General features: G+C 49.1%; 5 protein-coding genes and 1 non-coding gene across 13 annotated transcripts; 4 read left to right on the forward strand and 2 right to left on the reverse strand.

Annotated features, from left to right (window-relative positions):
* Positions 1-7,603: 7,603 nt before the first annotated feature.
* Chst3 (carbohydrate sulfotransferase 3) lies at positions 7,604-44,378 on the reverse strand. The gene is made up of 3 exons (XM_042690343.1): positions 44,324-44,378; positions 10,668-10,909; positions 7,604-8,929 (listed from the first exon to the last, which is right to left on the reverse strand). Exons 2-3 carry the CDS (start codon positions 10,823-10,825, stop codon positions 7,630-7,632), a joined length of 1,458 nt encoding a protein of 485 aa, XP_042546277.1. The 5' UTR covers positions 10,826-10,909; positions 44,324-44,378; the 3' UTR covers positions 7,604-7,629.
* A 49,086-nt stretch (positions 44,379-93,464) lies between these two features.
* On the forward strand, positions 93,465-126,988 carry LOC122116482 (prosaposin). 3 transcript variants are annotated; one of them, XM_042690129.1, is made up of 15 exons: positions 93,465-93,573; positions 110,944-111,077; positions 112,476-112,550; positions 113,608-113,733; positions 115,101-115,301; positions 115,708-115,851; positions 117,764-117,820; positions 119,415-119,423; positions 120,980-121,111; positions 122,500-122,595; positions 122,876-123,119; positions 123,194-123,351; positions 123,648-123,728; positions 123,960-124,067; positions 126,253-126,988. In XM_042690129.1, exons 1-15 carry the CDS (start codon positions 93,534-93,536, stop codon positions 126,286-126,288), a joined length of 1,641 nt encoding a protein of 546 aa, XP_042546063.1. In that variant the 5' UTR covers positions 93,465-93,533; the 3' UTR covers positions 126,289-126,988. The 3 variants fall into 3 exon arrangements, with proteins under 3 accessions (XP_042546063.1, XP_042546064.1, XP_042546065.1); XM_042690130.1 differs by having other exon boundaries at positions 119,418-119,423; XM_042690131.1 differs by lacking the exon at positions 119,415-119,423.
* A 677-nt stretch (positions 126,989-127,665) lies between these two features.
* Cdh23 (cadherin related 23) lies at positions 127,666-450,590 on the reverse strand. Of its 4 annotated transcripts, XM_042690126.1 has the most exons (69): positions 450,489-450,590; positions 446,641-446,718; positions 396,437-396,579; positions 395,648-395,695; positions 395,446-395,538; positions 345,525-345,719; positions 343,801-343,929; positions 335,035-335,113; positions 302,389-302,501; positions 300,286-300,474; positions 282,846-282,851; positions 281,215-281,364; positions 280,371-280,529; positions 254,641-254,705; positions 252,885-253,122; positions 250,827-250,932; positions 250,303-250,430; positions 246,742-246,814; positions 245,037-245,153; positions 240,905-241,017; positions 239,876-239,983; positions 234,261-234,450; positions 233,848-233,993; positions 230,502-230,721; positions 228,650-228,802; positions 227,658-227,771; positions 226,181-226,329; positions 218,103-218,163; positions 217,114-217,262; positions 210,410-210,545; positions 209,272-209,660; positions 207,220-207,321; positions 206,863-206,865; positions 203,552-203,701; positions 202,041-202,169; positions 200,940-201,068; positions 199,448-199,675; positions 166,026-166,247; positions 165,686-165,805; positions 163,567-163,747; positions 159,078-159,211; positions 158,501-158,710; positions 157,425-157,532; positions 155,681-155,783; positions 154,157-154,282; positions 153,317-153,520; positions 149,991-150,449; positions 145,278-145,394; positions 144,276-144,500; positions 143,543-143,712; positions 143,264-143,401; positions 141,896-142,015; positions 139,149-139,326; positions 138,765-138,976; positions 136,542-136,733; positions 136,294-136,407; positions 134,900-135,029; positions 134,545-134,796; positions 134,305-134,466; positions 131,859-132,115; positions 131,413-131,510; positions 130,880-131,000; positions 130,707-130,786; positions 130,530-130,570; positions 130,393-130,453; positions 130,094-130,223; positions 129,827-129,949; positions 129,414-129,518; positions 127,666-128,209 (listed from the first exon to the last, which is right to left on the reverse strand). In XM_042690126.1, the coding sequence occupies exons 1-69, from the start codon at positions 450,553-450,555 to the stop codon at positions 127,883-127,885; spliced, it is 10,065 nt and encodes a 3,354-aa protein (XP_042546060.1). In that variant the 5' UTR covers positions 450,556-450,590; the 3' UTR covers positions 127,666-127,882. The 4 variants fall into 4 exon arrangements, with proteins under 4 accessions (XP_042546060.1, XP_042546061.1, XP_042546058.1 ...); XM_042690127.1 differs by lacking the exon at positions 129,414-129,518 and having other exon boundaries at positions 335,035-335,147; positions 343,814-343,929; XM_042690124.1 differs by lacking the exon at positions 282,846-282,851.
* Positions 170,967-210,375, forward strand: Vsir (V-set immunoregulatory receptor). Of its 3 annotated transcripts, XR_006148984.1 has the most exons (8): positions 170,967-171,130; positions 179,846-180,274; positions 181,251-181,307; positions 185,883-185,990; positions 189,698-189,725; positions 190,692-190,888; positions 191,020-191,729; positions 210,363-210,375. XR_006148984.1 is itself a non-coding variant. In XM_042690132.1 (7 exons), exons 1-7 carry the CDS (start codon positions 171,046-171,048, stop codon positions 191,055-191,057), a joined length of 942 nt encoding a protein of 313 aa, XP_042546066.1. In that variant the 5' UTR covers positions 170,967-171,045; the 3' UTR covers positions 191,058-193,179. The 3 variants fall into 3 exon arrangements, 2 of the variants coding, with proteins under 2 accessions (XP_042546066.1, XP_042546067.1); XM_042690132.1 differs by lacking the exon at positions 210,363-210,375 and having other exon boundaries at positions 191,020-193,179; XM_042690133.1 differs by lacking the exon at positions 210,363-210,375 and having other exon boundaries at positions 190,695-190,888; positions 191,020-193,179.
* Positions 223,030-223,431, forward strand: CUNH10orf105 (chromosome unknown C10orf105 homolog). Its single transcript, XM_042690134.1, has one exon. The coding sequence runs from the start codon at positions 223,030-223,032 to the stop codon at positions 223,429-223,431; it is 402 nt and encodes a 133-aa protein (XP_042546068.1).
* On the forward strand, positions 412,058-412,188 carry LOC122116615. The gene has a single exon (XR_006149000.1). It is a non-coding gene; the product is annotated as a small nucleolar RNA SNORA51 (small nucleolar RNA).
* Positions 450,591-480,626: the final 30,036 nt, after the last annotated feature.

Here is a 480,626-nt window from a genome sequence, read left to right on the forward strand (position 1 = left end):
ATTTCCCATGGTGCACTTGATTTCAGCCAGGGTAGGGTAAGTTGGAGTGTAAGAGAGGAAAGTGGAGTGCTGATGGCTCATGCCTGTAATCTTAGCTACTCAGGGGGCTGAGATCTGAGGATCGCTGTTCAAAGCCAGCCCAGGCAGGAAAGTCCATAAGACTCTTATCTCCAATAAACCGCCAAAAAACCAGAAGTGGCACCGTGGCTCAAGTGGTAGAGTGCTTTGCCTTGAGCTGAAGAGTGCAGGGACAGCACCCAAGCCCAGAGTTCAAGCCCCATGACCGACAAAGGATGGGGGGGGGCGGGGAACCTAACCATGAGTCAGTTCTTAGATCAGGGGAAACAGAGACAGACATTAACTGGGACAGGAGGCTCAGTCTGGATGTTACTGCACAGACTCAAATGTGGAGAGTTTGACTTTCCAAGATGGGGAGTGGTAAGATGGCAGATTCACGATTGAGCTTTGGGAGGGGAAGTCCACCCCTCGCATCATACCTCACTGTGCCATCCTTCCTCTCTTGGGGAACCACTGCATCCAGGGCTCAGCTCTCCTCTGCCTCTCCACAGGAGAGCCTCCAGGAGCCTCCAGACTCACAGGCTCCAGCAGGTGTCTTCCTGTATTTCAATATGCACTCTTCCACTTCACCTCTGGGAAATACTCATTCCCTCCAGGGAGTGCTATATAGTTTGGACCTAGATGGTCTACAAAGGTCCATGTGTTGAAGGCTTATTCCCTCATTTGTAGAACCTTAAAGAGGCGGGGCTTAGCGGGAGGTTTTCAGGTCACTGGGAGAATGCCCTTGAAGGGGGACGGTGGGGCACAGCCCTTTCCTCTACCCTATATCCTAGCCATGAAGTGAATGGTTTGGAGTTACCACATACTCCTAAGAAGATGTGCTGTCCCCTCCACCATACTCCCTACCACTAAAGGACTAAAAGTTCTATCCAATCATGACTGAAATCTCTGAAACTGAGCCAAAAGAAATGCTTTATCGGGACTGGGAATGGAGCTTAGTGGTAGAGTGCTTGCCTAGCATGCATGAAGCCCTGGGTTCGATTCCTCAGTACCACATATACAGAAAAAAGCTAGAAGTGGTGCTGTGGCTCAAGTGGTAGAGTGCTATTCTTGAGCAAAAGAAGTTCAGGGACAGTGCCCAGGACTGGCAAAAAAGAAAGAAAGAAAGAAAGAAAGAAAGAAAGAAAGAAAGAAAGAAAGAAAGAAAGAAAGAAAGAAAGAAAGAGAGAGAGAGAAAGAAAGAAAGAAAGAAAGAAAGAAAGAAAGAAAGAAAGGAAGAAAGAAAAGAAAAGAAATGCTTTATATTTTTGTTTTGTGCTGCCTGAGACGAACTCTAGGGCCTCATACTCTCACTTGGCTTTTCCATGTACAACTGGTGCTCTACCACTTGAGCTGCGCCTCTAGTTCCAGCTTTTTGCTAATTAATTGGAGATAAGAATCTTATGGATTTCCCAGCCCAGGTTGGCTTTGAAGCTCAATTGTCATATCTCAGCCTCTGGAATAGCTAGGATTATTCGCTCCTGGATAAACCCTTTTCAAATTGGTATTTGTTACAACAAAAAGCTAACACAGGACTACAATCTTAATTCACACTAAAGTTATATCTGATAGAACATCATAATTGTTTTCTTAGCTGAAAGGGTGCTAATAGCACCATTGGAGCAATCTTTATAGGTGGTTTTTGAGGGTCTGCTGAAGGCTGAGTGAAATCTTGAGTATTTCAGCATGAGAAGCAGATCAACACACGCGTGCGCGCGCGCACACACACACACACACACACACACACACACACACAGAGGTTGTTTGACAGAGGGATGTTTACTCTTTCAGCGGAGTCTTGAATCTCTAAGAGACCCTTTTGAGATAGTGGTTATCAACTACTTATATGATTCCAAAACAAAGTGAGGCCCAGATAAGAGAAGTGAGCTGGGCACCGGTGGCTCATGCCTATCAGTCTAGCTACCCAGGAGGCTGAGAGCTGAGGATCGCAGTTCAAACAAAGCCAGCTCAGGCAGCTCATGAGTTTTGTTTTGTTTTTTCCCAGTTGTGGGGCTTGAACTTTGGGCCTGGGCGCTATCCCTCAGCTCTTTAGCTCAAGGCAAGCATTCTACCACTTGAGCCATAGGGCCACTTCTGGCCTTTTCTGCTTATGTGGTGCTGAGGGATCGAACCCAGGGCCTCATACATGCAAGGCAAGCACTCTACCACTGAGCCACCTTCCCAGCTCTCCGTGAGACTTATCTCCAATGAACCACCAGAAAACCGGAAGTGGCTCAAGTAGCGTGCTCTCCTTGAGCTGAAGAGCTCAGGGACAGTGTCCAGGCCCAGAGTTCAAGCCCCACAACCGAAAAAAGAAAAAAAGAAAAAAGGAAAGAAAGAAAGAAAGAGAAAGAAAGAAAGAAAGAAAGAGCGAAGTGACTTCTCCAAAGTCACAAGACCAGATAGTGGTAGAGTTGAGACTTGTCCCCAGAACCCAGGATGCCTAGCATTAGGCATCCTGCTCTATGACACCTGGTGTCTGTCTCCCTCACATCTCTTTCTTGTAACTGGCTCCTCCAAGCACAGTCACTACCACCAGCTCTGCCATCCTGGACCATAAAGAACATTTTCTATGTCCCCACATTTACCCATACTCCCCTGTCTGTCTCCCTCTGGAATGGGCAAGGAAGCTTTCCTGCTGCAAGTCACATCTTTCCTACCACTTCCAATGCTTTTTCCTGTTATCTATCTATCTATCTATCTATCTATCTATCTATCTATCTATCTACCATCTTAGTTTTTTTTTTTTTATTCCAGTCCTGGGGCTTAAATTCAGGGCCTGGGCACTGTCCCTGAGTTTCTTTTGTTCAAGGCTAGCATTGCACCTACCACTTGAGCCACAGTACCACTTCTGGCTTTTCCTGTGTATGTGGTACTGAGGAATTGAACCTAGGGCTTCATGCATGCTAGGCAAGCACTCTACCACTGAACTACATTCCCAGCCCTCATCTTAGGTTTTTTTTTTTTATCTTGGTATATAATCTAGGTTGGACTTGAACTCAGGATGCTCCTACCTTCACCCTCAGCCCATTAATTTTTATGACTCAACAACTGCAGAAAACAAATACAAAAGAAACACTGAATTTGCTCATTGCATATTTTCATTTTTATTTAAATAAGTCAAGTAAGGCCACTAGGCATGGGTTTCACATTCTATTCCACAAAGTAGACCCCAAGAGCTTGAGGGGCCACCAGCTCTCTGAAAGGGCGGTCCTGGCATTTCTAGGAGATGGACAGAAGATTGTCTGTGGCCATGGTTAGGGCATCTGGGACAGCAAGGGCAAGGGGCAGGGAGGAATGCAGGGCAGCACCAGAAGCAGTGCAGAGCACCCAACGCACACTGTGATGACAGGTACACATAGTAGGACTGTGGAAGGCATGTCCTGTGCCTGTGACCATAAGGCATGATGTAGGAACCAGGTCTTGGTAAAAAGAACATCTGTAGGAAGCAGGAGGGAGCAAGGCCAAACGGGTCTAGAATATACAGCACAGAGTGTCTAGTTCATATCCACGCTAGAAGGAAGTGGGGAAGCTTCTTCCTGCCAAAGGACATTTGGATACTGATAATGTCACTCAAAGGTCATAGAAGATGATCAGTTTAGGCAGAGAGCTGCCAGCAGCCAATAAGAAGCATCGGAGAAGCATATTTGCCTTTTCTTTCAGGTACCAAATGATTTCTTGGACCTTATATGGCCCACAGATCGAATGTTCCCCACCCTGGGCTGTGAAGATGGTGCCATGCCTGTATTATGGGAAACATGTAAGGTAATGGGTGCTAAAGGACACAAGGTTACAGGACCTGGAGCTCTTGGGACATTGGAAGTTCTGCTTCAAGCTTCTGAGTAACTGCAGGCAGTATAGCTGCATGCAGGAAACCCTGGCTTCTTTCCTCCCATCTAGCTGGACCATGACACCTGATCATCACAAACAAACCTACTGGCTTGGGATCTTGATTTTGAGCCATGTTTCTTCCCCTGGTTTTACTGATCAGCAAGACCCATTTAACTTTCACAGGTACCTCTTCCCCTTGGAGACCTGCTCTCATTGTCAGCCTTTGGGGGTGGGGTGAGGGTGGGAGGGGACTGGTTTTGGGGACACAGGCTCGTAGACTTTCTCCTCCTCCAAAGTCTAAGTCCTCTAAGGGACAGGTCCTATAGCCAACGATAACAAGCTCTTGTATGGGAGAGGACTGAATTGGGATCAAACCTGATGCTTCTCTTCTTGCTACCGCCAGGCCAGGTCCCTCCTCTGGGATGAGCCTAAGACATCCTCTTGGGGCTCCTTCCACTGCTGGACTGACAGTAGAGATGGTAGGAAAGAATGCCATTGCGATGGACTGGTGGGCACTCTTGACTCTTTGGGGTTCAGTCAGCAGCTGCCCTGTTCCAGAAACTGGGACCATCTTTATCCTAGCTCCATGCTGAAAACCCCAAATGCACGATCCTAACCATACCCACAAAGTGGAAATCCAGCCATCACCCCCATACTGTCCCTCCTCAAACCCACAGACTGCTGAGGTACCGCCCAGTGCCAGGCGGATAGGGTTCAAAGTCACTCACTGAATCTGCCCTGTAGCACACACTGGTGACCCAGAGCAAACTTTGTATAGCATCTTCAGGTCAACAAGAGAGAAGCTGGGGACCCTCCTTATACAGAACAACCCTGGGGCTGCTGTGGGCTGGGGCTGCTTGTCCCCTTCTTGCTTCGGGATCAGTCCTCTTCTGGTGTCTGGAACAGAAGGCACATGAATGGTTCCCTTGTATTATTGAATCAAATGTCTTGATTCTAGGTATAATTTTGAATCCCTGCAAACAATACTCTCTATCTCTTCTTCTCACAGAATAAATAAATAAAGTCAATTTGCAGTGTACACGTTGTCCTGAGAAGTCCCAAAGGCCCATGCTTGATATTGTCCTTAGAGAGCTGAGAGATGGAGGCCACTGCCCCAGAGGCAGGGAGGAAGGAAAAAGCGCTGTCTCCCTAGGGGGCACCCCATGGAATGGCATAAAGGTGGTTGTCCCCAACCCACCCCCTCCTCACCCCACACGGGAAAGAGAGCAGTAGGCGAGGTGGGGGTTGAGAGGGGCTAGCACTCCTAGGCCTACCTGAAACATTGTCACCCCAGTTAAGTTTCCAGACATGGAGTCTATTTGGACACCAGCTCCCTGCCCAACCTGTTCTCAGAATGCCAAACTTAGAGCAGAGGCCTGCTGGAGTGGCTGTAGTCCCAGTGCTGGGGACCCAGTAGCTTAAGCAGGCAGATCAGAAGGAAGACTGCTGGTTAGCATCTTCATCTTTCTAAACAGCAGCTTCCTGCCAATACACCACCCTCCCCCACAACCCCATTGCCCTCCCAGGCTGCACTCCCAGGTATGCTTATGGTTGCTTATGGCTGAGATGACAATTCAGCCCTACAGCACCAACAGTGCCTACAGTAGCAGAGGCCAGGAGAACAGAAACAAAGTAGGGCCATCCAGCCATCTGCCACAGCTTCCAGCAAACTCTAAGTCTGGACCAAGTTCTATTGTTGGGCTTGTGGGGTGGGAGTGGGAAAGGGCTTCCACTCTGGGCTCACTTGATGCTTGGTCACAAGGTCCCTAGCTCCCCAGACTATATGTTCTAACCTCTTCTGTGGGACTGGTGTGGACTGCTCAGCAAGAATGCTGGTGGTCTCTGGGAGTCACTGTACATGGATTTCACACTGGACAGAAAGCAAAGCCCAGTGGCATGGCCAACTAGGCCCTAATCCTCTTGAGAAAGGCTCCCTGCTGGCCTCCCTAGCACCCTCACCTTACTCCAGGCCCTCAAGCCCTGGTTTTTCTGAGGTGAGTTCCTGTAGTCATTATACCTAAAACACAGCCACCAAACAAGAACATCACCAGGCCATAAACAATTTCCAAACTCCTAAATAAAACAGCCTGCCCATCCGGGGTTGAGCAGTACCTAAACTCTAGATCCTAGTAACCATAGTTACCACACTTGCTGACCTCTGTCCATCAGGAGGGAGGCGGCAAGGCTGCTAGGAGAGGGGTGTGTCCCTATGTGCTTTTAAATACAGACAAGCTCCCTGGGAGGCAGAGTTGGGCACTGAACTATCAGATTGCAGCTCCCTTTGGGCTGGAGATATGTGAGGGTTGGACACATCACCTCAAAATATCCTGCCTGCCAGCTCTAGGATGAAGCTGGTCAGAGGAGGTAGCCATGAGAATCCCAACTCCGGCCAGGGAAGGCACTGTTTTAGAATATGTCCCTGCTTTTCTGAAGAACCCTGAAAATGTAAATAAAGGCTCTTCTTTTTAGATGTGTGATATGGAAAAGCCTCATGGGCATACAGTCATGGGGAGCTATTCTGTGGAAATGATTGTGGAGTTGTGATTTATGTTTTCAAGGTGCTTTTCTATCTGTGGGGCATGAATTTTTGTTGCTATTGTTGGTTGTTGTATGTTTTGTTTTATGCAGGTCCTGGGGCTTGAACTCAGAGCCTTGGCCCTGTCCCTTAGCTTTTTCACTCAAGGCTAGTGTTCTACCACTTGAGCCACAGCTCCACTTCTGGCTTTTTGGTGGTTAATTGGAGATAAGTCTCTCAGACTTTTCTGCCCAAGGTGCGATCCTCAGATCTCAGCCTCCAGAGTAGCTAGGATTACAGAGAAGAGCCACAGGCACCTGGCACAGATATGGTTTTGTTTGTTTTGTGGTCCTGGGGATAAAAACCCGGGTCTTGAGCATGCTAGGCAAGAGCTCTACTACTAAGCCACATCTGTATATCTTTCTACACACGTGTGCTCTGTTCTACACTGGCAATATTCCTCAGCCACCGGTGCACTGTCAATTTATTAAAACATGAATCATTTTGTGCTGGTTGGAAAACAGCCATTGTCACCTACCCACTGGGTATCAAATGCCACCTCCTCACTCTGAGCTGCCCTATTCTCTCCCCAAGGACCTTCCCAGATTGCAGGGGCCTCTATATTACAGGGAGGAAACGAAAAGGTTAACACTGAATCTGGCAGGAGGTCTGCATGTCTGGTCTGGGCCTCCACCCCTTCGGGCTGTTAAATACTTGGACTCTGGCCCAGTTAGCCTTCAGACCTCCTTCCTGTGTATTTCATGTGTATTCCTGAGAGGGGAGAGAAGAGAGAGGGAGGGGGGGAGAGATAGAGAAAAAGAGAGAGGAAGAGGGAAGGAAGGAGAGAGATAGGGGGAGGAGGGAGGAAGGGAGGAAAGGAGGGAGAGAGAGACAAGAGAGAGAGGGAAAGGGAGAAGGAGACAGAGGGGAGGTGGGGGGAGGGCAGGAGGATTGCCAGTAGGCCTTGGTTTGCTGGGGCCTGCTTAGGAAACTGTAGCTCCTCTAGGGGATTGGGCACTGTCCTGATTTCAGAGGAGCCCCAGGGCCACAGCAGCGCTGGGGAAGCTGGCTGGATGGCTGGGGGCCTATGACTACAGGCATGGCACAGCTTCCCATTGCTCAATGCCGAAGCTGCATCTCACCAGCAGCCTGGGTGTGAGAAAGGCAGGCCCGGCCTTCCATTCGGGGTATGTGTGGGAGGGGGTGTCCATGGTGACCCAGGCCCTCTACGTGACCCAGAAGGTGCCCCGCTCCTCCAGAAGGCTGATGGAGCGGTTGGTGAGGGAGGCGGCATCCTTGGCCAGTTTGTAGCCAAAGAGGCGCATGGCGGGGCTGCAGGCGGCCTGCACCACCTGGGCCAGCTTGAAGGGCATGCTGAAGCGCCACTTCTCAAATTGCTCCGAGGAGTTCTTCTGCGTGGAATAGACGTCGCTGCTGTCGCGGGCCGCCTGGGTGTTCTTCTGGATCCAGTCCTCCACCTGCGGGGTCAGGGGGATGCCTGCGAAGCGGTACATCTCCCGCGCCTTCTGCAGAGGCCGGCGCGCCACGTCCTCGTAGCGCACCAGCATGTAGCGGCCGCGCAGCCAGGCGGGTTGCTGCAGTCCCAGCTCGGCGGACAGCCGGATGCTCTCACAGTTGCCCCGCAGCCGTTGCACCTCGTCTTCTCGCAGCCGATCATCCTGCCCGTCGGTGAGCCACTTCTTCCAGGTCTCATACTTGCCTGCAAAGGCCACTATGCGTGAGGCCAGCACGGCCCGGGGGTCACGCACCAGCTGGATGATGCGCAGGTCCAGCCTGGGGTCCTCGGCCAGAGGCTGCAGGAATTCCAGCTGTCGGATGCGCACAGCCTTGAGGGCCATGTGCTCCTTGCGGCGACACGCCTCGGCGGCCAGCGTGACATTCAGGGGCCCGCAGCGCCGGTTCTTGCAGTGATACTTCTCGAAGACCTTCTTGACGAAGGGTGTGCACACGGGGTCCTCGCACAGGGACCGGCTGGAGCCCCGGCGGAACATAAACTGGGTCAGGTGGTCCTCGGGCAGGGGGCTGATGAAGTGCTCCAGCACGTACAGGTCGCACAGGAACAGCTGTTTGAGCACATCGCGGTACACCAGCGCCGAGCCCGCCGCGCTGGCACCGCCCGGCTCGAAGGACACCGTGCGTTCGATGTGCCACAGCGGCTCGAAGAGGTAGAAAATGTTGCCCTGCTGATTGAAGAACTCGCCCACGAATGAGGAGCCCGTGCGGGTGGAGGCCATGAGGAGCACGTGGCGCCGATTCCCAGCCCTGGCAGACGGGGACCGCTCCTCCTCCTCCTCTTCCTCTTCTTTCTCCCCTGTGGCCTCCTCTTCGCCTGGCTCCACACCCAGCTGCAGGCTGAGGTTGTGCAGGCGGCTCCGCAGCTGGGCGAAGGCGGAATCCAGCTCGCTCAGTGACAGCAGGGATGCGTTCTCAGCCAAGGTCAGGGCTGGGTCGGTGCTGTTGGCATCTGCCAGGGCTTGGGGGATCTGCTTCAGTGTGTTCGCAACCCTGTGGAGGACCAAAAAGAGACCAGTACTGATTGGAGGACCATCAAAGCAAAGTCTTCCGGGCTGATCACTCAGAGGCTGCCCTAGCTGGTTCTCCCTGGAAGCTGACTGCGGCTGGGGTTTGAGTGCAAGCAGTTGATTTGGGACCCTGACAGCAGGAAGGATAGGGTATGAAGGTAGGCAGGGAGGAAAAGTAATCCATAAGGGCAGCTATTAAGGAGCAGGTCACCTCCGTGGTCACAAGAGGCTCAGGCTCACTAGGGAACCCAGAGACACATGCTCCTTGATACTTCTGGCTTGCCAGTGTGCAGGTGTAAGATGAGCCTTTGTAGCACATATGGAATACCAACAGAACTACTCCTCAGCTGGGGCCTTAACCTACCAACCTTGGTTGAGGCTTCCAGGCAGGGTTTGTGCCTGGGAAGACAAATCTAAGAAAACTTTCGTGCCAGGCACTGTTGGCTCATGCCTGTGATCCTAGCTAGTCAGGAGGCTAAGATCTGAGAATCGCAGTTCAAAACCAGCCTAGGCAGGAAAGTCCATAAGACTCTTATCTCCAGTTACTCACCAGAAAACTAAAAGTGGAGCTGTGGCTCAAAGTGGTAGGGCGCGACCCTTGAGTGAAAAAGCTCAGGGACAGCACTTAGGCCCTGAGTTCAAGCCCCATGATTGACAAAAAAAAAAAAAGCCAACCTGGGCAGACAAATCTAAGAGACTCTTATCTTCAGTTAACCAGCAAAAAGTTGGAAGTGGAGATGTGACTCAAGTAATAGAGAATCAGCCTTCAAGGAGTGGGGGGGGGGGGGGACACAGAATGGAAGACCCTGAGAAGAAACAGAAAAGGAGGAAACAAAACAAAACACTTTATCTAGCAGGCTCACTACATGATGTATGTTGCCAACTCAAAAGGTGTGTGGACATTCCTAGAGTAGCCCAAGGGATATTCCCTAAGCTGAGCAATACACAACCTGGGTAGCTGCCCCTGGCCTCACTCACCAGAGACTCTCTTCCATGGCCTTCCCTTCCCTAGGGCTCCCCCTCACTCATGACATCCAGATATGTAATAGGAGCTGCCATAAAGCCAGAAAGTAATGAAATGATTCACAGTCACAGTCAGCAAATACTAGTCATCAACTAAGGACTAGGCTCTGGGTTAAATGTTTTGGTTTTATTTTTATATAATTATTTTCTCATTTAATCATTCCGACAAGGCTGGTCACAGACATCTGTCACATGTTACAGAAGAGGAACCAAAGACTCAGGAAAGTGATGTCTCTTGCCTAAGTTTTCCTAGCAGAGAGGTGCCACTGAGACTGCCTGAGACTGGAGCTAGAGTCTCACTACTGGAGACATGAGAGGTGTAAGGAACACTGGCTTGAGACACAGGAGGGACGTGGTATCCAAGTGTTGAAAGGATGTACTTGCTGGTCGACAGAGATGTCTGCAGTCACTTTTCTTTTTTGGGGGGGTGGGAGATGTCAGTCATGGGACTTGAACTCGGGGCCTGGGTGCTGTCCTTGAGCTCTTTTGCTTAAGACTAGCACTCTACCACTTTGAGTCACACATCACTTCTGATTTTCTGGTAGTTAATTGGAGGTAAGAGTCTCATGGACTTTCCTTCCCAGGCTGGCTTTGAACCACGATCCTTACATCTCAGCCTTCAGAGTAGCGAGGATTACAGGCGTGCATCACCAGCATCCAGCTTGCAGTCTCATCTGTTCCCCCAGAGGGAGACTCACCTCGATATGATTTTATTTTCCTTTTCAATGAAGACAAAAACTATCACCACAAATGCCAAAAACAGAGCATATTTGCTCCTCATCCTCAGACCGTGCAGGAAGTCCCGGCAGTCCTGGGGCAAAGCGAAACTTTTCTCCATGGGGAAAGAGGGAGTCATGGGGCTCTTTGGGCCACGGGCACTCAGCTTAGGGGCATCACTCAGGATCTTGCTTGTGGTCTTCAGGTGGGAGACACCCTTGTCCTGTGGAGAGACAGGCAGTCAGGGCACCCTTGTCTGTGGATGGAGAACACTGAGATGCCCCCTAGACTTCTGAAGATCTAAGCCAACTCTAGTAGTCAGATTCACAGACCCATCTCAAGACAGACTGTGCCTCCAGAAACTTGAAGCCAGTCAGTCAGTCTGTCTATCTGTCTGTCTCTGTCTAGTACTGGGGTTAGAACTCAGAACTTGAAACTATGCAGGTGCTCTACTACTTGAGTAACACTGCCAGTCCTGGAAGTCTCCTTAATATGTCAATACACCTGTTCATCCACTCATTTCCCTTGGTCTCTTCCCTATCTCAGTCATGTACCACACAGGTTATTTAGGTGAGAGATTGACTATAAGTCATGGTGGAATGGCTGCTACATCCCCTAGCACGCACCAGGTCCTGGGTTCAATTCCCAGCACTGCTAAAGGGGAAAAATAAAAGAAGACAAGTGAAGTAACTGATACACATCAATCATCCAGGTTTGTGTAAGTACAAGCTAAATGATGAATTTGCTTTGCAACCACTCAGAATGCATTCTTAATTTAATTCCACATGAGTACATGTGGGAAAGAATGTTCCTTGAAGCACTTATCTATAAATAATGAAAGACTACAACAGCCTCAATAAAAATTGATGGGAGGTTGGGCACTGATGGCTCATGCCTATAATCCTAGCTACTTAGGACTCAGATTCTGAGGAGGTCAGTTTAAAGCCAGCCTCGGCAAGAAAGCCCATGAGACTCTTATCTCCAATTAACTACAAAAAATCTGGAAAGTGGAGCTGTGACTCAAGTTGTAGAGTGTTAGTCTTGAGTGAAAATACTAAGAGACAGCACTCAGGCCCCAAGTTCGAGTCCTGGTACTGGCACACAAAAAAATAAATTAATTAAATAAAATAAATGTTGGGTTCCATTTCTTCCTTGAGTGTCTACCATGCTGTGTCATCCTTATGTAAGTGGGTTACCCTGTCTGGACCTCAGCTTCTTCCCTTGGAATATGAAAAGGTCAGCCCCCTACTGCATGAGGTTGTTGTGAAGGAGCTCATATGGTGCTTAGTAAGTGCTCGTTAGGTAGCAGAGTGGGGACAAGGCAGTAATGGGGTTGGGAGAGTGGCCCAGCTACCTTTTTCCATCTGACTAGCATTTTGCTAAGATCTGAAAGTTCATTGCTTCAGTGACAAGCTCTGGAAACTTCTCTTCCCCTCTCTTGTAGGCCTTTCTATTTTTGAGTTGCTATACAGTCTCCTCACCCTAGAACAACGCAGGTTTCCTACGATCCTTCCCAGTATTGCCCTAAAAGGAAGAGAAGCCAAGCATGAGGCAGGCTAGCTGGCCTGCTGCTTTGCTTGGGGTGCTCAAGGAGCAGGTAGCCACTCAGCAGAGGGAAGTTTGATTCTTCCAGGAGGATGCATGCAAACCCCAGAGCCAGGAGGTGGGAAAGGGACACAGTGCTGAGTTCTTCCACAAGGCCATGAGGGAGGCAGGGCCAGATTGGGGTTACAGGCCTGCAGGAGGCCTTCTGTAGGAAGTGGATGGTCGCATCTGGCACTGAACCTCTGTACCCCTTCCCCAGTGCCCAGCTAGTCCTGCCTCTCTCTCCTGGTTTGAAAAGACCAAGGCCACACCCAGACCCTCATACTTGATGGCTCTCACACCCTAGGGCTCCCAGAAACAACATGACAGTCCCTCTGCCTGAGTGCCTGTGGAGGTCATACTTGCAGGGTGCCTAAGCCAGTGGTAAAGACTGCCAGACTACATGCCTGCTGGTACAATGGGAAGTAAGGCAGCTCCCTTGGCCCAGCTGGGCCAGCAAGGTGCATGATGGGGGAAAACACCAGCGGCAGAAGAGAAGGCAAGTGTTGAGGGCTAAGTTCTTCCACAGCAGCGGCCATCTGGAGTGTGTGTGCTGTGAGCCAGGCCCTGGCAGATGCTGGCAGTCATTCAGGGAGCAGTGCCCAGCTCAGCCCTCTAAGGGCCAGCAAGGCTCTGACATGTTCTCACTCACCACCTAGAACTCTCATGTGTTTCTCCCTTTTCCCTTCTTATGCTGGTGTTGGGGCTTGAACTCAGTGCCAGAGCACTATCCCTTAGCTTTTTCTCTGAAGGCTGGTGTTCTACCACTTCAGCCACAGCTCTACTTCTGCCTTTTTGCTGGTTCATTAGAGATAAGAGGCTCACAGGCTTTCTTCCATTGGCTGGCTTTAAACTGTGATTCTCAGCGGCTGAGGCCTCCTGAGTAGCTAGGATTACAGGTTTGAGCCTCCGGTGCCAGGCTTCTCATATGGTTAAAGGCACTGTCTTCTCTTCATTTTCTAGTGCCTCCTGCCTGGCATGGCTCTCCATCTAGCTTGGCCCTCCCTCTCCTGTGTAATGTCATCACTTGGGGCCATATTACCCACTTGCTCCCTTCCATTTGGGATCTTGTGTAAGTCCCTCTTCTGTCAGTCTGTTCCCTAGGCAAGTGGCAGCCCTTACCCCACCCCTCCCCATGCCATCTCACACAGCTTTCCTTGCCCTGTGTCGGTCCAGCTTCATCCTTCCATTCAATCTCCACCTACCTTCCTCTCTCCACTCTTCCTACCTCAACACACATCACCTACAAGCACCTGATCACAACTTACTGGCAGCCAGCTCCTCAGCCATATGGAAGCTTCTGGAATGCATAGCCTGTATCTATAGTGCAGCTCTTACTGATGAGACCCCCTAGAGCATGTCTCAGAGCAGAACCCAAACCCTGCAAGGCCCTCAGGATTGGAGCCTGTTACCTCTCCCTCTTTGTCGTCACTCCAGCCCCTTGCTCACCCTTAGCCCTGTTCACTTATTATATCTTGGGCCGACCAGTTACTCTCCACCTGGGGGTTCTACGCAGCCAGTCCCTCAACAGGAATCTCTAAAACTTCTATGACTGGCTTCTAACATGCAGGACTCAGCTTGTATCCCTTCCTCCAGATTCTTCCCTGACCACGGGTCTAATATTGACCCCATCCATCAGGTTCCCTCTCTCTCCCTTCTGCTCTATTTCTGGATGGAAACTTTCATACTGGCCTCTTCATTCAATGAAATGAACTTTCTGTACCAACAGCATGACTGCCTGCTCTTCCTAGTGACCTGAATGCTTCCCACACACAGAATAGGTATCCATAAGTTCTTATTTAATGAATGAGGGAATGTGAGTGAATGAAGGAATGGGTGAGCAAATGAATGAGTGAATGAATGGATGGATGAGTAAATGAATGAGTGAATGAATAAACATGGTGAATAAATGGATAAGTGATGCTTTTCCTGTAGTACTTGTACAGCCCAGTACTAGACATCCAATCACTCTAGGTTGATAAAACAGTCATTCCCATAGGCGAATGAATTGTGTGTACACTTGGTGAGCCTACATGCTGGTGTATGCTGTAGGCATATATTAAGAGCATTGCTGCCAGTGCCAGTGGCTCACACTTGTAATCCTAGCTACTCAGGAGTCTGAGATCTGAGGATCATAGTTAGAAGCCAGGCTGGGCAGAAAGGTTCATGGGACTCTTATCTCCAATCAACTACTCAGAAAAAGCTGGAGGTGGCTCTGTGGCTCCAGTGGTAGAGCGCTAGACTAGAACATAGGCTCAGGGAAAGTGCCCAGGCCCTGAGTTCAAGCCTCAGGACTAGCAAAGAAAAAAAAAAAAAGTGGGCTGGGAAGATGGCTCAGTGGTAGAGTGCTTGCCTTGCATGTATCAGGCCCTGGGTTCGATTCCTCAGCACCACATAAGCAGAAAAAGCTGGAAGTGGTGCTGTGACTCAAGTGATAGAGCACTAGCCTTGAGCTGAGTGCCCAGGCCCAGAGTTCAGGCCCCACAACCCACAAAAATAAAATAAAACAAAAGAGCATTGCTGTGGATGCATACAGTGAGTGAATACTAAGGGCAAAATTCACATACTTCAGTCTCTGGAATTCACACGTTCATCTGGTGACTGCAGTTCAAGCTTCACAGCTACACACCAAGAGAGGATGGAAAACTGCCCGAGGCAGAGGCAGTAGGAAGGAGGTACACTGGGAGTTCTACCGAGCAGGGCTCAGCTTCCCTTCCTCCCTGCTCCCTCTCCCTGAGGGGGTCTTTCTGCTCAGGCCTCCCTCCATGACTTGGCAAGGGACCACAGTTGAGAAGGTTTTCTTCTTGGATGGGGTCCAGCCAGGCCCTTCCAATGAGGCCCCAAATAGACTGCAGCCAGGCCCTGCCTCCCCCTTGGGAAAGTGGGGTCCCAGCAAGGCAGCTGGGAAGGACCTCTGATAAGAGACTGCGCCTTGCCAAACATTGCATCAGGCAACAAAACTCCACTCCTCTCTACACGGGCTGAGTGCTCAGAGGGGCCAGGGCGCAGCTGTTGCAGGTTGGTGCACACAGACTTTCCCAAGCGGGGGAGGGAAGGCTGCACAGAAAGAGGGACGGAGGGCAAGAGAAGGGGGAGAGAAGGATCTGTGGGCAGAAGTGGCAACATCATACCCACCCCAGAAAGTTCTGAGCCCATCCATGGAGGCTGGAGACCCACGGCCCCAGCACTTGGGAGGGTTTTTTTTGGTTTGTGTTTTTGTTTTTTGGTGTGAATCCCTCGATTGTGGCCCAGGAAAGAAATCGAGTGAAGAAAGCCCCCAGACCACCAGCTGATCAGATAGTGAGTGGCCTGTTTCAAATGAGAAGGGCCTGTCCATCCAGTGGCCTGCTCAGGGTAGGCCCAAGGGTGCGGAGAGATGCGGGGGAAGGACATGCCCCTGCCCCTCCCCCTTACTTCTGATAGGATTGAGAAGTAGAGGTAACCTGGCCAAGGCTGGCTCACTGGGAGCACCATGGTAAGCTAGTTCTGCCCCACCAGACTGTATCTCAGTCCCATCATCCATTTGTTGCTCTGGACTTCACCCCTCATGGGTCTATGGACATCCACTGACACTCAGGTGACACACACCTTTGCTTTTGCTTCTGCTGCCTCTGTCTTGGCTGAGGTGAGAGAGTGGCCCATTGAGTAACAGGAAGAAGAGAAGGAACAAAGGAACAGGAAGTTAAGGGAGGCCTGGCTGATGCTGCTCCAACATCCCAGCATCCCAGCATCCTGGGGTTCTAGCTTTCTCTCCCAAGAATGAACAGATCTCTAACTTATTCAACCTCAGCTAAAACAGACACAGTAGAAGCAGCTAACGTCACCGCCTAAGTGAAGTAGATACCCGTACACCCATGAGGAAAGAGGACCAGAGCCACGGGTGGATGGTAGGGCTGACAGCCAGCAGGAAGGGAACAGAGTAACTGCCACAGGATGTGCCTTGGCTATCCCTCAGGCCACAGAGAACAGAGAGCACTTCCTATACCTCTCACACTCCACCTGAGGCCCGGCTTCCTGTCCTTGCCCAGCCAGGGGCTGCCTGGAGGTAATGTGCAGGATTCATATTCATAGACAGGGGGCTTAGTGAGGAATCTGCTGTCAATAAGAATTGATGTTGAGGGCTGGAAGGTGGCTCAGTGCTAGAATGCTTGCCTTGCATGCTTGAGGCCCTGGGCTCCATTCCTCAGCACCACATAAGCAGAAAAAAAAAAGCCAGAAGTGGCGCTTGACTCAAGTGGTAGAGCGCTAGCCTTGAGCTGAAGAGCTGAGGGACAGTGCCCAGGCCCAGAGTTCAGACCCCACAACCGGACCCCCCCCCAAAAAAAAAAGAATTGATGTTGAGGGCTGAGAAGGTGGCTCAGTGGTAGAGTGCTTGCCTTGCATGCATGAGGCCCTGGGTTCCATTCCTCAGCACCACATAAACAGAAAAAAAAAAAAAAGCCAGAAGTGGCACTGTGGCTCAAGTGGTAGAGCGCTAGCCTTGAGCTGAAGAGCTGAGGGACAGCGCCCAGGCCCAGAGCTCAGGCCCCACGACCCGACCCCCCCCCCCCCCAAAAAAAGAATTGATGTTGATTGTGAAGATTAACAGGTATTTGTGACTTTAGCTAAGATAACTATGCCACAGTATTGTGAAATTTATGTAGTCACTTAATCTCAATAAAGATATATTTGGAAAACATTGATGTTGACACAGTCATGATTCAGGACTCAACTCTGGAAAGCCAATCTATGAAAAGCAACGTTGTCTCACAAGAGGTAATGGGATACCACAAAGGGGTTCAAAAAGCTTTTTATTTTATACCCTTTTGTGTTGTTTGAATTTTTGATAACTATGCACTTAAACCAGTTTTAAACTGGTTTCAAACTTTATTTGACTCATCTCCAATTAACCACTAGAAAACTGGATATGGCGCTGTAGCTCAAAGTGGTAGAGCACTAGCCTTGAGCAAAAAAGCTCAGGGACAGTGCCCAGGCCCCGAGTTTCAGCCCCAAGACCAACCCAGCAGCCCCAAACAGACAAAAAAAAAGATGATATAACTGAGAGCAGTGGTGCATGCCTGTACTCTCAGCTACTCAGGTGGCTGAGTTTCAGTTTGGTTAGATGAAAGATGAAAGGCTGAGTTTCAGTTCTGTGAGATGAAAAATGAAAGTTCTGGAAGGTGGTAATGGCTGCACAACAACATGAATGTATTTAATACCACTGAACTAAGCCTACTTAAAATGCTTTTTTAAAGTGGTAGACTGCTAGCCTTGAGTACAAAGAGGTTCAGGGACAGCCGAGGCCCTGAGTTCAAGTTCCAGGACCAGAAAAAAGGATTTTTTTTTTTACAGTATTAGGGCCTTGGTAACTCAGGGCCTATGCTTACTGCACAAGCACTCCACCACTGAGCCATGCCTCCAACCCTTTTTTTTTTTTGTAGGTCGTGGGGCTTGAACTCTGAGCCTGGGTGCTGTCTCTGCACTCTTGAGTTCAAGGCAAGCACTCTATCTCTTGAGCCACAGCATCACTTCCGGTTTTGTAATGGTTTATTGGAGATCAGAGTCTCACGGACTTTTCTGCCCAGGCTGGCTCTGAACCGTGCTCCTCAGATCTCAGTCTCCTGAGTAACTAGGATGACAGGTGTGAGCCACGAGCACCTGGCTTCTAATTCTTTTTTTGCAATGGTTATTTTGAAATAGGATCTTCCCTCCTGCCTACATGCATGCCTTAATCACACAACCTGTCTATTTGAGGCTTCTCACCATAACTAGGATATCAGGTGTGTCCCATTTTGTCAAGCTCTTGGTGAAGTAGGAGGTTTCAAAATTTTTTTCTATCCAGGCTGGTTTTGAACCCCGATTCTCACAGTCTCAGCTTCCCAAGTAGCTAGGATTATAGGCATGAACCACTAATGCTCCACTTAAAATGGAAGGGTCTCTGATTCTTGCCTCAAATGGTGGTCTTATTCTCTGCCCCCACAGTCCTTCGCATAGGGGTAACACATGGTAGGGTTCAATAAGTAGCTGAATGAGTAGACTTATGTGCTGTCCTGAAGGGTCAGTGGCTGCTTTTGTAGGTTGGTTGATGCTAGCACAGGATTGAGCACAGATAAGATGCTGACAGGAGAATGTCAGTGTAATGTCACTACCCCCCAAAATGCTCATGTTAAGATGCTACATGACAACAGGCAAACAGGACATAACAGTAGCTATAATGCAGTCCGTGAATGAGGGAAGTGGCCCCCAGTAGGAGTTCCTGGTCCTGCTTTCTCGTGTGTGTGTGTGTATGTGTGTGTGTGTGTGTGTGTGTGTATGTGTGTGTATTGGTGCCAGAGCCTAACACTCTTGCTTAGCTTTTTTCACTCAAGGCTGGCACTCTATTACTTGAGCCACACCTCTACTTCTGGCCTTTTGCTGGTTCATGGGAAATAAGAATCATTAGCCTGGCTTTGAACTAGGATGCTCAGATCTCAGCTTCCTCATTACAGATGTGAGCCACCAGTGCCCTGCATAGACCTGCTTTTACAGAAGCAGTGGACAGTGATTTGCACAGTGATGGTGAGTGTTGGATGGGGGTGGGGATGTTAATTCCCCTTAAAACACCAAAAAAGTGCAAATGATAGAAACTGGCCTGACCTTCAGCTGCAAATATCCCTCACACAGAGCCCCCACCTGGTCATCTACTGGATGGCACTGGGCTATGGACATCTTATCCTGCCCCTCGTCTTTTTTTTTCTTTTTTTTGGTTGTGGGGCCTGAACTCTGGGCCTGGGCAATGTCCCTCAACTCTTCAGCTCAAGGCTATCGCCCTACCACTTGAGCCACAGCACTACTTCCGGTTTTTTTCTGTTTATGTGGTGCTGAGGAATAGAACCCAGGGCCTTATGCATGTGAGGCAAGCACTCTACCACTGAGCCAACTTCCCAACCCCTGCCCCTCATCTTGACACTGCACTGCAATGGCCCTGAACTGTTCTGAACAGCAGCCTGTGGGTCCTAGGTAGGAGGTCCTGATTCAGTCAGAGTCTGAGCTGTCAAGCTGAGAACAAACTAAATGCCAGTGGTTTGGTCCCTACTACACAATCATGGTGTTAATGGTGACTCAGACCTCACCCAACACAGCTCAGCTGTCCCAGGCTTCCTTGTGCCAGGGCTAGTGGTGCTTAGCTGAACGCTTGAGACCAGAGGTGTTTTGGAATATTTGTCTATATACATAGTGAGAGATCTTAGAGATAGGACCCACATCTAAAAACAAAGTTAGGAAGTGCTCCCTCAATTATACTCCCAGTCCAATATGCAATATTCTTTTTAACAACTCTGTGTGTGGAACGAATTTTCATGGTGTTGAATTTTTTACTTGTGCCAGAGTGGTATTCCAAAAGCTTCAGATTTTTGGAGCATTTCAGATTTCAGGTTTGGGGATCAGGGATGATTCATTTGTATCTTCCTTCAATATACAAGTCTGAAGAGAGGAATGCTTCTTTCTAGAGGATTCAAGAAAAACCTGTCTTATACACCATCCCATCCATCATGAGAAAACAGGCTGTTAGCCTAAGGCTGCAGAATGTCAGGACTGGGAAGGGCTTGGAATTTCTACCTGTCTACTTTCCTTCATTTTCATTTCTACAAACTCAGGCTCAGAGAGGGGAAGTTCTTGCTCCAAGTTTAGACTGGATGGTAACAAAACCTGAACTACAACCTAACTCTCTTACCCCCTTAGTGATATCCCTGACCAATTTATCACCCTGACTCTTATGCTTCAGCCGGAAAGAGATGAAAAATCCAAAGTACACATTCAACCACTGAGCATTCCTGTGCCTGGAACAGACATCACTAATCAATCTCCATCCTCCTTTCAGCTGAGACTGGATCAGACCACACAAGCCTTCTCCAATAGAATAGGCATGGGAAACAAAACCCATTTACCCTCCCTGCCATAAAGGATCTCCTCTGTAGATAACAAAACACCTCATCATCTTTTTTTTTTTTCTTCAGAATTCCACCATGTGACATCATGCCACAATGCCAGCCCCAATTCCAACTTCTCTTATTTCCTTCCATAAACTGCCCACCAATCACACATACCTTGAAGGTACAAGGCATCTTGCCTTCAAGTCCTCAGCCAATAAGTCCTTTTATAAAAGCAAACACCACGGTCACATTAACGTTAAAGATAGTTAAGGCTTTTCGGTTTGCAAACATTTTGCTTTTAGAAAAGAACAGCAGGAAGTGGTGCTGTGGCTCAAGTGGTAGAGTGCTAGCCTTGAGCTGAAGAGCTGAGGGACAGCGCCCAGGCCCAGAGTTCAAGTCTCATGACCGACAAAAAAAAAAAAAAAAAAAGGAAGGAAGGAAGGAAGGGAAAAAAAAGAATAACAATGGATACCAGGCTCTCTTCATCCCTTCTCCACCTTGGTCTCTTGCTTGCCTTGTGCTTTTCTGAGCAGGAGAGGAGGTGGAGACCAGTCAGCCTAGGAACTGGCAGAGAAAACTGCTACCGATCCATTCCATACCACAGTTGGCAAAGATCTTGACATAGCTAATTTTATATTATTACTCATGTGCCTTTATATGTTATCATAAATAACAGCCAACGTTTTTGTAAAATTTGTGGGCTTTCCTACAAAAGGTTTTGGGACTTGGGGGGAAATTTGGGTCAGGTCACTGGGGTGTGCCTTGAGTGTGAACATAACCTGCTATGGGTATTACAGCAGAGAACAGTGTGCAGCCATTACTGAGGACAGCACAGGCATGCAGATGGGAGCCGGATGTGAGGCCATTTACCTATGGATTCAACTGGCAAACAGCAAGCTATTCTAGAATGATACAGTGCTGGTGAAGTTCTGGGGGACCAAGTGGGAGAGCTCATCAGATGCCCTTGTGTTCCTCTAACATGGCCCTGTCTCTTTTGTGGTTGAGTTGAGGCCATGTGACTAGCTCTGGTCAGTGGGATGTGGGTGAAAGTGATGGGTGTAAGTCACTTCAAAGCCTAGTCCTTAAAATGATTCCAGACATTCTTCTGGGGCTTTCTTCCTTGCTGAGCACATGTTCCAACTGCTGAGTTCAATATGGGAGGAGCTGAATACAGGATGCTGCTGGGAGAGTCACCCAATCGACACCAGATGTGATGCAAGAGAAATGTTAGGCTTGGCTATGTTAAGCCATTGAGATTTGAGGTCTAATTGTTTCCGCAGCAAAGCCTGTCATGTTCTGACTGGTACATAAGATTCTCCTATAAGCTGATGGAGGGTTTCCTTTTTTGAAGGACAATTTTGCATCACGATTTTCCTACTACAATGACTATTATTGCTACTTTACTTTTTGAGTCAAGGTCTCACTATATAACTCAGGCTTGTCTCAAACTCCATAATTTTAAACATGCATACTTTACTATAGTCTGAAGTTTGTGTCCCTTCAAAATTTTAAGTCCTTAATGTGTTGGTACTAAGAGGCAGGGCCCTAACTGTGGTCACTGCTATTTGGCAGGCAGAAGAAAAGGATCACAAATTCAAGGTCAGCCTGAACAAAGCTAGTGAGGCCTTAGCTTCAAAACAGAAGGGTTGGAGGCATGGCTCAAGTGACAGAGCACTTCCATAACAAGTATGAGACCCTGGGTTTAATGCCTAGCACTGAAGAAAAAGAAAAGAAAAGTCCTGGAGAAGTGACTAGAGCGTGAGGGTGAAGCCCTCGTGAAAGATTATTTGTAGAGGAGGCCTGGGGCAGCTCGTTCAGACCTTCCATCTTGTGAAGATGTGGCATGAAGGCATCCTTCGCAGAGAATGGCCTTCCCACCACTGAATCTGCTGGCACCTTGATTTGAGACTCTACAGCTTCCAGAACAGTACACAATAAGTGCCTATCATTTCTAAATCTCCCAGTCTATAGTAGTGTGTGCCAACAGCCCCAACAAACTAAGATACCCTTTATTTAGCAATGCCACATCTAGGTATTAATCTTGTAGATGTACTTGCACAGATAATGAACAAGACATACAACAGGAAACAGTATATAACTGCAAGATTGATCATAATCTTGACACATGTAAATAGGCTCACCAAAAAAAAATTAGATCAATGGTAGATTCTTTTATCATTACAATACTTTGTAATGATTAAAAAGAAAGAGGCTGTATGGGTAGATAGGAGATGCCCTTCAAGATACCAATGGTGAAACTGGCGAGGGTCAGAGCCTTGGTGGCTCACCACCAACTGTATGAAAAATGAGTGACCCACAGATATTGGCTCAAACTTAAGGTATCACAAGTTGACAAAAACCGTTGGGTGAACTGAGTGGGGGGAGAGGGGGGCTGAGAACTGGAACCCATTCTAATTTAGCATCTTCTATTGTTTCAGCGTATTAGTGTGTTTACTTATTACCTCTTTCAACATAAAAGGAAGTGGCTATAAAGCAAAAAAAAATTAATAATGCAGGGAGTTGTTTCCCAGTCCATTGTGTTGCACACCCCCCTGAGGTGCCCTTGTATTTCTGTCTGGGTCATGCTCATTATTGCAAAATTTTGTACTCCTTTGTGAATTTTGGAGCTCTTGTTAAGTTTATTGATTAACAACCATTTAATCAGAAAGGAGTGCACGTATGTATAAATGTAGGGGTGCCTAATGGAAGCCCTGAAAACTGGAGCAGAAGATGGCTGGCTTTCAAAAAGGGTACACGTACAGTTTTTTTTTTCTTTTTTCCCCCTCTTTTGTGATCTTGCTTGCAAAACAAACAAACAAACAAAAACCCTCCATTATAGGATTTCTGAGGAAACTAGGTAGGAAAGAAAATTCCCAACACTAAAGCCTAGTATTCCTGCTTACGCTAATTACTGATCTTCCTATGGAGATTTGAGGCCTTCCTGCTCCTAGAGGATGGCCAAGTTAGCTGCAGGATAGAGAGGAGAATTTCCTGTGCTCCCTGTTTTCTTCCAATTTTGCTTTGAAGTATTTTCTGTCTTTAATGGTGAGGACACACTGTACCTTTTGGAAGGGCCTACATCCCAAAGCTTCCCCTGAAGCTCCAGGTAAGAGTCCAGCTGATGGCCAGATAGGATATAACTGCTGTTATACAAAGAGGAATCCTATCCCAGCCTCTTTTTCTTCTTACTCAAGTTCTACCCACCATCCCATCCCCCACCCAGGATCTGTGGGGGAATAAGAGGGAGGAGCTTCAGAGGTCTACTGCTGTCAGTCATTGGGCCTGATCAACAGCCACACAGTGATCCATCTATACCCAGTTAGTGATATGGTGTCTGAGGGTGGAGATGGCAGTCCTGGTGGTCACATGTCTAACTGCTCTCAGCACTGGACAGAGGACGTTGGACTTGGAATCAGACTTCAACTGGGTCCCCCAGACCTTCCCCTTATTCTCTGGTGACACTGAACAAGGCATGGAGCGTCACTGAGCCTTGTTTGGCCCCACAGGGTTACCAAGATCATGGCTAAAGTATTTGAGGCTCTGAGAAAAGAGAAGACTGCAAACCAGTGAGTCATTATTGCTGGTGTAAACAGATGCCAACTAAGGCCTATTCATGCCATGGGCACCATTAGGCATCTCTCCCAGCTGGCCAGCAAGCTGTTTCAGGGAAAGGATACTAGCTGACTCTTGGTTTTCTACAGAACCAGACTGATCAACCCTCGACTGCCCTGGCACTGCTTCTGGTCAAAGACTACTATTCTAGCCCTAGAACACATCACCCAACATGCAAGGTCTTAAGCCCATACACAACTAGACACATGCACACCCCTAGCCAAGCAACTTAAAGCTTCTATTGTAAGGGAGCAAGTCAATTTCAACTCCCAGCCAAGGTTGATCGATTGGAAGGCCTAAAGTGCTATATTTGGTGGATCCCACTGGGAAAAGGGTGCTCAGATTACTTAGTAATACCTGCCACAGGTGGGAAGGAAAGTAGCACTGTAGTTGTGTAGTTTCAGGGTCTGCTCTGAATCTGCAGTTTTCAATCTTGATAGCATGTAAGCATTAACCAGCGAACCTTAAACATCCCTGAGGCCTGGATCCTCCCTCCAAAGATGATGACTGTATTGGTCTGGGCATAGTTGGGGCATCAGAATGGGGAAGGTGGCTTAGTGCCTAGCATGCATGAAGCCCTGGGTTCCATTCCTCAGTACCACATAAACAGAAAAAGACAGAAGGGGCTCTGTGGCTCAAGTGGTAGTATAATCTTGAGCAGAAGTTCAGGCACAGTGACAGGCCCTGAGTTCAAGCCCAAGCTCACCTAGATAGCATAGATTGAGAGCTGCTATTTGAAGCACTCAACCTCATTACCCCAGGGCATCTCAGCATTTGGCACATCAACACATCAGCAAGGCCAAGCTGACAGAGGGTGCGAGATCTCCTGTTGTCCAGGCATGGATGCCAGGAAAATGGGGTCCTTGCTTGAATCAGGATACAAGTGTTCAAAGAGCTTGAGATCAATCCACTTAAAACCAGCTCCCTAGCTGGGTATAGTGGTGCATAGTTCCAACTATTCAGAAAGCTGGGGAAGACAGATCATCCAATCCCAGGAGTTGGATGCCAGCATGGGCAACCTAGTGGGACCCTGCCTCAAAACAAATATAAATAAATAACAATAAATGAAATAAGCTATCCTGTACCATGAACTACTCAGCAATATAGAAGAGACATTAAGGTTGGTAGTCCTGGTGGGTCATCCTTGTAATCTCAGCTACCTAGAAAACTAACTAAAATTGCCTTCACCTCTATCTTACAAATAGACACTTGTGATTCTACTTAGGATTGCCCAGACAATCAGGAATAGTCTCTCATCTCTAAATCCTAAATTGCATCTTCAAAGTCCCCTCTGCCATGTAAGGTGAGGTGTCCCTGAGATAAATGGGCATAAACATATGGACATCTTTAGGGGCTACATCTCAGCCTCCCACAAGCTCTTGCTTCATTACTTGGTGGGTATAAATGAAAATTTAGCACAGTGTCTGTTAGGAGGTCAGGGGTATGTATTTAATCCCAGCTAGTGCTAAGATTCACTTTGTGTCCTAAAGATTCATTCTACAGAGAGGCCCACACACGGGAACTTTTCCGTGCCATGGTGGGGTGTGTGGGATGTTGTGTAAAAAAAAAGAAAAAAAAAGCACTGTGGGGCTGGGAAGGTGGCTCAGTGGTAGAGTGCTTGCCTCGCATGCATGAGGCCCTGGATTCCATTCCTCAGCGCCACATACACAAAAATAGCCGGAAGTGGGTGCTGTAGCTCAAGTGGTAGAGTGCTAGCCTTGAGCTGAAGAGCTGAGGGACAGTGCCCAGGCTGAGAGTTCAAGCTCCATGACCCGGGGGTGGGGGGGGGGGTGGGGGGGGGAAGCACTGAATTCATATTAGCAGTTACTCTCATTATTTCCCATAGCTATTTAGCTGCAAACCTCATGCCCAAGCGTTTGCTCAATGTGCACTTGTTGAGTTGGGCTGAACTGGCCCCTGGGATGGGTGGAAGGGCTGAAAGGAGTGGGGGCTGCAGTATCAGCACCTCAAGAATGAGGAAGAAAAAGGTTCTGTGGGCTGACAAAGGCTGAGGCCTCCAAGTTAACCTCACACCCAGAAACCAGAAACGGCTGCAGGGGGCTGAAGTCTTTTCTCCTCCTCACAGTCCAATGGAGGGGCCTAGAATCTACTCATCAAGGGGCCATTGTTACTGGAACAGAGGGGCTCTGTGCCCATCAACGCCCTCCTCCCTGCTCCCAGCTGAGCAGGCTTCTGGAGAGCTGCAGGCTAGTGAGGGGCCAAGGAGGATTAGAGGTGGGGGCTGAGAGCCCCCAGGATGGGGAAGCAGAGGCAGTTGATACAGGCCAGTCTCTGAGATCCACAGGCAGCAATGCAGGAAAGGGGGCATCTGGGAGCCAGCGACAGCCAGTGAACCCCACCAGACCCCAGCCAGAGCCAGAAAGACTGTCTTCCCCATGGGGCAGGCATGCCTGACCTCCATTCTCCCCCTTAGAAAAACAGCAAGGTGAAATAGCTTGGTAAATGGCGCCTTTCATTGCCGTTAGAACAGTGTTTGCAGCGGCTTGGGAGGGTTTTATGTTCTGTGGGTTTGGGATTTGAGAGGCAGGTAATTCAACCAGGACTAAGCATAAATGTCCTTTTGCTTAGCAGGCCTTTTCTGCATGCAGCACTTCGCATGAATACTGTGAGCCAGATTTTAGGAGAGTGGTGTTAAAAGTCTCAGAACAGTACTTGGCCAGCAGTCTCAAAATTCTCTGAGCTCTCCCATTCTTGTGCTAGCTGTCGCCCATTCTCATCTGTTTGGCAAAGCAAATGCCTTGATGGACTTTGGAAGGAGGGCATGCTTCCTTAAAAATGAATCTAAGCTGGGCTTAGACTGGTAGCTCACACCTGCAATCCTAGCTACTTGGGAGACTGAGATCTGAGAGTTGTGGTTCAAAGTCAGGTCAGGTAGGAAAGTCTGAGAGACTTTTATCTCCAATTAACTAGCAAAAAAAGCCAGACAGAGATGTGGCTCAAATGGTAGAGTGCCAGCCTTAAGTGAAAAAGCCAAGTTGAGTATGCCAGGCCCTGAGTTCAAGCTCCAGTACCAGCATAAAACCAAACAACCACAATCCCTAAGTGGGGTCCCCAGGCAAGCAACACCAGCTTCACCTGGGAACTTGGTAAACATATAAATCCTCAGGCCACCCCAGATCCAACACACAAATTCTCATGCCACCTGTGGGCAGGGACCCAACAAGCTGCTTTGGTGAGCTCTATGGTCTAATGAGCACTAAAGATTGAAAACCACTGTGATCAAGAGACTTCCTCCTGCACCCTTTCCCTCCCCCCCTGAAATGTTTTGCAACCAATTCGATAGGTCAGGCAATAGAACAGCATTGTGTAGACTAGAAAATATTACAGTGCCTCATGTGTAATAAGGATAAATGTGGGGTTCATAAAACTTGTTTCAGTTGTATGTGTATCTATGGTTCTGGTCAAAACCAGTGTTTTTGAGCTCAATGTACTCATTGAGATTGGGCCTCTGAATGGTTCTGCACAGCCCACTGGCACCATGTATCCTCATAGTATATACTAGAGAAGGCTGGCTTTCAGGATAGAGAGCTCTTTACCAGACTGGCCTAAAGTTAAATTGTGTGTGTTCAGCCGAGTGCAGTAGCACAGGCCTGTAATAGCAGCACTTGGGAAACTGAGGCAGCAGGATGGTGATTTTGAGACCAGCCTGAACTATATAGCAAGTTCCAGGACAGTTTCAGCTCCACAGCAAGACTCTGAATACATAATAAATAAAACAAACACAAAACCCTGTACTTTCCCCACATGCACAAACCTTTCGTGTCTGTAATCCTAGCTACTTAAAGCCAGCTCAGGTGGAAAAGTTGGTGAAACTCTTATTGCCAATTAACCAACACAAAGCTGGAAATGGATGTGTGGTTCAAGTGGTAGAGTACCAGCCTGACGTGAAAAAGCTAAGGGTGATTATGAGGCAACTTTCTGTCTATTCCACCACACACCCTGTGTATATGTGTCTAGTCAGGTGTTCACAAATAGGCAAACAAAATAAAAATCCAGTTCCATCTACAGGGGAGATTCGGGGAATCTGTTGTCTCTAACCATTGTATTTGAATTTTGTAGCTATCATTACTTTGAAACAATAAATCACTGCTTTAACAACATTCAAAGTTGAGGGTCCATGTGGGCATAGAGTTGCAAACCAGGGAAGAGTGTTCCCCAAAAAAGGGCAGGCAGCCATTAGCCCAGGGTGAGTGCTACCCAATTTCCACCCAGCCCTTAAGGCTGAGCCCAAAGCCCACATGTCCAACCTTGATCCCACCCCATGGCCACATTCCACCCCCAGAGGACTAAAGCTAATCCCTCTCCCCCACAGCTGTCACCTGGTGAGACACACCGTTCCATATCAGCATTTAAGCTGGCCAGGTCCTTCTCACAGCTCTCCCCTGAATTATGTGGATGACAAACAGATTCAGAGGGGCTGGAAATGTGGTTTAGTGGTAGAGTGCTTGTTTAGCCTACATGAAGCCTTGTTGATTCCACATACACAGAAAAAGCCAGAAGTGGCATTGTGGCTTAAGTGATAAGTGCTAGCCTTGAGCAAAATAAGCCCAGGCCCTGAGTTCAAGCCCCAGGACTTGCAAAAAAGAAAGAAAGAAAGAAAGAAAGGAAGGGAGGAAGGAAAGAAAGTAAGAAAAGAAAAAATAAACAGGTTCAGATAAGCTAAGTGCCTGCACAAGGTCACCCAGCTGGAGATTCAAGGCCAAACCACAAAGGACAGAGCCTCCTGATGGTGCTATGCCTTTCTTGACTTGGGTCACCACTCTAGTGACACCATTCTTACCACTTTTACCTCATCTTAGATGTAACTCGAACTCATTACTGAGTAAGAAAGGGTGAAAAGAAGGAAGGAAGGACGTATAGAGGCCAGGAGGCAAAGGGCGGAAGTGAATATGTGCTTTGACACTAAGCCCCAAGGTCAGACATGGAGAGGCAGCTTGCAGCCTGCGGAAGGGTCCATACATTACTCTATGCCTTGAATTCTCTTGATTTTGGTCCAAGCTGTGCTAGGCAGAGGGCTCTCAGAGGACACAGAAATGAAGAACAGCTGTCCACTGATATTGGAAAAGCCCTACGGACTGCTCCTGGGCATCCATATCCTATGCTTGAAATCCTAGCTACTCAGAAGGCTGAGATCTGGAGGTTCAAGGTTCAAAGTCAGCTTGGGAGGAGGGGTGACTTATGAAACTCCAGTTCCAATTAACTAGCACAAAGCCAAGTTGAAGGTTGGAGACATGGCTTCAGTGGCAGAGTGCCAGTCAAGCAAGCAAAGCCAAGTGAGACTGCAAGACCCTGAGTTCAAACCTAGTGTGTGAGGTCAAGGAAGGTATTAGGCAAGCCTTGCACACAGGACTAGAAGGCTGTGTGTGAGCTCAGGGATAAAAGGTGTGGCTGTTCTGTTTGTTTGTTTATTTGTTTTGGGTCTGGTCGTGGGGCCTGAACTCTGGGCCTGGATGCTGTCCCTCAGCTCTTCAGCTCAAGGCTAGTGCTCTACCACTGTGGCTGTTCTGTGTACCAGTCTTGTTATTAGAGGAGCTGTGGGCACAGAGTGGTCACTCCAAGGAGGAAGCGAGCTGATGGTTAGGCTGAGCCCCAGGCACCTTGAGGGGAAACTTGGCAGTTTTGGGCTCCCATCTTGTGGTTGAAGCTGAAGTGTGTGGAATTTCCCTCTGGCTGGGGCCACTTTCTAATCTATGGCCAGACACCTGGGTGACTTCCCTGCTTCCTTTCTCCTTCATCAAGTAGGGACAGCTGGCTAGAGGCAGCTTTCATGGCTAGGAGAGAAGGAGTTTGATTTTGAGATGCTGTGTGGACTTCCCTTTTCAATAAGTAGCTTGAGACTAGTCAGGGACTTTTACTTATTTTAATCAACCTTAGGGAACTCAGGGCCCCTGGCCTGCACGTCAGCTCAGAGGCAGCTGGGAGCACAGAGCTGACCAGAAGCCTGGACAGCTACAGCTATGCTTAGCATAGCTCTCCAAGGCACAGCTATGCTTGGAGGTGTGGGTGGAGTCAAAGGTGATTTCTGAGGGCCCTGGGTGGCCCATTTAGCAATGATCATGGGCAATTATCCCAATCTCAGTCCTGGGTAGTGCTAGACTTCGAAGGTCTCTGCCCCCTCTCCCCTGCTATTTCCAGGCCTGCTGTTTTTCAGGTGGTGTCTCAGTTTCCCTAATAGTAGAACAGGAAGTCCAACAGAATAAGATTTTAGTTGCCTTCCGATGGACTGGTCAGGAGGCTTAGTTCAGTGGTAGAGTGCTTGCCTAACATGCGTTAATAAGGTCCTGGATTTGACCCCCCATTCCAACATTGCAAAAAATAAAATAAACATACAATAAAAATATAACTGGACGGGGGTGGAAAGGTGGCTCAGTGGTAGAGCGCTAGCCTTGAGCTGAAGAGCTGAGGGACAGCGCCCAGGCCCAGAGTTCAGGCCCCACGACCGGACCCAAAAAAAAAATTTATATATATATATATATAATATATATATATATATATATATTATATATATATATATAATCGGACAATTTAAGAGCATACAATTTTTAGGCCAATGATACAAATGTTTTATTAACACTATAAACATAAAAGTAGATAATAAACCTATCAAATATACAACTATTAGTAATCAAAGAAATGAAACATAAAGATGGAACTATTTATCTGCAGGATGGAAAAGTTGGAATTTCAGTATTTTGAAGATAACGCCCACCATTACCTATCATAGGCAGATGGTGATGGGAACAGGTGCAATGATCAGTGCTGTTTGCTTGTGTGGAAGGTTCTGAGTGTCTAAGCCAGGCACTGGAAAGAGGCTTCCCTGTGTATTTTTGGGGTACCTTTTCAACTTTGTTCATTGGGCATGTGTTATTTGTTATAAGACTTAATCAGGGCTGGGAAGGTGGCTCAGTGGTAGAGCGCTTGCCTTTCATGCATGAGGCCCTGGGTTCGATTCCTCAGCACCACATAAGCAAAAAGAAAAAAAAAGCCGGAAGTGGCGCTGTGGCTCAAGTGGTAGAGCACTAGCCTTGATCTGAAGAGCTGAGGGACAGCGCCCAGGCCCAGAGTTCAGGCCCCAGAACCGGACCCAAAAACAAAACAAAAAAAAACAAAGACTTAATCAAATGAAGAATAAGACTAAAGCAGGTACCAGTTTCTATCTATTCAGAAGATGGCAAACAAAGTTCGTTTGAGAACTATATTAGGAAAAGTCAATTGAATAGGCCTTGGAATTTAAGTAAAGGGAAAAATCCTCAACTAGACCTGCATACATCTATTCATTAGATGCAAACATCTGTTCCTTAGATGCAAGGGCAGGTGCTGCATGCTGAGTAATCAACTGCCAGGCTGTTTGCTTCCAGGCCCTACTGCAGAAGTAAGGCATGGCCAAGGTGGTACACCACGGAGGGCAGGAAGTGGGTGGGGGTGTGTTGCCCCCTTGAAGCTTGGAGAGGGCCCCTAAGGTTCCAAAGTGCTCCAGGAAAAATTGGTGACCCATGGCCCAAGAGAAATGAGAACTTTTCTCTTACTCCAGAATGTTATTTGCCTCAAATACAGGCACCCAGTGACTGCAGAATGAATCAGAAATACAAGAGTAGATAAGGTAGAATGGTCTTGGCACCTTACCTTCCCCTAGAAAGAAATGCCCTCCATGCTCAGACTATAACCCGAGCTACTCAGGAGGCTGAGACATGAGGTTTGTAGTTCAAAACCAGCCTGGTCAGGAAAGTCTTTAAGACTCTTATCTCCGGTAGAATCCAGAAATGGAAGTTCAAGAGGAAGAACTCCAGCTTTGAACAGAAAATGCTAAGGCAGGGGCCCTGGTCTTGAGTTCAAGCCCCAGTACTGACAGAAAGGGGAGGGAAGGAGGGAGGGAAGGAGGGACAGAGGGAGAGTTAGAGAAGGAAGGAAGGAAGGGAGGGAGGGAGGAAGGGAGGGAAGGAGGGAGAGGGGGAGAGAGGGAGGGAGGCAGGAAGGACTCTGGCCCTCTCTCTGTAGAAAAAAAACCTTCAGGGCTGGGAAGCTGGCTCAGTGGTAGAGCGCTTGCCTTGCATGCATGAGGCCCTGGGTTCAATTCCTCAGCACCACATAAGCAAAAAGAAAAAAGCCAGACGTGGCGCTGTGGCTCAAGTGGTAGAGCGCTAGCCTTGAGCTGAAGAGCTGAGGGACAGCGCCCAGGCCCAGAGTTCAGGCTCCATGACTGGACCAAAAAAAAAAGAAAAAAAACCTTCAGGTCCCTCCTCCTCTATTCAGCTGAGGTAGTTCAGCCTCCAGTGTCATCTGGAAACTGGGGTGAATTGGACACATTCTGTGAGGCTGTGGAAGGTGTGAAGTTGCCATTCTGCTCAGGGGGCCGCCATGGGCCCCTCCTCCCTGCTGCTAGCTGGGGGTGGCAGGAGCTGAGAGTTGTGAGTGGTGGCAGCAGCTGCAGCAGCCTGGCATCTTGTGCCTGCAGACTGGGCCGAGGAAATTGGCATTTGGCCCCAGCTTGACTCATACTCTTTTTTTAGGTCTGGTCCACCTATTCCAGGGACAAACGTCCCCTCTGAGTCCTCAAGCTCCTTCCAGAAAGGAGGGTCAGCAGGGGTTTAAAAAAACTTGTCAGCCCACACAGCCATATCTGCAGAGTTTATATGGCCAAGAAAGCCAGGCGTTTGGTGCCACCACCTACACAGTCTCCAGGAAGCTCTGGGCAGGGACCCACCCAAGATGGAAACTACAGTGGCACTTCCTGTCTGCAATGCCCCATGTACTGGGCATAGGTCGAAAATATCTCTGGTGGCTTCATTTGGGGCTCGACAGGAAATAATGGGCATCTGACTCTAGAGGGTGATGGGCCTGAATTCTGGCTGTGGGATCATGAACATCATTAACTTCTCTGGGCCTCATTACTGAGATCTGCAAAATAGGATTAATTTATGAGTCTGATTGATGCAAACAGAGCACTTGACCCAGGGATACAGGAGAGGAAGGCCTTTTTCCTAGTTTCTGAATCTCCTCTAGGACATGCAAACTGTTGGGCACAAGTCTCAATCTTACTCCTCCTACCCTCCCTTCTTTTGTCCAGTCCTGGGGCTTGAGGGCTTGAACTCAGGGGCTGAATGCTGCCCCTGAGCTTTTGTGCTTAAGGCTAGTCTTTTACCACTTCAGCCACACCTTCACTTCTGGCTTTTTGGTAGTTACTTGGAGATAAGAATCTCATGAACTTTTCTGTCTGAACCTTGAGCCTTGATCCTCAGCCCTCAGCTTCCTGGAAGCTAGGATTACAGGCATGAGCTCTTTGTCCACCTCCTTTCTTCCCCATGCACACTAGATTCACCTTATCCAGTTCCAACAGGAACACAGGCACTATTCTCAAAGAAAAAGTAACTCCAAAATCTCAACCAGGCCCTGAGCTTCCCCATCTGGGCCCAGAATTCCAATCCGGGGCCTGACATGGAGATCTTTTCTGGCAGCCTGTGTGCCTATTACTGCTTGCAGCTGTTTTGGCTCCAGCAGTAGGAGCAGCACTGAGAGAAGTGCCGGGAAGGTGGGAGACAGCAGCTGGGGAGGGGAACCCAAGGCAGGAAGTGAGCACTGAGGTCACCAGGAGACCAGAGTTCAGACTGGCAGGTGGGTGGCAGACAGAGAGACTCCGTTATTTCATATTTTCCCCAAATGACTCAATGGCTCACCCTGGCTATGAATGGCAAGCTGTGTGCTGCGGCCTCCAGGCCGTCCTGCCCTTCAGGGTAGCCTGGCATCTCTCCTGTGTCATCTCTCATTTTCCTTTCCCAGGAATCCACTGCTATAGCATCCATGCCCTGTTCTTGGCAGTAGCCCCAATTCTAGGCACAGCTCATGTTGCCTCTGCCACCACTCTGATGGCCACTGTGAGGGAGACCCAAGTACAGACATCCATGTGCAGACAGACTTGACAGTGATGTCTGCTCTGAGTGCCCCTGGCAGAGGGGTCTTTGGCAGCCTATTCTGCCTTTTTAGGCTTCAGTTCCAACATACAGTGCTGGGCATTAGTGGGTGGCTCACGCCTGTAATCCTAGCTACTCAGGAGGCTAAGATCTGAGGATCACGGTTTGAAGCCAGCTGGGGCAGGAAAGTTGGTGAGATTCTTATCTCCAATTAACCGCCAAAAAGCTGGAAGTAGAGCGGTGGTTCTCAAGTGGAAGAGTGCTAGCCTTGAGCACAAAAGCTCAGGGACAGCACCCAGTCCCTGAGATCAAGCTCCCAGGAGAAGCGGGCACGTGTGCGTGCATGCGTGCACTCACGGACATACCTGCATACACCCACCACATACAGGGTCTTTATGCATATATACATAATCAAAATGGGTAAAGTACGGTATATGCAGGGAGTGGATTTCTATGCTGTAACTGATTGACAATTCACTGGCCAGTGGTACACATGTATAATCTCAGCTATGTCAGAAGGGGAGGTAAGAGTGATCCAAGGCTGGCCCCAGACAAAAGCCCTTCTTGAAAAATAAAGGAAAAAGGGAGGGAGCCATGTTCAAGTGGTAGAGCACCTGTCTAGAAAGCTCAAAGTCCTGAGTTCAAGCCCCAATACCACCAAATGTATAAATAATTTTATTCCCAGTTCCAAATCATGTACATATGAAAACTTAAAAACAGCATACCCTTCTTTGTTACAGTGTCTAGGCACTGCCCCAAGCACTCACACACAGAAACATTTTATTCTCACATCACCTTCATGATCTTGCATGTTGAGTACCAGTAGGGAGAAAATAGGCACAAAGAGGTGTAACAACTTGGACATGGTAACTCAGCCAGTGAAGGAAAATAGAGTTTCCTATGCAGGCAGAGCAACTCCAGAGACTGCAGGTAAAACTCCATCATGCTTCAACTCTCCCTTTTTCATGAACTCAACAAAGGCTACAATTCTATCTAACTGGTCCCTGTATTTGACCTGAACTTAACCATCTCTGTGCCTTTGGCCAGCGTTCCCCATGTCCACCTCTGTGCATCATCACAGCTGGATTTAAGGCTTGTCACCGGAGCCCATCTCCTTTCTAGCAGAAAAGGACCCCTTGTTATCCCCAGCCCAACTCTGTACCGTGTTGGGCAGGCATATAGTACCTTGTACAGGGAATAAATCTGGCCCATAGGGTCCACACCTCTGAGAAGACAGACTGAGGGCTGCTTCTGGAATTTGAATGACTCTTCCCACCACGGGGTGGCAGCTGCAGGGGAGCTATCTCCTCCCTGCTCAGGGAGACACCACACCTGGGAAGGCCAGCATTGACTAACGGTCAGGACTGGACCTGTGGGTATCCCTGGTCCATTTCTCTTCTTGGCAAAGCCTCAGCAGGACACATACATGCACATGTGTGCCACCTGTGTCATGGCAGGGGTGAGAGCCCAGACCCAATTCTGCTGCTCACTAGCCACAGATGTGGGCAGCTTCACCATTAAATGGTAGTAATGGCTGTGACCATCTCTGGATTTTCCCGGGAAAAGCTAGTGAGGGGCATTCTTGGCAGATGCTAGCAGTTTTAAGGTTTCCATGGCACCCTCCCAGATGCCTGAACCAGGTGCAAAAGGAGGAATAAATGGAAAGATCACGCCTGTAATCTTAGCTACTCAGCAGGCTGAGATCTGAGGATCATGGTTTGAAGCCAGCTTGAAATCTGTGAGATTCTTACCTCCAATTAACCAGCAAAAAGCAAAAAGCAGAGGTATGGCTCAAGTGTCAGAGTGTTGGCCTTGATTGAAAAAAGAACAGCACCCTTGCCCTGAGTTCAAGTCCCAGTATTAGTGTGTGCGTGTGCGTGTGTGCCCACGCGCCGCGCACACACACACACAGAGGAAAGAAAGAGAAAGGAAGGAAGGAAAAAAAGAAAGAGAGAAAGAAAGAAGGAAAAAGAAAGGAAGGAAGGAAAGAGAAAGAAAGAAAGATAAGCTAGACCAGGTGCTGGTGACTCATGCCTGTAATCCTAGCTACTCAGGAGGCTAAGATCTGAGGATCACGGTTCAAAGCCAGCCCAGGGAGGAAACTCTATGAGACTCTTATCTCCAATAAGTCACCAGAAAACAGGAGTGGCGCTGAGGCTCAAGTGGTAGAGTGCTTGCCTTGAGCTGACGAGTTCAGGGATAGCACCCAGGCCCAGAATTCAAGCCCTGTGATCGACAAAAAAAAAAAAAAAAAAAAAAAGATAGATAGATAAGAAAAAAAGAAGAAAGGGGCTGGGAATGTGGCTTAGTTTTAGAGTGCTTGTCTAGCATGTATGAAGCCCTAGGTTTGATTCCTCAGTACCACATGTCTTCAGCAAAAGAAGCTCAGGGACAGTGCCCAGGCCCTGAGTTCCAGCCCCAGGACTGGCAAAAAAAGAAAAAAGAAAGAAAGAAAAGGAAAACGAAAGAAAAGAAAGAAAAAAGAAGAGAAGAAAAAGAAAATAGAAGCAGTATCTCTCAGAATAAAAACAAGCCAGGCTTCCTGACCTTTGTGGCCAGAGGAGTTTCTGTTCTGTCTTTGGAGAAGGAGGAGGAGGAAGACTTCTAACACACAGGTTCTAAGTTCTGATCTGGGCCCCTTCAGACAGTTGCATCTGTCCTTAACGCTGAAGGCCAGGTACTTGGGCTTTTCCCGTTGCTCTGACCAGCCCCTAGCGATCCCCAGAGGATAGCAGGACACCCACAACCCTGCCCGCCCGCACCGGCCACTCTTGTGGTCAGACTTGGGAAATTCGTTGCAGAAACAGTGCAGTGATAGCCAGGGGACAACCCCATTTCTTCAGATAACAATGCTTTGGTTCCAACCTGTTAGCACTTTCCAGAATCCTGCAGATGGTGAGGCAGCTGGAGAAGGGAGAGGACAGGGAGTGGGGAGGAAGACAGGAGGGATCTCAACCCCTCTCAGGTAGAGAGTGGGCTGGCACAGGCACCGTTGGTATGGCATGTGTGAACAGGGATGGGCACACGTGAGACAGAAGCCCATCGACCTGAAGGTGTTCTGGGTAAACATCTACACTCTGGGGTTCTTTTTGTTTTTTTTTTTTTTGGGCCCGGTCGTGGGGTCTGAACTCTGGGCCTGGGTGCTGTCCCTCAGCTCTTTAGCTCAAGGCTAGCGCTCTACCACTTGAGCCACAGCGCCACTTCCAGCTTTTTTCTTTTTGCTTATGTGGTGCTGAGAAATCGAACCCAGGGCCTCAGGCATGCAAGGCAAGCACTCTACCACTGAGCCACCTTCCCAGCCCCACTCTGGGGTTCTTATAAGCCAGACCTCCCCTCAGAAGTCCACAGAGCAGAACAGATACATGGGAAGGGGTCTAAGCCTCCCTGATCTCCTCTGAAGGTTCTCCCAGCTTTGAAAACCCTGTTGCTGGTGGAGTTCTTGTAATTCTTGGGAGGCTACCAAATTGTTTCAAAATAATGAGCTTCCTGAGGAAAGATAAGATTGTCTTCAGAATTATCCAATTAGGGTCCAGCATCAAGAATGCTACACCACGTTACAGGTTCTGGAAAACTGAAGCTCAAAAACTGTAGTGAAGTCAGGCTTATGCCTGTAATCTTAGCTACTCAGAAGGCTGAGCTCTGAAGATTGTGGTTTGAAGTCAGCCCTGGCAGGAAAGTCCATGAGACTCTTGTCTACACTAAATACCAAAAAAAGCCCAAAGTAGGTGTGTGGCTCAGGTGGAAGAGTGGCAGTCTTGAGTGAAAAGCTGGTCATGAATTCAGGCCCTGGAACTGGCATGCAAGCGTATGCACTCTCTCTCATTCACACGCGCGTGCACACACTCTCACACACACACATGCGCTCTCTCTCGCGCACGCTCTCTCTCTCTCTCTCTCACACACACACACACACTCTACTACTATGTGTACTTCTAAACTCCTTTCCTATTTTTACTTACCATAGGTAGCTACTGTCCCCATGGCTCTTACAGGCTGGGAAGAGAAGGCCTAGGGAGCTAAGCACCTCACCAGAGACCACAAGCCCCTAGGTAGGTATTCTGGTTATTGAATCGATGCTTTAACCTCTGCAATTGCCCTTTACATGCATGTGTCCTTGTATTTGTGAATCTGGATGTGTGTGTAAATGCTTGTGTTCATGCCTGTGAATGTATATCTCAGTGTATATCTATGTCTGACTGTTCCATATTTGTGTGGAGAGGACTATATGATTGTGCATGTGTGTGTGTAATGTGTGTGTGCATGCACGTGTGTGTGCGTTTGCCTGTGATGGTAAGCCAAAGATGCAGGATGAGGCTGGGGATGTGGGATGTGGGATGTGCGATGTGAGAGAGTTGCTTAGCCTCTTGCAGCATGGGAAGTGAGGAAAGGTGTGGGGAACTCCCCCACAATTCCTTTCTCCAGCAGCCTGGTAGCAGCAAGACAATGTGGAAAGGACTCAGAGCCCTCCAGCAGCAAGCTCTTGCAAACCCAGCCCAGCAGAGCCACACACAAGATGACCCCTGGGCCACTCGCTGGCTGTGAAGTGGGATTCCTGAGATGCTGAGCCCACTGGGGAGCCGTCTTTCCTTTTTCATCATGAGCTTAACTTTCAGCCACCAAATAAATTGTAGTTGCAAAGTGATAGAATTTGTTTCAAAGACAAGCAGTGTTAGAGTTCATGGTAGACACCATGGGTGTGACCTCACACCTCACCACCCTGGCCTATATGGCTAGGACTCCAGCCCAAAGCAAGAAAGCTTAATGTTTTGTTAGTCTGGGAAGCTAGAAAGAAGATACTTAGGTCCTGAGGGTTTCTTCACGGGGGGGCGGGGGAGGGGGGGTACCCATTTCTGGGACATGACCACATTAACATTGGTCCATGGGCTCCAAAGCAATACTTAAGATGTTATAAACTGGAGAGAAGCCCCACCATGCTCCACCATCCAAGTCAAACTTACCAAACAACTGCCTTCCCAGAGCGAGGACTCACACAGATGGAGCTGAGGAGCCCTGGGGCCCTGTTTCTCCACATTACATGGTCTTCCCAACTCAAGCCACCAGCTAGACCAGTGGAGGATGTGCTCTCGACTTTTGAATCTCCCCAGAGTCAAAAGGGCGGGGCCTGGGAGGGAGGGGGCAGGTATAAAATAGGACAGTCATCACAGACTGGCTGGAAAAGGTGGGTGTTCACCAGTGGCGTTCAGGAGAGGCTGAGTTGGGAACTGGCTTGTTGATTTTCCACATTTCCTTCAAAACCTTTTCATAGAGTCCTCTCTGGCCCCAGTGATAAATTTCCCAGGGCCCAGAGAAACCAATGGTTCCCCAATACACAGGCATCTTTGTTTGGAGATGGGAGAGTGGAAATACATGATGGGGGGCAGGAGCTACACATAAGAAGTTACCTGGCTCTGGGGCTCCAATGACCTGGTCCCTCCTTCCACATTGGCCAGGGATCAGGAGCAAGCAGCCAGATTTGAAGTGATGGAGACAGAAGGGAACAAACTATCTGGGCCTGCCAGGAGCTACCCCACACCCAGCTGTGGAATGTATGTGCTTAGAGCACAACAGGCAGCTCCTATCATCTCTTTAGATGGTTGGAGGAAAGAAGTGATCAGTATCATTTCTGCCTAATGAATGAAGAGTGCACTGCTTTCTTTTCCTGCTGTGTGACTTAATGAAGCCAGAAACCCCTGTCTCTGGATCTCTATCATCCAAGATGACCCTTAGCTTCTCCACAATGTGACTTCTCAGCAAAGGTGCTCACAGCCCCTCCTAGGCTTTGCCCTGCACCTGACAACATTGCCAAGTCCCTCTCAGGTGCCAGGGGGTCCCAAGAGGAACAGCCTCTGGCTCTCGCTCTGGTCGGGCAGCTTCTCCCTGCACCCAATCTCCCGACTTGTATCCAAAAGAGCCCACTGAGACCCTAGGATCTCTGCAGCTTAACATTGAAGAACTCACCCCAGAGGACTTATTCAAGTTCCTCACTTGAGTGTGTGTACACATGTGCATGTGTGTGCATGTGTGTGTGTGTGTGTGTGTGTGTGTGTGTGTGTATGTGTTGGTACAGGGGCTTGAACTCAGGACCAGGTCATTTTTCCTTAGCTTTTTTGCTCAAAACTAGTACTAGTGCTCTACTACTTGAGCTACAGTTCCATTGCCAGCTTTTTTGCTGGTTAATTGGAGATAAGAGTCTCACAGATTTATCTGTCCAGACTGGCTTTGAACTGTGATCCTCAGGTGTCAGCCTGCTGGGTAGCTGTGAGGGCCTGGCATCTTGTTTCCCTTAAAGGGTGCAAGGTTTTCTTGTACTATAGACACATCAGAGGCTCTGCAGCAGATGAGGTGTACTGGAATGGGTCTGGAGGACCTGCCCCAGCAGGTTACAGTTCACAGCCCTTGGATGTTAGATACCAGCAAGACTGAAAGCATGGAGCCTAAAGGGGAAGCTCCCAGCTTTCTGATCTAGGTACCCACCACCACTCTGGAGTCTCCTTTCCTGAGTAGAGCATGACTAATGAATGATAGACCTTCTTAGGTGTGTGTGCAGAAGCACACTGGGAACCTGGTGAGCTGTGGTTCCCTCCCTTGGCCACCCTGGCTCTGCCCAGAGCATATATGGCCAAGGAGTCCAGCTCTGTAGGAGATACGGTGGGGTAGAGAACAGCTGTAATATGTCTCTTATATTCACCAAGGAAGTGACAACAAGAAGTGACAGGTAAGGGCTGATTTCCTAGGTAACAGATTACATGGTAAGTGCCAAAATGCATCCTGATCCACTTAAGGACTGAGTCCATCTTCTTTGTTTTGTGTTTTTTTGTTGTCAGTTGTGGTTGGGGCTTGAACTCTGGGACTAGGCGCTGTCCTTGAGCTCTTCAGCTCAAGGCTAGCACTCTACCACTTGAGCCACAATGCCACTTCCAGTTTTTTTTTTTGTTGTTGTTGTTTATGGATCCAGTCGTGGATCCTGAACTCTGGGCCTGGGCGCTGTCCCTCAGCTCTTTCAGCTCAAGGCTAGCACTCTACCACTTGAGCCACAGCGCCACTTCTGGCTTTTTTTTTCTTTTTGCTTATGTGGCGCTGAGGAATCGAACCCAGGGCCTCAGGCATGCAAGGCAAGTGCTCTACCACTGAGCCACCTTCCCAGCCCCACTTCCAGTTTTCTGAGCGGTTTATTGGAGATAAGAGTCACAGATTTTTCCTGCCCAGGCTGGCTTTGAGCTATAATCCTCAGATCTCAGCCTCCTGAGTAGCTAGGATTACAGGCGTGAGCCACCGGAGCCCGGCAAGTCCATCTTCCCTGCCAAAGTAAGTTATAAGTGGTAGCTTTGTCTCTATTCTTCAGATGATAAATCAACTCTCACTGGAATCCTTGTGACATCTCTCTGCATTCACCCCCAAATTTCAGCTGTTCCCTAATTTCAGGTCCACACAGAATGCTCCAGAAGTCTGGCAGCAACCAGGCCTTTGATTCCCATAGTACAGTATAACCAAGGCTGGGTAGAGTGTGTGAAAAAAGAGAGATGTAGTCAGAGGCCCCTGCACCTGGTTAGAAAATAGCACCAGGTGTTGTTTCCTTGTTCCCATGGAGACCTAGTAGGGAGCTTAACAGACAGCCTGGATGGTGGAGAAAGTAGGATCTGGAGTCAGACTTTCCAGGTACCAATAGTGGCTTTGTCTCTCATAGGCTATGTGATTCTAAAAAGTTACTTCTAATCTGTAAAAGAACATGAGATAAAAGTAAACGTCACAGGGATATAATTGTTCAGTGAGATTGTCTAGAGAGTTCCTGATTCCCAGAAGGTATAATGAAATGGAAAGGTGATGCCAGAAGGGACTGACTGCAAGTGTTCCACCTGAAAATCAGACTGATTGCCAAGCCTAGACCACCCACCCTCTCTGCTGGGGCCACAGTCCTGGCAATGCCCAATTCTCTGCTAATTCCAGTATTTAAAAGTTTGGGTGGGACTGAGCCAGTGGCTCAGACCAGTAATCCTAGCTACTCAGGAGGCTAAGATAGATCTGAGGATCACAGTTGAAAGCCAGTCTGTGAGTTTTGGTGTTTTTTTTTTTTTTTTTTTTTTGCCAGTCCTTGGACTTGAATTCAAGACCTGGGTCCTGTCCCTGAGCTTTTTTGTTGTTGTTGTTGGTTGTGGGGCTTGAACTCTGGACTTGGGTGCTATCCCTGTGCTCAAGGCAAGTGCTCTATCGCTTGAGCCACAGCATCACTTCTGGTTTTCTAGTGGTTAATTGGAGATAAAAGTCTCACAGACTTTTCTGCCCAGGCTGGCTTTGAACCGTGATCCTCAGATCTCAGCCTCCTCAGTAGCTAGGATTACAGGTGTGAGCCACTGGCACTTGGCTCCCTTAGCCTTTTTGCTCAAGGCTAGCACTTCTGGCTTTTTCTGTTTATGTGGTACTGAGGAATTGAACCCAGGGCTTCATGCATGCTAGGCACGCACTCTACCACTAAGCCACATTTCCAGCCTGAGACTCGTATCTCTAACAAACTAAGAGAAAACTGGAAGTGGTACTGTGGCTCAAAGTGGTAGAGCACTAGCCTTGAGCACAAAGAGGCTCAGGGACAGTACCTAGGCCCTCAGTTAAAGACCTAGGACTAGCAAAAAAAAAAAAGTTTGGGAGAGCCCAGTTCCAGTGGCTTACTCCTGTAATTCTACCTACTTATGAATCTGAGATCTGAGGCTCACAGTTCAAAGCCAGCCCAGGCAGGAAAGTCCATAAGACTCTTATCTCCGATTAACCACCAAAAAACCAGAAGTAGAGCTGTGGCTCAAGTGGTAGAGTGCTAGTCTTAAAGCACAAAAGCTTATAGACAGCACTCCTGCCCTGAGTTCAAACCCCAGGGCTGGCACACACACAAACAAAAGTTTGAGTGGATTGCATACTGCTAGTCAGTTGGTCAGGAACAAGAGTGGGGACTGACACATTTTCCCCCCATTACACACCCTGGCTGCCTCCACATCTTTGCACTTGTTCAACTCCCCTATCCCCTCCCCCCAAATGCCAACAATCCCAGTTCCAAGAACACAGAATGTTTCTGCTCCTTTGGAAATCCCACTAGTTGGTTCAGAGAAACTGACACTAATACTTGTAAAGGGACTGCCCCTCCACCTGCTTTCTACCAAGAAAACAAGCCTGTGCTAGAGGACACAGCTCCTAGACCTTCTGTGAGAACCATCATTCTGGCCAGGCCAGTAGGAGCCAGTGGAAAGAACGGATTTCATACACACACAAAAACACACAGAACGCCCATAGTCTCTACCCCAGCACATGTCCAGGAGTCCAGCCAATGGCTTTTTCCTCCCACCCACTCTCCTACAGCCAGGTCAGGGAAGGGCTGATGGGACCCACTCATACTCTCTGCTGCAGATCTGGTTATTCTGAGAGGTCAAATGAATTGGCTACACAGTGCATCATCTTCATCTCCAGCCTAGCTAGCAGAAACAGAACATGCCCTGAAGGGCAAAGAGAAGGTTCAAGGCTCCAATACCAGCCCACACACACAGAAAAACGTGCTTGCTACTTTTTGCTCGGGCCACTTGCTTCCCCAAACACAGGGTGCAGAGCCCCCAGCAGTCCGTCAGCACCAATTCCTCTTCAGGAAGACCAACTCCAAGCCAGCTAGGGCCCAGGGGCCTGTGCTGTCTGTGAGTCCGGGCTACATCGCAATGGTTGGTGCACAGCATCGATCACTAAGCAACACCCACCGGAGTATGCATTATATGGGGACCCAGTGAGGTTCAGGAACATTCTTAGATCATCCTCAAGCCCAGGAAACCACACACCAGAAACCAAACAAAACTTTAGGTGTGAGGAAATGAAGTCCTGACAGCCCTGGCTAGACCCATCTAGACCCATCTGGACACATACACAAGGAGGGTTGGGATCTCTGTCCCCTTTGAAGTCCCACCGAGGAAACATATCCGCTGGGGGGAAGGTCTCTGCTTCCTTCCAAAGCCCAGTCGCCGCCACCACCCAGCTGTCCAGCGCAGCCCCGGCCCCGAGCCTCCCTCGGCATGCCCAGAGACCCAGCAAGTCAGTTTGAGGAGTTTATGAATCACTCCCCGTTTCCAGGCCTCGCCTCAGGAAGATCTGCACACAACCAGACACCGAATTTCCACAGCAAATCCGCTCCTGCCGGACCTGGAGAGCCCGCTGCATGCCTGCTTGCTTTCCCACTCCCGGGGCTCGGGGATCCCTGTCACCCCTTTCCGGAGTCCGGGCAGCTTGTCCCCTGCCCTGGAACTTTGGGGTTTTCCTTTAGAAGACTGCAGACAAAGACGTGGATTTAACTGAGCAGCACAAAAACCAGCCCGGTTTTAAAGCCCAGAGCTGCTGGGAATGCGCGTTGGGCTCCTGGCTTGTCACCCGTGGCACGCAGTGACACCGGGACGCGCGGTGCGTGGCTGGCGCGGCGGTGAGGGGTGTGCATACCCGCACGTGTGTACCGGAGCGCGTGGGGCTCCCCCTCCCGCCCTCGCTCGCCCCCTTCTACTTGCAAAAGTTTGGCGCGCGCCTGGACGTGGAAAGCGGCAGAGGGGGGCGCACTCAGCCCGGCCCGGCCCGGCCCGGGAGGCGGCTCCGGACCCCGGCCGGCGCCCCACTTACCCTGGCCACCGAGGCTCCTCCAGCGCCGGCAGATGCGACTCCTCCCTCCTGGGGTCCCGCCAGGGCAGCATCCGATCGCAACTTCACCCTCCTCCCGGCAAATCTCGGTAGAAGCGGCCGGGCGCTGCCGGGCTCGACGCCCTCCCGCGGGCGGCGCAGAGCGGCGGGAGCGAGGGAGGGGGGCGCGGCCCCACCGTCCGCTTCCCCGGCAGAAAGCGGCGCCAGGCGGGCGCCGTGCGGCGCAGCGGGCGGGCGATGGAGTGGTCCTGGCGGCCCGCTCCCTCTTCGATCCCGCCGAGCCGGCGAGAGAGGCCCGCAGTGGCAGCGGATTCCTGAAACGCAGCCAAGGCGCCCGGGGAGCCCTCGTCTCCTCCTGCTCTTCTCCCCCTCCCCCTCCCTCCTCCTCCCCTCCCCCTCTTTCTTTCCTCTTCCCCCTCCCCCCCACCCAGATCCCACCCTTGCGCGCCCAGCAACTTGGGAACCGTAGGCGAAGTTGCGCGTCTGCTTGGCCTCTGGCGGGGAGGATGGGGACGAGGGGAGGAGCTGCAGAGCGGGAGGAGGGGGCCGCCCCCTGGGAGCCACGCTCTCTGGGACCCCTCTGTGGGCCTTTGTTCCGGGGACTGCACCCCAGTTGCACTTCTCTGGGTTCTCGGATCCCCACCGTACCTCGAAGGATCTCCAGCCCCTGGGTGCATGGTGGAGGGGGTGGGGGAGAGGCGAGGAGGCTGCGTGGAGACCCCTGAGTCCCCACCCCACCCACATGTCGTTCACCATCCCCCGCTCCCCGGGATCTTCGTGGGGTTTCTGTTTGTGGGACATCTCCTCCCACCCCGCCACCGCACCCCCTTACTGGACAAAACCGGCCACCGGCCCCCCTGCCTTTTCTTCAACTGGCAGCCAGTCCAGTGTTCTCCGAATGCCAGGCCTCTTGGCATTATCTCCAGACCCTCCAGGTCAGCGGGTGCCCCTCTCTAGAGGATGCCAGGTGGGACCCCTGTGGCCTCCTGCACATGGCGACAGTGGCTAGATCTTGGGTAGTGCCGGGTCTTGGGCACAAAGGTCAGTTTGATGAGCAGCATGGTATAAAGTTGGATCGCAAAGCGGGACCTCTGCTGCTGGTTGGAATGCTGGTGAATCCCATTTAGGGGGAGACTGTCTCTGATTCTGGTTGGTGGGGCTCTCCCTGGGCTTTCACCATTTGGTCTTCCTGAGCCAATCCAGGACTCACTGAAACTAGTCATGGTATTTCACTGAATGACATCTATAGGGATTAGACATGACTTCTTTCCTTTTAAAGGGGAAGTGAGAAAATCATCAAAGGGGGGAAGTTAGACATCTGTATTTGGGCTTCTCTACTTTTTTGTGTGTGTGTGGTGCCAGTCCTGGGACTTGAACTCATAGCCTGAGCATGTCCTTGAACTTTTTTACTCAAGGCTAGTGCTCTACCACATGAGTCATAGCTCCATTTCTGGCTTTTTTTTTTTCTTTTCCTGTTTTGGTGATTAATTAAATTATCTCAGAGACTTTCCTGCATCAGCTGGCTTCTAAATTCAACCCTCAGACTCCTGAGTAGCTAGGATTACAGGTATGAGCCACTGGCACCCAGCTCCTCTGCCATTTCAACATTTACAAAGAGAAAAGAGTCAACCAAACTGTTCAGGTAGGAGATGTTTGGTAAAGCCAACCAAACCTGGCATTGTTAACAGTTGTGGGGCCTGTTCTAGGGGCCAGGCAGATCACAGATCATCAGCTTGGACAAGCACCCCTTGAGTCTCTGCACCACCACCTCATTCTTCTTCCTGGGAGACCATCTGCAAGCTTTCTAGCAAGTGTGCTGTGAGCACAGCTTGGCACAGTGGTTCCTCTAGCTCCACCATTTCTTCTTCAATGGAAGGTTGCCCTGTCAGCTCACAGATCTGTCAGAAAACACCACTGAACTGCACCTGCTGGCCTCAGCCAGGAGTCTTTCCCAGAAAGGAAACAGGCAGTTTGTGATGTATTGCAGGGGATACAGACAAGCTAGAATGGCCTCAGCAGTAGCTCCTGGGGCTCGGCTGCTATTGGGGGTAGAGAGTCAGAGCTGTGCTGAGAATCCCTTGGTGAGCACATATTGGATCTTATGGCCCAGAGAAGAAGCGAAGCTTTAGCCCTACCTTCAGTTTGGAGAAGATAGATGTCTATCTAGAAAAAATGCTAATGAGACAGCATGAGGTGTAAAGTGAGGCTTTGAAGGGTTTCTCATAGACTGCTCAACTCCAGGGGGTGCCAGACACACAGAATGTGACGTAATTTTCGAACTGCACCATGCTACAGCCCTCTTCTTTGAGCTGAAGACTCTAGCCTGGGCTTGGCAGCTGAGCTGGTGTCTAGAGGTGGATAGGAAGCAGATGTGTGAGAAGACATTCACTCCCAGGCTGTGGACCATCAGGATAGTCTCCTTGGGTCTATGATAAGGGCATTTTGTGTGCCAATGAGAGGTAGATGATAAAAGTTTAAGCTAGGAGGACATTGGAAGTGTTCATCCTAAGAGAGTCTTCAGATTCACCTTTTACTACAATGCTCAGCCAAAAGGAACTGGGCTGATTTAAAAAAAAAATAAAAAGCATCAATTGCTCACACCTGTAACGCTAGCTACTCAGGAAGCTGAGATTTAAGGATCACAGTTCGAAGCCAGCCTAAGCAAGAAAGTTTGTGAGACTATTATCTCCAATTAACCACCAGAAAGCCAGAAGTAGAGCTGTGGCTCAAGTGGTGCTAGCCTTGAGCACAAAAGCCAGGAACAGCACTCAGGCCCTGGGTTCAAGCCTTTAGGACTGGCACAAAGGAATGAAGTTTAAAACGTTTAAAGTATGATGTCTCTTAAGTTTCCTTTCTTTTTCCTCAATCTTTTAAAATCTATTTATTTTTTAGTTCTATTCTTTTTTTTCCTTTGCAATTTGACATTGAAAATTTTACATTTTTTTTGTCTGTAGATTTGTCCACAGTCTGGATTATGTCCTTCTGTGATGTTTTTCTAACAATGTCTCTGATTTCTTCTTCTTCTCTTTCCCTCCTCCTCCTCCTCCTCCTCCTCCTCCTCCTCCTCCTCCTCCTCCTCCTCCTACCCCTCTTCTTCTTTCTTCTCCTCCTCCTCCTCCTCCTTCTCCTCATCTTCTTCCTCCTCTTCCAGTGAGTCACACCTGGACCAGACTCAGCCACCCATCTGTAGATGTCAGTTAAACAGTTAAACAGGCAGTACTGGCAAAGGTGGAGGACTCCTTCCACCTTTCTGGCCTTCAGGAAGGCCAGAAAGTCAGGCGAAGGGAGCCAGTGAGGCTAAGATGTTCTTAGGTTTATATAAGAAAGAAGTTGGAGACAGGGCCAAAGGCCTACATAACTATGTGATAAACGCATGATCCTGTTTATATTGATCACAAAAATTATCCACTGGGACTAGGAATGTGTCTTAGTGGTAGAGTGCTTGCATAGCATCCATGAAGCTCTGGGTTTGATTCCTCAGTACTACATACACAGAAAAGGCTGGAAGTAGCGCTGTAGCTCAAGTGATAGAGTGCTAGCCTTGAGCAAAAAAAGCTCAGGGACAGTGCTCAGGCCCTGAGTTCAAGCCCCAGGACTGGCAAAAAAAGAAATCCATTGATCTGTCTTTCCTGGAATCTCAAGGTGACTGACTGGGGGGGGGGGGGGTGGGAGTAGGGGAAAGGGCTGACTCTGAGTTAAAATAAGTTAAAGCAGCAGGAGGACAAAATGGAGTTAGGCCAGTCACACCTAGATTAGAATGACCCTTAAGACCCCACAAAAGGCTGGCACTAGTAACTTAGGTTTGTAATCTTAGCTACTCAGGAAGCTGAGAGCTGAAGATCACAGTTCAAAGCCCAGGCAGAAAAGTCCATGAGACTCTTATCTCCACCAAAAACTAAAAGTGGAGGTATGGCTCAAGTGGTCAAATACCAGCCTTGAGCCCAAGCCCTGCGATCAGACAGACCAGGCACTATGAGTCCCCTAGGCTGGGACCATATTTTGACTTCCTTGGAGTCAAAAGAGGTCAAATGTTATACTTGATAGCACAGGAGCTAATATTAAAGAATCCGTGGTAGGGGAAAAACAAAGGAGGAGGTAACAATGCCCGATAGGAAATGTACTCAATACTTTATTCATGCAACTGTAACCCCTCTAAACAGTATTTTTACAATTAAAAACATTTTTTTTTAAAGAAGCCCGTGGCCGGGCGATGGTGGCTCATGCCTGTAATCCTAGCTACTCAGGAGGCTGAGATCTGGGGATCGCGGTTCAAAGCCAGCCCCGGCAGGAGAGACCGTGAGACTCCTATCTCCAATAAACCACCAGAAAACCGGAAGTGGCGCTGTAGCTCAAGTGGTAGAGCGCTCGCCTTGAGCACAACCGACCAAAAAAATAAATAAATAAATAAAAAGGAGCCCGTGGAAGGCCTGGTGGGCTGTGTAGAAGTGAATCAGCAGCATCAGGTGAGTCCATGCACAGTGGGACAAAGAGGGCACAGGTTTATGGTCATACCTTAGGCCCAGGAAGACCATACCCTTCGAGCTAGGAAAGAAGTGGAAAGCTCAAGAGATGAGAGGCATTCATTCTGGCCCTGGAGGATAAAAGAGAGGTCTGTGTGAAACGAGGTTTTAGACCCCAGGCCCCATATACAGGCATCCCAACTTAGGTCTGGTATTTGTCCCCATATGCCAAATAAAGAGGCACAGCGAATTGCAGAGAAAGCTTTATTATACAGCAGCCATGGGGAGACAGCATTTCCATACATCTTCAGAAATACACAGGTTAGCCGGGGGCTGGTGGCTCACGCCTGTAATCCTAGCTACTCAGGAGGCTGAGATCTGAGGATCCCGGTTCAAAGCCAGCCCGGGCAGGAAAGACCGTGAGACTCCTATCTCCAATAAACCACCAGAAAACCGGAAGTGGCGCTGTAGCTCAAGTGGTAGAGCGCTCGCCTTGAGCTGAAGAGCTGAGGGACAGCGCCCAGGCCTGGAGTTCAAGCCCCACGGCCGACAAAAAAAAAAAAAGAAATACACAGGTTAAATAGGACGAAGTGGCGGGATGGGGGGTGGAGGGCAGAGGGTGATTAAAGAATGCATAGTTAAAATAATCCCATGTCACAGGTGTGGCCTTGGTTGAGCATTAGCTCGGTCTTTGTCCTATAAGGAATTCTGGAGAGGTTGTTATCACTTTATTCCTGGAACAGAACAAGAACAGGTGGTCTCCTGAATTTGGGGCTGTTTGTTTCAAGATAATAATAAGATATTACTTGTCTGGGGGCAGTTTGCCTTCCACAAAAGATTGCCTATCTGAAGGTCCTTTTTTTTTTTTTTGAGCCCAAGGTGATTGCAAAATTGTCTACTGCAGTGAAGAACTAAGATTAAAGGGCACAGATTTCACAGTTGGGGGATTTTAGTGAATTCACAGGAGCCAAAGCATCTTTTAAGGGGGACACCCAAAGAAACCCCCTTAGGTGCTGGTGGTTCATGCTTGTAATCCTAGCTACTCATGTGGCTGAGATCTGAGAATCATGGTTTGAAGCCAGTCTGGGAAGAAAAAGCTGAGAGACTCGAATCTCCAATTAACTACCAAAAAGCCAGAAGTGGAGCTATGGCTCAAATGGTAGAGCACTAGCCTTGAGTGATTAAAAACTAAGGAATAGGACTGGGAAGGTGGCTCAGTGATAGAGTGCTTGCCTTGCATGCATAAGGTCCTGGGTTCGATTCCTCAGTACCACATAAGCAGAAAAAGCTGGAGTGGCACTGTGGCTCAAGTGGTAGAGTGCTAGCCTTGAGCTGAAGAGCTGAGGGACAGCGCCCAGGCCCAGAGTTCAACCCCCACGACTGACAAAAAACAAAAACAAACAAACAAAAAACACCTAAGGGACAAAGCCCAGGCTCTGAGTTCAAGCAGCAGAACTGGAACAATCAAACCAACCAAGGGTGGGGGGGCTTGCCTTAAAGATGGGGAATATACTGTGGGTGATGTACACTTGACAACTCAGTCTCTTAAAAAGAAAATGCTGAGGTTTCTCTGCACTTAAGCATGGCTGGAGTGCCAACTCAGAGATGGAGCATGGAGGCCATCAGAGAGAAGAGAATCAACCACACCTCTCCCCTCCCCAACAGGTAGGTCAGAGCATAAAGGCTGGTATTCTTCCCTTCCCCCACCAAGAGAACAAAGCCTGGGTCTTGACAGGAATCTGATTAGAGTGGACTGCCCATTCTTCTTGCAGATTTGAAGTAGTTTAAGATTCACAGAGAGACAGAGTTCAAAGGTCAATTTAATATACTAATGTTAAGCTGAGTTCTCTATCAAGGTTGGTTTAAAAATATTTTGCTCTAGGTCTGGGAAGGTGGCTCAGTGGTAGAATGCTTGCCTTGTATGCCTGAGGCCCTGGGTTCGATTCCTCAGCACCACATAAGCAAAAAGAAAAAAGCAGGAAGTAACACTGTGGCTCAAGTGGTAGAGTGCTAGCCTTGAGCTGAAGAGCTGAGGGACAGCGCCCAGGCCCAGAGTTCAGACCCCACGACCGGACCCCCCCCCCAAAAAAAAAAAAATTTGCTCTAACTGGGTGCTGGTGGCTTACACTTGTAATCCTAGCTACTCAGGAGGCTGAGATCTGAGGATTATGGTTCAAAGCCAGCCCAAGCAGGAAAGTCTGTGAGACTCTTATCTCCTATAAACCACCAGAAAATTGGAAGTGGTGATGTGAATCTAGTGGTAGAGAGCTAACATTGAGCTGAAGAGCTGAGAGACAGCACCCAGGCCCAGAGTTCAAGCCCATGATTGACGAAAAAAGAAAAAGAAAAAAAATATTTTGCTCTTTGATGACTTATGTTTGTTTAAAAGTGACTCACTCCTGTAATCCAAGCTCCTCTGGAGGCTGGGATCTAAGGATTGCATTGTGAAGCCAGCCCTGGCAGGAAAACCCAAGAGGCTCTTATTTCCAATTAACCACCCAAAAAAGCTGGAACTGAATCTGTGGTACAATTGGAAGAGTGCAATCCTTGAGCACAAAAGCTCAGGGATGGTGCTCAGGCCCTGAGTTCAAGCCTCAGGACCAGCACAAAAACAAACAAGTAAATATAGAGATTCTGCTTGTCCTTTATGTTGTCTTCATATGTACGTTTGGCCTATTCAGGACATTCTAGATGATACCTAGTTCTTTTCTGGTCCATTTTGCTACTTCAGAAGGCCATGTGGTTGGTTTCTTTTATCCTTATATAGGACTAGCTTGTCAGTTGCTAGACAAAAAGTAGCTCATGATCTGTTTCTAGGGAGATCTTCTCCAAGTTTAAGACAAAAAAAAAAATCTTTTCCCCCAGTGGATTCTTTCTTTGTTTTATTGCTGTAACTTTCTGGACAGACTTTGCTGTTCCCTGCCCTGCCCAGGAACGAAAAGTGTTCAGTTTCATTTTTTGTGCTGCTGATTAAAGCTCAAGCAAATCTGCCTTATCTTGTTCTTCAAAAAACTAGTTTTCCCTAGATTGGGAGAACCCCTTATCTTCAGTGCATCCCGAGGGCCCAAACAAAAGATGGGAAATTCCAGTTTGTCAGTTCTGAGTGTTCTGTGCTGTTCTGCGCTCCCTGCTGCCCCCAATCCCTCCCTCCCCCGCCATGCTTGTCCACAAGTCCCTGACTTCACCAGCACCTCTGACCCTGGCTGCATAAGCTGTGAAGAGATGTCTCTGTTGAAGAGAGGATAAGACCTTTGGACAGGAGGACCCATAGGTGCGAAGACAGAGGTATTTGTTTATTCATTCATCATTTGGGGCTGGCAACATCATTTAGTAAGGCTGTGTGAAAATAATAAGAATATGAGTATGCTTACTCACAAATGATTAAGAGCTTCAAGACAACAGCAGAGTATAAAATCCAAGAGTGGAGCTCTTCTCACCCCAGGGCCTGTACCATTGCACAGGTTGCACACTTACTAAGCTAATAGTGATGGCTTTCTCCCATGTGCCAAGCACAGGACACTAAAGGAGGCTGTTAAAGTGTGAAACCAGGAACAGAGGACAGGAGGTGCCTAGATTGGAGATGGTAGGACTAGGGACAAGGAGGCCCTCAGGGCTCTGTGATGGCTTTCTAGAAAGATGTAGGCTGGAGCCTGGGCAGGGCCAGGCAGATAAAGGAGAGGACACCTGTTACTTAAGTTGACAAATGGCCAGCTACATGTCAGGACTGGAGACCAAAGGGAAGAGTAGCCGCATGGAACTTTGCAGACCTGGCTCTGGTTCGCCCTCTGATCTGTGTGAGCCTTGGGTGATCATTAACCCTCTAGGCCCCAGTTTCTCTTTCTATGGGTCAATAAGTGGGCACCACAGCCCAAACCTGGAGCCAAGCTGACTGCTCCAAGCTCCGGTGCTGCTCCAGCATCCTTCTGACATCTCAAACGTGCGGGTGGCTGCATTTGGAAGAAACCTACATCTGCCCAGTTTCTCCAGGCATTTCTAGAACCTTCCCTCCAACATTCCCCATGGACTGGCTTGTCCAGTAGTTGGAGCCAGACAGGCAGCTGAGACCTCCTCTCACTTTCCTGATTGGGTACCTTGTTTTTGTTTTTTTTTTTTGGGGGGGGGTCCGGTTGTGGGGCCTGAACTCTGGGCCTGGGCGCTGTCCCTCAGCTCTTCAGCTCAAGGCTAGTGCTCTAGCACTTGAGGCACAGCGCCACTTCTGGCTTTTTTCTTTTTGCTTATGTGGTGCTGAGGAATCGAACCCAGGGCCTCATGCATGCAAGGCAAGCACTCTACCACTGAGCCACCTTCCCAGCCTGGATACCTTATTTTTGAAATGCCAAGCAGAGCCCAGTGAGACACAGCCCATTAAAACACAAACCCCCTGGACTTGATGCCTGTGGAATCCATCTCCAGCCTGGCCCTGCCATTTACTAGCTGTGTGGCCTTAAGAAGATCACTTGCCCTCTCTGAGCATCAACTTTTTCTCCCCACAATGAGAGGATGGAAGTGGATAGCGCTGGAGTATATGAGACTATGATGGTTATTCCTCTTCCCCCATTTGGTCCTATGGGAGAAAATCATCACTTGTGGCTTCATAGGTGTACAACATGTGCAATGGTATAGGGTCCTGGGTTGAGAAGGACCCTGTCCAATGTGCTCTAATTTCCAGTCCCAGTACACATGGTACTTTGTCATAGGACTGCTTTGGGTTACTGGATGTTCTCTATCAGGCCCAGCCAGAGCCTGAGGTTCATATCCTCCAAGGCTGTCCCTCAGTATGGGTTGGGTATGAAATCTCCAGCATCCTGGGGTTGGGCCAGCTCTGAGCTGTGACCTGCTGGATCTACAGCTGAGCTCCTCACTCCTAGGGGACTTGAGGTCTTCCCTGCAAAGCCTCCCTCCCCCTGGCTGGGGTGAATAATGCTGATTAAGTCTACATTCACTGGGCAGTGGCTTCCTGTCTGGACCTCAGTCCCCCAATCTGGACAACAAGGACATTAGACCACCCAATGTCCCAAGTCCCCTGTGCCATCCCTGAGCTCAGGGCTGGACAGACTTCTCTCACTGGTCCCAACCTGACATTTGCTTCTTTCCTAGGTCATGACCAGATACCAGGTCAACTTGACCTCCCCAGAGATCCCAGAGTGCTCTGAGCCTGTCTCAAAGGCCAGCTGGGCAGTAGGGGCTTTGGGACAATGGATGGTACAACGTCACCAGAAAAAAGCATGGAAAGCTGGTTTCCATGGTGACTAGAATGTTGCCAGAGCTTGGTGAGAAAGACATGGGTCCATCTTTCCATCCCTTGCCAGGTCCATAGGCCTGCCTTCCTCCAGGCAGGCAGTATCTCCTTCTTTGGCAGTGAAGGGGGGATTCCTCAAGGGTGGCCATGCTAGTGAATCCCCATCTCACTGGAGGTCTTTGATTGCCATGCTCAGAAATACCCCATGTATCCCCCATTCTCTGATGGCTTTGCTTGATCTTCCCAGACAAGAAGTGGGAGACAGGGCTGGGAAGGTGGCTCAGTGGTAGAGTGCTTGCCTTGCATACATGAGGCCCTGGGTTCGATTCCTCAGCACCACATAAGCAAAAAAGAAAAAACCAGAAGTGGCGCTGTGGCTCAAGTGGTAGAGCGCTAGCCTTGAGCTGAAGAGCTGAGGAACAGCGCCCAGGCCCAGAATTCAGGCCCCACGACTGGACCCCCTGAAAAAAAGAAAAAAAGAAGTGGGAGGCAGCCAGGTGGCAGTGACTAATGCCTTAAATCCTGGCCTCTCAGGAGGCTAAGATCTGAAGATCTTGTTTCAAAGCCAGCCCAGGCAGAGGGAGGAGGAGGAGGAGGAGGAGGAGGAGGAGGAGGGGGAGGGGGAGGGGGAGGGGGAGGGGGAGGGGGAGGGGGAGGGGGAGGGGGAGGAGGGGGAGGGGGAGGGGGAGGGGGAGGGGGAGGAGGAGGGGGAGGAGGAGGAGGGGGAGGAGGAGGAGGGGGAGGGGGAGGAGGAGGAGGGGGAGGAGGAGGAGGAGGAGGAGGAGGAGGAGGAGGAGGAGGAGGAGGAGGAGGAGGAGGAGGAGGAGGAGGAGGAGGAGGAGGAGGAGGAGGAGGAGGAGGAGGAGGAGGAGGAGGCGGCGGCCGCCGCGGCGGCAGGAACATGAACAGCCAGTAGGCCCCTCCACAGGTCCTCTACTAGGGATAGCACCAGGACAGCCTCAGAGTGAGATCCTGGGTTCAAATCCTTAGCTCAGCTCCAGTAGGCCCAGGAGCTCCATCATGGACCTCTAGGTGTCTACTAAGGCATTACAGTATGGGGGTGGCTGGGCTTCCAAATTACAGGTCTCTGCCATTCTAACTAGTGATTAAGATGGATAAAAGTAATCTGTGGCTGAAGCCAGGAGTTGAGAGGTGGCATCTCCATTTGAAGAACCAGGGTGGTTATAGACTTCCTGCAGATGCGGCCTTGACAGGACACCAGTGGCAGGCCTACCCTTCCTTCTTCACATACTTTCAGCTACAAAGGCTGCTGCCACACCTACTCCTCAAGTTTGTTATCTGAGAGCTACTTGTGCAGGGACAAGCTGGACAAAAAAGAGATATAAAATAAAATAATTATCAGAGCTGGCTGTCTGTGGTCACTGTCATTCTTCTAGCTACTTAGGAGGCTAAGATCTGAGGATCACAATCCAAGACCAGCTTGGGCAGGAAAGTCTGTGAGTTGCTTATCTCCAATTAACCATAAATAAATAAATAAATTCTGGGTAGTGGAGGTGTGACTCAAATGTGAGAGCTCTGGCCTTGAGTGCTATAGCTAGGTAGCTTTTTCAAGCCCTAGTATTAAAATAAGAGGATGGCAGGCTCAATGTCAGTTTGGACTACCATGGCGAGCAAAAACATTAACTCCTAAATGTTGCCAAACACTGTCTTCTATCCAGTGGCAAACATTTTTACCACCCACAGGGAAAACTCATACTCACCAGACCTAGCCAGCAATGATATATATCTGGCCCTATGGATTTGTTTATTCTGGATACCTTATATAAACACTGTCACATTGTGTGTCACCTTTTGTGTCTGACTTCTTGCCCTAAGCATCATGATCCATCCTCACTGTACTAAATACTAGTACTGCGCCTTTTTTAATGACTGCATAATGCTCCAACCATATTGGCCTCCTTCAGTTCTATAGGATACCAGAGATTTTTCTCTCAGGGATAGGAATGAGGCTTAATAGTAGAATGCTTGCCTAGCATGCATGAAGCCCTGGGTTTGGTTCCTAAGTACCACTTGGACAGAAAAAGTCAGAAATGGCACTGTGGCTCAAGTGGTAGAGTGCTAGCCTCAAGCAAAAGAAGCTCAGGCACAGTCCCAGGCCATGAGTTCAAGCCCCAGGACTGGCAAAAAAAAGCTTTTCCCTCCTCCACACCTTGCACATATTACCTAAAGTTCTCCTTCCAGATGAGCATGGTAGTACATACCTGTAATTCCAGCACTCAGGAGGTGGAGGCAAGAGGACTGTGAATTTCAGGCTCAGCTACATAGCAAGGGCCCCTAGCCTAAGTGAAACTCCCTTATGGGGGCCCTTGAAGCACTAGGTACCTCCTCACAGCCTCTAGTCAGGCCATTCTCCGGATTAGATTAAAAATGTTGGGTGGGCAGGCCTGGCTTCCCCTGCACAATGCACCCTGTGGGACCAGAGCTACACCTGACACTTCCTAGGTACAAGCCTCTTCCTTTCATTTGATTCATGTGTACCAGTGATGAAAAGTGTTGTATTTGTTAAGTGTTCCTGAGCCAAACACGGAGATGACATTCAATAACTTGCTTGGTGGCTGTGTCCTCCTGAGTCTCTGTGGGGTCAGAGGTCAGGGCTTCCTAGAGCTGGATCACCTATAAGCCTGCGAGTAGGGCCACTTTGTGTGGTCTCTCCTGTTCAAAGTAAATCTTCCTTGGCCCCTGTTGCAGTCCTGGGCACGGGGCAGTGGTCCAGGCTGTTTGAGAGCCAACGGTGAGACTAGGACCAGGGTCTGTTCACACAGTTAATGTTAGGTTCTTCTGTCACCTTGTGGTCAGTCTCAGGATAGCAAGTGACCACACCTCCCTGCTGTTATGCTCAAATTGGCCGCCAGGGGGAAATCTCAACATTATTTAATTCCATTCCCCCATGCAACATCAGGGTTTTGTGTTTCTTTTTTTCTTTTTCTTTTCTTTTTTTTTTTCTTTTTTCTTTTTTTTTTTCTTGTCGTCGGTCATGGGGCTTGAACTCTGGGCCTTAGTGCTGTCCCTGGTGGCTTATTGGAGATTTGAGTCTCACAGACTTTCCTACCTGGGCTGGCTTTAAACTGGCATCCTCAGATCTCACTCAGCCTCCTGAGCAGCTAGGATTACAGGTGTGAGCCACTGGCATTCAGCTAGGTTTTCAAGTTTTCTAAAGTAGATTATAAACTAGGAGCCTGTGGTCTATGCCTATAATCCTAACTACTTAGGAGGCTGAGACTTAAGAATAATGATTTAAAGGCAGGTCAGGCAGGGAAGATAGTGATTTTTTTTTTCTCAACACCAAAAAGCTAAAAGTGCAGGTATGGCTCAAGTGGTAGAGTGGTAATCTTGAGCTGAAGAGCTTAAGGACAGCGCCCAGGCCCAGAGTTCAAGCCTCATGACTGACAAAAAAGAAAATGAAAAAGCCAGGTGCCAGTGGCTCATGCCTGTAATACTTGCTACTAAGGAGGCTGAGATCTGAGGATCACAGTTCAAAGCCAGCCTGGGCAGGAAAGTCCGTGAAACGCTTATCTCCATTACACCACTCAAAAAACCAGAAGTGGCATTGTGGCTGAAGTGGTAGAGCACTCACCTTAAGCTGAAGCATGCAGGGACAGCACCCAGGTCCAGAGTTCAAGCCCCATGATGGACAAAAAAAAAAAAAAAAAGCTCTCTCTGCTCTTTTCTAGCTCTTTCTCAACTCTTTCCCAGCTCTCTTCTCTTTCCCAGCTCTCTTCTCTTAACTAGCTCTCTTTCCACCTTTCCCAGACGCTCTCTCTCTGCTCTTTTCTAGCTCTTCTCTTTTCTAGCTATTTTCTCTCTTTTCTAGCTCTTTCTCAGCTCTTTCCTTCTCTTTTTCCCAGCTCTCTTCTCTTTCCTAGCTTGCTCTTTCCCACCTCTTTCCCAGATGCTCTCTTTTCTAGCTCTTGTCTCTCTCTTTCCCAGCTCTTTCTCTTTCCCAGCTCTCCCAGCTCTCTTTCCCAGGCCTTTCCCCACCGCGTGGAGGACCAAGATGGCCTGGTGCCAGCCAGAACGATGAATAAACCTACCCCTTACCTGAATACCACGTGCGTGCTGCTGTTCTTACTCGGCTACCTCTTTTTAAAAACCTAACAACTATTATCTCCAATAAACTGCCAGAAAAACTGGAAGTGGCCCTATGACTATAAAAAATTTTTATAAAAAAAAAAAAAAAAGGAAAAAAAGAAAAGGATAAGGGACAGAGCCTAGGCCTTGAGTTCAAGCTCTACTACACACACACACACACACACACTCACACACACAAAGTAGATTAGCATGAGGACACAGATGCACATAGCTCCCTTTCAGGAGAATGTCCGTCTGAGAAATATACAAATCCCCATACCGCAGTGTTTATGTTGTCCTTTCTTACAGCAAAAGCACGGCTTCTGGGACTGTGGGGACCATGGCCACTTTGGCTCTGATGCTAACCACGGTGTTCATCAGCAACTCTTGACTCCTGACTCATGTGTGACTTGTCACCCAGAACCTCCAAGAATATTCCAGAATATCTGGCTCAGATTCAAAGGAAGTTATTGCTCTTATTGCTTTATCAAGGATATTGGCTCAGATGTTTGGTTTTTAAAAATCATTTTAATTAAAAATTTTGCTACCATACATTAGTTATATAGAAGGGGTTTCATTGTGACATAACTCCCTACCCCCATTTACAATGTATTCTGATCAAGTTCACCTATATATCACTCTTTTTCTTTCCTTCTTCCTAAAACAATTTCAAATGGTTTTGTAGCTATATTTGTGTGTGTATGTGTGTGTACATGCACACACATGTAAGCATGCATACACAGTTAACTAGAGCTTGAACTCAGAGCCTCTCTCTCTTACTTGGCTTTTTGTTCCTCCTCAAGGATAGTGCTCTACCACTTGAGCACAGCTGCATTTCTGGCTTTATTGGTAGTTAACTGGAGAGAAGAGTGTCATGAGTCTCATAGACTCTACTGTCTAGGCTGGCTTCAAACCACGATCTTCAGAGCTCAGCCTCCTGAGTAGCTAGGATTACAGACATGAGCCACTGGGCATGGAGAAGTGATAGTTCTTGATTTGCGTCATGGAGAAGTGATAGTTCTTGATTTGTGTCATGTGGAGTGCATTCCTGTGGCTGGAGGTCTCCCCGGCATCTGGCCCTGAATCTTGATGTACTCCTGAGCCCTCCCCCCCCAACCCCGCCTTCCCTGATTTGACAATGCCTGTGGCCTGTACTTGTTCCTAGGAACCTAGGTTGGGGTGCTACACCCACCAAGGTGGGCCAGGGGAGCTTGTAACACCTTTTGTGAGTGTGTGTGTGTGTGTGTGTGTGTGTGCATGTGCAGGTACTGGGGCTTAAACTCAGGGCCTGTGTGCTATCCCTTGGCTTTTTCACTCAAGGCTGGTACTCTGCTATTGGAGCCACAGTTCTATTTCAATCTTTTTGGTGTTTAATTAGAGATAACAGTCTCCCAAATTTTCTCACCTGGGTTGGCTTCAAAACATAATCCTCTGATCTCAGCCTCCTGAGTAGCTAGGATTACAAATGTGAGTCACCAGTGCCTGGCATAGTGCCATTTCTTCCTATATGTGGTGCAGAGGTTGGAACCTAGGGTTTCACACATCCTGGGCAAGTGCTCTGCCACTTGCCCTGCCCAAAGCTGCTTGCTTAAAATTTTTTAATGTCATCATAAAGGTAATGTACAGAGGGGTTACAGTTACATAAGTCAAGTAAGGAGTACATTTCTTTTCTTGGGGCGGGTCGGGGTCTGGTCCTGGGGCCTGAACTCGGCCTGGGCGCTGTCCCTCAGCTCTTCAGCTCAAGGCTAGCCTCTACCACTTGAGTCACAGCACCACTTCCGGCTTTTTCTTTTTTGCTTATTTGGTGCTGAGGAATCGAACCCAGGGCCTCAAGCATGCAAGGCAAGCACTCTACCACTGAACCACCTTCCCAGCCCCATTGTTTTATTTTTGAAGTAAATTAATACCTTTTCTTGTGTTTGTGCCAGAGCTGGGGCTTACACTCAGGCCCTGCTGCTGCACTCTTACTGACTTTTTTTTCTGTCAAGGCTGGCATTTTACCTCTTGAATCATACCTCCACTCCAGAATATTTTTGCTGTTTTATTAGAGATAAGAATCTCATAGATTTTTTTTTCTTGCCTGGAGTGACTTTGACCCTTAGATACCAGCCTTCTGAGTGGGTGGGATTTCAGTCCTGAGCTACCAACATCCAGCTAAGTAAGATAATATCTTGAAAGAATTTATTGTAGGAAAAATCATCAGTCTTAGTCTGAAAAACTAAGTAATTTGAATAGCGGGTATCAATAGCAGTATTTTTCAGGATTATAAGAGGCAGGAAAAAATTACCTTTTTAGGATGAGAGTTAAAGGTATGATATGATGAAAATGTAGTGAATTCTAGGATAAATGAAGATGGAATTATGCATTATTAAGTTAATCTACATAAAATATATAGAACAGTCCTTGGCACATACTAACATAAAAACATTGTGAAAGAGTTTATGATTTTTAATTTTTGTTTACTTCATACCTAAATACTTTCTGACATTCTCAGGCTGATATCTAGGCTATTTCTGAGGAATCTAGAGGTATTTTCAGTGGTAGCACCATTTATTAGTTGACTTGAGGCCTTTGGTGTATAGGCATACTCACCCTAAATTGGAAATTTGTTTTGTGTAATCTTTTCATTTAAGGCAGGATAGAATGGGGCTCACACCAAATCAGAAATTCTCTATAGAGAATCCCCACAGGCCCCCAAATTTATTGCTTTTTATGTGTGTATGTGTGCCAGTCCTAGGTCTTGAACTCAGAACCAGGGCTCTGTCCTTGTGCTTTTTTTGCTCAAGGATAGCACTCTATCACTTGAGTCAAAACTCTGAGTTTAGGAGGTAACAATGCTTGATAGGAAATGTACTCATTGCCTTGCTCATGTAACTGTAACCCCTCTGTACAGTATTTTTACAATAAAAAACGTACTTAAAAAAAACTCTGATTTTGGCTTTTGGGTGGTTAATTGGAGATAAGATCTCATGGACTTTCCTACCTGGGCTGACTTTGAACTGTGATACTCAGATCTCAGCCTCCTGAATAGCTAGGATTACATGTGTGAGCCAATGGCACCCAACTCCTGCAGAATATTTTATAAGCTTTCTCTTACTGGATTTTTCTTTTTTTTTCTTTTGTCAGTCATGGGGCCTGAATTCTGGGCCTGGGCGCTGTCTCTCAGAGATTCAGCTCAAGGATAGCACTCTACCATTTGAGCCACAGCACCACTTCTAGCTTTTTCTGCTTATGTGGTGCTGAGGAATCGAACCCAGGACCTCATGCATGCAAGGCAAGCTCTGTACCACTGAGCCACCTTCCCAGCCCCTGAATTTTTCTTTTTTTTTTTAATTTAAAAAATTATTATAATAAGCCAGGCGCTGGTGGCTCATGCCTGTAATCTTAGCTACTCAGGAGGCTGAGATCTGAGGATCAAGGTTCAAAGCCAGCCTGGGCAGGAAAGTCCATGAAGCTCTTATCTCCAGTAAACCACCAGACAACCCGATTCTTAACTTAGTTAATTCTAAAGACAATGTTGAGACATACTTTGTCCCCACACTGATGGAAAGCTAAGGGCTCTGTCAATACATCCTCCATTTTCCCACAAGGTCAGCATATTCTGTATACTTGCTGTTGTCAAGTGTTTGTCAGATAAAGGTGAAATACCACTGAATCCACCAATGGAATTAAGAACTTTTTTGAGTAATTTTCATCTTTTTATTGTCCTTTTTGAGGGGGTGTGGGGGATCAAACACAGGGCCTTAGATATGGTAAGCAAGTCTTGTTTCAGTCCTCTGGCATCATTTTTCTTCCTAATGGGAATTGAACTCAGGGCCTTGTGCTTGCAAGCATTCTGCCACTGAGCCATATTCCCAGCATCCTATTTATTTATTTATTGTAATAATACTGTACAGAGGGTTTACAATTACACGGGCAAGGAAATGAGTACATTTCTTTTTTTTTGGGTCCGGTCGTGGGGCCTGAACTCTGGGCCTGGGCGCTGTCCCTCAGCTCTTCAGCTCAAGGCTAGCGCTCTACCACTTGAGTCACAGTGCCCTCCCAGCTTTTTTTCTTTTTTGCTTATGTGGTGCTGAGGAATTGAACCCAGGGCATCATGCATGCAAGGCAAGCGCTCTACCACTGAGTCACCTTCCCAGCCCCAGGAGTACATTTCTTTTTGGACAGTGTCATCCCTTCTCTTATGCTCACTCCTTGCTTTTAACTCTATCTATCTATCTATCTATCTATCTATCTATCTATCTATCTATCTATCTATCTATCTATCTATCTATCTTTTTCTTTTGCTCTACCTGGGGCTTGAACTCAAGGCCTGGGCACTGTGCCTGAGCTTCTTTTTTCTTTCTTTTTTTTTTGTTTTCGTCTGTCATGGGGCTTGAATTCTGGGCTTGGGCACTGTCCCTGCGCTCTTCAGCTCAAGCCTAACGCTCTACCGATTGAGCCACAACGCCACTTCCAGTTTTCTAGTGGTTTATTGGAGATAAGAGTCTCACGGACTTTCCTGCCCAGGCTGGCTTTGAACCTCGATCCTCAGATCTTAGCCTCCTGAGTAGCTAGGATTACAGGCATGAGCCACCAGCACCCAGCATGCCTGAGCTTCTTTTGCTCAAGGCTAGCACTCCACCACTTGAGCCACAGTGCCACTTCCAACCTTTTCTGTTTATATGGTACTGAGGAATGGAACTCAGGGCTTCATACATGCTAGGCAAGCACTGTACCACTAAGCCACATTCCCAGCCCTCATCTATATTATTCATATCCAATTTCTGCATGTCTTGTCCCCTTTACTTTGGGGCTAAGGGAAGGGCAGCCCAGTCCATAGTAGCAAGTACTGCTAGAGGCTGGAGGGGCAGAACCCAGGCTTCTAGACTTCTTGACTCAGGAGCAGGTGACAGTAGAATGCCTGGTGCTGTTCTAAGCTGTCCATTGTAGCCCCAGTTTTCTGCCATGGGGACCAGAGCACGTGGAAGAAGAAAAATCTTGGAAGAGCCAGTAGGAAGCAGCTAGCCTGGACTACAGAAGCAAGTTAGGAGGAGGATACTGGATACACTGAAGCAGGTGGCCCACAAAGTGGTGTGTGTGTGTGTGTGTGTGTGTGTGTGTGTGTGTGTGTGTGTGTGTGTGTTAGGACAGGAGAACAATAGTGTAATCTTACAATCAGTCATCTTGGAAAGCTAAGCCCTCCAGCTGCCTCTTGCTAGTTGCCCCTACCCCCAGTGCTCTTGGGAATCCCTTGGTGGTCTGGGCAGGTGTGGCACACACATGGGGTCCTGCCCTAGCCCTATAGCTGCTGCATAAAGTTCCCCCTCAGTCCCTCCTCCCCCTGCACAGGCTCCTGGACCCCAGTTTCCCATCCTCTTTCATTTCCCTTTCCCCAGAAGTCTGAAACTTGCATAAAAAGCATTTCGAAAGCAGATGAGGCCTATGCAATGTGCCTGGAGCCAGAGAGGCCCAGGAGGGCCTTGTGCAATCCCAGGGGGTGGTTAGGGGGAACAGCCCTAGATGCTTTCCCAAGCCCCCACCACTCACTCTCAGCTGAGTCACAGTTAGAAATGCAATTAGCAGAGTGCCAGTGGCTCGTGCCTGCCTGTAATCCTAGCTACTCAGGAGGCTGAGAGCTGAGGATGATGATTCAGTCAGTCTGAGCAAGCCATGAGACTCTTGTCTCCAATTGCCACCAAAAAGCTGAAAATGGAGGAGTAGCTCAAGTAGTAGAGTGCCAACCCTGAATGAAAAAGCTAAGGGACAGTGCTAGGCACTGAGTTCAAGCCCTAATACCTAATACTAGCACACATGTGCATGCAAATGCATACACACACACACACACACACACACAGCACACACACACGCAGAGTTAAAAAAAATATGAGAGCCAGAGGGATAAAGGAAGAGGAGGAGGGAGAGGAGGAGACAAAAAGAAGCAACAGCAACACATAGAAGAACATAATTTAACTGGCAAGATATGCAGCTGAATAGGTTAAAAATTTTTAAACAAAGGTGAAGATTATTTCTGTATCCTGGAGGGAGCCTGGGATTTGGTGCCCAGTATATGGCACACAGTAGTGCTCAAGGTGTTTGCAGAATGAGTACCAGGTAGAAGGTAGTGGGGGAGTCGCTCTGTCTCTGTCTCTCTTTCATTTGTCCATGAAGTGAAGTGTTCATTGAGATGTGACTATGTGCCTGGAGCCTGGAAGCAGGGATGAAGGGGCTCCAGGCTAGCAGGAAGGTGGCAGGTATAGGCACTGGCCAGACCATGCTGCTGGGAGCCTCTGCAAGGCTGTCCCACAGCCTGGAGGCTATATTCACGCATGGGATACAGAGGTGTGGTGCTGTGGAAAAAGGATGGGGAAGAGTTCTTTACCAGGGCTCTGGAGCCTGCTAGAACAAGCTAGCCCTGCCTTGCTTGGTCCTTAGGGCTATGCAGGCAGAACTGGGTGAGGAAGGGCCAGTGTGCTGACCGGACTCCACTGGTCAGGCAGGGCCAGACTCAGATTCACCCTACATGGTGTCTGCAGGGCTCAAAGTTCTAGGGGTTTAAGAGGCTGAGGATTGAGGACTCAGGACAGAGTTGTCAGCTGGTTGGATCTCAACCTCATGATTAGCTAGGATTATAGGTGTAAGCAATCAGCACCTGGCTTTAGTCTCCAATTCTCTCTTTTTTTCTTTTCTTTTCTTTTTTTTTTTTTTAACTTTTTGTGCCAGTACTTGGGCTTGCCCTGTGAACACTCTCATTCAGTTTGAACTCAGGGCCTTGTGCACGCTCTCACTTAGCTTTTCTTGCTCAAGGCTGGAGCTCTACCATTTGAATTACACCTCTACTAATAGCTTTTTGATAGTTAATTAGTAAGAATCTTGGATTTGTCTGCCCAGGCTAGCTTCAAACCTTGATCCTCAGATCTCAGCCTCCTGAGTAGCTATGATTAGTCACATGACCACTGGTACTTGGCTCAGTCTGCAATCTATTGTATATATGTGTATGTGTGCACACATGCAGACTTGGACACCAATACTGGGGCTGAGTCCCTTAGCTTTTTTGCTTAAGGCTAGCACTCTACCATTTGAGCCACAGCTCTACTTCCTGCTTTTTGGTGGTTAGTCTCACGGATTTCCCTGCCTGGGCTGTCTTTCAACCATTATGATCAGTTCTCAGTCTTCTGTCAGTCTTGAGTTCTTGCAGGACCTGTGAGCTGGAGCCATGTGAGCTGCAGGTGACTTCCCAGGACTGGGACTGGGCACCTTTTCTCATCAGGGATGATGCCCTGAGCACCATGGTCCTTCAGCTTCCTAATTTCCACTCAAAACACAGTCCTTGCAATCCATGATGAAAAAGTATTTCCAGGAGTTTTACAATAAGGAGAATCTCCCACAGTGGAAGTTTAACAAGGAATATTTAGCAAAACAGAGTGGAGTAGGAAGTAGGGAGCAGAGAGACATTTTCTGTTTGGCAATGTATGGGTGGGAACAGAGTAGCTCAGAAAGGTTAGCATGCAGAACTATGGTGGTTCATGCCCATTATCCTAGCTACTCAGGAGGCTGAGATCTGAGGATTGAATTTGAAGCCAGCCCAGGCAGGAAAGTCCACAAGACTCTTTTTTTTAGTCATGGAGCTTTTTCATTCAAGGGTAACATACTACCACTTTGAGCCACAGCATCACTTCTGGCTTTCTGGTTGTTAGCTGGAAGTAAGAGTCTTACAGACTTCCCTGACCAGGCTAGCTTTGAACTGTGATTTTCAGATCTCAGCCTCCTGAGTAGAGCTGGATTATAGTTGGGAGCCAAGGGCACCCAACTCTGTGAGACTCTTATTTCCAAGTAACCACCAAGAAAGCTGGAAGTTGAGCTGTGGCTCAAGTGGTTGCGCGCTGGCCTTGAGCATAAAAGCTCAGGGATAGAACTCTGTCCCTGAGTTCAAGCCCCAGTACAGGCATGTGCGCATGCACACTCACACAATTTTTTTTTTTTGGCCAGTCCTGGGACTTAAACTGTCCGTGAGCTTCTTTTGCTTAAGGCTAGCACTCTACCGCTTGAGCCACAGTGCCACTTCTGGCCTTTACTGTTTATGTGGTACTGAGGAATTGAACTCAGGGCTTCATGAATGCTGGGTAAGCACTCTACCACTAAGCCACATTTCTAGCCTATACACACAAATTATTTTGAGAGAAGTAATACCAGGTCACAGTCCTAAGTCCCCTGCGAAGAGTGTGCTGGGCTCTCACATGACCCTCCAAATGAAACCTTCTCCAGAAACACAAGCTACTGCTTGCCCAGATCCAGGGTGCAAGATTTGAATTTCCAGTCCTGCAGTATCCAGGTATCTAAAATCACCACAAAGGTGGATAACCTTTCCTCCTCTTTCCTGGGGCAAAGTTCCTTAGGCCTCTGAAATTAAGTAGATTATCTCCAGTACAAAGATCAGGGCAGGTGAGAACACTGGGCCAGGAGACCTGAAGCCAGTTTTAGTTCTGACCTTAGACAAGTCTACTGACTCCTCTGAGCCTGGGTTTTCCTTTTGCTGAAAGAAAGACATTGGAGCAGAGGGTGCCAGGGTGGTGGTAGCAGTAACAGTCTGGGTCTATAATCCTATCTGAGGCAGGGGGGTGGAGGATAAGGCTGTTGGTATATGAGATTTGCAGTGAGACCCTGTCTCAGCCCAAACCCACCCCCAGAGACCACCAGCTCTCTACAGGACTGAAACGGCTGCTTTAGTTGTATTCCTACATGCGGGCCAGGATCTGTCACCCCAGTACCCCAGCCAGATGCCCCCCTTTATTTGTTTGTATGTGTTAGCTGGTACTAGGGCTTGTCCTCACAGCCCTGAGCAATTTGGGCTTTTTTTTTTTTTTTTTTTGCCAGTCCCAGGGCTTGAACTCAGGATCTGGGCATTGTCCTGAGCTTCTTTTACTTAAGGCTAGCACTCTACCACTTGAGCCACAGTGCTACTACAGGCTTTTTCTGAGTAGTTTACTGGAGATAAGAGTCTCTCAGACTTTCCTGTCTGGGCTGGGTTCCAATAGTGATCCTCAGATCTCAGCCTCTGAAACAGCTAGGATTTATGGGTATGAGCCACCTTTTTTGTGGGCTGTGGGGCTTGAACTCTGGACCTGGGCACTGTCCCTCAGCTCCTCAGCTCAAGGCTTAGTGCTCAGCCACTTGAGCCACAGCTTCACTTCTGCTTTTCTTGTGGTTAGTTGGAGAAAAGAGTCCCACAGACTTTCTTGCCCTGGCTTGCTTTGAACCTCAGTCCTCAGACCTCGGCCTCCTGAATAGTTAGGATTACAGGTGTGAGCTACTGGCACCCAGCTCTTCTTTCAGCTTTTTTGCTCAAGCCTGGTACTCTATCACTTGAGCCACACTTCTACTTGTGAGTGTTTGCTGAAGATTATGAGTCTCACAGATTTTTCTGCTCTGGCTGGCATTGAACAGTGATCCTGAAATCTCAGCCTTCTGAATAGGTAGGATTATGGGTGAGAGCCACTAGTACCCAGCTCCCTTCCCTATTTTCTTTTTTTTTTTTTTGGGGGGGGGTCCGGTCCTGGGGCCTGAACTCTGGGCCTGGGCACTGTCCCTCAGCTCTTCAGCTCAAGGCTAGCACTCTACCATTTGAGCCACAACACCACTTCCGGCTTTTTTCTTTTTGCTTATGTGGTGCTGAGGAATCGAACCCAGGGCCTTGGGTATGCAAGGCAAGCGTTCTACCACTGAGCCAACTTCCCAGCCCTCCCTTCCCTATTTTCTAAGAGTGGTAACTCACAGATATGGAGGCTCAGCTCGTGATCCTGCTGACTCACTTAGCTTCTCCAGCCTCCACAGGCCAGAAGGTCTGCAGATATCTCTTGCAGGCCTATGACCCAGTCAGCTGCAGACTATGGCTTCCTCAAAGTTGAGTCCCCAGGCTGGGCTCTGGGCTCTGGGCTCTGGGCTCTGGGTGTCAAGGAAAGTCCCCTGGCCTGCTTCAAACCACAATCCTCAGGTGTCAGTCTCCTGAGTAGCTAGGATTACAGGCGTAAGCCTCTGGTGCCTGGCTATTTTATTGTTATAATTCTGATACTGGGGCTTGAACTCAGGGCCTGGGCACTGTCCTTTATTTGCTCAAGGCTGGTGCTCTACCACTTGAGCCACAACTCCACTTCTAGCATTTTGCTGGTTGATTAGAGAGAAAAGCATCAATGGATTTTTCTGTCCCAGCTGGCTTTGAACCTCAATCTTCATATCTCAGCCTCCAGAGTAGCGAGGATTATAGGCATGAGCCACTGGCTCTGATCTTGTCCCTTCGTTATTTCCTGATTCTTTTGTCCTACTTTCTCATTCTTTTATCTCATTGTCAGGCAGGTATGGGTTCATCATCTTATCCAGCCCTCCCTCTACAAGCCACAATGTCCTGACTGATTTTCTGCTAACTTGCATCACTCCAAGTCTCCAAGGCCAAGAGAAAGCCAAGGGTTTGTGAAGCTGAGAGGGGACAGTTGTCACTTTCTCCCTCTTGCTTTTCCATACTTTTTTTTGGTGTGTATATCAGTCCTGGAGCTTGAACTCAGGGCCTGGGCACTGTCCCTGAGTGTCTTTACTCAAGGCTAGCACTCTTCCACTTGAGCCACAGCACCACTGGCTTTTTCTGTTTAATGTGGTACTGAAGAATGGAACCCAGGGCTTCATGCATGCTAGGTGAGCACTCTACCACTAAGCCACATTCCCAGTCCCCCACACTTTCTTGGTTAGAGAAAAAAGAACCAAGTAAACTGGCCATGGTATTCAGTAGAAAACAATCACCTCATTACTCATTGTTAACCCTGTTCCTGAGACCATTGAGTCCCTCATGATGTTCAGGCCAGGAGTTTGAGACAGAGTCCAGTTCTAGCTGAGTCAGATCTTGTCTAGCCCCATCATTTCCTGGCTATGTGTCCTTGGGGCAAGTCCCTTCCTGTCTCTGAGCCCCAGGTCCTTATAACATGGAAAGAATAAGAACAGTTTACCCTGCTGTGCATCTCCTACAGGACAGGTGCTGTTCTAATCACTTTGCAGGTATTAACTCAATCACTCAAACTAACTGCAGAGCCAGGCACCAGTGGCTCACACCTGTAGTCCTAGCTACTAAAGAGGCTGATATCTGAGGATCAAGGTTCAAAGCCAGTCTGGACAAGATTGGTGAGACTCTTTTTTTTTTTTTCTTTTTTGTCAGTCATGGGGCTTGAACTCTGGGCTTGGGCTCTGTCCTTGTGCTCTTCAGCTCAAGGCGAGTGCTCTACCCCTTGAGCCACAGCACCACTTCCGGTTTTCTAGTGGTTTATTGGAGATAAGAGTCTCATGAACTTTCCTGCCTGGGCTGGCTTTGAACTTCGATCCTCAGATCTCAGCCTCCTGAGTAGGTAGGATTACAGGCATGAGCCACCGGCACCCAGCTTGGTGAGATTCTTATCTCCAATTAACCACCAGAAAACCAGAAGTGGTGCTGTGACTCAAGTGGTAGAGCACTAGCCTTGAGCTGAAAAACTCAGGGACAGCACCTAGACACAGAGTTCAAGCCCCATGACTGACAAAAAAAAAAAACCCCAAACAACAACAACACATACACACACACACACACACACACACACACACACACACACACAAACTGCATGGGCCTGGGAAGGTGGCTTGCATACATCAGGCCCTCTATTCAATTCCTCAGCACCACATAAACAGAAAAAGCCAGAAGTGGCTCTGTGGCTCAAGTGGTAGAGCACTAGCCTTGAGCTAAAGAGCCCAGGGAGAGTGCCTAGGCCTAGAGTTTTGACTGACCAAAAAACAAAAAAAAAAAACCCAAAAACCAAAAAAAAAACCCACATACAAAACAAAACAAAAACAACTGCATGAGGCAGGTACTATCACCCAGATGTGAACTGAGTAATGTTGTAAACCTAGCATTCTGGAGGCTAAGGCCAGGAGACTGCCACGTTAAAGCCTGACTGGGCTATATCATAAGTTGTAGGCTGGGCTGGGAAAGTGGCTTAGTGGTAGAGTGCTCATCTAGCTTCTATGAAGCCCTGGGTTCGATCCCACAGTACCATGTAAACGGTGAAGTAGGCCCTGAGAAGAGATGAGCTGGTACAGCTTCTTTCCAGGTTTTGCCTTTGTTTTAGGGATTTTAGAAAAAAAACCTTTAAACAAGGTTAACTAAACCTTGGCTCCAACTAACCCAGTTCCTGGAATGGAAAGAATGCCTCTAAGTCCCCCTCCCCTTAACAACCTAATCCACCTTGATTGTTGAGTTAAAGACTGACCCAAGCCAGGCGCTGGTGGCTCCCGCCTATAATCCTAGCTACTCAGGAGGCTGAGATCTGAGGATCAAGGTTCAAAGCCAGGCTGGGCAGGAAAGTCCAAGAGACTCTAATCTCCAATAAAACCACTAGAAAAGTGGCACTGTGGCTCAAGCAGTAGAGTGCTTGCCTTGAGCTGAAGAGCGCAAGCCCAGAGTTCAAGCCCAAGAACTGACCAAAACAAAAAGCAAAAAACACAAAGACTGACCCATAAAACAGATAGGTTGTAATCTGGCTCCAACCGGCGACACCACATGCTTATGGTAAATCCTGCCTTTCTCACATGCTTACAGTAAACACCTATTGGCCACCTGTGTGTGGTCTGATATGACCATACAATCCTTTTGTGTGGTACCGTCTCATTGGTTACCTGCGCATGACCAGGCTTGACCTCATGGATTTTACCTTTAAAAACTGAAGAATGGGGGCCGCTCAGGGTCACAGTATCAGCTCCCGAGCCTGTGCTGCGGCCCTGGCCGGTCAGTGTAGGAACCTTCTCAATAAAGTTGCTTCTTTATTAACAACTTTGTTGCATGGGCTCTGTCACTCCAGACGACTAGATGGGTTTGCCTGCCTGAGTAGGGGGTCTTTCTACTACAACAGAAAGGGCTGGAAGTGGTGCTGTGGTGCAAGTGGTAGAGTGCTAGCATTGAACAAAAAGAAGCTCAGGGACAGTGTCCAAGCCTTGAGTTTAAGCTCATAGACCAGCAATAAATAAATAAATAACCAAACAAATAAATAAATAAGTTGTAGGCTATCCTGAGGGTTAGGGAGACCTTGCCTGAGAAAGGAGAAAAATTAGAAGGGGGTATGGGAGGAGGTGGTGGCCTGGTTTTCAGATGAGAATATGGGTCTTAGAGAGGAGCCTGACTGTCTGACTTCTGGCCTGGGAAGTGCTGCCTACCTGAGCTCAGGCTCATCAGAGTGTGAAGTTTGGATGCCATGGAGAATGCAGAAGGCCCAGAGCCCAGCCCTCCCCTCCTTCCTGCCCCAGTCAGCACCGCCTGAGTAACTGCAACATCAAAGGTACCCACTGGCTGGTGGCTCATGCCTGTTACTCAAGAGGCTAAGATCTGAGGATCATAGCTGAAAGGAAGCCCAGACGGAAAAGTCTCTAATTAACCACCAAAAAAAGCTGGAAATGGAGCTGTGGCTCTAAGTGGTAGAATACCTATCTTGAGTGAAAAAGCTAAGGGACAGAGCCCAGGCCCAGAGTTCAAGTTCAAGTCCCAGGATTGGCACATGGCACACACACACACATACACATGCACACACACATGCACACACACACATACACGACACCCACTACCCAGGAACATTGGACTCCAGAGCCATCATAGGGGTCGGAGCTGTGTCAGACCTGCCCTGCTCTCTGCTGGTGAGGTGCTGTGCTGAGCCCAGGTTGTTCAGTTTGAACAGGGCCAGGGGTCAGGAGCCCGGTGTGAGTCTTGTCGGAACCTAGCCTGTAGTCCATGGATTCCTAGCTAGGAAGAGCCTTCTTGGGGACATAGAGATGGGCTTTGCCATCTTAGGTGTAGGTGTAGGTCTTGGGCAGGCTGCGGGGTAAAGGGGAGGGGCTGGAAAACCTCCTGGAACACCTGGGACTTGTGCTAGAACAGAGGAAGCAAGAGCCTGGCAGGACTCAGGGCTGGCTCCTTAGCAGCTGGGGTGAGCTGATTGGTGTCTGTGACTGGGGCCTCTCTCCTTCCTTCAGTATTGCAAGGGGATGCTGTGACCACAGGCTGAGCTGGAGGATGGTTATGACTGGGAGCCAGACAGGTGAAGTGATGACTCTACATTGTCTTGTGGGGAAAGGAGAATGTGTCAGCTGTCATCCGAGTTAGGCTCTGGGCAAGTCCTGCTTATTGTCTCTGTTTCCCATCTCCCCTCGTTTGTGTGTGTGTGTGTGTGTGTGTGTGTGTGTGTGTTGTGGTAATAGTATAGTAGCAGTAGCAGTAGTAGTAGTATAAAAGATAACTTAAAAGATGCTTTGGCTAGATCCTGTGAATTAACTAAAAGTTCCCCAACTTCAAATCTGTGCCATTTGGTTTTTGTTTGATTTTGTGCCTGTTTTGGGGCTCGAACTCAGGGCATTTGTACTTAAGGCTGTTACTCTACTATTTGAGCCCCAGGCTCCATTTCTGGCATTTTGGTGGTTCATTGGAGATAAGAGTCTCATGGACTTTGCAGCCTGGGCTGGCTTCAAACCATGATCCTCAGATCTTAGCCTCCTGTGCAGCTAGGGTTACATACAGATGCCGGCCCAACTTTGAAGCTGTATAATTTGTAGTTCTGAGTTATTCTATGCTAAGGTTAACTTTGCAATCACTTTGGGTTTCTACAAAGACAGGATTCACAAATCAGCAATCTTCTGTGGAAGGCAAACAGCCCCTCAAACAAGTAATGCCTTAAAGCAGACAAAAAAAAACCCCAAAAACCCTCAGGAGACCACCAGGTTCTCGTTTCTTTCCAGTAATAAAGTGATAACAACTTCTCCAAAACACTTCCAGAGACAAAGACTTAGCTAAATGCTCAACCAGGCCACACCTGTGACCTGGAACAGTGAATGCCTTAACATCCCCTGTCCCCCCATTCTCCATATTTAACTTGAAGCCAATGTCTATCTCTCACAAGATGGCTGATGATGTACTTTAGAGCTGTCTTCCCATGGTTACTATGTAATAAATCTCCTTTCTCTGCCCTTCACCATGTCTCTTTGGCATATGGGGATGAGTGGCCATATCTAACTTGGGATGCCTGAACTTGGGGCCTGGGGTTTAAAATACAACTTTAAGTTGGAGCTCAAGGCATTGTACTTGCTAGGCAGATGCTTTGCCACTTGAGCCATGCCTTCAGCACTGTTTGCCCTTTTAGTTTGCTTTTCAGATATTGTTTTGCTAACTTTGCCTGGTGGCTTCAAGCCACATTCTTCCTGTCTGTGGTTCTCAGTAGTTGGGATTACAGGTGTTCACCACTATTCTCAGCTCCATATACTTTCTTCATAATTTTTTTTTCCTGGAGGTACTGGGGTTTCCACCTAGAGATTCTCACATACTAGGCAAGATTTAAGCCAAAAGTGCATTTTTCATGCATAAAAGAGAAGCAAAAGCCCCAAGTCCACAGTGGCCTATGACCTCCTTGACCTCCTACGACCTCCTGGTTCCTGTTTACAGAGGGTAGACTTCAGTGTAGCCAGCCCTGAGGCAGGCACAGTCCACTCCCTGTGGTGTCAAGTTAGAAGTTGAAGCAAAAAAGGTGCAATTATTCTGGTTTTTGGAGGACCTAAGGCTAGGTCATGTGCGGGAACCTCACAGTTACAATAGCAAGGGACAGAGCTAGGATTTGAATCCTTACACCTCTTTCTTTAAACATTGTTTAAAGAAAATTGTATCTTTTTATTTTTTGCAGTCCTTGGGGCTTGAACTCTGGGCCTGAGTGCTGTCCCTGAGCATTTTTTACTTAAGGCTAGCACTCTACCACTTGAGCCACAGCACCATTTCTGGCTTTTTCTGTGATTAATTGGAGATAAGAGTCTCATAGACTTTCCTATCCAGGCTGGCTTTGAACCTCAATCTTCAGAGCTCAGCCTCCTGATTAGCTAGGATTATAGGCATGAGCCACCGGTGCCTGGCTCTTTTTTGAACAGCTTTGTTGAGATAGAATTCACATACGATCTATAGAATTTACAAGTTTATCATGTCTGTGTGCACACATGCATGTGCCAGTACTGGAGCTTAAATGCAAGGCCTTGCACTCTTGTTTGGCTTTTTCTCTCTAGGATGGTGGGTACTCTGTCACTTGAATCACAATTCCACTTCCAGATTTTTGCTGGCTAAAACTGGAGATAAGTTGGGTGCTTGTGACTCAATGCCTGAAATCCTAGCTACTTAGGAGGCTGATATCTGAAGACTAAAGTTCAAAGTCAGCCTGGGTAGGAGTGTGTAAGACTCATATTTCCAACTAATCACCAAAAAGCTATAAGTGGAGCTATGGAGCACAAGCCTTCAGTAAACAAACAAACAAATAAAATGCTCAAAGACATTGCCCAGGACATGAGTTCAAGCCCCAGGACCAGCACAAAACAAAACAACAACAGTAATTGGAGAAGAGTCGACTTTCTTGTCTGGGTTTGCTTAGAATCATGATCCTCAGATCCAGTCTTCTGAGTACTTAAGATAACAGGTATGAGCCACCAGCACCTGGCTTAGTAATTCCCTTTCATTGCAGAATGATTCTGACTATGTAGCTATATGATGATACTTAGCCCTTTATCAGTTTGTAAACATCTATGAAGAATGCTGTCATAAAATGCCATGGCCATATTCAGTGTGAACATTACCAGCTCCCATGAGACACCAGCATTTTCTTCCTTTTGCCAGGAGCCATTCTAGTAAATGCCATGTGGCTCTGATTTGCATTGCCCTGAGACTAATGACATTGGGTCATTTTCATGTCCTTCTGGCCATCCCTTTTAAGAAATAGTTGTAATCTGCCTTTCTTTTTTTAGCCAATCAAGGCAGGTTTATTTGAGATAAACATGAGAGGAACCCTCTGTACCAAAGTAAAGAAGAGAGGGCTTCTCTTACTGGCAGAAGGTTGTTTTCTTTTTTCTTTCTTTCTTCCTTTTTTTTTTGTCAGTCATGGGGCTTGAACTCTGGGCTTAGGCACTGTCCATGAGCTCTTCAGCTCAAGGTGAGCACTCTACCACTTGAGCCATAGTGCCACTTCCAGTTTTCTGGTGGTTAATTGGAGATAAAAGTCTCACGGACTTTCATGCCCTGGCTGGCTTTGAACTGCGATCTTCAGATCTCAGCCTCCTGAGGAGCGTGGATTTCAGGTGTAAGCCACCGGTGCCTGGCCTTGGCAGAGGGTTTTTAAAGAAGGAGGCCAAGTGCAAGACTAGGCAGGGGCGAGGGCTGAAATTTATGATTTGGATGCAAGGAGATTAAGGGAGGAGACTTAGCTGAGCAAGATCTTTTTGTTTTGTTTTTTGTTGGTTGTGGGGCCTGAACTCTGGGCCTGGGCGCTGTCCCCCAACTCTTCAGCTGCTCTACCACTTGAGCCTAAGCCCCACTTCCTGCTTTTTCTGCTTATGTGGTGCTGAGGAATCGAACCAAAGGCCTCATGCTTGCAAGGCAAGCACTCTACCACTGAGCCACCTTCCCAGCCCCTGAGCAAGATCTAATAGCCAAATGCCCTTCTCCTCCCAGACCTGCCATTAGACTGATCCTAATTCCATCAAAAAATGACAAGACCTGATAGCTCTCACCTGTAATCCTAGCTACTTAAGAAGCTGAGATTTGAGGATCATGTACAAAGCCAGTTCAGACAGGAAAGTCCCTCAGATTCTTTTTTTTTTTTTGGTCGGTTGTGGGGTTTGAACTCTGGGCTTGGGCGCTGTCCCTGTGCTCTTCAGCTCAAGGTGAGTGCTCTACCACATGAGCCACAGCACCACTTTCGGTTTTCTGGTGGTTTATTGGAGATAAGAGTCTCACGGACTTTCCTGCCCGGGCTGGCTTTGAACCATGATCCTCAGATCTGAGCCTCCTGAGTAGCTAGGATTACAGGCGTGAGCCACCAGCGCCTGGCTAAGTCCCTGAGATTCTTATGCCCAACTAATCACCAAAAAGCTGGAAGTGGAACTGTGGTTCAAGTAGTAGAGTGCCAGCCTTGAGCAAATAAGCTGAGGGACAGTGAGTCCTGAGTTCAATCCCTAGTAATGGCACCCCCCCCAACACACACATGTATAATTTCATACATCTTGGTCACAAGAGCTCCTCTGAGATTGAGGCTGACACAGAACAGAAACATGTCTGAAGACATATAATTTGTTGGTTTTTTTTTTTTAATGGAAAATTTGTAACTCATTAGTACTGCATATTTTTAGCATGCACAAAACTGAGTTTATTCTCTAGTACCCAAAACAAATGCAACAAAACAAAAGCAGGTATAATGCCACCACTGGGGAGGCTGAGGCAGGTGAATGGAGGATTCCAGGCCAACCTAGACTACAAAGACCCTATCGGAAATCCCCAGAAACAACCCCTCACCCTATCCTAAACTCTTCCAGAGATATTAAAATATGATAAAATGCCTATAAATGTCTTACTTTGAACACAAGTGGAGCATAGCAAACAACTCAGATGATTTTTTCTGTTCTTTGATTTATATGTTTACATATTTCAATTTTTCCATAGAACCCTAGGAGCCATGGGATGGCCCAATGTCTCTGCAAGGTCATTAACCTGTAACAATTTCCAGGGCAAATCAAAGTCTCTGGATTCAGAATCGTGGTGGCCTCTGGTCTGGGGACTGTGTCTGCGTGAAGTTTCAGGCTCCATCTCCAGTACAGGGCTCTCAGTATCCCCTTGACCCTGCTTCTCCATCCTTCCTCCTGCTTCCCTGGGGCTATTGTGTTGTCCTCTGGTTTCCTGTACCTGCCCTGCTCCGCTCATGCTCCCCACTCCAGGAAGGGGCAAGAACCCACTCCAAGAGTGGGGATTCTATAAGTCTGACCTTGTTGCGCCCCTACAGAGCCCTGAAGCAGTCAGATACAGTCTGGGAGCTCCTGGGGGAAGGACTTGGGTCTCAAATATAAATATTTTAAGAGTTGGGTACAGTGGCTTCATTCTGGAAATGACATAACTAAACAAAGAACCATTTTGTAACTTCCAGGTATAGTAAGAGATATAGTTAACACAAATATATAATAATAATAATTATTATTATTATTATTTGTCAGTCATGGGGCTTGAACTCTGGGCCTGGGAGCCGTCCCTGAGCTCAAGGAGCTCAAGGAGAGCACGCTACCAGTTGCACCACAGTGCCACTTCCAGTTTTTTAGTGGTTTATTGGAGATAAGAGTCTCACTGACTTTTGTGCATCAGGCTGGCTTTGAACTTCGATCCTCAGATTCCAGCCTCCTGAGTAGCTAGGATTACAGGCATGAGCCACTGGCACTGGGCTAACACAAATATTTAATAACAGCTGAGTCATGTTGCTGGCTTGAATGTGAATGAGGGTCTGGGGGTGGCTTCTAGGTATGGACCAGACATCTAAGGGCTACTTACCAGCAGCTACTTACGAGTTAGCTTGGAAGAAATTTCACCGTCTAACTATTGCCGCAGCTCTACTGACATATACCAGCCAAATACCCCTGATTGAAACTTTTTTTCTTCTTCATGCTACATGGGTTGCAGACATAATGGCAGGAGCTCAAGCACCTCTTCTAGAAGTAGATGTCTTGTTGAGCATGACAAAGCAAGAGGCTTTGTCCCAGCTGTTCTGGAGGCTGAGACAGGAGGATTGGTCAAGCCCAAAGTTGGAGGCCAGCTTGGGCAGCACAGGAGATGCTGTCTCTTTTTTTTTTTTTAATTTATTGTGCACCTCTAGCTCTCTCACTTGGCTTTCTCACTTCCTGCTGCTTCTCTACCACTTGAGCCACACTTTCCAACTTTCTAAAATTTTAAAATTATCTTTAAATGGTTGTACAAAGCTTCTTTCAATTCAAAATGTCAATGAGAGGTATCCATGCATTTTGATAATGTCCTCCCAAACCAAGCTCACATCTTCCTCATTAGTACTTCTTGTTGTTTGTATTATTATTATTATTATTTTGTCATCGGTCATAGGGCTTGAACTCAGGGCCTGGCACTGTCCCTAAGCTTTTTTTTTTTTTTAATTTTATTTTATTTTATTTGTGAACATACTGTACAGAGGGGTTACAATTACATGGGCAGGATAATGCGTACATTTCTTACCAAGCATTGCAGCCTCCTCCTTTGGTTTACCCTTCACATCCCTTCCCAGCCTCCCCCCTCCCCCCCAATCCCAATCCTTCTCCTTCCCCCCCCCCCCGCCCCCCCTTCCCCCCCCGCCCCCCCCCCCACCCCGGACCGACGTTGTAAAGCTCGTTTTGGACATGACAACTTGTACTTCTCATTGTTGCAACAGGTCCACCTGTATCCTTAAACAACTGGTTTTTCCCCTACTGAGGGGAAATTTTCATCTACTGAGGGGCATCTGGGTTGGTTCCATATCTTAGCTATGGTAAATAATGCTGCAATAAACATTGTTGTGCTGGTAGCTTTAGTGTGGTCTTGTTTGTAAACATTTGGGTAAATGCCCAAAAGTGGGATTGCTGGGTCATAGGGGAGTTCTATGTGAAGTCTTTTGAGGAACCTCCATACTGCTTTCCAAAGTGGTTGAACAAGTTTACATTCCCACCAACAATGAAATAAGGTTCCTTTCTGTCCACATCCCCTCCAGCATCTGTTGTTGTTAGAGTTCTTGATTTTTGCCGTTCTAACTGGGGTGAGGTGATATCTCAATGTTGTTTTGATTTGCATTTCTTTTATGGCTAGGGATGTTGAACATTTCTTCATGTGTCTATTGGCCATCCTTCTTTCTTCTTCAGAGAAGTTTCTCTTTAAGTCTTTCGCCCACTTATTTATTGGGCAGTTGTTTCTTTGAGGATTTGTTGTTGGGGGGTTTAATTTTTTGAGTTCCAAGTATATTTTAGATATGAGACCCTTGTCCGCTGTATGGCTAGTAAAGATCTTCTCCCAATCCGTGGGCTTTCTATTGATCTTGCTAGCTATGTCATTTGCCCTGCAGAAGCTCTGCAACTTTATGCAATCCCATTTGTCCAACCTTTCTTTGATTTGTTGTGTTTCCGGGTCTCTATTCAAAAAATTTCGGCCTGAGCCAAGGAGACCTAGGGTTTCTCCTATTCCATCCTGTAATGTTTTCAGAGTGTCTGCTTTGACTTCAAGGTCTTTAATCCATTTGGAGTTGATTCTGGTGCAGGATGATATATAAGGATCTAGCTTTAGTTTTCTACATGTAGTTAACCAATTTTGCCAGCACCATTTACTGAAGAGGCTGTCTGTCTTCCATTCTATTGTTTTAGCTCCCTTATCGAAGATTAGATGGCTATAGGTCTGTAGGTTCATTTCTGGGTTTTCAATTCTACTCCATTGGTCCTGAGGTCTGTTCTTATGCCAATACCAAGCTGTTTTGATTACTATGGCTTTATAATAGAGTTTGAAATTTGGTATTGATATTCCTCCAGCAGTGTTCTTTCCGTTGAGGAGCGTTTTTGCTATTCGGGGTCTTTTATTGTTCCATATGAATTTTTGGATTGCCTCTTCTATTTCCTTGAAGAATGAGGTTGGAATTTTGATAGGTATCGCGTTGAATTTGTAGATGGCCTTGGGAAGTTTTGCCATTTTCACGATGTTAATCTTTCCAATCCAGGAGCATGGGAGGCTTTGCCATTTTTTAAGTTCTGTGTTGATTTCCTTTTTCAAGATTTTAAAGTTTTCATCATAGAGGTCCTTCACTTCTTTAGTTAGGTTAATTCCTAGGTATTTTATTTTTTGTGGAGCTATTACAAATAGAGTTGCTTTCCTAATTTCAGCCACACTTTTCTCATTGTTGGCATACAGAAAAGCCATTGATTTTGGGGGGTTAATTTTATAACCTGCTACTTTGCCAAAGTTTTGAGTCAGCTTGAGTAATTTGGGAGTGGAGTCTATGGGATTCTTTAAATACAAGATCATGTCATCTGCAAAGAGGGAGAGTTTTATTTCTTCTTTCCCTATTTGGATCCCCTTTATGTCTGCATCTTGTCTTATTGCTGTAGCTAGGCATTGTAATACTAGATTGAAGAGAAGTGGAGAGAGTGGGCATCCTTGTCTTGTTCCTGAGTTAAGAGGAAATGGCTTTAGTTTTTCACCATTGAGTATAATGCTGGCTGTAGGTTTGTCATATACAGCCTTTATTGTATTGAGGAATGTTCCATGGATTCCTAATTTTTCTAAAACCTTCATCATGAAGGGGTGTTGGATCTTGTCGAATGCTTTTTCTGCATCTATTGAGATAACCATGTGGTTCTTATTCTTGCTCCTGTTGATGTGGTGAATAATATTAATTGATTTGCGTATATTGAACCAGCTTTGCATCCCTGAAATGAATCCTGTTTGATCGTGGTGTATGATTTTTTCGATGAATTGTTGAAGTCGATTGGCCAAAATTTTGTTGAGAAGTTTTGCATCAATATTCATCAAAGAAATGGGTCTATAGTTCTCTTTCTTTGATGAGTCCCTGCCTGGTTTTGGGATGAAGGTTATGATGGCTTCATAGCAAAAAATAATTACATCTAAGTGTGGTAGCACATGTTTGTAATCCCAGAATTTAGGAAGCTGAGTCAAGAGGATCTAGAATTTGAATCCAGCTTGAGCTAGAGAGAGACCTCTTCCAAAGCAGACCAAAAAAATCCTAATTAAATAAATAAATAAGACAGGATTGGGGAGGAGCAGAAGAGGGAAGAGAATGCATACCTCCAGCCCTCTGAGTTCCCACCCAGATCATGAGTGCTGCACACAGAAAGATCTAAGCCACCCTCTAGACTACCGTGGCCATGAATACCAATTAGCTGGATTAACAGCTGAAAGACTGATTTTGACCTTGGATCATACTCAAGGTCTTCTGTCACCATTTCTTTTATGGGTGAGGTCTCCCCACTTGGCAGAGGGCCATGTCCTCTGTGCTCATTGGAGAAATAAGCAGGAGGTGGAGGGCCCCTAGAAGTTCCATAGCCAGCCAGAGGCAGGCCTAGCAGGAGACTGGGTCATTAACGTCAAAGCTGTCCTGTCTTTCAAAGCCAAGCTTCCTGGTTTGTTTGGAGTCTGGCGACCTTGCTGGGGGATGTCATCTGAACTCAGGAGGTCTCAAATTCCCATTGGAATAAACAAATTCTGGAAACAGGAAAATACATTATGATAGAAATCCCAGCTTTGTAGAGGCCCTTGTTCCCACCTCAGTTGTTTCCAAGAACATTTAAGGCACACACTTCTAGCCCAAGCTGAGCAATGTTTTCTGTCCACTGCCCTGAAGATGGAGATAAGTGACATTACAGGTGGCTGGAGCCCTGTGTTCACTCATCTTCAAAGTCACTACCTTGATAAAATTACTGCCATTCAGCACTGGGCCCACCTAGCAGAATGAGAAGTTTACCATTTCTAGGATCCAGAGTTGATGAGACTCATTCGCAAACTTACAAGAATCTAATAAAGCCAGATGTGGTACCTGTAATCCTGTAATCCCAGCACTCAGGAGGATCAAGAATTGGAGGCTAGGACTGGGAATGTGGCTTAGTGGTAGAGTGCTTGCCTAACATGTATGAAGCCCTGGGTTCGATTCCTCAGTACCACACAAACAGAAAAAGCTGGAAGTGGTCTGTGGCTCAAGTGGTAGAGTGCTAGCCTTGGCAAAAAGAAGCTCAGGAACAGTGCCAGGTCCTGAGTTTGAACCCCATATCTGGCCAAAAAAAAAAAAAAGGAGGTTAGCTTAGATTGCATAGTGAGATCTTGTCCTCCTTTCACCCAAAAGAAATCTTATATCAACAGATTAATAATCCTTTATGAAGAGGAACAGCCCTGCCACCCGAACAGACTTATCTGGCCAAATGAATAGCACATTCTCTCAAAGTAATCAGATAGCATCAGCCAGTCACAGCTTATTCCAGGCTGCTTACTGGCATTAGACCCAGAGAGCCCAGAACACCTGTCTCTGATGTCTACCAGATTTAGGCACTAAAGTTAGTCTCCTGGACAAATCATCTCTGAGCTATTTAGGTTATCAATGGAAAGTAGCATAGCACTCTGCCAGTCCCAAATTTTCTGGGGCTGGAATCCTGGTTGAGCCAGGACCTGGGATAGTCTAGGCACGATAGCTTACAGAGACTTAGTTTCCTTATCTATAATCTCTTCTTCTTCCTTCTTCTTTTTCCTTCTCCTTCTTCTTCTTTCATTGTACGGTGATTTGAATTCAGGGCCTTGAGATTGCTAGGAGGTGCTCTACCACTTGAGTCATGCCTCCACCTCCTTATCTGTAAAATGGTGACAATCAAACCTTGATTGAAAGACTGATGATCCCACACATGAAGTGCCTGGTATATTAAGTTAATGCCAGTAGTTATTGGTATTATGAAATCAAAGGACAAAATTATAATTTTGTTGAAAAGCTTTATGAGCTGGGGAGGGCGGAGGGGGGAGAGATCCTGAGGCTTGAACTCTGGGCCTGGGAGCTGTCTCTGAGCTTCTTTTGCTTAAGGCTAGTGAGTACTCTACCAGTTGAGCCAAAGTGCCATTTCCAGGTTTTTTGTTTGTTTGTTTGTTTGTTTGTTTTTGGGTCCGGTCGTGGGGCCTGAACTCTGGGCCTGGGCACTGTCCCTCAGCTCTTCAGCTCAAGGCTAGCACTCTACCACTTGAGCCACAGCACCAATTCTGGCTTTTTTCTTTTTGCTTATGTGGTGAAGAATCGAACCCAGGGCCTCATGCATGCAAGGCAAGCGCTCTACCACTGAGCCACCTTCCCAGCCCCATTGTTTTGTTTTTTGATTAGTTTAGTTTATTGGAGATAAAAGTCTCACAGAGTTGTGTGTGTGTGTGTGTGTGTGTGTGTGTGTGTGTGTGTTTGTGTGTGTGTGTGTGTGTGTGTGTGTGTGTGTGTGTGTGTGTGTGTGATTAATTGAAGATAGGAGTCTTATAGACTTTCCTGCCTAGGTTGGCTTTGAACCATAATCCTCAGATCTCAATTTCCTGAGTAGCTAGGATTACATGTGTGAGCCACTGGCACCTGGCTTGTTACTGATCTCTTTAGTTCTCAGTGTCTTTGTCTGTAAGTGGAATTAAAAATCATGCTTATTGCCCAAGACATACAGTGGAAGAAACACAGCCTCTTCAACTACTGGTGCTGGGAAAACTGGGTGGCCATATGCAGAAAACTAAAAGTGGACCCCAGCCTGTCACCATACACTAACATCAACTCAAAATGGATTAAAGACCTTAACATTAAACCTGAATCTCTGAAACTACTGCAGGACAGAGTAGGAGAGACATTTGAACTTATAGGCACAGGCAGGCACTTCCTGAACAGAGTCCCAGGGTCACAACAAATTGGAGAGAGACTTGACAAATGGGACTACCTTATAATAAAAAGTTTCTGCACAGCTAAAGCTATAGCAACCAAGCTAAAAAGACAACCAACTAACTGGGAAAAACATTTACCAGCAATATATCAGACAAGGGGTTAATATATACAGGGAACTCAAGAAACGAATCCCTCCCAAACCTAACAAACCAATTACTAAATGGGCAAGGGAACTAAAGAGAGACTTCTCAGAAGAGATAAAAATGGCAAAGAAACACATAAGGAAATGTTTGACATCCCTGGTTGTGAAGGAAATGCAAATAAAGACAACCCTGAGATATCACCTTACCTCAGTCAGAATGGCCCACATCCTAAAGTCAGCCAACGACAAATGCTGGGTTTAGTAGGGAGAGAGTGAGGAAAGTGAGGACCATGTGGGAGGAGAGATGAAGCTTTATGGCACCTATAGGTGAAGGGGAAGGGGAGCCTGGGGCATTTATGTTCTGAGGGAAAAGCAAGTGGTTAGAGGAGTTTGAGGTATAGAGGAGGAAAAACAATGGACAGAGCCTGCATGGAAGGAATACTACCAATGGTTGTGTATTAGGGTGATATGGTGACTACTACCACATAGACAAAGGATAAATTCTGCCCCAGAGGCCCCTGAGCTGTCAGCAAGGCCATAGGCTGGCTGGGGGCTGTAGTCCCCAAGTAGGGAAGAACCCAGAGCCTCACAGAAGAAGAGAGGCATTCCTCAGAAGGGAAGGAGTCATAAGAAAGGAGCTTCAGGAGCTGGGAAGGTGACTCAGTGGTAGAGCGCTTGCCTTGCATGCCTGAGGCCCTGGGTTCGATTCCTCAGCACCACATAAGCAAAAAGAAAAAAGCCGGAAGTGGCGCTGTGGCTCAAGTGGTAGAGTGCTAGCCTTGAGCTGAAATGCTGAGGGACAGCACCCAGGCCCAGAGTTCAGACCCCACGACCGGAATCCCCCCCCACCAAAAAAAAAAAAAAGAAAGGAGCTTCATACATAACTAGCCAGGGCTATCTATATTGTAAAAAGGATCTGGAATAATAACAGAAAACTCAAGTGAACAATTTAGAGCTATTATAATCACCAGAATCTAGGCTGCTCTTTCTCCTATTTATGCTTGCTAAGCCTTCTTTTTTTTTGGGGGGGGGGCACAGAATTGGGGGTTGAACTTGAAAGGCAAACTCTCTACCATTTGAGCCCCAGTTCTTTGGCTTTTAGTCTCTCTTGCTCTGTCAGTGTCTCTCTGTTGGTACTAGGGCTCGAACTTGGTGTTGTGCCTGTTTGGCTCCCCCCACCATTCCCCCAAAGCTCACACTACACCACTTGAGCCATAGCTCCACTTCTGGCTGTTTGGTGATTAATAGGTTTTTCTGCCTCTGGTCAACTTCAAACATCAGTCCTTAGATCTTAGCCTCCTGAGTAGGTAGGAGTAAAGGTGCAAGCCACTAGCCAGGTGTAGGCTACCTGATTTAGTTTGTTTCTCAGATAGGGTCTCATGCTTTTGCTCAGGGCCTGGTTTCAGATGACTGTCCCGAGTATTTGAGATCACAACTGTGTTCTACTATGTCTGGCTTTGGACAGTATCTTGCCCAAGATAACTTCCACCTCTTGGCTTCAGCAGTCTTCCTCCTTCAGCTGGCAGAGTAACCAGAACAGGTTTCTGTTTTCTTGCTGTGTCACACTCAACAAGGCCTTCTACTCTACCTCCTGCTCCAGAAAGGATATGTGATCTCCTGCTATTATGTCTGCAACCTAGTCAATAAGAAAAAGAAATGAGATGGCAGCCAGAGCTGATATTTAGCTGTCCCCATCGGCTAGTAAATAGCTACTGGACCCCTGGTGCCCATTCTCCCCAAGCTGGCCCTAGAAACACTCACCCTTCAAATCAGCAACGTGGTTCAGCTGAGGTGTTCCAGCCATTCTCCCAGCACTTCAGCCTGTATCCTGGCCAGATCAATAGTTAAATATTTGAATATTTGCATTGAGGATATCCTTTTCTATTAAGAACAATAGCTAGAAGTCACAAAATGGAAAAGTTCCTTAATATCATTGCCTGAGTGAAGTTGTGTGGCCTTGAAGGACATTAGAAGAGTGTGACGGTCCTGCTACAGGGAGGCTAGCAATACAAAGGTACAGAGGCTGGTGAGCCTGGCTGCATTGTTGGTGTCCCATCAGCCCAGGGGAGGTGAAGGTAAAGCAGTTCTGTGGGCCTTGGGGAGAAAGGTGGGGGACTGTAGAGGGGGGGATCTGGCAGGTAGGGGTCCAGCACCAAGCTTGGCCCTCAGACCTGAGAAGACACTAACTTTCTGCCTGCTAGAGAAGTCCCTATTTCTGAGGTTAAAAAAAAAAATCTCGGCCGGGCACTGGTGATTCACACCTGTAATCCTAGCTACTCAGGAGGCTGAGATCTGAGGATCACAGTTCAAAGCCAGCCACGGCAGGAAAGTCCGTGAGACTCTTATCTCCAATAAACCACTAGAAAAACCGGAAGTGGCGCTGTGGCTCAAACAGTGGAGTGCTCGCCTTGAGCTGAAGAGCTGAGGGACAGCACCCAGGCCTAGAGGTTAAGCCCCACAACCGACACCCCCCTGCCCCCTCTCCCCCCTGCAAAAAAAAAAAAATCTACTCAGTTCCCTAAACAACTTGCATTCACAGTGGCCCTGGGGGTGAGGGGAGAGGGAATTTTCTTTTCTCCTTTCCATTTCCTTATACACATTAATGTTTTCTTTAACCATCATAATGTAATGTGGGCAATTTTGTGTGTATGTGTACTGGTCTAGGGCTTGAACTCAAAGCTTGAGCACTGTCCCTGAGCATTTTTGCTCAAGGCTAGCACTCTACCACTTGAGCTACTTCTGGCTTTTTTGGTAGTTAATTGAAGGTAAGAATCTCAGGAGCTTACCTGCCTGGGTCAGCTTTGAACCTTGATCCTCAGATTCAGCCTCCTGAGTAGTTAGCCATGAGCACCTGGCTAATAATGTGGATATTTTAATGAGCAAGACATTAAATAGTAAGTTAACAGTCACACACTGGTTGCTTATGTTTGTAATCCTAGCTACTCAGGAGGGTGAGATCTGAAGATCACATTTCAAAGCCAGGAGGGACAGGAAAGTCCCTGAGACTCTTATCTCCAATTAACCACCAGAAACCCAGGAGTGGTGTTGTAGCTCAAAGCTGTAGAGTGCTAGCTTTGAGCAAAAAAGTTCAGGGACAGTGCCCAGGCCTGCAGTTCAAGTGCTATGACCAAAAGAAAAAAAAAAGTTAACACAATGTCAGCTGACTTCCTGCTTCCACTTCTCTTTCCTCCTCAGAGGACAGGGCAGGAGCACAGGGCTCCAGTTCCTGCCATGCTGCAGGACTGAAGGTTGCAATAATCCACATACCGTCTCTCTCCCCCTCCTCTTCCCACTGCCCCAGCTTTGCTGTCCCTTGGGAAGTCTGGGGAGATGGGCCTCTAACACTCCAGGAGGCTGAGACAGAAGGATCAAGACTCCAAGGCCAGCCTGGGCTGCATAGTGTCACTCTGTTAAAATTAAAAAAGGCTTTGGGCCCTGCTTGGTCCACCTCTCTGCCAGGCTGGCCACATATCAGGCTGGTTCTGCCTCCAGTTTCAGAGCAGTCTGACTTCCTTTGCCAGCCTAGCATTGTCAGCTATTTGAGATCCTTCCAGGTTCCATCCATGGTTACAAAGGGCCTTTCTGTGAGAATTTAGGACAAAAATATCCCTCGCTGGGCAGGACCAAAAGGCTTCCAAGCTCTTATTGCCTACACGTGATCCAAGAGGGTATTTTATCAGGATTAAGCATCTACTGAGTTGATTAAAGATTGTGGTAATCCACTTGCTGGTAATTCACTCATATATGAGCTCTAGACCTTGAGTTCAAGCCCCAGTACTGATCTGGGAGCTGTCTCTTAGCCTTAGTTTTTTGTTTGTTTTTTTTTTTGGTTGGTCGTGGGGCTTGAATTCTGGGCCTGGGTGCTGTCCCTCAGCTCTTCAGCTCAAGGCAAGCACTCTACCGTTTGAGCCACAGTGCCACTTCTGCTTTTCTAGTGGTTTATTGGAGATAACAGTGTCATGGACTTTCCTGCCCTGGCTGGCTTTGAACCAATCCTCAGATCTCAGCCTCCAGAGTAGCTAGGATTACAAGCGTGAGCCACCGGTGCTCGGCTTAGCTTTAACTTTTTTGCTCAGGGCTGACAGCACTCTACCACTGAAGCCACAATTCCACTTCTGGCTTTTTGCTGGTTAATTGGAGATAACAATCTTAGGGACTTTCCTGGCATGGATAGCTTCAAACCTCGATCCTCAGATCTCAGCCTCCTCAGTAGTTAGGATTACAGGGGTGAGCCTGTTTTAAATTCTTTATTAAAACATTGACCTCCACCTGATTTGGAAGAAATAGTTGTATTGTCAAAGCTTATAGAACTCACAAACTTTATAGACCATGATAGTGACAATTTGCCTTGTGAATGTTAAAATGTGTTTGTGACTTTAAGTATCCCTAATCCCACGATACTGTGAAATTTGTGAAATTTATGTAATCACTTAATCTCAATAAAATTATTAAAACAAAACAAAACAAAAAACAACACTGGCCTCATTGGTTCAATAGAAAAAAGTTGAAGTGACACTAGAGTGACAGGTGGGAATGAAGGGGCTCAAAAGTTCACCTCAAAGCACTGAGTGTTCCCCTAGCTATGAAGGAAGCACTAGGAAAGAGGCCTGGCTGTTTAGGTCCTTTGACCCCCCCCAACCCTGAGATCTCAAAAACTACCCCCAAGTGAGAGGCTGATCCCGAGATTGCTAAGCTTTTGATTCCCAGTTTTTCAAACTTTACACCAAATGCCTGGACACTAGTTTCTTCAACAGCAGGGAGCCCAGCATTTACCAGCTGCTGACACTCAGTGTTTGGAAACTGTCCCAAAGAAGGGTCAGCCATGTTGTGTCTCTCTGTCCACTCTGGTCCCATCAGGCATCTTGCCCTAACTGTACTGGGACACTTGGTGTGCTCTCACTGCGTTCTTCACTAGGCTCCCCAGGGGAAGTGGGAGCTGTAGTGGGTGTGTGGTGAGGAGTGAAGGGAGGGCTCTGGGGTCAGTATCTGTTCCTCAATTGGACAGCAGATTGTAGGGCTGGGGGGGGCATGCTGGTTTTCCCCTTCTCAGTCAGGAGACTTGGTTCCAGATGACTGTTCCTATCTGCTGCCAAATGAGCTTCCATGAAGGTCATTCTCTCCAGATCTCAGTTCCCCTTTCCCCAGACAATGGAATGAAGCTGAGTGACCTCCTCCCCTGTCCCCACTCACTAAAGACATGTTCCAGTGGGCTGATTTCCCTTCATTCCTTTCCTGGGATGGGTAAATACTTATACCTGGTGTGTGTGTGTGTGTGTGTGTGTGTGTGTGTGTGTGTGTGTGTGTGTGTGTGTGTGTGTGTGTGTGTTGGTATGTGTGTCATTCCTCTGCTCAGGAACCCAGAATTAGCCAGGAGAAAAGACAAAGGTTTTGTTGGATTCTCTCAGGCTTTCTGTTTTCACACTGCAATTGGTTAAGGAGTGAGGGTTGGGCAGGGTAGAGCTGCTTCCTTCTCTAGTTGGGTTCACAAATTCTCTGCCTTCCTATTCTCCAGTGATTGGGTTGCTTCCTGCTTTCCCTCATTCTTTTCTTTTCTTTTTTGGTCAGTTGTGGGGCTTGAACTCTGGGCTTGGGTGCTGTCTCTGCACTCTTCAGCTCAAGGCGAGTGCTCTACCGCTTGAGCCACAGTGCCACTTCGGTTTTCTAGTGGTTTACTGGAGATGAGAGTCTCACAGACTTTTCTACCCGGGCTGGCTTTGAACTGCCATCCTCAGATCTCAGCCTCCTGAGTAGGTAGGATTACAGGCATGAGCCACCAGCGCCAGGCTTCCCTCATTTTTTTCTCCCTTCCCTCTTTCCTTCCTTCCTTCCTTCCTCTTGCCTTTTTTTTTTTTTTTGACACAGGGTCTCATTCTATAGCCCAAGTTGCCTTGGGATTCAAGATCCTCCTGCCTCTGCCTCCCAAATGCTGGGATACAGGCATGAACTACCACAGCAGGTTGTTCATATGTATGTATACACACACACACATACACACATATATGGCTTGAACTTAGGGCCTAGGTCCTGTTCTCTACATTTTGCTCAGGGCTAGCACTCTACCAATTAAGCCACAACTCCATTTCTGGCCTTTTGGTGGTTAATTGGAGATAAAAGTCTCACAGGCTTTCCTTCTAACCACAATCCTCAGATCTCAGAATCATGAGTAGCTAAGGAAGATTACAGGTGGAAACCTGTCTGCTGGATGGGACACAGAGAGACCCACAGTCTCACTATGGTTATTGTGTATAAGAAACATTAGGAGAAAAAGCAGGGCACAGAATAAAGCTCCACATGGACCCCCAAATAGGCAAGTCCTACGCACACCAATCAGGAGATAGTTTTGTTTTTTGAGACAGGCTTTTGCTATGATCTCATTGACTAATACCTTGCTATTTTGCCCCGGAAATGGTCTAGAGTGGGTACAGTGATGAATTTGAATCCTGAGTGAAAAGTTGGGTAAGTTGTTAACTCTGTGTGTGTGTTTATTTATTTATTTATTTTTGGTCCGGTCATGGGGCCTGAACTCTGGGCCTGGGTGCTGTCCCTCAGCTCTTCAGCTCAAGGCTAGCGCTCTACCACTTGAGCCACAGCACCACTTCCGGCTTTTTTCTTTTTGTTTATGTGGTGCTGAGGAATTGAAGCCATGCATGCAAGGCAAGCACTCTACCACTGAGCCACCTTCCCAGCTCCTGTGTGTGTATTTTTTGTAAAAATAAAAAATTTATGATTTAAATCTCCTCTCACTTTTTTTTTTTTTTTTTTTTTGAGAATTTCCTTATTTTGTACAGGCTGGCCTTCAACTCATGATCCTTCTATCTTGGCTTCTCCAGTGCTGGATTCACAGGTGTATGCCACCTGCTTCTCTCTCTCTCTCTCTCTCTCTCTCCCTCTCCCTCTCTTTTCCTCTCCCTCTCCCACCCCCCTCTGTCTTTCTTTTTCTCCCTGCCAGTCCTGGGGCTTGAATTCAGGGCCTGAGCACTGTCCCTGAGCTTCTTTTTGCTCAAGGCTAGCACTCTACCACTTGAGCCACAGTGCCACTTCTGGCTTTTTCTGTTTATGTGGTACTGAGGAATTGAACCCAGGGCTTCATGCATGCTAGACAAGCACTCTATCACTAAGCCACATTCCCAGACCCACCATGCTTGCTTGCTTTCTCTTTCTTTCTTTCTTTTGTTCTCTTTCTTGTTTCTCTCCCTTTCCCTCTCCTCCTCTCTTTCCTCTCTCCCTCCCTCCCCCTCTCTCTTTTGTTTGTGGGGCTTGAACTCTGGGCCTGGGTGCTGTCCCTCAGCTCTTCAGCTCAAGACTAGTGCTCTACCATTTGAGCCACAGCGCCACTTCCAGTTTTCTGGTGGTTAATAGTCTGGAGACAATAGTCTCATAGACTTTCCTGCCTGGGCTGGCTTTGAACCGCGATCCTCAGACTCAGCCTCTTGAGTAGCTAGGATTACAAGCATGAGCCACCCGTGTCCAGCTTCCACCATGATGTTTCTTATGGACAGTTTACTAAACATACACATTCTTGCCTTTATCTTCTGCCACTCATGCACCCCTGTCATACTGCATCTCCATTCAATAGAAGTTCCCTGCAAAGATGGGCTGGGAAGGTGGCTCAGTGGTAAAGTGCTCGCCTTGCATGCATGAGGCCCTGGGTTCGATTCCTCAGCACCACATAAGCAAAAAGAAAAAAGCCAGAAGTGGCGCTGTGGCTCAAGTGGTAGAGCGCTAGCCTTGAGCTGAAGAGCTGAGGGATAGCGCCCAGGCCCAGAGTTCAGGCCCCACGACCGGACCCCCCCCCCCAAAAAAAAAAGAAGTTCCCTGCAAAGAAACTTTATGTTTTTGACTGATTGCACTTTTTTTTCCCTTTCTGGTACTAGAGGGTTTGAAGCTGGCCTCATACTCTTGCCTGGCTTTTTCATACAAGGGTGACTCTATGATTTGAGCCACAGCTCCACTTCTTGTTTCAAGGTAGTTAATTAGAGATAAGAGTGTCTTGGACTTTAATGCTTAGGCTTTGTATCAGTGATCCTCAGATTTCAGCCATTTGAACAGTTAGAATTACAGGTGTGAGCCACCTATACCCTGCTTAGAATTTTTTTTTATTGTAACAGTATTGGGACTTTAACTTAGGGCTTTATGCTCTTGCTTGGCTTTTTGCTCTATCACTGAGCTAATTTCTTTCTTTTTTTTTTTTTGTTTTGTTTTTGGGTCCGGTCATGGGGCCTGAACTCTGGGCCTGGGCGCTGTCGCTCACCTCTTCAGCTCAAGGCTAGCGCTCTACCACTTGAGCCACAGCACCACTTCTGGCTTTTTTCTTTTTTCTTTTTGCTTATGTGGTGCTGGGCAATCGAACCCAGGGCCTCAGGCATGCAAGGCAAGCGCTCTACCACTGAGCCACCTTCCCAGCCCTGACCGAGCTAATTTCTTGATTACAGTTTTAAACTCCCACTTTCCTGCCATTTGATACAGAGATCTGAGACTGCATCTTCCGAATTGAAATTCTCAAAGGCCTTCTTTCTTTGACAGTTTCTGAGTGTGGATGGATGGTCAGTGTGTTTATGGGTAGTGATTTTGAATCCTGACCGTAAAAAGTTGGAAAATGGGGAAGGAGAACATTAGAAGAGGTTTAATCTAAATCATAATATATGCATGTGTGAATTACAATAAAATAAAACAAAACAAACCTGGGGGGGGGAGGGGAGAACTTGGATAAGTCCTTAACCAGTTTGCTATTAATTCTCATCTGTAAAATGAAACTGATAGTAAAGTGACCTCAGATGAAAGAAAATGTGAGCCTGGAATTAACCTCCTGGGTCCAAAATCCATGTTCCCATTGCCAAGCTGAAAACAGCAAAGGCTAAAAAAATTCCCCACTAAAACTAGGTTAAATGTATACTATTGGTTTTTCTGTACATAAATATACTAGGATCGGAGATATAGCTCAGTGGCAGAGCACAATGAATGGTGAGGCCCTGGGTTCAATGTCTGGGCCTCAAAAAAATTCCATTAGTAGGCTGTGAATTCTAGGCCATTTCTGGGGTGGTGAGTTCTAGGCCAGTTCCAGGGCAAAATAAGATGTTGGCCAACAAGATCATAGCAAGATCCTGTCTCAAAAAACCAAAAACTGGGCAGGACGGTGGCTTCCGCCTGTAATCTTAGCTACTCAGGAGGCTGAGATCTGAGTATCTCGGTTCAAAGGCAGCCGGAACAGGAAAGTCCTAGAGACTTATCTCCAATAAACCACCATTCTGGAAGTGTCGCTGTGGCTCAAGCTCACCTTGAGCTGAAGAGCTCAGGGACAGCATCCAGGCTCAGAGTTCAAGCCCCATGATTGACAAAAACAAAACAAAAAACAAAAAAAAAAAATTGGGCTGAGAATGTGGCTTAGTGCTTGGCCTTTCATGGATGGAGCCCTGGGTTCGATTCCTCAGTACCACGTAAACAGAAAAAGCTGGAAGTGGCGCTGTGGCTCAAATGGTAGATTACTAGGCTTGAGCAAAAAGAAACTCAGGGATAGTGCCCAGGCCGAGTGCAAGCCCTAGGACTGGCAAAACAAAGAAAACAACAACAACAATAAAGAAAATGTGAGCCTTAACAGGTAGAATAGGGGCTAGGGATACAGCTGAGTGGCAAAGTATTTGCCTAGTATTTGAGAGGCCCTGGCCAAGATGCCCACCACTGCATAAATTAAATAAATATAGTAAACAAATAAATGAAAATGTTTCATACATCCTTGATTTGGCCATTTTATATGATTTTTCTTTTACAAGTTAACCACCACCTTTTCTTCCCTAGTGCCCCTCCACTCTGTAGAGGCCCCACCCTTAGACTCCTCCCCCACTACTCCCTCGGGTGGATCCCTCCCTTTGGCTCCTCTCTTCCCGCAGGCGCTCTGAGCCGCGCTGAGTCAGGCCGCGCCCGGTTAGGGCGTGGCAGGCGCGTGCGCACTGACGCTAGCGTCGGGGTGGGGGGTAGGTTTATATGTGCCGGGGTCAGCTGACACTCTGCATTGCAGACAGCCGAGTCTAGCGGCGCCATGTATGCTCTCGTTCTCCTGGCTGGCCTCCTGGGCACTGGTGAGACTGGGACCCCAGCTCTGGGGAAGGGGTGCCCCGCAGCGTCCACCTGTTCCTGCCTGGGCCGTGCTGGGTCTCGCGGGCCTCGCCTCGCTTCTCCGGTCGGCTGGTCGGTGGACTCGGTGCGGGGCGCGCACTGCGCAGGCGCCGGCCTGGGCCTGTACCTGCGGCCGCGGCCGGAGAGGCTGTGGGGAGCCGGGCGAGGGCTGCGGGGCCGAGGCGGGTGGGACCAAGGAGTGGCGGCTCAGACGGCTCACTGCAGGTCCCTGCGCTACTGGAGTGGCCGAGCCTTCTGAGGCCTTGCTGAGGCTGCCCTTCCCGCTGTGGGGGTGGGCCCTGCGGGTGACCCCTCCCGCAGTCGTGTTGTGACTGTGCGGGGCGCACGTGATCCCTGTGGCCCGGAACCTTGTCCTAAGGGAACGGGACAGAACTATGGCCTTGGGTCTCCCAGTTTGTACTGGTGTGTCGTCCATTTTGGTGGTTCTCTTTTCGTATATACCCCCGGATCGGGAATTGTGGTCCCCATTGTATTGCAATGAAATCTTGACCTCACCTGGGTTCAGAGCCTTGCATGGCTACTGGACAGCCATTACTTATTGTTTTGGGAGGAGGGGGGGGGATACAGATTTGTGAGGGTTGTGCACACAGTGTCGCACTTGTTTTAAAATAGTCCCGAGGATTGTCAAACTCATCGGAGGTTATGAAGAGACCCCTGGGACCACCTGTGTGGTCTTCTTGATATTAGACTAGGCCTCCTTCCCTCTCCCCCGCAGCCCCAGTGCCTTGTGACCTTTCTTTTCCCCTTGCATCTATTTAAAATGTCATGGTTAAGAGAAAAAGAGTGAGGCTAAGTATAAAAATTATACGTTTGTGGGCTGGGAAGGTGGCTTAGTGGTAGAGTGCTTGCCTAGCATGCATGAAGCCCTGGGTTGGATTCCTCAGTACCACATACAAAGTCAGAAGTGGCGCAGTGGCTCAAGTGGTAGAACGCTAGTCTTGAGCAAAAGAGCTCAGGGACAGTGCTCAGGCCCTGAGTTCAAGCCTCAAGACTGGCCAAAAAAAAAAAAAAATTACGGTTTGATGCAGTTGCTGGATTTTAACCTCTGTGGTGAGGATCCAGGTGTTTTCAGGTTTTTTTTTTAATTTTTATTTTTTTTATTGTGAAAATACTGTACAGAGGGGCAATACTGTACAATACTGTACAATTACATGGGCAAGATAATGAGTACATTTCTTATCAAGCATTGTAGCCGCCTCCTGTTTTCAGGTTTTATCCAAAGGAAACAAACCTTATCTTTGCCTAACTTCTGTGCTCATTTCTTGTTACCTGTGTCATTTTGTTTTGTTGTTTTTAATGTGCTGTTCCAAGGACTTGCCCTGAGCTTTTTTTTTTTTTCTCAAGGCTAATGCTCTGTCACTTGAGCCATAGCTCCACTTCTGGCTTTTTGGTGGTTAACTGGAGATAAAAATCTCAGGGACTTTCCTACCTGGGCTTGGTTTAAATCTCAATTCTCAGATCTCAGCCTCCTGAACAGCTAAGCATGAGTCACAGGCCTTCTGTTTTGCTTTTTGAGACAGGGTTTCACTGTGTAGCCCAGTCTGGCTTGAAGTGACTTTCTTCTGCATTCTCTCTTCTTGTGCAGGATTTTTTTTTTCTTGTTCCTTTTTGTGTTCAAGGTTATGGACCTTGAATTCAGGGTCTGGTTGCTGTCCCTTAGTTTTTTGGCTCAAGGCCAGCACTCTACCTCTTGAGCCACAGCTTCACTTCTTTTCTGCCTGGGCTACTTGTTCCTCAGATCTTAGCCCCTTGAATAGCTAGGGTTACAGGCATGAGCCATGGGTGGGTGCCCAGCTTTGTGGAGGGGGTTGAAGCAGAACATAGGGTCTACTGAGCCACACCCCCAAGTCCTTAATTGTTTCTTTGGAAATGTGAAACCCATTTCTAGTATATGTGTCTATATGTTTAATCAGATTCTGGCTAGTCAAGTGCCCCTCTTCCCTGAGCACTTTGATAAGTGGGGTGTGTTAACATTTATGACCTTGGTTTAATTGTGCTGCCAGGTCCTTAGATTATGCCAAGGTCTCTATATGAATGATAGCTTGTCATGACAAGTCTTCCTCATTGTGGCTGTCTGGAGAAGTTGTTTCTAAAGTTTCTGGAAATAGCTAGGCTGAGTTAGTGAATGAGTGGTCTGACTATGGCTACTGTCCACTCCCTGGTAGACGGTTGCAGCACAGGGTGCCATCCTAATACTGGAGAGGCTCCATATCTTACTTTTCTTCCCTTCTTCTCTTTCCTGTGGCTGGGGATTGAATTCAGGACCTGGGTACTGTCCCTTGGCTTTTTGCTCAAGGCTGGCATTGTATGGCTTGAGCTATACCTCCCCTTGCATTTTGGTGGCTAATTGGAGGTTAGAGTCTCATGGACTTTCCTGTCTGGGCTGGCTTTGAACCTCTATTCTTGGATCTCAGTCTGCTGAGTAGGAGTGCAGATGTGAGCCACTAACACCTGACTTTTTGTATGTGCTCATGTGCATGTATGTTCATGCATATGTGCAAATGCCCACACCAGTCTTGGGACCTGAATTCAGGCCTCATATTTCTGCTTTTTTTTTTTTTTTTCATGCCAGTCCTGAGGCTTGAACTCGGGGCCTGGGCACTGTCCCTGAGCTTCTTTTGCTCGAGGCTAGTACTCTACCACTTGAGCCATGGCGCCACTTCTGGCTTTTTCTGTTTATGTGGTACTGAGGAATTGAACCCAGAACTTCATACATGCTAGGCAAGCATTCTACAACCAAGCCACATTCCCAGCCCTTGCTTAAGTTTTTTGATCAAGGCTAGCACTCTACCACTTAAGCCCATACTTCTGCTTCTGGCTTTTTGCTAGTTTATTGGAGATGAAGTCTTGGAAGCTTTTCCTGCCTACTCTGCCTTTGAACCTCAGTGATCAAATCTCAGCCTCCTGAGTAGCTAGGATTATAGGCATGAGACACAGGCTATAATTGTTGACTGAGATGTAGATGTCTGACATCCAATCGCTGACACTTTATGACCTTGAGCAATTTACTTAACCTCTTGATTTCCTCATGTGTAAAGTGACATTAATTGTTACTGCCAAGCTGGATTGCTCCAAGGCTTTAATAAATTAGTGCATGAGAGGGCTTAGTAAAATAACTTGTTTGTTGTTGTGAACTAATAAATGTGGTGTTAAGTTGCCAGTGCCCTTGTGCTACCAGCCTTGTGATCCTCCTCTGTCCTTGACTTTGTTATGTCCATGGCACCTTTTTTTTTTTTTTTTTTTTTTTGCTGGGTTGTGGGCTTGAACTCTGGGCCTGGGCACTGTCCCTCTTCAGCTCAAGGCTAGCACTCTACCACTTGAGCCACAGCACCACTATGGTTTTGTGAGTGGTTTATTGGAGTCTCATGGACTTTCCTGCCAGGGCTGGCTTTGAACCGTGATCCTCAGATCTCATCCTCCAGAGTAGCTAGGGTAGAGACGTGAGCCACCAACCTCTGATACACCTTTCATTTTAAAAGATGCTGTGAGTTAGCAGCAAATCTAAATGGACTTATTCATAATGTATATGCTACCAGTGGAAAAGAATTTGAAGAAGAAAAAGAAGAGAAGGCAGAAGAGTTAGAGGGAAAAAGGGATAAGAGCCTTTCTTTTTTGCAATAAATGTCAGAAACCACCTGTTTAAAAAAAAAAAAGTGCTAGCCGGGTGCTGTTGACTTATGCCTGTAATCCTAACTACTCAGGAGGTTGAAATCTGAGGATCACAGTTCAGAGCTAGCCAGGGCAGGAATGTCCAGGAGACTTTTTTGTGAGGGTAGGGAGGTGGGGAGGTAGGGGGAGGGTGAGGGTTTGGGGGGGGGGGTCAATTGTGGGGCTTGAACTCTGGGTCTGGGCACTGTCCCTGAGCTCTTCAGCTCAAGGCTAGTGATCTACCAGTTTGAGCCACAGCACCACTTCTGTTTTTTTCTAGTGGTTAATTGGAGACAAGAGTCTCACAGACTTTCCTGCCCAGGGTGGCTTTGAACAGTGGTCCTCAGATCTCAGCCACCTCAGTAGCTAGGATTATAGGTGTGAGCCACCGGCACCAGGCTTCCAGGATACTTTTATCTCTAACCACTAGAAAACCAGAAGTGGCACTGTGACTCAAAGTGGTGGTAGCTAGCCTTGAGCTTAGAGTTAAAACTCCATGACTGACAAAAAAAAGTATGTGCAAAAAAAAAAAAAGTATGTGTTGAGATCTGGCACAAGTGGCCCTCTCACCTGTAACACTAGCTAATATTGGAGGCTGAGTTCTGCAAATTGATTTTCAAAGCCAGCCAAATTCAAAGCTGGAAGTGGAGGTGTGGCTTAAGTGACAGAGTGCCAGTTGGGAGCGAAAAGGCCAAGTAAGAGTTTGAGACCTTGAATGTGGCTCAAGTGGTAGAGCGCTAGCCTTGAGCTGAAGAGCTGAGGGACAGCGCCCAGGCCCAGAATTCAGGCCCCACAACAGATCAAAAAAAAAAAAAAAGAGTTTGAGACCTTGAATTCAAGCCCCAGTTACACACACATACTCTCTCTTTCTCTCTCTTTTTCTCTCTCTTTCTCTCTCTCTCTCTGAAAACAAGCCTATATGTTGGGCATAATTACTGAGTCAGGAAAACACCAGCTAGGAGTGAGTTGAGTGTGCATGCTCCAGGGAGCTGAGCTAAGCTTAGCTACTGGGTCAGCCTAAGGGGATTGCAGCTGATTTCTGGTAAACATCGCTAACTCTTGAGACCTGGTTTAAGCCCCAACTTGATTTCCCCATCCATAAGTGGATTTTTGCACTGGGCTCCCCTGTAGATAATCCCCTTTATGACTTGGGCATTGCTACTCTGCAGGCCTCTGCATTTGAGATCTCCTCAGCCTGCAGGATATTGTTTTGGGTTTTCACCATTTTGCAGATGTTATATATATTCTTAGGTGAGGTTTACCCTGTCACAAGTGTTTGGGTCTACTTTAGTGTCACTTTGGTATTCAACTGTGTTATTATCATCTCCTCTTATCAAGACATTTGCAATGTTTGGAATCTTTTCTTTTTTCTTGTTGGTCATGGGACTTGAACTCTGGGACTGGGCACTGTCCTTCAGTTCTTCACCTCAAGGCTCTACCACTTGATCCAGAGTGTCACTTCTGGCTTTTTCTGTTTATGTGGTGCTGAAGAATTGAACCTGTTGCGAGAGGCAAGCACTCTACCGCTGAGCCACCTTCCCAGCTACTGGAGTCTTTTTTTTTTCTGTTCCAACTTTTTATAAACATCAAGTGCACACACCTTGTGCATGTGGATTATTATAGAATTCTCTTGAGGCTATACATACCTAAGAACAGAATTGCAGAAATTGTAGAATTGCTCTCCAAAGTGAGTTTGGCAACTTGTACTCTGGTGTGTTCAATTTCAGATTATTGCTTGTCTGCTTTCATATTTGTTGATATTAAACAAAATTTTGTCTCTATATATCTACACACACACACACACACACACACACACACACACACACACACACACACACACACACACACACACACACACACACACACACACACACACACACACACACACAGATGTTTTTGTTTTTTTGTAGTCTGGGCCACAGAATCTAAATCTAGGGTTTTGCCCATGCCAGACAAGCAGTCTTCTGCTTAAGCCATGCCCCAGTCTCTCTCTCTCTTTTTTAGTTTATGTTTTTAAATAAAAATTCAAAGTAACTTTCTTTTTTCTTTTTTTGCCAGTCCTGGTGTTTGAACCCAGGACCTGGGCACTGTCCCTTAGCTTTTTTGCTCAAGGTCTAGTGCTCTACCACTTGAGCTACAGCTCTGCTTCTGGCTTTTTGGTGGTTAATTGGAGATAAGAGACTCATGGGCTTCCCTGCCTGGGCTAACTTTGAACTGTGATCCTCAGATTTTAACCTCCTGAGTAGCTAGGATTACAGGCAAGGGTCATCTGTGCCAGATTTCAGCACATACATTCTCATTCTCTCCCTCCCCTGCCTCTCCTTCCCCCCTCTCTCCCTCTCCCCTTTCCCCCCTTCCTCCCTCTTCTTCTCCTCTCCTCTTCTTCCTCTCTTCCTCTCTTCCTCCTTGCCCCCTCTCTCCTCAGTGTGGGGCTTGAACTCTGAGCCTTGTAGCCTGGCTAAAATAACATTCTCTCTCTCTCTTTCTCTCTTTCTCTTTCTCATCCTGTCCTGTCCTGTCCTGTCCTGTCCTGTCCTGTCCTGTGGCTTGAACTCGGGGCCTGGGCACTGTCCCTGAGCTTCTTGTGTTCAAGGCTTGCACTCTACCACTTGAGCCACAGTGCCACTCTGGCTTTTTCTGTTTATGTGGTACTGAGGAATCTGAACCCAGGGCTTCATGTGTGCTAGGCAAGCACTCTGCCACTAAGCCACATCCCCCAGTCCTACTAGTCAAATCTTAAAATTTGCTTTGTTTTGTTTTGTTATTTTTTGGTCAGTTGTGGGGCTTGAACTCTGGGCCTGGGCACTGTCCCTTAGCTCTTCAGCTCAAGGCTAGTGCTCTACCACTTGAGCCGCAATGCCACTTCTGGTTTTCTGGTGGTTTATTGGAGCTAAGAGTGTTATAGACTTTCCTGCCAGGGCTGGCTTTGAACCGTGATCCTCAGATCTCAGCCTCCTGAGTAGCTAAGATTACAGGGGTGAGCCACCTGAGCCTGGCAAACTCAGTTTTTTTTAATTATTAGCACATAATAATAGCACAATGGGAGGGTTCATAGTGGTATTTCTATATTTGCATACAATGTACCAAATAAACCCACCCTTCTATCTCTCCTTTATTCCACCTCCCTGTCTCTTAAAACAATTACAACAGATTTCCTTATTCTATTTTCATACCTGTATATGAAGAGATTAGATAATATCCACCTTTGCTATTGGTTTTCTCCTGTTGGTTTTCTCTGGTACCTGTCTCCCAATATAAGCAATTTCGCTTTCCTTTCATTCTGTTTTCATTTTGTAGTGTTTTTAATGTTTTACCACAGTAATCCATACATACATTATATGTCAGATTAAGCACTTCTATTTTTCCCCCGATATAGAACTATTTAAAAATGTTTTAATTCTGGTAATTCTACATTTACAGAAAAGTTACAAAGTACAGTGTTTTTGTTTTTGTTTTTGTTTTTTCTTCTTCTTCTTTTTCTTTCCCCAGTCCTGGGGCTTGGTCTCTGGTCCTGGGCACTGTTCCTGAGCTGCTTTTGCTCAAGATTAGCATTCTATCACTTGTTGAGCCACAATGCCACTTCCAGCTTTTTCTGTGATTAATTGGAGATAAGAGTCTCATGGACTTTATTGCTGGGATGACTTTGAACTGCCACTCTCACATTTTAGCCTCCTGAGTAATTAGGATTACAGGCATGAGCCACTGGCACTTAGCTTTTTATTTTTTATTATAAGGGTAATGTACAGAGGGGTTACAGTTACATAAACCAGGTAATGAGTACATGTTTTTGTTTTTGTTTGCCAATCAATGTTATTGCTTCCTTCGCTCTCTCCCAGATTTTCCTTCCTCAACTCACAAGTTGTATAATTCATTTTCAATGTACTCTCTAGTGAGTGCCACTGCTACTTTTATTCTTTTGTCCCACCAGTGGATTTTTATATGTCTTAATTCACCCAGCTTCCATTATTTTTTGTTTTTATTTTGCTTTTGAAGTACTAAGGTTTGAATTAAGTTACTTATGCCTCCCAAGTAGCTGGGATTACATGTCAGCATGTCCTGTTTTTTTTTTTTCCACTTTTCTGAAGTTAAAATTAAGAAATTGTTTCTAGGCATTGACAAGTCTGACTTTGGGCTCATATGAAATGTTGACCTATTGTTTGTGCACAGGCTAACTAGATACTGCTCTCTGCAACTAATTGTAGTTTATGTAGGTGGCAGGGCATGGGACCTAGCATCCTGGTGTTCTGATGTAAGTCTGAAAAGGGAACCAGTTATAATTTGAGGAAGTGATTTCCTTTGTGTTTCCAAAAGTGGGATGTTCTCTAAATGCTAAGCGTATTGGTTTTGGTCTCAGGATCCCTATATTCTCCTTAGCAAGGGTTGGCATGTAATGTTTTCTACGTGTGCAGAGACCAGCACAGCCTGTAAGCAGAGATCTGTGGGGAGAGCCAGTGCCCATTTGTGTGGCTGAGTTTCCATTTCTGTGCAGTCCACTGGGTCTACAGCAGGACGTTTTTTGGGGAAGATGTAAGACCATTAGCCGCTGCTGATCCCTGCCTATACCTGCTCATCTGCTCACCTGACGGGAACCTGCAGCTTACTGGCTAGGAGTTGTAGCACAGTCTTATCTAAGGTGATTTAAGTTCAGCTCTGGTCATCATCTCCTGATACATGATGAAGAGCTTTTTGTTTTTAAGAAGACTTCTGCTGGCAAGAGGTTTTTTTTTTGGACTCCAATACTTAGGAGTTTCTGTCCCTGAGGTTGCATCACTCCTGTGTAATCTAGCTTTGTATATGGATCCCCCAGTATCTGTCATTATTGCACAAGGTAATTTACCTGTGGGTCCTTGCTTATTCATGTAGATTTCTTCCTTTTTTCTTCACCATACTGGTGTTTGAATTCAGAGCCTAATGATTTTGCTAGGCACGCTTCTAGCACTTGAGCCACATCCCCTAAACCTGCTTTTGTTAGTTTTATCAACTAGTCTTGCTTTTTGCCCAGGCTGTCCTGGACCACAGTCCTCCAACTTAAATTTCCTTTGTAGTTTGGATGACAGGCATGTATGTACCACTATACTTAACATCTTTCTCTCTCTCTCTCTCTCTCTTTCTCTCTCTCTCTATATATATTATATGTATATAATATTTGTTTATTTGAACTCATGAGCTTCATGCTGTCCCTGAGCACTTTTGCCCAAGACTATGTTTACCATTTGAGCCAAAGCTCCACTTCAGTTTTTTGGTGGTTAATTAGATGAGGGTCTCTGGACTTTTCCTGCCTAGGCTGGCTTTTGAACTGTGATTCTCAGATCTTACCCTCCTGAGTAGCTAAGATTACAGGTGCGAGCCACCAATGTCCAAATCTGTTCCTCTTTTTTGCCACTACTAGTGCTTGAACTCAAAGCCTCAATTTTTCACTTGGCTTTTTTGATCATGGCTGGTGCTCTATCATTTGAGTTCCACTTCTGGCTTTTTGGTGGTTGATTGGAAATAAGAGTTTCAGAGACTTTCCTGTCCCAACTGACTTGAAAATACAACCTGGGGTGCTGGGAATGTGGCTTAGTGGTAGAGTGCTTGCCTACATGCATGAAGCCCTGGGTTTGATTCCTCAGTACCACATAAACAGAAAAAGCCAGAAATGGTGCTCTGGCTCAAGTGGTAGAGTACTATCCTTGAACAAAAGAAGCTCAGGGACTGTGCCCAGGCCCTGAGTTCAAGCCCCAGGACTGGCAAAACAAAAACAAAAAAAGAACAAAACAAAAAAGAAAATACAACCTGGGATCTCAGCCTCTTGAGTAACTAGGATTATAGGCATTAGTACTGGCTTTTTATTGGTTGAGATTGTGTGCTTTTTGCCCAGGCTAGTCTTAGCTGCAGTCCTGATTTCTGCCTCCCAAGTAGCTAGGATTACAAATATGAGCTACCATTCTGGGCTGCTTTTCTTTTCTTTTTTAAATTCTATTCTGAGGACTCAGTCCAGGCTTCAGGTGTATTAGGCAAATGCTCTGTTCATAACTCAATATCCTCAAGCCAAATTCCTAGCGCTGTAAGGTAGAATGAACTGGCTTGTGAGTAAAATCAGAGGCAACGTGGGGAGGGCAGAAGAATAAAGAACCTTTGTCTTAAGTAGCCATTAGTGTGTCTGATCTAGGCCAGAGGGCATGGGACATCAGCCAAACCAACATTCAAGCCTATTTGCTGCTGATTTCTTACTTGACATAAGGAACTAAAGACATTTCGTTCTCAAAATTAAGGTGGGGGGCTGGGAATTTGGCTCAGTGATAGAACGCTTGCCTTGCATGCATGAGCAGAAAAAAGCCGGAAGTGGTGCTGTGGCTCAAGTTGTAGGGCACTAGCTTTGAGCTGAAGAGCTGAGGAACAGCGCCCAGGCCCAGAATTCAGCCCCCATGACCGACCAAAAAAAAAAAAAAAAAAAAACACAGGGGCTGGGAAGTTGGCTCAGTGGTAGAGTGCTTGCCTTGCATGCCTGAGGCCCTGGGTTCGATTCCTCAGCACCACATAAGCAAAAAGAAAAAAAGCCGGAAGTGGCACTGTGGCTCAAGTGGTAGAGCGCTAGCCTTGAGCTGAAGAGCTGAGGGACAGCGCCCAGGCCCAGAGTTCAGGCCCCACGACCGGACCCAAAAAAAAAAACCAAAAAAACCCAAAAAAGATTAAGGTAGGTTATGTCCAAGTGTACATTATTCTAAAAGGTTAAATGGGAAATATTTTTCTTTTTTTTTTGTGAAGAATGCTGTACAAAAGTAGCATCTACAAAGGAGAGGCAAATTAAGTACTAATGCTGAACCTTTGAGACACCAGCTGTCTGGTGTAGTCAGTGTTGAGAGCATTGTATAACTCCAGCTCTTAGAGAATCCAAGTGCATGGATTCTCTAAATGAGAAGGCAGGGGACCTGAGATAGATGCTCTCTCTTCCAGGGATTATTCTCTCTTTGTTTCCCTGCAAGCTGCCTGTTGTCATGGGGATATATCATCTAGGTAGCAGATGAAAGCTGTGGAATGTAGGTTCTGTTTATGGGTGCTGGGAGGCTCTATGTATTTTCTTTTCTCTCTCTCTCTTTTGGTTAGTTGTGGGGCTTGAACTCTGGCCTGGGCGCTGTCCCTCAGCCCTTCAGCTACTTGAGCCACAGTGCCAATTCCCGGTTTCTGTGGCTTTGTATTGGAGTCTCACAGACTTTACTGCCCTGGCTGGCTTTGAACCATGATCCTCAGATCTCAGCCTCCTTAATAGCTAGGATTACAGGTGGGAGCCACTGGCACCCGGCATTCCATATATTTTCTTTATTTGCTAGCTATATTCTTAACAGTATTTAACACAGGTTACCTGTTTAAGAGAAAGAGCGCATGTTGTCTGATAGATGTTTTAATGAGTGGAGCATGTATTCACATTTTAGGAAAGGCTGTCCTCTATGTTGAGTTCATTTATAAGACTTGCTGGTAACTGTATCATGTATGTGGCTCTTCAATCCCCTCCATGGTGGTAAGCCTTTGTAAAATGACCTACTGTTTGGAGACTATTCTGCTCAATCGCAACAACAGACCTAGTAAAGGTTTAAATCTGATCACTTAAGCCCCACAGAGCAATTGGTATCACAGAAAACTGACCCAGACCATCCAGCAGTGGCTATTCCAGAGAGCTCCCAGATAGCTCCCAAACAGCTCCCACACACAGGCTTTTCTAGCTCTGTTCTTCATCCTGGAGTTCTGGCCTGAATCCTTATGCCTTAATCTAAAGGAAAGTATGAGGACCTGCAGACATTCTGTCAGCTAGGTGTAATATCATGGTCAGACCTTGCTGCAGGGGCGACTGGGAAATGTACTCTAATCTTGGCATCCTTGTGTTTACTGAAATCTAGTTTTATTCCTGTGAAGGAAGAGAGAATGAATATAGGGGAGTGGCTTGCAGTCCCTGTCCTAACAGATCATGTTTAATTCTATTCTTAAAGGTAACATGAAAAAAAAATTAGTGCTGAAATAAAAATTAGAATGTCATCTTTTACCCCCTTGCTTTCCTCTTGGGCCAGCCTTTAGCAATTAGCTGTACTATTCACCAAGAAGTTTCTAGGCAGTAGGGACTCCTAAGTGCGTTCTCATTTCTTTTCACATTATTCCTGAGAAAGAAGTTTTCAATTTTTTTTTTTTTGGTAGATGATTGGTATGAGCCAGTTGTTGTATCTTTCTGAGGCTAGTAACATGTTGATATGTGCCTCCCCCCTGCCAGAAAACAAGAGGTACTGGAGTTTGTGCTCAGGGCCTTGTACTTGCTCAGCTTGTTTGCTCCATTGGTGCTCTGCCACTGAGCCATGCCTCCAGCCCCATTCCCTCCTTTTTACTTTGAAACATGTTTTTATTTTCTTTTTGGCAGTACTGGGGCTTGAATGTAGGCACAGCAGGTTCTGTACCACTGGCCCACACTTCAAGCTGAGAAAGAGGTCTTTTTTTTGGGGGTGGGGGTCCGGTCGTGGGGCCTGAACTCTGGGCCTGGGCGCTGTCCCTCAGCTCAAGGCTAGCACTCTACCACTTGAGCCACAGCATCACTTCCAGCTTTTTTCTTTTTGCTTATGTGGTGCTGAGGAATCGAACCCAGGGCCTCATGCATGCATGGCAAGCACTTTACCGCTAAGCTACCTTCCCAGCCCCTGAGACAGAGTTTTTGTTTATTTGTTTTTCTGTATGGGGCAACTAAAACTCAAGACTTTACATTCTTCTTGGCTACCACTCAAGCTACCCCTATTTCCAGCTTTTTTTTTTCCCCCTGATTAATTGGAGATAAGACTCTGAGGGACTTTTCTGCCTCTGCTGTCTTCAACCAGGATTCTCAGGTCTCAGCCTTTTTAGTAGCTAGGATTTTAGGTGTGAGCCACCTGTGTGCATTAGGCTTTGAGATAGTTTTAATACCCTGGTCCAGGCTGTTCTTGATCTTTCTGCCCTGTGCTATGAATCAGAGTACTAACACGATAGTATGCACCACCACATTCAACTTTAATGGGTTCCGGATATACTTTGTACAGTGATAACTTGGATTGGTGTTCCCTGGAGGTAACCATTGGTGTATCACTAATGACCTTTTTCATGAGTCACTGAAGGCATTATAGTATTTGTGCCTTGCCGGGTACCCGTCTCTCACCAATGCCAAACTTCTTGTTTAACGTTTGACGACCCAAGATCACTGTTCTGGCTCTTAGCAATGTGGCTTGGAGTCAGTAGCTAATGCTAATGACCTCTGAGGTTGCTGGGGTGCAACTGTCTAGGTCTTTGAGCTACCACATAATAATTACCCAATAAATGTTGAATGTGCAGAGAGCCAGGCCCTGACCTAGTGGTTGTTGTGAGCTCTCTGTTCTGGGAAGGGATGTGGGTTACCAGGAGGTCCCCTGCTGTTAAAACTGCAAAGAACAGTGGCACTTAGTGTACTGTTTTGGTGCAGCACCATACCATGTGCTTTTCAAACATTAATTTTTTTTTTTTTTGCCAGTCCTAGGACTTGAACTCAAGGCCTGGGCACTGTCTCTGAGTCTCTTTGTGTTCAAGGCTCGCTAGCACTCTACTACTTGAGCCATAGCACCACTTCTAGCTTTTCTGTTTATGTGGTACTAAGGAATGGAACCCAGGGCTTCATGCATGCTAGGCAAGCACTCTACCACTAAGCCACATTTCCAGCCACTCAAACATTCTGTGTCAGGCCTTTGGAGCAAATACTAGTAATAAGCCTTGAAGACTGAGGTTTCCAGGGCACATGACTGGAAGTGGAGGAACTGGCATCTGAATGAGCTCAGGCTTGGTAGGGTAAGGGCAAATTACTATCCCAGAGAGATGGTGGTGAGGGCAGAGGGTGAAGGGTGGGGAGGTATGTGTGTATGTGCCAGTTGAAGTGTTTATGTGTAATTAAATCATCTTCAGTCCACTGATAAAAGTGGTTCCCTCTTCATTTTACAGGGAGTGGCAGAGGCAGGTTGTGTGCTCTGTTCCTGTGTCACATCTAATTTGCCTTTTCACAAGGAAGACATTTCAAATGTGTGCCTTTAAAAAAAAGGCATGTCTCCATCAAGTGCTAGTGGCTTACTCCTGTAATCCTAGCTACTTAGGAGGCTAAGATATGGGGATGGCAATTTGAAGTCAGCCCAGGTAGCCAGATCTGGGAGACTCTTACAGAGCTGAGTTCAAGCCCCAGTACCTATACACAAGTTAAAAAAAAAAAAAAAGTATATCTCAGGCTTGTGTGTGTGCCAGGTCCTTGAACTGAGAAGTGTAGGGCTTGACTTGGGCCCCAGTGCTATTGATGTCTGTACTGACACATCCAATCAGAAATCTCCAGTGGCCAAGGCAAACACTCTTAAGAAATTTCTTAAGAGAGCCACATACCAGTGGCTCAGGCCTGTAATCCTAGCTACTCAGGAGACTGATAGCTGAGGATCACAGTTCAAAGCCAGCCTGAGCAGGAAAGTCTGTGAGACTCTTATTTCCAGTTAACCACCAGAAAACTGGAAGTGGCACTGTGGCTCAAGTGGTATGGTGCTAGCCTTGAGCTGAAGAGCTGAGGAACAGTGCCCAGGCCCAGAGTTCAAGCTCCATGACTGACCCCCCCCCCCCCAAATTCTTAAGAGGTCAGCATAGTGCCTCAGGGAGAGAAGTTGGTATGTGGGGTCAAGGGATGGGTTATGAGGATGAGAATAGAGGTTAAAAAGCTTGACGGGGAACATTTTGAGAACTCAACAGAAAATTTGGGGTAGTTTTTATATTGGGTTTCTATAAATAGGATCATCAGCATCTGCCTTGTTATTGTGAGTGAAGATGTATAGTCCTTGAGAGATCTTTCTGTCCAGCTCTGTACTCACAGGGTTCCTCTTCCAGGAACCCCACAGGTAGAGGCTCTTGTGTTCTTGGTTGTCCTATTGTTGAGCAGTCCTCATCTAGCCTTTGTAGTCCCCTGTGGTGTTAAACACATTGCTTGACCTGACTTGCTGCTCAGGTCTCTTAGGTCTAGAGCTACCCTAAAACACCTCTGTGGTAGGAGCGAGGTGTCCCTTGCTTATTTGAAGGCCAACCATATTAGGACATTTTCCTAGCTAATCATCTCCAATCCCCTTAAGAACTTTTTGGAATGGAGGCCTGCCTTTCTGACCTCTGAAGAGCCTGTACATGTTTGTTCCTTCCTTTGTCCTTTGTTGTCCTGTAGCAAGCAGATTGCTCAGTTGTGCTCTCATCCTATCCTTCAGCTGTGAGGTCTTCCTGTTCTGTATTCTCTTTTAGACGGAATGATTTTAGGTTGAACACTGCTAGTTTCATTTCCCATCTGTCTTGTCCTGTTGACGTCTTTTTTTCTTTCAGCCCTTCCTTGCTGCCACAGGGGTCTTGCTTCAACTTTCTCTTTTTCCTTTTTCTTTCTTCCTTTCCTCCTGTACTTGATTTCTTTTGGCCACAGCTCCACTTCCAGTTTTTTTTTTTTGGGTCCAGTCGTGGGCCTGAACTCTGGGCCTGGGCGCTGTCCCTCAGCTCTTCAGCTCAAGGCTAGCGCTCTTCCACTTGAGCCACAGCGCCACTTCCGGCTTTTTTCTTTTTGCTTATGTGGTGCTGAGGAATTGAACCCAGGGCCTCATGCATGCAAGGCAAGCACTCTACCACTGAGCCAACTTCCCAGCCTACTTCCAGTTTTTTATGGTTAATTTGAGATTAAAGTCTCATAGACCTTCCTGCCCAAGCTATTGCCTAGAACTGTGATCCTCAGATCTCAGCTTTCTGAGTAGCTAGGATTATAGGCAGAGCCACCAGCATCCAGCTAGACTTTTCCTTCCTTCCTTCCTTCCTTCCTTCCTTCCTTCCTTCTTTTTCTCTTTCTCTTTCTTTTCTTTTCTTTCCTTTTTTTTTTTTTTTTTGCCAGTCTGAGGATTGAACTCAGGGGCTGGGCATTGTACCTGAGGTTCTTTTGCTCAAGGCTAGTACTCTACCACTTGAGTCACAATGCCACTTCTGGCCTTTTCTGTTTATGTGGTACTGAGGAATTGAACCCAGCTCTTCATGTATGCTAGGCAAGCATTCTACTATTAAGCCACATTACCAGCCCCTTGCTTAGCTTTTTTGATCAAGGCTAGCACTCTACTATTTAAGCCCACACCTCTACTTCTGGCTTTTTAAAAAAAAAACATTTTTTTTGTTATTATCCTTAAGTAGTTGTACAAAGAAGTTCCCATTCTAAGCCTGGCGCTGGTGGCTCACGCCTGTAATCCTAGCTACTCAGGAGGCTGAGATCTGAGGATCGCGGTTCAAAGCCAGCTCGGGCAGGAAAGACTGTGAGACTCCTATCTCCAATAAACCACCAGAGAACCGGAAGTGGCGCTGTAGCTCAAGTGGTAGAGCGCTCGCCTTGAGCTGAAGAGCTGAGGGACAGCGCCCAGGCCCAGAGTTCAAGCCCCACGACCGACCAAAAAAAAAAGAAGTTCCCATTCTACAAACAGTATATGAATACAAGATGTCTGATAACATTGTCACCCATTGCTCCTAACCCATCCCTTCTCTCACTATTTTTTTAAAAAATTGAGATTAGTTGATTACATAAATTTCCCATATATCACAGTATTGTGGAATAGTGATACCTAGTTAAAGTCACAAATACATTTTAACCTTCACAAGGCAAATTGTCATTATCAGGGTTGGGAAGGTGGCTCAGTGGTAGAGCGCTTGCCTTGCATGCCTGAGGCCCTGGGTTCGATTCCTTAGCACCACATAAGCAAAAAGAAAAAACCGGGAAGTGGCGCTGTGGCTCAAGTGGCAGAGCGCTAGCCTTGAGCTGAAGAGCTGAGGGACAGCGCCCAGGCCCAGAGTTCAGGCCCCACGACTGGACCCAAAAATATATATATATATATATATATATATATATAGACTTTAAACTTAACTGTTTTATTTTCTTACCTTTTACAGCTCCTTGTATAATCATTATTCTTGGATTTTTTCCAATTTGATGTATATCTCTATGTTTGACAGCTGTAATATTATGTTTACTATATTTCACTCAAATTTCTATGTTTCTTAGCGTTCTTGTGGGAGTAGATTTGCTATTTTCCCTCTTGGTGCTGTGTTCATGCTAGGCAAGGCAGGTACTCTAACCCCTTCCTAGTTTGTGCTTTTTTTGTTAAGGTTTTTTTTCTCCCATTAGTATACTCTAATTGTACAAGGGGATTTCATTGTGACATTTCCATACATGAATACAGTTGTATCCCATCAATCTCCATTACTCTTTTAGACTCTCCCCTCTTCTTAAAACAATTTTAACAGGTTTTGTTGTCCTATTTTCATAATGTATATAAAGTACTTCAGCACATTCATCTTTGTGATAATCCCCACCAAAAATAAAAGGTATCTGAGTTACTGTTCACTGGCAGAAAGTTCCATTGTCTGGCTTCAGTCTCTCCTGCTGCAGGAAATTTATACTGTCCTGTGAGCCCCTTTGGAAAAGAAGGTTATCCTTGGGACTAAAAATGTGAAATCAGAAATCAGAACAAAATTACTGATAAAGGGCAAAACTTCTTGGCAGGGGTCAGCTTTAGCATTGTAGTTTACCACAGACTTTGCTGTCCTTGACCCTAGGGAAGTAATGTAGGCCATTTTGTTGGAAAATGGGCCACCTCCTTAGATTGGTTTTCCTTTTATAGCTCTTGCCAGCCCTATCCCAGACCTGACAACATGCTCTGGGGGCTCAGCAGTGCTATGCCAGAACTTGAAGACTGCGGTGGACTGTGGGGCTGTGAAGCACTGCCAGCAGATGGTCTGGAGCAAGCCCACTGTGGTGAGCACCCCTCCTGGGCCCTCCAGGCCCCTCCCTGCCTTCCCTAGACTTGTTCACAGAGCTCGTCTCTTGCTCGCTGCTCTCTGCCCCCCTTGGTGACCTTGTATGACAAGCGAGACCTGTTATTGGATGTGCTCAATTTACCACAAAGTAAATGAAGCCCAGAGAAGAAAAGAACTCATTCCCTTAGGCCATTGGTCTCTTGGTGGCAGTTAGGATGAGGGCCTCCATATTTGTTGCTGTGTATGACCCACACTGCTTCCCCAACCCTGCTCTGGATCCCCTTCCTACCTAGATACAGGCCAAGTGGGTCTGCAGTATGAGCACATGGACATAGCCCAGCCTGAGTCACTCTGCACAAAGTAGTATATGCTAAGCTTTTTTAAAGTCTTGATATTTATTGTTCTTCCTTAGTCTTCTCAACAGGCAAATCCTGAGACTGAGAGAGAGCTTAATAGCTATTTAAAATTTTGTTTCTAGCTAAAACCACTCTGGGAAAGATAACCACTGGTGCAGGTGCTTTTCCTGGTTCTCCCTGTGATGTGCTGGTTGTCAAATGGGACAGGCTGTGTTTGACAGGTTGGAGTTTTATTCTAAGCGTGTCAGTGGCCTCTAGCTCACCTTTAGTAAGAGAAGAAAAGTTGCTTAAATAGTACTACTTTTAGACATAGATTCTGAAATACTGAGAAATCAGTTCACTGACCAAATCAACTTTGAGATTTAGGTTTTAATTTTCTTTCTGTCTCATTTTGAATACTACATGCTCTTTCCAAGTTCAGTGTGTGCTGAGTGAGGACTTAGGGCTTTGCTGATTCGGTGGTCTCAGGCTGCCTGGGTCTCTTATGTTATGGTCCTGTGCATAGGATTACCTTGACTTGGCATAAAGTTTTGAATGACTTTCTCTGAGTTCATCTGTGAACTCAGTTCACAGCTGCCCCTAATTCTCATCTAGACATGTTAGCCCTTATCCATAGATCAAGAAGGGAGCCTAGGCACATCTCCCAAAGAACTTTGAGAACCAACTAGAATTCCTGTGGTTTCTGACCTGGGTGTGTGTCCATTTACATGGTGTGGTTGGGAGCAGAGGGTAGATCAGGTGCCAGTGGGTGTGGGTAGAAGTACGGTGACTGGCGTTGGAGCCCTGCTGCCCTGAGGAATGGCTATTTGCTCACAGCTGCACTTATATGGAATTGATTTCAACCACAGGCACTGAGCACTTACCTATTGCTCATCACCCCTGTCCTTCCTTTGGTGTCCTGCTGATCAGGCACCAGATTGTGACTGTGGTTGACTTCCACTCCATCAGTGCAGGGAAAGGGCTTGGTGTTTGTGGCTACGTGGGGTGTAAATTGGGTCATTCAAATCCAGATCTCTACCCATCATGTTTTTTCCTTCTAGAATTCTCTTCCATGCAACATATGCATTCAGGTTATCACTGCAGCCGACAATATGCTGAAAGAAAATACCACTGAGGTGAGCTGCTGGGGACAGGTCGGGGCAGCCTGAGCTTTGGTTCCACAGAACTGTGGCCCTGGGAGTCCATATAGGACTAGCTTATTCCCAAGGGGTGGCAGATTTCTGAAAAAGGCCAAGTGGGAAGTATTTCAGACCACGCAGTCTACTTACCATCTGCCATAGCCCCAGGCTGGCCTCAAACTCACAATCCCCCTTATTCAGCCTCCTGAGTGTTGATACTATAGGTATGCACCATTGTGTCTGTCCACAGTATTTTTTTTTTTTTTTGGGGTCACTCATGGGGCTTGAACTCGGCCTGGGCACTGTTCCTGAGCTCTTCAGCTCGAGGCAAGCACTCTACCACTTGAGATACAGTGCCACTTCCAGTTTTCTGGTGGTTAATTGGAGATAAGAGTCTCACAGACTTTCCTGCCTGGGCTGGCTTTGAAACATGATCCTCAGATCTCAGCCTCCTGAGAAGCTAGGATTATAGACATGAGCAACGGGTGCCTGGCTACAGTCATTTAAAAAAAAAACACTTTAAAAAATGTAAACACTAGGGCAGGGAAGGTGGCTCAATGGTAGAGTGCTTGCCTTGCATGCATGAGGCCCTGGGTTTGGCTTCTCAGCACTACATAAGCAGAAAAAAATGGAAATGGTGCTGTGGCTCAGGTGGTGGAACACTAGCCTTGAGTTGAAGAGCTGAGGGACAGCGCCCAGGCCCAGAGTTCAGGCCCCAAAACTGACAAAAAAGTAAACACTATTCTCCAGGCTGTATAAGAAAGAGCATGAAGGTCCTATTTTGCTGGCCTCTGGACTAAATATTAAATATAGTTGAGATTTCATCTACATTAGTGTGTGGCTATCAGTTTGGCAATATCAGAGTTCACTGTACCTCAGACTATGGGTGAGAGGAGAGTCTGCTTTTACTTGTTGAGCTGATGGAGCCATAGGGAAGTGCTGGCTCTCTACCATCCTTTTCCCTGAGGGTTGGCTGTTTTCAAGCTTCTCTGTTCTGGAGTTATTAAGGGCTCCTTGCCTTCAGTTCTGACCTTTGCCTTGTTCTTCCTCACAGGAGGAGATCCTTGGTTACCTGGAGAAGATGTGTGACTGGCTTCCTAACCCCAACTTCTCATCTAAATGCAAAGAGACCGTTGATTCTTACCTCCCTGTCATCTTGGATATGATTAAACAGGAAATAGTAAGAGGGGATGGGGCAAACAGGCTCTTCTTCTCAGTGCCTCCAGCCCAAAGCAGGATAATTGAAATGAAAAGTGTGTTCATGGTGGATAACTCATGTCAGGTCTTTAACAGATGCTTTGAGCACGATAGAGTTTGATTTCTACATAGAATTAAGTAACTCACTAAGTATGTACTATACCCAAGCCATGTGCCAGGGTGTTTTGGCAGTGAATGAAGAGCCAACTTTGAAAGGCCCTGAGGAAGGGGAATGTTTGAGAAACTGTCTTGAGACAGGACCAAGGTTTGGTGTGGAAAAGCCCATCATACAAGGCCTCTGGTGCCAGGCTTAAGGGTTGCAAGTGCAGCTGGAGCCCTTGGAATACATGCCCAGTGGTGCTTTTTCTCAAGGGAGCTGTGGTGGGGACATAAGTGGGTTGCCCAGAAGGTTGTGGTGGAGATGGCTGAAGGGTGAATGCACTGACCTTACTTGTGGAGAGTGGGATGTCTTCCAGGTCTCTTACTTGTGCAAGTTGAAATAGAGGGGAGCAGGTTGTTCGGTGGAGTAGCATTAGGAAAAGGTGGAAATGTCTATGAGGTAGTACAGGGGTGAGTCACTATAGGAGGTGACAGCTTGTGTACTGTGTGGAAGGTCCTTGACACCAGTTAACAGCATTAGCTGGTTGGGTGATGTGGCTGTAGCTTAGAGCCCCTGGCCCTTTTTTTTAACCCCTAAATGAGGTTCATCTTCCTTGAAGGAAGAGCTGGTGATGAGCAGAGGGGGCTGCTGTGCTATGTGGCTAGGCACAAAGGTTATCATTTTTTGTACTCTTCCATATACTGAGCGGTATGAATTTAGACAACAAAGTTGTACTTTTTTTTTAATGCCAGTCTTGGGGCTTGAACTCAGGGCCTGGGCACTGTCTCTGAGCTTCTTTTGCTCAAGGCTAGCACTCTACCACTTGAGCCACAGCACCACTTCTGGCCTTTTCTGTTTATTGAAGAATTGAAGCCAATGCTTCACGCACTCTACCACTAAGCCACATTCCTGGTCCCCACATTTTTTTTTGGGGGGGGGGGCAGTCGTGGGGCCTGAACTCTGGGCCTGGGTGCTGTCCCTCAGCTCTTCAGCTCAAGGCTAGCGCTCTACCACTTGAGCCACAGCGCTTCTTCCGGCTTTTTTCTTTTTTGTTTATGTGGTGCTGAGGAATCGAACCCAGGGCCTCATGTGTGCAAGGCAAGCACTCTACCACTGAGCCACCTTCCCAGCCCCCGCACATTACTTTTTAAGGGACTTCAGGACAGGGATTTCTCAGAGGCATCAGGTGGTTTCTTTTGCCCTTTTTCCCTATGGGGAAGGGAGTCTCAGCTGGCTTTTCTCCCCACCAGGACAATCCTGGGACAGTGTGCTCTGCACTCAACTTTTGCCAGTCTCTGCAGAAGCACCTGGCAGAACTGAACCACCAGAAGCAACTCGAGGCCAATAAGATTCCAGAAGTGGACTTGACTGGAATGGTGGCTCCCTTCATGGCCAATATCCCACTCCTTCTGTACCCTCAGGATGGTGCCCACAGCCAGCCCCAGCCAAAGGTGAGTGAGTTAATGACAGGGGTGTGTAAATGAATGACAGAGGAGGAGAGATAGTATGCACTTCTAAACAGAAAAACTGAAACTTGTCCAGTCCCTTGACTTTGCCCCACTCCCACCCCTGCCCAGGTGATTGCACCATGCCATTTCTAAAGAATGTTTAAGATACATAAAGCTCTCTTCCCATCTTTTTTTTGATGCTGGGAATGGAGTCCAGAGCCCTACATAAACCTAAGCTCTACCATAGGGCTATAATCCTTCATCCCTTCTGCCCATATTACCATAATGAATTCTCAGGAGACCAGAAGCCTAGCCTGGAAAGCTGTGGCCCTGTGGGTGAGGTGCCTTCTCAGGAGCCCAAGCCTTGGTCTTTCTTGGCACAGCTGTATCCTAACTGTCTTCTTCGTAGTCTAGCGGAGATGTCTGCCAGGACTGTGTGCACATGGTGACTGACATCCAGACGGCCGTGAGGACCAACTCTACTTTTGTCCAGGGCTTGGTGGAACATGCCAGGGAGCAGTGTGACCGTCTAGGGCCTGGCATGGCTGACATGGTGAGTCTTTTCTCTCCAGGAGTATAGTGGGCTTTGAAGAAGTAGGGATAGGGGAGCCAAGAATGCATGACCTCTTACTCAAATGGTGCTGTGTCAAGCTCTAGCCAGCAGCTCAGAGGAAGAGTTGGTTCAAAGATTCCTTTCTTAAGCTTCTCTAAGTTAGGACTTAGAAGTTCTTTGTCAGTTGAATCTGGATGCCACAAAACTATTGGGACAAAATAGTGGAAGACATCTGTCACCATATGTGCTAGAAGCATACTAGAACCACTTACAAACTATCTCCTTAAAAGTGAGGCTGGCTGGGCACTGGTAGCTCATACTTACTAAAATTGTAGAGATTCAGGAGGCTGAGATCTGAAAATCATGGTTCAAGCCAGCCTGTGCTGATAAGTCTTTTTTCTCCAGTTAACCAGCAAAAAGCTGGAAGTAGAGGTATGTATGGCTCAAGTGGTAGAGCACCAACCATAAGTGGAGAAGATTATAAAAAGCATGAGGCCTGGAGTTCAGTTCCCAGTACCAGTACAAAAAAATCCAAAACAAGCTGAGTGGGGTGCTTGTGGCTCACACCCATAATCTTAGCTATTCAGGGGGCTGAGATCTGAGGATTATCTGAGACTCCTATCCAATTGATCAGCAAAAAGCTGGAAGTGGAGCTATGGCTCAAGTGGTAGAACACTAGCCTTGAGGGAAAAAAACTGTAAAGGACAGTGTCCAGACCTAAGTTCAAGCCTCAGTATCAAGCATAGCTGATGTTGTCTATGTGCCTTAATTTTTTTTTGGGTGGGGGGGCCGTTGGTTGTGGGGCTTGAACTCTGGGCTTGGGCACTGTTCCTGCGCTCTTCAGCTTAAGGCCAGCACTCTACCACTTAAGCCACAGTGCTACTTCCGGTTTCTAGTGGTTTATTGGAGGTAAGAGTCTCATGGACTTTAATGCCCTGGCTGACTTTGAACCACGATCCTCAGATCTCAGCCTCTTGAGTAGCTAGGATTACAGGCATGAACCAATAGTGTCTTATAATTCTAAGTGTGCTTCCACAAGAAAGGGGTTGTCAGGAGAGCTGGATTGCACAATATTTACTGAGAAGCCTCCTCCCTAAGTTGTGTGGGCTCAGAAGCCCATTTTGTTAGCCCCTTAGGTGGTTTCACTTCTTTGACCTTGTTCTCGGTATTAACCACGCTCATGAAATAATGTACAGAGCTGAAATGACAGTGCCTGGCCACCTGAAGAACCTGCCTGACTGGCATGCACGAAGACAGTTGAAAGAAGCCTGTCCTCTGGGTAGAGCAGCTTTCTTGGATGGGAAGGGCTGGGCCTGGGGGGAAACCCCTGAGGGTTTCTCTGTCCACTCACTTTCTTTAGGGCTGGCAGTTGTGTCACCAGTCATTTATCTTTTACCAAGAAAGTTTGAGAAACTTGTGGCTCATTGAAGTGTATTTGCTATTGCTATTTTAATAATTTCATCAGCCCTCTTGATTTTCTCTCCAAGGAAGTGTCAGTTGATGCAGATGCTCTCTGGGGGTTTACTGGAAATAACTAATTCAAAACTCTACTGGACTTAAGTTTTATAACTCTGTCAGAGAACGAATAAGTGGGTTTGAAAAGTAATCTAGGATTCCTAAGTAGCCTATCTTGTATCTACATTGCTACTGAGGGAGTTGCTGAAAGATCTTGGGGCAAGTATGGGCCATAAAATGGATACAGAAAATCTAACATCCTTGTATTTTCAAAACACTTTCCACAGAGTTTTTATGGAAGGAAGAATAGCCAAATCACTATTTTATCTGACCAAAACACATACCCATTCTACCCTAGGGCATTTGCTTGTCAGTCACGCACACGCCTTATTGAAAATGCAGGTTGAAAGCTTTGTTGTAGTAATAAATTTAACTCAGCCTGTTTCTGTCCTTCCAGTGCAAGAACTATGTCAACCAGTACTCTGAAATTGCTATCCAGATGATGATGCATATGGTAGGTAGTAGCGAAGACCCTTGTTAGCATTTGGGTTTGAAGTGTTTCCAGGCATTTAAAATGTTACATGTTTTAGCTTCCCCTTTTTACCTTAAGAGTATTGAGTTGGACAAATCTGGCCCCCCCTCCCCCTCCCTCTCCCTCCCCCCCTTCCCCCCCTCCCAGCTGATCCTGGGTCTGCCCTGTGGTGGCCTGGGACCTGTTTGCCTGTGCACGTGCTATCAGATTGCTAGTGTCTGGCTATTAACGCTAGGGCCTGTAGAAGTAGTCTGCCCTGTCACCATGCCAGGCAGGGGAATTGCTGTGGGGCAGCCTGTGTTTGGGATGGGGAAAGAGGGACCCAGCCTGGCAAAGCTGGCTCTGTGCTCTGTAGCAAGGTCAACTGTAAACTGTAGTGGCTGTTTGAGCCCCAGCTCATGCCTTGACATCTGGGCAGCAGATGTCCTTCAGGCCCTTGTGAGAGGTTGGGTAAAAGGTCACAGGAGTTGGAACTGGCTGATCCGCAGGCACTGGCTTCCTCAGATCTACCCTGTGGGACTGGAGCGGTAGGGTATGCTGGTCTCATGTTCTGATTGGCTGCACAGGCACTGATGGGCTTGAGTCAGTCTTTCATAGAGGTTTACAAAGCTTACTACCTACCTGCTTTGTAGATAGTTTTGTTGGAACCCAGTAGCCCCACTTCGTGCTTCCTCAGCAACCTAGGCCTAATGGTCTGCAGAGCCTGGCAAGAGTTACCTTTGCCTGTTCTAGTAGACTTTCCTGGAGCGGTGGCTTATTTGGGACTATCGCTCATGCTCTGCCTTGTAAAAACATGTAAAGTCTGTTAACAAAGACATGCACCTGAAGCAGGTAGAAAGAAGCCTTTGGTGTGAAGTGACTTAGTGAAGTGCTTCTTCAGAACTAACTTAAAATTTTTCTTATCGTAGTATACTGTGTAGCAAGTTTTTGATAACTACTGATAATATTTGCTACTTAAGAAATCATTTGGGGTTTCAAAAACCCATCAATGGGAGCCTTTATTTATGTATGAGTTTGTACTTTAATTGCATATTCCCCTAAAAAGTTCTTGTCCATGGAATGTGACCAGTCCCTGCTGGCTAAGTGTTGATGCTGTTTTCAGGTTTGCCCTTGGAGTGATGAATGTCCTCATAGCCACTTATCTGTACCCATCCCTGGCTTCCCTTAGTGAGGCTCACCAAAGCTGCTATTCCTAATGGAAACACAAGATGGAGGGCAGTGGAGAATGATTTGCTGTGGCAGCCCCATGACTGTGCTTTGGGAAGGTTGGGTAGGGATTAGGCTTCAGGGCTGGCATCACTGCAATTTCTGATCATGGTTTAGTGCTGGATGTAGGGATAGTGTACACACTAGTTGGGCAGTGGGGTCTACCTACCCCTTGAGGGCCCAAGTGGCTTTTGGGGCACCGCAAGCTAGAGGAGCAAGGTAGGTTGCTGCCAGCAGACTGCCAGGGTGTCCCTTAGACTTTGTGACATCTGTACACCTGGTTAACTGACTGTTTTAATTTTTCTTAACTGTTGTGTCCTTTCCTTTCTCTTTATTTTCACCTCCGATTTCCTGTTTTTTTGTTGAACAGCAGGATCAGGTATGTTACAGAGAATTTGCTTGTAGTGATTTGCTGCTTCTAGTTATCTGCTTTTTTTTTTCTTTCTTTTTTTGGGGGTGGTGTCTGGCATGGTCATCTCTGACAGATACAAGGAATGATTGTGAAAGGCAAAGGTTCCCCTTGGTCTAGGCATCCTTCCCTTAAGATCTAGCACTTAGGTATCAGGGGCCCTTCTCCCCTTCTGAGAGGGGCAAATAGAAGTCAGCAGAGCCTGGTCCTCTGTTCACATGCAAGCCCATGTTTGGATCACTAGTGAGAATGGGGACCCAGGTGGCCCCGAGGCAGTTCAGCTTCTTCCAGTGGAGGCCTGGCTCTCAGTACAGCACCTTGTGTCTGTCATAATGTGTGTGGGCAGTGCATGACATCATTGCTGGGTTTGTAACTCCAGAAATGCTTCTGCTGCATGAGCAAACTGGATGCAGACAGCCTGCAGATTATGGCTGCTGATCCAGAGAACTGGAAACAGTCTCTTGATTGTAGCTTCCGCTCTCTGGGTGATGGCTCCTTTGGGATCTGGAACTACAGTGGCTGGCACTCTGTGGGGACCATACCTCAGTCCATACTGGCTGAGCCATCAGAGTTTTTTTTGAGCTCCTTTTGAGTTGGAATCTATCTGGGTTTTGAGGTCTCATGGGAGAGAACTTGAAATGTCTGGTTTTTAACCTAGGCCACTTCAGGGAGTCAGAACAAAGCCTCCTGAATCCTTGGCATCTTTTTTTTCTAAAAATCTTGCTGTATCTTTAGCCTCATTCCAATTCTTCTCCATATTTTAAAGTGTGCTAAAGACAGGATGCCCCTTTCCCTGCACCCCAGTCTTAACTGTTCTAGCCTTCTTTGGTGGCACAAGGCAGATACTGCCATGGTCTAGCTTGCCTGCCTCCAGACAGGCCTGCTATGCTCCTTGCAAGCTTGTTGGAGGGAGGCAGACTTCCAGGCCTGCATTCATACTATGCATATGTCCTAGCTCTCATCCTCTGTGATGGGGCTGTCTAGACAGCAGAGGGCATCAGTTTGAAGACCTTGTGAACTGAGATGATTCATGAGTTAGAGGTTGGGCTTTCATATGTATAGTTGTGAACACTGAATGTGGCTTATAGAAAAAAAGCCAGCATTTTCCCCATAATACATAATTTTAAATGGCTTTACCACCAAAAGATCCAATATGGTTGTATTTCTATTGCCTTGGGCTTTCTGTTTATGTATACAGTAGGTCCCCTTAAGTTTACTTTAACAGAATGAGCTGAGCAGCTTGAGTGTCTGGGGGGAGGGGGTGTTAAAAGGTGCTAGAAATTCTGTTCTTGGTTAGAGCAGCCATGGCCACTCTTGGCTCTGCCTGAAGGCTACCTTCTCCAGATGGAGCTGGCGCATGTAACCTGCTTTTGGACACCAGCCCTTTTAAGTTGAATCTATAGAGTCCCTGCCAGTGGGTGGGAGGAGGTAGCCTTGACACTGGTCAGGGTGCTCTGTACCCTGTCTAGCCAGAGGCCTGAGGCAGTAGGAGCAGGCTGTGTCTGATGGTTCTGTGCTCTTTTCAGCAACCCAAGGAGATTTGTGTACTGGTTGGCTTCTGTGATGAGGTCAAGGCAGTGCCCATGCAGACATTGATCCCTGCCAAAGTGGCTGCTGAGAGTGTCCTTCCTGCCCTGGAACTGGTGGAGACTGTTGAGGTACGTGTGCCATTGTGTACTGGTGGGGATTGTGTGACACTCTGCTTGACACTGTTGTTGGAGCTCACACATTTTGTGTTTGCGATTACTCTAGGTATAGAATGGATATTTCCTGGTAATGACACAGCCCCCTCCCCAGCTGTTTTACAGTTAACATGCCCTAGTTCTGAGGGGAGCAAACTTATTTCAGTGCCCAACTCCATCCTCCCCTTTTCCCTTTCCAGAGTCCTTTGGCTTCTGTAGCCACAGGACAGACCCAGGATGTTCTCCCCAGGGCTGGAAGTCTCAATGGACCTGTGCCTTTTTGTGCTTGTAGATTTGTTCCCTTAGCACCCCTTTTGGTAAAGATCTACTCTATTCTGTAATAGACCTGTGTTTAGTACCTTTTTGGGCCAGGCACTGTCCTAGGGTTGTGGGGAGTAAATGAAGGCATTCTGCCTTCTCAGGAGGCCCTGGCTCACACTACACATGAAATACATATGCTTCAAGAATGTCCTTTGCATCGGACTATCAGCTGTCTCCCTGTGTGCTTGCTCCTCTGCTTAGTATGTGTGGCCACAGGTAGGGTTGTGTACCTAAAGTCAGGAAGCAGGGCCTTCTCCCCTCAGGAGGTGCCACCCTGCTCATCCAGTTCATGGTTGTATTTCTTAGTCATGTGTGACTACATCAATTTAAGTTAAGCAGTATTAAAACTTGAGATCCTTGGTGACACAGCCACATTTCAAGTGCTTGATGGGCACATGGAGCTGGACCTGTTGTGCTGGTTAGTGGAGGTAGAGAATGCTTGGCTTTACAGAAGGTTTTCCTCAACCTGATTGCTTTATTAAGGGAGGATCTAGAGTAACAATCTCAGATGTTAATGAGACTTTGGAAAGTCCAGAGCAAACCCCTGACTTAAAAAAAAGTAGATACTGAGCTGGAGATGTGGCTCAAGTGGTAGAACACCAGCCTAGCAAGCTCCAGGTCCTGAGTTCAAACAAACAAAAAAGAAATAGAGGAAGTAGATAGATACTGAATTTCTCATTCTGGTTCTGGTCCTGCTTCACTGTCCACCTTCCCAATTCCAACATGGAATGACCAAATGATTATAACTGGATGCATGTGGTCATCCTTTCATGGTAGGGAGGGCCTGAGGTAGGAATTCCTCCTCTTTCTTTTCTTTTCTTTCTTTCTTTCTTTCTCTCTCTCTCTCTCTCTCTCTGTGTGGGAGGGGCAAGAGAAGTGGTGATAATGGAAGACTGGAAAAAGGGATGGACCTTCCACTGTGTAATGAAGTTGGAAATCACACCCAAAGGAAGCTGTATGTCATTGTGAATTCACTGGGCAGTGGCCCTTAGCCTACTAACATACCAGTCCCAATATTAAACTGCCCCACCCCATCCTCATAGGAGGAGCTGATCCAGGCCCAGGCTGGTGTATTCTGCAAGGCTTGTGAATTTGTGGTGAAGCAGATGGACAAGTTGATTGAGAACAACATCACTGAGGTATGTTGTCCTCAGAGGAAGGCCTGTCCTCACCCCCCACCCACCCCACCCCAGGGAATCGTGTGGAAGCAGGAGGGTTGGGATGACCCTTGCTGTTTTTTTCTTTTTGGGTAGATTGGGGATCGAAACCATGTGCTGGGCAAGAGCTCTACCACTTAGCCACAACCCTCCCCTGGTTTTCAGTGCTATGTATAGAGTGAGGGATGGTTTCCTGGTGTTTTTAGAATCTTTTCCATACTTACCCTCCCATCTTACATGCTCCTTTTTGTGTGTGTTTCAGGAGGAAGTCTTCAAAAGCTTGAATGTTACGTGCTCCCTATTGCCTGCTACTGTGTCCAATGTGTGCCATGAGATGGTGGATGTGTATGGTCCCTCTGTCTGGTCAATCCTGGAACATGAGATAAGCCCCGAGTTGGTGTGCCAGGAACTCAGCCTCTGTTCCTCTGACAAGGAGCGGATGGGGAAGATTGGTCGACTAGGGCTGCCCCAGCCACCTAAGCTGCCCAAACTGTCTGCATCACCTGGTGAGCCCAGAGTACAGTAAGGGGCAGCCTTCTTGGGACCCTGCCAGTACTGAGCCCTGTGCCCTTTTTTACAGCACGTGTGACTCAACTAAAGAAAGGGGGCTTCTGCGAGGTGTGCAAGAAGCTGATCAGCTATTTGGAGCACAACCTAGAGAAAAACAGCACCAAGGAGGAGATCCTGGCTGCACTAGAGAAGGGCTGCAGCTTTCTGCCAGACCCCTACAAGAACCAGGTACGGATTGTAGCTGTTGTGCACTGCTGTGAAATATGGGGAGGACAGATGGCTGCTTCTTTCCCAGGCCTGGAGTCAGGTAGCTTTTGCCCAGAGTTGACCTGGCTCACATGGAGCTATGGAAGGAAAAGAATTGGGCTAGGGGGCCATGTGGGTAGAAGGATATCTGGGAATATAGCCCCCAGGGATCCCTGGTGAGGAACCTCAGGGACCATGATAGAGGAGTATGCTGGGCACCTGTTGGCCTTGTATGGCTGTGTGCATGTCCTGACCTGTGTCCCATGTTCATTTGGCAGTGTGATGAGTTCGTGACCGAGTATGAGCCTGTGCTGGTGGAGATCCTTGTGGAGGTCATGGATCCTTCCTTCGTGTGCACAGTAAGCCTCCCTGGGCAGCCTAGCTCCTTCAGGCAGTTGTAACCTGGGGGTCTGCATGGACTGGAAGGTTCCTCTCACACTTGGCAGAGTTAGGACAGAGAACAACTGTTCTCTCTACCCCTGGTAGTCAGAAGACTGATTCCACCTGCTTCTGGAAGTGCTCACTCTGTCCTGACAGGGACAGAGTTCTACTTGTGACTCCTTCATTTATCTTTATCCTTTTTTACACAGAAAATCGGAGCCTGCTCCTCTGCTCGTAAGCTTCTTTTGGGAACTGAGAAATGTGTCTGGGGTCCTGGCTACTGGTGCCAGAACATGGAGACGGCGGCCCAGTGCAATGTAAGTACCTGCACATAGGCTGCAGCCTGTCCTCAGCAGGATGGCTTGCTCAGGACCCTGTCTTGTAGGGACCTCAGTTCTCTGCCTGCTTTTGTGGGATGAAAACCCAGGGAGGCAGGTGGGTCTTCAGGGTTTCCCAATTAAGGTAGGGCTAACGATGGTCTCTGTGTGTGTGTGTGTGTGTGCACACACACGTGTGTGCCAGATCTGAGACCTGAACTTAGCACCTGGGCATACTCTGAGCTTTTTATGCTCCAGGCTAGCACTCTACCACTTTGAGCCACAATTCAATTTCTGGCTTTTTGGTAGTTATGTGGAGGTAAGTGTCTCATGAGCTGGCTTTAAACTGCAATCCTGAGAGTGCAGCCTCCTGAATAGGTAGAATTACAAGCATGAGCTACCAGCATGCTCTTGTTTCAATTTTTTTTTGGTCAGTCATGGGGCTTGAACTCTGGGCCTGGACACTGTCTATAAGCTCTTTTTGTTCAAGGCTAGCGCTCTACGACTTTGAGCCACAATGCCAGTTCTCACATTTTTTTTTTTTTTTTTTTTGAGTCCAGTCGTGGGCCTGGGCCTGGGCGCTGTCCCTCAGTTCTTCAGCTCAAGGCTAGCGCTCTACCACTTGAGCCACAGCGCCATGTCTGGCTTTTTTCTTTTTGCTTATGTGGTGCTGAGGAATCGAACCCGGGGCCTCATGCATGCAAGGCAAGTGCTCTACCACTGAGCCACCTGCCCACATTTTTTTTGTCTTGGGGTTTGAACTCTTGGCCTGGGCGCTGTCCCTCAGCTCTTCAGTTCAAGGCAAGCAGTACCACCTTAGCCACAACACCACTTCGATTGGTATTTTATTAGAGATGAGAGTCTCACGGACTTTCCTGCCTGGGTTGGCTTTGAACTGAGATCCTCAGATCTCAGCCTCCTGAGTAGCTAGGATGACAGGCATGAGCCACTGATGCCTGGCATTTTTTTTAAACTGAGGATTGATACTTGGGGCCAGGCAAGGGCTCTACCAGCTGAGCCGTCTGGAGAGAGGGGGTGAAGGATATTCTTCAGTGTGAAGCTTCTCTGTTGTTGGCCTATTGTGACAGGGTGTGTGGACAAGGCCTGTGGGACTTAATTGCCTAGACCATTGCAGTTTCTTGTGCCTTAGCAACACATTTGCCCTGGGGCCTAGAAATTGAAATAGCCCTGGCCCATCCATCCTAGGCAGGGGCAGGGGCAGGGGCAGGGGCCATGGCACTGTCCTAGATGGTGGCTGCCAGTGCTAGCCAGGCTGCTTCCCTGGATAGGGATGTTGGGTCTGACCTCATTGTTTAATGTTCCTTTATGCAGTTTTCTCTTCCTCCCTGGGGTTCTTGTGACCATGTCACATACTGATTAGTCACTGTGGGCTACTGTAGGGAGAGGCAGAGAGGTCCCTACTCTGGCCTGTCTCCTTCCTCCAGCCAGGCTCTCGCCTGACCCATTATCCCTACCCTGCAGTGGGCCAGCCCTGGAACTGGTTTCTGCTGCTGAGAAAAATGTGCCTGTGCGTCCCTCTCTAGCCAGGGCATGGGTCCTGAAGCTACTGTGGTGTTCATCTGCTAAAGAGTAAAGGACTTTTACCCATGCCGCTTTGGTCTCGTAAGAGTCCTCAAAGATCTAATGACCACAGGTTCTTGGTAATACTGGAGATTGGTCCCAGGACTCACGCATGCTGGGCAAGTACTCTAGCTACCATTTGAGCTAGGACTTCAGCCCCCACCCTCCTTTTTTTTGTTGGTCATGGGGCTTGAACTCTGGGCCTGGGCGCTCTCCCTTAGCTCTTCAGCTCAAGGCAAGCACTCTGCCACTTTGAGCCACAGTGCCACTTCTGGTTTTCTGGTGGTTAATTATAGATAGAGTCTGATGGACTTTGCTGCCCCAGCTGGCTTTGAACTGTGATCCTCAGATCTCAGCCTCCTGAGTAGCTAGGATTACAGGTGTGAGCCACCAGCACCTAGTTTCCCTCCCCCTTATTGGAGAGAGTTTCACCATGTAGTCTGGCTGGCTTTAAACTACCAAGTGCTGGGATTATAGTATGCATCTCTATATCCTACTCCTAAGTGAGATACTGTATTGGGTACTCAGAAGATGCTGGGTCCCACTTTTAGGTGTTAGGTGTTTAGCTTGTGTGAGGCCTAAACAGTTTTCTTTCTCCTCTCAGGCTGTGGACCATTGCAAACGCCACGTGTGGAATTAAAATTTTCCATCTCACAGAAACTGTAACCTTTTCTACTTGTGTATGTGGGGTAGTGAACGCACAAATATCCATTTGACTTTACCAAAAAAAAAAAGTCCTTACACCCTTCCCCCCAATAGCATTGCTGTCTTGTGGAACGTGCTGGCAGCCCACAAACAGCTGCTTCAGTGTTCCCTGTCTGCCAGAGGATGAGGTACTGGGCCCCAAGGTCTCTAGCTGCCCTTGCATGCGCCTGCTGGGAGCAGGGAGGGCATTTCCAGTGCTGGTGAGAGCCAGAAGAGCAGGCAGTCTTTAAGACAATGTCATTCATCCCCCACTGTATTTTGGAAGCACCCTTGAGTCTGCTTTTTCCTGTCCATGCCTTGTTTGGGGTTCTGTGGGAAGTGTACCTGTGTACCGAATGTACTCTGGCTCTCATGTGGGATCCCTGGTGGCTGCTGCCTGCGTGCCTGTCTGGATGCTGCTGTCCTGCTTCAGTTTTTTTTGGCCCTTTTCAAGTCAGTGTGGCCAACAAGCAGAGGGTTTACCGCAGTGTGCAGAGTGGTACTGTCTGGGGCTTTTTGCCTGCCACCACTGATTGCCAGGAGACTGCAAGCTGAGCCACCAAGATGGCCATTTGCTGTTATGTAGACTTAGTGATTTTCATTTGTCTTGCACTACTAAAGTTTCTGTGATTTAACAATAAAGTTCTGTTAACAGATTTGGGTCTTGAGTTTCTGTCAGGAATCAGTGTGGGCTCTGAGCCCGTGACCCCTTCACACATCTAGTAGTTCCAAGGGCCCCTCTTGGCCAAAAGCAGAAAGTACAATGGGTAAAAGGCCACCTAACTGTCTTGCAGTAGGAGAACCTGCCTATTTTCATCCTTTTGTGGTCCCCGTAACCTCAGTACATGCATGGTACTTCTCCAGAGCCAGTATATTTCCAGTTCCTTGAGTTCTTTTTTAAACAGACCATTCTAGAAACTTCCAGTGAGAATCAGTTAAAACCAGGGGAAACAGTGAGGGAATAACTTAATTTGGAAAAAGAGCACACAAACACTCTACATTCAAAACCCGGGAAGTTTCCATCAGTCACATATCTCACAGCTGGGCACATTGGAGAAACCAGTGAAATGGAATGTTGACCTTGACCTTGTCTATGTGGAGGGCAGGGACCATTCACTGCCTCCACCTGGGTGTTCAGACAGGTGATAGCACAGCTGGCCTCAAAGTCATTGGCTGGCCATTAGGGGTGCCAGCCTGGGCCTTGTTCCTGTGCTAGGGTCCTGCCTTTTGGTGATTGGGACTTGCCAGGGTGGAGTGGAAGGAGGAACAAGGGCCTGTGTGCCCTCTTTAGCCCAGCAGCTGGTCCTCAGTCTCCTGAGCCCCCAGTGACCCTCCTTACCTCATCCTTAGATGCTTAGTATTTTGTTTGGTTTTCTTAAAAAAATAACAAATCTTATGAAGGTAGAGATCAGATGGTGAATGACAGTCTGGCAAAAGTCTCAACAGTTGTGCAGGTTGCCAGGGCCAAACCAAGGTGGTCCATGCAGAGCTGGCTTGGCCTTGCTCCCGCCCTGGGGTTGAGCACCTCCTGCCAGTGAGGCACCTATCAGTCACAGCTCCGTGATCTCCAGGGGGCTCTCCATAATCACATCTCGGAGCTTGTGCAGAGGTGTGGATTTGGCGGACTCTGTACGGGCATTGCGCTCCAATGCGGTGGCCTCAGTGGCTGTCAGCGTCTCCAGTGAGCGACCCAGACCCTTCTGGTCATCCTCAGGTAGGCTGCTGAGGTCAGTGGCTAGCAGTGTGCCGGTGCTGCCGTGTACCACATGAATCCCATCTGGCCCCTTGAGTTCCATAGGTGGTTTGTGGCGGAAGCGCAGGCTGCCCTGGTTTGGGCTGCAGTCCACAGGTTCCTCTTCCAGATCAGTCTGAATCAGCTGCAAGAGGCCAGGAACCCCTGTGGCTCAGGGTACCCCATACCTCCCAGCCCAAGGCCATGTCCCAAGTGTGAGCAGAATGGCCCCAGGGTCCCATCAGATAGGTTTCTATTCTTAGCACAAAAGGAACCTGCCTGTACAGGCTGTTAGCCTCTTAAGGTGCTGCTGAAGAGGGATGGGGCCCATGGATATTTAAGGTGTCATTGTGACCTCAGGAACATGTCCTGTGAAAAAAGGTCTGTCACCAAGTTGACTTAAAAAGTATGATAGTTTTGGGTTTGGTTGGGACCATGCCCCAGCCCTATGAGTAACTCAGTTCCAGCCAGGTAGAGATACATAGGGTGTGGATATGACTCAGATGGCCCTTTGTGCCCTGTGTTTGGCAGTTCCAGTTGACATTGTGTACCCAGAGGAAATCAAGTGTTTTTTTTTTTTTTGTTTTTTTTTTTTTGGGTCTGGTCGTGGGGCTTGAACTCTGGGCCTGAGCACTGCCCTCAGCTCTTCAGCTCAAGGCTAGTGCTCTACCACTTGAGCCACAGCACCACTTCTGGCTTGTTTTTTCTCTTTTTGCTTATGTGGTGCTGAGGAATCGAACCCAGGGCCTCAGGCATGCAAGGCAAGCGCTCTTCCACTGAGCCACCTTCCCAGCCCGAAGTTGTGGGGCTTGAACTCAGGACCAGGGTGCTTTTCTGCTCAAAGCTAGTGCTCTACAACTTTGATCCACAGTGCCACTTCCTGTTTTCTGGTAGTTAATTGGAGATAAGAGTCTCATGGACTTTCTGGCCTGAACTGGCTTTGAACTGTGATCCTCAGATCACAGCTTCTAGAGTAGGATTATAGATGTGAGCCACCTGTGCCCAGCTTAGGCAATCAGTTTTTAAGTCACTGTGTAAATGTTGACACAACTGCCTTGCCTACACATGTAGGCCTGGTTGGTCCTTCACCACTTCCTTAAAAGTAAACCATTCATCAAAGATAGCTTGGAGTTTCTGGACTCAGAAACTGCCTCTGAGCCCACCATCCCTGGGGAAAATCCTGGGGCCAGAAGTCAGAACCTCCTGATTTCCTAGACCCACCTACCACCTAAGAAGGGCTTTGGCCATGGCTGTTGGGCTCTATAGACAGAGAAGGATGGCAGAGCAACAGCATCCCCAGGAGTGGGGCACAGCACACAGCTCCCACCCACCCCTGGCTACCTCGCTACCTCGGAGATGGAAGAGTGGCAGGAGGAGGCTTTTTGCACCATCCGCTGTGCAAAGAGCTTTTTGAGCCGCAGGTAATCCTCCAGGACCACCTTCAGCAGCGATCCCTGGAGGAGGGAGAGGGTTAACCCCCACCGAGTCTGTCCCAGGCCCACGCTCGCTCCCTGTGGGAGTCAGGTGCATAGTGTCTAGTCCTTGTGCAGAGGCTGGGAGCCAGGCCTGCTGACTGGCCAGCCAGAGTCTATGTCGGCTTATGCCTGAACTTAGACCACCTCAGGTTACAGCTCATTCACCCTGGTGCTCTCCCCCCATGGAAGGGAGATCTAACAGCCTGGAGTTTGTACCTCCTTGTATCTGTGAATGGGGTTCAGTGTCAGTCAGGATCTGGGTGTAGGTGACTGCAGGAAGGGCTCACCTTGATGGGTCCCTCGCGAATGATCTGGCCCAGCTTGGCAATGTTGTCATACTCTTGGATTGCTGCCCGCAGGTACCTGTCATCATCAGGCTTGACTGCTGCTGGCTCACGGCCAAACGTTCCCTGGGAAGAGGGGATATTAACCGGAACAGTGGTAGACACTTATGTACACACCACCGGGTAGGGAACAACAATCCTTCCGAGAACCCAGCTCCTTGGCCAAAGGGGAGCCTTTGTCCCTCAGTCCACCCACTGCCCTGGGCTCACATGGGTGCGGGTGGGGCTGTTCCACAAGTCTGCAATCTCACTCAGGTTCTCGGGCAGGTCATCCTCGTGTTCAGCCTGGGCGGCCAACTCCAAGTTCCGGCAGAAGGGGTCCAACCACACTGGGTTGGCTCTGCAGTTGGGAAGTGGGAAGAGGTTGGAGAGCCAACCTCTTGGAGGTTCCAAGGGTGGGAGGTGGCGGACAACCCACCAGGGGGCGCTCGCATCCCAGGCTGCAAGGAGCTCTTTCCTAGGAGGGTCCCAGCAGAGCTTCCACTAATGAGACTCAGGGCCCCACTCACCCATCGAAGGAGTACTTATTGGTGTTGGGCATGTCCATAATGTCAATGAAGCCACGGTTCCCTGCAGGGAGAGTGTAAAGGTAGAGTGGGAGGAGCCCCTGCCTTTCCTTTCCTGGTCTATCATAGCCTTCACTCACCTGCTGAGCCAGCTACAATGGCCTTGAGCTTCCTTTTATGTCTGCAGAGAAACAGAGACCTCCATGAGGGATGTTGGGCTTGAATCATAGACGCTTAGCCCTAAAAATCTCTCCCTACCCCCAAGCATCCAGGAGCAGGGTGGTCATCTAGCTCTGGGCAGGAGTGGGCATACTCACACGGTCCTGTAGTACCAGTTCATGAGGATGAAGAGCATGGCTGCCAGGAAGAGGAGGATGGCCAGAACGATGATTGCCATCTGCAGGAAAAAGTAGGCCAGGCTTAAGCAGATGGGCTCTGAGGTAGAGCCTGCCCAAGCTATGGGGGAATGCAGTAGGGGCAATCCTGGTACCTGCAGGGCAGACATATCATCCGGCAGCCGGACTGAGATGGCAGGCTGCACGTCCAGGACATTGTAGTTCCGGAAAAGGTTCCTCAGCTGTTCTTTGTTCTCATCTATCATCTGGATCACTCTGGATGAAGGGCTAGCAGCTCGGCTCTGGCTCAACCACAGTCACACCCTCTTCCCCCACCCCCCGCCCCCACTACCCCCAACATAGCCTGCTATGTTCTAGTCTCTAGCCCCTAGATTCACCATCTGGTCTTGTGAGAGGAAAGCCTGCCTGCCTGCCTAAGAGAGCTTGGCACCTCACTGGTCCTCAGACTTGCATGAGGGGCCTGGGCTACTCTCGCGACAGGTGGCAGATACCATTTTAGAGACCAGATAGGCTCAGAGAGCTAAAATGGCCCATACCATGTTCTCTCCTCCAACCCTGCCTGCCTCTTAAGAGGAGCCCCTACACAGTGGGCCTGATGTTGTTTGTGCCTCCTGATTCCAGGGCAGGTGGGGAGGGAGACAAGATGAGGCAAAGAGCCAGCACTTACCGGTCAACGTCAAGGATACGGTTAGTGTCACGGTTCACCACATGGATGAGCAGCTCTGTCTGGGCAAAGTTAACCCGGCCCTTCTGGTCCACATGGAACTAGAGGAGAGGAATCTTTATGGGGTGTGGTCACTACAGTAGGGGTGAGGTGGGGAGGGGAGGAGCAGCTTCTTCCAGGAGCCCTTCTGTCCTACCCTGTCATGACCTATCACTACCAGATATCGCTAAGGTCAAAGCATAGTACACATTGCCCAACAGAGCAGGTGTGACCATTAGTAGTCCCATTTTAGTTAGGGGGAAACAGGCCCAGAGATCTGGAGGAACTTTACTCAAAGCCATGCTGCTAGGAAATGACCCAGGAGGCACATAGCCCCTTTCCAAGTGCCTGTTCTGTCAGGCTTCCTTTTTACTCTCTCTGCCCCTAGCCCAAAGTGGGCCCCTGGGTACCTGCACGTCATCTGTGTTGACAATGGCTCCAGTGATGTTGGAGAGCAGGCGGATGAACTCCTCCTCAAAGCCACGCACACGGTCAGGGATTTCATTGATGACAATCTTGACACGCTGGTCGTCCCTCAGGATGTAGATGCCAATGATGGCTGTATCATTGTGGCCTGCCAGGTCTCGGGCCACAATGTCCACCACGAAGTAGCCTGGGCTGTAGGCCATGAAGAGGTCAAAGGTGCGCAAGATCCCATCCACACTCCCTGTGGGAAACACCCAAGGTTGAGGCCTAATTCAACTTTCAGCACTCAGCATTCCTGAGCACCCCAAGGGAGGGCCTAGGGCTTAGGGCCTACCTGAGTAGGCAGCACAGATGCCCCACAGGGAGCAAAGGTAAGAGCTGGAGGGGGAGGGAGGGACTGTCCATCTGAAGGGACAGCCATGCAGGTCTTGGCTGCTACCTTGTCACCCTGCCACAACTTGCTTTTCCTAGAGGAGCTAGGTGTTTCAATTATGTGAATCCCTTAAAAAACAAAACAGACATGAGGCTCTGGGTTCGATTCCCCAGCACCACATAAGCAAAAAGCCGGAAGTGGTGCTGTGGCTCAAGTGGTAGAGTGCTAGCCTTGAGCTGAAGAGCTGAGGGACAGCGCCCAGGCCCAGAGTTCAGGCCCCACGACCGGACCCAAAAAAATAAAAATAAAAAAACAAACAAAACAACTGCCAAGTTTGTAAACAATCTGCTTATTAAACAAAATTGTAGATTGAACTAATACAGAGGTAAGTGTATAACTCTGATGTCCCTTGCTGGGTGCCACGGCCATTTCTGAGCTCCCTTAGTGTCCCTCTCATGTACTGGATACAAGTAGTTCAGACCCCTCATACACAGTACCTTCAGTCATCACTGAAGGTACAAGGTAGACATCTCTAAAAAGACAATAGACCTGGATTCAAAATATGCCACTTTTAGCTTTGGATGACCTTCAGCCAAGCTACTTAGCCTCTGATCCTTTGATAATTGGACTGAGAGTGGTGCAAGTGCAGACTGGAGGAGCTGGCACATGGACTAGACCTTGAAGGATGGAGGGCAGATGAAAATAGAGAGAGGGTCTGTGAAGGGAGGGGCCCAGGGGTCTGAAGGAGCAAATGGGAGGCTGTTCAGCCTGGCTGGACACAGGGCCTTAAGAGGGGCAGAGGGAAGGCGGGCGCTGTTGGCTCATGCCTGTCATCCTAGCTACTCTGGAAGCTGAGATCTGAGGATCATGGTTTCCAAGCCAGCTTGGGCAGGATAGTCTGGGAGATACTCTTCTCCACCAGAAAACTGGAAGTGGACCTGTGGTTTTGAGCTTCTAGTGAAAATGCTCAGGGACAGTCCTATGACTGATTAAAATAAAAAAAAAAAGGAGCAGGAGGCTGAGGAGTTAGATCAGGTCTAGAAGATCTCTGCAGCCAGGAGTCTCTCTGACATTCTGTCCTGGCACACAGACAAGGAGTTGGTAGAGAGAAGAGGGAGATGGTAATAGGACAGAGGGTCCTTCTAGATCTGCCCCCGAGCCTCAGTGAGGCACATAGGCAAATGATCAAGCCAAAGTACATATGCCGAAGTTGAAGTGCTCCTTGAATTCCAGCTCACAGTGCCTAGCACCATGCTTGAATGAATCCTAATTACTCAGGAGGATGAGATCTGAGGATTGAGGTTCAAAGCCAGCCGGAGTAGAAATTCTCTAGCCCAAGTATAGTATCTTTTTTTTTTTTAATTTATTTTATTTTTTTTATTTTATACTGGTTGTGGGGCCTCAACTCTAGGCCTGGGCGCTGTCCCTTAGCTCTTCAGCTCACGGCTAGCACTCTACCATTTGAGTCACAGCGCCACTTCCGGCTTTTTTCTTTTTGCTTATGTGGTGCTGAGGAATCGAACCCAGGGCCTCAGGCATGCAAGGCAAGCGCTCTACCACTGAGCCACCTTCCCAGCCCCTAAGTATAGTTTCTTTAATTAACCAGCAAAAAAAGCTGGACTGAATCAGGTGCTAGTGGTTCATGCCTGTAATCCTATTTACTAAGGAGGCTGAGATCTGAGGATTGCAGTTCAAAGCCAGCCAGGGCAGGAAAGTCCATGAGATTCTTATAACCAGTTAACTACCAGAAAACAGGAAGTGGAGCCATGTGTGGCTCAAAGTAGTAGACCCCTGAATTCAAGCCTCAGGACCAACAAAAAAGTTGGACTGGAGGCATGACTCAGGTGGTAGAGTACCAGCTGTGAGCTGGAAAAGCTGAGTGAAAACTAAAATAAGTAGCAGGGGGTAGATGTGGTACTTGGAGAATGGAAGATGGATAAGTAGGTGAGCAGAAGGGCTCACATCAGCCCTGGGATTCCCATCTCCTCCAGATGACAGTCCATAAAGTGACAGAGAGATCTCGGCTGGAAGCCACCCATGTGTGGCCAGGTTCCTACCCATGGTGAAGACTTGGCCCACATCCTCAGAGTCATTGGCAAGGGCCCGGAAGTAGTGGATGGCCAGAATGCCATAGAAGACCAGGCTGTTGTTGCCGATGTCTGCATCCAGGGCCAGCACCTGGATCAATTCTGAGCCCACCTTGGCGTCAGTGGCCACCCCTATGGGAGCAAGGAAGGTGGTGTTAAGTGGCAGGGAAGGGGCCAGCCACACCCAAGCCCAGGCCCCTGGCCCCGCACCTGCGGTGTACTCAGCTTTGGTGAAGCGTGGTGGCTGGTCGTTGATATCCTCTAGCACCACGCGCACCTCCTGCAGGGTGAGGTCAGCCACCAGGTCCAGGGCTGGGGAGGAGCTGCGGGGCAGTGTCCAGCTGCGGTTGCTGGAGGCCTTGACGATGAAGGAGAAGACTGCTTCCTGCTCCCGATCCAGGTCCCGCAACACTAGGAGTCGCCCATCGGGCTGCAGATGGAAGTTCTTTGCCTCATTACCAGCTGTAGGTGGACAGGGCACAGGGTGAGGGGTAGAGCAGGCAGGGCAAATGTGGGCCCTCTCCAGCCCCCTGGTCCAGGAAGAGCTGGCTGTGTCAGGCCCCACCTGCTATGAAATAGTATACAATAGCGTTGGAGCCCTCGTCTGCATCCACAGCGCCTGTCACGTTGCCCACGAGGGTGCCACGGGGTGAGTGCTCAGGAATGGTCAGCAGCTGGTACTGGGGGCTGCCTTTCTGCAGGGGGAGAAGATTGTGACAGGAGGCCAGGGCTTCCAACCTAGCCAAGAGGACCCTAAGGGATGACTTTGGGGGTGAAGGGGATTTTACTGCCAAGGCCTCACAGGGCAACTTTATTTTCCAGTCCTGGGGGCTTGAACTCAGGGCCTGGGCACTGTCCCTGAGCTTCTTTTTCTCAAGGCTAGCACTTGAGCCACAGCACTTCTGGCCTTTTCTGTTTATGTGCTATTGAAGAATTGAACCCAGGGTTTCATGCATGCTAGGCAAGCACTCTACCACTGAGCCACATTCCCAGCCCTGCTCCGCCCCCCCCCCCCCACCTTTTTTGTACCAGTACTAAGGCTTGAACTCACAGCCTAGGTGCTGTCTCTTAGCTTTCTTGCTCAAGGCTACCACTTGAGCCACAGCTCCACTTCCAGCTTTTTGGTGGTTAACTTGGAGAGTCTCACAGACATTCCTAACTGGTCTGGCTTTTAATCATGGCCTCAGATCTCAGCCTCCTGAGTAGCTAGGATTTCAGACATGAACATCCAGCTCAGTAGAATGTCTTAACTAAGCTCCATGTCTGGGGAAATGTCACCCAATGACATCCTCCATGAACAGGATGGCTTAGCATTGGTTTAGAGCACATGGATATTTCACTGAGTGAAAGTCTAAATAAGTGTGTTCCCAGGATCATCTCTAGGGGACATCCCATCCCTGGGATGGTGTCCACACCAGTGGCCCTGAGCCCTGTTATTTCTGTCTATTCCAGTTCAATCAATCCCAGCCAGTTTTCATTCTTTATGTGTGTGTGTACATGCAAGAATATTGTGGGTGTTTTGTCTGTTTTTATGATCACTGGGTGGCACCTGGAAATGATGCTTATTACTGTGTACTATAGCTGTTCTTATGTGAAGGTAAGTGTGTGTGTGTGTGTGTGTGTGTGTGCATGGACTTAAAACTCAGGGCCTTGTGCTCTTTAGCCTTTTTACTCAAGGCTGGATCCCTCCACTTTGGTATTTTGCTGTTTTATTGGAGATAAGAGTCTCTTGTTCTTGTCTGCCCAAGTTGCTTTTGGACCAAGATTCTCAGATCTCAGACTCCTGTGTAGCTAGGATTACAGGCATGAGCCATTGGCACCTGCTTCTGACAGATTTGTTTTCCACTCAGTAACTAGATGTGAATCAGGGGACAGGGTACACTGGGAGTGTGTGGGTAAGCATTGGCTGACGGTGATGCCTGTGCAGGTGTGATGGATGCCGGGAATCGGGGAGCTCACCGGAGGCCTCACGAAGAGGGGCTCATTGTCGTCAATGTCCTCCAAGGCCACCTGCAGGGGCTGCATGGTCTCATATGGCACTGGCTGGCCCAGGTCACTGGCTACCAAGATGAGCTGGAGGCAGAGGAGGGGTCAGAGGAAAGGCTGGTGAGGTATTTAGGACCTCAGACATGCTTTCCTTGAACAGTCCCCTGATGGTGGTTCCAGGAGCAAAGTCTACCAGCCCTGCCAGGCACCCTGGCCCTTACACTGTACACTGCCTGCTTCTCGCGGTCCAGGCGCTGTGCGGTCTGGATGAGGCCATTGACTGGGTCAATGGTGAAGTACTCCCAGTCCCGGTTGCCGGCTGTTTTCAGGAAGCTGTAGCGCACCGCTCCATTCAGGCCCTCGTCCTTGTCGGTAGCATAGACCTCATACACATTGGAGCGCAGTGGGATCTCCTAAGGAGGCCGTGGGGAGGAGGCATCTGGACCTCTGAGGGAATCCAGGCTCTGACAGAGCTCTTGTCCTCTCTCCTGCCATATGGGACATTATCTCCTTCCTTCCTGTTCCTTAGGGTGGCCTGCCTGTGTGGCTGGACCCTCTGAACGCCTGATGTTTTCTCCCCCTCTTCCCAAACCAACCAATAGAGCTTCCATCATCCCTTCAGGGCCACTGCAGGTGGGGGCTTCAGGAACTCCCCAAGTCACCCCCCACACTTGGTCCCATGTCTGTCTTGTTCTCTCTGCTATTACTACCTGATCCTAGCAATGCTGGTTACACCATGGGGCCAATGAGGCACCTGAAGATGGGAGACATGGGCACCTGGCTCTAGTTGGCCTTCTGGCTCCAGTTACCAATTCACTGTGGAACTTGGACATGCCTACTTGACTGCCATGAGCCCCAATCTCTCACCTTCCTCTGACTTCAGTCTGAGACACCAAAAACCCAACTGAGATCAGACATCAGCCCATGCAGAGGCTGCCTAGGACAAGAGAACTCCAGCATGTTTCTTTACTTCTAGAAAAATTCTTGGCTCAGCATGGCTCTGTTGTTTATCTCATTGATCATGACACTCAGAAGTTCCAAAGAGCAGGTACATCCAATTAATAAAAAGCGAGATGACAAACAGATAATTACTTTGAAAATGTGGGCTGTTCCGGAGACATGAATCTTCCTGGATACAGAGCCCTTGAAGGGAAAACTTAGTAAACGGGGCCTTTGGTGTGGAAAAGAACTAGATGATTATTAATTTATACTGTCCCCTTCCACAGAAAAGATCTGAAGCAGCTGACAAGCATTATGAATTACAATAAGATTGAACAAGTTAGCTTTAAGGTAAAGGACAAGAGGTTGTTGGCAGGAATGTGGGAGTTAAAGGCAGAGCACACATCCTGTATTCCTCAGGGCTGGTCAAGGGGGCTGAGTACCCACATCTGTAGCAGACGGAAACCCACTCAGACACCATTGATGCCATATCAGGGACAAGGCTTTTGAAGCTAGGTGCAAATGGCTAATGCCTGTAATCCTCGTTACTGAGGAGGCTGAGATTTGAGGATCAAGGTTTGAAGCCAGGAAGGGCAGGAAAATGCATAAACCTCTTATCACTAATTAACTACCCAAAAGCCTGAAGTAGAGCTGTGGCTCAAGTGGTAGAGCACTAGCCTTGAGTGAAAAAGATCAGGGACAACACCCAGGCCTTGAATTCAAGCCCCAATAGTGGTATACATGAATACATATATACACATACATGCGCGCACGCAACACACACACACACACACACACACACACACACACATACACACGTATTAGAATCCAGTCCTGGGAGAATTTTCTTCATATTGGAGCACTGACATTCTGAGAAGGGGAGACTTGCTGAAGTTTGGTGAGAGGCAGAGAATAAGTCAGATACCCCAAGTGTACCACCAAGGAACATTTGTACCCTGGAGGCTTAGGAGAAAGAGGGGAAGAGAAGGAGAGGAAGAAACACTTCCTCTGTCTTTAAGTGGTCATTCAGACCAAGGAAGGAAAGACTTGGAGTGATTCCAGGGCCTCAGTCCCTTCTCCTGCTGTCTAGTTGCTTGTCCCCAGCTCTGGGCTGCCTGCACTTCAGCATCAGCAGCAACACCAGACAGACGGAAGGGCCCTGGGTTATTCTGAGGTAAGTGTGGAGGAAGTGGGTAATGGGGAGACAGGAACTTGGTAAACATTTAGGAGAAAGACACGGGGTCCCGTGTACAGCTGAGAAGACACACTCAGAGAAGTCACTTGTTCAAGATCACCAGAGCGTGGCACTTGAACTCAAGAGCTTTTGCCCACTCTGTTAACCATTGTCTGGTTCTTCTCTGTGTGGCCCTGGGCAAGTCTGTTCCTCTACCTGGCCTCAGTATCCCCTCCTGACAATGGGTCCCCTTTCCCCCTCTCCTGGGTCATGACTGCTGAATGAAAAGGTAGGTTGGTCATGGGGAATGGACACTGGTAGGCAGAAGTACCTCCCGGATATGGAGAATTGTTCCATTGGGTGGCCGCACAAAGACTGGACGATTGTCATTGACATCGATGACTTCCACCAGGAGCATGGTGGTGCCCCAGAGCGGGGGCTGCCCGCCATCCGTGGCCACCACGGTCAGGTTGAACCTCTCGTAGGATTGCAGAGGGCGCTGTGTGCTCACAAGGCCTGAGTCCATGTCGACGTGGAAGGCCTCTGGCAGGGGCAGAGGGTGGCAGGAGATCAGGCTCTGGCTGAGACATCCTTCCTGTCTGTGCCCTTCCTTCCTCTTCCTTCTAGCCTGGGGGATTGTGGGGGGGTCTGCAGGCAGGCAATCTGCCACTACCCACCCTGTAAGTCATTGTGGCACCCAGGACAGGCTACATACCCATGCCAGGACCCTCGAGGGAGTAGGTGAGCTGACCATTGGAGCCCTCATCCTGGTCAGTGGCCATCATGGTGATGACCGAGGTGCCTGCTGGCTCATTCTCATACACACTCGTACTGAACTGGGGCTTAGAGAACTGTGGTCGGCAGTCATTGACATCCAGCACTTGGATCACCACCTGGGGAGGGGGAGCGGGTATCAAAGTCAAAGGTCAGGGTCCAGGAAGGGACTGCCCTGGGAGGGAAGTACTGTCTTCAAACACACTGGAGCCTGGACTCAGGTAACTTACTGAATGTTTGAGTTTCTATAACTGTGCAAATGGGATAGAAATAGCTTCTCTCAGAGTCCTTGTGAGGCTGGCACATGACACCACCTGCTACATTTCATTAGTGTTGCTCAAATAAACATTGAACAGTGAGGAGTTGTGGGTACCAGAACTAGCAACAGGAACCCCTGGCTCCTCCCCTCCTCCTGTGTTTCAGCCACCAGGGCTCTGGAAGTCTGGCTCTATTTTCCAGGACTTCATACTGGACAGCTGGGCTTCTTCTACTCCCCAGGACCCCTCTTTATTACTATTTTTGAGATAGGGTCTTGCTCTGTAGTCCAGATCTTCCTTGAACTCACCTCCTCCTGCCTCCATGCTTCCAGGTGCTGCGATTAGAGGTTTGAGCTACCACACCCAGCCCTAGGGCCCCTGTCAATTGGAGTTTGTGCTGTGTCCAGGGACCAGGCTTCCTCTGCTGACCCCCAAACATAGCAGACCAGGAGGCCTCCCTTCCCCAGCTGTGCCTGAGTACATCAGAGCCTGGTTTTGAAGATCCCTTTTGGGATATAAAGCAGGCTCGGGACACCTCATCTCCCTATTTCCTAGGGTCACATCCACAGCACCCTCTACAGTCAGAGAGGCCTATCAACAAATGCATATGGCTCAGTTCCAGGACCTTAGCCTTCCACCCCACAGACCATGTTTTTCCCAGCACTGTGCATGAATGTGAGATACTGTATGTGTGAGTGCTCCCCGATAGGCCCTTCTCCCTGAAAAAGAGAATCTGGGAGTCAGTTGCTGGTGGCTCATCGCTGTAATCCTAGCTACTCAGGAGGGTGAAGTCTGAGGATCCTGGTTTGAAGCCAACTCCAAGTCTGTGAGGCTCTTAGCTGTGATGAACCAGCATAAGAGCTGAAAGTGGAGGCATGGCTCAAGTCTTGAATGAAAAAGCCAAGTAAGAACCAGAGGCTGAGTTCAAGCCATAGTACTGGCATGCATACATGCACATGCACATACAAATCTAGGCCTCTTTGTCTTCTCATCCTCCATTTGTTCAGCAGTTTCCTTTGCAGAATTATGGGGAATAGAGGCAGCAAAATATTAGGACTTGGGGTAGAAAAAGGGACAAAGGGCTTAGAAGGGGAGTTATGAGCCACGTAGTGGCATAAGCTTATAATCTCAGCTCTTTGAGAAGTGGAGACAAGAGGATCATGAGTTCCAGGTCAGCTGAGATAGACATTGTATCAAAAACAAAATATGAACAAGAGGGCCGGGGTATGTAGCAATCAGGAAGCCTGCAGGTTTAATCTTCAGTGTAGGATAGAGAGAGACAGCCACAGAACACCAGAGCCAAGATGGGAAGGGTGCCATGAATTTGGTCACTCAGTAATTAAGAGTCATACACAGAAATGGAGGGAAAAAGGGTAAAAAATGCAGAAATGGTACTCACTAGACACTATGTTGAAAATGAACTATACAACTTGTGGGTGGGATATGGGAGGGAAAAACTGGGAAAGCATGAGGGGAAGGGGTGACATTATCAAAAAAGATGTACTATTTCTCTGTCTTTTATTTTTGGCGATTGGGGGGCTTGAAATCTGGGCCTGGGCGCTGTCCCTCAGCTCTTCAGATCAAGGCTAGTGCTCTACCACTTGAGCCACAGTGCCACTTCCAGCTTTTTCTATTTATGTGGTGCTGAGGAACCGAACCCGTGGCCTCATGCATGCAGGGCAAGCACTCTACCGCTGAGCCACCTTCCCGGCCCCAATGTGTACTCTAACTGTAACCCCTCTGTACATCACCTTTATAATAAAAATTAAAGACTTAAGAGTCATAAACAAGGGGCTGGGAAGATTCCTTGCATGCCTGAGGCCCTGGGTTCGATTCCCCAGCACCACACAAGCAAAAAAGAAAAAAGCCGGAAGTGGCGCTATGGCTCAAGTGGTAGAGCGCTAGCCTTGAGCTGAAGAGCTGAGGGACAGCGCCCAGGCCCAGAGTTCAGGCCCCACGACCAGACCCCGCCCCCCTCCAAAAAAAAAGAGTCATAAACAAGTTTGACATGATAGTACAGGTTTGTAATCCTTGTGTTTGAAGCACAAGGATCACTGGGCTACATAGTAAGGTTCAGTCTCAAAAATTTTAAAAAAAGAGGAGGGGTTGAGGGAGGAAGTCATAAATAAGATGACTACTTTGTCCTTATGCTCGGTTGCTGGCCTGTTTCAGTGAGGCACTATGGAGATTCTGGGCCAGCACGGCCACCCCCAGGTATGCCCAGCTATCCCAGGGAGCAGTGTGACACCAGTGATGTCCCCAGCCATTGGAAACCACAAGGCAAACTTTTACCTTTTCTTGTCTGCAACCATGTTTGAGGGGACTGGGTGGTCCTGTGCCCGCCCCCCCCCACCTCTTTCAGACTTTATTTACTGACCTCCTCCTTCTCCCTGCCACATCCACTTTCTCTGGCGCAGATTGGTACTCTCACCTGCACTGAGTTTTCTCGACGGTTGCTGGCTACATCCCCAGGGTTGTCTTTGGCCAAGGCAGTCAGAATATAGTGATCCTTCTTCTCCCGGTCCAGAGCGCTCAGGACATAGATGTCTCCCTAGTCAGGGGAAGGTTGTTTCAAGTCCTTCATTCATTCAACAGGCATGGATAGGGTGTCTACTATGGCTGAACACTGTTTTGGAGTCTACAGGTATGGCACTGAACAAAATCCTGGTCTGAGGTTCTAGTGACTCTTTGTGCTCTTCCTACCCCTGGGAACATCAGCCCAGGCTGGAGCAACTTGCCTAACCAGGGCCTGGCAGAGTAGAGGATTCTAGCTGCTGCTAGGCCAGGAACTATGTCTGACTGTAAGATAGAACAGAAGTGAGCCCCACTGATGGGCAGAAAGCTGGGGGACAGGCAGAGAGGGGCAGTGGGAAGAAAAGTCCTGTTTCAGCTCTAGTAACAGGAAATGTTCTGCTCACCAAACACTCCCAGGCCACAGGACTCTCTTCCATATTGAAAATAGCACTCTGACCCAATGAGCATACATGTGAATTCATGACCTATGTTTTCTTCTAGTTTTAGTTTCCCACAGGTCTGAGATAGCTGGGGACATGGACATCTGACCTTTAGGGTTTTTTCTTTTCTTCCACACCGAGCATAAAGCCATGCATACAATAGGTGCTCAAACACTGTGCCCACTTTCCTATTTTTTATTTGTATGTGCCAGTACTGGGGCTTGAACTCAGGGCCTGGTCACTGTCCTTGAGCCTTTGTATTCAAGGCTAGTGCTCTACCACTTTGAACCACAGTGCCATTTCCAGTTTTTTGGTAATTAATTAGAGATAAGAGTCACATGGACTTTCCTGCCTTGGCTATCTTTGAACCTTGATCCTCAAACCTCTGAGGTTTGAGTCTTCTGAGTAGCTAGGATTACAGGCATGAGCCACTGATGCCCGGTTTCTTTTCTTGATTTTGGTAGTCCTTGAAAGCAATCCATGGACTTTCACATCTAAGAAGTTTCTGTTCCACAAAGGGTCACTTCCCAAAGACTAGCTACTTCCTCCCCACAAGCTGGGCAGACAGGCTGCAGCTGACAGAGGTGCGTGCGCGTACGTGTGTGTGTGTGTGTGTGTGTGTGTGTGTGTGTGTGTGTGTGTGAGAGAGAGTGTGTGTGTGTGTGTGTGTATGTACGAATGTGCGCACATGAGTGAGAGACTCTGAGTTTGCTAACCTCTGAGGTTGCTGATGTCCAAGTGGCAGGACCCAGAAACAACGGAAAAACTTGTAAATCTGGGTGGCTTCCCAGCTTGTGATCCTGGGACTTCCCACTTCCAGCCCCAGCCCACCATGGCCTGCTTACTGTGGTGGGGTTGATGGCGAACTTGCCCTCCCCGTCGCCAAGGCTGTACTCGATGATGGCAAAGTTGCCCGAGTCCGCATCATTAGCAGTGACAGTCAGGATGACAGTGCCCACAGGTACATCCTCTAAGATGGCCTCCTGCAGAGAGAGTGGACCAAGGTCAGCCCTGGAGTTCACACCCTGTCCAAAGTACCCATGGTGTTTGCACTGGCAGGTGGGACAAAAGCTACACCAATCATGGTCACAGGTCTTGCCTAATCTGTTGGCCTGACCACTCACCTGGTAGGAAGGCTGGTTGAAGATGGGGTTGTTATCGTTGATGTCCACAATCTCCAGATAGACAGGGATCTCAGCAGCCCTGGGTGGGGACCCATTGTCTGAAGCTCTCACTGTGAAGTTGAGCCAGTGTACCTCCTCGTAGTCTACTGTCCGGTTGGCAATGACCTTCCCTGAGACACAGAGACACCTACTGTTGGGGTCACTCCTTATTTGTAGCAGCTCTCTGAAGTCTGAGAAGGGTCTGAGGCTCTGAGGAGCAGGTGTGTACACTTAAGGAGGGCAATCAGGCAGCACTGCCCTGTGAAAGGGCCAGGGGGCTAAGAAGACTTGACATTGGACTTTCTTTCCTGGAGCACTGATAAGGACAGCAAGTAGCCCAGGATCTCCTTGGAGAGCCCTCCTCTTTGGATAGCCCTCTCCCTTAACCCCTTTATTCTTGAGCGATACTAATTGTTACAGGAAGGTGGATGATGGAGATGGTGCTAGGGTGTGCTAGGATTCCAGTGGACATCTCGGGCTTAGGTGCCTCTGTCTTTTTCTCTACTCCAAGCAGCCAGAAGTGAATAATAGGATGTCCGCTGTACTGGATCTGGCCCAGCCCATCGCACGGCTGAGGCAGGCTCCCTGTTCCCCGTCCCTCCACCAGAGGGTGAGAAGCAGGCCCTGGGCCTGCTTGAGGGCAGGTGGACATAACACCTATGTCCCTGAAATCTCCAGCAGCTTTCCCACCTACCGGTTGAGGAGTCTTCCAGCTGGACATAGCCTGGGGGTGTGAGGTGGAGCAGTGTGTAGGTGATCAGCCCATTGAGACCCTTGTCGGGGTCCACAGCGGCCACAGCGATGAGTGTGGTGCCCGGGGTGGCCCCCTCGAGGATCCTCTCTGTGTAGTAGGTGATCCCAAAGGGCTTGAACTGCGGTGTATTGTCATTGACATCCAGGATGTTGACTGTCAGCTTGGCTGGGGTAAAGGTGGGGTTTGTGGAGGGGAGGAAGGAGGTAGGGAGGAGAGGCATGAATAGGGTTGGCCAGGGCTTCGTAAGCCTCATCCAAGTCTAGGAGATGGCAGCATGCCACAGCCTTCCTGTGACTTCTTGTATCATACCCTCTGGCCCGGCCTTGCCCTTCCACATGGCAGAAGGACTTGGGTTGTACCCAGTGGCTGAGTGGCCTAGAGGCCCTACTTCGTCTTGAGTTCTGAGTGGTAGAGGCCCTAGTTCTTCTTGAGCTTCCATTTCCTAAGCTGGTCAGTGAGATAGGACTAAGATGACCTATCTTTAAGACCCTTCCCTACTATGGTCTTCTTCATCTGGAGCCCACCTGAGCCCATTACCCTCTGATCTCAGAACTTGTGCCTTTCCCTTTGGGAAAACTTAAAAGCAGCCAGGACCTATGAGGCCAGCCACTGTCCTCACACCAATGAGCCACTCTGTACCAGCCGACTCAATCCAATGTCTAGCAGCTCCCATCCCCACCTCATGGCCCAGGCTGCAGACAGATGGCAGCAGCTGGCCTCCTCTTCATCATCACGCTCATTGTGGTGTCTGTAGCCTTGAGTCACCTTCTTTTCCTCTGTGTGTATGCCATGGCTCCTACGTGCAGCCCTGTGGCTGAGTCCTGATGCTTGGCTCCCTCTTTGGGTCAGGCTTGTATCTGTTGCTGGTTCTCTGTCCTCACCTGTCCCCATCCACACTGGCTCTGAGTGACCAATAAGAGAAACTAGCAAGGGAAATCTTACCATTTGGCACGCTGACAGACTGCTCTGGTAGGTTGCTGGCATTGTCAATCACTGAGAGAGTGACCTCATAGGTGGCAACCAGCTCCCGGTTCAGGGGGGACTTCACCATTACAGACCCTGTGGACCAGACCAGATCAGGTTCAGCTCCAGGGGAATCTTCTACAATCTGGGCCTCCCAGGGGGAGCCCCTGGCCTACCTCCCAATCCCTGCAGGGGGAAGTCACTCCACATGGACCCTAGGGAAGGACACATAGCCACTTGCATGGATGGGGACATACCACCCAGTGTTTACTGGCTGTGTGCCTTGCACAAGCTGTCTAACCTCTCTGTGCTTCCGTTTGCTCATTTATGAAAGTGGAGGGGAATTACAGTATTAATTACACAGGACTCTTCTGATTAGAAAAATGAAATGTCATTCCATTTACCAAATACTTAAAACATTTGCCAGGCACATAAGATGTGTGGCCATGTGAATGTGTTTAAACTGATACATTTTTTTAAATCACAATTTTGAAATTACTATGTTTTAGGGAGATCAAGAATAAAAGAAGGTCGTATAGCTGGGTGCCAAGAGGGGCTACTGTGCTGGGAGCCCAGGCATCATGTGGGGCATGGTTCACTGAAGGAGGGGACTGGAAATGTATAGCTACTGTCCCCCACAGTCTCTGTGTGCACCCTGAGTCAGAGGGAAACTCTTTAGAATCTCGGGTCTGGTTTGACAAACCTATTGGCTGATAGTAGAATTGACTATGCTGAGTCTATTTCTTCTTGCTACCTGCCCCGGGGCCTGGTGGCTCCAAATGATAACTCCACAGTTACCCTAGGTGAGACCTCCTCTCCCTCTCTGGCAGACCCTCAACAGACCCCCTGCTGGACTTCTGTTCTCCACGGGTCCCCAGGCATGGGCAGTCACTTACCCTGGGCCTCCGCCTCCTCCTCCTCCTCCTCCTCTTCCTACTCTCGCTCCCCGTCACCCAGGCTGGGGAGCGAGGATGGGGAGAGGGCAGCTGCGTTCAGTCTGCAAAGGCTGGGCACGGCCTGGGCCGGCCCCACAGGGCAGGAAGGGTGGGGGTATGTGGGCATGGAGGACGGCAATGGGGTGAAGCAGAGAGGAGATGAGGTGGGAGGTGACAGAAACAGAGCTCAAACCTGTGGGCCTGCCAGCCGTGAAGAAGAGAGAAGAGGATTAACTTTGGTTAGTTCAAAGTGCAGCAGGGGGGAATAGAGCAGGGTGTGGGGGCAGAGCTGGCCAGGGAAGGAAGGAAAGGAGTGGGTGGGAGACAGGCAGAGGGAGAAGACAGGAGTCAGCAAGTGGGAGCCCGGTTTAGAGTGGAAAGCTCAGAGGCTGAGGCTCTGGCAAGAACAGGGACGGAAGGTTAAGAAGGGTAGGAGAGAGTGAGGAAGAGGAAGAAAAAAACACACTGAAAAGAAAAAGAAAGAAGAGAGTCAGTGGGAGGCTAAAAGAACAGAAAAAAAAAGTAAATGATGAAGGCTTTGGCACCCGGCAGGGCTAAGAGCAGCTCTCCATGGTCCTGACCAACCACATGGCCGGGAACTCTCTAACCCAGGTGGGGCTGATTCTGCCACAACTTCTCAAAAGCTCAGGGACTCTCTGTTTCCTTAGGGATCTGAATGCAAACAAAGCCAATCTGACTAGTTTTATTGCATGTTGGGGTAATTGATGCTTTGCCTTTCATTCGCTTGTATTTCCTTACTCCTCCCCCTTACATCTCTCAAGCAATCACTGTAAAGCATTACAGAGTTTTTGTTTTTGCTTTTGTTATTTTTTTATTTTTATTTTTTTGGGTCTGGTCGTGGGGCCTGAACTCTGGGCCTGGGCGCTGTCCCTCAGCTCTTCAGCTCAAGGCTAGCGCTCTACCACTTGAGCCACAGTGCCACTTCTGGCTTTTTTCTTTTTGCTTATGTGGTGCTGAGGAATCGAACCCAGGGTCTCAGGCATGCAAGGCAAGCGCTCTACCACTGAGCCACCTTCCCAGCCCCTTTGCTTTTGTTATTTATTTATTTATTTGTTTATTTATTTTGCAGTAGTTAGGTTTGAACTCCAGTTTTGGCTTGCTAGACAGGTACATGTATTGCTGAGACACACATTCAGCCCTGACTTAGCTTCCTCATTTTTGGGATAGGGTCTCAACTCCTGCCTGAGCACAATTCACTTATGCCAGGCTTCTCTGAAGCTAGGATAATGGCCATGCATCACTATACACAGTTCTTCCTTGAGAAGAGCATCTCACAAACTATTTTCTTACCAGTCTTGTTTGGAGCTGTGATCCCAATAATCTGTCTCCTAAATAGCTGGGATCACAGGCATGAACCACTTGCATCTAGCTTAAAAAATATTTTGTGTATGTATGTGCTGGTACCAGACCTTGAACTTGGGGCCATATGTTCTTACTTGGCTTTCTCATAGTTGACACTCTGCCTCTTGAGCCATGCCTCCATCTCTGGCTTTGGATTTGTCTTCCCATCTCTTTTGGATTTGTCTTCTCAGGCTGGCTTTGAACCACAATTCTTAGATGTCAGCCTTGTGAGTAGCTAGGATTACAGTTCTGCAAGTAGTGTAGTGGTATCTATTTTTTGTACTTTTCTTTTGGGGGAGGGGGTCGGTCATAGAAGCTGAACTCTGGGCCTGGGCGCTGTTCCTCAGTTCTTCAGCTCAAGGCTAGAGCCCTACCACTTGAGCCACAGCACCACTTCTAGCTTTTTTCTGCTTATGTGGTGCTGAGGAATCAAACCCAGGGCCTCATGCATGCAGGGCAAGCACTCCAACATGGAGCCAAATTCCCAGCCCTATTTCTTGTACTTTTTAGTAAGTACTTAATTGTGAGGTTGACCTACATTGTTGTTTGTGTCTCTTCTATGGCTTTCAACTGCTGCCTTGTATATAACTTGTACTCGCGCGTGAGCTCGTGTGTGTGTATGTGTGTGTGTGTGTGTGTGTGTGTGTGTATGTGTATGCTGGTCCTCGGGCTTGAACTCAGGGCCTAGGTACTATCACTGAGCTTTTCCAGCTCAAAGTTGGTGCCCTACCACTAAAGCCATAGCTCTATTCCATTTCTGGCTTTTTTGGTAGTTAATTGAAGATAAATCTCACAGAATTTCCGGCCCCAGATGGCTTTGAACGTTCAGATCTCAGCCTCCTGAATAGCTAGAATTACAGGCATGAACCACTACTTTTTAATTTCTAGTCTTATAGGAATGTGCCCTGTCACAGGAAATACTGGGGCAGCTCCATCTCATGCTGGGAAGTACTTTGGGACATATACTAGGAAAAAGAATTGTGGGGCCTTGGAGTCTGAGTGTAATGGGTACTGGGTTGCTGGCTGATAACAGAATTAATTTCAACTACTACAATTAGTGCCTGAGAGTTCCAGTATCCCCATGGTGTCACCAGTGCCAATACTGTCCAGCACTCTGTCAGACCTGTACAGAAAGCTGATTTGCTTTTTTCTAACGATTGGTAAAAACCAGGTGTGGTGGTTGGTGCATGACTATAATCCCAGCACTCGGGTGATGGGGTGACAAGAGGCACCATTGAGAGTTCAAAGCTAGCCTGGGTTACATAAGGAGACCTTATCAAACAAAACAATACAAACCCAGAAAAAACAACAATGATTGTTTAGAATTTTTGCCAGAGCCATGGATTCCCCTAAATCTTCAGTAGATCAAAAACATTGAACTTTTGGGGAAAAAAAATAGAACATCAAAACTACAATTAGTGGCGGGCTAGGAATGTGGCTTTGTGGTAGAGTGTTTGCCTAGCATCCATGAAGCCCTGGGTTTGATTCCTCAGTACCACATACACAGAAAAAGCCAGAAGTGGCATTGTAGCTCAAGTGGTAGAGTGTTAGCCTTGAGTAAAAGGAGCTTAGGGACAGTGCCCAGGCCCTGAGTTCAACCCCACGACTGGCAAAACAACAACAACAACAACAACACCCCACACAAAAAATAAAAACTACAATTAGTGGCATAAATTGTGAAATATAAGCCACAGGTAGCTCCCTTTGTTTTATGAAGACCATAGATTTAAAAAAAATTAAGGGTACAATAAAGGTAAACAATTTATATGGGTGGTATATTCATGAAGTGTTTGATTGACTGTAGTTATACAGAAATGCACTATTAAAGCAAGGTGTTATTTTGCTTTAATATTATAAACATGGAAACTCTGTAATACAGAATGCTGGCTTACATGGTAAAGTGGGCACTCTTGTGCAATCTGTAGAGGAGGAGAGCCAGAAAACTCAGAGGCACTGGTCAAGGGAGGAGTAAGAGAAAGGAGAGAAGGGAGGGCTGGGAAAGTGGCTCAGTGGCAGAATGCTTGCTTTGCATGCATGAGGCCCTGGGTTCGATTCCTCAGCACCACATAAGCAGAAAAAGCCAGAAGTGGCACTGTGGCTCAAGTGGTAGGGCTCTGGCCTTGAGCTAAAGAGCTGAGGGACAGTGCCCAGGCCTAGAGTTCAGGCCCCATGACCTCAAAAAAAAAAAAAAAAAGGAGAGAGGGAGGAAGCAGGGAAGAGAAGGGAAAGGGGGATAGATGTTGTTAGAAGGGAATACCAAAGGAGCAGAAGAGAAAGGAGGGGAGAAAGGAGGGAGGAAAAGAAGGGAAGTAAGGAGGGAGAAAAGGAAAGAAAGGAGGGAGGGAGGGAGGGAGGGAAGGAGGAAGGGGTGGTGGGCAGCAGCAGGCCCTTGTACCTGTGTTGATATTCACAGCAAAGGCATCTTCTTGGTCAGGCACCAGTCGGTCAGTGTCATCCTTGGCCACGATGCCAATAATATGATACTCTAGCTTTGGGTTGAGGTCAAGGTCGATGGCGGTGATGTTGGCAATAACAGTGCCTGGCTCTGCAGATTCTAGCACGCTCACCGTCTGAATGGGATTGAGGAACTCAGGACGAGAGTCATTGATGTCATCAATCAGAATGGTGACCATAGCTGTGCCTGAGAGGGGCTCAGTGCCTCGGTCAGTGGCCACCACTGTCAGCCTGTAGGACTCTTGTTCCTCTCTGTCAATGGTCACATCACCAACACTGATGACCCCGGTGACTGGATGGATGAGGAAGCGGTCCTGAGCCCCAGCTTCTATTCGGTAGATCAGCTCCCCATTGAGACCACTGTCTTCATCAGTAGCTGTGACTTGAAGAACTGAGAATCCTGTGGGCATGAGTGGGGAGAAGCTGAGCACCCAGGCTTTGTCCAGAAAGCCCATACCAAGAAAGGCCTCTTCCTGTTGTAGTCTTGATGGCATTTATCTTTTAAGAGCTGGGGCTGGGAAGGTGGCTCAGTGGTAGAGCGCTTGCCTTGCATGCATGAGGCCCTGGGTTCGATTCCTCAGCACCACATAAGCAAAAAGAAAAAAGCCGGAAGTGGTGCTGTGGCTCAAGTGGTAGAGCGTTAGCCTTGAGCTGAAGAGCTGAGGGATAGCAGCCAGGCCCAGAGTTCAGGCCCCACAACTGGACCATAAAAAAAAAACACCAAAAACCAAAACAAAACAAAGAATTTACGTAGCTGGATGCTGGTAGCTCATGACTATAATCTGAGCTACTCAGGAGACAGATCTGAGAATCTAGGTTTGAAGGCAGCCTTGGCAGATAAACCTAAGAGACTCTTTTTTTTTTTTTGGGGGGGGGGGGGTCCGGTCGTGGGGCCTGAACTCTGGGCCTGGGCGCTGTCCCTCAGCTCTTCAGTTCAAGGCTAGCACTCTACCACTTGAGCCACAGCGCCACTTCCGGCTTTTTTTTCTTTTTGCTTATGTGGTGCTGAGGAATCGAACCCAGGGCCTCAGGCATGCAAGGCAAGCACTCTACCACTGAGCCACCTCCCCAGCCCCCAAACCTAAGAGACTCTTATTCTCCAAGCAACTACCTTGGAATGGAGGTGTCTCAAATGGTAGAGCTTCAGCCTTGAGCAAAAAAGCCAAGCGAGAGAGAGAGAGGCCCTGCATTCAAGCCCTAGTACTAGGAAAAGGGAAAAAAAGTACATTTGCAATTTAACAGAAAAATTTCACTTTATTTTTTGTCGGTTATGGGGCTTAAACTCAGGTCTTGAGCACTGTCCCTGAGCTCTCTCTCTTCAGCTCAAGGCTAGTGCTTTATCACTTTGAGCCACAGTGCCACATCCAGTTTTCTGGTGGTTAATTGGAGATAAGAGTGTCACAGACTTTCCTGCCCAGGCTAGCTTTGAGCTGCGATAGTCAGATCTCAGCCTCCTGAGTAGCCAGGATTATAGGTGTGAGCAACCAGTGCCTGGCAATAGGAAAATTTTAAAAAGTTCTTTGATTAAATAATATTTTGTAATTTAATGGTTAGTAAGTTATTGCTTGCTTTGCCTACTTTCCTGTCAATTTATACAAATCACTGTTTAATTATGAACCACTATGGTTTAAGTAAAGGCTAGTCATTAAGATTTGGTCTCCAGCCATGGAACTCTTTGTAGGGCCCAGGTGAAAGACACCTGGCTGTAGTGTAGCTGGTCCTTCAAGGAGGCACTGAGACCTTGGCCCCCTCTTCTTTTTTCCCAGGCCCTATGAGGTGAGCAGTTTGCTCTACTCTGAGTTCCCGCCAGGAAATTCTGCCTCACCACAGCCCAAAGCAATAGAGCATGGACTGTAACCTCCAGAGGTGGAGGTTTGATGATCTCAGATATTTTGGGAAGAGATCTTTTTCTCAGTTTGTGAGAATTTTTTGAGGGGTTGGAGATTGACTGCTAAACTAGTAGCTAGGATTAAAGGTGTGAGCCCTTGGTGCCTGGCCAGAAGTTTCAAATTTTTTGTGTGTGCTGAAATTTAGGGGTTTTTTGTTGTTGTTGTTGTTGTTGTTGTTGGTCGTGGGGCTTGAACTCTGGGCCTGAGCGCTGTCCCTCAGCTCTTCAGCTCAAGGCGAGCGCTCTACCAATTGAGCTACAGTACCACTTCCGATTTTCTAGTGGTTTGTTGGAGATAAGAGTCTCACAAACTTTCCTGCCCGGGCTGGCTTTGAACTGCAATCCTCATATCTCAGCCTCCTGAGTAGCTAGGATTACAGGCATGAGCCACCGGTGCCTGGCTGAAATTTAGTATTTTTATGAGTTGTTCTTTTTTATGTCTAGAACCTTCTTATACAGAAATTAGATAAATACTATCATTCTTATCCTTATTCTTCTTTCATTTTCCAGTGTTTTTTGTTCTTACATTTTCTTTAGATATCCCTGAGTTTTATTTTGGTGTCGGATATGGGCTGAATCTATACCAAATATTTGATTATATGATCTGCGTGTACTTATATAATCTAACATAACAGATATCAAAAGTTTTTGCTTAATCATATTCTTTAATTTACCAGTATTGATTTCTAGGCTACTTGTGCCCATTCTATATCACTCATTTAAAATACCTAGCTTTGTACTATGTTTCTACTACCTACAACAACTAGCCTAGGTTTGTTATAGTTTTAAACACTTCAAGCTGGCTTCAAAACTACCACACCTGGCTTTATTTTTTTCAAAATTTATTTTTTCTGGTTAGCCTTTTGAGCCACTCCTACTCTAAAGTTTGATTAGGTTGGGAATCACATTGATCTCATTTTTTTTTCCAGTGCTGGGGCTTGAACTCAGGGCCTCAGCACTGTCCCTGAGCTTCTTTTGCTCAAGGCTAGCACTCTACCATTTGAGCCACAGCGCCACTTCTGACTTTTTTGTTTATGTAATACTGAGGAATCGAACTCAGGGCTTCATGCACACTAGGCAAGCACTCTACCGCAAAGCCACACTCCCAACCCACATTGATCTCATTTTGATTAGAACAGGTCGTCTTTGCATCCAGGAACATGGATAGAAGGTACTTGCACATCTTCTTTTGCATGTAGTACACTAAGGCTCAGAGGAAGGAGTGGGCAGTGGGGCATGAAGCACTTCAGTGCTCTCTCAATCACACAGCTGCCTAACTGTCCCTGGAAGAGAATTCTGCTTCTACCTGGGTCTCCACCCATCCTCAACTAACCCTTGGTGGGTGCAGGAGGCATGGCCTAGAGCCTGGTGCTTCCTACCTGGTGGACAATTCTCCAGCAAGTGGACGGTGAGGGCAGCGGGGCTGAAGGTGGGCCAGTTGTCATTGTCATCCAAGATGGTGATGAGAAGGTGGGCTGAGCCATTGAGCAGCCCTATGTCCTCAGCCAGCAGCAGCAGTTCCAGGATGGGGGGTGAGAAGGCCTCCCGGTCAATGACGACACCTGACCTCACGCTCACCACGCCTGGCACCCCGTGCCACCAGCCGGGGAGAAGCATGGAAGGCAGAGAAGGTGTAAAAGACAGTGAGGGCCAACAGGGTGGAGACAGAGGAAGAGGGGAGCACATAGAAATGGGGAGCAAAGACGAACAGAAAGTAGCACAGTGACTTTCTTCTCCCAAGGCCTGACCACCCCATGTGTCTCTGGCGGCCCTCCACAGGGTCCTCTGCCATCCTCCAGTCCTGCCTGGGAAGAGTGACCTGCTCCACTGAGAGATGGACTTCCCTGTTGGTACCTGTCACCAGATTGGCCATCTGTCTAGAACCAGACTGATGTGACATGCCCCTAGGGAGGACAAGGAAGCTGCTTTGGCTATTTCCAGCCAGGCAGGAACCTGATGTTGTGGCCTGAGCTTGGGAGATGATAGGAGTCATCTGGGACTCTCTGCTTTATTGGAGAGTCTGGGCATCAACAGGTCCTTTGGATTATCTCCAAGCTTCTTCCTGGGGCTGCTGACTGCCCTACTCCAGCTGCAGTATGGGAATGGGGGCTGTGAGAACTGGGGTTCCCAGGAAAGCCTGGATCCTAGACTGATGAGGAACCCTTGACCAAGCTGGGGCCCAGGCTCACCCCAGAGCCAGGCTAGAGCAGAGGCCTTACCCGTGCTGTTGTGGATGTCAAAGAGGCCACTGTGGGTACCCAGCAGTTGGTAGGTGACCACGGCATATACATCCTCGTCCGCATCCAGGGCCAGGATGGGCCCATTGAGCATGGTGAGGGGGGTCCCTGGGCCAGGGGGAGAGGAGTCACCACAGGCCAAGCCGGCCCCTGCCCTCCCCCCTCCCTGTCCCTATCCCTGTGAGCCATGGCTGAGGATGGATGAGAGGGAAGGGAGGTGAGGCGGGCAGATGGGCAGGATAGGGAGGCCCCGGGGCGGGCCTGCGGCAGCCTTGGCAGACTGAACGCAGATGCCTGGGAGCGGCCTCAAAGCCCTGCTGGGGAGAAAACACAAGAGTGGTGAGCAAGCCCCTGGCCTGCCTGGAGCCACACCTGCTTCCCAGCAGCCTTTGAGGCTGGCCACTCCTCAGGAGGGTCTGGGGGCTCCTTGGTATCCCACCCCCGCCCCATGTTGGTCCTATCTGTCCACATGTGTGTACTGCAATGCACTAGCTACAGTGTCTGACCACATATGGCTAGGAGCCCACTGGTGGTGCATGGGCCCATGTGTCCATCATCCTGTACCAAGGAAACACACACAATCCTGTGGCTCTCCTGGATGTGTTTGTCTGCCTTTGCAGGAAGTGGGCACATGTACCGAGAGGATGCCAAGTGGGCATACAGGGCCCATTGTATCTATGCATGAGTATAACCCATGCTATGGACATGTGCCGACATGGGCAGAGGCAAGTAGGGAAAGCACTGCCCTTCCAATGAGCCTTGATCTTAGCTCATTCTTTTACACTTAGAATCTGAGCTTGCGGCTGGGGAGGTTGAGGACTGGAGGTTAGGAGAGATTGTATTAAAGGGCAGGTGCTGTCCCTTTGAAGAGAGACAAGGCTGACCAATATATAATGGCTACCCAGAATCCCTACCTCCTTCTCCAAGAGCTCCCACCCAATGGGGTTGGGGGAGCATGGAGGGAGGAGTGGGCTCTGCCCATCCTGGATAGTCCTTCTACCCTGAATGCCCTATTTATTCATTTATTTTTAATGTATTTTTTCTGCCAGTACTGGGGCTTGAACTCAGGGCCTGGGCACTGTTCCTTAGCTATTTTTTTTCTCTTGGCTCAAGGATGGCACTCTATCACTTGAGCCATAGTTCTACTTCCAGATTTTTGGTGGTTACAGATTAAAAAGTCTCACAGACTTTCCTGCCCAGGCTCGCTTTGAACCACAGATCTTAGCCTCCTGAGTAGCTAGGATTATAGGCATGAGGTACTGATGTTTGGTTTGAATGCCCTCTTGAGGGCATTAGGTTGCTCTCTCCAATGACCATAATAATCTCATCCAGACCTGCTGCCTTGTCAGTAGTCCCTCAGAGCTGTGCCCTCCCCTGAGACACTACGGCACACCCACTGGGGGCTACATTCAGCTATACTACCAGGTCCACAGGACCTCCTTAGTGCCCAAGGCTCCAGCAGTGCCTGACCATGGCGGCCATGGCTTGGGTAGGTGCAGTACCTACCTGCAGGAGAGTTCTCCATCACCTCTGCCTGGTAGGTGCCCTCTGTGAAGAGGGGATGGTTGTCATTCTCATCCAAGAGAGAGACCCACAGCAAGTCAAAGTCCTGTGAGGGGCAGAATGAGGACAGGTTGTAGGCTGTGCTCCAGCCAAGGGCCCCAGGAAGAGGGCTGAAAAGTAAGGACTCAGGGAACAGGCAGATGATTAAAAAAAAAAAAAAAAGCCCACTCTAGAGGTCCAGAGATGTGGGTTCAAACCCCTCATTGAGTGACCTTAGGCAAATAATCTCATCTGGGCCTTGATTTTCCAATCTGACATATGGCTCTTTTTCAGTGCTGTGGATGATACCTAGGGCCTTGTGTATGCTAGCCAAGCACTCTACCATGGCATGGCACAAGCCAGGAACAAGTAGGAACTTTAATTCTTTCAGGGAGTGGTATGAAGATAAATAGATGAGGTATTTTACTGTGTTGTACCTTCTGGTAAGGAATTCAGGAAGGCAAGTTCTAGGTAGGTGTATGTGTATGTGTGTGTGTGTGTGTGTGTGTGTGTGTGTGTGCTACTAGGCTTGAACTCATGGCTTGGGTGCTGTCCCTGAGCTCAAGGCTAGTGGTCTACCACTTGAACCACAGCTCAAGCTTCTGGCTTTTTGGTGGTTATTTGGATGAGAGTCAGCCCAGGATGACTTTGAACCTTGATCCTCAGATCTCAGCCTCCTGAGTAGCTAGGATCACAGGCGTGAGCCACTGGTGCCCAGCCTAAGTTATAGTTTTTTTTGTGTGTGTGGTCAGTACTGAGGTTTGAACTCAGGGCCTTGCACTTTTTGAGGCAGGTGTTGTACTACTTGAGCTACACACTCAGCCTACAAATCCTGTCTGACACCCATCAGAGTCCATCCAACACATAGTGCTTTATTTCCCACTGCTTGTGACTCCTGGAATGAAAGGAGTGCTATCTCACAGATGTGGGAGCATGAGTGATGTCTGGTCCACAGCCATGACAGTGAGTCAGCTCCAGCCTCCCTGTTCCCATAACTCATAACTGGGGGTATGGGGGTAGGTAGAAGACCAAGAAAGAGAAGAGGCAGGGAGGAGGGAGGAAGCTGAGGAGTACCGAGTGAGAGAGGCCATGCATATGACACCTTTAGCCTGAAGAAGGTTATAGATGAGGAAACTGAGGCCCTGAGAGAGCACTGTTTGGGCTGAGCCACTCAGCTAGAGTAGAGCCGAGGGGAGCAGGCCCAAGGACTCCTGGGCAGGGCTCTGCACTCTGACCTCATAGCAGGTGAGAGCATGCCTATCCTACCCAGGAAGGGAGTTTGTCAGGCAACATCTATTTGTTGCCTTTCAGTAAACTTCTTTTGGCTGGTCTTTCAAGGACAATATAGTCCTTATAGGACTTGAAAGTGCAGTGTGACCGTAAAACAGGCACTTCTGGGCACATGCCCATGGTTTCAGGGGGAAAGAAAATAATAGATGGCATTTATGGATCACTTGTCATGGGCCAGGCACTGTGCTGAGGACATTACATATATGGCTTTCATAGGCTTCACAAGTCTGGGTGGGTGCAGTAATTTTGCGAAGAGAAAAATGGAAGCTCAGAGAAGTTAGTTTGCCAAAGCCACACACCTAAAGACAGGTAGAACTGGGATTTGAACCCAGCACTTTCTGAGTGCAAAGCCTGTGCATGTAAGCCCTAGGGTTGCCACCTGGGGGAGAGTGGTACCCACAGGGCCCTCCTAGCTTACCCTCCTGGCTATGCGGGGGTTCTCCGGGTTGTCCTTCACAGAAACGGTCAGCTTGTAGTCTGGGGTCCTCTCGCGGTCCAGGGGCCGGTTCACAGTTACCACCCCTGTCTGGGATGCACATGGCTGGTGAGCCAAGTGGCACCTGTTCCCCACTGTGGGCTCTGGTCCCACGCTCTGCAGCTCCCCAAACTGCCTGAGAGATGAGAGCTATAGAGGTGTGGTAGAGTCTTGCCAGTGGGTCACTGATGCTAGGTTTAGCTGCCCCCAAAGGATGAGGCAAACATGGACACTCCAGGAGGTCACTCCAAGGGGCTTTGATGTAACCAAGTAACCAGAGGCTTGGGCCCCATCTCTGCCCAAGACAAACCTCAAGCAGGATGGTGGGGGGACTTCCACATGGATACTTTTAAGCACCACGGATTTGGGCTGAGCATAGGCTAACCCACCTTTTCTTCAGTCACCATAACTGTGCTTTTACTTAGCTGGAGGTCTTGTTGACAGTTAACTAATTAAGCTGTAATCAGCTGCCTTCTATCGACTAAGCTTCAGTCAATTAAGTTGTTTTTCTGTCTCATTTGTTTAATTACTGCTCATGAGTCAAGTTGGTAGGTCTCTAGAACCTGCCAGTTTGTGAATTTTTTTTTTTAGACAAGGTCTGGGTTACATAACCAGATCTTGGCCTAGAGCTCAAGATCCTTTTGCTTCTTGAGTGCTGGGATTCAAAGGATGCTTTACCATATCTGGCTGTTTCATACTTCGGTTACATCTTTCTTCAAACTCTACTTGTTATAATTGGTCTAAGGAATTCTTCCTTTAACCTGGGTCATTGGGGAAACTCCAAGATTTCACACTTAGCACAGAGATTTCCTCATCCCAATCAAGGAACTAGAACTGAGAATTTGAACAACAGCAGTTGAAAACCTTCCAGGGAAGCTGGGTGTGGTAGTACGTGCCTGTAATCCTGGTTCTCCGGAGACTGAGCTACATAACAAGAGCCTATCTTAAAGAAAAACAGCTTGTAGGGCAGGGGCCTGCTTCCTTTAGGGAGAGAGTCTGGGGCCATGGGCACGGCCTACCGTGGCATTGATGGAGAAGGCCCGCTCCCGGTTGCCTGCAGTGATGTTAAAGGTAAGGAGAGCATTGCAGCCACTGTCGGCATCACTGGCCAGGACATGAGCAACAAAGCTGGAGACTGGGCTGTTCTCACTGATGGTGACGTTCAGAGGCAGGTTCAGCAGCACCGGGTCATTGTCATTGATGTCCAGCACCCGTATTCCCACCAGCATCTGGGGGTAGCCAGAGGAGTAGGGGGTAACAGGGAGGAAGAGGGAAAATGATGGGGAGACAGAAAAGGGCAGCAAAGGTATGGAAGGAGGGAAGGCACAAGTAGTCATGGAAAAATAGGAAGAAAAACATCAAAGGAAGGCAAGCCAAACAAGAGAAATGTGGAGGACGGAGCGCTGCAGGGGTAAGGGTGGAGGGAGAGGGCTGGGGCTGGAGCAGAGGGCTGGTGGGAAGGGCTTATGTGGAGGATGCTGTTGGGGTGTACTTTGAGGAGCCATGCTGTCAGGCCCATGCCGGCCTTCAGCAAGGAGTCTGAGAGGCAGCTGGTGGCTTCTCTGGGCTGAGGGGGGCAGTGTTTCCAGGACTCACTGTGGAGCTGAGTGGGGGCACTCCCCTGTCGCGGGCACAGATGGTCAGGTTGTAGAAGGCAGTTGTCTCCCGGTCCAGCTCCACATCTCTGCGGACCCGCAGCACCCCTTCCACGGGTGAGATCATGAATTCCCCTGAGAGCCATCAGGACATAGGACAGTCAGGAATGGAGGAGACTGGGGAGTCTGGCCTCCTCCTTCCTCCAGCGAGGTGACCTTGCTGGGTCTGGGGATAGCCTCCCATGCCACCCCACCCCCACTATTCTCTCCAAGGGCAACAGATAAGTACCAGGGTGTGATGTAGTTATGCCCCCATGTGCCTACACTTCCGGATCAATCAGTGTCACTTCCCAGGCCATGGGACAGGCCAACATCTGACTCTCCAGATACATCCCTTATATTGAAAGTGGGCTCCCTCTCCTTATGAGCTCACTCTTAATCACTGGGAACCAGAAACTGATTAACTATGGCGGCAGATGATGCTTCATGTAAGATGCCATCTCTGCTAAATGTTGTGTCTTGTAAGAAAAGAATGATTTGCAAGTAAAGCCTAATGCCAGATGCCAGTGGCTCACGCCTGTAATCTTAGCTACTCAGGAGGCTGAGATCTGAGGATCATGGTTCAAAGCCAGCTTGGGCAGGAAAGTCTGTGAGACTCTTATCTCCAACAAACAACCAAAAAAGCTGGGAGTGGGAGTGTGGCTCAAGTGGCAGAGCATTAGCCTTGAGTGAAAAAGCTAAGGGACTGTGCCCAGACAGGGGTTCAAGCCCTAGGATCAATACACAGACACATAAAGACAAATCCTAATGTCAAGGAATGGCATGCTGTGGTGAGCTCCAGGCCCCAGGTGGATCAATGAGGGGTGCTTGTTGAGCCCACCCCAATATGGAGCTGTCCTTCTTCTGAGCTTGCTCTCCTTTTCTTTTCTCTTTCTTCTCTCTCTTTTTCTGCTAGTACTAGGACTTGAACTCAAGACCTCATGTTCTTACTTTTTTTTTTTTTTTTGCCAGTCCTGGGGCTTGAACTCAGGGCCCGGGCACTGTCCCTGAGCTTCTTTTGCTCAAGGCTAGCACTCTACCACTTGAGCCATAGCACCACTTTCGGCTTTTTCTGTGTATGTGGTACTGAGGAATTGAACCCAGAGCTTCATGCATGCTAGGCAAACACTATACCACTAAGCCACATTCCCAGCCCCTCCTTGCTTTTTTAAAAAATAAACAACAACAACGCCCCAAAAAAAATCTCAAGGCTGGCTCTCTACCACCTGAGTCACATCTCTACTTTCCTGCTCTTCGGCTGGTTAATTGGAGATAAGAGTCTCATGGATTTGTCTGCCCAGGCTGGCGTACAAACCTCAGATCTCAGCCTCCCAAATAGCTAGAATTACAGGTATGAGCCCTTAATACCCAGCTCCACTGGTTCCTGGTTCCTGGGCTCAGCTTTCATCTGCACCTGACTAAGAGGTTGGATGTCAGTGTCTCCAGCTGAAGCTGTGTCCTTTAGAAGATGGAGCCAGATGCAGAAGAGAGGGACAGTTTGTCCATACTTCAATAAAACTGAGATTTGGACCCTGGGCCCTGGACCTCAGCCTACTATATCTCTCAGGACTGGAGTTTTTTTTTTTTTTGGTTATGGGGCTTGAACTCTGGGCCTGGGCATTGTCTCTCAGCTCTTCAGCTCAAGGCTAGCACTCTACCACTTGAGCCACAGCACCACTTGTAGCTTTTTCTGCTTATGTGGTGCTGAGGAATCAAGCCCAGGGCCTCATGCATGCAAGGCAAGAACTCTACCACTGAGCCACCAGGACTGGAGTTTTTTTTTTAGACATTGCTTCTTTTATGGAGTGCAAACAAGAAGGGGTAAAGGAAGCCAGGGGGCAGGTAGAAGCCCGGCTGGAGCAGAGAGGATGGGGCTGGGGATGAGTAAAGATAAAAGGAAGATCAGGTTCTCTCCCAGAGCTGAATTGGGGAGAAAGTTACTTTTTCTCTTTTCCTCTTGACATTTAGGGGACAGTCCTGGGGTGGAGCACTAACTTGCTTATGGACACACAGCACATAAACTCAGCAAAGACAACTTTTCTGCCTGTCTCTCACTTCCTCTGCCTCCAGAGCCTACAACTCCTTGACCAGACCAAAACAGCCCCTTCATTCTCCATCCACAGCTGGGATTTCCCACCTGATCTTTCACTCCCAGACTGCTTCCAGCCTGGAGGGGCGGAAGCTGTCCTCAGCAGGATTTCCTGAGCCGCCTCCCCTCCCCCCCCCCCACCCCCCCCCCCCCCCCCCACACACACACTGCTGCTCCAAGGTCTCCAAAGAACTGGGGATTCCCTTTCTAGACATTTCCTAGCCCAGTGCAGGTCCTATAGGAGCCAGTAGGTGGCCTCCTGCCCTCCCAGGCCAGGGGAAATGCAATCACATCCCTTGGAAGGTTCAGAGAAGCAGGCCACAGGGATTGGGCCAAGCTGGACCTCTGCAAGGTCAGCTGGGAGATTGGGAGTGGCCTCTGGCCACCACAATGCAAATCAGCCTTCTCAGTAGTGTCAAAAACATCCCCCACTTTATTGTGATAGGAGGCTAAAACCATAGGCTTTCCATCCAGTCCTGTCCAAGTCTGTGGGCAGATCGTTCATCAGCCCTGCCTTGTTGTTCCCATTGGGAAAATGGGCCCCTGTGCAGTACTAAAGCCTGGTTGACCTGTGTATGCTGATCCACAGCTACTCTTACTATGATAGGGATTCCTGAAGATGCTCTGGAGCCCTGTAAGGAAACCTGGAGATTTGAGGGAGGAGGAGGTACAGGAAAGGGGCCCCAAAGTGAGTCAGGGCAGAGGGGACAGCTGACGTCCTGAGAAAGAGGGCAGACAGCAGAGGCTCAGTGTGTACGGTGGAAGTGGTTTTGTTTTTGTTTTCCTTTTCAGGGCCTTAATTGCTGATCAGCCCAAGTTTTATGCTTGCTTCTGGGCCTTCCCCATTTCTCCTAGGTCTCTCATGGTTTTCAGTTTTTCTATGCTGACCCTGCACTTCCCCCTCCACCTGTCTCCAGCCCAGACCTTTCTCTGGCATTCCAAGCTTTACAACCTCCTACCTGCATCTCAAACTGAGCTCCCCTGCAGCCATACCTGCTCTGCCTGCCATCTCCAACTTGCTCAGGCCCAACCCCAACTTCCTCTCTCACACCCCATATCCAATCAAACAGCACAGCCCAGTGAAATATGCCAGAAATATGCCATTTCTTTCTCATCACCTTCACTGCCTCTAGGCTGGTCCCAACTTCCCCACTGTCAGCCTGAATGTTTGCAGCTGACTCCTAGATAGCCTCCCTGCTCCCGTTCCTCCCCCGCACGTCATGGTCTGCTTCAAGCCCAGGAATCAGAGGGGTTCCCTTAAAATGTGAGTAAAATTATGTCCCTTCCCTGTGGTATCCAGCTCACTCAGTAAAAGCCAAATCTTCCCAAAGAAGCCTCAATGTTGGACACTGATCCTCTCACTTTGTCTCTTCCTCCTCATTTTTTCTCAATTTCATTCCAGACACAAGGTGGTTTGGTTTCTGTAAGAGCTTATAGACACACACCTTTGCACTTGCGGTTGCCTCTGTCTGGGATGCTCTTCCCCACAAGTCCATTTGACCCATTTCTTACCTTACTCAGATCTTTGCTCACATACTACCTCATTAGACAGGTCTTCTCAGGACACCTTATCTAAAATCCCTAATCACTCTGGCACTCGGCACCCTCCACTCCTGTTTGATTTTTACTGGTCTCCACAGCACCCAGTACCTCTCCAAATACAAAACTACCTATGTAATCAGTTAGTTCACTGACATTCTATATGGTGGGATGGGTGTTTGTTCCATGTCCCCCAGACCTGGCTAGTACAAGTAGCTGTTGAAGGATCAATTAAATATCAGGATGGTCCCAAAAGATTTGCTTTGTTTTTTTATCTGCATGATGTGAGTGGCTCTCACAATCCCCATTACTCCCTGTTGTCATCCCAATGCCTCCTGCTTGTCCCTGATTCTCCAGGCTTTCAGGATATCCACTCCATGGGGAAGAGTTACAGTGACCTGGAAAAGCGCTCTCCAGTCCAGGCATACACATTCTGACCTCTGACTAATGAGAGCGGCTGTGACACTGGTGAAGGCTGATAGTGGATGATGCAGAGATGCACCCCGCACATGGGGTGCTGAGGATGTGTTATTTCCTCAGCCCTGGGCCTTTTCTCATAGGCTCTGTAACTCTCTAAGACCAACAGCCTCAGCTCCACACCTTACAGTGTGCTCCCTATTTCCTTTGAAAAAAGAGGTGTTCTGCCCAATAGCACCATATGGACAGGGAGCCTGAGGCACAGAGAGGAATAGATAAGAAAACCCACAGGACTCACTACCTGGAGACCCACTTCCCTGCTTCTGAGTGGGGTGGAAAAAGGCCCTTCCATGGGCTGTCCCTGCCTGTCAGCCCTCCCCACCTCCCCAAAACAGACCACACTCACCCAGAGGGTCGCCGTCCACTATGCTGTATTCCACCTGCCCATTGGGGCCTGAATCCTGGTCATGGGCCAGGAAGGTCCACACCCTGGGCCCTGGCTGGCCCTCGGTGACGTCAAATGGCCCTTCGTAGTCCCGGGGGAAGGTGGGCACATTGTCATTGATGTCATTCACATTCACAAGTACCTGAGATGATGGACAGGCTTAGCAGGGGCCTCCCTGGGCTGGGCCCAGTCACTGGACCTGATAATATTATCTCCTAGGGCTCATGTAAGAACTGAATGGGAGCCAGGTGCTGGTGGCTCAAGCCTGTAATCTTAGGTAATCAGGAGGCTGAGATCTGAGGATTGAGGTTCAAAGCCAGCCCAGGCAGGAAAGCCCGTGAGACTCTTATCTCCAATTAGCCACCAAAAATACTGGAAGTGGCATTGTGGCTAGAGCACTCACTTTGAGCTGAAGAGCTCAGGGACAGCATCCAGGACCAGGGTTCAAGCCCCATGACCACTACCACCACCAGCAACAAAAAGCTGGATGGGGGTCACAGTCATAGGAGAACATGTCTGTGTGTGTGTGTGTGTGTGTGTGTGTGTGTGTGTGTGTGTGTGCGCCAGTACTAGGCTTTAACTCAGGGCCTCTATCATTTGGCTTTTTTTCTTAACAATTATCTTTAAGTTGTACAAAGGAGTTATCATTCTCTCACTTGGCTTTTTCACTCAAGGCTGGCATGCAACCAATTGAGCCACACCTCCACTTCCAGCTTTTTGCTGGTTAATTGGAGCTAAGAGTATTCTAAGACTTTTCTGCTGAGGCTGGCTTTGATCCTCTAGCCTCAACTTTCAGCTTCCTGAGTAGCTAGAATTACAGTTGTGAGTCACTTCTACCCAGCCAGGAGGACATTGTGTACATGTGTGTGTGTGTGTGTGTGTGTGTGTGTGTGTGTGTGTGTGCGCATGCATGTGCATGCTCCTGAATATGTGCATGCACATGCATAACAGTACTGGGGCTTGAATTCAGGGCCTTAAACTCTGAGATTTTTTTTTTTGGGGGGGGGGGGTCTGGTCGTAGGGCCTGAACTCTGGGCCTGGGCGCTGTCCCTCAGCTCTTCAGCTCAAGGCTAGTGCTCTACCACTTGAGCCACAGCACCACCTCCAGCTTTTTTCTTTTTGCTTATGTGGTGCTGAGGAATCGAACCCAGGGCCTCATGCATGCAAGGCAAGCACTCTACCTCTGAGCCACCTTCCCAGCCCCCAAACTCTGAGATTTTTAATTAGCAGCTGGCATTCTACCACTTGAGCCAGGCCTCCAATCTGTTTTTGCTGGTCAACTAGAGAGTCTTGAGGACTTTCTTGCCTGGGTTAACTCAATCCTCAGAATTAAACTTCCTGCATAGCTAGGATTATAGGTATAAATTACTGGTGCCAGGTCAGGAGGGCATTTTAAGAGTACATGTGGGCCAGGTGCTGATGGCTCATGCCTGTAATCCTAGCTCAGAAGGCTGAGATCTGAGGATCATAGTTCAAAGCCAGCTGGGGCAGGAAAGTCCATGAGACTCTTATCTTCAATTAACCATCAGAAAACTGGAAGTAGAGCTATGGTTTAAAGTGATAGAGTGCTAGCCTTGAGCAAAAAAGCTCAGGGACAGTACTCAGAGGCCCTGAGTTCAAGCACCACGACCAACAAAAAGTGCATGTGGAAGAGTTATTGCTTAAATCTTCTGTGGGCATAAGATTAATAATACTCACACTATACTATGGACATTTTACATGGCCTCATTTGTTCCTTCCAGATTGTGAAACATGTTTTTAATCTCTCTTTTGTACACATATAAGAAAACTGAAGCTCTGGGCAATTAGGTGACTTGCCTAGGGTCACACAGAAAGGAAGTGAAAGAGCAGGGATCTGCTCCATGTTGGTAGTTCATGCTTTTCCCATGGAGAGGAGGAAGACAGGTGTTTTCACCTGTCTGACAGATACATCTAAACAAAAGGTTCAGTTATCCCCTCAAAGCCACACAGCCACTCTGGGTAAGCTGCTGAGAGCAGAGAAGTTTTGCATTAATCATTCCCCTCCCCTCTCCCACTGGAACCTTCTGGGCCTTCCACATGGAGGCTGAGTCCCACCTACCGTGGTGGTAGAGGTGAGGCGGTAGGACAAGATGGGGCACTGGTCGGTGGCAGTGACGATCAGGGTGTAGTGGCCATGGCTGATCTCATAGTCTAGCTCCTTGACAGCCCTGATGACACCCTGGGGGGGAAGGAGGACACCGAGGATGAGGGAAGGTAGGAGGGTGTTGAGGGGTGAGAGGTCTGGGGTACTCTGGTTTGCCTGTGAGGCAGCTTGCAGAGGAGGCCCTATCCATATAAGCTCTTCACCTCTCAGGTTCCTCCCAGGCTCCATCTTTGCTTCTCACCAACCCCTCAGAGAAGCTTCACCCTCCATTTGGACCCTCCTGCCAGCTGCTGACCGTGTGCCTGTCGATCTGGAAGGTGTTGATGATATTGCCCGCGACAATGGCATAGCTGATGGTGCCATTGGGCCCTTCATCCAAGTCCAAAGCCTGGATGGTGACAAGACTGGCGTTGACTGTAGCGGGGCCCTCATCTAGCACCACCTCATAATGAGGCTGCTGGAACACAGGAGCGTTGTCATTCTCATCCACGATGGTCACGTACACATGAGTGGTTGCCTGTAGAGAAATGCATGGTCAATATCTTGGTCAAGGGCTAGAGGAAGGGGGACCCAGATGGCTGTTCTCCTGGGCTGAATTCACTCAGTATTATCTAACAGAGGGTGGCAAAAGGAGAACTCACGGGATGGTAGAAAGTCACAGGCTCTCAGGGGAAGAAAGCACAGAGACTTCATCAAAACCAATGTAGGCAACTGCTTGTACTACCACTGTGGTCACCTCAACCCAGTGCTTACTAAATTTTGGGTCTCCTCCCAGACTGCAAGATGCAAGAATATAAGGCACTCAGTCTGACACAGCATTTAAACTTCACCCATTGTTTATGTAAATTAAAATAGAATATTTCCAGCCTTTTAAAGAGGGAGGACATTGAGTTTGAGCAATTTCATGGACAGTTTGTTGAGCCGTGAAAAACAAAGCCCACTGAAAATGACCTTCGTTATAAGAAATTTTTTAGTCCTATAGTTGGCCATCTCTAGAGATGCTTGGGCAATGTGAATGGCAAGTAACATTCATCCAATTAAAACTCAGCAGTCAACACTTAAGAACCAACGAGAGAAGGATGATATGGCGTTATGTAAGCTGAGTTGGCCACATGCTGGCTTTCCTGGTCCCTTGCTCTATCTTCTTCTACACCTTCCCTAACAGATCACCTTGCATGGGCTCCCTTGCTTTCTGCTTCAGGAAAGGCTGGAGAATGGGAGGAAATGACAAAGTTCAGAGTGGGAAGAGGGGAGGAGTGGACACTTGTCTCTGATTCTCATTGCAGTTCAGCTGGGGCTGCACTTTTCCTACCACTTTCTATAGCTCTCCCTGGACTCTAGTCACATCACCTCCTCTTCTTTCCCATTGGACATGTGATAGTAATAATATGACTATTTATTTATTTATTTGTTTGTTTGTTTATGTATTTATTTTGCTGAACTCAGTGCCTGGGCACTCTCTTAGCTTTTTGGTCAAGGCTAGCACTCTACCATTTGAACCATAGCTCCACTTCTAGCTTTTCAGTGGTTAGTTGGATATGAGTCTCAGGGACTTTTCTTTCTTTCTTTTTTTGCTGGTCATGGGACCTGAACTCTGGGCCTGGGCGCTGTCCCTCAGCTCTTCAGCTCAAGGCCAGCGCCCTACCATTTGAGCCACAGCATCACTTCCAGCTTTTTCTGCTTATGTGGTGATAAGGGCCTCATGCATGCAAGGCAAGCACTCTACCGCTGAGCCACCTTCCCAGCCCCTTAGGGACTTTTCTGCCCAAGCTGATTTTTGAACTGTCATCCTAAGACCCAGCTTCTTGAATAGCTAGGATTACAAGCATGTACCACTGGCACCTGGCTGTTACTGTGGTTACTCATCTCTGGGTGCTCAACTAACCCTCTCTGAACAGTCAAGTCATTAATGAGTGTACTGACTTTTCCTGCCTGGGGTGCAGACTACTTGCTATGGTTGAACATGGACTGTCCCCCACAGGTTGATGATGGAAGCTGGGTCCACAGCTGGGTCCACCACAGGCAGGTGGTGGAAACTTTGGGAGGGGTGTTTAGCTGGAGGAAGTGGTCACTGTGGGTGCATGTTGGTCTCTGGACACTTCCTTTCTCCTCCTGTTCACAATGAAGTGAGGAGCCCCTCTCCCCTACTACCATGTAGTTTTCTGTTCAAGTGCCTGGAACCAAGTGATCCTGGACAGACCATGAGCCAAAATAAATCTTTCCTCCATTCAGTTGTTCTCTGAGGTATTTTGGTTACAGCTATGCAAAAGTAACCAATGCATCACCATTATTAGTGAACTAGGTTATATATGCTGTAGGACTTTAGAGGTCATTGCTAAGGGCAGAGATGGAAATCATGTGTGCATAAGGCAGAATCCTGTCTCTACTTCTGGGACCATCTAGGGAGGGATGGACATATGGGCAGCAGGAAGTCTGTCACTGCCCCTGAGTGGGTGATGATTCCTGGAATCTACATGTAGCTCTGCTTTGGTCTTCAGGACCCAGTGTTGGGTGGCTGTTTCCAAAGTTGGCAAGACTGGCAGCTTTAAAATGGAGGTGTGTAGCTTTATACGTGTTATATCCCCTCTTTGGACTATTTCTGTCTGCTAACAAAGGATCTTCTTTGACTTCTAAAGTTTCTTTTAATTTACACATTCTGGAGTTCTGATCTGTTGTCTGTATTGAATCTTACCATTGTGAAGACAATCCTTTGGACCTTAGAATTTCTAAAAATCTCAAAATAGCAAGCATACCAGGAGAGAAAACGAGTTATTTCATCATTTCTCTGACTTTCTCACCCAGAGTAGAGAGGTAAATAGTGCTAAGTCTGAGGATCTGTTTGAACATGGAGTTTGGTCATGGAGCTTGAATTCAGGGCCTGGGCACTGTCCCTTAGCTTTATTGCTCAAGGCTGGCTCTCTACCACTTGAGCCACAGCTCCACTTCCAGCTTTGTGTGGTTAAGTGGAGATAAGACTTTATTACTCTGCCTAACTTTGAAGGGTGATCCTCAGATCTCAACCTCCTGAGTAGCTAGGATTATAAGGTGAGAGTTTCTGGTGCCTAGCTCAGTCTGAACTTTCATCTCAAGGATGAAATATCCTAGAAATGTGTCCTGTGGTCTGTTAGTTGACTGACTTCCCATTGTTTCCCATAATGGGCTTGTGTTCCATCTTCTGCATAGTTCTGGCTGCAGCTGTGAGCACCTGGGAAGAGCCCAGATTGAATCCTGCTGTGCCCCAAGACACCTGAGGGAGCACAGGAGTGCCATCTGCAGGCTTCCTCTAGGCCTACTGTCTCAAATAACAAAGACTCAAAGTGAGCTTAAACATCATGCAAGGGCTGGGAAGATGGCTTAGTGGTAGAGTGTTTGCCTAGCATGCATGAAGCCCTGGATTCTATTCCTTAGAACCACATAAACAGAAAAAGCTGGAAGTGGTGCTGTGGCTCAAGTGGCACAGTGCTAACTTTGAGCAAAAGAAGCTCAGGGACAGTCCCAGGCCTTGAGTTCAAGTCCCAGGACTGGCACTGAAAAAAAAAAAAAATCTGCAAGCTGCCAGGGCTTAGAGGAGGGATTCCAACAGACTTGCCCCTTGCATCCTTCTTGCCATGTGACCAGGCCTGGGCATGGGTGGGGACAGTGATCTGACCTCCTCGGATCTGGTCTCTGACCCAAGAGGAAGTCAGGCTTAATGACCTTTTTCCTGCCCTAATCTCTTCCTGCTTTACCCTAAGTTGGAGAAAGAGGCCCTGAGGTTGTTACTTTAGGACCACAGCTTGGGCAATGCTTATGTCTCACCCTGATGCAACCTCAGGGAGCTCAGTGTTGGGCAGCGCAGCAGGGGGAAGGAAGTAGAAGAGATGGGGGAGGTATTTAGAGTCTCAGGCTGGAGTGAACCCATTTCACTTCTGTGGAGGATGGCTGGGGTGGGCTTGTGTCTGCCTGACTTGGACCCTTCCCTAGTTAGATCACATGCTATGCCACTGTTGGACTCTGCCCACTGTTCTTCAGCTGAAAGTCACCTGTAGATCCCTGAGGGGCTACAACACCCCCTGGCAGCGTCAGCTGGGCTGGAGGACAACAGGCACAGTAGCAATGTCTCCCTCTCCTTCCACCCAAGTCCCTACTCTGGTCACTGCCAGTGCTCCATTCAGGAGCCCAGGCTCTCTCCCTCTCTGACTTGTCACACAGATGAATGACCACACTTGGTCTGTATCAGAGACTCTGAATCACAGAAGGAGGAGGCCACTCTCCCCCAAAACAAGCCTGGAAGGGCAGAAGACCCCTCAGGCAATGAACCAATTGTTTATACCACAGGCCCGGTAGGATAGCCAAAAGGAGTGTGATAGAAAAGACTGGAGGGGCCGCTAGGGAGGCCAGACATGCTGTAAGGGAAGGACTGGGTGGAGCCCTGAGGAATGACAAGAATTTAGATGAGAGCAGAGAGGAGATAGTCCCCGTGGTGCCGTCGTGGCTGGGCAGAAAGGCCTTAGAAGTGGGTGGGTGGAAGGGCAGGGCTGTATCTCAGTGGCAGAGGGCTTGCTTAAGATGCTTCTGTGTCCCATCACTAGCACCACCACTCCTCCCATCCCACAAGAGGGAAGGAGGAGAAGGAGGAGGAGAGGGAAGAGGAGGGACAAGGGGGAGGAGGAGGAGAAGAAAAGTGAGTTTGCAGATATCCAGACACCAGGGAGGCAGAGTGGGCAAAGCTGTGTATGTCCTGGTGTGGGGATGTGTCCAGCCTGCTGTGTGTGTTGTGTGTGTGTGTGTGTGCGCGCGCACGTGTGCACGTACATGCATGTGCATGTGTGCACTTGTTTAGCTCATTACCACTCTTGGATTTCATTACTGGATTCTGGCATTTGTTCATTACACAGCTGGAGCTAAGCCATGGAGGGCTGCAAGATATAGGGTACAAATTCTCATTCACCAGACTACTCCAGGGCAGGTGGGTGGGGGCTGACACAAGCCACTATAACCATGCACCAGGCTAAGTTAGACATAGACAGGACTCCTTGGGTCATGCAACCATAGCAACCTCCAAAAAAGTGGAGATGGCTTTACACCAGCCCTCGAGGGCAGCTGTCTGTGAGGACCCTGGCAGGCTCCCTGGTTTGCACGGAGCCCCGCCTGCGAGCGCCCTGGAGTTGCAGTACCGCCCCCAGCCCCCCGGGGGCGCTGCGGAGCCCCTGGAGTGGCCCGCCCACGGCGCTGCCGCGCTCGCTCTGCACTCGCTCCCGGTGGCCGAGTCCAGCCGGCTCCTTGCTCCGGGGTCCCTCGTGCCCTGTGTCCCCTCCGCCTCACCCGACGGCGACATGAATGTCCCGACCTCCGTCCTGGAGTCTGGAGGCCGGCGCTGGGGACCCCTGCTCCTCGCGTTTTTCCTGGCTGCGTCGCGAGGTGAGTTCCGAAGGTGGATGGGCGAGGGGCGCAGGGAGAGTGCAGGGAGAGCACAGCGGGATGGGGCCCGAGACACGCGAGGGAGGGAACGCTCTGATCCTTCCTCGATCTGCCCTGATCTCTGTCCCAAGGCTGGGATCTCCAGGCAGGGGGCAGAGGCGCCTCTGCCAAGTATCCTCACGCCATTGGGCACAGCTGCGCTCTGACAGCTGCTCAAGCAGTGGGCATGGCTGGCTCCTGGGGCCTGGATAACCCAGGGCACAAGCTGCCCCCGTAAGGCAGGAGAAGGACAGGCTGTAGAAAGCAGCGATCCCAACTTGACCGGGAGAAGTAGGAAAGTGTCAGTCATGGAAGGAATCAAAGGGAGGCAGGGCAAAAGTTGGAGGGCTTAGCCAGGTCAGAAAAGAGGGAGAGGGGAAGTGAGGATTAGAGGGAAAGGGGGAGACCGAGAACAAGCTGGGGCATCTGCAAGCAGTGTGTTATCTCTGCTCTGAAAGCAGGCCTGGGCCTGTGATAAGGAGGAGGGGTCCACACCCTGTTCACAGAGCCTTGGCTTGGATGCCCCCCCCCCTCCAAGATGACACCCAAAGGAAGGAAGAACAGGAGGGTGGCAGTCTCTGTTCTGAGAGTATGGCTTCTGGCAGGGCATGGCTTCTAGGAGCTGGGGACAGCAACAGGAAGGAAGACCCTTGTCCCACCCATCTGAGGCCACCTGCTCAAGTGACCCCTCCAAGTGACCCCATGAGGCCCTTTCTGTTTTCTTGCTCCTTTCCTGCCCTCACTGTGTCAAGGCTACTCTCTATTCAGCAGTCTCAATTTGGGAAACTGAGTCCTGGAGACCCATCGCATAGGGACCCAGCTTACACAGCACCCAGAAACAAGTTGTTTCAGAATCATCACCCTATTTGTCTACGTAGGCAAGAACATCCACTCACAGATTCACAGACTCACACTCCTTGCTTGGTCTGCTTGAAGGTGTGCCTCCTAGCCCAGTTCAGGGAATGAGGGCTTGCCGCAGTGTTCACCAAAGGAGTCAGGAGAATCCTTAGCCTCAAGCTGTTCTGGCCTGAGTCCTGACTGTCACTAAGATGTACTTATTAATGGATGCTCCTTTTTCTACTTGGTGCACTGAGCCACAGGGTCTGGGAGCTGAGAACTCTCACCAGAGCGCTGCTGAAGTGCCAGATCACATGTCCCTGGGCAGGAGTACCAAGAAGGAGAGAGGCTGGGATGGACATAAAGAGAATGGCATTGATGAATCAAGGTGTTGAGAGCCTAGGAAACCTGAAAGACACCATTTTCTTTACACATGCTGGGATAGGGGAGGGTGCCAGGATGCAGCAGACCCAAGGACTGTGGGAGTTACTGCCCTTTCATGTCCTAAGCTGACTTCAGGAGTCTTAAACCTGGGGCATCACACTTAAACTTACAAGGGTGCACTGTGGGTAAGGGAGGTGTAACCTTTCCCCCAACCTTCCCATTCATAGTAAACAAGACTGCAAAGGCTTGTTGAGTAACCCAGGGCCCTAAGCTGCCCCAGTGGTGGTCAGCTCTTGGGAAATCTATGACCTCTGCCTGGAGGCTGGAGGAGAAAGCGGAACAGCCCAGGCCCAGGCCCCCATGGCAATGCACCACCAATGCATACCAACACCAGTCCATTGATATGAGAGGCCTTTGCTGGAGACACTCAGGGACCTGAGATGCTGAGGAGCCCCTGGTCCAGCTGGTTACTCCTGTTCGCCTTGAGCAGGGTAGAAGTCACCTATCTTTGACAGAAGGCAGCCTAGGCAGGGGTGCTCAGAGGGAAGCTCAGGCCCCACCTCTCTAATTGTAGGATATGAAATCTTAGTCCTGAGCAGGAGAGGAATGGACAGTCCTCAGGTTCCATCTGTCCTGGCAGTCATGACAGAGTCCTGCCCACTGAACTTGACGCCTCGGATTCTAGGGTAGGCACTGTCCTAGGATCAGTCTGTTATTACCAGGGATCAGCACAGACTTCCCATGCCCACAAATCAGGGCCAGCAAAGCAAGGGGCTTGCCGTACATGTCCTATGTGCAACTTTAAAAAACAACAACAACAACAACAACCAAAGTTTGGCTTTGAGAGGCAGATCATCTATGTTTGAATTCCAAGCTGGTCTTCTACTGCTCTGTGACATGGGTGAGTTCTTCAGCATACTGCAGCAAGTCCCTCATCTTAATTGGGACTGACTGTCCCTCCCCCACAGGCAGCTGTGCAGAGCCAATCAGGGCCTCGTCCTCAAGAATGCTGTGCATGTTATTACCTGCCCCTCCCCCCCCCCCCCCCCCCCCCCCCCGCCCCGCAAGCCAGGGGCCACTTGTCAATGGCCTATGGCATGTCCAGGGAATGGGAAGATATGACTTGGGTCACTGGGACTTGCCTTTCCAAACTCCTAGAGTCTGCAAGTTAGGTTTAGCTCCCCCTCCCCGCCTCCCGCCCTCTGCCACCATAGGCACCCAGAATACCAAATGACCATGGAGGGACCTGCAAGTTCTCCTAAAACCCTCTAGAGATGGGTTATTGCAGTTTCAAGACCATCCTGACTCAGGGGTTCCTGTCTCTGTGAGGTCTTTTCTGAATGTAATCTCATGCTTAGCCTGTTTGCTTTGGCTGACCATCTCCAAAGAGAAGGTTGATGCCACCATCTTGCCCACCAGTCATTCAGTAATGAATTGCTTTGCTACTGTCCAAACCTATTTCTTTTATTCTTTATATATAGGATCTCATCTTCCATGTGCCTTTGTTGCTCATTCATAATGGGTTCCCAAATATAGACACATTTCCCTTGTGCAGTGTGTAAGCAGGGTGACATGGTCTCTGTGAGATAGACTACTCTTTGAAGAGTAGTTTCAGGATGTTATTTTCTGGGCTCCTTCACTGGTCACCTTTGTGTAGTATCTGCCTGGTATCCATTTAATTGTGTGTGTGTGTGTGTGTATGTGTGTGTGCATGTACATGCGTGTGTCCATCCTGGGGTGGGCCTGGGTTTGTTCCTGAGAGTTTTTGGCTCAAGGCTGGCACTCTACCACTTGAGCCACACCACAACTACTTCTAGATTTTTTTGGTAGTTAATTGGAGGCAAGAGTCTCACAGACTTTACTGCCTTGGCTGGCTTGAAAACTATAATCCTCAGATCTCAGCCTCCTGAGCAACTAGGATTATAGACTTGCTTTTTCTTTAATCTACTCTTTATTTTGTTCAAGTAGGTTTTGAAGGGAAATTTTATACTGCTGTCATAAGTGGAAAACCAGAATCGCCTGCCATAAATAGAACAGAATCATAAAAACACAGCATAGGAAAACCAAAGAAGGACATTAAATTCTAGTTGGAAACTTTAGCCTAGGGAAGACTGTTAAGTCTCAGGTCTGCTGCTGTCTCTTGCTGAAATAAATAAGTTAAATAAAAAGAAAAGATTAGCAAGTAGCAGAAAGATGTTTTGAAGACAAGAGTAACATCAACTACAACTTTCTCTTTGATATAATCAGGACTGGGAGAAAACTAAAAAGGGAATAACCTCTCTAGATGATTCAATGTTATTAGTGTAAAACCAAAAGTAAAACTACCTAAATTATCGAAGCCACCAGGCACTCTGGGCCCTCATTAGTCAGGACAGCTGTCTATCTGTGGGAAGGAGGTGGTGCTTCCAGCCAGTTCCTGACTATATCTAGTTTCTAGAGAGTAGTCAGAGGATATCAGACTCTTGGAAGCCTGGGTTCAAATACTGACTTGCTACTTACTCCCTGTGAGAGTCTAAGCAGGCTCTTTATGCTCTCTGTGCTATGTGTCCACATCTGTGAGACAATCTACTTACCTCACAGAGTAGGGGAGCAAATCCATATGCAAGGACTTAGAACCACACCTATAACAAAGTAGCTACTGCTGTCACCTTTGAGGCCCTGTGTGTCAACCTGGTAGATAACAGGAGATTGGACTTGAAATGTAGCATCCTGCTGCCATCCTCTCTGGCAGAGCTGGGTCGAGGCTAGAGTCATGCAGAGAAGCCGCCAGGGTCCTGGCCTGTTGCCCAGGCCCTCCTTGGAAGGCACGCCGGCTGGAGCCTTCAGCTCTGAACACAGGGACACTTTCCCAAAGAGCTGGAAGTACAGCTTCCTCCCATAGAGGCCAGCTTCCCTTTCCCGGCCTGTGAATGGACACTTCCTGCTGGTGCAGGTATCAATAAACACATGGGACGCCTTTTGTCCTCACTGGTCAGAGAGCCCTAGGGGCAGACTTGCTGGCCATAGCCCTCAGGCTTTACCCTGGGGTACTTCCTTCACTTCTAATTGAGCCTTGCCTCTGTGTCCCTCTGTATTCTGCATCCTGATAAAGATAGAGCCCAACCTTTTCCTCTGGTCCCTGTGGACCATGTTGGGGGACAGGGCCTGGCAGGGAGCCAGAGTCAGTTCTCGTGATGGTAAGGCCAGGGACCAGGTCTCTTTCGTCTAGCGTGCGGCCAGCAAGAACAGACAACTAATAACTGTTTACTTGGCAAGCCTAGCAGCTGGACAGAGTTCAGAATTTGGGTGGGGCCTCCTGAGCCTGACTAATCAAGCTGGGGATCCTCCTCCAAAGGCCAGGGCATTGCCTTGGCAACTGTGGGTAAAGCTCATGCCTGTCAGGGAAAATAAGAAAGCTGGTCCACACCCACCCGCCTCCCAATACCCACAGGAGCTCACCAGGGACCTGGTGGGTAGAAATAGGTGACTGTCACAAAAAATAGCATATTGTATTTAGCTACTTGATTTGAGAGTTGTGATTCGAAGCCAGCTGGGGTAGGAAGGGCTATGCAATTCTATCTCTAATTAACTACCAGAAAAGCTGAAGTTAGAGCTGTGGTGGCTCATGTTGGTAGAGTACCAGCATCAAGCAAGAAACTCAGGGACAGCATTCAGGTCTTGAGTTCAAGCCCTAGGACCAGATCCTGCATGCATGCACGTGCACACAGACACACAGACACACAGACACACAGAGACACACACACACACACACACAGAGTGTGTGGAGACAGAGCAACTTTGCCCTGTAGCATGGATAAAAACTCAACTCCCCCCCCTCCCCCAAGTACCCCACAGCTAGAAAGTTCAAAAGCCAGATGCTTTCTGATCCTGGGTGCTCCTCAGCCTTTTGTCTAGGGCCTGGCTCATGTGCAGTCCTTGCTAACTATTTCTGGAATGAAGGAATGTTTTCAGCTTGAGTAGGTGGCAGAGCAAGGACAGTGCAAGGTCGATTTGGGGTCAGTTCCTTCTCTCTGAATAGCTAAAAGATGATATATAGGACCTACCCACCAGAGGGTAGGGGGCTCTTCCTGTCAGCAGGATGGTGTAGCCAAGGTGTGGATCTCAGCTTAGCCACATAGGAGCAAGTCACTTGACTTCTCTTTGAAACAGACATGATAAAAACCCACATCAGAGGGTGCTGGGTGAATGAAATGAAACAAGGGTAAGTTGTCAGCATGTCCATAATACATAATCAGACATAAGACAGCTCCCCCTCCCCACACAATGCCCCTAGGATTTTAGAGCTTGAGAGAAAAAGGTGGGATCTGACTAAGGCTCTACAGCCAGGCCCCAGCTAAATGGGCACTGGGGTCCAGGGCTCTTGCTGCCCAGGCTAGAGTTGTAATTCTGATGCCTGGGTTTTTCCTACTTTCTATCACCTCCCTCTAGATGCTCCTATGTGGTCTTACTCATAGCAGGTAGGTCTAGGTGGAGCAGTGGCCAGGCCCTAAGACCAATGCTGAGTGTGACTGTCCCCTCCTGGCATATGCACAGGCCCTTCCAAGGGCACTTTCCTGTTCTACAAGCTCCTGGCCACCCTGGAGCCAGGGCCCTTCCTCCCCACCCACTTTCCCCGGTCTCTGACAATGACCCAGGTGTCTGAAAGAATCTGTGGCTGACAATGAACAACATCCTCCTGCATGTGATTGTAATTGCAGCCGTGCTGCATGTGTGCCCCTGCCCCCCACCTCCCGCCTCCAGCTCCTGCTGGGTGTGCAGGTGCAGAGCCCAGGCCCATGCGGTCCCCGTGCTTGTCTACTACATGGTGCCTGCTCTGTATCCTGGAGTGACTGCCCAAGGACGGCTACTCTGGGCCTCAGGCACAACAAACCCATGACTTTGACAGAACTGAGCACCCTCCCCTACCCCCAGACCCTAATCCTAGGCAGCTTCTTGTTTTGTTTTAAACAAAAGGGGAAGAGGTACTGTGGGAACTGATGGGGTAGGTGGCATATAAGGGGCTGGGTAAGCATTGAGCAATTCCCTCTTCTGTGTCCTCATGTCCTTCTGTCTCTGTGGGCTTTCACGGAAGAGGCCTCGGCCAGAAACCCTGAGTCCTGAGTCACAAGTACCACTGGTTGGTCTCTAAGGCTTTCTGCCTGGGGACTGGCCAGACTGTGCATCAATCTCACACCTGGACTCCACCCCATCCATGCCTCTGTCCTCATAGTGCTCTCCTCCCCTGCCCTGTCCCCTTCTTCCTAGGCCTGAAAGTCTGGCCTTTGTTGTGCCCAACCTCTTGACAGCCGCCAAGGTGATGATGTGCCCAAGGCAGTCCCAGTGCTGGATCTGAATTTGGTTCCAAGCTCTGGGGTGGCTCTGGGTTTGGACATGATCTTTGGTAATGGGAAGTCGACCACTGGCCAGGGGAAATGATGATCTTTGGCAATGGGAAATGGACTAGCTGCCACATGGCTGCTGGAAAGGGGGCAGCATAGGGCAGAGACACCAGGGTCCACTTGTGAGGGTTTGATTCTTTTTAGTAGCCCTGGCACAAGCCCTTTCACTAGGCATGGCCCTCCTCCTACTTCTGGCCTTGCCATCGTTTGGCAGTCAGATCCAGTCCACATAGGCCAAAGACACTGCTGGTGATCTGGAACTTCTCTTGCCCCATTCAGGGGTTAGGACAATGTGTTGGCTAATCCCTGCTCTGCCAGCCTTCCACTGAATTGCTGGGAGAATCATTTCTGAGCCTAAGGACTTCATTTGTCCTAAGAACAATGGACTTAGGCAGTGGAGTCCCCATCAAGGCTGGGCCAGTGCCCTATACTCCTTTGTCACAAGTCAAAGGTCCATAAAGGCAAGCAAGTGTGATGAGAGCATGAAGCAAGTGAAGGCATCAGGGAGCAGTGAAGACAAGGGTAAACTGGTGTGCCGGTGGCTATGGGAAAACAGGCTCCAGCCTCCAGCTGCCTTATGGGAGAACTAGATAGATGGGTGTTACCACTGATCTTCAAAGAGAAACTAGGAATCTGAATGTTAGCAACCTAAAGGAAAAAAAGTTTGTGGAGCAAATAAAAAGTTGGAAGTTGAATATGGCTCAGCTTCTGAACTTTCTCCCCCAGTGTGACCACCAAGTGCCCGAGTTTCATTCTGGCTCTAGTGCTCACTTACAGGCTACGTGATGGCTAGTAGTTACTGAAGGTCCATATGTACCTTGGTTTTCTCACCAGCAAAATGGGATTAAAGGTGGCAGCTACTGCACAGGGTGGCTAGGTATGCATACATCCCTTAGCTCAGTACACAGCCTATGCCAGTTCTCACTGGATTCTGCTTTCCTTGAAGCTCCTCCAGGCTCTGAGAGCACACCCAGAACTGCGGGCAAATGCTTCCCCTCTTCCTGGGCTGCTGTACAGCCACCCAAAAAGGAGCTCAGTATCTTTCCAAAGAAATTCTGAAGTCTCTGCACATCTTGGCAATGGCCTTCCAAAAATCTGGGGGCTTCTCTATGTGGATCCATCTCTTAGATGGACAGGGCAAGTTTGAGGTGCCTGCCTGGCCTCATTCACGCTTCCAGTCAGTGCCAAAGCTAATTACCTCCCATTGCACAGATGAGGAAACTGAGGCTCACATAGCTAAAGAGAAGAACAGAAACCACCCTTGTGTTCTGTTCTCAGAAGTAGGTGCTTTGGTCTGGGAGAAAGAAGATTACATTGTCTGCTCATTGGAAGCAAACTAAAGAGAACTAGAACACGGTTGTCTGGTTGGTAGGGAGGTAGTGCATGGGAGGAGGTGACTCCCCGCTCCAGTCCCTGTACTTACCCCTCAGGTGCCTCAGCCCCCTGCCCCCCACTTATCCACCACTGTGCCTAAGGCACCCTCCACTCACTACTTTGTATTTGTCCATCAAGCCCAAAGGTTCTTCCTCATGTCTGGAAGGCTGTCTCCTTTCTCCCCTAAGTCCCCTGAAGCAAAATGACTCTGCTCAGGGGTTCTGGAATCAAAAGTGCAGACTAGTCTAGCTAGCTCAATCATTGGTGCCCCTCCCCTCCCTAGGGACTCCCAGCACTGGCCTGCACCTAAGCAGAGCATGAGGCAAACCAGTCCTTGGATGGGGAAGGGAAGAGGGTGCTGAAGGCTCCCCAAAGGGTGGCCGAACACAAAATAGCTGCTGCCCAAACAGCCATTCTGCTCTGCACCCTGCCTGCCACTGGATGGCATGGGGCATGAACCCACTGTGCAGGTCATGAATGGGCCTGCAAGAAAGGTCACAGGGAGAGTTGGAACCAGGATGCACGCCAGACCTGTGAGAGGCCCACTCTGGACAACCAGTCTTCTGTCTGCCTCCAAGGCTCAGAGGGCAGCTGACTTGCCCAGGGCCTGTGGCTGGAGAGTGGCTGAGGCCATTGGAGCTAGGGTACAAGGGGGCAGCCATCACTCAGACAGATGATAGGGATCTCCTCTCTCTCTGAGCAGGTCTGGTGGCAGCCTTCAAGGTAGCAACGCCGTATTCCCTGTACGTGTGTCCCGAGGGGGAGAACATCACCCTTGCCTGCCAGCTCCTGGGCCCTGTGCCCAAAGGGCATGATGTGAGCTTCTACAAGACGTGGTTCCGCAGTTCACGGGGTGAGGTGCAGGTGTGCTCAGAGCACCGGCCTATCCGCAATGTCACCCTCCAGAACCTTCACCCGTACCACGGAGGCCACCAGGCCTCCAACACCAGCCATAACCTGCTCCAGAGCCACGGGCTGGAGACAGCCTCTGACCACCATGGCAACTTCTCCATCACCATGCGGAACCTGACTGTGCAAGATGGCGGCCTCTATTGCTGCCTGGTAGTGGAGATGAGACATCACCACTCAGAGCACCGGGTCCATGCAGCCATGGAGCTGCAAGTGCAGAAAGGTGAGGCCTCCACCTGGGACTTTTGTGTGACATCCACTACATGGGGCATGGGTGACATGGTCTCTAGTGTGTCTGCAGTGTCCATGGTGTGCCTGAGGGGTGTGTGTGTGTGTGTGTGTGTGTGTGTACATGTGTGAGAAGGAATAATCATGTGTGGGATGTGGGCATATGGCCAGCTGGGGTGAAGGGGAGTGGGTATGTAAATATGATTATTTGTGACAGTGCGATTTTTTCTTCCTTCCATCCCAATTTTTGCTGGATATTTTATTTATTTATTTGTGCCAGTCCTAAGGCTTAAGCTCAATGTCTGGGCACTTGCCTTGAGTTTTTGTGCTCAAAGCTAATGCTCTACTACTTGAGCCACAGCTCCTCTTTTGGCTTTTTGATGACTAATTGGAGATAACAGTCTCAGACTTTACTGCCTGGCCTGGCTTTGAACCATGATCCTCAAATCTCAGCCTTCTGAGTAGCTAGGATTAGAGGGTATGAGCCACCAGTGCTCAGCTGCAAGTTTTGTTTTGTTTTTTCATGTGAGAGGGAAGGAGTGTGGCTGCTTACACACAGGGACACCATAGTGTGAGCTTGTAGATCACAGTATGACTGAAATGTGCCTGGGTGTGAATTGGTGGATGGCTAGGTAGCTATGGTGTGTGAGTGGTGTGTGTGTTGTGTGTCTTTCTGTCTGTCTGTCTGAGAACAGAGGAGAAGGCATTGGCAGGTAACCATTTGCCCTTGCGGATGATGTGAGAATGGGCAGAGCAAGAACATGTATATGCTGCGTGTGTGTGTGTGTGTGTGTGTGTGTGTGTGTGTCTATCTGTCTGTCTGTCTGTCTGTATGTGTCTATGAGCAAGTATGTTGTCTCCAGCTGGGCCCTAGTGTGTGCTCCTATGACAGGAGGGAGTAGCAGCCTGGACAACCCTTCCTGGCCCCTGGGTCTGATACCCACCTAATGGCCCTGTCTTTCCTCCCACAGGCAAAGATGCCCCCTCCAAATGCATCACATACCCGTCCTCCCCCGAGGAGAGTGACAGTAAGGCCACCCTCAGTCCCTTCTGAGTGCTCTGTTCCATCTTCATCTTCTACTTGGGGCCCATTCTGAACTCTCACCTCAGCCCCCACACCCCAGGGTCCCCATGTCACCTCTGTTACTTCTGTTCTTTTGCTTCCTCCATGGCTGCAGCTGCATAGGATCCCCAAGGAGGGGAGTAATCTGGGAGCTGTGCACCATCATCTTTACTATGCAGACTGGGAAGCAGGCCCAGAGAGGTGGTATACTCTGCCCAAACTCACAAACCCCAGGGACAGCTAGACACTCAGAAGTTGGGTGAGAATGCCCAATAGCCTGGAAACAGTAGGCACAGGGCACACATCTTAGGGGTGCCCTACTCTTCTAAGATCCCCAGCATTCACCAGATACTCAGTGTGGACCAGCCTTGGCCTTGAAGATACAGAAAGGAAAATGTTATTGTCCTCTGGCAGAACACACATGGGGGCTTAAGCCAGAATAGCTTAACTATAGCACAAAGCCAAAGGCCCAACTAAAAGGCCATGTGGCTTTTGACTCAAACTACTTTTTTTTGTCAGTTGTGGGGCTTGAACTCTGGGTCTGGGCGCTGTCCCTCAGCTTTTCAGCTCAAGGCGAGCACTCTACCACTTGAGCCACAGTGCCACTTCCAGTTTTCTGGTGGTTAATTGGAGATAGGAGTCTCACTGGCTTTCCTGCCTGGGCTGGCTTTGAACTATGATCCTCAGATCTTAGCCTCCTGAGTAGCTAGGATTACAGGTGTGAGCCACTGGTGCCCAGCTCCATTTGTTTTAAAACCAGCAAGCTGGTCAGGAACCAAGTTAAAACATGCATTTCAGTCTAAGTTGAAACTGTGTAGAACTCAGAGGGCACCACAGAGCTCCAATGTCACCTCAGTGCCAAACCATTGCCACTGTCCTCAGTTCCCCCACATTGCCCCTTCCTGCCCATACAGCAGTGCATACGAGGTCCAGGCGGCCCATCTGATGGGGAGCAGGGGACATTCACTTCCCCACTGCAATTCCATTCTGAGTAAATGCCCCATTCCCACTTCTTCCTTTGAAAACGCTTGCAGAGCTGCTGGGATCTTGTACACTGTCTCCTCCACTTCTGCCCCCACGTGACCAAAGTTCAGGCAGGTAAAGAGGCTCTCTTCTGGCTTCTCAGAGCTAGCACCAAGAGAGGCATCAGAGCCCCTTCACTCTCTGAGCGCACACTTGCCTGAGGGGGCCAGCCTGTTCCTAACAACTTTCTGAAAATGAGACATGGGCATGGTAGGGCACTCCTATAATCCCCCACAAGGGAGGCTGTGGCAGGAAGACCTTGGGTTCAAAGTCAGCTTCTGTCTCAATAACAAAAATGTCAGTAACTAACTAAAAACAAAACAAAGTATGCTGCAGGCCATGATTGCAACATTAGACCATAGTGAAAGGCAGTGTGGTAAAGTGGTTGAGAGCTCAGACCCTGAGATCAGCTAAGATGCTTGACTTCTCTGTGCACAATAGTACTTACTTTCCAGAGTGGTCTCGTGGGTAAGAGGAGGCATCAGATGTGAAGTGCTAAGAACTATGTCCACTGTCACTTCTAGAACTGACTTCCCAATTCAACTCATGCATCCTCTGTGCCGAGACAGGATGGCAGGCAGATGGTAGTAGATAGTTGACCTGGACCTGTGTCCTAACAACTTCTAGAGCCATTTGCGGGTGACCCATGTCACCATCCCAAACTCTGTTCCTTGTCAGACCAGAGACACAGTACCTGGTCAGTTAAGGATGTTTCCAGCCAAGTTCTTTATGTTTTCCTGCTCTAACGTCATCTCAAGTACCTAGATGTTATCCTTGGGATGACAGAGTCACTGGACTAAGAAAGAATGAAAGTCTAAGTCAGCCTCTAGCGGGGAAGGTAGGGGAAGGTGGAACAAAAACACATCCCTTTTCCCTGATCCCTAGCCTGGGAAAGGATGGGCAATTTGTATTGTTCTCCTCACTCCAACACAGCATGGTATGCTATCTGCTTTCCTCCAGCCTCCATCCTCTTTCCTCGGCAAATACCCTCAGGTACCTTCAGCATGCAGCCTGAGTAGGCAGCACCCTTGCATCTCATGGGCTGTGTAAGGGCCTAGTGCACACCCTAGTGTGATATTGGCAACTGCCTCTGCCAGCACCTAATCACCTTCCCAGAAGGAACTAGGCTTTGGATGTGACCACACTCATCCCTTCTCCCCAGAAGGCAGCAGCTCAAGCCCCGGGCTGAGAATGGGGAACTCTATCCAGGTTGAATCTAGAGAGAGATACCTAAAGCCTCTGAGGGCAGCTGGGCCCACAGATGGGCTCCCAAAGGCTGCCCACATGCCAACCTCAGGCTCTGGAAGAGAAATCCTGTTCCCATGGAGGGCCTGCAGAAGAGGAACCACCACTGTGGTCAAGAGTCAGGCAGGGAGATCAGGCCAAGCCTCTCAGGCAGACCAAATTACTAAACACCTGGCAAACCATACCAAGATCAAGCGTTGCTTAGTAACAGCCAGGGGAAGTGTGCTTTCAGCGCCAGCAAAGAACTCTGCAACCAGCCTCTCGGATTTGGCCCACTGGGAAGTTCTTTGATAGGGTTTAGGAATACCCAACTGTCTGAGTTACTGGATGCTTTCACATCCAATATTCTGCGTTACCACGAGGCCACAGTAAAAATCTGCAGGGAACCTGCCTTAATGAGCAGCTGAACTTGCTTTGTAATTAGTCCAGCAACCGTTCCCTGTACCGTACCCTGTACCTAAAAACCATTTGTCCTCTTTTTACAGTGCAAACAACTCCTCCCATCCCCCATCACCAGCTTATTTACACCACCCCGTTGTTTATAGCCACTTGGTAAGATGAAAATGGCCTTTATTCTCACATGAAGTGCAAAGGCTACATTTCTAGTTCAGCACTTCCTCCTGCCCAACACTCTCAGTGACAAGGGATCCCAGCCATCTTTTGGCTGAGGGAAGGGCTCAAATTGGGAAGGAAATGGGCTTATGCTGGTTGTGGTTCCAACTGGCTTGTCTGTTCCCAGTTAAACTCCTACAGTCAGCAGATGGGCTAACATGAATCAAACCAACCCGTGCTGTCAGGATGGTAAAATGGCACAGTCTTTCCGGAGGGCAATTTAACAAGAGTTTGAAGGCCGAGCTTCTCTGCTCAGTGTTGGAAAGCTAGGAATTTACATCCAGATGTTACTTGCCCAAGTGAGCAGAGCACCAAGCACAAGAGCTTCCTGGCTACAGAACAAGTGTATGTTAAAAATAGAAGCATACATAGGATCTACCAGGAGGGAAAAGTCTCAATAAATTTGGGGTGACCTGTGTGGTGGAGCCTCTGGGAGGACACAGAACCATTTCAAGTTTCACTCAGCCATTGTCCTCTGATTCCATGTGACAGGACAATCTAGATGGACAGACAAGTTCAGGGAGAGTCTCCTTGGGGAGGGAGGGGCCAGGAGCTAGTCAAGGAGAAGGATGGTTTTAAAAATTTTCTTAACCTGTAGCTTCATAGTTTAAAATTTTTAAACTTGAAAATTTGGACAAGGATGAACCTCTCTCTTTTTCTCTTTCTTCAGGGCCATGTTAAGCAAGCACTCTTCCACTTGAGCCACATCTCCAGTCCATTTGTTTGTACTTTATTGTTTCTTTTTATTAATGTGACTTCATTATTTTTGCTTTTTATTTTTTGTGCTAGTCCTGGGGCTTGAACTCAGAGCCTGGGTGCTGTACCTGAGCTTCTTTTGCTTAAGACTAACACTCTACCACCTGAGCCACAGCTCCACTTACGGCCTTGTTGTGATTAATTAGTGATAAGAGTTTTATAGACTTTTCTTTGCTGCCTGGCTTAGATCCTCCATCCTCACATCTCAGCCTCCTGAACTTTTTTTTTTGGGTCCGGTAGTGGGGCCTGAACTCTGGGCCTGGGCGCTGTCCCTCAGCTCTTCAGCTCAAGGCTAGCGCTTTACCACTTGAGCCACAGTGCCACTTCCGGCTTTTTTCTTTTTGCTTATGTGGTGCTGAGGAATCGAACCCAGGGCCTCAGGCATGCAAGGCAAGCGCTTTACCACTGAGCCACCTCCCCAGCCCTGTACCATCTTTAAGTGTGCAATTCCATGACATGCATCTGGATGACATTGAGAATGTCATCCAGAATGCCAATGTTGTCATGTGGCATTACCACCATTTGTATGTAGAATTGACCTATCACATGGGCTTCCTTTGATCTTGAACTCTGCAGTATGGGAGTCTGAGAAGGGTCAGCTTCCTGTTTATGGGACAACCTGGGGCCCAGGATGGTCCAGCTAGCTGTTCTTTGTGGGTAGATGAGGGGTCTGCTATCTCTCCCTGTGTCCACTGTAGGTTTCAGGTCTTATTTCTCTGGGCCACACTGGGAGAGCATAGAGCTGTCTTTGAAAGGGGGTTGCCAGACTCTCCATGCTTCTGCAGGATACTGAAAGTCTGACTGTGGGGCTCTGCTTCCTAGTCTCCTTTCCCTTGGCTTCCATTTTCCCTTGGGAGCAGCAGTGGAAATGGGGCCTCACACTGGCTGCCTCTTGCCCTAACAGACATCACAGCTGCAGCCCTGGCCACGGGCGCCTGCATCGTGGGCATCCTCTGCCTCCCGCTCATCCTGCTGCTGGTCTACAAGCAGAGGCAGGTGGCCTCCCACCGCCGTGAGTACTGCTGCTGGGTGGGGTGGGGGGAGAGACCTGCCTAGACCAGCCCTGGAGTCAGTGATGGCATAAGGCACCAAGAGGTTTCTCTTTGCTCTGTGCTACAACCCTACAGGGAGATGGGAGGGGGAGTACCCAGGAACACCTTTTCTGGGGCCTTAGTGCTTGTCACCTGCTTTGGTTCCCAGGCACTGCTGGCTTGGCACTTAACAAAAAAAAAATCTGTTGAATGAATGAATAATCACAAAGAGTTGTAGGAACAGCTCAGATTGGTTTATAAGAATGTCACCACTCAGAGATCCTTTGGGGGGGGAGGGGCTGGGAATGTGGCTTAGTGGTAGAGTGCTTGCTTAGCATGCATGAAGCCCTTGTTCGATTTCTCAGAACCACATAAAAAGAAAAAGCCAGAAGTGGCCCTGTGGCTCAACTGGTAGAGTGCTAGCCTTGAGGAAAAAAGAAACTCAGGGATAGCGCCCAGGCCCTGAGTTCAAGCCCCAGGATTGGCAAAAAAAAAACCCCATAAACAAACAACAACAGAAAACCCCAGAGATCCTTGGGGACCTGCTTTAGCTAACATATGGGAAGGTTTGCTTTATAATTAGTTGCAATACTAGGACAGAAATGACTTCTGTAGTATGGGAAGAGGGAGGGGGTCTTACCTATCACTTAGTTTGGCCCTTTGACAGATGAAAAGCCAGGAGTTAAATAGCTATATTACCAAATAATAGCTCGACACGGCAGCTCAGGAAGCTGAGATCTGAAGATCAAGGTTTGAAGCCAGCCCATGCAGGAAAATTCTATCAGCAAAAAAGTGGGAAGTGGATCTGTGGCTCAAGGAGTAGAAGGCCAGCCTTGAATGAAAAAGCTAAGTCTAAGGCCCTAAGTTCAAGCCTTAGTACTGGCACAAAAAACAAAAAGCAAAACTCTACAATAAAACCCAAATATTATGTAACAGCACAGATCTGGGATTCAACCAGAGTTTTCTACCTTTGCTATACCTTGGGAGTATAATTCTACCATATAACAAAAATGCTTACTTGCGTGTACACCCCACTCCACAGTCCCTAATGGATGGGGCTGCTGTGCTAGGCACTGTGCCAAGCTTGTCAAACACTCCCTGACTTCGTCCTTGCAACAACCCCAAGAACTTAGTATGATCATGGTTCCCGTCTTGCAGATGGGTGGGCCGAGGTTCAGAGAAGTTCTTGTCTTGCCTAAGAAACCACACAACAAATAAGTGGCTAAACCAGGTTTCAAGTTCATGGCCACAAACACCTGTCACACCCCCCTCTCTGAGCCCTGCCCTTGAGTCTTGAATCCTCTGAGTGTAGGAGGGAGTATCTTTTGCTCCTGCAGCCCTTTCTAGCCTCTTCCCTGGACTGCAGAAGGTAACTGAATGAGGATGCTGCACCAGCTCTCACTTGATTTCCTACACCTGTATAGACCTAAGCCCCTCCCTGTCCTCCCTCCGAGAGAGAGAGAGAGAGAGAGAGAGAGAGAGAGAGAGAGAGAGAGAGAGAGAGAGAGAGAGAGAGAGAGAGAGAGAGGAGAGAGGGAAAGAGGGAGAGAGGGAGAGAGAGAAAGAGAGGGAGAGAGAGAGAGAGCGCGTGCAGCCCAGTCTGGAGCTCCAGTGTAAGACAATGGGGCTGGACCACCACACCCTTCCACTCAGGACTGCCCTGTTCTTTCAGAACCCCACCATGACCTGCCCGCAGGAATCCCCAGGCCAGCAGGAAGGTGGGGTGGTAACAGGGTTAGAGCAGAAGAACTAGGGGCTCAGTTTAGAAGAGACAAAGCTGCAGAGTTACCACGAGCTGCTGTTCTTCAAGCAGTGAAGGCTCCTATAGGCAGGGAGGGGACAGGAAGGTGCCACTTGTCCCCTTCATCCCTGACCACAGTGCTGCTTTGTCATGTGGTCAGAACTGGGAACAGGAACTAGAGAACAAACAAGTTCTGGGTGGAGGATACTGTCTGAGCCATGGTGGGGTGAGGTGGCGGGGGGGGCATATACCTGCCTTGGTTGGGCCCAGTCTTTCTGATAGAGTACCTGCTGTGCCCATGAGATGGAGATGGCCTTAGAAAGGAAAATTAGAGAGGGGATAGCAGCAGGCCAGAATGCTGTGGGGTATCTTGAGGACCTGGGGTAGGGGGCCTCTTGCCCCACAGACCATGCCACCTTCAGTCTTAGTGCTGGCTTTGAGGCTTCTTAGGAAGGTCCCAAGCATCCCAGGATGGCCTAGGTGAACTGGACTGGAAGAGGGATGGGTGAGGACAGATGGCCTGCTGGGGGTGCACTGTCCCACTCTGAGTACCTCCCCTGAGGCTGCAAATGAACCCTCTTCTGTGGAAGACAGCCTTGTACCACAGCTTACTCTAGATATGCCATGTTTAATAACAAAAGGGGAACAAGAATCATCTCTGGACAAAACCACACTAGAGGACAGGCCCTTCTCACCCTTCAAAAGAAATATAATTGTTACATAACTTCAGACTTAGGGATAGCAGAGGATGAGGTGCTCAGGAGACAGGGAGCAAAGGTTGGGTCTGCTCTATGGGGGTACAGATGAAAGTCCCAGGATGCAGGCAGAGGCTGACCAGTATGGGCAGCAGATGGGGGGACAGTGTGTGTGTGCATGCATGGTATGCTCTGAACAGGAAGCTCCAGGACCCTAGCTTGGAGGAGATGGTCACGAACGAGCCATACTCAGGATAAAAGACAAAAGAAAGGACTGGTGGGAGGGGCAAAAGGCAGTTTGCTAGGTGTGGATACTTCTCCAGCTCTAGATTATGACTTAATTTCCCCAGCTTCCAAGTGGGACTGACATCCTTTCCCCGGTGGGCAGTGAAGTGGATGAGCTGCCGGAGGAACACACTCACGGTACACCCCTGTGAGGCCTGACACAGAGTCTCTCGTTATACAGGAGCCAGGATCTAGTGGATTTCAGGGACATTCGTGTAACTTCCTCTTGTTGGTTCTGTAGTGGCACCCCTCCCCCAATCAGGCTGGTTTCCCCATGTCAGCAGCAGCCAAACTCCTTAATTGGAGAAGGATCAGTGGGAAGGGGTGGGGAGCTGCAAGAAAGAGGGAAGTTAGGACCTCTATATCTGGTTGGTAGCCAATTTATGGGGTGGGGAACCCCAAGAATGGGACAAGGCAGCAGCAGCTTGGATGAGGAGCAGAAAATGGGTGGAAAGCTGGGAAGAGATGGCTTGCTCACATCTAGGGTTCTCTGTTAGGTAATGAGGAGGATGTTAAAGAGCAGGCCCTATAATTGGGAACCAACCTCAAACACGCCTCCCAGGAAGTCATGGCTAAAGACTAGAATGGGGCAAATGGCCAAGCAGGAAGCCACAGTTAGCAAATGCAAGACTCAGCCCTTTTGACACTTAAATCCTGAAGGTGTGACCTTGTGGCAAGCCAGGTCTAGGGGGAAAGTGTCAGCTGCCTTCAGTTTCCCTGTGAGAAACGTCCTAGGAAAATCATTTCACTTATAAGTAGTTAAGAATGGGTAGCTCCTTGGGGCCTACCTGCAGGACACAACTATAGAGCAGTGCCCTTGGGGCCTCCAGAGGGAACAGAATGGAATTACTCCAGGGCTGGACAGAGTCCTAATGGTCCCTATGGGGAGCTGCCATCAGGGTTTGAAGAAGGGCTGTTGTACTAGAAAGCCTTCCTGCCTATGATCAGCTTCTTTCTCTGTTCCTAGGGGCCCAGGAGTTGGTGCGGATGGACAGGTAAGGCCCGTAGAGACCTGGAGAAAATTTCCTTGGTCCAGCTGATAGGAAGGGACATTTCTGTGTAGTTTGCCTCTGTTTGCATAGGCCAGTTGTTCAGAAAAGCATCTGCCTCTTGCTGTTAGATGCCAACACATCTGTACTAGTTTTGGCTATTCTCCCTGCTGCCCCTTGCCCAGCAGGCTCTACCTATCCACCTTTGGGTCTCAGTGGTCAGCCTGACCAAGGATAGGCAGGGAGGAGGCAGTTGACAGGGGTTAGATGCTGAAACATGCACAGCCTACATCTTGGGGTGGGGGGCTCTGCCCTGCAAGGGATTCCCAAGAGAATGCTATCAGGCTCCAAAGGCAGGAGGTGGCCATGGAGGCTTCAGGGTAGACAGCAGGTCAAGGAAGGTGAGCTGGGGATTGTGCATCTGAGTGTTGGGCAGGAAGCTTGTCTGCAGCATGGCCCCTGGACTAGGCCCAGGAAGGAGCCTCACTTAGGAACTTGGCTCCTGTCCTGCAACACCTAAATCCAGAGCTCAATTCCAAGATAGATGCTGTCAAAGATCCCTTGGGGACCTCAGAGGTGGAGGGGCCTTCTAGATGATCCTTTTCTCAAGGGAAAAGAGAGAGAGAGAGCCCTCCCCTCAGCTCAAATAGGCTCAGGGGATGTTCAATCCTTGTCCCCAAACTCTAGAAGCCAATATTTTGTGATTAACACTGGCTGTTGATGGTCAGACTGTAGTAGGAACTGTGTGGTCAGTTGTAGTAGATGCCCATGTCCTTGGCTGAGGGCAGGTGAGACAAGTACAGCCCAGCCTTTGCCTCTCCTTAGGCTGGGCTCCTCCTCCTTGATATCTGGGAGATGCTCTAGAGGCTTTGTAAGGGAAGGGAGGCATGGAGGACCAGAAAAGCGGAGGCTGGGAGGATAGAGAGGCTGTACTCTAGACATTGTTGCTGACCTTCAGGTCTGTTTCTCTAGCAGCAGCCCCCAAGGAATTGAAAACCCTGGCTTTGAGGCTCCTCCATCCTCCCAGGGATTGCCCGAGGCCAAGGTCAGGCCCCCTCTGTCCTACATGGCCCAACGGCAGCCTTCAGAGTCTGGACGGCACCTCCTCTCAGAGCCCAACACACCTCTGTCTCCTCCAGGCCCTGGAGACGTCTTCTTTCCATCCCTAGGTGAGTGCTTCCTGGGCTTCATAGGGGTCTGCAGGCCACCTTCCCTCAGGAGTTCTCACCACCTCAGGGGTGGAGTGGGGAATGAAGGATGAGGAGCTCTGTGTTCACTTTCTTTCTCTTCTTGTTTGCAGATCCAGTTCCGGATTCCCCAAACTCTGAGTTCAACTAGATCAGCTGAAGGACAGTGTGGGCAGGGGTGGGCTGTGTCTGGGACAGGTGCATTTGAGCCAAGGCTGGCCTCCTTGGTCCCTTCCTTCCTGCTCTGAGCCTAGATTCTGCCTTCTGCCTGAGGCCTAGGTAGGCCTCTCATCTTTCTAGATGCTACTCGAGGATGGGAGAAGATCTTGGGTTACTAATCCTGTTCTTAAGGATGCTGAGATGCTGGTTCCTCCCTAGAGACCTGAAATTCACCAACTACAGATGCCAAATGACCTACAACCTATGAAGTTCCAGAATTTCCAGCTGTGCAGTAGCCTCCCTGCCTGGGACAGGAATCTTGGGCCCTGGCAACACAGATGAAATGATGTAGGCACTGGGCAGGATCCCCTAGTGCCACCTCATAGACAAGAGACACATACAACAAAATGTGGAGACTCCTGCTGCTGTTGGCTGGCCTAGGTTCACTGTTTGGCCAGAGGCTGCTCCTCTGTTGGCCTCATTGCATGTCTGAGCTCCCCAGCAGGGGTCTGTCTGGCTCTCACCATAGGGCTTCCTCACAGTTTTCTACCAGCCATCTGAGGCTTTACCAACAGATAAGGCAAATTTGGGGCTCCTATCACCTGTATTCTGTTTTCAAGTGTTCAGTGGCTAGAGGTATAGGAAGTACATATTGGGGTCCACTGTGAGCCAACTGATGTCTTGGGCAATTTGAGGCCAGGCTTGAGGCAAGAGGTTGTGCCACCTGTTGTGGCTGGTAGAGAGGGAGGGTGAAGGGCAGAGAACAGAAGCGCCCCTCCTGCCCTCCCGCCTTACTACTCCACTGCCCAGGGTAGGGAACATTCTATGGAACTGCCACTCAAGGCTTTTAAAAGCATGGGAGAAGGGTGGGGGGAGAAACAGGACAGGTGGGGATGGCACTTGAGAGTGGAGAGGGCAAGGTGGGGCAAATTGGCCTCTAACCTCCAGTGGGACCCGAGCCTGGCACACAGAGGTTAGAGTTTAAATGAGAGTATCTAGTCTCCTGGCACTGCTGAACCAAGCTTAGGTGTCAGAAACAGCACTGGGGCTTGGGCCAGAGCAGGCCAGAAGTCCACCAGTACCTGGAGATGAGATGGAGGACGGGGGAAAGGGTCTGAACATTGTGGCCTCGTGCTGTGTCTGGGGCAGGGGATGGGGTCTTGCAGAATAAGTTCCATTTTCTCCATACGGATGATACCTCCAAGTGGCCAGGACACCCATACCCTGGCTCCTGCTTTGTCCCTAGGATACCCTCTTCTACTCCGTTTGCTGCCATGGACACTCCAGCTGTCCTCCCAAACCCTGGAGGGCCCCTGGGCAGGAGTAGGGAGGTGGCAGATGTTGTGTGGCAGGACTGTACCATCCCTAGGGTTGGATGACAAACCCTGCATGCTACACTCAGGAAGTATGGCTTGTCCCCCGGGAGATGAACCTGAGCCCACCTCTCAGCTTTGGACTTTGATGAAGAGACAACTTCTAAGAATTTGGCTGCCAGCATCCCCCTCACCCCAAAGCCTCTCTGCTGCTGTGGGGAGAGGGGAGGAGGCCCTAGCAGAACAGCTACCCCACTTCCTGCCGGGCTTCCTCGTGCACTGCACAGCTCTCCTCTTCTCTGGACCCTGCAAGTGAGCGAGGCTCATTTTTGTGGTTTCCTGTTTTCAGTAAAATTTACTGTGAGCTCCAGGCTCCATCTTTATCCTGGTCTGCCTGAAGCAGCCCCACAGATATCCCTGCTGCTGCTGCTGTTGTAGAGGGGCTGTCTGCGATGGTTGTGTCTCTGGGGGTTGTGACAGGATGGGGACAGGCATGAACAGGGAGCTTCCAAAGGCAGCAGGTGCCCAGAGCCTGGAAGCAACTTGCTCCTGGCACTGGTGGAGGCCCGGGAGGGAAGTCTGCACTTTAAGAGCTAGTTCAGTGTCCCTGTCTCCAGATTTTCACATTTTGAAAAGCTTTTCAGGGACTAGAATCGAAGATCCACGAGAAGTTTCTGATGCCTGACAGGCCACAGGCCATTGTGGTGACAAGTCCTCTGGTGGGCTTGCAAAGTCTCCTGGACTTTCTTTTTAAAAAAACAAAACAAGGGCTGGGAAGGTGGCTCAGTGGTAAAGCACTTGCCTTGCATGCATGAGGCCCTGGGTTTGATTCCTCAGCACCACATAAGCAAAATGAAAAAAAGCCAGAAGTGGTGCTGTGGCTCAAGTGGTAGAGCTCTAGCCTTGAGCTCAAGAGCTGAGGGACAGCGCCCAGGCCCAGAGTTCAGGCCCCATGACTGGAACCAAAAAAAAAAAACCAAAAAACCAAAAACCAAACCAAAACAAAACAGCCCTGGGACTGCTCCTGTCTACCCATGGCTCACTTGCCTGCCACAGTGCAGGGTTGGAGACAGGGAAGTACTCTGCAGAGATGAGACTCTGAGGAGGCAGAGAGGCTAGGGTTGCAAGACCTGCTCTCCCCACCACACCTTGCCCCCAAAGCCCTGTCTGTCTTTGAGAAGTGAGTGTCTCATGGGTGCCAGTGGGAGCCATCTCTGGTCTGGCCTGGCTAGGCTGGGGGCTGGGCTGCAATTTGCTCAGGGAACCGCAATAAGTGAAAAGAGGAACCAGGATGGCCAGCCAGGATGCTGGGGGCAAAGCTCTATTTGAAAAAAGTCAGGCCAGCTGAGTGCCTGTCCTAGTCGAGAGATCACTGGCTGTCTGGCCTCTTCACTGAGAAGTCCCTGCTTTGCATTGTCTTTTTCCTTTCCCCAGGATCTCAGTGTCTCCTTAACTATTCTGTGAGTCCCAGGGTAGGTGGGGCCTGGTGGCAGAGCTGACTAGCTGATACACAGCCATTGGTGATGGCTTGAACCAGGATGCCATGTTTTCTGGGCCATGCTACCAACTTCTAGGTCCTTTACAGTAATAATGCTTGAGTGTGTGCAGACCGGGGGACTGATGTCACAACTCTCACCTATTGGTGTGGCTTCCTGGAATAGATGATGAGAGGGATTCTGGTATACTAACGTAGCTTAGTGAGAAAGTGCTAGCAGTGCCTGCCCTGGGCAGAAAAAAGGATATGGCTGTATATGTGTCGTATCTGTACCTTCTCTGTTAACATATTCTTTGATTAAAAAACACTTTTTCCCCCATGTCATTGTTTATTTGAGTCTTTCCTCACCTCATCTTGAGAAGCTGTTCTGTCCCCCATTTAATGCACAGGGAAACTGAGGTTCTGAAAGGCTGTGTTTTGAGACAAGTAAATGTTGGGACTCAAGCTTGGGTCTCCTGCTTCCCAGGCCTGGGATCTTCCCTACACTGAATGGAATGGCATGAGAAACCTGGGACTAGTGGGGCTCTCACCTTGAATTTGTCTATTCCATACAGCAGGATCCTGAAGGAAATTGTGCCTACTAGTTTGTGGTTCCACCTCAACACCACACCAAAAAAATGTTCCTATCTATGCTAAGCCTTCCTTAACCTTCTCATGAGTCGAGAGCTCCTGAAGCTACTGTGCAGGTTCCTTCTAGCCCCAGTGCTTGTGATTCCTTCCTGCCTGGTAACCATGAAACCAAAAGATTCCTGGGAGGTGCAGCTGCCTATGTACCCACTTGCATTAGGGGTCAGAGAAGGAATGTACTGTCTGCTGATCTCTGAGCCCTAGGGTCTCTGAAAGCACTCAGTCAGTGGTATGCTCAGCATCTGAGCAGCTGCAGAAGGTCCTTTAGGAAGCAAAGGGAAGGCAAGGGTTTGGAGCAGTTCCATTGGGCTGGTGTGGATACAGATGCAGGTCCTGAGCCCGGCCAGGGGAAGCAGGGATCTCAGAAGCTGCAGAGGTCAGGAGTGATAAACAGAAGGAGCCCTCCACCCCAAATGTGGTGAGCAACCCAGGCCTCCCATGTCACTGAAAGGTCACAGCTGGGACCTTGTGGGTCAGAAGTAGACATTAGAGATTCTGTTTCCTATTCCAGCTGGTCCTTTGCAGCCTGAGAAGTCGGGACTTGTTATCTGGAACTATTTCCTGATGGCTGCAATTCATGTGGCAGGCGTTCTGTCCCAGCTTTTCTACCTCCTGCCAAGGGTACTTCTGGGACTTGGCCAGGGTTCAGCTCCTGACCTCCATTTGCCTTCCATCCTTCTTCCCTGGGCCCATCCCTTCCTCTTGCAGGCCTAACCCTTCCTGATGGCCATTAGGGCCTCTCCCCAGTCCAGGGCTCCCTCTCTGTGTCCTGGAGCTCACACAAGGCTGACTGTGCAATGACTTCCTGTGGTGCGGTAGCATACCATTGTGTGGCAGGCCTGGGGCTGGCCCAGTTGCCTCTTGTAACCCAGCTGTTCCTAGCCTGGGAAGTACAGGCTGAAGTCTGGGAGGAGATGGCCTCTGCCATGTGCAGGAAGGCACATCTCTGGGAAAACAAGGTAGAACTGGCCTGGGGAAAAAGTAGGTAGGAGGGAGCTTTGGTACAGGTTGTCTCAGCTTTGGGGAAGTCTTGGCAGCTGACTCCCAGGCTCTGGGATTAGAGAGCCTTGGCCCTTTAAGATATGGATGGGAATGAAAGTCTTCTGGCTTTTAGAGTACTTTGCTCCTTTGCTCTAGTCACTTCCTTTTCAGGTGTGTCTTTGGAGACCTTCATCACCCTGAGGTGAGATTTTGTCAGAGGATGCAAATCTTGGAGTCTGGTGGTTCTTAGAGGCAAATACTAGTCACAGCAAGCATGGGCTACAGGGCCCCAGTTTGTCAGCTCTGCCCTTTCTCACTCTCAACTAGGGCAGAGGGAGCAAAGGGCTCTTGGGAAGGCACTGGGACCAGCTCTTGGCCTACAGATGGTACAGTGAGTCCTGTGTGCTGCTGGCTACCCTTGCTGACCTCCTTATAGTGCCCACACCAGGATTATTCTTCATCCTTAGCTTGTGTCCAGGCTGATCCCTGGGCTGAAATATATTTCCTATTTCCCCCTCAGCTGTGCCACCATGACTGACCAATCAAGAATGCACTGGTGCCACTTCCTCCAGGAAGCCATCCCTAAGCTCTTTCCAATGCACCTACCTGGTGGCGGCTCCCAACACCTTTATTCAGGCTGTGACAACAGTGTCTTTCTCTCTATTAGCAGTGCCTCACACAGGGGTTCAAGGATCATTAGATGATCACTGGCTGAATGAGTGAGTGAATGGATGGATAGATGAATGAATGAATGAACCATCAGGGCCCAGTGTTACTTTTTCAGACTGTGTCCATGAGCCACAGCAGTGTCTGCTCCAAAACTCAAGTCACAGAGGTCTTTCCAAACTGGAGGAAGTAGGGGAAACAACAAAAGAAGGGATTCTTTTCAACTTGTTTTTTCTATAAATCTTTTTTTTTTTTCTCATTAAAACTAGTTGCTGTTTTTCTGTGTTATTGTCTAAAGAAAGTCAGGTCTGATACAGCCCAGACCACCACATGTTTACTTCCTGTATGCTAGCCTCAAAGCACCATCCCTGATCCTGGTCACCCGAGGCTGCTTTACAGGGCCTTGGGGAATAGAACCGGTGATAGCGCCAGGCGCTGGTGGCTCACACCTGTAATCCTAGCTACTCAGCAGGCTGAGATCTGAGGATCACAATTCAAAGCGGGCAGGAAAGTCTGTGACACTCTTATCTCCAATAAAAAAACCACTAGAAAACCAGAAATGGCACTGTGGCTCAAGCAGTAGAGCGCTCGCCTTGAGCTGAAGGGCTGAAGGGCAGTGCCCACGCCCAGAGTTCAAGCCCCATGACTGACAAAAAAAAAAAAGAACTGATGATAACTAGGGTGGGGATCATAACTGCTGCCCAACTTTCCACACCCACACCAGAGAGCCGGATGGGCTGAGATTCGCTTCAAGGGGACTGAGGGGCTGAAGGGGTGTTTTATGGTTCCTGCAGGGCTGGGCTGGGTTTCTGAAGAGGCTATGTTCAACAACTAGAAACTCTGGCTGTGGGGACCAATCCAAAATTTTGCAAGAACTGTTTGGGTCGTGGCCACCATCCTGGGTAGTTAACTGTATCTCAAGTGATTTCCCATTTCTTTAAGTCTTGTTTTTCTAGGAACCAAAAGGAAGCCTGACTTAGTCTCTAACCTCAGGGTCTTAGAATGCTTCTAATGGCAGTACCCTCCCCTGTAAACACACTCTCTCTCTCTCTCTTTTTCTCTTGTATACAGACTTGCCTACATCAGAAGTAAAGGGCAGTGTGGTAAATGCTAGCGCCCCAAATCTATTCTCTATCTCTTTCTCACTAACAGAGTTCTGTTTTGGTTTAGGGCAATGATATACCTGGACCTCAGGGAATAAGCCAGTCATAACAATCCTCTCCCTCATGCCTTCCAACCTGCCTTGTGGCTAGTTGTGTCTATGTGACTAGTTTCCAGCCAGAATATAGCAGAACTCCAGAGGCCACTTCAAAGAAACCTTCTCTTTCTTGATAAAGGATCAGAAGTGGCTGGTATAGCAATTTGTCTTTTGTTCACCTACCTGCCTTGAATGCTGACATGATGGCTTGAGCTACAGCAGCTATCTCACAATCACAAGAGAAAGTCCAAGAAACACAACCTCTGACATTACTGAGGGTGAAATCAACATTTGTAATTCTCCCCAGAGATCTGATGTGAGAAAATGCCCTCTGACTTATGAATTCATCATTCAGGGTCTGTTGCTGGTAGCCAGGCATAGCTCTAAATGGTTTTGTAAGGACAACCAAGATGATTCATCCTCATGCCAAAGCTAGGTCCAGTGAGGGGAAGAGTTATGTCAAAACTGGGTTCTTCCATGTCACCACATTAAATGATATCTGCTTTGCTCTGGACCCCACTAAGTTACATGTGTCTGTTTAGCCCTTTGGTGTGCACAGCTGAATCAGCAGTGGCATTGGCCTCCAGTAGGACTGAAGGAGCCAAAGCGAGCCTCACTTCTTGGGCTCTTCACAATGTGGATAAAAAAAAATCCCATTTGAACCACATTTCCACATCTGGCTTTTGCTGGTTAACTGAAGAGTATCATGGACTTTCCCTCAGATGGCTTTGAACCTCAATCCTCCTATCTCAGCCTCCTGAGTAGCTAGGAGTGTGTGGCCCTTCACAATGCGGTGTATGTGTGTGTGTGTGGCAGGGGAGTGCTGGGAGTATTCCTACCTATTCCCCAGAGACACTAGTCCTGCTCTGGCCCCTCCCCCTACAAGGCCATTCCCAAGAGGAATGTCTAAAGTCACTTGTGAGCAGAGAGACCAAGCTAGGCAATCAGGACCTTGGGGAGACTGACTGCCCCAAAGGATCAAATCTTTGCCCTTCACTACATCGACACTCTGCAACACTTTGCCGTTTATGACTTCAAACTTTGAGTTTATTTCTCTGTTTCTTGATTCTCAACTGACCTTTAACTTGCTTTGACTAAGAGAATGTTGTGAAAGGGACTCTGTGCCAGCTTGCAGCCTGGTTTTCAGGAGGCCTTTCCCATTTCTGGTACTTAAACTTCTCATACTCTGTGAACAGCTGGAAGAGTTGCCCTAGTCACCCCCCACTGATGGCTGGCCAACCCCCGAAGCCTAGGTACCACGACATGAAGCAGCTTGCACAGGGTGAAGAGAGCCTCAATAAGCCAGCAGAACCTGGCAGTTGAACCTGATCTAAATTCCCAGCCTGAAGTATCAGAGCTGAATAAAATATTGTCATTCCATGTTGCCTGCCATGTGGCATGCACCAGTGTCACTGTATAATTACACGGTAAGCTCAACTGTAATTGCGGCAACAGATCACTGATATGATCCTCTACCTCCTCCTTATGGTTTACCAAGTACTTCCACAGACATGAGCTACTTTGGTGCCCCTCAAAACAACAACTCTAGATATTCTGCTTTGTGACCAGTTCTGACCAGCTCCTCAGCACACAGCCAGCTTGCAATGCTCCAACTTCCTGCTCTCAAATCACAGACACTCCATTGACTGCAGCCCAGTATAGACAGTCACTGCTGGCTATGCGCCAGTGGCTCCTCCCCTAGCCATGGGATATGGCTATGAGCAGTGGCTCTGCTCACCGAAGCATTAGACTGAACCACAGACACCAGTCCTTCCACCCTGGTGCATTACAATACTGTCCCCATACCCCAATTAAAGCAGACAGCCAAAAGCTGCTTTTTCATAAGACATCATAGTATAGGAAAGCGTGGCCCCATGGCACACAGCATGGCTCAACTGGTACCATAACATCGATACCACGAAGATGGCACGGAGGCCGAGAGTGGCTGGAGATTCAGGTGGGTCAGCAGTCTTTCAAGAAGACCCTCAGTTGTGGCCTAATGGTGTGACAAACGGTTTTGTCTGAGATTCACCCACTGGGTGGATTCCATCCCACCCACCTGGCTGCCCTCACAGGAGGCAAAGGGCTTAGACAATGCTCACCGACAGCGTAGGGGTACCCTCATCCTCCACAGTGACTACCAGGTGGTAGAAGCTCTGGCGCTCACGGTCAGGCGGGGCAGGCCGAGTGGCGATCTCGCCGCTGATGCGGTCCATGCGGAAGGTCAAGTCCTCATTGCCCTCAGTGATGTAATAGGACAGGATGCTGTTGATCCCAATGTCACGGTCTGTTGCTCTCACCTGGACCACAGCAGTGCCCCCGCCCACGTTCTGGGAAGAGAAGAGGAAGTAGTCATTCCAGGCAGGAAGTCTGTTCCCTGTTCATGCTAGTAATGTCAAGTTCATTTACAGATGAGCAAACTGAAGTAGAGTGAAGGGAGAGGTGCAAGAGCCAATCTGTGGCTGGATAGTGGGACTGGTCCCCACCCTGTGCCACCTGCTTCATGAACATCCCACGATACCCAGCAGTGCCCAGCAGAAATCTTCCTGCATCAGCCCAGACTTATGACTGAGGAAAAATGCAGTTAAATTAAATCATATCATTTATTTTGTACCAATACTGGGGTTTGAATTTAGGGCCTAGGTGTCCCTTAGCTTTTGACTAGCATTCCTTCACTTGAGTCACAGCTCCACTTCTGGCTTGGAGTGTGTGTGTGTGTGTGTGTGTGGGCGCGCGCGCGCGTGCGTGCGCACGCATGTGCGCATGCACAGTTTATTAAAAATAAGAGTCTCATGGGCTTTCTTGCCTGGGTTGGTTTCGAACTGTAATCTTTAACTCTAAGCTTTCTGAGTAGCTAGGATTACCTGCATGTACCACTGATACCCAGCTAAAATGGAAGTATGTGTGTTTGTATGTGTGTGTACATGTGCTTGCTGGTACTTGGGCTTGAACTCTTAGCTTTTTTTGTTCAAGGCTGGCACTTTACCATTTGATGCACAACTCTAGTTCTGGCTTTTTGCTGGGTAATTAGAGACAAGAGCCTCTTGGAGTTTCCTGTTGAACTGGCTTCAAACTGTGATCCTCAGATCTCAGCCTCCTGAGTAGCTAGGTAGCTAGGGTTATAGGCACCTGGCTAAAAAGCAGTTTTAAAACAGGCAGCTCTCCTTGAGTAAACCTCAGCATCCTGTAGGGTACAAGGATACTTTATTTATTTAGTTAGTGGTGGTCTTGGAGCTTGAACTCAGTATGCTCAAGGCTAGTACTTTACCATCGAGCCACAGTTTCACTTCTGGCTTTTGGAAGTGAGAGTCTTATGGACTTTCCTAGCTCTGAACCACGATCCTTAGATCCCAGCCTCCCAAGTAGCTATGATTACAGGCATGAACCACTGATGCCTGGCACTTCCTTCTTTTTCCTCTTCTCTCCTCTCCTTCCCTGCTCCAAACAGATACCCAGGCTAAGTGGGTGTAAGGGGCATAATTATGAAAAAGCCAGTCCCCATATGAGGTCTGAGAGGGCAGTGGTCCAGGAAGATGTTTACACAGACACTTGGTTGTCAGTTCTTGTTCAGAGTCCACCCGAAGCTGCTCTCACCTCATTCACGCTGACATTGTATCCAAAGGGGCTCTCAATCACTGGAGGGTTGTCATTGACATCCAGGATGGTCACCTGCAGGATGTGGTCCTTCTTCCGTGGAGGGGTGCCACGGTCAGAGGCCACAACCTGAGAGAAAGAAGAGGCAGAGGAGGCCTGGGTCAGGACTAAAGGGTAAGGGTCACAGAGCCTGTGATCCCATGATTCTGAATCAAGAACTGTCCCCTTGTGGGAGAGACTGGGAGGGCGGAGGAATTTTATGGCATTCATAACCCCCAAAATGACCTGGCCAACTCTGGACTCTCCCTATAGCTTTCCCCTTCTGCCCTACACTACAAATGATTCTTGCTCAAGTCTGCCAAGATTCATTTTGAATTGGATTCCAGAGTGTCCAAGTCATCCCTTCCCCTACTCTACTAGTGCCTGTGCTCTGCAATCAGCCAGGTCCTGACCATGACCACAGGCCTGTGATCAGACTCAAGGCTGGCCTTTTGCTTCTAAAGCCTCAGCTCCATGTACTGTGATCTGGTCGCTGACAGTGAGCTCAAGTCCTGACCATGGGCTGGGCTGGGCTGGTCCCTGGGGGTTTTAATATCACTCCTATGGCTACCAGACAGCCATCAGCCTTCAGGATCCCCAGAGGCATAGCACTGGGGTACCCCGATAGTCCTCAGTGCATGGCCAGACAGCATCTCGGTGGACTTTGAGGCCATCATGGCTCCTTATACCTGTACTTGAATGGCATCTCAGCAGAACAGGCCAAGTGAGGGCTCTTTTGGTTTTGCACTGGGGGGAGGGGAGGCGCAGTAAGGGGGTGGGAGAACAAAACACCTGTCCCAGGTCATGCTGTGTTTTTGACAGAGTCAGGGATCTACCACCTCCAGCAAGCTTTCTCTTCTGCTGGCTCTGATGGCAGGGACAGACTCCTCAGCTGCTTGGGCCTAGAACTGAGGACTCTTCCCAGGTCCATCTCCCCTGTGCCCTCTTGGTCTGAGAGTCCTGCCTCAGATTACTTGGTGACAGATGGGAAGCTGATCACCAGGATCTGGTGCCCTGCTGGGCAGTTAGGAGTGACTTGCAGCCTTCAGGGCCAGTTCCTACCTTGAGGATGTAGTGGTCTAGTTCTTCTCGGTCCAGAGGCCTGGCCACAAACACTTCACCGATGGAGTCATTGGTGGTGATGATTTCAAAGGCCCCAGCAATGTTGCCTGAAGCCAGGAAGAAGACCACCTGTTGGAGAAGAGCCGGTGAGGGGTAAGGATTGGTGAGGAGAGGTGCCAGGCCAGGCCAAGGAAGACTGCCTAGCCTCCCCAGACACGCATGGGCTTCTGTCCAGCAAAGATGCCTGGGAAGAGAGGGCTGAGCCACAAGTATTGTGGACCCTCAAAAGCAGGGAGGGCAGGCCCGCTGAGGAGGTGTGTGCCTGGAATTCCAGTTAGTCAGGAAGTAGAGGTCAGGAGACTTGTGATTTGAGGCCCACCTGGACAATAGTTAAGAAACTCAACCAATAAGTAGGATGTGATGGCCCATGTTTGTCATCTCAGATATGTATAGGATAACAGCTCAGACTAGTTCCAGAAAAAAATGTGAGACCCAGCTGGGCACTGGTGGCTTATGCCTATAATCAAACGGCTGCGATCTGAGCTGGGAAGGTGGCTCAGTGGTAGAGCGCTTGCCTTGCATGCATGAGGCCCTGGGTTCGATCCCTCAGCACCACATAAGCAGGAAAAAAAAAGCTGGAAGTGGAGCTGTGGCTCAAGTGGTAGAGTGCTAGCCTTGAGCTGAAGAGCTGGGGGACAGCACCCAGGCCTAGAGTTCAAGCCCCATGACTGGACCCAAAAAATAAAATAAAAATAAAAAGGCTGTAATCTGAGGATCATGGTGTGAGGCCAGCCCAGATAGGAAAGTCTGTGTGACTCTCATGTTCAATTAACCATCAAAAAGTCAGAAGTGGAGCTGTGGCTCAAGTGGTAGCCTTGAACAAAAAAAGCTAAGGCCCTAGGTACTGGTGTGAGTGCATGTACACACACACACACACAAAGTGAGACCCTATTTGAAACAGCAAAAGAGCAGGAGCTAGAGGTGTGGCTCAAGTGTTAGAGCAATTACTTGGCAAGTTGAAGGCCCTGAGTTTAAGACTCAGTACTACAAAAAGAAGGGTGTGTATAGCTCCAGTGGTAGAACTCAATCCCCAGTGTTGTAAAGAGAGGGAGGAAGGAAAAGAGGAAGGAAGGGAGGGAGGGAAAAAGGAAAGGAGGAAGGGAAAGGTGGAAGGGAGGAAGAGAAGAAGGGAGGAAGGAGGGAGGGAAGAAGGATGGGAAGGAGGGCAGGAAGGAAGGAAGGAAGGAAGGAAGGAAGGAAGGAAGGAAGGAAGGAAGGGAGGGAGGGAGGGAGGGAGGGAGAGAGGGAGGGAAAGGAAGCAGGCCTGTGGAAGCAGTGTGTGTTTGGCAGATTCTTGAACCCAGGTGCCAGCAAAGTGGCCTGAGGGCTGGGAGAATGGTGTGGGCCTGGCACTTGAGCTGCTTGGTGATAGAAATGGCTTAGATGGTCACTGAGGCATGAAAGAGCCTCTGCTGGTAGAACAGATTCTGGCTATACAATTTAGTGCCTACCTGCCCATTGCTGCCAGCATCGGGGTCCCGGGCTTTGACGGTGGCCACTCGCTGGCCTATGGGGCAGTCCTCAGGCACGCTGACCATGGAGTCAGAGGTAAAGTCGAAGCGGGGGCTGTTGTCATTCTCATCCAGCACAGTAATATAAACCTGGAGGGTGGGGTAGACATGGTCAGATGTCTACACCTCTTTTCGCTGCCCTAACCATGAACAGCCTGCTGTGCGTGCAGCTGAGACTAGTCCTCCGATCAGTCCTGGACTACCAGGGCCCTGAGCTCATGTGTTGTCCATGTGGGGATTAGGAGAGAAGGGGATGGCTCCCAGATGGTGAGGAGTCTTGAGGTGGTGGGGACTGAGGCAGCTGTAAAGCCAGGCCCTGGCCATACAGGGCTGAAGATGGGGAGGCTGTTGTGGTACTGGCATAGTCTTCTGTTCTTTCCGGAGAACAGGAGTCCAGATTTTTAAGTGGGCTTAGGTGATGAGTCACATACATGAGGGGGAAATCACGTGTGGGCTGGTCAGGACACATCTGCTGGCCAGGCTCCTTAGAGCAGCCTCTGGATTGAAGGGGAATGGGGAGGGGCCCAGGAGCAGAGCCCATGGGAGGCACGGGGTCCCAGTGGAGTGGTGGCAGGCAGGCAAGGGAGGTGAATTTCTCTCAGATAAAAACCAGCTACATGTAAATTGCCAGCTACGTATTTTTCTTTGCTCATACATTCCAGGTTTCCTGTGGAAAGCTGGATGTGGGTTTGGCCCAGTGTGGGAGCAGCATCTAGTTCCCAGATCACATGTGACAGAGGGCAGGCAGGACCATTTATGGCCCCTGTGTTCAGTGTTGGGGGAGAGTGAGGAGGCAACTAAGTTTTAGGATTCCTAGCCAGGCCTCTTTCTGTTGCCCTGCCCCAGACAGAGCTGGGGTTCAAGCCCCAGGCCTGCTCTCTGTGTGCATTGCATCTGCAGACACCCCTCTGAGACCCTTCACACTTCCTTGCCCTCCAGAACAGGTCTTGATTCTTGGTTCTAGCCTAGCCTCAGTCTTTGTTAGTGGTGAGGCCCACAAGGAAATGAGCCAGGCTTTACAGCTCTGTCAGTTCTCCTACTTACTAGCTGTGGGACTTCGGAAAGAGTTACTCAACCTCTCCGGTTCTTTATTTTCTCAGCTGAAAAGTGCACCCAGAAGACTAGCTAGCTGGGAGGCTGGGAGAGATAAATGAGCAAATGAGAAAAGTGAGCAAACATTAAGGGGGTAGATCTAATGTAACAGACCTTTTCCCTTCTGTCTGGTAGACCACAAAATTGTCCAAAATCATAAACACTGGCTAGAGAATTTATTCTCTGAAGCCTTTGAGTCCCAGTCTGATGATTTAGGAAATGTGAATAACAATTGGACTCTATCTTCCCTCACTGGAGTTAAGGTTTAATTCAAATTTGTCATGCTTTGTACACTCTGTTCTCTCTGGCTGACCTGACATTTCTTCTTGGCTACACATTCTTCAGAGCTCAGTTGAGGCCATTTCCTCAGGGAAGCCCTCCAGGATTTCTCTGTCTTTTGGGGCATACATTTATTGGTATGGTGACCTGATCCACTGGCTTTCTAAATCTGTCTTATGCTTGTGAAGACAAGGACAGTGTCTGTCTGAGTTTGGTCTCCTCGCTGAACTTCAAGCCCAGGGAGACCTCTGCCATGCTTACAAACACTGATCATGGTGGTGGTGAAGTGGGGTAGGAGGCAGCCTCAGTGGGTGACAGGAGGACCCAGGCTCCTTGCCCATCCTCCAGGCTGCTGAGTGCAGCTCCTATGGCAGAGCCCCGCCCCCTTCCTGTGGGTTCCTCCTGGGGATGGGGGTGGGGAGGAGTCAGGTGGAGGTGAGCTGTGGTTTGGCTTCTGGCCTGGGGAGGATATGGTGCCATCTTTAAAGGGCCCCTCCTGTATCCCCTCGCCGTTGCCTGAGCAGGGGGTAGCACAGTGAGCATCGAGGGCAGCAGTGGGGTGCTCTTGAGGAAGCCAGCAGAAGGGATGTGGGGGCAAGTAGGGGGTAGGCCCTGCTTCCCACAGTGGGGGCCATGACAGGAGGATGATGCAACAGAGGGTGTGCCCAAAGCCCTCATCTGCCAGGGGATGGGCTTAGGTCAGCGCCACCCCTGGGCGGAGGTACTGGGTCACTCCAGTCTGAATTCCCTGACTTATTGTGGCCACCATGAGCTGGGGTATAGCACGTCCTCCCATGTGGGTGAAGGTGCAATTCAAAAGGCCCTACTTTCCCTCAGCACACCTCAGACCCTCTCCTGGGGAGCTAGAGGACACATGGTACCCACCCACTGCCACCCCGAGGACCCCAATCACTGGTTGCCCTCTGAGACCCTGCCAGGGTGGCTGCAGCTAGGCACCTTGGGGACCAAAGGTTCCTCACTCCCTGTAGCTTTTAGCTAGGACAGTGGGTGGGCACTGTCCCTCAAGACACAGGAAAGTGACTCAGTGGGGTGACAGTGCGATTGTCACCAAGGCTAATGAGGTGCTGGGCACCCCGAGACCTCTGAAGGGGTCAGCCCCCTGCCACCCAGGGGCCTCTCAGGGGGCCTCCAGGGCCACACCCACCTCAACCTGCAAGTCTGAGCTTCCTGCTGGCCTACTCCATCCAACCTAAAGCCTGTTTGTCCCTTCTGACCTCAGTGGCTGCCCTCCCCACACCCCAGCACATGCCTAACCCCACCTCACACAAGTCTAGGGTAGTTTCTCTCCTGTACCCACTACTGCTGTGCTGGTGCTCCCAGGCCTGGCCCTGTGCACCTCACTTCAAATTCTCCTTAGTACCACACCAGTCTCCCTAATGGGGCAAGGGAGTCTCCTTTACAGAAGCTTTGAGTGGGACACAACACCTCCTCTGGACCAAACGATGAAGGGCTTCTTCCTCGAGATATAAAATATATCTTATACCCACTTTTTGGAAGGCAGGGTTTTTGCTGAGAACTCACTTAGACCACAGAAAGGAAGCAGAGAGGTTAAGCTGCTTGTCTGGGCCACACAGCCAATTAGGAGCAGGGCTGGGACAAGGCCTCACAGTCCCTAAGCGTGTCCCAACTACTCCTTTCTTAGTGCACCCTCATCCCAGGACCACATAGGGTCTGGGAGAACATGGGAGGGCAGATCTTGGAAGAGGGCACCTAGCTTCTGAGTAAAAGAACAGGAGGCCATGAAGGATCTGAGTGAGAGGCAGCTACAGGTCCATCCACATTCTCTCTCCAGGGGAGGCAGGGAGGTCTGGGGCCTTGGAGAGTGCTAGAAATGAAGAGCCAGTCCCCATGCTACTTACCTTCTGTAGTCAGTGTGGGCGGGAGGAGGCAGGAGGCAGGAGAGAAAGGCAGATGCAGATGGTTAGTGGCAGGGTGCTTCCAGCCCCCACTCTTTCCAGGTCTGTGAGTCCCGATAACCCCCCCCCCCCCCGCCAACCTGTCGGCAGTCTCAGCCCTGATGCCCCTTCCACTTATCTGTAGTCTCAGCCCTGATGGCCCCTCCCCATCTGTCTGCAGTCTCAGCCCTGGCCCAGGTGCCCACTGGCCTCTGTGTGGTCTTATAGAGTAGACTGGGGCTTTGCCCAACCTGTGTGTTGGGGGACTGGGAAAGGCTGGGGTTGGGAAAGGCTGCTGCCATGGGGGACTCTGACACTCACCACAGTGGAGTCCGCCTTGGGGCCCCCGTCATCGGCCACAACTGTCAGAGTGTAGAAATCACCTTTCTCCCGGTCCACCAGGCCCTTGACTGTAATCACACCCTAGAGGAAGGGCAAGTGATAACTTCATAGCCACCAGCCAGAGCCTACTCTGCCCACCTCCAAGAGTCTTGGGCTCCAGCCAGGCCAGGCTGTGTCACCTCCCACCTGCAGGCCCCTCCCCTGCCTGGCCTAAGTGTCCCTTGAGGGAGGCCAGCCATTGCCTGACTTCCCATGGAGCCTGTCCCACACTGGATCCCTGCTCCCCAGCCAAGTGGGCTGGCACCCTCTGTGGGCCCCAGCTGTGTGCCCCTCCACCTCTATCAGAGTTCTTTTCTCAGCTCCATGGGCAGCTGGTATCTGCCTCATTCATTATTCTCACATCTACCCCTAGCCTGGAAACTCTTTGAGGTTTGGAAAGAGGCTTAGTCATCTGGTAATTGGAATGATTCTAACCTTGCTTATTTTCAAAGAAGGGATTCTGATAAAAAAGATACACTAAAGCAAGGATGAGGTTGTACAGATGGGGTTGTAGGAGGCAGACAGTAGATGGGAGGTTAACTGTACCAAACACCTAGCTAAGAATTCACTTGTAATAAAGGATAAAATTTATATCTGGGCTTCTGAACAGCCAAGGTCAAAAGGGAGACATGATGGCTTGCATAGCTTTCTGTGATATCCTATGAAATATATGTATGATATTTTCCCTGGCCCGATCAAGCTCCTAAAACCCTTGTAGTTTACTAAGCAACAGAAATGTCAGAGACTCTCCTTATTGTAGGAGTTGGTTTTAGGCACTCAGACAGAGTTCTGAATACTTGGAATTTCTTGGTTCATATGAGAACATGGGAAGGGGACAGGGCTGGACATTGAGTTTTAAGTATGATGCAAGCAAGGTGGCTCACATCTGTAATCTGCAGCTACATGGGAAATGGAGATAAGAGGCCTGGGCAAAATTAGCCAGTCTGGGCAAAAGTGTGAGGCCCTATCTGAAACATAAGTCAAGCAAATAACTCAAGCAAAGAGTAGTAATGCCTGCCGAACAAGCAAAAGCCCTGAGTTCAAACCCTAATACTGTTAAAAAAAAAAAAAAAAAAGCCAGGTACCCAGGAAGCTGAGATTTGAGGATCATGGTTTGAAACCAGCCCATCCAGACTCATTTCCAATTAACCATTAAAACACTGGAAATGGAGCCATGGCTCAAGTAGTAGCGTTCTAGTCATGAACAAACATGCTAAGGGATAGTGCTTAGACCCCAAGTTCAAGCCCTTGTATTGGTACCCAACCCAAAAATCAAAATCAAAACAAAGAAGAAAAGAACTACAGAGATGTTTATCTCAAGGACATTTTTTTTTTTTTTGGTTGGTCATGGGGCTTGCACTCTAGGTTTGGGCGCTTTCCCTCAACTCTTCAGCTCAAGGCCAACCTCTACCACTTGAGCCACAGCACCACTTCCAGTTTTCTAGTGGTTTATTGGAGATAAAAGTCTCACAAGCTGGGAAGGTGGCTCAGTGATAGAGTGCTTGCCTTGCATTCATGAGGCCCTGGGTTCGATTTCTCAGTACCACATCAGCAGAAAAAGTTGGAAGTGGGGCTGAGGCTCAAGTGGTAGAACGCTAGTCTACAGCTGAAGAGCTGAAGGACAGCACCCAAGCCCAGAGTTCAGGCACTACGACTGAAAAAAGAAAGAAAGAAAAAGAAAGAAAGGAAGAAAGGAAGAAAGGAAGAAAGAAAGAAAGAAAGAAAGAAAGAAAGAAAGAAAGAAAGAAAGAAAGAAAGAAAGAAAGAAAGAAAGAAAGAAAGAAAGAGAAAAAAAGAGTTTTACAAACTTTCCTGCCCAGGCTGGCTTTGAACTGTGATCCTCACATCTCAACCTCCTGAGTAGCTAGGATTACAGGCATGAGCTACCAGCGCCCGGCTCAAGGACATTTTAAGACCAGTGATGTGTATACTGAAGGAGCTCAGTAAATGGTCACATTGGAAGAACCCTCCTGGCCTGCCCCAGCTCCTCACCGTGTTGGTGTCTATCTTGAAGAGGGCTTTAGCCTGGGTGCTGGTGTAGGCGTCAAAGTGGTAGGTGATCTGGTTGAGGTTGTCAATAGAGTAGGCCTGGACCCGCACGATCTCTGTGCCCAGTGCCAGATTCTCCATGATGGTCACCTCATAGGAGGCGTTGGAGAACTGCACGGCCTCATCCAGCTCGTTGAGTAGGGTAACGTAGACACTGCAGAAGCCTTGGTTGTAGGGGGGCGCCTGGTCAGTGGCGGATACATTCATCAGGTAGCTAGTCTTGGTCTCATAGTCCAGGTAGTCCACAGTGATGATAAGCCCTGTGCTCTCATCAATCTCAAACTTCCCCTCTGCACCGGACAGGATACGGTAGTTCACCAGGCCACCGTCCCCTGCAAAGGATACAGGCCATGCAGTTGCAGACAGGGGTGGGGCTCCTTGGTGGCTTCTGAAATTGTCCATGCCAGGGGCTGTTCCCTGAGATGCAAGGTGAAGGCCTTGGCTGGCCCACCCAACACATGCTGGCCCCAAGAGATGTGGTAGAGGAACCCCAGAATTCAAATTGAAGACCCTGCCTTGGCTGTTTAGGCAGTCTCTTGTAGGAGGGGTTTTGATCTAGAAATTGTGAAGACATCCTTAGAGGTGGCCAAATTTCTGCTTGGTTCCTCAGAGTGCTGAGGACATGGTCCCTGTTTCCTGGGAGGTTGGGCCTGCCTTCAGGGCAGACCAAAGCCATGCATGCAGACCAGAGGAAGAAATGGATCTGGCAAAGCCTGAGTACCAGGCTCTGAGCTAGAAGAACAGGCCCCACCCAGCCAGTTTTCTAAGGCCCCTTTATTTTTCCTAGTCCTATGCAAAGCCTTGACCAAAAGCTAATGGGGAGCTTCCAGGACCCAGCATGGCCAATCTGGACTTTGCAAATTTGTGGCCTCTCCTCTGTCTACCCAGAAGCTGAGACAAATCCCCTGGCTTCAGTCTACTCAGGCCTCAGCACCTGTGGGGAGTGACTACAACCATCAAAGGAGCACCTCCTGGACTGGGAGCAGGCTCAGTTGTGGGGAGTCTGAGGGTGACAGGACCAGCTAAGCCAGGAGGGTCACTCTGAGCAGTAGGACTTCTGTGCCTCCCCTGCTTGCCTCACCAGTGTCCCGGTCTGTGGCTCGAACAACGATGACAGACGTGCCGATGCCTGCAGTCTCTCGAAGCCCCAGGCGGCTATACTGTTGCTGTGTGAACATGGGGGCCTCATCGTTCACATCATCCACATACACGATCACCTGTAGGGCCAGGCCAGGGGTGCAATGTTAGGGTGGGGTGGAGACTGGGAGTCTGTGATACCCAGAGTGGGAGCACCATCCATCAAGCCTAGCCACTGTGTTCACCTCCTTGTCCCAAGACCACCTAGAATGTGGCTGATACTCAGTCTTCATCCTACCCTTAGCTCTCCTTCTAACCCTGGGGGTGGACCTGTGAGTAACTAGTGACTTTTTTCTTTTGTGCTTGTCCTGGTGCTTAAACTCAGGGCCTAGGCTCTGTCCCTGAGCTTCTTTTTCCTCAAGGCTAGCTTTCTACTACTTGAGCCACAGCTCCACTTCCGGCTTTTTGGTACTTTATTGGAGATAAACTCACAGACTTACAGACTTTCCCTGACTGGGCTGGTTTTCAACTGTGATCCTGAGATCTCAGCCTCCTGGTGTGAGCTACTCGGTCTGAGGCACCTAGCTGTAACTAGTAACTTTTTTGTGCGCATGTATGCTGGTATTGGGGCTTGAATTTAGGCCCGGGCACTTGAATTTAGGCCTGAGCACTTGAATTTAGGCCTGGGCACTGTCCCTTAGTTTTATTTGCTCAAGGCTGACATTCTACCACTTGAGCCATATCTCCATTCCTGCCCTTTTGTTGGCTAATTGGAAATCAGAGTCTTATGGATTTCCCTGTCAGTCTGGTTTTGAACTGTGATCCTCAGATCTCAACCTCCTGAGCAGCTAGGATGGCAGGCATGACTTTGGGACCATCAACTTTCTCCACAAGAAAAGGGTAAGAGCATCATTACATTGTAGTCTCCATGCTGCTTCTAAGGTGTGAGCAAGACAGAATTAGCCAAGGCCACCAAACATGCTGGACATGGAGTCCATTCAAGTATCTAAATGCATGTAGGTGGTTGGGGCGGAGGATGCCAGCAATCCATTTGTGATTTTTCCAGCACCTTCTGCTGGCTAGTAGCCAACATTGCAGAGGATAGAGGGCAGAGGATCAGCCCTACATGGGGTAAATGGATGGCTGGGAACAAATGCCCAAAGGACAGAATGGCTGAGGACTTGCTACCTAAGTACTAACCCCTGGTTTCCCGGGCCCTGTGTGGGGCAGTGATGTGATTCTCAATGGACCCCTTGTTGGCATGCCATCCCATTGGGATGGTCACTCCTCTGTCCACCTAGAGGTTGAGACAAGTCCCCTGAGTTCAGTCTGCCCTGGACAGTCCACTTCATTGGCTGCTTCCTTCCTGGTGCCCTAGCCCCTCCCACTTTCCCCAGGGAGAAGTTTCTTACTCAAGACTTCATCTCAGAGTTGCTTCTGGGGAGTCTGCACAAGACAGTGGTCATTTCTGAATTATGGAATGAGGTCTAATTCCCCTCATGGCTCATCTGTATGTGCTAAGTTCTCTTTAATGAATGACTATGACGTGTGTGGAAAAATAACCGTTTAGAGGATGTTATGGGCAGCGGTGTTTATAGTAGAGATCATGGCAGCCCCATGCTTCTCTCTGCTATCCCTCCCCATCCCTGAGGCACCAGCAAGGAAGAAAGGGGAGTATAAAGAGGTGCCTCAGAAGCTGGAGGGAGACAAGGGTCTCTCACCCCTTTCAGAAATGGGGGAGATAGGCCCAAGGAGGGGAGTGGCTTGCCTGAAGTCTCACAGTAAAAAGAAGGCTAGAAGAGGACAGGAATCTCCAGGTTTTCAATCCACAAGCTCTTCAGTTCATTCCTCTGTTCTGGGGTGAGCTAGTTCCAGTAAGGGGAGACCTCAGCCTCACTAGAGCCAGGGAAGCAGGAGTGGTATGGGGAGATGGGCAAAAAGAGTCTGTGTGCTGGGTACTGTTAGCTCACACCTGTAATCCTAGCTACTCAGGAGGCTGAGATCTTAGGACCATGATTCAAAACCAGCCCAGGCAGGAGAGTCTGTGAGTCTCTTATCTCTAATGAACTACCAAAAAACTGAATATGGAGCTGTGGCTCAAGCAGTAGAACTCTAGCCTTGGGCATAAAAGCTCAGAGACAGAGCGCATGCCCTGAGTTCAAGCCCCAGTCCTGGCGTGTGCACGCACACACACACACACACACACACACACACAGAAAGGAAAGAGGAGAGAGAAGAAAGAGGAGAGAAGAAAGAGACTCTGTGAAGCTATGATGTATGATTGGCAGCAGGATAGCAGGGCCTCAAAGCAGCCCATACATTTGGCTCCTGATGGATTGCTCCTCTGGGATTGACTCTGGCCTTACCTGGAAGTTTGCTTTTCTGGTTATTGTAAGCAGAACAGGTCAACCTGACTAGTTGGAGTCTGGGGAGGGGTAGGTGCAGGATTTAGGGAGGAGAGAACACACAAGACACAGGGGGAGCGCTCCACTTTGCTGATCCCATGACTTTGGGTTAGCTGAGTTTTCACATCCAAATACTGAGAAAACACTTATGCAAACTAAAGTGCTCAGTCCCCAGCACAGCTGTTTGCAGGCTGGAGTCTTTTAGATTTGGCTTCACTTAGAACTTGGCTAGAGAGATCCTGGGTGGGGCGGGTATGGGGAAATTTGCATGGATCAATTTTGGGAACTCTCTTTCTGTAAACAGAAACCAACTATCCATCTTTTCAGAACTGTGAGCCTTCCCTTTCTGGAGTCCTAACAATTATATAACCAACGGGTTATGGGGAAGGAGCAGGGCAAGAGGAAGAGAAGGGAGGTGGTGGGGAGCCTGGCCACATATGCCCTGCTGTTGATGGTTTCAGCCTCATGTGGAGCAGCAGCAACAGGAGGCAAGGTGGTGTGTGGTTTACAAACCTGAGAGACGCAGCTGTGCAGGAAACAGGCTGGCCGAGTTCTGACAGCACCAGAAAGAGCCATCAGCCCTCTCACAGAACCATCCTGCTTTCTCTGTAGGGCTGTGCTCTCCAATGGGGACAGGACAATAGGAGATAAGTCTGTATTGCCACCCTCCATGCTTCCTGGCCATTACTAGGGCAGTCCCTAGTCCTCAAAGTAGGATCTGGGGCACATTCATGGTCCCTGCAGCAACTCAGACACAGCCAGGAAACTGACCCAGGGCAAAGCTGCAGCCCTGTGCTGTCACCAGGAAGGTTCCCTGTGTCTCTCCACATTTTCCTGTGTCTCATAGGACCAGAAGGGGTTACCAAAGCCCCCCATCCTAGGGGGCAGTCCCAAATTCCTATCCTTAGGTTACTTCCTGGGGACCAGGCAGTGGCTTCTGGCTGCTCTGAAATGCTCTTGTGGCAGGGTGGTGCTGTGGTTAGCACAGTATAGCCATTAAGAGAACAGATCTGAGGATTGCACTTCAAAGCTGGCCTCAGGCAGAAAACTGTGAAATTCTTATCTCTAATTAACCAGCCAAAAGCTGAAAATGGGCTATGGATCAAGTGGTAGAGCACCAGCCTTGAGTGAAAAAGCTGTAGGCCCTGAGTTCAGGCCTTATATCTGATGGGGAGGGAGAGAAGGAGGGAAGGAGAAAAGGAGAGAGAAGGGAAGGGGGGAAGGGAGAAAAGGGGGAGAAAGGGTGAGAGAGAGGAAGAGGAGAGAGAAGGTAGGAAGGAGAGGAGAAGGGGGGGAGGGAGGAGAGGGAGAGAAAGCTGGCTGATTGCCAGGAGGAAGCCTGACTCTTCCCTTCTGCTGGGGGATCCTAAATAAGTTGTGTTAATTTCTTTTTGCCTCAGTTTCCTCATCTGCAAAATGGGTGTTATACGGGGCCCATCTCCTAGGGCAGTTAAGTGTGTGGAGTTCAAGTTGAGGAAGCACTGTGTGACAGTGAGCATGCAAGTGGGGTGCTGCATAGTGTGCCTCACTCCTGTACCCATCAGCAGCATGGCATGCCTTTGATCTGCTTCACACGATGACATTTGGTTTAAAATTGGATTTCCAATACCAAGGCACAGACAGAAGACCCAGGACTTCCCAGAGGGCCATGAGGAGTGCTGAGGTCACTAAGTCCAAGGCTGGGGCTTCACTGATGTTAGTGCTTGTGGTCTGAAAGGGGCCAGCAAAGACAGGCTGTACTATGGGTAGGCTGGTCAACAGGTGTGTAAGAGATTGAGTCACACAGAGAGTGGTGGAAAGGGACCGCCGGGACATACTCTATCTCACCAGGCCCTGTTTAAGGGACCCCTCTGCCATGTCCATCTGGACAGGGGTTACAGAGTGTCAGAGCTGACATTTCATGTTTCCCTTCCCCCAGGCAAAGTGGTTGGACATTTGAAGGATCCAGGCAGGCTCAGGTTGAGTCACCCACCCCATTTGTCCCCTAGAGTGAGAAGTGATGAGTGACAAGCTGGCCAGGTGGTTTCTGCTCATTGTTTCCAGCCTGCGAAAACAGCTCTGGAGATGGGTTGATAAGAGCAGCTGATTCTGCTCCACTCAGCTCTGAGTAAAAGTCCCTGATAGCTCTCCGCCCCTTTCTCCATCCTCTCCCACTTGTGAGTGACAGTGATGTCTGAGGTCTGACTCACTTCCCATTGCTTTAGGGGAAAGGGCGTGGGGGTGGGGAAGAGTAGCTTTCAGGGTCTTTTTTTTTGGGGGGGGGGTGGTACTGGGCTTTGAACTCTGTACTTCCTTAGTGGATGCTCTATCACTTGATCCATGTCCCCAGCTTTCTTCTCAGTCCTCTGTCTGCCTGGTGCTGGCAGGAATGTGCCTATATCACCCTAACAAGGGTTCAGTGTACATGTGGCCACTCAGGGAGGCCAAGGTAGTTTTAGGTGCATGGTGAGGGAGGGAAAAAGTTCTAATCGTACTTTGGGTATGTAGATTAAAGTGTCACATGGTATCCCATAGATATGCATAATTATTATGCATTAATTGAAACTTAAAATATAAGCACCTGTAGCTCACGCCTGCAATCCTAGTCACTCAGGAGGCTGAGAGCCAGAGGATCTGAGTTTGAGGCCATCCTGGGAAGGACAGTCCTCCACATTTCACTGCCAAAATAACCAGGGAAGATGAATGAAGAGAGGAGGGGGAGGGAGAATGCAGTCATAAAGTTCAGTGAGTATCTTACAAAATTCAAAGTTGAGGAGGGGGCAGAGCTGGGAGGGATGGGGGAGAATGTCGAAAGGGGTGACATTGATCAAGATGTATCGGGTGCCAGTGGCTCACACCTATAATCCTAGCTACTCAGGAGCCTGAGATCTGGGGATCATGGTTTGAAGCCAGACTGGGCAGAAAATGACCATGAGACCCTTATCTCCAATTAACTACCAGAAAACTGGAAGTGGCACGGTGGCTCAAAATGGTAGAGCATTACTTGAGTGAAAAAGTTCAGGGACAGTGCCTAGACACTGAATTCAAGCCCCACAACCAACATTCTCCACCCCCCACAAAAGATGCATTATAGTCTTAAAAGGCTTTGTTGAATGGTAACTCCTTTGTACAACTACTTAAATTAAAATGCAATTAAAATATATTGGGGCATAATAAATTAATTATACAGGACTCTAGGCATTCACACACAGTGAGACCAAGGGAGGATACTCTTAGGAGAGAAACACAAAGGTGCAATGCCCATGTGCATCTGATCATATGAAAGAATATTTATCAAAGTGAACTCCAGGAAATGGAACGAGGTTTTTTTCTTTGTTGATGTTTTTGTTTTCTTTTTGTCTTGCTTTTCATTTATCTGTCTTTGGAAGAGCAAGGGGGCACAGAATGAACTCAATAGGGCTGGGAAGGTGTCTCAGTGGTAGAGCGCTTGCCTTGCATGCCTGAGGCCCTGGGTTCGATTCCTCAGCACCACATAAGCAAAAAGAAAAAAAGCCGGAAGTGGCGCTGTGGCTCAGGTGGTAGAGCGCTAGCCTTGAGCTGAAGAGCTGAGGGATAGTACCCAGGCCCAGAGTTCAGGCCCCATGACCGGACCCAAAAAAAACAACAACAAAAAAATGAACTCAATAGACACTATGTTAAAAAGGAACTGTACAATTTGTAGTTGAGGACAGAGGGAAAAACTGGGAGTGAGGAAAGGGGTGCCATTGCCCAAAAAGAAATGTACTCTTTACTTATATAACTGTAACTCCTCTGTGTGTCATCTTTGTAATAAAAATTAAAAATATAAATAAAAAATAACCAGGAATAACCAGGGTTTAAGGCATGGCTCAGTAACAGAGTGACAATCTAGCAAGTGTAAAGTTCTCAGTTCAAATCCTAGTGCCACTAAAACCAAACCAAACCAAACCAACAAAACCCAACACAGTTCATGAGGATTTGGGGAATGCAAGTATTTCAGAAATAATTTTAGAGGCAAAAAGCATTGAGCCTGGACCCAAAAGACATGGGCTAAAGTCCTGATTCTATTACTAGAGACTTCTCTGAGCCTGTTTCACCATATGTAAAGCAAAGTTGGCATCTATACTGCCAAGGTCATCTATGGAGAAACAGGCTCACAGCCAAATGGCAGGTCTCATTTTGGGAGATCCCAGCTGGGTTGGGCCCTTATGCTCCCACCAGCCCTACCCCTAGGTGTAAGTCAGCATCAAAACCAGTAATAGCTCTGCCTCCCACCCTCCAGACCCCAACAGTTGGCCACTTCTGGTCCAGTTTTGGCCTCAGCCCAGCCTGCCTCTGGTCTTACCCTCACTGAGCTCCTCATGGGGCCCAGGTCATGGTTGTAGGCCTCCACCATCAGCACATGGGATGAGTTCCGCTCTCGGTCCAGGGGCCGGGGACCTCGCATCAGGAGCCCATTACTGACGTGGATCCGGAAGTTGTTGCCATGGTTACCTGTATGGTGGGATGCACGAGGCTTAGTCTGGGGCCAAATGCTGGTAAGGAAGAAAGCATTTAGACCTCCCTGGAACATTAATCTTGTCCAAAGATCTTGGGAACCTGGTGAAGCCCACAATGGCAAGAGGGCCACTGTGTCATGATGTCCTCACCTGGCAGGTCTAGATGTTGGGGGCAGAAGTGTACCAGCCTCCTCCTTATAGGATGCCAGGTGGGGGTAGAGGTTGGTTCCTTGACTCATGCAGCCACAGGTATAGGTGGTGTGAGGCCTTCTAAACTTTTCAGAAGAATATAGGGTACTCTAATAAGCCCAAGGCTCTGTGGTCAAATCCAGGCTTCAGTGGGCATCTCTGAGCTGGGCTGGTGTGCTGCTCCTGATTTTCCTTGGGGGCCCACTCTCCTCCAAGCTCAACCATTGTAGTTTATATACAGTGCCTTTATCCTGGGTTCCAGAAGTGGGCAGATTAGCCCACAGTGGCCACAGTGACTGACAGGGACCCTGATTTTACCTGGAGCATGAGAGTGACCCCCTAAATCCCTGTGGAGCTTCCCCAGACTCCAAGGTTTCTTATAGTAGGGTGGTAGCTTTGGAAAGCACTGTGGTACGTGGGAGACTTTGTGTACAAAACTATCAAATTCAGCACCCTCCCTGGGAAATTAGAAAATTCCTCTTTCCTCCCCCAGGCCCCAACTTATGTGTACAAGTGCAAGAGATTTCCTTAGCCTCATCTCCCAGACTCCAAGCAGCTACAGAAGCAATGCTACCCCGTCCCCCCTCCCACCCCCGTCCCAAGGACAACAAGCCTGGATCTTCCCATCCTAAGGCAGCCCACTCACCATGGAGGATCCGGTACCATACACGCCCGAACTCGCCCTCATCTGCATCGGTAGCTTTCAGCTGAGGGAGAGGGAGATGCTCCAATTATTCCCAATCCCCCCTCACCCTGGCTTGCCCAAACCTGTGCTTTCCTATAGAGGCTGGCTGGGAAGTAAGCAGGTTAGGACTCTGCCCCTGCCCTACCTCCAGGTTCTTAGGGGATCATGGAATGGGGAGCAGGTGAATGATGGCACCCTAATTTTCTGGATCCAGACTGGAAGAGATCATTTCACACCTCTGCGATTTCCTACTCATGATTCTTTGGAGATCATGGGCATCTCACTAGGGAGGCTGGGTTCCCCAAGGCTTCCTGCCCACTCTTATTTTCCCTTAAGCCCTTGTGCCACACTGGATTCATTTCATGGTTTTTGTTTTTGTTTTGTGTTCTTTTTTTGGTGTGTGCCAGCCCTAGGGCTTGAACTCAGGGTCTGGGCATTGTCCCTGAGCTTCTTTTGCTCAGGGCTAGAGTTCTATCACTTGAACAACAGCTCCAGAAGCTAGGATTACAGGTGTAAGTCACAAGCACTGGCTAGTTCAGGTTCTTAGAAACTGCTTTTACAAAACACACACACACACACACACACACTCTCTCACAAACACACATTCACATACACAGATACATAAACAAAAACTCCCCCCAAACAAAAAAACACCAGCTTCTTACATGAACCCACACTAAAAGCAAGATAAACCCCTAGCATTCCTTCCTTTATTTGGTATGTGTCCTTGGTTTTAAAGCTTTGAGTAACTCTCCCTTAACTCTGACTAAAAACCAATCTAAAACCAGACTAAAAACCAGTGGTACCTGACCTACCTCATTCCTCAAAAAGATTAAAAAAAGAGCCAGGTGCCAGTGGTTCACATCTGTAATCCTACTCAGGAAGCTGAGATCTCAGGATCATGGTTTCAAGCCAGTTTGGGCAGGTAAATCTCTGAGACTCTTATCTCCAACATATACTCAAAAGCCAGAAGTAGAGTTGATCACTATCCTTGAGCACAGAAGCTCAGGGATGGGCTGGGAAGGTGGGTCAGTGGTAGAATGCTTGCCTTGCATGCATGAGCCTCTGGGTTCGATTTTTCAGCACCACATAAACAGAAAAAGCTGGAAGTGGTGTTGTGGCGCTAGCCTTCAGCTGAAGAGCAGAGGGACAGTGCCCAGGCCCGATGACCAACAATAACAACAAAAAAAGAAGCTCAGGGACAACATATAGGCACTAAGTTCAAGGCCTAGGACTGCTGCATGTGTGTGTGTGTGTGTGTGTGTGTGTGTGTGTGTGTGTGTGTGTGTGTGTGTGTGTGTGTGTGTGTGTGTGTGTGGTGTGCACCTGCGCGCGCGCGCGCAGCAGGGCAGGAGGGAAGAGCTCAAATCCAATCACTGGGTCTCTAATCGAGGTGGCCCCAGGCACAGGTTTCAGACACAGCCATGACTCCTTCCCATGCTGTTTTCTGGGAGTTAGGAGACCCCTGAAGGGTTGCCAGGGAAGTTTTGGCTTCTGGGAAGAGAGGAGGTTCAGAAGAGGGGGGAAGGGAGTGTGTGTGTGTGTGTGTGTGTGTGTGTGTGTGTGTATGTGTGTGTGTGTGTGTGTGTGTGTGTGTGTGTGTGCGTGTGTGTGTGTGCCACTCAACCTGCAAGCAGCATGGGCCTGGCTGTCCCTCAGTCCTCAGATTTTGTAGGAAAAACACTCTTCTAAGCCTGGAAGGCCAGGGCCCAGGGAGGGGCCTTGGGGACCGCCAGGGCCATCACTCTGCCTGTTCCCTCCCACTGCCTCTCTGTGTGTAGCCCCTCTCCCGGGTAACCTGGGGGCTGGCAGACATTGAATAGCAACCTGCTGGCTGCCCTGGCCATCCTGACCATACCATTCAAACTTCCAAGGGGGAAGATGAGAGTCACTACCTCCCTGGGAGAGCTCTTCCAGGGAGATGGACTGGAGCAAGGTGGAGGGCTCCCCTTTTCTCTCCACCAGTTGCCATCCCTACCCTCCTAGCTGCCCCCTCCCACGAGGCAGGCCCTGACTCTCCCAGTGTCCAGCAGTGAGCAGGGGAGGGGCCCACTCTGTGGGCCTGGCTGGCTGAAGGCACGGGGCACTGCAGAGCCCAGGGTAAGCTTGGTTGCCGGCTGCCTTGTCTTCCCTGTCCCTCCTTGGACAACTGAGACTTCCCTGCTGTGCTCCGGTCTGGCCCTGAGGTCAGTGTGGGGGACTGCAGAGTGAGTCTAGTGAGGAAAGTGTGGGGGAGGACCCACTGGGGGCTTGGGAATGACAGGAGGTTGTGTTTGGTGGTCCCTCTGGTCTGCAGAGAGTGGCAACCAGCCAGTGGGGGGCAGTGACCAGGCTGTGGACACACATTAAGCTTCTCTGCTCTCCTAGGCCCTGTTCTATGGAACTCTAAGGGAAACAAGAATGTTCTAGATGGAGCTTGCAGCTATGCATCCAGAACAGGGAGGAAGATTCTTCCCCTGCTTTCAAGATTATTTCCAGCTTGGTCTTAAGGAGCTGCTTTCCTGGGACCCAGCAGCCCTTGTTGGGGGGATAGGTCAGCTAGACTTGCCTTGAGCTCTAGGGAAGGTGACTGGTTCTGACAAGCACTTTGGAGCTCCAGGCTGCCACAGGGACTGCTCAGGTGCAATCATAGCCCCACCAATGTTCTTCCTGAAGTAAGTCTCAAGGCCTGCAGACAGGAGCCTCTCTGCCAGCCTGTGGCTTTTCCAGCCCATTTTCAGGCCCTGAAGTAGCATCAGAACTAGTAAGGTACAGTGTCTCCCAACTCAGACAGCCTTTTATTACTCAGGTCAAACCCTGCCCAAGGAGGCCAGAGGGAGGCTGCTCTTCTTCCCTTGGGAGCTGGCCATGGGCCACACCCCATCCCTCCTCCAGGAAGGGCTGACATGTAGGCTGCCCAGCCAGAGTGTGCTCTGGCCTGGAAGGCGGAGGCCCTGGGCAGCTAGACGGGCATCAGAGTTTCCAGCCACAAGTGGAGAGGCGTCATTTTCTGTCTGGAAGGGCTGGGAGGGGTGGTAGTAAGGGAGGGATGGCAGGTGGTGGGAAGCTCTGGATGCTCACAGTTGACTGGGCACAGAAGCCGGGAGTTAGGTCGTACAACTGCTGGTGAGTGTCAGGGTGGGACAGGGGTTCTTGGGGTAATGGATTGGTGATCACCCCTACTCTCCATCACCTGCTGGCAGGGTTCACCACAGCTATATGCACAGTAGTGGCATAACTAAGCCTCTTGTGATGGGCTTTGGAGGTAAAAACTTGACTCCTGAACCAAGGCAAGAGCACACTGCAGGTCCGGTAGGCAGAAACTGCTCCTCCCAGCCCTGTCCCCAACCAGTCTCACTCTTGGAGAGACTTTAAAGTCAAAGAGAGAAAGTTTTCTTTTTTGTGATATTGGGATTTGAATCAGGGCCTTATGCCTGATAAGTCCTACCACTGATGCCCCAGGCATCAGGATAGGTTTAAGTTTCCTGTCCTCAGTTTGTAAAATTCAAAGATTACAGGTGCTGGATGGAGACTGGTGTGAGTGTGTGTGCGCGCGTGCACGCGCGTGCACACACACGCAATACTGGGCTTAATGTGTTTTGTTTTGAAATATTTGAAAATTCATTTCAAAATTTTTAGAATGATGTTTGTATGGTCTTTGCAGGACTTGCCTCCTTTTCTTTCTTGCCTTAAATAAATCTGAATTGGATGTTGATATTTAAACATCAGGAATGTTTGCCTTAAAAAAAAAATGAGCCCAGGTTTCTCGATTCCCTTGGGATGCTAGATGAGCCGGCACCTGGAGCCTGCATGGCAGTACTGGGACTGTCAGCCTAGGCTGCCCAGGGAGCTGCCCAGCTGTCTTCTTGGATGGCTCATTACCTGGCAGCCAAGCCCAGGTGTCAATCATCTGCCACCTCCATCTGCTCCACCAAAAGCTCACCCTGGTTTTCCATCTTTGGGGACCAGCTGCTAGATTCTGTAAACTGGAATGAGTTTTTTTTTTGTTGTTTTTTTGGTTTTTTGGCTCAAGGCTGGTGCTCTTCTACTTGAGCCATACCTTCACTTCTGATTTTTTTATTGGTTAACTGGAGATAAGAGTCACCTTTCCAGGCTGGCTTTGAATTGTGACTCTCAGATTTCAGCCTACAGAGTAGTTAGGATTACAAGTGTGAGCCATTTGTGCTCAGCTTGGGATGATCTTTCATGGTAACAGAAATGCCTTCAGGAAAGTGATGTCCAACCCTGCCTGCCAATTCCTTATGGGCTTCTTTTTTTAAAAATAAGTTTTTTATTGTGAAAATACTATACAGAGGGGTTACAGTTACTTGAGCAAGGTAATGAGTACATTTCTTATCAAGCATTGTTGCCTCCTCCCTTGTTTTTCCCCTTCCATCCCACCTCATTAACTACACTTCCTCCTCCCCCTTCCTCCCTCCCCCCCCCCCGCCCCCCCCCCCCCCCCCGGCTTATTATCTGTCCTTGGAATGGGAAGTATGGAGCTAAAAACTGGAATCAGGAAATCTGGTTCTGATATTTGCTTGGCCACTAGCTCATAATATAGCCTTGGGCTTGGCTTTCCCCTGTTTGGGACTCAAGTTTCCCTGGGAACAGGTTAGACTTGACCCACAGGCAAAATAAGGTATGTGGTAGACTATAGGGGGAGTGTGGCACTCTGGGGACAGTTACTAGCACAAGGCAGTAACTCGGCCCAGTGTGGCCAGTGTTAAAATTTAGAGATTTCTAGAAATTCTCTTGATTTTGATTTTTGTTTAGTATGTGTAAAAAGTGGTCACAGGCGATCTAGTTTAACAGTACCCACTCACATCAGTGTTTCCCAGATATGTCTCTGTCTGCCCTGGTCCAGCAGATTTGCCTGAGCCTCTGCCTCCTGCCTGTTGCAGGTACCATGAACACAGAGGGCCCCCATGTCATCAGCCCCACAGGTGCCAGCTCTCCAACCTTCCTCACAGCTCCGGCTACACCTGGGCCTCAGGTGGAGATGGCAGGCCCTGTCCCTGTGCTCATTGCCCTGGCCTGCATCTTCCTGCTGCTGGCCTCTTGCCTGCTGTTCATGACGCTCTGCAAACCAGCTGCACTGGACCCAGGCCACCGTCAGGCAAGAGAGTGCATGCCACACCACCCTGCCAGCCCCAGCGAGCCCCAGCTCAGGCTCTGGAAGCGCCTGGGTTCTCTGCGCCGCTCCCTGCACAGCTTCAGGCATGGTTGGCCAACTGCCCCACGGTGTCCTCTGCCAGGCCAGGAGGAGAACTCAGGTGCCACTGACTACACAGAATCTACCAAGATGTGACAGGGTGTCCACCCACCGGCCCTGGATGGAGTCCAGCACTGCAGGCTGCAGCAGGACAGAGGTCCCAGCACTGTGGGCCTCATTCCCACCCCTCCCACCCTCCAGGGCTTCCCTGCATGCCTACCCTGTGTCCTTTCTCAGAGGTGGCCAGAGGAGAGGCCCAGAATCTTGCTGCTGGCTAACAGACTTCTGGAACAAGAGACAAGCACCCAGAGCCACCCAAGTCCTTGGCCTGAGGGCAAGGACTTGGAAGCCAGGCCCTACCATTACTAGGAGCAGCAGCTGGGCTCCTACAGAAGCTTTGCCCTCTTTGCAGGCCTAAAGTCCAGCTAATAGGAGTGGCTAAATGGCCAGAGGCTGTCCCATCCCTCTCCCTGCTAAGTAGTATGCTCACCCACACTGGGGTGGGGTACTGTCCTGGGCCTGTCCTCTGTCTAGGGCAGAGAGACTCTAAGGATCCCTCTCCTTGGACTTCCTGCCTGCTGATCCAGCAGTAGCCAGCACCCTCTCATTGGACCAGTTGCCTGGGTGTCAGCAGGAAAGAGGGGCAAATATGCAATGAACCCTGTGATCCTGACAGCCATCTTGGCCTTCCCCCTTCCATTAGGAAGGGGCTGAAGAAGGCTTCCGAGGCTTCTGTCAAGAGTAGCAGGAGGCTGGCCACTGCTAGCACCTGGAAGTGATGTCTTCTGGACTCTGAGGATACTACGCTGTGGTTCCATGCCTCACCCAAGGAAGGAGGTTGCTCCTCCTCAGGTGAGACTAGTCAGATCTCCCAGAACATCTGTGGGACTTAGGCCTGGACCCCATTCGGCACGCAGCTCCGTTTGTGATGCCTGCTCTATCAACCGACCAAATGCAGAACAGGCTCTCAGAACCCCAAGTCCTAGGCCTTTCCACTCAAGACCAAGGCTAAAGGCTTTGGCTGGATTTCACATGTGAAGATTGACGAATGAGGGCCTGAGCTGTTTGGCTCCTGTCCCAGAGTCAGCCGAATAGGCCTCAACCCGAGGCAGCCCTAGCCGCCCCTGCTGAGACCCCCAGTGCGGCCAGCCAAGTTTTCTCAAGGTCCAAGCTCTGGTGTGCAATTCTTCAGCAGCACTATATACTTCACTGGTTCCCAATGCCCATTGGCTATCCCTTCTATTCCCCACCCCTCCCCATCCCAGCTACAGTGCACAGTGGGATCTGGGAGATCATAGAGAGCTAGACTTTGTCTGACTTTGGCTTTAATTGATTAGATCTGGGCATCGAAGCACAAGGCCTCTGGTTTTTGTTTTGTTTTTCTTTGTAATAAGGCTTGAACTCAGGGCCTGGGCGCTATCATTTAGATTTTTTTTTGTTCAAGCCTGGTGCTCTTCTTGAGCCATAGCTCCACTTCTGGCTCTTTGGTGGTTAATTGGAAATAAGAATCTCATGGACTTTCCTGTCCCAGGCTGGCTTTCAACCATGACCCTTAGATCTCAGTCTGGATTATAGATGTGAGCCATTGGCAACTGGCAAGGCCTCTTGTATCAGGAGCTTGCTAGGCGTCTGTATTGCCCAGAGTTCTTCCCCTCTCTCCCCACCAAGGAAGGCTATTTTCTAAGCAGGCCCTGGTGGAACACTGCTGAGCTGGAAGATGAACTCCAGTTTTTCAGGATGCTCCTCGCAGGGTGTGGGAGAACGCCCTGAGATCCTGAACCTCTCCCTGAGAAGCAGAGGGGTGCAGGGAAGCCCTGTATTACTCAGGGACTCCAGGATTTCAGTTTGAGTAGCACTATATGAATAGAAGCCAGTTTTCCAGGGGGTTATAGAGAGGGCAAGTCTCCTCCCCAAGGGCTGTTTCTCCCTCTCTTCCTGCTTTTTCCTCACTTCCTGGTTTACATCCCAGGCTGAATGCAGTCAGCTGGTCTCGTACTATTGTCCCCTGGCCAGCAGTCCATTCTCTTCCTGGGGGGTGGGGGTGGGAGTGGGGAGATTGTTGGAGGTGGGGTGAAGAGGGCTCTCAAAGGCCTCTGTGCCCCCAGGTTGGCTGAGCTATGGGATGGCAGCTCCTGGGCTACAGACCACAGATCCTGTGGGGGGCCTCTCCAAGCCCCTCCAGAAGCTGAGGCCAGAAGGAAGGACTCTCTTTTAGAACCAAATTTTTGTGCATCTCTGTGCTCCCTGGAGCCTCCATCTCCTGTTGTCAGCCCCTCCTGAGGCAGGCACCCTCCTAGCCTCCTGCTCTTCCTCCACACCCAGGCCTTGGAGCCAGTCCCAGTGGGCAAGCCTGGCTTTGCTATGTTTGGCTGGGCCTTGGGTGGCAATGGTGTGGAAAGCCCCTGCATTTGGTGAAGAGAGCAATTCATTCCGTTCTCCCTCCCCACCTAGCAACAGAGGCCTGGGGCATGAGAGCTGCATTTTCAGGCTCCTCCTCCCCTTCTCCCTCTGAACTCTGAGCTGTGGCTCCTTTCTTCTTCCTCCAGCTTTCTTCCAAGAGGGGAGCCTTGGCCAAGGGGCTGTGAAAGCTGCTCTGTTCTGGCCTTCCTGGGCCCTGGCCCTCTCTCTTCAGGTCCTTTCCAGGAAAGTATGACCTCCCCTCCTTCTTGCTCTGAAAGGCCTTCTGGGAGTGGTGAGGGGCTGGGGGAGGGAGGCCAAGGCCTTTCTTGTTTTCTGGGAAGACAAGGTCTGTCCTCAGCTAACACCTGTTCCCCCTTTTCCCATGTCGCAGTAGTGTGCCTGCCCCTCTCTTGCGCCTGCCCACCCTGTCCCAGGGGCCACCTGCCTGCACAATGCTGTGGCCCTCGGGGATGTCCTCCGGGACGCTGGCCTCATAGCTGCTCTGCAGAAAGATGGGCCGGTTGTCGTTCACATCCAGGACAGTGACAAACACAGTGGCTGTGCCTGTATGGCGCTTGCCCACAGGACCATTGTCTATGGGAAAGGAAGGACAGGTGTCAGCTGATGCCCAAGGGGCAGACTTCCTAGGCTGTATATGCTCTGGGGCACCAGAGATGGGCCCATACTCTCCAGCCTCTGTAGATCTGTAGTGACACTAACAAGAACTAATGCTTATATACCACCCTATGCCAGACAGTCTTCTAATTCACGCCATCCTTACCCTAACCCTATAAAAAACACAGTTCCCAATGGAGCCATGCAGGCATGGGGGATGAATGGATGGAGATCCCTGGGAACCTGTGCTTGTGAATTTGGAGAAAAAAATGTGTTTGTATCTTTGAAGATATAATTAAAGATCTTGAGAGTAAGTCATTCTGAATTTATCCAAATGGACCATACACCCAATGATAACTGACTTAGAAGGGAAGACATGCCAGGTGAGATGGTACATGTCTGTAGTCTTGTCTTCTCAGGAGGTTGAGGCAGGAATATCATGGGAGCTCAGCTTGAGACCAATATAACATAATGAGAGCTTGTCCCAAAGAGAGAAAGAGTAAGAGAAGGGAGACAAAGCCAGGTGCTGGTGAGGCTGAGATCTGAGGACTGTGGTTCAAAGCCAGCCAGGGCAGGAAAGTCCATGAGACTCATCCCCAATTAAAACCAGAAGTGGCGCTGTGCCTCAAGTGGTAGAGCCTTAGGGCTGAAGAGCTCATGGACAGCGCCTAGGCCCAGAGTTAAAGTCCCACAACCCACAAAAAAAGAAAGGTGGAGATGCGTGGGGGCTCCATGGAGGGCAGAGCAGGGAGCCAGCACACAGGCAGAGCCGGCCAGAGTAGAGCCATGAGGCCTGACGGCAAGCCCTGATGTTGACTCCACATAAACCTACAGCAGGTAGACTGGATCTATGAGCTTTATTGCTGAGGTCATTTTATTTTCAAATTTGCAACCCAGAGAGTCCTGATTCAAAGGCGTCCTTATGACACTTTCTCTAGGAAACCTTCCTTAACTCTCCTCTTCCACATTTCTGCCATCCTTTGTGCCTGATGCTCTTCTGCCATTCCTCCTCTCTCCCATCCTGCTTGTTTACCCCAATGTACAGTGATTATTCCACTTGCCTGTCTCAACTTTCCATCCCAGCATCTCACTCATATACAACATATAGCACAAGCCTCATCCCCCCCCCCCCCCCCCCCGTTTGTGCTCAAGAACACCTGGTGGACATCCGTGACCTTTCCTCCACCGGCTTCTGGGCAAAGGTCAACCTCTGGATTCTAGCTGAGCTCCTGGAAGTCCCCTTTTGCCCCTATACAAACTCTAAAGGGAACAACTAGGCTGGCAGAGCACAAGGCACTGGCACGCACCTATGGCTTCCAGGATAAGCGAATATGCAGCCGTGGTCTCTCGGTCCAGGCCCACCACCGTCCTTACCACCGCATCACGGTAGCCCACGCTGAACTTCCCGTCCACGTTCCCCCCTGCAGGCAAGACAGAAGGGAGCTGTGGCCAGGCAGCAGAGCTCTGGGCTGGGGGTGAAGAGAGGTGCATCCAACTCTGCTCCTCAGTCAGGAGATGCCCTGTGAGGGCACACGACAAACCCCTTTTACAGATGGAGAAACAGGTCCAGGAGCTATGCTCCACCCAGCATGAGCTGAGGGGCTCTGATGAGGGTCCAGTCTGCCTTGGCTGATGTGTCCAACATTTACGGAGCACATACTGTATACCAGATGCTCCTCCATGAGGACCAACTCGTTTGCCCCACACAGAGAGAAAGAGCAAAACAAAACAAAACACAACTTTTGTGAGCTTCCAAGTGCTGCTCTAGTTTCTCCCTGCCCACCTGAGCCTGGGTCTGTTTTCTCCTACCTGTCCTGAAAAAGTGGCTGAGGAAGGGGTTAGGACTTTTCTATGAGGCTGAGGACTTTGGGGTGAACTGTGCATCCCCCAGACCTCTCATCTTGGGATGGGGATTGGGCTGAGGACCACAGTTCTGTAAGTGGGGATTCATGCAGGCACTCAGAGTGGAGATAGGAACAGGTATGTCTATCCTCCTGGGGTAGAGCCAACAAGGGGCCTCCCTGGGACTCCTGTGGGAGACCCCTCTCCTGAGAGTTGGCAGCAGTGCATTGTTCTATCAGCAGAGGGCACCACCACATTAGGTTTGGGACCAGGGCTTGCTGAGTTCCTTGCACAACGTGACTGAAAACTGGTCTCCGTAGGGGTACAGAGGACCACTTGATCCAGCCACATGGCCCTGGGGAAGTGCAGGAGCAAATGCTTTGGTGGAGGGGGATATCTGCTGCTCTTTCCCATGCTTCACCCCCCTCTGGGAGGGGTGGATGGGCCCAGGCTGCACCTGTGATGAAGTAGCTGAGCTCAGCATTGAGTCCCACGTCATTGTCTGTACAGTTCAGCCAGACCACCCGGAACTCGCGTGGCACATCCTCAGGAACAGATACATTGTACACGGCTGGGAAGAAGGTGGGTGTCTCATCGTTCACGTCCAGCACTGTGGGCAGAAGGGTACCCGGGCTAGGCCTGACCCCTGCTTTAGATATCCAGGACCGCCAAGAAAAGGGATATCCAAGTGTGGGGGTATATGTCACTGATCCCAAGTGGCATCTGTGCCAACACCTCCTCCATGAGTCCAGGGTTCCCTATGCCTGGTGGGGCCAGGGTGAGTCTGACCAGAGGTCCAGGACCTCCCACAGTCCATGCTCATGCTATCAAAGGGAGGAGAGAAAATTCCAGAGCTCCCCTTCCCTGTATGCCTAACAATGGCAATGATGATTATAATAATGACAGTGCTGGAGACCACATCTGAGCTCACACTAAGTACATCCCATCTAGGATATGCATCCCTCCTTATGAGGTGGTTGTCATCTGACACGCTAAGATAGATAGATGATAGATAGATAGATAGATAGATAGATAGATAGCCCAGAAGTGGGTGAGCAACTTGCCCAAAGTCACACAGCAACGAGTGGAAGGGCTATGGTCTCCCCAGTTTGTAAAGGGGGTCCCAAAGAAGGGACTGGCTTTCCTCAAAACCCCAAGGTTTAATTCCTATGGAAGGTATGTTTTTCTGCTGGGTGCTGGTGGCTCATGTCTATAATCCTAGCTACTCAGGAAGTCCAAGATCTGAGGATCACAGTGTGAAGCTTGGGGCGTAGAAAGGCCCCATGATATTCTTATCTATAATTAACTACCAAAAAAGCCAGAAGTGGAGCTGTAGCTCAAGTGGTAGAGCTCTAGCCTTGATTGCAAAAGCTCAGGACCAGAACACACACACATATTTTCCAACTATGCAGGCTAAAATCTGTCTTTCTTGAGCAGATGAGGCTTGGGGTGACCTGTGACCTCCACAGTGAAGTGACCCCATCTATGTGAGCTGTGGCATCACCAGCTCATTGATGGTGTATCTTTTGCTGAGCCTTGGAGAGAAGCGATCTGGGGTCCCCTCTTAAAGGCTAGCTTTACTCCCTGTCAATCATTGGGAAAGAAGTGGGTCCTATCCAAACTGTACCAGATGCCTGCAGGTAAGCCTGGGAGAGAGGACAGTGGCTCCCTGACCCATACATCTCTGGTGTCTACTGGGGCTGGCAAAGGTTTGTGCCTGTAGACCAGGATGGCCAGGCTAGATCTAGAGCATGGCCCTGTCTTCCGTAGGGCTAACCCTGGCCCTGTGGCTATATCCTCTGTCTCCAAGAACTAGATGCCTCAAGTGGATGATAAATTATACGATACCCCTGGCTCTGCAGCACCCATACACGGTGGGAACAACAGGGTGAGGAATCTGGGACTGGGGTTCCCAGCTACCCTCTTTCAGGACAGTGCTGTGGACGCCACACCCACAGGGCAGGCAGAGGTCTGGCTTACAGCCCAGAGAAGACCTCTGGCTTGCCTAAGAGGATGGGCTCCACACCTTCCTGGCTTCTTGGGGCCTCTGGGCTCTCAACACCCACTCAGGCCTTCTGCAGATGTGAGCATTGGGGGTTAAGAGGGGCAGGGACCTTGGTGGACTCTGGGGCCTATAGAGATGGCCAGGAGGGGGACCAGGCCTGGCTAGCATTTTTAGCATGGTGAGGTCAGGTGATCTTGACCTGTGGGAGAGGGCATCACTACATCCAGTGCACAGCCCTAGTGGGTGTGGATCCCAGCCCACAGCACCAGCCTGGGCCCGGCAGTGGGCAGGAGGCAGCCCTCACCACGGACAGTGAGCGTGCTGGTAGAGCTCTTGGTGGGCGTGCCCGCGTCGCTAGCCACCACCCTCAGCTGGTACTCGGCGATGCGCTCCCGGTCCAGCTCAGCAGTGGTAAGTACCATGCCGCTGGTGCTGTTGATGACGAAGTCCATGCGGGGCCTGCCCACCTGCATGCGGTAGGACACCAGTCCATTCAGGCCCTCGTCCAGGTCGATGGCTACCACCTGAAGAAGAGGAGGGGCATGTGAGGGCTGGGGACATTGGGATTAATGCTTCTCCCTTAGGAACAACCTGAGCTGGCACGCCAGACATAACTACTCCCTTCTTCTGACCTCCAACCTAGACATTGTCCCCTGAGCCTTTGAAGGGACAGCCTGTCAGAACTGAGAGGTACCCAGGTGAGCTCTGGCTCAGAGGTACAAAGTGTGCCTAAGGATGAGGGCAGGGACGGGGTGGGGGCATTCTCTAGGTCCCAAAGCCTTTTCCACCAAGCCCTCCTCTCCACTTAGGAAGCCCTCCCTAATTCACTCCAGCAGGTCCTATGCTTTCTTTGGGTCTAGCAGTCCAGAAAAATCCTCATTTTTCAGCCCTGTGACACTGGCTGGGGGCATTGCTACAGCTTGGAGACTCCTCCTGGCATCATGGACAGAGCTCAACCTCATGGGATGCTCTGTGACAGGCTCCCCTCCATGGGTGGCTATGATTTGTAAAATGGTGACAGGTAGATGTCAAGATTAGTAGCTTTGAAGTCATTTGAGGATGTGGGTGCCAGTGATATACCTGTGCTTCTAACTACTCAGGAGGCTGAGATCTGAGGACCACAGATCAAAGCCAGCCTGTGCAGGAAAGTTTATGAGACTCTTGTCTCCAACTAACAACCAAAAAGCTGGAAACAGAGCTGTGGCTCAAATGGTAGAGTGCTAGCCTTGGACACAAAAGCTCAGTGACAGTGTCCAGGCCCTGAGTTCAAGACCCATGACGAGCACAAACAAAATAGTTACTTGAGGATGCTGGCCACCAATGGTTCACACCTGTAATCCTAGCTTCTTAGGAGGCTGAGATCTGAGAATTGCAGTTCACAGTGAGTTCATCCAGGAAAGTCCATGAGACTTATATCTCCAATTAACCAGTAAAAAGTCAGAAGTGAAGCTATGGTTCAAGTGCCCTCCTTGAGGGGAAAAAAATTGAACAAAAAAGCTAAAGGACAGCTGGGCAATGTGGCTCACATCTGTAATCCTAGCTACTCAGGAGGCTAAGATCTGAGGGTCTCAGGTCAAAGCCAGACTGGGCAGGAAAGTCTGTGAGATTCTGATCTCTAATTAACCACCAGAAAACTGGAATTGGCACGGTGGCTCAAAATGGTAAAGTCCTTGCTTTGAACTGAAGAGCTGAGGGACAGTGCCCAGGCCCTGCGTTCAAGCCCCACAACCAACAACAACCACAAAAAAAAGTGAAGGGTCAGTGTCTTGGCCCTGAGATCAAGTATGGGTGTGTGCACACACATACACAAGGCCACTTGAGGGTTTCATTTGTCAGTTCATTGGATTCTAAGAGCAGATGAGGTTCTTTCCAATACCAGAGCTACACCAAGCACCCTGCAGGTCTAAGCACCATGGATCAGAACTTTGGAGTAAGCTTGGCTCTCACCAAGGGAAGAAATGTACACTGCACAAGACGGTGCTTTGGTCCAGCTTGCCTGATCTCCAGGATGAGGTTCAAGACTTCCATTTTCTTTGCACATAGCTCTAATCCCTGGGCAAATTCCCTCACAAATCCAGCAGGCATCTCTATTGGCTGAGGCCCTGGATGGGACAGGAGGCCACACCTCTCTGCGAAGGCTGGCCTTCAAGCCTGCACAGCTGGTTTCCAAGTTCTGCCCAAGCCCCGAGGCTTGGCTGCTCCCCCAGGAGCCAAGAGGAGCACTGGCTGGTGTCTCTTTTCCCTGCCATCTCTGAGTTTAGGGCTCATTTTCTCTCATGTCATACTTCTTCCTTGGGGACTGGCAGTTGTCCTGAGATCAGGGTTCTCCCTGCTGGGGCCTGGGAGAGGGTTCTGCTGGAGAGAGTTTTTGGGAAGCAAAGCTTGCTATTTACCTCTTACAAGTGAAGAAACTGAGGCACAGCAGGCAGCAGCATGCTGCCACCCACTCTTACATCACAGCCATGCCTTTGGGTGAGAACAGGCTATCCCAACACAAACCATGCCACAGTCCCACAGCTCCTGATCACTTCCTGCAGGCCAAGTGCCAGGTTTCACCCCCTCTGCACAGCCAGGCAATCCTGCTGTTATCTCCAGTCCTTGTGTGAGAAAGCAGGAGGCTCAGAGAGGGTGAGCAGTGTTCTCCAAGACACACAGCACTCCACTGGTAGAAATGGAATACACACTCAATATCGGTCAGACTCCAAGGTTTTTTTTTTTTGTTCTTCTTCTTTTCTTTTCCTTCTTTCTTTTTCTTCTTCTTCCAGGGCCTTGCTCATGTCAGGCAGGAATCCACCACTGAACCACTTCCTCAGCACAAAAGCTCATACTCTTCACCCTGAGCATCTTCCAGAATGTCTAACTGGCTCTGGCTGAGGATGGCCTTCCTTGAATTGACATCTTCAGAGTCCTCTGACTAGGATGATAGAAGGTGAGGCAGAGGGTTCAAGATGGGCCCGGCCTCCCCTGAGCTACAAGGGCATGGGTGAAGCTCTGTAAAGCCCCTGGCTGCGTAGGGCCAGTCCTCCCCTGAGTGGAGCTTCCTTGGCACTTACAAGGGCAGGGGAATAAATGGGACACCCGCGCAGGAGCCTAGAGCCCTGCGTACCAGACCTGTGGGTTTGGGGAGTCTTAGGCCAGCCTTTTATCATCTGACCTGTGAAACTCTCAGACTTGGCCTCCCAGATTATTTTATTTTATTTTATGTTGGTGATCGTGGGGCTTGAACTCAGTGCTTGGGCTCTTTGAGCTCTTTTTGCTCAACGCTAGAGCTCTACCACTTTGAGCCACAGATCCTCAGATCTCAGCCTCCTGAGTAGCTAGGATTACAGTCATGAGCCATCAGCACCCAGTTTCCTCCCTGGCTTTTAGTCTCTGCTTCCCTCCCCAGTTCGGTTTCTGCCTTCCCCCCTCCTTCCTTGGGGTGCCTCCTCTGCCTTTGCAAATCCACTTCTTTCTGGACCCAGTGAAGCCCTCCACCCCTAGGGGTCTCCAGGGCCACCTAGACCACCGCCAGTCCCTCCCAGCACCTGTTCCAAGCCTACATACTGTGTGCGACCTCTAGGAGTCTCAGTTGGCACCCTTGCCTCCTGCCCTCACAGGGCACACAGGGGTGGGGGGGGGCTGTCAGGGACAAGGGGAGGGACACTCACCTGGTAGATCGAGACTCCCGCAGGGGTGCCTTCCGGCACCTCAGCTACGAAAGGCAGGTTCTGAAAGGTGGGGTCATTGTCATTGAGGTCCAAGAGGTTCACAAACACTGTGGCACTGCTGGTGGCCCTCAGAGGAGGTGTGCCGCCTGGGGGGAGGGGGAGAAGGGGTCAAGGAGAGGGAGGAGGGATGCAAGAGAAAAGTGAATGGAGAGAGAATGGCAGGTGTGAGCCCCTATCCCCCCGGGGTACAGTCTGGGCCTTGTACCCCTCCCCACCTGGGTGTCACTTGGGAATGGGTACCACTCTGCTCATGGTGCTCAGACACTGCCCTCCTGTGTGAGCCCCAGGACCCCAGAGGACATCCCCAGCCTCCCGAGGGTCATGGGTCAAGTTGGGGGAGGCGGGGCCCATACAGTCAGTGACAGAGAGGACAATCTTGCGCATGAGCTCAGCCTCCACTGGGTCAGGATTCTCCCGGTCCAGCATGATGTGGGTGGTGCGGATCTTGCCCGTGGTACTGTTGAGGCTGTAGAACTTGTTGAAGGGCTGGATGCTGTAAACCAGGGTGCCATTCTCCCCCAGGTCGGGGTCCACAGCCACCACCTGCCCCGGGAAAGGAACAGATGCCCCAGCAGGGGTTGGCTGGGTGGACCTCAGGGAGTCTGGCCATGCTGACAATGGGTAGGGACTTCACATCAGCTAACAGGTGCCCACAGAAGGACTCCAGGAGTTTGTCCAGTGGGCACCGGCACCAGCGCGTGCCCATGACACAGGCCCCTGGTGTCGCAGAGGCACCGGCTCCTCTCCACATACTGTCCACAGCCTCAGGGGCCAGACCCACTTCACAGCAAGGCATGGTGAGACTTTACCCACAGCCTCAGGGGCCAGACCCACTTCACAGCAAGGCATGGTGAGACTTTACCCACAGCCTCAGGGGCCAGACCCACTTCACAGCAAGGCATGGTGAGACTTTACCCACAGCCTCAGGGGCCAGACCCACTTCACAGCAAGGCATGGTGAGACTTTACCAACCTCAAGGAAGGTCTTGGGGGCCATTGCTATTCCTCTCCAGAGCCCACGCTATGGGCACTTGTATGCTTCTTTCCTCTCCAGATGTTCAGGGAGATGTGTCCCAATCTCTCTCCTCTCCCTCTCCTCCTCCTTCCTCTGTCCTCTCTGTCCTGTCTTCTCTGTCCCCTCTTCTCCTCTTCTCTCCTCCTTTTTCTTCTTCCCCTCTCTCTCCTCTCTCTCATCTTCTTCTCTTCCTCCTCCTTCCTCTCTCTCTCTGTCCCCTCCTCTCCCTCCTCTCCCTCTTTCTCTCTCTGTTTCTATGTCTGTGTGTCTGTCTGTCTGTCTCTCTCTCTCTCATGCTAGGCCTTGAGCTCAGAGCCTGGGTACTATCCCTGAACTTTTTAAACTCAAGGCTAGCATTCTATTACTTGAGCCACAGTTCTACTTCCAGCTTTCTGGTGTTTAATTGGAGGTAAGAGTCTCACTTTCCTGCCAAAGCTGGCTTTGAATGGTGATCCTCAGATCTCAGCCTCCTGAGTAGCTAGGATTACAGGCATAAGCCACTGTGCCTGGCTCTAAACCCTCTCTTTGGTCCTTTGGAGCTTGTGGTTATGAGGGCCTCTGTGACACCAGAGGTCATAGACGTGAGTATGGCACCATGCCCTGGACCTCATTTTAGAAAGGGAAACAAAAGAGCCCAGAGAAGCATATGCTAGACTCAAGGTCACACAGCACCAATCTCAGGCCCCCAGCTTCCACCCTGGAGGCCTGAGTTTTGCACCATGAGTCACCATGGCACCTAGGTGGACAGGACCACTGTGTGTGTGTGGGGGGGGGGGTGGTTGTAGTCCCTGGGTGGGGCGGCAACAGGCAGTGTCATTCTCAACTCCAGGACACCTGGTAATGACAGCCAGGGCTCGTCAACACCTTCCTCTCGCTTGATGGGGTCTTTGTGCTTGGGTAGCAGAATTTGTCCTTGCTCTGGCTTCATCTCCAGCCAAGATGTCTGTGGGGTCACTAGACCAGAACAGATGGATGGGCTGTGGTGGCCCCGGGCTCTGCCTGTCCCTGTCCCTGGTGCTAAGAGGCCAGAAAGACAGGCTAGGGCAGAGCTGGACCTTTGCCACCAAGGCCCACTTACATCAGAGCTCCCATGCCTCTTCTTTCCCAGCCTGTGGCACTGAAAGGTGAGGAGGGGTCCCCATTTTCCTGCTAAGGTGCCCTCACCGTGCCACATTACACATTCTCCAGCCTCCACAGCAGAGACCCATCAACCTCTTCTTGGAAACAGAAGACAAAGCATAACTGAAGTCAGGCCTTGTCATGTCACTGAGGGGGGTCACAGGAGGCCACAGACCCTTGCCTTTCTGCAGATCTCTCTACAGTTAGAGGCAGGAGAGAATTGTTTTAATCCCCATTTTTCTGGATACGGAGACTAAGGCTCAAAGCAAAAGGATCTGCCCGGGGCCCAGGAGGGGCTCTCCCTCACACAGAGGGCACCTGCGTAGTTGCCTGCAAGTCCCCTAGTTGTGGGTGGGCACTGAGGGGGTCTCTGGGCCCCTCCACAGAGGAGGGCAGAGTGGTGACCCTGCCCACAGGCTCCCCACTGGCAGCCTGGTCTCTCACCTCACCACTTCTTCCCTCATTTATTTCCCATTTCACGCCCATCATTTTTCTCCTGGCCTGACGGGGAATAATTCTCTCTCTCTCTCCCTCTTCTTTATTTTGCTGGAGGGCTTTGAAAGGCTCTAAATCAATGCCCATCAGCCAGGTCCTTGAAAGAGGCTGCAGGAGCCAGCATGGAGAGTGGGGCTGAAGCTCACTGCAGAGAAGGGGTGGGGTGGGAGGTGTACAGCTGCTTTGCAGCACAGGCCTGGCAAGGGAATGCCCTAGGAGCCCTGTGCCCATACACACAGACACAGGCATCCCGCCAACACCAACTACACTGCCAAAGGCACTGAGGGGTGCACACTTGATGTATATAGCTCTGAAAAATCCCAGGGTTCCATCACTCTCATTCCTGGAGAGCTGGCCAATGACCCTGCAAGAGGGGCCCTTGGGAGGGCCCTGGATCACACCCCAATCCTTCAGAGGAGGAAGAGCCTTCCCCAGCCTGTACGGCTGCAGGTGGAGTGGGCTAGACGGAACAAGGCCTTTGAACAAACACACTGAGGTATGCCAGCCCACAATGCAGTCAGCACTGGGCAGGGCTCACTAGAAAACAAAGATTCTAGCAGGAGGGCTGCCATTTACTGAGTGCTCACTGTGGCCTGCGCATTGTGCATCCTGGCTTATATGGGGCTCTCTAGGTGGGAGACTGGAGCACAGAGAAGTTCAGTACCTGGCTCATGATCACACAGCTGGTACAGCTGGGACAGAACTGGGCACTTTGCTACCAGGGGCTTCCCACCTAGCCCTGAGCTAGCTGCCTCTTAGTATGCAGGCAACTGCTCTGAATGCATCAGGATAGAGGGGGCAGAGGCACCACATGGAGCTCTGGGTCCAGTCCTATCTAGTGTCACCTCCTGGTCACCTGACCCTTTGGGGAAGCTTCCTTCCCCATCCCCAGCCCTAGCTCCACCTGGCAGAATCACCAGTGAGGCCTTAGACATGTGTGTGTGTGTGTGTGTGTGTGTGTGTATACATGTGTGTGTATATATGACTATAAAATTTAAGAATTTTATGACTATTCTTGAAATTATTTTGTATGATCAATTTGACTGAAGATTAAAGATTTAGTAAAATAACTTCCTCCTTCCTCTCCCTCCTCCTCTAGCATTTTTGAGACAGGGTCTTGCTATATACTTTAGTCCTGGAACTCACATGCTGCCTCAGCTTCCAAATGGAATGGTAGGTATATGCCACCATGTCCCACCAAGCTTCTCGATTTCTGGTTTTCTGGCAATTATTATATGTAATTCTGGAATCATCTTAAGAATTCTAAAAAAAAATCTAGCCTAGAATTTGTTCTCCCATATAATAAAAAGTTCCACAAACATGATATTCTCTAATTACTAAAGCTGCCAAATTATACTTGGTGGATATTTAATGTAACAACTTTTCATCTTTTTTTGTCCTTTTCTTTTTTGGCCTTTGGGGCTCTGTGCCTGCCCATGTGGAGCTTCTGGGTCCTGTCCTCACTGTTTGCAGGGGTCACTAGTCCATCTGTTCAAGATAAACATGGGGTAGTACTGGGGACTACAGAAGGGTGACACAAGCCCCCCACCCCAAAGCAAGGTGGGACCTTTTTGCTCCTGTACTCCATCTGCTGAGCACATAGCTTGGTACACTGTTTATACCCATGAAAGGCTCTCATGGTTCCCAGAGAGCGAGGAGCCTCTGGGCAGGCCTGAGGCCCATCATCTGCACCTACTCCTGGCTCAGAATGTGCTGGAGCCTCAGAGAGGGCCACTGCGGACCGGATGGGGCTAGGTCTGAGTCTTGTGCAGTCCCCCCTCCCCTGCTGGTGTCCTATGCGGCCAGTTTGTGGTACAGCCACCTCTTACCTTCCTTTCAGTTCCCCTTGGGAATAATTTTCTAGAAACATAGTGCTAAGGTGGGGAGGTGGCCTGGTAGGGGCCAGGAGGAGGGCTTGTTATCAGCTGACCACAAGGTGGCAGGAGACAGCTCCTACTGGATCTGGAGCCCCAGTGAGCTCTACAAACAGGCCAGAGTAGTGGTTTCCAAATCTGGCCCCTGACTGGAAGAAATCTTCTGCTTCAGGCTTTAAAAAATTCATAAATTCTTCCATCCTCTGCCCTTGACTTACTGTTTTGGATTTCCTAGGAGAGGCCAACTCAGATCTTGGACATGTGGACAGGAGGACAGGGCAAGTAATCACCAAGCCCCAGCCCCTCACCCATCTTTCCTTTCAGGTTTTCATCCTCTTTCATCTGGTCCAGGTTGGCTTTGTTACTACAGGACATGGTAATCTGAGATAAGGCTGAGATTAATCACCATAGCCCCAAAGTGCTTAGGTGTGGGTAGGGCATTCTTACCAGAGAGCCTGATACAAAAAGTTACAGCCTCATTCCTATCCCACCCCAAATCCCCCCAGGTTCTTAGGCCCTGGGACACCTTACAAGTACCCCATGAATGGCAGATGAACAGGGACTAAACAAGGTAGTTTCTAATCCCTTGTTTCAAAGTCAGGCAGACTCGGGTTAAAACCTCATATCACTTCTTATAAGCCTGCACAAACTCCTTCAGCTCTAAGTCTGTTTCCTCTACAGTAAATGGGAGCAATGGCCCCACCTGCCCCAGGGAGAGAGTATTGTGAAGACAAGAGGACCTAGGAGCAGCCCTTGGCATGGTGGTACACAGTTCCCAGAGCTCAATAACCAGGGTACTATAAAATTTCAGAGTTTGTGTCCATGACAGGCTCGCTGGGAGGCAATAGGGCTGGACAAATGGGAACTAGCCTCCCCAAATGAGTCCAAATGGAACTAAAGGTGGGGGAAGGAAGGGCCTGCAAATATGAATCTCACAGCAAAGGAGAGAGGGGGCATGAGCGGCCTCTCCTCACATGCCTCCGATGCCAGGCTCCATTCTGGGTGCCCAGTGTCTTTGGCTATGCCTCCCATTCCTATCTCAGGTCAGCCCTGCCCACAGGTACCTGCACATAGGCCCTGACAAAGCTGCAGTTGGGGGCATCCCTGGGGGCCAGAGTGGGCCAGAGGTGACCAAGCTAGTGTTTTTTGCAACTCTGGAGGGGCAGGTGCCAGGGCAGAGCTGGTAGGGTGTGGTTTGAGGTTGGTCAGAATTCTGGAGTCTGGAGACAAGGATGGCTTCAGATGTAAGGGGTCCTGTCTCCTTGCCACAGGCTCTGCCACACAGCCCAAAGCTGACATTGGGGGAGCTTCTCCCCAACTCTGACCGTCTTTCCTAACAAAGAGCATGGAGAACTTCAGATGGAGCAAAACAACAGGTCTGTGAGTCCCATGTGGTAGGCCACAGAGACCACAATGGGAATATACCCACCCAGCTGCCTGGCAATTCCACTGTCCCCCACACCTACCGTGGTCACATCAGAGTCTGGGGGCGTCATCTCTACCAGGTTGATGTAGTAGGGAGCATCTTTCCAGATGGGGTGGTTATCATTGATGTCTAGGAGGGTGACGTTTACCTGTGGAGCCACAAGAGGGAGCTGTGAGATGCTCCAGCAAGGGCAGGGTCCAGAGAGATACAGTTGCCACAAAGCCTTCCTGACTCTAATTCCACTAGACAGCCCTCCACTCCTGGCTACCTTAGGAGTCTTAGGCAAGTGCTTTCTGAGGACAGCCATGGATCCAGGTTTCTTTGGGAGGAAAAGGTTTAGGTGCTGTCCATTAGGAAGCAGAGACTAGACGAGAAGACCCCTGACAGCCTTGCTGTGGTCCAGGGCATTGTCTACCCACCCATGTCCTGGGGAAGGTGACTGACAGTTGGAGGATCTGAGAGAATCACTTGAGCTTCCCAGTCTCAACTACAAGCCAAGCAATTTCCTTGCTCACCTGCCACCAGGTAAATTATTTAGAGGGCTGTGCTTCCTATTGTCAAGGCCTCCCAGAAGGGAGGAGGGCACTGTGAGGTTTTCTGCCACATCCTGGGCTAAGCGATGTCAGCTTCAGCTCTAGAGTCTCTGAATGGGTTAGAATGGGGCAGAGACTGCTGGTGAGCAAGGACCATGGTGCGAGGTTGTGGGGAGTGGGGAGGAGGGTTGTCCCCAGGGAGAGCCCAAGGCAGCCATGGGAAATAAGGAACTGGGGTGGCTGGGATGGCTTAGTAAGGCTGTCTTCTCCTTCCCCTTTCTGCAAAGGATTTTCTGCTCTTTATGTCACCCAGGGCCCCTAAGTTCCTTCGCCCGCTCTCTCCTAGCTGAGGCTCCTTTGCCTGGGGCTCTGAGTCTTCATTTCTGGCTCTGAATAGAGAGACTCAGACGTCACTTCTCAACACCACAAGGGCTTGGGCAGGGGATGATGGTCCTGGGCCCTGCTTCCTAGAAGATGTTCAACAAGACTTGGTCAGCAGGGATTCTAGGGGGCACAGGAGGCCCCTAGGCACTTACGGTGGCAATGCCAGTTTTCTGGTTGTGGCCCACACCCCCGTCCACAGCGCGTACGATGAGGATGTATTCAGACTTGGTCTCTCGGTCAAGCAGAGATGTGGTGGTGATTTCACCTGCCAGACAGAGGGGTGAGCATGTGAGGGGGTTTAGGTAGGCCAAGTGAGGGCAGGACAGGGAGAGAGAGAGAGAGGTGTGCATGAGAGGTTCTTGCAAGCTCTGACAGTGGCCATGTGTATCTGTGTCTGTGTGCTGGGGAAGTGGAGAATGCTCATGGGAGCCAGCACACATGCTTTGGAGCCAGGACCCCAAAACTGGGCAGCAGCACCCTGTAACATGGAGATATTCAAAAATGTGGGAAACCTCGTCCAATACTAGGGGTAGGGGCAGAAGAACAGGCCTGAAGGGCTATTTGTGCCTCCCCCTGCCCAAGTAGGCCGCTGGCTTAGATATGACATTATCTTACTGGCTTCACCGCCTGGAAGAGATTCCTTGGATCCTCTCTGCCTCAGTTTCTTCATATGGTCAAAAAGAGAACAATACACCAGAAGATTATAAGACAGGACTGCTGTGGGATTTGGCTAATGTCATATAAACCTTACAAGCATGCCACGTAGTTTAATCCTGGGAGACAACAGGAAGAGGAAACCCTCCGCATTTCCCTGGAGGTTCAGGCTTGTGACTCAGGCCTTGGCGTGGGAACTGAGAGCACATGGAGGATTGGTAGTTATAAGATCATGTCCTAATTATCCATTTATAGCCTAATTATATTGTCTTAACTTCCTTCAGTGTGTAAACAAGTTACCCTGTTAAGCAGAAACACTTAAAATACGGCAATTTTTGTCAGCTGTTGCTGCATGTCTTTGCATTTTGATATAACTCAATGACAGACGTCATCTTGGGAAGGGCTTACTGGCAAATGTTTGGCAATTAGCCACGGGAAAAAGCATTTGCTGATTTTGGTGGTGTGAATACTCCCACCAGGGCTCCATTTCAAGTTGCTGACTTGATAGCATTGACCATAGAGCTTGCTTGGTTGGTGGGGGCTAGCAAGAGTACCTCAGCCCCTCACCATGCATGGCCAGGCCATCTACCAGCTCACACAGCTGAAGGCTGCAGTCTCTGCCATATATATGTATATGTATATATATATATATATATATATATATATATATATATATATAATTTAAAATTGTTATAAAAGTGATGTACAGAGGGGTCAGGTCATGAGTACATTTCCTTTTGGACAATGTCACTCCTTCCTTTGCTCTCTCCGAGTTTTCCCCTCCTGTCCCTTCCCACAAGTTGCATAGTTCATTTTCAACATAGTGTCTAGTGAGTAGTACTGGTACATTTGTTTACTCTTTGTTGTAGTCTCCACATTGAGAATAGAGATTCTGGCCCTTTCTAGTTGTCCAGCTTAGGCTTTCTGCTTTGTTTCTGTGGCACTAGAGTTTGAATTCAGGGTCTCGTATTTGTGCCCTATTAATTGAACTACATGTCTAGCTCTTTTTATTCCTGGTTATTTTTGGACATAGAATCTCATGAACTTTTCTGCCTGGCCTGTCCTTGAACCTCAGTCCTTTAGATCTCAGCTTCCTGAGTACTTATGATTGCAGGTGTGAGCCACCAGCACTGGGCAGATGCTCAGTATTGGGAGAGATACTTCATTTTTTTAAGCTTCAGTTTGCTTGTCTGCATACTGGACATCAACATGCTTTCTCAGCAGAGGTGTAAAGATGAAGTAACCTGAGGTGAAGAAAATGATCACTCTCTTCCAGTGGACTCTGAAAGCTTCCCAGGGGCAGGGATTGGGTGCTGCCCACCCTTTTATTCCCATTGCCTGAGCTTTGTGACCTAGAACAAGTTGTTTAGCTGCTCTGTGCTTGATTTCTTCTACCATAAAACAATGTTGCTGAGGTAGTTTGTTCCAGGGGCCATTTAAATTCTGCCATTTCCCTCCTTGGCACTCTTGTCTGTTCTCTGGCTGGTATGGGACTGATCAGGGAGCCAAGGATGAGGGACAAGGCAGCCAAGATACCAAGGCCAAGAACCAAAGACTGGCCAAGGTCTGCCCACTGAGCCATGCTCCCCACTGGGGTGGTGTCAATTAATTGGCAGGGCACGGAAGAAATTAATCTCTGAAAAGTTTTAAACATGAAATTGTCAGCATGATTGATGGCCTCTCCTGTCTGAGAAATTAGATCCAATTAAGGCCACCTTTGTGCACTGGGCCTGGGTAATACTACAAAGGAGCTTGAAGGAACAGGCTCCAAGGTAATAGAAAAATGTCTGTGCTGTCATGAGGTGTCTCTGAATCAAGGCCAGGGCAGGGGGTACTCAGAGAGACCCTATTACATTAGGGTGGCAGGAGGGACCATAATGTAACTTCACAGACCATAGCAGTTAGCATTTGGGCTCTAGGGTCAAGAGATCAGTCAGACTCTGCTTTCCTAGTCAAATTCATGTGCCTCAGTTTCCTCATCTGGAGGGGGAAGTGAGATGGGACCAATTTCAGAATGAGGAGCAGGGGTGGGCATGCGGTACATAGTAATGAATAATATTGACTATGGACTCCATATATGTAGATTCAACTCTCCACGGATGGAAAAATCTCATTAAATGATTGCATCTAGACTGAGCATGTACAGATTTTCATACATACTTGTTGTACATTCCCTAAACAACAGTATAACAACCTCTTACCTAGTATTTACACTGAATTAGGTATTATAATAATGGGAGAAATGGTTTGAGGATGCCTGGTGATGTCTGAAAGTTATATGCAAATACCACACTGTATACATAAGGGACTGGAGCATTTTGGTGTCTGTAAGGGGTCTGTGAACCAAGACCTGAGTAGATGTTGAGGTCTGACTATTACTCTAAACTTTCTGGGGGTGGGGGCTCACTTTTGAAGGTAGGAAGAAGACCTTTGTGTTTTCAGAGTTGGAAGAAGAGGCTCATGAGGGCCCTGGGTCCCCTCTCTTCCAGCTATCTGCTCCTTGAGTTTCTGAGATAAAAGACAATGAAGGCCAACTTCCAGGAAGTGTGGGTAACAGGAAGGCTTGATGCCCTCGTGGGCTCCTGATCACCTGTGGCAGGGATAGACAGTATTCCTCAGGATTCTTACTCACTTCCCAGAGTTGAAATGTTGCTACAAGGTGATTGACAGGCAGGGTCTCCATTCCTAGGCTTCCTGTCATGTAGGTGGGTCCATTGCCTGGTCTGACCAATGGGCTATGGGCAGGAATGATGCATGTCAATTCCAGGTCTGGCCTATCAACTTCCTCAACACAATGAACCATAGAGAGCCACAATTTGGAAGGGGCCCAGGCGGAGAATCATCTTGTAGAATGTCAACCCTGGACCACTGTGTGCTTCTACTGTCCTCAGACACTGAGAGTCAGGGTTCTGTAGGCATCTCACACAGAAATGGGAGCTGGGGAAGCCAGTGCTTTGCCAGCCTACAAGGCTGACTTGGATCTTACTCTTCCTGCCCTAGCACCTAACATAGTGCCTGGCTCAGTCCCCATTGACCTCTGAGTGGCCTCAAGGATTTCAGATTCCTTCTAGTTCTGGCTAAACTGCCTGAGGTCTCTTGTTGCTTCTTTCTTTCTCTTTAGCTTTAAGGAGGGAAAACTAGAGGGAGGCATATAAAGTGATGAAGAAAGAGAGAAAGTTATACAAGCTGAGCAGGAAGATGGGAATAGTGTGCTAGATGAAGAAATAAAAGAAAATAATGATATTAATTTTGTTCAGCCCTAGTCTGAGTGTGTTCCCTATAGTCACTCATTTAATCCAGGCACACAGGTGTATATGAGGAAGAGTCAGGATTCAAGGACGAAGTCGGCTGAGGAAGGGACCCTGAGGTGTGAGTACATGTGTCCCAGATGTGCCACATGTCAGCCAGCTGTTGGGGGTTGGGGAGGGGGATAACTCTACCCTTGGAAGACATCCTTTTGTGAATAGATTCACGAAGAGATTGTTTAGGGGTAAGATCAGTAACCATATTCAAATGACTAGCGTAGGGATAAAAACAGGTTCTTATAGCAAGGTTGTGCCCAACCAAAAAGGAGAAGATGCAGCTCAGACTGTCCAGGTGGGGGAGTGAGCGTCAGGCCTGGGGGCTCACCAGAGCGGGCGTTGATCCGGAACTGGGAGGAGCCTTCCAGGGAGTAGATGATGGACTCTTGGCCATACTCCCGAGAGCGGTCCAGGTCTGTAGCATTCAGAAACAGCACTGTGGCTCCTTTAAGGCGACAAGGAGGCAGAGATGTTGCTTAGTCCCTGGGACCAGGACCTGGGAACCTCTGGATGACCAGGCCTTAGGGAAGTGAGCAGCCTGCCTGTGGGGTGTCCCAGGGACAAGACTGGACTTACCCACTGCTTGTGGCCAAGATCCCTGGGCAGGTAGGGCAAGGCCCTGTGGATGGGTGAAGTCAGCCTGGGGTGGGCTGAGCCATCCCCACCTCCCTCTGCACTTCCCACCCCCACCTGACTTGCCCCACAGATTGACCAGCTTTTACTTTGAGTCAAATAGAAATGAAGCTCCATATTAACTTATTCTACATTTACTGCATCCAATTTTGGTTCTGTTTTATCCGTTCGCAGGGGAATTTATATGGGTTTTTATTTTCTCGTTAATGTCCAGTTAAGGCCTTTGCCTTCATTTCCAGCTACATGAAGTCCTGGGTTGGGAATTAGCTTTTCTTCCAGCTCTGGCCAGATGCCATGATGAGTGGTGGTTGCTTGCGAGGCTGAGGCTTGTGCCCACCCTCATGTCATCTACTTGCCAGCTGCAGTGTGCAGGCTACCGAGTCTTTTTTGTTTTTTTGTTTTTGTTTTTGTTGGTCATGGGTCTTGAACTCTGGGCCTGGGCGCTGTCCCCAAGCTCTTCAGCTCAAGGTGCGCACTCAACCACTTGAGCCACAGCACCACTTCCAGCAGAATCTTTACCTGTAGTCCCCTGGTCAGAGCATCTGGTTCTTATCCTCTGTAAATGAACCTAGCAGGACATCTACCTGAGGGTGGCTGGGAAGCTTCCTAAGGTGCAGCATCTAGGTGCCCTGCGCCCATAACCATAGCTACCATAGCTGCTCCTGTGCTGAGTGCCCACAATACCTGGGAAGGGCAGGCTGGGTGCCTTTCAGGGGTGGTGGCCTGGGGCCTCAGATCAGACTCTCCATCCTGATCAGGATGTGTCCCTTTATCGAAGCATACACAACTAGATGCACAGGAAAGGCCCCTCCTTGCAAGAGGCCCTGGGAGGGGGGGAGGGCTGGGGACTCCTGGTCAGGGGATTCCTAGTCAGAATAGGAAAGGATCAGCTGGGCACAGGCTGGCATTAGACACCAGAGAGATATGCAAAGGCTCTCATTAGAAGGCCAGTGGTACATGGAAGAGCATTCCTAATTCCAGCTGGCCCTGTCTCTGGCTGTCTTTGACTCCAGCTGTCTAGGAGCATGCTGCAAGGCTGCCTTTCAGGGACACTCTCTTGGATGTCATGGCTCCTGGGATGGATCTTATAGCACCACAGTCTCAGAACTCTTTGTGCTCTAGAGTCTTTTATCTGGATTGCTTAATGAAATGTGGATCATTATTCTCTTCCCACTAGACTAGCTACAGGAGGGCAGGGACCTAGTGCCCAGTGGGGTGTTGACTCCTAGTGCTCTGGCTTGTAACTAGATGTCTCCAAAACTGCTCCTGACTTGTAGAAAGATGCTCTGCCTAGGAGACAGAGAAGGCCTTAGGCCTTCTCTGTTGGAGTCTACACATGGCAGGTGCCTGCACCTGCTGGCTGCCCACCTTCAGGCCCTCTACCCCCTGCCCTGGCATACCTGCCATGATGTTCTCCACCACTGAGACAAAGTAGGCAGGCTTGCTGAAGGTGGGAGGATTGTCATTCTCATCCTGGAAAAAAAAAAAAGCAGATGGGTTACAGGTGCCAGGGGTCAGCCAGGCTGTCCAGCTGTCCAGAGCAGGTGCTGTGGGGCAGGCTGTGCCCACTGGGCCTGGGGAGTTCTGGCATAGCGTCATGAGAGTCAGCTGTCTCTTGGGTGGGATATGTTCAGGGTAAGACAGGACTCAAGAAAGCCTGTGCAATGCTATGGGACCAAGAGATAGTGAGTAAAGATGGAGTCGGCTTGCCTACAACTCCCAGTGTTCCTGGTCCCCACCCAGTCTTCTTTCCCTCAGCACATCTGCCCCAGGCAGGAGCTGTCTCCTTCATCTTCCCTTCTAGTTCAGCTAAGATGGAGGAAGATTCTAGGAGGCCCACAAGAAGGAAGGAAGAAAAAAATCACATAACCCTAAAAGATACTGAAGTATGCAGTGGCAGGACAGATCATTTTCAGAGCTGGGATACCTGCCGTGGGCTGGCTACAAGTGGAGACATGCAGACCCTCCTATATATACCTACAGCTACACACACACACACACACACACACACACACACACACACACACACACACACACACACAGCCTGGCACTGCCAATCTTTGGAGTGTTCTCTCCTGTGGCCCAGTCTGCACCAGGCCAGCAGGCACTTGGCTGAGGTGCTGATCCAGGCAAGAGGGAGGGTGGGGCTGTCTTGGGGGAATCAGCAGCAGGTATAGTCTCTCTCTTACCTTATATATAGTCCCTCCCTCACCTTATCCTTCAGAGCAGCTCCCCTGTGTCTGAGACTCTTCTCCTAACCACAGCTTTTGCAATCACTAGTCAAAAATTCTTCCTGCTCACTCTTGGGTAACTTGGCTCTGAGCCACCCCCACTCACCCTGTGCCCTAAGAGCAGTGTGCAGACAGACCTCGGGCACTGGGTGAGTTCCCCCACCCCAACCCTTGCCATAACAATCTTAGGTCCGGCTCTATTCAACCTTTGAGGGGAAGGATCCTTTTTTCCTTTATTAATTTTTATTAATTTATTTAAATTTTATTTGCTGGTCCTGGGGCTTGAACTCAGGGCCTGGACACTTTCCCTAAGCTGTTGTGCTCAATGTTAGTGCTCTACCACTTGAGCCACCCCTCCACTCCCAGCTTTTTGTAGTTCATTGGAGGTAAGAGTCTCATGGACTTTCCTGCCCGGGGTTGGCTTTGAACCTCAATCCTCAGATCTCAGTCACCTGAGTAGCTAGGATTACAAGTGTGAACCACCATCTCCCAGCTAGGATCCTCCCTCTTACTGTCCTCATGTCTAGCTATGAACACAGGAGAGATAAGGCCATGCCACCTGGTCTGCCACACCTCAGGACCTTAGAGCACCCCAGCCTGCTCTGCTCCCATAATCCCCAAACTGACCCCCTTGCTGGCTCATGCTAACCGGTCCCTCTTGCTAGGGAACTTGGTGGCCTCAGGCCTCCCTGGTTATCTGATGCCTGCACTGGTACAGTGAGACCTCTCCCTTACCTCTGTGAGGGCACAAGTGTAGGTCCACACACACTCATGCAGAGCTTCTGCTTCACTGCACGAAACGCCGCTGAGAATGTCAGTGACGGAGCGCGAGGCAGAAACTTATTAGCGATATTTCTCCGGATCCTGGAGCTCTGTTCGCTATTAGTTCTAATTCAACAGCTCCCACTATAAAAAGCTTATTGTCCCCTAATGGGAAATCTACAAACCGAGTTTGACTTCTTTATTAAAAACCAACAAGCAGTGGATGAAAAGGAATCACCTGGCCCTTCTCACCTGCTCCTCCTCTGAGCCCCAAGGCTCTGATCCGTCTCTCCCCACCCCTGGCCAGCTACTCCATCGTGCCCAGCTGGGTTTTCCTTTCCTTTTCTTTTTTTCTTTTCAATCGAGAAAAAATCCTTTTTGGTGAAGGGAGGAGGCAGCTTAGTGGAGTGACAGCTACTTAAAAACCACCCACATGCAAAATCAGCCCGAAGGCGGTGACCTTTTCAAGTGTGGTCCTTAGACACGAGTGACTGTGCTGTGTAAAAAGCCCTGCTCTGAAGACCAAGACAGAATAGATGTGCCTGTCTTTGTTGCCAGTCCCTCCCACTGCCAGGGGGCTGGGGTAGACAAGAGGCAAGCACCAAAACCCTGTGGACCCCTCTGGCAGCACCAGAGGGGGAGCAGATACGTGCAAATAAGGCTCATCCCAGGGTGCACCTGGCTTGCCAAGTGAAACCAAAGTCAGGTTGAGATCCGCAGTCAGGGTCAGGCCACTAGGTGGAGAACACCAGGACACCATTATATGCAGGGAATGACTTCAGGCTCTGTGGACTAAGGCAAGAGGTGGTGGGTTTAAGACAGAGTATTTGGCGGAGAGTCTCTTCCTGTGAAGTCACTTCCTGTTGTGGTCCTAAGCAAGGGCTCTAGAAGCAGGGCCCTGAGTCTGCACCTCCCTCTGTCCCTGCATGTGCCTAGCCTTGGCCTCCCTGCCACCCTGAAGTTTATTCCCCCTCCCCACTCCCAAAACCCACCTGGAAGGCTCCCCCAGGCATTGCCTCCTTTTCCCATTACCCAAGCTCCACATTAGTAGGGATGTAAGGAGGGCCTCCTACCTGGGCTAGAAGCTTCCCAAGTGGGAGGTGGCACCGGGGCTTTGGTCCATGCTTGATGAAGCTGGCAGTGACAGGAAAGACCACCCAGCAAGCTGGCTCTGGGCCAGACTTTACTAAGCTTATGTCAAATCTCTGTGTATCTCCTAGCTGATATCTGATTTAATCCTTGGGAGCTGATAATGCACTGACTTCCGTTGACGACGTGCTCACTCTTCCTTTAGATGTGTGGGGGGAGTGGGAGGAGGGGTGTGCTTGTGCTTGATCAGGTATGTGAGGGCCTCAGGGGGGAGAGGCCCATGAGCATTACTGTCCAGCTTGCTCTGCATCCCCAGGATGGTTAGGGGAGCTGCATGGGGGGAAAATGAGCCAGCCGTGGAGATGGATTGAGGGACTGATAATTTTAGACAGGGACACACTAAGGTGTGCTTGACATTCATGTCAGACAAGCCATGCTTTGCTTTCCAGTCCCTTTAGGTCTTTAAAGGGGTGGGAAGAGATAAGAGAAAAGCAGAGGGACAGAGGAGAGACTAGAAATAGAAGAGAGGGGGATGGGGAAGGGGTGACCTTCCCGGTATCCCTGAAGGCTTTGAAGTACTTGGCCATCAATGAAAGAACCCTACTCCATTTCCTCCTTGCTGTCACTCCATTTCCTTCTTGCTGTTCTCAGCTCCTCCTCCCTCAAAGTCTGTCCTGAAGCTCCCCTACATGGAGTCAGAGCAGAGTCAGTGCCCCTGAGCTTCCAGGCCTCCCTGGTCAGTCATACTGACAAGTGGCTACAGCAATGGAGAGGTATGCTGGAAGCAGACCTTGGGACCTTCTAAGCTGTGGAGACAGGCAAAGATGTAGGGGACATGGCCCTATACCATGGGGTTGGGGCAGGGCCGCTGATACTTACAAACACCTCAATGATGACTGGGACGGTGCTGTTGAGAGGGGGGTTGCCGGCATCCTCGGCCATGACTGTCAAGTATATCAGCCCATTGGGAATCTGTTCATAATCCAGGGGACGGCTCACACTGATCACTGAAATGACAGGAGTGGGAATCTAGGCCCCCTGTAAGCAGACTTCAGCTGTCCCAGAAGCCACAGTTCCCCCTCAGGCTGAGAATATATGGGTAAGCACTACTTCATAGATGAAAACACCAAGCTCAGAGTGGGCCAGGCCATGGCTGGAAAGGCTGAGAGGGGAGCATGGGGCTGTGGCAGGAGACTCAGCCGCTAAGACTCCACCACAGATCTCCCCAGGCAGTTTGAGGACTCCTTTCTCCTACATGCTGCTCCAGGAGGGTGTCAGCTCCCTGAGTACCAGCGGCACTGGGAGGCAGAAGATGACTTTCCCCCTCTAGAGAAGGCTGAGAGTGCAAGAAACCCACTAACCAGCCATCTTCCCAGCTAGGTGCTCAGTGCCATGCCACTCACCTCCATAGCCCTCGTACACGCTGATGTCAAAGTAGCTGCCAAAGGCAGAGGCATTGACAATGCTATAGGTAATCTGGTTGTTGGGAGGGGAGTCTTCATCTGTGGCCTGGAAGGAGGAGAACAGGTAAGGCCCCAGGAGTCTACAGAAGGCTGGAAACCAGACAAAGGAGGATGGGTGGGAAGAGCGAGCAAGTGCCTTCTTTGGGTGACCCAGCTCATGTCACATCCTGGCTCAGGACTTCAAGGACCTCCCCCTTGTCCCTCAGCTGGAACCCACCCTCTAGCTCTTGGAAAATACCCTACTCTTCTCCATGTTCTGGGTATGGTGGTAGCCTGGAGAATTAAGAGGGTAGCCCAGGGGCTGGAAAGAGGTACCAGGCTCTACCCCTCCTTCTGTCCTAGCTCCAACATCCCAGCCCACTGATACATCTCCTGACCTCTAGACCAAGGTAAGACAGACAATGATTTGGGTACAGTTTGTACCCCAAGGGTCCAGGTGCTGCTGGTTCAGTCCTTGATGTGGCAGTATTAAGAGGAGGTAGAATCTTTAAGGGGTGGGGCCTATTGGGAGATGGTTAGGTCATTGGGAGCTCTATGACTAGAATGGATTAATGTAGCTCTGGAAGAACTTGAGTTACTTCTGGTGATTTGCTATTAAATAAGCAAGTCTAGCCCTGAATCTCTCTGGTTTTCTATCTGGTTTCCATGTAATCTCTTCTCACACATGCTTCCCATCCTGAGGCTACCTGCCATGCTGTGATACAGTTAACAAGGCCCTCACCAGAGGCCAAATTAATGGGAACACCAAATCTTAAGCCTTCAGCCTCCAAAACTGAGTTCTACACAAACCTCTTTTGTTTATAAAATATACAGTATAGGGCTGGGAAGATGGCTCAGTGGTAGAGCACTTGCCTTGCATGCATGAGGCCCTGGGTTTGATTCCTCAGCACCACATAAGCAGGAAAAAAAAAGCCAGAAGTGGTGCTGTGGCTCAAGTGGTAGAGTGCTAGCCTTGAGCTGAAGAGCTGAGGGACAGTGCCCAGGCCCAGAGTTTAGGCCCCATGACTGGACAAAAAAAAAAAAAACCCCACAGTCTAAGGTGTTTTATCACAGCAATAGATTACAGACTGGAGTGCTATATGTCCCATCAGTCCTCTTGTACCTCCTATAATTTCTTATTCAGTTGTTGCCTACTTTTCTTAGACCATCAGCCCCATGGAAAACATTACAATTGTGTTTCTTATTTTCAGCAGCATACTAGAATCCAGTGTAGTACATGGCATACAGTAGGTATTTAATAAATGTGTGTTATATCAAAGCAAAAAGAAGAAGGCACTTGGAGGGGAAGCTTTCCTTTCCTTGAATGCCTGAATAAATAGCTACTTTCCAGATTGTCCCTGGGCCTAGAAGTCTCCAGCATTTCCCAGTCTCTGGTGTATCTGGAGTCCAGTGGGGAGGAGAGAGCAATGGGGTCCAATGGGAAACTGTGGCCATGCTGAGTGGCACATGACTCTCTTCTCTCTGTTTACTGCTACTCATATCCCTCTGCTCTTGCCTTCAGAAAGATGCTCTGAAGGAAGCCCTGGGTGGGCAGCTTAGGACAGGGGTCTGGAGGATGTGGCTGGTACTCTGCAGGAGGACACTGGTAGACAAGAGCCTCTGTTCCAGAGCTGGCTCTGCCTCTCTATTGTTGCACAGCATCTTCCAGGGCCTGTCCTTCCCCTCCTGCCTCCTTTTCTATAAAATGAAGCATTGGGGGCCTTGCACAAAGAACTGCTGCCCACTCAATGGGAGATGGGGCTTCTCTGTACTCAGTGGTGACTAGCTGAGCCAGACACTATGAACACAGTTGCTGGGGATAGAAGGTGCTGCTCAGAAAAGGTGCCATACAGGTCAAGAATGTGACTTCTCCCCCCACCCCACCCCCCACCCCGCCCTTGTGGATGGGAGGTGAATACCTTTCTCCCTTCCTAAGGTAGTCAGGCAGAATGAGTGGAGTGAGGATAAATGGAATGGTTACAAGCCTCCCCCCCCGCCCCCCCGCCCCCGGGACCTTACCCGGAGCCGCACCAGCTGCGTGACAGAGGGCTCATTCTCCCTCAGGGCACCCACGTAGGCATCCTTCTGGAAGGTGGGCACATTGTCATTGACATCTAGCACGTTGATCCTGACCCTGCCCGTTGTCTCCTCACCACCCCCATCCCGAGCAATGACGGTCAAGGTGAAGCGCTGGATGAGTTCATAGTCCAGCCGAGCAATCAGCATGATCAGCCCCGTGTCCTTGTCCAGGGAGAACCTGCATCAGGTAGGAAGGAGGGAGAGAAAAGATACCCCGTTCAAGTGGGTTAGGGGATGAACACTGTAAACACTTCAGGGAGGAACCTGGGGTGGAAGGACCTTGCTGCTGAGAGCAGGACCTTTCAAGAACTGGAGAATGTGTAGATGTTGGAGAGCCACAGGGCACAATTTCTGCCACCTTCGAGAGTTCTGCTGCATCAAAATGGTCTAAAAAGGCAGCAGAATGTCCCATAAGGGGAAGGTCCTCTCAGCAAAGAGACTGGCTCGTGTCCTGTGGGGGCAGCAGTGGCTTCCTCTGATGTCCCCTCCAGAGGCCATCAGTGGGCATGCATGTGCTCTGCCCGTGTGACAGCTACCAGCCAACCAAGCCTGGAAGGTCCCAGCTTAAGTACAGTGCAAGTTCCAGGAGAAATGTTGAGAAATCCTGAAGTCAGGCCCAGGCTCCATGAATATAGGTTGCCAGGACCCGGCTGCTCCATGCACTCAGCCCATGCATACGTTTTGTTTTTTATTTCTCATCTGCAGAGGCCTCTGCCTCAGAGTAGCTAGAGATGCCGGTGACACAGCTAGATGTCTCAGGCTCTTCTTGATCATTCACACAGATAGTCAGAGCCAGCAATTGGAGCTGACAGCCACTAATGTTCTCTTTCTGTTGGGCTTCCAAATTCATCAAACTCTTTGTCTTTAGCAACAGATCTGCCCTCTCAATTCAAGGCTTTGATCATGTTAAAACAAGATGGTGTCCCCTTGGCTCCAATTATCTTTAGACAAGGATAAAAGATGGCCCAGAGCTATTCCAGGACCATGTCGATTGGCAAGGTGGCACAGGTCAGGTGGTGAGGGAAGTATCTCACTTATTGACTGTTGCTTATAAAGGCTCCCCTCTTAGGTGCTAGTGGCTCATACCTGTCATCCTAGCTATTAAGGAGGCTGAGATCTGAGAATCACGGTTTGAAGCCAGCCCAGACAAACAAATCTGTGAGACTTGTATTTCTAATCAACCGGTAAAAAGCCAGAAGTGGAGATGTGGCTCAAGTTGTAGAACACCAGACTTGAGTGAAAAAGCAACATTGTGAAACCCTGAGTTCAATCCCCAGTACTAGCAGAGGGACAGGAAGGAAGGAAGAAAGGAAGGCAGGCAGGCAGGCAGGCAGGCAAGCTCCTTTCTGTCTGCTGGAAGCTGTGGCCTAGGGTAAAGACCATGCACAGAGGCCCAGCCCTGGCATCTACCAGCTGTGTGAATTTGGGCACATGCATTAGCCTCTCTGACCTGCAGTAGAGTGAAAATGGTAATTGAGTTCTTCTAGCCTTCAGTTGTAAGGACGATGCCTGTAACACGTCAGCTGCAGCTGCTGGTAGTGGCAGGGGTTGTGTTGTGTACAACCACAGACACATAGTCACAGACCACAATCTTCTTCAGTCCCAAAGCTACAGGCTGACCTTTGAGGGTCACAGAAACCACATCCTAGAGGGCTTAGGGGCTTGACCAATCAGAGGGGCCAGGGTAGCAGCTTACCTGTCAGGGTCATCACTGAAGAAATAGTTGACTTCCCCAAAGATGCCCACGTCATTGTCTGTTGCCTGTGGGGTGAGAAGAAGAAGTTGTTCCTGGTTACTCAAGAAGCTGAGATCTGAGGGTCACGGTTCAAAGACAGTCTGTGAGATTCTTATCTCCAGGCAGAAGTGGAGCTGTGGCTCAGGTGGTCAAGTGTAAAAGCTCAGGGATAGAGCACAAAAGTTCAGGGATAGTACCCAGGTTCTGAGTTCAAGCCCCAGGATGGGATCACACACATGCAACATAAACATAAAACATAAGTGGTTGCTGCTGGACCAGCCAAGGCTCCTATCTTATTGAGAAAGGGGCTCCAAGCAACCTAATTTTCTCTGTGGCCCAGATGGATTTTCTAGAGCCAAGATGCACAATCTGGTGCTTATGTTATACTGGTGAGCACGCTTCTAGAGGCTGTGTCTTCAAGGACCCCCCCACCTGTGTGGCTCTGCCCTTCTGCCTCAGGCTAGGCTTGGTGCCTTCATTCTCTGCAGATTCTCAGGAGGCCTGGGGCAGAACTCTGAACCTGTGTCTGTGTTGTGGCCTATATATGTGCAGTGTCACATACAACAAAGATGTGGAGGCAGATTTCTGGTTCTGCCTTTGACCCCAGGAATAATCTCACATACAACAAAGGTGTGGAGGCAGATTTCTGGTTCTGCCTTTGACCCCAGGAATAATCTACTGCATGACAGAGCCCTTTACCTGCCTGGCAACTGCCAAACTTCCAGGCTTGTCTCCATACATCTTCTCCAGGGCCTCTTCTCACTGGCCCAGGCAGGGTAAGTTCCAACTGCCTAACTCTGCTCCCAGCCCAGGGCCTGGCCCAGGAGAGACCACTACTGGATCAGCATAGCCCTCCCTGGGATTGTCTGTCCTTACTGTTGCTGGGGATAGAACTTTCTTCTAGTGAGTGGAGCTGGGGTGAGGTGACTAGAAATTGCTAGGGGTTTGGGAAGGACAGAGCTGCACCCAGAGGAGCTGGGAAGGAATAGAGCTGAACCCTGATGGCTTAGGGTCCTGAGTCTAATGTCCCTTCCCACCTGCAGACTGGTTTGGGAGTCTGCCCAGGCTAGACCAAAGCTGAGTGGCTTTGTGGCTTGGGAAGAGAAGCCACTTCTGCAGGTGACACAGCAGGGTGGAGACCTGGGCAGTGGGCACTGCCATCATGCCTTTTACCCTGTCAGTGTGCTGGGAGCTTTCTAGTCTCAGCCCCACCAGCACCCATGTGACCAGGAATACAAGACACCGCCAACTTCCTGTACATCACAAAGTAGACCTGGGACCCATGAAGCCTCAGGATCCTGCTGCCGCTCTGGGTGGTGAATTGGGGGGGGGACTCCCCCATCCCTATCTGATATTATGCCTTTAAGACCCTCCCTATTTCCCCTTTCCCCTAGGTGATGGTGATGGCTCTGGAGGGTTGGCTTTTGTGGCTGGGACTTCCGGCTTCTTTTTCATCCTTAACATGGCTATAGTCCACACTGTAGTCTAAAGGACACTTCCTTCTTTCCTTCTCTTGCTCCCTCCCTCCCTCCCGTTTCCCTTCTTCCCTCCTTCTTTTTCTCTCCCTTCCTCTATTCCTTTCTTTTTTCCTCCCTCCCCACTTCTGTCTTGTCACATTATGCACATTACACACATACTTCACCCCTGGCACTGCTCTAGGTAGACATGTGTTCCAGACCTAGGCCCCTGTCCTGGAGCTGCGAGAGAGGCCCCGTACTGCCCTTGGGGTCACTTCTGTCCACTTTACACTCAAGTCTTCTCTGAAAGATGGTAACAAAGGCTCCATGGCTAAAAATATATTTTAATACCTTTCTTCTACTTGGTATTTTCTGAGGTCCCCTTCAAAGCAAGCTCCTAGATCCTATGAAATCTATTAAATTCTATGTTCTTTATAATAAACCTGAATTTTCATGAGAAAGTTAATTCGTGTTCAGTATATTCAGTTCTGGAAGGCAGACCTGTGAATAATATCTCTCTATCCCAAATGAATGAAATGAAAAATATGTTTATACTCAAAGAATTAAGACCTTAGTTAACCAGAAAATGTGGCTATTCATAAAGGTGCCATTTCCAGGAGCTCTGCCTCCTGTAAATGCCTCTTCCATCCTCACCCCAGCCTGGCCAGGCTCAGTTATCCTGGCTTACTGGGGGCAGGTTGGATAAGTGGGATTGATGCAGCCCACTGCTAGCCCCCTGGCGGGCCTCCCCTGACTCAGATACCCTCCTTACAACTACACTTTGTCATTTGAGCACTGTGCACATATTATCTCTCCATCCTTACCCCAACCCCAGGAAGGAGGATCAGTTATGTTGACCACCTCCCACTTACAGACAGGGAAACTGAAGGAAGGATGGAGGAAGGAGGATCAGTTATGTTGACCACCTCCCACTTACAGACAGGGAAACTGAATTAGTGAGGGACCACAACTAGAAAGGGATCAGAGCTGATTTGATCCTTGGCTGCCTATCATGGTGCTTGGCCTCAAAACCATGGTGAGGAGCCTGGGTATTCCAGAGGAGGGGAGACCAAAGGTCCTGCCCATGACCTTTCCTTCTTCCCATCCAGGGTCATACAGGAAGGGGGAAAGAACACCGGGTGTGGGTTCTACAGACAGAGCACACATAGCATTAGGACATAATAACCATGACTCATGATAACCATGAGGAAGAGCTCATAGCTACCATATTGTGCTTCCATGGTGCAGAGCCAGTTTTAGGTACAGATCCCAGTTCCAGGCCATTGTCACCAGCCAGGCCATTGTGTGAGCAAAAGCAGGTCCTCAGGCCTCTGTGCCCTTCTCTGTCAAAAGGAAGGGCTGGGGAAGCTCAAGGGCTGAGTGGCCACCTGTTGGGATGCTGCTGGGCAGAGACAATGCCTGGCACATAGTATGCGCTCCCTCAATCCCTGAAAAAGAAAGGAATGAGCAAAATCTAGAAAGAAGGGTTTGTGGAAAGGGAAAATGAAGTGATAAAAAGTAAGGAAGAGCAGATTCTGAAGGAGGGGACAAGCCAAAGGTGGAGAGCTAGCCAAACACAAGGGTTCCTGCCCTTCATAGTTGGCCTCCCACAGAACTGTGCTCAGACTGTCAGGGCAGGAAGGACTCCTGAGGGTGCCCAGCAGTCCCCTTATTCTGGGGCTCAAGGGAGCTGAGACCCAGGCCCCCATGATCCGGGTGTCAAGCCTTGGGAGACTGTTTTAGAGCAGATGCTGGCTTTTCCCCTTCCCCCCTCCTCCTGCCAGCCCCCCCCCCCCCCATGCCTGCCCTCCCTTCTCCAGGTTGGCCGAGCACAGGGAAGGCCCCACAGCAAGCCCTGTCCCTGGGGGCTTCTCACTGCCCACTCAGGGAAGATTTGTGAGTCCTTAAGTGCCACCAGCTAATGACCACATGAAATATGTATACCTGGTAACAAGGAGCCGGGGAGCTTTCATTTCTCAAGTGCACGAAGCAGAGGAGGGCCAGTTAAGCTGCCTTCGTGCTCTGCATGGGGGTGGGCAGCAGGTGCTGACAGCCAGGGCTGAGCTGGGCAGGCTGAGCAGAAGATGAGGCACCAAATCTGCCCTCAAAGACAGTTCCTCCCCCTGTTCATGCCTTCTCAAACTCTGTGGTTATCTCCAGGCTCACCCTGGGCCCAGACTTGGATCATACACTTCTATGCCCAGGACAACTCTGACCATACTGCTCACTTCTGTGGATCCTGGTCCCCTCTCTTGCCTGGCTCACCCCCTTCCTTAGCCCCCTCCCCCACTCAAGCTGGGACTAGAGTCTACCCTGTACACGTTCAATATTCCCTTAGCTCCTCTGGGAGTCCCTGAGGCTAGGTTGAGAACTCAAAGCTAGTAAAGGGAGTGGCTAGGCACTAAATACACCCTCCACATCTGCATTTGCACCCACATCTGCATGGCAGATAAGTACTCAGAGCAAATACCGCACGTATGGTCCACCTGGCCACTCCACTGCCCACCCACCACCCTGCCCATCCTGGCAGCAGTGCCCAGACTCCCTGCTTATTATGACAACTTGCAAACATTTTTCCCCCAAACTTGCTCACAGCAGCCACTCAAAAGCCCCACAGCCACACTGAGTGATAGAGGCCCACACAAGATAGGTAAACATGAGTTGTCAAGGGCTTGTGACTACAGAACAAATACCTTCTTCATGCCACCAACCATGCATGGGTAATGAGCTCCCGGTCCCTTCAGGGGCTCCTGGAGTCTCTTGGCCGGGCAGATGAAGGAAGGGATGCCCAGTTGGCCATGCTGGGTGGTTTGCATTGAAATTGACGACTCTTACGAAATGCCGAATCAGGGTTCCAGGCAAGCATCTCAACTGTGCTCAGGCTCCTGTCCCCGGAGCATATGTCTGCCACCATTCTACCCTGTCTGCCTCAGACTCTGCTCTTCACCAGTCATCAAAAGCTCTTCTAAGAGGCTCAGGGACAAGAAATCAAAACCAATGGCGAATGTGATTGTTGTCCTCTGCTCGAAAATGGCAGCCAGGCACTGCTGGCTCAAACCTGGAATCAATCCGTACCTATTTAGGAGGCTGAGAGCTAGAGGATCAAGGTTAGAAGCCAGTTTGGGCAGAAAAGTCTTGAAATTCCATTTCTAATTAATCAGTAAAATGTTGGACTGGAGGAGGGGCAAGAGAGCAGGATCAGAAAGGCCCTAAGTTCAAGCTCTGCTTGAACTAATACAAACTAAAAACAAAAACTCCCCATCCCTGAAAAAAAACCCACATTCCTGCTGGATTAATTCCAGATTTAGACCCTGGTGTCAAGCCTTTGTATTCTTTTTTCTTTTCGTTCAAGACTTGAACTTGAACTAGGTATCTGATGCTTTCTTTCATTCACTGGCTAGTGTTCTACCAACTGGGCCACAGCTCCAACCCCAGGCCTTTGTATTCTTTTCTTTTTTTTTTTGTCGGTCATGGGGCTTAAACTCTGGGCCTGAGTGCTATCCCTTAGCTCTTCAGCTCAAAGCTAGCTCTACCACTTGAGCCACAGCACCACTTTCAGTTTATTGGAGATAAGAGTCTCATCGACTTTCCTGCCCGGGCTGGCTTTGAACCATGATCCTCAGATCTCAGCCTCCTGAGTAGCTAGGATTTCAGGTGTGAGACACTGGTGCCTGGCTAGGCCATTGTTTTCTTGTATCCACTTCTTCTTGGATGCTCTTTAACCTGCTCTCTCACTGCTGGTTACCCATCCATGTCCAAACTCTGACTACAACCCTGAACATCCTCTGCCTTAAGTGGCTCCTTGACTGTCCACTGGTCATGACCTAAGAGTTCCTGGCCACACCTCCTGCAGAACACTCAGCACAGTTGGGGTTCCTGAGGACTGCTGTTTGTTCCCCACTTCCCTCCTGCTGAAGAAGGAGTCTGTCCAACTTATTTGTGTGTCCTCACAACCTTTTCTTTTTGGTGTGCCAGTCCTGAGGCTTGAACTCAGGGCCTCAAGCTCTTGGCTTTTTCACTTGAGGCTGGCACTCTACCACTTGAGCTACAGCTCTGCTTAGGGCTTTTTGCTGGTTAATTGGAGGTAAGAGCCTGGTAGGCCCTTCCTGCCTGAACTGGCTTTGAACCTTAATCTTCAGATTCCAGCCTCCTGAGTAGCTTGGATTATAGGGTAAGCCATCAGCATCTGACAAGACTCACAATTTTGACCAAACTGAGTAAAATGTATGATTCTCACTATGAGCTGGCACAGAGGAGGCCAGCATGACCTTCCTCATGTGGAGCTGCTGCCATCAGCAGATGCCACGGTGGGTATCAAGCAGCTAATGGGACTTGTAGACAGCTAATGGGGCCAGCTGGGGCTCCTAAAACATCCAAGGCTCTGACCTTGGACAGAGCCCTGCTGGCCCAAAGCTGGAGGCAGGAGAAGGGACTCACCCATTGGTCCTAGGAGGAAAAGAATATAGAGCAATAGAGGGGCAGATGGAAGATGCCTGCCATACCTGAAATCTTCCTTCCTGACAGAGACCTGACCACTCTCACTCAGTCACAGATTCAATAGTTATTTTTTGAGCTTTTCCAGTGTGCCAGCTAATGGACCAGGCACCAAAGTGATCACCATAAGCATGACAAATGGTTACTGGCAGATGACCTACCACTGGAACAGGGGAGCCAGACAATGGTGGAGAGAGAGAGACAGGGAGGGAGAGAGGGAGGGAGAAAGAAGGAGGAGGAGAGAGGGAGGCAGAGAGAGAGAGAGAGAGAGAGAGAGAACTTAGACCATGGCAGTGGTGAGAGTCACAAGAAAGACAAAGCAGACAGGCTTGAAGGCAGCGGGGTAAGGCTCTTTGGCAAGGTACTTCTCTACAGAACAGTCACTGCTGGGTACCGAGGCCTGGGAGCCCAGGATATCTCTGTCTCTCCAAGCCCAGGAAGACCTGTGAGCAGGTCAGTGGCTGTCCCTGCCATCAGCACATGTCTTCTTGATCACTGCCTGTCCCTGCTATGGGCACATGGGGAGAGGACGAAGCTAGGACTGGTACTACTGAGCCCTTATTTATAAGGCCTCCCTCTGATGGCCCAATGCTAGCATTACCACAAAAACGAGGTCCCTCATTTAGACTTTATAATTGTGTCCACAGTGCTTATTTCCGTGATGGACAATGCCTGCCGAAGTGTAATTTTCTTCTGCTGACAGAAGGGGAAAAATAAATACACATGGGGAGAAAATTCCAAAGGTTAGGACAAGGTGACAGCCATGCCTGTGGTGAGGGAATGGCCCTTCCCCAGATTCGTCAGGCTCAAGTCAGAATACCCAACTTCTCTGCAGACTACAGGGAGCAGGAGGTAAAAGGCTGCCCCTTGCTTTTTTTGGTTCCGAGAAATTCACTGCAGGCCACAAAATTTGTCAAGCATTTCTGGTGCTTTATTTCTCTCTGTCCTCTCAATAGCCACATCTGTATTTTCTCCACTCTACAGGTGAAAAAGGGAACTTGGGCTCATAGAGGTCAATCACTTGACCCTAAGTCCAACAACCACAGCACTGGGACATAAACCCAATTTATCCTCTTAACCATTCCCTTCCTGTGTTCTGTCTATAGATGGGGCCGGGGAAAGGGGTTTTCTTGCAGTTTTATGGCTCAGTTGCGGGATCTGAGTTACTTCTATCCTGGAGAAGCCGGAATGGCTCCCAAAAGCAGAAGTCTTTTTGCTTTCCCAATGGCTCTGCCTCCTACTTCTTCCAGGAGAGGGTGGGGCTCCAAGCAATTGGCTGATCCATTCAGCATATAGGGAGGGATATGTCCAGGATGTAGCCTCGAGTCCCTCTAATATCCAAATGGGCACCTCCCACAGACACCCCCCCCCCCCCAAAAAAAATAAAAACAGAAACAAAAACAAAAAAACAAGGTCCCTAGCCCCTGCCTATGCCTGGCCTTGGTCTGTCAGTGTCTACTGAAGGTCTGGGCAGCCCAGCCAGCTACAGGTATCTTTCCACCTGTCTGTGGTGAATTACCCAGCTCCTAAGCATCCAGGTCTGTCTGCATCCCATGGGCCCAGACACTGACTGGCACAGCTCCTGCTCGCTGACACTTGTGTCAACATCCATGCCTACTTCCAAGGACTCACCATGCCAACAGGGGTCAGATCCTCCCAGCTCAGTCCCTTTCTGGTGAGCTTCTTCTTGCCCAGCTGGTCTTTGCCATAAGTAGTCACCACCTGCCACACCCCCCCCCCCCCATTCATCTGCCCCCAAGGTATCTGACTGCATGCCTGTCCCTGTGTTTCCCTATGCTTCCCGTAGCTTTGTGAGCTCCATCTGCTGATGCTGGGCACTACTGATCCTCACCTCCTCATATAGGCCTCAGACCCCTGTCTTCACTGGTCTTTCTCCCAAAACAGCCCCTCTGGATGCTGCTATGTGTGGATGGTAGATGGCTGACCCCTTCCCCATTGGAAAAGAAGTCCTGCTGTTTCACTAAGCCAAGACACCCACATTTCTTGGAGCCTGATAGATTTGTTCCAGCCTTCTCTCATCTTGCACCCTCACCCACTCCTGCCTTTTCACACATGTACCCTGTCTCTGTAGATCTCACACAATCCCCCCAATACCCCTGTACCCCATCTTCTCCTCACATATCTTACCTTTATCTCTGTGTGGCTCAAGCAGGTTACACCCAGAATTCCTCCCATCACACACACACACACACACACACACACACACACACACACACACACACACGGGCCCTGCAGTCCCCTTCCCACTGCACCTTCCAGCCATCTGGGTGTCTCTCCCACAGGCAAAGCAGGCTAGCAGGTGCATGCTCAGTCACTTCCTGCTAGCACCGGCATCCTGGTCATGCATGCTTTCCCAAACACCCTGTGCATAGGAGCTTTTGCTCTGAAGCAAGGCGGGCACAGCTGCCTAGCTGCCTCCACTCCCCCCAGCAGCCCCAGGTCCCAGCAATGTGGCAGGCGGTGGGCAAGCAGTTCTGCTCCCATGCACAAATCTGCAGAGAAGGGCACACGGTACAATTTGTTCAGGAAACAATAGCAATGTTTGACATGTCATAAGGATTGATGGAGCAGAAATTTACATGGAAGAATGCATTTTTAAACAGCTCCACAAAGCCCCAGTGCAGCGCGGGAAATGTTTTCCACATTTATCATCACAGAGCCCCTCTAAGTAACTCCTGAAACTGCATGAGAGTCACAGAATACAAGCAAGGTCTGGGAGGCCCAGACCAGCCAGTGGAAAGCAGGGGGGATTCGGCCAGAGGGGCCTGGTAGCATAGAGGGCTTCTGTGTCCTTCCACACACCCATGGTACATACACAACTGAAGCTTCCTTCTCAAACACAAGGTTGAAGCCAAAGGCTACAAAACACCCAGACTACCCACACTTTTCTGCCTGTTGCATGGAGGAAGATCTCCCCATAACCCTGAAGAAAGCTGGGTAGGGAACATGGTGGGTGTTAAAGGGACCAAGGGCAAATGTGGCAGGATGTTGCTACTCTGAGTATCTTTACAAGTGGTCCTGGCTGGAGGTGGCCATGCTCCTGAGAGGAGTAACTCATGGTGGAGGCTTTGTGCTAGAGAAGAAAGGTAAATGATTTGGATGTCAAGGATACCAGGAAGTGAGCATAGGTTCTAGAAGAAATGATGGGAGCATAAGGAGAGAGGCACATTCAGGAAAACCCAGATGCCTGGTCTAAACTTTCTAATCATGTGGAGGTCTTCCACTGGGGAGTCCATTATTGGAGGTTCAGAGCACAAGGTAGAGTACAAGAATCAAGTGAAAAGGTGGTTAGGAAAATGGGGACCCAACTCGTGGTGGGGAGTGCAGAGAAAAGGGAAGGAAGGAGTCTTTCTGCCTTTTGGCCCAATGAGAACCTGGAATGGACAGCTACTAACCTACATCATCATCTGTGCCCATGGCAGACATTACTAATCAATCACAGAACCAAGCACAGAGAAAGCCTCGAGAGGGCTTTCTGTCCAGTCTTCCTGATAACCAAATGCACAAGGAGCTCATGTTCAAGTATCTATGCTATCCTTGCTGCATTCTTTCTGGGTGAGAAATAATCTCTAAGGTCTGGTGTAAAACTAGGTACAAGGATCTCAAAAAGGATTCTGTGACTCCATGTAGAGTCACAAAAATATCACTGGAGAAAGATCTGAGTTGTGGACCAAGCTTTGTCCTCAGCACTCACTTATAGAGTTGGGTCCAACCTGAGCCAGGGTCTGTGTGCTGCTCAGCTTTCTGAGCTACCTGCCTGTTTCTGTCCTGCCTGGTGTCAGCAGTCTACCTTCCACTCAATACTCTCCTCTCCTGCATGTCCTCATCCTCCACTCAGTCCTCAGGCTCCTCCTAGGCCAAGCTGGGTCCTGCTTTCTTATCTTGGCACTAGCAGTGCCTGCTGCTGGGAGGACACTTCACTAGCCCTCCTGGGGACTGCTTCCTCATTCCTGTAAAGTGTTTCTATTGTGAAAACTCTTGCTAACTGCAAACATAGGAGTCTACTCCTGAGGCCCAAGCAGAAGCTGAGAGAGGACCACACAGGCAGTGGTGAGAGACAGCAGGCTGGGATCAGGTTGGCCAGGAAGTGGCTGGATTCTGGGGAGCTGGTAGGTCTTGGCAGTGGACAGATGTGGCAGAAGGCATGGTTCTGGCAGAAGGGACTGATCCAATGTTGCTTGGTCTCATTCTCTAATAGGATAAAGGCTTTCTGATGGCAGAAATGGAGCTTGCCTTCTCCCCAGGGTCCCCAGCAGAGGGACCTAGTATCTGGCAGGACAAATGGTCTTTCAGAAACACCAGCCTAGTGAATGGAAGAAGTGAGGTTGTAAGTGATGGTTAGGCAGTCCCTTTTCTCAGAGAGAAGCCAGGATGTCTCAAATCCTGAGTGGATAAGCTTCTCGGGAGGAAAGAAAGTCAGAGGGGTGATAGGTAGATGTAATAGAAAGAAAGCAAAGGAAGAGATCAGTAAGAGAGCCTGTAATCCTAGCTACTCAGAAGGCTGAGATCTGAGGATTATGTAAGGTCCGCTCCTGGAAGGAGAGCAGACTCCACCCTCCTTGCAGCAAAGTCTCCACCCAGTACCTGAGTTACCTAGGCAACTGGCACACTTGGAAGAGGTCACATCTGCATCCGCTGAGGTCACATCTGAATTTGATGTGGCCACACCTTTCTCCGCCCATACCCTAGGTAAGGCCTAGCGCAGGCCCAGATGCTCTCTTTCCCACCTCTCTCGATTTCCCAGCTTTCTTTTCCCCAGCTCTCTCTCTTTCCCAGCTCTTTCTCAGGTCTTTCCCAGGCCTTTCCCAGCCGCGTGGAGGGCCACGGAACGATGAATAAACCTACCCCTTACCTGAATACCACGTGCTTGGTGCTGTTCTTACTCGGCTACCTCTTTTTAAAAACCTAACAGATTAAGGCTGGAAACCAGCTGGGGCAGGAAAGTCTGTGAGCCTCTTATCTGCAATTAATCATCAAAAAGCTAGAAGTAAAGCCAGGCACTGGTGGCTTATGCCTGTAATCCTATCTACTCAGGAGGCTGAGATCTGAGGATCATAGTTCAAAGGTAGGAAGTTTCATGAGACTCTTATCTCTTTAACTACCAGAAAACCAGAAGTGGAGCTATAGCTCAAAGTGGTAGAGCAGTAGCTTTGAGCAAAAAGGCTCAGGAACAACACCCAGGCTCTGAGTTCAAACCCCACAACTGACCAAAAAAGATGCTGGAAGTAGAGCTGTGGCACAAACGGTACAGCACCAGCCTTGAGTGAAAAAGCTAAGAGATAGTAACCAGGCCCCCAGTAGTGGCACATATGCATGCAGAGAGGTGGGGGGAGGAGAGAAGGGAGGGAGAACCACTATAGTGACTTCCATGCTGAGTCTCATTTTCCCTAGATGTGAAACAAAACAGCCACTGCCACCTTATGCATGGTCAGTGCCTAGTACACAGGGGCCAGCTCAAGGCAAGCTAGCACTGATTCCTGCTCCCATCATGATCTCATGCTCTCACCACTGAGAGCTCTGGCTCAGCACCTCCCTCCCTGTCCATCAGCCTGGGCTATGGCAGCAATGGCCAGGTCAAGGTGAAGGGGAGGTGGTATACACCCTGCAGGAGCAGGAGCTGGATTCCAGGGAAGCCAGCTCAATCCCCTTTATTAACATGTCAGTCTTGCAGTAGGGAAGAGGTGGAAGGCTGGCAGGTGCTCACAGGGCACAGGGTTCCAGCTCCTTTGTTTTTGTGGACAGAGTGTTGTTCTTGGGCGTCTGTATCCCCTTTTCTTTACTTCCCTTTATTTTGCTTTAAAACCTGGAAATAAAAATTGATGGGGAGCAAATTGCTCTGGCCAGCAGCTCCATGCTTAAAGGAGTTGTAGAGGGGAAGCAATTATGCCATGTCAAAGGCTGTCAGGGTGAACAGGAGTAGCCTGGGAGTCCCCAGGGCCTCTTACCTCGCTGGAGTAAGGGCTGCGGGAAGGCATGGGGCTGCCTCAGAGGCAGGGGATAATGAATCCACACCCTTGCATGGCAATGGGCCTGACATTATGCATGGCGCCTATCCTTAATCTTGACCTTCATCTTTAAAATAACCAACAAGACAACTTCCCTCATAGATGAGAAGCCAATAACTGTAGTATTAGTAACAGTGTTACACCCTCTGGGACCAGGTACTATTCTGAGAAAGGTCCATAGAGTGACCACTCCTGCTCTACAGGATAGAAACTAATGCTGTCCTGGTTTTAGCTCAGAAATGCTAAGCAACAGACTTGCAATCAAACAGTGGTCCTAAGATTCTGTTTTAGGTTAGACATGAAGGCAGATAGAGAAACATGGACTTTTTTTTTGCCTAAGGTGTTCTGTCTACTTTTTGTTGTTGTGGGTATTTATTTATTTATTCATTTGGTTGTGGGGCTTGAACTTGGGGCCTGGGAGTCTTTACTTAGCTTTTTCTCTCAAGGCTAGCCCTTTACCACTTGACCCACAGTTCCATTTCTGGCTTTTTGCTAGTTAATTAATTGGAGATAAGAGTCACAGATTTTCCTTCCCTGGGCTGGTTTTGAACCACAATTCTCAGATCTCAGCCTCTTAAATAGCTAAGATTACAGGTGTGAGTCACCAGCATCTGGCTGAAATTTCTTTTCATTTAAAAGAAAAAAAATATTGTTCTCTGACTATGCTTAGCCAAAACTTCATGTTTTTGGCTAATCTACAATTAAGGTGAGCTCATCTCTAGATGAGGCCCGGGAGTGGGGGGGGGGGGGGGTTTAAGGGGGCAGGGATGCTGCTTTACTGTGAGGACCTGTGTCTCTCTACCTTTGTCTTGGGGAAGCAGCTGGAATGATGGGGATCCACCTTGTTGTTGAGGGCCAGGCATCAGAACCCCAGTCTCCTTACTCCCAAGCTTCCAGATCACCCTGCCCCATGGAACTGAGCTCATCATTTTTTTTCTACGCACAGTGCTGCTGAGCTTCATAGTGCCTCCTGCCCCTCTTTGCCATGTGTGTTTCTGGGATCATCTGTGAAACAAACGCCTCCCCTCCAGTCCTAAGGTTCTGTTTCTAGAAGTAGACTTAGGACAGAGCCCTCAGGCCAGATGAGGGACATGACTGCTTTTTAGAGCCCACAGTTACCAGTGGCTGAGGTTCTCACGGCCAGTGATCTAGTGACTACAGGCATACACACACAGCAAAGAGAGAAAAGAAAAATAAAAGCCTCACTCCAATCTTTCTACTCTCCTTTTCTCATGCCCTTGGGCTGACAGAAGACTCCACTGAATGACTTAAAAAAAAAATCACATCTGATCATCACTAAACAAAGCAAACTCAGGATGCCAAAACCCATTTTCCTAAGAATGTGGAAGGAGGGAGGGTAGCTGGCTGGGAGTGAGCTAGAAATGCACAATCAGGACTTGGGGGCCTCTCTGGGCCAGTTATCAAGCTGGGATTACACCAGAGGAGGCAGAGGGGAGGCTGCCAGAACTGTGAGCTGTGGGGATGGACATGTGTCTAAAGTTCAGTTAAGTGGGACCTTCTGTGCTCAGGAGATGGAAGACAGAGAAGACAGTACAATCAACCCCCCGGGGGTGCATCCATGACAGGGCTGGGAATACCTCCCCCACACGGTTGCAGCTGCCCATTGTTCCCCTTCTCCTATCAGAGCAGGGTAGTCCAGGCTTTGCCTCTCCTGGGGTGGTGGAGAAGGGGGCTATAGAAGTGACAGACAACTCCAAGTCTAGTTGGGGGAAGGGAGTTGGTCACAGCCCATGCTCCAGGGATATGCCCTCACTCCAAGGTGACTTGTTGGCTGGGTGGCACGCCCCTCCCACCTGCTGTCATTGGTGGGCTCTGATTAGGCCCCCATACTGCTCGCTAATGAACCGTATTGATTCCACATTCTCTTGTTGTCTCCCTAAATGGCAAGCCACACATCTGATAGATTAAATACCCACACGATTGCCCGCTTGACATCTCCATCACTCTGCCCGAGGGTCCCTAATGAATTTTACAGCCCCACATGACAGAAGAAATTAAGGTCAAAGTCTGTTGCAGGAAGTATAAATCACCCATGATCTCTGAGCCCAGCAAAGGGCTGTAGCCCCAGCCCCTTTAACTGAGGCCCTGCAACCCAGGGCCATATGGGATAAGAGTCTACTGTGACTGGAGGGATAGAGAAGAGCCGCAGCCAGTGCCCTGGCCTTCAGGTCCTCTTGCTTTCTGACTACCTCATTGCCAGCAGTCAGGGTGTCTTCACAGACTGGAGATCTTATGTTTAAGTTCTAAGTTCACTGTCCTCACTGTGCCCAACAAGTGGAAGGTGGAGGGAGGGGTCAGAGGCTTGCAGAGAAAAGGGGGCCAAGGGCTAATCAGTGAGTCACAGATTCTCTCTCCCTCTCTCTCTCTCCCTCCTTCCCCTCTCTTTTTAAAGTTAGCTGTGGAGCTTGAACTCAGGGCCTGGGCACTGTCCCTAAGCTTTATTGCTCAAGGCTAGTACTCTACCACTTGGAGCCACAGTTCCATTTCTGGTTTTCTGGTGATTGATGGGAGATAAGAGTCTCACAGACTGCCCAGCTGCCCAGGCTGTCCAAGCTGGCTTAGAACCACAATCCTCAGATCTCAGCCTCCTGAGTAGCAAGGATACAGGTGTGAGCCACCAGTGCCTGGCAATTTCCATCTCTTGATGTTTGTTTTATAGCTCTTTATTACAGTGGAAGCTTTTGTCCTGGTTTCTCTTCTAGATGGGGTGCTAGGTGGGGGCACCTTTTGCAGGTGGCTGTCTTATCAAATGATACTGTCTTATCAGATGATACTGTCATCCTGTGGCCCCCACAGCTTTGCCAGGCTTGCAGGGAGGAGTTTGAGCTCTACCAGGAGGCTGTATTGCCTCACTCAGGAAGGCATCTTGGAGACAGGGGCTCTAGCCCTGCCACTGGTATGTCATCTGGTACCCAGCTGTCTTCTCTGAATCTCATCTATAAAACACTGAGGCTCATTTGGACCTTACTAGGTTGTCATTATGATTCAATGAGATAACACATACAGAAAATGCTTAATGTGGGACTGGGCACTGAATGTTGGTGCCTGTCATTGTTTAGTAATTCCTGTATCAGATACTATACTAAGCACTTTACATGTATTATCTTGTTGAATCCCCACAAGAGATCTATAAGAAACCATTGTTATTACCATTCTCCAGGAGAGGAAACTGGGGCACACAGGTTATTTGGTGAAAACTGATTCTCTCTTCTCTTCCTCAAATTAATAGAAATCCATGATCTTTAAGAGAGTACAATGCTACTTGGCTAAAGTACTACATGTCCCAATCTCCTTTGCAGCTAAGCCTGGCCACAAGATCAATAAAGCCAAAAAGAGGAAAGGAGATGTTTATATGGTACTTTCAGGATACTACCTTCATAGGGAAGGGAAAGGTCCTTCTCTTTCCTTTCTTCTATCCTGTAGCTTGAAATATGAGTGTGATAGCTGGGGTTTTAGCAACCATTTTGGACCATAAAGATAAAGGCAACATATCAGTGGAAGAGAGGAAAAGGAGCCAGGCTCTTTGTTCTTGTGTGAGTTCTGGAGCTAGAACTCAGGGCCTGAGTGCCGTCCCAGAGCTTATTTTGCTAAAAGCTAATGCTCCACCATTTGAACCACAGTTCTACTTTTAGTTTTTTTAGTAGTTTATTGGAGATAAGAGTTTCACAGACTTTCCTACCCAGGCTCATTTCCAATTGTGATCCTCACACCACAGCCTTATCCACAGATTCTGGGAAATATTACTGCATGAAGATGGGAAGAATTTTTTTGTGGTTTTACATGTGAGGGTGTCTTGGAAGAAATGTAGACTTTACCATTAAGTATGTTTTTTTTTTAAGTTTGAAAGCCTGGTGCCTGTGGCTCAAGTCTGTAATCCTAGATACTCAGGAGGCTGAGATCTGAGGATCCCGTTTGAGGCCAGCTCAGGCAGGAAAGTACATGAGATTCATCTCCAGTTAACCATCAAAATAAAACAGCTGTAAGTGGAGCAGTGGCTTAAATGGTAGAGTGCTAGCTTTGAGCAGCACTTAGGGCAGCATTTAGGCCCTGAGTTCAAACCCCAACACTGGCACCAGAAAACAACAACAATGACAAAAAACCACTTTAAAAGACACCAAATAAGCAGGTAAGCATATAGGAAGCTCAGCTCCCAAGCTGTCCTGCAAGGACTTCATAGTCAGGTTATGCCACTTCTAGGCTCACAGGTCAGTTTCCCTGGAACCCCTGTGGGCTTTTCACCAGCTCTGCAGCTTTTCCTCCAGCTCTTCCATGTATAAACTTGGGCCAAGGTCCTGATAGCTACTCCTGGCCCTCGCTCCCCTGTTACCCCAGCTTTAGCTAGTACAGGTGGCCTTTGTACAGGCCTGTGGTTTGCAGCATTTATGAACTCACTCTGGCACTGGACACTCATATAGCTACCCATTGTCCCCTTGCCCAAGGGTTCTATTTTCTTCGCTCTGGCGTCCTCTGAGCAATTGCCTGAGCAGAGCAATCAGCAGCCAACCTACGGAAGGGTGACTTCTGACAGGCTAGAAATACAGGGAGTCACTGCTCTCAGCCCAGGAGGGGACTCTCTGGGAGCAGGTGGTCACATGTTGTTAGCACAGGGGGCCCAGGAGAGCATCCAGCAATCCTTTCATTTATCAGATGAGGACACTGAGGGAGGGCCCTAGAGCCTGGATCTGCTCAAGGTCACCTTGCCTTGCTGGACCCTGGTTGATGGCTGATTCTATCAGGAGGCTGGAGTTTTGCTTGGTTGGGAATCTAGCTTTCCATCATCGGAGGGGGTGGGGACAGGGCAGGAGCTTGGCGTCAAGACAGACTGGGTTGGAATCCTGTTGTGGCCACTCAGTAGTAGGCTGGGCCTGGCTGGGCAGGCTAATGACTTCCCTGTGCCTATTGCTTCTTTGCAATGGGTACAGATGATTTATATGCACCATGCTATGAAGTGCCCAAGGCTTCCCGTGCCTCCTCTTGATGTTACCACCTGTCCTCTTGCTTTTGTGAAGGGCAGAGGTCAGCAACACACACAGCCTCCCCTCATCAGGTTTGGTGGATGCCAGGACACTAATGACAGAGACTGTGGAGCACTTCAAAGCCCACAGCAATGGGGCTTTTGATCTCAATTTGCCAAAAATCAGTGCGCTGAAAGCTGTCAGGCCTTACACAAGGCCCACGACAATTTGTTTCTGGGCAGAGATGTTCAGCACCCAGACACAGGTCTAAGATCTGCCCAGGCCCCTTTGGCTGGCTTCTTCCTCCACCCCTGCCACTCCCCCTGGTACCCTAAGAGCCCTGAGTTGCTCCTCCCAGAAGAGGGAAGAGGTGGGAAGAAGTCTCTTTAGTACCTGTCCTGCCTCTCATTCCATCCCATTTCACCTTTACAATTGATATTTAGATTAAGGAGATAAACACTGGTAGGAGCACTGAGGCCTGACAGACAGAGGAACTCTGACCTGTCAATCACTGTCAACAGCTCAGCCTCCTCCCAGCTTCCCCCTACCCCTGCACCCCAGCCCATCAGACCAGAGATGAGCCCAAAGCACACTTAAGAGCCCCAGAAGAACAGCTTCAAGCACCCCAAAACGAGGGAAGCTGTGTTCACAAAGGCCTTCCAGGCAGACTTAGGAACAGGGCTGGGTGACCTACTATTTACTATCCAACCCCAACCCCCTTTCTCTCTCTCCTTCCTTTTTTCCTTTCCTTCCTCCCTCTCCCCCCTCCTCTTCCCAGGCTGCAGATAAAGAATTCAATTTTCTTTTAAACGGTGGGGAAATTGGAAGAGATTTTGTTCTGTTTAAGCACAGCTGGAGTCTCCGGTCTCAAGGGGTTTGAGAACAATGAGATCAATTAAGATGCCAGTGGTGAGAGGTGTCAGGAGGGGTGGGGCGAGAGGCCAGGTGGGGGTGGGGAATCTGGGAGGGAGGAGAGTAGCCCCTCCATCTATGGCCAGTACAGCTTCTAGTAGTCTTAGCCCAAGCTACTGGGTTTCCTTACCTTCAACTGCCCCATTGCCCTTTGTTGGGTAGCTGAAGTATCCAGATGGGGCCTAGCCATTGGGCCGTGTTATCATCTCTCAGGCTCACTAATAATTCATATTGGCAATTTCTGTCACCAGCATTACATAATGGTAGAAGCAACAGCATCAGAGGCAGGGAGAGGGAGGGCTGTTCTAGAAAGCCATACATAGCCTTGGAGGCCTGGCAGAGAGGCACTGGTACCACTTTGGGAGCACTTGCTGTCTGCTAGCCCTGGACTGTGACCTTGATCTCTGTCATTTCATAGCACTGTAAGACAGGGATCCTGCTGACCACTATACAGAGTCCAAGTAGACAGCTACCTGCCCCAAGCTAGCCTGTGTATAGGAAGAGGAACAGGACTCCAGGGCAGACTGCGGACCCCTGGCTGGCCCTTTCCACTTGACATGACTGCAGAAAACATGTCAGTGGCAGTCCATTTTTCAAGATAAGACATTTTGACCCTGAGTGAAAAGTTGCTTATAGGATGACTTAACAGCTTACTGATTGATAGGACCATCATAGAGTCCTTAGATAAACAGAGTAGGCAAATAGGACATCAGAAGAAGGGTTTAACGAGCAGGGGAAGCAGGGGACTCCGGTAAAATTATGTGCCAGTAAGCACAAACCAAAAGAACTTCCTGCTACAGGAGAACCAAGTGGTGGGAGGAGGAAGAAAATACCCTCTTCTGAAATTCAACCAACCCCCAAAGGTGAAAGTCTTTAAACTACCCAATAAAACTGAGAAAAGGGACTTTCAAATTGGGGAATATATTGTTTGGTATATCCTCTCTGAGTATTTGCCCACCAAACAACCAGTCTCGCTTGATTACGATTAATCATCTCAAGTCTCTTGTTCTCCTTGATGTCTGCCTCAAGTCTTTCCTTTCCTTTCCTTTCCTTTCCTTTTTCCTCTCCTTTTTCCTTTCCTTTTGCGAGACATGGAGCTTGAACTCAGGGCCTGGGCGAGATCACTGAGATTTTTCACTCAAGGCTAACACTATCTCTTTGAGCCACAGTTCCACTTCCAGTTTTTGAGTGGTTAATTGGAGATAAGAATTTCATGGGGACTTGTCTACCGGGGCTGGCTTTGAACTGTAATTCTCAGATCTCAGCTTCCTGAGTAGCTAGGGTTAAAGGCATGAACCACTGGTGCCCAGCTCTAAGTCCATTCTTTGAGTTTGGGCCGGTGACTATGTTTCTCACAGTTACTGAAGGCACTGGGCCACCTGGTCAGTTAGCTGGGGGATCCAGATGATGAATTTTACTGACCTGGGAGGAGATCAGTAAAGCTACACCTTTGGCCTGCACCCAGGCCTCCGCATGGGCTTGGAAAGTAGAACAGGGTGGAAGGAGGGGGGTGGGGACCTTGGTTCTTTCTCCTCTCTTCCATCTCCCAGGGAGGAGCCTTGCATCCCTCTAGCCCCTCAGCTGCTCTCCCAGTTTCCACTTGGTACCTTCCAATCCCCTCCCCTAAGTCTGTTACTTATGGAGCTGTCACGTGATTCACTAGAAACCTCTCCCCTGGGTAGAAGACCACAGACACTTCTGATCTCCTGTGCCTCCTCCTGCCCTCTGTCCACCCACCAGATCCTTGACCTTGATCCTCCTTCTTCCTTCTGGGATGTATATAGTGATTCTGTGTGGGAGACCTGGCCACCATGACATTGATACAATGCCTTAGCACCCGTTCCCTACCATCTTCAGTGTCTTCATGTCATATAATCATCCCCATATGACAGACTCTGACTTCCTTGTCTTGTGTCACCCGCGGCTCTTGGCAGCTGTGCATGGAGGTGCCCTTTGCTTTAAAAAATGCACAATCTTGTTCCAGAAGGAAAAGGAACAACTTACTTTCTGGGGCCACAGGATCTTGAGAACACCCAAGAAAGCCCAAGGCCAGTCTTCCCTAGCAGCTTTCTGCAATGTAGAGGCCATACATACTTGCTGGCCTGCAGAGCCAGCCTTGATCTTGCAATTGGGCCTCCAGGATTAGGGAGGGCCAGGATCTCCAAGGATCCTAGAATCTGGTGATCTTGGTTTCTGGGCCAGGTAGGGTCTGAAGCTCTGGAGCCTGCCTGACAGGAGTGGGGGAGGGGACTCAGAAGCTTCCTGAGCAGGAAGCTTAACGCAGACAGGGGATGAGAGAGGTCCCTTACACAGGAAGTCAGTAGCTGGGGGCCCAGGCTCTGTTACACTGTGCCAGGCACCCAGTGATGGAGGGGCAGTAAAACCAAACTATCTCCCGGCTTTTTCCTATTCCTGATCACTGGATCTATAAGTGGGGAAATGTGGTTTTGTGCTGCTGAGTTTAGGTGTTTTTTGCCCAGCAATGGGTATGGAAATGAACTCTGTAGGGACACAGGGCCTGGTCCTGTGCTCAAAGCTAGCATGAACCATGAAAACCACAGACAGACAGAGTCTCTTTGAGCCCAAAGCCAGGGCAAGCTACAAGGGCTGAAAAGCCCAAGACAACACACAAGTGGCTCCTTGCTTAAAAACATAGTACATATTTGGGCTGGGAAGGTGGCTCAGTGGTAGAGTGCTTGCCTCACATGCATGAGGCCCTGGGTTTGATTCCTTAGTACTAAATAAACAGGAAAAAAAAAAGCCAGAAGTGGCGCTGTGGCTCAAGTGGTAGAGTGCTAGCCTTGAGCTGAAGAGCTGAGGGACAGTGCCCAGGCCCAGAGTTCAGGCCCCATGACTGGCAAAACAAACAAGCAAATAAAAACAAACAAAAAATATAGTACAAATTTTAGATGGTAGCAGCAGAGCACCAGAGCTATGTCCAGGTCCCATACCAGGCAGCTACTGTCATTTACCTCTTTCTGAAGAGTCCTGCTTCTCTCCTGCAGTCACCATACCTTTCCCTGTGCTTTATGACCCACCTGAAGCCACAGCCCTGGTATTGGCACTTAGGGCTGGGCACAGGCAAGCTCACAGCCACTGTGCCAAAAGAGAATGGGAGTCAGGAGTGGGAACAGAAGACTGGGGGCAGGGTGGAAGATGGGAAGTGGGGGGAAGCTGCGGAGCCAGTGCTCTGAGAAGCTGCCTGGCCCCTGAGTGGGATGGAACAGACTTTGTGATGAGTGAGAATGACAATCACTCTGCCAGCAATCACAGCTGTCACTTACCCAGTGCCCTTCCATGCACCCTGAGCTTTAAATGCCCATCTCTCTGGAACACAGGTAAGTCTTTATTATTGCCATCAACCCCATTGCAAATGCTGGAGCAGCCCTGTGCATGCTCACAGCCAGCTAGCCCCAGAAGCAAGGCTTGAAGCTGGGTGTGTCCCTTGTTCTAGAGAGGTCCACTTTAGTAGCAGAGAGGTCCCATTGATTATGCAGAACTCCTTGTGCTTTTGTGGGGTCAGAGACAACAACAACCAGGGAGTCGGGGAGGGAACTTCCCCTGAGATTGAGGCAAGGTTGACTTTTTCAGATGACCCTGGCTGTGGTTCACGTTTGATTGCTTGGGTTCCAAGAGCATGAAGTGGGACAGGATCTCCCACAGCCTGCAGGCTGGGGATGCCTGGCAGACTCAGAACCAGGAGCCAAGCCCTGCGGCCTGAAAACTGATGGAAGAGCTACATTTGAAGTCTTCCCTCAGAGCTCATGGAGAGGATTGAAGCTGGCCTCCACTGGAGCCAGCCCAGGGCAATGACATCACTCCACCTCCTTTCCCTTTGGTGTCAGTGGTGTTTCCTGTCTGTGGGGGAAAGGGGAGGGACACACAGCACTGAGGCGAGCAGGAGACCAAGAAGAGAGTTATTTGGATCCAGGGGTGGTGAAGGTTAGGAACTCTCTCATATACTTCTAGAAGGGTTAGAAAAGGAGAAACCAGGCAGACAAGGAGCTCCAGGGGTCAGTGGGTGGGGTCCTTACATGGAGGGAGGTATCAGGTGAGGCTCATGGGAGGGAGGTAGCTAGGGCACTGTCCCCTCACTGTCCTCTGGAACACAGGGAAGAAATGGAGACCCCAGGCAGGGCCTGGCACAGTTACTGCCCTGGGACTCAGGTTCTGTGCTGCCAGATGAGGGGCAGAACTCTAAAGGTCGTGTCCCTGCCCCCTTCCTTACTCCCCAGTGGTGCTCTGAGGGCCAGCATGACCAGCTGACATTTCTGATGTGTTCCTAGCAGGCTCTGAGCTAAGTGTCCTCCTGAACCAGTTAATTCAATTTTGATGACAGTCCTGCCAGGTAGGATTCCAGTAGGGTACCTCCCTGGGGCCACAGAGGTAGAAACTAAGGCCCAGGCTTGCCACGGTGGTAGACCTGAGCTTGCCCTTGGCTAACAGAGTGAAGGGCAATCAGACAGGGACCCTGGGACGTTGCTTATCCATGCCTGGCAGGGTGTCTCCCACCCAGGGGAAAACTTCCACTGTTCTAGCCTTAGACATATAGGTTCACCTGACTGCCAGGAGGGTCCAGCATGGCACAGGGTCAGTGCCAGTCCCCTACAGAGTCCTTCCTAGCTTCTGTCTTCACCATAGCCCAACACGGTCTAACCTAGGGCCTCCCAGTGAGTTCATGGTCAAGATCAGGGGCCTTTGGGTAAATTCCAGCCATCTGCCAGCCCTGGAAAAGGGGCCCAGGAGAGTTAGTTAACCTAGCTGAGACTCAGTTTCCTCACCTGCACAGTGAGAACATGCTAGTACCTTCCTAAGAAGTAAAAAATGTGGCATGTAAGGTGGGTTGTTACAGTAAATGCAGGACAAGTATGCCAGTCCTGTGAGGTTGTCCTAGCCATCTCTTGCCCCCCTTGTATAAGCATTCCGGACATGAGGTCTCAAGACAGTCAAAGGCACATTTCAATCTGCCTTCCTTGCTTTACTGTGGGGTGCAGAGAAGAGAACTAGTCATGCAGGACTGACCAAGCAAGCAACCAGAGTTGGGCTCTAGGTCCTCCTCTTTCCTCTCTCCCAGTGGCAACTCATGCTGGAATAACAGAGGGCTGAAGAGGCCTCCAGACTTAGGCTGGGGGTGGTCTTGGGAGCAGGGAAATGAGTCTGGTGCCTCCAGCCCAACTGGGATTCCCAGGCTGGCAACCATAGCCAGTTTTTCCTAGCCACTGTCATAATACCCAGGTCCCCCATGACAGGTGACCAGCCACAGAGGCAGGGCTGTGCCGGGGGTGTTGGGAAGGCCCCTTGAAGAAGGCTCTGCTCAGCCTTTACTGCAAATTAAAATACCTTCATTTTCGTCATAATTTTTTTTTCTGACACAACTGCCCATGAAACATTTAAATAACATCACAGAAAAGGTCAGGGAGGAGAAATTTCACAGTCCCTGAGCAGGCAGCGTCAACTCCAGCCCCTCTCTTGCAGCAAAGGTAGCTGAAACATGGAGCTGACCTGGGTCTAAGCAGAGGAAGGCTGAGATGGAGGAGGGGAATCTTGGGGGCCAGGACCTGGGGGTCAGGACAAGGCTGGAGCTCAGGTGGTGCTAGAGGCCAGGGGTGGGGCCAGGATATGGCCAGGATAAAAGCCACCTGCCAGGAGCTCTGGCTGCATCTAGGGGAGGTGGGCAGGTATGACCGTGGGGTGGAAGGTGTGCAGGGATGTGGTTGTATTCTCTACAGCAACTCAGGGAGTCATTTTTTAAATGAGGAAAATGAAAGGAAAGCTGGGAGCACAGAGTGAAGGAAGGACATGGCACACACAGTGCCCACCAGAACTTGTCACAGCACCCCCTTGCACCTTCAAGGTCCTATGAACCTGGCACTGGGGGATAGCAGAGAAGTAGCAGAGCCTGGGTGAAGGAGGTCTGCAACTAGAGGCTGGCAGGATCTGGCAGTTCCAGAGGAGGCTAAGCTTGTTTAGATGCGCTGGAAGGATACAGGGCCAGAGTAAACAGGACTAGTGTCAGGGCCAGGCAGGTCCCCCCACCAGCTAAGGATAAAACCCTGCATGAGGGGCTCCACTCAGCTTGCTCCTCAGTGCCAGCCCTGTACTGGTGTCTTTGTTCATACTTCAACCTCACCCTGCTCTGCAAATGTCCCTGGCCCTTCTCCCTACAATAAGAACCAGACTGTAGAGTGAGAACCCCACACAGGAATTCTTTGCTACACAGTCCCTGGCCTCCAGGGACCTTCCATCCTCTGCTAGACTTATGAGGCTGGGGCTGTCTGGATGGCCTTCCTCCTAACATTCCAGTGCCGGATTGTGTATGCTCCCTGAGTGTCTGCCATGCGCCCTCTGCTGGGCCCAGGGAAGTGGGAGGAGGGTCCCTGGGCTTCAGGCAGCAGGTGATTGATATATTGCTGGGGCACCTTGGAGAAGGCTGGGGGAGCTCCTGGGCTAGGAAGCAGGGGGTGGAAAGAACAGACGCAGCCAACTCACTGTTTACATCTGACGGCCTGACTAGCTAAACATCTGTTTGAAATATTAATAACTGTCAAACGAGAAGGGCCTGGGGGCACAGCACAGTGCCACACCATCTGTCTGTAAGAGTAAACACACTTCGGAGTGGGGGGACCCAGTATGGCAGGCAATGTCAGCTTGGAGGCAGAAATGAGGGTAGCAAGGACTCTGTGGGCCTCCTGTGGATAAGGAGAGGCTCTGGTGAGTTAAATTCCTCAAAGATTTATTGAGCAACTTCTACATGAGCTCAGCATCTAACTCAAATTTCATAATACACGCTCCTTCTCTATTTTCAGCCTGACTGCCAACTCCTGGCTTCCCCAACACCAGAATCATGATGGCTAGTTCTAGAATGATGAAATAAGCAGAGACTCAGTTCTGGGACATTGGCTGGACTATTGAAAGGGAACTCCCCACCCCACCACACTAGGGTTGATCAACTGGCAAAAAGTAAGCTTGGATGTGTTAGTGTTCCTCTTAGCCTCTACAGAAAGCAGTCAGGTGCTAGAGACCAATCCTGTTGAACTGAGTACCTGGATGCAAACATGCCTGAAATCCTTTATGCTCTTGTTGCATGAGTTTTTTGTTTGTTTGTTTGTTTTTTATTTTGGTCAGTCGTGGGGCCTGAACTCTGGCCTGGGCATTGTCCCTCAGCTCTTCAGCTCAAGGCTAGTGCTCTACCACTTTGAGCCACACTGCCACTTCAGGCTTTTTCTGCTTATGTGGTGCTGAGGAATCGAACCTAGGGCCTCATGCATGCAAGGCAAGCACTCTACCACTGAGCCACTTTCCTAGCCCAGCCTCCTTCTTTGTGTGTGTGTGTGTGGGGGGGAGGGTTTGAACCCCTTCATGATTTCTATATCTCCCATACAAGAGTACTAACTGATATAAAGGGGCACTGATAGGGTCCCCTTGCTAAAGAACAAGTTCCAGCCAAACAAAGCTAAGGCTGCCTAAATAACTTCAGGGAACCTGCAGTGCTTAGTTAGTAAGGACTGCCCTCATCAGAAATGCCACCTTACCTAACCATTAGAGTTGGAGTACCTGGCCCACCCAGAACCAGTCCCTGTCAGATATAAGGAAGAAAAATCAAAGTGTCTGGGGTCCAATCCTATAATCCTTCAGGTAGGCTCTTTTTCCACACTGCAGCCCCAGCCAGGGAGCCTCATCCTGGAGAGTCCAGACACTTCAGCATCCCAACAAACACTATCTCTAGGTACATGGAACACATCCCCAACTGCTCAGCAGTTGAGAATTCTTCTGCCTGAATGGGTCTTTCTTGTGAGCTTAGTGGCCCCAAGGACATACAGACTCACCAGGACTGTGAGCACTGAGGTCCCCACGGTGACATTCTCATACAGGCTGATGTTGTACAGTGGCTGGCTGAAGATGGGCCGGTTGTCATTCTCATTGATGAGGGTGATCTTCACCTTGGCGTAGCCCACATGGTCCAGCACGCTCTCATTGGCAAAGAGCTGGAGGAGCAGAGCAGGGGCTGGGTGAGTTCGCCTCTCCCCTTTTCCCCCCACCCTGAAAGACCTCCTTGCTCCTTGGTTAGTCTCAACTATGGCAACGCCTGTTGAAGCCACTTCCAGAAATATGCTGTGAATGCATCTATCCTTGGTGCACGGGGCCAGGGGTGGCTACTGCTTCTGCTCTGGAGGGAAGGGCAGTGGGGATAGGGCTGAAAGCCACAAGGGCCTGTGCATGGGTGTGCATGTGTGTGCGCATGTGCGCGTGCACATGAGCCAATATTGGGACTTGAACTTGGGGTCAAGCACTGTCCCTTAGCTTTTTCACTCAAGGCTAGTGCTCTACCACTTGAGCTATAGATCCATTTCCAGCTTTTTGGCAGTACATTAGAGATAAGGAACCTCATGAACTTTCTTGCCATGGCTGGCTTTGAACTGCGATCCTCAGCTCTCAGCCTCCTGAATAGCTAGGAGTACAGGCTCAGCTGATAAGGTTCTTAAGGGGAGATTCTAAGGCTACACTGGGCCTACTGAGACTGCCCCCAACTCCCAGACATATCCTTAGTCTCCTGTCTCTCAGTGGCTTCTCTGGGAGGCAGGACTTGAAGGGTGGTGCTCTGCCCCTCTCCCTGTGTCCCCTGAACCCCCACAGCCCAGTGAGGGGAGGGGTGCCATGAAAAAGGCTTACATCGAAGTCGTAGCGGTCCACGGTCTCGTAGTCCAGGGGGATGGCCACACGCATGCGAATGTCTGCTTTCCCTTGCACGGAGGTGGGAGAGATGATGAAGTGGTGGGAATTGTTGCCCACCAGGTACACCTCAAACATGCTGTTCAGACCCTGGGGCGAGGATGGAGAAGCCAGTCAGAAAGTATGCAGCAAGCTGGGGCCATGGGGGCCGTGTGGATGGAGGAGCAGAGGGCACTGGAGGGAAAGGCAGTGGGACTGCCTTATGGGGGCATGGAGGAGGAGTACTGGAGGCTGGAGAGGATGTGCCTGCCCCCTTGGTGAGGCCCTGGTTGAGCTGAAGAGATGCTGGCCTGGCTTCCAGTCCTTGCCTCCTGCCTGTGCCTAGGCCTTGGGGACTTTCTTCTAGTTCTTTCTGCCACAGTGTCCTTCCCATGTTTGTCTGTGTCCTTCTTTAGCTTCAGGGACTGAAGCTGGGGAGAGGGACCTGACAGCACAACACTCAAGGGACATGGGGGGAGAATGGGGAGAGGTAGGGAGTAGGAGGAGGAGAAAGCAATTAAGTAGGCTGGGATGGGGGAACAGGAGGTGAACAGGAGGTGACATCTCTCTCTCTGGACTTGTCAGTCAGGAAGAACATGGCTTTGCTTACATGTGACAGAAGACAGGGTAGCACAGCCCAGGAGGACAATGGATTCTGGCTCAGTCAGCATGGCCATGTCCATATGAGCTCTGCTGCTCCCAGTGGGTTGCTTTGGGGCTCCAGAGCCACCTCCTTCTAGCTCAGTGATTCTGATGGCTCTGCCCAAGCTACAGCCCACAAAACCCTCAGAAGCCACCTGACTCTGGCCACACAAAGCAGAGTGTGGATCACTCCTGTTTCTGAAGACCCCAGCTCAGAGCCAGTAAGCAGGGCTGTTGATGCTTACAGTCTAGCGTGCTTGCAAAGTGTTGGTTCCTTTCCTGTCTTGTGGGGAGATCACCCACAGATACCCTTCCAACAAGGTGGGACCTGAGGGGGGGTTCCCAGTCAGGACCTTCCTCCTGGCCATTGCTATGGATGCCTAGTGGGCACCAGTCCAGGCCTCATTACCTGATGGGGGATATAATCCACCTGCTCAGTGCCTGGATAGGGTGATGCTGCATTTTTGCTGTGGAATACATAGCCACAATGTAGGCATAGCCTCTTCCTGGCTGTCCAGGGGAGGTTAGGGATCAGGGAGCTGGGGGCTCCCATCTGGAAGCTGTTCCTGGTGAGAGTGGGCAGAGGGGTTGCCCTGACCCTAGAAGTCTTTAAATGTGGGGCTTCCCCCACGTGCGGACTATAGGAAAAACTTCTCTGGTCTTGTCAGGCTGTGGGGGTTTCAGTTCTCTCTGGTGTGAGGGTCCATCCTGTCAGATGGAGGGAATCAATTAAATGCCCGAAGGGACACTAATAGCCAAAGGCAGTGGAGTGTATCAACTCTGAACAGGCAACACTGTGCCTCTCTCCCCCCACAGAACCGGGAGGCTTGGGAAGGTGGATGTCTGAGCTGCGCCAACTAGGACCGAGAAATGCCCCCTGCCAAGCCTCCTCTCCACATTGCCCAGCACACCTCCACTCCCAGACCCCCGGATTGTCAAGGCTCACTTACCAAGTTCTGTCAGTGGGAGTCAGTCAGCCAGAGAAGATGGAGACAAGGAAGAGGGAGCCGGAGAGAAGGAGCCAGACGGGTGTGGAGGAGAAAGGAAGCAAAGAGAAAAGGTGGTGAACCTTAGGTCAGGATAGCGAGAGGGCTGAGGAGGACCCTAGAACCTCACCCTGCACTAGAGAAGCAGCTCCATGGGGCCTCAGTGGACCCAGCTTCGGGGGTCCTGGGGCTTAGAGGACAGGAGGGCTGAGCATGGGAGCAGGGGTCCAAGGAAATGCGAGGAGGTCCAACAAGGGTAGGCTCTCCCTACTCTCCCCCTCTCATTGCACAAGTTTAACAGGCAAGTGAGCCTGGATACAGCCCAGCAGAACTGTCATGTTTTCCTCTTTTGCTTTTTCCCTCCTTTCTTTCTTTTATTTTTACCAGTCTTGGGGCTTGAACTCAGGGCCTGAGCTTTTGTGCTCAAGGCTAGTGCTCTACCACTTAAGCCAAAGCTCCACTTCTGGCTTTTTGTGGTTAATTAGAAATAAGAATCCCATGGATTTTCTTGCTTGGGCTGGCTTCAAACCACAATCCTCAGATTTCAGCCTCCTGCATTACTAGGATTACAGGTGTGAGCCACAAGTGCCCTGCTTTTTTCTTTGCTTTTCTTTTTCTTCTTGGTACTGGGATGTGAACTCAGGGCTTCACATTTACTAGACAGGTGCTTTTCTACTTAAGCAAACTTCTGGCTTTTTATGCTCTGGTATTTCTTGAGATAGGATCTTGCTTTTCTCTGCCTGGGCTAGCCTGAACCTTGATCCTCCCATTTATGCTTCCTGCTATAGTTGTGGTTGCAGGCCCAGCCTTTTCTGTTGAGATGCAGTCTCATGAACTTTATGCCCAGACTAGCCTCTAACTAAAATCTTCCAACCTTAGCTTTCTAAGGAGATAGCTATCTGTATAAGCCGTAAGTGCCCAGCTATGTTTTAATTTTCTTAACATTAAAAATGTCAGAGATGTGATAAGCAGACACAGGAATAATCTTTCAATAGTTCAAATGTACAAAGCGCAAGCCAGTTGCTGGTGGCTCATGCCTGTCATTCCAGTTATTTGGGAATCTGAAATTGGGAGGATTATAGTTTTAGGCAGACAGAGGAGAAAGTTGATGACACCTCCTCTTCAACCAATAGCAGGGTGCTGTGGTATGTACCTGCCATCACAGCTATCATGGAAGTGAAACAGAGGTAGTTTATAGTCCAGACCTGTATCTAAGTAGGAAGTGAGAACCTATCTCAAAAATAACCGGGGCCCTATGTGTTGCTGTCCTGAGGACCTCCCCACCTCTGGCCCCCACCCTCCTGGATCACTTTCTGAGCAGCCCCCTCACATACTCAGCCTGCTGCTATACAACCTGACCAGAGGACTGGCTCCTGCTTGAGCATGGCTTGTGGCTGCCAGCCCTTGTTATAGAGGTGTGCATGACAGATATATCCTGTTAGGTAAATGGGTGCAAATCCCCTTAACCACAGTCCTGGCTAGGGATTCTCATCCCAACAACTTTGTGTGCCAAAGTCACCAGACTTCATCATGGCCCAATGGCATCAACACACAATCTAGCCTTTTTACAGAAAAGACACAGAAGCCACCACCTAACCATTCAAGCTACCCAGCTGCCAGGGCAGCATTCACATGTGGGCCCATCCTGCCTTTTCCAGAATCTGCACACACATTTCGCACACTCTGTGTCTGCACATATGTGCATGCACACACACCAATACTAGGGCTTAAACTCAGGACCTGTGTGCTGTCCCTCAGCTTTTTCACTCAAGGCTGGCACTCTACCACTTGAGCTACAGCTTTACTTTCTGGCTTTTTGGCTGGTTAATTGGAGACAAAGGTCTCACAGACTTTCTTGCTCAGCCTGGTTTTGAACCTCCCACTTTGATCTGTGACACAGGGTCAGGCTATACAGCCTAGGCTGCCCTCAAACTCCATCTTCCCTTAGCAGCTTCCTGAGTGCTGGGATCACAGGCATGTGCTACTCTGCCCTACCTGGTCTGAGCTCTTAACCCTGGGCCTCCAGCCCTCTCATTGCAGTGCCTTGCCCAGAACTGGCACAGAGATTACTGTGTACCACCTGTGTGTACCTGTGTCCAGGTCACAAGCAAGGGGCAAGCTCTGAGTTGTGAGAGGCAAGAGTGGGTCATGGAAGGTGCCCTTTCCCACGGGGTGGGGAGGCTGTTGTGGCAGGGTGGAAAGGAGGTGTGGGAGAGGCGGGAGGCTCTCTGGGAGCTGTGGAGGGGCGATTTTGTTGGAAAGGGAGATAAGGAGGACATCAAAAGGAGCCCCAGTGTGTGTTGGAGAGGAGGCGGCTGGATTAAATTCTCCTCCAGCTGGGAGAGACGATGAGAAGGCAGATTGGTGGCAGCCTCAGGTCTCCAAGCCGAGGCAGGAGCTGCGGTGGGCTGGGGAGCCGCCAGCTGCTTGCAGGGAGACCTGGACTGGCTCAGCTTTATTTATTTATTGGGAGGGGGTCGTAATACGAAATCACTGCTGGATCCCTGCAATCCAGCCTCATTGCTGCTGGTGACTGCAGCCTTCCAGCCCCCTGCAGAGGGCAGAGCCTTATCAGCCAGCTGCCAGAAGGGGCTGCCTTCCCCTCCCAAACCTTGCCCCCACCCATCTGGGTCCTAGAAGTGGAGGGCATCCCTCCTCAGCCCTGGAGGGGCCTTTTCCGGTCCTGGACAAAGGGTAAGGCTGGCCTGATCTCCTCTCTGAGCTTGGCTGCCCTAGTGGCCACCTGATGGTTCTTCCCTCTGCAGATGACCAAAGGGAGGGAGGCTGGTCATGCCCTCCAGACTCCCTGTCTTCATCAGAGGCACCTCTGTCCCTCTGTCTCTTAAACTCTCTCCCCACTCCAAACACATATGGTCCTGCTGTGTGGCAAAGCCGTGGTGACCTGTTTAGCCTCTTCCCAGCTACATGCAGTAGGCAAGTCCATTCCACTCCTGGCTCAGTTTCTCCATCTGTGAGAGGGGAGAAGCAAGGCCCTGTCTTCTGAACTTGTGAACTGTGTTCTCCCACCTCCCTGAAGGCAGGGTCTTGAATTTTCTTCCCTCTGCACTTCAAATGCCAGGGACCCTCACCCTACTGAGAACTACAACATACCCTCGGAAGGGACCTTAATTCCTCTCAACAGAAAGGATCAAGCTCAGATTGGTTAGGGATGGCATAGGGAAGGAAAGCAACAATCAAGAATAGCTTTTCTTTTTAGTACTGGGGTTTTAACTCAGAGCCTTGCGCTTACTTGAGCCCCCATGTTATGCTTTAGAACCCTGTTCTGCTTTAGTTATTTTGCAGATATATTTTCGAACACCATCCTTCTATCTCTGTCCCCAGAGTAGCTGTGATTACAGGTGCACACCACCACACCTGGTCCCCAAGGCCATCTTTGGGATGAAGTGGTAGGGTCATTGAACACGGTGAGCAAGAACAGCAGGGTCCTTATGAGGTTCCTGGGGTGCTCAGTGGGCTGGCTGGGGGAAGCCCTTCAGCCCAAGCTAGTAAGGGGGATAGGGTCCTGGAGTGCAGAGAAAGGACCCAAACCCAGTGCTGCCCTCCTAGAAATGCTGTCTAGACTACAGTGGGAAGCAGTGGAAGCCAAAACAGCACTATAATTCAGGCCTAGGCTCAGGATCAAGCCCAGCCTAGAACAGAGTAAGTGTTCAATTAAGAAGAGCCACAGTCATCATTAGAAGTACATGGGATCCAGGACCTATTTCAAGCCCCTGGCCAGGGATGAGAGGGGCAGGCAGGCAGAAGGATGAAGCTGGGATTTGTGCAGGGGCTAAGGGATGATCACCTCCACCCTGAGCAGCAGCTGTGATCTCCCTCCCCTCCCCCACTGTGCTTTCTATAGGTCTGATCCATGCTATCGAGTGGTAGAAAATCAAAGTCCACAGTATTCTGTACCACCCATTTGTCCACCCTTTCGCTTAATTAACTCCAATCAGACAGCAAAGCAGCCCTTAGCAGACAGGAGGCTCCCCTCCTCTCACCCTCCCTTCAAAGCTAGCAACATCTCCCTCCTGCCCCTGTTTCTCCCTGCTTATCTGGGCCAATGCCCTTGGGCCAGTGAATCCAAGCCTCCCGTGTTGGTGTCAAGAGTCCTGAGGTCAGTGGAGGACCCTATGGAACTCACTGTTTCTGTTCCCAGCTTTACCTGAGGCTCCAGGGGAACTCACTCAGCATGGTTGGCAGCTCAGCGCTGTCATCCCTCTTTCCTGCTTTCTAGGCTCCCAGCTCTGCCTTGGGAGTAGTCACCACTTGTGCTGCACAGGGCCAAGGCTGGTGCTGCCCTCCCCTCCCAGAGACTTTTCCCTCCTCCCTGGTTTGGGCTTGAGCAGCTCAGGTCTGAGGGTAGGAACTTGTTTTCTCTGGAGCTGTCACTCTTGCTGTACCACTAGGGGAGGCCTTTGTCTCTTGCCTCAGTGCTCCAACTTGCAACATGGGAAGCACACCCTTTGCCATGTTCAGGCACAGTGACAGGAAGACCATCCAGGTAGTTGTCTCTCTAGATGAGGAAACTACTTGTGCCTTCATCCTGGACTTTCTAGCTTCCTACAGGAGGTACAAAGTTCCTGTGGTGCCAGGAGCCCATGGCTCACTCAGGCTGAGCTCTGAGGATTATGATTCAAGGCCAGCTAGATAGGAAAGTCTGTGAGGTTTTTATCTTCAATTAACCACCAAAAAGCTGGAAGTGGAGTTTTGGCTCAAGTGGTAGAGGCTTGACCAAAGAATGCTCAAAAAAAGCTAAAAAAAAAAAAAAAAAAGGCCCAGGGACAGTGTTCAGGCCTCAAGTTCAAGCTCCACGCGCGCGCGGGCACACACACACACACACACACACACACACACACACACACACACACACACACACACACACACACACAGAGTTCCTGTGGTTATAAGCCCCCAAGTGCATGGCATAGTTGCCCAGTTGAACTAAGATGACCTCTTTCCTTGACCCCTCCTCCAACTTCCATCCCTCCCCTACATTTCCCCTCTATATTCTCTTCAATATTTCACCCTCTTTACCTTCCTCCCCACCCCCAGGTTATCTGTTGAATTCCACGCACGCCTGCACAGACAGGATCAATCCGAGGCTGCCTTGCCTTCAGCTTATCTCTGCTCCAAATGATTGATTTTCCCTCTTTAAGAGTAATTTGCTGGTGAATTCCGTGTACTGCAAAAAAAAACCCCTGTGAAATCTAATTCAATCCGATTGGCAGCTGGCACTCTAGGGGTCGAATGCAAGAGGACGATAGTTCTCACCTCGGATGTGTGGATTATTCATGGGTAGGAGAGGGGTGTAAGGTAGCAGATGTTTCTCACTTGCACACGCATGCATGCCACCTCTCTTCAGAGGAAGCACCAGGCATACCCAGCCCCAGCTCTGCTGGGAAGTGAATTATCATGTGCACTGGACACTTAACATTAAGGCAAATGAGGGACAGGTGGTTTTGAATTCATTCTTCCTAATTTGTAACCCATCACCCCAGTGCATTGTGGGAGTCTCACACTCCCAAAACCTAGTTACAACTGACCATCTGACTGTCTCCTTCTGTCCCATCACTTCCTTCCCTCCTATTCCTGGGCACAGAGTCCCACCTCCTTTGTGACTTCATCAAATTGCCCTTGTGGGGTTACTGTTAAAAACAAAATGAAGTCGGGTGCCGGTGGCTCACGTCTGTAATCCTAGCTACTCAGGAGGCTGAGATCTGAGGATCATGGTTCAAACCAGCCCAAACAGGAAAGGTCCATGAGACATATCTCCAATAAACCACTGAGAGAACCAGAAGTGGCACTGTGACTCAAGTGGTAGAGTGCTAGCCTTGAGCTAAAGAGCTGAAGGACAGTGCCCAGGCCCAAAGTTCAGGCCCCATGACTGACAAAAAGAAGGAGGAGGAGGAGGAGGAGGAAGAGAAGACCCATTGCTGGGACTCCAAACCCCACCCTCATCCTCACCCATTGCACCAAAGCGTTGCAGCACTTATCTGGTCCCTACCCAGGGTGCTATTTACCACTGCCCTCAGCCCTGCCCTCATTCTCCACGCAACCAGATGAACCAACTGAAAAGCATAGCTCAGAGGATATCACTCACCCTCAAGAACCATCAATGGCTCCCAAATGCCTGCTGAATTAGGCCCAAACTCCTGGTGGCATTTAAATCCATCCAGCCTGCCTTTCTGGCTGTCTTAGAGAGTGTGCTACAATTGTTGATTTATAACAGTGGAGAGTGGGTTGGTGCTGGTGAGCTGGGCTCACCAGTTGCATGTCTGAGTAGCTGGAAAGGTCCTTAACGCTCCAACCTTATCGTGGGGGGGCGGTGTACTGGTCCTGGACATTGAACTCAGGTTTGGGCTTTGTCCCTGAGCTTTTGTGCTCAAGGCTAGCAATCTACCATCTGAGCCACAGCTCTACTTTTGGCTTTTGTGTGGTAATTTGGAGATAAAGAGTCATGGATTTTCTTGTTTGGGCTGGGCTGGCTTCAAACTGCAGTTTTCAGATCTCAGCCTCCTGAGTAGGTAGGATTACAGGCATATGCCACTGGCACCTAGCTCATACCCGACTCTTTTTTTTTTTAATTATTAAGTTAGCATGCAAGGGGAAAGAAATATTTGGGTCATCTATTTCTGAGAATTTTAGCATGCACAAGTTTCTCTATACCCTCCCCTACTGCCAGGACAAAAAGCTGTTGCACCATCCCCAAAACTGCTTTGTTTTGTCCCTTTGCAGCTGCTCTTCCAGCCCCTGGCCACCACTGGCTTGGCTCACTACCCCTGGCTTGGAGAATGTTCTGGAGTCACACAGTGAATAACATTTGGGACCTGCTTCCTTCATTCAGCTTAATATCCTTGAGATCCATTTGGATGTCACCTCATCCTGGCACAGTCTCACCACCAACCCTCCCAATTGCCCAGGGAGAGTGGAGGCTGAAGGCTGAAAGTGGCTAAGTGGAGGGGGGAGGAAAGCTGCTAGTTGTTGCCCCGTGAAAGCTGATGGGCAGGTTTGGGCACCTCCTAATGAGGGCAATTAAAACTGAAAACAGCAAAGTAAACACAGATGGAAATGCTAATTAGTGTCTATTGATAGGTGTCCTTCTTAGCCCCACCCCCTCTCCCGCCCACTAATCACTGCACTCAAAGCTCCCTTTTAGTCCTAGTTCAGCCTCCCCTCCCCCACCTAGGGCTTTGGCTGCTTCCTCTCTGCCTTCTCTGCACTCCTCAGAGCCTCACACTCACCCTTCTCTCAGCCTGGAACACTTTTCTAACAAACATCCTCACTTCACAGGTCTCTGTCAGACACCTATTAGAGATCCTTCCCCCTGGACTGCCTCCCCTCCGTGGTACTCCCCAACCTCCAAACACAGCTTGTGTTTTCTCTACCTGCCCCAGTGTGTTTCTTTAGTCTCTTACCATGGAGTAATCATTTTCAAGAGGCAGGGTCTGTTCAATAGCTAAGAAACAGGAAGTTTCTTAGGGAAGACCCATACATACTTCTTAAGCAAAATTTCAGTTCTTAATAATATGTTATAATATATAGTAATATATAGTAATAATATATCTACATATATGTCAATTGTGTGTATACACATATACATATCTATTATATAATTATATTTATATATTAATTACATTACTTATATGTATTAATTGTAAATTATGTCAATAATCATAATTACATAGATATAGGATATTACATCTATTACACTGTGTATTATATACTCTAAGTTAAATCATGTGTTGTATAGAGACACACAATATAAAAAAACAAAGCTGTGTTCACCGATGAACAGGTTTTTGACAAATACTGGTTGGGTAGTGAGGGAATGAACAAATCCTTCCTCCCCTCCAAGAGAGCCTACATACAGTGCACCTCTCTTTTCCCTGCCCCAGGCCCATGGGTGCTATGGTCCTGCTTGCCCAGCTAGCCTTCAGAGGCCTCTTGTGATCTTCCTTGGAAGGCTTCCTTGCCTAGTTTGCTCAGGGGAGATGAGTGGAGCTATCATCCACCTGGGAAGTGGAGACCCATGCTTAGCACCCTTATACCATGAAACAACATGTGATGCTCTTGATCTTGATTTCTTCTTGCCCCTTAATTCCGTTTTCATGAATTTCTTTCCAACAGAGAGAAACTGCAGCCTGGAGTGGGGGCCAGGCTGTCTAACCTAAGCCTTCACAAATGAACCACAAAGCTATGACAGTTAGCTTGGCCATTGCTGGGCAGTGCCTTGACCCTCTGCCCTAGTCATCCCACTTTAGGGGACAGTTAACAGGAGCCCAGGAAAGCAGAACTGGCATGGCTCTGAGAGCAGGCTCCTGTCTTCCTTGGTGGCCCACCTTCACTGTACCTGCCCAGTGGGACTCAAGTTCCTGTGACTTGTTGAGGACATTTCACAGTCCATGACTCATGCCATGATCCATGCTGATGGGTGACACTAGCAAGGCAAGCTGAGCTGTTCTTGCCCTGACTCTAAGATGGGGAGAGACAGCTAGCACTGTGTAGGGTGTGGCAGGCAGGGGAAATGTAGAAGAGGTCATGGTCTAGAGTGAACAGGGTCCCTGCAGAGGTGGGCGCTAAGGTGTCATGGACCAGCCAGGGATGAAGAGGACAAGGGTGTATGTGTGTGGGGTGAGATTTGTCAGTTCTGTTTCTGATTCATCCCAGTAGGGGTGTTCAGGACGGCCAGCCATGCTTTTAGAGTGTGACTCCTTAGATAAAACAGTTCCTCCACTTCCTTACCCAGCTATTCCTGCACAGGAGCTTGCATGGGGGTGGGGGGGTGGGTAAGGGAGGGATGTTGGCACTATAGCTGCCAAATAGGCCAGGGTGTCACACCCCTGCAGTGGCCAGGGCCTTTGCAAATAGCATGCTAATTACACTTAGGATGAGGCTAAATTAGGAGGTGTCTGAATCACACCATGGACACCCTCTGGTCCTCAAGGAGGATGGAGTATGGGGCGCCAGGAGGAATTACACCATGGGACACAGCCATGGACAGAAAATCCTAATAATCACCATGGTGGCAATACGAGCCACAGTGAAGGCAACTGGGGAGAAATTAATGGGAAAATGCACAAATGGGGCTCTCCTGTTCCACAACAGATTTGCTTTGAACACAGCTTGTATTTTCCTGGAGAGCCTTGATCTTGCGAGGAGAGTGGGCGGAGAGCAACAGAAGCCTTGCAAACAAACCCCCTGCCCACTGGAGAGTGATCATCCAGGCACCAGGGACTCTGGGGACTGCTGCAAGCACACAGGTATACAAAATCTGTAACCCCCTCTAGGAGGCAGAAGCACAAGAGAACATTCTAGAAATACAAGCAGCTGGGACAGGTACCTTGGCCTAGGGCATGGGCAAGGGCCATGCTGGCTTCTCTTCCCTATCTGCCTACCTCTGTTGCTCCCTGAACTGGAGCTCTCTCGGCAAGCCCCTACCCTAGCTCCTCTCTGAGTGACTTCATGAGTAAAACCAGAGCCGGGGGAGGGTGTGGGGAGGAGCTCTTCCTCTACTTCTCCCAGGGGCAGTGCAAAGTGGGAGATTTCCAACCAGATGCTAATTACATGTCTGGTTAAAGGGAGAGAAAGGTTGGGATGGATAATGGAGTGTCTAGAATCTTCCATCTGCCCCTGTGGGATGCTAGCAGCCACCTCTCTCTCTTTCTCTGACCCTTGTCACTGCTTTCTAGTGCTTAGAGTCTGGTCTGATTGCTTAGGACAATTGGACATGGAGATCCATGGCATGGGTGACATCAGCGGGGAGGGAGAATAAAGAGCATCTGTGATCACTTTCCAGAGGGGCACAAAGCACAAAGCAGACCCCCAGCTACAGAAGCATGGGGCCATGTGACCAGAGAAACTGGTCCTGTCTCATCTCTGCATCCCCATCCTACCTGGGTGGATAACTCAGGATGCCAAACTCAAAGGAGCTCTGGGGGATGGGGATGGGGAGTGGGAAGGTCCCCTGTCAGTGAATACAGGAATTTAAGAGGGGTTGTCACAACTTTTTATGCCAAGTAACCGCCCCCTCCCCCAGCAGTCTGCTGAAGTCCACAGACTTCCTTCTCAGAATGTTTTTAACTGCATAAAATAAAATAAGAGGACCCAAATTACTTAGTGTCAGTGTCTCATGTCTATAATCCTAGCTACTCAGGAGGCTGAGATCTGAGGTTCACAGTTTGAAGTCAGCCTGGGCAGGAAGTCCATGAGACTTATCTCTAACTACCCAAAGACCAGGAAGTGAAGCTGTGGCTCAAGTCATAGAGCACAACAGCTCAGAGATAGCACCCAGGCCCTGAACTCAAGTCCCAGGACCAGCACAAAATTAAATAAATAAGAAAATGAAGACCAACCTCTACTAGCTATCCTGAAATACAATTATCCAAGTGTTTAAAAAGCTATCTGTAGTTGTGCCCATGCTTCAGCATACATTAAATAATGAGATTCAGCACTGGGTCTGACATCCGATGTAATTTCAGAGTGGGGCAGGCACACAGGGTATTCTGAGATTCCTGTAATGTGATTGGATCATATGGGAGATTGCTTCTTGGGGGTCAAAATCATAGCCAACTAACTGCATTATACTGGAGTGGTGGCTGGGTCTACATCTATAACCAAGGGAGGACTCTGGGGCAGGTTCTATGAGTTGGAAGATGCAGGGTCTTCCTCCATCCTTGTGGATGCCTGGGGGAGGAGTGAGTGGTACCCCTTCTCTCCCTGTGTTAAGAACCTCTGGACTGAAAGAGAGAGAGCCCCTGGGCTCTGCAGGAGCACTAAGACTTTTGGGGAGCTGATGGAGGGAGGGGCACAGCGACACCACAGCCTGGACAAACTAACAGGAACAAATGTGAAAATAAATTTAAATAACTACAAGATTGTGGTGGTGGCTCCCTTTCAGGCTTGGAACACATGTGGAATGGAAAATGAGGGTGATGGATAAAAATAAAGACTGGGATTAGCAGGGAAACCAGAGTGATTGCTGCCCCTCCCACTCAGCAAAGCCAACATTCTGAACCGTGCCTTTTCTCTCTCTTTTTCTCTCTCATTTGCTTGCTTTTATTTATTGGTGATGTCTTCTCCTTGGGGAGGTGATTTTCCCCCCTATATCTCTCAAGTAAATAAACCGTGTCATCTGCCTGAAAGAGGAACAGGCTTGTGGCAGATGTGCCTCTGATCATCTCTGTGGTTCAGGTCCAGGTCCTCCTTCCTACTGGCCATGCCAAGGGTGTGTGTGTGGGGGGGACCCACTCTGTATGTTGGTCTTCTAGTGGGTCCAAAGCCTCTGCATTTCCAGGGTTGGGGGGACCCCCTGGAGGCCCTGGTCTCTTGCTAGAAGAGGCTGGCCTTTGCCCACACAGGCAGGCAGAGGATCTCACCTGTCTGATGCCCCAAACAGAGCCACAATTTCCCATTTTTTAGCAGTTCTATCTGGCTGTGTCTGCCCCTATCTGTCCCTTATGCTCTGAGCGGAAAAGTGGAAGGGGAAATTAATAGGATTTGGAAAACTGAGATGGGAGAAATTGGGGGGAGCCATGTCTACAAATGGAGAGCCCTGAGGCTTACACATGAAGCCCATGGCTGAGATTCAAGGCCAATCTCCATGATCCACTAGCTGTGTGATCTTATTCAAGCCTCTCTGAACCTTCCTGGCTCACTGACAAGGGCAAAATAGCATCTATTTACCAGGACTTGGGACACGAGTTATAAGAATTAATGTATCCAGAATGCCTTGGATAAGGCAGGCTCAATTCTAAACACACACACACACACACACACACACACACACACACACACACACACACACACACTCCTACCTCACAGCAATTCTAGTTCTGGGTGGTAGCTATGGCCACTGTCTATTTTACAGATAAGAAAACAGAATCACAGCACAAACATGTCCCTTGAGATTCCACAGAGCAAAAGTGGCAGAGCCAAGGTTGCAACCCAGGCAGTCTGGCTTCAAAGCCTTCATATCTATTTTTAAACCAGCTATCTTTCTCATCGTGAACTGTGAGAGTTGTTCTGGGCGGATGCGTAGGCATCCTGGGAAATGTGGGTAAGATGAGGACCCAGATCCTGTGTTGGGGCATTATCAGGCCTGCCCTGTGATGATGCACCAGCACCTCACCCTCCCTGCCTGAGGCCTCTCAGATGGAAACAAACCCTGGCCCTACAGATGCTTTCCCAGAGGTGGACAGGAGGCATAGAGGGGACAGGATTTGATGGGGCAGAGCTGGGCTGAGAACCTGGCTGGCACTCTTTCTGCCACCTTCCCTGCATATCAGGGCAGGTCCAGCAGTGGAGTGTCAGGGTCAGAGTTCAAACTCTTAGGGCCCCTTCAGATAAGGTCTAACAATGCAGCCCAAACTGGCCTTGAACTTGAGATCCTCTTACCTCAGCATTCCAAGTGCTGAGATTAAAGGTGTGACAACTAGTCTTTTGTTGTGTTGTTGTTTTGGTTTGGTTGGAGATCAAATCTGGCATTGCATGTGCCAGATCAGTGCCCCTTGGACCACTTTAAATGAGACAGCCTATGTCACAAAGACAATGTGTGCTCAGGGTTCTCCTGGAAGAGTTCTTTTTAGGTGCTGGGGTTTAAACTCACACTCTCCTGCCTGTTAAGCAGATGCCTACCACACCCCAGCTGCACCCTCAGATTTCCTCTGTGACAATTCTTAAGGGAACTGTCCTTGGACTTTCAGGCTTACAATGTAAGGGCTGGGGTTCCTTGGCTTCTTGTAAATATTGTGAGAAGGAGATGGCAAACCTGCAGAGAGCCTCCAGCTGGCCCCACATAGCCCCACTGACTGGAAAAGGTGCAGGAACAACATTACTGATAGCTGCAGGCAGGACTGGCAATTTTCAGCTATGTGGACCCATGGGGTGGGGTCTTGTACCAGGCACAGAACATTGAAAACAACTCTCTCCCTGGTATTTGTGAAACAGCTGAGGCAGGGCCAGTCTCTCTCCTAATCCTCTGACCCTCAAAGGGGAGACAGACAGATAATCTACTGGCATCTGGGTAGGACAACTACACAAAAACACCAGCCGTCCCAAAGAAGTCTCCTGTCCAGAGGGGAAACCAGGATGCCGGGGCCTGTGAAGAAGGTAGGCTGGGGGCTGCAGGCAGGCCAGGAGAGGCCAGGCCATACTAGAGAAAGCATCGGGGCAGGCAGTGGGTCAAAGCGTGGGTAAGGGTGGGTAAGATCCAAGAGGATGAACACATAGCTTATGTACCATGGCTCCATAGAGCTATAGGGAAACTGGAAATCTCAGGGCAGGCAGTAGGTAGCGGGGAGTGATGCTGCTGAGCTTGTAATTTGAAACTGGGAGATGAGTTCCCACCCAGGCTGACTTTTGGGTCTTTTTACATCTGCATTACAACCATCTATTTGCATTTCAACTGTCATACAGCATAAATGAGCTGTTGTTATATGCAGCCCACCCATAGCCCTTTCTTCCCTGGCCCTCAGGGAATTTGCTACGGCCAGGCAAAGGAGGAGAAGAAATTACTCCTTGAGACTTGACAGTTAATGCTGTGGAGTCATTGGGGGACAGCAACAGCCTCTTCATTGCACCTCTGCTGTTGTCAGTGGGCTTGGGGGAGCCTGAGATCCAGTAGGAGGTCTGAGACAAGGGGTGCAGACATCTTCTAGGGGTTGTTATATCAGCCCCCTAGGTAAGGACCCACTGCCACAAAGTTCTTACTAAGAGTTTCAGCTGCTTCCTCCTTCCTTTTCTGGGTTCCACTGCCCCACAGTAGACTCTTGGGATCATGTTTCCTACCCAGCCTGGGACCCTGCTTGGAAGAAGCCCTGGGCCACAGCAGTCCAACAACAAACATCATCACTGTGTATCCCTGGAGAGCAAGCCCACCTGCCACCGGGCTGGTATGTGGACCCTTCAGTGCCATGAGGAGACACAGAGCAAGGATACCATGCACTTACATCATCAGGTCACAGCCATAGGGACAGCCAGTGACTGCCCCCATGCTACAGAGCCTGGAACAAAGGGATCTGGTCTTTGCAAGCTTTCTTCCCTAGGTCAAATCTGAGCCAGACCAGTCACCATGAACCTAGCCAAAAATCCCAATAAGACATGTTCTCCCCTCAGAAAAGGAGTGAGGTCAGGTGGTTTTAGGTCTCTTCAGTAGTTGTTTTATTGCCTTTCTCCAGATCTCAGATATTGGGCCAGACCAACAGCCTGTGTCTGGCATTCCTGTCCCGAAGAGGCGGAGCCCTGAACCTTGGGGCTCAGGCACGCCTTCTCTGACTCTTCCCTGGACCTGAATACCTCTGAGTTCTGCCAATGGCAAACAGAAGGGGCACAAAGTAGCACAGATGAGACATAAGCAGATGAGACTTTCTTCCTGAGCCACAGCTGAGGATGGAAGATTGGGCTACAGCCCTATTTGGGACTGGATGAGGCCTGATAACCTCAGGACTTCCAGTTGGGGCCTCTGGGTGACCTCTCCGCTTTTGACAGTCCTCCTTTCTGTACCTCCCTATGCTCTGGAGAAGCCGAACCCATGGAGAGGAGGCTGAGACTCCACAGGGAGACTCCGGGCCACCTACTGGAGGCAGGTAGACATGGAACCCAATGAGTGGTTCTTGTAGGGCTCTAAAGTCTCTAGCAGCTGTGCTATTTAGGCAGTGCTCACCAGAGGCTGGGGGCGGGGCAACCCTGCAAGTTCCTACAGACGTTAGAGACAGGCTTCCAATAAAGGGAGCCTAAGAGAAAACTGGAAGTAAGGTTAGCATGGCCTTGACCCCTGCAGCCAGCTGTAGGAAGCAAGGTCTGCATGATACTTGTGGGTCCCAGCCAGAGCAGGAGTTGCAGCTGGCAAACAGTGAGGATGGCAAGGATTTTTCTGTGTCAAGCCCTGAGTATGTCTCCATCCCTCTCCTCCTCACTGCATACCTAGCTCATGCCTTCTGATGCAAAGCTTTTTCCCACTGTCCCCCACTCTGCAGGAGGTAAAGTGGTAGCATGCGACCAGCAGGTTGCTATTAGAAGTCACAAGGCTAGCTTGTGCAGTGAAGTGTTAAAGACCTGGTACTCAGCCCCCAGCTGTCTTTCCCCCTTCTGCAGTGACCCACAGAACTGCACATTGTGACAAGTGACCATGCAGCTCCAGACCCCTGCTGGACAAGTAGCCCAAGTCAGAAATAAGATTGTGCTGGTGAGTGGGGGGGGGGGGGGATGGAGGGGAGTTAACTTGTTACTGCAGCAGAAACTGACAGATACATTGTCTTTCTCATTTGTTCTGAAACACTGGAGGAGAGGGAGGATTAGATGGGCCATTCATTCATCTGAGGTCACTGAGATAGTTAATAGCAGACTGGACTTAAACACAGGCTCTGTGTGTACACACAGCTCCTGTTACCTCTCCACTGGACTGTCTCTAAGATCAAGTGCAAGTGTCCACCCTGGGTCTCAGCCCACCTGCATGGCTTGATCCCTGCATTGTTCCTGTGCATTACTTCCTGGTCTACCACTACCTGTAGGTTTCTGCTGCCTGGCTTCCATGGGCCCCAGGCCTCACTACCAGTCTCCCTGACGTTCCACAGCTCAACCAGAGGCTCCCTCCTTCCCCAGAGCTGACCTGATCCTCCCAGCCCATGCTCCTTCCTCAGCTGAACCTGCAGGTCTGAGACCATGGGTCCCATGCTGGCATAGCACTTTCCCTTCTCTTGTGTTTTATTCTGTAAAATCAAGAATGGATTGTGTTCTGAGGTTCTCACTCACACAACTGTCTCTAAAATGGGGGTTCTGGCACACTAGGGTAGGGGTAGCAACATGATCCAATTTTGTGTGAGAAAATATTAGAACTTAACTGGGTGCTGGTGGCTCACACCTGTAAAACTAGCTGCTCAGGAGGCTGAGAGCTGAGGATTGAGGTTCTAAGCCAGCTCGGGCAGGAAAAGTCTGTAAAACTAATCTCCAATTAATCACAGAAAAAGCCAGAAGTAGAGCTGTGGATCAAGTGGTAGAGTACCATATTTGAGCACAAAAGCTTAGAGGCAGAGCCTAGGCCCAGAGTTCAAGCCCCAAGAACAGCAAAGCAAACAAACAAAAACTCCACCAAAACCTTACTTCCTTATCTCTACCTTTAGGAAGTTCTACATGGTTATAGCTGTTTTAAGATGTTCAAATCAAATAAAACAAAACACTGTTGGCTCCTTAGGACAGGGACCATAGGTTATAGTTGATGCTCCCAAATTCAATCACACTTAGTTACCCTAGATGGACAGCACACAGCAGCTGACAGGATACAGAGAGGAGAGGGGGCTATTTCGGGGGCAGTCCAGCCTACAGCAAGGCTGGCAGAGGCTGGAGGGAGGAGGAGTGAGTGAAGAAAGCTCAGGCTGGGAAACCTGAGGAACTTCTGAGCAGGGAAGGCAAAGCCAGGTCACAGATGGAGTCCTGCATCCCATTAATACAGCACCTTCTGCTTGGTTGAGGAGGGAAAGAGGCAGCAGGGTGGGTCTTGAGAGGAAGACGCCATTCCCATACAGGCCTGGCCCTTCCTCCCTCCTCTTCCTTCTCCCTCTCTCCCTCCCTCTGAGGATATGGAGTGTGGCAGAACTGGGGGAAAAGGTGACCCAAGGGTCCTGCACCTCTCTGGGAACATCTTCCCCTGCCTAGAAAACACTCATGTCCTTTGAGTGAGCACCTGGCATGGAAAACAGGGCCTAAATTGCACTTAAATCAGGAATCTGCCTTCCTGTTAAAGACGTGGCTTATCTAGAAGCCTCTAAACTGGTGGCTTGATGGTGACCCATCAAAGGTGGGGAATACAGTTAAGGTCTGTCATAACTTTCTTTTTTGTTGTTATTTGTTATACTGGGGTTTGAACTCAGGATTTGCACTGAGTCATACCCCAGTTCTTGTCTCTCTCATTATTTTCTTGAACAAGGTCTTGCTTGCCTGTAAGCCAGCCTGGATTGTAATCTTCCTATTTACACTTCCTGGGTGGCTGGGATTGTTTGAGATAGGAGTCTCTGGAATGATTTTTACCCATTTTAGCCTTGAACCACTCCCAACTAGCTAGGGTTACAGGTGTGAGGCACCAAGCTTGGCCTGACTTTCTAAAATTTGTGAATGCTTTTTAATGTACACATATGATTAGCATGAAGATGGTATCATGTGCCTTCTAGATAAATGCCTGCCTATCAAAAGTGTGGGCTCAAAGATTTGCACAGGGTGTAGCTGGCAAACTGCAATAATTTAACTTTTTGTGGTCCTGTTTATCCACAGAAAATAGAAGAAACAGGGTGCAGGCTTCTATTTGCTAACTGAGGTTCTGGGAGCCCAAAAACTCTTAGCCATCCCTCCCAGGGTTGCACAGCCCAGGCAGAGGCAGTGAGTCTGGATGGGGCCTAGTGTTCTGGGGACTCACCTCGTCCTTGTCCACCACCTGGATGAAGAGGGGGAGGGCGAAGCCAACCTGTGCCAGTTCGGTGATGGCCACACTGTACTCAGAGCTGTTGAACTCTGGGGCATTGTCATTGATGTCGATGACCAGGATGTTGAAGGTTGTGGTGACTGTGGCATCAGACGGGGTGCGGTCGTCGTTCAGCTCTGTGCCCTGCAGACAGAGAACAGTTGCCCCAGGGTGAAGGCGGCCACAATCACAGCCACAACCAGCATCTACGGGGCACTTTCTCAATGTTAGACACTGTGAGTCAAATCAAACTGCCCCAACTAATCCCTACCATGGCCTCAGGAGGAAGATCTCATTGCGCTGTCCTCAAACTGCCCCAACTAATCCCTACCATGGCCTCAGGAGGAAGATCTCATTGCGCTGTCCTCCTATTAGGAAACAGAGACTTAGAGAACGTAAGTAGCTTGTACAAGGACACACCTAGTAGGTTCCAAACTCAGGCAATGGAATTACAGAATTGACAAGGAAGTGAGCTGGGAGGGCAGATTTTGGGTTCATCAAGGGGTGAAGGGAAAGTCTGTTCAATTTGGCAGCTGGTAAAGAGAGGCCAAGGTTTTGTGCTAGTGGCTGATCAGGGCTCACTTGAGGGCTCAGGGTAGGCTCAAGTGGTAGGTAGAACACTTTCCCAATAAGAGCTGAATCCTGAGTTAAGCTCTAGTGCTGCCAGGTGATAGCTTATGCCTCTAATCTTAACTATTTAAGAGGCTGAAATCCAGAGAATGGTGGTTAAAAACGAGCCCAGGCTGAAAAGTCTTCACAGCTCCAAAAATAATCAGCAAAAGGCAGAGCTAGAGAAGTGGTTTAAGTGGTAGAACTCTAGCTGACTAAGCATGAAGTTCTGAATTTAAATCCTAGTACACAACACACACACACACACACACACACACACACACACACACACACACACACACACACACACACACACACACAGACTTATTTGAGCACTTCCTGCAAACACTATTAGGCCCCAGGAAGGCCTGGATTGTACTCTGGCAGAAAAATGGAATAATCTAGACCGTTAGGCATCTACACTCTACCCAGAGCCCCAAGCCCCAAAATACCTGCTCCCAGATCTGACCCCAAGCATTAGTATCCATCTGTCTGAATGAGACTCCAGAAGAGTCGTCTCTCACTCACCCCCAGTGATTCGGAGGCCCCACCCATATTAGAGATCCAGCTTCACACTTTATATAAAGGCAGAAATACTGAGCACAAGGTCCTGTAGTAAGGTGGTGGCAGTACTGGTACTAGAAAGGGGCTTTCTGGAGGGGACACCTGGCTTTGGTTGTGAGGGGGACAGGACAGGAGGAGGACCTGGCAGGGGCGCTGGAGCTGGGAAGGGAAAGGCTATGTTACTGAATCCTCTGGCTGACTTACACCTGCAGACAGTAAGAGGAGGCGAGAGGAAGGGGCTATGGGCATCCATGGCCAACAGGTCATCATTGCCACAGGCCTTCAAGGCTGAGGGAGAAGTGAAGGCCCAGTCAGCTACCCATCCTCCCAGGAGCATGGTAGGGCCTCCTTCCCCAGAACCCTTGCTTTGCTCTCTCCTCACTAGTTTGTCCCTTGTGGCCCAGGTACAATCCAGCCCCTGAAATGAGCTTCCCAGAAAATGGCTCTGCAAGTTGTTGATTTTAATTAAAGCCAGGTACGAGTGAGGAGTGGCTTCAGGGGATGGGGGCTACAGCACCATCACACTTTCCAGGTGGGGCCCCTAGCAGCTTCTGCACCCTTCCTGATCACTGCTAGGGAAAGCCAGACACTTAGAAATGGGCCTAAATCTCAGGCAGGGTCAAAGACAACAATTCAAGGTGACTGTAGCTGAGAATTTAGATCCATGGACAAAGGAAAGGAGCACCTGAAATCCTCCTTTGGGTCTAGGATGGGATTGGAAGTTCAGCCTGGGTGAATGGTAGTGGTGGACATGAGGAAATGAGCAGTCTTGCCCTGATGATGGCTGTCCCCTGCCCCTGGGGCTCTGATTACAGCCCCTGGTTTGGTACCAGGCAGAGGGCAGGAGCCTATACGCAGCCTTTCCTTCAGCAGCTGGGCCTTTACCTTCACAGTCAGGATGAAGCCGTGGCTGTACAGGGGGTTCTCCCGGTCCAGCAGGCCATTCAAGGTTAGTGCTCCACTGATGTAGTCCAGGGCAAAGATGCTGTTGGTATTTCCTGCAAGAGAGAAGCATGTGGGTGTCATGGAGTTGGGGCAGGTGGACCTCGAGCCAAGTGGTGATAAAAGATCAGAACCTCTGTGGATGTTGGCTCAGGGGAAATGGAAGGAACTGGCCATCAGGGGTCCATGCAATGCAGTTAAGGCCTCCAATCAGAAAGAGTTAGTGACAGAATCTCTAGGGGTTCTTTAACAGCTAATACCTTTGTGGTTTCCTTTTTAATACAAAGGGCAGACTTCAGGCTCAGCCTTCCAAAGGGACAGAGACTAGCCCTTATGCTTATTTTTTTTATTGTGAAAATACCGTACAGAGGGGTTACAATTACATGGGCAAGATAATGAGTTCATTTCTTATCAAGCACTGTTGCCTCCTCCTTTGTTTCCTCTTCACATCCCTTCCCATCCCCTCCTACCCGATCCCCCCCACCAAAGTTGTAAAGTTCGTTTTTCAACGTAACAACTTGTACATCTCATTGTTTCAATGGGTCCACCTGTATCCCTATTTAAACAATTTGTTTTTTTCCCTTCCCCTCCACAAATTATACCAACATCAAATACAGTGAAAGCAGGGGTTATACCATGGGGGAGGGACATACAAAGCAACAAAGAAATCATCTTATAAATATGTTAGAAACAATAGCATGAAAGAAAAAAACATTTGAATACTTACCTTGGGGTTCATTTCCCTAACTTCAACTTATCTGACCTTTTCTGCTTGACTCAGACATATACTAGTTATTGCAAATAAGAGAAACCATGGGACCTATGTTTCTTTGGGCCTGGCTTACTTCACTTAATATACTTTTTTCCAAGTCTTTCCATTTCCTAATAAATGGACAATGTCATTCTTTCTGATGGAGGCATAGAATTCCATTATGTATATATACCACATTTTCTTAATCCATTCATCTACTGAGGGGCATCTGGGTTGGCTCTATATCTCAGCTATGGTAAATAATGCTGCAATAAATATAGTTGTCCTTATGCTTATTTTTATGGTCCCCTCTCCTCCCTTTCCTTCTGTTCTATACATTCTATTTATGGCAATGGTTTAATGTAGTTTTAAATGATAAATGGTAGACACATAAATATATTTTAATTTTTAAAGTTAAAAGCACATATTTAAAGAATTGGTAAGGGGTTGTTGGTGGTGCTCAGGTGGTAGAACATTTGCCTAGCATGTGCAAGGCCCTGGATTCAGTCCCCGATATTGCAAGAATCGTAACGCAAGCTTCAAACCCAAGGCACCTGTAACCCCTTTTACTTCCCTGCTGACTGAAATCCCTGTTTTCTCTATACTCATGCTCTCCCTCTGGCTCTCCTCTTCACATCCTGTCCTCCCAGCCCAGCCAGCCTCTCCTCCTCCTCCAGGAAGGTCATCCAGCTGATCACTATGCTCCCCCAGTGCTCTGTATGTGAATCTGATCTTTATGCCAGGCTTAAGTTCCCCACCCCCAAAGATGGCAATTGTGTTGTGAGGACAGCTACTTGCCAGGCCACCTGTCTCTCCTTGCCCCCTCCCCCAACCAACTCCCTGAACCAGGCTGAGAATATACTGGAAACTCTACTCAGTTTGCTTATTCATTCACAAATACAAGAGCCCCAGGAAGGCTGTCCTGTAGCCAGGCCCCAGTGTGGCACTGTGGACACTGATGTCCAGGTCCCAGGAGTTCTGATGCTATCTATAGCAGCATCTGCAGCCTGGAGCCCAGCACCAGGAACCAGGTACCTCTGAGGTCCAGCAGGGGGCACTGTTCATAGATGAAAATGCTTACTTATTGTGTGACCCTGGCAACTTACTAACCCCTCTGGTTCCTTGCTTTTGTCATCTGTAGGACAAGGGTAATGATGGCCTCTACCTCATGAATTTGTGAAGATAGAATGAAGAGAAAGCATGCAAACACTGGCTTGAAAGTACTTTGTGTTCTCTTGGGGAACAGGCAGAAATAGGGACAAGGAAGGACAGACTGATTTCATGAAGGAAAATGAACATCCAAGCCTTCAGCACACAGACCCAGGACTGTACCTCCCTCATCCTCCCTGGCCCCTGATCCTCCTTGGCTCAGCAACACAGGAATCAGCATACAGTAAAATGAACAAGGAAGTGTTTTAGGCTGCACAATGGGGCTGTCCTCAGCCATCCTGTGCTGAGCTGTCTGTCAGGGCTGGTCAACTAAGTTTCTTCCATTGGGGTGGGTGCTAGAGGCCCCCTTCCCCCAGCCTCTTCAGGAATGTCGCTCATACTATGGGCTCTAGGGGAGAGGGGGTATCTCTGATTTAGTATCCTGCCCTCCTGCTTGAGGCTCCCTTCCATAGCCATAGAGGCCTGGCCACCTTCTTTTGGGAATATGTTTGTAGAGTGGGGAGGGCAGGTCCAGGCACAGGAGAGTGATGAAGAGAGTGTTTATAACAGCTAGAAAAGAGACTGTGTTCTGCTCATTCATTCATTCACTCACTCATTTAACAGTTACAATGTTTCTGCTGTAAACCAGGAACACATTGCAATTGGGAGCCAGCTCTCAGTCTTCCTAGCGTAGGCAGACCAGGCCTGAGGTGGGATACAGCAAGGGAGGGTCCCATTCTGGGGGTAGGGCTGGGTCTTCTAAGCCCTAAATCTGCTTCCCCACCCCCAGCTTGGCTTTCCTTCCCAGGCTCCTCAGCCTATCATTCTAAGTTTCCACATAAATTTATTCTTTTCAATAAAGGAGCCTATCAAATGTTTAACTAAATGTGTTCAATTTTTTTATCTTTGTGAGATTTTTTTCCCCTATAAATCATTCACAAACCAGAAGGTCCCTGCTGAATGATGTGCTTTTGTGTTTCACTGGAAAAATGGAGCTCTCACCCCTGGCACACTCGTCCTGTTTCTCCACTTAGCACCTGCTCATTGTCCACTCCCCACCCAAAATCTGTCCCCAACAAATAGACACCCCTCTACCCAGCTAAGCACCTCCTCTAACAGACTTACTGGCAAGCATCTCCAACTGGTACACAACTCAACAGACTTGATATTCTCCCCAATGTATGTGTGTGCAAACACACTCACACGCAGAATTTTCCACCTTTTTATTGTTATGTTTATCTAGAGGGTGTTTTAGATTCCTGCCAGACACAAATGACAAACTTCCAAGGCTAGCAGGCAGAATGGGCTACATCTGGGCCCATGATGAGGTGCTGAGTTCAATGCTACTGTCACCATGGCAACAAGAGCACTCATTAGGATGCTACTGGGCACGGGCGCCCAGAGAAGGGCCTTATGCCCTAATCTGGGAAGGCCAGTGGCACGTCTCATTCAAAGATTCCCTGACTAGGTCATCCTTCTTTCCTTCAAGTTCATAGTGAGCTCTCCTGTGTGCAAGGTTCCAGAGCATCAGCAGAGAAAAGGAAAAGTTCCTGCCTTTACCTTTCACTGTGAGGTTGGCATTGATGATATCTCTACACTGTGGAGGGGAAAAGCATTTGCCAAGCCCAGGGCCCCAAAGGAAAACAACAGAAGTAGGAGCAGTTTAAAATTCTGCCCTTGGGAGATGGACTGCATGGAAAAAGATGTTATGACTTAAGACAGTGCCTGGCACACTGCAAACTCTCAACAAATGTAGGTGCTACTGGTACAAGGTCATGCCATGGTGGTCCCCTCAGCTCTAAGAACCAAGCCTGTGCCTCTGGCAGTGTGGACACTGGGGACACTGAGTCCAGCCCACACTTCTCCCATCCAGGGCCATGTTTACAAGTTGGCTGTAGGAAGGTCAAGACCTTAGGTCCTGTGGGAATGGTAGTTGTCATACTGACCCCTGCCTCCTACCATCACTCACCCTGAGGCAGGTCCCCATGCCCTCTCTGCCTGCCTTGCTCTTCCTTTCTGGGAGCTGGGTGCCTGGCTAACACACACACACACACACATACACACACACACACATACACACAGACGCCTTTCTGCTGTTCTGGAAACTGATCCCATTCTGTCAGTACTCTGTGCTCAGGTCCCATGGGGGCTAGGGAGCCATGGGAGTGCGGTGGAGGGGTGATGCCTTTCATCTGTTCAGTTACATGTTGAGCAGCTGCTTCCCTTGGGGAGTCAGGTGCTATCCAGAGTGTGTGGGGGGGGGGGGGTGGAGGGCGTAGAGGGGGCTGTGTCCTTAGTGCCCTGGGTAATGGGTGATTGAAAGCATCACTGAGGAGGAATTCAGTACTGATCCTGTTGGGTCTCCTAGCCACAGCCATCCCCTCTGTGGGCCCCATTTCCATTTGCAAGAGAGAGGTGGGAAGGATGTGGCTAGGGTCCACACAGGCAAGAAACGATATGGGGTCCTAGTCTTCCTCCCCTCTGTACTAAGAATGGTGTCCACCACCCATAGCTCATGTCCCAGGCCCTGAGCTGAGCTGTACAATCAACCTGGTAAGAAGACATCCCATTTTCTGTGTGAGGAAGCAGGCTCTGGTATTAAACTTCCCAAAGTCACATGACCCGTGGGGGCATTTGCCTTGGGCCATGAGGTAGGGCATATGCTGAGGCCAACAAGAGGTCCTCCTCCTTCCTAGAGTTTCACATGTTGCTGAGGGCAAGAATCCTATGCAGACGTTTCTCAAAAGCCACCAGGTTAGTGGAAAACTGTTAATGATCAGGGAAATGCAAATCAAAACCACTGTGAGATTTCCATTTCCATTTCCCTCATCAGGATGGCTAGTAGCAAAGACAGGGCAGCAATGTCAGGGAGGAGGTAGAGAAGGGCAGTTCCCATACATGGTTGGTGGGAATGTCAACTAGCAAATTGTTATGGAAAACAGCATCGAGAGTCCTCCCCAAAACCTAGAAGAAGAATATCCATGTATCTGGTCCAGCTCTTCCACTTCTGGGCACACCTCCAAATCAAGTAAAATCAGTGCCCCAAGGAAACCTCTGCACTCTGTGTTCATTGTAGCACTATCCACAATAGCCAAGATAGGGGATCACTCCAGGTACCCATACCTGGGGTGGAAAACTAGCCAGCCATGAAAAGAGAGAAAACTGTCACCTACAATACAGATGAACCTGGAGGTTGACTACAAAGATACAGATATCGAAGATAGAGATATCGAAGTTGCCATGTGCTGGTGGTTCACGCCTGTCATCCTAGCTACTCAGGAGGCTGAGATATGAGGATCAAGGTTCAAAGCCAGCCTGAGCAGGAAAGTCCACCAGAAAACTGGACTGTGGTTCAAGCGGTAGAGTGCTAGCCAGTTGTGGCTCCAAGTTGTAGAGTGCTAGCCTTGAGCAGAAGAGCTCAGGGACAGGGCTCAGGACCTGAGTTCAAGCCCCATTACTGATTCTAAACAATGTATTGAAGTCAACCAAAAAGAGCTGGAAAGACAGCATTTCCAATGGTCTTGCCACAAAGGAATGTATATGTTTGAGGAAATACATATACTAATTACTTATTTAATGATCCTTACATAAAGTATACATGCTGCAGAACCCCATATTGGACCACCATAATATAATGTGTGTATATATATAATATATATATATATATATAAATTAAATAAATTTAAAGGGAATTCTAGGTGAAAACCATCAAACACTCTAGAAAACTGTGGCTAAATTCCTCCACGACAGGATTTTCTCAGCAGCAGAAAGCCTATGTGGTGTTTTCCAGGTGACTGGGAAGGTGGCCTACAGACTAGAAGGACAAGGCGGGGCTGGAGACACCTGTCAACACAGTGGTGCCTGTGACATACCTGGGTCATGGGGCAATGATGGCCTAGGTAGGGCTGCGCTCTGTAGCAGCCCTGGGTTCCCACTAGGGACAAGCAGCGACATTAGGAGGCAGCCAAGGGGACAGAATAGCCATGGTCACAAACACTGGTGGACGACTAGCCTAGTGTCAGGCACCAGGAGGCAGGGAAGGCAGGCATGGTGTATAGAATGGCTCAGGAGAATCCAGCCAAGGCCACTGGCTGGGTGTTTAGGTGTCTGCAGAGTCCTGACTTGAAGATACTGAGGGCAGGTGAGGCGGGGAAAAGGTCTAGTAGAAAAGGTGCTACTGCTGAGTGGTGTTAAGAGCCAGGCAGAGGTGGAATGGCACTAGAGGGCACTGGAGAGTCAAGCAAGGACCCCTGTGGGTTCCTAGAACAGGGAAGGCAGGGAAGGCAGGAAGGGAATGGGATGGAGGCAGAGGGTGGATAGCCAGACTCAGGGAAGGGGAGAGGGGGTAGAAAAGAGAGCCAGGGCCCATCCTCCAACCTTCAGTTCCTGCCCAAGTGTTGGGCTCTCTCCCCTTCCTTGTCCCTTCTGCCTGTTTCCAGATTTCACCCACCCTCCACATGATGTCCTCTTGTTATCTCACCCTGACCTGTGCTGCCCCGTCTGGCCAGAAAGCAGTTTAGTGAGCGGCTGATGGTGCGTGTGGGAACACAGGCTGATGATTTTCAATTGCTTTGTCTGCTCGGCTGGGCTAACAGCCTTGCGCCCTGTCCTGCCCCAGCTCTCCTGCACTTGCTCACTGGCTCAGAGCTAAAGGAAAACCGGCTGCTCCCAGCTCCCTGACTTTGTCTGTGCTTCAGATCAGTGTTGCCTGCCTGCGACAGGAAGCCTATCTTCATAGTGACCAGAGGCTATGGTGCTTCTTGCTCATCTTGAGCCCCGTGAGGTGGCTGCCCTGCACTGGGGTTTGACCTGGTTCTCAGGGTCCCCAGTGTGGCGTAGAGGATCAGCGGTGGGCACTCAAAAGTCAAAAGCGATGCTCATTTTATACTTGTTAGCTAGGGTCTGAAGGTAAGGTCCATCCTTCCTCAGCAGCAATCAGGAAGGGCAAACAGAGCACAGAATTGGGCAGGGCGCATCCTTCAGAGTCCAGTCTCAGAATGGAAACAAGAGGCTGGAGATCACCATGAGGCCTGACCCCTCCCCTGGCCTCTGGCAGGCCCAGAGTCAGGAGCCCACTCAGGGAACTGAGTGCAACTGGGACATGTGCTCCCCTCCCTCTGCCTTCTCCTTCTGTCTCAGTGTATGTCTGCCCCAGGGGGTCTATGATGTCTGCATTTAGGTGGAGAGCCTGCTGAGCATCCAGTTACAGGACAGAAAAAGATTGAGGTGCCAATAGCAGCTCTGCTACTTCCCAGCTGCGAGGGCTCAGCATACCAGGCTGAACACACAAGAATCCTGTAGAGTGTGGCTCACAGCTCCCACCTCTCAGACCAGGTGTGGTGTTGGAGGAATAATTCCCAATGTGGTGCCTCGCACACAATCAGGACTCAGACCAGGAAGTCTCAGTATTCTTCTCATCTTGACAGTTTGTATGGTGGCTCTGCCCACAGTAGCTACCACACCCTCGTGGTAGGCACTGGACAAAGTGTTTCATGTAGGTTTCACACCTTTTCAGCCTATACCACACACCATGAGACAGCTACTATGCCCCTTCCCCCTTGTCCAGGTGGGTAAACTAAGGCCCAGAAAGGCTAGCAGGTCCTAGGGCCTCTAGGAGGTAAGTAAGGGACAAGGTGGAAGCTGCTCCCACAAAATAGAAGAGTTCATGCTGCATCCAGGACCTCTGACATACCAGGCTCCCCTGCTGGGTACAGCCCATTAAGTGACCCCATGAGCAGTCTCCAACCCTAAGGCCTGGGTGGGGTTCCCAGGCCTGCCTCTGTCCAGTGGAGAAGCTGCATCATACCAAGTGGTATAGAATTTTTTTATACCACTAATGAAAATTAGTGTCTAATGAAATTGGGCATCATTCTGAGACATATGCTTTGGGCAAAAGAGCTTATGAATTAAAAATTGTTACTCAGCTGCCTGCTGACAAAAGGAGCCCGCATCCTGGGTAGCACCTGGGCTGGGCCTCAGTCACCAGCTCTGTGAACGGCATATGGCAGTCAGTGGTGTGTATTACCTGGCTTTCAACCTGGGAGGGGTAGGCTGAGGCTAAGAGCTTGCTTTCCTCTCCTGAAGATCCTGGGGGAGCAGCCTTTCCCACACCCCAAAGCATCTCCTGAGGCTGTGTCTTTCTGCAGCTCTTTGCTGGATGCCTTGTCTGCACACACACCTCAGTTCAAATGTCTTCCCAAAAGAGCCCTCCCAGTGTTTTTTTGTTGTGGAGCTTGAATTCAAGTCCTGGGCACTGTCCCTGAGCTTTTGGCTCAAGACCAGCACTCTACCACTTTGAGCCATAGCTCCACTTCTGGCTTTCTGGTGGTTAATTAGGAGATAAAAGTCTCGTGGACTTTCCTGCCTCGGCTGGCTTTGAACCACAATCATCAGATCTCAGCCTCCTGAGTAGCTAGGATTACAGGCATGAGTCATTGACACCCTGCCAATATCTAATTTTTGAATGAGTAGAGAGGTCAACACTGAGAAGTCTGGGGACCCTGCTAGGGTGAGTCATGGTGTCACATATTATAGATACCATGACTGCAACAGAGAGGGACCAGGTAGCTAGTTATTCCTGCCTTCCCTATGTGGCTGCTGAAGCTGAGCTGACTCAATTCCATGTATCATTGTCCAGCCAGGAAAAGCCAAACTTGGGGCCCTTCTGTCTGGTTAAACAGTTTACTGGTCTACAGGTGTCTTACACAAGGACGGACTTCATCAGCTTACTTAAACTAACAAGTGATTACCACCCTAATAACACTACAAACCATACTCGGATTCATTTGCTAATAACAGCTACCAATTTATGAAACATTAACCTGAGTAGCCAAGGATGGCCAAACCTATTATGTCAGCATTGCTGTGGGTCAGGCTGTGCTCCTTCACCATGGCAGAACTCTGAGTCTGTGTATGTGAAATCCCAGTAGGCAGGCCTGACCCCCACCCTGAGGACACTTGGGGGAACCAGCAAGACACCCCCAGGGACCATGGCTGGAGCCAAGGAACTGCTCTATAAGGAACAATTGTGGATTCCCTCAAATGCAGCCAGGATAACCTGGTGTCCAATGATGAATCTATGATACAAAATTCAGATAGCTGAATAAAAAGTTGCAAGAGAGTGTGTGTACACTGGGGCTTGAACTCAGGGCCTGGGTGCTGTCCATGAGCTTTTTTCTTTTTTGCTCAGACCTGGTACTCTACCACTTGATCCACCCCTCTACTTCTGACATTTTACTGGTTAATTTTTAAGGAGGTTTGTTTTGAACTCAAATCCTTAATCAGCTTTCTGATGAAGTAGGGTTATAGGAATGGATAACTTTTTGCTTTTGATTTATTTGAATTACATAGGGCTGGGCACAAATGACTTACACAGGTAATTCTAGCTACTTTAGGAGGCTGAGATCTGAGGATCATGGTTCAAAGCTTGAGCAGGGAAATTCCTGAGACTCTTCAATTAACCAACCAGAAATTACATGGAGCTGTGGCTCAAGTGTTAGGGTGCTAACCTTGAGCAAAAAAGTGCAAACACCAGGACTGGTGCTGGTACACACACACACACACACACACACACACACACACACACACACACACACACGTCAATACAACTTCTTAAAAAAAAAATCCCCTGAGTTCTGCCAGAAGATAGTGAAAATGTTTGTCTAATACCAGGCCTGCAACTAAGGTTGCTGAATTGCAAAATTTTAAATAGTAACTTTTATGTTGTACATTTTACCATAAAAGAAAAAAATCCCACTCATTGGTGGTATGTCAGTGGGTCCTAGGTTGCTTGAACTGACTCAGGAGATGCGAGTTCTTCCTCTGCCTGCTTTCCCATGTTCGTGACTGCAGAGATGCAAGGCTCTCCTTGCCTTAGTCCCTGGTCCAGCAGCCAGGATGAAGAAGATGCTGGCACAATGTGGCGTAGGTGTGCAGAGTGAGGCCTCTACCTCTTTACAATAATTACAGCCTGGAGGAGGGACAGGACCAAGGCCCTGCTGAGGGTAGTGTACTGGGCCCCAGGGGGCAGAAGTTCCTGAAGTAGGCCATGGGGGCCAGCCCTGGGCACAGAGAGAATGCGCATCCTGCATCCCAGAGGATCACAGGAGCAAAAGGTGGTGGTGACGGGGGAGACCCTTGCTTCTCAGAGCCAAGAGAGGCAGAGAACCTCAGGAGCAACAGGTGCCACGGGCAGCAGGCTGATTCCAGGTTTTCAGAGTTTGTGTCTGGTAGTAACGAGTCTGGAGAGAGATAGGCTGGAGGATGGAGAGTAAGGATCTGAATACTTTCTCTCTCTCTCTCTCTCTCTCTCTCTCTCTCTCTCTCTCTCTCTCTCTCTCTTTCCTTTCTTTCTTTCTTTTCTTTTTGCAATGCTGGAGACTGAGCCAGAACTTTATGGATGTTGTTCTACCACTAAGCCCTTGATGTTTTGAGAGAGGATCTCACTGTGTTGCCAGGCTGATTTTGAACTCTCAATCCTTCAGCCTTCTGAAGGCTGAGATTACAGGCATGCATGTATTACCATGCTTGGTTGTCAGTCACTTTTAGGGTTCCTCCAGATGGGAGCTTCATTGTCTTTATCATTGTCATTATTCCCATTAGATACTTTTATTTCTGTTTTGCAGGTTGGGAGATAGAAACAGAGAGATGAAGTGATTTGCCTGAAGTTCTCTGGCAGCAAAGAGCAGCAAAGAGTGTGGAGATGGGTAGGGGCACAGCTGTGACTCAAAGCCAGGCTGCCTGCAGTTGTGTGCCCACACCAGCTTGTCCCAAGAGATGGAAGACATGTACTTCTACTTGTTGACAGCACTTGCATGCTGGTTCACACACATGACCTCTCTGGGTCCTCAATAAGCCCTGTGAAACCAGTTCTATTAACCCACTTATCAGATGAGGAAACAGAGGCTCAGCCAGGTGAAGTGACTATTAAGGACACACTGGGATGCAGTGATCTGGGTCTCCTGGCTGCCCCTGACTTGTGCTTTCCTTGGCCACAGGGACCAGGTAAGGAGGCGCGAGGCAGGCCAGTGCAGAGCCCTTTAGGACACAGGTGGACAGACACCTGTGTCCACCCTCAGCTGGGGCCCTCCTTGGGCCAAGGTGGGAGCCCAGGTCCCCAGAGACTCTCTGTTCTGTACTCTGCTGCTCGTTGGCACTCATAACTCTACGGTGGCTTGGCACATGGGACAGGTCAGGCCTCAGGGAGATTTACGGCTCCGATAAAGCCATCTCTGTCCTCACATGAGCAGCCCTTGATATTTGATGATCTGAAAGGCCTTGTCCCAGAGGGGAGGGCCAGGGAGGAGGGAGGAGGGAAGACACTTAAGAAAACAAAGAGGGCTGTGACGCCCAAGGAGAAGGAGGCATGGGAGGGAGTGTACAGCACCCACAGTCGATCATCCTGGTGGCGGATGCCCCTCCTTTGGCCCACACCAGCCTGAAAAGGCACATGAGAAGACAGACCCTTGAGCGGGACTTTTGGAAAGTGTAGGGATCAGAGGGCCCCATTATGAGCTGCTGCACTAGGTAGGCATTGGGTGAAGGCAGCGAGCACCATCAAATGCAGACTGTCCCCTAGAGGAAGCCAAGGTATAAATATAAAGCCCACTGAGGAACTACTAAAGGGCCCAATGTGACGTTCTGTAACTGGATAACATTGTGGCTTGTGGGCCTCTCTGAGCCTCAGTTTCCTCATGGGGGGTAGTGAGACTATCTGCTTCTCACACGCTGTTTGGCAGTTCTGTGAGATAAGGGAAGCCCTGAGCCACATCAGGTAGGCATTGAGGATGGTGGGCCAGGTACTGGGGTAGCACAACTAGGCAGTGTTTGGAGTAGGATGGTGTTCGACTGTGGCGAGGCCAATTAGAAGGGTACGTGAGAGTTGGGAGACAAGAATGCTTTTCAACCCTTATTTCCCAGAGTCCACTTCTTCCTGTACTGAGCATCCATTCAATGTATGCAATCTCAAAACCTTGCATAGCCAGGTACTGGTAGCTCATTCCTGGAATCCTAGCAGCTTAGGAAGCTGAGCTCTGAGGATCCCAGTTCAAAGCCAGCCCAGGAAGAAAAATCCAAGAGATTCTTCTCCCCAATTAACCAGCAAAAAATCAGAAGTGGAGCTATGGCTCAAGTGACAGAACATTAGTCCTAACAGAAAAAGTGAAGTGAATGCTCAAGGCCCTGAGCTCAAGCTCCAGTACAAAAACAAACAAGCACATGGAGGTAGCTTTAGCATTAGAGGGCTCTGAGTGTGAATCTTAGTACCACTAATTATAGCAAGTACATCAACTCTGAGCCTCAGTTTCCCCAAATGCCCAATAGGCATGGCACTAGCACTTGCTCTTTAAGGCTATTGGGAGACAGAGCTGGCACAGAATGCTGCTCTGTGCCTCCCTGACCCCTGCCCACCGGTCTTGTACCTGTTCTTTTCCTCCCAGCAGGCCATGCAGTCCCTCCGGCCCGAGCCTGCAAGTTTCACAGTGAATGACTTTCAGATGTGTAGAAGAGCCCATCACACACACCTTGAGCTGGGTAATTTATGAATCAAATTGTGCTCCGTCAGGGCTCTGTGGCCCAGAAATAGATGTGGTCGGACGAGGTTCAGGGAGCCGGCCTCAGACCCAGTAATCTTCATAGAGCCTGGCCACCAGCTGGCAGGACCAGCCAGGAGCACCTGACCTTGAGGGGCTGAGGGTACTCTGGGACTGCACAGCTGCCCCCCACCCCAGTCTGACTCCTGCTCTGAAGTGTGGAAAGAGGACAGAAGTCCATCTGCAGCTGGAAGGACAACTGGTGACCCTGAGCTAGTTATGTGACTTCTTTGGACATCAAGCTCTCCCTGGTTTCTAAAGAGAGAGGCATTTCTATGATTGGAGCCTTTCGAATGTCTATTTCAGCATAAGATTCTTCTTTTCTTTTTTCTTTTTGTTGGTTGTTGGGCTTGAACTCAGGACCTGGGTGCTATCCCTGAGCTTTTGTGCTCAAGGCTAACACTCTTTCACTTTGAGCCACAATGCCACTTCTAGTTTTCTGGTGGTTAATTGTAGACAAGAGTCTTATGGACTTTTCTACCCAGGCTGGATTTGAACCTCAGATCTTACCCTCCTGAATACTAGGATTACAGGCATGAGCCACCAGCACCCTGCCTCAGCATCAGATTCTATTATTAAAATCTCACAAACCCAGTATGTGAAGGGAGCAAGACCAGTTCTACTGCTTCTGCTCCAAGCCTGTGCATTCTGGAGAAAACCAATGACTTTCTATCTGAGGGGTGAGAGGCAGATTGGGGAGGGACACTGTGGCTTGCCAGAACAAAGACACTATGACAGTGCCATTTTAACGTATCTCGCCAAACACTCGTTTTGGCAAAGGCTAAGTCCAGAAGCTGCTGATCAGAGGTTAAAGGGTCTGTGCTCGTGACTCCTTCCAGTGGGATCTCTGGGCATACAAATGTGTCAAGTATCAGGTGATTGGGAGAGGATAAGTCCTTAGTGCCCGTTGGGTAGACTTTCTTTTGCCCCTGGAGAGTTTAGGAACACAGGTGAGAAGTAACCTTGCTAACAGCACACAGCAAGGTAGAGGGATTCCTGGTTTCAGATGTTGTACCCTCTGCCCAGATTCAATAAGCATCGAAATTTGCCACTTGAATTATTTCAAAATCACTCCTTCCCAGCACTATGTTACAGCATCACAGGAGCAAATTTTAGGCTGTCTCTAACTATGTACAGATTTTCTATAAAGATGTTTCAATGTGACCAGACATACTAATTTCACACCAAACAAAATGAGACCTCCTCTTTTCCCCTATGTTCAGAAGCCTACATCAGCATCAGAGGCTTTCCTCTTCAATCCCCAGAAGCCTCTGAGGTCATTAGAAAAGAACAAAAAGAGAAAGAAGCATCAGAATTCAATATAGCAAAATGTCCCCCCATCACCTGGGTGGTATTTTCCTGAGTGTCTAATGCTCCACTCCAGTGAGCTCTGCCTGTTTTCCTGACTGGATAGGAGGTGGGGTGGGTGGGTGGAGCCAGCTGCAGCCCTGCCCCACAGCTGCAGCCTGAGTCTCGCAAATGCAACCGACAATAAGGAGGCCTTAGGAAAAAGCTTGATGAATGAGCGCAGCCAGGCAGGGAGGGGTGTCCCAAGATGCTCGCTTGGTCCCCTGGCTCTCCCAGCAGGTCCTTCTGCTGAGCCAGCAGGACGCAGCAGGGAAGAGGGACGGCCGTCCTTGCCTTTTTGTCCAGAAATGAAGCTCAGCAACTAAGAGTTTTCTAAAGCTGCTGACCACTCTTTTGAAACAGAAGAGCCCCAGGGCTGAGATCAGGGTCTTCTGCAGGCTCTGGATGTGGGGCTGGGGCCCTTCTTAGTCCCCAGAGCTGACCCAAGGCCATGTTTGAAAGGACAGCAATGCTACAGGAGCACCGCCCCCCCCCCCCCATATACATACCAGGGAGGGCCCCCACTATACTACACTCCAAACTGCAGAATCTCCCTTGGAGTGTGTCTGTGGTGGGTGGGGGAGAGGGCAAACAAACAACCTTGATGGAGATAGTTGGCATCTTTTGGGGTACTTTGCAGACTTCAGACACTCAGTGACCATAGCTAAGAGGAAATCAGTCCTTGGTTTGGAGGAAGTCCCAGGCATGACACTCCCGTATCAGGCAGAGTTAAGCCCAAATAGCTCCCTCAGCCCCAGCCAGAAAGGAGGGCTGGCTCTGATCTCCAGCTGCTTCCCACTAACCTCTATTCAGATGTGCCCATCTTCCACTAACCTCTGCCCAGATGTGCCCACCTCCCACCACACTGAGCTCTAGGCAGCACCTGCTGCTGAAGCTTGGCCCCATAGGTCCTGTCAGAGGATGACTTATAACTTCAATTACCAAGGGTAGATGGCAAAAGGTTGAGGGCGGGGTGGGGTGGAAGCCTGGGGAAGGAGCCAGCCCCGCCTACCACTCTGGGTCCTGGAGGACAGAAGATAGCTAGCTTTCCAGGATGGTACCAGTGCCCACCTGCTGCCCTGCCGCCTGGTACTCTGTGTTGTGGCCAGGCCATCCCTTCCCTCTGGGCTGCCGATGGCCTGGCCCACACTGCTCTTCAAGGGTTGGAGGTGCCAAAGCTCCCAGCCTGGTTCCCTGTTGCCCTCAACAGCTTTGTTCTGGGAGATATATGGGAGATGCACTGGGCCTGGAGGAACCAGTGAAGACCTCATCTCAGGAGAAGGGGGTATTCAAAGCAGCTGGAGGGGGTGGACAAATGAATGCACGGAGCTTGTGGTCACCCCCTCCTGGCCATCTGAGGGGCCTCTCAGCTGCTATCCCCCCCCCCCCTTCTGCTCACTTCAGCCCATTAACCACCAAGCAAATCTTTCTGGAATCTTTTTAAAATCTGTGTATATGCTGGGCACCAGTGGTTCAAAGCCAGCCCAGGCAGGAAAGTCCATAAGACTCTTATCTCCAATTAACCACAAAAGAAAGAAAGAAAGAAAGAAAGAAAGAAAGAAAGAAAGAAAGAAAGAAAGAAAGAAAGAAAGAAAGAAAGAAAGAAAGAAAGAAAGAAAGAAGGAAGGAAGGAAGGAAGGAAGGAAGGAAGGAAAGAAAGAAAGAAAGAAAGAAAGAAAGAAAGAAAGAAAGAAAGAAAGAAAGAAAGAAAGGAAGGAAGGAAGGAAGGAAGGAAGGAAGCAAGGAGGGAGGGAGGGAGGGAGGGAGGGAGGGAGGGAGGGAGGGAGGAAGGAAGGAAGGAAGGAAGGAAGGAAGGAAGGAAGGAAGGAAGGAAGGAAGGAAAGAAGGAAAGAAGGAAGGGAGAAAGGAAGAGAGAAAAGGAAAGAAAAAGCTGGAAGTGGAGCTGTGGTTCAAGTGGTACACTAGCTTTGAGCACAAAAGCTCAGGATAGAGCCTAAGCCCAGAGTTCAAGTCCCACAGTTCAAGGACTGGCACCAAAAACAAAACCCTGAACGGGACAAGGTCCTCCACTATAAAGTCTTCCTGGTGTGGATGGGATAAAAGCCCAACTCCTTTTCCTGAGTCTGCAAGACCTTAAATCACCAGACCCCATATAGCTTTCTGCCCCTCTTCTGGCTCTCAACCTCCTTTTGATTTCCAGTTTCATTGAACTTGCCTATTTTCTGTTTCTAGCTCACTCCTGCCTCAGGGCCTTTGCACATGCTGTTTCTCCTTGCTGGAACTCTTGCCCTCTGTAGTCCTGCATGGTAGTTTCCTTCACTGTCACTCACCATGTTACAGAGGCCATTGGTCTGTTCCAGCTAAGCAGCATCAGCAGTCATTCGCTACCTTCCCACACCCCATTTTATTTTCCATTAAGCAGTTGTCACTATCTAAAATTATCTCAAGTGTTAATTTGTGCGATTATATTTCTGTCATCCTCTTTAAGCTGTAAGTTCATGAAGGCAATGGCCTTGCTTGCGAAGTCACTGGTTATATCCCCAGCAGCCCACCTCAGGTTAACTAAATTTCTTATGTTATAAAGATGGACTATGGGGCTGGGAAGGTGGCTCAGTGGTAGAGCACTTGCCTTGCATGAATGAGGCCCTGGGTTCAATTCCTCAGCACCACATAAGCAAAAAGAAAAAAGCTGGAAGTGGCGCTGTGGCTCAAGTGGTAGAGTGCTAGCCTTGAGCTGAAGAGCTGAGGGACAGCGCCCAGACCCAGAATTCAGGCCCCACAACCGGACCCAAAAAAACCCCCAAAATGATGGACTATGACAACCTCCTCACACACACACACCCCTGAGCACCCATCAAACTAGTGACAGAACTAGCTAGACCAGAAACAATCATCAGGAGGGCTGTGCCTCCTGGAGGCTGTGTTACCCTTGCTAGAGCTTGCTGCATGGGTTTCCACCCCTGTTAAGCTTGTTTACCTCCCCAATGGAAAGCGACCCTGGAGAGCAGGCTCCCTGAATGGTCCCCACAGGGTAACCTGTCCAATGGCAGTTGAGGACAGAGCAGGTGGAAGAGGGTGGACAGGGCAGACAGCAGTGTCAGCCTAGGGAGGAGGTAACTCCTTCACTCTCCTGGAGTCTGTCTGCTCATCTATGACTTGGGGGGGGGGGTGGACTAGATGGTAACTGGTTGGGAGGGAGCTGGGGATGGGCCAAGGGATGAGCCAGGGGCTGGGAAGAGACCCCCTCCCTCATCTGCCTGCTTCTTCCCCCTCTCTCTCCTATCCCAGCTGCCTGGCACTTCCTCATCAATTCTCATCTGGGGGGGGTGGGGCTCCCCGAAATGAACTTGCCAGTGGCTGAGGCCTGGGGTCTAACAAGTCACTCACTTTGCCTGGGAGATGAAAGATGGGCAGGCTGAACTCCGGGGACTGAGGCGATCTCCATAAATCTGCCAGAATGTGCTGGGATTACTTTGTGGGATTAATTATCTGTCCTTCAAACAAAGACCTGACCTCAGCTTCAGAATGTCCCTAACCTGGGAGGGAAGGAGGGAGGGAGGGAAAGGAAAGAGGAGGAGGCGGGGGCTGGGTTGGGGTGAGGTGGGAGGCAGGCCCAGGAAGGCTGTACTAGCTGGCATTGTAAAGCACAGGGCCCTCCCTCCATCCTTCCTCTAGGACCCCACATAGCTGCTTCCTGCTCTGTATATCAAGTTTGCCTGAGTTCTGACACCATCTGAACTTTGGTCCTTTTAGACCCACCCAACAACTAGGCTACCCACCAGCTTTTTGTGCCAACCAAGGGCAACCCTGGCTCTCTCCCCTCCCCTCCCATCTCTTCTCCTTTCTTGTTACCCTCCCACTACCTGAGTCCTGGAGTGGACAGGAAGGTCTGTCCTGATGGACAGAATGGAAACTCAGTGTCTACCACTTCGCCAACCATATGACCTTGAGTAGACAGGGCTCTAATAACTCAGGTTGGCCATCCACAAAATGGGAACCACACAGGCACTGTCTGTATGTGGCAGGGTGTCTGACTAGGTGTCTGGCAGGGTGTCAGGCAGGAGGGCCCCCTGGAAACCACACAAGCCTCAGGATCCCACAGACGTAGGTTTGAATCCTGATGCTGCTACTTCTTGGCCTCTTACCACCCCACACCTGAAGGAGGTTGTTTGAAGTATAAGATAGGACACTCACCCAAGGCCTGCCTGCTGCCCCATGTGAGTCCACTGATCTCCTTATACCTGCATGAGAAGTGAGGTACAGGAGGGCTTTCTGTCCCTACCCAGGCTGGTGGCTTCTCCTGGTGGAGCCTCCCTCCCATGTGTGAAGCTCTCATTTCCCCAGATTCCCCTTTGAGGCTAGAGGGTGTCACAGCGTGGTTCCCCATTAGTTAAGCTGGTAGTGAGTTGCCTGGGCCATGGAGGACAGCTGGCCCTGTGCTCTACCACAGGACCCTGGCTGGGTACAGATTCTTAGATTATTGTTCATTTTTGTTTTATTTGTATTCAGTTTCTCTTTTGTTTTACAGATTCTTAGATTCTTGCCAAGCACTCTTCCTTCTTTCTCTCTTACAGAACTGGTATCACATTATCCCTTTCGATTGCTTTTCTTACTCAACACTAGGTTTTAAATATTTATCTATTTGGTTGTCGGTAGATCTATTTATTAAGACAAACCATATGAAATAGCTGGCATTCAACCACTTGACCTACAACAGTGGTGATTTTATGTGATACAGCCTCATGACATGTGGTTTCTCGTGGATATGAAATAGTCTTCCATGCAGGGATCAGTAAGCTTTTTCTGTAAAAGGCCACAAACTTTGCAGGCCAAGAGGCAAAACCAAGGCCAATACCTTCTTGCTACTTTAATAAGAAGGAAACAAACTTCTAAGAACTTTTAACACATTTGAAATATAATAATATATTATCATACATATTATACATACAACACAGGTATATTAGGTTATGTGATAGTGGCTTTTTGTTTTTGTTTTGCCTATGCTGGGGAAGGACCTATTGCTGAGGTTTTTTGCTCAGGGCTCTACATTTGATCTGCAGTTCCACTTCTAGCTTTTGGTAGTTAACTGGAGATAAGAGTCTCACAGACTTTCCTGTGTGGAAAATCTTTTCCTGGTTTTGAACTTTGATCCTCAGACCTCAGCCTCCTCAGTAGCAAGGATGACAGGTGTGAGCCACTGCCCAGCAGTGGTTCTAATTGTTGCAGAAATCTCCCATCTGTCACCTGCTGATGACCTCTGCCAATGCTGTCTCCACATTCCTATTGCACTGGACATGTTAGCATCCATCATGTGCCCTCCAGCTCTTTGAGCACGAAGAAGTCCTTTTCCCACTACAAGGTCATGAAGATATACCTGCCTTTCCTTTTAAGAGCCCTAAATTTTACCTTTCACATTCAGGTTTTCAATCCATCTGGCGTCCTCCTTGCCCTATGGCTATGGTAGAGATCTGGCTTTATTTTTCTCCAGTTAGTCAGCTAGTTTCTCGCCAACTGCAGCCACTAAACAAGTCATCTTTTCCTTGCTGATTTGTGGTGCCATCTAGACTGTATATCAAAGTTCTCATGTTTATACCCAGGTCTGGTTCTTTGAGCTCTGTTCTGTCTTATTGGTCCACCTGTGTGTCAGTCTTTAAAACTCTCAGATGTACTTGAGGCCCTGCTGCCCTCTTCTGTAGCTGCTGCCCAGGAAATACCATCTTATGCTTGTGGTCACTGTTTATGAGACTGAACTGGTCCATTTTCCCCTTCTAAGAAGTTCAGAATTGGAACACTAAAGAGATTTTGGTTGATAGCCAAAAGGACAATTCAAGAGCAGCCACAGAGGAGACAAGGCTGTGTGGCCATGGGGGACAGGGGAGACCTTTACATGAGACCTGAGAAAGACTCTACGCTGAATAATGCCATCAAAAGCTCCCACCCAGGTCTGAATCTCTGGAGCCATTGAAGGTCACCCTCACAACCAAAGGGACTTTGCAGATGTGAGTTAGCTAAATGATCGCAGAGGGGGAAAATTGTGGAGTATCTGTGAGCTGTAACTGTGATCATAAGTGTTTTTCTGACAGGGAGGGGAAGCAAGTCTCAGTGAACAGAAGAGAGAGCAAGTGTGGGACAGGGAGGGGGCCGTGAGCCACCAGGGCTGAGAGAGCCAGGAGAGATGCTCCCCTGGGCCTCTATGGGAGCAGCACCCTTGCTACACATGGCTCCCACCCCCACCCCACTCCCTACTCTGGTAAGACTCATTTCAGAGTTCTTTGTCCAGAACCGTGGGAAGAAGTTTCTGGTGTGCTAAGCCATGAATCTGTGGTAGTCTGTTAAGGCAGCAACAGGAAATGAATATAGATGGTGTAAGGATGGCTTGCCATTCAAGCTTGGTGTTGTGTTCCTGGTCACAGGAGGTCTGACCAGGACAGTCTGTTCTGGGTTACTGTAGAACCCTGGTGCTTCCCAGGAAGCACCTGGCTGAGCTCCCAGAGGCTCTCTGGTCCTTCTAGCCCCAGATGCTTGGAATGGAATAATCCTCACTCAAGACCCTTCGGATCACTTCCATTCTTGTCATCTGCAGGCCAGATGGTCTGTCCCTCACCCTTAGTATTTCCTCTAAGCCCTTGCCCATGCCAGCAGTCTCTTGCCTGGGCGGCTTTCTTTACTGCCCAAACAGCCTGTCCTTCAGACCCAGACTTGAGCCCGTAACACTCCCTCATGGAGGCCAGTACTTGTCACACTCATCACAGATGGGCCAGGAACACTACAGGGCTCCATCCAGGAGCCCCTCAAAGCCCCATGAATATGAGAAGAGGCCAAGCACAGAGACTAGCTCCCCAAGACTTCAGTAAACAATGCGGAATCACTCACAGGCAACTCTCCTGTCCCTACAGAGTTCCAAAAGGGATGGGAAGCACCTCAAGGCCTCATTTGCAAAGTGCTTTTAAAAGTATCCACAAAATTGCTTGTGCTGACATTTAAGAATCACACCATCATTATATGGGAAAGCTGGTGACCAGCCCCTTTAAAATAGCTCATGGTTGGGGCTGGGAAGGTGGCTCTTGCCTTGCATGCATAAGGCCCTGGGTTGGATTCCTCAACACTACATAAGCAGAAAAAGCAGATGTGGCACTGTGGCTCAAGTGGTAGAATGCTAGCCTGGAGCTGAAGAGTTGAGGGACAGCACCCAGGCCCACAGTTCAGGCTCCACAACTGACAACAACAATCGATGGTCCACTGGATACAGTGAAGCATCCTTTAGCCAGAGATGATGGGTTTGATCAAAGATACATCATGGCTCTGGTCCTGCTGACCCATGTGGCTGGCATCTTGGGAAGCAGGAGAGGTGAGATGGACTGGGGAGCTGTACAATGGAGGGGGCCCATCTCCTCCACACCCCCTCCCCACCAAGCAGAGTTTTCTGGGGGCTGGGAGCCCCCAGAAGGAGCCCAATCCAGTGGCATGCAGATGTTGAGCGATAAATTTGTTCTTTAGGGCAATGTTTGTTCGCTTCAATCAATGTCTGGAAATATCTGCACGGGAATCTCAGTTTCCAGACATTGGTCAAATATTTGAATGGGAGCAGCCAGTTAATGGACTCAGGCAGAGCACTTGACAGCGAGGCAGATAGAGAGGGACTTGGGCCAGGGCTATGAACAGGGTCCTAGAGCCAGCTTATTCTGTTCAATGCCCATTTCTGCCACTCACAAAATCTGTGACCTTGGGTACTGGGACCTCAGTGTTCTCATCTATAAAATGGGGGTAACACCAACAACATTGCCTTATGGGATACTGGGAGGAAAGAATAAAAGGTTTACACAGGCAAAGTGATTAATTTGTTCTTTTTTTTTTTTTTGGATCCAGTTGTGGGGCCTGAACTCTGGGCCTGGGCGCTGTCTCTCAGCTCTTCAGCTCAAGGCTAGTGCTCTACCACATGAGCCACAGTGCTACTTCCGGCTTTTTTCTTTTTGCTTATGTGGTGCTGAGGAATCGAACCCAGGGCCTCATGCATGCAAGGCAAGCGCTCTACCACTGAGCCACCTTCCCAGCCCCTAATTTGTTCTTATGCATGCAAGAAACTAGCTGTTACTGCTCCACTGTCATCATTGCTTCATTTGCATGCAAAGTTCTCCTAGTGTGAGTCCTGATCCACAGGGGGGTGTTGGGGCTGAAGGAAGGCCCCCTGAATGTGTGTCCTTAGCACCCCCTGGCACTGGTATGCCCCACTTCCTTCTTCTTGGCTGTTCCTCAAATTCTGAGGACTGCCTTTCCTGACCTTCAGGATTGCTTTTGCAGGCTTGCATGATCGACTGCACTGGTGCACTGGTCTTTCCTGGGGTCTGCACTGAGTGTATGTGGTGGGTGGGTGGGCTACCACTAAGCTGACATTGTGGCTAAAGGGGAAGATTTCTTTTCCTTTCCTTGAACTTTTCTCCCTCCTTCCCTGTCTCCTTTCTTCCCTCCTTCCATTTTCTCTTCCTAACTGCTTTAAAGTATTGCTTGGTGGGAAAGATGGGGTTCTGGTAACCCTTCAGAGCACTGCAAGCTGTTCACATGGGGTAGCACAGTCACAGGAGCCTAGATCTCAAGGGCAGGGTGGGGGAAGAGCAGCCCACCACCCACCACAGAGGCTCCAGAGAGACAGGCAGTCCCTGTGGCTGAGGTATGACAGCATGGTGGTGAGTCACCCCTCTCTAGGTTTGGTGCAGAGGACAGGGGTACCTGCCATGCGCAGGGGCAGAACACCTGGCAGTGCAGTCAGAGATCTCACGGGAGCTCCTATTCCAACAGGCGCTGCTGGCAGGTTACACAGGCAGGGAGGGGCCAGAGTCAATGAGGCCTGAATTTTGAGGATGCTGAGGAAGTCAAGGTATTGTTTCTAATCTGGCCATTAGCCAGACTCAAATGACCAGAAATAACAGGTCACATTTCTTGAGTGTTTACTATGTGTCAGGCACACACTATGTGTGCTTTGAGAGCTTTCCCTGAGTTGTTATTATTTATTTATTGGTGCCAGTGCTGGAGCTTGGGTCCTGCCTGTCCTTTGGCTTTTCTTGCACAAAGCTGGTGCTCTATCACTTGAACCACACCTCTAACTTCTGGCTTTTTGGCTGATAATTGAAGATAAGAGGCCCACAGAGATTCCTGCCTGGGTTGGCATTGACTCTCAGATCTCAGCTTCTTGAGTAGCTAGGATTACAGGTATGAGCAATCATGCTAATTCATTTAACTCTAGCAACATTATTAACATTCCCATTTTACAGATAAGGAAACTGAGGCACAGACCCTGGATTGACCTGCTCAAGGTCATGGGGTCTGAAGCCTAGGCTGGCAGTATATGGGAAAGGTCTGAGGCTCTCTCTCTGGGGTGCCTGTCCCCCAGCAGGCACATAATAAATGCTGGTGACATGAATGCACTGGCAGGCACGGAGGGGCAGATGTCAACGCTTCTCATCCCCAGGGAAGCCATGAATCAGAGCCGTGTGGTGTGGGAGGTGGTGGATGGGCTGAGTGACTACAACTCCATCTGGTGGCTTACCCTCTCTGCAGGGCACCCCAGGAGTCCCTGCCTGCCACCCCTACCCATCCTCTCCTCCTCCAGCTAAGCCCAACCCAGAGAGAGAAAGAGAGAGAGAGAGAGAGAGAGAGCACAGCAATGTGGGCTGTGGGTGACTTCAGGCTTAATATCTTTGTAACCATATTGCAAAAGGGCATGACTAAGACGGAGCCTTACGCTTAATCTTTCTCTTTTATTGCTTTTTCTCTTGTATGATTTAACCTTGCACTAGGTATCAAGCTAGATAAATAAAAACTTTTATTTCAGATTAGCCCCAGCTGGGGGCTGCCTCGAAAGCTAAGCAATCATCTGAGGCATCCCATGAAAAGGGAGCTAAGAGCTCAGCCCCCTAGTGAGGTTGGTCTCAAATTCAAAGCCCCCCCCCCACACTCCTGGAAGGATATTGGAGACCTTTACTGAGGTGTGAGCCACCTGTGTGCCTCCTACTGTGCCCACAGCCTGGGGAGATGGAGGCAGGCTGCTGGAGTTCAGCCTTCCTGACTCCCTTCCTAAATCCCCCTCACCCATACCTGCTCTCACCCTAACCCTCAGGGAATACTGCCTTTACTGATACCTTTATCTTCTTTACTACAGTGGGAGCTCCACATAGCTTCAGTGTGGCTTTTGCTTTGCAGGTAGTCTTCAGGGCTGAGCATGGAGCCTGGCACATGGTAACCAATCAATTAATATATTCTGGTTCACTAATGAATGATCAAATGGATGAATCTTCATATTTCAGTCCCTCACATAGACTCTCGGGCTCACCCGATCAGGCTTAAGAAGAAAGAAGCAGGAAGATCTCGGGTTGAGTCATGGAGCATGGCACATGTGCCTGAGTAAGTTTCAAGCATTGTGCAATTTAGTATCCTACTCTATAAGAGGGCTTTCACCAGCCACCTTCTGGGCTGGTGGTGAGGGTAAAAGGTGAGGTCTGTAGTGCAGGGCACACTCTCACACACATTTAGAAAGAGATAGACAAGACTGTTCAAGGTGGCAACCATCAAGCCTTACATTCATCAACAGGGAAACATTAACTGCTTTTTTGGCATGCTGGAGTGATGATTAAAAATAAGAAAGTGATACTGATACCTAGAGCAAATAAAATGGGTAGATCCCAGAAACTGTGAGGAAAACACATGTCTCAGGAGACTTTGTATAATATCATACTTTAGAGAACAGTGTTCAGAGAAAACTAGGTCTAAGCAATTTGTGTGCATTCATGTGACAAGATAGCTTCCTAACACAATAATGACCGCATGGGGATTCAAAGGTGTGGGTGTGGTCTCCTGGGGTGGGAGTGTAATGGAGGGGGCCACATAGGTGGACAGAGGTGCTGGTTAGGGCTTCAGCTATCAGAGGGTTGGTGTGTGTGTGTGTGTAGGGGGGGGATGGTTCTTGTGTATGCATGGCATTATTAAAGTTAAGAAGGAAATAAAAGAGAGCCCCTTATGGACCAATGTCAATTGTAAGCCAAGAATTACACTTAAATCAAGACCCAAGGTATGCAAAGTCAAGAAAGAACACCAAGTACATGGTGGCTAATTTTATAATCCTCTAAAGACCTCAAAGCTCTTGGAAGTCATCACAAAGTATTATACTAGAGAAAAGAGCCAAAGAAGAAGAAAACTAAAGGCAATGCCCATTGGTATGAAGAAACCAGATTAGAATGTCTCCCACCCTTAGCACCATCAACCATGAACTTGGACCCCCAACCCCACGGCCAAGTCCACCTCAACCATGACTGCATCGTTATTCTGCCTGAGCAAGAAGCATTTTTGCCCATGTGTGTATGTGTAGACAAGATGCAGAAAGGGAGAATCTCAGAATGTGTTGCCTACAGCTGTCCTTTTTTGTAGTGCTTTCTGATCCTAGAAAGAGCATAAATTTTTCCCATGAGCCCATGTGCTCACCTTCTCAGCCACCTCCAAAACTCATTTCTTTTGCCTACAGTCCCCTCACTTCTCGCTGATCTGTCCTCAACATCTCCCTGGTTAGTCCACCAGTGCCCAGTCAGAGGGTAATCCTTAAGTTTGCGGGCCTCCAGGCACCCACCAGACCACCCCCAGCCAGCAGCCACATCCCAACTTCCAAAGCAACCCTGCTTCTCCCAGCTTTTCATTCCTCAGAGGAAGGAAAACACACAACCACAAGGTCTATGGTTTGCGTGGTACAACTGGCTCCTGCCATGGCTGACCCTGCCAGGCCACAGCCAGGGGCTTATAGTCTGACTGTCCCTAATTTCCTCCTTCCCAGTCTTCCCATCCAAGTGCTCAATGTATTTTCAAAGAATTCCTTCTCTTGGAGGCATTGAGATAAAACATAGAGATGAGCAAGTTGGGGCTGGGTCCTGCACTCCTGAACCTGCGTCACTCTGGTACTTCCCATCTATTTTTTATTCCCCACCAGTGTTTCTCCATCTTCTTTTCATTATTGACCTCTCCCAAATCTATTTGGACCTTTGTTTCCCATTACTTCTTCATCCATGAAATTTCAGTATTGCAGATACAATGTGTATCTCTATGTGTATCTGGTGGGCTACATATATATAAAAGAGTGCACATACATAGAAATATTGAAATAAATACAAACAGTTTACATCAAATAGTGATCTAGTTTTCACTCTGCCAAGCACAAGATTCCCCTTCCCTTTGGGGGCCCATTCAGACTGCAGCCCTAGTATCACCTGACTCTCCTTCCCCCTCCCCTTGGAGCCTCTTAATTCATAGGTTTGCATTTCTGATGAACTTCCAGGCAATACTGCTGGTTCTCAGACCACATGTTGAGACCCATGGTTGTCATGGAAAGTGGATGTGTTCTGGAGCCTGAGAGACCAGGGTTCAAATCCTTGCCCTGCCACTGAGCAGCTGTGACCCTTGGCTAATGGAGAGAAGCTCTCTGAGCCTTGCTTTCTTTGTCTACAAATGGAGTAGTGTTTTCTGCCTCTCAGATGGTTACAGGATAGCTTGGGTACAGCTTGGGATACCTTCACCTCATTGGGTAGGGGGAGGGCAGAGGCAGCAGATGGAGAAAGAGATATGGTTGGTCTCTTCATCCTAGGGAGAGAACTATGGAGCAGTCTGGGCTGAGGAGGAGACTGTCTTCTGATAGTAAGAGCTCTATTATGGGCTCCAAATCCACACACTCCACAGGGCCTGGCACTCTGACACTGGAGAGAAAGGACTCTCAGAACTTACCAGTCTGGAGGAGTGTGAAATGGATGTGCTGTCATGGAATAGAGGATTCGGACAGCCTCAGACTCCAACCATTGGAAGATGGGTGCACTCCAGGTCACTGGACCCCCATTTATACTGTATGTATCTATGTCTGGTTTATTTCACTTAATTCATTATCCTCTAAATTCACCTATATTGTCACAAATGACAAGCTTGCATTTTTTTGTCTTTGTGCTGGTATGAGAGCTTGAACTTAAGGTCTGTTAGCTTTTTTTGCTTAAGGCTGGTGCTCTACCACTTGAGCCACGCCTCGACTTCTGGCTTTTTGCTGGTTAATTGGAGATAAGTGTCTCACAGACTTTCCTGTACAGGTGGCTTTGGACTGTGATCTTCAGATCTCAGCCTCCTTAGTATCTAGGATTACAGGGGTCAGACAGTGGCATTTGACTTAAGGCTGCATTCTTTTGAGAGATTGAGTGATATTTCTGTGTTTATGTCTATGACACATGGCCACAAGAATATGTCTTATAACACAGATTGTTAGGCTATTTTGTCACTGTTGGGACAAATGGAATGTTCTTACACAGAGAAGGACAGCTTCCATGTCACAGGCAGTAGTGGCCCCCTGGAACGTTTTCTGTCATTACTCAGTATGTGACTGTCACCATATTTTGCTTGTCACTGTGTCTGCCTACGAGGACCAGTGCTGCAATGAACCCAAGGCATTTACCTCTGTTTTCACAATGCTGTGAGAGACCCTGGTGAAAATATGGGAACATGAGAGTAAAAGATTTCCCAGGAGTCACTGCTTCTAAGGAGAAAGTCATGTTTGAGAGTGCAATGAAGCATGTCTCTATCCACGAGGTCTCTAATGGTGAGCCTCAGGATCAAGGGAAAGGCTAGGGTGTGGTTCAGTGGTAGTGAAGATGACTAGCATGTTCTAGGTCTGCCACCACCATCAAAAAGAAAACAAGCTAGCAAAAAAGTCATCAAGTCCAGAACTCTTCTCTCTCTCTCATACCACCTGACCCATTGGTCACTGTGCCCAGCAGCCTTCTGCCTCCTGATGCTCTGCCTCACTCCTTTGCATTACAGTCAATGGAGGCTTCCATCACTGTCTCTGTGGGATGCTACTACATCCCCGCTTTGGGCCTGCTATCCCCCACAAACCACTGGCTCCATTCTGGTCCTTAATTTGAGCTCTCCTCAAGCATACACCCAGATATATCTCTGCCCTGTTGAGCTCTCAGGTTTAGCTACTCAATGCCTCTCCCCAAGGAAGCACTTCCCATGTTGCATGCACAGATGATACTTCCCCTTCTGGGACCTCATCTCTCCACCATGCCCCATGCTTTGTGCCCATCCACACTGAATCACTGCCTGTGATGAATATGTTGCCCCCACCCCCTTAGATCTTGGTGCGCACATGGGCCTCACTGGCCTGTGCTTGCCCATCATGCTTCTTACTAAGGTACATCATCAGTGCCCAGCTTCAACAGATCTGACCTTGGCAAGGTCCCCCTCCCCACATTGCTGGGCCAGTCAGTGCCAGCCCGTGGATTCCTTCTCACATACTACTGTGGATATTTTCAAACACAAGTGAGGGAAAGTAGAGATAATAGTTGAAGGGACCCCTCAGGAGTTGTCAGTCATGTCAACATCTGCCCAAGAGGCTTCTAAACATGCATTTCAGGCCAAGAACAGCCCAGCCTCCTCCCTCTACTGCTGACACCACTCACCGCATTAGTTATCTCTTCTCAGCATTCTGGTGCATTTAGGGGTCTACCTCTCCAACCAAACTGAAGGTTCCTGAGACAGAGATGGTGCCTAGTCCCCACCACCTCAGGACCTCAGTGTACTGTTACTGGTCCAGAGAAGCCCTTCACCTGCTGTGATGGACAGGAAGAGCTTGCTCTAGAACTTGGACTCTTCTGATTGCTCACTTGGCTTGCTTGATCCTCACAGCACCCCCACTGCGCTAGATGACAGTAGCAGTCATCTCCATCTTACAGATGAGCTAATAGCTAGCCAGTGGTGGAAGTTGAGACCAGGAGCTTCAGGATAGAACAGGGTGCCCATAAACAGAACCAACACATATGCCATTGAAAACCTTTGTAGTGGCCACAAAAAGTAAAGCTGTAAAGAAAACTGGAAACAATATCACCATTGCTGTATGTCATCAGTATAAAATGTCTTTTTTTTTGGTGGTGTACAGATTTGAACTAAGAGCCTTTCTTATGCCAAGCACCTGCCCTGTCACTGAGCTATACCCCAGTCCTCAATGAAACATTACTAATGATACAGCTTACAATTCTCATTGTATTGTATGCCTTCAAAATTCTGGAGGTGATAGTAACAGCACCTGTCATTCAGGGTAAGCACATGTCAAGTCATCAGGAGCCATGGGGGTGGCAGCCATACAGGCCAGAACAACTGAAGGCCACCACCATGGATAGAGGCCTGGAGCTTGTACTCAACACTCAGACAGTTGAGGAGGAAATGAACCAAGAGTACCAAGTACCCCTGGGTCCTCATTTTTCCTTAACAACCACTAATCTTTTGTTTGATGTCCTTTTTGAGCCTCAGCAAGCAGCATCTGGCCCACATGGTGATTCTGAAGCCCACTCTAAAGATGAGGCTCATGGTGGTTAAAGACATCAAACATCTTACTTAGACACATTGTTAGCAGTAGCAAAGAGGGACCTCAAATTCACAACTTTGGACTCCAGCTCCAATGCTCCATATGGGGTACACAGCTGCCCATTGAAACAGGACTTTCTGTCCGCTCACACTGCAGCTGGACCAGTGATGGGACAGGAGCTGCTGGGTCTTGAAAGCAGCAATGCCCCTTGGTGTGAGGCAGGACCAGCCCAGTCTGAGCAAGTGGATGGGGGCCATGCCAAGTCCTCTATGGAAAAGAACCTTGTCATTCTCCAGTCTCAGCTTGGCCACGAGGGGCTGAGAACAAATTGATGGCAATGGAGCCATAACTTACTGCTGAAGGCCTCTTTGTTCTTGGCAAAACAGAGAAGCCATTAGTAATGGGAAAGCACTGGTGCACAGATATAAATCCCCACGCTGCAGAGCTGATAAACATCCTGGAGGGGACTGGGCTTCGGGGAGCTGGGCAGGGTAATCTCAGGCCATGGATCACTGGTGGGCTCAGGCAGTGTTCACCTGCATGGGGCAGGCGCGCCTCGCCCACATGTAGGTGGAGCCACTACCAACCCAGGCTGCTGAGTTGCGAGAGACTTAGGTCACCACATCAGTGACCCTCGAGACCCTCACTTGTCCTCAGCCCCAAACACCCAAGTCCCCAGTCTTTTCTTTCAATAGAAAATGAGTCCTAAGCCCTGGGACTGGGGTAGCCTCCCAATGAACACAGAGTTGTTGCTTGTAGCAGTTAGCTGTGAAGATGCCCTTGTGCCTGCTTCAAGCGACCAGTTCAGACAGGAATAGGGTCAGTCCAGCTGGGCAGGGAAGAAACAGAATGGCCTATCCCAAGCTGCTCACTGTCTGAAAAACATTACAATCAAGGGTGCAGTCCAAGGATGTGATCAGTATACCAGACATTAGCCACAGGTGCTGAGCTCCGACCCCCACCCCACTTCCTGTATCCACAGCAGACCTACCAATTGAATTCCACACTCATTCATCCCATTGAACCTTCCTGGCTTCATGATCCTCTTCAGCTAGCCATGACCAATCTATCAAGTTGGAGTTTGAGAGGGAAACCCATTTGTCATCTTTCTTAAAAGCCCTCAAGGCACATCTGTACTGGCAGTGGGACTCCTATAGAGCAATAAAAAGTGTTCCAGCCTTCTAGAAATTTCTGCCTCCTGCCCTAGCTTTTGTACATTTCTTCTCCATGGTTTCACATGCTGGGTCTCTTTTTCTTTTCTTTCTTTTTTTCTTTTGTTAGCACTTGGGAACCAAGTCCCCAACTCTAAGTTCCAGAACAAAGCCCAGACACCAAAGGCTTGCCAGTCCAGCCCTCCAGCCCCCTGTACCAAGGCTGGGATGGAATAAAGGAGACTGGTTGGAGACCAGAGAGAGTTGAAGGGTCTAGGCTTGGCAGCCTGGCACCCAGCATAAACCTGGAATGGCTAGTGTCCTAGAAGAAAGGATTCTGGCATCACCAAGGAAGTTTCAGCTCCCTCCCCCGATCTAAGCCATCTCTGAGGTAGTGATGGCAGACGAAGCCCCTTCTGCACCTAGGCCAGGGTCCACTGCATGCTAGCCCTGATCCCAGCCCCCACGGCCATTGCCTATAGTGCTCTCAGAAGCTCCTAGGTTCCCAGCACAAACTCCTGTCCCTGGGAGACACTCGGCTTCCTGATTTGCAGAAGCTATAAAAGGACTCAGCACCAGGACCCGCCCCCTAACACCTACAGAAGCCCTCAGTCCTCCGAGGGACCCTCTCTTCCAAAAGAATGGCATCTTTCCAGGGATTCTTGGTTAAGCTGGAGCTGGAAAGTTTTCCATCCCAGAGTACACTCATTTGCTCCAGAGCTACACTTAGGGTTTACTGTACTCTATCATGCGGTGGGACACAGGATGAGGAAAAAGTGGGGTGGGTACAGATGCCTAAGCCTGCGCTTCTGCTATCTACCACCTGGCCCCGGTTGTATCTGAACTGGGTCTTGGGGTACTGTGGTCTAAGAAGAAACTGACAGTCATGTAAACAGCCACAGATCACAGGGGGCCTATGACACCAAGTGTCCTCTGATCCCCTTGGTGTTAATAGCATGTTCCCTCCCATAGCTACCCTCTAGCTTTCCCCAGAATGATTAGCCAGCAGTAACAAGAGGTAGCACTTATCAAGTAGGTTTTACACATAAACTAAACTCTTTACATACATTATGTCATCTGACTCTTAAATCACCCGAGGTAAGAACTCACTGTTCTCATTTTAGGGCAAACTGAGGCACAGAGACCTAGCCAGGACAATCTGGCTCTGGGCAGTCCCTCCCCTACCTTTCTTGATTTCTACACCTTGTTGTCTTTTGAGCTCTTAGAAAATGCTCCAACCATGTCTTTCCTATTCCAGGGTGGGTAATGCCAGTGGTGGGGCACTGGGTACACACTGGGTGGTACCTGACCTCCTTGCCAACCATCTAGTATTCCTAATGTATCAAGCAGAGGCCTTATGCAGGGTGTGGATGAGGCAGGGGGCATAGCTGTAGTGTGTATATGAATGTCTCTTCCTGGCAGCCACACTGAGCTGCCATTTGTCAATTTTTTTTTGGTTGGTTGAAGGGCTTGAACTCATGGCCTGGATAGCCCTGAGGTCTTTTGCTCAAGGCTAGCACTCTACCACTTTGAGTTACAGCTCCACTTACTGTTTTCTGGTAGGTGGAGATAAGAGTCTCATAGACTTTCCTGCCCAGGCTAGCTTCTAACCACAATCCTCAGGTCTCAGCCTCCTAAGTAGCTAGGATTATAGGCATGAGCCACCAGTTCCCAGTCCCTTTTTGCCAATATTTGGGTGACATAGGTTGGGTATCCCCTAACCCAGAGCTATCTCTGCAGCCAGTCACTATTTTGTTCCTCCAGGGACTTGAGTAAGGAGGAACTGAGGGCTGCCCCCTGCAGCACTCCAGATGAGACATTAGTTCCTGATGCTGGGAAATATGGGAAGAGTCTGAAACCAGCTCAAGTGACAGATCTTTTTGTTCTAAAATGATGGCAAAATTACCAGCTTTTCATCAAGTAAGAGCAGAAAGCCCAGAGCATGGAAGGAGGTTGCATGGGGGGTCACCCATGTCAGATCAGTGCCCCAAGTGTCAAATGCTCAGACCTTAGACATCTCTGCCCCCTCGCTGTGCCTGGAACAGTCACACACTGTGGTGGCTACTGCTGGCTTTCCAAGCACCCATCTTCTTAGCCACTTCTTTGCCACTTAGTCTCCTTCCAGGCATGTTGGTGTACAACATGCCACTGAGGCAGATCCCATACGTGGTTCCTTGTGTACACAGACTCTTTATAGGCTCTTAGAGCCCGAGACCCCAACAGTGCTCTGGGGTGGGCAGGCAGGGGAGAGCAAAGCCTTCTCCTTACCTGAAATGATGGTGTAGCCAATCCCCCTGGGCCGGCCTTTATCCTGATCAACAGCAGTGATCACTCGTACCGTTGTGCCCTGAGTGGAGAAATCAGGGATTGAGGTCAGTTGTCTGGCCCCAGGTTGCTGTCTTTCTTCATAGCTGTCCTGTCCCCTCCCCTGTAGGTTCCCTTCCCATCCTGAAGCAGGGACTCCCCAAGACCCTGGGACAGACACCCCAGGGGCGTGTGTGTGTGTGTGTGTGTGTGTGTGTGTGTGTGTGTGTGTGTGTGTGTGTGTGTTGTGTGTGTGTGTATGTCTCAACCTTGCTAATGCCATCGCCACCCATGCCCTTCCCCCATAGGCTTCTTTCCCATGAGCCGTCTACAGGAAAGCCAGCACAGAAGCAAGAGGTTTGGCCTCTGTCAGAGCCACCCAACAGATTGATTGCTGTGTGGCTTCAGGAAGAATGCTGAACCTCTCTGGCCTCAATTTGACCCACCTTTATTATGATTAAGAGCGGACGTTGTTTTCAGCAGGATACAAATAGATGAAAACATGATGGGTTAATTATTCTGTGGGTAAGTCTGAAAGCAAGCATCTGTAGGGATAACCCCAGAGGCACTGGGGCCCTACACACCTCATTCCACACAGCTACTGGTGCTGTGCTTGCCAATGTCTGCCAATGTGGGTTTCTCCTTTTCCTGCACTCCTGACAGAGAAGAAGGGGTGGAGGGTAGGAGCTGGGCTGACCAGGATGAGGAGCTGGGGGGCTGCACTCCCAGGATTGAGGAGTCAAGGACTCTGGCACACACAGCTGCTGTGCACATTCAGAGTGCTCAGATGGGAAAATGTACAAAAAAGTGCAGATGTCTACTGGCAAAGGAGGAACTGGTAAAGGAGTATAGAGATGGGGGCATGTAGGGTGGGTTGTATGGAATGAGTAGGAGTTTGCTGGGGAGAGAGAAGGAAAAAGAAGTTCCTCCACAGAGAAGGCATTGCACAGGCAAGGGCTTGACAGCATAAGCTGGACTAGGAAGAAGAAGAACTCATTCAAGTATCAATTGCTGGAGTGGCTAATTGATTGAAGAGAATGGACATTGTCATCAGCTCTATTCCCTGAGTCACCCTTTGCCCAGGTTCACCTCCACCTTGCTGCTGTCAGCTGCCCCTGTCTACCCTGTGGCCAGGCAGCAGTTTCTCTGGGGTGATAGACAGCAGACAGGCCCTGACTCTATACCCTGGGGAATGGGAATAGCTATCCTGCCACTTGCATATTTAATGAATAGCTCCTGTGGCCTTGAGAACCTCTCATCTGGGCACAATTTGTCAGCCTCCCTGCCTCCTCTCATCCAAGCGCTTCCTCCTCCCCTCCCCCAGTTTAATCACTCTCCCTGCAGAGGAGTCTGCTCCTTGACATTCAGGTCATAGCCCTCCTCCCGCTCCTCCTGGGGAATCAGCTGGAATCCTACAGGATCTGCCCTCTTGCCCCTCTGCTGCCCTTCCATATCGTCTGGCCAGGGGTGCAGAGCTAGAATTGCCCCATGCTGAGGAAAAGTGGAAATGTCTGCTGGACACAGCACAGAGTGGAGGCCTTGCAGCCAGCAGGTCTAGCCCCTTCTTTCCTCCTTCCCTGGGGTAGGACTTCCACCTGCATCCTCTGGGGGAAAACAGCCCTCATTAAGCCATAGAAAGATATCATAAATCTAGTAGGTCCTAGAGTGGACCCAGAGGCACCAGCAGGGCAGAGAGATGGGACTGCCTTGGGCTTGCCTGCCCTCCTGCCCTGTGCTCCAACAGACTGTTCTCAGACTCGCTCATCCCACTGTCACCACTGCCCCAGGACATGGTTCCATTTTGTAGAGAAGGTCACAAAGTCCACTAGTTAAGTAGGTTTCAAGGTCCTGCAGCAAGGCCTGAGGGTGAGGCCAGGCTTCGCACTGTGCACTTTGGCTCCAAGGTCTTCCTGCCCATCAGGCAGCAGGCCTCTGTTAGAGGACTTGCTAGAACATAGAGAATGACATTTATGAACAGCACTGCTCCATGCCAGGCACGATTCTAAGTCCTTCCTGGCATTCAAGTCCTGTTGAACTGGGAGAGGGCTGTGAGACAGAACTACAGTAGGCTGTAGCAGCCATGTGGTAGAGACCCTCTGCCTGCTCTCCAGGGTTCTGTCACTTGGAGCCAGAACTTCCTTCACAGAGCCTGCCCCAGGGTCCTGGAAACAGAACATTAGGCTCCAAGGGTTACTAATGTCCTTATTTGAAAAGACCTGTCCATCTTGGGCTTATTCTTCAGAGGAGGGGCCTGAGTCTGTCCCCAGCAGGAGATCCTGAGGGCAAACAACTGTGGCCCAAGACTCTAGGCATCATGATGCGGGACACAGAGACAGATCCATCTGGGGCCCTGCCAGGGCCAGGGTACCATATGTGTCCTGCATGTGGATCCCAGGGCTGCCCCTGGAGCACTGAGGTAGAAACAAGTCTGCCAAGTTAATAAGGTCCAGAGCCCAGTGGAACTCCTGTGCAGTCACTAAACAAGGGGTCACTGCATGCCTGTGTCCATTCCAGGGCAGGCCAGGCAGGGCGGGGCCTTGGACAGTGAGCCTTAGGGCACAGAGTGAGGCAGTAAGTCCAGGCCTTTGAGAACTTGATGGGCCCTCACCTTCAGAGGCCTAGGGCATCTCTCCAACAGGCAGTCTTGCCTGAGTGGCCAGAGTCTTCCTGCCAGGAGGGCAGGCAGCCCACATCCCAGCAGGAGTGGCACCCGAGATTCTGCTGTGCCAGACTCCTGACAAGGTTTGGGGTTTCATCTCTTTTTGGGTAAATAAATCCACTTTTAATAAAACCCTGAGCTTTTAATACAAGTGCAGACACAAAGACTGGAAATGTTATGAGAAGGAATTAGCAGGGAGGCATGGGGGCTCCCGGGAGCCCACGGCTCTTGTTTCCCAGTCTCAGTGATTATATTTTCAATATATTGCAACTTATTTCCAAAGATGAAGGAATGAGAGAGTGCAGCCTTGCCTGACCCAGAGCCAGGCCTCTATGGGGGAAGGGTACACCTAGTAGCTCCTCAGGGAGAGAAGCTAGTGGGGCTTGGCCAGGAGGGAGGGGTGGGGAGGTAGCACAGTGGGGAGACAGGCCCAACTTGAGAAGGGCCTTCTTCCCTCATAGGAACCATGGGGTGGGGGGAAGAAGAGGCCTCCAAGAATATAAGGCTTTCCCCAGACAGGTATCCGGTATGCAGGTGAAAGGTTCTAACTCCTTGTAAGGAGAGAAGGAACCCAGGAAAATGGTGAAGGGTTTGAGTCTGGTGCCAGAGTGCCTGCATTTGAATACTCTTTTAAACTCTGGCTGCCTTGTTTTCTTATCTGTAAAATAGGCATAATAGTGGTCCCTCCCCAAACTTGGAGAGAGCAAAGGAAGGGGTGACAAAGAAATGTACTCATTACCTGACTTATGTAACCCCTTTGTAGATCAGCTTTATAATAACAATAAAAAATTAAAAAAATAATAGTCCATTCATCTCTTCATACCTCCTTCCGGCTCTCCTTCCCTCTGTCCATGGTGCTGGGGATAGAACCCAGGGCCATGGATGTGGTAGGCAAATGCTGTACTGCTGAGCAGTACTGGAGCCCCTTCATTTTCATTTTTTGAGATCAAGTCTCACTAATTTTGCTTGAGCTTGCTTTGAGCTGAGCGCCATTCACCTGCCTCCATTTTTTAAGTACCTGGGATGACAGATGTATACAGCCATGCCCAGCAGAGTTGGGATTTTTCTTTCTAGAAGGTCCCAAAGTGTGGTCAAACCTATAAGCCTATATATTTGGGAGGTAGAGATTAGAGAATAGTGGTTTGAGGCCAACCTAGTCATTAAAGTTCAAGAGACTCTATCTCAACTTATGGCTGGGTGCACCAGTACACATCTATCAACCCCAATAACAAAAGGGAACACAAGTAGGAGGACTGAAGCCCAGGCTTTTCCACGTATAAAGCTAGACCCCTGGAAAAGCAGCTGGAGGCATGGCTCAAGTAGTAGAGTGCCTGCCTAGTGAGTACAAAGCCCTGAGGTCAAACTCTAGCGCTACAAAGACCATATTTATCCTTTCTGTAGTGTGCGACCTTCCAAGGAAGCCCTCAGCAACAGAATGGCTGTAACAGGGGCTAGGCTGGGCCGTGCTCATCCTTAGGGACCATGCCAAGCTCCTTCCTCGCCAGCTCATCTGGGATACCCTGACCGCCCCCCCCCCCCCCGCACCCCGCATTTCCATAGGTCTCCTTGGCTCAGGCCGAAATTTTCTGAATAGAGACCCGGAAACACAACAAATCAAAGAAAGGTTGGACAAATGGGATTGCATAAGGTTGCAGAGCTTCTGCAGGGCAAATGACATAGCTAGCAAGATCAATAGAAAGCCCACGGATTGGGAGAAGATCTTTACTAGCCATACAACGGACAAGGGTCTCATATCTAAAATATACTTGGAACTCAAAAAATTAAACCACCCAACAACAAATCCTCAAAGAAACAACTGCCCAATAAATAAGTGGGCGAAAGACTTAAAGAGAAGCTTCTCTGAAGAAGAAAGAAGGATGGCCAATAGACACATGAAGAAATGTTCAACATCCCTAGCCATAAAAGAAATGCAAATCAAAACAACATTGAGATATCACCTCACTCCAGTTAGAACAGCAAAAATCAAGAACTCTAACAACAACAGATGCTGGAGGGGATGTGGACAGAAAGGAACCTTACTTCATTGTTGGTGGGAATGTAAACTTGTTCAACCACTTTGGAAAGCAGTATGGAGGTTCCTCAAAAGACTTCACATAGAACTCCCCTATGACCCAGCAATCCCACTTTTGGGCATTTACCCTAATGTTTACAAAAAAGACCACACTAAAGCTACCAGCACAACTATGTTTATTGCAGCATTATTTACCATAGCTAAGATATGGAACCAACCCAGATGCCCCTCAGTAGACGAATGGATCAAGAAAATGTGGTATATATACACAATGGAATTCTATGCCTCCATCAGAAAGAATGACATTTCCCCATTGGTTAGGAAATGGAAAGGCTTGGAAAAAATTATATTAAGTGAAGTAAGCCAGGCCCAAAGAAACATAGGCTCCATGGTTTCCCTTATTTGCAATATCTAGTATAGGTATGAGTCAAGCGGAAAAGGTCAGATAATGTGATGTTAGGAAAACGAACCCTTAAATATGTATTTTAATGTTTTTGTTTCTTTCATGCATGTGTTTCTAACGCATTTATAAGATTATTTCTTTGTTGCTTTGTATGTCCCTCCCCCACAGTGTAACCCCCGCTTTCACTATATTTGATGTCAGTATAACATGTGGAGGAGATGGGGACAAACAAGTCGTTTAAGGATTCAGGTGGACCTGTTGCAACAATGAGAAGTACAAAATGTCATGTCAAAACCAGCTTTACAATGTCAGTGTGTGGGGGGGTATGATTGGGTGGGGGGGAGGGGGGAGGCTGGGAAGGGAGGTGAAGGGTAAACAAAGGAGGAGGCTGCAATGCTTGGTAAGAAATGTATGCATTATCCTACCCATGTAATTGTAACCCCTCTGTACAGTATGTTCTCAAATAAAATAAAATAAAATTAAAAAAAAAAAAAGGATTAAGAACTTTGAACGGTGATGTGTAGTTTTCTTGGGAAGTGGGAGGCACCTGGGTGGAGGGGGCTGGCCAGCAGGGGTGACAGGGACTTCCGACAAGAGCTGCCACAGCCGATTCTGAGGCAGAAAATCCTATTTCTCAGTCCTTAATTCCAGTCAATTCCAGTCAAAGGGCTGATAGGCATCGGCTGGCAGTAATTTGTGCAGTTTATCCGCTCTTTCCCCTTCTATCGGCCCTTCACTGACGGGCAGGCCGACATGCTGTTGCTCGAGTGAGGAAATTAAAATTTGATGCAATAATCCCAAATAAGAAGGATTTTATTAGGTAATATATACACTTTAGATGAGGCAGGCTAGCCTGATAACACTGATAGTGGAGACATACATGCTGGGAGCGACAGATAAAGAGGGAGAGCAGGGAGAGAGGGGAAGGGGCTGGATGGAGGACCCCTTGGAGCAGCAAAGCTAGGCCTGGAATGGAGGGTGCCTGGATCCTCCAGCCTGGGGTGGCTGAACAGACAGTGGTATGTCTCAGCTCAGTTCCTGGCCAAGGAATGACTGCATCAAAGATGCAAACAAAGTCAAAGAGAATTGAAACAGATGCTAGGATACAGGGTAAGGAGCAGGTCTAAGGTGGGTGAGCATCTGGTATGTTCCATGGAATCAGAAGGAAGAGGGTATGGCTTAGTACCAAGGCCCTTGCATACACAGGGAGCCTAATGAATGAATGATGAATGAGGATGAGAAGGAAGCATGGAATGAATGAGAGATACTTCAAGACATCTACAGATCTGAAATGATCTGAAAAAATCTAATGATAGTTTAAGGTAATGTTGACCTGCTATGATGGAAGGGGGATAGAAAAAGACATGCTGCAGGGTCTCAGAGAAAGCTCACACCAAACACACAGTCCAGCACTGTCTCACACTGATAGGAAGCTGCTGCTGCCCAGTCCAAAACAAATATACTTATAATGAGGCAAAGACCCTGTTAGGAGCCACTGTGGTTTGATGTCTGCCAGAGACTAGCACTGGACCGATGATTTGCATGCTTATTCCTAACCTTGAAGACCCTGAGATGAGGGAGGCCCTGCCTTAGACATCATTAGCCCCATTTTCCCAGTGAGGAAGTGGTCAGGAGTTCCAGAGACAAGGGTTCAAGGTGATCCAGGGCTTACATGAACAGTACAGGTGAGTGTAATTAAGTGGTAAATTATGTATCACAGAGGTCAGTTGTACAGGAGTGGAGGAAGCAGGACATTTATCTCTGGCACCCAAGGGGAAAAAAATCAGGAAAGTTATAGTAAGAAAGGTGGTAAGTGATCTGGGAACTCAGTGATGGACAGGTGGACTCTGGGTTGATACCACAGCAAGTGCCTGGGTGGTACCGGTGGCGGGATGGTAAAAATGCTGGTCTGACCAGGCCACATGTTTGGTTCAACATTGAGCCATTCCCTAGGTGCTTCTTGAGTAGCCCACCATGGCATTCCTGTCCCTCTGCTGGGCCACATGTCTAGGTAAGCAGAATAGGAGAGGCTGGGTGAGTTGCCCAAGAGCCCTAAAAGCCCAGAGGGATAAGTTCAGGAGCCAGGGACAGAAGGCAGGCCCCTTTTTACCTGAAAGTAACAGCCAGGTCTGACCCAAAGTTGAAATGTGAGTTTGGCTAAGCTGGGGTTGGAGGCAGAAAGGAAGCAGTATGGGCTGGTGCTGGACCATGGGGTGGGCTGAGGAAGAGTAGCTCTACTGAAAAGCTGTGATTTCCACTTTCCCCAGAATGCTAAGAAAGAGGCCAGCAGTGGTGAGAGAAGCCTTAAGTCTCCCTCTAATCCCCTCTTCTCTATTCTCTCTCTCTCTCTCTCTCTCTCTCTCTCTCTCTCTCTCTCTCTCTCTCTCTCTTTTCCCATCATGGGCCTTGAACTCTGGGCTTGAGCGCTGTCCCTCAGCTCTTCAGCTCAAGGCTAGTACTCTACCACTTGAGCTATAGCACCACTTCCGGTGTTCTGGTGGTTTACTGGAGATAAGAGTTTCATGGAGTTTCCTGCCCAGGCTGGCTTTGAACCTCGATCCTCAGATCTCAGCCTCCTGAGTAGCTAGGATTACAGGCGTGAGCCACCGGCACCTGGTTTCCCTCCTCTATTCTTAAAGCAGCTTCACATACCTGGGGCAGAGGATAGAAGCATCTTGCTTGTGAGATACTTCATTCTATAGCTGGCCCCAGAAGGAAGTGGCCAAATGCAGGCTCCACCCCAGGAGTCAAGGATGCCCAAGTCAGAGCCACCATGGTGTTCAATGAGGGGCGGCTTCCCCATCCCTGCTGGCCTCGGCTCATAGTCTGCACCCAGCAGAGGAAAGCACACCTCTCGATTAGCTCAATGCTGTGAGCTGTGCAGATGGCAGCTGGGACCCTGAATATCTCTAGCCTCAGGTAGGCACCCCACTTTGTTTTCAGACTGAGTCTTTGCTCTGAACATACCTAAGTCCCTTCAAAAGAAGATGCACACTTTTCTTTCTACAAATGCTGTTTCCCTAGCTGTATGTTTGTGGGTTGTGTCTGTCTGGAGGGGGTAGTACCCTGCTCTCATTCACCAGGTTACAATAGCCATTCCTCGAAAGCTACCAGACCGGGGATGCCTGTCCTTGACAGTCAGGCCAAAGAGTGGGTAATGTTGTTTTGTTTACTAAGACCCTCTCTTCTAGTCACAGCTGATTGAGGTGGACACATGGCTCCAGAGGAGCCAATTAACAGGCTGGCTGTTATCAGGCATCTAATAACTTGTGAAATGGCACAAAATCAAGAGTTCTCCCTTGCCAAACAGTGAACTTGGAAAACTCAAAGACTGAGAAGGTAGATGGCAAGATGGCTAACTACGTAATTGTGATTGGTGCCAATAAAGGCACAAGAGTATGGTTGACCCTGTGGATGCTTGTCAGAGCCTGCATCCAGATCTAACCTCCAGCACCGATTGTAGTTGCTATGGGCACTACCATCAGTCCCTCTAACATGCCCTAGCCAGGCTTGGTTTCTTGCCACTCAGAGTCCTCTGGAGATGATGAAGGGCAGGTGTGCAGCACTGCATGGGGTTGCCTCTGCCATCATGGGAGTGGGGGCAGGGCATCCTTCCCCAGGGCCCAAGAGTCTCACCGGAGGAGAATGCTCGTAGATATTGGTGCTGTATGGCAGGTTGATAAAGATGGGATCCATGTCCTGGATGTCTGTGATGATGATGGCCAAGTTAGCCAGGGTGGACAGAGGTCTGGTCTTGTCTTGATCCTTAGAGGACAGAGAGAGCACACAGCCTTAGGTTACATGATGCTGTGGATCCACACATGCATACATACACCTTTCCCCCACATTCATGTGTACTGCTATGGGGAGGGCTTCTCATGAGTTAACTCCTAAGTACTAAGTGTGGCCTCTGAGCTGGGCAGTAAAATACAAACAAGGCCTTCAAGGCTTAGTTGGTATCCCAAAAGAAGGCCAGGGTAGAGGCAGATCTCCTGGCTCCAACCTGGCTGTCCTGCCCATGTGGTGGCTGGGATCCCTGGCTTGGGGTAGAGACAGTGCTGTCTTTAGCTCCATCACTCACATTCCCCCAGGGTCACTGTTCTGCTCACCCAGGGACGCAGGGAACTGACTGGGATGGGACTCTCCTTTGGCCCCAGAGGTGGTTCCTCTGCAACTCACATCCCTTGCTCTAAGCAATGCTGATCAAGGGACATTTCTAGTTAAACCCAACAGGGGAGCTCCAGGGCCTGTGACATCTGGGGGTCCCCAGGAAGGAGTCCCACAGGCAGAAGGACCCCTTGTGGCCAGTTAGGTAATAGTAAACCATCAGAGTTACCTTGGAAATTCAGTCCTGTAAAACCCACTGAGAAAGGAACCCTGCAGCCTGTGCACAGGACCCTACAAGCACAGTCCATAATGATAAATTAAGTAACTGGTACTGTGGGGGTGACGACTAGCAACAACATAAAGTGATGGACTCAGTTCCTCCACCAGGCACTGTGTGAGGTGCAGCATGTTCTCATGTGGTTATTTTGTCCATCATTCAGATGAATTAACAGAGACTCAGAGATGGTCAGCAGCTTTCCAGAGTCACACAGTTGATAAGGGTACAGGCAAGACTCAAACTCAGATTGTTTTACATAAAAACCTGCCTTTAACAGTCTTGGTCTGGGTCCCTAACATTAGCTCAGTCTCCATCTTGCTGGGGATAGCTATCAATAAGTTCTTGCCCATCCTAGAGTCTGAATATTCCTTTTGACAAGACAGAAGCTTTGACTGAATGACCTTGACAGTCCTTGGGCTTGCACATGGTCTGGTCTGGGATTAGAAGAGCAACACAACTGTCCTAGAATACACTTGCTTTGGTTTGTCTAGGGTGATATGTACAATGCAGGGCACCTCCATGACACAAGAAGCTTGGTGCTCACCCCTGCTTTCTGGAGAAAGCCCTGCAGAGCCCAGACCTGGGGCGGGGTGGTAGGGGAGAGTGGGGAAGCAACTTTATCCTCATTGTCCTCCAGGGTCCTCAGCATAGCAAAATGGGGGTGGGAGGGTGTGCCCAAGGGAAGAGAGAATCTGGAATTGGAAGAACAAAGTAAAGGGGCTGTGGTAGCAGTAGGGCAGCCTCCCAGGCTCCATGACCATACAGCCATGACCAAGGCAGGGGACCACACTGCCCAACCAGGGACCTCAAGAACCACCAGGCACACGGGCCAGGGTGGGGAGACCCAGTAGGAAGCCCTGACCTTGAACAGAAGATGCCTGATTGATTCTGCTCTGCCATTATTGGCCTTTGTGGATAGTTGGCTTTTATCTAGCCTGCCACCGCATCCCACATGTGTGTAAGTGTGGGGACTTACCGTAGCATTGACCGTGAGCTGGTAGCCCTGCGTGGTCTCATAGTCTAGCTCCCGTATCACAGTGACAATGCCCCGGGCACTGTCGATGGCAAAGAACGGGGAGGGAGGCTGAAAGGAGTAAAGGACACTGCCGCCTGCACCCAGGTCAGGGTCTGTGGCATTCACGATGAAGATGGGTGTCCCCACCGGGGTGTTCTGGAATGAAAACAAACCAAATAAAAGGCTGAGCACTGGCCTTCATCAGCCATGACTCCCCCAAAAGCCCAGTAACCATGTCCACCAGCCAGCCAGAACTCCAAGCGCCATCATTTCCATTCTAAAAGGGTTCCCAGGAATTAAAAAATGCAATAGCTATTTTCCCTCTTGAGGGCCTCTTGGTGGCTGTAAGAGCACCAGTTCCAAAGATGATCTGCTCATCCCAGAGTTCTGCATGAGGGGTCTCTCAGTCCCCAAACCCATTTCTTAGTAGCTTTGCTTCCTGTATTGAGTGCCCCTAGGCTGCCCAAAGCACCTGCTTCAAGAGGAGTGGGAGATGGAGCTTCTAGCTTGGCCTGGTGTTGCTAATAAGTATTTGTGGGCTCCAATCAGAGGGCCTGCAGGCTGCTCAAATGCTCCATGACTTGCTGTGGTCTAAAGTGCCTGTAATGCCTTCCTCTTTCTCACTGAAGGTCTCTTGTTAAAGACCACTTCCTCATGGGGACAGGCCCTGCCATGTCAACTCTAGCTCTGCTATACACAATGCTTGAAGTACACCTCCTTTCCTGTGACTGCTAGGACATGCATGGGGGCCTGAGGCTTCAGGGAGGCCTCAGGCTCTAGGTTTGCCTTGCCTAGCACAGGACATGGCCTCTTGCAACTGTTACGAACACAACAAGTGGGTCTTTCACATTCTAAGACTCTGCTCATCTGCTGACTGTCTGTTCTCAGCTTGGTACCATCCACCTCAGCACCTAACACTGTGTCACTGGTTGAGTGAATTTACCCATAATTTAGTGAGCCCTGGATACATCTAAGGAAAAGCAATGTACACAAGACTCCTCATAGAAGGAAAAAAACAAATAGAAGCAATCATTGACTGCTGTGTGCCAAGCTCTGTGCTGTATGGGCTGCATCTGCCACCTCTGTGACAAGTGCCTTCTCAGTGACAGCTATTATCCTGCCTTGGAAAACAGAGGATAAGTAACTTGCCCAAAGTCACCCAGCCAGGACTTGAATTCAAGTGCAACACAAGACCTCAAGCTTCCTCAAAGTATTGGCATCATTCTTTCAGGCTGGTAAGGCCTCCAGAGAACACAGCCACAGAGGTGATATACATCCTTCCTGAATCTGCCAATTCTCCCCCACTGGAAACTGGTTTGGGGTTGAATGAACAGACCAAAGCCTGTGCATTTCCCATACTCTGCCTACTGGAGACAGGAGACAGACAGAAGGAGTCCCCTCTGTGTCTCACCATCCGTGCCACCCCAGTGCCCTCTGCTCAGGACATAGGCCAACATGGACTGGCCCTGTCTCACTTATCATACTTCATTTCCTGGTAGTGTGCAGGCATTCATACTTCTCAAACCCATCAGGGCCCCTAATACCTTTGGGTGCCTGAACAAGTTTTTCCTCCCCTTGCTCTTGCCTTCACCCGCCCCCAGCACCCCCCTCCCCCCCTCCACTCAGCTGCCTGGAAAACAGATGTTCTTTTCCTCCAAAAAGAGAGCCAAGCCTGCAAGAGACAGAGCCAACAAGTGCCAAGGTGTTACACATGCACAGACCATCTGTTGGAATCCCAGCCCTGTTGTAGGTCTTTGGATGAATAACCTAAACTCTCTGATACTTAATCTCTTCTCTATAGTTCTCTATACTGTCCCATAGGGTTGAAGTGAGGAGGACATAAGCACGTAAGTATAAACTTCCCAGCACATGAGTGCTGAGAAGATGGGAGCTATGTTTTTAATATCTAAATATGTGCTAGGTGGTTACAGCCATACCTCCAGGGGTTGGGCTGGGAGGTGTCAAAAAGCACCAGGGGGGTTAATGGGACCCTGTTGGGCAGTCCCTGTTGGTTACATGTCATTCCCTTAGACTTACTGTACTCTGTTCTGTCCTACCTAGCCCCATGTCTTCAGGGGCTAATGATCACAGACTCTCTTGCTAGCAGCTTCCAGTTGGGATCTGCCAACAGAGGTCCTGATGGGAGTTCTGAAGGAGGGAAGAGAGAATCTGGAGTAGAACTTCCCTGTCCTATCATCTCTGTCCATAATCTGTCTTCTCCCTGGTTCTGGCTTCCAAAGGCTCCAAAATACCATTTTTTCCCTTTTCCTCTTCAGCCCTATACGTAGGAAGAACTTCCCTTTGTTGCTAGCCTCTGTGAGCTTTAGCATCCCTTGTTTTCTTCCAACTGTGTCTACCTGCTGTGGATCTTAAGTGTCTCTTAAAGGACCATGTAACAGAAGTTTGATTCCCCAGTCTGTGGTGCTATTAGGAGGTGGTGGAGCCTTTAAAAGGTGGGGTCTAGTGGGAGGAAGTTATGTCATTGGGGGCATGCCCTTGAAGAGAATATTGGGAACTTGATCTCTAGTTGTTGTGGTGGTGGTCAGGGGCTTAGACACAGGGCCTAGGCACTGTCCCTGCGCTTTTTCACCCAAGGCTAGTGCTCTACCATTTTGAGCCACAGTTTTTCTGGTAGTTAATTGGAGATAAGAGTCTCACAGACTTTCCTGCCCAAGCTGGCTTTGAACTGTGATCCTCTGATCCCAGTCTTCCAAGTTGCTAGGATTACAGGCGTGAGCCACTGGTGCCTGGCCTGACCTCCTCTCCCCCCACTTTTTGCTTCTTGGCCACAATGTGAATAGCTTTCCTCAACCACATGCTACTGCTATGCTTTTCTCTACAGGCCCAAAGCAATGGGACCAAGCAACCATAGACAGAGACCTCTGAAACTAAGCCATAAGTTGATTTCATGTTCAGGTATTTTGTTACAGTGACAGAAAGCTGACTAATACACTACTCTTCCATAAGTTGGCTCTTTATAGACATGCCTTTATTTGAACTGCCTGAGATGAACGCCTTCCAGCATGACCTTGATTGACATAGTCAACTGCAAATCCACAGCTCTGGAGACCAAACTCCCCTGTACAAAGGGTCAGAGAAGCCAGCTTCCACTTTGATGTTCAGCGTGGCTCTGGCCTCTAGAAGGTCCTGCTGGGTGTCACAGCTATAGTTCTCTCTAAAACACACACAGCTGCTAGAGCCAGCCCTCTGAATCCAGAACAAATGTTTTATGGGGATGTAAGGTTCTGGCCACAAGAAGGGATAGATACTCTGATTTCAGAGCAGTTAGTCTCATAAGGCAGCTTGGACAGCATTTGAAAGCACACAGCCAGTTAGCGCAACACATCCCACATGGAGTTAATGCCCAGAGGAGAGGGATGATTCCACCAGAGGTCAGTTCTCCAGCTTCTGCCTCAGGGAAATGAGGATATTTTACCCATTCATACCCCATGGTCCAGGGTGAAGGCTCCCTGAAGACTTAGGAACAAGATCCAGCAAACAGAGTTAGAAAGGGAAAACAGAAGCCATGGGTCCTGCAGCTGACCTTCTTGGATTATGTTTCATGCCCATTTGATTTCGGCATAACTTAGGACAGGTTTTAAATGGGCCTGGCAAAGAGCCACTCACACTTAGAAGGGATAGACTATTGGAGAGAAAGGAATGCTGACTCTGCATTTCCAATCTTGGGCACTATACTCTATCAGGGAACTGGGAGGAACCACTGGTCCGCTGGGGGCTTTGCCCAGCTCAGCTCTTACCCCCTGGGAATGTATAGGTGTGTACCCATGTCTAGAGCCTCAGCATAAGCAGATTTCCTAGGAAGCAGGGGCTGCCTGGCTTCCAGGTGTCCTGCAAGCAGGCAACTCTGGTGGCTCAGAGTACAAACTCAGAGTCAAACCCCCTAACTTTGAATCTAAATCTTTGTATTGGGAAATCTTGGACAAAGGCTGTGAAATCTCTTTGGCCTTAGTTTCCCCATCAGCAAACTGGAACTATTAGCAGTACCACTTCCCTAGGCTGCCATGAGAAGTAACTTTCTGAGATAAGGTATGGGAAAAAGAAACACTTGTCACTTGGTCCGGGCATATAGCAATATGGAGCAACAGTCAATAAACAGTCATTGCAATTCTTATTATTCCAGTAATGAGGGATCACAGGGCTGCAGGTATTGCTCAATGGTAAAGCGTTAAGTGCTAGGTTTGATCCCAGAAGCACAGGAAAAAGATCTGTCAACACAGGCAGGGTGACAAGAGCATCATTTTTAAGTGAATTGGTACAAATAGCCAGTGAATCTGTGCCATGAACTTGGACATGTGGGCCCCTTAAAATCTAGAAAGAGAACATTTCCATCTGCTGTCTCCAGGCTGCTGCAGGAAGGTGAAGTGGGAGATCTTCTAGAGGGTGTGAGATCTTGAAAGAGGAGGGGAGGAGGGGACCTACTAGAGGAACATCCCTACCCCAGACAGTTCTGCAACTCTGGGATGGTTCAAATGTAGGAGCTAGAAGGAACCTTGGGGCTCTTCCAGCCCAGCCTCCCCAACTTACAGATGGAAAAAGTGAGTCCAGTGAGCAGCCCTGCTCCAGAGATCCTGGAAGAGCTGGAGCCATAAATCAGATACTGCTACTCATGTATGAACTTAGGTGGCAACTTCAGACCTAGGACCCATCTGATTGGTCCAAGGTAACCACCTGACTCATGCAGGCCAATCACACAGGGCCTTGGAAATTCTATCAATTGGCTGTGGGATCTGAACAGGAAGCTCTTTGCTTACTAGTTAGCTACTTGGGTGGCACCAGGACAGGCAGAGGAAGGCCATCTGCAATGACACATGTAGAAAGATGGGAGGAAGAAAGCCTCTCTCTCTGGAGGGTCTTCACAAGACCCCTTTGGCCTTCCTTTCTGGTCATTGGCTTCCATGGCTGTATGCCCCTTACCCCCTTGCCCTGCTGTCTTCATTTTACAGCTCTGTCTAGGCTCCCCTACCTCTTTCTTGCTCCTTTAATACTCATGGCCAGCCTACAGCAAGCAGAGCCCCAGGCCACTGTCCCTGGCCACTGAGATTATCAGAATGCATGGGGGTTGGGAGGGATGCAAGTAAAGTGGGAAGGGGACAGTGGCCAGGGACTTGTCCTCATCAGACTGGATTGCTGTGTATTCAGGCACCCTTCTCTTCAAAGCCTGTGCTACCATCAGCTTGTCCCTCTCAGCTGGTGTCCTATACCATACTGGTCACAGGCAGGGCAGGCCCCTGCCTCTCTCAGTCCCCATTTAAGCTCCCAAATCACTTTGTGATGGACCTGCTGTAAATGGGCCACCTTGTGCAATTCAGAGACAAATAAATCTTTTTGCTACTCCTTGGGGTGACAAGGGAATAGACTCTGGGAAAGTTCTGCCTTGCGAGGGATCTTGTTCGTTAATAATAATGATGAATGGCTCAGTGTGCACATGTAGTGTGTTACATTCCACTCCTGGCTTCTACAGAGGTGCGGGGTGCTCACTGGAATGGGGTGGGGGACCATGGGCAGCCAGGGAGATAGAGAAAGGCAGAGAGGGAGGGAGGCAGGGAGGAGAAAAGATGGGGACAGCGGTAAAGGAAAGGGGAAGGGAGGAAAATGACAAGAGAGAAAGGAAGATCAGAGGGTGACTATGAAAACTGGGATGGGAACAGTGAAAGGGGCAGAACTGGGGGGGGGGCAAAGCAAAAAGGGAATGGGGAAGAAGATCCACAGAGGAAGAAATGGAGGCAGTTGGGGCAGGAGAGCAAGGGGACAAAAAAATAATTGAAAGGGGAAGAAAAGAGGCCTCACCCAGGAAAAGTTGTAAACAGCAAAGCAGGAAGACAGGAGCAAGAGGCAAGGAAGCCAGGCACATCTTCGCATGCTCACGGGTGACCCTTCCCAATTAGATTAACTCTGTACCCTTGGCCCAGTCTGCAAATCCCCTCTTAGGTGCCATCTCTAAAGACGTTATTAATATTTATGGAATGCTTGCTAGGTGCCACTACAGTCTTTAATATCTTATTATAGAGCCTGTTATAAAATGCATTAGTAATAAATTCCCAACCAATGGAGTTCTGACAAGGTGCAGGTTCCTCAGTGGATCAGAGTTGGGAACAGACCCTTCTGGAAGGTGAATGGGGTGTTCGGAGGCTGTCTGTCTGAGGTGAGATGGGTACTTCCTTTTGCCAGGTGGAGGAAATGGAAGCTCAGAGATCTGAAGCAACTTGTCCAAAGTCACCCAGTTGGTCAGTGGTGAATTCAAATTCAAGTTTAAGACACTTTTCAGTGGGTTGGGAAAGTGGCTCAGTGGTAGAGCGCTTGCCTTGCATGCATGTAGGCCCTGGGTTTCGATTCCTCAGCACCACATAAGCAGAAAAAGAAAAAAGCTGGAAGTGGCACTGTGGCTCAAGTGGTAGAGCACTAGCCTTGAGCTGAAGAGCTGAGGAACAGTGCCCAGGCCCAGAGTTCAGGCCCCACGACTGGACCCCCCCTCCCCCCCAAAAAAAAGACACTTTTCAAACCTCAGGGGTTCCAGAGCTAAGAATGAGTAGGCTCACAGCTTCTCCATGGCTGGTACTGTTTGGCCTCTTCACACTATGGAAGGGTGGGCTGGCTAGAATGGGGTGGGAAGGAAAAGGGTACCTCAAAACTGCCGGTTCACTAAGAGCTAGGAGATGGGTTCACAGTGGAAGTCAGGAGGGGAGTGCCTTCTGAGTAAGATTCCAGGGCAGAGAAAACAGCTGCTTTCTGGGTTCCGTTGATTGCCCGACAAGTGCCTCTTCACCAACTCTGGAGGCCTGTAGGTGCTCAGGCAGCATTCTGTGACCTTCTAGCTTATGTGGGTGGGGGCAGTGAAGAAGGAGGAACTGGGTCTACAGGAGATGTAGGCAATGTTCTGCCTCAAATAGGCCGGGAGGAATATGAGACCTCTGTGGAGGGCAGGGGGCGGAGCCCACACAGATGACTATATCCGGTGAACAGGGAAGCAGGGGGCAAGTGCCCACAGGATCTCAATGGGGTGTCTGGGACCCCATTCTGATGGGGAGAAGGCACATGCGCACATGCATACCTGCGTTCCAGCCCGTCTTGGCAAGATAATCAAGAAGAGCTCATTTCATGACATCTCTTCCCTCAATGTCTGAGCTCTCAGGTGATGGATAGGTGCTGTTGCTAAAGGTGCGGGGCAGGCTCTGAGTCAGGGCAGGCTTTCAGATAGGGGTGCCAGCTCAGTTCTCCCCATCACTGAGCACCCCCCTTGCAAGCCCCCAGTAGTGCACTGTCCTCCTCAAATTCTAGAAGACATTCCCCAAGGTGCTGAGTAATGGCGCACCTGGCTCTGATTCCTGCCAGTGTTGACCTGCAGGAGTAGCCTTGGCTCCCCTTGTTCCTCCTCCACCCCCAATCTCCATCTTCCTGTTGTTTCTGCTCTTTGCCTTAGTCCCTCTTTACTCCCAGGACTGTCACTTGTCCAAAGAAAGGCATTTGATAGATGTTTTAAAAGAACCAGAGACTTTCCAGTAAACGTGGAAGACTGAACACATCCATTTCTTTCTGGTTGTGTCCCAACCCCTCACCAAAATGACAATAAGGAAATTAAAATGCATAAATCCAGAAGAGCAGAGAGAACAGGAGAGCAGACAACAGAGCACAAGAGGTGTCAATACTATGCTGGAAACAAATGGGCCTCAGTTTCCAATTGTAAGTGCTTTTGGAGAAGGGAAGGTGAAGGCTTAGCCTGACACGGAGTCTGGGTGAGCTCTGGACCTGCAGACACCAGGGCATGCCGCACATGAGGCAGGGCTAAGGAATGTGGGCTAAAGCTCTTTCAGCAGTGAGATTAGCCACCCAACTCCCTGTCAGCAGAGCAGATCTTTTCTGGACTCCAGGCCAGGGACTGTGATCAGGAAGCTTTCATGGCCTTCATCTCCCTGCCTTTCCTACCACAACCAGGCCTCTTTTTTAGCCGTGACAGCCATGCAGACCCCAAGAAAACTGGCCCAAGAGAAAACTCAAATAGCAACCTGTTAGGGTTTCTTCAGAGGAAAAGCTGGGTCTTTCTTTATTATCCATAATGATGCCCAATGGTCAACAAGCACTCTCCATTCCACAGGCCTCAACCACAACCAGTGAGTGAGTGAACAAATGGCCAAGTGTGAATCACTCCACAGGGAGATAGCCAAGGCCCACTAATACTCAGGAAGAACCACCAGTGTGAGAGACAGAGGGAATGAAAGAAAAAGGAGTGACAACAAGTGTTTACAAGTGGTGTGTGTGTGTGTGCGCGTGTGTGTGCACGCACGTGTGTGTGTGTTTATGTGTGTGTGTGTGTGTGTGTGAGAGAGAGAGAGAGAGAAAGAGGGGGGAGAGAGGGAGGGAGACAGAGAGGGAGGGAGACAGAGAGAGAGAGGCAGAGAGAGAGAGAGACAGAGAATAGGATACTGAGGCTTGAACTCAGGGTCTGGGTGTTCTCCCTTTCCACTCAAGGCTGGTGCTCTACCACTTTAACTAACTGGAGATAGGGATCTATTAACTGAAGATCTATTAACTAGAGATCTAAGGATCTCAGCCTCCTGAATAGCTAAGATTATAGGTGTGAGCCACCTAGCTGAGCATCCTTTCTTTGAGGAGCTTAATGGAGGTACCAGGAAACTGACAGGAAACACTGCATGTATGGTGCTTGAGATGTAATAAATCTTACAATCTATAATAATGTTCTGACCTCATGGGGCAGGTATAAGGAGCAGGGTGGAAAGTCCAGACCCGGGTCTATAAACTGTAAAGTGTTTTATAAACATCACTTCCATTAGGAGGTCTAGAGTCAGAAGGGATGGTTTTGAAGGCTGGGCTTCCAGCTCTGTACGCTACAGACAAAAAAAGATCCCGGGAAGCTTCTGGGTGCGCCTCCATCCCAAAGGGTTTGTATGGTCCAGCCCCCACACTCATTCCCTTTAAGATGATTAATCAGGCTAAACAATATGAATATGCAAATCTCCTGCGGTGGGCCTTACATCTTTGGAAGCTGCCACTAAGAAGTGTATTCTGAATAAGGAAACAGCTCAAGCCCAGTGCTTTCTCTCCTCCCTGTTGCCTCCAATTTCTCCCCAACCATGTGGCCCTGTTGTCAGTGGTATGTGTCAGGGGATTGGTGAAGGAGCTGGGCAGGTAGAGAATAGAAGTTTGTGCCTCTCCAATCCCTGTGCCTCCTGCTACTGACCTTAAAGTCCCTGTGACTTGATGAGTGGAACTAGTCACTCAAGCTTGGGGAGGCTTTAAGTGGGCTTTGAGGTTTCTGAGGCCTGGTAGGTAGGGAGATTGGGAGGGCTGGGAGGGCGGGGGCTGCCTGGCTGAAGGAGCAGCTGCAGGAACTTGGAGGAAAGTATTTTTAGGCTTTGAGTTTCAGCTCCAGGGCCACTGTTGTGTTCTCTGAATGAGAATGTTCCATGTAAGGCCTCAACAGGGAGCATGAGTCTGGCCCATTTCACTCACACTATAGATAGTCAGGAGGCAACTTGGCCTCTGTCACTCAGATGGTCACTACTGGCAGATTCTGGATGGCAGATATTCACTCCAGTGCTTACTCCCTGTATCCCCTACCCTGACCACCTCTAGGTGACCTTGGGCAAGTAGCATAGCCCCAGAAGCCTCAGCTTCCTCATCTGTAAAATGGGGGTAAATGAAACCCTATTCCTGGACCCTGGATGAAGAAGGCAAAGGTTTCATAGCCTATGCCTAGCCATGGCCTGCAATTAGCTCATAACTGCCAGTTTATGGCAGCTTCATTCATGAGAGGGGGCCCAGGGAGACTCTCTCACTTGCAAGAGCACACTTGGGAGGGGAAGAGAACCCAGCACTGTCTTCCTTGGGAACTGTCTCAGGATAAGGGCCATAAGTTCTAGAGGCTGGTGATGAATGCAGCCTCTGTCCTTGTGGATGTGGAACAGGTGGGGCCTAGTGCCTTGCTCTGCTATGCCTGCCAGTCCAGCACTGGCTTCAAGGACAGCCAGAAATCCTGGCATACACAAGCCAGGAGACCTATCTTTTAGAGACTTATCTCCAGAGATGATAGAGAACCAGAATCCCAGATGAACTGTGTGGAGGCCATTCTGGAACAGCCACGCAGTCATGGCTGCTTCTCCATCCCTCACAGAACCTTGAGATGGTGCCTCCTTGCTGGACCAGGGTAATGCCCAACCAGAGCTGAAAGTTCCAAGTGCCTCCTCTTGTCAGCTCCAGGCCCACTATCCTGGCCAGGCACCACAGTTCCTGGGGACCCACAGGCCTGGCCTTCCTGCAGGGAAGTGAGGGAACAGAGGTAGGAATTGCAAATGGCTTTCATTAAGCAGGGTGCTAACACCATGAATTACAAATGAAACCCAGATGAAGAGGACCCTGGCAGCCTCACCTCCGTTTGATATTAATTGGGCGACACTTTGTTTTAATGGTACATTAATTAATGCGGAATTTCAACGGAAGTCCGCGTGACACTCACATTAATACAAATGAATTCATTACCATCGGTGTTATTACAAGAAATGACAAATAAATCTGTAACAGTGGGACCCTTCAAATAATAATCACGAATCATTAGCTTTGCGTCTCGTTTGCTTTGCGCCTGGCAAATATGTGTATGTTTTGTGCCTTCAGATTGGTTTTAGCTGGGGGAGGCTATGGATGGGGGCTAGAACTAAAGCCTCTTCCAGACTTTTCTGCCTTTGCTTTTCCTCCTTTTATCTTCAGGACAAACCTTCTTCTGCCAGTGCACCCCCCCTCCCTGCATGTGGGGAACACCGTCATGAGGAAGGCAGGTGGGGATGATGGGGGGAGTCCTGGGCTGGACCTGAGCTTCAGGGGTTAGAAGGGACCAACTTGTTTGGATAAGTTTCCCAGAGCCAGACTGGTCTTCATGCTTTATTTCAAGCTTCACAATGCCTTGGGGTTGAATTCCTGGGCCCAGTGCCCAGCACTGTAGTAGGAAACTTACACTCTCCTCTCTGCTCCCCAGGTTGCTAAGGCTGTATCCCCATTGTAAAGAAACATTGAGAGAAGTTGAGTGGCTTAGTCACAGTCCTGCAGAGATGGAGTGATGCTTGGGCCTCAGCTTTGGTTCACTGCAAAGCTCCTAGGACAGCAGGACTTACCTGCCCAGGACAGGTCAGCATCCTGGTGGTGAGAGGGGTAGGAGGGATAGCTGGGCAAACCCAGAAATTCCACCAAACTCTCTACACCCCTGCTTTCTGCTTCATTTTGCAATCTCACAAAGGCTGGAAGGGACTTCAGTAAGCTGAGGTCATAGTTAGCTTCCAGATTTCCTCTTCTATTCTCAGTGCCCTGGGCAGTAAGCAAGGCCTCAAGTCTGGTCTGATTGACTCAGATGGGTTTGGTGTGTATTCTGCCTCTCTTCTATGCTGCGCTTGGGCCAGACAGCGCCAGCTGATCACAGAGCTCTCCCCAGATTCAGCCTCAGAATTCCCAACTCAACATACTTGGCCAATGGTATCAGTGGATTAGACTTGGTGGGAGATTTGAAAACTGTTTGGAACTCTTTTTAGAACACCTGTCTCTTCTGGTGGGGATCCTTGAGAGCAGTTCAGCCCATTGGCCAAGAGATCATTTCTATCACCTCCCTGGGATTCCTCCAATCCAGAAGTCTGCAATTCTGTGCCTCATTTGGACCACTTCTATCTTACAAGAATCAACAAGCCAGTCTGATGTGTGACTTACAACAGTGTCTGACCTTAGGCAAACAGGTGAAGCTACGTAGTAGCTACATCCAGGCCTGCCCTTGAGTCTCTGCTAATGTGAGCAACACCACAGACCCCACCCAATGGCCTGCCTCGCTCTGAGGTCAAGGCCATCTGGCCGCCAGCTGCTGCTCCAGAGGCCAGTTCCTGACTCATTAGCTATAGCTCACAGCTGGGTGTTTGGGGGTACTAGCCCCCCTCCTGCTCATGTTCTCCCTCATTCACACTAGTGCTGAATGAACCAATTAATCACCTAACATTGTTAAGTGTACTAATTACATTCGCTCTTGAAACTTGTGGAACAATTATTTACTGTCTGCCTCATGAGCTATCCATTATGGTGATTGTAGACAGCATGTCACTTTTCTCAAGCCAAGACAGAGGAGGCTGAGCCAGGCTCCCAGGTGGCTTCTCAAGAACTCTTGGAGGGCTTTGCCCAAGCTCAGGGTGCATCCAGTAGATATGGAAAAGACAGTGGCCTCATCCTGGGGATAGGTATTGCCATCTAGTGAAGGGAGAACAACTCTGATCTGAAATGAAATCTTTTCCTTGAAACCACTGAGTACTACCCTGGGGACTACTTCCTTTTTTACCTGTGTCTCTGGGACTGTGTATGGTGCCCTCCATAGTCAGGTTTGGGGAACAACTTCAGAAATCTATTAAGAATCTATGCATTTCTTCCTGTTGCCCCAAGTGTAGGGTTCTGATTGCCAACTTCCATGCTAGACCCACATCCTGTTTTCTTGGACCCTCTCCTTGGAAGAGAGCTGTTGCCTCTGACTAGGACTTTTGCTAAAAGAATGAAAGAAAGGAGGTCATGACCAAGGGGAAGAAGGATGAGCTCTATCCATCTGCCTGGGCCATATTCTTGTCCTCTAAGGCCACTTGGTTTTAGAGCACAGGCAATCTGCCTCTTCTCTGCCTTTCAGCCCCCATCCCTGCAACTACCTGGTAACAGTGTATGATGCTGTCAGGTAAGCCGCTGTTTATTCAGACACACAGCAGGCCCAAGCAGGCTGGGGCTCCCGGGCCGCTGGGCTCCCGCCCCCATCTCAGCCCTCCTACCACCTCCAGTGCACCTTTCCAAAGCAGAAAGCACTTAGAGCCCACTGCTGAGCCCAAATCTATTACTGTGCGGAGAAATGCACTTTGTCACCACACATATGACAGGCTCCAGATGGGCTGGGGGGAGCAGTGGGAGCCCCCACTGACCCTGGCCTGCCAGGCCTCTCTTCTGCTCCGGTAGGGGGAGGCAGGTGGGCCAAGAAGCTCCTTAGTTCTGATCATAGCAGCTGAGAAGCCCTCACCACCATGCAGCCCCTACAGATTCCAAACAGACCACCACCTATTTGAGAGCTCATGGGTATCCCTAAAACACATTAACATACCTAAAAACAAACTCCAAGGGCTGGGAATGTGGTTTAGTGGTAGAGTGCTTGTCTAGCATACATGAAGCCCTGGGTTCAATTCCTCAGTACCACATAAACAGAAAAAGCCAGAAGTGGTGTTGTGGCTCAGGTGGTAGAGTGCTAGCCTTGAGCACAAAAGAAGCTCAGAGACAGTGCCCAGACCCTGAGTTCAAGCCCCAGGATTGGCAAAAACAAAAACAAAAATTCCAAATTTCACCCTCCACCCTATACCCCAAAAACTCAGTCTCTCACTCTGCAAATAGTAAGAATATCAGAGTCTGTTTTCCAAATAGCAAATTGCTTACTCCTCCTCCTCTGCACTCACGATTTCTTGTATGGACCACCATCTCCCTAATAGGCCCCCACTTCCCCTTTCCCTGTATTAGTATGGCTCTTGCTGATATAACAGTGTAATTGTGCAGTTATACAGAAAACATGAAGCTGGGCGCTGGTGGCTCACACCTGTAATCCTAGCCACACAGGAGGCTGAGGTCTGAGTATCTCCATTCAAAGCCAGCCCCGGCAGGAAAGGCCATGAGACTTTTATTTCCAATGTACCACCAGAAAATTGGAAGTGGAGTTGTGGCTCAAAATAGTCAAGCACTAGCTTTGAGCAAAAGGACTCAGGAACAGTGCATAGGCTCTGAGTTCAAGACCCATGCCTCCCAGCCTCACCTCTCCAAAACAATGACTATTTAGCTCACAGTTTAGAATCTGAAAATACAAGATGGTTGGACCCATCTATTCAGCCTCTACTAAGGCCACTTGGCTGGGTTCACAATGATATACAAGTGAAAAAGAATCATCCAAGTGCAGAAGGGGTCACAAGACAACTGGGTCTTGTGAGAACTGGCTCCCAGAGACCAGCATTAACCACTTCTATGGGTGGTGCTTCCAGGACCTAATTTCCTACTGCCAGGAAGGGAAGTGTTACCTCTTAAAGGCAACATGCTTCTCTATTGACACTCTGTGGATCCAGCTTCCAAAAGGAACCCTTAGGGACACTCTGAATGTGTCCAGCTCACAGCAGGCTCCTGCCTGGAAGACTCCCCAGCAGCTGGTCTGAGCTCTGCGACACACATCATGACTCTATCCATAGTTCCCTAGGGTTCCCTGCTGCTTCATGGTCACTAGTAGAGTCTCCTCCCTGGCCTGGCCTGTTAGCTCCCTGCTCCTGCGTGCCACACACACCTCTTGGCCTCCCCCAGTTGCCCTGGCCTCCTCTACCCTTCATTCCAGCTTCGCCACCTTGAGACACAGCACCACACATACGCAGAATTCCCTCCTCACCTTCATCCTACCTGATGTCTACTTGACCTGCCAGGCTCAACCATGCCCCATTTCTGCTAGACCCCAGGCTGGGTCAGGCACTTGACTCTCTACTCAGAGCCCCTGGGCTTTCGTAGGCCACCAATATTACTTTGTTCTCACAGGGCTCTTTCATTGCCATTTGTCCCCTACTGGACTGGGAGAGTCTCAAGTTAGAGTCATGTCTGTTTCTGCTCATTATTGTGCTCCCAGAGTCTACATAGTGCCCAGCATTAAGCAGATATTGCAAGACCTCTGTTTTGAAGGAATGATATCTCTGGAACCTGCCTCACAACTCTCTCTTCATTTCTATCTAATAAGACAGACAGGAAACACCAGCTCAAGTTTCTCCCTTTCATTCATTCAGCAAGTATTCACAAAACAAATACTACATCTCTGACACTGCAGGGCAGGGGAGCCACATTGACTGGCCCCTACTGCCATGGACATGCTGTCCACACACCAGCTAGTGAGCTTCAGAGTTATGAGTGACAGGTGTGAGGCTTCCCCGAGCTGGGAAGTCTGATCTGAAAGAGGCCAAGCCTGAGTTCCAGCTCACAACTTCTCCAGTTCCTGACTTATGGTTGGTGCTTTCTCCCTGCCTAGAACATTCCCCTCACATTCACTCATCCAGCCATTCAGACTTGCAGGAAAATAATGACAACTGGATGTGATCCAAGGGCTGTTCTAGGTCATGCGTGTTTCAGCTTGGCTATAATCTCTTCTAGGAAGCTGGAATAGCCCACCCAGTTACCTTACCTTGGGCCAGGGGTGCCTTCTGAGGACTTGGGTCCAAAATTTTGTATAGCTGCCTTATTCCATTTGCCACATTGCATCTGGATTACTTGCATAACATTAAACTTCCAAGTGTCAGGTGTTGATGGCTCAAGCCTGTAATCCTAGCTACTCAGGAGGCTGAGATCTAAGGATTATGGTTCAAAGCCAGCCCAGGCAGGAAAGTCTATGAGATACTAATCTCCAATAAACTACCTGAAAACCTGAAGTAGCCCTGTGGCTCAAGTGGTAGAGTACTAGCCTTGAGCTGAAGAGCTCAGGGACAATGCTCAGGCCCAGAGTTCAAGCCCAACAATTGACACAAAAAAAAAAAAAACCCCAAAACAAAAAAAACAAAAAACAAAAACCAAGCCAGGCGCCAGTGGCTCACATCTGTAATCCTAACTACTCAGGAGGCTAAGATCTGAGGATCATGGTTCAAAGCCAACCTGGGCAAGAAAATCCGTGAGACGCTTATCGCCAATAAACCACTAGAAAACTGGAAGTGGTGCTATGGCTCAAGTGGTAGAGTGCTCATCTTGAGCTGAGGAGTGCAGGGACAGCACCCAAACCCAGAGTTCAAGCCCCACGGCCGAAAAAAATAAATAAAAAAATAAACTTCCACACTGCTGCTTTACTCTCACCAGGACCCCAGGACCACTATATGCCTGCCTGGTACAGAGCAGTTTTCCCAAAATGCATTTTCAGCACTAACCAATTGCTTCCACTGCATGCCACGAATAGACCTTACAGGTAAAGGGAGTATACCTTGGGCAAAGGGAATGAACACAGAGAAGGAGATCTGTCAGGCCATGCTGCACTGAGGACAAAAGAAGCTTTGGGAGAAGCTGTGGAGAGGGGACATAAAGCAGAAGACTGGGGTTTCCCTGCCTTGGGCCTGAGGGCACCCTGACCATCAGGTCAGAGGGCAAATGAAGTCACAGAACCAGAAGTTCTCAGTGAGGGGATAGCTATGCCATTACCCAGATCCCATCAGTACATTGTTTTCTTTCCTTTCCTTCTTTCTTTCTTTTTTTTTCCATCTTTTTACATTAGTTTTAGCACCAATTAATTTCATTTTGACATGTCTATGTATGCATGAAATAGGCCTTGATCAGCCTTACCCCCTCCATCACTCTCCCTCCATCCTCTCCCCACCTCCCAAACCAATCTCAGCAAGCTTCATTGTTCCATTTTCACACATATTCATAAAGAGTTTGACCATATTCACACTCTCCTCTCCATATATGTTCCCCACCCCACAATCTCACTAGTACCACCAGTACACTCTGAACCAGATTTGTTTTACATCCCTGTCCTTTAGGATGCACATGTACTGGTGCTTGAACTCAGACTGTCTTTTGGCTTTTTTTTTCAAGGATGGTGCTCTACTATTTAAGCCATAGTTCCACTTCAGGCTTTTGGTGGTGACTAGGATATAAGAGTCTCACAGATGGGCTGGGAAGGTGGCTCAGTGGTAGAGCGCTTGCCTTGCATGCATGAGGCCCGGGGTTCGATTCTTCAGTACCACATAAGCAAAAAGAAAAAAGCTGGAAGTGGCGCTATGGCTCAAGTGGTAGAGCACTAGCCTTGAGCTGAAGAGCTGAGGGACAGTGCCCAGGCCCAGAGTTCAGGCCCCACAACTAGATCCAAAAAAAAAAATAAAGAGTCTCACAGACTTTCTTGCTCCTGATGGCTTTGAACCACAGTCCTCAGATCTCAGCCTCTTGAGCAGCTAAGATTAAAGCATGAGACATGGGCACCTGTCTTCACCTTTTAAATTTGTTCCAAGGGGTCTCACTGTGGGTTTCACATCTGCATATGTTATACTTTCATTAGATTGAGCCATTTGCTTGCCTTCCTCTTTACACATTATTAAATGACACACTGTATCTTAGAAATGTGTCAATACTATGTGTCAATTGAAAAATATTATTAATAAGGCAGAAAGTGTTGGGAGATGCCAGCTTGGAGACCCTGCTATTCAGGACTCTATAGCCCTCCACTTTTAGCCTTGTCTAGCCTTGGCTCTGGTATTTCCCTGGGGTCATCCACCATGTATGACCTCCCGGTGTTGCCTATCACTGATATTCATGTGCCACGGGACACAAGATGGCCTTGGCAGTCCTTTGCCCCCTGCCTGGAGAGCTGTCACTCAAGATAATGTTTGCCACACTTCCTCAAGGTCCCCGGAGAGGCCTTCCTGCCATTACACCAGCTCTCCCTATGTCTGCTTTGTTCCTCTGTTTGGCCAGTACACATGGATTTAGGTATAGCTTTGTGTGCCCCCAGATGAAGCTGCCAATAGCAGAGACTCTGGGGGTTTGTCCAGTTCTGAGAACAGGGCCCTCCACACAGCAGGTTTTCAAGAAAAATTTCTCAACTAGATAAATGAACAATTGAATGAGCAGGGACAACTAGAATGTAGCATGTGGCACTAAAGGTTTCCAGGCTCAAAGGACAGCAAGCTCTTGGGGAAGGGGGGTCAGGATGTGGCCCCCTAGGGAGCAAGGATCAATCAGTACCTACCCTACAGCTGCTTCAGGGTTCACCACCATGTGCATTGGTTAGGACAGCCTGAAGATGAAATTTTCATAAAATCTAAGGGTAGGTAAGAACCTCCTAATGGGTTTCCCACAGGCCAGGGGTTCCACCACCCCTTATCCTCACCCCTCTTTACCTTTTAGATGCTAAGCCCCACCTTTCCCTCTATCATCCCTCTTTCTCCTCAGCAGGACTAAGGAGATTAAGTAAGATCAGGAAAGATTAGCTGGAAGTGACTCTTTCAAGTGCCTTACTGCTTCTCCAAGAGGTGAGGAAGGGTGGGTGCAAATCTCTCCTTCAGCCACAGCACATGGGGTATATGTGGCTCCTTCCTCTCCCACAACCCCTCCATGGTCCTACAGCTCTGACCTTGGCCCTGACCCTAGTCCCAGGCTGAGCCCAGGTCACATACTGCACCAACATGAAAAGACCCTAGCAATAGGTCATTCTTAAGCCTAAAATCTAGCCATAAAATAACTCCCTAACTGTGGAGAAAGTGGAATATCACCAGATGGGCTCCTGACTAGCTGAGAAGTCAAGTGCAAGTGATATGACTCCTTTGAAGACAGAGAGGGTTAAAGAAAGAGACTCTATCTCTTTAGCCCTGGAAGCTGTGGCCAATGTACTCTGCCTTAGGTCTTGCCTATGAGTGGCACTGGTGAGTGGCCCTTATTTCATGCCTATGGAATGGGGTACCTGTGGATGCAGTGCATCCCAGGGCCATGCATTTCAGGCCCTGGGCTGGGTGATCACTCCAGTGCTCTCTTTGGTGATGGTCACTCATGGGTTAACTTCCCTGCCAGCCTCCCCACTCTTGTAGCAGGAGGAACAGGAGAGGTGGGCGTGGGCTGCAGGCCCTGATTGCAGGCAGGCCTGTCCAGTCCCAGCCTGAGACTCCTCCACTCTGCCTCCCCCCTGAAAAGCTGGGGGTGATTGGAACCCCTTGTGCTAGGACTGATTAGGCCTGATTTCACCAGCCTGCTCCCACCTCTGGAACCTTCCTCTGTTATTAAAGTTGTTTTCCATCCACTCTCTTGGTCCACTGGATGAGGTGAGCTTATTCGATTTGATTTCTCCCTCCACCTCCCCCCACTTTTTTCCCTTTCCTCCCATCTCCGTCCACCATATCTCTGGCAAGAGATCAGTAAAAACCAGGAAAATTAACTTTAAACCTTCAAGTAAAAATAGCTATAATAAAGCCTGTGCCTAATAAAAGCTTCATCTAATGTAACTTTGATTAAAAGCTGAGACCTGCCTCTTCCTCCTCCCCACAAGCCACAGGGGCAAGGCTAGCCCTTTAAAACAGAGGTGGAGAGGTGGGGGTTTGGAGGTGTGGGTGGGGAGAAACAAGCCTGCTCTCATATCCAGTCCACTTTTTCTCACCCTTTTTTCTTCCTCACAGGCTTTGTTTTGCAAGTATGGGGCCCATCAAGAATCCCAAAGATCCACCTGCTCATCTTTACTCCACCCTCCAGGATTCAGCCACTTTGGGAAAGCAGCAGCTCCCAGCAGGCTTAGAGCCCTCAACCCCATGCAGGGGTGTGACTAGAAATGGGGTGCTATTGCACTCTAGGCCCTGAACCATCCTGGAACCAGAGCGGGGTGATCAGAGTACCCAGGTGGGCTTCTATTTTCCCATCTGTCAAATGGGAAGAGAGCTTTCTTGCTCTTTCTTTTCTTTCTGACTAGGTCTTGCTTTATAGCCTATGCTGGCCTTGAATTCACAATCCTCCTGCCTCAGCCCACTTAATGCAAGGATTATAGACACATGCCACCCTACCTGGTCTGAGAACCTTTCTCCTTGCTAGATTAGCTGGAAGAAGTATAAGGACTCAGGGTAAAGTTCGCACAACTGATTATGGTAAGATGGTTAACTTCCTATTTGTTCCCATGTCAAATTTCCTGTGAGGAGCCAGGTGTTGGGGTTGGTACAGGACACCTTCTGGACCTAGTACAGGCAACATCACTGTATATGATCCATCATAAATATACACTGGCCAATGGCCCCAGGGACAGGACTCTGGAGAGAGTATCGCCAGGCATACCTTCTGGACAGTGAGAGTAGAGGGAAGCCAGGGGCTGAGCTCCTAGCCTTGGTGCTCTGCCCTGTTCTAGGAGCTACTGGCCACACATTTGCTGAGTCTGTATTACTGGGCTGCTCCTAGAAGCTTGCTTACCCTTGTGTTGAAAATAAACTAGAGCAACGCAGAGATGTCAGTATTGGACACATCATTCACAGGGGCCACAGCTGCAAACTCACATCTCCCTTTCCCTTTGAACACCCTGCTGCAAAACTATGGGGCTGCAGGCCCACTGAAGTTCCCTGTAAGCTGTCCTAGCAGGTATTCCCTATTTAGAGCTGGAGTGGAGCTTAAAAAACCCTCTCTGCTTGAGCCTCCCTTTTGAAGGGGGAGAGGGGAGCCGAAGTGTGGCAGCTTGAGCCAAGCCTGGCTGCTGGCCAGGGTGGCTGGGTTTCATTCACCATTCCCAGCCTTCTCTCCCTCAGGGCACTGGGCTGTGGAGGAAGAAGTCTAGTGCTTTTCAATTTCACGCCAGGTGTCTGTGGCCAGGCCTTGGCTGGCCTTATCTCATCGGCCTCCTGCCCAGGTGGGCGTCTGCAGAGCTCAGCCTTGCTATAAAGCTCAGAGCAAGGCTGCCTTGGGGACAAGACTTGCAGGCAGAGGGGGAACCTGGGGTCCTGACATCTGCACTGCAAGCTGAAGTTAGTCACAGATAATTCCTGATGCTCAGAGATGGAAGATCTTTGCTGGCTATTTCCTTCTCAGTCCATTCTTCTCCAAGGAAACCTGAGGCTCTGGAGACAGCAGGTCACACAGAGCAGATGGACCTAGGATCCAGCCTCAGGCACAAGGCCTGGTTCTTATAACTACAAAACTATGCCACTCGTCTCTCTCTCCAACTATGCAGGAGCTCCCTAAAGGGTCTTCCCATGCTGAGAGACCTTTCCCTCCTGCCTGTGACCAAGACACTTCCTCTGCCAGCCTCAGTTTTCAGGTCTGGAAAATGGGGAGAGGAATACCTTACTGTCTTTTATGAGTTCAACTCAGGGATCAGGAAACCATGATCAAAGATCAAAACTGCATGTCTTTGTTCAAACCACCATCTCAGGATTTTTTTAAATATATATATATATATATATATATATATATATATATTATTGTAAAGATACTGAACAGAGGGTACAGTAATGAGTCCATTTCCTATCGAGCATTGTTACCCCCTCCTTTGTTTTACCCCTACCATCACTTTCCTCCCCACTTCCCCAACTCCTCCCTCCCCCAACCTTCTGAAACATGTCAAGTTACTTTTCAACAGTGCCTTGTACATCTCGTTGTTACAATGGGTCATCCTGTATTATTTCAGCGTTTTGTTATTTCCCTTCCCCTACCCAAATTAGAAAAATGTATATAACAAGATGTAAGAAACCGAATCAAATACAGTGACTCAGGATTTTTTTTAACATGTTTAACTATTTAGGGAAAAGATCAAAAGAATATTTCATGTCAAGTAAAAATTACATAAAATTCAAATTAAGCATCCATAAAAGAATGTTGGTTCACAGTGGGGTTGCTTGTTTGTATGTTGCCTATGGTGGCATTTGTGGGACAAGGGAGTCCAATGGCTATGAAAGAGACCACATGATTTGCATGTCCCAGGAGAAAATGTGAGGTCCTACCTGCCTACCCCTGAAGTCCCTTTCAATGTCTGGTGTGAAGAGGTTTCTTTCTAGCAGTCTCAAGCTTTGGGGACCCACTTTCCAATAACTGTCCAGTTCCAGGCTTGTATTCCCTAAGTCTTTGCTCCTACCCACATCCTGTAGCCCACAGGCCATGGGCTCCCTGCCCTGCTGGCTATGGCTTAAGTGTGTTGTCCATAAGCAAGTGGCTGTGTGGCTGGCGCGGGGCCGGAGGAGAGGAATCAGAGCGGGTAATTGCTGCGTGAAAATGACAGCACAGCGATTTATCCACCCCAAACTGGGCTCCGGCATACCAAGAGGCAGCCTGCGGCCAGGAATCAATACCACCCCAGAGGAGGGATTATTAGGGAGAGAAGGGGCTTGGAAAGATCCATAACAGCCTGATGACTGTCTATTTCCAAGGGGGCCATCAGCCGCATGAGAATTGCATGCTTGGAGCAGGGCTCTGTAGCTTGTGCAAGGAAGGCTGGTGACAGCTGTGAGGCTTTCTCCTTACCCTGCTCCTGACCTGTTAGGTGAGAACTACTCAAGAGGAAGCTAGGGGTCCTACAAGCCAGCTTTGGGATATAATCAGTGATGGAAACAAACTGAAGACTTAGTTCCTACCCTAGCCCCAACCTGGTCTTCTGGATCCTGCTTGGCACATCAAGTGGCCCCTGCCCCCAGCCCTGCAAGGCCCTGGGGGTGGGAAGCTATCTGGCTGTTGGGAATTGTTGGAGGAGGTAGGAGGGGGCACCTCATTCTGAAAGGGGCCTCCCTAGTCAATCTCAGGGCCTTCTTCTCTTTTCTCTGTCCCAAGGAGCCAGGAAGGGGTTATTACTGCCACTTTATCTCTTAAGGGAGTAAATGTAGAACTTCTTGGGGGTGGTAGAGACCACAGCAGGTCTTCACAAAGAGCACATGTGGGGATTGAGTAGGGACAACAGGGCAGTCCTCACTCCTGTCAATCTCAAAGACCAGCAGCAGCTCTAGGCTGAGGAGAGTGTGTAGGCAGGATGTTCTGCTACTACGGTCTTGAAACACCTACACCAAGACTGCTGTGAGCCTAGGGTACAACACTGTGAATCACTATGTCAAGCAGCCATTGACAAGTAGAATGCGGGGAGGCAGAGGAACACAAACTACTTCCTGGTCCAATCTAGGGGTTCTCCTAGTGCGGATGATGGGGGGACAACAGGAGAGGAAGAAAAAGAAACAGGGAGATAGATGGATACTGAGGTTGAAAGTCAGACAGGAGTGAACTGAATAAAAGAAAGAGACAAAAGACACTGGTCACTCACACCTGCAATCCAAGCTTCTCAGGAGGCTGAGATATGAGAATAGAGGTTCAAAACTAGCCCAAGCAGGAAAGTCCATGAAACTCTTATCTCCAACTAACCACCAAAAAGCCAGAAATAGAGCTGTGGCTCAAGTGGTAGAGTATTATCTCTTGAGCGGAAAAAAAAAAAAAGCAGCTCAGGGACAATGAGTAGGCCCTGAGTTCAAGCCCTGGTACCCGCACAAAACAAAAGAAAAAGAAAAGAAATAAAGATAAAAAAGAGACCAAGAGAGATGTGATGGAGAAGGGAAAAAGAAGATATGGGAGAAAGAAGAGATGGGAGAGGGGGGAGGGCAGAGCAAAGGATGGAGGGCAAGAGGACTTGAGCCTGTATGTTCTCCAGGCAGGAGCAAGGTGGATTTGGAGCTCAGCCCTCAGGAGAGGCAGGAGCAAACTAGATTTGGAAATGAGAGATAAAAGGAGCTGTTAGGCCACCAGTTTTGCTTCATTTATTTCATCAAGGTTTGACATGTGTCTAACAACAAAGCCACAAACTGGGAAAGAAAGAAAGATGAGACAGTAGGAGTTTATTTCCTGTTTGAAGGAGCCAGGAGGTGTGGAGTGCCTGGTGGTGAACAGGCTGGGAGTACAAGCAGTCTGTCCTGTTCTGGGGGTGCTTTATACAGGGGTTCCCTCTGGATTTCTGGCGGGGGGTGCTTCAGGCATCTTCCCTATGTGGGGCATTCTCCTCCATTTCTCCTTCCCAGACCAGGAAGAGAAATGTGGAGTGGTAAGCAGGCACACTGACCCCTATTTTCCTGAAGCTTAGGTCTGGACTGCAAGAGGCCAGCGCTGGGAACTCTCTAGGAGACAGGTGAACCATTTTTCAGGGTCAAAGTCAAGCAAGTAGAGCCATCACACTTGCTCTCTGATCCCAGCCCCTTAACCAGCCACTTAACCAACCTTGGGAACCCAGCAGGTCATGGCCTCCAGCCTCAGTTTCCTTTTCTTCTCTTTCCTTTCTCCTCTTTCCTTCCTTTCTTTCTTCCTTCCTTCCTTCCTTCCTTCCTTTCTTTCTTTCTTCCTTCCTTTCTTTTTTTGTTTTTGTTGTTGATCGTAGGGGCTGAACTGTGGGCCTGGGTGCTGTCCCTCAGCTCCTCAGCTCAAGGCTAGTGCCCTACCACTTGAGCCACAGAGCCACTTCCAGCTTTTTTCTGCTTATGTGGTACTGAGGAATCAAACCCAGGGCCTCATGCATGTGAGGCAAGCACTCTACCACTTAGCCAACTTCCCAGCCCATTTCCTTATTTTCTATAGCTCTAAGAACACCTGCCCTACCAACTTCACAGGATCTGGCAAGGACTTAGTAAAACTGGGCAGGAAAAGCGTCTGGTGCACTTTGGGAATGAAAATGTGCTCATTTAAAGAAACGTATATAGCAATGATTGACTGCTGGCTCCCAGGAGTGGATGGTACATAGTACCAACAAGAAGGCAGTTTTGTAGCTGCCTGTCATTTTCTAGACCTGGCCTCTGCATCAGACAGTCCTGATGTACTTACCCAGTGTACTATTTTGCTAAAATCAGATTAATTCAAGAATCAGAAAAATCAACCAGGAAGAAAAACAGTGGGGATCAATCATGCACCCCAAAACACATAACTTTCCTTGGAAAAGCCCTTCAACTCTGAGTCAAGGTGCTGGAATTCTTAGAGGTCAGAGGAGATTGTGCTATAAACCCAGGACAGCCAGGTTGTTACAGCCCCTTGGGAGACCTGGTGGCAAGTTATTTAGTACCTGCTAGAGGCTATGTGGAGTTCACAGCTTAGGGTTTGCCCTGAGCTTGTTTGAAAAAATGAACTTGCTTGTCATTTTTCCCACTGTTACCATAGTGACATGGTGACATGGTGCTGTTCCAGGGGGGAAAGGGCTAGGGAGGGGTGCTGACATGTCCCTTTTCTTTACCTTGCTGTATAACTTGCCCTGACTCTGGGGTCTCAGTTGCTCCTGTGTGTAACACGGGCAGTGCTGGCTGCCTGATCACACCTGGGAATACACATGATTGGTGAAAGTCACTCTATGTGTGGCTCCTATGAGAAGGGGACCCCTCCCCTCCCGGAGTTCAGTCCCAGCTCTGCCCTAAGCTAGCTGTAGGGAAGGGAGTCATCAGTTTATCACATGCTTCAGATCAAGAGCCAGGAGATAAAATAGTGTTGGGAGTTGAGGCCACAGCAATTTGTTTCTCCCAGAGTTCCCACTGTGAGGTTTTAGGATGAAAAGTGCACAAATGAGAGGAGAAGCCCCAGGTTGGGTGTGGTTTGGGGGACGGTTCAGGAGAGGGAAACCTGTACCAAGGAGACAGGCAGGCTGCAGAGACAAAGCCCATGGTGGGGACTGCACAACAGATACAGAGTTCAGAGTTCAGTTCTTCTGGGACAGGTAGAGTAAGAAGGAATAGGATTGATTACTCTGACTTTTTAAGGAAATATAAAGAGCCACTTGGAAGAGGCAAAGCCATTACCAGCTGCATTGTCCTCTGTACAACAGTATCAGAGAAAAACATCCCTCATATTACTGTGTTTTCTTGCATTTTGACTTTATGGGGGGAGGGAGTTGTTGGTGGTGATATTCTGCTAGCTAAAGAAAATGTGAATGGAGGATGACTGCCCCTCCCTGCTGTGTCGTCCATCAGACCCCTGACGGATCATGTCCCCAGCTCTCTGCTGTGTTTATTACTACTAATGACTTTCTCGTTATGGCTTGGCTTCGAAACATAACCGATGGTCCTGAGAGAAATTGTATTATTTCCACACATTATTCAATTAGAGAACAAAACTGTGCTTCCACTGGGGGAAGGAGGGGCTGTGTACCCCAAAAGGCAGGCATTTGCCTCTTGCTCCCATCTTCCCAATTGCCACGGTCTGCCCCACCTCAACTGTGGGTCTGGTGGCAATTGGAAAGCTGAAGGTAGAGGACTGGGTTGGGTGGTTCCAATGTTCAAGTCAAAAACAATTTGGCACCTCTGACAGCAGCCACACAAACCAACAGCCCAATTATCTTAACTTGTTCCTGTTCTGCAGCCCAGTCCACTCAAGACCACAGATTGATGATCAGTGTGTCCTCTGCTACAGTCTCCAATCTGCCCCTTTCCAACCTAAGTCTAGCCCTATTGCAACCTGAGCTTCCATCCACAGCCCTGAAGCCCCACCTACTTGCATCCTATTCACTGATAGTCTTCCTCCTGCCTGTCTTACTGTGTCATGCCATCACTCAAACTTTCAGTGGCTCATTATTTCCACTGCAGCAAATGCAAACCCTCTGCTTGCTTTCCAAGCCCTCCATGGTCTGTTCTCTCATTTCCACCCGCCATGCCCAGAGCCTTTCCTGGCCCAGCCTCCTCATGAGTCTAACTCTCAACCCACACCCCAAGCTGGCTGCTAAAATATGCCCCTCGGTTGCCTTGGCATCTGTCCAGCCTGCACTCAGGTTCATGTATGTCCCAATCTCCCTAGAAAGAGACCTCCCTGCCCACACTCTGCCTCCCATCATCCCATATCCCAAGAGGAACCCACTCCTATGTTCTGTCCCTACAATGTCCTACTGACTTCTGGACGAAGCTGTCTTTCTGTGGTGGGAAGGTGATTAACTGAGGGCAAAGGCCATGCCAGTACAACTCTGGTGACATCCAGACTCAAGCAACCAGTCAGTCCTCTGGATGGAGATAGAGGACTTTGGCTGAGAGCATTTGTCCCATCCTTTGTGAGTCCCTGGATTGTCTTGGGATGACACGTAACACGGTGTCCCAACTCAATGCCACCCAGAGAGAGCTGTCCACTCAGCATGGCTCAGGGACAGCAGGGTGGAGATGTGATACTACTTTCCTGGCATAAATCATCATATCAAGTCCATATGGGGGAGGGTGGGCCCTGGCAGTTCCCTGGGGAGAAGGGTACATAGTGGCCTGTCCCCTCCAGTGACTAGCCCAGGGCGCATCCTTGAGGTCTGGGGAGCACTCACTACCCTACTCCTAGGCAGGGCACAAGCCAGATTTTCACCCCCAGAGCTCAGGGCAGTAAAAGCCCATTCCAATGGCTTTTATGAATGATGCATCTCTCCTGTCTCTTAAGATACACTGAGTGGCCCCTCTGGCAGCAGCTGACACCTCATGCTCCTACCTACACATGAGCCATTGTATGACTTGCCCCTTGCAAAAGCCTCAGGGAAGTGGGAGAGCCTGTCCCTATGTGCTGGGTTCTGAGCTCATCCTGCTCCCAAAGAAGATGGTAATCTAATCAAGAATGCAAAGTAGGGACAAAGGGAGACACGGGCCATAATTTGCACTGTCTTTGGGCTGGAGGTTATTAGTGCCACCCTCCCGCCCCCTTCAGCCTGCTCTTCCCTTAGTTCCACACTGTCTTTCTCCTGCTCCATAAACCTCCAGCTCCAAGCCATAAAAAGTGCAATGAGCAGTCTGGATAGAGGAGATTGGGCATGGAGCAGGTAGTCAGCCACGCTTGTCTGAAGAGCTGTGGAGGGCAAGGGCTGCACAGAGGATTTGGGTCCTGAGAGCCCTCTCCTAGCAGCCGGTGTGGGGTTAGAGGACACAGGAGCCCCTTAGGCATCAGGCGAGGGCATGTTTCTTCTATGGCTTGTATGATCTCTTTCCTTGGCCTGTCCAAGCAAGGCAGGGCCTTGAGGATGCTGGAGTTTACAGCAAGCAAACACCAGAGTCTTCAAGCCTCATTTTCACTCACTGGTTCTAGGTGAGACCTTAGAACTGAGGCTATGTCCTTGGTGCCTAGTATAGGTGACACCTCAGAGCAGAACCACAGATAGCAGGAGTCAGAGCAGCATAAAGAACCTTAAGACATCCCTGAGGTCAGCTGCTCTTACCCGGAGGGACACTTCACTGTTGGTGCCTATGTTGCTCGTAGGGGCAGTAAAATGTGGGTGGAAATGGCCATGCACCTGCTTGTCTATAAGCAACCTTCTTCTGAACTCGAGGCATAAAAGGTAATTCAAGAAAAGACCAGGCTCAGAGAATTTTAAATAAAATCACTCCATTTCTGCATCAGCAAGAAAAGGCCCAGCTAGATTAGAGAAGCAGCAAAAGACAGGTGCTGGGGGCCCTGCCATGGTGGGCCACAGAGCAATGCACCTTCAATGGTCTCTAGGGGCAGTGGGTGTGGGAAACAGAGAGCAACAGGAAACTGGCAGGTTGGAGCAGGTTGTGCTGAGGGCCTGCTCTGTAGACTAGTTTGAAAGCCAGAGTGACCCAGATTCAGTCTGCAAGGATAAGAAACTCACCCCCCAATCTTAGAGATGTGGGATGGGCTGGTGATGTGCTGGCCACTTGGCAGGAGTCAGGGGGATGTGGGGACAGCTATGCATATGGGGTGAGGATGAGATTGGGCCTCTTGGAGTGAAGGGACGCAGCAGCGCCTCGAGGGACAGCCTGACACACTTAGGAAAGGCGTTAGAAAACATGGGGCTGTTTATCATAAGAAAATAGAGTGGTTAAAATTCAGACCCTGGCTGGAAATGAGGCAGGATGGTGGAAACATTGAAGGAGAGGCTTTCTGGAAAAAAAATAATGCAAGGAAGCAGGAAGTTGGACAAGTTGCCTTTTCTAAAACAAGGAGGTATAGAATTAGACAACTGGTGGTGAGTGGGAGCGAGAATAGAGAATATTTAGATATCTGTCCTGGTCCACAGGGACAGGTCCTCCCATTCCTAGTGAATGCCTGAAACTGCAAAATAGTACCAAGATATACAAATATATATGCATATATATATATATATATTTCTATCTGTACCTATCCATGATACACTCCGTAAAAAAATAAATCAGAACAATTACTGAATTAAGTACAATTGAGATAGCCTGAACACAGCACCGAGTCTCTGTGTCATTTGGAGCTGATATCTGAGGCAGCCAAGTGATTGGCAGGAGGGTAGGCATATAGAATGTATACTGGAGGCAGAAAGCTGGTTCACATCCTAAACTGATTGGAGCTCTCTCTGCTCCCCAAATGCTCTGGCTATTCCTGGGTGGGATCCACATGGTGGCCCATGAATGACTGACATCCATTTAAAATTTGGGTATTATATAGCTCTGGAATCTTCTATTTAATATTTTGCCAAGGTTGGCCTTGAACTTATCATTCTCTTACCTCAGCTTCCTGAGGTTTGGGATTACAGGTATGCAATATCACACCTGGCAAGAAAAGACTTGTGTCTTTTGTACGTGTCACCCTGCTATTCCTTCCATCCTCTGCAGCCAGCACAAGCCTTTCCAAGGCTCACTTGCATACTCTCCCTTTCTACTGCTCAATCTCTGGCCTAGGGTGCTGGGTTCTTAAATACATATCTCATCAACAGAAGGGTTTCACGTAGGTTTCCCAACTAGTGCCTCCTGGCCTCTGCAGCCCCAGCCAACACTGGCATGTGTTGGGACCTGACAACTATGGGTCACAATTTCATGGGTTTCTACTGCCTTCTCCACTAGACCAGAAGTTCCTGGGGGGCAGTGCTGTGGTTTGTGTGTGTGAGTCTTCCCCATTTCAGAAGACAGTAAGTCTGTGCTGAATCTACTGGCCGTACCCTCAAGGCTAAGTGCAGCTTGGTGGGCCTGACCCCAGGAAGTGGAACAAGAGGCATTCAGATTGCCCCAGTTCAGAACAGAACACTGAAGTCTACACAGTAAGTGACCTGCAGTCACCTGACTGGTGACGGCAATGCAGAGGGCAATGTGGTTCTGAAATACTTCACACATACATCTTCCTTGTTCTCTATGAGTCAGACAGCACCAGTCATCCACGATTGTGTGAATCCCGCAGGAGAGGCACCAGGGGAAAGAGAGAGCTTTGCTCCAATGAGTCAGTCCTCTTAGTCCTTCATGTAAGAAAGAAAGGCTCAGGCTTGAGACTAAAATGGCCAGGCTGTCTGAGTCCCCATCCAGCCCCCCAGAAGCTAAGAGTGGTCCTCAGCGGACCCTCGACAGGCCTGCAAAGTAGGCTGGCTGTGCCCCAGCTCCTGGATTTGAGAACCTCAGGGTTTCCTCATCACCCCTGTCTTAACATGGGTTCCCCTAAGAAAGATCCAGCCATTACCATGACCTGGGTCTCCAAGAGAGCAGCAGGCGAAACCCAGCTGCACTGTTTGCAGGCTCCTCAGCCATGGGAGCTGGCTGGGAGCAGTGGAGAGAGGCAGATGGGCTGTAATGAACTGAAGACATGACAGCTACAGTGAAACAAGTTCATCAATTAGAGCCTTCTTGCCTGAGGGCTTCTAGGAAGGGCTGTTGTATGGGAAGGTCCTGGTGCCCCAAGCTGACTCAAGGTCCCTAGGCCTCAGGTCCCTGGGGGAAATCTCTGTTCTTCCCTTCTAGCTCCCATGCAGTTTTTGTCTTTTGCTGGGAATACTGGCATTGCTCACCGGGACACCCTCTTCCTTGGTGGGGCTGGTGGGGCCTTTCCCTTGGAACTAAGGGCCTTCTAATCTTAGGAGAAATCTGTCTAGCCCCAAACTCTTCCACTCCCTAGAAAGCTAATTATAGAGGGAAAAAATCAACACAGATTCCCTTTTTCATCTTGAACCCACATTCAGAGGCTCCAGGATGAAGGAAATGTTGGTCTGAAGAGGTCAGCTTTGATGCACCACGCTGATGCTGATCCAGGCAGAGTAGAGGAGTAAAAAATGTTGGCACTTCCTGCCTGCACAGGAAGTGTCAAATGTGAAGATGACCCTAGTATTGGTGGTCCAAAGCCTCCTTTGTTCTCAGCTCCCCTTCCCTACCCAGCTTGACCTTGTCCTTCAGACTGGTAGGGGTGAGTCATGCCCACTTCCCCCAGGACAGTATGGGACTAAAGGACACAGAGCTGTTACTTGTGGAACTGTGTGTGGTCATGACATATGTAAAGGACTTGGAGAAACTCACATAAGTCTCAATTTCATATATTTTTAAAGACAAGGGGCAAATTGAAGAAATATATTCATTCTGGAGATTCCATTGGAGTCTAGGAGCCTGCAGAGTTCTGAACAGAGGTTGTTGGGAGGGTTGCTAGTGAGTTATTGGGAGGGTTGTTAGTGAATTGTTGGCGTTGTTAGTGAGGAGGGGCATCGATGGCTTGCCCTGGCAAAAAGATTGAGATGCTCCAGGATCCACAGCTGGAAGTTCTGAGGAGAAATGGATTACCTGCTCATCATAAATCCTTAGAAGCCCATCACAGGCAGGCTATAGGTTCCACACACTGAGGTGATGGGCCCAAGGGGAGCTTCAGACTATGGCTCTTGTGGCTAACAGACTGACCCAAATAACCCATTAGCAATCTGGAATGATGGGTGCCATGGACAGCAAAAAGATATTCCATCTTGTCATAGGAAAAGTTTTCCTGTATTTGTTTTGTTGTTTTATGCTTGTACCAGGGTTTGAACTCAAGAGGGCCTCATGTTTGTTAAGTTTGCTTGCTTGCTTACTTAGCTGGCATCCTACCATTTGAGCCACAACTCCTACAGTTTCTTTTTTGCTGGTTAATTGGAGATGGAGTCTAGCAAACTTTTCTGCCTAGGCTGACTTCAAACTGCAATCCTCTGGGTCTCAGCTTCTTGAGTACAAGCATGAACTACTGGTGCCTGGGTGGAAGAATTTTCTTAAAATAGATGCATGGATTTGTCCTGGATGGCCCAAAGAGCACTGTATCACAGCAATATATGCAAGCAGAAGCTCTACTTTGTTGTGTAAATTCTGGAGTATGATAGCTGGCTGTGTGACACCAGCCAGCCACCTAACAGCTCTGGGCAGCTCCTTCCTTCTCTGTATGATAGAAGAATAAACGACCCTTCCTCCAAGGTGGTGGGAGAACGAAAGATGTCTAGAAAGTGCTGAGTTCAGTTCCAGACCCCTGAGACATATCACTAAGTAGCAGTTGTGCCTGTTACCCTACTGGTGGAAAAGGGGAACAGCATCACCACAGCTCTCTTCAAGGGCACATAGCACAGGGACATTTAGACCAAATAAGGGACAAGGTATGGTTATGACAGCCTGAAGAGGCTGATTGCCTATGTTGTGGCCATGTCTTTGGCTACTGAGAGGTGGCACCAGCAGATACAGAAGGCTAGGTTAGGCTAGGCTGAGCTGCCAGACAGAGCCAGGAGAGCCTGGCTTCTCTGAACTGATACTGGCATTTGGACTGAAAGCCCCAAAGAGGGCTGGTCATGTGCCAGTGGAGTCCCATATGAGGAGAGCCTGGCAAGCAGAGATAAGGCAGCATCCCAGCATGGGCCCGACTCCTCTGAGCTGTCAGAGCACATATTAATGGGACCCATTCAGTTCAGCCGGTGTGGCAATTAATAACCGGCCAGGCAGAGCGATGGGGTGTGTGCGCATGCGTGAGCTGGGGAACAAGTTAGACTGGGTGGATTGGTGTTCCTTTTCCTCAGGGACACCCCCTCCTTGTGGTAGGCCTATCCCCACTTTGGGTAGGGAAAGAGGGGCCTTCTTAGCCTAATCCCTCCAATTCAGTTCTACTGGCAAGTAGTGGGCAAGGGCAGGAAAGGGATTGTTTCTTGGGCTGCCAGCTCAGGTGGGATGGGGGTGGCGAAAGGGAGATACAGAGTGTTGAAGCATGGGGGCAGGATGCCCTGCAGAGGGATGTAAGGTTAGGTAGTACAATGGGGAAAGAAATATGGGTACCAGAAGCATACCTCGATTGATGGCTTAGGTGTGGGGATAAAGATGGTCAGGTGCTTTTGTGCAAAATTAGACAAAGACATTGGTTTCAGAGTGGGCCCTTCCTGGTAAGTACACAGCTTGGTAAACACATAGTCCCTCTACAGCAAGAAAACCCTGCTCCTTTTGCCAGGAAGTGCCAAGGTGCACCAGAGTATTGCCAGGCCCACATTTCATTGGTGCATGCCTCCTTGCTTAGTGCACTACCTGCACAACCTCACAGGGCAACCCTGTTTGGATGGGGGGCCTCCCTCACAACTGGGCCTATGCCCAGCATATAGGTTGCTCTAGAGCCTTAGTACTCAAAGTGAAGTGGGAAGGTCTGGTGTCATTTAGGAGCCTGGCAGAACTACAGAGCCTCAGACCCCATCCAGGACTGGCCAAATCAAGAGCCACAGTTTAACAAGGTGGCTGGATTATCACCAGGGGTGTCCAAACATGGCTGGAGGCTTTTGGAATAGAGGCAACAAAGTGAGGTCATGGGTGACCACGGGTGGGGACACAGATAAGGGTTTCCAGCTGTCCCTAGCTGTCTGTTCTCAGTTACAGAAGCCTGGCCTGACAGCCAGGAATCCCAGGGAAGGAAACTGTAGTCCCAGGATAGGAAGTGGGGATCCAGGGCCTCCCTGCTCTACACCTAGCTCACCAACATCACGTCTGCACAGAGCTTTCATCAGGATTCTCAGGCTGGTGCAGAGGCCTCAATCGCTCCTACCCGCCGCTCACAGGAAGAGAATAGCTTTCAGCTCAATTACCCTTCACATTCCAATATCATAACGCTTCAATGGGGCTTTTTAACCAAAAACAAAAAAGCCGTGTCTGCTGTAGGCCGACTGCAAGGCCAGCCGTGCAGAAGGGACAGGGCCTGCCTGGATGACAGCCCCTACCAGACCTGGGACCCATCCCAAAGTGCCAAGAGGACAGTGAAGTCTTGGGCCTCAGATGATCAACCTGTGCCCATTGACTTCAGGTATGTAACTGACCCATGACCTTCTTGGGATAAGCACACTCAGACCCATGGCCCAGGAGGCTTGGTGGAGTGCCACACCCCAGTCTGGTCTTTCTTATCTCAACACTGGCCCTGCCCTGTCCTCCTGGGGACAGGAATGCCACCCTGACACACATATCCCCCCACCCCCTCCCCCTGCCAATGTTATGCATTATCTAGCAGGGCCAAGAACCAGGGAACTTGGCTTAGTTGGCTGTCCTTTCCTACCCATTGACTCATGGGCATCTGACCACAACCCTGACAGGCTAAGAAGCTGGCCACGGCCAAACTTATCTACCCTGCTCACAGAGGAGAAACAGGCCCAGCAAGATAGAAGGCCCAAAGACATAAGGAAGAATCCCAGGGTGTGGGACACATTGTGGCCCTGAGGTACCGGGCCTCAAGGTCTGCTCCTGAGTCCAGGTGGAGACAAGCTTAGCCTTGCTCCCCTTCCACCTGAAGAGCCACAGAGGGTCCCTCAGTCCCTCTTCACTTTATATCCTGGTTCTAAGCTTTCCATTTGCACTACAGGGTTTTGTTTTGGCTTTTTTTTTTTCACTCTCCTTATCCTATAGATGAGAAGCTAAATGACTGACTTGGCTGGGGTCCAGGCTAAAATTCATCCCCAATCTTAGTTTAGGAGTCTGGTCTTGCTTCTCTGCTACCTTCTAAGTTGAGGCCTCCAAAACCCCGTGTGTGTGTGTGTGTGTGTGTGTGTGTGTGTGTGTGTGTGTGTATAGGGGAGGGGGGAACCATCCCTGGAAATGCCTAGGGTGTGTGTGTGTGTGTGTGTGTGTGTGTGTGTGTGTGTATGTGTGTGTGTGTGTGTGTGTGTGTATGTGTGTGTGTGTGTGTGTAGGGGAGGGGGGAACCATCCCTGGAAATGCCCTGGTGTGGGGGGGGAGTGGAGGTGGGGGGAACCATCCCTGGAAATGCTCTTCTCCTGGGAGAAGCAGCACCAAGTGTTCAGGCCATGCGAGGCCCACACTTCCTGTGGGTCCTTTTGCCCATCACACCATAGAGGGCTCCACATAATGCTCTAAGATGAGGCCAGTCACTCTCCAAATCAGCCAGCTTGCTGCTAATGGCCTTGACGGTGGCGTCCCCTCCCTGTGTCCGCCTGGCCTCCTGCTGGCTATAGCCGATTTGCTCATGATTTAGCACTCCAGGGCGCTGACCCGTGAGGGAGACACCGGGACAGAAGGAGGCAGGCAGACGTGCAGCCACTGTGCAAGCATGCGTGCTGGCTCTCCAGGAACACGCTGCCAGCCTGGCTCTCTAGGACTGGGGGTGAGGGAGAGGGGCAAAAGGGAATCTGGCACCCTCCTACACTCTCTTTTCCATGTTGCCTAGGGAACTGGGGAACCCAGGAAGGCTGCAGGGACCCCAATTCGGGCATCTTGTCCCAGGAGCCTGAACTCTCTTTTCCTGGACATCTCCAAGGGTTCTCCTTGACCCTGGGGAGAGGTCTTGGCTCCCTAAGGCCCTACCCCTAACCCATAGAAGCTGTGTTCCAGCTGTGCTCTGTGACAGCTGGAACCTCTCTGTGCTTGGTTCCCTGTCTTACAAAGGGATCATCCCCAAACTCACTGCTATATGGTGGAGATGATAAATGCCCTAAACCTAAATGCCTGGTCTCCAGGGCAGTGCTACCTGGATGCAGTAGAACCTCTAGCAGATGTGGCCAAGTGGAAAGTCCCTTGGTCATTGGGGTACTGTCTTCAAATGAGACTGGAGACGACAGGCATGCTATCTTGCCATCTCTCGCTCTCACTACTCCTGATTCAAGTTGTACCCTCCTGTCACTGCAGGCTAAAGGAGAGCCCTCACCCAGCTGTGCTGTGTGGTGGGGCTCCAAGCCCCTCAAACACTGCAAGAGGCCCGGGCCAAGGATCTCACAGAAGTGGCAAAGCTGTCCAACACAGCAGAATCCCACAGGAGAGAATAGACATGAGGACAGCCTCCATTCCTGTCACTATATCACTACTGTCACTCAGCCTTCCCTGAGCCCAAGATCCCAGACCTTACGGGCCTGAGAGAATTATGGCACAGACCCCAACTTAATTAATGAATGAATAAGGGTGCTTCCTATGGGCACACAGCATGGTGACAAGGGCAGGGCGAGGTTGGGGGGGGAGAGGCAGGATGCACAGGGTATGTGTGGGGCAGGTGGGGAGAAGGATGTTAGGCCCAGCTCCCCTGAGCTTCAGTTCTGGGATGAAAGAATCATCCTGCTCACTTCTACAATCTCAAGAACCCACCATTGGCTGGTGGCTACCCTGGTCCTCGGGCCTGGGGCCTGGGTATTGTTTAGAAGGGTATTACTGTGAGTAAGCAGGGGTGCAGGCAGATCTAGAGGCCTTGGACCATAGATCTGTCACTGCTGTGTCCCCAGAAGCAAGACTGAGTGAGTGAATAAAGGCAGATAGACTGGGCATGCAAAAGCAGCAGTGTTATGGAAGCCCTGGGCTTCTCTCTCTCCTGCCTCATAGCCTGCTGCCAAGGAGCCAGAGTGCCACTGAGGGTCACAGGGCTCAAAGGACAGTACCTCCTCCGCATGTCCCAGCAGCATGGGCTGCTTGCTAGATATAGCTCATACCAGCTTCACTCACCACCGCCTCTTGACCCTGCTGACTCTGTGGTGCCCAGAGCTCCCCTTCCCCTCCCACCTCTGCCCTGTCCTTGGCTCCTGATAATCATCAGCCTGATATCCATGTCCTCCTGCCTAAAGGGCCCCTGAGAAGCAGAGTTTGTGGATGCTGGTATGTGTGTGGTGGTGCAAAAGTACTCTAAAATGAGCATCCTGCTGCCCACCATGTCTTCTGCTTCCTATGGCTGCCGTCTCAGGATGTCACACACTAAGTGGCCAAAAGCAGCATAGGCTTGTCACCTTACAGTTCTAGAGATCCGAGATCCAGAGTCAGACTTCATTGGGCTAAAACTCAGTGATGTCAGCAGGGCCGTGATCTTCTGGGGAAAGCATGTCTCCTCATTGCCTTTTCCAGCTGCTGGGACTGCATGTGTCCTTTTGCTCCTGTCCCCCTCTATCTTCAGAGATAGTGTTATGACATACTCATTCATTTATTTTCATTATCCCTCCCTCTCTTTTCTTCTCTCCCTTCTCTCTTCTCTTCTCTCTGGGTTCTCTGCCCCCCTGCCAAATCCCCTCTGCTTCCACCCTCATTTCTTCTACCCCCATCTCTGGGGGGGCGGGTAGGGTTTTTCTTTTGCCCTCCTCATGCCACCCTTTTCTCCCCGAACTCTGAGAGGCACACCCTTCTCCCTGGCTGCTCTGGAACTCTGAAAGACAATGGCATACAGTCACTCCAGCACGGGGCTTTGGAGACAGTAAATAAAGGATTGGTGCACAGAGGGTCTCTCTTGAAGATGGGCTTCAGGGTAGAGAGAGCCACTGAGGGTGAGGACTCATACAGCAGTGTTATCCCTACTGGGTGCCAGGCTGACCACCAATGATGGAAGATGGCCTCCTGTTCTCACAGAGCTCACAGTCACATTTAAGAAGCCAACAGTGATCCAACAAATCCTGTATGATGTTGAATAATCACATCCCAAGATCAAAGCTATGGTGCTCCAAAGACCCAACACACAGAATGTGTTCTGCATAGAGAGGAGGGATCAGGCAGGATCAATGATCTTAAAGGAAGATAGGAGTTTACAAACAAGAAAGACAGTGATGGAGATATGGGCTAGAGGCATGGAAAAGCTGTTCAAAGGCCCCATGGCATGGTATCTTCAAGGACTGGAAAGAATAAGAGGAGAAAGGTTTAGATGAGGTTGGAAAAGCAGCCAGGGGCACATTTTCCATGGCAGCCCTGAGGATTCTGGTCACTGGCCTTGGAGGCTCACAGAAAGGCTTCTATGATACCCTTCACACATCACAGGGACTCAATGAATGAACAGGCTCTGCCCCACACCAGTGACCTGCACCATCGCACCCCCCTCCCCCCACACCCCGCCCCTCATGCGTGGCTCCCAGAGACCTGCGCACTGTGTATTTACGTCCCTGGCTGCAGCGCCGCTGTGGAAATGTTGGTAATCGTGGACACTTTAGGTATTACTTCCACACCATTTAGGGCCTTCCGCCCCAGCAGCTGCTGACGCACCGCCTCCATCTCCTTCCAGCTTTCAAGCTGTATTGGGTGCAGACTTTTTTTTTTAGGCTTGGGAGTCCCTGAGTCTAAAGGACTTGGTAAGTGGGGTGGGGTGGGGTGGGGGATGACAATGTTTTATAAGAATTTATTCTTCTGCTCTTGCCTTGCCCCAACCCTGGCCAGAAAAGGAAAGAAGAAAGAAAAAAAAAAAAAAAAGGAAAATCCATTCCAGCTGCTAGAAAGCCTTTAAAGGTTTTTGTGTTTTCTCCTGAAGACCTGAGATCAGGCTGCTGATACCACTCAACCCACAATGCTGGGGGAGGCTGAGGTCACCTCAGGAAAGTCTCCTTCCCTCCCTGCCCCTTCCCTCTCCTCTCCTTCCCTCCTCTCCCTTCCCTTTCCCCTCTTCTTTTTTCAGAGGCAGCAGTCGAAGCACAAGCTCAGTTTCTACTTGCTTCAGGGGCAAGACAAAGGCAGTAAGATCTGGCTATGTGAACATGGACAAGTTACTGAACCTCTCTGAGACCACCTGCCCAGGTATATTCCAGTGGTTGTCCTTCCTCAGCAACTTGAAAGAACATTCTGAAATCAAGGGAGATATATGAGGGAATGAGACCTCCCTTTCCCCCTTTCCTATATCAAGGTCTCCACCTCTCCATTTAACTTTCAGGGACCTCCTTTCCTCGCCTGGTGTCCTAGTATCATGGCCAGCTGGCCCAGGGAGAGGTGCTTCAGTGCACGAAGTATCTGTCCTGTGTCATTCTTGTTACTGCTCAGTGATAAGGGATAGTAAGTTTCCCAGTGACACCCAGCTGAGACCAGAATTTAATCTGAGTCTGTGAACTCCTAGCTCAGACCATGTGTGGAGCCTCCTGGGGCAAGCTGGTATGGTCACAAAATCCTAATGGACCACATAGGCCAAAAGGACAAGGGTAAAGCAATGCAGAGTTGGAGAGGAGTGGGGTTGGGTTAGAAGCCAGCACAGTGTCACCTTTGGGGCATGCTGGTTCTTTTGGGTACAGATCTGGGTGTGGGTCACACTGACTTGTGCACTTGGCAAGGACAGAACAGACGTGTGACTGTTCCTTCCCTGAACGCACGTATGAGTCACACACTGACTCAGAAGAAAAGGCATAAGAAAAAGGCAAACGAAGCTCACCGAAGCCTGTAAAGACTGCTAGAGAAAAGTCTATGGTTAGCCCACTTGCAAGAGGCCTTCCACCAACGCCTTCCTGTCCATGGTCCCCACTGGACTGGTCTGGCTTTTAGTACTATACCCAACTATCTGAAGCTCATTAAGTTATAATGCAAAGAGGTCCATTTTGGCTCTTGGTTCTGGTCTAAGGGCAAGCCTATTTTTTTTTTTTTTTTTTTTGGTTAGTCAGTCTGGGCACTGTCCTGAGCTCTTTGGCTCAAGGCTAAACACTCTATAACTTTGAGCCATAGCTCTACTTCCAGTTTTCTGATGGTTAATTGGAGATAAGAGTCTCATGCACTTTCCTACCTGGGCTGAACTTGGAACCATGGTCCTCAGATCTCAGCCTCCTGAGTAGCTAGGATTATAGGCATGTGCCACCAGCACCTAGCGGGTCAAGGCTTTCTTTTGTGGGCAGATTCCTGAAGCCACACAGAGCCTTATATGGAGAATCAGGTAGTGTGAGTGTGTGTGTGTGTGTGTGTGTGTGTGTGTGTGTGTGTGTGTGTGTGTGTGTGTGGTCTGTCTCCTATCTTTGAAGCCACTAGACCTCAATCCTGAGGCTCCATCCTGATGATCTTATCTACCTGCCCTAATCATCTCCCAAGATCTCACCTCTCAATGCCATAGTGAGATTAAGTATCCTCTCTTAATTATGCACAATGAGAAATTAGCGTGGACCTTCTGTGGGGCCATGCTCCAACTGTACTTAGATGTCAGCCTCTACTGTAGGGTGGAGGGGCAAACTGAGGAATAAAATGACTTGCTCAAGCCTCCTAGCCAGATAGAGTTCTCCAAACTCTAATTCAATGAGCAGCCCCACCTGGTTGTGCTTAGACAGGTGACCCTGAGAGATGGCGAGACCTGGGGCTCAGCAGCCTGCAGAAGACATCCAGACCAAAGTCAGAGGTGGAGCATCTACCCAGGACCACCAGGAGGGGCTGTATAGGGAGGAACAGGAAAAGCAGAGACTTGTACCGTAGATCTGGAGGAGGGAAAAGAGGGCAGGACAGGGGCTGGTGCCAATTCTGGCAGCCACATCTGAAGGGGCTTCCAAAGGCTGTCTTCTATTGCTCTGCTTATCTGTCAAAAGGGTGAAGACTAGCCTCCCTGCCGTCTCCCATGGGATGTTCCCAGGGAGGATGCATTGGGGGTTGGCTCAGTGGTGGGAGGAAGATGCATGGGGAAGGGTACAGCATGAACAAAGGCAGAAGAGTGACCTCTCATAGCACAGCAGGGGCTGAGGACAGGAAAAGAAGGCACACCCCCAAGATGGATTTCTGAAACAAGCTTGGGCTGGGTAGAATGGGAGATGCAGTGGGACTGGCTCAGAATGGGAGTTACAGATTTGGGAAAGGGTCAGCAGGAAGGGTCCCCATACCATCCCTTGTTTCTCAGCCAGCAGCACTGTGAGAGGGGACCAGGCTGAGCTTGTGCCCTCCTAGACAAGGACACACTAGGGCATGATGTTCTTTGTGGTCCCTATGTCTGGGGTGGAGTGGGGTGGGCTGACCAATTGATGGTGAAGACAGTGATCAGAGCCGATTACATCGTACCTAGTGATTACACCCCGGGCGAAATCTCCCAGTGGCATTATCTCCTCCAGAGAGAAGAGCGAGCAGGCTTTTTAATAGACGGACAGGCAGTTTCCACTTAAGGTTATTATAAAGAGAGAGTGCCCAGCCCCTCACGGCTTCTAGCCAGCATCACTAAGTTGCAAAGTAATTAAGGGCTGCTAAAGAATCGGAAAAATGATAATAATTCCGCCCACCAATGGTTTTCTGTCTCTCTCTCCCTCTCTCATGTCCCCCTTCTGGTAGGAAACAAGGTGGGTCAGGCAGCCTGCAAACACATCAAAATAGCTATTGTACACAGGGTTCAATGTCAGGGAGGTGGGAGGATAGAGAGAAGGACACTGCAGGCCTGTCCTCAGGCTGTTTTGACACTTCTTGAACTTGTTAGGATAGTAGAAGAGCTGAGACAAAGTCTCTACACCACAGGAGACAGGAAGAATGGCTACAAGCTGGCAGACGATGCAATAGGCTCCTGGCTCCTGTGCCTGCATCTTAAGGCACCAGAGTCCCCTGCTTGCAGCCAGTGGACTGTAGGCATCTCGTGTCACCCAAGCTGTGGACAGTCAGACCCCCAGGAATGCAGAATGCTGCAAGCCAGGGATGAGCTTCATGTCACAGGTTCTAGAAGCTTTCCTGAGACTTTTACCCTTCCCGCTGCCCCAGCTACCTCTGGTCCTCTGGTTAGTCAAACAGGCTGAGTGACCTTGGGCAGGTCTTCAGCCTCTCTGGACTGCTCTAGGATGTGTGATCCAGACAGGCTGTCCTGATGGTTCTTCTGTGTTGACTTTGAGGAGTTTCTGATCTACTACTATGTTTCTTAAGCCCTCGGTGTCTCCTTCTTTCCTTGTCTTCATGTCATATTTTCTGCAGGTTTCCTGTCTCCCCCTGGACTGTTAGTCTGACCACTAACCACCAACATCAGCATAGCAGTTCACACACAGTACACTAGAGCCTCATCCATCAGAGCTCCAGGGATGACCAAGCCACTTGCCCTACCATGACAAGGGCCAGAGTCATCAGAGTCATCACCTAAGTGATGCCCAGGTGCCTGCGCATCACTGAACTTTTTTAACCATGCCCGGGATCCCTGTCTACAGATGAAGACATGGTGTCTCAGAGAAGACCTCAGATTGCAGCCTAAGTCCTATGTGCCTGGCTCTATCTCAGGTTCCCCAATAGGAATCCATGTAGGCCCTGGGTCACAGGTGGGCACAGGATCATATGACACAGATGGGCCAGAGCTACTCCTGGCTGCAGGTTGGGATACCTGGTCCATCTATTTCCTATGTTTGACCCACCCATGGTCCTGTACTACCTTCTGGAGAAGGAGTACAGGCAGAAAGCCCACTCCCATCCTCACAGGCCTCACCATAGGGTAAGAAAACCCTATAAGAAAAAGATGACAAATAGACTTTAGGCAGGGGGTGGCAGTACTGCATCTAAACACAGAACAGAGTGGTAGCCAGCTTCCTGCATTTTAAGGTGCTTTATTTAATGGAGGAGAACATAATAAAAAGTGTCCTGGCACAAGTCAGAAACAAACCACCCTAATATACATGCGCTAGGCTCAACAGAGCTCTGTTTCATATTAGTGACAGAAGGTCCAGTGATCAGAGAGAGCACTGTAAGAGCTCCCAAAGGCTCCCAGTTAGAATCAAGGAGGAAACCTATGTAATTGAGAACATTATTACTGTTACACTGTAACTTTAATGAGCTCTAGGTTCCCTCTGTCTCCTGCTCCTTGCAATCCTTCTGCTAAAAGGGATGGGCAACACCCATAGCCCTGGCCACAGGCATGAAGGAGGTATTACAGAGGTCATGAGGGAGGGTTCTCAACTCTACCCCACTGGGTAAAAGAGGAAGCAAGGATCCTAGAGAGTCCTGCTGGGTTAAGCAGTTGGAGGGCAGATGGCAGCCTAGATGTGGGTTGAGGCAGGGGAGTCACCCACTCACACCAACAATGTTGTGCACACATTTGATGACTTAGGTGGCAGCAGCCTTTGGGGGCACCTTAACCCTGAAAGCCCCAAGGCAGGGGCATCATGGTGGGTAGCCTGCCCTGACTGGGACTTCCTCCTTACAACTTGTGGCAAAGCACAACAGGCCTGGTAGAGACCCATAAAGATGTTAAAAATTGAGTATGAGGGGCTGGGAATGTGGCTTTATGGGAGAGTGCTTGCCTAGCATGTATAAAGCCGGGTTCGATTCCTCAGTATCACATAAATAGAAAAAGACAGAAATAGCACTGTGGCTCAAGTGGTAGAGTGCTAGCCTTGAGCAAAAGAAGCTCAGGAATAGTGACCAAGCCCTGAGTTCAAGGCCCAGGACTGGCAAAAAATTGAGTATGAGGCCAGGTGCTAGTGGTTCATGCCTGTAATCATAGCTGCTTAGGAGCCTGGGCAGCAAAGTCCATGAGACTCTTTCTCCCATTAACCAGCAAAAGTCAGAATTACAGGTATGGCTCAAATGGTATGGTGCCAGCCTTGAGCAGAAAAGCTAAGAGACAGTGCTTAGACCCTGAGTTCAAGCTCCAGTACCAGCACACACACACACAAATTGAGTATGAAAATCCAGGCATGGTGGTGTAGGACTCAGGAGGTGGAGGCAGGAGAATGGCAAGTTTAAAGCAAGCTTGGGTTAGATAGTTAGACTCTGTCTTAAAAAACCAAAACCAAACCAAACAAAACTAAATAGCAAGAGTTTCTGGAGGCAGGACACTGCAGATGGAGGCTATAGTGCATGCCTATCCAACTGGTAGACTTGGAGCCATAAACCAACTTCTTTTGGCCTCAGTTTCTCTCATCTATACAACATGAAGAACAGCTCTCCCGTAACTTACAGAACTGCCCAGAGGAGGAAAAAAGTGAAGGCTGTGAGATCAGTTAAATATGCACCTGCCTCTGGGTCTGAGCAAGCAAGGTAGCGGCTGTTGCCCAAATGTGTGCCCTGTCACCACCCAATTACTACCTGTTCACCTGGCTCCTGCAGGCTGGGTCACCTGCCTGTTACAAGTGCAGAGTGTCTGTCCCAGGTATACATCACTGGACTGACAGAGGAAAGAGAGCAGGGATGGGATAAGAGCCTTGAAGTAGCCCCAAGGGCCATAGAGACATCATCTAGGACCTCCATATGGCAGTTCTGGTACAGCCAGCAGGATCCCTAATGCCCAGATGATTTATGGGTCTCCCTCTCCCAGATCAATAGACCACTGGTTTTAAATGCAGAGGGGGATGCAGACACTGTGGTCCCAAGGTGAAAATTAATATGGACTGTCAAGGGGCTGCCTTCCCTGGCATGAAAAGATGGCACTCCCATGAGTGGAAGTGACACCTCGGGGGCACACAGCAGGTACAAGCCAGTGCAAGTTGAGGATATACTTTATTAATCACTCAGCATCTGACGAACACATGGCACAAAGGGCAGCTGAAGCACTGCTGCCAACTCCAGGGACACTAATAAATTGGATTATTTGGTTAAGTCTACCATCATGTGACCTAGGCCTCATCTGGCCAATGCTCCAGGGCTTCCATGTGCCATGCACAGAGGACAGAACACCTGAGATCCAGGAGCTAGCAGGCACCAGAGGGCACCTGCTGAGAGCAGTGCCATGCTATCTCCTGGAGGAAACAAGGTGTGGGCAGGTGCCAGGCCTGTGGCTTCTCACCCCAACTAAGTGTAATAAAGGGTTTCCTGCCTAGTAAAAGTAAAGCACCTAGCAAAGCCCTGTACCAACTTCCTCCCTCCTTTTTTACGACTACCCACAGCTGATGCCCAGCTCTGAGGTCCATCCCTTCAAGCCACACCTACCTAGCACCAGGTACATGCCAGGCTCAGAGCACCCCCAGTGACCAAGCCTGGTCTACACTTGGCTGTACACTTGACAGATGTGCAGGCAGCAATGGTTAAACAGCTACAGCTGGATGCATACTGGGCCTGCCCTTTCCCCTTGCCCACAGCATTGAGTGGGTCACATGCACTGCTCTTGTGTATATGGGACCCCATAGCGTGACAATGGGGGACAGCTATGTACACTGGCTAGCCATGGTATAATCCAGCCTGTCACCAGGCCGTAACTGGCTGCAGGCAAGCTGTTCACCTCTCTGCCTCCTGTCCTGTCCACTTCTATAGAACGGACATGTGACTCCAAGGTGTGGTGAGGGCTTCACAAGAACCCATGTGGACAGCATAGTCTGGGCTTATAGGAAACGCTAATAATAACAACCCTAATTTAGTATTGTTATTGTCACAGAAATGAATGATTTGATTTCATTGCCAAGTGATTTCCAGGGACATATCTCCTCCCTTGTCTCTTCCTATCCTGTGACTTCTCTGTGTCCTTAACTGCCAGAGGGACATAGGACCAGCATTTTGGGCCTCTGGCTCTGTCCCTGTCCCCAGCTTCACGTGAGGCTTAAGTCAGTGCCCTCAGACTCGTGTGTTCTCCTTCCAGCTCAAGCCCATTCCTGCAAGTAGCCTTGTCCCCACTTTACAATTGGTCATCAGAAGCCACAGGTGACAAAAGTCTATGAAAGACCTGGGCAGGGACCCAGAGCCCACTTTCTAGCTTGTCTCTGTTTCCATGAAGTAGTAGTGGGGACATGCAAGGCACACACAGACCCACAGCCATTGTCCCACCTCAGCATGGTCTCTGATCAGGCTTAGAATTCACCTTTCTCTTTGGGAAAGCCCAACAGAAGAAAAGAGAACAAGGGGTCTTGAAAGTGGGTAATATTCAGAGACATTATGGTTGCATTCTCTAACAAACTTCTACTCATCCCATGAAGGCCCAAACATAAAATCCCTATGTTAAAAGCCTGGTGCTTCCATTATGCTGACTGCACAAGCTACCATGACACTTAATACATTGAGATGTAATTACACACACAGTTACTTGTTCCTCTCTTTGTAAAATTACCTTCCTTGAGGGTGAAGACCTAGATTTTAATTACCAGCATTTTACTGAATATACTCTGGGCTGAAACCCAATTACAGTGTGTAAGGACTTTTCTTATCTACACTATCGTAGCTCTTCCAACAATACTTAAAGACAGACCTTGTTGTTCAACTTCTAGATGAAAAAAAAAAAAAGAGGTCCAGAGAGACTGAGACACACATTTAAAGTAACAAAGCTAAAAAGTGATCTCTTTTTTAAAAAAAAAATTTATTGGGGCTGGGAAGTGGCTCAGTGGTAGAGTGCTTGCCTTGCATGCCTGAGGCCCTGGGTTCGATTCCTCAGCACCACATAAGCAAAAAAGAAAAAAGCTGGAGATGGCGCTGTGGCTCAAGTGGTAGAGCGCTAGCCTTGAGCTGAAGAGCTGAGGGACAGCGCCCAGGCCCAGAGTTCAGGCCCCACTAACGGACCCCCCCAAAAAAATTTATTACTCTGCATATCAAGTAAGTTTAGGGCTTTGTTCTGGATCTGTTTGACAACTGTTTTTGTGTTCTTTCTTATTTATTTATTTAATTTTATTTTTAGTCAATCATGGGGCTTGAACTCAGGGCCTGGGTACCATTCCTTAGCTCTTTTGTTCAAGGCTAGCATTTACCACTTTGAGCCACAGTGCCAATTCTGGTTTTCTGGTGATTGATTGCAGATAAGATTCTCACAACTGGGGCTGGGAAGGTAACTCAGTGGTAGAGTGCTTGCCTTGCATGCATGAGGCCCTGGGTTCAATTCCTCAGCACCACATAAGCAGAAAAAGCCAGAAGCAGCCCTGTGGCTCAAGTGATAGAGGTCTAGCCTTGAGCTGAAGAGCTGAGGAATAGCACCCAGGCCCAGAGTTCAGGCCCCATGACTGACCCAAAAAAAAAAAAAGAGTCTCACAACTTCCCTGTCAGGGCTGGCTTCAAACTGCAATCTTCATATCCTAGCCTCCTGAATACAGGAATATGACACAGGTGCCTGGTGATCTATTTCTTTTTTTATTGTGGATCAGAGCATGACAGATTTGATCTGGGCCTTGAAGGATGGGCAGAATTGAGTTAAACTTTAGAACTAGATAGAAAAAAATACTAGTCTTTCTGTAACTAGATACATATGCAGACTGATAGACTATTGGACAGATTCACAGACACAGAGTGGATCCTCTAGCCTACGAGAGAGTACAGACATAAGAAAACAGAAGGTACCATCATCACAAGATGTGCTGGGATAGGCAAGTTAATACCCAATGTGTACAAGCTGGGAATGCCCAGGGTAGGAAGCTACACTTATCGAAACATCAAGGGCATGGTGTCCCCAAGCCCCTGAGACCCCTTGATTCCTTGACCACACATTGACTGACCATTCACCTCATAGTCTCCCTCCTGCCCTAACATCTCAACACCAGGGTCACCTCCCCAGGGATCTGAGGGGTAGCCCCGAGAGGAGTGGGGAGGGGTTAGCTAGGGCAGCTCTGAAGGTCAGTGAGGCTGGCACACGCTCCTAACAGAGGTAGTGGAGCAGCACCGCTGGGCACAGACACAGGCAAACACGTTTGAGCAAATTGGCACACCATAAAAGTCTATTACAGCAAATCAAACAGCAGTCAGCATGACAGCCATTAGCCTGAAATGAATACACGACACTTAATGAGGTCTGTGGGGCTGGCTGGGTGAATTAAGTTGCCAATTCTAGCAGGATTTCCCTTTTCTTTACGGACTTGAAAGCATCCACGCTGCCTCGTTAGGGCTTCGACAAGTGAATTGCAGGGCCTTTCACCCTGATAAAATGGATAATTACATGGAGAACCGCTTTAGTGAGGGGGAGAAGAGTGGGCGGGAGAGGGGCCAGAACAAACAAACCCAAACACACACCTGCTGGGGTGGCTTCTCCCAATCCAGAGCTAACTGAGTCCTGGGAGTGGGGCTAAGCCTGGGAGGGCAAGGGGCAGGACTTGGCTGTGAAGCCCCACCTACCCATTATTCCTAGCCTCAGCGCCTGGGGGAGGCAGCTATGGATGTCAGAAGTCCTCAGCCAAGACAACTGCCTTCAGCACTTCTGGAAACTCTAAGTGATCACCCTGCCGGCTCCTCCATCCTGGCTGGTGTCCCTGTCATCGAAGGAGTTCATTTCAAAGGCAGATTTTAGGTGTGTGGAGGTTAGGAAGGTAAGGGAGAGGATGTGATAGCGAGAGGTCCACAGGGGATCCAAGTGGATGGGAGTGAGGTGGCCTGAGCCTCTCTGCCATCCTTAGAGGATAATGAAATCCTGTCAGATAAGGAGGATCCTAGATCCTGGTTTGTGACAGCTACTGGGACCGAAGCCAGCAGAGGGACAGTGAGAGACCTAGAGTTTTACCCAGGCAGTCAGCACCTGCAGGACTAGAACCCAGGTCTCTTCTATCATTCCTCCTCCCACTACTACCTCTTCTAGGTCTGTTAATAACCCCACCTCCTCCAGGAAGCTGGTGGGATTTCTCTGGTCATTCTGGTGAAACAGGGTCTTCAATACCCTGCCCTACCCTGTTCTTTGGTTTACATGCTCACCTGGTTCATATCTAAAGGCCTTGGCCACTGAGTTGCTTTTCTAGAACAAGAGCCTGGGGTGTTTAGGAGGCCCTGGGCTCCATTCTCCAGCCCAGAGCCAGCAGGCCTTGTGCTGGTCCACAACTGGAGCCTGAACCAAGAAGCTCAGTTCCAGCTCAGGCAAGGGCTGGACCCTGCCACGCCACCTCAGATCATGAGTGGCCAGGCTGCCTTGCGGCTGATACCACATCCTTACTGGCCCCAGTGAGCAGTTCTAAACCAGGCCACTGAAGGATGCAGGGAGTTTACACACAAGTAAACACAGGGGCCTTCCTTGAGATATGGTGCATCCTTTCTGCCTATCTACTTCTCAGTAGAAGGGCAGGGAGGTTACTTTATCCATTCTGCCTTTCCTACTTTATAAGACAAGGGGGACGATGGCCCAGAGAGGTTAAGCAACATGTCCTGCCAGATCTAGCAGTCTGGGAGCTAAACAAGGGTTAGCCCTATGATCCTCAGCCCTGAGTCCTGACCCTCATTCCACACTCCTGAGGTATCTCAAACCTCTGTGGAATGCCTACCCCACAGAAGACACTGAACAAGGGCTCTGTCCTTATAGGCATTAAGAGAACTCCAGGGGTTCCAACAGGGCTAGGTGCTGCCAGTCCCATCTCTGGAGGAGAGCAGAAAACTGGGCCTGGGCCAGTGAAGCTGGGGAGGAGGGACATGATCCTGTGTCCTCTTATTGCCGGTGCTACTGCTGCCCCCCCTTAAGGGGAGACAGAGGGCAGCCATGCCTGCCAGGATGGCAGCTGAGCAATGGGCCCAAGGCTCATTAACTCCCAGCCATGCCCTTGGTTTCTGAGCCCAGGCCCAAAGTGCAGGCTGGCACGTAGAGCTCCTTAATTAAATTAGGGAGACTTCCAAATGAGCAAGAATGTGGAGCCAAGCTGCAGTCCCTGGGCATGCCAGCCAGAGCACAGGGCACTGGGTTGCCATGTTAAGGACCATGGACTCCTCCTCTTAATGGTTGATGATAAGCAGGGGAAAGGCCTTTATGCCTCAGGTATAGCTGCAGCCCACATATGTCCTCCAGCCTTCCACATGGGAGGAGCATGGAACCCTTGAGGAATGAGGGCTACAAGATCTCTTCATTTTAGAGAAATAGCTGACCTTTCCTGGGAGTCAGGAGGCTCAAGGTCACAGATGTGTGACCTTGGGCAAGTCTTTCTCTCCCAAATCAAACCTGTGGGACATTCTCTTAAGAGTTAGTAATATAAAAGAGTTAGAACCCAAATGCCTGGTGCCAACTTGCCTTCCAGAAAGTTCTATCTCCCCTGGTTCTCAGCCCAACCTTTGACAGCTGATGCCCAGAGTCCCCAAGGGCAGAGCGTTTTTTTTTCTCCATCACCTTCTGTCTCTTTGTATCACTAGTTTCAGCCATCAGCCACTGTGGTGAAAGACAGCAAGTAGTAGGAACCCTGGTGCCAACGGGAGCCAGGAGCCAGCTTATTAATGAACCGTTCGTAATGCAATAATTTGTACTTCTCAATTACCAGCAATGGCTTGATTTTACATGCCTGCAAACATGCTCAGACCAGAAGCCAAGGGGACATGGGCCTGAGCACAGGATGGCACAGGACTAGGGAAAGCGTTTTCACAGGACTACACTCTCCCCAAATTCTGTGGGACTTCACTCTGGATAAATCGGGAAGCCAGTGATAAGGCCTAGGAACCCACCTGGCCCACCAAATCATGAATGGGATAAAAGAAGGTCCACCACCGGCCTATCCCACCTCCTGTCCTGGTGTGGACTCCAGATAAAGGTAGGATCTCTACCAAGCAGGTTCTCTCAGGCTCTATGGCTCCTACTGCCCACTGACCCAGCTATAATCTCCACACTGACCCCCATCTTCAGAGGTGCCAGCTGATTACTGATTGGCCCAGAGTAGACATTGGGCAGGGACATGGCAGGGGAGGGCTGGAGTTGCCTGTTCCCTGGCTGATCTCCAGGTACCTCACTCTGCTAGTCGGAGGAGCAGCAGGCCCCAGAACTCCCCCCAAGGTGACACCCTAGACGTTCTTACCTCAGGGATGCGCACGCTGTAGGGCTGGTTGTGAAATGTGGGCGCATTGTCATTCACATCTCCCACCTGGATGTTCACCTTCCGTGTGATCACCTGCAAGAGAAGGGTGAGGACTTAGCTGCCCCTGCCTCTGGCCTCTTTCTACCCAAGGGGCCCAGGAATTGCTCCTCCCAGGGCAGCAGGGCCCTCTGGAAACACTCACCCCCTGGTGGTCACTGACAGAGAACTCCACTGTGAACTCTGACTTGGTCTGAAAGGAAAAAAATAAAATAAAATAAGAGAGGGAGGGAGTGCAGAGTTAGTGAGGAGCCTGAGGAGCTGCAGGCTGGATCTAGTCCTGGGTGAGGCTGAGAGGCTCTAGTATTGCCTGGAAACTTGTCCAGAATTGGCAGCCAGGAGCTTCCCAAAAAACAAGCACTGCCCTTTGCTTGGGGAAGGCATATAGAATATGGATTCTTCCTTAAAAGACAAGCGCGCTGTGTACCAGTCTTGGATCTGCCTCTCAATGACTGCGTGATATTAAGCGAGTCACTTGACACTTCTGATGGCCACTCTTGGAAATGCAAGAGATCACAAAGCATGGGGCTCTGTGTAAATCTTTCCTTAATTTGTTTAGAAATCACTGTTCCAGAAACTTCTGCCTCTCTAGAAATTTCCATGTTATAGGACTGTTTGCTGGGGTGTAAGTTGACTGCTGTCTCCCAGAGCTCCATTCTACATGGGATGACCCCATGATTGCAGTGGCCCTTGCCTATCCAGTGTTACCCCTTTGTTTAGAAACCCCCCAATCACCTCATTCCAACCCCAAGCGCAGCCATCAGTATGTACCCTCAAAGAGGGCTACCACTCAGTCAGAAAGATACATTTTCAGAATCAGAAAGTGGCCTTAGAAAAAGCCCCCCCCCCGAAAAGATGATTAAGGCCCCCCTTCTGCCAGTATCTGCCCACCTCTTCCAGGAAAGGGTTAGGGAAGGGTACAGGCAAGTCCTACCTCTCTGTCCAATGGCTGCCTAAGCCATACCACACCAGTGTCAGGTTCCACAGCAAAGAAGCGGGAGGCTTCCTCTCCAGACACGCCAAACACCAATGGATCATTGTCCATATCTCGGGCCAGCAACTGAGTCACAGATGAACCTGGAATGGCCAAGCAAGAGAGCAGAAGACGGAGATCAGGTCCATTCCTTACCATAGTGTTCAAGTGGCTGGACTCCCAGCCCTGAGCACTCATCAATAGATCTCAGCAGGTTATGGATCATCTCAAGACACTATGCATTTCAGGGCTCTATCCAAGGCTCTCTTCTATCCTGGCCCCCACAGAATCACCATGTTTTGGTCATGTAAAGGAAAGCTGTAACTTCTACCTGTCCTCCTTTTTCTAATTTTGGAGGTCTCCTTCTCCAAGTAGCTTCTCTTTCTCCTCACTAGGTCCCAACACTTGGATTCTTATGTTCCAAGATGGGGCAGATAATTCAGCCCTAGCCAATTAGAGTGAATATTCTCATCTCTCTGGATACAAAGATTGTCCAGTATGAGCATGTGACCAAAACTAACCAATCAAAGGCAATCCTGGGACTTTTGGAATTCCTGAACTGGCACTGTTACCAGCATATTTGGCACCACAGAAGCCGACCCTGTCTGAGAATGAGGACCCCAAGGATAAAAACAGACGCAAGTGGTACCTTGGAGAGGCTGATTCCTGTTGGGCTGAGACTATGTAGTGTGACTAACACTGATTCCACTCTCTAGATGTTATAGGAACTAAACGTATCTTCTCCACTCTCCCTCCCTCCCTCCCTCCTTCTCTCCCTCTTTCCCCTTTCCCCACCCCTCTCTCTGTCCTACATCAGTTGAGTTGAATTTTTCTTTTGCAAATAGAAGAACCCTTTCTAATTCAGAATATTTTGCGAATCCTTCTGGCCCTCTATCAAAAATATCTATGTGTTTACTTTGTGATAAGTACTGGAGTACATAGAGATTAAGAAAATGTGGCATGGCCTTAAGACTACACTCCAGTTCTGTCCTCAGGAAGGGGATTGAATGGTGTCACCCCTCATTAAGTCCTGGTCCCCCTGGGCATTAGGATGCCTGGTCTGCAGCCCACCTCAGAAGCTCTAGCACAGCACATCTTTTCCTAGGACTTACAGGTTCCCTGATGGCTTTCTGACAGGGCGGTCAGGACTGAGGTGTTTCCTAGCACAATGACAAAACCTTAAAGTTCTAGGGAGATGGGAGCAGTTGGTCACCTTGGCTTCAGGAGGTCCCTAAATCCCCAGGAACTGTGCCAAAATGTCATGAGTATCTGATATGTGACATTCTGAAGGGAGGCCATCTGGTTCTGAAATGGACAGAGCAGAGTGATGGCTAGGGGCAAAGCCCTTCTCTCAAGGGCCCCTAGAAAATGGTACTGTCTTTTCCCCAAATACCAACTGTGCTATTTACCAGGGAAGATTAAGCCAGGGATGGAAAGAAGGATTTGAAGCATGGGGAATTTCCTCCAGGTTCATGAGCTTTGGCAATTGAACTTTCCACAGGACAGTTCTAACCTGACTGTGACAGCTAATGCTTTTGAGCCCCAATAATAGGCAGTTTCTGAGCTAAGCACTGTCTGATGCTGTCCTTACCAGTATTGTCCGTGCTTCACAGATAAGGAAACCAAGAATGATGACGTAATTTCCCTCAACCTCACAGTTAGTGAAGGGCAGAGCTGAGATCTACAGTCCGGGTATCCAGGGCTCATTGTCCACCTCTGTCTCAAGTGAATTCATGTACCGCTTAGGGCCAACTAGATGCCCAGATCTCGAGAATGGAAAATCCTGAGCATTCAGATCTCAACACACCAGATACCACATCTATTCACTGTTCCATCCTCCTAGCAGCTCGGCCTGGAAGCAATCAGTGCCCCTGCCATACAGGTAGAATGTTGAGGTTCAGGAAGGCAAAGGAGCCTCTGCTACATGCAGCTCAGATCATCGGCAGCAATGTGATGGGAGGTGAGCAGAGAGAGGAGTTGTGAAACCACAGAACAAAGTTGGAACAGCTCAGAGCACAACCTTCCAGAGGAAGAAGCCAAAGGCACTAAGCAAGCTGCCTATGTGGGATGGTGAGTACCAGGCAGTACTCAAATCCAGATCTTCAACACCCATGCTCCATTCAATCCCCTTCCTGAGGACAGGACTGGAGTGATTGTCTTAAGACCATGCTACATTTTCTTAATCTCTGTGTACTCCAGAACTTGTTGATGGGGGAAGGGAAGGAGTATGTGAAAGTCCCAGACAAATGAAACACATCTCCTCATAGGTCTGCATTCCTAATGGCAAGGAATACAATGGGTGTAGGACATAGCATTTATTTTTGAGATATTACATAAAGCTGTTAGAGAATTTCCAACCCTTCCATCATCAAGCACAGGAAACACTGAACTAACTCTCAGGCTGTGGGCAGTGATTCCACAGTAAGCTTCGGCCAATATGCATCCCACTCTTCCACATCACAAGGATCCATGCCAGTCTGTAACCCCCAACCCCGCGCCCCCCCCCCCCCCCGCCCTACTACCCAGACCTCACTTGCCAACTCCTTCCAGGTAGAGGGTGTGAAGCCAAGCCGTGACTGGCTGAGGAGGATTCTGGGAAGGCCACATTGGCTCTCCAGCCAAGGCCATGTGACTCGGCCTGATAATCCCAAATGGCTTTCTCAGACCTGACACTCAGGTCCTCCGAAGAAGGGGGGCACTGAGCAGGACAGGGATGGGGCCATCAGCTGCTGTCACCCACCCTGTAATTTCCTGGACTTTTATCCATTTTCCCCTCAATTATATGCTACTCAAAATGGTCCTTTTCGGCTTCCTCACAGGCTCTTGCCTGCTCACGCCTTCTTTGTGTCCTAGGTAATTGCTGGTGACCTTTTCTAAGTGTACTAATTAAAGGTGCCGATTTAATATTATATTTAAGACAAGATGCCCTGCAATTTTCCAGCTGGACACACATTCCTCTGCCTGGTACTGCTCTGCTGCTCAGTCCCTCTGTAGAGGCTGGGTCTGGAAGCCAGGCTCACTTCCCCACCAGGAGAAGTATCCAGACAGAGACCACCCCTGCCTTTATTTATTTATTCATTTATTTATTTGTGTGTGTGTATGTGCCTGTGCCAGGAATGGAGCATGAACACTGGGCTTAGGCACTGTTCCTGAATTCTTTTGCTCAAGGCCAGTGTTCTACCACTTGAGCCACAGCTCCACTTCAGGTTTCTTTGGGTAGTTAACTGGAGATAAGAGTCTCACAGCTGGGTTATGATGGCTCACGCCTATCATCCTAGCTACTCAGGAGGTTGAGATCTAAGGATTGCAGTTCAAAGCCAGCCTGGGCAGGAAAGTCTGTGGGACTCTTATCTCCAATTAACCACCAGAAAACCAGAAGTAGTGCTGTGGCTCAAAGTGGTAGAGCATGGCCTTGAGCTGGAGAGCTCAGGGACAGTGCCCAGGCCCAGAGTTCAAGCCTCACAACCGACTAAAAGAAAAAAAAAAAAAGAGTCTCACAGACTTTTCCTGCCTGGGCTAACTTCAAACATGATTCTCAGATCTCAGCCTCCTAAGTAGCCAGTAATACAGGTGTGAACTACTAGTGCCTTTTCCACCATTCCTGCAGAAATGAAGCCTGTTGGCAGGATTCCACTTCAGGCCCCCTGGCCACAGCTACTCAGGTGAACTGTCCCAGGTGGTGACCCCACACAGGGTCTTTTTCCCACCCAAGAAACTGAGACAAGAACCTTGTATCTCAGGGCTACAGGGCACTGTGGGTGCTTTTCATAATGACAAAATACAAATCACATGAAGTTTACCATTGTAAAGATTCAAAGTGAGACTAAAGGTTGTTAAGTTTAGGGGAGGAGTTCAAAGATACAACTCCTCTGAACAACTACCATTTACCAAAATGAGTACAAAATGAAACAGAAACATGTTTTGGGGGGAAAAGCAAAGGGGGGACACATGAAAGGAGGGAGGAAGGGGAGAAAATGCAGTCATTATAATCAACATACATTATAGAAAAATTGAACTATGTCACTTGAAGGTAGGGATGAAGGAGTCAGATGGGGGAGAAAATGGAAGAAGTGACATTGATCAAGAAGTATTGTGCTATAATCTGACTTCTGGAATTGTAACCATTTTGTACAACTACTTAACAAAAATTTTTTTAAAAAAAATTAAAGCAAGCAATTCACCACAAGTCATCCTGATATTCCTATCAGGAACATTTCATAGAAACAGAACTGTTTAATATGTGGCCTTTTGTGTCTTGTTTCTTTCATTTAGTATCATATCATGTTGTGGTATATATTACAACCTCATTCTGTTACTGGCTGAATTGTGCATATGTAAATGTAATATAGCCTCTTTACCCAGTGTTCAATGGGAGGACTTCTGAGTTTTGCCCACCTTTTGGCTATGAAGAACAATGCCTCTTGAGCAGGGCGCTGGTGGCTCACGCCTGTAATCCTAGCTACTCAGGAGGCTGAGATCTAAGGATCGCGGTTCAAAGCCAGCCCAGGCAGGAGAGATCGTGAGACTCCTATCTCTAATAAACCACCAGAAAACCGGAAGTGGCACTGTAGCTCAAGTGGTAGAGTGCTCGCCTTGAGCTGAAGAGCTGAGGGACAGCGCCCAGGCCCAGAGTTCAAGCCCCACGACCGACCAAAAAAAAAAAAAAAAAAAAAAAAAGAAGAACAATGCCTCTGTGAATATTTGTGTACCCATTTCTGTTTGAACACTTATTTTTAATTTTCTGTTTATACACTTAATTAAGAGTAGACTCACTGGGTTATCTGGTAGTTCTATGCTTAACTTATTGGGGAGTTGCCTAGTGGTTTTCCACAGTGGTTGCACCAGTGCATGCTCCTACCAGCAATGAACAAGGACTGGAGTTCTTTGCCATGGTAAGGAGGATCCCCAATAATTCACAAGTGCCAGGGCCCTGATGATGGCACTGTGGGGGCTGGTAAGGCATCCATAGTAGATGCTGTTAGTATCTTGTCCACTTCTCCCTCCCTTCCACTGCCAGCCCCATTGCCTTTGTTTGAAGATTTCTGGCCATCACAGACAGACAGCCCTTCCCCACACAGGCCAGGGCAGAAGGGCCAGGGAACAAATGCTGTCATTCATTCAGTGGATGGCCATTAGAAGCCTGTGGGGAGAGAGAGAGAAGGGTCTCTCAGGGGGTAATCGAGAAGCAGATGTTCTATACTGGCTCTAGGAACTCCCTAAGGATTAGTCTCCAGTTGCTACAGTGGTGACTAGTTGATGCTATGGTTTAAATTCACCTTCCCTCCCCCCACCCCAATTGTGGAAACTTGATTTCCAGATTCATACCTTGTTGGTATTCTGGAGGTGAGACTTGGGGAGAAATTAGGATCAAATAAGGCCATGAAGGCAAGGCCCCATGATGGTATTCATGGTTCTATCAGAAGAGGAAGAGAGACCCAAGCTAGTAAGCTTGCCCTGTATTGTAATGTGATGGCTTCTGACATGTTCTGATGCAGAGTGAAGGCTCTCCACAAATGCTGGCACCACTTCCAGTGTCCAGAACCATATGCTCACTAAACTTCAGTCCTTTATAAATTATCCAGACTGGGGTATTCTGTCATAGCACAGAAAGCAAAGACAATTGGTAGTCTATCTTCTTGGTCTTGCCTCCCTTAGTCTTCCTGTCTCCATCTCAAGTCCTTACTCCCAAGCAGTGACTTCTCCCCAGTAAAACTTCCTGCCCTTAGGTCCTCTTCACAATGTCTGCTTCTCCTCAGAACCTAATAAGACACCATGAACACTTGTGCATCGGAACCACTGACAATGCTGATTCTCAGGCCCTGCTGGCTAAGTTAGCTTCAAGGAACAGAGAACATGAACTTTTTAGATAAGAGCAGAACTCTCCCTTCATGAAACAAATATACAGCCATTCTTGGAGGTCCTGGTGCTGTTTATGACTAGGAGATATTCAAATATTTAACAATGGGCATCCACCAATCAGAAAGTCTGCCAGCCATAAACAACAGGCTGCTGAGTACTGCCTATAAGTCAGCTTGCTTTATGGCTCTCATTTTAAATGCAGAGGCAAGCTCCTCCAGTCCCAGGATGATTTAAGGGCTGAAGTCTTCAGGCTCTTAGCTCAATCAGTGTAGCCAGAGGTCTCTTTACACTTAAGTCCCCACCCTCATGGAGATGGGATACTTGCTGAGCCAACCCAATAAAGGCTGGCAGCTGGCCTGACCCCATGGGTGGTGGGCAGAACATTAAAAAATTTTATTTTATTTTAATGTGCTGGTACTGAAGCTTGAACTTAGGATTTTGTGGTGCTGTCCCTGCACTTCCCCCCCACTCCTCAAGGCTGATGCTTTACCACTTGAGGCATACCTCTACTTCTGTTTTTTATTGGTGCCTAATTGAAGATAAAAGTCTCATGAAGTTTTCTGCCAGGGCTACCTTTGAACTGTGATCCTCAGATCTCAGCCTCATGAGTAGCTAGAATTATAGGTATGAGTCACCAGCACCTAACTGTTAAACACACACACACACACACACACACACACACATACACACACATATATTTTTTTAAAAAGAATTCATATCTCTGCAGTCACATTCAAAATAGCAAAAAATGGAAATAGCCCAAGTGTACAGATGGGTAGATGGAACACAGTCCGTAAACAATGGATTATTTAGCTCCAAAATGGAAGAAAATTATAACATATGCCACAATACAGATGAACCTGAGACACGAAGCTAAGTGAAATAACCTATCAGAAATAAAGACAAGTGCTGTGTGACCTTACTGTTACCAGGTACCTGGAAGAGTCATGGTCATAATCACAGAACACACAATGTTAGTTGCCAGGGGCTGGGGAGGGTGGAGTGGAGAATTGCTGTGTCGTAGATACAAAGTTTCAGTTTTCAAGATAAAGTACTGGAGATAAGTTAAACCACAGTGGGAATGTACTAGATGCTCCTCAACAGTAAACTGAAAGCTGGTTAAGAAGATAGATTTTGTCATGTCTATTTAAATACATAAAACTTAAAACAACAACAGCAAAAACACAACATGGTTCCCCAGGCCCTAGTAGCCACATCCAGTATGATCCTTTCCATACACATACTTCCCTGTTGTATCACCTGGGCCCCTGGGGCTAGCTCCTTGGGCACATGCACTCCCTACTGCTCTGGAACAGACTCAGTTCACAGTGGGCTCAGAGCCTGGCCTTGCTTGTTCTGCTGAGGATAGTTCTGCCCTGGTCACTACAGGCCAGTGCTCTCAGTGGTCACCCTCAGATATTTGTTGCCACCTCTGAGAGGCCCTCCTCAAAGACTTGGTGAATCAAACAGCCTATCCAAGGAGATGTGTCCCTGTCCCAACTTAAAGTCCTTAAAGTCCTTCCTCTCTGACATGGAGTGTTTACTCCCTTAGTTTGGGGCTGCCTATCTCAACCTCCAGCACATTTGTGTCAGGCCTGTAGGAGCAGCTGCCTGGCTGCCACATTTCCTGTTGTATTCCTCAGCCTGACACAGTGTGGTGGGCACCTCAGAGCCATTCAATAAACAAAAGAATGAGTCCCGCTAACTGCCAGAGGTGTTGGGAGATGATGGCCCCCAAAGCCATGGCAAGAGAAAGAGAGAGTAGAGTGAGTTAATTATGTTCACTAACGGACAGGAAAAAGCAGGCTAACCAACAGCATTTAACACTGGTGAATCAGTGTCAGGAACTGCTGGGAGTTTAAGTCTTCTGTGTCCTCTCCTAGGGGGTCAGGGCTGTGTAAATTTTCCTGATAGCCAAGTACCCCTCACCCTAGGACACTGTATCTTATCCTGGAGGCAGGGGCCTTGGTAGACCTGGGGATCTGTTCAGCAAACCACTAAGATCCCTGAAAAGTACAGGGCTGGGCACACATGCTACACTGTAGCCTCAGCTATCAGCAGCCAGCCACATCTGTCTTCCAAGCAAGGGGCAGACAATCATAGCTTCCCCAGTGGTCCTGCTTGTCCCATGCTGACACTGAGATGACTGTTATTATTATTATTGTTGTTATTTTCACGAGGGGTGAAGGCTGGGACTGGTGTGTTCTGCTGCTGGCTTGTGCAGAGCTTGTAGCTGTCTACTCTCTGGCTGCCTGATTAGGGGAGGGCCAGAAACTCCGGCAGGACAGTAGCAGGTTGAGCAAGGCTTAATATTTTATTTTTTTCTGAATTGGGGAAGGAATTTGAAAGAATTCCAAACAATGAGAAGGGAGCTGTGGAATGAATGATAGTGGAGGGCTCATGGAGCCTAGAGCATGCTTTTGATTCACCACACCCCCACAGACCCCACCCATCCTTTCTCCAGCAAGCAAACCCAAGTTCCTTCCTTCTCTATCCAATGCCCTTCTCAGCATGGATACAATCCTACCAAACATACTCCCTGGCCATTCTGCCAGGCTGCTGCCAGACTTCAAGTACACCTGGGGTCTCGGGCACACACGTACCTGTGCTGTTCCTTCTCTAATTCCCTCTCTCAGATCAGGGCTGGCCTTCATGCATGCTCTATATACCCCCTCTGCTATGAGATTCTCTGTGCTCCTAGATCTACTGCAAGGTGGCTGTGTCACCTTGGGTAGATCACTTTACTTCTCTGAGCCTCAGTTTTCTCAGGCAGGCATGCTGCCCCCTCTGTTGAGGGCTACTGTGAGTGACAGGGAGTGAGAACCCCTGTGCTTCCTTCCCACAGGAGGCCATCACCCCTTGAAAGTGGAGGCTGGGATTCTGGGATCTGCTTGGCAATATCCCTTCTCTCCTTCACCCCTCTTCCTCCAACTATAGCTCCTCTAGGGGCCAAGGAGCTAGCCAGTCCCCACCTCTGCTCATACGGACATTACTAGTCAATCCCTGCCCCCTTTCTATGGAGACTATAGTCTATTCCAGAATCCTTTACTACATTGGGTTCCATGCAGCTACTTTAGTCAATCCTAAAGGGCACATAAAAGCAGACCTTTTACAGTCTGAGACTTGAAAAGATTTGTTCCTGTTGTGGTCTACGGTCTTTCCCCATCCAGGATCTGAGGATCCAGTGCTCTGTCCCTACCTGGCTCAAGGCAGGCAGAAGGGACAGGATCAAGCACCAGGTCTATGGGCCAGCCCAGAATAGGCACTAGTTGTGGTTGAGAGAGCAGGGGCCTCTCTCACCTTGCAGAGGGAAGGACATGGATAGGAGAGGCTGGGCCAGAGAGACAGAGATGGCAGCCCCAATTCCAAGGCCATAGGTTACCACCAGGCTCTCCCCTCTTGCAGCAGCAGCATTCCCACTCACTCCCCTGCAACTTTACCATGATTACAGGCCTACTACGTGGAACTCACCCATCTCCTCTGGCTTGGGTCTCTGCCAGAACCAGGACTTCTGCCTTTCCTCTCCTAGGATACACCCCACCTCCCAAAGCTGGAGCTTCATTTCCCCTCCCATGATGGTCCCCAGCACCCGCGTGGCCTTGCAGCCTATAGTCTCATTTGTCTCTCCTCTAGGATCTGACAGCCCCTTAAGAGCCCCTTAAGGTCCCAGGATAATCTCATTTGTCTTTGGTGTTCCTCCCTTCCTCCTGCATTGCTCAGTCTCCTTCTCATTAATGCCCTAGGTTTGAACTCATCGTGACCCCAGGGGAACCTCTGATTTGTCCGGTGGCCCATCAGAGGCTGTCTCTACCCTCCTGCAGGATGCAAAGGGGCAAAGTGGGGACTGACATGGCTCCCCTCTCAGGCAGATTGCTCCCCACAGGCCAAGCAGAAACCCCTCCCCAGGTGAAGCGACAGGTCTTTGTCTGCAGACCCACCCCCCCCTGAGCCCTCCCACAGCTGTGCTTGCTCGGAGCAACCCACATGTCATCTGTGGGAAGGAAGCACAAGGGTTCTCACTCCCTGTCACTCACAGTAGCCCTCAACAGAGGGGTCAGCATGCCTGCCTGAGAAAACTGAGGCTCAGAGAAGTAAGGTGATCTACCCAAGGTGACACAGCCACAAGGTAGCAGAGCCAGGATTCAAACTCAAGTCTACTCAAGTTAGATTCCATCACTCTACCACTTTTCTCACAAAGCCTTTTTTCTTTTTCTTTTCTTTTCTTTCGTGTGTGTGTGTGTGTGTGTGTGTGTGTGTGTGTGTGTGTGTGTGTGTGTGTGTATGCTAGTCCTCTAGCTTGGTCTCAGGGTTTGGGCACTGTCCCTGAGCTTTTTTTGCTCAAGGCTAGCACTCTACCACTTAAGCCACAGCTCCACTTGAGGGGTTTATTTCGGTAGTTAATTGGTCCACTTGTGGTGTTTATTTTGGTGGTTAATTAGAGATAAGAGTCTTGTGGACTTTCCTGCCTGGGCTGGCTTCAAATAGTGATCTTTAGATCTTAGCCTCCTGAGTAGCTAGGATTACACAGGTATGAGCCACCGGTGCCCAGCTTACTCATTTAAATTCATGATGGGACAAGCTCCTTTCATAGGGCTGGGTGGTTCAGTATCAAGTCTACCATCCCCAGCTGCACAGGTGGCTGGGCTGACTTGGTCCCCAGGTGACTTGGTCTCCAGGCTCCACATGATGCTCTTTGCCCCTCCCGCCACACTTTGCAGTCACATCAGTTAGCATTACTGTTATATTACACATCTGTTGACTGTTCCTTTCCATATGCAAGGCAGACGGTTGCTGGACACTAGAGATTAGAAGGCTAGAGACTGGAGAGTAGGCCCCACTTTACAGCCTCGTTGCCAAATTTGGGCAACAGCTACCATAGAACTAGCAGCCACAGTCCAAGGAAGACTGGATTTTTTTTCTGCATAGAAATAGGAGCCTCGACATGAAATGGCCATGAATTAGGAATGTTCTGTCTGACCTTCCTTGCTGCAACTACCAAGTGTGTGCACAGGCCTGCGTGCGCGTGTGTGAGTGTGTGTGTGTGTACGTGTGCGTGTGTGTGTGTGTGTAGGTGAGGGTGAAGGTAGGTAAAGTCCTTTCTCAGGGCCTAGAGAGCCAAGCAGTAGTTACCAGATTTAATAACAGTGGTAACAGTGGGGTGGGTAGTTTTTCCCCTCTCCTGAAACTTTTCAATTCATTGAACTGTTCAATTAACTTTACAAAAGGAAATGTGGAAAAATGAAGGCAAATTGAACTTGACATTATCATTAAAATAAACAGAGCACTGTGGGTCTTTAGAAGCTGCCAAAGAGATAATCCAAACACTGACAGGCCCAAGTGGGCGGCTACCTGCTCAGAGGTGACCCTGCTGCTGCTGCCCTGAGCTCCAAGTCACCAGCCACACTGTGCATGCATCATGTGGGAGCAAGGCTGTGTCCACATAGATCATCATGAAAGACCCTGGTGACAGGCCAGGGTGGGGAGGGAGGAGCACTTATCAGGGAAGGCATCACAGGGCTAGAGAAGCAGCACTGAAGGCATTCTCACGATTGTTGAGGTGACCACCAGGTCTAACTGGTTTCTGTGGTCCCTCAAGCTTCAGTTGGAATCTGAGAGACTGTGCAGTGAAGGATGGTCTATCATCAGTGATCCTCAACCTCTCTGCTACTTTGGAATCACTTGAGCTTGTAAGCAATGCCTGCACCAGTGCCTCACACCCCTTCTGTCCAGCTTACTGGTCTGGAATCCAGTCTGGACCCTGGATGCTTTCAAATCCCCAGGTGCATCTTCTACTAGAGCACCAGGTCAGATGCCAGGAGGGAAACTGGCTTCTCAGGACCCTCCACACCCTCAATCGTGGGACTCCAGATACTGTGGGTATCCCCAGGCACATTCAGTCTAGGCCAATCCCCGGGCAAGGCAATTTACATATGTTCATATTTCACGAATCATTAATTCCCTGGGATGCTAACTGGCACTCCATGAAAAAGCAGTACTTGGTCACATAGATGCAGAAACATTATATTCAGAAAAGCCAGACTTCCTCCCTGCAGGACCTCTCAGAGCCTTGATGGTACTAATAGGCACTGCAAAGCACCAGCTGCCTCAGAGGCTGAGGAAAAGTCAGCTTCCCCACACCGACTTACATATATTTGCTGTGTTCAAAACTTTCCAAATTCGTGTGTGTGTGTGTGTGTGTGTGTGTGTGTGTGTGTGTGTGTGTGTGTGTATGTGTGTGTGTGTGTGTGTGTGTGTGTGTGTGTGCAGATGCTAGGGCTTGAACTCAGAGCTTTTCACTTAAGGCTGGCATGAGTCTCACATACTTTCCTACCTGGGCTGACTTCAAATTTGATCCTCAGATCTCAACCTCCTGAGTAGCTAGGATTACAGGTGTGAGCCATTACTGTTAGGCTCCAAATTCATATCTGTCTGTCTTCCTGTCTGTCTATAGTATATCAACCTGATTTCTTATTTAGTATAACCTGTGGAGTTTCTAAAAATTAGGATTCTTAGGCCTCATGCACTAAGGAATCCTTGTTAATTAACTACTCCAGTGCAGGGTCTAGATGTCAGAATTGCATTAAATGCATCATTTGGTCCAATATGGAGTAAAATTACAAACTCAGGGTCTGAGCAGTGATTCTCAAATTCCAGGGCCCACCTGGCAGAAGGAAGGTATGTTCACAGTACAATATCTCAGAGTTTCTGGCTTTTATCTCTAACAAGTTCTCAGCACATGCACATTTGCAAGACACTGGGCTTGAGCTTCCCTCTGCCCTGATCCCATCCATTTAAAATTCTTCTTGAAGGTAATCTGGTTCCATGACGTTGGGGCCTTCATATGTCACTTCAGAATCTCCTGGTCTCTGTACCTCCACTGTCTAGCTCTTAAGCAGAGACCCAGCTTGGCTTTCTGTCACCTTTCCTCAGCAGAAGAAAGGTGCAACCAAAGGCAGGTGAGAAAGACACCTTCTCTAGCCTATGCTCCCTGCATCCCATGAAGGAGCCAGAAAAGGGCCTCCAGGGCCCACCTCCTCCCCAAGGAGACTCATAATTACGCACAATGATCATCACACCATTCATTTTGCCCTAAAATTAATATATCATGTTGCGAATGATCTTGAACTAATTTATCACAAGATTTATGAAACTTGCACTTTTTCTAATGAGATTTATGCAAATGCCATTCTTGCTGCTGTTTGTGTGTGTGTCTGTGTGTGTGAGTGTGTGTGTGTGTGTGTGTGTGTGTGTGTGTGTGTGTGTGTGTGTGTAAGTTTTGACAAGGAAGTGAGAGTCCAGCACAGCTGGTAGAGGTCCCACCCAGATTCAGGGCCCTAACAGATGGTAGTTCTGGCCAGTGGAAGACACTGGTAAGTAGGCAGCTTCAACCTTCCCACTCACTGGCTCCTATTACATTTCTCCTCTGCCACACCCTATATTCACCTGTGCCTAGGGTTCATCATTAGGACGTACCTGCTGCTCAGGTAGATGGTACAGGAGGGAGGCTAGATCTCTCACCTAATCAGAGGGCCTTCCTGGTGCTTAGTCTGTACACAACTACAGGGTGATTTGTCCTGCTAGCCAGGGTGCAGGTGAATAGGTGAAGCACCCAGGCTGCAAGATGGAAGGCAGAATGCCTCTTAGCTGCTTCCCATATCTGCACAGTTCTAGAGCATCTCCTGAACTTCTGTGCCTAGGTCCTAGCTTGCTTCATCCTAATTGCATGCAAAACTCCTTTAGTATTTACCTCCAGCATGTGAGGAAAGTATTTCTACACTTAGTAAGGAGAGAGGGTCAGACAGACTCCATAGGTGGAGTCCGGATTAGAATCCAGGACTTGATGTCCTGAAACTGTGTTCTTATCACTATAGGCACCAAAGATTGACAGGTGCCCTTTCCTTCTGCTGGTACCATTGGTACCATTCCATTGCTATCCATATACCTTCCTTATAAAGAGCATAGATGAAAAGTGGGAAATCGGTCCCAACAGCCTTTGAGTAGCCCAAATGTCCTGACACAGAATAAGTGCACTAATGCTCAAGTCCAGGTCCTGCCTCTGCCTGTTTACTCAGCAAACAATTATATGACATTGCTTCTTTATCATTTTAATCCCTAATAATTCCAAGCTGGTACATGAACCACAATAGGAAACAAACTAACAACAGCATTTGCTGCCCATCAAAGGAAAAGCCCCCAAATTCTGTCAAATGTGAGAACTTAAAATAATCCTGGTCCCTTCCTAGCTTCTGTCAGTGGCACTGCCTCATCACAGAATGTGGCTCAGGGTGATATGTTCAGCCATGTGCCAAGAAAGGGCTGAATAATGAGTCACCCCTATGGAAGAAGGCAGGTACATAGATAATAGATCTTATGAATATTCTATGCAAGTCATTATAATTAAAAAAAGGTTTCCTGCTTAAAGGAATGCTTCCCAAAGTGTATTTCACGAATCATTAATTCCCTGGGAGACTAACGGGCACTTCATGAAAAAGCAGTCCTTGGCCACAAATATACAGAGCTATTACATTAAGAAGAGTCTGGATAGACTTCTCACTTGCAGGACCTTTCAGAGCGTTGATGACAGACATTAACGGACACAGTGTCTGTCACTAACTGGGCTGGAAAAGATTCAGCTTTCCCCAGATTGATTCCACCAAAAAGCCCTTTCTTCCCACATCATATCAAAGGGTACCAATGGTTCAAGAAATGGGAAGCAAATAAGGAAGCATTGAGCCAGAAGCCTTTCTGTCTCTTCTGATGTCAAGCACCTCTTTTCTTGGGGTAGATGGATGGGCAGATGAATGGCGAATGGGCCGGTAGGTAGGTGGATGTATAGATGAGTGGATGGGTGGATGAGTGGATAGCTGGGTGGGTGGCTATTGGATGAGTGGATGGGTGAGTAAATGGGTAGATGGGTAAACAAGTGGATGGGTGAGTGGGTAGATGTATGAACAAGAAGGTAAGTAGGTAGGTGACTGGGTAAATGGATAGATGAATGGGGGATGGGTCAATGATGGATGAGTGGATAGGCAAAGAGGAAATTTAAGGCAGCTTTTTCAGAAAACCCAAGCTGTCCAGATTGAATTGGGCCTGCTTCCTTTTTTGTTGTTGTTGGTCAAGGAGCTTAAACTCTGGGTCTGAGCACTGTCCCTCAGATCTTCAGCTCAAGGCTAGTGCTCTACAACTTGAGCTACAGCATCACTTCTGGTTTTCTGCTGGTTTATTGGAGATAAGAGTTTCATGGCCTTTCCTGCCTGGGCTGGCTTTGAACCATGATCCTCAGATATCAGCCTCCTTTTTAATTAGGCAGAGGGCTGCCATCTGGAGTCCTCTTACATTGGACAATCTCTACCCTTCAAAGGAGCTGGAAAAGCTCAAGCCTTACACCATAGAAATGGTGGTCATGCCATATAAGATGATGCTAAGTGAAATGAACCCCAAGATAGGGACACAAGAGATTTGATCTTTTTTGTTGTTGTTTTTAATGTATTTATAATGTACTATGTGATTTTTTTTTGTTTCTTTTGTATATTCTTCCCCTACGGTATAATCCTTGTTTTTACTGTATTTGATTCTGGTGTCCTGCATCTTGTATATATATTTTTTTCTGATTTGGGGAGGGGAAGAGAAATAACATGCTTGGTAGGAAATGTACTCATTACCTTACTCACGTAACTGTAATCCCTCTATACAGTATCTTTACAATAAAAAAATATATATTGAGGCCACCGGGTGCTTACCACAGACTGTGTTATTACACTGACTGTATAGAAAGAGGAGGCAGAGTAAACCTACCCCATATACACCTCAGCCCAGGCCTGTGCCTAGTCTGTATTGTGAATGGGGAGACAAGGGAAAAAATAATCTACCTATATATCTATATAGATATATATATTGAAAAAAAGGAAAGAAAAAGAAATGATGGTAATGGTGGATGGAAGGCAGAATCAGGTAAGTGAAGGCCTGAAGGCAGGCTGAAGGGAAGGCCATTATACATGAGGCCAAGGGACTGACTGCCTAGAGGTGGCCCATCCACCTGTACCCACATGCACCTTCCATAGAGCGTCATGCCCTTGTTGTCTGACCATGGTCCTAGATGCCAGGATGCTGGGTTTGTTCTGAAGCCCACAGTTTCCTCTAGAGGCTGAGAAAAAAGTGTAGAAGATGCATGATTCACCATCTCATCAGTCCTCTGCAGGCACAGGTTGGGGGGCGGGGGGAGAGGCTGGGCAGCCAGTACCCACAGTAACATTTCTCTGCAAGAGCAGGCCCAGAGCACATGGCAGGACAATCCTCTTTCCAGCTAGGAACCAGCTGGAAGCACTGATGTATGCATCCCTCTCCCCACGTGACACACCAAGCCGGCCCCACCAGCTAGCTGTGAGCTCTTGTATTCCTGACCCTCTGGAACTGTAAGATATAAACTTCTATGCTTTGTAAATTACCTATGGTCAGGGATTCCACAGAAACAACACAAAACAGATAGAGGCCAGTGAAGGAGGCTCAAGCCTGTAATCCTAGCTAGGAGATTGAGACCTGAGGACCACAATGTGAAGCTAGCCTGGGCAGAAACTCCTATTTCCAGGTCAGAAACTCTTGTCTCTAATTAACCACTAAAAAGCTGGATGTGGAGCTGTGTGGCTCAAGGTAAGTGCTAGTCTGTAACAAAACAGCTCAGAAACAGTGCCCCTGCCCAGAGTTCAAGCCAAAAACAGAACAAATGAAAAACAATGCAGTGCTCTAAGAACATCATCTTCTGTTGTGCCTTAATTTCCTTTATGTCACAGGCTCAACAGAAGATGATGTTCTTAGAGCACTTGAAATGCATGTCAACTAGGGCAAGTGCTCACATCTGTTAACATAGCTTTGTAATCACAGCTACTTAAGAGGCTGATATTAGGAGGATTGCAGTTGGAGGCACACCTGGACAAAACATTCACAAGACACCCATCTCAATCAATGCTGGGTATGGTGGTACATAGTTGTCATCTTAGATATGAAGTAAGCATGAGCAGGAGGCTTGTAGTTCAGGTGGCCTAGGCAAAAAGACTCTGAAAACAATAAAAATTGACCAAAATGGGCAAGAGGCATAGCTCAAACAAACACAAATTCCTGAGTTAAAACCCAGTATCATTTTTTTAAAAAACGCATGTATCATACATATTCCATGTTTGATAGATGCCAGTTATTAATATCATTTCCCAAGAAATTATTTCTGGCTGCTGGCCCTGGCTGCCCTTAATGAGCCTCATTCATGGAGTCTTGGCACCACAATCAAGTTCTAGAGAGTGGTGGAAGTCACTTGGCCTCTTTGGGCTTTTGTGATATGATGGTTTTCCATTTTCTCGGCTAATCCTCCCATTATTCACTCCCTAAGTCACTCCTTTCTCAATTAATGTTTATGGAGTGCCTGTCACGTGGCCTCAAATGCGTGTGCCAGATGGGAAGAACTATAGCAAAAAATCCCTGCTCTCAGATAAGCTGCCACTGAATCGGCAGTGATTTCTAATTCTGACTATATGATGTAGATATTTGGGTCTAGCGAATGGTGAAAGCAAACAAAAACACCACAAAAGTATATTTAGACTTATTAAGCACAGAAATAGATTGATAAGACAATCAAGGAACATTTGGGCCAAATAAGAAGTAAAGGAAGAAACCTAGAGAGGTTTCTCATTTGCCTAAATTTTCATTATTGCAGCCCTCAGGGCTCAAAAAAGAGGAGGGAAGGACCAGGGCCTGCTCCTGCACCAGCAGGGAAGGGGGTCTAGTAGAGAACACCCTCACTTGAGCAGCAAATGCCCTTATTTTAAGGGGGAACTAAAAACCTATCCATATCCCTTTAAAAACTAGGAGAGGGGAGAGAGAAGGAAGGGAAATGAGGGGAGAGGGAAATGAGGGGAGAGGGAAAGGAGGGGAAAGAGAAGAAAGGGGAGAGGAAGGGGAGGGAAGGAAAGGAAAGGGACCTGTCTAGAATTGTGGTGCTGAATGGAGGAGAGGGTTACTCTAAAGGATTCAGATCCCAAAGATGGTCCATGTTTGCATTTGCAGCTCAAATTCACATTGTTTGGGTGAATGTGAAAACTTAACTTAGGTTGCAGACAAGCAAAGAACTCAAGAGTTTACAGACATAAACACAAATCTTCTCTAGAAGAACTCATCTTTACCTTAGCACACAAAGACCCTCCATACTCACCAGATAAGTAGTTCAAAGGCAAACTTTACACATACACATATACACACATACACACACATATACACACACAGAGAGCGTGAGCGAGAGAGAGACAGAAAGAGAGAGAGACAGAGAGAGAGCACATTAAAGAAAAAAATGGAATCAGATCTTTAAACACATTCAATATTGGAAGTATCTGGGTATCTGGCATGGAATATAAAAATATTTACCTTGTCACAAGGAAAGACTTTTAAATACAATTAAATAGTGGAGAGATTTTTTAAAGGGACCAAATGGAGCTCCTAGAAATTAAAAATATGATAATTAGAATTTCAAATACATTGGTTTTAGAAAAGAACATGGCTAAAAAGAGAATTAGGGGACTGAAAGACAAAACTAAAGAAACTATTCAGAATGCAACACAGATGGGTCAGAGACAGACAGTATAACAGATGCTAGTATGGAGGGCAAAATTATGAAGTTTAACTCAGATTCTAGGACTAAATATTAGGGCAGAAGCAACATTTGATTACCAAAACTCTACAGATTCAAGAAGCCCAACAAAACCCAAGCAGGGGCTGGGGAGGTGGCTCAGTGGTAGAGTTCTTGTCTTGCATGCATGAGGCCCTGGGTTTGATTCCTTAGCAACATATAAACAAAAAAAGCAGGAAGTGGCACTGTGGCTCAAATGGTAAGAGCACTAGCCTTGAGCTGAAGAGCTGAGGGACAGCGCCCAGACCCACAGTTGAAGTCCCATGATCGACCAAAAAAAAAAAAAAACCAAGCAGATGAAATTCTTACCTAATAGGTCATAGTGCAAATGCAGAAGACTAAATAGGGGAAGAATGAAGCTATATGCACACAGAAGGTGGGCAGCCAGGCTGCCCATGGTGATGTCAGCTCTTGTCCATCAGCATGTAGGCACAGGTGTTCATGAGGCCCAGGCTCTATTCAGCATACTTACCACAAGGCCACGTGGAAAAAGGTGAGCTCAAGGCCCCACTAAAGACCATGCTATCCCTTTCCAATTTCTTTGTGTATTTAACAATGATTTGATTCATTGAAATTTTATTACATTTCAATTTACATCACTGGAAATTCAAATACAAAAATCCTCCCTCCTTATTTTGTGAGAACTGCTGTTGGCAGATTTTTAAAATGTATCATTCCAGAGATATGTTTATGTCATGCATATATAAGCAAATATGTATGCACATACATATTTATATACATGTTATCTCTTCTTTTTTCGTCAAATAAAGTGGAGTCTCCTGTTCTGCCCTTAGCTATATCTCTGACCGCAGATTTCAGAGGTGCAGGAATGACATGGGAACTTGGAAGATGAGCCTGCATGTGGTGGAGGGGAGTGAGGGTCATTCCAGCTCTTCGGGGTCCACCTTGGGGAGGTGATCAGGGATGCATCTACCTACAAGGGAGCACACAGATCACATGCACACCCAAGGTCACTTCTTCAGAGGCAGTCTGAGCTCAGTGAGAAGTTGGAAGGGTAGGTGGCCTGGCCCCTTGCCTCAATTGGGATCACCCCCTCCCCTCACCCCCACCAGGCCTTCCCAGAGGAAGGCCTGAGAGTGCTTTTTCTGCCCTGCAGGCCACAACCTCCTGCACAACCTGTGTCTAAGATAAAAAAATGGGCCAAGGAGTGGGCATACCAATTCCAGTCCAGCCACATGCCAACTGACTGGCAGTGACCTGAACTCTATTTTCTGTCTTAAATTAAGACTATGATACATGTCCTGATTTGTAGGAAACCTTAGGAGATAGGGAGAGCACCTCAAGCCATGTCACCTGCAGTGGAGTCCCAGAGATTGTTCCCAGCACAAACCTACCCCCAGACTCTGCTCCAGGCTGGGTGGGCTACCAAAGTATCATGCTCCTCCCTGCCTTCCATCTCAACTCTCTCAGCTCAAGGCCTGCCTCCTCCAGGAGCCTTCCCTGATAGCCATCCCTCATCCCCCTCCCTCTCCTCTATACTCTCAGAAGCACTTAAGACTGTCTGGCAAATAACCTGTTAATTTAATGATTCACACCAAGACATCCCTCAATGCTGAGAAGTGGAAGGGGGTATGTGTGTGTGTGTGGGGTGGGGGGGGAGTTGTATCTCTAGCAATGGGGACCTAAAGATGCAGACCTCTAAGAGGAAGCCAATTCAAAGCCTAGGCTTAATGATTCATTGTTTACCTGGGCATTCATTCACTCACTAGGGACTTTCATTGAGCATCTAAAAAACAGTGACATGCCAAGTGCTATGGCTCTGCTCTGTGGGGAGCTTAGAGCTCAAGTGGACTTGTCTTAAAATTATCTATGTAAATTCTATATACGTTTCACTCCATAATCATTATCCTGACATAAGTTTTCTTCTTTCTTCATCTCATTGTCAAATAAGATGAGGCCTCCAGGAAGAGAAATCACACTTGTGTGTGAATTCTTAGGTGCCCATATAGACCAGAAATCCCAGTATGAGAAGGCTGATGTTATCTCCTGTCATATATGGCTTTGCTATTGAAGTCTGAGGACAGGAGGTCAGCCCCAGAGCCATGGGCAACACTGACCCTGACCACCCAAATGGCAGACCACCTCTCCTTTACCTGGTTGCTTTGCCAGACAGTTCCCATTTGTTCAGATAGCCAGATAAGGATCTTTGTGACTTTCTGGCCCAAGGAGATGAATCCTGGTGAGGCTGAGGTGACCCTTGCTGGTTATGCCTACTGATTTGGTAGGAGAAGCTCCTGAGGGCAGATAGGAAAGGCTTGGATATTCTCCTGCACTGAATGATATGACAGTGTTCCTAAAGAGGTGGGCTCCTGAAGACAAAAGGCCCCACAAGAAGGACAGCAGAAAGGGAAGAACCTGGCTCCCTGGTGGTGTCACTCTTCCACTGAGCCAACCAATCCTTGTAACTGCCGACTTACAGACCTCATCACCCAGCCTGCACTGCTGCCAGCCCGTCTTCCAAACTTGCATCTCAGCTCTTTAGGGTAGATACAGATTTTTGTGTGGATTATTCCTCCTGCCCTCACAATGGCTACAAGGCCTCAGCGTACATACCAGCAGCCTCAGCGCCCATGAGAGGGTGAAAAACTGTCTGGAATAAAATCTGGAGTGCTATGGCAGACTCCACAGGAATGGAGAAACTTTAGATAAAGCCTGTTAACAGGTCCCCAAAGGTCACAGTCAGGAGGTAGCACAGCAAGGCAGGCCTCTGACCTCCTGCCTTCCAATCTTGCTTTGCTGATCTTTCACTCTCCTGAGGTGGCTACAGACATACAGAGGACCCACTGTGAAGTGTTAGATGAGTCCTGGTGCCCACGGAGAGCCAGGCTCCCACTGGTCATGTCCTCTATGTCTGGAGGGTCCCAGCTTTCTCCTACTCCCCTGGGTGGTGGAGGAGGAGAGAGGAAGACACCTGACAGGTGTCTTGCAAGCACTTCAGCCCCATCTGCTTATCTGAGTCCCCACCACCTCACCACAGCAAATTGCTTGTTGATAAATGAGGCTATTTAAGAACGAGTGATGCTGGTGTTACAGTTATTAATGAGGACGACGTGGAGAGATGTTTAAGAACGACCTGACTATTCTCACTTCCTCCCACTGTGAGTAATAGAGCTGCTGTACCTGAGGCTCTCACTCCCCACCTCCAGGTCCAGGCCCAAGCTGTGGGGCAGAGTGGTCACCAGAGGTGTGGGGGCAGTAGGAAGATCCCAGAACGGCTGTCACAGGAACACTCTGGCTGAAGGACAAGAGTCAGTGCCTTTCTCTGTGTGCTCAAGCAATAAGGACATAGAATATGCAATGTGGGAATATGTGTGAGGGAGTGTAAGTATACATATGCATGTGTGTGTGCAGGTGAGTGTCCACACAGGCCGTGTGTGTGTGTGTGTGTGTGTGTGTGTGTGTGTGTACACCAATGGAGTAATTTTTTGCTGCACTCATTCTCAGCTTTGAACCCTAAATCCTTTCCACCTCCGTTTTCACCTGTAAAATGGGTGTGACAGCCCCAGAAAATGTCCCCAAGCAAGGGATGATCCCAGAACAGGCAAATTTCCAGTTATTAAGGTAACAATGCCAGGGGTAGAAGAGATGTGTCCAAAGGAAGAGAGGTACTGCCTTCCTGCACTCCTGAGGGATGCTGGTGGAATATAGCAGAGAGATTAAAGGACGCAGGAACAGGACCAAGGGCAGGGACCCCATGGGATGCCCCGGAACACCTACCCTAGATGCTAAAATATTGAAACACTATGTGTCATTGACAAAAGAGTGACTGTCAAACCAGGTGTTAGTGTCTCACACCTATAATCCTAGCTACTCAGGAAGCTGAGATCTGAGGATTGCTGTTTGAAGCCAGCCTAGGCAGACAAGTCTATGCAACTCTTATCTCTAATTACCTACCAAAAAACCTCAGTTATGGCTCAAGTGGTATAGGGCAAACCTTGAGCACAAAAGCTCAGGGACAGCACCCTAGGCCCTGAGTTCAACCCCCAGAACCAACACACCACACACACACACACACACACACACACATCTACTGCAAGACAAATGTCCTCCTACCTTACCTGCCTCCCCCCAACACCTTGTGCCCAGCCTGCTTCTGATAGTGGAACCTCCCCAGCAGAGAATCTGTGAACCCCCTCTAGCTCCAAGTGAATAAAGCATATTAGCTGTGGAGCTACAATGTGATTTCAACACCTGGGCAGTACACAACATGCAGGGGTAGTGGCCCATTCTAAGGCTCCATGAGGAGGGAGCTCCCTGGCATGCAGAGCTCTAGCCCCACCTTTGCCCTGTGGCAAACCAGGCGGCTGCTGAGCAGTAATTTAATGCCAGGTCCCTGCTCCTGTCCACAGTCAGCACCAGGATCACAGCCTATGTCCTTGGTGCTGAGCTCTGCCTGGTCATTTCCTGCCTGAGCTGTGCTTCTGGGGAGGAAAATGGCATTGGAAATGGGGAAAAAAAAAAAACAGCCCTAGAGATACTTCTGCCTGGCTCCATTATGGATTCAACTACCAAAACCAAATACAATACACCAAAAGTTAGGATCTGCTCACCTCCAGTACCTGGCACCATGTAATCCCTCTGTATCTTCCAGATATATGTGGCCTTATGTCTTCCCATATCTCCAGACTTGCTGGGCTTCTCCTGCTAAGCCCCTCTTGGAGGTCAGACATCAAATATATAACTTGCAAGGCCAGAACCCTTGATCTCTCTCTGAGCCCCAGAGCTTACCCACCAGTGTCCCTTGGAGACGTGTCCTTTCCTTGATACAGGGAGCGTGGGTATCCCCCCAGCCTCAGCTGTCCATCATGGCCTGGAGGTCAGGAGGCTTCCTGAGGGGCCAGGAACTTCTCAACAAGTTCAAAGCAGTCTTATAGTGGAGAAAATCAACAGCAGTCTCTCTCTAGATAGAGGTCCCTGAAGATAGGGAGGAGAGCTACAAGGGATTCTGGGACTTAGGGATTCTACTTTCCAGGACCAAAACTAGAGGAAATAGAACCATGGGAAGGGAGAAAGGAAGGAAGGAGAAGAGAAGGGAAGGATAGAGAGAGAAGGGAGGAAAGGAGAAAGAGAGAAATTACAAGGAGGACAGAGGAAGGGGAAGAAGGGAAAGGCTTTGGCAGCAGAAGCTTGCTAGAGAGGAGGCCATGGGTATGGGTGACACACAGAATGAGGACATGAGGACATGGTGCAGCCTCTATTTCAAAGACTTTCTATCTGGCTTCTGCTTGTCTATGGAGGGAGGGCAAGTAGAGGACCCTATGGACACACTGTGCCCCCTCCTCTCTGGGCGGGTTTCAGCACCAGGCTGACCTATGACAGCCCAGCTGCCTTGCAGACCACCGCTGGGATCTGTTGAGGCCTTGCTCACCCTGTGCATGCACTCAGCACCAGCCTTGGGGCTACCCCAAGAGCCAGCATAGCCACCTCAGGATGCTCCTCTCCATATAGGGCTGTGCAAAGACCCCAGAAATCCTTTTCCCCATTTACCTCTCCAGTGGACTGCTAGCCCCCAGCTTTGAAAGTTCTCTTCCTGGTCCTATTGTTCAAATAGAAGCTGGTACTGTCTGGGCCATTGTTAGAGTGGTGCACATGCAGAGGGAGATGGTGGGCCAGGGCCTGGCTCAGTTTTTGAGCCTAGTCTATATAACCTAAATTCTGAAACTACAAAACTACAAAAACCTGGCATCCCTTAAGTCCTGTTTCCCTTTCTTGGGACATGCAGGGTCTCTATCCTCTCCAAACTACCCCTTACCTTCTCAGTGTCTTGATTCCAGGGATGTCTGAGAGTAGCATCTACCTGTCCCCGATGAGACCCCAAGTAATTCTTCCCTCCCCTTCCACTAGTCCTGGCTGTTCTTAGCCTCAGGGGTGCAGGGAGGGGGGGGGGGCGCATGGAGTGGTGGTGTTGGTGGAACAGAACACTGTTTCCTGAGAAATGACGGCTCATCAAAACACTGTTCTGGGTGGTCCTCAGGCCCCACTGTTGGCCAGCAGAGCCAAACTCCAGGCCTTCAGACTGAGAAACTGCAGTTGCCACCAGGACCACAGCTGGTCACCACAAGGTTTGGGATGGGCTCAAAGTCCCTTCCCCAACTTTAGCCCCTACCCCTGGTTCCCAAACTGCTGGACTGTGCGTGTGCGTGTGCGTGCGTGCGTGCGTGCGTGCGTGCGTGCGTGTGTGTGTGTGTGTGTGTGTGTGTGTGTACTGGGGCTTGAACTCAAACCCTGAGTTGTCCCTAGGGTATATATTTCAAAACTGAAAACAGAAGTAAACTAAGAAGTTTCAAAGGAGATGAGGTCAAGCAAACAAGTCCTAATTGGCCTGGGGTTTCCATCCTGTCCCCTCAGATACATCAGTGGGTTTCTGTTTATAGCTGAAGGATCTGTCTCCATTCACAATCTTCCCAGAGAACCCTAAGGAGCAAACCAGAGCAAGGCCAGACTTTCCCCTCTCTCAGTTTCCTACCTGGCCCCCTTCTGTGTGACCTTGAACACATCCCTTCCTTTTCTTATTCAGGCAGGGAGAGGGTAGGTGAGATTCTCCCCTAGACACAAGTCTCCATTCTCTCAAATCAGCTGCTTAATTTTGCTGATCCAAAATGAAGAAAGAGCAAGGGCACAATTGTCTCCCCACCTGTGCATGTGTGTGTGTGTGTGTGTGTGTGTTCATGTGTGTATTTTATGCTAGTACTGGGGCTTGAACTCAGGGATTCACAAACTCTACCTTGGCTGTTCACTCAAGGCTGATGTTCACCCATTTATGCTACAGCTCCACTTCCAGCTTTTTTGCTTGCTAATTGGAGAGAAGAGTCTCATGGACTTTTCTGCTTGGGCTGGATTCAAACAGAGTGACTGAAGTAAGTCTCAGCCTCCTGAGTAGCTAGTATTACAGGTGTAAGCCAATGGAGCCCAGTGTGTGTTGTCTGTATGGTATTTGTGTAAATATGTGTGTATGTGCACATGTGAGTGTGTGTTTATATATGTGTAAATATTGCATTAGAGACTCAGCCACCAACTCTAGCACCCACATCTTTGGAAGTTGGCTGATGGCAGGAACATGCTGGCCGCAGATTAATGCCCTGTTTCCACAGTCCTTCCACTGCTCAGGATTTAGTGCATCCTTAAAGTGATGCTCAGTCCCCATCAAGGGGTCACCCAAGCTCAAATATTGCTGGGATGCTGGAGCTCCACACAGGTAGCCAGAAGGGTATGGGCCCTGGCCATCATCTCAAACTCACTCTCACTTCAACGTATGGAAACAGGCCAGAGAGGCTCCCACCACACTCACAGTGGGTTGGCCTGAGCCAGAACTCACTCCAGGCCTGGCATGGAGGCTGAGGTTCTTCCCTATCCCTCCATGCTTTTGGACTCTAGATGTGGAACCCGGGCCCATTTACCCACAGTCCAGCCTCCACTTGAGGTCTTTGCTCAGTGCCCCATTTTGCCATTCCACAAGTTCTCCCAACCTTTTCCTTCACATTCCCCACACCCCAACCCACCACACCTCCTCACCAAGCCAGAGGGGGAAGGGACCCCCAGTGACGGATGGATCGCGTACTGTTTTCGTTGTCACACGGGCATACAGAATGACAGACCTTGAGAACTGGGCATTAATACAGAAGATTGATAGTCAAATCTGTCACGCCTGAAGGCACTTCTCCCAAACTTGGCTCAGCCTGAAGGTCACTTTTGCGAGGTGGTAAGTGCAAAAGATGTCCTCGCCACCCTCGGGGCCCTCCCTACCAGGAGCCCAGACTCAGACAGCACAGTAGGAAGAGAGAAGAGGACAGGAGCTCTTCCCACTAGAGACCAGATGGTCCCACCCACTGCTGAGTTTGCAATCCTGGAATGGAAACATTGAGAGTCCTTAGGCTTAACAGGGCCCATGGCATCACTTTTCCACACAATGAAACTAAGGCTGAGACAGGCAATATCTAGGTTTCTTTACTCTTCCAGCCCCTCCCTGACAGCTTGGGTTCCCCATCCATTGCAGGTTCTGAGCAATGCCCTGTGCTGGACACAGGGGTTGGGGCGTGGGGTAGAGAACACAAAGACAGTTGGCTTCTCTCAGAAAGAAGAGAATCTTAACAGATAATGAATGTGCCCTCCCAGTGCATATAATGGAATAATATGCTATTTTTCCCAAAAGGAAATTAAGGCATAAGCCTACTAACTTGGAGATACCAGAACCCAGGGCCTACCAGATACCCTTGCCACAATTATCTAAAGAGACCATGGAGCAAACAGTAATGAATGGGCCTTGACTCTACAAGGTGTTTGGCCAATGAAGTCTAAACTCTATTTGGGGAAAAGCCTCCATGAGCCAGAGTAGTCTCCAAGGGCTTCCTGGAGGAGGTGGCAGAGGCAGAATGGAGCCAGGGCCTTAGAAGAGGCACATTCCTAATAGGAAGGAAGCCTCCAAGCTGAGGCCCTGTTCTAAACCCATCTGAAGATGGGAGGGCATGCCAACTCCTCTCAGAGGAAGCCCTGCTGTCCCCCCTGAGGGATTCCTGAAAGTGGAAGCCACTAGCCCCTCAGCATGAGCCAGGCTGAGCTGGCAGATGGTGATGGGGAGGAGGTAGGACTGGGAGGTGGCAGGAGCCAACATCCTAGACTTGGGAGCCCAGCCGGAGAGCAGTGCCATTCCTGGGTTATAGATGAACTAAATTAACTGTGACGCTCATTAGCAGTAGCTCCTAATTAGTGAAAATTAATATTGGCTTTGATAAAGATGTCGGCACCAGCTCTCCAAGGCACAGGCATTATTGACCTTGTCAGCTCAGCTAACCGCTGGGTAAGTGGAGGTGCCAGGGGCCTGAGGAGTCACAGGACAGGGATGGCTCTCCCCCTCCCCCAGCAGTTATTCTACAGAGCCCCACCCCCACTTGGAGCTGCCAGGGTCCCCAGGCTGCCCCTGGAAAAACAATTACTGACAAAACTCTGCTCTTGTGCTCCGAGTGATCCAGCCAACATTTCACATGGACCCTGCTCCCAAGAATCCTGGAAATGGATGACTTTCAATCTCCATTTTACAGATAAGGAAAACTGAGGCTCACAGAAGCTGAGTAGCTTGAGTAGCTTGAGCTGAGACAGTTGGATGCCAGGATTTGGACCTGGAAAGACTGACAGTAGAGCTAGGCTCCAGGACCTCAATATGGTCATGGTCCTGCCTCTGCTCCCATACTTAAGCTGCATTCCTCCCTCAGAAGAGGTGTCCTGGTTAGAGTACAGCAGTACTCCAGCATCTGCCTCTGTGTCTGCACAAAGCAGGGTCTCAACAAATACAGAGGAGCAAATTTAGACTATACAGAGGTGGCCTGAGTTTGTCTTCTGGAGCACTCCCATTTATTTACTTTCAGCATCTTCCTCCCCGTCCCGTGTGTGTGTGTGTGTGTGTGTGTGTGTGTGTGTGTGTGTGTGTGTGTGTGTGTGTGTGTGTGTGTGTGCGCGCGCGCGCGCGGACTGGGGCTTGAACTCAGGTCCTGAGCACTGTCCCTCAGCCTTTTCTCTCAAGTCTGGTGCTCTCACACTTGAGCCACAGCTCCATTTTGAGCTTTTTGATGGTTCATTGGAGATAACAATCTTACAGGCTTCCTGCTTGTGCTGGCTTCAAACCATTATTCTCAGATCTCAACCTCCAGAGTAGTTAGGATTATAGGCATAAGCCACTAGCACACAGTCTTCCTTCATTTCTTTTTCTTTCTCTTTTTTGTCAGTAGTGGGCCTGAGTGCTATCTCTGAGCTCTTTTGCTTCAGGCTAGCATTCTACCACTGTGATTCACAGCTTTACTTATAGTTTTCTGGTGGTTAATTGGAGATAAGAGTTTCATGGACTTTCCCGCCTGGGCTGGCTCAAATCTCAGCCTCCTGAGTAGCTAGGATTACAGGCATGCACAACTGGTGTCCAGTTTCTTTCATTTCTCAATTCTGTGGGGAACCTCTAGTTCAGTTTGCAGCCAGTGAGAAAAACATCACTCTGAAATTGCCCAGAACAAAATCTCCAGGTTATATTCTGTGGCTGGGGGGCACTTGGTAGTACCCTGTCTTCCTAGGCAGTGATGGAGACTTGGAACTTTACCCTTGCTGAGTGACCAGCTCAGAGGCCAACCCCTTGGGCCACTTGGAAAGTGACAGGCAGATGTGGCTTCTCCTTAGCCAGTCCCTAGTCACCAGCCTGGAGCTCGACTCCCAGCCTGGGGTAATAAAAGGAAGTAACAGATACATCTATTTTTAATCTAAATAAAGGGAAAATGTTTGCCACTACAGAGTTTATAAAAATAACAATGCATTATTCGGGCATTAATAACAATAAAGATGTCAAACTGTCAGATAAGAAGTTAATCTCATTCCAAGCACAATTAAAGATGCTATTATCCCACCACCTGGGGCCACTTGGCTTTTACCACTCAGCAGGCTTAATAGATAAAGGGGCCTCGTACAGAGCTCAGGGAGTCCTGGGAACAGCCACCTGTCTAGCCTGCCACCTCCAGACTGCTCCCTCTAAGTCCACAGCTCAAGGACTCCGCCCATCTTGGCTGCAGAGGCCTGGAAGGTCCTTAGATGCTAAAAGCTGAGAGAAGGCAGAATAAATTGGGGCTTCCCACTCTCATGGTGTGGAGCCCTTGGGGGACAGATGATCCCTGCCCCAGCACTCTGCACACATGGGGGACTCTGCCCTGACACAGTGTTGTGGTTCCAGCTAGGAAGACAGATATACCATGAGTGCATGATGGAGAGACCACCCAGGGGGAGGGTTACCTAGAGACTAGTGGCCACTGGAAGCCAGCTGTATGCTGAAGGGACACAAAGCAAAGTAGTATTACCAAGAGCCAAGTACATCAGGGCCCTAGGAGCGCCCATCCAGGAGAGAGCTGGGAGAGACACCAGGCCTTCCCCTTCCTCTCACATCCAGGGCTTCTCACTGAATAATGCAGTTAGAAACAAGCTAGCCAAGGCATCTGAGGAAGAAGCACATCTGGAAGATCTGGGTTCAAAGTCAGCCCAAGCAAAAATGTCTGTAGGATTTTCCATCTCCAATTAACCAGCAAAAGGCCAGGATGGTGACATAGTTCAAGTGCCAGAGCACCATCTAAGGAGATCAGAATCCCTAGGCTCAAGCTCCAGTACCCTGGAGGAAAAAAAGAGTCTGCCAGAAATGGAGAGAAAAAATGGGGAGTTAGGTCTTTGGGGTGCTGAGTTTCTGTGTGGGGAGATAGAAATGCGCTGGAACAGGTGGTGGTAGTAATGTGCACCCTTGTGACTATGATTAATGCCAACCAAGTGCACCCAAGAAAGGGGCAAGGTGGTAATTTTGTTAGGAATATTGTGTTGCACTTAAAAAAATACGTCTTAAATGCTGGTGATCAGAGCCACCAAGGTTCGCAGGTGACATGTAACCACTCTGAAAAAAAAATCTATAACTACCTTAAGATCTAAACACTACCTAGGATTCTGTAATCCCAAGGCCTACATATTTTTCCAAGAGAAACGAAAGCTTATGTGGATGGAGAACATACAAATATTAGTGGCAGCTCCATATGGAATGGCCTCAACCAGGAACCAACCTAACTGTCACTGTGCTTGATGACACATTCTTGTAACCCTAGCACTCATGAAGGCTGAGATAGGAGGATCATTGGAGAGACAAGTTCCAAGGAAGGTAAAGGCATGTGGCAGAAGATGAGCAGTGGCAGAAGAATAGGTAAGAAGAAGACAAACACGATTTGGGAAATGGCAGATTTTTAATAATGGGGCCATTTGAGTTCAGAGCAGGGCCACGAGTGGTGACAGCCACAGCTACTCCTCAAGGACAGCTCCTTCTGTGAAGCTGGAAGGACAGTGAGGGACTAATGACTGAACCCAAGGTGTCAAATGTGAAGTAAAGTGACAGATGAAATCGAGACGCTCACAGAAAAGCAGCCAATGCTACCTGAGATGCTCAATGATAGCCCAGATAGGGTTGGTCTGAAAATGGAACAAGAGAGACAGCAGTCCCCAGAAGTTCTACCTCTGTGTCTTTGCCTGTCTTCTTCATTTCTGCCAAACATCCACTAAAACCCAGCTTTAAAAAAATCCCTCCTCCTGTGGGACCTGACCTGGGTAATGTGAATCCAAGAACCTGAACACGTGCTACTTGAGAAAGACCTCAATTCTGGCTTGTTCCCTGGTTCCCAGGCTGACACACTGGGCAGGGATTTAAGACTGGTCTGACTGTGGTGTTGTGATGCTCCTGCTGGGCCCTCTCCCTGGGGCATGCTCCTCTTCTGTGCCCACCTCATCCCTTCTGGCTTTGCACTCATTCTAGCCTGTGTCTAGCCTGGGTGGTTAGGCTAGCTCAGAAGTAAGTCCCTCCTGCTTCAGTAGGAATCCTGGCAGGTAGGATGATCAGATCTGCTGAGCATCCCCAGCCACCTGGCAGTGCCTCAGGAGACTGGCACAGAACAAAGAGCACTTCAAACGCTGACATTGGGTCCACTAGGTTGGCCTGGGATTCTGTTTCCTGGGGAACAGATGGCCAAGGTGCACATGCAAACTTGCAGGCTGGAGAATCAGCTCAGATTTCCATGTGCAGGACCACTGGGCATGGTGAGAAGAGGTCAGTGCCCACCTCACTACTTGCCCACCAGCCAGGGAGATCTGCCCTTCAAAAGTCCTCTCTTGTTCCACAGAATTCCTATGGGCAGATCTCAGACGCCACAAAGTGCTCTCCTGCCAGCTTCCTCTACTTCCTAGGGGGCTGCTGCTGCTGCTGCTGTGTGTGAGTATGCATGCATGTATACCCATACTGGCAAGTGTGTGTACCTACTTCTCAGACTCTCTTCTTCCAGAAACATCGTAGTTCTCTGACTTGGTCCCCTGGTGCTAGTCTCAAGTTTTGAGTTTGACTTTAATGCTCTGCAGCCTCGGAAGCAGGTAGGGCTGGGACTTGGTTGGCATAGTCAGAGGGGCTAGGTGTTAGAGGACAGGGTGGACAGCAAGGAGCCTGGGGCAGAGAGCAGAATCCAGCCCACTGGGGGACAAGGTAGGGACCTTGTCTCAGAGGACAGAAAAGGTCTCCCCAAGTCCTGCACACCACCATGAAGAGTGGCTCAGAAGTGACACTTGGGTATAGGACACAGGAACATCTGGAAGCTTGGGAGCCAAGAAGAGTTGATGGGTAGTGGGAATAGTGGGAGGTGAAGCTCTAACTGAGTCAGAAGGCCTCGGTGTCCCTGTAACACCATATACCCCACTCAGTCTGTACAACTTCAATGTGGGTACATCACTGGCATGGCCTTGGCCTGGGACACCATGATAAGGTTTCCACATGCTAGCCTTGAGCTGCAAATATTTCATCTCCTCCCACACCATGGACAAGGATGGCCAGGCACAAACAGTCTCAGCACTTAGCCTAAGGGCCACACAGGCGGTGGGTGGCAGAGGCAGGCCTTGAACTCCAGCATCAGCAGCCATGCTCCTCATGGCTTGTGCTACTAGGGGCTCACTGAAGGACTTGAATAAAGGTGTGGCCCCCATCATTCTCAAAGTAGACCTAGACGCTGGTTAGAAATGCAAATTCCTAGGCCCTACCTCACCTCAGCTGAGGCAGGAACCCAGGGGTGGTGCCTAGCCATCAGCTTTAGCCTTCTAAAACATCCCAACTGAGAACATATTCACCTATAGACCATTCCCATTCAAGTTTGCATGTCTGTGATTGTGCATTTAGCATGCTGGGCATGGTGGGTACTCTGGCCTCTGTGTCTTCAGAGTGGCTCCCCAGGCCTCTCTGTTTTGTGCATCCTTTGCCCTACTCTGTAGAAAGACTTGAGCTAGTAGCCTTCAAGTAATGATGACCACCAAATGGTGCCATATTTCCCTTGGGACCCTGAGCCTGTCTTTTGGCTCCCCTCAGATTCCAGCCTTGTCATACACAGCAGCCTCCAAGCCCATCTTCAGCCCCACAGGTATATATACATGTATATACACACAGAGCCTCAAGCAGCCCTGGGCTGAGAAGCTTGGTTATTCAATGTACAAAGGAAGCAAAGAATGAGAGCAAGGCAAAGTCACAGGATCTTAAATGAACAGAAAAACATCTAGAAGCTGAGCTTCATCCTCAGAAACACTCACGTGTGCACACACATAAGCAGAGACACATACACACAAATGCAGCATACTCTCATGTGTGCATGCACACATATGACAGGAACACATACATGTGTGCACACTCATGAATGCACACAGAGGCAGAGGCATTGTCCTCCAGCCTTCTAGACCCTCTGGCTGGCTTTGCCTCCATCTCCAGGGTGTGGCTACAGAGCTGACCTGCAAGGCAAGGTGGAGCCACCGCCTCCTGCACAGCCTGTGATAGTCCCTTGTCCCTCCACCCTCAGGAAGAAAATTATGACTTTTTTCGTCTTTGTGTTTTTTCCCCCTCTCCTCTTGTTCGGCACCCGGCACTAATTTATGACTATTTTTCAAACTGCACTGAAGTAAGAGGGTAATGGCTTTTAGCCGCTTGCTTTCTCACACCTGTCACTCACAGGCGGCTACCTGACGGGACTGCAGACAAGGTTCCAATCACAGGGCGGCGTTTCCCTGGGCAGCCAAGAATTCATAGTGGCCGTGGGGAGAGTTATTTCATTCCTGGATGGAATTGCGTCAGGTAAACAGCTGTAAAAATTCAAAAACAGCAGGGCTGCCTTGGGCTGAGGGTGGGCACATGTCCCTCAGCTGGCTCTGAGCTACCTGGCCTGGGGTCAAAGGCTGCAGGGGGGGAGGGGGTTACTGAATGGCTCAGATCCCTCAGTTTCCATGGCCTGGACCACTCTAGCCTCCTGGCTTTGGGTAGGTGACACTGCCTCTTTCCACTACAAGCACCTCAGAGGCTACTTAGAGAGAACCACTGATCATTGTCCTCAGGGTGCTGACAAAGCAGGCCTTGGAGAGCAGTGTGTGCGGAGGTCCTTCAGGGATTGACTGGCCTTGATGGGTTACTTGTGAAATCACATCCTCTACGTTCCAATTGTTGAAAATGTCCAGTGGGATTTGCTGCCACAGTAGGCACTGTCTCCATGCTGTCCAGTACAGTCCCCAGAGAAGGAGAGAGTGAGTTGGAAGGTTTTATTTGATTGTGACTAGTTGGCCTTTTTGTCTGTCCTGGGGTCTGAACTTGGGGCCTAGGTACTATCCTTGAACTCTCTTGTTCAAGGCTAGTGCTCTACTACTTTGAGCCACAGCACTACTTCTGGTTTCCTGGTGGTTAGTTGGAGCTAAGAGTCTCACAGACTTCCCTGATCATGTTGGCCTTGAACCCTGATCCTCAGCTCTCAGCCTCTTAAGTAGCTAGGGTTTCAGGTGTGAGCCACAGGCACCCAGCTGACTAGTTGGTTTTTAAATAACCACATGTGGTTGGTGGTGAATGGCTACAGTTTGGATCTTGAATGTCTACCCTCTCTGTCCCCACCTCAGGCACATGCATGGGCTCAAGGCTGGCTCCCCAGCCAGGGGTGCTAGTAGAAGGCTACAGAAACTTTAAAAAGTGGGGTCTGGTGGGAGATTTTCAGGTTATGGGGGATATCCCTTCGAAGGGAGGTGGAACACCAGCCCCTTCCTGTCCCCCTCCATCACTTCTGGCCACCGAACGAGCAACTTTGCTTCCTCCCATGCTCCCCACCATGATGAGCTGACCCATTACAGGTAAGAGGACTTGGGAAGAGGGGATATAAGAGGGGGAGCAAAGAAGCTTGAAGGTGCTCAGCAAACAAGCTGGTGTTACTCCTGACTATTACTAGGTAACAACTGGATGGGTAGTAATGCAGGTCAGCCCTGGCTGAAATCCAGCAACACCTCTATTTACCAGCTATCTAATCTTTGGCAAATCATTTTGAGTCTGCTTGCTTCCATTTCCACATCTACAATATGGGAATATGCATTTCAGATTTTGAACAATCAGAAATACTTAATAAAAATATTCCAATGGGGCCAAGTGCTGGTGGCTCACGCCTGTAATTCCAGCTACTCAGGAGGCTGAGATTTGAGGATTGAGATTCAAAACCAACCCAGGCAGGAAAGTTTGAGGGACTCTTATCTCCAATTAATCACCAGAAAACTGGAAGTGGCACTGTGGCTCAAAGTGGTAACATTAGACTTGCAAAAGAGCCAGTGCCCAGAGTTCAAGCCCCATCACCAACAAAAAATTTCAAAAAATAATTCCATTGTGATCTGTTAAGATAGGGTCATGGGTACCAATCCTTCCTCAAAAAGAGGTGGTCAAGTAAGAGACCCTCTAACATACAGGTTTAATGTGTAGATGGCAGGAAACTGCCCTGATGACAGAGGTGAAATGGGACAGAGCTCTGTGCCTCAGTGTTTTGGCTGGGGTACCCTGAGGACTTTACATGTATTGATGTTGGTACCAAGAGCAAAGTGCTAATTTATGAAGGAGGAAGTTGGCAGTAGCCCATGTGAGAGAACACTCTCCTCCTCGACCTATCATAGCCATTCCTGTCACTCTCTTTGAAACTGCGCATGCAGAACAGGAAAGCTAAGAAAGGAGCTTGCTAGGCATGCGGCAGGAGGCCTCATCCTTACTCCCATGGGTCTGGGGGCGAGGCAAGGGGCCCCTGTCCTCACTCCCAGTATTTATACCTAGCACAACTGTATAGAATATCATCAGATTTTAGGAAAGAAAAAGGTGATTCTTCCTGCCAGCCAGTGAGGGCGGGTAGAACTTACCACCCTTGTTGGTGTGCCAAGCTCTGTGCCCAGCACATGTCACATGTCATGTGTCATTGCCCCAAAAGAGGACAGCAGGTTGGGGCAGAGGCAAGCCTCCCCCTGGGGTTCCCAGGCAGCCTATCTTCTCCATACAAGCCCTGATCTAATTCTAGAACATTCTTCTTTATTACCACTTTCCAAATAGACTCAGATACTTACATGTGGGGATCTAAAGAGCAGGGCCAGAATCCAGGCATGACATCACATTCCTGTAATCCCAGTTCTTGAGAGGCTGAGCAGGAGAATGGTGAATCCCAGGCTAGCCTGGACTACAGAAGCTCTGTCTTATAAAGTCAGGCATCTGGCCGGGCACCAGAGGCTCACACCTATAATCCTAGCTACTTAGTGTAAGGTCTATACAGGGACACCTCCCTACCTCTTGACTAAGTTCCGCCCAGTATCTGTTACCTAGGTAACTGGCAGACCTGGAAGCAGTCACCTTCCCCTCTTGCTAGGTCACAGCCTGGGCCACCTCTGGTCACATGCCTCCCATCTGACCTTAGGAGGGTCTCAGACCCTGAGGTCACATCCAGATCCAGTGTGGCCACACCTTTCCCCCACCTGGCCACACTTCCTCCTGTTCCTGGCCTACACTAGTCCTGGCCCAGGGGTGGGTCACCCCTTTTCAGCCATGCCTTTCCACCATGCCTGGCTGGGGTAGTAGTTCGGTAAATAAACTTCTTTTCCTGCCTGAATAACACATGATGTTCTCTTCATCAGCTACCTAATGAAACCTACCTATTTAATATAACTGACACTCAGGAGGCTGAGATCTGAGGATCATGTTTCAAAGCCAGCCCAGGTAGGAAAGACCATGAGACTCTTATTTCCAATAAACCACTAGAAAACCAGAAGTGGGGCTGTGGCTTAAGCGGTAGAGAGCTCGCCTTAAGCTGAAGAGCTAAGGGATAGTGCCAAAACCCAGAGTTCAAGTCCCACGACAGACCCCCCCCCCGCCTCAAAAAAAAAAGGCAGGCATCAGGGGTGTACACCTGTAATCCTAGCTGCTCAGGAAGATTGCATTTTGAAACCAGACAGGGCAGGAAAGTCTGTGAGACTCTCATTAGCCACCAAGGAGCTGGGAGTGGAATTATGGCTCAAGTGGTAGAGTATCAGCATTGGGTGAAAAAGCTAAGGGACAGAGCTCAGGCTGAGTTCAAGCCCCTGTACTGGTATACCCCCTCCTCCAATAAAAGACAACCAAACAAATTTAAAAATAAAATAAAGAATCAGTGCCAGCCTTCTCACTGAATGTTCCTACTTGATGAAGTAGGTAAGCAGATCTCAAACTGGCATCCAGGGAGCTTATTCTCATTTAAATGGAGAAAATTAGGCAGCTAAGCATTTTAATTTTCCTGAATTCAGTGGCAGGTTAAAAAAAAGAGAGAAAGACTCCCAGACTCCCTGAGGCTAAAGCCCTCTCCCAGTAGTGCTTCTCCAGGTGCCTCTCTATCCTGAACACAGAGGAAGGGAGGGTCTGAGACAGGCTCAGGTGGATGCAGAACTATCAACACCTGGCTAGTAGAAATCACCTGCCCCAGCTGGGGGTGGATGGGGTCTTCAGGTGGGACAGGAACTCCAATCCCAACTACTGCAAAGTCACTTTAGAAAGAGAACATTGCCTCTGGGAGCGACGTGGCTACCTTTGGTCTCACATGGGAGCACAACCAGGTTCAGAGTTTTTACTCCCTGCAAGGTGCTGACCCACATTTTTTTTGGTTGTGCCAGGGTAGTTCTCTACTACTTGAGTCACAGCGCCACTTCCAGTTTTTTTGTTTTGCTTTGTTTTGTTTTTGATAGTTATTTAGAGATAGTCTCATGGATTTGCCTGGATCACACCACGATCCTCAGACCTCAGCCTCCATAGTAGCTAGGATAAAAGGTGTGAGCCACTGGCCCCTGCTGGCTATAGACTATTATTTTGTTGGTCATGGGGCTTGAGCTCTGGGCCTGGGTGCTGTCCCTGTGCTCTTCAGCTCAAGGTGAGCGCTATATCACTTGAGCCACAGCACCACTTCTGATTTTCTGGTGGTTTATTGTAGATAAGAGCCTCATGGGGCTGGGCATGTGGCCTAGAGGTAGAGTGTTTGCCTAGCACGCATGAAGCCCTGGGTTCAATTTCTCAGTACCACATAAACAAAAAAGGCCAGAAGTAGCGCTGTGGCTCAAGTGGTAGCATGCAAGCCTTGAGCAAATGAAGCTCAGGGACAGTGCTCAGGCCCTGAGTTCAAGCCCCAGGACTGAAGAAAAAAGAAAAGAAAAGAATCTCATGGATTTCCTGTCTGGGCTGGCTTTGAACCACAATCCTCAGCTCTCAGCCTCTTAAGTAGCTAGGATTACAGGCATGAGCCACCAAAGCCCAGCTTGGCTATAGACTCTTAATGACAGATGCTCCCTGGTTTCCAAAACTACCCTCCTCCTCCATGACACCTCACTTCCATGGGAGCCATGGGAGGTGTATGTCCTCGAAGGACTCCCTCCTGGGCAGGTGGGGGCTGAAGAGGGAAGCAGTTTTCTTAATTACCTATAAAGGGCTCCAGAGCTTTTAATGATGGCTGGGCCATCAGGACTGATTATGTCCTGCTGCTGTGCTGTGTGGCACTGTGTCAACACTGGAGGCAGACAGGGGCAAGCTGTGCTGGGCATCTCAGAGTTGCCTTAGCTCACACATCTGTTACCTGTGATGAGCCTCAACTGAGGGGGAAGAGCGCACTGGCCAGCAGGGAAGGCAGGTCCCAGGAATCCCAGCATGTAGCCCAAGGGCAGCACTGCCAGGACTTACAACTATGTAGGCAGGAGAACAAGTTCAACCCCTTGATGCAAATTCCCAGATCCACCCCAGTCCTTATGCTCTGGCGGTGAGGAGGGGTGCAATCTGGCAGCAAATCCTGGAAGGTGGGGCTGATGTCTTACCCCCTGGGGGCAGTTAGCTTGGTGGGACATAGCTCAGGGTCCATTAGTGGCTTCAGGCCCAATAACCACCACCACATTCTGGCCTGGGATTGGACAGGGCACAGAGAAGAACAAAGGGTATGCGGCCTCAAAGAGTTCATAATTCTGGTTCAATTCTCTTTGGTCTCCTAGAATGCAGGGATGGCAGAAATGGGGACTAATTAGGAAAACTATTCAGTGACCAGGGTAGCAGTGAAGGAGTCATGTTCTCCCCAAGCGTGCCAGGCCCACAGGGCCATGCCACTATGCAGAAGTGGCATCCTTTGCAATCAGGCAGGGACACCTTGAGTAACAGCTGTTAGACATCAGAGGCGTTTATAGGCTCTGTTCCTGGGACCAGAAGCTACCAGGAGCCCCCTGGTGTGTACCACAGTCCCCACTTCACATTCCAGGGCAGCACAGGTGAGAATTAGGGCTCAAAGGAGCAGGAGGGAGAGACAAAATCACACACCAAGAAAGCTGGAAGCTGCTCTCTGGCCCAGATGGGTGAGCAAGGGTGTCTCTGCTCTCTCGGGGCTGTGGGAGACAGATGCCTCCTGCCCGTCAGGCCTGAGTTATCCACGACATAGGTTTTCTCTTGAGAGCTCATAAAGCAGCCGACACGGCAGGGCAGACCCAGCACTCAATAATCCTCCATCTCACTCTGAGCTGCCGTCACCGTATTCATTCTAAGTTATTCTTTTCAAAGGCTCAATCAATTTGAGGAGCACTGGCATCACTGGGCAAGGTCCTGCTGCCTGAGAGGCCAGGAAAGAGGCCCCTGGGTAGCACGGTAATGCCTGACAGGCTTCCTCTATTCACCAAGGCTTGAGGCTCTTGTCCCTCGTCCACCATGGCATGAAGGCGAGAGAGAAAGAAGCCAAAGCTAGGGGTGAGGGCCCTGTACTTGAGGGACTGAAATGTCCTTCGTGCCCCCTCTGACCTGTGCCAAAGAGACTGGAGAGCCCATTAGTGAGGGTGAGAGAGCATGGCCTGAATCCAGAGCTCCACTTAAATGACTGTGAGCCTCGGGTAAGTGACAAACTGTCTCTGCCTCAATTTCCCCATGTGTCAAATGGGTTTAACCATTTCCTTCGCAGGAGGGTTGAGGTCTATCTGTGCAGGATGTGCAAAATGTCCATGCACAGTGCATACACACAGGAAGATGGCCATAAAGGGGGAGGTGAGTGACATGTGTCCTGAGGACAGGACAGAATAAGCTGGCCAATGGGCTCTGGCACCACCAGCATCAGGAGGGCAAATTTTACGGAAGTTCTAGGGTGGCCCTCATGTAAAGAGGGAAGGGAAGACTGGGGAAAGCCATGTTCCAGGCCAGACAGGATGGTGGCAGTCACAGGAGGAGACCAGCCTGTCTGAAGGTGGACAGCACTTGCTGCCCAGTGAGATCGAGAGCTGCCCATTCCTGCAAGGGCCCCTGGTGGCAGGCAGCTGTGACAGGGACCTCCTGCTCTGTCTGGGATGTGGAACCAGGGGGTTCAGGGCCTTGTTCACATGAAGAGTGAGGATTTTCTTAGAAGAGGAATTCACAAACCACATGCCATAGTTCTACATCAGCAAGGGGGTTTGGCTCTATCGGCCTTCATTCCTACCCAAGCTGCTTCTTATCTGGTTCGCAAAAGTGCTAACCCCCCCACCCCCCCACCAACAAAAATAGTGTTGAGGATGATTCACATCTAGCAGTACTTACTATACACACACTTCTAAATGCCCTACTTCCACTCATCCAATCATTGCTCAGTTCTAGGAAGAGAGTATAATCATCAACCCCATTTTCCAACCAAGTAAACTGAGGTGAAATGGCTAGTGACACAGTTCATACTTGCTAAAACAACAATAACAACAACAACAACAAAAATATCTAGGAGAGGTAGAAGAGGAGGCACTTGAAGACAAACGATTCAACACAACCCACATTCATCATCTGTACAGCAACTTCACATCCAAAGCTCTTTCATGAGTTCCATCTGGCTGGGCCAGTGTGATTATACCACTTCTGGAGGAGAAAAAAAGTGAGGCTCAGAGAGGTGAAGGGCCTCACCGGTGGTTGCACTGTTAGCAAGAAATAGAACTGGGACAGGTACCAGTAGCTCATGCCTGTAATCCTAGTTACTCAGGAGGCTGAGATCTAAAGGCTGTGGTTTGGTTGAGTTGGTAGTGAGCCGCACCTGGCAACCACACCTGTGTTCTAAGTAACCAACAGGCTGTAAGGGGGGTGGCTATGGCCTATGGGGTTTGTCGAGGGTGTGCCCATCACCTGCTGTGGAGGGTTTATGCTGCCCTGGAGAAAGGCAGAGGTGGCAAGGTTAGGGCAGCACCCAGGGTCCCCAAGTCCTAAAAGACACCTCTCCCTGAATGAGATCCTCTCAAGCTCTAGCCCTCTTCTCCATGCCAGATCATGTGACTGCACTGTGACACCACACCATATGGACTCAACGGTAAGTCCTGGGAAGCCTTTGGCAGGTCCCTCCCTCTTGGGGCTCAGTTTCTCCATCTGTACAATGAGACCATTTGCCCAGAACAGTGGTCACCAGAATGTCCTAATAAGGTCCTAGGGGTCTAGTGAGGGTGAAGTGCTTCCCACCATCCACCCTGGCCTTAACTTCCACCCAAGATAATTCTTCTCCCTTAGCATCACCTATTCTACTATGCTCCTCTGCTCCCCTCCCTCAGAAATCATCTATAGGACAAGGATTGGTGTTAGTACCTGCAACAGTGCCCAACACATAGAAGACACCACTGAGATGTGTCCTAAGTGAATGACAATAAGCGTGTGAGTGTGTGTGTGTGTGTGTGTGTGTGTGTGTGTGTGTGTGTGTGTGTATGTGTATGAGACTTCTGGGGGCAATTAAATTTGCCCAAACAGTTCCACAGCCAAAACAGAAATTAAAAACTCATCGTGGCTGCAGGAAAAGATGGAAAACTCTTTTGGTGGGAAAGGAAACTGCTCAAATTTGAATAAGCTTAATCATTAATAGCATTGAACTAATGGTATTTTCCTGCTTTCTGTAATTTTATGGTTGTGCAAGACATCAACATGCAGGAAAGCTGAGCAAGGGGAAGGAACTCTTTCTACTATTTTGGCAACTTTCTGGCAAGCCCAAAAGGAAAACAAGAAGAGTTATCCCTCTGGCATTGACTGAGGCTCCCTACCTATAGTAAGGTTCCACAAACCTTGGGGATTGAAGAATTTTTTTTAACTCTAAGATCCATGTATTTACTGCCATTATTACAAAGACAGCCAGCTTGTTCCTCCGGGGACTGTTTGCCTGTGGTGTATGATGCTCTGTCTGTGTGGCACCGCATAGAAGGACTTGCTCCCGGTTTTGGAGGGTCTCCTTTAGACATGGCCTGCCCCTCCCCCTGCAACTTTCTTCATTTGCAACCAGGACTCCAGTGTGGGCCCCCTGGTGATCCCTTGGGGACTAGGGAGGAATAGTATGTATGTGGGGAACCCAGGCTGGTACGTCCCCCAACCCCCACCCCCACCCTGTGCTGTCCAACTCTGTCCTTCATATCAGCCAATGAGGTTTGCTTCTCCTTGGCTCTCATTACCAACCAGCCCCCTGAATTCATTCACGGGTTCACCCACCTGTGTGCAGAGAGCACCCACATCAATGACACTCAGCACTAGCCAGACCCCGCCCCTCCACCCCACCCTCATCCTCTGTATCTGTGCTGACTAGTTCTGACTCCTGTAGTTTTACCAGCAGCCCTGAAAAGCACTGATGTGGATTTCCCTCCACATCAGCCCCAAGAAACTCTCTGGAGCAAAGAAACATAATTCTCTCCCTGTAGTTCTCCATCTTTTTCAGAAAGGAGGGGGAAGAAGAGCTTTTCTTCATTTAAAGAGCCAAGAGGGGATGAGCACAGAGGTACATGCCTATAATCCCAGCTATTCAGGAGAAATAGGTAAGAAGATCCTGGTTCAAATATGGTCCTGGGCAAAAAATTGAGACCCTTTCAGAGAAACAATCTAAAGAAAATAAAAAATGGCTAGGGCCATGGCTCAAGTAGTAGAGTGCCTACCCTTGGTAGGTGTATTCAAACCCCAGTACCAAAAAAAAAATTTAAAAATTAAATAAAGAAAAAGGCCAAGGAAGAGAGGTCCAAAAGTAGGGGGGTTAATCAATCCTCTGGGTCACTAGGTGTGAGGCTATCCCCAGAGGCCTGATGCCTCTCTTCCCTCCCTGTCTGGGTACTCCTCCCCCCCCCCCCCACCGCCTCCCCAATCCCTCCCCTCCTACTTCCAAGTCCCAGTTTTGCCACCTTGTTCCTACCATTGCTGAGGGCCAGGTACCCACAGCCCTCCACTCCCAGGAGCTTTCCCTCCTCTTCACGGCTCCTCACAAGCACACAGCAACTCCATCTGCCACAACCACTGACTCGGGGTCAGCCCACCTGAAAATTGCTCTCCCTGGGTCCAAACGAAACAGCTGGGCATTGATGGAGTTTGCAGATAAATTAATCAGCATGGCTAGCAGCAATGCCAGCCGCTGTCTGGGCCTGATCCATCCTAATGGCTCCTGACAAGACTAATTTACTCGTGTAGGTGATTAGCATGGGCATTATCACCTTAATGGTGGCTGGAGACACTTTGGGGGTGCTGAGGAACTACAGGAAGGAAACTGGCAGGACATTTGCCATCCATTCACTCACTCATTCATCTGTCTACTCCTTCACAAGCAACCATCCGAGGGGACCACGGTGTGCCAATCCTCGTGCCTGGCACAGAGGACCTGGGCTTGGATTGCCCAGCTGTGGGCTGTAGATAACCCACCTGTGTTGGATAGCCATTCTGTGTCCATAAGAACCTCGCAGCTAAAGAGCCCCCGCAGGGGCCCCGCAGAAGGCTGCAGTCAATAAAACATGACTCCAGCTCTTATGCACAAATACTAAAATGATCATTAATTGTAATGTCGATATTCATAACATTAATATTTCAAAATTAATAGTCCCATGGGGAGTCACATTCAAGTAACCACAGCAGAAATACCGGCTGCTTTCACAGAGCCAGAGACAAAGCTAATGGGTGGGAGTGGGGAGCCTGGAGGAAACTTTGAGAGTTGTACCTGGAAAGGTGAATAGGATTTTGCAGGCAGAAAAGAGAAGGGGGTACTCCAAGTCAAGGGATCACCCAAATGTGAGCTGCTGAGGTACAGAGCAAGCAGTGTGGCAGGATGGAAGGTGTCTGGGAGGAGTGGCAGGCTGGGATAGACAGGTTTACTTTTTCCTGTGGGTACTTAGGACAGGAATGGAGCCCTACCCCCTCTGTGGTTAAAGCCTGAGGATAGTGGCTGAGGTAGATGGCCCACGCCCTCTAGGACCCCACTGGGAATTGAGTCAGCTCAGTGTCTCCATGCCAGGCTTTCTGCTGCTACTCTTCATTCCTCCCATGGGGCCAGCCAGCCCTCAGTGCCCTGAGAGCCCAAGCAAATATGCTCCCTGAACTGGGAAAGCAGCTGGGATGATTAAAAAAAAAATGCCATCTTAGCAAGGCATGGGCCTCACTGTTGACACACACAGGCACGTATAGCGTCTGTGCCACTGGAGGATGCTCTCCCAGGGCCACTCCTCAAGCAGTCGTCCCCAGGGTTAGGTCCCCAACATTCCCTCCTGACACACCTTGGCAAGTAAAGCCCCTGGTTGAGCCTCCAACAGGGACGACAGGTGGCATGGAGCCAGCTGCAATTCCTGCCTTAAAAGATCCCCTACATGCTCACAGACTTCAGGCACTCCATCAAGCACCTCAAGTTCCATGCAAAGAACTGTGTCCTGGATACACAGAAAGGTCCAAGTCCATCTGAACGTTTCAGGTGAGCAGACACAGGGGAAAGCCTGAAAGGAAGGAACCAGGGAGGCCCCAGAGAGGGCCACATCTGAACTTAACAGATATAGTGACGTTTACTATGCTGTCAAGGTCCAGAGGAAGGAGTTTGCATTTAAAAAACCACAAGAAGGCTGGGAGCTGGTGGCTCATGGCTATAAACCTATCTACTAAGGGGGCTGAGATCTGAGGATCATGGTTTAAACCCAGCCTGGGCAGAAATGTTGGAGAGACTCATCTCCAATTAACCACCAGGAAACCAGAAGTGGAGCTGTGGCTCAAAGTGATAGAGTGAGCAACAAGAACACAAGGACAGCACGTAGGCCTCAAGTTCTAGCTCCACAGTGGACAGTGCCCAGACTGTGAGTTCAGGCTCTAAAACTGGCACAAGTATGTGCACACACGCACTGATACTAAGGGATGAACTCAGGGTCTGAGCTCTTTTCTTTAACCTTTTCACTCAAGGCTGGCACTCTGTAATGTGAATCACAGCTTCATTTCTGGCTTTTTAAAAATAGTTTTTAGAGATAAGAATCTCAGGAGTTTGCTACCCAGGCTGGCTTTGAACTTGATCTTTATATCTCAGCCTCCTGAGTAGCTAGAATGACAGGTGTTGAGCTACCAAAAAAGCCCGGCTGGCTGGCTGCATTTATGCCATGTAAGAAAAGTCACTACCACAATGAAGGGGTAAAATTGTCCAAAAAGAAATGTACTCATTATTGACTTATTTAACTGTAATCCCTCTGTACATCACCTTTATAACAACAATTTTAAAAAGAATAGAGAACTCACTACTGCTGGGAGGAGACATGCTAGAAACAAGGAGGCCACCAATCCCTATGGAACTATGGTGATGAGTAAGAAGGTTCTCAAACTATTTTGAAGATGAAGCCAAGAGGATTTTCTGATGGGCTGGATGTGAGGGAAGGGAGAAAAAGGAGGTGGAGAGGACACTGAGTTTGCAACCTGAGCAAGGATCAGGATGAACCTGCAGCTGACCAGGATATACAGGTTGAGGGGGAAGCAGGTGTTGCAGGGAGGATGTGAGCACAAGTTCAGCCATGGGCTTGTGGAGATAAAGATGTCCTGTAGACATGGAGGTGGAAAGGCTATGCATAAAGGTAGCTATAATGGCACCTGGAGTCTCCTCTGAAGTATGGCCCAGGCAGGAGGTCAAGCTCCAGAAGTTGCCAGCTTTCAGATAGAGCCTAAAACAGGGGAATTGGAGGGATCGGTGTGGAAGAGAAGACATGAGAGGGAACATGAGAAGGGACATCAAGAGACAGAGCAGCAGTGGTGGGGGTGGGGGAAGGGTCTTCCCAAAGAGGGAAAAGATCAACTACTGGAAGTCCTCCAGGATCAAGAATTAAAGATGGATTGAACAACTGGAGCCATATTGGTGGGGTATCTGGAGTCAGCTCAGGAGGCAGACTTAGAGATAGTGCCCCACAGCCTTGTCCCTACATCATGTCCTGTGGCCATCCATGAATGATAGCTAGGCCAAGGTCAGATGACATATATCAGCCTGCCCAGAGTTGATCTGCCCTGTCCTGTCCTGTCTTTCCTTGCCCAGGTTCTGCTGCCCTGTGACTAATGCTCACATCTAGAACAAGACACATGGGGATGAGAAGCACTGTCTGGAAAAGCAGTGTTACATTAATTAGGCTGGGAGAAGGCAGAGCTACTTAATTACTTCCTCTAGATTCTGTCTTCTCCAGCTAGAAGGTAGTCTTCAAAAAGAACATCACCTTGTAATCCTAGCTACTCAAGGAGGCTGAGATCTGAGGATCACATTTCAAAGCTAGCCCAAGTGGGAAAGTCTGTGAGACTCTTATCTTCAATTAACCATTAGAAAATCAGAAGTGGACCTGTGGCTCAAAGGGCTAGAGAGCTAGCCTTGAGCAAAAGAGCTCAGGACAGCACCCAAGCCCTGAGTTCAAGCCCAACAATCAACATAGAAAGAAAGACCGAAAGACAGAAAGAGAGACAGAGAGAAAGACAGACAGACAGAAAGAAAGAAAGAAAGGAAGGAAGGAAGAAAGAAAGGAAGAAAGAAAGGAAGAAAGAGAGAGACAGAAAGAGAGAGACAGGAAGGAAGGAAGGAAGGAAGGAAGGAAGGAAGGAAGGAAGGAAGGAAGGAAGGAAGGAAGGAAGGAAGGAAGGAAGGAAAAAAGAAGGAAGGAAGGAAGAAGGAAAGAAAGAAAGAAAGAAAGAAAGAAAGAAAGAAAGAAAGAAAGAAAGAAAGAAAGAAAGAAAGAAAGAAAGAAAGAAAGAAAGAAAAGAAAGAAAAAGAGCCAGGCGCCGGTGGCTCATGCATATAATCCTAGCTACTCAGGAGGCTGAGATCTGAGGATTGCGGTTCAAAGCCAGCCGGGGCAGGAAAGTCCATGCGACTCTTATCTCCAATAAAAACCACTAGAAAACTGGAAGTGGCACTGTGGCTCAAGTGGTAGAGCGCTCGCCTTGAGCTCAAGAGCGCAGGGACAGCGCCCAAGCTCAGAGTTCAAGCCCCACAACCGACCAAAAAAAAAAAAAAAAAGAACATCACAAAAAAATCTGGAGTTCAAGATAGTGTGGAGTTAGCAAGAGGCTTCACAATGTCCTCAAAGGACTTCAGATGACTGCACTGCTCCCTCTCATTCTACTCCCCTATGCTTGGAATTAAAGCCAGAGCATAACAAATGGGAAGGGCAATGGTCTAATCCCCAACCATGCAGAGCATGTTCACAGAAATGACTTGTACAGAGAGAGACTGTAGCCAAACTACTTCTGATTCTCAAAAGGGATTTACAAGATGAATTAATACATTAAAAACACTTAGGATACTATCGTGAGCATTCCATCTATGCACTTTAACACTGTATTATATAAACATGGTCATATATAGCATATTATCATTATTATTCTGCAGACAGACCTAGACCAGTGGACAGGCATTACTGGGAGCCAGACGACTTCTAGCCTCCAGTGAGCTGATAGCCTGGCTTAGGATCTGCCACTAGTTATTGGCATTAACTACTACGCTAGCCCTGGCTTCTTTGTGTGCTTGGCTGATCCCATGTGAGCCTGTGGCTGACCACCTCCCCTGGGTTCTCCTTCATTAACCATAGGACACTGAAGGTTTTGGAAATCAGTGCATTTTATATAAATTACCCCAGCAGGCCAGTGAGGAGAATTAGCCTGGTTTTTCAGACTGGAACACTGTGATTCAGAGGGCAAATGGCCAGTAGAAGTCAAACTTCAAAGTCAAGTCTCTAGGCTAGCCCTTCCCCAATCACACAGCAGGCAAGGAGCTAGTCCTCTGGTTAAGCTGTTTCGATTGCTACCCCTACCTAGCCACTACTAGTCACAGGCCAAAGCCAATATCTACCCAAGGCCACATATGTGCCACAGTGAGAGCCTGAAACTCTGCCTGGGCTAGCCAAAGTCACCCAAGCCAAAGCCATTCAGGACATTTTTCCCTCTCTTTATGAGATGCAAAAAGTAGAGCCAGAGAGGTTTAGCACTGTGCTCAAGGTCATACAGAAAGGAATACAAACTTGACTCTCGACTTTCAAGCCAGAGTCATGTTGCCCTATCCTGATACAAAAGGAAGAAAAGACAGGAAGGTCCTGGGCCAGCACTAGCCCTCCTCCGAGAGAGGAGCAGAGCTGTCTGCCAGCTTAGGGGGCTCCCTCCATTCTGTGGCCTCCTGGTGCCAGGGATCAATTCCCATATCACTAAACAGAAGCCTTGCTGGGACAGGCAAGTAGTCTTGGAGCTGTTCTGGCAGGGGAGTGCAATTAATGCTGTTGTTTGCAAAAAAGAAGCCAGAGGTTCCGAGACAAGGCTAACAGGACAAGGCTAACTCCCCTACTGGGGAGTCCTAGGTAAGCACCCAGCCTAAGGCTGGGTACTGGCCAAGCCCTTAGCTTCCCAAACACTCACATTCCCCACTTCACCTGACCACCACCTTCCCCGCAGCACTAGGCTCTTTGCACCCCCACCAAGTATGGCCATGTAGTGTCCCAGGCAAGGACACAGCTGGCCCTGCTCACACCAGAGGGGTCTTTACTTATTGGTGGCTGGCCACACATCTACCTCAGATGTCTACCTGCTCCAATATGTGCCCTTTACCACAAAGGGCTCTCTCACAGGATGGGTGGAAATGGACAGCTATCAATGCCAGTGAGTGTGAAGCCCAGGGAAGGGTCATTTTCAGGACCCTGCTCAAGTGACCATATCTTCCACCCACCTCCCCACTTTCCTGTCTACCATATCCTCAAAGATGACCTATGGCTGGGCACTAGCGGCTCATACCTATAGTCCTAGCTACTCAGGAGACTGAGATCTGAGGATCATGGTTCAAAGCCAGCCTGAGCAAGGAAAGTCTGTGAGACTCTTATCTCCAATTAACCACCAAAAAACCAGAAGTAGAACTGTGGCTCAAGTGGTGGAGTGCTTGCCTTGAGTTGAAGAGCTCAGGGGCAGCGCCCAGGCCCAGAGTTCAAGTCCCATCAAAAGAAAAAAGAAAAGAAAAAGATGACCTCTGCTCCCTCCAGACATCTAGTTACTCAGGACACCAATTTCTGTATCCATCTGTCTAATATCCCTCTGGAAAAGGCTAGGGCCTGGCACCAAGGGGATGGCCCACTGGTATCTAACAATACAATATGATCCACATAGCCATCAGTTCATTCTTTTACTGACCATAGGCATTGGCACCCACACTGCAGGCCTGTGTCAGTCCCATGCAGGGTCTATGAGGGGATGGAGCCACACCACTCAAAGCTACCAAAAGAGCACAGCAAGTTACAAATCCAGGGCCCTGCATTCAGTTCCAGCCCAGCCTAGAGCAACAAGAAGTCCAGCAGGGCCCCCAAAGGAATTATAGGCCCATTTTCCATCTAAGCCTTTACAAAAGCATTTCAAGAGGCAGGCATCCCCCACACCAAGCTCCCAGATCCCCAAATCTTAGCCCCTAAGCCCATCTTCATCTGCATACATGGCTGTCACCAAAGGTGGAGTCACTTTTCTCTGTGGCCTCCCACAGTACTGTGCCCAGCACTCTCTGAAAGAGAGCCTCCAACAAGAATGACAGGGATCCTCCTGTGTCCTCCAGTGGCAGGGCAAGAAGCGTCGAGCTGCCTGAGACCCCCACTTCAGCAGAGTTTTGAAGACACACATACCTACTGTGTCACATGCCCTCATTGGGCTTATGTGAGAGAATACTTTTTTAAAGAAAGCATTTTGGTGGAAACTCCACACTCTTCCTCTCTCCAAGCTGACCTTACTCATTTGCAAGGATGATGGACAGAAAGATCTGTCTACCCTCTGATCTACCCTGATACTTTGATGTGTGCACACAGTCTCTTCCCTCCTACCACAGAGCAGGCCACCTAGAGGGTAAGAAAGCCCAGATTACAGGTACCATCCCTAAAGTGTCCTAAAGGGAATGAGAGGACAGATGTCTTGAGGGCGGATGGGTGCTGTTCCCCTTGTGCTCCTAGGCATGGCCCCTGCCCATCACATAGCAGCTGCTAAGATCTTGCAATCCAACCTCATTTCTGAGGAGTTCTGGGTCCCCAGAGCTGATTTGCTCTACAGAGCAGGGAACCAGACAGGAGAACAGACCTATGGCAACAAGCCTAGAGGAGACGAGTGTGCTATCAGAGTGCTCACATCACCTCTTTATTTCTAGTGACCGAACATAGCAAACTTAGCTCAGAAAACTGAATCATCACAGAAAAGCACAAAGGGCTGCACAACAAGCTACAATAGCAGTCATCTGCAAATACCAGAAAGGGTCTGGAACCCAAGAGTCATGAGCCATTCTGTGGGGCAAAACTAGTTCCAAAAATGAAATGAAGTACCAGGATGTAATGCGACAACCCTTTTTTATTTATAACCCACCTCTGTTCCAATGGGCCACCATGGGAGGAAGTGAGTTGCCCTGTTCCTGAGGGTATTCAAGCAGGGGCCAGATGACACCATGGAATTTATCCCAGTAATGATGCTCTTGACCTCTAAGATCCCCATCACTTGTGGGAAGTGAGATCTCTCCATGCCACCCCTTACTCTTGCCAGACCCAGAATCAAACTCACCCACAGGTGTGTCCTCACTGATCAGCAGGTATGTGTCAAAGAAGTGATTGATAAAGAAAGGCAGCCGGTTCACCTGGCCTGGAAGTTAGAGGACAAGAACATTAGCTGAGGACCCCCGCCAGCTTCATGCATTTTTCAAGGAGATGCAAAGTGGAGTCTGTGTGGGCACCCAATCTGTCTGCAGTGCTATCAACTTCCCAGGACCCTGAAGGTCACTGTCAGGTTACACGGTCACAGGTGACTACTGAGTGCTGGCCCTATTGAGCCATGGACACAGAATGCACACACGTTTTGTAAACTGCAAAAATAAATGAGTATAAAATACCTCCTTACACTTTTACTATTTGAGATAGTAGGTTAAGTAACACATATTTTTAAAAGGGATTTTATTTTATGCTTCTAAAGTGGGTGCTGAAAAATTTAAACCCACACCTATGGCTGTGTGGTAATTCTATTGGACAGCATGGCTTGTAATAGAACCTGAGCTTTGCAAGGTCCATGGCTCAGCTGACCATACTAACCGCAGCATGTGGGGCTAGGGTTAGAATACCCTCAGTACATGTCTGTCCTGTAAATAAGCAGCTACTCGATCTCATAGAAAGAAGGATAATCAAAGTGTCACAGATGACACATGTGGAATAGTTTACACAATGCTAACATAGCCTCCTATGTGATCTTAACCCGATGCCAGCCAGCAGGGCAGGTGCTCTTCCATGCCTCCTTACTGTGGGAAGCGAGGACTAGAATCACAAGTGAGCAGCTCAAGCTCACTTGCACAGCTGGCCAGTGGCATGGGCCACACACCACCCAGACTTGGAAGCACGCCCTGCTAATCCAGTGCCCCTGCCAACCTTGCAGGGTCTGGAAGGGATCAGGTGATGCCCATGTGGGTGGAGGAACTTGGTGTCTGTGAGGAGCCCTGACCAGACCAAGGTTCCACATGAAGCCTCCCCAGCGCTAGCTTCACCTCTCTTCCAGCCTTCCCCCTGTGGTAGGAAAGTGAGGCCCCTTCCCCACCTCAGTTGCTGTCATCCAGAGGCAGCTGGGCTCCTGCTGGGTCCTCCAGGGGCCCTGGATGTGGCAGGGGCAGCTCTCCCTGTCTGCTGGCCTCAAGCTCTTTCCATATCTTTTCTCCTTCATTGTTCAGGTAGCCAGGCTGTAGCTCCTTCTGGTCCCTGTAACACTTTGGCCAAGATTACTGGCCTTTCTGCCTGCATGCCAAGTTCCTATTCATTCATTACCACTTCTCTTTCATGTCCCTTCCACCTGGAAGCCTTCCCTTACTGCCCTGAATATGTGTGTGCCCTCCTACCCTCTGGGAGGGGCTAGTGGTCAATCTCTCATCTTCTTTGTAACCTCTTTGTGTCTCTTTGTAGCCACACCATCTTTCCATGCCTTTGTTTACTCTGGCAAAATACCCACAATAATGGGACTTATTTCACAGTTGACCCAAGGAAGGAAGCAAGTACTCCATAAATGGTAGCTATTATTAAAACTGGCAGGGCTGGGAAAGTGGTGCAGTGGTAGAGTGATTGACTTGCATGCATGAGGCCCTAGGTTTGATTCCTCAGCACCACATAAGCAGAAAAAGCCAGAAGTGGAGCTGTGGCTCCAGTGGTAGAGCACTAGCCTTGAGCTAAAGAGCTGAGGGACAGTGCCCAGGCCCAGAGTTCAGGCCCCACGACCAACAACAACAACAACAAAACCCACTGGCATTACTACTGCCTTTGAAGCCAGGTTTGGTGGGGGGTGGGGAGGTGGGGGAGGGAGAATGTTAGCTTCTGACCCCTGCTGGGGGCCCTGGGCTTCCAAGACAGTGAAGCAGAGAGGCACTGAGAGGAGACAGCCTCCAGCACCCAGAGAATTCAGTATCAGGCTGGTGGGTGAGAGCAGGAAACTAGGGAGAAAAGTACATTTGTGGGCAGCCGCTTGGTTCATTTCGAAATTTCCTTTCATAGGACTTGCCAATAATCAGGGCTGCAAGCACTGCACAGGCAGCTGGTTGGACTTGGAGATATGTGTGTCAGCTGCCATACATCAAGCAGGTCTTGAGTTCTCAAAAAGCCTGCACAATGCCTGCCCCTCCCCTGCCCCCCCCCAACCCCTGAAGCTGCTGGCCTCTGCTATTTTGGGCACTGCCTGATTCTGTCCAAAGACAAGTGTTGTTCCTAGAGCATGGTGGGTGGCAGCTGGCCTTGGGGACTGAAGGACAGTTGTTTCTGAAGCCATTTTTCCCATGCAGTCCATCCTCCTAGAATCTCTTTTTCTGTTCCCATACCCCAACATAGGGTCCCTCTCCACTTGCTCTCCATGCAATCCTGTGGTCCTGGTTGAGCCCTCTTCTGTCCCTGAAAGTCACAGCTAGTTTGGTCTCAGGGACAAGCCCTCCATGATGTTGACCCTCACCTCCTGTGAGCCTGCCACCCCCTGATCTTCTTCCTCCCTCTTCCCCTGGCTTCCAGGTGCCTCTCAGGTCTGTGGAGGAAGGAGCTATAGGCCTGAGGAGCTTCTGCCCTGTCCCATACCCATCTGTGGGCTGGGAGAATCCTACTGAGTTCTGCCGGTCATCCAGCTACTAGATGTGAGAAAGCCTTGGCCATGGGGCTGCTGGCTTCCCCCACTGTGGCGAGGGTGGGAGGTTCTGGCCACTGGAATGTGGTGGCCACACTGTACCCCCTGTACAGTGATCCCTGGTAGCATGGCAGGGCCTTCTCCCCAACTTGAGGCTAGAAAGTGAAGAGCCCAAGAGACAGAAGATGGTACCCAGGGCCATCTCTCAGTACTCTCTGGGCAGACCTTGTTTCTCCTTGTGGGGAAGGGAAAAGGTGGGCAGAGAGCTCCCTGTCACAGGAGCATCCCAGCAAGGATGCCTCCAAACAGAATAGCAAGAGAGGGGACCTTCCCTGGCTGCAGAATGTTAATGGCACTTTAGCAAGGCTGACGCTGCTGCTTCCTCCAGAGGCTCTTCCAGCTCCCAGAAGTGGCAAAGGGGCCTGTGTCACCAGGCACACGTGCCCACAGCTCTTCCTTGGGGACAACTTGGCCGTGAGGGACCTTGTATATGACATGCCTGTAGTTCTAGTCTTCCTTCAGTACAGTCAGAGCTGCCTTGCTCCTTGCTACCCACTGTCCAGGGAGAGGAGAGTGGGTGCCCAGGAGGCCTTCCTGGCCTCCCCTGAGGATACCAAAGTGGCTCCTGGAGGAGAGAGTTGCTGCTGAAAGAGTGCCAATATCTTGCTTGGCTCTTTCCCCCCTGGATGCCTTCTCCCTTCTCTCCTTGTCTAAAATGTCATTCAGTCTTCAAAGGTCAGATGAAAAGCTTTCCCTTTTGGCTGCAGCCCAAGGGCTCCCACCTTCAGGGAGACTTTTCAGGAGCATGGGCATCTCTAGGACCACACTATTCACCTACCTGTGTGTTGCAGTACACCCAGTATACTCCGCTATACCCTAAACCCCTTTAATGAGTGGTACCTACCCGCCCCCAGCAAAGGTGAGCACAATGCATACAGGACATCACATAGGAGGCACTGAAAAGACAGCCAGGAAACTGAACATACCTAACCCAAAAGCCCAAGGAAAGGGCAGTTCACGGTCACAGATCAGAGCTGAAGTATTTCTCAAAGCTCCTCCCATCCCCCTGTGTGTCTAGGGCCCCTGGGGACAGCAGGGTATTTTCAGCCCTGTGTGAGCCACAGCTGAGGCCCAGACAGGGAAATGCATCTTGAGTCACATAGCACAGCAGGTCTCTGGATCCCACAGCACCAAACTGCATAGCTGGCCCGAGGATCCCCTAGTCTGGCCTCCCAGGCAAAGGCCAGGGTAGGGGAAGCAGAGAGGCCTGGACTTACCCCAACATCCAGAAATCAGCACAAGAAACCAGATCACAAGGAAGCAGGCAGCCACGTGGCACCTCATGGCTCCTGGAGACACAAAGAAGAAAAGGGTGAGATACTCCTTTCTACTATATTTATGGCCTCCCCACCCCTAGAATCTCTACCTCTACAGCTTCAGAAAGAACCTGGTCTGAGAAGGGGGAGAAGGAACAGCTCCCTATGAAGGAAGGGCAGGAATAAGAGGAAGGATCTGTGTCACTCAATTTTATCATCATCTAACCCAGTGGGATGGCCCGGTCCTCTTTGCCCTTTGGGATGAGGGATGGCTCAAAGCAGGCTCAGAATCTGTTCTGGGCTCAGTGGGTAGAGGGATGGGATGTTGCTGCTTACTGAGACCACATCTCCTAAGCATCGCAGTGTAGGGATTGTGGACAGGGTTAAGGAATGGTGCTGACCAAGAAGACAGAGTTAGTATGGGCTTAGTGAGTCCACCAAGCCAACATTGGTAACCAGTGCCTCTCTTCCTGTTTTTACTCCTGTCACATTATCTTGGAGATGTTATCTTTTGACCTTGAAGATGAGGAAGCAGCAGGCCACGAGGTCCAAGAGGCACAGAGCAATAGAGAGCTGTCCAAGGACCCCACAGCAAATCTGTTGGAGGCTGACACTGAATGCTGGAGAGCTCAGAGTTAAGGTATGGAAAGATTTGAGGCACAGCTGATGGAGCTCAGTAAGGCCAGGTCCCATCTAGAAGGCAGGCTGGGAGGTGACTGTGTCCTAACCTTGGGTCCTGGCCCCTAGGCTGTAAGGAACTGCCTCAAAGCAACATCAGAGGTTCAAGCTCATTGGCTGGGAGTTCTACTTTTCCTAGGACAGTTAGCTCCACCCATCATCCTTCAGTAAGCACCCACTTGTCATCTTGCCAAGGGTACCACTCCTTGGCCCATGAATCAAGGTCTAGAGGCTGGCAGCCATGAAACAACTTGCTTAGAGACTCTACTGGCAGTGATGGAAGAAAACTTGGACCCAAGGTGACATGTCACCTCCTCATCAATAAGTGACTGGGAGAGGCACAGGGAAGAGAATGGAACTGGAACCAGGAAAGGACCTGGTGGAGAGACTTCCACACTCTGCCAAGCTTGGGGCATGAGCTTCAGAAAGGCCCCATTTTTTTGTGCCAGTGCATGGGCTTGAACTCAGGGTCAGGGCACTGTCCCTTACTTCTTTGCTTAAGGCTGGTGCTATACCACTTGAGCCACACCTCCACTTCTGGCTTTTTGATGGTTAATTAGAAAAGAGTCTCATGGACTTTCCTGTCCAGGCTGTCTTCAAACCACAATCCTCATACTTCAGGCCTCCTGAGTAACTGGGTTTACAGGTGTGAGCACTCTTACCTGGCTTCAGGCCCTTGACTTGGACTTGAAGAGAACTTTGGGTTCATAACCTGAGTGGACAGGAGTGACCCTGTGGATGGGTCCTGACCTGAGATAATGGCTCATTTGTTTTCTTTCTGTACTAAAGATGATTTTGAAGTGTGAACATGCTAGGGGACACTAAAAGATCCCACTATGGTTTTTTTTCTGTTTTTTTGTTTTGTCAGTTGTGGAGCCTGAACTCTGGGCCTGGGTGCTGTCCCTCAGCTCTTCAGCTCAAGATTAGTGCTCTTTCACTTGAGCCACAGCGCCACTTCCAGCCTTTTCTGCTTATATGTGCTGAGGAATCGAACCCAGGGCCTCATGCATGCAAGGCAAGCACTCTACCACTGAGCAACCTTCCCAGCTCCCGCCCCACTACATATTTGAATAACAAAGGACAAATCCCTCCACTTTACCAGAGTTTACAAATGTTCAGAGCCCATCTTGGAGGTGTGCAAATTATGGGGGCCAGTTAGGGAGCAGAAGGGTGCTTACAGGATTCAGCCACTTAAAGGCTACATACTCTGGGTGAAAGTAGCACTTGCTGATATGTTTCAACCCAAAGGGACCCAGTGTCTGGGACCTTCTGATTTTCTCTCAATGACATTTGGGAAATTGGGCTAGTTTATATATTGAACTTTTCTTTTAGGCAGTATTGGGGTTTGCTTCCCAGGCAGGAGTTCTATCACTTGAGATATACTCCTACTCCTTTTTTGCTTTACATTTTTTTTATTTTTAATTTTTATTGTAAAGGTGATGTACAGATGGGTTACAGTATAAGTCAGGTCACCCTCTCCCTCATTTTCTCCCAGTTTTTGTTCCTTCTGACTTCCTTTTTTGCTTTAGTCATATTTTAGGTAGGGTCTTATGTTTTCTGACTGGGCCTAGCCTTAGACTACAGTCCTATCCATGTTGCTTTTGGGTAGCTGAGATTACAGGTATGAGTCACTATGCCCAACCAGGATTCAAGTTTTAAGTGTTGACAAATAATGTCAAGTACCAGGTATGACCCATCTGGCAGGCTGGCCTGGTGTGCTACCAGGCCTTTCTCTGTATCTTAGTATATCCCCATTACACACACACACACACACACACACACACACACACACACACTTACATGCAAAGTCTATTGAGTCTCTCTCTACAAACATACAAGCAACTTATGAGCAGGGGTGGGGGCAGTGGGAGTGGCTGAGTGGTAGAGCACTTGGTAAACACACACGTGGCCTAGGTTCCATCCTCAGCACAACACACACACACATACACACACACAAATTGCTTTTCTCATGTCATGATGTTCCACAGATGACTCTACAGGCCAACACAGTGTAGAACAGCTGACTTAACAATTCACAGTTTGGGTATTTCATAATGAAGCTCACCAACCCTCCTGTGGGTATGTGGCTCCTGCCACCACAGGCCATGCCCCTGGACAGCTCTCTGCAGATGACTGCATAGAAACTTTGCTCTTCAATTAAATACAATATATGGCATGTATGCCAGCTCTCCTTAGATGTTGCCAGGTAGCCCTCTGGGAAAGGGAGGGGTGCAATGTACAGTATCTCCCCAGGGTACTGGAAGCCTGTGGGCCCACCCACAAGTGGTTCCTCTTTCAAATGGCTGCAAATCAGATGCAAGAAAAATGCTATGGCCATGTTGCTTTTATTTGCATTTCCCTAACTACTACTGAGGTTTAGCAAGAGACCTGTTTCTAAATGTTCCAAGCACATTCCACCTGTTGGCACATGCTCTTCTATCCTATCCTGTAACACAGTGAGCCAGTGTCCCTAAGTACTGGTCCTGGTTTACAAGTGGAGAAACCAAGGCACAGAGCAATTAAGTTACAATCTGATATCTCCTGGGTGAATGTCTTTAGAAAAAATAAATTCCAGTCCTCTGTCTTGCCAAGCCAGATGTTTGGAGAATAAAACATCTTCTAAGAACATCACCCAGAAATAGCTGGGGGAGGGATGTACACCATTCTGCTGGTCAGTACAGGAAGTCTGCAGCACAGAGAAGGAGGAGGGAGGGAGGAAGGAAGGGAGGGAGGGAGGGAGGGAGGGAGGGAGGAAGGAAGGAAGGAAGGAAGGAAGGAAGGAAGGAAGGAAGGAAGGAAGGAAGGAAGGAAGGAAGGAAATGCTTATTAGAAAATCCTATGGGCTAGGGATTTCATGGGTATTATTTTTACTCAATTTTCCAAAACATCTCTGTGACGTAGATATTCTTGCCTCCGTTATACAGGAAAGAAAACTGAGGTTTGAAAAGGCCACTCTGGTGAGCTGGGAGTCTGTCTAACCCTGAAGCCCAGAGATCTGCTGCCTGTTTCCTTACATATGAAAAGGAAAAGCATGGCCACCCTCCTTGCAGTACACGAACACCCACAATGAGCAAGAGTGGTCTCTGTTGGGAGCAGCACCCATATCTGTGTCCCATGCTATCCCACAGCCACAATAGCCCTAGGATCCCACCTCTCTCCTTAGATGTCCATTTCCTGCTAGGTGCCGGGTGCCTATGCCTATCATCTTAGCTACTTAGGAAGTTGAGATCTGAAGATCACAGTTCAAAGCCAGCCTAGGCAGGAAAGTCTATGAGAATCTTTAACTCCAATTAAAACTACCAAAAAGCCCAAGTAGAGCAGTAGCTCAAATGGTAGAGCAGCACTAGCATTGAGCACAAAAGCTCAGAGACTACGCCCAGACCATGCATTCAAGACCCAGGACTGGCACAAAACAGAAGTCTATCTCCATCCCCTTCAGGAGCCATCAAACTGCCAACCAGTCAAAGTGACCATATACAACCTAAGAAGGAGAGCCTGAGCTTGCTCTGCCCTGGGCAACAGTTGTTCCTAGCCTCCTGACCCTGCCTCCCACCTGATCCCAGCCCAGCCAACTTCCTCCACCACAGGAGGCTGTAGCTCCCTGGGGACTGCACCTGCACTTGGTATCACTTTCTCCACAGATCAGGAAAGAGACACACCCTGTGAACCAGGATTCTTGTCAGGGCCTGAGACACACCAGAATGCTTCTGCAGAGCTAGAAGCAAGGTCAGCTGACTGCCTCTAAATATTTCAGGTGGCTGGCTTAGATCCCCTCCTGTAGGAAAGGTTCTTCAAACCTCTCAAACATCCCCATTAGGAGACACACATCCAGGCCCCCAGGCCCTCAGGACATCTATTTCCAACATCCACCTTACCAGGCCCCCATATTTAATGCCGTAGGGAACACAGAGCTGTGACAATGACATATGCCAGGTGTCAAGTTTGTGATACAGACTACCACTGCCCAGGGCCATCGGAAGACAGGATCTCAAGACACAGAGCTACATGGATGTAGCTTTATGTGTGTGAGAGTATGTGTGTGGGCTGGTCCTGGAGCTTGAACTCCAAGCCTAGGTGCTGTCCCTTAGTTTTTATGTTCAAGGTTAGTGCTCTACCAATAGAGCCACAGCTCCACTTCCAGACTTTTGGTAGTTCATTGGAGATAAGTCTTCAGTTTAAAGCTGGCTTTAAACTGCTAACCTCAGATATCAGCCTCCTGAATAGCTACCATTACAGGCATGAACCACTCGTGGCCAGCCTTGAAGATTCTTGATGCTACTGTTTATAAAATGTATGCTGTCTGCTAGGCACTACATTCTGAGACTCAGAAAGGTTAAATAACTTGCCCAAGGCCACACAGCCAACAACTGGTCAATTCTGGGGTCAACCCCCACATCATAATCGGGCTGCAGCTTTCATCCAGCCATACTGAGCTCAGACATGCACCCTGGAGGGGGCCCAGCTGGGGACTGAGAGGAGGCCTTGTGAAAGACCCTGCATCTACTTGGAGACCGTAAATTGGACCTGGATGCAAATTGCAATCCCCTCAAGTTGTGGTATATTGGCATCAACAGGAAGAGGGGACCAGCTACTTGTGCCAAGAAGAAGGGCTCAGCCAAGGCTGAGTAACAGGCTCCTCTTTCTGCTGCTCTCTGGATTTCTGGCACCTAATAGGCAGTACCCAAAAGACAACTCGTGGATCACAGGAGTGACATCTCTTACCTTATCACCTCCCTCCCCCAGAGGTGGGCATCCCGGCATGGGACAGGGACTGTGTGAATCCTCTTGCCCACCCAGTTCCCACTCCCAGTTATCAACTCAGAAGGACCTCTACTCAGAAGTGGGGTAACTACAAAAGCTCTAAGAGGCCATACAGTTACAGATTCCACAAAGTCCACCCAATGTGGGAAGCATGACTGCTAAAACATCAAACCAAAGTCCCCATTTATACCCACACTGTGCACATCTACTCTGACATGACCACTGTGCACCCAACACAGTGCTGGACCTGAGAGGCAGAACAACATGAGGGGAAAGTATCCTAGGCAGCAGTGAAAGTCTGTGCAAAGGCCCTTAGGCAGGAGTGAGCCTAGGTGCTTGAAGAGCATGAGGGGGCCAATGAGGCCAAGCAGCAGCCAGGGACTGCTGTGCGGAAGACACACTGAGGGCTGGGTGGGTGGTGTACAGAAAACTGCAGTGATACAGAGCAGAGAAGATGGAGAGTTCCTGCAGCAAGTGAGGAGGGACACATGGGATCGGCCACATTCTGGGCATATTTCAGTATAGAGCTGAGAGGGCTTCAGGGTGAAGAGGACATGAAGAGAGAAGGGAGCCCAAGGTTGGGTCTACACACCTGAACAGTGGCACTCCTTTAAACAGGACAAGAGAGGCTGGGGAGAGACACTGAGAGGCGAGAGCAAAGTTCAGTGGGGACATGGCAAGTTTGGGTCTGAAGATGGAGGTAGCATGTGGCCCCACGGGTCCATCTGCAGACTGTAGCTGAGGAAACATTCTGACCAAGCACCACACATCACTGCTAGGACCTTTAGAGAAAGGAGCTACCCAGCGATCCAACAGCGGCTGGCTCTGTCATGGGATGAAGCCAGGAAAGGGCAGTACATCCCCCACTGCTGGTGTGATGCACAGTGTTACCAGAGTGGCCGGATTCCAGCAGCCATACATTCCTCTACCTGCCTCCTGCATTTTCCAGTTTCTTGAACAACCCCCCAGTTTGTGCAATCAGCAGCCTATCTTCTGTCCATCCTACCAAATGTCCCCAAAGCTGTAAACATGACTTCCGAAGGAGAAAATCCCTCCTGACTTCCCATAGCCCCAGGACTGCCCAGCAGGGCCCTCAGTCAACCTCTTATTAGTCACTACCTGTCCACTCACTGGACACTCAGCACAGCCTACCTCTCTACTGGTCCTCTGTGTTTCCCCAGCCCCAGGCAGGGTAGAAGTGGACTCTCCCAACCACTAGACAACAACTGAAATACTAGCCTGGAAGAGGAGGCTAGCTCTGCAGACTGTCCCATACTGAGGTACCCCTTTCCCCAGCAAGCTGGGGACAAGGAATAGAGCAGGGGGAAGGGACAGAGCAGAAGGGGACATCTGAGTGGCATTTCAGTTTCCCAGGAGGGAGAGATTTTCACAGCAGGGTGCCACGATTTTGTTTTGAACCGCTATGAATTCCCATAAAAATCAGATGCACTCAGCTTTGAATAGGAATGCAGAAATACACCGCAGAAATCAAATACAATTTGGGTATTATTCACCACCACTAAACTCAGAGAGGTTCATGTGTGCCAGGAACCTGCTGGTGACACTAGTAGGCCACCAGTGTCTGCCCTTAAAAGCCCAAAGTCCATGTGTGCTATCCAGGCTACTGGGATAGAAAAGACGGAGGAGACTTCCCTGGGGCTGCCTGTTTTTACCCCTTCCTCATCTTGCCCCAAAGCACCTACTAAGTGATAGATGGGCAGGATGGAAGGTAAGCAGGCAGGGCTCAAAGGGAGGTCTCAAACCCCAGAGTGGGGTATAGTCACTCAGCATCAGCTACAGGAGGCCCATTGACTGAGTCCCCCAGCCCATACTTTTCTTTAAAAATTATTGAGCAAAAGAAAAATTTTATTTTATTTTATTCTTCAAGTAGCTAAAAGTGTACAATAGCTGGGCATCAGTGGCTTATGCTTGTAATCCTAGCTATTCAGGAGGCTGAGATCTGATGATCACGGTTCAAAGACATCAGGGACAGGAAAGTCCATGAGACTTTTATCTCCATTTACCACTAAAAAGCCAGAAGTGGAGTTATGGCTCAAATGATAGAACACTAGCTTTGAATAAAAGATCAGCAACAGTGCCTCGGCCCTAAGTTCAAGCTACAGTACTGGAATTGATATAAAATAAAATAAATAGGTTCATAGCATGAAGTAAGCCTCCCTTCTCTTCATCTACACTCCTCCCCTGAGGATAGCCTGGAAGATCCTTCCAGAAAGGCATAGGACTCTGCTCCCTCCTTTTCTTAAAAAATAATCCACATGAGTGTTCATATTATTCAAGTTCAAGCCTTATTCATTCATTCATCTATCCATCTACATTTGTCTTCATCCACAGAATCTTTTTTTTTTCTGGTCCTGGGGGTTGAACTCTGGGCTTAGGCATTATCTTTGAGTTACTTTTGCACTCTACCATATACAAGGTTGGCACTCTACCACAGTGCCACTTCTGGCTTTTTTTTTTAATTGAGATTTTTATTTATATTTTTATTGAGATTAAGTGATTACATAAATTTCACAATATTGTGATACTTAGGATAGTGATACTTAGTTAAAGTCACAAACACATGTTAACCTTCACAATACTTCTGGCTTTTCTGAGTAGTTTATTAGATAAGAGTCACAGTTTCTTGCCTAGGCTGGCTTTGAATCTTCAGCCTCCTCAGTAGCTAGGATTACAGGTGTGAGCAGCCAGCACCCAGCTTTCTCATCCACAGAATCTTGGGGATAAGGTGCTTGGTCTCCAGTATGACCTATTGCATTCAAAATGACCCCAGGTCCTCACTCAGAACAACACTCCCAATTACTACTATCTGGGAGGGGCCTTCTCCACTCATTTTGCAGGAGAATCAGACTAGACCTCAGTCACTCTCAGAGATCTTAGAGCAGAAAGCAATAGGAGTTGGATTCAAACCCAACTGGCTCTAGCTCCAGGGGCTGAGCTTATCTTACGGCCAAACCTTTGCCTGAGGCTAGGAGTTGCTAAGCTGAGGAATTCAGTCCCATGGCTCTCTCTTCCACAAAGACTCAACTTTCAGATCCCACATGTTGGATCCAGAGAGACACATACCAGATTGGAAGGACTATCTCTGGCTTCTCTGTCTACACCACAACATCCTCCCTCAAGGACCTGCTAACTGCACTTGTTTATCTCCAGCAACAAGAAGCTCACCGCTTGGTTAGATGTCCTTCTTTGGAATGAATCAAAGACCTCTTTTAAAGATCCCTGGCTCACTCTGTCCACAGCTACACCCACACAGCCCCTCACACATTTTTACCCCTCAATGTCCACTACCCCAGACTCTCTCTTTTCTCTCCCCTTCTCTTCTCTCCTCTCCTTCTGTCTTTCTCTCTCTCTCTCTCCCTCCCCTTCTCTCTCTCCCTCTCCCTACCTCCCCCCTTGTAACATGAATTTGAACTTAGGATATAACACTTGCTCAGGTGGTTTGCTCAGCTGGCACTCTACCACTTGAGCCACACCTCCAATCCAATTTTTCCTGGTTATTTTGGAGATGGAGTCTTGTACACTTTTCTGCCTGGGGCAGCCTCAAACATCAATCCTCCAGGTCTCAACCTCCTGAGTAGCTAGGATTATAGGCATGAGCTACCAATGCTCAGATCCCAGCTCTTCTATTTTTCTGACCCTCTTTTTCCTCCCCATCTTTCTCCATTCTCATTCCCTCTCTCTTCCTTCCTCGCCAGTAACCACATTCTAACCTTTACTAAGGACAAGGATATCTTTTTTAAATTCTCAATTTAAGAGAAAAAAACCCACTTCACATCTGTATGAGCAATACACAAATCATAATTCTTAAAAATAACAAATTGCAGGCCAGAGTAATCATAAGTAAATTGATATTGATAAATACGCTTTTCTCTAGAGCAGTAGGTGGTTTATTTTAATCTAATGAGTTTTGTATTTTCCCAGCTTTCAGATTCCATGATGAAGGGCTGTCTACAATAGAATTACGACGCGCTCCGAAATATTGTAATTTAATGCCTCATTTTGTCAAGACTTTCTGGAAAATGAGATTTGTTCCCAGTGAGGAATTTCACTCGGCTCTTTCCCATGTGTCCCACCCCCGCCACCCCCTCCCCACCTCCCCAAGCATTCAGGCTCTCCTTGGCCAGGCCAGGGCCAGGGCACAAGTTGAGAGAGGCCAAGAAGACCACAGTGGGGAGGGGGAGGTTGGAGGGGGAGGGGGCAGAGGAGCAGGCCCAGGTGTATGGTGCTGTTTCTGGCTAGGTGTGGTCTCACTGTGTGACAGAATGGTCCCTGCTGCCCACTCTGTGCCTGCCACTGCCTCCTACAAGGAGGGAGGTGGGCAGGTCTCATTCTTCCTAAAGTACAAAAAGGGGTCAAAAGGCTTGGGATAAGGTGCCCCTAAGACAGAAGACCCACAGGTACAGAAAGCAGAACCCCACACCAGAAAGGAGGGATCAAAGCTACTTGGGGGAAACCTTGGAGGATTTTCTGAATGCATGCCCCCTCCCCCAATAAGCAGCTCAGCACCTCCCCAACCACCTCTGTGTGCTCTAAGTATTCCACACCCCCTTGGGGAATCTTCTGGAAGGAGGTAATACTAAGGAGGAGTAGAGCAGGAGGCCAAGAAAGCAACTAGGGCTGCTGGACAGTGGCTCAGGTGTGAGAGCCACTACACCTTGCCTCAGTTTCCCTAGTCTCAGAGCTGGAGATACTGATAGTGCCTGCTTTGTCAATACTGACAGTGCCTGTCACAGACCACACCACCTCCTGGAGCACAGCCTCCCCCAGCGACTCTGCACCAGGTCTGCCGCCAGCAGCGTGGCTGCCAACACCCCTCAGCTCCTGTGTGATGGCAATGGACAAAAGCAGACACCACTCACTCTGGTAAGGAGGGCCCTATGAATTCCCCAGGGAGCCTTTTGAATTTTCTTTTTTCTTTAATTTTTGAAATTGTTACTATAAAGGTGGTGTACGGAGGGGTTACAGTTACATAAGTCAGGTAAAGAGTACATTTCTTTTTGGACAATGTCCCTTTGAATTTTCTACTAATACCTTATTTGTTATATAAAAATACACGAAAACTGCTGGGCACTGGCAGCTCACACCTGTAATCCTAGCTACTCAGGAGGCTGAGGTCTGAGGATCACATAAATGAATGAATGAGCTGGCTCTGAACACCAGCTGTGAGCAGCCTGGTGTGAGGCTCAACAAACACCAAGACAAACTATATCCCTGCAGCCTGGCAGATGACAGGGACCCTGCCAGTGGTGATGGTCTCACCATTTCCACCCCAGATACTCCTAACATTTAAGGAAAAAAACAGTAAAAGAGAGAGTGACAGAGGGGAGGCTGTTGGGCCCTATTGTTTATCTGTGTAGAAAATGCCACAGTGAAACTCCCTTATTCGACTAGCTTGTGTTTAATTTTTTTTAAAAAGAGGAATACAAGTCTTTTCCAAACTCCTTCAGGAAAAAGAAAGTTGTATTATGAAACCAGCAGAATTTGGTGGTATACCTGAGGAAAATATAGTAAGACAGGAAAGTCAGTTATGTGAACTCACATGGGAAGAGTATTGCACAATATTAGCAAATCACATCAGTCATGCAAACCACACTCAAGCAAAAATTGCCCAAGCTACTGAAACAGTAGAAAAGGGACATGGGGACAAAACTATGGCTCAGCATGGCTAGATCTCTCCCAAGAAGTCAAGATTGCTGATTGACCATCTTTTGGTTTCTTTCTTTCTTTACTTACTTATTTTAACAGTACTGAGAATGGAACCCAGGGTCTTATGTATAGGCAAGTGCTCTGCCACTGAGCTGCATCCTGGCTTAAATTTAACATATTGTCAGAAGAAAGAAAAAAAATTACATGATTGTGTCAATAGATATAAGCATGAACTTGATAAAGTTCCACAGACATGATAAAAATTCTTAGCAAAAAGAAATACAAGAGACACTGTATAGAAAACCCTAAAAGCCAACACCAGTGGAAAAAGAATTAAAGCGATTCCTCTAAGATCAGAAATGCAATAAGAAAATTCACCTAAAGCAATTAGGCTGGAAAGAAAGAAAAGGCATTCAGGGTGAGCTGGTGATGCATGTAATCCCAATTACTTGAGATTGGGAGGATTACAGTTCCTGGCAGACTCAGGCATAAAGTTCACAAGACCCCACATCTTAACAAACAAGCCAGGTGTAGTAGTGTCACGTCTTTAATCCCAGCTCAATGGGAGGGATAGTTAAGAGGATTATGATCTGAGGCAAGCCCTAGCTAAAAGCAAAAAACCCTATCTAAAAAACAACTAAAGAAAAAAAAAAAAAAAACTAAAGGAAAAAGGGGTGGAGGTGTGGTTCAAGTAGTAGACAACTTGACTACCAAGGCAAAACCTTGAGTTCAAGTTCTAGTACCATCAAAAACATAAAAATGGGAGGAGGAAGGGAGGAAAGGAAGAGGAGAGGAAGGGAGAGAAGGAGAGAAAGGAGAGGGAGGGAGAGAAAAAGAGAGAAGCCAAGAGGAAAGAGAGAAAGAAAGAAAAAAAGAAGGAAGGAAGGAAGGAAACTCAAACTGGAAATGACAAGATAAAATTACCTCTATTTACAATAAAAAAAAATTTACAAAATTATCTCTGTTCACAGATGACATGAAAATCTTACACATACACACACACACATACACACACACATGCATACACAATCTAGATTTCACACACACAGAATCTGTTACTGCTAATAAATTTAGCAGTAGGCTACAAAGTCAACACATAAAATCCATTGTATTTCTGTGCACTGACAATGAACAATCTGAAAGGGAAGTACAGCAGACAATTCTACTTACAAGGGCATGTAGAGGAACAAAATACTTAAGAATAAGAGGAACTACAAAGGCAAATTACTCGTGCATTGAAAACTAGAAAATACTGAAAGAAGGTAAGACAAGTGGGAAAATAACCCATTCATGTTTGTGGATTAGAATTTAACTTTATCAAGGTATGGCTGAGTTCAGATACAACACTACCCAAGGCCATAAGCAGATGTGGTGCAATCCTATAAAAACTTCAACAGGCTTTTTACGGAAATCAAAAATAATTCCATCTGAAGAAATGCCATGTGAAATCTCAAAGCACTCCTGCAAAGCCAGAAGATGAGGGTGGGAGGGGCAAAGCCAAAGGAGTCACATTTCCTCATTTCAAAACTTACTACAAAGCTACAATCATAGGAAAACGTGGTGCTGACATAAAGACAGGTGTTGAAATGAATGGAATAGAGCAGAGTCTGGAGATAAACCATTGCACTTGCACCAGCAATTGATTTTTCCAAAAGGTTCCAAAAAAGCTCAATGAAAGGTCAGTCTTTTCAATAAATGATGTTGGGAAAGTGTGTATATCTACATGCAAAAGAATCAAGTTGGAAGTCTATGGGCATCCAACACCTACCTAGCAAATGCAAGTCAACATCTTGAGTTCAAACCCCACAAAAAAAATAAAAATAAAAAATTGAATCTTACCTTATACCATTTATAAAAATTAATTCAAATGTGGACTGGGAAGGTGGCTCAAAGGTAGAGCACTTGCCTTGAATGTCTGAGGCCCTGGGTTCGATTCCTCAGCACCACATAAGCAAAAAGAAAAAAGCCGGAAGTGTCACTGTGGCTCAAGTGGTAGAGTGCTAGCCTTAAGCTGAAGAGCTGAGGGACAGCACACAGGCCCAGAGTCCAGGCCCCATGACCGGACCCAAAAAAAAAATTAATTCAAATGTATGAAAGATCTAAATATATAAACTAAAGTGATCAACTTCTTGGAGAACTCTTCATGATACCAGATAAACAGATGATCAGATATACAGGTGGCAATAACAACAGGAGGGCCATGCAGGCTACATAAAAATTCAAACACCTTGTGCATCAAAGGTAACAATCTACAATGCAATAAAGCAGCCCACAGAAGAGAAAATATCTGCAAACCATGCATCTGATAAGGATTAATTCTCAGAATATATAAGGAATTTCTACAACAACAAAACAACTCAGTTGAGAAACAGGCAAAGTCTTGGGCAGACATTATCCTATGGAAGATATGCTCATGGCTAGGAATACATGGGAAGATGTTTATTGTCCCTAGCCAGTGGGGAGATGCAGGTCAGATTCACATATGAACCACACACCCACTAAGATGGCCACGTCACAAAATAGAGTGGTGCTGGAGAGGCCAGGGGAAAGTCATAATCCTCGTACATTGCTGGAAGGAATACAAAATGGTATAACTGCTGTGGAAAATAATATGGCAGCTCCTCAAAAAATAAAACACAGAGTCATCATATTAACCAGGTCTTCCACACTGAGATGTACACTCGGTAGGAGGGACTCAAACAGAAATATATGTACACACCTACAATCATGGTGGCTCCATTCATAGTAACAATCTCCACAGAGACAGAAATAACCCACATGAATAAAAATGGTATACACATAGAATATTATTCAGCCATGAAAAGGAATAGCATTCTTATCCAGGCTACAACATAGATGAACTTTGAAAGTGTTATGCTGACTGAAAAAAGCTACTTATCAAAATCAAAACAACTCTGAGAGTCCATCACACCCCAGTTAGACTGACCAGCATTGTGAATTCTAACAACAAATGCTAGTGGGAATGTGGAAAGAAAAGGAACCCTATTGTACTGTTAGTGAGAATGTAAATTAGTACAACCACTTTAGACAGCAGTCTAGAGGTTCCTCAAAAAACAAAATATAGATCTTCCCAACAACCTAGCCATAACACTCCTGGCCATCTATGCAGAACACCATGAACCAGGATATGATAAGGACACCTGCACATCCATGTTCATTGCTGTACTACTGACAATAGGCAAGTTGTGGAAACAGTTCAGATGCTCCACAACAGATAAGTGGATCCCAAAAATGTGGTACCTATACACAGAGGAATTTGATATAGCCATTAGAAATAATAATGTCATTTGCAGGGAAATGGATGGAACTAGAACAAATCATGTTAAGTGAGGTAAGCCAAGCTCAAAGAGACAAATGGTGCATGTTCTTTCTGATATGTGGAAGTTAGATCTAAATGTACTGGGAGACGACAAATTATACAAGATTCTAGTACTCACACACAGTGAGACCAAAAGAAGATACTCTTAGGAGAGGAACAGAAAGGCACAATGCCTATGTGCATTTGATCATAAAAAATAATATTTATTGAAATGAACTCTTGGAAATGAAAACAAGTCTTTTTTTTCGGTTTTTCTTTTCGTTTTGTTTTGTTTGTTTGTTTATATGTCTTTGGGAGTGTAAGGGGAGGTACAGAAATGGAAGGCCAAAGGTTGAACATATGCAGCAATGGTACTCACTAGATGCTATGTTGAAAATGAACTATACAACTTGTGGATGGGGATGGGAGGGAAAAACTAGGAGAGAGCAAGGGAAAGGGTGACATTGTCCAAAAATAAATGTACTCTATCTATCTTACGTAACTGTAACCCCTCTGTACATCACTTTTATAATAGCAATTAAAACTTTTCTTTTTTTTTGGTCGGTCATGGGGCCTGAACTCTGGGCCTGAGTGCAGTCCTTCAGCTCTTCAACTCAAGGCTAGCACTCTACCACTCGAGCCACAACGCCACTTCTGGCTTTTTCTGCTTATATGGTGCTGAGGAATACCAGGGCTTGATGCATGCAAGGCAAGCTACTCTACCACTAAGCCACCTTCCCAGCCTGCAATTAAAACTTTTTAAAGTTATATATCAAAGGTTAAATACTGTGTGGTACCAATTATGCAAAGTACCTAAAATAGGTAAATTTGTAGGAACAGAAAATAGAGGTCACCGGAGGCTGGGGAAAGGAATGAGCAGCTCCATTTTACTGGGTGCAGTTTTTTGGAGGTGGATGATTGTGAGGATGGCACAACATTGTTGTGTGAATATAATTACTGTCCCAGGATTGTACTCTTTCTGTTGTGTTTGGTGTTTTTTCTAATATTAGGGCTTGGACTCAGGGCCTTGCACTCTTGCTTTGCTTTTTTTTTTGTTCAAGGACAGTGTTCTACCACTTGAGCCACAGCTTTACTTTGGCTTTTTGCTGCTTACTTGGAGATAAGAGTCTCATGGACTTTCCTGACTGTAGTAACTTTGAACTACTGTCCTCAGGTCTCAGCCTCCTGAATGGCTAAGACTACAGCCATAAGCCACTGATGCTAGCTAATACTCCTTAAAACAGTTTAAATTACAAGTTTTATGTTCTATGTATTTTACTGCCATTTTGAAAAAGAAAGATTAAAAGAAGAATTTCCTTATTTCATTAGTGGCATACAAAAGTCTAGAGCTAAAATCACACTTAATAAAAAACTTAATAATACACTTAATAAAACACTTAATAAAACACCATAAGTTTTTTCTGTGATATCAGAATCAAAATAAGGAAAGCCACTGTCAGAATTCAGTGTCATTCAGGCAGTCTGCCAATGTAATAAAGCAAGAAAAATATGTATTAGAAAGGGCAGTATAACAAGTGACCAAGAGATGATTTTTTTAAAGAAAGATAAAACTTCCTTCTTACAGTAAACAGGATCATGTACATGAAAATCTTTAATTTTATAATTTGTCAGAACTAATAAATATACAAAGGTTACAGGATACAAGTCAACTTTTTTTTTTTTAATTTAGTTTTGCTGATCATTGATGGCTCATGCCTATCATCCTAGCTATTCAAGAGGCTGAAATTTGAAGATCCTGGTTTAAAACCAGCCCGGACAGGAAAGTCCCTGAAACTCTTATCTTCAATTAACTACCAAAAGCCAGAAGTAGAGCTCAAGTGGTAGAGTGTTAACTTTGAGTAATAAAGCTAAGGGATAGCACCCAGGCCCTAAGTTTAAGCCCCAGTACTGGCACACACAAAAAAAAAAGAAAGGAAAGAAAGAAAGGAAGGAAGGAAGGAAGGAAGGGAGAAAGACAGAAAGAGAAAAAGAGAAAGAGAGACAGAAAGAGAAAGAAAGAAAGAGAGAGAGAGAAAAGAAAAGGAACTACTGCATTTATCTACTCCATGTAAAGTTTTTGAAAATGAGAAAAATAAACATCAATTATACACATACAAAAAGGTAAAACGCAAAATCAACGCAGTGTGAGACTGCTTGCTAATAGACAGCTAAAGAGCACTCCTGAAAGGAATTTAGGAAGGCCTGCATAAGTGAAAAGGACTATGATGTTCACGAATTGCTAAACTAGGCATTGTACAAGTGTCAACTTTCCTCACATTGATGGATGTACTCTTGATGCCATCTCAATCAAAATCTCAGTGGGGTTTTCATAGAATCTCAAAAAGCGACTCTAATATTTCTATGGAAATATTCAGAGACAAATATAAACAAGTCTTAAAGAAGAACAAAGTAGAGAATTTATTCTGTCTGCTAAGCAGACTTCAAAGCCATAAAGCCCCATATTTGTCCAAGGACAACTTGCACATAGGAACCTGTGTGCTGTAGATACACACCACCAATGTCAACATCACATGATGACCCCAAACTAGCATGGCTCAATGGCCTATCCACAGCAGGATGGGGAAAGTGAGGGACAGCAACAATGCTAACCAATGTGAGGAGCCAGGTATGACCAAGGTCCCCAGGACTCAACAGAGTGACCCTCACACCCCCAAGGAAGTACTCCACAGTGGGGAAACACTTGCCTGGCATGCACAAGGACCTGGGTTCCATCCCTAGTGCCTGTATGGTAATAGTTCAAGGGAACAGGGACAGAGAAATTACTTCAGAAACTGCTGCTCCTTGGTCTAGAGGGCCTTGTATGTAGTTCTGGATTTCTCATGCTGCTTACATATCTCTGGTTCATTACCCTTCTCTGTACATTACCCTTCAATTACAAAGTTGACTCACAGCCGGGCACCAGTGACTCATGCTTGTAATCCTAGCTACTCAGGAGTCTGAGATCTCAGATCCTGGGCAAGGAAAGTCCACAAGACTCTTTTTTTTTTTTTTGGTCCGGTTGTGGGGCCTGAGCACTGTCCCTCAGCTCTTCAGTTCAAGGCTAGTGCCCTACCACTTGAGCCACAGCGCCACTTCCGGCTTTTTTTATTTTTGCTTATGTAGTGCTGAGGAATCGAACCCAGGGCCTCAGGCATGCAAGGCAAGCACCCTACCACTGAGCCAACTTCCTAGCTCCAAGTCCACGAGACTCTTATCTCCAATAAACCACCAGGAAACTGGAAGCGGCACTGTGGCTCAAGTGGTACAGCGCTCACTTTGAGCTTAAGAACTCAGGGACAGCACCCAGGCCCAGATTTCAAGCCCCACAACTGACAAGAAAGAGAGAAAGAGAGAAAGAAAGAAAGAAAGAAAGTTAGTTGAGTCACAAAGTCCCAGTTTGCAGGTGCCTGTGGCTCACACCTATAATACTGACTACTCAGGAGGCTGAGATTTCTGAGGATTATGGTTTGAAAACAGCCTGAGCTAGTGAGATTCTTACCTCCAATGAACCACCAAAATAGCCAGAAGTAAAGCTGTGGCTCAAGTGGTAGAGTGCCAGCCTTGAGGAAAAAAAAAAAAAAAAAGCTCAGGGACAGTACTCCAGTTCAAGTTCCAGGACTGGTATGCTTGTACATGCATGCACACACACACACACACACACACACACACACACACAAATGAGCACAATATGCACACGCGTGCGTGTGGCTTGAAAGGTTAGGTCTGTTCAGGCTGGCCTCCCTGCCTCCCTGCCTCCCTTTGGCCTTCCCACTGGAGGCACAGTGCTCCTAAGCAGAAAGAGACAAAGCCTACCTGTTCCACCCTCCATAACCCCTCTCGCTGGTAAGATAGTTGCTCCTGGCTCCCCAGGCAGCCTTCCAAAATATAAAAACAGAAAACAGCAGTAACAGAATTATCAAATGATATTTGCTCACCATGTACTGGGTGACAACACTTTATCTTTTCTTGCCTTTCTTTTTTCTTTTTTTTATCTTTTTTTTTCTTTCTTTCTATGGCATTGCTGGGGTTTGAATTCAGAACCTTATGCTTACTAGACAGACATTATACCACATAAGTTATGCCTCCAGCTCCTTTTTGCCTTATTATTTATTTCAGACAGTCTCATGTCTGCCCCTTCCCCCAATCAGCCTGGACCATGACCCTCCACCTCCTGAGTAGCTGGGGTTATAGGCATGAACCACCAGTTCCCAGCAGCGAGTGCTTTTCCTAAGCATTTTTTATGCAATAACTCATTCAGCCCTCCCAATTATTCTCTAAGTCTGGCACTGCGCTTTCCATTTCCCAGGAGAAAAAAAGCACAGAGTGCTTAATGATGCTGCCTGAGGTCACACAGCTCATGGTAGGAGCACTAGGATTTATACCTGGAGTGGGGGTGAGGTCTGGCACTAGAAGCCAATACCTTGTTTAGGGGCTGGATGCATACATAAGCCCAGTGCCTAGATTCTGGGCACACCCATTAGGCCAGGCAGGTCCCCAAGTCTGCCCAGAGTCCGGGCTCTGGGAGGCATACCACCTCTCAAACCCCACTTCCTAGTCTGGAGGCCAGCAAGCAGCCCTGGCCCCATCCTGACCAGGGCCTTGAGCCTCAAGGTGCAGGCTAGGCTGCAGTTTGTGGGGGGCGGGGAATCCCTGGCTAATCCTGGAGGTGGGGGGTGGGGCAGAGGCCCTGCTGATACAACTTGGGACACATGAGGAAGTAGGGGCTAGAGATGCCTGGTCCTGTCCCAGGCACTGGCTAGAGGCCCTTTGTGATACCCACATACACACACTGGGCTTGGACAGAAATGGTCCCCAAGGAGGAAAAGCCAGTGGACAGGAGGGAATTCATCTCATTCCATTTCTGCACCTCACACTGCAGGACCAGCTATACCTCTGTCTGCCTCCAGCTGCTGGCCCCAGCTGAGGCATGCTCCTAAGCATGGAGTTCAAACTCACTGCCCTTGAAGGAGGTCCTTACCTCTGCAGGTCTGGGGCTAGAGACCTTAAATCATACCTGATGGAGTGGCCAGGGTTCCAGTGACAGACACTGAGGCAGTACAGGGAAAGGCAGGTGTTCCTCACCTGTTTATACGCCCACCAGGGCACAAAGCCTTAAAAGACACAGCAGGCTTGTTTGCCCCATGGTGACCAGAAATAGCCCAGAGGGGGAGCCACCTTAGCAAAGGTATCATAGTACTGGAGTGCCAGACCCCGGGGTGGGCCTGACACCCGATTCAGCAAGCAGATCAGAAATGGAGCTAGGGTGGGAGAAAGTCATCTACTCAGCCCATGCTCAAGGGCAGACACATGCATGCACAGCAAGAACACACACCCAGGCCTCTGGGTCAATGCCAGAGAGGAGAGGGAGCTGTATGGGAAATGAACTTCTAAGCCAGAAAGCTGAAAGAAAAGCAGGAGGGAACAGGTGTCTCCACAGGGCCTTCCTCATTCTCCTCTGCCCTCGCTTCTGACACCCAGGCCCTCCATGGGGGCTCCATGCGGAAACACACAGGTGCAACCAGGTCACCCAGTTAACAGCCTTCCTGCCGCTGTATTATTCATGGGCTCCCTTCTTCCCGCCCCAGCTCCAGTTTCTTACAACCCTCAGGCAAGTGGCAGTCCTGGCTTGGCAGGTCAGTGACCAGCTGGTCCAGCCTACAGCAACCCCAGGCTTCACAGCCCTCACCCTTCTTGTCTGTAGCCACCCTTGTGGTAACTCAACCCCAGGGGCAGTTCAGGTAATGGTGGAAACTTTGGGGTCCGTGAGGAAGGGAAGGGAAGGATAATCTTGGCTGAGTCAAATACAGGATTCTGAAATGTCCAAAGGAATCTTATAGCACTGGAGAGAGAGAGAGAGAGAGAGAGAGAGAGAGAGAGAGAGAGAGAGAGAGAGAGAGAGAAACTGACTGTCCCAAATACAGGACTCTGAATAAATATGAGAGTTGGTAGAAGACAAGGCTGTGGCATGTCCATTTCTATACCTCAATGTGCCTTGCACAGTGTCCCACAAATAGTAGTAGCTTAATAAGCACTTGCTGACCTATATATCTCCCCAAACTGACAGCTGTCAAATTGATTGATGAGCCTAAGAAGTAGAATTGACTTGGCCATTACATCTATAATCTCAGCTACTTGAAAAGCAGAAATAAGGAGGATCAAAGTTCAAGGCCAGTCTCGATTAAAAAGTTAGTGAAATTTCATTTCTAAAACAAGCTAGGTGTGGTGGTACATGCCTGTGATCTTAGCTACTGCAGTTCTTCCTGGAGGAAGACTATACTCCAAAACTAGCCTAGGGCAAAAAATGAGAGACCCTAACTGGAAAACAGCAAAAGGGCAGAGTCATGATCAAATGGTAAAGCACTTACCTAGCAAGTGCAAAGGCCCTGAGTTGAATTTCCATACCGGAGAATAAATAAAAGCTGCCGGGTGCTAGTGGTTCACACTTCTAATCCTAGCTACTCGGGAGACTGAGATCTGAGGATGGAGATTCAAAGCCAGCCTGGGCAGTAAAGTCCATGAGACTCTTTATTTCCAATTAACTACCAGAAAATCAGAAATGAAGCTATGACTCAAAGTTGTAGAGTGCTAACCTTGAGTAAAAAAGATCGAAGACAGTGCCCAGGATGGCACATAAATTACATACATACATATACACACACATGCATATATATATATAAAGTGACCCCAAATCATTCAAAAAGTATCATTCTTTGGGTTTGGATTAAAATATCTGTATCTTACATTTCTATCTATAAAGCCTACATAATTTAAGCCAGTGATGCAGTAATAATTGAGAAAGATGAGATAGATGGATGGATGGACACATAGATAGATAGATAGATAGATAGATAGATAGATAGATAGATAGATAGATAGATAGATAGATAGATAGATAGATAGATAGATAGATAGATAGATGACAGACAAATGGACAGACTGCTTCACCACGTCCACACAGCCCATCCTCCATGGTTGGATCAATGTCATGTGAGAGCCCCTGTTCCTGGAATCGTGTGGGCTGGCAAAGGGTCTTTTTCCTATTTTAACTAACAACAGAGGTACTAGAACCAGAACTCAGGTCTGTCTGTACTGGCCAGTCACATTTTTCTCCATTCATGGGCATCTCATTGTCCCAGGTCACTGCATGTACCTGTACCTACACGATTGAACTGCAGGACAGGGGTCTTAAGTGCTTTCCTGGCTCTGAGACGCAGGGAGTACACATGACCAGAAACTGTTCAAGGAGTGGTGCATGAGTAACAGGCCCTGCAGCAGAGGAGAGGGAGGGGACTAAACACAGGAACCATGAACCTAAGCAACCTCTCATCTTCTTTGTGGAAAGAGCGGGGTGTGCAGCTGGGACCCCAGGACCAGGCAGAGCCTAGTCTTCCCAAAAGGGCCCACCTGCCTGTAGCAGATGACTTCCCTATAGCTCCTGAGCTACTATGCTGTCCTGGGTTCCCTCTCTCAGATGCTCAAATCACCCCCAGCCAGTCTCCAGGTGCTTTTAGATATTTGAACTAGATACTGCTATTTGAAAGAAACAGATTTTATTGTTTTATTTTTCAATCTGTATTTCTGGATTCTTTTTAATGATCAGACTGTCTGGTGAGCCTAAATGATACTCCTTTGCCTGCCCAGCAAAATGCTTTGCCTGATGCAAAATACTTGCTGGGGTGCCCCCTTTCCACAGGATATGTGTGCACAGCTACCTGAGCCCCCATCCTGACCCAGCACCCCAGAGTCAACTGAGGTTGGCCCAAGGCCAACTACATAGGCTGCATGCATTTGGCCCCAGGCATCTGCCCACAAGCACTTCTTCAAAGACCCAAGACCCTACATCCAGGAAACAAGACAGCCTCCAGGTCTGCCAAGTCTCTGAAGATCCTTAACACTCAAGCCACCCCTACTGTGGACAGGCAAGACTCTTGCCTCTTCCCCGCTCCATGAGAACAAGTCTGCACCCCTCCAGGCACTTCACCCCCTGCTTAGAAAACTCCCAAGGGCCAAATGCCAGCTGGAACTGAACTTCATACTTCTCTTTCTTAAAGCAAGGGCACAGAGAACAAACAAGCACACACAGCAGAGATCAAGTGCTTTCCTTGAACACTGTAAACCACTGCAGACCCACGCCAGTCATCTGTAGAGACACCATGGCAGAGACAGGGGATCCCAGGCACTGTGGGCATGGTAGGGTATCTGGGGAAGGCTGTCTAGGCACATATCTCCCGCACTCCTTTTCCTGCCCAGGCTCAGGTCCACAGGAATAGACCTCTTCCTCCCATCCTTTCCCTGCCCTGCATACCAATTCTGGTTTGCTCTGTAGCATCTATGCAGTTTGGGTTTGCCTCGTATACACACTGTCAGATCCCCAAGGGTTGGTGGCCACCAGTCAGTGGCAGTGAGCACTTGAAGCCTACTTCTGAGCTATACAGAGGGATGCCACAGAATGCCAGCACTTGTGGGGTCCAAGCTGAGGAACTAGAAATGCAAAGTATTCTCTGGGGGCTGGGATGTAGCTCAGTGGCAAAGCGCTTGCCTAGCAAGTGCAATGTCCTGGGTTCGATCCCCAGTACCAAAAAAGAAAAGACAAAAAAAAATACAGTTTAAAAAAAAGTATACTCTGGATCCTCAAAACTTCACCCAAAAGAAGAAGGTAAAGTATCAGTAATCCATTCTACTGATGTCATGTCATAATGTATACACAATAAAACTGAGGTATCATTCATATATATATATATATATATATGTATATATATATATATATATATATATATATCACCCTTGTCTTTCAATGTGTGCCAAGTGTCTACTAGAAAGGTGAGACCGTCTCCTAGGGCCTTGCATCATTTCTCTATGGGGCAGCACTGGCATGGATACTCAGGAGTCTCAGATGGAAGACAGAAGCTGCTGGGTGCTCAGACTTGGGGGACTGGATGACCACCTAATGGTGGTTGGACACAGGAGGATGGACGGGGTTGCTCAATACGTCCCACTGAGACAAAGCCACAGGCATGGCAGAGAGGCCCATAGAAAGGCCAGGCCCAGAGTTCTGCACACTGAAAATAATATCAGTCTGTCCCCAGCCAGATCTTAGCACAACCCTGCTGGGGGTCCAGGGCAGCTCAGAAGAGAAGGACATGGGAGCTGGAGGAGGTAGAGACCTGTGTAAGTCTAGGGCATGATGGTCCCAAGGGAAGAGAAGAAAAGTGGAGTGAGCCCAAGGATACCCCTGCAACTTGGGATCTGCCTAAGGAGGGACTTGGTCTAACCTTGGAGAGGCCAGGCAATGCCCATATTACTTACGTTGAGCTTAGAGATACAAATGGAGACCCAGAGAGGATGGCAGCCGCCCATTTGTTTCTCTCTCCCCTCCCCACCTCACTCCTTCCTCTACCTCCACCTCCTTGCCAGCTCCCAAATTACAGCCTTCTCTCAGACACAGACACAATCAAAGTGGTGTTCAGGCCTTGGTCACAAATGGCATCTCAGGCCCCCTCCTAATGGAAGATGGCCCTTAAGTAGGAAGGCAGTGAGACTAATGGGTTTGGGGTGGAGAGGGGGGTCTCTAGCCCTTCCCTCCAGGGTCATCTCAATAGGAGGCCAGGCCTGTTGGATGGGAGGAGCAGAGCTTTGCCTTGCATTTGACACTACCTAGTCCCAACATTATCTGAAGGCCTTGAACAAGCTCCCTCCTAACCGTGGGCCTCAGTTTCCTCACCTGTGAAACTGACAGGACTAGCTGTTCCCCAAGCACTCTCCAGCTTCTTAGTGTACAAATGGCCAAATGGTCTAGGAGAGGCTGGGCTAATGTGGGTCAACTCACAGAAGCCAAAGTGATGACCTACAGTGGTTGCTTCTGGAACTGGACAGAGTGGCTGGGAGGAGCAAGAGCCCACAAGCTGGGTCAGCAGGTGGGAAATCAGCCCACACCATGGCCCTTACTATATGTATGTAGTCCTCAATTAAAAAGTATCCAATGAAAGAGAAGGATCTGGTGTAACTCAAATCCAGCCATCAGCCAGAAAACACAGGTCCCAGAAAGCCTGCTCTATCACAAATGTCTGGATTTTAGTGTGAAACTGCTGGGTTTTCAATGTTGTTGGTGATTCCAAATTACTCACTGTAATCCCCCCCCCAAATACAAACCTCTCCCCACACTTTTAAACTGAGTTCAGTTTATGAACTTACAGATCACTGAGCTCTAAGAATCAGGGTAGGAATCACCTCTTTCTAGAACAGAATGTGTCTCAGACATTAACTTTTGCAAAAGGACTAATAAAAAGTTCCTAACCTTTGCATGTACACTGTATGCCACGGTTTCTACAGAAAGTGAATTTTAATGCCCAGGGCAAACATGAGATAACTGAAAATTATTCCCATTGTGCATCTGGGAAAGCTAAGGCCCAGGCAAGGCTACATACCTGATCCTACCTAGGCTTCAACACTCATGAATGCAAGAACTGGTGTTTAATCCCAATTCTATCAGCCTCCAAGTTGCCTTGCAAAAATCGAGCATATAAGCCACACTGGTGGCTCACACCTGTAATCCTAGCTACTTAGGAGACTGAGACTTTAGAATACTGGTTCAAAGCCAGTCCAGGCAGGAAAGTCTCACAGATTCTTTTTTTTTGTTTTTTGTTTTTTTGGTCCGGTTGTGGGGCCTGAACTCTGGGCCTGAGCACTCTCCCTCAGCTCTTCAGCTCAAGGCTAGTGCCCTACCTACCACTTGAGTCACAGCGCCACTTCTGGGTTTTTTCTTTTTGCTTATGTGGTGCTGAGGAATCGAACCCAGGGCCTCAGGCATGCAAGGCAAGCGCTCTACCACTGAGCCAACTTCCCAGCCCCTCTCAGAGACTCTTATCTCCAATTAACCATCAAGAAGCCAAAGTAGAACTGGGCTAAAATGGTAGAGCATTAGCCTTGAGCAGAGAGCTAAGGGACAGTGCCCCAGCCCTGAGTTCAAGTCTACCTGTTCCATACTAGCACACAAAAAACCATGGAGTCCCAGAGCCATGGCTCAAGTAGTAGAATATCTGCTTAACAAGTGTGACACTTTGAGTTCACACACCAGTTCCAAGTGTATATACATGTATTATACATACATACACACATACTTTCTCTCTCTCTCTCTCTCACACACACACATACATACACACACACACACACACACACACACACACACACCAGGGAGGGAATGAGTTGTGATCATGGTAATAGCTTACCCTTACATTGGGGATTTTAGACTATATATATATAAAAAAAAAATTACTAATGTAAGATGTGAGCTGCTGTCCCCATCAGCAACACAGCCCATAGCCTAAGGCTGAAGACTGGCATTTATGTTCCTGCTCCCTAAGCCATATGCTAAACTGGGCAGCCTTCCACTATCTGAGCAAGACTGGGTCCAACAACAGAGCCCCAACCTGGTGTACAGAGACTAACCAAAGATAGGGGAGGATAATGCCTCTCCCCACCTTAACCCCCACCCCTATCTCCCCCCACCCACCCCCACTCTGCCCAGCATGGCAAGATCAAATTCCATAGTGAAAGACTAGAAACCAGCTCCAGTGGCTACTTCTTAAATATGCCAGTTTCTCCCAGACAATGAGGTTGGTAAGAATATGCATTTTCCTCCCAATGGGACTCCACAAAGCTATTTTCATATTGAATCCAAATAAATACGGCCCATAAATGTTTTCTGAACTGGCTCCTTTGCAAAAATGATCATTTTGGCACTGTAGTAAACATCTAGATCAACTTAGAGATATTTCCAGCACCCAGAACCACCTCTCACAGCCCAGTCATGATACCCAGGGTAACAATTACTCAGGCATCAATGGCACAGATAGCTTTTGCCAACAGTAGTTGCCTCTTTCCTAGAGGTTCTGTACTCTTCAATTCTGCACAACCCCAAGTATCTCATATGTGGCTCTGCTTTACGCTTTTGTCTACATCCTGGCTCCTGGAAGCATGTGAGTTTAAGATCTGGATTCTAAGACATTGTGCCCAGAGCCCAGCAAGATACAAGTAACTGGTTATAGGCATAGCAGATGCTTGGTGTATCAATGGCCACTTCATGCTGAGACTAAAGGACAGTCACCTGGCTGAGGCCCATGCAGTTTAGAGCTCTTCCCTCACCCCATTCCTCCTGCCAGCCCCAGAGTCAGGCAGGCTCCCAGAGCTTCAGCATCAGTGCTCACCTCCCACCCCTCCCATTCACAGAAGTACAGATACTTTGGGAATACAGAAGCCTCAATCCCACCTCTACGTCTCTTCTCCTGGAGGTAAAATACCCCCATTCTGAAATAACTGAGTCAGCAGGATCCAGTCTGGGAGAGACCTTGCTCCCTAATGCATGAGCAGGGATGTCCCAGTGCTAAAAGGAGGCCAAATCAAGACCCAAAATAAAGTAAAATTATTTTTAAGCAACTATGATTGAATAATAAACCAAGTAGTTCCATGGAAATTAATTTTTAAAAATCATCTTTACACATTAGAATACTGAATTAAACCTGAGGATTCAAGAAAACTGGAAGCCTTTATTAACCTAGACACATTTGAACTCACTGATATCCAAATCAATGAAAGAGCACTTTACCTTAGTGTCCTGCATTGTAAGGCTACAACCATGCCAACACATATTGTCCCAGCCCCTAGCAGCTAGACTGTGCTTCCAGCAGGACTGGGGTATGTGTGACATGAGATGGCCTTTCACCTTATACCATCAATACACCAGGCCTCTGATCCCAACCTCAGGTTAGCCTTGATAGCTTCGTGGTCACCACTGTTTTCCAGAGACAAGGGGATGAGGGTGACCTACTACCCTCACAGCTTTGTGCCAGGGGGCCTCCCAGGACCCCAGAACAGTATAAGTGGGATGTTCAGTGAAGGCTGGGGTGTGGATGGATGCTCTTTAGTATCCTTCCCGCATCGGCTCCCTCTGCACAATTCCTGTAGCTTCTAAGAGTGGTTTCCAGTAGGCTAGTCCATCTATGAGGCTGGGTGAGGTAGAGGACAGTTGTCCAATGCCTTCCACTTGAAGGACAATAGCCACCCAAACCCAGGCATCCTGGAGGCCGAGCGAGCACATCTCACTCCTGGAAACCCATCCCTTTCCACCCACCTCCTCCTGGCAGGTATGCACACAGAGCAATGCATTAATCGCACTGAAAGCTGAGCTATCACTGAATTTGTTTAAAGACCCTGAAACACAATCACCTTTTTGGCTTCCATGAATGGACTCACAGCCCCTGGCCCGTGGAACTGCAGCACAAGGGTCCAGAGACAGTTTCACTGCTTACCATCCTTGCCCTGGTCAATGCTGCAGCAAGGGGTGGGGGAAGGTTCTGTGCCTGGCCACACAAACTTCATTGAGCACAGGAACCATTCAAGGATATTAGTGGATTCAGATCGATCAGATGGGGTCTGAAGCGGGGAAGAGGGGGGATCTACATTTCTAAAAGACTCCCGGCTCCTGAGGGTATTGGCCAGGTCACCCTCTGAGCAGCAAAGCCTTCACCACCCAGAACAAATCTGAAATCAACACTTCAAAAGGTGTCCTTTAAGATACTAAGCTCAAAGAAATGAACCTCAAATGGTGAAGTGACAGGTAAGGTAGCATGGGGGTAGAGGAGCAATTTGGGAGACAACTAGGACCATCTGCCACCATAGCTTTCAATGGAGCTGCTCCATAATCAGCTGTGTGGAGCTCAGGAAGGCTGAGACAGACATGTGCTCCCGGCTGTGGCCCAGCCACTACTTTAGGGCCTCCCACCATCACTGTTGCCCAGTTCACACCATGAATTCTGTAGTGCCACCTTCCAGCCCTCTGTTCTCTGGCTCTGCCATGCAGACTCCACCCTGGGAAAAACCACGCAAGATTGATACCGCCCCCCCCCCCCAGCCAAGGTGCCCCTTCCCAGCCCCTCCTGGGAGGCAGAGTGACATCTGGTTCCCCCCCCACACACACACCCCTCTAGGTGCTGACTGCAGTGCGCCTACCCCTGCACCAGGAACCAAGCATTAATTCCAGCCCGCTCTCCCCACCACAGGCTGACTCATCACCACCTAGCACCTGGCCCCAACCATACTGTTCAAGCCTTCCCCCACCTCTTTCTTCCATGAGGGTATAACTCCATGCCGCAGGCACAATCCTATCTCTCTCCAGGTTATTTCAAAATCCTCTTGGTGGTGGGGTCACTTGGTAAGGGGCTGAAGGCTAGGGTCCTAGCTGCTCTGCTGGGAGAGGCAAAGTACACAGATGAGGCAGCTCTGCTTTCTGTATTATCCCAGAGCCAACGTGCTGGTTGGTGTGTGACTATCCAAGAAAGGCTAAATTTCTCCCTAAGGGCCTGACAGAGGCCAAGGCTGGGGTGGGGGCTGGCAGCGGGGGTAACAGCCTTTTGGAAGGCATTGGATCTCCACTGGCCCTACAAAGAAGGAACCGGCTCCAAAGTGCCAAGTCTCTGGGAAAGAAGGCAATGAGTGTTGGCTGGCTGGCCTGCCACCTCCCCGGAACGCGCGAGATCTGCATGAACGAGCTAACTGACCAGCGCGCAAGAAGAGGGGCAGCATTCCGTGGCCAGCCCCTGGGACGGCCAGCATCGCGGCACTGGCTCTGTGGTCAGCCCTGGGGAATGCCAGAATCGCGCGCCTGGCAGCCCTGGGCCAAGAAGCCAAGCGCCAGCAGCGCGAGCGTCGGAGCGTCCGGAGGGGGCGCGTCTTCTCACACACGGCGGAGCCGGCCTGGCTCGGGAGGTCGCAGGTGTCCGCTAGGGTCTCGGGGAGCGTAGGAAGGTGATGCGGGGAGGGGAGCTCTATGTGCCTTTATCCCCGCCCCCCCCAGCACGCTGTCCCACCTGGGGTGGAGGTGCGCCACACCCCATCACCAAATGGGGACCCAGAGCTCCGATGAGAGCAGGTTGTATCATAACGCTCTCTCTATCCCTCTCCCCCGAGATTGTTCCCACCCAAGACCCGGAGCTGCTCTGCGGCGCCAAGAGCAAAGCCCCTCAACCCATGTTCGGGGTGCCGGGAACAGGGCTGGGGAGTGGAGACGTGTCCTCGCAAGGCCAACGCGCGGGGAACCGGAGTTCCCGCGAATCAAAGTTGCCGCACGTCCGGCCGCGGGCTGGGGAGCCCGGCGCGGGGCCGGGGAGAGGAGCGCGGGATGGCAGAAGACGCCAGGAGCCCAGAACTGCCGACGGCCGAGCCGGGAACTAGTGTCTCCGCGGCTGCATCTCCACCTCGCGGCTTCAACTTTGCCGCCGCCAGGCGGGCGAAGGGCGCGGGGGAGGCGAGGGAAGCGGGGAGGCGAGGGAAGGACGGGGCGCGCGGCTCTGGGTACCGTGTGAGGGTGCGGAGGGGCGCCGCGCCGCGCCGCGGCCTCTGCTCTCCTCCGGATCGGCCCCCGAGGGCCACCTGCTCGGGTCCGGGCCCCCTCCGCGTCTCCCCGCAGGCGCGAAGGCTCATCCGCCGCTCGGCGACCGTTCCGGCGTCCCCTCGAGCCGGCCGCTCGCCGTTTGCCGCTCGCCGGTGGCAACTTCAGGCGCGCCGCGGACTCGGACGAGCTGCACCCCAGGCGTCCCAAGCCCCGGTCCTCGCGCGCTCCATGCCGGGGCCGCGCCGCCCCGCTCGGCTCAGCGTCCGGTCGCCGTCGGACGCGTCCTGGG

Source organism: Dipodomys spectabilis, unplaced genomic scaffold (assembly GCF_019054845.1).
Source record: "Dipodomys spectabilis isolate Male_0828 unplaced genomic scaffold, ASM1905484v1 ptg000136l, whole genome shotgun sequence".
NCBI classification, from domain to species: Eukaryota; Metazoa; Chordata; class Mammalia; order Rodentia; family Heteromyidae; genus Dipodomys; species Dipodomys spectabilis.

Bases quoted from the DNA above. Each gene is read 5' to 3' on its own strand.
- Chst3 (XM_042690343.1), bottom strand. From the start codon at position 10,825: ATGACTCCCTCTTTCCCCATGGAGAAAAGTTTCGCTTTGCCCCAGGAC. The intron at 8,930-10,667 runs GTGAGTCTCCCT...GGTCCTCCACAG, and splicing joins GAAAATAAAATCATATCGAG to GGTTGCGAACACACTGAAGC.
- LOC122116482 (XM_042690129.1), top strand. From the start codon at position 93,534: ATGTATGCTCTCGTTCTCCTGGCTGGCCTCCTGGGCACTG. The intron at 115,302-115,707 runs GTGAGTGAGTTA...TCTTCTTCGTAG, and splicing joins ACAGCCAGCCCCAGCCAAAG to TCTAGCGGAGATGTCTGCCA. The intron at 121,112-122,499 runs GTACGTGTGCCA...CCATCCTCATAG, and splicing joins AACTGGTGGAGACTGTTGAG to GAGGAGCTGATCCAGGCCCA.
- Vsir (XM_042690132.1), top strand. From the start codon at position 171,046: ATGAATGTCCCGACCTCCGTCCTGGAGTCTGGAGGCCGGCGCTGGGGA. The intron at 171,131-179,845 runs GTGAGTTCCGAA...CTCTCTGAGCAG, and splicing joins TTTCCTGGCTGCGTCGCGAG to GTCTGGTGGCAGCCTTCAAG. The intron at 189,726-190,691 runs GTAAGGCCCGTA...CTGTTTCTCTAG, and splicing joins GAGTTGGTGCGGATGGACAG to CAGCAGCCCCCAAGGAATTG.
- CUNH10orf105 (XM_042690134.1), top strand. From the start codon at position 223,030: ATGAACACAGAGGGCCCCCATGTCATCAGCCCCACAGGTGCCAGCTCT.
- Cdh23 (XM_042690126.1), bottom strand. From the start codon at position 450,555: ATGAGGTGCCACGTGGCTGCCTGCTTCCTTGTGATCTGGTTTCTTGTG. The intron at 250,431-250,826 runs GTGAGTGGCATG...CTGTCATTTCAG, and splicing joins CGTGTACGAGGGCTATGGAG to TGATCAGTGTGAGCCGTCCC. The intron at 157,533-158,500 runs GTAGGCCGTGCC...TGTGCATCCCAG, and splicing joins CCTTCTCCATCAATGCCACG to ACAGGGGTGGTAACTGTGAA.